Here is a 576,716-nt window from a genome sequence, read left to right as displayed (position 1 = left end):
TAAATAATTTATACGGATAGTTAGGAGGTGGGCCAAACAATAGGTATAACTGGAGATCAACACAAACACATGTGGTATTGATCTATAACAAAGGTTGGGAGTTACTCTAAATAATTGAGAAAAAACATCAGTCTTACATAGAACTAATAAAGATCCTTCAATGGTGGGCGCCAAGATCCGTCTTGGATTTCTTGTATATTGATGGGATTTTGCGTAGGTTTCAACAGGTGTCTGTCTGCGCTAAATTTGTCATCAGCCCTCTAACACAAAACAGATATGTACATCAGCATTCAATTAATAAATTCACAAATTTACGTTCTATTAATAATTTACGTTCTATAAATAATTTACGTTCGTATAAATTAGTACATTGTATTGTGGTACTAAATGAATATTTGGGAACCATAATGTTAACATGCTAACGATGCCAATGTGAGTCAAAGACACTATGGAAATACCGCCGATGATCATTATTTTCATTCCTCGATATTTTTTTTAGGAAAAACCTGAAAAGAAAAATCCACAATTCTAGAATAGGACCGAAATTAGTCACATTTACTTGAAGAAGGATACTGCATTACACATATGCATCATGTAAATTACCTCGCCGTTAGTTATATCAGATTTATATGATAATGTTATTGATCAGAAAGTATTATAGTCTGAATATTTAGCAGAACCTGCGACAAACGTTAACCCACAATGATCAAGGTCTATTTCACTCCGAGACTAGGCATGACCTGACTTACAGATATTCATTCCATTACTCAAGGATCGTTAATAAAATTGTTTAAGACTCTCCTGTGACGATTCGTATTTGGCTAATATGCTATAGAATATAACACGGTTACAAGGAACCCGTATACGTACATAGTCTTCTGCCAAGTATTCTTGTTTGGATAACGGACGAAGTATAATTATATCAAATACATGAACTTTTAAATATTCTTTGCTATTATTATTTTTTTCTTTACTTCAGGTTGATGTCATGAAGGATATACTTATAGTATAGATCAGACCACAACCTCGCAACTTCCAAAGCGTAATAGATGGCTCAGACGAAAATGTCTGGGAAAAATTCAACGACTTTCCTGTTTAACCTATTCCCCGAAAAACAGCATGCACAGGTTTCAATACTGTATTGGTGTCTTCGTGAAATGTTTCGGTGCGTGAAAAAGACTTTATGTTGAGTACATAAAGTAAGTCATTGCCAGTTTAACGGAAGTGATATGGATATCAGAAGAGTGCGCTTGGGTATATTTCTGAAGAGATATATGAGTATTAACATATCTCTGAAAAAAGTGTGAATTGACTAAGCGACTTGTAGACAATATACCAATCCAACAGTACAATGGAAACAGTTATGGAACAGAGTTACATTGTGAACAAAAGTTTGAATACAAATTTATCTGATGGCAATTCTGCGGGACCTGACAATTACGGTATCCCTGAAGTGTTCCAGTTTATACTACTCGGAATGTATGCTATAACATGCATTATAGTCCTTTTTGGAAACGGCATGATATGTTATACAAATTTTAAAATCCAGAGTTTCCGAACTGTGACAAACTTCTTCATCGTTAGCCTCGCAATAACAGATATCATGATGACTTTATTGTGTGTCCCGTTCTCGATCCTGAGTAACTTATTTTTCCACTACTGGCCGTTCTGGAGTTTCTTGTGTCCCATCATGATGTTTATGCAAACCAGCAGTGTGTTACTGAGATCATTCATGCTGATCGCCATGACATATGACATGTATCACGTGGCCACCAAGCCCTTGAAGCCACGTCTCCTGACAAAATGTCGGGCCAGGATCCTTGTAGCCAGTATCTGCTTTATGTCCTGTGTGATATCATGTCCGACGTTTATATACTCGCACATCGAATACATGGAGTACGAACCTGGATCAAAAGGCCTTTGTGTGGAACAGTGGCCGGACGACTTTGTCCGCAGTGTTTATGGTGTCTGTATCATGATGCTACAGTACTTTCTGCCTCTCATCGTCATCGCAGTCACATACATCCACATTGGAGTCCTGATATGGATCAAACGAACACCAGGCGAAGCCATAACAGCAAGGGATGAAAGACAAGCCTCCTCAAAAAAGAAGGTATAGCTTTAAAACTAAATATCCCCCACTTTTCTTGTCACAAACAAAGACGCATTATGTGATCAAAAAGGTTATGAAACGTAATAATTTTTGTTTGGGTTTTTGTTTTGGTGGATTTCATGGGCACACTTTATCTAACAATTGAAATATGTTTCAATTATTTAAATGTTCATAGTTTGCCATGAGTTATTTTCACCCATGAATTCATTTTACTAAAGACTCGGAGACTACCTCTTTAGTTGTTCCTTACAGTAAAATGTCTCACAATAAAAATCACTTATACAGAACACAACATCGATGGTCCTTTAACGCATGTGGTTTTACTTTACTGCATAAGATGTGCATATATATGTTAATGTTCATTTACGTTATGTCCATATACAATGTATATGTATTAGTTAAATATTTAAACTTAAATCATATTCTTATTTTCAGACAATCAAAATGATAGTTGTTGTTGTGATAGCGTATCTGTTGTCATGGCTACCAATTCACGTGATCACCATCGTAGGAGACCTAGATCAATCCATTTTCGACGCCGACTACGTACATATGATGTGGCTTTCCGCTCATTGGTTAGCCTTCAGCAATTCGGGAGTCAATCCTGTAATCTATTTTTGGATGAATTCAAAGTTTCGTCACAACCTGGTTGTGTGTTTTAATATGAAGTGCTGCTTTCCTGGAAAACACCAGAAGAGTTTGGAGTACAAAAATTCATTTGCTATGACATCATACAGGAAGTCCAACGGTGTTAGAAGCGATTCTGCCGTAAATGATACTTCCATGACAATTACGTCATATCAATGCCGCACTCCTTCCCCGAGGGAGGATAAGCGCCATCGCTTCTTTAGTGAAAATGGAGTAAAACAAAAAAGTTTGAAATCCGACAGAGTGTGAAACAAATACATTATTTGTTTTATGGCAATCAGACAAGATATCAAGCATTAATCCATCATAAAAACATACATAGCATCTTATTTCGTTTTATGAAAGCTCCATCGTCATACATCACAGACCAAATATCATTTGATGAGATGTAAAGGTGTCTTTCTGAGAGCTTCTTGATTTTGCAAATCAGTAAAAAAAGGGGATATATTCTAATCGCTTTGTATATTCGCTCTTTCTCCCGTTTCATGAAGACATCAACAGATTCAGCTGATAGTTACATCCTTTTATGGTAAGATACAGGTCAGGCCTGGCCAGATTTTGGTGTTCATCGCTCAAGGTGAAAGTTCAAAGTTTCCTTCTTTAAAGTTGAGGTATACTTTTGTGGGCCTATTTTTATTTTCGTATGATAAAAGTTTTTTCGGTTATCAATTCCTTAATGCAGTGCCATTATTTCTATCTACCAATAATTGGTTACAGTCACTTTGAAGATGTTTCAATCAAAGGTGATCAATAAGAAATATAAAAGATAAAATTAGAGGTGCTATATCTCAGAAAGGCTCTTGTATATATTTATAAATTGCCACAAGTTACGTACTGTTCGTTATTACCACCCTCTAAAAGTTTGTTTTTCTCGTTAATTATTTAAAGTTGTATCCCGAAGAATTCCTAACATTATCCTAATGTATATTTGGTACATATTTTTGGTCTTATAAACAACCGTTTTAGCATCTTTGATACACGCCTGATTGTTTATATTATTTTATAATGTAACAATCCTTTATCAAAATGTGTTAATATGCCCCTTCTATTAATTAAGAGCAGGGTTATATATTCGAAATTTCGACACAAACAAAGATAAAGTTTGGAGTTAATAAGACGGGCTTTTGAGCTATTATCTCGAAACCTCACGTTAGTATCAAACTTTCGAGTTATTAAGTTATTTAGAGTTACTAACATGATATTTTTCATGGCCCTAATGCTCTTCCTTAGTTTACTCAAGCGGGCGGAAAATATAATGTTAAATAGACACCTACACATTCGTCTACTGCATAATCAAATTGTCCGTAAATTAACAATATGCCTTATTCGGGTCTGTTAGGCTGACGGGGTGCAGTAGTAGATCAAACTTAAAAGTATAATCGATGGACATTCATTTCAAAATCATTTTTAATATATTCTCCTCGTTGTATCAATTACTTTATGAATAGTTCAATATCGATGTTTGCCATTCCATTGTATGTTATGAAGTTTAGCGTGTCAGTCTTGTTACAACCCTAGTTCTCATTTTAGGAACGTGACATTAACTTTATTTATATTACGTATATAGTCAATGAAACAGAAAAAATGGTACACATTGTCTTCACTTTGTTTATATAAACACTTCCCTTCAGACATATCCTTAGTTGGTCATCGGTCTTCGATTAATCGATTTTTAGTTTTATCATCCCATAATTCCTTACACGTTGGCATTCTCTGTTATATATAGTTAAATAGAAGTATAATTGTTTTGTTTTACATTGATTTACACTGCCTTTGTATCCATTTCTCATTTATTGTTTGTTTTGTTGTAATCTAATTAAAATACAGATCATTATTTTACACTACGTTATGGAGTTCTGACAGTTGCTGCTAAGGCGTCATGTTCAGTTGACCCCAATGTGTATCATACAACGATGTAGTTTCGTCTCTAATAAGCCTGTTCGTCGGTGTTTACATATTCAAACGGGCCGTCAAAACGTTAATTAAATGTTAATTTGCCTCTGATCCATCTGTTGTTTGGCTACTTCGTTACCTTTCGGAGCATTTTCGTTACAACCAAGGAAAATCCACAAACTACGCAAACTTTGTCCACAAAATATATTGTTTAAGACATGAAGTGGCTGGCGATGGACGTAGCCATCATAGTTCCTCTGACATTCGGAACGCTCTGATACGATCAATAAGGACCAACCATGAGGTTGCCGAGGAAAAGCAGTTCTGGCGAAATTGTGCTAGTTGAGCTGTGATTGGTTGTTTGATAGGTCATCTGAACATGAACCCTAACCGGCCATCGTCAGAACTTCATAACGTATAATGATGTTCTCTTTTAAATCAAATAGGTTTTTGTTGTTGCCATTTTTTTTTTAGTCAGTACTTCCTGAGCATGTTGTTGAATATCAATAAAACAGCAACACACAATAACATTTTACTGGACATTGCAAACAGAAAAACAAATGTATTTAGCAAAGCAAAAGTAATATTCTTTAGACAATGCCTGCTTCATTAACATGCATGTTACTGTTATCTAGAGAAATAAAACTGTAAGTCTGGCTTGCCTTTTTTGTGTTTGCTTTAAGCATATAATCGTTAGAAGGCCCCGAATGTTGAACCGCATAATTACTGAGAAACTACCACCAGGCGTCACGTACTGAATTTTTAAAATGCAGCTTACGGAATATTGGACAACAAATATTATATTATGACCTAAACCTCTTAATGCAGAGGATTATACAGTTGGTCAGGAATGACGCAAGCGATTTCATTTACATTAACGTCATTGCGTACAATGCTGAATTATTACTACATAGATAAAATAATGAGATATAGGAACGTAACTATGTGTTCAATGTGTACGTCAGATTTGATATTTACAAATAACCAATGTGTCTTTTGTACAATCCTTCGATCTTGCAGGTAGTAGACATTGCCTGAGGCCTAACTCTTTATTCCTTCAAAGCTACCATAAACTGTATGGTACATTTTCATTCATTTGAACAGTAAAAAGATTAAAACCCTTCACATGCATTTTGTTTGATATATGACATTGACAATTAGGAAATTCATTCAAATAAAGGCTATTGCACCTTCCAATCAACATTTGTTATTTTCTTGCCTATTATCACTTATTAGTCGCCTTCTATATATCAACTCTTTCGGACATTAGCATCACTGATGAGAACCAAGAAGGATAAAATAACTATATCATTCATTCTTATACATTAAGACTCAGAGTCTCGGTATGGAATGATGCTATCAATTTGTCTTTTGTACAATCCATATAAAATATAAGCCTTGTATCTACTCCAGTGTGTTGACATGTCGGCAACCAGTACGTTATGTTGGAAATCTCTTAGGAATGCGTCTCTGATCATTAGAGATTTAGAGATTGGAGATTATGCTACAGATGAAGATTGTTGGTTGTTGGACCACAGTTCGACATATGGTAGAAATTTTCGGGATTGATTTCATTTCGTATCGAACCTATGTTAAAGGAAGAAAAATCATAACTAGTATGAATAGACTAAAATCGATGTGCCAAAACAAGGTTATCTGAGAGAGCAGTATTTGGTAGCAAGGCCGCATGAACATTTATAGATATGGGATTCATCTAGTGACACATTTTCATCAAGCTCGGATTTGTCAGGAGTAACGATCATATAAAAATGTAGCTCGGATTGATCAGGTTAACACGATCATACAGCTCGGATTGATCAAGCTAACACGATCATACAACTCGGATTGATCAGGTTAACACGATCATACAGCAGCTCGGATTGATCAGGTTAACACGATCATACAGCAGCTCGGATTGATCAGGTTAACACGATCATACAGCAGCTCGGATTGATCAGGTTAACACGATCATTCAGCTCGGATTGATCAGGTTAACACGATCATACAGCTCGGATTGATCATGAATACAAGATCATACAGCTCGGATTGATCAGGTTAACACGATCATACAGCTCGGATTGATCAGGTTAACACGATCATACAGTTCGGATTGATCAGGTTAACACGATCATACAGCTCGGATTGAGCAATACATTATCATACAGCTCGGATTGATCACGTTAATACGATCATACAGTTCGGATTGATCATGAATACATTATCATACAGCTCGGATTGATCAAGTTAACACGATCATACAGCTCGGATTGGTCAGGTTAACACGATCATATAGCTCGGATTGATCAGGTTAACACGATCATACAGCTCGGATTGATCAGGTTAACACGATCATACAGCTCGGATTGATCATGAATACAAGATCATACAGCTCGGATTGATCAGGTTAACACGATCATACAGCTCGGATTGATCAGGTTAACACGATCATACAGCTCGGATTGATCAGGTTAACACGATCATACAGCTCGGATTGATCAGGTTAACACGATCATACAGCTCGGATTGATCAGGTTAACACGATCATACAGCTCGGATTGATCAGGTTAACACGATCATACAGCTCGGATTGATCAGGTTAACACGATCATACAGCTCGGATTGAGCAATACATTATCATACAGCTCGGATTGATCAGGTTAACACGATCATACAGCTCGGATTGATCAGGTTAACACGACCATACAGCTAGGATTGATCAATACATTATCATACAGCTCGGATTGATTCTGAGATACACGATCAAATCATGTACCATAGCCAGAACATGAATTTCTCTTCCATTTCCATTATCTGTCGGATGTGAGGATTAGCTGTGAACGTGAGTGTATAATCCTTCGAGACAGCAGGTGGTAGACACTGTATCGTTGACTTATCATTCCCCAAGGTCTACTGTTACCGGCTTCATATATTTCAAAGCACTAAGTGAACCAGACTTTTTTGTTTTTGCTTTTTATTTTTGTTTTGTTTTTTCATCAACTACTAGACCTGTATCGATAATTTAGGCACTTAGCACCACTGACGAGACCTAGGAAGACGAAAGAGCTGTTTGGTGCAGTCGAATTCATTTTGGCTCTACTGAAACCTGAACTTGTTTTAAAGACTGTATTGTCCTTAAAATGAAATACTGCCTATTTACCAATGAAACATCAAGAAAGGTTTTATATGAAACCAAAATATAATTTGTATGCACAACTCAATCTCACGTCAGACAGATATTTGATTGAGATGTCTATTTTCCGATCACAATATCGACATGGATGCAACGAATAAAGATATACTTCATTAATAATTTATATTTGACAACAATTTAAGTCATATACAATACAATTCTCTAAAGTGCGTTTCGATTGCACATGCATCATTCCAAAACCCAGTATCAATACAAAGCAGGGTTATATAGCACCTACCATGTATGAACAAATCAGTGTGATACATTCACATTCGTGAATATTTACAGCAGTGGTGAATTATTATTATTAACTATTGATTCCAACCAGAGGCTGTTGAACTTTATTTTTTCTATAGAATCAATAGATCACGGTCGGTTAGGAGCCGCGCGGATGAATACGGCGGCCCACATGTCAGTAGACTGGCCCCCTGTCTCTAGAATATTAAAATTATAAATCAAATTAACCTTTATGATTTTGGTCACTAGGATATATCTGATCCTAAGTTTCTAACTATGGGGAGATAATCTAGTATTAAAATTTAGTGGAGCAGTTCTAACGAAAAACTTAGGGGCTGGTGGCCGGTCTGAGATGTCAGTGTCAATAGACAACACGACAGGGGGCCTAATCTATAAATAGGCATAAGCTGGAACAGGAACGTAAAAATATCAAAGTACATGAGGGTTAGTATGCTCGTCCTCATTCCTTTGCTCGGGGTATCCATGTATAAATGTCTGCATTGTTGTACATTGTTGCAATTTTCACATAACAATGACCTATTGTTTACATGCTCTGCGTTGTATTATGCACTGGCCGACACGAGAGGATGCATTATTGTGGTTTACAGTTTTTGTGTGTGTGTGAATGGATGAGATATGGTTAAATAACAACTAGCAGGTCTTGAATTTCTCTGTATCAGTGCATCCATGATCTTAGTCGGGGTTAGCTGCTATAGAAACAATGAGGAGGTAGTTTTGTCACTGTAATGAAACCTGTCAGCTTCTACAAATAACCAAATATGTCCTACATGATACAGTGTTTCTATGGAAATTATCTTAATTAATCCAATCAAAACCCAATATGGTTAATTACATATGCGGGTACATACAGATGTTAAGTGCTCTTCACACGACTTGTACCGCTATCGCCCTTGTGCCATATCTTTCTGGAGTAAACCCTCATAGTCGACCATGATGTCATATTTCCCTATGGAATGCTTACAAAATCAATGCCGTCGAACTAAGCATCTAAGTTTAACTTATCGAAGCAGGTTAAGCACTTGATTTTTAATAACCAACTAGTAGGCCTACGAATTGAACTCGAGGCCACGTAACAACTGCTTTTGATATTTTGCCGTGTATTGTTTAGACTTGGTAAAAAAGTTTCGATGTCTTACTCTGAGCTTACGCTTAGAACTAATTTAAATTATAGCCATATACAATTAACAAAGAAGACAACGAAAGTGATTTTAGTATCTTTTCGAGGACAACCCAAATAGAACTAGTTCATCGCGCATTCCATATATGGATACCATACTGAACTTTATCCTTTGATCAAATCCAACACAAAGACTCATTTATCTTTAAATAATATTACGCGTTTCATAGAAACACATTTAATTATCTTTGACAAAGACTCATGCTATGCGTTCTTAACTCAAATAATATATACGATAGCATTTAACAATATGGACTGGTCTCATCTATACAACGACTGATTAAGTCATTACAAATAGATTCGCCAAGACTATCCATCATAAAGGTCAAACTTGTCTAGTCAATTTGGACTGAGTCATTAGACTGTTTCCAGTTTCCTCTCCCAAATCCTGTCTAATACATGGTTCACCGATTAAAGTTTCATAATCCTTACAAGACTAGTGTTTTTCCTGCCTTTCTTTGATATTATTATAAGGAGGTCATTCTGTACCAATACAGGCGAGCATGATGAAGTCACCGTATATCATCGAAGACAAAAAACATTAACTGTGGTGACTTTTTATCAGTTTGCAGTACAGCTGAGAGCTTCGTGATGGGCAAGATTTGTTTGGAAACTATTTTAAAGTAAAATAGTCAAGCGAGACTGTAATTTATAACAGTTTTACCAAGAAAAGTTTCATTGACAAAACTCAAACTCAAAGTAACTACAGTATTGTCAGAGATAGGTAATTCATTATTACAGTACACTGTACTCGCATTTGTTTATGTTATATATCATCAACATTCAAAACGTGACCGAGGCGGCACTCCCAGACCATCGCACTCTATATAATGCTACTAGTGGAAACCTTTTAAGATCCAATGTTCTCTCCATTTCTCATAGAATAAAAGCGAAATATATCTCCGCTGTCTGATTAATTTGTAATTGAGAATATTGTTTCATGAAATGTTGACATTTAAATGCTATATTTCTCCATCATTCCACTCAACTGTCCTCGCTCGCGCAATGGAATGGTTTTATGTCAAAAATAAAGTATATCCTTTCCCCTGATTTTGTTAGGAAAGGTATAACGGGTGATTTTGTTATCCGATGCACAGTACTCCACAGCCGTACAGACAGAAATAATGCCGAAATCAATTGGACTATGTGTCAATCAAAACGTAATTATACGGCTTTCCCATTATGAAAATGGCTTTAAAGACAATGGCATTGGTTTTATCCTGATTGAAAAGGTGCAAAACTAAATGAAATTTACTACCAAGCCATACAATATAACGAAATGTACGAGATTCATCAATATCCGACAATATTTTTTATACGGTATGCCCAAACATCTCATCTCTCTTGATGACTTTTTTTCTTTTCAAATGTACTTTGTGAAAATGCAACAAAATCATTAGTTCATTCCAAATCCATAGGATAAGGTCTTTAATCGTGATTACTCTATCGGTTACTGTAAATAGTCACATGTTTGAGAACAGTTTAAGGCTGCTCATTAAATAAGAGCGATTGGCAAAAATGGAAAAAATGAAAATACAAAACTAATGGGTGATTTAACTCTGATTTTAACAAGGAATTTCCTTGACAACCTTCAGATTCTGAAAATGAACTGCAAGCAAATTCTTGAAAACAGCTAAGGTCGACTAGAACAACACACGTGAAGGTCGATATTTAAAATTAAACAGATGTAAAAAAAAAAAAAAAAAGGGACTATCAAATTTCGACGCCCTCCAAAGTGAAGGATCATACAAGCCAAACAATTGACAAAGGATGAAATCATGAGAATGATTAATTTTCTAGTCGACAGAATCTTAGTTTAGTGACTAGATCTTGAGACTAATGGCGTACCGGTGGGAAGGAACTGTGTCATCTATTGGCTGAATTGTTTTAGTACGAGGTTGATTATATAAAAGACCCAGTTTTACCGAGAATCTCGATAATCAAGTACTTGTTCCAATTGTCACGATTTCCTTCTCGGGAAGAAAACTAACAACACAAAGTTTCGAGGGATGCATATTGATGCAGACCATGCTTGTTAATATACCTAATGATTCAGTTATCACTACCGTAGTTCTCATATTGGTGTAGACCATGTTAATGTGGCTCGACATGTATTTGATCCAGACTTGCATGGCGGACGATTTCGATAAAACAGAAGATGCTTACTCTCCCGAAACACCTGGTCTTAATCTCCTAGTACGTTTTTAGGGCCTCCATACAGATCTATTTTCTGTTTTTGATGACGGTATTCTCTGTTATATTCGTGATGTTAGAGATGTTTAACGGCTTATGTCTTGTTTTGATATATTCGGTCTAAGCAACCGTATCGTATCGAGGATTCGGTTTTAATGTTTGTCTGTTTATACCTTTCCTATTGAGGTATCATCCCTACCTGGCCCGCTCTACAGCTCATTAAAGTGAAAACGAAATGGTCACGACAACCTGACAAATATTCAGTCACAGATATCGAGTATTGTAAACTTCTGACTTTGTAAATAACGAAAACCTCGGAAATTGAAATTCTGGTATTTCAAATATTTATATAAAAGAATCTAGTGAAAGTGGTGTGTCCGTCAGTTGTTTTCAGAATTGGTTTTGAAAAATGTTTTATATAGATTTTTATTATATAAAAGTATATATATATATATAAGGAAAGAAGACAACTTTATGACTCGTGCCCTGATCGGGCCTCGAACTCACGATCTGCGGCACCCAATCGCCTATATACAAATATATTTGTAATACATAAATATTTAACGTTAGTCCTTGTTTGATTGGGAGGAGAAATCAGCGACATCCAAGAGCACAAACTCACTGCATTGCGAGGGAAATGAAGTAGTCCTAAAAGGAAACGCGACAATGCTTTGGATACCAAATATGGTAACAGTAACGCTGATTTCATAGCTAACACCTAGGGAAATAGTTTTGTATTGACAAAAGATGTAAGTAACATCATAAACGAATATTTGTTTATATATTTGCGTGATCGCGTTTGATAAAAGTTTATAATTGTCTTGGATTTAAGACCATGATTGCTTGCTACTGTACTCTATATTACTTAATATTTGGAGTTTCGTTTTGATCTTGACATCGTGTTTGTACAGACACATCTATCTTTATTTGTGTCACATCAAATGTATTTATTATAACACAGTACAGAGATATTACATCGCTAATCACGTTTCAATTGTTCCGTCTTATTTTTAACTGTTGACAAAGCAATGTTGAATATGATTTATGATCACTTGTGCTCAACAAGAGATTTTATTTTGCACAATATCTTGACGATAATCCAAAGCAAACCGAAAAACAGACAAGTAGTTTCACAAGTATTCAAAGTTTCCAAACTAATTGTATACATTACGAATACACCTATTTAGATGTTAACACAGTGTGTGAAATATAAATGATACTTAATCGTGACCTGTTCATTATTGTGTTCAACCGTTCAAATATTACAAAATGTATAAATGATCATGTCTGAAAGTCAAAAGCCTTTGTTTATTTTAGTTATTTATTTTAAAATCCCGAGATCTACATTTTTGCAACTGATTTGTTTGAAACTTTGTAATATAATAATCATGTGATGTAACCCTGAGACGCATTTTGATTCAATTATTTTGCAAAGGTTAATGCTATTTGTTTATTGCTGGCACTTGAATCTTGTCTAGAGATCTTCTAACCCCTTTTCTGACGATTTCTTTGAAACTTGATAGGTTTTGTAATCATGATGTAAGTTGTGTTTAATGTGATGGAGACTACTTCAGTAAATCCTGATTACTTGTATTCCTTAAACATATAGAGAATTAAACATATACCTTGTAATGTAAGATACGGGTTTTAGCACTCGACCTAACTAATCATACAGTTAGATACATGTACCTCCGTGTTGTTGGGAAAAAGAACACACGCAGTCGATGATTACACTGTAAATTACTAGTGTAAAGAAAATAAGCTCTATAGTTCAATTTTTTTCCAGCGTCAATATGTATTTATGTATCGTGAAATTGTGAAACAGGCTATACAATGTTTTTGAGTCTTTACGTTCGAGGAATTTTTCACGAGTTTATTAGAAGATATAATGAACATTGTCAGTCTTTGAATTACAGTAAACTTTCAGAAGGTTTATTCAACGGGAACGGAAACACGTGCTGTGGGATTATTCGTCTAGATAATTATTCCAAAGGTTCTCGATGACATATTTTTATCCGCCATAATTACTTTTCTATAGTTGGTAACGTGAGAAAATGTTGATATAACGCGGTCCATGTGTATATTCCTTTAAAGCAGAGGACATTGATTATAACTAGAATTTGAAAGGGGATACAATATAAGTTCTTAAATGACACCGGCATTAATGACGTCATAATCAATTACAACGATGCTGTGATTCTAAATGGGTTCTGAACAGGTTTGGTCCTCCCAGCTGTATATATTGCCTAATCGAGAAATTAAGTACTTAAAGCGTCTTGAGTTGCAATTGCTTTCTGCAAATGATAAATGCATTTGAGATTAGATGGAGAACGGACTTTTAGCAGCATTCATTTGACGGGCACTTTCGCTTTTTTGTACCTGCCACATAGACCAAGCGTTTTATTTCTCCGATATTTCATCTGTATGTTTAAGAGCGAAATTTCAAGGGACATCTACTTTTACTGCATTCATCAATTTACAAGAACAGGAAATAATCGCAAATTGCAAAGAATGCATGCGCACGAGAATCGCACAGGATTTCAAATGTTCATCTCACTTCAAATAAATCAAACCCAGCAACATAGAAGATGGAAACATTAAACAGGGAGTTTTGTTGGGACGTTACACCAATAATACACATCAAAGAGGGAGCGGAGATAGTAAAAGCTCCCCGACGATCTCACTAGATTGATTCTTCTTATAGCGAGCAACGTTCAACGTTGTTACATAATTATACGTTAACTGAAATGTATTCAAATTTATTTTCTAAACATGTGGAAAATTAAGAGCATATTGAATCAAACATCCAAAAACGACCATGATCTAAATCTCGTGAGAATCATATCTGGTTTTTATCCTTTTTATAATTATCCATGAATTACCAATTCTGATGTGACCTTGTTCTTTATAACACTAAGGCTCCACAATAATGATTCTCCTGGTGCTCTATAAACAACCTAACTCCACATTATATCAGATTAATGGTTACAGTACGGTTATTGATAAACCGAAAACTAGCAGGCTCCTGATAATTGCTAATTAAGAAATGTCTGCATCAAATTTACGATACAGGAGCCATAAAAGCTTAAAACGGCCTTGATTTAATAAAACTTTCATAATAATTTCACCAAAAATCGTTAACCCTTACCGGGTTCACTGTTTTACCAAATCATCAATTTGATTTACCTTTAAAACTAATCTAGATTTGTTCATTACTATCTGTGACTACCGATACATTCACATTAAGTCTCTCTATTAATTTAGTAACTTTAGCAATAAATGCAGATTAATAAATACAAATTGCATTATGAAGTTGTTTGGTCCTTATACAACGTGATGCTAGGTGTTTAAAGCGTGATAATACACAATGAACGGCCTATTCGGTATAAAGTGTCACTGGGAAAGTCGGAAGATTTAATCTGTATATATGGATCTTGTAGGCCTAGTGTCAGACGGTATATGTCGTTATAAAGTCTACCTCTTACACATAAGAAAATTTGGCAAAGTTTGACATAAAGCTTCTCTGAGCTCACGGGATACATATTGGAACTCATAGGGAGCTATGCTATTAAATAGGTTCCCCGGGTTGTCCAAATCCCAGGTGTCTCAATGGTCATATTTTCACGTGAGAAATTATCTTTTTTTTTTTTTTTTTTTTTTTAAATCTATCGTGTTCTTTTTATGTGATAAATGGTCTTAAATTGTCCGGACATATTAAATCGATTGTCATGTATAAGTTCCACTGATTACAGTTTATCAATCATAACCTAGAAGTCCTAAGTGTTTAGGTATATTTGATTTTTTCTGAGTTTACTGAGAATATTATTTAGGTGCAAGCATTTAATATGTTGCTCTGACCAAACGTCAATAAGATGCAAGTAGTAACATAGCTAAAATACAAGTTAACTTTACAGACTTCTTGTTCATACCACAGTGTGAAGTAGACATTATTCGATCGAAAGTCTCGCCGAAATATCTTTGCCAGAAAATTGACGAAAGGGTCGGAGATGTGTGACGGCGACTGATATAGGGAAAGAGGAAAACAAACCTCTTCATATGAAATGTAACACTTAGAGTGTTGGTCAGCAGGGAATTATTGTAATAAGACTATACATTGGTATGCATGCTATATCATTTATTTGTGATTTGCATGACAAAGTGTTATTTTACTTTTTATATCCTCTTGTAGTGGAGGAAATTCCCAAATGAATTGTTCTGCAAAGCTAATTCAGAGGTGGTCGCACACTAGAGCAAGTCATCTACAAAGCAATGCCCCAGTCTTCTCTCATCCGTCCAGTCTTCCCTACTTAATGCCGAATAGTTTGGTCGATATTTGTCCGTCCAAGAGTAACGAAATTAGTGGTGACGATAAATAGGTATGTGCTCTAACGTTACTTGAACCAAACACGAAAGTCCTAATTATTTTCTGTACGTGTTGACAGATTGTCACAAAAATCCTTTAAATTAGGGAAAAGAGTATATAACAATGAAGGTTTGTGAATTGTAGGCTTAATGATACAACGTACGTGTGCTTAATGTCAATAACAATTACTTATAATGTAGACAACATTGTCTACTTATGTAGATGTCTGACTACTTTGTAGTGACTGTCACCTATTCAAAGTGATGAATCCAGTGCGGTATCCGGGGGCTTCAGATAAAAACTACAATATTACAATTTTGCACATTTGCTTCTCGAATAAAACTCCCAACTCTTCGGGATTACACATTAGTTTCATTTATTTTTTGTATTGAGAGCACCGTCCTCCATCCTATCCCCGAGATTACAGATGACACTAGTTTGCTTTCCATTGAAAGCTCCTGGATTTATCGCTTCAACTGACCCAGACAAATACATCAACGTATAATGTTACACATGGTGTTGATACACGGATATTAATCAGTACGCAAATTAGGCTGATCGTACACAAACGTAATGTGATCGACACAAAACAACACGAAACAACACTGTATTTTATACATTAGGTCAGTATATCTCACTAAGGTCTCACTAACAGTAATATACGAGCTCTGGACAACAATAATATGGCATATGACATGTTACTGATGAATTATTTCACGGTTTCATTAGAATATCTATGGTCTTTGTAAAATGATTCAGATTCATCCTTCATGCTAAAAGTACAGTTATTACCATATACATCAATAACATAACATGGTCATATCAAATTCTTCTGTGTATAATAGGGATAGACACAATTTATGTCTTATGAGGAATAAAAGCACAGCAGTGTCGGCCTACGAGGAATATCATTGACATAATGGGGGAATCAGAATGTTGCAAAGGCAGGGATAGCCTAATCGGGCGAACGCAAACGTTAAGATATTGAAAAGGAGAAGCATTTTATCATTCAGGAAGCAACATAAAACAACTGATCAGCATTTAAATATATTTAACACTAATTGAATAAAACAACACCACTTAGAATGTCCTCCAATATTTCTTATATTTAGCTCATCTGGTCCTTTAACTTTTGTGTACTGTCATAATGACGTTATGTTCATTTTAATAATGTTTAGTAATACTAAATTGTACGTATACATATACATGTATGTGTATGGTATACTATTAAGCGTAATAGACATGTACTTTTGTAAATGAGTATTGTGTCATACTATATTACATTGTATTGTTCGTTACTAGAATCTAGTCATGAACGAGAGAATGATTTTTATTTTCTAAATTTCGTCCGAAGCATGCTGAGGAAAAGGGAAACAAAATTGCAGTGATTCTGCCCTGGTCTAATAGGGTGAAACAGAGGGTTTTCTTTCCTTTCTTTTCTTTTTTAACCAGTATTTTCCGATGATCAGCGAAATATCCAGGTGAGCCATGCAGACTCATTGGTCCTCATATTCTTATCCATAACCATGGAATTAGATAGATTGTAGAAGTCTGGGAGGTGGACGTCTATTGGGTATTCCGTCTGAAGCTACGTAATGTCATGATAGGACTATTGTTACCTACATTAATTCGGAACAGTTATATGTTAGTTATTACATCACAGGTGTTGCTTTAAAAAGTATTGAACAGTTTTCGGTTCATCTTGCAAATCTGCTCAGACCGATTATATATATATATTTCAAAAAGGATCAATGTGACTAGATATAATTTTACGGTCCGATTACCTGGGTGAAGGCCACTCTATTTTTCAATGTATAATGGGGAAAAAGGTTGTTTTTTATATTATTAATACTGTATCAAATATAGCTATATGTATTAAACTCTTCATTTTTCTACAGAGTAAGTGAAGGTAGAATGTTTTGTTCTATCATATGTTTTATTCCAAATAAAGAATAATATAATAAATATATTCAGTATAAGATAAAAAAAAAAATCACGCGATGGATTTGGTAGGACTGTCATTGGTTGAATTATCAATGTCAGGACATCAAGACGATCTTTTTATTGTATTTCAGAATCTTTAGTGATCAATTATATAAAATATGTTTTGTGTTTTTGACATTTTTTCCTATTAATTAACGAACGTTCTTTTAGTGTTAATTAGATCATAATTCATACCTTCAAGTTTTAACTTCCCCTCCAAAGTTTGCTTCTGATCTTCATGGGGTTATAACTTCTGATGACAACCCTTTTCCAATCCAGATAGTTTCAGTTTTGTCCAACTTTATCCAGTCCCCAAGTCTAGAATATGTAGAGCTGTCTTCTCCATCTGAATTGTCAGCAAACTGACTAACAATATTTTTGTGCAACCATTTTCATACCGGATACATCAGGTTTTACTTTTAATGCTGCAGATAGTGTTTCAACACATGAAATATATCAATAAGGTGATAAGACATAGCCCTGTCGATAGTGATAGGGGATCTTCCTGTCGGGAACCCCTAAACAAATTCATAAGATAATGGGGAACCATCTGTCAGAGAACACTCAAATGAATTAATAACGTGGTTAGGTATCCCCCTTTTCGACTTCCCCAAAATAAATCTATAAGATGATAGGGTCCAGTCGGACACCCCCAAAATAAACCAATAAAGTTAAAAGGTAGAATTATTTTAATAAGCGTCATTCAAGGGACTCGAAGGTTATCTCAAAATAAAATAAAAAGAATAAACTAGGGATTTAAAGTTTATAGATTTATCGTATTTGCTATTAAGCCATAGATGAAACGTGTATACTCACCAATGTGACCATCTTTTCTGAAACATTTTTTTCGTATCACTGCGGAAAACATTTGATATCTGTTTATTATAACAGATGAGGCAATTTCAAGACATTAAAGAGCGATAAAGGGAGCCAGTTTTTCCAAGAATTATCTAGGTTTACAAGATTTGGGGATACATGTAATAACACTTCGCGAGTAACTAATATATAGACATAATTCAATGTGTCATATATAAATACTTTTTTGATTTGTGAAATCGTTTAAGTCTGTTGATTTACAATTTTTCATAAAAAGTGAACATTCAGATAAAGTTATTAAACCTTCAACGTGTCTGGTTGTTCTGGAGTTAATTTGACTGAATAGGGAATACCTTCATCAAGAAAAACAGGGCTTATGATGATTTTGTAAATAGGTTATTTCTCATTCATCATTTAATATAACTTTAGATATTGTTTTGTCAGTATACTGTCTTTTCTCTAAATGGCAAAAGCATTACGTACATGTCTTCCCTTGTAAGTCACATGTTCCCTTTGATTCATTCACAAGCTCCTCCAACATGTTATCCCGTACAGCATCGAGTTAATTTTCCCTGGTATCTTACATCTGAAACGATCGATGAAAGCATTTTTGTTTGTCTGAAATATAATGTTCAAACTTGTTTTCATTCTTCGGATGATGTTTCTTTTCCCACTTGTAATCGTCTTACCTCAATATAACAGTGGATGGGTTTAGTATTGTTTATTTTTTAACAGCTAAGGTCATTAATGAACGGCCTCCCCTATGTATCAGAAGAAGGTGTGTAGTGTACGTGTGTGTGTGTTTTGGAAGGATGCGGTATTTCCATGTGTGTTTCTTTGTGATAGCGCAGAATTGATGCCGTCTTTATAGTACTGCCTCACTGAAGCATACTACAGGAAACACCCAGCTGAAATTCTCACCCGGTTACATTATAGCCAGTCGTCCCGGACATTAATAAAATGCTGGGCGTTAAGCTGGAGTAAAGACTATCATTTAAAAAGAATCTTGTATTCATCGGCCTGGGAACAAAACAGAAAGTCTTCCACACACGGGCGAACGCTCAGCTAAAGGCAAAAATAGAAGCAGTGTCTAAGAAAACATTAGGAAGAAGAAAGGTTTTTTTAATCCCGAAATTAGTCGCCTCTTAGGATGACCCAATTGAGGCAGCAGATACAATTTTTACGCCCTACCTACAGGAACATATAAATTAATGATGAATGATATGAACTGAATGAGGTGCGAGAGAGGAAACATACTACAAAAGTATATTTTAACGTATTATATAGGGTCAAACAAGTGATCTACAATCTCTCGATTTTTACTCTATAGGTTAATAAATTGTTATGTGTCAAAGCAACATATGTAGCTACGCCGTTTATACATCAATTAATTTGTATTGTCTTAACAGCATTAATTTATAAACAGAGCAAATTTAGGCACATATGAATGCTCCACAATTTTCTTAAGTCTTTTCCTATATCAAAGAAATACCAGTATTCTCCTTGGAACATTTTAACGCAATATGGTTCCGCTATTGATCAGTTTGTACCAAATGCACCTTGCTTTCTCTTCTATTTCGATATTTATGAACTACCTTTACTGGCCTTGTTTGATTGGGCTTTATCATTACAAACATAATTACATCACTGACAATAATTAACATACCGCATCAATGCTACATAATACAAAACGACACAGTTTAGAGAGTACCATATACAACAGAACAATAATATTCATTGTGTACAGTGGCAGTATCAATAATCCTTTCCCATAACTAGGTTATAGATGATGCTGTTAATGTTTATGGGAATTGGCGGGCTATTCTCGAGATTTATAAAAATTACCAAATACGCTCCCCCTCTTCCTTCATGACCTTCCTTTCAATCACTGCACCTGGTCAGTTGTTAATTGGCAGGTGAGCAAACTACAAGGTAATACCTCTTGTATTAACACCATTTAGCATGTCTATGTGCGTAAGTGTGCCTAGGTGTGCTATTTTGCTATTGACCGACCGTATGTATCTAATTAGCACATGGCCCTTATGACCTTTATATTGCTGATGGGCCGTTGAGCACTTTAACTAATTACCACATTGTATTTTTAGACGTAAATTTAGATGAAATCAAGAGTTGGTGCACATACATTTATTCATCCTGCAACTGCCACACACGCTGACCGATAACTAGGCCTACAGACTGATGGACGTTTGCGTTATCCGTCCATACGATTGCTTTATACGTCAAGACGATTCACGTGAATTTGTTCCACACCTGACTGGACTACGTTCAACTTGACCCCGATCTTTGACATAAATGTGTAACATTAACAAACGCGGTTATTTCAATATTGCCAAACGTGAATTTATCGGGAATAATGTGTATTTGTGTATATTTCCATACATGTTTAAGTAAATTTGAAAGGTAAACATAACGGAAATGCGTTTGCTTTGAATGTCGTAAATTTGTAGAAAATTGCCACATGATAAACAGAATGCGCATCTAGTATGTAACAATACAAGTTTTATTTTGGTGCTCGACACAGAAAGCCGCGACGACACGGCAAAGCCTCGTCACCTCGTCATTCCTAAGTCTCGCACCAAAATAAACCTGAAAAATAACACACTAGCCATGTATTATCTCTCTATATATACTTTAGATAATTGCTATATATAAGGTTAGGGATTATCAAAATAAAAATATTTCAGATGATAGATAATACAATTGTTTAGTATTAGGCAAAATTCAATGTTTCCCAACAGAATATGATTAATGTGAATTCAAATTAATCAAATTTAACTATGTACCAAAACAGATGAGTGACCGGATTAAAAATTTGTCATTAGAAAAATTTCATAACAAAATATACATATAAAAAGGTGATTGGCCTCATATCTTGGTCAATATTTTTTCAACAAATCTTACTACAAATGTATAACATACTCTTACCTTTTTTTGTTTTTATATCAATGACGAGATAGGAATGCTTGTTTATAGGCCCTCTGTCGACCAATTGGTTCGAACACAACAGACAGTTTTTGGTGTATTTGAATGTTTTGCAAAAGCAACCAGTTAAATATGTACTTACCCCAATGTATATTACTCTTCGATGAAGCTACAAATGATAATTTAAAAAATCTTATACTAACACTTGATCACTGTGACATTGAAAAGAATGAAAATTAATATATTACCAATATGATATACTACATTTAATTTATGGAGATTGAGCAAAGAAAGCACATAGAGTTAAGATAGGTAAACTCATCGCTAGCAGAGGGGAAACACGTTCAACTTGGGAAAAGGGTAAATAACTGCGATATATACAGGAAATTATCGCCAAGTCAGCTTAATCAATCTTACTTACAAAAAGTGGAATTCGATATTAATTGAACAACTTAAAAAAAAAAAACATATTAAGAAAACAAATCGTAATCATGAAAAGAATAGCAACGGTATAATAATGTCTTATAGTGATTGACTACTGGACAGAAAGCCTTCGACACTAGGGGGCACTCATAGAAACTTAATAGGAAAAACTACAATCTCAACGGTTCTCGAGATAAAACATTAACTGGATAAAAGACTTTCTGAAAGGAAGAAAGAAAGAAAACAATGCAATACAAATCAATGTACAGGATGTAAATGGTGAAAGCTAAAAACATATTTAACTTCTAATTTGCTTTCGCCGGTGCTCGACAAAATGCCAGGTCAAAGCTGTTCAACTGAAAACTTCATGCAACTAGTCGTGTAGAGATTTTTGGCGAGAAAACCCGCTTTTTCCAAATCGCTTTAGGATGACTTTCCATACAATTACATCAAATGATAGTTACCTTTTTTAAAACGACAGGTCCATATGGAAAATAAACCTCGTATTAAAGGCGCCGAGAAAGACGGAGACACCTATAACCGGTGTTTCTGCTAATTTGGAAATACTAGAAGTCAAACAATGGAAGTAAATACCCTGTCATTCACAATTTTGAAAACCATTGCTAATATACTATGTACTGCAAGTACATGGTGAACAACATCTTCGCTGGCTAGAGGTGTTCAGTGCATTTCTAGTGAGCGTTACATTGTTGAGTAACACTGTAGAGCTGATACCTGATAACCACAATAATCATACAGTTTACGGTATATATAAATACGATACAGGAGACAAGTTATGAGGTCTGGAATAGAGATTACAGATAAATAGGTACTGACAAGGTACACACCTCTGGGTTGCGAGTCCGAAACCTACGTGGGGCAGTTGCCAGGTACTGACCGCAGGCCGGTGGTTTTTCTCCGGGTACTCCGGCTTTCCTCCACCTCCAAAACCTGACACGTCCTTAAATGACCCTGGCTGTTAATAGGACGTTAAACACAAACAAACAAAAGGTACACATCAACAATGCAAAAAAACATCATGCAGAATTAATGTAGCAAATGATTTCTTTATAGACAAGGATAATACAAGTAACGAGTTAGAGGTTTTTATTTGAACTTTATTTCCGTTTTGTTTTACAGTACATACGACAATAGAAGTCTCAGATTAACCGTATGACGTCAGCATCGATTTTATTGCCGAGTTAGAATTCTGTTGTTCGTGACATACATATCGCGTTAATCAAATGTCGATTGATCCACCGTCGTATCTACGTAATCAGATAAACATGATTAAAGTAGGTAACGTAAGAATGATAACACATGATAGGATGTTAATTGTTTTCGTATTGCTCTTCAATTGAATCAACGTAATGATGTCTACACTACCAATACGCATATATAAGACTGATCGATTTTGATACAAGTTTAAGTGATCAATACTGAAATGCGATCGGTCGATTAATTACGTCCACACTATGAAAGAAGTGACCTAAATGATAGCATTGACGTATGTGTGTACGTCCGTCGTCCGTCCATCCGATTCAATGTAATCTAATGTAAACTTTATCTATTTTACAACAATTGCGAAACAGGTTATATATGTGTGCTCGGATTGGAATTATCTACTTTTTGTGGTGTATTTCTTGTAGCGTACAAAATAGTATTGTCCCTTCATCTTGACTAGGCTTGCTAAGCTATGTAGTCGGTTTTGCAATCACCGGGGTTTGTCATGTCTACACAGTAATGACCAATATAACGAAAGGTAATTAAATGGGGTCTCTAAAAATGGTAGCTTGTTTTATCCCCTTGGTTTGTGCATACCCTGCATGTCATGCCTTAATTATCAGTGGGGTCTTTGTGCTACTTCTCTGTTCAGTAGATTATCATTATCTATTATCAATGGTATTTACGAGTATCATATTTATTCTAATCTAGCGAAAATACAAAATTTATAATAGGCATTTAAGGTTATTAAATGTAATGTCTGATATAGTTATATAGTAACATAATTCCTTAGGAGGTCAAGCAAAGGCCAGAAATGCCTGTGACGAAACATATGTCTGCCTCTGAAGCCTCTAGCAACTCCTGATAAGGAATATCTCCTTTACATTAAACGAACAATGTAAACAAGGTGTCAAACGGTGCGGAACAAATGATCATCGCAGTTGGGGGTATTATAACCAGTGAAATAAATAACCCGCACTTAATTCGATCTCTACAGATGATGGAGTCTAACGTATCGCCTAAGTCCTCAGCTCAGACAAAAGAGCCGCTGGCATCTGAAGGAATGACGCCGAATAGTGCGGATTGCTCAATTAGTTGAAGCTGATCATAAAAAGCTACACCTAGAGAGGTCTTCGGTAATTGGTGACCGTCTGAGAACCTCCGCGATACGTATGCGCCTTCTGTAATGTCATTCAAACACTTTTACTAAGTCATATATTCACCCCAGCTAAAAGCATAACACGGATGTGTGTCGTGTACATGGTTCGATTATATAGCTAGAAGTAGGTTTGCATAGCATCACCAAAACCTTATTTATCCATTTATACCCTAGACCTTGAATCTGAAGACACGACAGACCAAATCATTCTTGTCTGCTACGTCTGTTAAGTTACCTACAGATTATCGAGATAATGGTAACGTCCCACACGTATCGACAACTTCCATCCGTACGGTCGTTCGATTCGCATCCCTTATCGTTAATGCTATATATATGTTGTGCTCCCTAACACTTTTAAAGTATTTGTTGTTTAGTGATGAAACGTGCGCCAAGTCTTTGTGATAAAATTACAAGTGACACAAGAACGCGCGCTGTTTTAAAAGAGAAGAGATCGATGGAAATAGCGTTTTCTACAAACAAGTTCTACGTACACTTGAACTATCAAAACAGAGAGCGTCCTCTGAAGTCGTACCTGCATTTTCGGGTGTAACTAGTGCATTCAAAACAAAACGGAACTAACCAGTGTAGGATGTATTGGTGAGGATTTGTTGAAAATCTGTAGGTGAATATCTCCTTGAATAAGTAATTTTGATCTTCAAACCTATATTCTCTGTGGAAATCAAACCATACTAGGTAACGTTGAGCATGAAATATAATGTCAAAAAGCAAGTTATTAGCTGACAATTACATATATACAAAATAATGTATATATACCTACGAGTATATATTGATAGATTATATCATGCATTTTGAAAAAGAAGTATATTGATACATGTACATGCTTTTATTAAACATGAAGACTGGCATTTTACATTGCATTCCTATTTATACTCTAAATTAACTGATCAATCCACCGGAACATATGTTAAATAAATATTTGTTATACTACATTGAACTACGGAATATGATAAAAGTATTCAAAGACGTGGTCCTCCCGAAGAACTTACGTGGTAGGCCATAATTTTCATGAAAAGTGGCATCTGGTCAGAATATCATATAACATGCTCATTTAGAATTGTACAATTACCAAATATTACAAAAAAGATTAATTCAGAAGTGTGTCCTCATTGATATTTTAACATTTGGTTAGGCCCATTTAAACATTTCACGCTGACGATAAATTAAAGTATGGAAACAACTGTATGGTGAAGTTCTATTTTAACTGTATCTGTTACTAAATTTATATTAAAGGGTGTTATTATATCATAAAATCATATTTTCACACTCTCCTAGCTATTGACTAAAATAGTGTCACGTGATTCCCGATAAAAGGTTATATTGACCGGCCGTGCCAAAAAGCTGGTAAAATGATGGTTGACTGGTGTTTCCAAAAATAGATTATTTATGAATTACTTCCCCATGGTATTGTCCTACAGTGGAAATATCTTGCAGGCTTTGAAACATGTCAAAGCATAACTTTGAGTATTAGAATAATAAATTATCATACAAGATGGTGTATTGAATGCATTTTAATGAATGATATAATTAATCATTTATAAATGCTTCACAAATCAGTCTCTATCATTACACATACAAGTGTTACTTGCATTCAACTAGTATAGCCCTTTGATATATGTTAATACATGGCTTCATTCACTTGAAAAATATCAACCTCGGACTTCGGTTGATATTTTTTGGGGTTAATACAACTATGTATCGACCTTATCAACATGCTATAATGGTATATCATTGACTTATGTATCCTTTGTTGACTCCTCTGAATATAACCTTCGTCTACTATCAGAAGTATATGCTGTGCATTCAACAATATAGTATGAACATTTAACATTAGTTTGTGTGTATATAATATTATTCTTATGTGTATTTTATATTTTGATGATGGGGCGATAAAATCATTATCCTGTATTTTTTCATTGTGTTTTTGTAGATATGGTGATGATCAAACGTCACACGTTTGTCACACTGGGGAAGGTCTAAATACACATACACTGTTATTTTTTTCTCGTGCTCCTAAGGATGCAAAGAGCTGAACTAGTATGTAAGGCCATAGATGTATTAAGCTAAAATGTGATGCAGGTCCCAGTGTTTGTGCCATCAGTGATAACATCATGCAGTGGCTCTCCATTTACTACGGCAGTCCGCTTAATGGGGTAGTTAAGAGAGAGAACATTCAATTTTCACCTAAAAATATGAATGACATACAAGTGACGTTTTTGTTTCACTTTGTCTTTTTATTTATTTTTTTAATTAATTTATCATTTATCATGAGTGTATTTTGGAATTTATTGAACGAGTCATAAGGTTTGTAAATTATATAAGAAGTTTAATTAATGGGATATTACAATAACCCGAGTGAAAGACTTTGTATCTATCACGCAACTCAAACTACGAATCAATACGCTAAAACAAACATATTTTCCTATGTTTGGTTTGTTGTGACTTACGATATTGATGTTGTTGCCTTGTTACCTGGCCAGTTGAGTAGGCCAGTTTTGTTATAAGTATATGGTTTTTGAAGAGGCCACCAGCAACATTGACAGTTAGGACTGGTATCTCAAAATATACAGAAAGTCAAGATTGATGGATTGAAGGAATCAAATACGACATAATATAATTTTGATATTCAGTTAAGTCCGCTACAGCTCAATATCTAATGCTTAAGAAATGTCTGCGATACTTTGAAGCCCACAGCAATTTTTAGCGACATGTTAATTAATATTGATTTCCAGCCTCATCTATTAGCACCCTGGGATCGTCAGTGATAAACAAACACCAACCGTTTCTGAACTTTTCAAAACAAATAACATTTCCAAATTGATATATGCGCAGTAAAGAAAAAATGGAAAATTGAATATGTACCTTGTTAGCTTCACGTGCAGTTCAATATTTCAGAATTAGTTGCAGGAATATAATTATATTTAAAATTCGAGCTTATAACATTACCTAATAATTCACAATAATTCAAAAGAAAGAGAAAACAGAAATATTTTGTAATTTCATAACATTCGATATTCTAAGAAAATGACATCTTTCTATAACTTTTCAATAACAGGGTTAAACGTAAAGCTCCGTTTATATATGGTAAGACTTTAAATTAAGAATTTTCAAACGACTTGGCTTGTCCCGACAGATTACACTTCTATATCCTTATGTGTGACTGTGACCTCAATGAAAATGACACGAAAACCATCTTAACACTTTAACAAACCAATACTACGTAACTGTAGTTTTCATTGGTCTTCCGAGGCACTTTTCAAGTTGTTATTTTCTTGCTTGTTTTGTTTTACGGAAATTGGTTTTTAATTTTGATTAACATCCAATCAACAGCAACGGTTATTTACGGGCGGCATCGTGTTGCCAAGAGAGTGTGTTTAATATTCGTGTTTGTCCCCTTGTGTTACCTTACTAAAGTATACTGCTGAAGGCCGCTGCAGACCACCGCAGTCGATCACATTACACGGTTGCTCCGCTCAAAAATACTGAACGCCTGGCAGAAAAAAATGATGTACGAGTTTTAAAGACTGTTGTATGTCTCGATCAGGGACAGGGCTCAAAGCCTTCTTCACGGAGACATACATGCACTCTTAACTGAAGACCAAAAGTGAGAGTGTCAAGGGAGACATCAGAAAGTCCAAGCTAAAGAACGATAACATCTCATTCTGTCGCCTCATACCAAGCATGTAACAGATACAACATACAGATATGTACCTATGAACCATTTAACCCACAGTGTCAGGTTGACGGAAAAGTTGTGATCGAATGGGGTAGTTTGGAAGACAAACAGTGTTTACAGTTTTGATCATCAGTAGTAAGTAAATTGTATATTTATTATGTTATTAAACTTTGGTGTGTACAGATATGTGTTTGTATTAATGATAAAAACATGATATTTGTGTCCCTCATTCCAACTGACAACTTGGAATTTGTGGTGACCGGTGCCATTTTTTCATTTAACTCGGAACATGCATCATAATCAATTACTAATCTAATTTAAATAAGACTTGTAATTTCCGCTTCCCTACGATACACTTCAATACAATTGCAGTGTATCTTAGAGGAGAGGAAATTAAAAATATGATTTTATGTTAGCCTAATTTAGTTTATTCTTAACGCAGGAAATAGCTGCCTCTGTATTCAGATTATAGTCCATATACATTTAAACAGGTATATATGTAACGGGTATTTTTGTGACGTTACTCCAGCGTTATTGTGAATCTTCTTTCATCACTTCCTCAAAATTTATCCAAACGATTTTCAAAAATAATAAGATTTGGTGACTGAATCACATTATCAGGTAAGGATAAAGTCGAGATAAAGTACCTCGATACCAGCCCCTTCATCAATGATGACCCGAACTGCTGAGTACTGAGAAAGTTGTTAGTGATAAGTTTTATGACGCGATTTATTATAATTGTGTCCAACGGTTGTGGTTCAGTTTTACTTTAGCGCTGGTTTGTGTAATATTTCCACATATGATATGGAAGGCGATACATACATGATCACTTTTGCCCAGGACACTTTGTACTTCTAGGTTGGCAACCAAATATTTTTCATTTGTGAGTATAAGGTCCAACAGGCTCTGTTTTTGAATATTTTCCATCCTGGCTGGACCTTGCACCCATTGGAAAAGGTACGTGTCCCTGTTGTTTTCGATGAATTTCGTTTCAGTCTTTTTTTGCGTTGTTAATATCCCCCGTTATAAGCTTAGGTGAATAATTAAAGTTCCCTACTTCAAATAGAAAGTCGTTGTATTCCTCACTACTGCATGAACTTCTGTTTACACAACCAATCAAATGAATTTCCTTTGACTAGGTCGACGCTAACGAAAATGAGTTTTTTTAAATCCGTTGAAATGGTCGCTAGAAGATTGATCTGACGTAGAGTACAGTTCCTCGAATTCCATGTTCTCCACTTAACGGAGAGGGTAGTTCCTAGAGTACAGTCCCTCGAGATATTTTTTCTCTGCTTGACGTAGAGGGCAGTTCCTCGAATTCTGTTTTCTCCACTAGACGTAGAGCAGTCCCTCGAAATATGTTTTCTCTACTTGACGTAGAGTGCAGTTTGTCAAATTCCATCTTCTCCGCTTGACGAAGAGTACAGTCCCTCGAATTCCATTTTCTCCACTTGACGTAGAGTACAGTCCCTCGAATTCCATTTTCTCCACTTGACGTAGAGTACAGTCCCTCGAATTCCATTTTCTCCACTTGACGTAGAGTACAGTCCCTCGAATTCCATTTTCTCCACTTGACGTAGAGTACAGTCCCTCGAATTCCATTTTCTCCACTTGACGTAGAGTACAGTCCCTCGAATTCCATTTTCTCCACTTGACGTAGAGTACAGTCCCTCGAATTCCATTTTCTCCACTTGACGAAGAGTACAGTCCCTCAAATTATGTTTTCTCCACTTGACGTAGAGTACAGTCCCTCAAATTCTGTTTTCTCGACTTGACGTAGAGTACAGTCCCTCAAATTCTGTTTTCTCGACTTGACGTAGAGGGTAGTTCCTCGAATTCTGTTTTCTCCACTAGACGTAGAGCAGTCCCTCGAATTCCATCTTCTCCGCTTGACGAAGAGTACAGTCCCTCGAATTCCATTTTCTCCACTTGACGTAGAGTACAGTCCTTCAAATTATGTTTTCTCGACTTGACGTAGAGGGTAGTTCCTCGAATTCTGTTTTCTCCATTTAGGATATGCATACATTAATTATATTCTACTATCGACAACTCAGATGCAGTTGGAACAAATTTACTGTTCTTCGGGAGAACTTCAGTCATGCCGATATTTATTGTTTTTCCGGTATTTATCCTAGCTTTAAGTTCTTCTAATGTGCTAGTTATGATATCCACATTTGTATATAACTATCTTATGTTGCGGTCCCCGTACTCTAAACATTAATTTCCCCTATCCATTGCTCCCGTTGGGTTTTGCCTCATTTCTTAATGGATTTTCCTGCTCGCGTTCTTTCTTGGTAAGATCGTTATTTACTTCGGTGTATTCCTTTTTAGATTCCTTACATTTTTAAAGAAATCCTTTCTGTCCTCTGAATGTCCCAAAAGACACCAGTAATAGTCTACCTTTCTCATTCATCCTTTCATATTTCTCAAGTCTGATTCCTTTTTGAACACTGTCCTCGTATTTCAGATCGCATGTTGCCAGCATTCCTTTGACTTCCGTTTCGTTAGCCTTCTTCGTGGCCAAACTTCCTGCATTATTTGGTTCTTTGAATCCAAATATAACGATTCTGTTTTCCCTTCGTTTTCTTGTAATTTCGTCCTTATAATCCATCGACTGTTTGTAGTCGTTCTAACGTCCTCGTCCTCGTGCTTGCTCAAAATTTTAGCCCATTTCTCTTTTATCTGGATATCGGTAGATTCCGCGAGTACATTATACTTTGACCCTTTTATGTAGACATTGATTGCAGAAGTGAGCGCGGCACTTTCTACATCTCGGCACTCTTTCGTTATGTTCGGTGATACTTTAGCACATTTTGCATGTGACCCCGTCCCATGTTAAGGTAAATGCGCTTACTAGTACCGATGGTTTGTTTGTCGGACTGTTTACCCTCCGTTACTGGCATCAGCTGTTGTTGGAGCTGATTTGTTTACATCGCCCAGATTCGGCATGATTTATTTTTCTTCCAAGGTAAATTTCCTTTCCTCTATATCTCTAAAATTTTGACTGTGGATCGGGAATACACATCCTTGCCAAATTTGATATCGATCAGTTGCTGTTCACGGTGCCAATTCGACATTTTTGTCTTTGTACCACAAGAACCTATGACTATCGCGTCCATTGCCATCGACGAGGTCACAATATTCCGACTTAATTAGATTGACTCATTTATATTTGAAATCCCAAAATTTGATGATGCTGGTCCGTTCCTGGGTTTTTTTGGTCAGACTATCCTGTAATAGTGACCGCTGGTCATTGATATTGTTTATATCATGAAACCTATTGTCTTTATTAAGAGAAAGCATCGAATGGTCTTAAATTTTCTGGAGGTGAACGGCCGCAGCTTTGATCACTATCAAGCTGTTTTCTCTTGGGGTTTTCACGTTTTCTTGAAAACTGAGCGGGTTTGCAGGAGAAATTCATACAGATTTCTTCAGTAAAATTTAAGATATATTTCACTGTAGTTCCATGTTTAACTAAGAATCGGAACAGAAAAGAACTATAATCAACTATTTTGATTAATATAAACTACAGTATATTATAGGTTTATTCGTCTGAGGGAGACGAAATTCTCTAGTGTTATTACTTATTTCGTTCAGTTTCATTTGCTCCTGGTAATACATGCGGGTTTACGTCTGTAACGGACAGTCTATTGTATTTTCTTGATTGTTTGAATATCAACACGGAAAGGTCTTTAAAGACTTAAAGTCTGGATGAGGGCCTTAATTAATATCGATTTCACAGTAAATTGTGTTTCATAGATACAGAACACGCTTACTAATACGGATGTATTATACTTAAACGAAATTAGAACAGAAAAGACGCGAACATTACCATTTTATTGTATCTGATTGTTACCAGTGGGGGAATGATCGCCGCTATCTACGTAGTTACTCCAACATTAACTGGGGCACGATGATCCAGATAAACAGTGATACATTCCCAAGTTGTTTCTTATCTTTATGGCCATTTGCATAATGCTCTTGATTGTCCTCGAGGTATACTACCTAGGAGATGTATAAACCACATATAAATATACAATGTAAGTATACGGAATGACTGTAGTTGTTCAATTTCATGGGGCTATTTTTCCGCAGTTGCCTTGTCGGAAGTAAAGGTTCGTGGGTATCAAAGTTTGCGCAATACAGACCTGTAAATATTTTTGTGTATTCAGGTGTAACAGGAGAGGAGAAAATGTAGCGGCCAGACCGGGGTTCGAACCCGGGACCTCCGAACACTAGCCGGATGCTCTACCAATTGAGCTACCTGGTCACCGATGATCGACCCAGTCCAGTCCCGCTACACACCTCCCTCCTTTTTTCCAAGTCTTCGCCCTCGAAGACACACGATACCCTTATACCACCACCGTGGGTATTTTAGTTGGGCGCCAATTTTGTAACAGGAGAGGAGAAAATGTAGCGGCCAGACCGGGGTTCGAACCCGGGACCTCCGAACACTAGCTGGATGCTCTACCAATTGAGCTACCTGGTCACCGATGATCGACCCAGTCCAGTCCCGCTGCACAGGTATAAATATTCGTTGGGTATTTATGTTCGCACCATGATTTTATTACAATGAATACAGCGAAATTATCAACATCCCCTCTCAAAAATATAGTATATATGTATACTATCATTATTAGGCATATATATGCACTGTAATTGTTGAACATTATTGTTCACGCCAGTGAAAATATTCGGATTCACTCTCGAAAGACAACAATGGGTAGCACGTAGACGTCGTAAATGTATACGGTGTCATGGACTGTGTATCGTTGCGTTAGAGTTAATGTGGTACATACTGCGAGGTAAAGCTGATATTCGACACACACTGTGTTACTGATATAATGATGTAATTATAAAAGGTATACTGTCTGATTAAAAGCCTTTATTGGATGGGTATTTTATTGGAGTAAAGCTAAAACCGAAGGCAGTGAAATGGTTTCAGTGTACTGTGATGGAATATCTGGAGGCAGAAAATGGTAATTTTAGAACAGATATAATAACAGATATTGATTTTATAGAATTTGAGTTTCTTGCTATATGGACATGTATACAGTTAACAGTTTCTCTTTTTTAAGTAAGGACAAAGGCGAATTTTGGAAGTATAAAAACAATATCAAAAGTAATTGTAATTGTCTAATCAATCAAATCATAAAAATATCAGAATTGAAAAAGAAATGTGTAAAAATATCACGACATAACTACTAAAAGGTCACACAAGTTTGACATTGATCTGACTTCTACACGCCTGACATGAGACTTGAATTACTCAGAAGCTGTAGTTAACACAAATTAGCACGAATACAAAACCACTAACAAGAGAGTTCGAAATAGAACACCTTGGAACGCAAAAAGCTACTTCGCTCGATTGTAACTGTTTATTAATTCGATAAAACATCTTCTCTATGTTGTGTAATGCAAGTACAGAAAGTAAAATTTCCCTCATCGTTTTCCTTACTTAACGTTCATTTTCCCCGCGAAAACTTCCAAATTACAATGGTGCTAAAAGATGTCATTATCCTAATGTAAAATGGCGCTAAATCTTCGGAAGGAATTTTTTTTTTTTTTTTCTTTTTTTGACAACGTTTTGACACTGGATTACCTCCGATTTCTCGGCCATTGTATCACAAGAGTAAAATCAGTTCAACACCAATGCTCCAGCTTTAGTCCTCTAGTCTTTTCAGAAAAATAAAACGCTCCTTTTTACATCATATTAGACGCTCTTCAAATTAATTAAGATACTGAAAATGGATCATGTATCATTTTAGATATGCCTTGATCGACATTTTCCTGGCATTTACGTTTTTAGGACATCGTTTTATAATACATTCATTTGTATTTTTGCATCAGATTATAAAATATATGATTTGTCAAAGAATTTGAATTTATCAAGAACCCAACGTATGCGACAGCAGTTTGGAAGCAATGCCGTTGGATAATAACGGATCGAAATAAATAAATTAACACATGTTTAGATGAAGCAATATACTGACAGCTGGTTGATATACATCACATACTACATAATTACATAACGCAACAGGTCATGATTGAACACAGGGATAAATAAAGGAGTCGAACACAGTCGGACATAGTAACACCGAAAGATCACAGTCCAACACAGGCGGACATTGTAACACCGAAAGATCTCTAGATCACAGTCGAGCATGAGTAGGAAAAATAATGCAGCAGCGCTGAAATAGGCACAGTCAAATAAAAGTAGGGGGAAAAACAGCACTACAATAAACCATAGTCCAACACGAGAGAACATAGAAACCCTAAAATGGAGCACAGTCTTACAAGAGAAAACAAAAAAAACAACCTAAAATGGAGCACAGTACAACACGAGGGAATATAGCATCACTAAAATGGAGCACAGTCAAAAACGTGAGAACATAGAAACCCTAAAATGGAGCACAGTCTTACAAGAGAGAACAAAAACAAAAAAAACCTAAAATGGAGCACAGTTCAACACGAGGGAATATAGCATCACTAAAATGGAGCACAGTCCGAAACGAGGGAACATAGCGACATTAAAATGGATCACAGTCCAACAGGAGCAAAGAACAACGAGCAAGGAACATAGCAACGCACAAACGGAGCAATTCAACACGAACAGTGAACATAGCAACACTAAGGTGAAAGAAAAACAAGAGGAATACAAAATAAGATATAGAATCGAGAAGCAGTATTTGAGATATGCCATCTTTTGACTTCTTTCAAGCCGCATCCATATGACAGTGCTGGAAAGACAAGGGGACCAATAAACTATACAGTTCACAAATAGCGACAGTGAAAGCAAGGAAATCCACGAAAACAAATAGTAACCTATCGAAACATAAATACATTGAAGTTGAAAGGCGAAGCTATGCTCAGTCTACTTTGCTCGTTTTGGAGTGCAATCGTACCGAGATGATTTGCTGACCATATCATAATATATTCATAGAGTTGACCTACAAAAGCAAATGAGCTTCTGTTTTTTGTATCATTATGTGTCCTTGTCAATACTTATGATGTCAAGTCATTAGGATTGGCGATAGTATCGACTAACTTGGTAAGTGCCTGAGTCGGCTAAGTCATTAATGTCTGTCAGTTCTGTAGTTCCCAAACTCATGATAGCGTTGATGTGTGTGATGAGGGGAGATATGAAGCTAGATCAAACCACTTGCATTTCAACTAGTTAGAAAACACGTCATGCCATGTATCGTTATATTAGTATCCCATAACATTAAATGACTAACGTTGTCTTTAATAGTAAATCTAACTAATAATGGCTTTTATTGTGAAATGGAGAGTTAGGCATTGATATTAAATTGATGATATACGGGGCAAGTGGGGTTTCTTCTTGAATATTCATTGATCTATTTTCGAATTGATTTTGGTTGTGCCTGGCTACACTTTCAGTGTGTTCACTACATGTGTTTAACTCTGTTATTGATATACGTTATACCCATAGCGCTTCTTAATGTTCCGAACCAAGACAACAAATCCATTTCCAAACAAAGATGATTTTTCAAAGTGTGAGGAAAAACAACAATTTATGAAAACGACAGATAACTAGACCCCAAACTGACTCTTGAGAACCGGCAATGTCGTATTCTATTCAAAAGAGGACCTTTGAGAACGCATGTCATTATTAAATGAAACAAAATGGTCTCTGTAGGGTATTCCATGAACATACTGTTCTGGGTTTTTTTCTAAGATAATACATCAGTTTGATTTCTGGAACACTATTACTCCTACTCATGAATGATCGTTACACCATCGTTAGTGCATTGAAAGCTTCTGGGACACGATATGCGAGATTTCGTCAATAGAAAATTACTAGCTGACGTTTTATACAAATGGCCAAGCCTGACCTATGCAATGTCTACATATGTATATGTAAAAGGTTTATACTTTCGAAGATGAGTTTTCACCTGGGGAATTAGGATACCTTAAAAGTAAAGATAAATTGAAAATTCTAGCATGTTTCACAACTTCTAAGAATAACTTTTTTGGCTTCAAAGATTTGGCAAACTGAAACAAACGCGACTTCAGATGAACATTTTCTAAAGTCAAATTTAACTGACGAACACATAACGATATGCAAATATGTTATAATCACTGCGTTCCTACTGATACGTTAATTGTCGTTGGCATTGGTAACGGTACCGGGTCATTATGATATAACGGACGAGTAAAATGATTGACATGCCGCGTTAACCATGTAGTAATGTTGTATCTATGACACTCAGAAACATATGTTCTGCCAATACAAACTGCCAATATGTTGATGGTTTCAGAAACTGACTGTGAACAACAATCAGGTAGACGTGATTTTGACAGGTGTAACATATCAGGGCTTAAGTCTGGTTTCAAAATAGCCTCAGAAGCAAATACGATATTTTGTATAGCTATTGGTAGCTTCTGTAATCCTACATTTACAAATAGGCATTTAAGTCCAAACATGTACATACGCAAGGATATAGTGCGCTTAATGTGCCAAAAATGAGAAGAAGAAAAATGTTTGTTTTTAGGAGGAAATGCTACAATATCAGTTCTTCATTATTTATTTTTTTAGAAAACTTAACACAAACATGCTGATAACATGTTATATATCAGACAAGCAAAGTAAGAAGTTACAATTTTGAATACATTAGGAGCACGAGATAGAGATGTGATGGATTTTCAGTAGGACCATACTCTTTTTACATTAAGCGAATTTTTCTGAAGGTCACAAATACATCTTCCTATTGCAGTTCATCCTTAATTATGTGCTGAAACATTTTTAAACAGTATACAATGAATTTGCCAAAAAATAGCAATGAGGGTCAGTTGTTAGTACCATACAGAACTCAGAAAATGGCCAACCTCAAATTATATCATTGTGTCATTCAATTCCCAAACACTTGTAGATCAATCGTGAAGTTGGACGAAGTGTTGAAATCGTAATCGAGGCGAAATTTGCCGTGATAATTTGCCGATATCGAATTATTTAAAGGGTCTAATGTCTCTCTACGTTGTCAGCAATACTCCAAATTAAGATAAGAAAGCATGCCATATACTGTTTATGTCCACAGGCCTATACTCGAAAATCAAGAGATACACAAATGTTTGGGATTGGTCCAACGTTATAAAATCCATGTTTTTGAAAACATGATATGGATTAGTTGCAAGCAATAGCCGAAGCCAACGCTGAACTTGCGCAACATATATGTGAATTGTTTACTCCTGGCACTAATTATAGCATACGAATTTTATCCAGAATCAAGAAAATATCGTTCAGATCATACATTGTCTTCTGGAGAAGTGGAAAAGCATACCACTGCGAAACATGAGCAGGAATTAATCCCTGCACGCTCCAATGGACACGACACTTGATTTGGGGCTAGCCACTAATGTCTTGATTTTGATGACAAAGTTACTTTTGATAACATAACCGAACAAATTAGGAATATAAAAAGTAACAATGTCTATGATAAGATGTATATCAGAGATATCCCGAGGTGTTACGACGTTCTACAATAGCGTTAATACGTTCGGAATCATTCTAATTCCTATTTGTCAGGAGTAAAGAAGGATTTCTGGCTTCTAAGATTATAAACGTCTTGTCTGTCCGTTTGTCTTTTGTAATAAATAGTTTTGGACATGTTATCTCATTACCCGTTTCAAAATAATGCGTACCGATACACCGATAAATATTAAAAAGTCAATAAAACAGTATTTATCATGTGGATATGCACGTGTATATATATATTGATCGTCGGTTACGAACTCCCAGTATTGCATAAGTGTGTCCAATAAACACAACTGCGTTATACATTAACAGAATCCCATAGTCATATCAAAATCACTGTGCGTAGTCTGGTGGGCTACCGGGCACATTCACTGCATATCAAAGACAAGATAATTCTAGAAAGGTAACAACTACCAGTGCTACGGCGAAAAAAAAGTCATTTAGAGGGATCTGACAATGAAGCGACGGTTGTCACTGTACACCAAATACATTAACAAGAATCAGACAGGGTGCCTTCGTGCCTCACGGTATATTTTAACCATCGGGAGCAAATGAAACATTTAACTCAGCTCGGGTTTCAATACCAGTATGAAGTGATAGCGGAACGCTACAATTTTAAGTCATTAGCAAGCGAACTGAGACAAACAGCACATTTAGGGTCATACTATTGTTCGTGGCTTATGTCGTGAAGACGGAGTCGGTGATGGAAATGATAGCTAACAACCATTGAAAGGTCTTTCTTGGTCCCATGAGAGATTGATCCTTTTCTCTACTTTCTCCATCTTCCTCTTAATAATTTGATAAAATTGGTAACCTACATATGAAGTCTAAGAAAGATCTCAGAAGAACATCTGAAATATATCAATAATGTTCAACTGTCATAATCCAAGATGGCCGCCGGCGGCCATTTTGTTTTCCTTATCAGACCCAAAATTAAATGGACACAATAAGGGACCAATAGGAACATAATGTGAAGACTGAGAACATTCCTTCAACACTTTTCGAGAAATAACGTTAACAAACTTCAACTGTCCGAATCTGAGATGATAAGAAGCTTCAACTAGCAAAATCCAATATGGCCGCCTGTTGGTCATTTTGTTTTCCTTATCAGATTCAAAAAGGAATAGCGCAGCAAGTGACCAACGATTATTGTTTACGGACGGACCATGGACCATAGACTACGGATCACGGACCAACCGGGAACCATGGACGATTTCATAATGATGAACTTGTCGATGTTTCAATTGTTGGTCAATAAAATTGCTGATTTTTCTGAATATTTAAAAAAAAAAAGTTGATATGATAATATTTGATACATCTCGTTGATATCTCTTATCGGAGTGGATCAGCTTAAAGAATAGATTAAAAAACCTGCAAATATACCGTTGAGGTCAGCCATTCTCTTTATCCAATCTTCAGTCAACCTTTCCCACTAATACAGGTAAATTGATAATCTCAATGAAGTTTCCCCCATTTCAATAGTCAGATGATACTGGCATGTATTTTAATATACATTCATTTGTATTATTCTGTCTTTACTTTCCTGTCGATCCCCTATCGAATCATTTTTTGTTTAGCGCCAGTACATTGGTATCGCTTTATTTTCATATATCAAAATTAGTTTGAAAAACAAATTTAAAAATTAACAATCTTTATGTGTGTAATTTTGGTTTTAAAATTAGGCATTACATTAATGGATTGTGGTGCCAACTTTAAAATTTTAAATCATTTTAAGAACATTTGTATTATAAAATGCTATTGTATAATGAGTTTCTATTTTGAAATTGGTTTGGAAATAGTAATTTAGAATGTTTACTACAGTTTTTGTATCCTTGGAGACGTCAGAGACATTTGAAGGTTATCATTAATACAATTGATTATGTACGCTCGGGAGACCAGGTAATCAACGCCTTGTTTTCTGTAGCATTTCCTGTTTATAAACATTGCCACTTATTTTAATAATAAAAGTTCATACTGTAGTATTTCTTGTTTATAAACATTGCCATTTATTTTGATAATCAACTTTGATTATCTTAATACTGTGAGCTCCCAATATTTTATTTCAAATCTTAAATAGAAATGACGACCTGAGGTACTTTTATCCCTTTTAAGATAATATATATTTAATCGCTGGGTCTGACGCTTAAACTCCGTATGTATGTTTTGTAGTTTAGATTCTACTTTGAATGAATGATGAAAGTGTGGACAAAATCCTTATTACAAATATAATAATGCATGTTCGTATTTTGTAAATTATCGCAGAGAACTTGGATATATAATTTCATTAGGATCATTAGCTACTATCATCATTCCTAATAAGACTTTCAGGCTGCTGTTAAATACATTGAGTATTTAATACATTTTGGCCACGTATTGCAGTGTGATATGTATCGGGGTGCGTTGACTAATTTTTATTACGAATACCAACCAGAAAATATCACTGTTTAAACGGTACATTAAACCGAAATTCCAACTCAAGAGAGACTAATTGAGGGCAAGATTGAAGTTATATTTACAGGAAATCCGTGAACTGTGTTAGAGAAGTTTTGATCCCGTAAGGTTGTTGGCAGTGACTTTATCGAAATAAATTATTGTAACATGAAGATCTAAATCTCAATAAGACTGCGTTCTTAAAACGAGAAACAGGGCATTTACAATAAACTAGTAGTAACACTTTCCGACAATCCAAGACATGATACGTGGTATCGTAGGAAGACATACTATTGTCTCTAAACCCCTTAATTGGAGGAAATTGTCTTAGCTATTGCGTTTTTATTTATTTATTTATTTTATTTTATTTATTTTTTTTAGTTTTGGTAAGATTACAACAATCCTGACGGGAGCGACCATTTATCTTATCTTAACTTTGTGTTTCTTACAGAATTTGTGAAAATGTGAAAAGGTTAGTGAATTGCAAGTAAAAAGGCATATCTTACATTCAGTATTTAACTGAGAAGAAATTATCGTTAAGGATAATATTTAACTACTGTTTCTTTGGAACGACTTACCCTTGATATGTCTGGAACTACTATAGGACTTTACTATTGATCTCGAACGGATCACACCGATATATTTAGAACAACTACAGACTTTAATATTTCTCTGGAAGGATTCCACCGATATGTTTAGAACTGCTATATGACTTTATTATTTCTCTGGAAGGATTCCACCGATATGTTTAGAACAACTATAGACTTTACTATTTCTCTGGAAGGATTCCACCGATATGTTTAGAACAACTATAGACTTTACTATTTCTCTGGAAGGATTCCACCGATATGTTTAGAACTGCTATATGACTTTATTATTTCTCTGGAAGAGATTACCCTGATAATTATATCTGGAACTATCAATATAACTCTACTTTATTTACTCTATACATGTATACAAATGTTAATCAACTACACAACTCTACTTCACTTAGATGTGCTTTAGTCCTGTGTGTTAGTCTAGGAACTAAAGCATTCCTGCTGAACTAAACCACACAGGTCTGTCATTTTACCAAAGACGCGAGAGGTGGCCGGAGCTTGTTACTGAACGCGCTGTCATTTGCTAAACGACGCGAAAGGTTGGCGGAGCTCGTCATGCACCGAACGCGCCTTCCATCTTGGCACAGTCGCGGTTTTCTGGATAAGATGAAAGTGATCCTAAAGATGCTGGACTACACAAAAATGTTGAAGGCGTCCGCTACCATTCTTTAACATTACCTGTAGGCCAAGAGGGAAAGATATAGTATAAAAGTAGTAAGATGGTTTACGCTAAAAATCGGACTTATGATGGATATATATCTAAAAATCACTTTCATCGGATATAAAACTAGGATATCACCAATGATAAATGATGTGCTAAGTCAGCCTATGCAGTTTTTCTTTATTAAGATGTTATGTAGGTCACTGTATCCTGTACATTTTGATTTGTTCTGATTGCATTTGGTTCGATATCAATCAAAATACATTTTCAAATAGTTTCGATTTAAACATATCTTTCCGACCTGTATGGATATAATAAGAGGTTAAAATATGGGGTTACGGGATAAATAATAAGTTTCTGTTCCTCTCGGCCATGCCTAGGGGAGCTTATATAGAATTATTATATCCCTCAGTCGGATACTTTAATTGTAAACTCTCAAGTCGTATCAGGTTAAGTTAAGCCAAGAGTTTGCCTTTATGTCTGTATTGGAAAACAGAAAGTCAGAATGACTATGTAGACCAAAATGTGTTCACCATATGACCAGTATAAAGAAACAAACCAGTATGTACAGCATTCCAGGTCATCACTTAGTGAGCAGTGTCCTGTACTCATTCAAGGACATCGCCATGTTATTAATATCACAGTTAATGATCCCTGTGGGGCACTGAGCACTAACTGAAATACACAATGATAAATACATGCCAATGATGTCATTCCAATGTGCGTAAGACGTGACATTTCAGCGAAAACCTATTTTAGTGCTGTTAATGACATATATGCATGTATACTATACCCTATCACCAAGAACATCGAATAGGTAGTCAGCTGTAAGATCTTAAGCAGAAAAGGATGGAATGCTGTTTGAAGAAAATTTAAGACATGATGTTTACTGAAATGTAACATTTATATTATTTGATTGGCATTATCTCTTGTTAAAGAGAAAATGAAAATGACTGTCTGTGACTCAAATTTCTTTTATTTCACATTTTACAGTGTCTGCCACCGTCGTATCTTAAGGTTGCAATATTGATGTTGTGGTGATGTTGAGTTGAGAAAACCATGTGTTAAATCTGACATAAATGATGTATAACCAATGAAGTCATCAAAAGCCAATATATTGTTCCTACAAAACATAAATGTTGGGAATGGCGCGTATTTAAACTCCATTCAAACACCGATAATCTGTTGTGGCATGCTTTTTATTCACTTTCAACAGAATCTTGTCAACACAAAATTACGACAACAATTCCATTAGCTGCGTACTTTCGTTACCAATGACAAGAAGATAGTTGAATCTGTATGTGTAAGTCGCAGAGAAGAGGACTTGATCTATCAAACACTTGACGTGACGTGATTCAAGAGTGAGGAATGACACATAAGTTATTTCTAACAATCGTAGTAAATGAAAGTTTCGATGGAGTCCAATTTAAAAAGAAAAAGAATCAATGTTCATTTTTTATTCGAAATAGTAGATGGACCATAGACATTTGAATTTAATAAACAGCATTTCCCCGACATAATTTGTTCATCAATCTGCTATAAAATCATTTGACATGGCATTGATAGGGAGATATTACAAGCACGCACCCATATTTTCATTGTTCAAATAACTTCATTTTGCTGGAACTTAGATGAAGAAATACTTTCGTTTCTTCAGGGAAAATCTACCAACTTCACAGTAGATTTTTTTTCTTCCTTTTTCTCTCTCTTTTTTTTTTTTAACAAAACTTAAAAATGTGCTTAAAAACGTGCTATGCAATCAATATAAACGTCTCTGCAATTCCATCTAACACGCTGCATAACGTAAAAACAGTGACACCAGCGTCATCTCCGGACAATAGTAGATAAATCCGTTTTCTGGAGCGCTAACTGATAACCAATATTTCTTAAACTGTCCTAATATAGCGGTTTGATTTCTTTAACAGTGCATCGCACTCCTGTATTGCTGCTCTTAAGACAAATTACCTCAGCAAAACACTGCTCTGTCTTCTCCAACTGCATCCGCAAAACGACATCGCAAGTTTAATCTGATACGATTTTAAAGATTTATAGAAACTTATATTACTCTCGTACATCCTAATCTAGGTGTATTAAGCATTGTTAACTTAACCATAGTTTACGTTTCAACAGAAACTCTTGCAGGACTTTGGAAATAATGTCGAAGGTAGGAGGTGAAGACAAGCAGTTTGCCTGCAGGATTTGGGAATTACCTTGTGTATCTTCTATTTACGTATGCTTAATAATGATGTTGGCTCCTTGTTCTACCGGGGATCTATATATGTTGGTCCCCTTGTATAACTGGGGTTGTTTGTTTCTGATAAACATTTTCTTTCTTTACTATAGCTCCTGCGACTACCTTAAACCCACATAAACATACGAATCAAAAGGCTGAGCAGAACACGAGTGGTGTTGTTACATACTATAGCATGTATATATCACAATCATGAAGCCTCTCAGATGTCTTGATATAACATTTTATGAGAAACATGACGAAGACATAGTCTTACTAAATGGTATAGATAACACTATTGATTAACAAAAGAACGATGCTCCCGGCTCCCGGCCATTTTGTAGTCGAGTTGGCGGGATCGTTGTGACGGTAGTGTACAATGTAATGATTGATCACCTCTGCTTCCCTCGGAATTTCCACGGACGTCTTTGTCTTGTGTAAGTTTAGAGTCCAAGTATTTTGGTACATCTCGTGACAAACAGTCGTTGTCTTCATTCCCGGAAACTATCGCCATCCCACAATGGTCTATATATGCATATCTGGTATATATATATACTGGATTTAAATTGGCACAAACTGATGTTCCTTTTTCCAGAAAGGAATGAAACTTGACGTATTTACAATTGATTGAGGGTGGATCATTCATTTAAACGGTAATGAGACAAAGTTTGATGCTAATTAGCTACCAATTGAAGTTTGTGGTCTTTGCATACACAACTTATCTATGTATATACATTTTTGACATGCATATTTTAGAACTATTAACGATTTTTGTTGTTTCTAAAGGCAATATTAGTGGCCAATTATGAAAGTATTGGTGTTTGAGGATATTGCGTGATAGCTCTAGTATGAAAGTTTATCCAAATTTGAAATATTCTATTTCCTTATATGATAAGAAGCCTGACCTGTTTGATTCTAGGTGATATGCCTAGTGGTTCAATTGTCACTCTTCTCATTTTGAGTATGTGATAAGCTCGGATTTGACCTTCATTATAAGGCGGCTGTCGTCGGTGAAGCAGAAGACGCTTGCCCTTCCTGAACACAGGGTATCCTTTAACTTTTTCATGGATCTCGTTTAAATCTATATTTTTGTTCTAACTTTGGCCTCGTTTTATCAATTTTGAATAGAATTCAGATTCTGTTCCCTAATGTCGATATTTCTGTTGTTTGTAAAATGATGTTTATGCTTTGAAGAACTGCGCGATAAACCAGATGGGCCAGAAACAGAAAACTTTTAAATCAATCAACTTTGTTATCATTTCAACGTTGATATGGGAAATAGGGAAATAAACGACAGTGTATGATCTTGTGTTGGTATCTCATTTCACGTCATCAACACTCCATACATATACATGAACGATAAACGGAGTTATGTTGTCAGTATATCACAAGGTATTGGTGGAAGACCATCCCAGTAGATCATATGATAGAACACACAATTACGTTTAAATCATACGATATCATTAGGCTGTACCGTCTAGAATGATATATAACGAGGAAGGGCTTATAAAATATCCGGATGGGAAAGACCAGGAAGAAAAATGACGATAATACTATAATGGAAATACAATACAAAAATATGGGACTAAATCTAAATCAGATATAGCAACACGGATTAAGAGCTTGGGACCGAAACAATGTCTGACCCTATCATCCAAATATCTCACAGATGATAACCATTTATTCGGGGTGTTTTGGTTCTCTCTAAATTTGTGTATGATATTTTACGTCATTAGAAACTTGAATGAATACAATAAAGCTGCGTCATTTTAGCATGAACTACAGTCGTTTAAACAATACGCACTTCCCACTAAGATTAGAAATATATTTATACATTGTTTTCCTAATTTCGTATTTAACACAATTTTCAATATATTTACTGAATGGCATTCGCTGTTAATCATTTCACTTTTGAAACAAAAGATACAGGTAACTTGATATTTCCTCGTTAATGTGTACTTTTGTCGTTGATTTAACTAGTACCCGCACATCTAATTGTCAGACTTGTAATGCCAGCAATCCAATACACATGATCATTCATTATATTGAAAGGGAAAACATATTATTTATAATCCCAACAATATAGCACAGTTCTCCTGATGTAATCCAAAATAAAAACCAAATATAGAGCGAGTGTAGTATGTCGTGAATCTTAATAATGAATCAGAAATAAAACCTCTATTGTGAAATTCATTTCTCGACATTTTAAACATTTTAACTATTACTACCAATTTCATTTCAATATCTTGAACGTTCCTTTTCTCAATAGTAACATAATCCTCACTGTAAACTTATGTTGCGGTTTATTTCCATAGTATACAGTCTCCATATATGGGCAGTGGCAGTGATTGTCACTAGCCTTCCATTTAGACAACAGGATACGATTTTCTTACGTCGCTAAATTATATATCAATCTGAAATCACTCTGGGTATCGCTGCCGAAATAGTTCCTCATATAGGACTCGAAGACGCAAGTAGAGATTAGAAAACGTTAGCCTTCGACCGGTACGGAGAAGGCTTCCCTTCATGAATTACTTAAAAAGATTAATCAAAATATGGAAATATGTATCGTTCTCGGTCTCTACTCAATTACATAATCTGCACGGTTTCTCTCCTCACAGCCGTCATTATATAAGTTACATCTTGTGATGACGCAAATTCCAGAACAAACAAACAAACATTGCTGTCATTATCATGGATGTCGATAGCTCATTGATATCATACTAATTAGGTTTCAATGTAATTTCATGTCTCTGCACTATATTTGGAAATTGAAATTGAAATAACCATCTGATTAATCATTGTTGTTGTTTTCAGAACTAAATCAATATAAAACTCTAAACTGTCACATTGAGTTTGCCGGGATGAAATTAGTTTAAAAACTGCCCGTTACAATCTTTAATGCCTTAACAACTTAATGATATGATTATAGTGAAACCTGAAGTTACCGACCACTGACTTTAACGGACATTCTGTATCCATCCGACCATTTCCATCAGAACGACCACAGTAGCCACTGTCATTACCAAGATTTCAAGATGTTTTGTTCATCGCTCATAGAATATGTGTTATATGAGGAAGATTACAAAAACATTTGCCCCTGTTATTGCCAACACCGAGTTTACCGAAGCATGTCTTATCCGACACATTGATTCATAGGTCCCATATAGTGTCGGTCAGGTCAGGTTTCACTGTATTTCAAATAAAGTATGCACCCGTGCGTGTTTCATACCCGGTAACAAAGTGGTTAGAGCATAGTGCTACCTTCATATGTCCGTCTATCAGCTTCTTTGGTTAAGAAGTTACGATGGTTGGCATGGTTTGGTGTCATATTAAGCCATACTAAAGAAATGGGGCCATTTTACTTCTCTGTGTAATAGGCCACCCTTTTAGTGGTGAGCGTTAGGCTTGGATCAGAAGGTGTCGTTTAAATGAACCCGGTCAGGCACGGACTAGTCACAGATCTAGAGCGAACGCTCAACTAAAGGTCAAAAGTACGGAAGACTCCTGGGAGAAATTAGGAGGAAAATCTTTAGAAAATGTTGGTAGTTTTTAACTTTATTTCGTTGATCTGACGATAATGCTCATTGCTCAGTGATGTCAATTTATCATCCATGTATATCAATAATTTCATATCGTACTACATGTCTTTATTTGGGATGCTGGGCCAACATTTTCACTTTTTATCAGTTAGACTTTAATTGATGTCAATATATGGTTTTATGAACCTGATAAAGAGATGGTTACCGAGAGTCAGGTTCATAGCCATAACTATAAATCATAAACGAAAAGCCATTTATTAATCAATGGTGCTACTTATAACTTTCTGAAATATTTTCTTCATACTGGTAAGTATATATCGTAATTTCTGGTTTACATTCATATAGAAAAACATTAAATTGTTTATATTTTGCATTTAGTTGACGAGAACTGTCTGTACTCCAACAACTTTATCAGATAAATGTAGTTTTAAGATAAAAGAATATTGAACCAGGGGGCAGAATATAAAAATCAGCAAAAGGGCATTAACAGTATTTGACAGAGAGCCTTACGATATTATACCTGAAACAGATGTTGACCGTTTACCATTATAGTTGATCTAAATATAAAATTGATCTAATTATCACAAATTACCAATCTAGAGGTGTATAATCTAAACCAACTGGGGGAAAATAATGAAAAAACACATTGCCTTATAAAAACAATAGAGAATACGGAAATAATATCGATAAAATGTTAAATATCAAGTAGGTATTTGTAAGGAGACCTTTGTAAAGGTACAAGAAGATCAATACCCGGTGGTCCACTGGGTAAGTGTTTCCTGCTTTTAGATCAAATCCGGGAAAAGTCTCAGAACTAGGGTGGTGACGATGGAACCGCTAGGCATATCAACAAACATCGATCATGCCTGACGTCATATGGCACAAGGAATATTTCCAAATGAGATCAAAATGTTGACCACAAAACATTCTCATGTTCTTTCTGAACCTTCATCTCCGAAACCTTGTGTTAATTTTACCGTCAGTAGTATGTCACGGACACGGTGGTAATGGGAACAGATCCTGGAGGGAAATGACAATAAAAACTATATGGGGATAGCCTGTTGTGGGGAAGACATTCATGATATGTTATACCATGAAGGTCTTTGTGGCGGTTTTTATGTCAACCCCACTAAGGCTAGCATAGGTTCTTATATGTTTTTATCTACATTTTGATATTGATTGTAATTGCCATTATTGTATGGGTGCAACTACTTTGCAATCATAAAAAAATATTTCATGTTAGAAGCCACTAGGTGGCTTTCTTAGTAATAAATTTAAATGTCACCCTGGTGGGTGGCCATTTCAATTTCATATACTTGTCTGAGTTATTCTTGATATATGTGGAGGGGCATAAATGGGGATAGTGAAATCATAAGGCTTATCATACAGCTTACAAAACGTAGTTACTTGTCTCACACCGGAACTTATTGGCATCAAACTTTTTTCTACTTGCTTATTATGTTAAAATATTTTATTTTTTTTTAAAGTTTTGATTTGTTTTTATTTGGTTTTGAATTGAGGAATTTATTGTCTCTGCAATCAAATCACATTATTACCGAAGTACAGAATACCATCAACATACATCATCAAATTCGAAATCACAGCTCCGTACGATATATATCATAATATACCGATAACTCCTACAGAGGCAGAGATGTGAAATCGACATAGAGGGTATGGTAGCATTGCTGGTTTCTGCTCCATATGTACTACCCGTCTTTGAATCGTCTATCATTTCAGGGGAAATTTGTCAGCTACCAACGCGCTTCATAAATATGTCGAAAAGTGAACCAAGCTTTTCTGTGATAGCCATTCAGATTAAGAGTGTAAACACGAATCAGGGAGTTTTAGTGAAAACTGATGTTGAAGTGTTTTATTCCTTTCAATGCCAATTGAGACGTACTATTAGCGCGATTTAATGGGCTAGGTAAATGTTTTTTGAGATATAACCGGATTTCTTTGTGTAATGAGCACAATTAAAGAAGGATTACACTTTCAATGGAAAGGCAACTGAATTTGGTTGAAACGACCGTTTGAGAAGCAACATAATTAAATATAGTAGTGTCCTTTTCTTTCAAAACTGTTTGTTTTTCCGAAAAGTAACCATCACACTTTGTTATTATACTTATCATAGTGTATTATCCATATTTAAACCTTACAATAAGATATGCTGATTTCAAAGGGTTTTCGGCGTTAATGCTGCCAACGAGATCAATGGCAATACACGAACAATATCATGTAACTTTGTCAATATCTGATCTGGTGTATCTTCCGTAATATTTGTGCCTAGACGGCCTATCAAATTGATTTCTATATCCAGGTGAACACAATGTATACACTCAAATTAAATTATTTTCATAAATAGACCGTTTCTTTATGGTAATAGTATTTACAGTAACATAAAGTTAAAGCTTTAAGTAATACTTCTCTCGATTATTTTACCAGACATATATTCCTATTTCGGGTCCAGAATGTCCCGTTCTTGTACTAAGGCAATGACAACTCTTTAGGATTTGTATCACAGCCTTTAGTGCAATATCCTGTACACTTCGTAAGATGACTGTGTCTTATTATGATATATGATTCCGACTTTTTTGCAATTTCTATAAAGAGTCAGAAAAGTAAATATTTATAGCCGAATAATAGCATAGGTTATCATGGTTGTTTAATGCTATAATATCTAACTTAAGATTTAATACTGTGTATGCGCATGAATTTGAAATTATCGCCCATTCACGGAAGTGCTAATCCATAGACAACTTTGCATCCATGTTTAATGTTCTTTATTTTATTTCAAATATTGACATATTTTGTGCCTTATGAAGATGGGTTTATTCAATGCTCGTCGTTATGACTTGTAGATGATCATGGCGTTTATTGTAGATTAAGCAAAAGCCGCTTTCTCTTCTGGGACGTCTGGTCTTATACCTTGTATTTTTTCAATGGTGTCCGTGTGAATCTATTTTTGTTTCCTTTCGCTCTCGTTTTGTCGATTTTTAATTAAAATTTCAGTTTTCTCGAGATACTTTTGTTGTCTTTTTGGAAATTTACATTTATAGTTTCTTAAACTAGTCGGAGTATAAACGTCCTCAGAATGTAGCTTTCTAAATCGTTGTAAGAAACACAATTAATTTTCTCTCAGAGATTCGTTGCTGATTAATAGCACATGCATCATGATGAAGCACCTAAATGCATAAACATGTAAACACATCTTTCTATGGATCTTAACTGGTATGTTTTAAGTGTGTGCATCTCTTCATTTAATCCTACAGCGGGTTTTAACGAAGGAGTATGATAAATATCGACAGGGAATTGCTTTGTTTATTTAACGGTCTTACACTTATGTAAATGTACATTTAAAGGAGGAATGGTTGCATTGATAAATTGTCATCCGGAACAACTCATGCCATACTCTAATTTGTTTCGATTAGAAAAGTACCAGAACATGTTTTAGTATGTGTTGTCTAATGCGTTCAATAGTATGACAAATGAACATGATTTAACATTGCTACACTTCCTCAACCCTACATTGATGTGTAACCCGTGCATGACTGGGTGAAACGACAGAGGCGACAAATTGTGGTTTCTCCTATTTTCTCTTCTGCTCAGGGGACATTGACTCGCTGTATCCCACTACATGTTGATTGATACAGGTAACTAAATGTACCATGGGTTCCCTAAATAATCGGGCATTATCTTAAGTGTCTTCTATTTAGGGGACATTGAAGAGACCAAAATATATCTTCTGTCCCTCTTGCAACAGTTGGAATATTAAATCTTTCCTTTCTTTTCTCACTGCTTTCCGCTTTGTTGTCTTCTATAGATGTGTCCTAGCACCCGTCCTCATATGGCCCCGGCTATTGCGTGGACGTTAAACATCTAGAAATATAACAAATATATATATATATTGATCAAAATATATGCGGACTGTGGGACTCTCCGTGAATACCTTTTCAATTGCATGTGAAAATACATATTTGTTCAATGTCAGTGCAGTTGACACCTTATCGTTTTCCACCAAGTGATGAACTTGTTTGTTATTAGGTAGTACAGACCAATAGACGATGAAGTAGGCAAAGGATGGTACAAAATAAACACAATGGTACAACATTTTAAGGTAACAATAGAAAATGTATTACAGCTGTTTCGCCCTGCTGAGACTATTTCGTGATGCTAGACTAGTCCGTGATGCTACTGTTAAATTGTGGAAATAAAAAATGTCAAGAAAAAAAATGAAAAAAGACCATAAACAGATGTTAAAATAAGGACAACTTCGCCTGTTGTCAGTATAATGTGACCTGGTGGGATGTCCTGATTGTAGTCTTCGGCAGTATGCTTCAGTAAGGTAGCACTATAAAGTCGACATCAGATTCAAGTTATCACAACGAGACAAACATGAACGTACCACAACCTCCCAAAACACACACATAGGGGAGGTCGTCCCTGAATGACCAAGGCTATCGACAGGACGTTAAACGATACAAAGCCAAACCAAACTAAACCAAAACCCTAACAATGAATATAGAACTGTATCAAAGAGCTAGTTCACCCTTATATGACGCTGTGTTGTACCCTTCAAAAGATACTTGACTCCGTTGTGTTCTAGTCGACTCAGCTGTAAATGAATACCTGGTAGGGCAGTACAAGAAATGTCGTGTGTAAATGTAAGAGCTGAAATGGCAGTGCGATGGAATAAATCGAGCTCACAAGGGGTAGGGAAAGACAACTGAGCCGCTCAGCAACTCACGATGGCGTAACGTCATCATCTTATATTTACATTTACACTGCAGCCCCACTATATAACTTTACCAAGCTCACTTGGAAGTTATGAGTCCATAACTTCCAAATCTTTACTATGACGTCATTAACATAGTGACGTCATAATTGTAACGTCGGCGATAACGAAAGATGGCTGTTGAAATAATTTGTTCATTCATCGTCAGAGCAAAATTCCTGGATATAGTCTTTAAATATCTTTGTCAAATGTAAATGTAAGTATTGAACTGCTTTTAGCTAGCGCGCTTCATTAAATTTGCCTTTGTCCAGTTGGCATTCATCAGCCCATAACTTCCAACCGAAAGCAGTTCAATGCTTAAATGTAGCGTAACCACATCGCAAATTGACAACGTCGTCGATTTTGACGCACCATTCATGGGACATTGATGATGGTGCAATGGAAAGGTTTCGCAAAACCCGACAATTTGTTTATTTAAATTTTTGAGAAAAATAATCTCGACCTTCGTATAAAAGTTTGGCTGAACAGCACTCCGCATGCCTCATGCTTGCCAGCCAAATCTTACACTTGGGTTGAGATCTCCCTGAGCAGAGCAGGCCCATGTAAGTTTATATTAGTCTACATCCTTGTTGATAAAAAAAGTGAATTCTACATACGTGACTTCATAAAATGCCGAGATCGGAAAAGCTTAAATCTATAAAATATTCGTAGAGCCAGACATGTGATATTAGCTACTAAGCTTAACTCGACCCCAGTTTTGACGGAATTTAGAATGTGTTTGCATATTTATATTTACGTCTCCCCAACATTCCACACAGGGGAATGATCGGCCCCACTAGGTGAGTGCTTGGCGGAGCCTACACTGACATCAATCATTTCAATTGATTAGATTGAGTAAGAATAATTATACATTTATGATTAATTCTTTTATTTAAAGCTGACGTATTCGGATAGTTTGCAACACTTTCATAAGGTTGGTAGGTATGAATAAGACTTTGGTATATCTCAACCAGTGTTGATTTTTATTCGGGACGTTTCGGTGACCTTCACCTTCCCCAGACAAATGGCCAGCGATATATGTAAACTGATGTAAATCGTAAACGATATTCATTTTTTGATAAATATTTAAACATGTAACGAGATTTAACAAGTTATTTCACCACAGGAACACGGAAAAGTCACATTAAAGTCTACCAATGTAAGGAAATGGCCTAGAGAAACATACATTGCCCATATCGAGATCTCTTGGATACACCTCTTTATCAAAACAAACTCTGATATCAACTGTGTCACTCGTAAAACTGTCACACCATGTATGTCATATTGGGTATTATATTGATAATACAGCTTCTAGTTGGGGGTCATCAATATAAGTCAGAGGAGATTTAATTCCCACTAACAGCACCAATTAGCCAAGTATTATATAAGTTCACAAATCCCAAGTGAAAACACACGATTGTTATACCAATGCTTGGAAATCAACTCAATCCTTAGTAACGGACCGTGTTATTTGTATTATATTGTAACCGTTTATATGTACATTACGGCATAAATGTCGTCTAAAGTACCGTAATTATCTCTTTATAGAGTATGAAAGATAGATCAATATAAACAAATAACACGAAAGTCACGTTGAACTATATGTATACACAATTAGATCATACTGTCAGTCGTGTGAATCGAATCAAGCCAGTGTCGTCAACACAAAAGTATATTTCCGATCAGTTACCATTCTCCACATGTAGCCAGAATGCCTAATATCGTTTTGAATATGATAGTCTGTAATGACTTTGCCAATGTTACATAACTAGCGACATCGCTTCAAAATACGTACGCCGTTCTCTATAAGTAGTTTCTGGTAGTGTGTCTTTGTTCCTGGTATCCGGCTCTAGTGTGTCGTATTTCAGAAATCTGCCCTATATGCACTCTCTGGAGAAGTGTTGTTATCTGAACGACTTCATCTGTTTAGGAACTGTGTCCTTCAACAAGTTGTGTCGTTGCTTCAAGAATATTCTCAATGGCACTTTTGCTGTAAAACGCATAATAGATAAGAAAATCAAAAGAAATTTTACATGCGCCATATCGAGTGGATCATCCATTAGCACAAATTGTCTGTCATTTCGTTAAATGCTATCCATGTATGACGAGCTATTTTATTTTCGTCGTGTCTAAATGCGTCTAAGTGCTGACATGCTTCCTTAATCGATAGCTGATTAAGAACGGGTTTCTGCACGTTCTTTGTGTGATTGAGATCCTATGAGTCTGTAATATCCCCACGTCCTTGTCCTATTAGGATTTATACAAATTGACACAGACATGTCCTATCTTTATCATGCCTTACCCATTTTTATATCAGTGACTTTTGTATCTGAATTCAGGTTAACTACATTTCATCACCCCCCCCCCCCCCCCCCCCCCCCGTTTTTATGAATTTTCTAGAAAAACATCCGTTCTTATAACTTTCTTATAAACCAAAACTGATCTTGCCCCTCTCGCGGTAATTTACGCATTATATCTTTTATCTCCTTCATATTATTTATTTACTACCTATTTTCTGCAGTAACCCCACCCCCCTTCCCAAAAAAGAAAAAACAAACAAACAAACAAACAAACGCCTAAGGTGAGTCAGCGACTGGTGTGACCTTGTTGGTGAAACGTTGCCCTTCCACGTCCAGGCCTCAACAGTGTATAGTGAGATGACACGTGATGGGTCAGTCATCTTTAGACCTCGTGTACAGATGATCTTAGCTGTTGCAAGGAGGCAAATCAATGATTTTTTTCTTTCTAGATATTATCGTAAGGTAACCTTTTCCTGGTCAACACAATGAGTAAATTGTAAATACGTTTATATTTAACACCAAGATATGGTGAAATTGGTTCTCTCACATTTTTATCTGCGGTTTGTCTCATTCATTCTCTTTAGAGTTACGCCGAATTGAATTTCCATTTCCATATTTTTTCGCGATATTGGCCATTTCCATCATCGAGAAGTGTTGATATTGATCGAGAAGTCAAACACTCGTCCAATTTCTAAAGGTTCGCAGACCGTCTCTCATTTCCTTCATAAACGTGAGGGCACTTTAATGAAGCAGGGCATTACACAACAACGCTTAATTTCCCTCCTCAGATATTGACAAATAATACGTTTGTTACATTGCGTAAAGGTCGGTTTGGAGCTAATGGAGTCTGGTGCATGGTAGGGCGTTTGTCAATGGTAAAAATTCCTTTGAATACTATCTACAAAAACCATGAGCATTTTGGTTCATTCTGTCCTACAATGATCCCATTTGGAAGTGTTTTTTTTTTGTTTTTTTGTTTTTTTGTTTTTGAATATCTAATTATTTTATACCAATGCTGAAATTTCACCAGTCGTCCTTCAAGGAATAAAAAAAAACAATACGTCGACTACACCAATGTTGGCCTTGAATACCGGTTGTTGGCCTTGAATACCGCTTGTAGGCATTGAATACCTGTGAATGTCAGCCTTTAAGAGCGTTTTACTGTTGGCTCGACTAATAACGTGGTAATTAATGGTAGTTCTACAAATTACTGATTGTGAACGTTATTCTCCTTATCGTCCCTACTATCCTACGTTGATAAGGTTAATGGACGAGCATCTATTGACAGTAATTCTACAAACAAGCATTCTGAGAGTATTGCTAAAACAACACATGTCCCCTGCCAGCCCCAGCTAAAAATAGTAACAGTGACTTTGACCCGAAAACCCTGAAACTCGAAGTTGATCTGTAGCTACTCATACTTAAGTTACATACCAACTTTCACTAACATACCTTGAAGCATGGCTAAGAAAAGTGCGGAAAATTGAGTGGACGGACTGACATATGGACAGACGGATGGACGGTCAGACAGGCAGACAGACGGTTTCACCGGTAGGGGACAAATAACTGACACTGGTCGTTTTCCATGTCATAAATACTATCCAACGGTGTTAAAATTCCAACGGGCAAGCATGGGGTCTATGAACTATGAGGAAATGTTATTCCGTGCCACTTACATGAGCTAACAGTATTTGACAAGTCTTATCAACCTATTGACTTACTGGGTATAAAATAGCATGTATAAACTGGAAAAGGAATTATGCAATTTGTTTTTTTTTTCAATGCCGTCATCTTCTGCCTAACAAAACGATCATTGACATGGCCAGATTTTATTTTCCAATTAAATCCATTTGATAAAAGAAACATTCTATCCCTTTCTATCATCAGCCAATGTCTATCTTCAGCATACCACCCACTCGTGTCAATTTCTCTGCTACTAAAACGGGAAAAAAAACTCACTAAAGCTCTTTAACAGCATCATTTCACCAGATGTATGGAAACATTCCCAACAATTAAGACTCACACACCAGGACACGTCGCAGTATCTGAGCATCAATGGAGGCGATGTCGGGCACAAGGGAGTATGCGATGATGGCGGATGAGGGTTATGGCCGTCAGGTTACTTAGTGATTTTGATGAATCCGTCAATTCAATCTACGATCTAAAATGTTCTCTTTGTCGTATTTTTCTGTAAGAAAATGTTATAAGGTTATAAAGTTAAAACCAACAAACGTAACCATGAAACCTCGCTGACCACAATATATAATGTCACGTTCCAGAACATCCATCATTCAAATGCAATACACTAACTTTTAGCTGAAGAAGAGCATTTGAACAACAAAGAAAAAAATCTGTATGCATTAACGTTTACATCATCCACCTAAAGGAAGGCAACCCTGCTTCCCTCATTGCATGATCGCAAGAGGCGACTAAATTCGGGATCTATCTTTTCTCTAGTTTCTAGCTATAGTTTCCTGTGGGGAGGTTTTGGGTTCTGTCCCCTTCCTGAGACATACCAGAGTCTATAAAATGGTAGTTGCTACTTCTGCTTAGCGCTCAGCGTTTCCGGGAGTGGAGCGACTGGTTCTGTCGTTGTTGGTGTAATGTGAGCGGGTGGGGTGGCCTGCTGATTGTCTTCGGCAGTCGCGCACACAGAGGAGGCCGTCCTCAAATGACCTTACTCTAAGCCTAAATCGAAACCCAACGAAAGGGTAGAATAGAACAGGCATTGCCAACCTCGATAAAAGGCAGGGGATGATTTTATCGGACGATTCCCGTCATCATGCGTTACTTGATCAATTTGTCATTCACCTCCAAATGCTGTATTTTGCTGTTACCCACGTGGTGCAGGGAAATGGTCATGTTGCGTAAATGGCATTAGCCATAAAATGTGGGTTTATCATTGTGTCACAAGAGGTTTACTTATATAAAGTGTACGAAAAGTACAGATGCAGGGAAAGGGGCGGGGAGGGTTCGTCCATACACGTACAGGTGTAGGGGTGGGGACAGGAGGGTTGGTCTATACACGTACAGATGTAGTGGTGGGGACGGGGAGGGTTCGTCTAGACGGGGAGGGTTCGTCCATACACGTACAGATGTAGGGGTGGGGACGGGGAGGGTTGGTCCATACACGTACAGATGTAGGGATGGGGACGGGGAGGGTTCTTCTGTACACGTACAGATGTAGGGGTGGGGACGGGGAGGGTTCGTCTATACACGTACAGATGTAGGGATGGGGACGGGGAGGGTTCGTCTATACACGTACAGATGTAGGGATGGGGACGGGGAGGGTTCGTCTATACACGTACAGATGTAGGGATGGGGACGGGGAGGGTTCGTCTATACACGTACAGATGTAGGGATGGGGACGGGGAGGGTTCGTCTATACACGTACAGATGTAGGGATGGGGACGGGGAGGGTTCGTCTATACACGTACATATGTAGGGATGGGGACGGGGAGGGTTCGTCTATACACGTACAGATGTAGGGATGGGGACGGGGAGGGTTCGTCTATACACGTACAGATGTAGGGGTGGGGACGGGGAGGGTTGGTCCATACACGTACAGATGTAGGGATGGGGACGGGGAGGGTTCTTCTGTACACGTACAGATGTAGGGGTGGGGACGGGGAGGGTTCGTCTATACACGTACAGATGTAGGGATGGGGACGGGGAGGGTTCGTCTATACACGTACAGATGTAGGGATGGGGACGGGGAGGGTTCGTCTATACACGTACAGATGTAGGGGTGGGGACGGGGAGGGTTCGTCTATACACGTACAGATGTAGGGATGGGGACGGGGAGGGTTCGTCTATACACGTACAGATGTAGGGATGGGGACGGGGAGGGTTCGTCTATACACGTACATATGTAGGGATGGGGACGGGGAGGGTTCGTCTATACACGTACAGATGTAGGGATGGGGACGGGGAGGGTTCGTCTATACACGTACAGATGTAGGGGTGGGGACAGGAGGGTTCGTCTATACACGTACAGATGTAGGGATGGGGACGGGGAGGGTTGGTCTATACACGTACAGATGAAGAGATGGGGACGGGGAGGGTTCGTCTATACACGTACAGATGTAGGGATGGGGACGGGGAGGGTTCGTCTATACACGTACAGATGTAGGGATGGGGACGGGGACGGGGAGGGTTGGTCTATACACGTACAGATGAAGGGATGGGGACGGGGAGGGTTCGTCTATACACGTACTGATGTAGGGGTGGGGACAGGAGGGTTCGTCTATACACGTACAGATGTAGGGGTGGGACGGGGAGGGTTCGTCTATACACGTACAGATGTAGGGGTGGGGACGGGGAGGGTTCGTCTATACACGTACAGATGTAGGGATGGGGACGGGGAGGGTTCGTCTATACACGTACAGATGTAGGGATGGGGACGGGGAGGGTTCGTCTATACACGTACAGATGTAGGGATGTGGAGGGTTCGTCTATACACGTACAGATGTATGGATGGGGACGGGGAGGGTTCGTCCATACAAGTACAGATGTAGGGATGGGGACGGGAGGGTTCGTCTATACACGTACTAATGTAGGGGGCTATCAATACATGTACATGTTTACGAGTTTTAAATCACTGCTCAGTTGGAGTTTTCCAATAGCTATTTTACAGTAAATTTTTTTAATGTACTATGGATTGGTCGACACAAAGCTATATCCACAACATAGGTCGCACTCCTCATTAACATGCAATATCAATCGCTTCCAAATTGTTCCAACATTTGATAGTTGTGTGTTATACTGTATCTGACTGCCGTATAACATATTTTCACGCACACAAAATGTATTCCGTAAATCGCTAACCATCAAGACAGTGTTCCAGGGGAGACAACCCCGGTTCCGACAATGATAAGTGTTCCACATTCTGACACTTAGTGATAAAGTCCGAACGGTAATGTCACATCAGTAACATTAACGGCTTGGTGGAATTTGAAACTCGACTAAAAGGCAGGTAACATACTGAAGTGACAGTCCATTGGTAACCGCAAACTTACATGACTAGGCCTAAACTTTCACCACAGCATAGGTCTATGGCCAGTGTGAGTTGTGCGTGCGATAGCCTATATATATATCCGTTTAGGCCTACTAGTAGGAGGGTTCAGTGTTATGCCCTATGCTTTGTATAAGGCACTGTATAACTATAACAAGAGACGATATTTCTGTGGTATGATATATACATACAAGTTAAAGGTACAAAACATCGTCATTTAGCTATGTTTTAGGGGAAACCCGTGCCAAATTACTAATCCCGCCAGATAATGTAAGAGTTGTCTCCCCTTAAACATAGCTGCAACAATGTACCATATTGCATAAATTGCGCTATTATTTTTTAAGAAAAAATATATTACGTTATTAGGTTAACTACGGTAGATTGAATTACACACTGATTTAAAACTTGCTTTCAAATTATTACATCTACAAATGTGTGGGTTTTTGTTGTTGTTTTTTTTGTTTTTGTTTGTATATCACTGTTTTAAAATAAAGATATTTCTATTTGAAATCTATATTTGTAATAGATGTCTGTATTTAAAAAGATGCATCTCTATTTTCAATCAGATGTCTACATTTAAATACAGATGTCTAAATATAGTATCTAAAAGTAACCATAATTGTTTGTCATAAATAAGTACTAATTAATTAATCTTATTGAAGTACCAATGCTAAAACGTAAAAACATATGATATGGATATAGATGGAGGACTGTGATATTTTAATGAAAATTAAATGAGTCTGCTTTTCTTTCAGGTCAAACACAAGTACAATTCCCCATAAAGGACATCATAATCTGCCCATATGTCTCGAGCCAAGGCAAAGATTTATGTGGATGGATTTGTCAAGCCTGGCTTTGAGAAGGTCCTACAGACATTTAAGTGAGCATTGACTACCTTGTATATAAAGCATTCTACCACAATATCCTGTGTTATTCAACTCTCAGACCATCAGTTAATCATTACAGCTGTTGATTAACAATCTGTTTATACCACACGTGGTATAAACTCTGTACGCATTTCGATTGGCTAACACAGTGAACTTTGACCCAAGCTGCAATTGTTATTGACGTCATCAATAATCTAATGACGTCACATCACCGGGTCCCGGACGTCACCGGTATACTTTATTTGCATACGCGAAATTATACTTGGCCACGTTTCCCTTTGATTCAAGCCGATATTATTGTGGTAGAAATAGGTCACACGACTCGAAATTGTTGGATATGGAATTTATTTCACACTCGTAAGTTATTTTTTAAAAGTTGCAAAAAACACTCGCTAAAGCTCGTGTCTTTTGTAACTTTTAAAAAATAACTTACGAGTGTGAAATAAATTCCATATCCAACAACCACTCGTTGTGTAACCTCTATTTATCACTTCCAAAAATTGTGTCCTACCATGCTTTATGGTCAACTTAATTTCATTTATTTTATGCAATGAATAATTTGATATAGAGTATTTTTTAGACAAACAATAATTTTACTGTTCAGAGGTTAATCAGGCAGGGACAGAGGATTACATATAATGTAGGTCAGAGGGAATCTAAATTTGACCAAGTGGTTTCCCTATGGGGCTCACTTTTGACTCTAGCAGAATCAGCAGACTGACATTAACAGATAGTTTTTTGTCTTCATTTTTTTTTTTACATTTCCAAATACCTAAATAATTGACAGGTACAACCTTGAACAAGGTCTAGAGAGGGGAGGGGCATTCGCTGCCTACTACAAAGGAGAGCTGGTGGCCAATGTATGGGGAGGAACTGCAGATGGAAAGTCTGGAGTCATGTGGAAAAAGGATTCTCTCCCTTGCTTTTACTCCACAACAAAGTCTATGTCAGCTGTTGTTATAGCTCACCTGGTGGACAAGTTAGTACAGTATACCTGTGTAATCAATGTCATCATTAACAGTCAGTCTCAAGACTACAAAGTTCTAGTCCACTACTCAACAGACTTTGTGTAAAGGAAATTTCTTAATTTTGAAATGAAGGGAAATCCTTCTTGAAGAGCCAGCGACAGGTGACTAGATGTTAAACAATTTTGATACTTTCGGAATATAGCAAGAAATTTTCACATAATTAAAAAAAACACATTTTCACAGAATGATGACATTGTGCTGGTATTTCATTTACCATAATGTAGATATAGAATGTTTTTCTGAGTCAGATTTTAATGTGATATAAATGTACACATTGTAAATAAAATAATTGAAAAAAAATTCTCATTGTTTTATCAAAGCCTTTTATAATGCCAGAATATTTCATGGCATATAACATAGTATTTGAAAGCAATAAAACAAGGTTTTAATTATAGTGCTTTTGTTACTGTGTGTTACAGTCTTATTGAAATCAGCTCTGCAATGTCATTACTACATTACCATGAAGTGTAACGACACATTTAATTATAATTAGATTGAAATAAGTTTTAATGTTTCACTCCACTTTGCAGAGGTTTACTAAACTATGCTGAGAAGGTGAAGACCTATTGGCCAGAATTTGCTCAGAATGGAAAAGAAAGTGTTTCACTGGAGCAGTTGATAAGTAACCAGGTAGGAGATGTCTTAAATCTTTAAAAGCCTACTCCTGTAGTGTGAACAAAGGAATTTTAACCAAATTGTTGCCCTACAACATGGTGTACCTATAAACCATTTCCTTTTTATCATGGAGTATATACCAAAGTATTCTGAAAAAAAAAATGATTTTTAGAATTACATCAATGATTGCTTGTTATAATCATGCAAACAAATGTGAAGACAACCTATGACCGACATTTCTCAATTGATCCCCTTGGTGATTACTTTCTCACTACTTAAATAGTATCATCCTAATATTATTGTTGCATCAGTAGTCACTGCTAGTTCTTTCTGCAGCCAATGAAAAATAAGTGTTAAATAGATAATGCATACTGCTTATGCACCAACAACAGAGTCTGTGTCATTCTATATCTGTTTTCTTGTTTGTATGGTCCTATAACTGTTAAGACTACAGCATTCTACATCTGTTTTCTTGTTTGTATGGTCCTATAACTGTTAAGACTACAGCATTCTACATCTGTTTTCTTATTTGTATGGTCCTATAACTGTTAAGACTGTAGCATTCTATATCTGTTTTCTTGTTTGTATGGTCCTATAACTGTTAAGACTGTAGCATTCTACATCTGTTTTCTTGTTTGTGTGATCCTTTAAATGTTAAGACTGTAGCATTCTACATCTGTTTTCTTGTTTGTGTGATCCTTTAAATGTTAAGACTGTAGCATTCTATATCTGTTTTCTTGTTTATATATATATATGGTCCTTTAAATGTTAAGACTGTAGCATTCTGCATCTGTTTTCTTGTTTGTATGGTCCTATAACTGTTAAGACTGTAGCATTCTACATCTGTTTTCTTGTTTATGAATTAATGTAAACCTTAACAGGCTGGTGTAGCGGCCTGTGATGAGAAGTTCCAGATGGCCATGATCCAGGATAACCCCAACAAACTCGGTGAAATACTTGCAAAGCAGAAACCTTTGTGGAAACCAGGTACAGTATATCACTTGAACATGTGCATACAAGATATCTGTCCATACACAATATCTGTCCATACACGATATCTGTCCATACACAATATCTGTCCATACACGATATCTGTCCATACACGATATCTGTCCATACAAGATATCTGTCCATACACAATATCTGTCCATACAAGATATCTGCCCGTACAAGATATCTGTCCATACACCTTGGGCAATGTTCTGACATCTTTATTTTACCGGTACTCATTTCCTTTCAGCTTCTTTCGGAAAATCTTTAACCCTGTTCCCATTGGGGTTTAGGCTACATTTCCCCAATATTAGATTAAAGATCACGAATTAAAAAAACAACACCAGCAATGGAATCTTTTTTAAGGTGATGAATTAGGAGTAATTCTTCCAGTGTGTGATTCCAAACTGCATTGATTTCTATATGAGACAAGTTTAGGTGATGATCCTAATTACACCATAAATCCAGATTTAATAAAACATTTTAAATTGAAAATATATACATAAAAAATTATATATATAGGTAAACTTATTAAAAAACATCTTTAATAATATTGATAATTTATTGATACATGTATTTAAAACACCTATTGATGAAAAATATATATTTTGGATATAATGAAGTATTATCAGGACAATTCATCATGTTACTATTTCTACTGAACTCTAAAATACACAGGTGTATAAGGGTTTATATCCCGATAAATTGTATGGTACTCACAGACTATGAATTGATCAGATAATGTATACCACAGAGAAATAAGATTGTATTAAATCTATGACCAGGAACCAATCATGGCTACCACCCGATCACATTTGCTCTGTACCTGGATCAGATTGTGCGACGTGTTGACCCGAAACAGAGAAGTCTCGGACTTTACTTTAAGGAGGAAATTGCTGATCCATTCGGTGAGATTTTCTATATATTCTTTATCTCTCTATTTTGATGCTTCTCTTTGAGCCTTATAATGATCATTAACTAAGTGACTCTCTCATTATTTATTTTCCTCAGATTACAATTTACTATGAAAGCCTAACTAAAGGTACTACCTGATTTTTAATAGCTTTCTTCCTTTCTTTGTGATAAAGTTGACTTATCAATGGACACCTTTCCTCCTCCTAATACCTTTTTCTTTCTCTTTGCTAATTTTGAGCATTTTCTGTTAATACAAAATTTCATATTCAAAATAATAAAGAAATTGACACATTTTACAGATTTAGAATTTTACATTGGTCTTCCTAAATCACTGTACTACCGAGCACCACGGGTTGTGATGATGAAGAAGTTTGACGTTGCTGATTACCTTGAAAATTTTAAAGGAGATATTGAGATTTTAAATAAAACAGCTGATAACCCAACAGATTTCCGCTCAGTAAGTAAATTCATCTGTTAAAAAACAGCATGTTGTTTTCATTTTAAGACTTGATATATATATAATTTTCTGTGTCTCTTTTTCATTGCACTCTGTTCCATGCATATAACTTATTCATCAATAAAATAGTTAATAAGGCCATGTCCACAAAAAAAAAAAAAAACTTTTTAATTTTTTCAGAATCATCAATTGTGAGATTATAGTAAACCTAAATATAGTAAACAGATAAGCCCTCCCCAGACTTTTATCATTATGCTGAACTTTTACACTGGGGAGGTTGGTTTATACCATAAATATTTTTATTTAAAGGGAGTTGTATTTTATGGTAGCTTTGAGTATAGAATAAAATTGCAAAAGCAGATATCTTGAAAATATAATGAATAGAGAAAATGATTATTCATTGAAAATTTGTTGCAATACATGCTTTTAAAACTCATAAAACTTTTGATAAAACTCAAAATTTGACCCTTTAAAAAAATATATAGGTAGATTGGTAATTGAAAATTAACAACCAATATCTGTGATCTGGATATGTTTGCTACTAGCTTAAACTTAATTACTACATTTTTCGGGCATTTTTTCCCAACATTAGTCCAGATAGAATTTGGTATTATAAGGCGAAGGATTTGGCATCACATTGAGGGACATATAAAAAGGAACTATTCAAGAGAAAAGGCAAAGTGGCAAATGAAATGAAAAGCATTGTCTTTATTTAAGTCTTACAATACTCATAGTGATATTTATTATTCATTTATCAATTTAATTGTTTGTGGTATAGCACCATATTAAAAACAGTCATAGTTTTATTTCTTTATGTCAGAATTGATTGACTGATCAGAAGGTTTTATTTGTCGTGAGTTATTTAATCAATACATGTATTCACCAGACTTATTTCTAATTTTTTTTTGTGTCCTGTGATAATTCATTTAACTTTGTTAATAAAGGTTCGCCGCATGAATGATCCAGACATTCGGTGCCTCCCAGTAGGGTCTGTGTGTGGCCATGGGACAGCAGAATCTGTGGCAAAATTCCATGGTATCCTTGGCAACGGTGGTATATACAAAGGCAAGAGGATGTTGTCACCAGAGAGCATACAGAGGATCCAGGAAATGAAGGTCGGGGGTTTTGACCTTTCCTTCAGTATGGACGGGATGTGGAGTCTGGGTACCATGTTGTTTCCTGTATTTGAAGATGGGAAGGTAAGTAACCAGTATCTCACAAGGTAAAGCTGACATTGTATGTTACTACCGTATTTTAACTTTTAACTTTGTCAAAAAATTGTTTTCAATAAAGAAACCCCCAAGAGCGATAGTTTGAGTAGCCTTTGAAAAGGGAGAGGGGACCATAGTTTTGCGTTGTGTCCGTCCATCAGTCCGTCCTTCTGCAAATTATCTTGTCCGAGCTCTATCTCCTACACTTTTTCCACATTGGCACTTCATACTTAAGTATGGGTTAGGTTCATGTAAATGAGGTAGTCACGTGTGTCACATATAAAAGTAGGTCACTCTGATCAACATTGTGACCTTTGACCTACATCAAAGAAAAACGTTGTCCAGACTCTACAATGTATCTCCTACAATTCTTAACACTTGCACTCATACATGGGGCATGGGTTCACCTACAGTAAATGAGACAGTGTGCTGTGAACCAAAAGTTGGCCACTTTAACCCACACTTCAAAACTATGAACAGCCTGTAAACACACAAAAACAAAACAGATTCATTCTTCCTTGAATATTTTTTATACTTTAGGTATTCAGTTTCCATACAGTATGATCCTGAATAATTTAAGGTGTAATATTTCCTTTAAATACAATTTACTGGATTTGGTTATCAAATATTTCTAATTCAGGAAGTAGTATCAACATAATACATTTGAATTGGTAAAATAACCAATCAAAATAAGTTATATTATCAGTTCAGATAAGCTCGGTTGACTTTAGACACTGGAAACGGCGATATCATTGATCAAATTAGTCACGTTGTCTCTTTGAATTTTTCGTGTTCATATCTGAATCCTGATATAAAATTAGTGATACTAAAATTCATACCAAACAATGCAATCAAATAATAAATAGGTGTCACCAGATCCAATTTCATGGTAAAAAGACACCATATATCAGTAAATATCCATCAGATTTATCTATCAACTGTACATTCTTGGCATAATTAAAATTTACACTTGGTGGGGAACTATAATTTGCTAAATTGTCTTGGTTTTGCACCAATCTTTGTTTTCTGGTTGTATCAAATATGATATTTTCTCATATCCAGAGAATGATGATGTTTGGACATGGTGGTTACGGAGGACAGATGGGGCTGGCTGACTCTCACTACAAGGTGGGTCTAGCGTATGCCACCAACCACCTAGATCCCACATCCCGTGCTGGGGCAGACGCAGACAAACGATGGCCTTCCCTCTACTACACATTGTATGAGTGTATACACAAGATTGAGAATGTGAAAGTCAGTCGGAAAACTCTGTACCAGTTTAATGACTATAAAGTGTTTACCTCAAGCAAACTGTGATAAAACATTTATAAAATAATCAGTGAAACTTGAGTGCTCTCCCTGGAAAAGTGGTCTACCTAGGAAGAGATTGCAAGTGTTAAGAGATTGTGTACATGTCTGTATGGACATACTCTGTCGGTATAGACTAGCTGCCTATATGCTCTGTTGTTTTGTTTGTAAGTGACACCATTTAACCAGAGAAACCTAGACCACTTGTCTAGAGAGACCAATATTTTCCTGAAAACATACAGTTGAGAATCATTTTATGAATCATTACATAATCAGATGATATATGTGTGTCATTGTAGTCAGAAATGGTGCTTTAATTCTCAGGACAACATTAATGGCAAATTCATAATCGTAATTCTTATGGATTTGTTGGATATAAATGTTAGATGCAAATGAATACTCTGTACATCTGTTTCATATATCTTGGAGTGAGAGAATTAAGCCTTCAACTTAAGTTTTTTTTATTATATTACAATACCTTTACTGATTAATGCCTTGGTAATACAAAAAGCTAACTTTTAAGTTTGTTCTTATATCAAACATATTTAAATTTCAATATTGCACTCCAATGACTTAAATCTATCATTTCTGCATTTTATTTACATTTCAAATTAAATCAATATGTGATCGTATACATGCAATATAAATACATGTTCATGATATCAAAAGTTAAAGTTAAAAGTTGTACCAAATTCTAACAGCGATTGATTAAATGATTAAATAAGTGTTTTCTCAAAGAAGCAGTTAGATAGCCTGTTCATTCAAATATGTATGTTCTATATAAAATCTGTATTCTTTTCAGAAATTTCAGTTGAATGAAATATCAATCAGATATAAATCTTGATGTTTTCCAAGCATAAATTCTGTGATTTTGATATTGTTTACCCTCTGTATACGTTCCAATAAATATGTGATTAATCCCGAAATACATGGTGTCTGTCATACTAACAAATGTAAAAGAAGGGAGATAACTGCATGGTTAGTACTGTAGATTAATGGTTGGTTCTAAGATTTACTAGAAGCTTTGATGGATATTACAGATTATTTAGGAATTTTATGCAGGTTTCAATCTGGCTTTTGAGAGAGTTTTCATTATAGACTTACCTTTGTTTGATTTCTCATCATTTTAGTATTGGGTGCAAGTTCCAAAAATTTGTTGTGAGATATTTAAGTGCACTGCTTGATACTAAAAAATCAAAGTACTGGAAGTACTGTAAACGAACATTATTGTTTAATGCAAAATCTGTAATCTTCTAAGTTTAAAGTCGATAAATTTACTGATATTGGTTTAGGAATTAATTGCAAATAATTTGAATTGTTTGCAGCTGTTCTGATATGATTAAACACATGCATGTTTCTGTAAGGTCCTAATTGAAATTGGAAGTTTGTTGATCTATCTTGGATGGATGAAAATAAAATATGTCTTTCTTTCGGGAAGGCATCATCAGTTATAATACAGCCAGGACTCTGTGACCTTATTGATGCCAACTTCTAATATGCACTAAATTTAGGCTAGTTCCATCGTTAGTTTAGCATATTTCAACTTAATATGATGAAACACACATAAAGAACTACTGAAAACCAAAACCAGAGCTGCTAATCAAGGCTCGGATTAGGAATGTATCCTATTGAAACTGTACTCAAGCATGTATGGTACTTCAAAACAAAAAACTTGACTCCTTTTGTTCAGGAATCATTTGATGTTAATAAATCTTTATATGAGAAGATATACTTCTGGTATAATTACAGTATTGTACACAATGTGATAAAGAATAACAACCATACAAAGACTATCTTCATCAAATAATTCAGCAAACAGGAAAAGAAAACTTCAAGCTTCATTTTCAACTTCAAAGCTGATAACGGTTACAGTCCATTCGATGGGATGACACATTCCCTATTTATTGTCCCTTTCCAATGTTGATCATCCAATCATAGTGAACCACACAGTTCAGCAATGTTATTGCACAAATCACATCCTTTATGTGGAAAGAACAGTTTTCGGTGGTGTTATAAGATTCCATAACTGTGTGCAAATTTGTGAATCATTCCATATCTATATCTATATATATACCGTACGTGTATATATTTACACATATCAAAATTGGAATGACACAGGAGATTTGCAAGTTTAAGTTCACCATCAGTCATAGGAGGTTTATGTAAAATGTTATATTTATTGGGGTAATTAGTAATTTTGATATATTTATGAAGCTCTATTCTGTACTTTCTACCAGTGCTTATATTAGAGAATGGACACAATTATATGTTCTCCAATGTCAAAATTAATAATATGTAAAATATTAGGGGTTTATTTGACCGAGACATCTTTAAAATTTTTGTAATTATTCGCCATTCGAGGCCTGATTGCCGTCATAGTTGAATTACCAAAATGGACCTGAAATCAATATTTTTAAAAGAGAATGATCTGTGACTTGAATATTTCATAAAAATAATTTAATACATCGTTTATTCACTTCATTCAGATCTTCAGACACAACATAATTTGTGAAGTCATATATAGAAATATATGAACAATTTTGTTATTGATTTATAATTCACACAAGTAAGCACTAGATGTAAGCAGTAAGTATATGTACCGCTATCTACTGGCATGACTTTGAGAACAGTAGACTACACTCGCTTTGTGGATATTGACAGGATAACATATATTTACATACTAATTCAATTTTAGAATTGTAACTGAATCTTGTAACAGCATGGCACAAATAGTCATCTGAACATTTGTTGTATATTGAAAAAATATTTAAGGTAAATACATTTTATTAACTCATTTGCTTGACTTCAATTTTCAGTTTATCAATCCATCGATTACTCCGTGTTTGAAGTATGGTGTAGTGAGAATTTCAAGTCTTGATCATGACTTGATGAAAATTCTAAATTTACAAATTATTAAAATGAATTTGTTTGAAAAATAACACAAGTTGCACAGCAATATTATATAGAGTATCAATCACAATATATCAGAAGTTATTAAACTACAGATAATAATTATCAAATTAAGTGAATATCACAAGTATTTTTGCATTTGTTTTTAGATAATCCGGATTTCCGTCTTTAAAAATTTTTTACCTAGTAGACGTAGTGCATAGTAAACGTAGTCATGTAACAGCTGATTTTAATCAGATTGACTTAACATGAACTTAACACCGTCTCAGTAGTTCGTCACGTAAAAATATCGATTTTGGGTCCACTATCGGCCATTTCGGTAATTCAACTCTAACGACAATCGGGCCGCGATTCGAAAATGAATAATTAATTTAAAATTCGGTCAAATAAACCTCTAATATTTTATACATGATACAATCAGGCATTGCAGAACATATATTTTGGTCAATCCTCTGAAAATAATGCCAGTTTATATTATAATTAAGCTCCATTTTTTTTCGTTTCGGTATTTCCAAGTCCGCTTCACGCGTGGTCCGTTTAAGTAAATATTCTCGTCTTTGCCGAAATAAAAACAAGCTATATAATTGTTCATTTTAAACATGACAACTGCCAACCACACGTATCCAAATATGTTATTGTTGATATCATCTGAATATTGCCGTAATTATCTGTCACTTCGATTGTAAACCCCCTGCCAAAGTCATGGAAGAATCGACCAATCAAATTGGTTTAACTTTTGATTTCCGTAATCTTGCAGTTACCTCCCTTACAACAGTAAATACGTTCCAAGTATCGCCTACAACAAGCAATCCCGTGCACATAACAAGATATTATCATTTGCATTTGATTTATTGGTCATTTTCGTCAAAGGAAATTGGTATATGGAAATCGATGACAACGTTAACGCTATGACCAGTCACCCTGACCACAAATGCCACCTAATTGTAAGTCTATACATATGTAAGCTTACAGTTCTTTCTCGCAAACACCGTTAACACGTACAGTATGATACAGTGTATCGTCTCGTATGCCGTTATTGATATATTTCTTTCTCTAAATTATAGAAATACACACCTAGTTGATAATGATGTAACATTCTAGAATATACATATTACACATTTAAGTAAATTGCAGACATATTTGCTGACCTATGCTATACTGTCAGCCGTTTTGGAATGAACACGGAAGAGCAAAACTTTCTAAACATCCGGAGACGAATGCGCCTGCGCAATAGTTGTTTACATAAATATATTGACCTGGAGTTATTCGCAAAGTTCAGGTTCATTTAGTCTTAACATTTCGCTAGCGTTATGCATTTCTCAAATCGTATGCATCTTGAAAACATCTACTGAATATATTTAAACATTTTCGGTAAAACTACTATATAAAACGAAGATGTTTTTGCAGGTAAATTATTTGAAGCGTAAGGCAATGGGGGCAGCCATATTTCATTGTAACAGACAGTAGATGGCGTATTGGTGAATGTGGTTACCAAATATGGTCATATTTCTCAGCCCAGTTCTTGATCGCAATAACCGAACATTAATGTTCGTTTAAAAACCTCACCATAACAGTGGATGTAAAACCTGTTAAATAAAATAAAATAAAATAACTCTAAAGGCATCATCCATAATACAACCTTCTGATGGAATGAGGGGAAGTAACTCTGATAGATTAGCATTAACAAGGTATCACTGAATGATACTAATCCTTTTTTCCTATTTTCCTTTTGATCCAGAAAAGAAATCCCAAGCAAGTGTTCCCTATAAGGAAGTTTAAGCTTGATTGTTCACATGAACTTGAGTTATTGACTGAAACCAATTTATTATTCATAGTGACAGTGGCCTTTGGGAAAAACAATCCCAAGCAAGATGAGGAAGCAGTGTGTGAAGTTAACTTTGAGCTATTCGTCAGAAATGTAATACTGACAGAAGGACAATGGCAATTACAATACATATCACCTACCTATCTTTAACCCGGGGATAATAAGCACTAAGATAATATAAACAAGATGAAATATTTCTTTCTTTACATTTGTTTTTATTCATTGTTTTCTTCTGTAACATTTTTACAGAAAATACTTCTGTTTCATGATGCCAAAGAAATAACAGTTAAATAATATAAAACTTGTGAAATATTACTTCAACTAAACATCATTTTTTACATCAATTATCAGCATTATTCTTCTTCATACATGTATCCTGAAAGAAAAGAGGAAGCACTAAAAACAAAAACATACAAATAGAATGCCAGATTCTGCATAAAATATAACAGCCAAACGTTTCTAGTAACTTATTCAAGCCCTAGTAAACTATTCCTTTTCGCAAAATTTCACCCAATTTTATTAAACCCATTAAACAATGTACTAAATTCGAGACACCAAAATATCTTACCTATGCCAATGGATTATTTTGAAAACTTGTATGTTAATATTTCAATATTATATTTTTCTAAGGACAAAGTCTTATATCAGATACCGGTAATGAAAGATTAACCCGATTTAGAAACTTCTGACAGACAAATTTCTGGCAATACAGATACTGTACATATAGTACATAACATTAAAACAGCCAAAACAATATAAACACAAAAGTACTAATGATGTATATCAAAAGGCTGTTTTGTTTTTATAAAATTGGAGAATTGTTCAAAATTTTTATTTCTTCCATTTCCATCCACCAAAACCTGTTGTAGCTTGGAATGTATTTAACTTGTTATGCCTAGATGCTACATCTGAAATGGTGGTAACTCAGCTATAGCATACAAGGCACATCTGAGTACACAGGACATGGCACAAACATTGCCAACCCTGCCGGCCGCGAACATATATTATAAGAATCTATATATGAAGTATGGAATTTATTCAAATATGCTGCCATATAACATTGTGAACTGTTGATTTTTCATTTGCAGTAGTTCAACTTGAATTGGTCACAAGTTCTTTCAACAAATTATGATGGAATACAATTGAAGCAGTTTTCACAGATATGCATTTATATATATATAACAAGTATACACATGTATGCAGTCTAAACTGACAGGGACGGAAAATGTTTTGATGCCATAGAATTTATCAATACACATACTCTACTGGGTACTACAGACCAATACAAAGTTAATAAAGATCAAATCTGCTAAACAATAAATAATGTGATTCCCTGATTTGTTTTCGATGATTTATCTAATTTATCAATAAACAATACAAATAAATGTATAAAAGTTGAAAAAAGCAGAGGTGACAACCTATCAATGGATTTTGAAGAGACACTAATTTGGCATTGTGTAGTTGTTGAAAAATAGTAGGAAAATGGCTTAGTATATGATATGATAGTTAAAATGTCAATGAACAGGAAGTTTTAAAACCTATTCTAATAAGCACATATACCAGTATTCATTTGTTCATACCATTTTCAAACTTCTCTTCTTTTAATTCTGTTTGTAATGCCCCACAGAAAATTCCTTATGAACACACCAGTAGGTTAGAAAACCTGACTAATCCTACAATACACTGCTGCCTTTTTCTCAAACACACAATCTGTATAAGCACACATACAGACACTCTCAAAACACGCGGATCATATATTTTACACGATAATTCAGATATAAATATACATTGACACCCATTTATACAAGAAAGCAGTGTACCCTCATTACTTCAGCCTCTGGTATTGTATTACATAATAACAATAGAGATTCAAATATATATTTTGGATCTGCTTTGCTTTATAATTCTTCTGAAGTTACATTAATTTGGGACATAATTGATGCTATACCTATAGCTAGCCTTCTGTCATGTGATTCAGTCGAGACCTGGTGTCCAGGTGAGGGTTTCCACTTTATCCAATTGCACAAACATATTGCCATTTATTCAGACACTTACACTCATATCGGTTCATACAAAAACTATCTGAACTCGTTTCTTAACTTCCAGCTTCCAACATCATGCTTCTTTTCATAGTCACAGATTTCCTGAAGCATTGCCTTAAATTTCACAGATTCTACTTTGGGCAGTTTTGGTCCGAATTCTGCCAAAATTTCATCAGTCGTTGCCTCCCCTATTAGGTTACACTCAAACATGATAAAATTACGAATGTCTGTGATCAGTTTGAATGCTTCAGGATCTGCAGCAGTCCCATCATCCTCTCTATCCTCTGCCGATTCCCGGGTTCCCTCGTTCCGCTGCCGCATTCTGCTGAGTAGTTCACTAGAGGTCATCATAGATGCTTCTGAAGTGTCTGTCGCAATGTCCTTCACAACATTTCCGGCAAATGAACCATCAAAATGATGCTTAGATGGGGCATCTGAAGTTGCTGTACTTGACGGTGCTGTACTTGAAGGTGCTGAGCTTGAAGGTGCTGAGCTTGAAGATGCTGTACTTGAAGATGCAGTACTCGAAGCCATGCTGCTCTCTATTTTCTTCACCTTTGATTAACAAGAAATATCATAACAGTTTATTTAATTAGAATACAAGATGAAAAGGTACTTTCACATAAAAAGGCAACTGATTCTTATCATTGATATGCTGAATTAAAAGTGACATAACATTATACTGCTAAATAAAACTTGCATTTTCTGTACATGTAAGTGACCCATAACAAGTACATGTACTTACTGGTACTGATTTTGATGTATCAGGTTTTGAGGATTTCTCGACCAACAAACTGTTTTTCTTCTGTCCAAATCTCGGCCTGCAGAAACAGAGAAACATTACAGAACATGTTTACCTAACAAGATGATCAGAAAATTTCACTTGATCATTTGATCTAAAACGTATCCAGATTCTCAATGTGCAATCTAAATTCTTCACTTCTCCAAGCGTTTGGATTTAAAATTAACATTTTTTTCCATGTATCTAACACATGTACTATATCAAATTATCCTTTTCTCCATGCTTCTGTAACACATAAAATATCTAATACAATACATGTATATCTTATATTTCTTGATGCTTCTATGTTTTTGGACTACATGTATACTTACTTCTTAATAGCACCTGATTGGCCAGTCCAGGTTGGCACACCAGAGATTGCAGAAGAGCATTGTGACCTTGACCTTTTCAGTGCTTTCATGGCTTCCTTAGCAACACGGTCAGCTTCCACCTCTTCAATCATGTAGTCATGTTTGCTAGAATCCATGATCACGTCATGCTTCATTGCACTCTGTATTCCTGGCACAATATAAGTTTAAGTTTAGGTCCCGTTCCAGACTAGTTTGTGAAAACTGTATTTCCAAAAAAATGTGTGCTCTACTTTTCTACTGAAAACCCAACTAAAAGAATGTTTTTTTATCACCCAAGCCTAAAAATGAACTTGAAATGGAGATCTTTATAAACTTAACAAAAACAATTGCTTCAGCTTCTGAACCATGATAAACTCTTAACAGTACAATCTATTTCATTTTTTTTTACTATTTTATACAGCCTAAATATTTCTCAGCTTTTGGATTCTAACAGTCTATAATTGACAATCGCTATATGTTCAATTGTTCTAATTAAAACATTTAAAAACTCCTTTCATTTTAGCATTCCTAATACCTAAGTTCAACTCCTTTAGATCTAACTACAAAGAAACTGAAACAATAACTTCAACAATAAAAAAGACACAAACAAACAATACCTGTTTTCTTGAACAAGGTCTTTAGAACATAATCATCCATCTTTTTTCCTTCCTCCTCAGTGTCTTTTGTTTGGTTTGCCTTGTACTCATCCTGTTTGACCAAATTTGGGATCCTTTCACCCTCAAACACTGCAATGCCACAAAGTATTTTTTATAAATAAATTGTACCATAATTGTAATAAGATAAAGATTATTTTTTAAAGTTATTTTATATTTGAAATGTTAAGATTTACTTTGGTCCAACCTTAAGCTTTCAGTATGGCTATATTTAATGCTATTTAACCTACATTATTAAATAAAGTGAGGATACACTTTATCTTTACCATATCAGTTTAATTGTGACAGTTTCAAAAAGTTATGTTGTAAGAATTGCAGAGTCATCAAAAAATACATTTTGTAAGTGATTTTAGATTCATACACAAGTGTACAGCTGATGTTCATTACAAGCGTATCAATTTCAGATTAGAAACACTACTTATAATCATCAGTTTGCAAAGGTGTGCAGTCTCGAGCAGTATAATGTCTACAATACACACATTAATTATATCCTTATTTCTCAGTGTGCTGGGAACATTAAAAGAATTCATTTTAGAATATAAAAATGGCTTTTATAATTAATGCTCTCTAAACTGAATGAATTCAACATTACGATTAACAAGATACCGTAGAATTTGGTCATTCATACTGTGATACACATCTGTATCAAATATGAACTTAAATTACATAAGTGAATGTATCAACATACTTGCATCCCGGTGTTTTCGTTTTTTATGTTTCCTGCTGCTGTGGTGTCTTTCCTCATCCCCTTTCCTGTCGTGTCTGTGCCTGTGTTTATGTCTTTTCTTGTGATCGCCATCGGGACCTTCTCTTGAGGAATGTGCAGCTCCTTTACCATCATCCTTGTGTCTGTGTTTCTTGTGCCTCCTCCTATGATCCTCATCCATTCCTGATAATCTTTGTGCAGCTCCGTTACTGTCATCCCTGTGGAAGGATGAAGCAGAGGCTGACAATGCTTCATCCTCCTTATGACCTTTGACCCTATCACGTTGCCTTTCCCTATGAATTTTAGGTGCCCCTTCAGTACCAAACTTTTTCTGGAGGTCCTGCTTTCTTTTGAGTATCTGTTCCAACAGCTGTGATTGGATCTGTCCACCCTTGTTATGAGAATGATCAGATTGGTCATGCTTTGGTTTGGTATTTTCTTCAGTATGACCTGGTCGGGAGCCACTACCAGGTCTAGACCCAGATCCTGAACTGCTTGATCTCGAGTCACCATCATTATGAAAACTTGGCTCACTCTTAACTGTGACCTCTTCTGTGCTACTCGTTCTCCCACGACCTTTCTTTACTGACCAATCAGATGCTTCGAATCCCCCTTCCTCCTCCCCCTCCTCCTCCTGTTTAATATCCTGTCGTAACTTCTCAGCAAGGGCATACATTCCTTCCATCTCCTCTTCACTGTCTCCACCATCCATTTGCACCTCCAACGTTCTCCTCTCTCGCTCCTCTTTTTCTTTCTGTTTTTCTTGTTCCTTCACTCTTTTTTCCTTTTCCGCTAACATCACATCAAATCTGTTGGTTTTGCTGTCCTTTTTGACCCGATCATCCTTGCTTTTGCCTTTCGACATTAACGAGCTGACCTTGACCTCTGACCCTGTTCCAGCAAATAGAGCCCCTGTTTCTGTCGGCTCTCGACCATCTGCACTTCCAAGCTCAAACAATTCATATAAGTCATTGGATTTGAAAAATCGTCTCTGTTTGGGGTCCTTGAGCACCCGATTGGTTAGAAACTGCTTGAAGATTTGTCTAGTGAAAATGAAATTATGGTTCAATGTCACAATATTTCAATCAAAACAGCTGGAAACATATTTGTTCTGCAGCATAGATTCATTCAAGTTTGCCATTTACTTTTATTGGGAAAGATATATTTCTATGTTACTATGATTATTGAAAAATATACAATTACATTTTCTGTGCTTTTTTTCTTAAGTATCAATCTTAAATAATAAAAAAAAAATTGTGTATATTTTTGAAGACTAATTTTTTTCAAATCATAAAGCATAACAAGCTATATTTTTATTTCTTATTGAAAGACGCTGTGTCTAGGGTTTCGATATAACATGTTTGCCTACAAGCTATATTTTTATTTCTTATTGAAAGACGCTGTGTCTAGGGTTTCGATATAACATGTTTACCTACAAACTTTGGTGTAAAGATTTGAAATGTGTTCTTTCCAATACCATAGCCAAAACATTTCAGTCTCATCTCATCCACAAATTAACCTTACACATTACCACTTAGTATGGTATTGACCTTCCTCGTACCTATCCAAAATGTTTGATTTCCACCCGGGCTTTCGTAATTAGCAATTTCAGAAATCAAATAACATTTCCATGAAATTTTAGGGGTCGAAACATGTTACTTTGGATCAAGAATAAAAACTCATTTTTGGATGTCATTATATATCCTTAAAGATGAACTGAAAACACTACTTACTCTAAACTTAAACCCTATTAAAAACATACCGACTCACTACCTCACCCAATATACATTAAGCCCAACCTATTGATGTGGTAAGTGTAAGAAGATGCTGAAATACATAGCTCCACACCCTGTCCCAATCCCCTCCCCCACATCCCCAAATATTTGGTATATTGGTATGATACTGACCTGTGATAGATTTTCTCCTCTATAGTTCCAGTAGTCACCAGGCGGTAGATGGTCACCTGTCGTTTTTGACCTATCCTCCATGTTCTCTCTCTTGCCTGGGTGTCAGTACTGGGATTCCAGTCAGGATCAAAAATGATCACACGGTTTGCACCAATCAGGTTCACACCAAGTCCACCCACTCTTGTGGTCAACAGAAATAGATAGACCGAGCTATCCTGTGAATCAAGAAATGAGATGATTATTTCATTTAAATATAATGTAAAAGTGGTTATTTCTACAAGGGACTTTGATAGGTAAACTAAATTAGTGGGGGTTATTTCTGCAATGTTTTCTTTTGCACCTATTCCATAAATATCAGATACATCACAAAATAGTATGTGTGGGGGAAATTTTCAAGGCTGAAAGCTGAACAGTCTACATGTACTTAGTCATTGTTAATTGCATACAAATATGTATTCATAAATAGTCTTTTTCCACCTGGTATAGAATTAAAATCTACCATTTGTATCAAGATAATATTCAACTGATAAGTGCATTAATATATACTTACATTGATTCCTCTATGATATGTTCAATCAATTTGAGAAAATTAGATCCACATAAAAAAATCTACCTTGTTGAATCTGTTGATGAGACTTTGTCTCCCCGAGATAGCTGTCCCTCCATCCATCCTCAGATAAGTATAGCCTTCCTTCTGTACAAACTTCTCCATGATATCCAGCATCTAGTGCATACAATAAAACTTTATTCAACAAGGTGCAACAATATCAACAAGGAAAAGCTTTTAACTATTTCCTGCACTTAATCAAAGTTCCAACCTGGAGTTAATTGTGTGTTTGACCATAAGATATGGATTATTTTGAACAGTTTTTTATTATCATAGTTACCCCATCCTATCCCTTAGTACGAGACTATTGATTGGAATCATCCTGGGTTTTTTTTTTGTAATAGTGTATATTATGAAGCACTTTATGGTGATGTCCTTCACACATGGCTTAAACTAATTTCTCTTTTACAAATTGTTGTTATTTTGAATCAAATTTTGAAACTTTTTTTGTGAAAAAATTGTCCGAAACCTCCAGTGCATCTGATGAAGTGCTATAGCAATTAACTTGTATCATACCACTAGCTACTCTAAGACAATATTTACTTACAGCTCTACTCTGGGTGAAGAACAGAGCCCTGTGTCCCTGTTTCTTCCACAGTTTCAAAAGAGACTCCACAACAATCATCTTCCCAGATCGTGACTTGTGACCAAACTGAAGGTCCACGTCATCTCCTGCCTCCTCCCCAATGTAGAGACGAGGCCCTCCTGTACACAGGTCTGGATGGTTACAGATCTTCCTCAGGGAAATCAGACCAGCAAACACCTGTCACAAAATAGTTTCCATAGAAAAACATACCATTTAACTTAATTCATCTTGTGTAAATAGTAATGCTTATAGAATGAAATGAAATACATTGTGCTGAATAATTTTAGACAGCTTATAAGTAGACAAAATCGTCAAAACAATATTTCTGTTAACTATCTTTAAAGCTTTTTCCACATTATCTTTTGTGTAAGTTTGAAGGAGGACGACTAACCTGGAACTTGCCCGAGAGTATAGCCTGACATTCACGCGACTGTAGATACTCCATGTACACTTGTCTCTGTTCTTCTGATAGTCGACAGAACAGCACCTAACATGAATGAAATAAGACATGTCATCACCAAATCAGTTATAAAGTTTATATGGTAGCGAGGACAAGACTACAGTATGCAGTATCATGTTGAAAAATGATGGATTCACTATTAAACTAAATAAGAAATATATATTTCTATATCAATTCAAACATATTTTGTCCTTTTTCATCAACCAAAATATATTCAAAATTGTTATATATCATCTCATATTGGCAACTGATCTTACTAGAATTCATTGTTTACCTGGTATTTTCCTCCTCCATCAATTTGTCCAAAGGTAGTCATAGTACTAATGAACACAAGAACCTGTTAGATACAAACCTGTTCATTCTTGTGTGGAAGATCTATTTTTACGTCAGCCTTCATGCGCCTCAATAGGTACGGGTTGATGGTATCTCTTAGTACACATGCACACTTGTATGCTGTCATCACCTGATATGCAACAACATTTTACTTGACTAACCAGACTCATTTGTGAAAGTTGATTTTTTTAGAATTAAGATATTAACCAATTTTCATTAAAAAAACAATGAATAATTAATGAAATCAGACAGTATTTGGCCAACTTGGTTTAGAAACACCAATATTTTCTCCTTTTTTAAACAAACATTAGTGTTAAGTTTTAATAAGCTTTAATAATTTCTATTCTCGTATATATATCAAAAGTCCCTACCTACAAACCAATAACAACAATAAATACCTGAACTTCTGTAGCATTAGAGTAGCCACCCTGTACAATAGGTACTGAGAAGTGGGCCATGAAATCTGGCAGGGTACCAAGTTTCCCTGGAAACACAAAGTCAAACAGGGACCATAACTCCTTCAGGTTGTTCTGTATCGGTGAACCAGACAGGATGATTCTGTGGTAAGTCCGAAACTGTCAAATACAAAGCAAATTATTCTGTTATTCAAATTGTTTAGTAGGATGTTTTATGAAGTATGAATAAATTCTGTAAATATTCAAGATCAGGAATAATCATGATCTATAATTTACAGTATACCTAAAATAACACTGATAAAGCACCTTTTTAAAACTCCAACAAACATCTAAACATCACTAGAGCAATTGAGCTAACAAGTCGGCACTCAATTCACCATTTTTCCTGCACACTAGCCTCAGTAGGTTTATTATATGTAGAAATTGTGAGGGTTCATACCTGCTTTACAGCAACCGTGACCTGTGCATCTGGGTTTCTGATTTTGTGTCCTTCATCCAAAACCACATAGTGCCAGTTATACTTGGTAAGAAGCTCCTGGTGGATGACTAGTGTGTTAAAAGAGGTGACCAGCACCCCACGATCCTTCACAATGCTACGCACAAGCTCTGCCTAAATAAATCCAATGTCAAGTCAGACAACCTCAATGATAGTCCATACACACAAATAAAACAAGTGCTTTCCTGTTACATGATTATTTGAAAACAACCTATAACAAGTTTCATAAAAGATATCTTAAAGTTGTTATAATAAAATTAGTTGTTCATTTCAGTGTAGAAATACATTTTTGAAAGTACAGATTTTGCCCAAATCAAATTTATGGTCATTTTCTTTTTCCAAATTAAATAAATTCAGCTGTTCAAAAAAATATAATGTTAAAACTTACTTTTTACATATGTTTTTAGGATATTTTTTAAAATATGAAAACTGCACTACAAGAGTGCACAATAAGGAGGACTTTCTATGGATTACATGTATAAGATATGTATAAGGAACAGATCAAAACAGAATAGGCATGACAGTTACCTCTGTACAAGTGTAAGAGCCGGAGGAATGTAGGATGGCCACGCGAAACAATGGCCACCAGGTGTGGAACTCCTTTACCCACTGGTACATCACAGTAGTGGGACAAACAACGATTGTTGGACCAAGACCATGGAATCTATGGTATCACAGAAATACATACATGTACAATACTATAGAGCCATTATTCTCAGATATTGAAGAGTAAATTTATCTAAGACATTAAAGAATATTTATTTTTAAATAATATTCTATCAAAACATTATAAAATTAGACTTCTTACAAATGACCATCAGATAACCAAAATTCCAAATACCAATTCTAAGAAGTAGCCACAGAAATATCTTCAAATTCAAAATACAAAATTCTCTAAAGGCACAAATTCACAATACAGAATTCTCTAAAGGTACTTACTTGAAATTTTTATCTTTTAGTTTGCTATGCCTGAGTGCAGCCAGAAAGGCAATCATCTCTATGGTCTTGCCAAGTCCCATTTCATCCCCCACAATACCTCCAGCCTGCTGGCCATGGAGTTCCCACAACCAACTCACACCTGTCTGTTGGTACCTTAAGTTCAAAGTTAATTCATTACTTTATCAGAGACATAATCTCAAGAAAACCACGGTTGGCATCCAGTTCACAAAACAGAGTAATTTGTATCTGGTAAGAGAATGCTTTCATCATGGCTACAAAGAACTGCACAGATTTAAAGCTTGTTCAGTGAAACAATACTTATCTTTACTTCCATTTACAAAGAAAACCTGCTTCTAATATTTATATCATCAAACATTCATGGCAGTACAAACTGTGGAAAAAATACTTTCAGGAGCATGGGTAGTAATAAATAAATTAAACTATATTTGTAGCAGTATTCATCTATATTCTTATCTTAGAAACAAATCATAGGTTCATTTCCACAAATAATATGTGATATTATTATGTAAATAGGATATATGTTTGCTTATCATCTTACTTGAATAGCTTTGACCAGATTCGTCCTGGCACTCGAAGACCTCCGTCAAGTTCATGGTCTTCCTCATCATTTTCCTCTCTATTTTCGACCCTTTGCATCCTTGCTCTTTCTGCTTTATTGAATTCTCTGAAATGAAGGATTAAAACACACTTTTGAAAATGCATTTCAGAAATCTACAAAAACTCTGATAAAAGCATTAATTTCTTTTTTACTAAAAATATCTGCTATTTTCTTTTTGCCATTTTGAAACCTCTGAAAACTCAATCTTGAAGTTGCCTACTCTTTCTTCCTTCTCCATATTCAAAAATTCTTAAAATACTGCTGTGTCTTCCAATCTATTCAAAATGTGCATGTGGAAACAAAGCTTTCCTTAAACAATTCTGAAAAAAGTAAAATATTATATAATTGTACTTTTCAAGGATGTCAAAGGCAGATATAGTTCTGATGGTATAAGTGGTATATTTTTGGTTTGAACATTCTTTTAAAATGAACATACAGTATCATTATTCCAGTGTGTATAATCATTGTGTTCTTTAAGACTGACCTCATTCTGTCATCATAGTCCTCTTCACACCCATCGTCTATGACCTTTTCCACTCTCACATCACTACTGAATCGTGGTTTACTTGCGGTTCCTCCATTGTCTGAGTCACTATCACTTTCACAATACTTTGGAGGCTTTTTGGGTCGACCAAATCCTTTCTTTTGAATTTTTTTCTTTTTCTTCATTCGCTCTATTTGAAATAAAATGTCATTGTAAAATATTTTACAATAATTACATTTATCTTCAATGATGATGAAAGATATTCAAAAATATATTTAATTTACCTAATACATGTTCCATGAACTATAATAAAAAATATTCATACCGGTATGTTAAAAAGTACTTACCGGGTATTTAAACTAAAAATATTCACAGGAAAACCTGCAACTGCATAACTTCCTTGTGCCTCACACATGTATATCATTGGGAGATTGATTTTGTTCAGTTAAATCAAGTATATCCTTTGCGAGTTCTTTGACATCAAAAAACAACTACTGTATAGTGGGTCATATTCATAAATATAGCACAAAAATTAATAACCAGCGAATATTTATACCATGAATTATAGATATAAATTCTATATACACAAATATGAATGTTTACAAGGAGGTGTTGCAAAACATTTAATACCCCACAAAATTAAACTATACAGAACATGTAGTTTGCTTTAAAACCAAGAGTATGATCAATGGAAAACAAGGCCTACCCTTCAATTCATGGTCACTCAGATCACTGGGCATGGCTAACTCTTGTTCATTTGGCTGATATTCATCGCTAGAACGACCTACACCTTCCTCATCACTCATGGCTGGATCCTCACTGAAGTTACGATTCAATCCAGGGAATTTCGCCTTGCTCGATTTTAAATGGCTAAAGTCTGCTCCTTCAACATCATCTCTGTAATGTTTTTTATCTCTTTCATCAAACAGATTTTTTCGTTTTGATTTACATTTGCCTTTTTTCTGATCTTCATCTGAGGTAGATTTCTCCGGCTTCTTTTTCTTTTCAGATTTTTTAGAATCTTCGGAGAGATTTGCTTTCATTCTCTCAAGTTTTTTATTCAATTCTGACTGAACCTTGGCAGCTGGTTTCTTTTGAGATATCCTTGAGTGGTCTTTGTCTATGAAGAACTGGTCAAATGAAGAGTTCTGTAGAAACCATAAAAATAATTTAATTTTAAATTCTATCAAATGATTTCTAATGGAGATACTGAAACCTAATATAATAAATCCACTAACTAAATTTAAAATAGAGTGTGCAGTGGAACAATAAAGGTCAATGCAAAAGTGGAATATAGATCTCAGGACAAAAGAAAGTTTGTACCGAATAGAGAGGCAGTGCCATACTCATAATAATCCAGTCAAATTTTGATACAATAACGTAAAACAATGCCAAGATAATAAGCTAATCATATAATTTGTTGTTTTTTTTACAGAAAATTTGCTGAAAGTTAAAAATAGCTTTTTGATGATCTGTTTTTTGAGATGAAGTTTAGTTTTCCCAATAATTAATATAAATAATTTACAAATCTCAGTAATTAATCTAACAAAAGTCATTGAAGTATCAAATTTTTGGTAAAATTCTGTTTAATTTCACTTCTGAATATCAAATCAATACAGAAATGCTTCAAACAATCAAGTTTAGATTTTCTAAAGTAATATAAAAACCAAATCAGAAAACAAATGTAGATTTTACCTGTGTTAATGAAATAGATGAAGTTGTCTTAACTGATGAGGAGGTAGGTTTTGCTACAACTGTCCCAAAAGGTGTCATTTCTCCCAGACGTATCATTTTTTCACGCTCAGTTTCCTTTGAAGGTCCAGCAGTTAAACCCAAGACCTCATTTAAGTTGAAATTTTCACCTGTAGAAATAGTTAAAAGCTGCATTAAATAAACCAAGCTGTTACGAATTCCATGCTACCAAAGAAAATTGTTTAATGATAAATGATTTTTTGTGATAGGAATAACTATGCTATTACAATTTAAGATATGGTGAGAAAAAAAAACTACCATTGATTGACGCTTTTTGCATCTTTTTGTCAATCAAAGCATTTCGTTTTACTTGATTCAATTTAAGATAGGAAATCACTAGGACTTCTTTTTCAAAATGGACCTAGAGAATGTCTCTAATATCTCGTTTTTAATCAACAATTTAACAAGTCATTTTACCAGGTTATGATGTCTATAAGTTTCAAATATTTTAGAATCTAAAAGCAGATATGAAATTTCATAACACACAATTTTGTGCATGTTTAAAGAACAATTGATTTCCATTAATTAAATTTTAGAATTTATTTTTATTTTATAAACTTACACTCTTCCTCATCCTCCGTTGATGCTCCAGGTAGTTTACGAAGGAGTGACTTGTGTTTGGCCTGCAGTGTCTTCATGTGACTTATCTATTAGGAAGGAAATCATGTATCTTTTGGAAAAATTGTACATGTACACTTAATATTAGATTATGTAAGTAACAAAATTATTGTTAAGCCATATCCTTAAACATACAACACTATTATTTCATATATATATATAATATATATACTGTACCACTTTAACAGGTGCATATTTTTTTTTAAATTTTAGATGGTTCTGTGGAATTGAAACACAATTATATCACCCTACCATTGATTTAAAGAAAAAAATGGTTTCTTTGCGTGTTATGTAAATAACATCTTAGATTTGGTCTTATTATTTTCAGTACAATGACATAAGGTCATGACTTAATTTCACAAAACTATTAAAACTTATCGAAAGTAGCATTGATGTTTCTATTTGTACATTCAACATTTAACAAGAGGGTAACAGACCTTATTCTAACCTGATCCTGTATACTGACCTTGTTCTCCTTCTGTCTGCGGACAGAGTCAATTCTGCGTTTGGTGTAGTCTGACTGACCACTACTGAGACTTGTCAAAACTCTCTCAATGTCCAACATTTCCTGTTTGACCATCCTAAAGGTTAAACAAAATTTAATTTACATTTGATTTTGATTTTTGTAAACTTTGCATGAAATTCTAAAGGAAAACTAAACCAATTACAACACGGTCTTTTCAACTATCCTGAAAAAGTGACATTCATCATCATTAGCATTCTCTAACTAAAACTTATTAGATTATAAAAAATCAGCATTCTCTAACAACAACTTAGATTATAATAAATCTGTCTATCAAATTACACATTGTAAATATACCAATAATCAACAAATTGAGATAAACTGACTTGATATCATCTTCCACTGCTTTTATTTGCTTCTCAATGATTTTCCGTTTCCTTTCCTCTTCCTCTGCTGCCAACACCTGGTCTACCTGGGCCATCACACCTGTGGTAAAAAACAAAAAGCAAGTTCATTTCACATTAGAAAAGGAATGGTTGCCATGTCACATAAAATATCAAAAAGGTAATTTTCTACAAAATTTTAGGTTCTTCAATTCGATTTTAATTCTGCTTTTATGATTAATTTATATACATTGTAATTACAATTTTTGAATGTTCATCAAGCTTTTCAAATATATATACAAATCCAAAATATCATGTATACTTTCTGGTTGCCCAAGTTTAAGATCTCTTCAATGCAAAATAAACTGTATAAGTCTTCATAATGTCTAGTGTCAGGTACAAATCCAGAATGATTTTGCGCGCATTTCATGTGTACTTTAATTTGCCCTCCACTAAAATGGACCAAAATTCCACATTTTCTGCTTGAAATTTCTCTTTTCCTCACAAATAAATTTTCTAACGGATAGCCCTTTCTGTTCATGTGGATATATTGAAGATAATTTTCACTTTTCATTCATGTGCAAAAAATTTATTAATCAACGTAATCAGTATATTCAGTTTAAATTTTGATCTGAATACTGATATTCTATTATCAGGAAACCCAGACTTATCAAATGAAGAAAATGAAATAATAATTGAAGCTGTACAGAATTTTATATTACATTCCAAAAGGTTCGACTAAATATTTATGAACTACTTAGCTTCATCGTAATTTATCCACATCCCCATCAACATCATTAATTAACATAAATAATTTACATAATTATACATCCAAGTATTTTATTCTCCAATTAGATTGCTATAACATAGATTTACTTGTGTTCCACCACTGTTCACCACTTTTCACCATAATTTACCTTTTTGTCAAAATAATTATTTTCTGTTTATTATTATGAATCAGTATTTGTATCTCGACCACCACACTAATCACCAATATGCCAACCTTAGAGGAAAATAGATTAATATAAGCTTTAAGCTTGTTTCTAGATACCTCACCAATGTACAATTTGCAATGTATATGTACACTTGTATTGAATATAAATAAAAATACTGTTCAATACATTTTCAATATCAATAAAAGGTAATCACTTATCACTACGAGTTATCATAAAGTTTTTTTTAAGTAAAATGCTAATAATACCATCAAATGCTCACACAATGTATCATTTCACATCTTTTTTTTGAAAAATTCCAGTAGGGTATGCATCTTATAGCTCAGGATTCCCTTTTGATTGCGCAATTGATAACTCTATACAGGTACTCCCCCTGCATTCCTACAGGGGGGCTACTTCCCCTAAAATCTAAATCATTCCTAAGTGTTTATTCAGACCACAGGAATTTGAGTTAATACTCACTTATTATTCAACAGGAGCATCATACCACCTGCCTTGGTATACAGTATCTAGTAGCAACTTATTCATATAAGTGTCAGCCACATCTCTCTTTTTTTTTTTTTTTTTTTTCAAAATCACCTTGTTCAAAGTCTTCCTGGTTGAAGACATCCAGTCCTAAGCCTTCAAGTTCCGAGGACTCCTGGACATCATTAATCTGAGCAGCTGGGATCAAGGCTTTGTTAACATGGAATTTACCAGGTTTCTCCGATACTTCTTGGTCACCTTCCATCTTTATTTCTCTAGATGCTGACCCATCATCATTATTTGTTCCTACAGCCTCTGAACTCTGGCTAAAGCCCTGCAGTGTGTCGCTGTCATTAATTCCATTTGGTATTTTAGTGTTTTGGATACCTAAATCATATGCAGTATCCCTTTTAGGGTCCTCCATGTTGTCGCTAACTTCAAAGCTTGTATACTCAAAACAAATTATTTGTTCTTCAACTCAGGTAAACAGCATACTTATTCTGTTTTCAGACTTCTTGTAGTTCCATCAGCACTGCACATGAAAAAGAAACATCATATACTTTACAGGAAGTGTAAAAGAATGTATAACCATATTTTTCACAGAATACTGAATATAAATACCAATTATCAGTATTTTATTTTCCTTTTTATTTCATGTGTCATTTTGTGATGGCCAATATGAGGTAAGTTTACACCTGTTACCTGCAATCAAACCAAGAGAACTTAGTAAACACTTTAACGTTACATATTTTCCCACTTATACAGTCGCGTAAGGTCTAATATTTTGTTTGAAATAGATAAAAGTTCTTTACATATGCTGATAATATAAAATAAACAATATTTCCACGATAAAATTAAAGACGATATGGGTTACTATGATAAGCAAAGAGCGTACATGCTTATCCATAAACAGCTGACAAAGCAATGGGCTTTCTATCGGCTGCTTTTTTCATGTTATTACACAACAAAACGTCGTTGATGTAAGCGACATAAATTATTTCCTCTATGAAATATAGAATCAGAAAAGATATTCAAACACTAATAAAACGTGTTATCATATCTAAAATTAAGAGTAACAATAAGTGAATGAATAATATTTATGAGAAAACTGAAATTTAGAAATTAATCGGTTGTTTTTAATGATTAAGGGACACACTTCCGTTGTAAACAAGCATGGCGACCATTCAAGTTTTGTGTCCGAATGGACGACGTCAAAATGTGAAAACGACGCCTAATACGAAGCTTTTACAGGTAACAAACGAAAATATAATGTATATTTTATACCAATGACACTTTTTTGTGCCATGGGAAAAATGAGTTCATTTGTCTCTATCATTAAAGTACTAGAAACACCGCTGAATCGTGAGATCACCTAATCAATGGAAATGAAACTTAAGAAAAAGCAAGTCATGATCAGAAAGAAGGGTTGTTACAGAATCTGTAGGACCTAATTACATCGATTTATAGGTATTTCAGACTATTTTTTATATGCAAGACTAGACATGCCACAGTCCCTGTGGTACATGTATACGATGTATTGTGGCTTTTCATCAGGTTGGGGGAAAACCGCCAACTTACGTATAATTCGCAAATTATGGATTTGTTACTGAAATAGCAAAAATCGCTTAAACAGTAAATTTTGCAATATATTCTTCAATGGCGCATTAATTTACGACAAGCTTGTTAATATTTTACTGTATAATGTTTACTGAAAACTTTGTCTACTTTGTTATACTCTACCGGAAGTATTTCATCAAATTTTAGTACTTTCTAACATGCAAATTAATTTTTGTTTTTGCATTTGTATGATTGTTTCGTGATAAAATAAATGCGACTTCTGCGATTTTTTTCTTAAAGTTTCTTTTAGAGTGATTTTGGCTATTTTTAGTAACAAAACTATATACCTGAATTGGCGTATGATATTGGTAATTTCCCCAACCTGTTCATGTTCAAAATTAAATTCATCATATTAGGATATATATAATAGAATAATCTCTTATTTTACACAGATTTTGGAAGATGTCTGTCAAAAGCAAGGGTTCCTGCCTCCTGATGATTATGGATTTGTGTAAGGGGAAACACTCTCTAGCTGTTGTATTTATATATATCTTTTCATTTTCATTCTCCAGAAGATGTTTGAATATCATATTAAAACCCTGCATACTGTATAAATTATACTTTCCTGTACTTTTGAGCTATTTTTAAAAAAAAATTAAAAAAAAATAGGATTCAGAAATAAAACAAACAATATATATATAGTTGATAGATATAATTAAATAAGTTTGTAACTGTAGAATATTTACACAAGTTTGAACATTGGACAACTATTTACAGTCCAATGTGTTCAGACATACAATGTGCAAAAAAAAGGTACACAAAGCATAATTCATCATTTAATTTGAGTTTAGAAATCACTTTTTTTTACAATATTAAAAATAATCTCATTACAATGATTTATATCCAGTCATGGTAACAGTAAGAAGCAGCTTGACTTGAGTCTGTCAATGCGCTATGCCAACTTGGCTAACAATGCCAAACTGGAACTGGTCAAGTCGCAAACCAGTCGTGCCATACAGGATATTACCATCGCTCTTCAACTGGAAAGTGGCACACGTTTGCAGGGAAAGTTCCCCCCGCAGACCTCGCTTTGGGACATACTTGTCCACTGGGAAGAAAAAACAGACAGGTATATGGTTTACGTAAAATAACCAAACTACAAACTTTAGGCAGGATATTCAACCCTGAAATTATTTTAACTTATTTTGAAGTACACTTGCAATTGGGAGTAATACGAAGTCAGTTAATGTTGCTATGATCACTCCATCATCAGCTCTTTCTTATATAATTATTTATGATTTTGTGATACAATATCTATATATATACAGTGTCGAAAAGGTAATTGTTTTGAAACAAAATGTATACATCATTACATCGTCATGTGTGCATATAATCTGACATGTTATAATATATGATATTATTAGAAAGACTTGACATTCTTTTAAAATGAAAATAGATTACTGGTAAAAAGAATCATAAACTGAAAACCATTGAACCACAACATTAGTATTATAAGGTTTCTCCAAAAAGTTAAATATGAATATCTGTTGCATTGATAAAATAAAAAGGTCTATTTTCAGTAATAAGCATTTTAATTTTTTAATTGATATACCAGTATTTGAAACATATCTTTATATAACAGCATGTGCATTATTAAAAGGTTAATATGTCACATTGACATGGTGTTCAAAAACTTGTTGAGAATTCTGTTACATGTGCATTGCAACACTTCATTCAACAGAAAGAATTAAATAACTTGTTGTCTGCAAGTTTTATAACACATGTCCATTTGTTATCTGATGTTTACAGTTAACATTTATTTATCATGATAGTACCTGTAAAGGTGAGCTGACAAAGGTAGATGTTACACACAATCCTCCGATCCAGCCTGTCTGTATCTATATGAGAGAGGAGGTAAGTACACAGGTTATAAGAACTGAGCTGTGAGGATTATACAATCCTCCTACCTTGCCTATCTCTCTGGAGGCCACATTTCCATTTCAATTTTGCAGACTTCTTTTCTGGATTTCTGCTCTTTAATAATTGGTCCCTATCACCACTGACAAGTCCTACAAGAACAACTCTGCTGTATAATGTCCCTAGCACCACTGACAAGTCCTAGAAGGACGGCACAGTTGTATGATGTCCCTATAGCACCACTGACAAGTCCTAGAAGGATAATTCAGCTGTATGATGTCCCTAGCATCACTGACAAGTCCTAGAAGGACGGCACAGTTGTATGATGTCCCTATAGCACCACTGACAAGCCCTAGAAGGACAACTCGGCTGTGTGATGTCCCTAGCACCACTGACAAGTCCTAGAAGGACAACAAAGCGATTAGATGTCCCCCAGCATTACTGACAAGTTCTAGAAGGATGAAACAGCTACATAATGTCCCCAGCATTACTGACATGTTCTAGAAAGATGAAACAGCTTTAACAACATCTTGTAATAATCAACCATATCCACCAGAATGGCGACATTGCCTCACTGTCATTGCTGACACTGAGTTTACCAGTACACTGTCATTTCCGACACACCGACTCAGACCCATATAGTATTGGTAAAGTCAGGTTTCACTGTATGTTTTGTAGACTAGTGTTAAGGTCAAAGTTCAAATTTTAGTGAAGGACTGACCATGGTAAAAGTATACTCATTCAGGTACAGTGTAGTTGAATAAATATTTACCTGCTTATCTAAACATATTAGGTACATTTACAATTATATTGGCAGAATAAAAATAATATTTTCTGACTCAGAGTATAGACCAACTTGGAAAAGAGTATAGACCAACTTGGAAATAAAATATTGAGTTTTTACTATTTGTTTTGTTTTCAGGTGATTGGAGAAATGGCTTTGAATGCAACTTCTTTACGGAAGCTTGGTTTAACAAGTGGGAATGCTGTGATCAGGTAGGGGCCTATACTGGATAGAATCTGCCTAATTATATAATATCTAAGTCCTCCTTGGTATGTCAAGTTCTGCACCTAACTGTATACCTTATGAATAAATTCTTAAATCATTTCATATCAATGGCATGTACTAATTGCCTCTTGGAAACCTCATGGTAACAGCTACACTCAATCATGCAAATTCACTTTGTGTAATTGGATGAAAAAAACATTTACTTGTAAAAGAATAACAATTATTTTGAAAATGATATATTGCAAAATTGTTATAATATTTGATGGTTTTTAGTTTGACTGACAATGATAAAAGATACTGATTTTTGAGACACATGTATAACCATGTTTTAAACTACCCTCTGCTACCATTGTAAAATACTTTCATTTTGAAGGACAGATTTTGTGTTTGAAGAATTCACTTTTCACTATTTGTTGTATTTTCAACAGGTTGACACACAGAGCTGTAGATGAGAGCATGATGACAGATATTGTGAATCAATTGGAAAAGGAGAAAGCAAAGAAAGCCAAACTTGAACAGATGACCAATAAACAAATAGAGCCAGAAAAAGAGACAAACAAGATGCCAGAACCGACTGCTAATATTCCACAGCCTGGCATACAAAACATTCATAAAGGCAATACTGACATTGTAGCAAATAAATTTGATTCCGAGGTAAAAACATCTAAAACAGACTCTAATAGGAGTGTTGTAAACGAATCTCCTGAACCAATGGAGATAGATCAGAATTCATCTAAATCGTCTGTTTCCACGGAAACATCTGCCATGGAGATAGAGTCCGGGGCTACAGGAGTAGCAAGAGGTCAAAGTTCAGAAAGTGGGGTTCATATGACAATGAGTGGAGTTCAGACTTCAACTGGATCATCAAGAGGAGGACAAGGTGCCTCAGGATCAAAGAGTGCAATTGAGTCATTGCGAGAGATGAATATCCCCGGAGTGGAGGTTTTCACACCACAAGATTTCCTTAATTTGTCCCCAGATGAACAGAGGGTGAGTTTATAGTCACTGTGACAATTACTGATTAAATATGATTGAATTCAATTACTGATCAAATCTGATTGAATTACTGGTAGGATAAATGTTTACATTTGAAAAGAAATATTATTGTTAGAAAGTGACTACATGTATATACAGTATAGGCAGACTTGCAAGCATGAATCTCACTTTGGACAGTCACAGTGAAGTTCCGTGGTATACATGGACATAATTTTTGGGGTAATGCCCAAGTTCTTCTTGTTTTGACTCGCCTCCGTCAGTGATGATGATTATTGGAGTGTGGGGGTGCACAGGGGCGCTAATTAAAAAAGAGAGAGTTTTTTTCTTTATTTTTTTTTTATTGTGACCTAGTGTTTTTTTATGAGGGATTCAAGGACTGAGTGTGGTATGTGGGCCTTGAAGCCCTCTAGTAAGGTGCACTGTACTGGTGCTACCGAGAGGAGGTTCCATTGTGTGAGGAAAGAAGGAGAATTTATATGTGTCCTTGGTAGCAGATATGAGTTTGTAAATGTAGAGGTGTGCTTGTCTGGTTCTAGAGTCTGTTGGGTGAAGGATGTTGCTGTATTCTAGATGGCCAATTTAAGTTGTCTAGCATGTCTTGTACTGAGCTTGTGTTGTGGTATCTGTTTTGTACGTATCGTGCTGCTCTGCGTTGTATTTTTTGTAACTGGTTCATTTGACTTGTGTTGTGAGGGTCCCATATAGAGGAGCAGTACTCCAGTTTGGGTTTAACGATGGCCTTAATGCATGTTCTTTGATGTGTTGTGAGTTTATTTTTAGGTTCCGTTTCAAAAATCCTAGTGATTTGTTTGCGTTTGATGTGATGTTGTTTATATGCGTGTCCCATTTAAGGTTGTTTTGTAATGTTATGCCGAAGTACTTGCTGGAGTCTACTTGTTGTAATGTGTGGTTGTGGAGTTTGTATGGGTATTTAATTTTTGTACGTTTGTTGGATGTGGATATGATATTGCATCTGTCGGGGTGAAAGGTCATCAGCCAATCATGTTCCCATTTGCCAGCTGCGTCTATATCTTGTTGTAATTTGGTTGCGTCATTGATGTTGTGTATTGTTTTGTAAATGAAGCTGTCATCTGCAAATAGTCTAAGGGTGCTTTGTTTGATGTAGTCTGGTAAATCATTAATGTAAATGAGGAAGAGGATGGGGCCCAAACAGGTTCCTTGAGGTACTCCTGATGTTACTGGTATTTTATCTGAGTGCTACTGTTTGGGTGCGGTGTGTTAAGAAGTCTGTTATCCATGCGAGTGTGTTCACAAGTTATAAAGGTATTACAATTAAAATAACTGTCTTCAAAAACTGGACACTTGATGTATTGCATTATAATTTTTCAAGAATCATCTATTTATCATTGCATTCCTGAAACTGTATCGCATGAAAGAAAAAATCCAGTGTCCTGACAACAAGTGTATGACATTTATCAGATTACAAAAAAAATGTTAGACAGCATATCTCAGTTATATGTCTTGTTTTGTTGTTTCTGTAGATAGCTAAAAGATTAGCAGCTGCATATGCTAAGCGGAATGACCCAAAGATCAAACAAGCTCCATTCGCAGATTTTAAAGTAAGCATTATAAAAATATTTCTGTGTCAAATGCTTCATATGGTACTTAAGCAGTTGTTGAAAATCATATTCTCAGTGTTTTAAGGCTTAAACAAAGCTGTCTCATCTGTTTTACCTGTCAAATTTAAATATATGTGTTGCATTATACATTTGACACGAGATTCATACATATATAGTGAAATCTTTATTTGAAACGTGTAGAATGCCATTGTGGAATGAACCATGTTAATATCAAAGAAAAAATGTCATGCAAAAGATGTGAAATAAATTTACAAAACAGCACAGTACTGCAGTTGAATTACAGTAATTTGGTAGTTTGGCCTTTACAAATTACTAGCAAGTGTATATCAATGGTATAAAAATCTGATATAAGCCAACAGACCAGATCAGAATACCTGGATGACATTTATTCATATTCAGAGTTCCAAATATGTATTGAAAAAGAACATGTTAATAATAAACAGTAATAGTTTAGTGTTGTACACATGTGCTTCCATGACAGTTTATATACTTTATAGAAATGGAATATTTTAACAAAAATGTTATATCCATATGGTACCTGTAGTCATATTTAACCAACTTTTTTTATCATTGCTACATGTTTTATAATTTCAGTTTCCTGAAGAAACAAAAGGAAAAGATATATACCACAATGAGCTGAGGTAACCACAGGAACTATACAACCTTTAAGTTAAACAGATCAATATGTATACCGATAATTCAGGGAAAGTAGGTATCGACTAAACCCCTAGAACCTGAAAATTTGCTCAATGACTGTTGAGATATCTAGAATTAAAAAAACATGTTTGTTTGTTTAGAATGTATGTTTTTCCTGTTTCCTGAGCTAGCTGGATAATGATAATATTACACATACACTTTGAGCCAAGTTAAGTGCTCTTCTGTTAATACAAGTTAGTGTATCTTAATTTAAATCACTCAAATTATATAACTTGATTTCCTTAAAATATTTTGTTTAAAAATAATGTTGATTATTATTATATAAGATGTCACTAAATTAACATACCTTGTTTCTTTGCAGCTCTGTTACAAAGGAAGATTTCCAGGTTGGTTATTTTTTTTTAGATTGCTTATTTCATAGAATTTGTAACATATGTACATGTACATGTACCGAGAACAATATTACTGGATAAAATTTTCTATGTAATTGTCCACATTTCCAATGGAGGAATAAGAATTTAAGACATAAACTTTAAATATATTGTTTAAACTGTTGCCCTTTAAAAATATTTTGTTTTCTTCCAAATTTTGGAATGCCTTTTAATGTGAAAACCTTTATTTCAAGCCATGTGACAGGGAAATGGTGCTTTTCAGTGCTGAGGAACCAATCAGCTCCCCAGTGGCAACTTCCTCTCAAGGTAATAGTTCAAACAAGATAACAGTAACACTGGGTGTAGGCAGTACCACAGGGGAATAATATAATCTATCATGGGTCTGTTCCGTGGACAGGGATATCTCAACCCAAGTGTAAGAGTTTGGCCAGTCAGCACGAGGCTTGCCGAGTGCTGGCCAGCCAAACTCTTACACGAGGGTTGAGATATCTTTGGTCGCGGAGCAGACCCATGATTGATTATTTTTCTCACATACTTGCAACCAAAAGTTTTTATGAAAGTTTTTCATCGCGCCATCTTCAATGCTCCTTGGAATGTGTGTCAAAATTTATGACGTCATCATTTACGACTTGGTTACTCAACGTAAAATGATGACGTTATGTTATTGTGAGCAGCGTCATATAGCGCGTGTCGGCTGTCTTTACCCACCCTGTGTAAGATTGATTTATCTTTTTCCTAGCAACCGCCCGATAACCCTGTGAAGTATGGGAGAATCGCTTATCCGTGGTTGGGGCGGGGGTCGGGGTGGGATTGCTAACTGCTTGTCCTTGGTGGGGGACGAGGGTGGAATCGCTAACTGCTTGTCCATTTGGGGGGAATCACTTTTACATAAGGAGAATTGCTCTAGATAGGATTTTTCACCTGGTGAGTAATGTTAAATTTTAACTTTCAGGACAAAACTTAAAATTTAGCAAAGAGACTTTGAGATTTGGAATCACTATAAATATTTTCTGTCTTTACTCATCTAAAATTTCAGACCATGGAAATGGACATTTCAAAAATGAAAAGAAATATTTTGAAATGCTCTTTCTGGTAGTTAATAACTAATACATAATAGATTATTGATTTAAAAATTTGTGGTCTCCCTCCAAACTATGGAAGGTTAGCAAGAAAGAATTTAACATACATGAGTTGGGAGACAAAAAAATCACTCAGACACACATTGCCTCTTGTGTAAAACAAAGTGCATTTTGTATTTAAGCTTTTTAATTCTAATGGACTGTATTTTAAAGATTTGTTAATATTTAAAGTGTCTCTCTATATTGATAATAAAATCATAAATAAAATTTAAACTTTAATTTTTATTTCTCATATCTTAGACAAAATTGTACTTGTTTGACAGTGATATTTGATAAGAATTTATTAACTCAAGATTTAGCAACATTTGTATTTTGTTTCATTGTAGCACTATCAGATGAATTCTTTGAAGTCACAGAAAAAGATGTGAGGAAAATGATGATTGACCTGCAAAAGCAAACGTAGGTATAATGTATATATAATATAAATAAATGTTTTGGGAGAAAACTGAGTAAGATACACTAAGCAAACTTTTGCCAGCTTAACACTCATCCTTCTAAGGGGGCTAGATAGCTCAGTCGGTTAGAGCGCCGGCCATGTAACATCGGGAAGTCCAGGTGTGTGGTTTGACACTCCCTACCCATGTTAGTTTGTATTTCTCAGGAAGATGAGAAATGGGTTGGTCTTTGCTGTTGTGGCTGTGTTCTTCTTGAGCAAGACCCTAGATGAGGATATTTGCTGGCTTTTGTTTTTTATCTCACTGTGGGTGAAGTCCAAAGAACCTATTACTATACCACCGGCATTGGCATCAGCATTACCTTCTTACTTGACTGTGACCTTTGACCTAAAAAACTTATTATCAATTTCAACCCAATCGGCGAGCAATGCTGTCTTTGACAGCTCTTGTTAGTAATTTTAAAATGTTGAGTTTTAATTTTGGCAATAAACATGATCCAAATGTACAGTTAGGTACAGCCTTACTTCATTAGACTGGGGTATGTACTGGCCAGTACAGCAACCTGGTGATAGTCAACCATTCATGGCTTCAGATTTGTCCCTGTAAACATAGACATTCTAAAGAAGTAATACATTTTGTATGTCTCTAATTAGAATTGATGGAGATGATCATGAGTAGTCAAGACTGTTTATATTTTGCAGTGAGAATGACCAGATGCTGATAACACAATCAATGCGTGAACTTAAACGGGAGGAAAAGTACAGTAAATACCAGCGAGTGGTCATAAGGGTCCAGTTTCCAGATAAATTGGTATTACAGGGTCTGTTCAAGCCTAAGGAGACAGGTTAGTGGTCAGTCACTCAGCCATACATAGAGTTGATGTAGGTTAATGGTCAGTCACTCAGCCATACATAGAGTTGTTGTAGGTTAGTGGTCAGTCACTCAGCCATACATAGAGTTGTTGTAGGTTAGTGGTCAGTCACTCAGCCATACATAGAGTTGTTGTAGGTTAGTGGTCAGTCACTCAGCCATACATAGAGTTGTTGTAGGTTAGTGGTCAGTCACTCAGCCATACATAGAGTTGATGAAGGTAAGTGGTCAGTCACTCAGCCATACATAGAGTTGAAGTAGGTTAGTGGTCAGTCACTCAGCCATATTTAGAGTTGTTGTAGGTAAATGGTCAGTCACTCAGCCATACATAGAGTTGTTGTAGGTTAGTGGTCAGTCACTCAGCCATACATAGAGTTGTAGTAGGTTAGTGGTCAGTCACTCAGCCATACATAGAGTTGTAGTAGGTTAGTGGTCAGTCACTCAGCCATACATAGAGTTGTAGTAGGTTAGTGGTCAGTCACTCAGCCATGCATAGAGTTGTAGTAGGTTAGTGGTCAGTCACTCAGCCATACATAGAGTTGTAGTAGGTTAGTGGTCAGTCACTCAGCCATACATAGAGTTGAAGTAAGTTAGTGGTCAGTCACTCAGTCATACATAGAGTTGTAGTAGGTTAGTGGTCAGTCACTCGGCCATACATAGAGTTGATGTAGGTTAGTGGTCAGTCACTCAGCCATACATAGAGTTGTTGTAGGTAAGTGGTTAGTCACTCAGCCATACATAGAGTTGTTATAGGTAAGTGGTCAGTCATTCGGCCATACATAGAGTTGTTATAGGTTAGTGGTCAGTCATTCAGCCATACATATAGTTGTAGTAGGTAATAGGTCAGTCACTCAGCCATACATAGAGTTGTAGTAGGTTAGTGGTCAGTCACTCAGCCATACATAAAGTTGATGTAGGTTAGTGGTCAGTCACTCGGCCATACATAGAGTTGTTGTAGGTTCATGGTCAGTCACTCAGCCATACATAAAGTTGATGTAGGTTAATGGTCAGTCACTCATCCATACATAGAGTTGTAGTAGGTTAGTGGTTAGTCACTCGGCCATACATAGAGTTGTTATAGGTTAGTGGTCAGTCACTCAGCCATATGTAGAGTTGTAGTAGGTAAGTGGTCAGTCACTCAGCCATACATAGAGTTGTTATAGGTTAGTGGTCAGTCACTCGGCCATACATAGAGTAGTAATGCTGTAAGAATGTTACCAGGTATGCTGCAACCAACAATATCCTCTTCTGTGATGATTTAATATTTGATAATTTCTGTAATTTCATTTTAAGATATTTCATATGGTAAAAAGAATTCTGAATTGTTATGAAAATCTGTTTTTGAGATTCTCTGCAGAATATGATACTGCCATTTTTTTAATAAAACATTCCTGAGTTTATTATTATATCATGTTAGTTCTTACGTACTGATATATGATGAGAAAGGCATATTACGATCAGACGGAAAAAATATACTTCAACTTCAGAAAAGTGTTATTGTGATATTTCAGTGTTTCAAGTCCACAAGTTTGTAAAAAGCCTACTTGAAGACCAGAAAACACCATTTTATTTGTGTAAGTGATATTTCTATAACTTACTATTTAAACTGAAAAAAGACATAGTATATTTATTTAGGTACATTTTGTATATTGTTATGAAATGATTTTACCTGCACTAAATCTACATCACTATGAAAAGTATTCTACATTTGTTAACTATGTAAATGTAATAAATACTTATCTCATTATGGTAAACATACATATTTTGGTGCATTCAAATTGTTTTACCAAATTCTAACAGATAAGTGTAATGATGAATTAGCATGCCAATATTATTTGTCATGAAATATTGAGTAGAATATATAACTGTCATGATTATGGAAAAGCTTTCATCGCTAAAATAAAATGACTAAAATTTGTACATTTACAGTACATTTTTTTATTATTATTAAATGGAAATATTTGATCTGAATTATGTATTATTTAAATGACAAAGTTTACAGTAATAAGAAATTAGCCCTATGGGAAATAAACATACTGCCTGTTTGTTAGTTTTGGATATGTTTGTTACAGATACCTCACCACCAAAGTGTGTGCTGAAGGATCAGTCTAAAACCCTTATATTGGTGAGTCTGTAGTTTCTCACATTGACATACTTCACATGGTGGTCTCATGGTTGCTATGGATGGGATAAATAAATCTCACATGGTGTAGGAAAAGACAGTTGACACGTGCTATGACGCCACTCTCAATAGGGAGTCACAGTGGTCTATTGGTAGGATGAAAGGCTACGTGACTGAAGGGTTGTTAGTTCCCTGCACCGGCGATGTGTTTTATCCTTGAACAAGATACTTTACTTCGTTGTGTTCCAGTCGACTCGACTGTAAATGAGTATGTGGTAGGGCAGTGCAAGAAATGTTGTGTGTAACCTGTTAGCTGCGAAATGGCAGCTCCAGCTGCATGCTCCACAGGAAGTTGAGAAATGGCAGCTCCAGCTGCATGCTCCACAGGGAGTTGAGAAATGGCAGCTCCAGCTGCATGCTCCACAGGAAGTTGAGAAATGGCAGCTCCAGCTGCATGCTCCACAGGGAGTTGAGAAAGACATTGGCTGGTTGCTAAAGGCCCAATATCCACAGATAATAATCTATGAACCACTTTGAGATGGCTATGTTGCTGTGATATAGCGGTATATAAAATCATTTTATGAAGCATAACCACATTGCAAATTGATAAGCCTCGTGCTGACCAGCCATACTCTTACACAAGGGTTGAGATATCAGTGTCCATGGAACAGGGCCATGTAAGATTACATTAATCCCAAACATAGGAACCAGATTGTCCACGGGCAGTAATCAAAGAAGTGACAGAGGACTTGGTTTCAGGTTGATGTTGAAGTTTATGGTTATTATTACACTATTGTTGGGATATATGTTCTATATATATATATATAGCCTTGTGTAATATAGAGTTTAATGTGTTCGGTGCTTTTTAATATGCCTTGTTGTTCTGTAGTCACTGTTCCAGTTAAGGCCAATGTCACTGTTACTAAAATAGTAAATAGTAGTCAATAACTCTTTTCTCATTTTCATTTCCAAAAGGTAAAGATCACAATTTAATATTGTAATATAGATTAATAACCAGTAAATATTTAATGATTCCGGGAATATTACCATTTTGATAAGTTTTACTTGATTGAAAGAGAGGGCCAAAGACAGCATCATTGATTGAACCATTTGGCTTTTGCTCACATAATGAAGTAACTAACCATACTTGTAAATGTACTTTCAGGCTAATCTGGTGCCAGCTACGTTAATGTATTTCGGATCCGAAGTTTCAAAAGGTATGTAACAATTATAGATGTTTTTTTCTCTACATGAACATTTATGGAAACTTCACTAGTATTGTATTCTTTCTCATAAAACAATGTGTAGTCTGTTGGAAATTCCAAGTAAATTAATTCAGTATCAGGGCCGGAGTTTCGGGTATTATTACTGCAGCTACCATTGTCTATGTATAGTAGTGAACACTTTCTTTTTTATTCATTAGGCCTTTAGTGACATTGAGATGTTAGATATTGTTCATAACATATTAATTTACTACTTCATTTAGTTAGAATGAAAGTTAAGGATTTCCATGCTTTTTTGTTTATTTACAGAACACTATTTATCAGCCAAGCTGATGGAGGGAATGGAGTCAAGAAAAGTTGCAGATGACAAATTAAATACATGGTATTACATTGAATTAACAAAATTTCTGTTTTTAGTAATTTCAAGAGTATTAACAACTTTATATGTCTTGTGTAATAGCTTGCTCAACATCTTTATATTATCAGTTTGAACCAAATTTTATATTTTCCCTTTTATAAAATCAGTATTGGTTCATTCTTTAATTGGGATACCGAATGGTGAAGTCCAATTAGAGTAGTAACTTACCAGGGCTACTGAATGGTGAAGTCCAATTAGAGTAGTAACTTATACCAGGGCTACTGAAAAGTGAAGTCAAATTAGAGTATGTAGTAACTTATACCAGGGCTACTGAATGGTGAAGTCCAATTAGAGTAGTCACTTATACCAGGGCTACTGAATGGTGAAGTCCAATTAGAGTAGTAACTTACACCAGGGCTACTGAATGGTGAAGTCCAATTAGAGTAGTAACTTATACCAGGGCTACTGAATGGTGAAGTCCAATTAGAGTAGTAACTTATACCAGGACTACTGAATGGTGAAGTCCAATTAGAGTAGTAACTTATACCAGGGCTACTGAATGGTGAAGTCCAATTAGAGTAGTAACTTATACCAGGGCTACTGAATGGTGAAGTCCAATTAGAGTAGTAACTTATACCAGGGCTACTGAATGGTGAAGTCCAATTAGAGTAGTAACTTATACCAGGGCTACTGAATGGTGAAGTCCAATTAGAGTAGTAACTTATACCAGGGCTACTGAATGGTGAAGTCCAATTAGAGTAGTAACTTATACCAGGGCTACTGAATGGTGAAGTCCAATTAGAGTAGTAACTTATACCAGGGCTACTGAATGGTGAAGTCCAATTAGAGTAGTAACTTATACCAGGGCTACTGAATGGTGAAGTCCAATTAGAGTAGTAACTTATACCAGGGCTACTGAGTGGTGAAGTCCAATTAGAGTAGTAACTTATACCAGGGCTACTGAATGGTGAAGTCCAATTAAAGCATTTATTTATACCAGGGCTACTGAGTGGTGAAGTCTAATTAGAGTAGTAACTTATACCAGGGCTACTGAATGGTGAAGTCCAATTAAAGCATTTATTTATACCAGGGCTACTGAGTGGTGAAGTCTAATTAGAGTAGTAACTTATACCAGGGCTACTGAATGGTGAAGTCCAATTAGAGTAGTAACTTATACCAGGGCTACTGATATGAGATATGGTAATGTTTGTTAGTTTCACATGTACTGAAAACTTGAAAAATTAAGGGAAAAGCACTGTTTGTTAAACTGTATTTGCACAATGGTAGACACATTAAAACACATGTACTATATATACAGATAGCTGTTTACTGTACCAGTATTTACTGCTGTGATAGCCGTATACTGTACCAGTATTTACTGCTGTGATGAAAGAGGCCGCATTATAGAGGGCAAAAACAGAATGCATATTAAACCGACATACAATCCTTTATAAAGTATTTATTGTTAACCAAATATACATATCACATATTTGTATTGTAGCCTTCCTAGCAGTGCAAATCCACAGGGATCAGAACCAGTCAGTGGTCCAAGTGGGGCCTCAGCAGGGACATCATCAGGGGCCTCAGGGGGTGCACCTCGGGATAGGCCGCGTCCAAAACAGAACATACAGCCATCCAGTGGTGGTAAAGAGCCCGGTGTCCCCAAATGGTTCAAATCAGGTAAGGGCATACAGAAATAAGATTATTTTGCATTCAAATAATTTCTGTCTTATGTAGTATTCCCCAAACCATTGGTATCAGTAACAACTTGAACAAATTCTTAACACTAAGATTTCTACAGTGGGCTCCATGCTACTACCAAAAAAGGTAGTGTCACCAATTTCTTCACCTGGCACACCTGTTCATATTACTGACATAGGTGGCTGAACGATAAGTTGTGAGCCTCATATTGAAGGAGGTACTCAAGGATGTACATTTTAAGTCCTTTTATTCTCTGACTATATAAAGGGCCGTGTACCCACTGGTCTCATTTGGTTAGTTTATATCGACGAGGTAGCCCTCTAAAGTAAACAAGACAAGCGGCTTTTGCAAAATGGACAGAATCGGTTAGGGTGAAAGAGTCTGTCATTTCCATGGCTGCCATTTACGATTGTGGCTTTAAATTGATTGACATTTGCCTAATTCACCTTATCTCACATCATCAGACTTTCATCTATTTCCAAAACTGAAAACAGCTCAGGCACCCTAACCCTAACATGCAGCGATGACTTTCTGAACAGCCAAGAAAAGGAGTTCTATAAAGTGGCATTGAGGCCCTTAAACACCGCTGGCAAAAGTGTATAGATACAGGAGAGGGTTATGTTAAAAAATAATACAATATGTCCGGCAAAATTCAAATCCTTCATTATGAGGCTCACAACTTATCAATCAGCCCTCATATACTTCTAGCGATAAATATGTTGGATTGTTACTGTGACATGTTGGATTATGTAATACTGTTAAGTCATAGAAATGTTGGAATGTTACTTTGACATGCTGGATTAGATGATACTGTTAGATAGATATGTTGGAATGTTACTTTGACATGCTGGAATAGATGATACTGTTACTGATAGAAATGTTGGATTGTTACTTTGACATGCTGGATTAGATAATATACTGTTAGATAGATATGTTGGATTGTTACTGTGACATGCTGGATTAGATGATACTGTTACTGATAGAAATGTTGGAATGTTACTGTGACATGCTGGATTAGATGATACTGTTAGATAGAAATGTTGGAATGTTACTGTGACATGCTGGATTAGATGATACTGTTAGATAGAAATGTTGGAATGTTACTGTGACATGCTGGATTAGATGATACTGTTAGATAGAAATGTTGGAATGTAACTGTGACATGCTGGATTAGATGATACTGTTAGATAGATATGTTGGATTGTTACTGTGACATGCTGGATTAGATGATACTGTTAGATAGAAATGTTGGAATGTAACTGTGACATGCTGGATTAGATGATACTGTTAGTGATAGAAATGTTGGAATGTTACTGTGACATGCTGGATTAGATGATACTGTTAGTCATAGAAATGTTGGAATGTTACTGTGACATGCTGGATTAGATGATACTGTTAGATAGAAATGTTGGATTGTTACTGTGACATGCTGGATTAGGTGATACTGTTAGTGATAGAAATGTTGGAATGTTACTGCGACATGTTGGATTATTTGAATACAAAGTGAAATAGATATTTTCCAATTTACATAATTTGATTTTCTTTTTGCAGGCAAGAAGTAATTGTATTGCTGTTCCCTGATGATGAAGTCTTAAGTCAATCTGCTTTGGAAATTCTCCTTATTTTCATCAGAATAACTGTGGAAACATGAAGCGACATGTCCAGGATGAACAGCCGTTTCTGAGTTTATTGGTACCATATTTTGTCTCACTAGACAGATAATTGACAAATTTTTATGTCTAAAAAGATCATTAACAGCAATATGTTTTACATATATTAGCCAGCAATGGTAGGTTTATTAAGGTATGTGTAGCATGAAGAGTAAGACAATTAAATTTCAAAAGATATAAATGTAAAACCTTGTAAACTAACAACTGTATCTAGCTCTGATCCATTCTCCTCGAACCATTTCTCCTTGTTCAGACTAAATTCCAAGGACAGTCGCTGGTAACTGTCTTATTAGAAATGATCATATGCTGTTAGGGTAGGAGTAGTGTCCATGTGTATAGGATCCGGGCCAAAAAGGTACATTTTCAATTTCTCATTTTTTTAAATATTTTTTTGTGTCATAAGAAAATCCTTTAAATGGAAATAGATTGCATTAAATCTGTTGGCTGGTAGTAAATTATGCAATGAACCAAAGTCACTTTGTAAGTTCTGCCAATAAGATTTGAACCTGCAACTACAGTTCATATAGGTAACATGTTCATTTTCCTACTTATTGGACCTGATAGCTGTTAGGGAATTTCTCTATTGTAGTTCCAATAATATGTCATTAAAGGTTTACCACTGTAAATTGTTATAGAATACAGTGTATAAAGCTGCAAGGAAATTATAAAAGTTAATAGTGATCTGGCTGTCTGTTGGGATCCATACTTGCCGATTGTGGTTCTCAGATGATTCTGTGCTTAAAGTAGTTTGTGAGACATGATACTGTCCATTACATTATACAATATGGTTGTAATCTTTTTTGGCCAATTGAAAATGGTTTGCAAACAGTTTCATTATCTCTCATACCTCCAAACTATGCTATAATATTACCAAGTGCTATCAACATTGACTTTGTGATTCTTATTGCTTCCAAGAAAGGCAGCCTCAATCTGTATCATGAAGAAACACATATTTTTTCACAAATGAAATATTGATAAGTAAATTTGCTGAATTTTTTGTTCAAAATTGAAATAAAATAATCTGCTGTGTAGATTGAGTTGTCCTGTGGTATCAACAGTGTAATAGCAGGGGTTACTGGTAGTATGATTGTAATATATAATTGACATCTAGTGCTGATATCAGTGTAATATATAATTGACATCTAGTGCTGATATCAGTGTAATATATAATTGACATCTAGTGCTGATATCAGTGTAATATATAATTGACATCTAGTGCTGATATCTACAGAGTTCTGTTATTTGTTATAGATAAGTCTTCAATTATTTTTTTCCAAATAATTATTGATTTATATGAAGGTTTCAACGAATAAATCTAAAATTGGTAGTATTGAAATATTACGTAATATAATATTTAATGTATTTCTGACAATATGTGAAACTGGAACCAGATACATAAAAGGCAGTGCATTCTATAACCCAATACTTTATTACGTGCTGTCATTGGTAACTTTCTCTTTTACTGTAGTTAAAAATTAATTTGTAAGAAAACTGAGTCCTGAGTAAAATAGACCACAGTAAATCTGTATTATCTGGCTCCTGAGTAAGATGGAACGCAGATCACATGACAGATCACATGAAAATAATTCAAGACATATCACCTGACACTTTTATCTGGCTCCTGAGTAAGATGGAACACAGATCACATGACAGGTCATGTAAACAGATCACATGACATATCACATGACAGTAATTCTGTTTTATCTGGCTCCTGAGTAAGATATGACATATCACATGACAGTAATTTTGTTTTATCTGGCTCCTGAGTAAGATTGAACAAAGATCACATGACATATCACATGACAGTAATTCTGTTTTATCTGGCTCCTGAGTAAGATTGAACAAAGATCACATGACAATGATTCTGTTTTATCTCTTTATTCTTTAACATAATAAATAAACAAGAACATAATATTCCAATACATGTATGTACAAAAGTCACAAAATATCACATTCACTTAGTACATATATCACAGAACATCAAATAAACAATTTGGAAGAAACGCTTTACATCATACACAAGTACTAGGTAACATTATCAGGCACAACAAATCAAGAAATGAAACACATTTTGTTCATGTATTGGTATTGAACAGGTAATTGTTCAATTTAGGAATTATTTGTAACATTTTCCATACCAAAAAGGGGGACTATGTCATACGATCATTATCACATATAAAATTTTTACATTGGCGGCGCCACTTCACAGTCGTAGATCTTCCAAGTATTTTTGACCCCTCTTTTCATATAATTCTGCACTGTTTCACTTCGAAGAGACAGAAATTTGTGGTAGATAATCAAGAATCAAAATAGATAATAAACTTCATAAGTTTCGAGGAAAGTTGGACGCTAACCTTTGAATTCAAATCAGAAATAAGTGATTTTGTAAGATATGTATCTATATATTTATGCTAAAATTTGTCATTACATCTGACACTATGACACAGTAAATATCAGACAAGAGATGATAACCCTAAATAAAGTTTGTAAAAGTACTAAAGGCTTATAAGGTGGAACTTAATTATCTATAATCAATTAAAGCTCATTAATAGCTATGAAAGTGTAAAATGTATTAAACTTGAATAATTAACCTGAAGGCCTACAATGATTACCCTGGTACCCTAGCTATTAATATTGACCTAGTTATTCTTTTAAAAAATTAATTTAAAATATTATGTTTTACCGGTATATTTCTAATAACACTAACTAGTTTTTACTTCTTGAGATATAAAAGTAACTCAATAATTTCATTAAAAATGGTCAAATATTCATCAATATTTATAAACAAACATCACGGACAATAACAATGATTACTATTATAATGGCAATGTAGATTGATGATTAAGATGATGAAGATGATAATGATGATGGAGAGGATGACAATTTTGGTTCTTCATATGAAGTTATGAACGTAATGAGATATAAAACTTTAATGGACGGATACACAAACTTAGAAATGACTGATCTGTGGCATAGATTGCAAGTATCCTGTTATAATGACACCCATTTACCGTATTTATCCATCAACAAGCCCATGTCTATCCCACCCATAGCTTTTATAAATTATGCTCAGTAGAAATGCCAAAAATGCTATATTTGCTATTTCATTGTCCTGAAATAAGCCCACTCAGCCGATAATTTGAGAGACAGTAAGTCCCCCACTCTTCACAGTCTTACTGCTGGATAAATACGGTAACAGAAGAAATCTCAATATCTTGTAGAATAATATAAGTTGGCTCCCTTGGTTTTTCAAAGAATGAACAGTAACCAAGGAATCCCTAATCTTTAAGCTAGAAATTATTTGTAGACTCTCTGGACTTTTTTAAAGCATTAATATGGTAACATGGAAAATATCTTGCTATTCCGAAGTAAGAGATTGCACGCTGGCTCCCTTTACAGGTTTATCACAGAATGAATATGGTAACAGAGGAGATCCTTAAACTTTGAGTTATAGATTGTGTGTAGTCTGGGCTTTTTACAGCATTAATATGGTAACAGAAGAGATCCTTAAAATTTGAGTTATAGATTGTGTGTAGGCTGAGCTTTTTACAGCATTAATATGGTAACAAAGAGCTATTCAGGTTCATAAAAAATACTATCAATCTTACTGACATCATGTTTTCAGTAACTATTAAATGATTTAAATGGTGTTTAGGTCAGAAAGATCACCAAATTTGTAGAACAAAATACAGCTTACAAAATAAAACACAAGTTCATTATGGAATATTTAAAAATGAATAAAGCACCAAACAGGATTCAATTTATGTCTGTGAAAATCTTACTGAAATACATTGCAGAGTAAAAATGCAAGAAACTGGAAGATGAGAGAATCAATTAATTCTGTACTAAGTACACTCGTACTCAGTTACCAGTAAATGCTATGGAATCTAATTCAGAATGTGTATCTTAACACCTAAATGACACGTTTTGCTCTATATTTAACAAGCATACTGGGTATTGCTAAAGCAATACATGTCCCCTACCAGACTCCGCTAAAAATGGCAACAGTTACTTCGATCTTAACCTTGACCCAAAAACCCTGAATCTCGAACTGGGCTGAGATATTATGGTCCTTTATCATTGTGTGAAGTTTGTTCAAAATTCCTCAAGGAATGCAGCCGTTAGAGCGCCGACAAACTTTGGCATTACTTACATCTGTACAAGACTGACGGAGAGGAACTATTGTACCCTCAGTTTCACAGGTATGGGACTAAATAGCAGTAGCCAAAGATATCTTATCTTGTAGCATGATTTTCAAGATATTTGAATATACAAAACATAACTATGGCAAAACTACAAAATAGCAGAACTTTACTCTTGTTTACAGAATATTTCCTGGGTTTGGATTGAAAGTGGTACATATATATTGATCTTATTGGGTTCTTTGTGTTCTCTTAACATACATCCTCAAATGAAGAAGGAAGAGTTTTTTTTAAGCAGTTGTATGCTCTGCATGTATACACTTGTAACAATTTATGGCAAAGAAGATAATATTTCCTGAGAAGATGTCTCGACAATATCCTACATGAGACTGTACAATGATGAAAATAGAATTTTTGACAAACATTTCTCTTTTATATGGCTAGTGTTTACTTGATTTTAATCAGGCAGCTTGTCAGTAACCTAACAATATGTCCTTAGACTTTAAAACTAAGCTTTCACATTGTTTGTTAATCTTTTCAGAATAAAACAGAAATTTTGAAAAATAAAAAGGTGGCTTTACAAATAATCGGCATCTGACAAAACTGAATCAATCCTAGATATTCTTTACACTCTGTCAAAAGTTGTTTATCCATCAATCTGCATTCCCTGCAACATTGGGTTATGGAATGGGTAACTGAAGAGGTGAAATGTGTCTCCATTATTTTGTCTTGATGGGGACACCTGGATTAAGCGGTAGTGTAGTAAATGTCACCCAGTTATAGCGCTGTATGTTCAAACTTGGGTTGGAACACACTATAAATGATACTATTAGGCTTAAACACGTCTAGTTAACTCTATACTGTCCCTTTTTACCGTTGCCATGATTGACTTCACTTGGGGAAACACCAAAAGTCTACTGGTCTGGATCGAGTCTCTCCTTTCTTGTTTATCATGAGGGCCACTTGTCAGTCCTGAGAGCAGCTTGTCTGTAGGATAGTTCACTCGCACTGATGACATGAGCTACTATAATGGACTAATATCGTGCACTGTAATCTCCACATCAGCTAGTGATGAGAATGATGAAGTCTCTCACATATGTAGTTTTCACCTGTAGAGTGGCATTGGTGACAGTCTCTGTTTTGGTGAGTATCTACTTGGGTATGAACGACCACGTGGGTCCTGAAAAATCAAACAGGTGAATTAGGAATTTGATAATTGACTTATTATGAAAAAAATATGACTAATCATTGTTTTAGGAATATTAACATCATTAAAAAGAACTTATTTGTCTAATTTAACATAATTAAATGTATTGTACTGGAAATTTAGAGTCTAACTTTCTCTTTTGTTCTGGAAACTACATTTGCGAGGTCTCGACCTACTGCAAATATTTAATAATGTAGCTGTTCTAATTGGATTATTCTATACCAGAAGTGCACATTCTCTTAGCGTTAAAATTTCATTTGATGAATATCTATCCAGAATCAAAGCCTTTTAATGTAAAAGACAGTGCTACAACAGTGGTCTATTAGCAAAAGCTAAAACTGATAGTAAGATTGGAACAAGTAGCAGAATTTAAAAACAACTTCACCCTATACTTATCGGAGAAGGCAATTTGAGTATAACAATAGTTAAATGTTTATTTCTTATTTCATTTCAACTATCTTGGAGCTTTCCTAAAATTTAGATACCAAAATCGTTTTGAAGAAACAAAAATATAATAATGAAATCCATTATATATATAGATGTGTTTACCCTATAAGATATCTCTCTCTGTACATGTACACCATCAATCATTGTCTTGTAAAAATTGATTTGAGAATAGCTAAGAGTGTGTTTGGTAATACAGAGAAAAGCATGGCTTTATTTGGTAATGTAAGGTTTATGAGAATAACGAGGTCCATGTTTGGTAGTACAGAGAAAAGCATGGCTTTCTTTTGGTAATGCAAGGTTTATGGGATAAATGAGGTCCAAATTGTGGGAACTGATTATGATTTAATACCTGGTAATGCAGTAACTTATTCTCAAATACACTTTTAAATCTCATAGAAATGTATATTCTGAAGATTGTAAATGATACTTAGAATCACTATTCAGTGTTAATCATAATCAACATCCACTCATTGGATCCTCTATATTTAAGTTGCTGCTCTGCTTCTACGTGTAATACAAACCACATCAAACACTAGAATATATATCGTATATGGGTGTACTGGAGAACATATATACTGTCATCTCTGTGGTAAATGTAGAATTGTGAAATCTAGGCAACTAGATAATTAAAAGCTGCTTAATATTGTTCAGCATCTACATAGTACATGTGTACAGATACATGTTAAGGGAAAAATCAAAGTGTTTCAGTCATATTGGAATATATTTAGCCATGAGGAACTAACAAAAATGAAAATATATGTTTCTAATATCTCCATAGCATAAATTTGGTTACCTATATGACGAAATAGGTCCTTCCATGCTGTTTCAAATCCTTACAGAATAAATTATGAGAAATGATAATTAAGTTTTAAATAATAAAATCAAATGATCTGTTAAGTGAACAAACCTTCATACAATAGCACCTAGACTTCTACCAGTATTTACCTGACATCTACCAATATTTTATTACATGAAATCTACCAGTATTTCACCCAACATCTACCAGTATTTTATTCAACATCTACCAGCATTTTACCCAACATCTACCAGTTATTTACCCAACATCTACCAGTATTTTACCCAACATCTACCAGTTATTTACCCAACATCTACCAGTATTTTACCCAACATTTACCAGTATTTTACCCAACATCTACCAGTATTTTACCCAACATCTACCATTATTTTACCCAACATCTACCAGTATTTTATTACCTGACATCTACCAGTATTTTACCCAACATCTACCAGTATTTTATTACCTGACATCTACCAGTATTTTATTCAACATTTACCAGTATTTTACCCAACATCTACCAGTATTTTATTCAACATCTACCAGTATTTTACCCAACATCTACCAGTATTTTATTACCCAACATCTACCAGTATTTTACCCAACATCTACCAGTATTTTACCCAACATCTACCAGTATGTTACCTAACATTTACCAGTATTTTACCCAACATTTACCAGTATTTTATTACCCAACATCTACCAGTATTTTATTACCTAACATCTACCAGTATTTTACCTAACATCTACCAGTATTTTACCCAACATCTACCAGTATTTTATTCAACATCTACCAGTATTTTATTCAACATTTACCAGTATTTTACCCAACATCTACCAGTATTTTATTCAACATCTACCAGTATTTTACCCAACATCTACCAGTATTTTATTACCCAACATCTACCAGTATTTTACCCAACATCTACCAGTATTTTACCCAACATCTACCAGTATGTTACCTAACATTTACCAGTATTTTACCCAACATTTACCAGTATTTTATTACCCAACATCTACCAGTATTTTATTACCTAACATCTACCAGTATTTTACCTAACATCTACCAGTATTTTACCCAACATCTACCAGTATTTTATTCAACATCTACCAGTATTTTATTCAACATTTACCAGTATTTTACCTGACATCTACCAGTATTTTACCCAACATCTACCACTATTTTATTCAACATCTACCAGTATTTTACCCAACATCTACCAGTATTTTATTCAACATTTACCAGTATTTTACCCAACATCTACCAGTATTTTACCTGAAATCTTCCAGTTATTTACCCAAGCCTTTGGCTTTTTTTCATATATTGAAATACCTGACATAATTATTCAACTTCAACAGCGATTGTGACATCTAGTTAAATTACAAATTACACTTCTATCAAATACAAAATTATGCTTATACCAAATATACCACCTTTGCAGTTTTATCTTGTACCATGTTATAGGGAAAAGTAATTCTGTAAACACTTACATAGGAATTTGCTGTTGGGTAGTCGTGGAGAACCATGCCTTGTGAACGACCAAATCCATGCTCTGCCTCATTGAGTCTGATCTGCATATCAGCTCTTTCCTTCCCCCACTGTCGTGAATTTTCAGCGAGCTGCAACAGAAAAATCAATTTTCCCTTCATACTTATATACATATGTAATAACATTTTCATTTTCAAAATTCATAATAAAAAAATTGACGAATGATTTTGTTGACAATTAACCAGTTGATAAATGTATTCCATGTAGTAAGAATTGAGTTTTACCTGTTTCTCCAGAGCCAGCACCCGTGCATCTGCTCTCTCCAGGGCCTGGTACATAGCAAACTTCTCCTTCTCATCTCCTGCATTCCCTGACGTTTTCAATTGGTCCTGTATCATAAAACAACCAAGAATTAAACATTTCACTGTACTGTATCCTTTGGTTAATAATATTTGAATTAAGAGTTGCCTTTGTTTAAAACACTATTTAACAGCATATTTACTACCACCACCTGAAACCATGATATCAAAAGCCAATCTTACCCGTAGTTCGTCCATCTGTGAGCGAAGGCGCTTGTTTTCCTCCAATAAAGCCTCATTAGCCTCAGTTGATTTGTCACCTAAAAGAACAAAGCAAATTATGTAGATACACTTTGATTGATATTACATGTGAGAGCTATTTCCTCTCTCTTATAAAATGTTAAATTCATAACAGGATACAAATCCCTGTTTTGATCTCTCTTATATACTAACTTTAGTATGACCAGTGCTGTCCAATAATTGATCTGTCTCTTATACTGACCATTGATGTAAACTATCCTGTTTCATAAATTGACCTCTGTACGACCTTTGACCTCTTTTTTTAAACATTCATAAAATGAGCTCTGTTTGACCAGTCATAATATGACTTTTGGGTGACCTGTCACATAAATTGACCTTTGTGTGACCTGTCCCATTAATTGACCTTTGTGTGACCTGTCCCATAAATTGACCTTTGTGTGACCTGTCCTATAAATTGACCTTTGTGTGACCTGTCCCATAAATTGACCTTTGTGTGACCTGTCCCATTAATTGACCTTTGTGTGACCTGTATACTGACCTTTCCTTGACTTGTCCTTGTTCTGTTTCTCCAGCAGTCTCTCCATCTTCTCTATAACTACTTCCTGTTTTTTACAGGCCTCCTCCATCTTTTTGTACTTGTTAATTCTCTCCTGTAGCCTCTGTATGACAGCAGCTTGTCCCGACTGGGACTGACTTTGTTTTAATAATTTCTTCTCTTCGTCGTTTTTCTAAAATAAAAAAGGAATACATTCAAGAAATCACCTGTAAAAATACTACAGCTTTTTCCGTGATTGTCTAAAGGTATCTGTTTTTTTCTTTTTTCCACACATAATTAAGTTTGATACTCATTACTACTCAAATTAAAGACCCTATCCCACTTTATTCCTGTCTCCTTGTCATCAACACATTTTTCTGAATAGTTCCTTTCAAATCTGCCTTACTAGCATTTATAAGTATCATCCTACATTGTCGCAAAATATGACAGTATAAAGATATATCATTTAATGTACAATATGATGTATTGTTGTTAATCATTTCTAGCATGAACAATATAGGCAAGTAGCATTTGCCCTGATATAGACAATCTATAAACCTACATTCTTAAGTATGACAGTCTATAATACAGTAATTCTGAAACACTTCACAGGTGTAGTGATGACCGTATCACAGGTGTAGTGATGACCGTATCACAGGTGTAGTGATGACCGTATCACAGGTGTTGTGATGACCGTATCACAGGTGTAGTGATGACTGTATCACAGGTGTATAGATGACTGTATCACAGGTGTAGTGATGACTGTATCACAGGTGTAGTGATGACTTTATCACAGGTGTAGTGATGACCGTATCACAGGTGTTGTGATGACCGTATCACAGGTGTAGTGATGACTGTATCACAGGTGTTGTGATGACCGTATAACAGGTGTATGATGACCAGACAATTAACAAACTCACCGCTATCAAATCGTTCTGGATTTTCTGTACTTTGTCTTTGTATGTGTTCAGATCATTGGTCTGTGATTGTAGTGTCTGTTTTAAGGCAGCTGAAAACAAAATGTATAAGTGTTAAGTAACAATACTTATCTGGTTGTGCTTAATTGTATACAGTTGAACATTACATGTCATTTGGGCCCGTTTCTGCCATTTGGAATGAGCAGAATTATCCATGTACTGCTCAAATGGAAATGCTTATACTGTGGCATATTGTATTTTTTGATAGTTAATATAATTACTTATAATTACATCAAATATTAAGTCATTCATTTGTTCTTCAAAAAGAAAAACCTTGCAAGGTAGACAAAAAGGAATCATTCTTCTCAGAATAATTTAATGAAACCTGTCTAAAGAGGCCACTCGGCCTGGGATCAGAAAAATGTGGCCTTTATAGACAGTTGGTATTTGTACACAGGTTGTTTACAATCTATCGTGTTACAATGGGACCTGCAATATTTGGCCTTTATAGAAAGATTTGGATATTTACATTTGGCCATATATAAATCACCAACTGTACATGTTATATACTAATAACTAGCTGATTGTATACCATCTTTATTTAATAGAAATATAATTTCAATCTAAAAACCTCAATTTAGTCACATGTACTAACCATATCTGGACATAATTTCTGGTTTAGAAAGACCATCAAGCTCGGCAGACTCAATCATGAGCTTGCTGGCATCATTGTAGTTTGCAAGATCACGACGAAGTTGACTATTGTTGTTCTCAAGCTCACGGATCCTTTCCTGTAGAGCAACCATATCCTGCCCCATCTTCTGGACAGCCAGACGGTAATTCTCCAGTTCCTTAGACTGGTGGTCAAGTACATTTATAGATGCATTGTCAAGGTCAGGCTGCCGGCTAGAGACAGAAAATGAGGGATTTTAGTATTGTAATTAGGAGTGGTTTACTTGTAAGTATGGTCTTATAAATGCAAAATACTACAAGATTAAAAGAAGTTCCAGATAGAAAAGACACTTTTAGCATTAAAGCTGTAGCAAATACTGATTTTTACAAATGAACAGTATTAGTGAATATATGGGAAACCCTTGAATAGTCAAATGAGTTCAATGTTAAAGGAATTTCCAGTTTTCATTCTTCTTTTAACAATGAAATTATTTGGGTTTGTCTCGTGATGCAGGCAATGTTTTTTTAACCTTCATACTGAACTCTGCGACTCCTTACAAGACCTAATAAAAATTTTCAGATAATGTTTTTACATCTTCATGAAAAGTTTACTGATGACTTTATCAACTTAAAGAAAACATCTGTTGTAAAAATTTCAATTTGTTCCTTTAATTCAGCTTAATAATATGAATTTAAAGTTTTTACAGCAATTATTGTTAATACAAGTATGGCATGGAGCCATAATCTAGACATGCCAGTAGAACAAGGAATCATTTTTCTCCAAGCCAGCAGAAACTAACTGTATACAGAAAGGAATTGAACATCATTTAATTGCAGAAGTTTTATTTTCTCTCTATTATTGTCTAAGTACATGTAATACTGATGTGACATGTAAGATAGATAATCTGATGATCGCTGGACACCAACAACACAAGTGCAACAGAATTAATAAGGAATATGGGTCATTTAGAAATAAGGTGGCGTCAATGTAAAGAAAGAGTATAGGATCAGCTTAAGCTTGTGCATAACAAATATATCAACAATGACCAGTACTTGTCCTGAGATTGACAGTCAAACCTTTTATAACAGATTAAGAAAACAGTTTTTTTTCTTTGCCATTTGTCATATACATTGTATATATATGACAATGGATATGAAACAACATGAAAACTAAACTTAAGGCTATATGCTAACTATACAGTGATATATAACTCCTTTTCAAATGAGTTCCACTTGGTAAAGGTTACCCAGATATATTAGTTAATTACTATCAGTGATATAAGGTAGATAACTCTAAATCATATCACATGTTCAAAGCGTTATGAAGCATACAGCCTTAAATTGTAACAGTCTAAATTTGTGTTTTTATCTTTTTTTGGGGTGTGTGTCTGTAATTTGGTGATAGATTTGACTGTAATAATATGGATATTGATAATTATCAGGGAAGTGAATGATCAATACAATATAAATGGATATTCAATTTAAAATCATGAATTTATTGAAAAAATTAATTGGAATTGAACTGTATTTCAAAATCAGTGTTTCAAAAATGATTTTTTCCCCCCCAAACATTAGAAAAAAGAAAACTTTAGTTCATACATGCCATACCTCCCGGCATGAGATAAAATATGCCATATTTATTGTAATAAATGTAATATTCAGTAAATGCTGAGGGAAAATACTGTATTCAATATGTAAATTGAATATCCACATGTTGCATATTTTGTGTACCACACAGAATCTTGTAAAACCAATTGTTCCATGTCCATGGTGATTTTTTACCATTGATACAAATTCTAAATTGAAATGAATAACGAGATTTGAAATTAATTACATTTTGAAATAAATAAGGGGTCAAATTTCTCCTATTTTTTGCTCAAATTTACAAGATTCTATTGTGTTTGACATTTGCAAAAGTTTATAATCATGCAATGAAAGAGGAAAACATTTTGAAAAAAGAAAACGAGGAGACAGTGATGATAGAAAGAAATCCGCCACCATTTGGGTTCTGGAGTTGGTAGATATATAGCAAACCTTTCTGGGAGGTGTCTAAGTCGGTCTCTATAATGGGGCCTTATACTGGAATCAGATTTCATTTAAAATGTCATGCAACATATCATACCTCATTTAACATGTAAAATGCATGTTTTAAATGTGTATAATAGGAGTTTATACTCCAGGGTCATTCCTGCTTTCTCATCAATACATTACGTTAAATTGTTTTTTTTGAAAATTCACATACTGTGATATGCTGAAATATTTCAGCTAGGTTTTATTGTTGTACAAATAAAAGGAATTATTCCACATATCAGTGGTAATTGAGGTCATTTTAATTTTTGAGTTTTTGAAATGAAAAGAATCAATTGAAAATAATGAAGGGGAATATTCAGTCCTGTCCCAATATCGTGACCAGTTTTAATCTATCATAAAGAATGAGTTTCTTATACATAGGAAGGAAAATGTTTTAACATATTATTTTGCTTATGTACATGTATATCAACTTAAAATACATTAATTAATAATTACATAGTTTACTTTTTGTTGTAATAGATTGATATAAACAGGATGGTAAAAATACAGGGATATCTTTTTAAATCTTTTTGGCAAACTTTTTGAAGCCCTAATCAAAATACATTTCCCTCTGATCACAGGCATTTGTAGTTATAAATTGAATTATAGGGTGTATACTAGATATCAGGTATTTCATTAGTTATTTGTCAGTTTATAACTACAAGTGCCCGTTCACTGAGATTCATTTGCTGTCAATACTGATATATAGCAATAAACAATAAAATTGTTAATTTTTAAAAAGCAATATCAAAATTGGGTCGGAAATGATTCATTCGATTCCAATGGACATTTTCATTGGAAGGGAAAGGATTTGTTATTGTAGATTAAACTGAATGGATTGCTAATCATTACAGGTACCAAAGAGACCCCTGTGTTAATCAATGGATTAAAATGACATTAGGAATGGTTATAAATACTCCAGGTCTCCCACAGACAGATAACAAAAATCCCTACGATGATACATGTATATAAATGACTGGTTTGTTTAGTAAGAAACTCCAAGGATTACACTGTGGACAATAAGTATACAAGTTAATCATTATACAAATTAATCTACCATATAACATTAATACATGTATATTGAAATGTATGAGAAAACAGTATGGTAATTTTTTTCCAATAATGTCAGGAGACTAGAACATTTTACTATGCATGAGAATGACTTTATATGTTTAAGTATTTACCTCTGTACAGGAGCAGCATACTTTGCGTAAGCGGCTGGTGCGTTGTGTTGTTGAGGTGCACCTTTTGGTGCTTGTCTGGGGACGCGCCCTGTGGGACTCGGCTGTCGGCCCCGGGGAGCATGCTGCTTACCCTGGGGGTCTACAAACACATACTGGTAGTCTGGCAGCACCGAGTCTACAGCACCATGGGGTGGCATCTCACCATCTTTAATCGGCTGTAAAAGTCACAACAATTACATTCAAAATGAAATCCAAGACAGCTCTAACCATTTTGAAGCAATGATTGTTGAATTAATTCTGAATTTTTTTAGACTGAAAATAAAATTTAAGTACAGTGTACATGTAAATATTTGAGAATAACCCGAAGATTATGTATTTTGCAAAATGAAACCAAAATTTTAAATGTTTTGAATTAAATTTATATCTATCTATATTGTATGTAAAGATATCCCTGGGAAAAATTTTGAAAAAGAAAATCTAAAAATTTTTGTTTAATTACCTCTTCCATCTGTCGAACATTGATTTTCCGTGTCCCAGACCCATTTCCCATAGAGATTGGTTACAACAGTTTTCTCTCTTAGTATCTGCAGACACCGATTGTTCCCATAGACAATTACTTATGTTTATTGGTCTCTAAACCCTGTATGTTAACACTTTATTTATAAAGGAAACTTTGTAATAAGTTATGAATATTGTCACTTACATAACAATACAACGTAGAAAATAATCAATTTTCTCTGCACAAAAATTCACCAGTACATTTATGAAATTTCCTGTACATGTGTTAATCAAAGGAAGGAAAAGGTTTCAATTCCTAAAGTACCTTTTCATCTTTCTTTTTATTTTATGGGCCCTGTAGGAAAATGATTGCCTTCAATATGAATAATTCAGAGATGTTTCTGTGAGCATGTTGACTAGTTGTTGCATGCACTGGATACCTGACTGTTACAACATACCATATATCACCTGGTATGGTGTGTATACTGAATGTACCAAATAGCTGTCGTCTCAGCTGTGTATGCAATCGTGCTTAAGAAGGATATATATCAATAGAATTATTCAATATCTATTTCCTGTATGTCTTTACTGTTATAATTAATCATACACATCAATCTGCACAGATCATAGAATTTGTGTGGTTTCAATTTATTTTTGGCACTTTGTTTTGTTTTGTAAAAAAAATATTTTCATAATTGGTATGCAAATTGTAGCGAGATCCAACAATTAAATAATCCCAGATCATTCTAACAACACTATACATTTCTATTGATACTTTATATAACATCCAGGATTTAAATTTTTTCTTATACCTATAACTTCATATAACAGTGTATATAATCTTCAAACAAAATCACCTTCTAAGTCTATAATCTGTATACCTGTATCCCTTCTAAGGTACTTATAATCCCTTACACTGATCTACTGTCAGAAATGAACTACCCTATTCTGATTTAACTTATGTAAATATTACTGTATAAACAGACGTTTAAAATATCATTTGACCGATTAACCTCAGCTACCTGGTCAGTATGGTTAAAGGAAATGTGCTATACCTGTACACACAGGGGTTTAGGGGGAGGGGGAGGGGGAGGGGGAGGGAGAGATTGTTAGAATTTTTGTAATACATTGTATTATAAAAAAAAACTTATCAATTAAAGGTAACAAATAAGAGTTATAATCATGGCTCTCCCTCAAATACAGGGACAATGTACATGTCAGATACATGTACTTAGGAGTGTTTTCAAGTCCAAATAAAATTACATGTTCTTTAATTGTATTTCATATAACCAAAAAAGCTTACTCAACAATTTGTAATTATCAATATTATAGACTTAAGTTCAATATTGTTTTGTAAATAACTTCAAAAAATTAGCAATGTTTATACTTTGTTGAATACTGATTGTTAGTTATTGTTCAAATGTTTATGATTTCAAGAAGAACAAAATCAGGCCTGTGGCCTTAATTTGTATTCCATCGTTATAACATTATGATTGATTAATTAATCAATTAATGATTGATCACTGTTGATTTATGAACACAGAAATCATGATTAATATATCAACATCATTATATAATGCACTGTGGACTTTACACAACTTTAATGTCACTTATTACTAATGATACAGATAATCTTACAAACTTACCTCGGCCGTATATGGACGATAATACATTGTAGCCATCTTGGAAATTTTATCTCAAGTTCAATTAAAATTCCACTTAATTTATTGGCAAATTGATAAGATACTGCCCCAAAAGTTAAGTAAAGTAAAATGTCCACAGATACACACTAAATATCCAAAACAGGTACACTAGATCAATGTTCGTCTAAACTGGAATAATCCTCAAAATCATTTTGCTGGAAAATATGGCTGACAAATATCCTTGCCAAAGATCAGTGTTCTACAAATAGTCTATAAGAGATATTACACAGAATGGTGTATGTATATATATCTCACTGAAAAGATCCCATTTTGGTGAGAGGCTCCTCAGGGTGAAATCCACACAGTTATAAATGTCAAAGTTTGCCCAATCTAAACTAATAAATAACTGGCCTGTGGTCTTACTATCAGTGGTCTCCAATCATTAAGCTAAACTTGGGCTGAAATTATCACACACGGGTAGAAATCAATAGGAAACAAGCCCTGCTGGTGATTCTTTAATGTTTTACCTGGACACACAGGTAAGTTAATTAACTCTTCCCTAGGCTACCCCTTCTGACTACCTGTAGAGTTGTTTACCTATGGCCGCCTGGTTACCCCAAACAAGCCGTTTCACGATTCAACAGGTGATCTAGCTCAACTCATGCCACCCCTATCCGTTCCTTTTAAATGTCTCAAGACGTTATAGTCTGTTCTATATTACTGGTCAGATGACTGATTAGCATTAATACTTTGTGATATAAACCATTTCAAAACAGATGAAAAATATAATTTCTAGAAAAAATGTTTGGTATTTATTCATTTTAATTCATGTAGATAATGAAAGATTACAGTGAAAAATTGATCTTTTGATCTATTGATTTCTTATTTATTAAGAAAATGATGATATCAAAAACAAGTAATCTAAACCAGTAAAAGAAGAAATGATGAGAGAAAAATTGAAAAAAAGAAGATATATTTCAGCTTATGTTTTTATTTGTTATTTTATCCTAACCTAGCAGTACCTAATCCTGAAATGTTTTAAAATAGATTAGTTATTTTCTGGTTTATTTTTTAGTTTATTTGATAATTTAGGGATAATGATATTCATATACAATGCTGAAATTTGAATGTAAGTCATTGTTTCATTGAGCAGAACATACTTCAATTGATTAATATGGTCTTGAAAATAAAAATAAAATAATGATGCATTAGCCACTTTTAATTCAGCTCATAACAGCAGATGATCAAAGTGTTGATTGCCCAGCTAAAGAAGTAATTTTCTGCGATGCTCAGTGGAGCAAAAAATATAAGTGACTTTAGTCGTTTTGATGTATGGCCCACATTTTAATCCTGAGATATGTAACAACAAAATATGTCTGTCTACTCAACCTTCATCATGTAATACCTGTGACTTTAAAATTAACTTCAAAACGGTTTACACTTCAAATAAAATGAAAATACCAAGAAATTATGTTTCATAAATAATTGTAATGACCAGTCACATAAAAGCAGAGAAATTAGTACACCCTCACTCCCATCCTCACTGCTATTCATGGAGAAAGCAAAGGAAAATATCATGTATTTGAAACAAAACCAGCCTTGCAGGGGTAAGCATAATACATGTACAGGTATATATTCAAAAAAATAATGAAAATATAAACACATTGCTAACACTAGTTTTGCTCGATTATCTATACCTGCAAATTGTTAACCTATAATCAAAATAAAACACAAAATTAATAATAAATAATTACACACTTGACACTAAATTACAGCAACATGCCTGGGGTATATGAGTAATGCTACAAATCAAACAACCAATACATCACATTAATGATAAATACCTTTATCCTCTTATAATGAATTTTGTAAATACATAATTGCAACGATCAGTTAAGTGTTACATAAAGCCAAAATAAGTAACACAGAACAACACTTCTGTTAGATCATATGGTACTCCTCAAACATAAAAGAACTTCATGCAGTAGTGTAGCTTACCTCCCCTCCAACATCATTATGGACTTGGTAAAACACTGTGGGCTGTGTTTGTACATAGAGACATATTTAAAGTATTGTCACACAATTCATTAATGGTTTAAATCATGTGTAGGTTGGTTTAATCCTCATAAGTATAAATGAAATCTACCTTATGACCAAATATGCTCATCTTCTAATATTCCATCACAAAAAAAATAGGGAGGGGGGGGGGAGGTTTAAATTTGACACTGTATGCAATAGCAAAGACAGGAAAAAGATGGAATGTTTAACTGTAAAAAAAAATTTCATGGATTGGAATTTTGGAATCAAAAAGTACTGAGATAGTTTTTTTTTCCAGAAATTTAAAAATTTGCCATATATCGGGGGAAATATTTCCGAACTGCAGACCACTAAATTCAGTTCTGATGATGACAACTCTTGCCAAATTTTGGACGGCAGAAGGAAACTAGAATGAAATGAAACTGTGTAGAAGGTTATGGGGATCTAGCTTTAAGTACTTGTTGGTATTTTGGAACCTCAGAACATACTACACAGCTCATAAGAGACTGTTTGATAGTAGCAGGTGTTCTATGTGGAATGGACGTGATGAGCACACAGGTAAATATGGATCTACGAGGGCTGATGGTTTCTACACCTGGCACACCTGTTCATATTGCTGACATACGAGGGCTGAATGATAAGTTATGAGCCTCGTATTGAAGGTGGTACTCAAGGACTTTCTTTTTTAAGTCCCACTATTCTCTGGCAATATAGGGCCGTGCACCCTAGGACTGGTCTCATTTAAATTTTAGCATTCTAATGTAAACAATTTAAGACATGTGGTTTGCAAAATGGACAAAATGGGTAAGGGTTAGGGTTAGGATGAAAAAGTCTGTCATTGCCATGGCTGCTTTTCACGATTGTGGCTTTGATTGATTGAGCATTCCTCTTATTCACCTAATCTTGCCCCATCAGACTTTCACATGCTTCCAAAACTGAAAACATCTATTTAAGGCACCCTTACCCTAACCCTAACATGCAGTGGATGACATTCTGAACAACCAAGAAAAGGAGTTCTATAAAAGTGGCATTAAGGCCCTTGAACACTGCTGGCAAACTTGTATAGATACTGAAGGGGATTATGTTGAAAAATAATACAATCTGCCCACCAAAATTCAAATCCTTCAATATGAGACACAATATATCAATCAGCCCTTGTAGGAACACATTTATGAGTATGCTATAAATGTGCTGCAATATTACAGCTATGCTATGTAAACTAAAGTTATGCTATGGAGAATAGGTATTGAGGCAAAAAGACCAGGACCTACATGTAGATGAAAGACACGAGCTTGCACTTGGGTAGAATTAGGAAGATAGGATCGGTGATATTGAGAAGATATGCAGTGGTATACATGGAAGGATTTGAATCAGAAGTAAGAATGCTAGGTCTTATAGACTGGAGTAGATTTATAAAGCTTAGTTAACAAGAGTAAACTTTGTGATGCATAAATTTGGGATGGGAGTTGGAAAGAAGCTAGAAAAGCAAATATATTTATCATTTATCTTAATTTGAGAACAATTAAGAAACTAGTTCTATCGATTTATATTAATTACTGCTTATTACCTAGATGTATATCTGTGTTAGAGAGTACTCAGAGAAAACCAATATTGGTTGGCAAAACATGTACATTTGTGCATCTGAGAAGAAAGCCATACTACTAAGAAGAAATGGAACTAGGAAAGAAGTTGTGTATTGAAGGTCAAGAATACAAGGGTGAAATACTGAAGGTAAGAAGGAGTAAAGAAAGGAAAACAAGTCAAATTAGGAAGATGGTGTGAGACTAGTTATTCATTTCTTTTTTGGGAAGACAGGAAAAACAGACAAGAGAAGAAAGGGACTTTGAAATCTGCAATGGAATCAACAGTTATAAAAATGAAGACTGAAGAAAGCAAGGAAGACTGGAATGGGGCAGGGAAGGCTTAGGTTGAGCTAGGATGACTGGAATGGATATAGGATGACTGGAATGGAGTTGGAAAAACTGGAGTTGAATGACAAGGCTAGTGTGGAGCTGGGTAGACTAGAGTGGATACAGGATGACTTGAGTGGACATGGGAAGACTGCTGTGGATCTATGAACACAAGAGTGAAGCTTGGAAGACTGGAGTGGAACTGAAAAGACTGGAGTAGAGTCAAAAAGATAGCAGTGGCCTGGGCAGACTGCAGTAACCTGGGAAGACTGTTGTGGCCTGGGCAGACTGTAGTGGGCTCTGATGACTGAGCAGTGGGCTGGGAAGACTGCAGTGGCTTAGGAAGACCGGAGTGGGGCAGGGAAGACTGGTGTTTAGCTAGGATGACTGGAATGGATGTAGTATGACCGGAATGGAATTGGGAACAAGAGGCCCAGGGGCCTTAACGGTCATCTGACTCTAAATTAAAACCCTTATATTATTGTAGTATGCATTCTCTGTAGCAAGTATATAGTGGCACTGTTGGCCATGGTGGCCATCTTGGATATCTGACCGACCCAATAAATAATAACACTTGGTCTGGACCATCTAAGGATCATTTCTGGTAAGTTAGAGCTGAATCCCACCAGTGGAATTTGAGAAGAAGTTTGAAATAGGTGTTGTTCAGGAAAACCATGATTGCGCAATCATGTTACAAAATGGCTGCCATTCCTGACATGCCAAAGTTTTTACAAGGCCGAAAAAATAGCAACACTTTGTTGGCACTCCTTCCTTAACATCCTCACCAATTTCAAGCTCAATGGCACCAGTGGAACTGGAGAAGAAGTTTAAAATGTGTTTTTTAAGATGGCGGATATGGCGGCCATCTTGCATTTCAGACCAATCTAAAAAATAACAACACTTGGTCGTGATCATCTCAGGAACATTTCAGGCAAGTTTCAGCCCAACAGCACTGGTGGAACTTGAGAAGAAGTTTAAAATGTGTTTTCAAAATGGCGGCTATGGGGGCCATCTTGGATTTCGGACTGACCCGAAAAATAACAACACTTGGTCGGGATCATATCAGGATCATTTCAGGCAAGTTTCAGCTCAATAGTACGGCTGGAACTTGGGAAGAAGTTTAAAATGTGTTTTTCAAGATGGCGCCTATGGTGGCCATCTTGGATTTCGGACCGACCCGAAAAATAACAACACTTGGTCATGATCATATCAGGATCATTTCAGGCAAGTTTCAGCTCAATAGCACTGGTGGAACCTGAGAAGAAGTTTAAAATGTGTTTTCAAAATGGCAGCTATGGCGGCCATCTTGGATTTTGGACCGACCCGAAAAATAACAACACTTGGTCGGGATCATATCAGGATCATTTCAGGCAAGTTTCAGCTCAATAGCACTTGTGGAACTTGAGAAGAAGTTTAAAATAAGTTTTTCAAGATGGCGGCTATGGCGGCCATCTTGGATTTCGGACAGACCCGAAAAATAACAACACTTGGTCGGGATCATATCAGGATCATTTCAGGCCAGTTTCAGCTCAATAGCACTGGTGGAACCTGAGAAGAAGTTTAAAATGTGTTTTTCAAGATGGCGGCTATGGCGGCCATCTTGGATTTTGGACCAACCCGAAAAATAACAACACTTGGTCGGGATCATATCAGGATCATTTCAGGCAAGTTTCAGCTCAATAGCACTGGTGGAACTTGAGAAGAAGTTTAAAATGTGTTTTTTCAAGATGGCGGTTATGGCGGCCATCTTGGACTTCAGACCGACCCGAAAAATAACAACACTTGGTCGGGATCATCTCAGGATCATTTCTGGCAAGTTTCAGCCCAACAGCCCTGGTGGAACTTGAGAAGAAGTTTAAAATAAGTTTTTCAAGATGGCGGCTATGGCGGCCATCTTGGATTTCGGACGGACCCGAAAAATAACAACACTTGGTCGGGATCATATCAGGATCATTTCAGGCCAGTTTCAGCTCAATAGCACTGGTGGAACCTGAAAAGAAGGTTAAAATGTGTTTTTCAAGATGGCGGCTATGGCAGCCATCTTGGATTTTGGACCGACCCGAAAAATAACAACACTTGGTCGGGATCATCTCAGGATCATTTCAGGCAAGTTTCAGCTCAAAAGCACTGGTGGAACTTGAGAAGAAGTTTAAAATGTGTTGTTCAAGATGGCGGCTATGGTGGCCATCTTGGATTTTGGACCGACCCGAAAAATAACAACACTTGGTCGGGATCATCTCAGGATCATTTCAGGCAAGTTTCATCTCAATAGCACTGGTGGAACTTGAGAAGAAGTTTAAAATGTGTTTTTCAAGATGGCGGCTATGGCGGCCATCTTGGATTTCGGACCGACCCGAAAAATAACAACACTTGGTCGGGATCATCTCAGGATCATTTCAGGCAAGTTTCAGCTCAATAGCACTGGTGGAACTTGAGAAGAAGTTTAAAATGTGTTTTTCAAGATGGCGGCTATGGCGGCCATCTTGGATTTTAGACTGACCCGAAAAATAACAACACTTGGTCGGGATCATCTCAGGATCATTTCTGGCAAGTTTCAGCCCAACAGCACTGGTGGAACTTGAGAAGAAGTTTAAAATGTGTTTTCAAAATGGCGGCTATGGCGGCCATCTTGGATTTCGGACTGACCCGAAAAATAACAACACTTGGTCAGGACCATCTCAGGATCATTTCAGGCAAGTTTCAGCTTAATCCCACTGGTGGAACTTGAGAAGAAGATTGAAATGTGAAAAGTTTACGGACGGCGGACGGCGCACGGCGCACGGCGCACGGCGGACGACGACGGACGAAGCATGATGGCTATAGGTCATCCTGACCCTTCGGGTCAGATGACCTAAAAATGGAGTTGAATGGCAAGGCTAGTGTGGAGCTGGGTAGACTAGAGTGGAAACAGGATGACTTGAGTGGAGCTGGGAAGACTGCTGTGGATCTATGAACATTAGGGTGGAGATTGGAAGACGGGAGTTGAACTGGAAAAACTGGAGCAGAATTAAAACTATAGCAGTGGGCTGGGAAGACTACAGTAGCCTTGGAAGACTGTAGTGGGCTGGGAAAAGTGTAGTGGGCTTGGAAGGCACCTGGGCTGGAATGACAGGGCCGTGGCCGGGGAAGACTAGTGGGCTTGAAAAACTAATCCGTGGGGTGGGAAGACTGAGCGGTGTGCTGGAAAGACTGTAATGGGCTTGGAAGACTGAGCAGTGGGCTGGGAAGACTGTAGTGTGCTGGGAAGACGTCAGTGGGCTGGGAAGACTGTAGTGTGCTGGGAAGACGTCAGTGGGCTGGGATGACTGAGAAGTGACCTGGGTGCAGACTGTAGTGGAACCGAGAAAGAAGACTGAGCAGTTGGATGGGAAGACAGCAGCTGGATTGGAAGACAGCAGCTGGATTGGAAGACAGCAGTAGCCTGGGAAAACTTTGCAGTGGGCTTGGGAAAACTGTAGTGGGATGGAAAGACTGGATAAGACTGTATTGGGCCGGGAAAACTGTAGTGGGCTGGGATTACTGTAGTGGGCTTGGAAGACTGAGTAGTGGGCTGGTATGACGGTAGTGGGCTGGGAAGACTGAGCAGTGGCCCGGGAAGACTGTAGTGTGCTGTAGTGGGCTTGGAAGACTTAGCAATGGGCTGGGAAGACTGTTGTGGACTGGGAAGACTTGTGGGCTGGGAAGACTAAGTAGTGGGCTGGGAAGACTGAGTAGTGGGCTGGGAAGACTGTTGTGGGCTGGGAAGACTGTGCATGGGGCTGGGAAGACTGAGAAGTGGGCTGGGAAGACTGAACAGTGGGCTGGGAAGACTGTGCAGTGGGCTGGGAAGACCGTAGTGGATCTATTAACACTAGAGTGGAGCTTGGAAGAATTGAGTGGAACTGGAAAGACTGGAGTAGAGTAGAAAACATAGCAGTGGGCTGGGTAGACTTTAGTGTAGCTGAGATGACTAAGCAGTAGCTTTGGAAGACTGCAGTAGCCTGGGAAGACTACTGGGCTGGGCAAACTGTAGTAGGCTGGGCAGACTGCAGTAGCTTTGGAAAACTGTAGTGGGCTGGGAAGACTGAAGTGGAGCTTGGACAATTAGAGTGGAGCTAGCATCATTGGAATGGAGCTACAGAAACTAGAGGGGGGGTGGGAGCTGGGAAGACTGGAGAGGAACTAGGAAGACAGATATCGAGCTTGGAAGTCTGAGAGAGCTTTGGAAAGTGGAAATAAAGGTAAAATGACATTTAAGAATAAATCTTATGAATATACAAGGACTTTGATACTAAATAAAAGTAAAACTAGGAAATGTTTAAAAAGTGTGCAAGAGAGATTTACATGTGATTTACCATAAGAATTGCTTGAAGTTAAAACGACCAGTACTGAGTACTTACAGAGAGTGGCCTTTTCTTCTGCTTCCTCATGTAATATCCCCCACCTGGAGGTGTTGGTATGAGTCGACCAGTGATTGTATCAGTATCTTCTTCGTCTGATTCTTCCCCACTACCTTCTTCCTGCTCTTTTGTGACAGCTGAGCCTTCTGTGTGAACACTACCCTCCTCTCCCTCCACCTTCAATACATCCGGGGTTGTGCGAAAGTAGGTGTCCGACTGATCTGGGAACAAGTCCAGAGTCGGAAGGCCGTCTATATCACTATAGGATACCATAGTATCTGGGTCCTGAAATGTAAAATATGCCAATGTTATCTCATATCTCAGGTCACCAAATACACCATCTAGATCAAATTATTGTTGGGTTCTTAACACTATTTATTATTTAAATGGTTCTGTTGCTCATGGTTCTCATTTTGAGAACATGGCATTTGATATATTCCCCTACATTTACATATAGGTTACTGTTGATGAAACAAAATAGTTATCCTTCAGAACACCTGGTCTTATTCATTCTTCTACATTCTTCTAAAGGACATTGTTTACACTGGATTCAAGTATACTTGCAAGGAGGGCGAGTATTTCATAGAGTTTTCAGTGCTTTTTCTTATTCAAACACTTTCTGGACTGGAAACACAAATATGTGATTATTTTTCCCATTTTTTTTACGATTGCAGACTTACTGTGGTGGTGATGAGACGCAGCACCATGCCAACCTTAGGAGGGTCGCCGTTTATATCCTCCACTTCCTCACCCTACAGTGAGTTAACAGGTAATGATAAAGTCTTCATACTTTATTATTAGCTCTTTCCTACTGATCATGAGCATTTCAACTTTGATAAATACAATTTTACCAAAAAAAAAACCACTTATACAGAAAATTTCAAATTGATATTTTTCTCAAAAGTAGAAACTGTTTTCACTGTGAACTTTTTTCACCGCTGTTCAGTTGATGGCATGAAAATCCTTGTATTTTTAAAACAATCAACAGAAGAAGAAAAAGTTTAATGATATTATATAACAAAAATTGAAAAAATCATCTTCATTATGAAATATTATTTTAGATGAATTTTTTTCTTAGATGACCAAATTAGCATAATAATTAAGTTTATCACAAACCTGATTATTTCTGCATCACTTAAAATATTAATCACATTTAATAGGATAATAACTAAAGAAGACAGAGAGGCACAGACTAAGAATCTAGGAAGTTATGCAAACACAGCAGTATACTTGTAGTTAGTGCAAAGAAGATCATGATTATTGTCTCTACACAAAGAAGAAAAAAAGGTTAGTGATTTATAGGTATGAAGGTAAAAAGTCTTTCAATACTTTGTGTTTGAAACACAAGCTCCATGTAATATTCCACAAGGATTGGAATTTCCATACTCATGACTCCTAGATGAGTTCAAGAAATTTCTTTAGAAAATAAGTGTGAAGTCCCCTGTTGCCAGGATGGCTAAATAATACCTCCTTCTCTCCAATCCACCCCTAGTCCCGTTCTGCCTCATGCACTTTTTAATAGATTCAAAAATGAGGGAAAGGGAGGTTTGGTTTGTATTGTTTAACATTGTATCAACAGCTATGGTCATTTAAGGTTGAGGAAAACAGCAGCAAAGTTGCACAACTTCAGAGAACATGTATGCTGAGTACAAAAGTTTTGAGAAGTTTTGAGGAAAAGTTCTAGAAGAGTTGTCTGAAGAAAAATTCTGTCAACAAACAATAATACAAAAAATCAATCCAGATACCCAACTTCAGTATGGAATGACTACAATCCACAAAGTTTCAAAAAAAAAACTGTAGGGGGAGTTGTCCAGACAAAATTCAATCTATGATCATATATCAAAGGAGTATACCTGCCATAAAGAAATATCTATCTCATCACAGGATTTCTGTTGGTTACAATGGCAACCAAAAGTCATGCATTGTTTGGGGAAAATAGTACCCTTTGACCTGCTATTCTTCAAGACCCAAACAGGTATACCAACTTTCAGTTAAATCAGACAATATCTAACTTAACCAATCAGAAGCCCCCATTATGGTTCAGTGGTAACAATTCTTGAAATACACGATGTATCATCTTATGTTTATGTGCTTTAAAGTTACACTATTTGACCATGTTGGAATGAGATGTATCTATGGTTCATCAAAAAAATTACATCAAAATTGGTGCACGGCATTTGGAGGAAAAGCCCAGACAATATTTATGGATGACAGAGTAACTTCAGTAAACACCCGTCCTAAGCATGCAGATCTAGTATAACATGCAGTTAGAAAATCAGAAAAAAATTGTTTGCTGTGCAAGATATATCAGGGAGGTGAGTGTGTAGAACTATGGAACAAATGAGCATGCATTGTATTAAATGTCAATGAGACACTGATATTTTTAATCTAGTAAGGATTGTGTGTGAAAACTGGCTCCTTTTTTCTTTTCCTTCAAAATAATATCTTTTTATCCACACAAAATGTTGCTTTTTAAGTTAAGTAAAAAACGGATAATTTCAAAAGCAATGACTTTCTTTAAAATAAATAACTTCATTTTAATATATATAGTTCAGCTCTATAAAAGAAACATAAAATAAAGAAAACCAATTCTATCAATATATATCAAAAGATTTTAAACATAAGTTTGCTACTTCAAAGAAATGGAGCCAAGAACATGCAATAGTTTGTCAGTAAGGAAGTGCAGAGTTAAATGTATATATTTAATGTGGTGTTGATTTGATAAAACTTCACCACAAGGAAGACTACCATACTGGTGCATGCAGCTATACAATGCTTATAGAAACTTACAGTTAGCACATCTTTAAAAACCTTAAAGAGAATCAAATACTCAAGTTCAAAATCTAAATATAATTAAACATTTGACAATCTTATATATTTCTTAAGTTTTTCACGGAGCCTGGAGAATGCTTTAGTATTCCTTTATTGAACTATAATTCCGCTGTATCTTCTGTACAATGGTTTCATTGGTCGTATTGCCCTCAACCAGAATAGAACATTTGGGTATAGTTTTACAAAACTGAAACTAAAATGATGTCAATGCTGCTTCATGTCTCACAACTAGCACCTCTTAAATCATTTCAATTCTTTAAAGCTGTAATTTAAAATACAGATTAACATTGGTCCCACAGTATTAGATGACTACTTCGTTTGATTATGACATCTATTGGTGTAAAATTAAAACGTTTAAGATTTATAGTAACACTTTGTAGTATATTTGTATACAAACATTTCTAATAGGATTCTTAAGTCATAATTGCTCACAAGTATTTTTATCAGAATGTCAAGAATCTAATAAAAATTAAATCACTTCTGAAATTTATACACATTTTTACTTTTTATGTATTTATTGAATGTTGGGCAGTTCAACACAGAGTTATATAGAAAATCATGCAGTATATATCGTAATTCAACACAGAGAATAAGGCAATTCAACACTGAATGCTGCTTAAATGGGTAATTCAAAATTGAATACAGGTCATTTCAACACTGAATAAAGGGTAATTCAAATATTCACATTTGATGTAAATGCATTTTTAATGCATTTCATTATTGTCAGTAGGACACGTATATATTATTGATTAATACATTGTCGAATTGTTGATCGATTTGTTGAATATTAGCTTTATGGTATATACAGGTGATTAAAACAACAAAACGACGACAAGTAAAAACGACGACAAGTAGACAACAGTGTTAAAGACTTTCATGATCATATATAGAATACATACTCAATAAATATATATAAAAAAAACCATTAAAGTCTTATAACATGGGAAATAATTCAATTGTCATAAAATAGATCACAATATGCCAAACACAAATTTTATTTCACGCAGTCAGACCCAAGGAAAATAAAATCAACCATCTATTCTCCAAAGTAAAGAGTGAAACCATATTGAACGAATGAATAATTGTGTGACTCCTTGTACACCAGCCAAACCCAGAAGCTGAGCACATTCATCAAATGTATAAAATGTCAAGACACCATTGAAATAGTGATACCATTATAGAAAAGCATAGCCTTAACAATCTCAGTCCATTGTATTGTGTGTTTATAACATAATTAAACATGGATTTATTAGTCATCATCAAACTTGTTCGAATTAAGCAGTTCAATACTTCACTACTGATTATGAAATTAATTATAATTTTGAATTTGAATTTAAACTGCATATTAAATAAAATAGATAGCACTAATCTTATGCCTTAACTAAACCTCGACACTGCATATGTGTTGTAGAATTTACATAAATATTAATTAGGAAACTACTATGAGAATTTTTTTTTTCAAAATTAACTTTTCAGTGTCTAATCTATACTGAAGCAGCATATTCTAATTTTGACTCGGATAGAGAAAAATATTTATGAATATGATATAATAAACAAGTTTTTAAAAAATGATACTTAATGGCGTAGTGTAGAGCTTAATCCTGGATACAATAACCCCATCAGGTGTATCAAACACATTTTGGTTAAAGAGTACAATGTGAGGTAAACTTTCCCAAATATTGATAATACAAATGTACATGTATTTGTAAAATGCAATTTATTGAATTAAGGATAAACATAAAATCACGTTTACGACTTGATAAATTGATCTAAAATCAATATTTGAAATTGAAATTGACTTTGAAAAAATATTTGAGAAAATTTGCCTCATCATTTATAATACATGTAATTCAATCCCTTGATGTTATTGTTCCTTTCTTTACAAACCTGTTTTATAAACCTAAACTGCAAACAGTAAATAAACAAGAAAAAATATTATCAAAACTAATTTAGAAAGTCTGATGGAGAAACGATAGGTAAAAGTTTTATTCATATAAGATCAAATTGATTATTTTATTTCTAAAGGCTTTTTTCTGAACAAATAGCATCAGCCAAACATTTAATTTTCAGTTTCAAACAAAAATTCTATATAAAACATTTCAGTTAATATGAAAACACCAGCTGGTCCAGCACAAAGCCTAATGGTAAAGTAATTGAAGTCACTTAATGTCAGCATAAACAAATATTATTTAAGTATTGAAAACCAAAATGTTCAAATGGTTCCATGTCTGAAATATAAGTGTTACATTATGACACAGAGTATTATTTGCTTTCTCAAATAACCATGTATCAGTAGCTGACTCAAAGTCCTCTAAAGCAGGACACTATAGGTAAAGTTCCTCTAGCTCTGCCTGGACTGAGGAACATCAGTACCCATAATTAAATTAAAGTAAATTGAAACCCAAAGCGGAATATTTGCCAATAAGGTACCCAGACACATTAATCACCAATTTTATTACTACATTTTCTACTCATATTAAATATATTCTCAACATCACAACACACAAACATTAACTTGAAATTCAAATTTAATACAAACATATTCCTTTCAATTTCTCAATAAAAACTTCGATTTTTGTAAGAAAGGGCATTTTTCACAGCTATTCGTTTTCAAACTATTCCTTAAAATAGAATTTATATTTAGGATATAAAATAAGAAATGTATTTACATGCATATATCTATTATAAAGTAAATTTAAAGATTTGAATCTTTGCAATACACACACAGACACGTATGTACACAGCAAACCACCCAAACATTAAATACTGCACCTCATATTCTGCTAATATCTCGTCTAGAAACTGAAATCATACAGACTTGTATTTCTGATATGCACTAGCTGTTTTCTTCATTATATAACTTAAAATCACTTTTTAATACGCTTCAATATACATGTACGAGGGATGATTGATAAGTTGTTAGTCTCGTATTGAAGGCAGTACTCAAGGATATTTTTTGTTGAAGTCCTTCTATTCTCTGACTATATAGGGCAATGTACCCAAGGATTGGTCTCATTTGGTAAGTTTATATCGATGATGTAGCGCTCTAAAGTAAACAAGACAAGCTGCTTCTGCAAACAGGACAAAATCGGTTAGGGTTAGGGTGAAAGAGTGTCATTGTCATGGCTGCCATTCAGGATTGTGGCTTTAAATTGATTGAGCATCAACTTTATTCATCTGATCTCACTCCATCAGACTTTCTTCTATTTCCAAATCGAAACAGCAATTCCAGGCACCCAAATGCTAACCCTAACCCTAACATGCAGTGGATGACGTTCTGAACAGCCAAGAAAAGAAGTTCTATAAAAGTGGCACTGAGACCCTTAAACACAGCTGGCAAAAGTGTATAGATACTGAAGGGATGTTGAAAAGTAATACAATATGTCCGGCAAAATTCAAATTCTTCAATACGAGGCTCACAACTTATCAATCAGCCCTTGTATACACATGTATATAAATTACATCACTTTTAGACAAAAACAATATGAACCAACACATATATAGTACGAGTATAAATGAATTTTTTGAAGGGATTCGAGAGGGTATCACCTAACTAAGTAGGTCAGTAGTCATTGTTTAAATTTAATTTTCTTCTCAGTCTTTTTCTATTTTGGAAAAAAAATGTTAAAAGTTTTTAAGTATGACATATTACAATTCATTGTGTGATATAGGTCATTTACTAACTCAGCTTGAAATTATAACTACACAATTGTTACATTTGTATCATAAAAAAATGAAATGTCGTAGTGTCAACGGTAACTTTACCTAACCTGTCAAGTCAAGTGAAAGTCACTTAAAATTGGTCCTACCTGAATAGGCACGCCCTCCAACCTGAGGCCATGTTTCGCCCGCGGTGATGTGAGTTCTGAATATAAATCCTTTTCCATCTGGATTGCTGAGTAGCCTATTGGGCTGCGGACTTTCCAGAACTGATCAGACATAGCTACAAATCAGGACAAGTAAAGATATTTAAACACAATGTGTTAACAAATTTAAACATAAATTCTTCTTCCTAATTTCAAGCTGAAATTTGACTTGATCCCTCATTCTGCAAGGGTGTGATCTCATTGTAAAAAAAACCTGTTTATTTTGTATAAAGCTTTTAATCTAATCAAGGAATATTCAATAACAAACAAAATTTACACAGATATTGATCTGCTTCAATATAGCAAGAAATAAATCAGAATAAATAAGCATTTAACTCCATTAAAATTGAAACTTTATACCTGTATGATCTTACATTTAAATTCACATTCTACATATCAGAACTGCTGGTAGTTGTTTTATTTTTTTTTAATAATCAAGTTTTTATAGAAAATAGGATAGTAGGAATAAGCTACTCGAAATAAGGAATTTTGTTTAATGTTTATTACAAGACAGAGTAAGAGAAACATTAAATCCATAAGAAAAATTCAAAAGGGAAGGAAAATCTCACAGAAATGGAAAACTAGGAGACTTGTCAGATTTTCTTTTCATACCTATAAAACTGTTTGTTGAAACGTTTATACCATTTGTAACAGTTTAAAAGTAAAAAAAAATACAAATATAGATGATAAATTAACACGCCATGATATTTATGAAAGTGAAATAATTTTCATATCAAACCTTTACAATTTTATTTTTTTGTATATTTTCATATCGAACCTTTATATTTTTCAAAATTCTAATCAGCAAAATTTCCTGATAATAACCTTGAGTACAAAATCGCATTTGTAAAAAATAGCTGTTATTACAATTTGCAAGTAAATACATTTCAAAGAGAATAGATATATGCATGCTATACACATTATACATATTACTTTATATATATTGGTAACAAAAGTGTTCAATGTTTTGCACCTGCATCAACACATAAAGTTAGAAAATAACTGACACCAACATGTTATTTTGACAGACAATGTAAACAGAAGATTCCCATATAGTCTCACACATGAAATGTCTCTACGAATTCATTTTTACCTTGCTATTTTATTTGGGTTATATTTAGGACTTAGATGAGTCATTTTTTCTGTAGCTTTCCAATGTCAATCTGCAGCCATGTTACTTAAGTTGCTCAACCAAGTGAAGAGAAATTGATTTTACGAAGACAGTGGTGAACATGTTCATACTGTCACATATTCTTATGATGGTCCTTATATACTGTGCAATATAATTCTAATAAATGCTCTATCCATTTGACAAACTTAACATATGGTAAAATGAGCGTCCATGCCTTAGCATCATGTTTATACTGGTATCATTTTATATTTTCAGTACTCTCAGTACTTTGATTTTTGTTACTATTGATTCGGTACTTAGAAGTGCAATAACTTTGAAATCAAGTATGAAAAGAATACATAAAATCTAACATTTCAAGCATAAAGGTTGAACATTCTGGAAAGTAAAATTCTAAACCATTTATGAAATATATATTTATAACTGAATGTGATTTGTTCATCATTTTTGTTTTCAACAAACCAGATACTTTTCAGTTCTCTCAGTACTTTGATAGTTGTCGTTATAAAAAGGACCAAAGCTTTGAAAAAAAAGTATAAAGTACTAGGTAAAAACCAACATATCCTATCTCAAGGTTCAACATTCTAGATTGGTATTATTAATCAAAGGTATATATATTCATTTCCTTTCAAATCTGTTAATCAAATATGTGTACAGTCAATCATCCTATAGTACATTTGAAAACGAAAAATCTTTGAATAAGACAAAGATAATATTCTACTGGTAACCCCTATAAGGCTTTAGTCTTGTGTTATTCAAGATAACATGATTATTTGTAACAAGTATTTTCATTGCATATGGCTTCAAAAATGTATGTTATCAGCCCATAACATGAAAAACAACATGACTGTAACCTCACTTTTAATTCACTGATACAGTGGTGTAATAATTTCTAAGAGAAAAGAGCTCATCAATAAATGCAGATTTCCAAAGGTATTGTGTAAATTAGATTAAATTCACTTACTTCAATATATTTTTTTATGTTATGGAGCTTTAACACACAAAAAAACCCAGAGTGTACACACAAAGAATGTTGACTGTACACTTATTTAAGAGAGTAAAATTCAAGAGTATACAGTGTATATATATGACAATTTTCCCATGACCATATACAAACCAGTGTAACTTGCACTTGTACTAGAAGGAACGGAAACTGTAAGAAACGTTAACGAAATGCTGACACATACCAAATATTACATTATAAGTGTTAAAACTTTGGAGAAATACTTAATGGCACATGGAAACATTTAACATAAAACCAAACTGACACAACATACAGTAATATTCAAAAATCAAGGTAATACTGACACATACAAAAAAATGTCTTAACAATTAATATAAGTCTCATATATAATGAGTTATTTTTAAAATGCTTCTCCAACTAGCACACAAAAATGACAACTTTTGTTAATGTGATTTTACACAATTGACCCATGTGACCTTGAAAGTAGGTCAAGGTTGTTCAATTATGGAAGCTTCAGGTAGCCCATCATCCAATCTAGCACACTCTGGCCTTATATCGTGATCCTGGTTCTTTTGGTCAATGAGAAGTTACTTAGAAGAAAAAATTGATGCCAGATACCACGTACATCACAGAATATGCTTAATTTCTCTTTGGACAGGTGAGCTAATAAAGCTGACATCTTTAATTTCAAGTTCAATCATTTATGCAAGCAGAAGACTACTTATATGATTCAAAGCAAAAAAGCCAACTCCTTGATAAATATCCAATCCACAGCACATTAGTGATTACACTACTCTAGCTTTTCTATGGTATATTACACTGATCAATACTAAAATAAACAACAATCCATCATTAAAATCCTGTTTCCATTGAAACTTAACTGACATGTACTATACAAGATAACTAAACTAGAATTAAAAAGAACTTGATTAATTAAACTGGAATTGAACTAAAATTATCACAAAAATGAAGATGAAATTATTTTGGAAAGTTAAATATTTTTGGAAATCCTTTCTCACCAGCAGTGGCAATGTAGTACTCTAGGACTAAGGCAGCACCAGGGGTGAACAATGTAGCTTTGTCTCGTTCGTCACAGAATAGGTACGGATGATTCCACAATGGCTGGGTGTCAGGACGACCAGGTAAACTTATCTATAATACAGATATCACAACATTTACTGATTTGTTACTTACTTACAAAAAAGTGTCAAAAATATCATGCATCTACTATTTACTCTATTTGACACATCAATTTTGTGTTCTTTTGAATTTGAAAGTACATGTACATGCAATATGAGAGAGTGGTCATAATGTTTTGTTCTCTACGCAAAGAACAAAGGGACTTGCTGGGTCTTTATCTAGTATCAGAGTTAAGCCATCTACTGTATTTGACCTAATACCAGGTAAGCACACAAAAACCCAAAAGGGGTGCATTCAATAAATTCATGTACAGAGAAAAAATTCTGTGTGAATTTGGGTGAAAAAAAAGGGTTTGTTTTCTCCATTTACATACCTTAATGAAACGAAAACAATCTAGAGACTTTGGTTAAAAGACTGAAGATTATATTATAGGCAGATCAGTGAGGAAGAGAATTTTTCATGTGTTAAAATAAGCACACCCACCCAATTTTCCTGAATAAGGTGGGGGTGACCTATAGGGGTAGGTGGGCTAATTAGGTCATACAGTATTGTACACTGCACACTGGTAGTTTTAATACATTGGGATGTGGAAATGGGAGAAAGTCATATTTACTCAAACTTAAAGCCTCATTGTCATCCTGTTGTGGACAGAACTTTGATACTCACTGAAGTAAGCCATGTTTTGTTTATGATGAGTCAGATTAGAAGGCAGAATTATTTAAAATGAAGAGAAATTTCTTTTACTCAATTGAGTACTGAAGCCATGTCTTATTTTGTGCCAAATTGTTAAGGTAGTGGTACATGTATCAAGAACTCCTGATAGAACAATTGGGGACAATACCCTTTGTTGTACTCCATTGTCTTGTTCTAACTAGGAGTTTTGAAGGTTTCAGAATGGAAAGATTGGAAGAAATGTTTTCATTCTCACCTGAGATATAAGGGAAATATTTTTGTACACATTTGATTGGAAAAAGTCTTTTGGGAGATGGCAAAACATATTTTAGGAAGGAGATAGGGAACTTCCTGGATGCCTGATTAAAAATATTTGGACTTGAGTTTAAAGGCAGCAGGATTGGGAGAAATGTTGTGCTCACCTGAGGGAAGCCATGTTTTGTCCTGGGTGGGACTTTGAATGAGGCCGGGTGAGGAGAAGGAAAGGTCACACTTGTCATACTGACTGCTGCAGTTCGAGGATGTGAGAGTAGATTGTCACTCCTACAACAAAGTCACGGATGATTAAAATATAATTTACTGTCAACAAAATCACAATTAATTAAAATCACTTTCATAATAAAAATGTCTCATAATGTGTCGTTGTATCCACATTTGACAGAAGCATGATGCCAACTTACTTATAGTTATAATAGTCAGGTACCATCCTGGCCACAGCAATGAGTGGGCCTAGTGGATGTTTGAATGGCTTCTGGACCGCTCGCAGCATCACCTGTAACCAAACAACCATTTCAGTTAGCTAGCTTGGCCACACAAAATTTTACTGTAAAGTAGTTTTTTTTCAATGATTCAAATCATTGTGACTTTGCCAAACTCTTTATAAATAAATGTAATTTTCATGGAAATGCATCATATTTTTCTCAATTCATTTAATTTTCAAGGTATATGTACATGTATCTTATTAATAGAAACATTAACAATAACATAAACAAACAGCTGAAACAAAACAAACTTTTTCACAGCAATAAGAAAATATACAAAACACCAACAAATACGTTAAAATTGATAAACATCTGAAAATCAAGACTTCAGATCTAACAGAATACATTTTACCTCTAAATATACAGGTTCCTCTATACGTAAATCAAACTAGAATATAAAACAAATTTTGACAGACATAATTCTTCCTTATGGCAATGAAGCAGTCGCATTCTTATGAGTCAGCAAATGGACGATGGGTACTTCCTTTTGCATTTATAGTAAGTCTATATATCAGGGAAAATGTACAAATTGCCAGATCTAGGAATCAAGTTTATCTCGGAATCAGATCTAGGAATCAAGTTTATCTCAGAATCAGATCTAGGAATCAAGTTTATCTCAGAATCAGATCTAAGAATCAAGTTTATCTCAGAATCAGATCTAAGAATCAAGTTTATCTCGGAATTAGATCTAGGAATCAAGTTTATCTCGGAATTAGATCTAGGAATCAGGTTTATCTCAGAATCAGATCTAAGAATCAAGTTTATATCAGAATCAGATCTAGGAATCAAGTTTATCTCAGAATCAGATCTAGGAATCAAGTTTATCTCAGAATCAGATCTAGGAGTCAAGTTTATCTCAGAATCAGATCTAAGAATCAAGTTTATCTCAGAATCAGATCTAGGAATCAAGTTTATCTCAGAATCAGATCTAGGAGTCAAGTTTATCTCAGAATCAGATCTAGGAATCAAGTTTATCTCAGAATCAGATCTAGAATCAGATCTAGGAATCATATGGTCATCACTGAACTATAGATCTACAGGAATCAAAAGTATAACAGAATCAGATTTAAGAACCCAGCAGTTTTGGTGAACTATTTTTGGTATAGCAGTTTTAGTGTATTTTAGCTACAAGAAGCAAGCAAAAGTACCTGGTATAGAAATTTGATATTCTACCATGCACCATTCTGATTTTAGATTCTGATAAGTCCACCAATAAAACACATTTAGTGGTCACCGAATACTGACCTCCACTCCTAGGTACTGAGGTGAGGCTGGATCCTTGATAAGATGGTCAAGCTTCCGTGTGACAGTGACAAAGGTTCGGACTCCAGTCTTTATCCCCTGAACAGGCTGTGATAAATAGAACAAACTATCAATGATACCCTGTTTTTCCCCATCTGCTGTATCTGTATAGAGACAATCAGTAGATAAAGAGACATCTATGTGTGGATGATGCTTACTTTGACCAGTTCCAGGTGATATTGATGGAAGGGTTCTAGGTAAGCCATAGGGATCTCATAACTGACAAGTCTCTCTTTAGTTGGGCCATCAGCCGCAGCAATCACTAGCACTGTAAAAGGTGTACACAATCTCATAAAACAACAATATATTCTTTGTATTGTTTGAAGTGTGTCAAAATATCCAGATTTAAAATTTACTCAAAAATAAAATTAATGTTCCTACTTTGTAAAATAGGTGATTTTGTAAAAGTTTTTACATCTTATCTTAAATTGAATTGAATTTTACAATGATACACACACATATTTTTTACAGAACAGGACTTCATGAAAATTACATCTGGTAAAATAGCATAGCTTTTATATCCTGTTGTAGTGTCTTAATTTCATAAAACTTAAAATTGGTAAGATAAAGTTCTATCTAAACATATTAAAACTACATATACAAAAAATACTCAATTTATTGTACTTGGTAAGTGAAAAGTAGAAGAGTCCATGTTTTACAAAATCTCCAGATACATTATAGATAAACCTGAGATATCATATCATTCCAGAGGCAAAGCCAACTGGAAGCATTATATACATATAAATATCTCAAATACATTGCCTTACATGTCAACATGTGAAATATTTTCTTTTTCAATTAAGTAATAAAGTTATATTATATGCCATGATATAACCATATCCCTTTTATCACTAAACACTACATGTAACAGGGTATTCTGATATAATTTTGATTAAAAATAATAAAATATGTCAAATAAATAAATATTGAGAGCACTGCATCTACAAATGCCTGGCTTTAATGACTATAGTTCTAAAGAAGAAGCAGTGGAGATATATATGGGCTATCTTACCACCCTCTGGTGTGATTTTCTTGGTGAGAAATGGACGTCCTTTGTATCAAAATTTTTACATATTACTCAATTAATGGAAAGAATATGTATTGATGTCATAATTATGGGATGTATCATCAAAACAGCAAAGAACACACCAATCAAATGTTACAATCAAGAAAACATACATTAACAACAATTGTACAAAAACACATTTAGAAATTCAATTAAGATTTGAACTGGATTTACCAGGCATACCAAACAATTATCTGAACACTGACTAATGCTGGAATCACAGGGACGTGGCCTAGGGTCCATATAATAATTTGGATTTTTATAATATAATGCTATATCACAGCAATAGCCATCTCGATCATAAGGAAGTTAAAAAATTATTAACTGTGGTTATTGGGCCTTTAGAAACCAGACAACATCTTTCTAACTCTCTGGCCGCTGGAGCAGCCATTTTGGTTAACAACTTACACACGCCATTTTTTGTGCAGCTCTACCATGTACTCATTTACAAATGAGTCAACTGGAACTCAGCGGAATAAAGTATCTATCCAAGGATACAACACAGTGGTCGTGTTGGGACTCAAATTAGCGACCCTTTGATCACGTAGCCCTGTGTCCTACCACTCTATCAAGAGTCTAGTAGACCACTGTGTTTCCAACAATACATACTATGACCATAGGTTGGAAATTTGTGCCAAGTCCCCGTGATTTGAAAAATATTCATTTCAAATATTCATGACAGTATGTCCTTGTAGTGTTTTTATAGTATCCTTCTATATTCTTGACTGCTGTAGTCTTATTTACTTTTTTTTTAGTCTTATTTGCTTTTGTTTAGTCTTATTTATTTTTGTTTGAAAAATTATGTAACACTAGCTTTAACTATAGATTGAATTTGTTTATACTGTCTGAGCATTTGTGAAAAAATTGCCAATGAAATTGCATTAATTGAATGGGATGGGGAGAGGAGCTGAACAACAATTAAAAAAATTAAGGAAAATTTTTCTTTTTTTTTTTTGGAGGGGATGGGGGGGTGGACACAAGTTATATCAACTTCTATTAATCGCATTTGTTGGCTATATGGAAGCATGCAAGGGCTGATCTGAAAAATCACCCTCCCACATACATACATTAAGATTCATGCATGCTTTCTTCTGTTTATGATAATTCATTTTCCAAAATAAAGATGATTTATCATTTTTAACCATTGAATGCTGATAGATCAAAATAGTTGAATTCCAAACAGCAAAGCTATCCAAAGTAATACCAATGTAAATTAGGTTCTTGTTGTTATCTCCATTTTAAGGTAGCATCTTCTTAAATAAAGATTTTTATTGTGAATTATTCACAAAAAACAAAACATTACTAGTCTCAAATGTTAGTACACTCAGTTCAGACACTTTGACACAAGACATCATTGAAACCCAACACTGCAAGGTTACCTCTTTTTGGACTGTCTGAAATGGTGTAAATTCAGCTCTAATAAAACATTTATATTAGGGATATTTAATTGAGACCTTTTTACACAAGCATTCTCATAAACAGGGATGTTTTGAATTAGATCAGATGAGATTTATTTCTGCTGTAGGATGGAAATCTTCTATACCAGACTAAAGATATATACAGTTATATATGGTCAGAGATCATCAGATGTTAGCTCTATAGTCGTACAGTTATCTCTTTGGTAAGGAAATCTTGGATGTTTAAAATACCATATAATTATACTTTCAAGTATCACAAAAAAACACACAGAAATATGTTTTACAATTTTATAATATTGCTTAATAAATCTGCAAATTTTCTACTGTGAAATACTAAAATAATCATTGGATAGATACTGGTTATCGTTTATTGAGAGATGTTTGATAATTTTTTTTATTAAGGTAAATGCTCTGTGTCAACAGTAGACAGGGCCATTTTCATTTAATGCTATAGAATATCTCTTACAGAATTTGCTCCACTTAGGTAAATTTTTAATGATCAATTGCCCTTTATAAGATTTAAATCAAATTATTTTCATTTTAGACATTTTTTGAAGAGATTGAGAATCCTAAAGACATCTTATAATTGAAATGAACTTTATAATTCTATTCAATGTCCACTAACAACTTAATACCATGATTACCAGTGGATTTGTTAGCTTTGAAGACAAGCTGAAAAAAAGGATTTCAGTAAATACTATTTTACACAGCACTTCAAGTACTTGAGGACATCTTGCACAACAAGCATAAGTGATATTTGAATTGTACTTAAGCGAGAGCTATTACCCGATGAATACCTAGTCAATCTGTACTTTAAGGCCATCATATGTACATTGCAAACAGATTAGGTCTTCTGTCATTTGAACAGCTGTTTGATTAGATTGTTGTTAAGATGTTTCTAAGTGGTTATTCATTGGGATGTATAGTGTGTATAGCGGGAGAACCAGTGACATAACGAGAATGAATTTATGAAATGTTATTTACATCTACCTACAAAAGTCCTATTATAGCATTTACTAGTAATATCATTTAGCTTTACTACTTATTTTACAGGTAATTCACTCATTTTTAATGATAAAATCCCATTAAATTGTACATGTGTTGATCATGTTTCCAATTTTCTGATAATTAGATCATATCAGACAAACTCCTCCGCGGAAATCTCAAGACTCGGTCTGTCTAACATTTAGTATCAAACATATCATTTAGATCTCGTGTTCAGCTGAAGTTTATTTCTATGCCATCAGTATCTCATCACAAAAAAAGAAATTATGTTGTAAATGATCATGTAAATTGTAATAGTAAGTTTAAAAACAAAGCTTTGTTCTATTATCTGATATCATGTCAACATTAAAAATTCATAGATTCACAGTCTTGATATTTTTTGCAATATTTCCTCCTATAAATCTTATTACAATAATTACAACGGGGTAATTCCATTTTCATTATGTTTAGCAACCCATTTTTGTCTACTTAACTTAGTAAGTAAAGTTAAACAAACTCTAAATTCCATTAAGAGTATAGGCTGGTCATCAAGGATTTATCATATTAATCTTTACAAACAACGTTTTAATGTAAGACAATTAATGCATGACATCTTTCTGTTGATTGTTGGGTTCATTCAGTAGAGTGTACACACCTGAGAAGTGATGACTTATTTACCTGACATATATAACTTATTCTCTTCAATTCCTGACCTACCCACGTTCTCCCTACTCTGTGTTTACCTTATGAATACTGACTTACCTGTAATCAGATAAATTGAGGTCAACAAATCAGAACAATTTGGTTGGACTTTTTCATGATATTCAAGTTTCAACAAACTCAAATCATGCCAGATTTTTCAATGATTCAGTGTAGTTAATTGGGTAAGGGTTATTGTTAGTGATTTTCAATAAATGTATATACCAGGTACATGTATATGGGTACAGGTGTACTTGTAAACTATACAATTGGATATTCTTATACCATTGTACATTTTTGTATGTTATTCAATGAACCACCTTGTATCATCTTAATATGATCTTTATATTATATATTGATACTACAGGTGGTTTATAGTAGACTAATATTACTTTTTTGTATGCAACAAAACAAACATAATTCCCTTTTTTTCACCTATTGTTCGACATACTCTGGACATCCATGCACTCTGAACACCAGGGTTGAATCAGAACAACAGTTTTCAGAGAATTATATTTCCTTCAACTGGACTGCACTGCACTAATACACCCTTACAGTAGCTTATTGACATGGTGCAATATTGAATACAAAATTATATTAAATTATATGCAAAATAGATTTTTAATGTAATAATAAAATTATCCCTTCAGAATGGATTCATTTTAGATTTAGATTTCTTTGAATCTACAATGTACATGTATTTGATACACAGGCATACATGTGTTGCCTCTTCCATTTTAGTCCTTCAATTGTTCTGGTTAACGTTGTGACATAGATATAGACATAGGGGTCTGATATAGCTGATTTTAGTTAGCTTTTTTAGGTCACCTGAGACAAAGTCTCAGTTGACCTATTGTGATCGCCTTTTGTCTGGCAGTGTCCGTCGTGCGGTGTACGTGTGTCGTAAACAATTAACATTTTTAACTTCTTCTCAATTACCAACAGGCCCAGAGACCTGATACAGGGTCTGTAGCATAATGGGATGAAGGGCTACCAAGTTTATGCAAATGGATGACCTTGACCTTCATTCAAGGTCACAGGGGTCAAATACGCTAAAATCTTTGAATGACTTCTTCTTGATAACCAAAAGGCCCTGAGACCCAATATTAAGTATATAGCATGCTGGGATGAAAGGCTACCAAGTTTGTTCAAATGGATAACCTTGACCTTCATTCAAGGTCACAGGAGTCAAATATGCTAAAATCTTTGAACGACTTTTTCTTGATAATCAAAAGGCCCAGAGACCGAATATGTCTAGCATGCTGGGATGAAGGACTACCAAGTTTGCTCAAATGGATGACTTTGACCTTCATTCGAGGTCAAAGGGGTCAAATATGCTAAAATCTTTAAATGACTTCTTCTTGATAACCAAAAGGCGCAGAGACCCAATATTAGGTCTGAAGCATACTGGGATGAAAGGCTACCAAGTTTGTTCAAATGGATGACCTTGACCTTCGTTCAAGGTCACAGGGGGCCAAATGTGCTAAGATATATCAAAACTCAAGTGACCGTTAAGGCCCTTGGGCCTCTTGTATTATCAAGAAGTTAAGATTTTGGTTGACAAATATTATTAAAGAGAATCAGGCCCTTGCATCATCATATTAGATATGCTTGGAATTGAGGGAAGGGAAATTATGTAAGTAAAAAATAGAACAAGCCATACCTTAATTTAACATGATTAATGAAGAATTTTGTTCACATGAAGATTAAGTAATATCATTTATATACATGTAATGATACAGACATGAATTATTTACAGTAGCATTTAAACATATAAACATGTAATGTGATAATACTGCATACAATCGGTGGGGAAGATTTCTTGGAATATACAAATATCCACCTATCCACTTTTTTTTATATTACAATAATGAATTTTTCTTTGTTTTCATGGTAAATACTCAAATGTGATTGGTCGAAAAATTCTTTTCATTCTTCTATGAAAGAAATTCCTAGAATGGCGCGAAAAATGTGACGTCACAATACGACAATTGACGTTGCGTATTGATTTGAGAAAAAGAATCCCATTTAAAACCAGTAAAATTGTTCATAAAACATGTTTTGAATTAGAAAATCATTTTCAAAAATTAATTATAAGCGTTGATATCAATTATTTTTTAGTTTCATCGGGGTATGAAACAAATTTTGTTTGCAAACTTCTGTAAGAATGCTACGCGGATTCATACAGTTTGCAAACAAAATTTGTTTCATACCCCGATGAAACTAAAAAAAAAGGACATCAATGCTTAAGTAATACAAAACTTATATTACCATCTCCAGCCGCATCTGCGTCTGTCATGCTAACAGTAAGCAACTCCTCCCAGGATGGTGCGTGGGTCGGGCGTAGTGTTGTGTGACCTGGCGATCCTATCGCCATTCTCTTTTTGTCGGCAGCCAGATTCTTACTGTGGGACAAAAAAACAACTTAATATTCATTATAAAGGATAATAACTTATGACAGGAATGACAATATTTTGAAATAGAACCTGGTTTTACATACATGATGGTTTGTAAGGCAGTTTTTCTTTTTTTATAAAATGTACATACATGATGGTTTGTAAGGCTGTTTTTCTTTTTTATAAAATGTACATACATGATGGGATATGGAAGTGGAGGATTTCCCTTGGGTGTAGAAGGCAGACTGATGCTTCCATGTACAATCACGTCAACTTGTTCCTTGCCATTTTTGGCCACATGACGATATGTCTGACCAGTAAAGAACGTCTTCCGTTCCGAATCCAAGAGAGGGCCCTCTGGAAACTAAAACAACACTATAATCAATTCATTGATGGTTTTTAATATCTATATCATATGCAGATCTGACTGAAAAAAAAGTCAGCAGATGTAAGGCAGTACCATTTAATTAATCATAAAGTCATTTTCTTCTGAAATAACTAATTAATGAATTAATTCTATGGAGCCATAGCAAAGAAAACTGTAATGTTTTACTCTAAATCTAGCAAGAAGCAGTTTTATGAAGAGAGTAAACTCCAGTTTTAATATCAAGATTTTTTCTTTTCTTGAGCAGACTTTTTCCTGTGAGAATACTAGGCTTGTAAGTGTAAAATTTATTTATTTTACAACAATTGCGAAGCAAGTTATATCAACCAATATTAGTTACGCTTGTTGGCCCAGCTCTTGAGGTGTGGAAGGAAACTGGAGTACCCAAAGAAAACCCAAATGGTCACGCAGGCGACTCCGAAACTTTTCACGTCTGATTGGGGAATCAAACCATGGCCACTTAGGTGAAAGGCAAGTGTGTTACTACTGTGCCACCCAACCACCCAATACTAGGCATCTCTTCTAGCCAATCAAAAGTGATGTTATATACTCATAGAAGTGCCTATTTTCGTCCATATATCTACCTTTCTGCATCTCATGCAGAGTAAAATACCTTTTGACAGTTACCTACTTTGTATGAGCATGAAGTTGGATAAACCGTCTTTTATCTACAAGAAAGTATCTCCTTACAGTGGCCATGAACCTTTTATCTACATTTTGAAAATCCACATATTCCTTTTTGAGGTTCATGGTCACATGAACCTGTCTACTTGCAGTCTGCATGGCTAGTCTTTAAGTCTTATTTTCATTTACCTACTTCCTACTTTCACTATGGACACAAACATACCTTTTTGCCCTCATTGGCGGGTGGCAGTGTAGGAGATGCCGGCAAGTGAAGAGATATATTTTCACCCCAAGGTGAGGTTCTCCCTGGCGGCTGTCGAGGTGTGGGCTCAGGTGATCTCTCCGGCGGATCTCGTCTGGGTGTCACTTTTACTCGTGGTGGTGGAGGTGTGATAACAGGGCTCTTAGGACGAGGTGGCAGCACCTCACGCAGGGCATAAGTACAACGTATCCTTCCACAATGCATCTGTACACTGTCTGTGCTAACAGTACGTAATAGAGACAAGACATCTGTGAAATGAAAGAAGTCCTCCCCAGGATCAACATTAGCCTTTATCCTAGGGGCATTTGGACGGGGATATATTGCAAATTTTCCCTCACCAACTTTTCTACTTTTTCCTCCATTTTTAGGTTGCACATAAGCTTCCACCAACAAATACACATCATGCATTTTGTCATTTTTACAGAATCCTGAAAAAAGGAAAATGATACTAAGCATAATATCAATAATATCACAATTTTTTTTTTTTTTTTAAATCAGTTTTGTATTATTATAAGTTGTAGAACCTAGCTCTTTTGTGTGATGTAAAAGCAGAATTGATCAGATTGATTTCGTTTAACAGCCCATCAACAGCTATGATCATTTTGGGCCAAACAATATTGAGCTGAGGTATTTGGAATTTCAAGAAAACTATTGGCGTTAAAATCACTTGGCCATGGCCTCTATATATGTGCACATAAAAGGGGGTTTAAAACAGTGCAGATAAAATGAAAAACATAAAAACGGATGGTAAATTGGATGTTGATGAAAAATGATAATGGTGTGAGAAAAATAATGGAAGATATGGAGTGATATTTTACAAAAAGATTGGTCTCTTTCAAATAAATATGTAGTCAAATATTCAGTCCAATACCACAGAAGAAAATAAAGTTCTCATTTCTGTAACTTGAAGTACATGTATTTGTAATGAATAGGTTTGAAATCAGAGCAATCGATCATAAAATGTGCAGCGTTAAATGGGGAGCTACATGCATAGCATACAGGTGGGTCTTCCTATTATGAAAGGCAGAAAGAAGAAACACTTTATTTTTTTAATTTTTCCTTGAAAACTGCATGGTAGCAGTTATCTGATCTCTGAAAATGCTGTTTGTTAAGACTGTAGATCCATACAGGGATAATTATAAAATTTGATCCTACACTTTACATACTGAAAGTTTGGCCTTTAAAGATTAGAGTTTCTACTGGGTATAGAGATTTTCTCTTTGAACCTAACTTGCTGTCATAGTATGCTATATCTTTATTGTATTATGAAATTTTACCCCAACCCTACCATAATGTAATACTTTCTTAGACTGTACAGTACATTAATGTAAAGCTTGCAGAGAAACATACAGAACAACACCAAGTATCTTAACAACTCAGGGGACACATATTTTGTTCATGTGACACAGGAGACCAGATAATTGAAAGTTCATATAGGTGGGGGTTTGGATATGTGGGGATCAGATGTGGAGGTGGGATATGTGGGGATCAGATATGTGGGGATCAGATATGTGGGGATCAGATATGGAGGAAGGATTTGTGGGGATCATATGTGGAGGTGGGATATGTGGGGATCAGATATGTGGGGATCAGATATGGAGGTGGGATATGTGGGGATCAGATGTGGAGGTGGGATATGTGGGGATCATATGTGGAGGTGGGATATGTGGGGATCAGATATGTGGGGATCAGATATGGAGGAAGGATTTGTGGGGATCATATGTGGAGGTGGGATATGTGGGGATCAGATATGTGGGGATCAGATATGTGGGGATCAGATATGGAGGAAGGATATGTGGGGATCATATGTGGAGGTGGGATATGTGGGGATCAGATATGGAGGTGGGATATGTGGGGATCAAATGTGGAGGTGGGATATGTGGGGATCAGATATGTGGGGATCAGATATGGAGGAAGGATATATGGGGATCAGATATGTGGGGATTAGATATGGAGGTGGGATATGTGGGGATCAGATATGTGGGGATTAGATATGTGGGGATCAGATATGGAGGAAGGATATGTGGGGATCAGATATGGAGGTGGGATATGTGGGGATCAGATATGTGGGGATTAGATATGTGGGGATCAGATATGGAGGAAGGATATGTGGGGATCATATGTGGAGGTAGGATATGTGGGGATCAGATATGGAGGTAGGATATGTGGGGATCAGATGAGGAGGTGGGATATGTGGGGATCAGATGAGGAGGTGGGATATGTGGGGATCAGATATGGAGGAAGGATATGTGGGGATCATATGTGGAGGTAGGATATGTGGGGATCAGATATGGAGTTAGGATATGTGGGGATCAGATGTGTGGGGATCAGATGTGTGGGGATCAGATATGTGGGGATCAGATGAGGAGGTAGGATATGTGGGGATCAGATATGGAGTTAGGATATGTGGGGATCAGATGTGGAGGTAGGATATGTGGGGATCAGATGAGGAGGTAGGATATGTGGGGATCAGATGTGGAGGAAAGATATGTGGGGATCATATGTGGAGGTGGGATATGTGGGGATCAGATATGTGGGGATCAGATATGTGGGGATCATATGAGGAGGTAGGATATGTGGGGATCAGATATGGAGGAAGGATATGTGGGGATCATATGTGGAGGTAGGATATGTGGGGATCAGATATGGAGTTAGGATATGTGGGGATCAGATGTGGAGGTAGGATATGTGGGGATCAGATATGGAGGTAGGATATGTGGGGATCAGATGTGGAGGTAGGATATGTGGGGATCAGATGTGGAGGTAGGGATATGTGGGGATCAGATGTTGGAGGTAGGATATGTGGGGATCAGATGTTGAGGTGGGATATGTGGGGATCATATGTGGAGGAAGGATATGTGGGGATCAGATGAGGAGGTAGGATATGTGGGGATCATATGTGGAGGTAGGATATGTGGGGATCAGATGTGGAGGAAAGATATGTGGGGATCATATGTGGAGGTAGGATATGTGGGGATCAGATGTGGAGGAAGGAATAGTGGGGATCAGATGTGGAGGTAGGATTATGTGGGGAATCAATGTGGAGTAGGATATTGGGGATCATATGTGGAGGTAGTATATGTGGGGATCATATGTGGACGTAGGATATGTTGGGTCATATTGGAGGTAGGATATGTGGGGATCCATATGGTTGAGGTAGGATAGTGTGGATCATATGTGGGAGGTAGGATATGTGGGGATCAGATGTGGAGGTAGGATATGTGGGGATCAGAAGTGGAGGTAGGATATGTGGGGATCAGATGTGGAGGTAGGATATGTGGGGATCATATGTGGAGGTAGGATATGTGGGGATCATATGTGGAGGTAGGATATGTGGGGATCATATGTGGAGGTAGGATATGTGGGGATCAGATGTGGAGGTAGGATATGTGGGGATCAGAAGTGGAGGTAGGATATGTGGGGATCAGATGTGGAGGTGGGATATGTGGGGATCAGATATGGAGGTGGGATATGTGGGGATCAGATATGGAGGTAGGATATGTGGGGATCAGATGAGGAGGTAGGATATGTGGGGATCAGATGTGGAGGTAGGATATGTGGGGATCAGATGAGGAGGTAGGATATGTGGGGATCAGATGTGGAGGTGGGATATGTGGGGATCAGATGTGGAGGTAGGATATGTGGGGATCAGATGAGGAGGTAGGATATGTGGGATCACATGTGGAGGTGGATATGTGGGGATCAATTGGAGGTAGGATATGTGGGGATCATATGTGGAGGTTGGAGGATATGTGGGGATCAGATGTGGAGGTGGATATGTGGGGATCAGATGTTGAGGTAGGATATGTGGGGATCAGATGTGGAGGTAGGATATGTGGGGATCAGATATGGAGGTGGGATATGTGGGGATCAGATATGGAGGTAGGATATGTGGGGATCAGATGTGGAGGTAGGATATGTGGGGATCAGATGTGGAGGTAGGATATGTGGGGATCAGATATGGAGGTGGGATATGTGGGGATCAGATAGTGGAGGTAGGATATGTGGGGATCAGATGTGGAGGTGGGATATGTGGGGATCAGATATGGAGGTAGGATATGTGGGGATCATATGTGGAGGTAGGATATGTGGGGGTCAGATATGGAGGTAGGATATGTGGGGATCAGATATGGAGGTTGGAGGATATGTGGGGATCAGATGTGGAGGTGGGATATGTGGGGATCAGATGAGGAGGTGGGATATGTGGGGATCAGATGAGGAGGTGGGATATGTGGGGATCAGATGAGGCGGTAGGATATGTGGGGATCAGATGAGGAGGTAGGATATGTGGGGATCGGATGAGGAGGTAGGATATGTATTTTGATATACCAGTTTTTCTTATACACTGATAAATGTATTTTAAAGGAAGCAGTGGATTTATACCAGTAGCATTGGTATATATATCTCTCAAACACAATGTGGTACGTACCTTGAGGAAGTCTAAACTGGAACTTCTTTTCCTGAAAGCGGGAAACTTTAGAAGCTTCCACTTGGCTGACAGTGTCTGTCTGTGCGGAGAAGCCAGTTGTGAACACTGGATCATTTCCTTTCCTTATCGTTACCATACTATAATCAGTCACCTCAAGGCTTTGAACCGACAGCTTCAGGAAATAACTACCCTCAAGATTAAATTGACCATCTCGGATGTCCACATCAAATTCTAATGCCTTGTCATCCACTTTGGGCAAGTGGGATGCCAAGGAATCCATGATGGTCGTTGTATACAGTTGTCACTATCTAACTTTACATGTGGACAGCACTTAACACTGATCTGAAATGAAATCATAATAGAGTACATTAATTATAGTTTTAGCTTAGAACTCATATAGAATGGAGTTAAATTTGTGTTATTTTGAACATTTCTGCAAAAGTTTTCCCGATGACAATGCTACCAGGTTTTCAATTCACCAAAGGAAAATAAAGCCACCTAATTATTTACATAGTAAGTAGACATGCTAATAAATACTATTTCATTGTTTTACTTCTGTAATAAGGTTTGCAGGCTAAACCTTTGTGTTCAAACTAATGTGTAAGACTCACAGACTTATTGCAAGATAAATACAAAAAAAATGTACACTAAAGTATATATGACCTTGTTTAATGTAGTGTCTGAAAACATATCTAAAGCATGATGCTGTAATACAAAAGTTTATGTTGATGTAGAATTCCTCCAAAATCTAACAGCCACCAATAGATTGTTATCCAGTTGTTCCACTCTCCTGTCAACCTCAAATCCAGTTGTCCCACTATCGCAATCATTACAAATCCAGTTGCCCCACTATCGCAATCACTACAAATCCAGTTGTCCCACTATCAAGTATCCATCAACCACTAAACCTTGTCCCAATATCCAGTCACCACTAATCCTCTTTTTATACCAATATCCAGTCACCACTAATCCTCTTTTTATACCAATATCCAGTCACCACTAATCCTCTTGTCCCAATATCCAGTCATCACAAATCCTCATGTACCAATATCCAGTCACCACTAATCCTCTTTTTATACCAATATCCAGTCACCACTAATCCTTTTTTTATACCAATACGCAGTCACCACTAATCCTCTTGTACCAATATCCAGTCACCACTAATCCTCTTGTCCCAATATCCAGTCACCACTATCCTCTTGTCCCAATATCCAGTCACCACTAATCCTCTTGTCCCAATATCCAGTCATCACAAATCCTCTTTTTATACCAATACGCAGTCACCACTAATCCTCTTGTACCAATATCCAGTCACCACTAAACCTCTTGTCCCAATATCCAGTCATCACAAATCCTCTTTTTATACCAATACGCAGTCACCACTAATCCTCTTGTACCAATATCCAGTCACCACTAAACCTCTTGTCCCAATATCCAGTCATCACAAATCCTCTTGTACCAATATCCAGTCACCACTAATCCTCTTGTCCCAATATCCAGTCACCACTAATCCTCTTGTCCCAATATCCAGTCACCACTAATCCTCTTGTCCCAATATCCAGTCATCACTAATCCTCTTGTCCCAATATCCAGTCATCACAAATCATCTTATACCAATATCCAGTCACCACTAATCATCTTATACCAATATCCAGTCACCACTAATCCTATTTTCATACCAATATCCAGTCACCACTAATCATCTTGTCCCAATATCCAGTCACCACTAATCCTCTTTTCCCAATATCCAGTCACCACCAATCCTCTTTTTATACCAATACGCAGTCACCACTAATCCTTTTGTCCCAATATCCAGTCATCACAAATCCTCTTGTACCAATATCCAGTCACCACTAATCCTCTTGTCCCCAATATCCAGTCACCACTAATCCTCTTGTCCCAATATCCAGTCATCACAAATTCTCTTTTTATACCAATACGCAGTCACCACTAATCCTCTTGTACCAATTTCCAGTCACCACTAATCCTCTTGTCCCAATATCCAGTCATCACAAATCCTCTTTTTATACCAATATGCAGTCACCACAAATACTCTTGTACCAATATCAAGTCACCACTAAACCTCTTGTCCCAATATCCAGTCATCACAAATCCTTTTGTACCAATATCTAATCACCACTAATCCTCTTATACCAATATCCAGTCACCACTAATCCTATTTTCATACCAATATCCAGTCACCACTAATCATCTTGTCCCAATATCCAGTCACCACTAATCCTCTTTTCCCAATATCCAGTCACCACTAATCCTCTTTTTATACCAATACGCAGTCACCACTTATCGTCTTGTCCCAATATCCAGTCATCACAAATCCTCTTGTACCAATATCCAGTCACCACTAATCCTCTTGTCCCAATATCCAGTCACCACTAATCCTCTTGTCCCAATATCCAGTCACCACAAATCCTATTGTCCCAATATCCAGTCACCACTAATCCTCTTGTCCCAATATCCAGTCACCACAAATCCTATTGTCCCAATATCCAGTCACCACTAATCCTCTTATACCAATATCCAGTCACCACTAATCATCTTATACCAATATCCAATTCTCACTAATCATCTTGTCCCAGTATATTGTAACCACAAATCCAGTTGTCCACTATCCAGTCACCATAAATGCAGTTGTCCCACTTTCCAGCCACAACTTGTTCACACATACCAAACACTTGGTTTACCAATACATTTATTCCATGATATTTAAGTTGTATTGGAAATTTATGTAAAAATATTTATCAAATTAAGCATTCATAATTATGTACTAATTTATATTTATTGAACTGTACCTTAAAGTATTCAAAATCATCACATTACTTACCTGTTAAATCCATTTAGATATTAGATCCACAATTGTAGGCTTCACATGATTTTATCATATTGATAAGAAATTAATAATAATCCCTATGTTCCTGACCATCTCATTTTGACAAGAAATTTTCATTTCCTGTGTAACGTGAACATTTTAGTACCAAGTAGCCTCTAGAAATCCTACAGTCTATCAATACAAAGACCTCAATATTACGTTGGAGTATTTCTTAATACAATAAATGCATGACCATAGTCTCATATACAAAGCCTATGGAAAATCAACCGAGCATTTGATAGGCCATGTCTTTTTAATGTATATAGCCTGTTTAAATGCTTTTATCAGCCCGCTGTAGGGACAGAATGGTCAACAATAGTTATTCCATGATTACATTTATTTACCGATCTATGTGAACAATACTAAACAAATAAAACAATTCCTTGTCGTTTTTGCTACGGCAGGTCTGTTTGGGATTTCATTCATAGCAATATATGCACTATGTCTATTTATACAGGTAGGTAGTCTTATCATACATATATATACAGGTAAACAAAATCTTGGCACTTGTCTCATATGTAAAGCTAAATATCTGATATCTTCTTGCGTAGAGATCAATTGTTGAACGGAAGGATTAAGATAAATCCTGTCATCAATGAAATCCAATAATTAGATAGTTTTCTAAATATAGATTATAATGAAACAAAATATACAAATTTATACATACATATACTATAATTAGCAAAATACTAATGTAATAAACATGCAGATTAGTTCAGCATATTGGGCACTTTCAATGACAATTAAATATTCTGATACATTAATTACCATCATTAACTAATATATCACTATAATTTCACCGCCTACATTCATACCAAGTAAAAATTCTTTTATTTGACCAATTATTCAAAATCAAATCAAAACTCTTTAACTCATACATACAATGTAGATGATGATGATGATACTTACATACTTCTCAAAGAAAACCTTGCAAATCAATAAACAATTTGGATTCCAAAACAGGATTTATGATGACTGCCTGTATTTAAAACATGTTACCAAATGTAAGATATTATCAAAGTTTTTTTTCTACAATTAAATTCACAGGAATTAACACGTATTGAGTTAAACCCTTCACAGTCCTAAAAAGAAATGATTTGTTTGGTTTTTCTACAATTAAGTTCTCAGGGATAGCCAAGCCTTTGTTGTTCTGACCCAATGGATACTTACAGAATACCGAACCTCATGAGCGATGAATTTATAAAAATACACATAAGTTTAGCAATAAAATAGCATCATATATATCATTGTAGTAGTTATAGCAACAACAAAGTATGTCTTACCTTTCAAAAACTTAAAATTCCACCTGTTTTTAGAAGTTAGTGTTGTCAACGTACAAGGTGAGGTAAACAAATTCCAGGGCTGTCTATTCATCACTGTTTAAAGAAGTTTTAAAAGAAAATTATTATTGAATATTCATTTATACTTAAAAAAAAAAGAAAACTGCTAAAACTTTGAAATATTGTATATTCTGATTATAGTTGTGCAGTTTTTTTCTTTATTAAAAAGAATTTTCACATAATTATAATGTATGTGATCATGAATTACCTGAAGTTACTCTGAATCACTCATGTTAATACTAGCACGTGATCAAACCTTCGATGTCCCTTAGAGCTTCGAATCCACTTTCATGCTCCGTGTATTTAAATCATCCCCTCACTCTACCCATTCACGTAGGAAATGATATTGATAGTTATTGTTGAGTTTGTCTTTGTGATTTTCAATAAAGTATAGAAATTATGGACCATTTACCACTCCGCTCTGAGTATATACAGAGGGGGAAGGATGAATGCCCCATTTATGCATTAACATGCCATACACGATTCAGCCGTTTCCAAACAACTTCAGTGTACACACAAGTATTTCACTACATTATTGAGTTAAATTTTCAAAAGGTAAGAACTCTTCATGAAAAGTTAGCCACTTATTTGTTTGCTTATGAGAATATATATGTGGTAAATGTTCTCGAACTTATTAATATCTGACTTCAGTTTGAAAATTTTGGTGCATTATTTTATTATCTTTGTGGTTTCTCAACTCAATTCGGTTTTCGGTCTATATATCGATAGACCAAATTATTATCTTATTCAAGCCTTAAATACATAAAGTTGTTTGTTCACAATAATAAAAAATAAAAGATAATCTCATCTTCTGTAAAAAAAAAAAATTAGGTATATGGAGAGAAAATTATATTTTATTATTTTGTAAAAATAAAACTATGTCTTTAAGAGATAAAGCTGTTTATAAAGAATATCCGAGATATACTTTAACATGTTACTTTTAATTTAAATTTATTAGCAGAATTTTCATCTAACAGAAATGAGAGATCTGACTCAAAAATGTTGACAGTTTGGAAACAGAAATGGAGTTTGATACCAAAATATCACTTTTACAGTAATGAGTGAATGGCTACTACTACTGCAGAATTACTTAATTACACAGACTATAAGGATGAGTGGATGGACAAGCATGTAGCTTTATATGCCTCCAACCATTTCCTGGTATTAAGACCATAAACATACAAAATATCCCTCCAATTTTGGCTGCGTGTTTGAAAGGCATTTACTACCTCTGTATATCAGACTAGATTAATGCTCAATTTCAATTGATTGAAGTTACCAAGACCTACCTGTACATATCTCCAGTATTGAATGGTTACCTCTGTCAGCATGACGAGGGTCACTCTCGATAGGGACTTAACAATTTACATATTTTTATCACTATGAATACTGTCTTGTAAACTTTTGTATCATACATCAATACTTTGTTGTCATTTTTAATAGTTATTTGATAACTTCAACATATGTTCTTTTTAAAAGATATACAAAAAAATCTGTACTTCAGTCATAAAAGAGTATACAGTTCAAAAATTTCTTTAGCACTTTTAGAATTTTAAACACACAGGTATTTAAACATCAAATGGGAGATAAGGAATTTCACAGTTTATCTAAGGGCTGAACATTCAGACTGTCAGGTAACAGAGACTTTTGTTTTAGATCCAAAATATCTTGATTATCTGGTGATTAAGAAGTCAACACATTGATTAATTGTCACCCAACTGTATATACACTGATAAATTGTCACCCAACTGTACATATATATACACTGATAAATTGTCACCCAACTGTTGTGCACTGATAAATTGTTTAAATGCATATACACTGACAAATTGTCACCCAACTGTACATGTAATGATAAATTGTCACCCAACTGTATATACACTGCTAAATTGTCATCCAACTGTTGTGCAATGATAAATTGCTTAATTGCATATACACTGATAAATAGTCGCCAAACTGTATATACAATGATAAATTGTCACTCAACTGTATATACACTGCTACATTTTTTTCATTATTTCGTACAGTTAGATTATTAGTAAGTTAGCATAAGTAGTATGCAAATTATCAAAATTATAACAAATTAGCAAAAAGGATGAAATGATGAAACCGATTATCTTTTATTATAAAAAAAGCCAAATTTTAAATTTTAATCAGAAGAGTTTTATATCAAAGTTCAGTTTTCAATATGATTGAATATTTTTCATGTCATTAGCAACTCAGAGACTTTAATTACTGTTCCAAGTGTGTTTGATCCATTATTCAATAAATAAAATTACATTATTACAGATTCATGCAAAGCTTCTTAATACATGTAATTAAATACATTTATTCAAAACTGGTGACATGTTTATGTTAAATAAGAAGACATAGCCCCCACCACTAAGATCACTGTACATGTTTCTATTGATTTAAGTAATAATAGAATATTTGAGAGTCAGGAAAGAGCAAAGTCTTTATCAATATATATATATTCAAATATTCAAGAATACAAATCAATAGAAACAAGCTCCTGTGGTTAGATCAGCATACCTTACAGGACAGACATCATTCTGTTACCTCACCCTTTAGGACAGGATGTCAGTCTGTTACCTCACCCTTTAGGACAGGATGTCAGTCTGTTACCTCACCCTTTAGGACAGGATGTCAGCCTGTTACCTCACCCTTTTGGACAGGATGTCAACCTGTTACCTCACCCTTTAGGACAGGATGTCAGTCTGTTACCTCACCCTTTAGGACATATTGTCAGTCTGTTACCTCACCCTTTAGGACAGGATGTCAGTCTGTTACCTCATCCTTTAGGACAGGATGTCAGTCTGTTACCTCACCCTTTAGGACAGGATGTCAGTCTGTTACCTCACCCTTTAGGACAGGATGTCAGCCTGTTACCTCACCCTTTAGGACAGGATGTCAGCCTGTTACCTCACCCTTTAGGACAGGATGTCAGTCTGTTACCTCACCCTTTAGGACAGGATGTCAGTCTGTTACCTCACCCTTTAGGACATATTGTCAGTCTGTTACCTCACCCTTTAGGACAGGATGTCAGTCTGTTACCTCATCCTTTAGGACAGGATGTCAGTCTGTTACCTCACCCTTTAGGACAGGATGTCAGCCTGTTACCTCACCCTTTAGGACAGGATGTCAGTCTGTTACCTCACCCTTTAGGACAGGATGTCAGTCTGTTACCTCACCCTTTAGGACAGGATGTCAGTCTGTTACCTCACCCTTTAGGACAGGATGTCAGCCTGTTACCTCACCCTTTAGGACAGGATGTCAGCCTGTTACCTCACCCTTTAGGACAGGATGTCAGTCTGTTACCTCACCCTTTAGGACAGGATGTCAGTCTGTTACCTCACCCTTTAGGACAGGATGTCAGCCTGTTACCTCACCCTTTAGGACAGGATGTCAGCCTGTTACCTCACCCTTTAGGACAGGATGTCAGTCTGTTACCTCACCCTTTAGGACAGGATGTCAGTCTGTTACCTCACCCTTTAGGACAGGATGTCAGCCTGTTACCTCATCCTTTAGGACAGGATGTCAGCCTGTTTACTCACCCTTTAGGACAGGATGTCAGCCTGTAACCTCACCCTTTAGGACAGGATGTCAGTCTGTTACCTCACCCTGCAGGACAGGATGTCAGTCTGTTACCTCACCCTGCAGGACGGGATGTCATTCTGTTATCTCACCCTGCAGGACAGGATGTCAGTCTGCTACCTAAGTTACATTTAGGACAGGACATCAGTCTTTTACCTTATCCTGTAGGACAGAATGATCAGTCTGTTACTCACCCTGAAGGGCAGGACATAACTGTTACCTCATCCTTTAAAGCAGAATGTCAGTCTGCTACCTTTCCCTTTACGGACATATATTCAAGGTCAAAGAGTTCAAATGACTTGTTATGAAACACGAGTTAATATATACATACATACATATGAGTCCAAAATAAACCAGTTTTCTTATCAATTTAAAGATAAGTAACATTACTTTGCGGTGTTAAATTATGGCGCCTGTCATTCTTGTAGGTTTAGGTTGACGCAGTTACGTCCCTTGTACAAAGAAAATCGAATTCCTGCTGTTGGTGTTCTCTATCGCTTCCTCATTTAAAGAAAATATAGATGATGTCCAAGAAATATTTTTTGCATTTGTCTGAAATGGTAAAACGTCAATCCTGCAGACACAATGATCGTTCACTTAATCTTTTTTGTCGTAATATTCCGGAATAAATTTCCTACTCTGAAAGTAGTATAACCAACCGGAAGTTTACTCATCAAAACGAAAATAGAAACTTTCCACCGAGATTCAGGAGTTCTTCGAGTTCAATTTCACTATTGCAGCACAATGGGAGACAAAGGAGATACGAAGAAAGGTATTGTACAATTGTGTTTTTGTTGATTATGCTTATGTCTTCAGTCTTTGTTGTTGAAATAAAATGGATGTTACATTAATCATTAGGTTATGTATTGATAGATTTGTTTTATCTAAGTTTGCTTAAAATTCAATTATTTATAAATAACATTTAGAATTTGGTCCGTGACGACTACTTCTAAAAATAGATTAAGATGTAAGCCAACGCATGTTCTTTTCTTATGATTATGATTGGAATGATACATAAGTTACAAATTCAAATTGTTAGAGATTTTAGTAAACGTTTTAGACGTCTCTGATTACATGTACGTAAAATTGTATCACTTACCAGAAGAAAGACAATGTCAGTTCATACTGGGAATTTCATATGATATTTGCTTGGACCGCGATAAGTGGGCTTTGATGATGATAAATGTTGCGGATCTGATGCCTGCAATGATTTCAGAAATGAACACTCTTCTATAATTATGTATATACTTTGTTATTTTGATTTGATTTAAACAAATGGCATGATTGATGTAAATCTCTAACCAGAGGAAATAAAGAATGTCTGTCTGTCTGTCTTGTGCAAAGACATATATCATTAGTAAATAAATTTAATTGTACATTTCATCTAGCAGTTTGGCATGATGCCATCATTATTCTTTCAATGTGGGCACACATAAGCTCAACTAGTCTTTATAGTGAAGACTGTTTACTGAACCTTGGTAATTTCTTCATGCAAATACACCTTCCAGCTGTGATACTTGATAGTGTATGTCAGACACCTCTCTCATGACATTTTCTAGTTACCTAGATCCAGTAATCCTTACTTTGACCCATTTATAACCCCAGGCTAGATATCTTTGTAATCAGTATTTAGTTAAATTTGTGTCTGCTTATTAGATTTACACACTCACATGAGACGACATGATAAATTTTTAAATGTTTGTCAGTACCAGGAATACATCATGTAGATCTACTTTCTACTTTTCATCCAGTTAAATAATCCATTAATATACAGATAATGACAATCAAGGTCTGAATGAAAACTGTTCTGGAAATTATCACATTAAATTTTAACTTTGTATAAATATATAGACACAATTATTATGTATTGTAAATCATCTTTCTATGCTCTCATAATAATATAGACATTAAATTTTATATTTAATTCATACTTAAATAAACATGACATTGGAACATATACATCAAATTTTTCAAATTTGGTTGTTTGTACATTTATAAGTAAATCCCACCTGACTGATCTATGACAGGCTACAGAGTGTACAGTGTATAAGTGGTCAAACAGAGGTTTCTACTGACAACAAACAGTAAAATAAAAGCCTGTAGACAAAATCACTATCATTCACATAATTTATACAGAAAATGATAATTTAGACAAAAAGTATCATTCACATAATTTATACAGAAAATGATAATTTAGACAAAAAGTATCATTCACATAATTTATACAGAAAATGATAATTTAGACAAAACAAAATATCAGTCACATAATTTATACAGAAAATGACAATTTAGACAAAACAAAATATCATTCACATAATTTATACAGATCATGACAATTTAGACAAAAACAAAGATGTAACTAATACTGTGAGTATCATGTTTTCCCGAATGCTGAATACAAGAATGTATTTCTAAATGTCTTTTATCATTTCCCATACATCATATATACATAACATTAGACATACTAGACAATACACTACTTTGAATATATCACGTGGCTACCTTATACTGTAATGATACTTTCATGTGTCCTCTCATGATCAGTATTTACTTATTCAAGATAAACACATACCTCTACAATTGTGTAGATATTGACACATTTCAGAGATTTTTATTTACATATGTAATTGATTTTTTAAGGGCGATGAGGTAAAAAGATTGATATCAAATTCTGATAAAAAAAAAACAATATTTTCTTGATATTTTGGATAACAACATAATACACATAGATGTAGTACATTATATGTGCATCAGATCTTATTTCCTTTCAACATACAAACCTTGTATTCAGTATATGATATGATATGACACAATGTGTAATAGGAAGGAGTGATAAGTGCCCATGCTAGTAATCTGTTGTTTGATATACAAATTCCCTTACAGCTTGAGTATTGCTATAACCTCTATTTTAAAATTTACACTATTCCCCAGCTCTTTCAAAACGTTTACACCCAATCCCAGGGTCTTCAGTTCTAACAGAGCCCTCGCAGTCTCCTTTAATTTACACCAGTAATGCTCAGTGATACCAAATCTGTAATAGGAAGGAGTACCCATGTATCCTGCCCATGCTGAGTTCTAACATGTGACCCCTTGTTCTCATTAAGCATAATAGTAGCCAGTGTAGCATTCAATCTCTTTAATTAATACCAGTACCCAGTGTAGCGTTCTCCATATATCCACTCAACCACTACATTAAAGGGAAATTCATACTGTCTTAACATGTACTATTGGTAATTGCAATTGGTATACAATTAAAAAAAACTCTGTCTTATTTTAGATATGCCAGATGCAAATCCAAACCTTGTGTCTGACACAGATGCTAGATATGGACATGGTTCTGGTGGAATATTCTCAAAAGGACAAAGCAGAAAGTAAGAACAATATAAAAATGCTGTTTTTATTTGCATTCAATTTGACCCAGCCCTGTTGAAATGTTGATTGTTTGAATATACATATATATACCCGAAATAGTTGAAAATCATGAATCTGTTATAATTGCTGTGAAACCAATTCACTTTACTGACACCAATATCATTGTATATTATATATATAGGATCTTCTATGTGAGTGCCGATTCAATGTGGAATTTATTGAAAGATTATGATATATCACAAACCTTTAGGTGCCAACATTAGTGCTAGGTATCACTTATTCACTGGTTAAGTTAATATTGATCATCACAATTTTTCAATTGAACTTTGACACATTTCATAGTTTGACTTTTTGTGTTATTCTATGGTAGACCTGTCCCTAGAACTACCATATTAACAGAGGCAGAACTCAACAGTCCACTCTACAAGATGGACCATGCAAGACGTGGAAAGGCAGTCATCATTAATAATAAGGAATTCAAAGGCAACATGGGACTTGGGGACAGAAAGGGTACAGATGTAGATGCGTCGGTCATGTACCGCAGACTGCAGGAACTTGACTTTGACGTTACACTAGAACACAACCTGTCTGCAGACAAGATGCAACAGATCTTAATTAATTGTAAGTCAGAGTTAATTAGTGACATTATTATCTCTTGTTTCCATCAGACTAATTTTTATATTATGGTATACAACTCCAAACAAACCAAACAAAATTTATCTAAACCACTGAAAATTGATAGAGTTCCAGAAAATCAGAATGTAATAATTCTTGTCTGGCTACTTGTTGATATGTTTATAATCTATTTTACATTATTACAGAATTCTTAATGACCCAGATCTGATGGCCTTAGACTGTTAGATTTGGTCTACGAGGAAGTAAATATTGGTGACTACTTGCCCGATTTACAAGTGCAAATTTTCTGGTTATTTTTACCTTTTCCTTTGAGTAATTTAAGATACTAATAATTCAGATTCATTTTGAACAGTAGCTTGCCTGAAGGACCAGCATTGCTGAATTTCTTGACCTGTCCAGTAACCAGCAGTGATATAAATCTATAATACATCATTGAATTCTTTATACTGATTCCAAGCATTACTCTCCCTGTCAACAGTGTCACTGGAAGACCACAATGATTGTGACTGTCTGTTTGTTGTTGTCCTGAGTCATGGGGAGGACGGTGTGGTCTTCGGTACAGAGGGGTCAGTTGAGGTCAAGAAGCTGTTTGAACCCTTCAAAGGAAACAATTGTCCTAGTCTCGCAGGCAAACCAAAAATCTTTGCTATACAGGTCAGTTGTATGTGAATTACTTTTTTATTTATTTTTGTAAAACATTTTTTTAGTACATTCATGAATTTTCACTGTCATTGTGAAGAAATATAAATGTTAACTCACATGAAAACCTTGATGGTATTAGAAATATTGAGACAGTTTTAAAATGTTTATTAGAATGGATGTCAGCTTCCCTTCTCCAGACACTCATCTAAGTATGAAAATGTAAGACTTAATGCGTTGATGAGTAACTTACTTGTATCAATAGGCATGTAGAGGCTCCCAGTTTGATGATGGTTTAGGCGTAACAGTCGCAGATGCAGAAGGAGTGATGGAGGTTGACAGGACTGTTAGAACACAATCCATTCCTGCCGAGGCCGATTTCCTTGTCGCCTACTCTGTTGTTCCTGGTAAGTCTGGTGGTCATGCTGCATTCTACAGGGACTTGTTCCATGCCATGCAGCAATATTCATTATTAAAAGGGAAATAAGTTGGTTTAGTACTCTCTGAAGATTGTTTCTTTCAAAAATATATATGTAATTTGAACTCTGAAATTCTGTACAACTATATCATACCCTTAAATATCCTTTACAGTTTTGCATGTACGATTGTTCATGTATCAGTAAATCAGAATTGAACAGAATGAAATAAAAATTTACCACCCGGACCTCTTATTGGTTACCACTCTGTCCTTTAATGATTGAGACATTTTCAACTTTTTCTCAGGATTGGTTGCACTGATACATGTAGGTAAAATGTTCTCATGACTGTCGGGCCAAGTGTTGTTACATTTATTGTCTTTTGTGAATTCAAGATGGCCACCATGGCATCTGATTTGCAGACTAATTTTTAAAATTGTGTGTGTTCTAATGATACATCAATCATGCCATAATTTCATTGTTTGATAGGGTATTACTCATGGCGGAACTCCACAAATGGATCATGGTTTATTCAAGCCTTGTCATTGGCCTTGGATGACGAGAAGTTAAAAGACCTGGATTTCTTACGTCTCCTTACTGTGGTTAACCGGAAAGTGGCCTACCATTTCCAATCGCAGACATCTGATCCTCGTATGGCAATGAAAAAGCAAATCCCTTGTATAACATCCATGTTAACCAAGGAGATATATTTCAACCCAAAGTAACATTTTGTAACTCTCCGATTAGGTATAAATTTGATATTTTTCAGTTGAATGAGAAACAATATTCAAATCTGTCCTGAGTTACTGATAAGCATTGGTGGAGTTTGTAAAGGTTCGAACAGTTGAGATATGCGTGTATGAAAATTTATGAACTTACTTGTTAAGTTTTTGATGAACACGTACATCCTGAGAAATATCCTGAATTTTTTTAAGCAAACAGTTATTATACTTATCCTGTACTTTAAAACAAAAAACTGATTTTATTTCCAAATATGGTATATTTGTAAAAGTTATGTCAAATTCAAGTATCTTCACTTTGATTATGAACAATTCACTTTGATTATGAACTGATATTATGGAAAACACATTTTGAATTCATGGCCATATGATGACATTTTCATACCCATATGATGACACTTACATGTCCAAATGATGACACTTTCAATATGATCTCTCTTTTTTGACTTGCCATCCTACTTGATATTAAGAAAGCCCTCTGCACACTATAGATGCATTAGATACTGAATTGATGGATGACTTCCCTTTTTCCATTTGATATCAGATTCACACAAATTATTTATCCAAACCGAATAACCAGTACTTGATAACAATATGTTGGGTTTTTTGGGGTTTTTTTTCATGTTATAATGAACAAGAAATTGAACTCTACCAAAGACTTTATTTGATTAAGATGTTCAGTTGTTCTGTAAAGTGTGGAAGTTACAAGGTAGATGAAAGGTGCTTTGATGTATTATAAAATGATTGAAAAAAATGACATTGAAAGTCTGGGTGAGAGTTGTTGATGTCTATTTGTCGCTTGCATATGTCTTTTTCTTGTACAGGTAAATAGATATTATTGGCCTTTCACATAAAGATTAAGGTTTCTGTCACAGATAAGAAGACAAACAATTGTTTGAATTAAACATCTGTGTATAAAGCCTAGTAGATGAACCACCACACATATTTGAACTTGGCACAGCATTGGTTCTTGGAGAATTTCTCCATCTAGAGTTTTACATTTGCGTATGATGGTCATTGTTTTGAAGTTTACCTCAACATTCATTTACCATAGGTTAGTTTGTTATAGGTTTACTGCCTACAAGACTCCGCCTTTCTGTTCGTCTCACAGACTATAGTCAGTGTTCTGTCAAGAGTGTTTACCATGCGTATTTTACATGTGGTTTATTCATATTTCATTTATTTTTTCCCCATTGTTTTCATTTTCATAGAGAACACAAGGTTCTTTTACACAAAAGCTTATTGATTTTTTCTGTTAATGAACAATTTCCCCACAACAAATTTAATGTTATTTTGATTTTATGCAAACAGATTTATCTCATGAAATTCTCCTTATATGAATTGATATAAAATTGATTGTCAAAATGGTCGTTTACACCAGAGTATGTATATGGTATACATTTTGTTTTAAATCTTGATTTGCACACATAAAGGATGTTCAATATACAGACAAACCTGTCTATGAAGAACACCAAAGGGACAGATCAAAAGTGACCTTTATATACAGGGTGTCCTTAATACAGAGGTTAATTATATAGTATTTGAAGGAGTGGGTCTGATGAGTCTGTCCTTAATAGACAAATGTCCTGTATATAGAGGTTACCCTTACAACAGGTATAACTTTACTATACAATGCTAGTCATATCTAAATCTGAGTTAGAGAGTGAGGTATATTATCAAAGATACCTTTCAAATTTTGTTTTATTTTTTCTATATATATTATATATACCGATAAGTTAGAATGTCACATTTCATTTGATTTTAAGTTAGAATGATTTGGAACGATATTTTCTCGTCGTATTGTTTTGAAAAGGCCACTTGAATACAATGTTGTTGACACAAATGTCATGAAACTTCTGTATACAGACTGTATCCATTTTCCATTACAATTATGTTGTTTCGGAGAAATTTTACTTTTTAAAGCCCATCAAATTTGACCAGAATATTATGGTATGGTGTTGGCCGAATGACGTAAGCTTCTGTTAGTCAAGAGATCCCCTACATTTATTAACCGATCTCTTTTAAACTTTGTTTGCAGTATAACCATGATACATATAGTTGAGTTTCCTCCAAAGAAATTTTGATTCAACTTTTTTTGCAAAAGTTATTGCACTTGAATTATTGCTGCAAATATTTGATTTTTCATCTGAAGATCTACATTTTCCAACTGAAACTGGTATAGGATTTATAATCATGATAGCAAATTGTTTTTAATATGATGGTGACTACTTACTCCGTAACTCCTAATTAATGGTATTCCTCAAACTGATAGATAATCAAACATCGACTTTGTATTGAAAGGTGAGGATTAAAGCATGCCACCTAACTACTCATAATGGGATGCAAATCTTATTTCAATATAAGATAGTATATAAACACTATATGGCATTTGACGGACATAGATATTGTTCCATCCCGCAGTACTCTTGTTTCTGCTGTGAAATGTTTAATTAATTTGCCTTAAATGCCAGTTCTAACTTGAAATGACAGATTTCTGCTTTAACATTGTAAAAATCATTCCTTATTGTGTACACTGTTAGGCACTTGTATAGAATTATAATAAAATTACAAGCATACACATAGATAGACTAATATTAAATCAATAAATCTGTCACCACCTAATTCAGTCTGCATTATCACAGTTTACAGTTCACAGCAATACATTTCTGTAGAGTTTAATTTTCATCCTGAAATTTTTTCATGAACAGAACAAAATTTAATCATTATTATATGCAAAACATCTGTAAAGTTTGATGACAGGGATGTATAATATGTTTTACCTGTATTTTTTTTGTTGAAGAGTAATCTTGATTTAATTTGAATGTTTTCCACTTTTTGATTATGAACTCTTCAGTGACAAATGGGCCAAATTACCAGATAATATTCTATTTTTGCACCAGTATTGTTTTAGTTTGTCTTTTTGTTTCTCTATCAATTGTTTGCAGCATTTTGTTTGCGTGTAATGGCTATGTACACATAATGTTACTAGTCTGCACGCTTTGGTCCACAAAATACTAAAAATCAAGAAAAATACATAAAGTTCTTCAAGAAAGAATTACTGTTTCAGTATAAGTAAATTTGCCTGTGAATACAGACATCAGAAAGTTAACTGTTTTAGATAACATGTTGATTATGATTTTTCTTCCCAGATATTTCCAATTTACACGTATTAACTTTGGGAAAACTAATATGTTTGTGGCTGCAGGTTAAGCTATGTATTCCCCTGATTGTAGGTTTTAGAGATCAAAGTGTCCAGATTAATTTTGTTTTTATTGATAATATGTCTTGATATATGTATATAGCTTGAATATACTCTGCCCTTATTCTACATAATTATTGTTTCTGTTAACTTCTTGTTTAATTGCTTGTTCAACTACAGCTCTCAAGTCACTCTAAGTTTTATAATCAGTATGATTGTTTTTCTCCCATCTCTACACAGACAGTGATGATGTACTTGATAAAGCATGTGTTCTATGGGAGACAACTCTATCCACCACAGGTCATCTCCACTTCTGCTTTATACAACATTGTACGGTCACTTCCCCTTTAGCAGAAGAAATTACATTCATGGGAAGCAGAATATTGACATAAACTGGAATTATGTCACTATTGATAAAGGGAACACACATTCTTATATAATACAGTTCACAGATAACTACAGATCTTAGTCTCATTTAAAAAAAAAATTCTATTACTGCATATGCTCTGGTTTATTATTGATCTTTATCAAAATTCCAAAAAATGGGAGAAAAGGAATCATTATAATATCGATTTGAAAGATATGGAAGTTGAACTCGTGGAGGAGAATTTTAATATCCTTCATATACATATATTAAATGTATAGATAACAATTAACACACCATTAGTGTTCTCCAGTAGACTATGTTGTCATGTCGTTGATTTCACCTGGGAAGATTTTGGTTGGACAGGATGAATCACTGATTTTTTTTCTGCCATAATGATGGTGTTGTAAGTGTCTTTCAGTTAGATCAAAATCTGAAAGTTCAGTGAATACTTGCTTACGTTAGTTAGAATCAGGAAGACTCGCTGTGTGTACACATTTAATTCTCCTGTTGAAAGGTCTACTGTTGAAAATAGGAACATGTTGTATTAGAGCTTGATTTAATGTGACCTAGAATGAATATCGTTTATTTATAAAATAATAAAACATGTAACTTATAAACAGTTTTTGAGTTACTTGTTCCTAACTAATGCATTTGATTCAAACAAGTTACAATGATTTTATTTAGGAATCATTTTAAACTGATTGTGTACATGTATATTAAAATGAATAATATTAGAACACTATTACTTCAGCTGAATTATTGTGATTTACGAGTGTTAAATTCATTGATGCGAATGATTTCTGGAACAGGATTAGAAGGGTACATGTACTGCTGTTGACAACAGAAGGATTGAATTCAATTTGATAAAGCAGATTATAGACCAGCATCAAAATCAACTTATAACATAAAACTGAATTTCAATTTTTCAGCTGTAGGTTAATTTTTGTGGAACTGTGTTATATATAGTGAACAATCTATTTTTCTGTTATGGAAAATAAAAATGCATTTATTAATATTGATTATAAAAGGTTGATTTATGATAATAAATTATGTATTAACATAAATAAATCATTTATTAATATTGTTGTGAAGGATGACCGAATACGATATAACAGAATTATAGTATGCTGACAACTGCAAGTGTAGCCAACTATCGACCAGTATAGGTACCGGTATGTAAAATATCATCCATTATCGGGCTTCACTCAGACGAGGTGTAGACTGTATTACCACGCACGATAGAATATAACCTTTGGGACGAGCTGACGTTGACACCTCTGACTGAGTGGAGACCGATCATCACGTACATTCACAATAATATTCATAATTCATACATTTTGTATACATGTATTAAGAAATGCTGTTGATTTGATAATAATTATTAATTCAAGGATTTTTCAATGTGAATAAATCAGTGCCTTCTAGTGGATATTACGTATATTCTCTTGAGGACTTACAAACATCTTTCAAATATGAAGGCAGATTTGTTTGCCGCCAGATAAACTAGGCAGATTTGTTTGCCGCCAGATAAACTCACTTCAATAACTAATTCAAAGGGTTCTGATGTTAATATCGCCTTTAAAACTGCCTTGTGGCAATTTAACTACTTAACTACGTAGTAAGATCGTCAGATAATTTGAACTATTCAATAATGTGCTCTGCAAAATTGAAAATTTAACCCATTTATTGATATTAATAATTCTGTTCATTTTTTAACATTAATAAATCATTAGGTAGTAATACCCCCACTATTATATAATAAATGAATTGTTAATATCCAGAAATAAATTATTAAAATTGAAAGATATGCTTTAAATTATTTATCAAAATTAAAACATTATTTATTAATGTTAATAATTCATTTATTGATATTATTTTTCATTTATTGATATCAATAAAAGAATTATTAATATCAATAACTGCCTCTTATTTCCAAAATGGTTTCTCATACAGCAGAAATAATTTTCACCATTGACAACATAAGCTTTAGATAGGCATATTTTATAAATATCTCCAAGTCTGCTATTTAGTCGGTTAATTGGCTTAATATAACAATCCACAGGGACCAGCTAAGCTTAATATTAGTTACATATGACGATTATATTGCGGGGTGTAATTTTGCCTGATGTTTATCACAGGGGCTGTTATATGTATTGCGTACGTTTTTTTCTTATTTTTCATTTTTTCCCCATTTATATCGTTACTAGCCCCTGTGTGTTTATGCAGCCTTATCAACATTTAAAATGATTGGTCCAATTACCCACAGAGGCTAATATATCAGATGTCCATTTGTGAAAAAAAATCAGTTAAAACAAAAACAAAACAAAAAACGATGATTTCGCCGGCCCCTGTGCTGTTACGATTTCGGAACTCTTCAGTCAAAGAAACAAAAAAAAGTCCTCTGTTTACAAATGAATGCCTGAGCAACATCACGCGTTAGAATAATATTGTCAGATAAAAACCTAACGCGATGATACTAACAGACTAAAATGTAGCTGGAAAAGTGGAATGGTGGATTTTTGTACAATCTGATTGAGTTAATCTTACAGGTGAGAGGAAGTACATTTTGCAGGTTGAGAAATTAAAGATTTGTGAACTGAGGGGATGTACTAGGCCTAACGTTACTGTACTGGAGCTGATAAAAATCCTCTTAACTCCGACACACATTGGCGTACATGATACCACACAAAATTGCATACTCATTTTAACTGATTAAGACATTGATTTCAAATATTTAGTGTTGATTTGTTTACAATTGGATTATTCAATAAACTGCAAAGTGCAATGCGATGGACGGCCACAGTAAAAACAAAATCACTATTTTTAGAATGACGCACATGTAAGACTTGCTTGGCATATGTAGGTTACCTGGAGTGCGTTAGTTAAAAGTTGTTGTTTTTTTTCTTTTCTTTAGGACAAAGTCAAATATCTTGTTTGTTTTTCTTATCTACAGCTTGACTTAAGCCATGATCTAATTATTGAAAAAGTTATCTAGTAGGGTGCACGTGTCGGACCTTCCTTGGACAGCAGGTACTTCAGCTAGCTATAAAGGTCTCTGGGTAATTTTTGGTTCTGACACGGCGCCTGTCATAAGTTTCTCGCTGTGTTATCCCCTAACATTGTTGGAGTAGGATGATAGGGTAATATTCCACGGAGACATATGAAGGAGTGTGAGTTTTTCTACATTCTTGAAAGCGAGAATTTCAATTGATTGTTCTTGATTTACATGATGTTGGTCTGTAAGAACAGCCAATGTTGTTTTTTTATGTAATATTTTTGTATTTCAGTGCAGTAGCTTGAGATAGAAATGGGGTCGTATGCCAGTCAGTTCCTGACACCTGTTGGGGAAGAGGTGTCTCAACATACACATCCTAGCAAGGCAAACTGGATCACTGTACATGCCATCACTGCTGAGTGTAAGTCGTTGGACACAGTAAATAGAAAACCTGTATATTATGATCACATATACTTTGCGGCATAGATTTTGTGTTTAACTTTGTCCTGAATAGATTTAACAGTGTACTATTTCAAGCTATGGCAGAATTTCCTTGTAAATAAACATTAAAAATTCTTACTCGCAAAAAGAGATTTACAATATTTTATGCAAGTCTACATATTTTCAATGTTCCATACATTGTATTCTTCCAGTACAGAACAAAATAGAGTTTATTTTACATACATGTTTAATTTTTATCCAGCAAAAAACCCATGCCTGGTAAAAAAAAAAACATGCAGGTCTATTTTTAGTACTTTTGTTCAGAAATGCTAACAATATCATTTCATTTACATGCAATCAGCCCACCCAGTGGTTTGAATGAAAATTCATGTGTTTATCCTCTAACCTATTTCAAGATAAATACAATGATTATATATTAACAATGGGCTTGTTGTAGGACAGTGATATAGCATTTTTCCTAGCTGAACTATCAGACCTGGGCTTATTGTAGGACAATGATATAACATATCAGACCTGGGCTTATTGTAGGGCAGTGATATAACATATCAGACATGAGTTTATTGTAGGGCAATGATATATCATATCAGACCTGGGCTTATTGTAGGGCAGTGATATATCATATCAGACCTGGGTTTATTGTAGGGCAATGATATATCATACCAGACCTGGGTTTATTGTAGGGCAATGATATAGAATATCAGACCTGGGCTTATTGCAGGGCAATGATATATCATATCAGACCTGGGCTTATTGTAGGACAGTGATATATCATATCAGACCTGGGCTTATTGCAGGGCAATGATATATCATATCAGACCTGGGCTTATTGTAGGACAGTGATATATCATATCAGACCTGGGCTTATTGTAGGACAGTGATATATCATACCAGACCTGGGTTTATTGTAGGGCAATGATATATCATATCAGACATGGGTTTATTGTAGGGCAATAATATAACATATCAGACCTGGGCTTATTGTAGGGCAATGATATATCATATCAGACCTGGGCTTATTGTAGGCCAATGATATAACATAACAGACCTGGGTTTATTGCTAGATAAATTCAATGTAACTGTAAAAATGATCAAGATATTATATATTGCTGTATAGTTATTGTTTCAATAATTATACACCTGTTATAAACTTAATCTGCAGGTCATAATTAATAAGGTAATTACATTATGTGTGTTCAATGACAGTGAGCATAGCTGAGACAGAACGTTTGTGGCTGAGGTTTCAGCAACTGGGGTGTAACAAAGATGGAGTAATAACAGAAGAATTAGCAGCCAAAATGTCAGTTTCATCTGATGCATTTTCAAGGAATGTAAGTGTTAATTGTTTGTTATTTTATAACTTTAACATTCTGTTAGGAGATTTAGGTTACAAGAATGAAAGCCATACCGGGTAGGTCAAAAGTCAAGAGCAATTATATTACCACCAAGTAGAGATTTTTTTTAATTACTGCAGTCTGAATTTTGATGTGTTTTGAGACTTGGTCATTTTAGATATATACATCTATTTATCATGTAGTATCAAATTACTGTGATACAACTCAGACTGATTTCATCTTTTTGTTACAGATAATGAAGAAATTTACTCTAAACGAAACTAAGAACATTACATTTGAGAATTTTCTTCGTGGATTGAAGTGGTGTGAGACAGCCGAGTTGAATGAAAAACTCAGGGGTAAGTGTTACATACAACTAGTCTAGGGGTAAGTGTAACATACAACTAATCCAGGGGTAAGTGTAACACACAACAAATCTAGGGGTGAGTGTAACATACAACAGATCGAGGGGTAAGTGTAACTCACAACAAATCTAGGGGTAAGTGTAACACACAACAAATCTAGGGGTAAGTGTAACACACAACAAATCCAGGGTTAAGTGTAACACACAACAAATCCAGGGGTAAGTGTAACACACAACTAATCCAGGGGTAAGTGTAACACACAACTAATCTAGGGGTAAGTGTAACACACAACAAATCTAGTAGTCATAGAGATGATTCTATACCATGACACAGGTAAGGCCTTAGGAAATGCTCATTTTTATGTTCAGGTCACATTAGGTCAGTAGGTTAGAGTGCCAGGTAATCTTAGGGGAAGATCCAAGGTGCGGGGTTTGAAACTCCCTAACTGTGTCGTTTTGTGTTTCTTGAGAAGCAAGCTGGTCTGTGCTGTAATGGTTGTGTCCTTGACCAAGACACTTTACCCTGATTGCTCTGAACGGCATGCGACTGGCCTCCTGTATTTTGTTCAGTTAGGTAGTCATCAACTACTACAAGGAGACCTCACCTCAATATGATTATGGCTGTTCATGGAATGATAAACTCGGCAAATAAACAAACAAACTCTTTCATATATGTGTATTAGGATAACAAAATGGAAATCCTAATCCTTCAAATCCATACAAAATTGTGCTTTTCTCTCAAACCTGCCTACATTATATTTGATGTTATCACCAGGCATTAAGCCATTTTTTGACTAACTGGAAGGCAGCCATGTCGCTGATGTCATGTCAGTGTTATAACATTGTGACAAGATCAGCTGTTTTACAAGGGTATTTTTTTTAGTCTTTATAACAGTAATGGTTATTGCCATGTATCTGTCCATTATAGTCTGTATAATAGTGATGTTAATTACCATGTATCGGTCCATTATAATCTGTATAATAGTGATGTCAGTTACCATGTATCGGTCTGTATAATAGTGATGTTAATTACCATGTATCAGTCCATTATAGTCTGTATAATAGTGATGTTAATTACCATGTATCAGTCCATTATAGTCTGTATAATAGTGATGTTAATTACCATGTATCAGTCCATTATAGTCTGTATAATAGTGATGTTAATTACCATGTATCTGTCCATTATAGTCTGTATAATAGTGATGTCAATTACCATGCATCGGTCCATTATAATATGTATAATAATGATGTCAGTTACCATGTATCGGTCTGTATAATAGTGATGTTAATTACCATGTATCGGTCTGTATAATAGTGATGTTAGTTACCATGTATCGGTCCATTATTGTCTGTATAATTGTGATGTTAATTACCATGTATTGGTCGACTATATTCTGTATAATAGTGATGTTAATTGCCATGAATTTGTCCATTATCACAGGTATTTTCAGACTCTTGAATAATGGAAACCCTGTCCCAAAGACAACATTTGTGAAAATTTTAGAACGTGTCTACACCAATCCAAGTGATAAAAAGGTTTGTTCACAATATCTTTTAACCATTGAATTATTTTTCTCCATTTACTGCTCTCCAAGAAAAAAATGTATAACTTTTCTTTAGATGCAAAAAATAATAATTTAATGAAATAATATTATATGTTTGATTTTTTTAGGATGTACAGCGAGTAGCAGATATTGTGTATAAACATATAGACAAGAAGAACAAAGGTATGAGAATAACTAAATGTGGTATTCTGATTTCTTTCTTAAAATTACCTTTCAATAGCCTTCACTTGACAAAAAGATAAGTAAGAAGTGGAGAACTATATATTGTTTATCTATCCATGTCAAAAGGCCTCTGTTCATGATATTAACCAGAAGCATGTTAGGATAAAGTGCTATAACGTTTGTAGGAATTAATTACAGGCACATTGACCCAATTTGTTAAAACTTTAATTGTTTTTTGAAGATGATGAATAATGTAATGTAAGGCAGTTTATCATATATTAACCAAAATCAGTGCTGAGGTGTTGAGGAAGGTGAATATTTAGTTTGCCATTAATACTGTTATTGATTTCTATAGGTCTGATGAATGAAGACCAGTTTGTTACTGGTGTGAGGAGTGTTATTCCAGAAGAGACACTACAGGATTTGTTACTGTTTGAGGTCCTACCAGCCTACATGAAGGAACGACTCCACAGCCAACTTCCAGAAGTAGGTATTCTAATTGAAAAAACTTTTCTTTTTTTTTTTAAATATGTAGCCTTGTAAACTATTGATCCTTGATTAGTCTTAGGTACATGTACTTGTACTCCTGAAAACCTGTCAATATAATATATAGTGTTAAACTGTATAAAGTTAACCTACCGGTAGTTATTATTTTCCCCAGAATTAATCTAGAATCAGTAGAAAAACATTTTATCCTTTTTCTGAAACGTTAAAAATGTCTGAAGTATTGACAAAAAGTCTAGGAAAAGCAATGCATATGTAAGGCATCCAAGTCTCTACCATTGGAGAACGGATTCCATAAAATATTGTTTTTGATTGTATAAGTGTATATTGGCTGCATGTTTGACTTTAGATACAATTTCTGGGCTTTGTGAGAAGTGTAATGCTGACAGAAGAATAACTTTGGAAGTGTTTATACTCCAGCTGTAATGTTTTTTCCCTCTATATAAATGTTGCCTATTACAGTTTGAAGCATCAGGACGATTCAAGAAGGTTTGTGACCTCCCTGCATGTGTAGAAACACTTCAATGCACTAAATGTGTGAAAGAACTGGGGTCCAATGACTAGATTGGTTATCTCCCATTTGTCAGATCTGTTCTTCAATGCACTCAGTGAGCATGTGTGTATCTTCGCGATAATTGGGGGCTAATCTAGTCCTCCCACATGTTTTATGATACACAATGCATCTTAAAAATTGCAACATATAGTGTTTTAACTAATAAAAATCACAAAAAAAAATACTGAAGTTATAAACAAAAAAAGGCAGAATGGTTAAGTGTGACATATCATGTGATCAAGTAGTCTACAATGTATTATAGTCACAAAGATAAAATAGTCTACAATGTATTATAGTCACAAAGATAAAATAGTCTACAATGTATTATAGTCACAAAGATCAAATAGTCTACAACGTATTATAGTCACAAAGATCCAAAATTCTACAACGTATTATAGTCACAAAATACCAAGGGTAAATATCTGAACAACCAATGCTTTAGATTCCAAGCTTCAGCTCAAAGAGGGAAACATGTACCTCAAACCAAGGATAAGTTAGGACTTAAATAGGCAATTCCCATCAGAACAGTTCCAGCTCAAAATTCCACTCTATTACCGGGGTACTTCAGCTTTCTGCCATTTAAATAATATCCTAGGTCATAAATCTTTGATATAATCCAGACTTTGTTGCATTGACCCACAAATTTGTGTTCATTGCCACAGGTATTCTACAGGTGCCCAATTCTATGGATGAATGATTAATAATTCACATCATCGATATATTTCTCAGAAGGGTTATTTTTTCCAGTAGATATTTGGTGAAGAAGATCTTGAGAAGAATTTCAAACCTGAAATATCTTTTTCTTTTCATGCAACAATTAATCATTAAGCAGTTATTTGATCTTTTAGAATGTGAAATCTAATTAATGTGAAATCTAATTAATGTGAAATCTAATTACATGACTATTGTTTTATTGCTGATCATTAGACTCAGTTTACAACTGTCCATTTTTTCCCCGAGACTTGGTACGGCAAATTGACCAAACAACGACATTTTATTAATAGATGGTCAGTTCTTGTAAATATTTATCCCTGCTGTAAATTTTACAGCGAACATCCACTCGGAGTCTGTAACAGACCACAAATGACAACACGGACAGGTAGCCTTGTGGAGTTTTATGGTGATGTGATGCTGTGTGTAGTAAAAATATTTTGAAGTGTGTGTGTTTTTGTGACATATGTAACATTTGACATGAAAATTTGAACAAAAAGTGTGTTTTATAATTTTTAGAGGAAGATAAATTAGAATTTGTTTTTCTTGTGTCTTCTGACTTTTGTGCCATAGTTTGTTGTTTGAATGTGTACTTTTATAGGAACTAATGGAGAATGTGATGTAGGGAGAGATCAAGTTATTGATTTATTCACAAAAAAGTGTCAATCTGAATCTATGTTGAAATTTTTTGTCATGCTGTATATGTGTCATTGTTGATCATCACATAAGTACCAGTACCCTGTCCTTCAACTGATAGCCAACCGATACCTTTTACTGGTTGAGTATACCTTTGTTACACAGCCAAGGAAGTTATCTGGACATTAAATAGTACATTAAAAAGCTGACTGTTGTGTGTGATAGATATTAGAATGATTAACAGTTCTGTGTGTGGAGATTTACAGTAACATAGTAAAACCCTTGGTACTAGTAGATTGGTTGTACATTTTATCCATTCAGAAAAGTCTGATACACTATTGAGTAAATGAATACTAGGCATGTTTTTCAAGTATAAATCTGCTGAATATGAAAAAAAAATCTTAAGAATATTTATTTAATAGTTTTTCTAAAGCAAGTCCACAGGGACAAGAGTTTTGATCAGAGACTTGTTCGGTTTAGTATCAATATCCAAATACTTGCTTTGTACGAGATTTTTCTCTGTATTTGAGATTAGCTAGGCTTAAAAGATTCCAAAACCTCCATGTAGCTCAGGTCTCTGGTCACTTTGGTTACAGTTTAACAGTGAGGGACCCACACCATCCCCAAGTAACAGGCAAATCCCTTCGGATGGAACCCTGCGGCAGGTGGCAGATAAAATCTACAGACGTGATTGGTTGAGGACGGCCAATAAGCTGGGATTAACCAATGAGGATGTGAGCGATATCAAAACAAATATATCTGACTCCAAACAACAGGTATTAAATCTTTATTACCTACAGTAGAGGAATTCTGTTTTCAAAATTACTTCTGGATGAGCTAGAAATAATGGAAATATATTATTGAGTTTGGTACATGTATAATCCAAGAATGAAGAACATTATATTTTTTGTCAAACACTAGTTTCCAGAAACATTTCTGCTAATGAACTGAATCAGGTTGCCAAAAACTTACTAAAATGTTCTTTGAAGTTGTCATAAACATTATTTTTGCTCTGCCATTAAAAAGAATGTCTTATTCCTCCAGGGTATGTATTTAAAAGCTGCATACTCCCAAAAAATCTAAAATTCTAGTTATGCATATGTATCAATGGCAATCCAAGATTCTCATTCACACTTTCCTAACATTAAAATGACCGTTGGACTGGACGCTTGGCCGGGGAATCCTTGCAACATCAATGTATAACAAGAGGCCCAGAGGGCCTGTATCGCTCACCTGGTTTCATGCAGAGATATGAAACAAGAATGATGCTTAAGTATATTTGTCGCTGGTATTGCTATGTCAATATATATCATAAGCATTTTATATGGGTACATGTACATTGGTTTTATTTTAATACTAAAAATGCCAAAAGGTGCATTAATCCATGAAATGAAATTGACTTTTGGCGCAACCCCATAGGGATGCTACCACACAAATGTGAATGATATCCATTGCTTAGTTTCAGAGAAGATCTTGTTTAGACCAATTGGCCCCTTTTGACCCTGCCCTCTGCCCCCTGGGGGGTCAGCTCCTTCCTTTATACAATTTTGAATCCCTACCCCAATAGGATGCTAATAGTCAAATATGAGCTGTTTCAGAGAAGTTGTTCATATCAATTTAGCCAAATTGACCCTTTTTGGCCCAGCCCCTCAGCCTCCAGGGGGTCGGCCCCATCATTTGTACAATTTTGAATCCTTAACCCAAGGGAATGCTACCAGTCACATATTAAAGATATCCATTGCTTAGTTTCAGAGAAAAAGTTGTTTATATCAATTCTGCCAAAATAACTCCTTTTGGCCCCGCCTCTTAGGTCCCCTGGGGTCAGCCCTGTCATTTGTACAATTTTGAATCCCTACCCTAGGGGGTTGCTACCAGGCAAATATGAGTGATATCCATTGCTTAGTTTCAGAGAAGAAGTTGTTTATATCAATTTAGCCGAATTGACCCCTTTTGGTCCCGCCCCTCAACCCCCAGGGAGGTAGACCCCACCATTTGTACAATTTTGAATCCCTACCCCAAAGGGATTCTCACAGTCAAAATTGAGCAATATATATTGCTTAGTTTCAGAGGAGAAGTTGTTCATATCAATTTAGCCAAATTGACCCCTCTTGGCCCCGCCCCTCAGGCCCCCCGGGGGTCAGCCACACCATTTGTACAAATGGTGCCAGTCAAACCATTGCTAAGTTTCAGAGAATAAGTTGTTTATATCAATATAGCCCAATTGACCACATTTGGCCCTGCCCTTCAGGCCCCTGGGGGTCATCCCCATCATTTGTACAATTTTGAATCCCCACCCCAAAGTCATGCTACCAGGCAAATATGAGCGATATCCATTGCTCGGTTTCAGAGAAGAAGTCGGTATTATCAATATAGCTATTTTGACCCATTTTGGCCCCGCCCCTCAGGCCCCTAGGGGGTCAGTCCCATCATTTGTACAGTTTTGAATCCCCACCCCAAAGTGATGCTACCAGGCAAATATGAGTGATATCCATTGCTCGGTTCCAGAGAAGAAGTCGTTAATATCAATATAGCTATATTGACCCCTTTTGGCCCCGCCCCTCAGGCCCCTAGGGGGTCAGTCCCATCATTTGTACAATTTTGAATCCCCACCCCAAAGTGATGCTACCAGGCAAATATGAGTGATATCCATTGCTCGGTTCCAGAGAAGAAGTCGTTAATATCAATATAGCTATATTGACCCATTTTTGCCCCGCCCCTCAGGCCCCTAGAGAGTCAGCACCACCATTTGTACAATTTTGAATCCCCACCCCATAGTGATGCTTCCAGGCAAATAGGAACAATATCCTTTGCTCGGTTTCAGAGAAGAAGTCGTTTATATCAACATAGCCAAATTGACCCCTTTTGGCCCCGCCCCTCAGGCCCCTGGGGGGGTCAGCCCCATCATTTGTACAATTTTGAGTCCCCTACCCATAGGGATGCTTCTGACCAAATTTGGTCAAATTCTGATCAGTGGTTATGAAGAAGAAGTCAATTGTTGACGGACGGACGGACGGACGGACGACGGACGCCACGGTATGGCATAAGCTCACCTTGGTCCTTCGGACCAGGTGAGCTAAAAATAACTTGCTGCATTTATTATTATCGCTAGTTTGTTACAGAGCCAAGAATGAAGCTACAACAACGTACACTACACATAAACTACACACATGGCCATTGTTTACATATAGAATATGCGTGAACTTGCATATTAATGCTTTCATTTGAACATATTAGCAAAATATTCTCGTAATAACTGATCAATATAAGCAAACATACATCTAAATACTTATTTTAAAATATAGCAATATCAATATAACAAAACATCTGTAAAAATCAGATCGGTAAAGTTATTTGGATAGAAACTTGGTCCATTGGACCCAGTTATTATTTTGGAGAACTTCACCTATACTTTCAAAAATATACATTTTCCTCCAGTTTTGATACGCGATAATTTGTTAGGGGGATATTAAGTCTGAAATCTTTAAAGAGGTCAAAATGTAAACATTTATGTATATTTCTTTGGGAGTATGTGGCTTTAAGGCTACATGTGTGAACTATTAAAATAAATGGTTTTACTAAAAAGAATAATCTGGATAATTCTGTTGTGATTTTGTAGACTGTGTGGTCAATGTAATGTTCTGTGTATTTCAAGGCATATACCATGCTGAAGACCTGGAAAGAACGAGAAGCGGCACAAGCTTATATAAGTGTACTGGAGAGTGCTCTAAAGGAGTCCGGCATGACAGAGGCAGCGTACGCCTTAATGCTGTAATTCAGCATCTCGTATCAATATCAGGATGTTCTGAAGGATTCAGCAGTGATGGAGACTGTTTTTGCTGTGATGCTATGTCCCCCTTCTATATCCACCAGTATTTTGACATGGCTACTTCAGTGTATTCGGACAAACTAAGAGGCTACATGCATCCTAATGATGTAACTCCACATTCTACTATCAGACTGTGATATAAGCTATTTATTTCTACCTAATAGTGTCAGAAACTGTATATACATGTATATATGTCTTAAACGATTTCATACAAGATTTTATGAAACCAGTCTCAGATTTTTTTATTTATTTTTTGCGAGCACTGGCAATCAAAAATTAAAACTTTGAGAGAGTTTCAAAAAATCAAAATATGAAATGAAAAGATAATTTAAGATACTTTTTATCACAAAAAACTTCCATCTTTTGAAGTCGAAATGTGGAGGACTTGATCAAACGGAGAGAGCTAATTTGATGCACCATTCACAATTCATGATGTCACGTCATTGTCTATATTATGACATCACCAGTGATTTCTGACTGGCACAGCCAAAGACTCCAGGGTATATTATACTTGTGACATATGTGAAAATATTTTATGGTAAATTTGCTGCAATATTACCGTGTTGTAGAGTTCCAGACCCAGACAAGGTATTAGTAAAAACATTGTCTTCCTTTGTCTTACCAATGCAATACTACTGGGTATACTTCACAGAAAATTTCTATGTTTTGTATGCATTTCCTTTCAAAGATTTGTTCACAAATTATACATTAAGTGCAATGTTTTTTGCGATCAACTGATGAATTTTTATCATAAAGTTCTAAGTGTGGTTTATTAATGATTTCACTGCACAAGAAAATTGCTAAAGTTAATAGATACAGTAAAACAAAGGATTTTTGTTTCTATAAAGTTAATGTATACAGTAAAACCACTCTATACATCAGGTGCTGTGCTCTTCTTGTATTTATCCAATATGGGTAAACTCATAAACTTTTACTTGAATTAGGATGGGCTTATTACCAGACAGATTCATTGCCAATAAATACAGTGATATATCAGGCATATATTTATCAAACCATTGTGTTTTAAAGACATAGTAACATTAAGTGTATATTTCTATGTGTTAAATTTGATTTTATTTAAAAGCTTAACATATTCTTGTGCAGCGTTGAGAAGATTTCCTCGTTTCCTTTTATTAATATAGCTTTTCTAACATCATGTTCTCAACATTATGGAGGTAATTGTGGATGATTTAACCTCATCTTGCTATACATGTACTCTAGTAGCTCAGTAAGCTGTTTGTTATAAAACCAAACCATGGCTTGTCAGATAAGTTATTTCTGAAATTATAACTACAAAATACTTGGAAAGAATCAATGTATACAAATGACATATTTGAAATGTCTTTAGACAAATTAAACATGGCAATCAAGTGCAATAAGATCCTAACTGTGACTTTGAGGTGGATTCCACTATGTTGTAACTTATTAAAACAAGGCTGGAGTATCACTTCATATTTACATACATTTACATGCCTGCCATTCTAACCAGGTATTTTCTGTTACCCGTTTCAAATTTGTCATATCACTTTCCATCCTATTTTGTCTTGATAATTCTGTCTCTGTTTTGAGGCTAAAGGTAATTTCATACCAGAACTGGTAAGGTGCTCACAACTCCCCACTTTTTCATAAACAACATCTAAAAGATGTCTTTCTACATTAAATATACATGATATTTTGTGAAAGTCTAAAGCATTTAAAGTTATTTATAAGATAACAAAATTCAAATTAAGTGAATGTAAAGAAATTACATAACATGCGGATTAATCAATATTAATTGAAAATAAAATTAAGAAACCACATATGTTTATTGTTCATTTCAACTGTCCAATGTGAACGGGAAAGTAAATAAGTAGAGTTAACTCCCTTTTAAAACTGTAGAGTAATCCCCCATTAAAAGGAGTTTATATTTCTTATTGCCAAATATGCAAATGAGCCTTGACCACAGACAAAGTTTTTACAGAAACATAAGTTAAATTTAAGAATTTGCAGGGTATGTGGAAGGGTGGGGCATTTATTCCTATCATAAACGACCCTGTCAACTTTATTTTCATTTGATACATTTCCAATGGAAACTAAAATAAAAACAGTTGTCTATGGGAATGGAACACACAACCTTTGGATTAAAAGTCCAGGACCTTACCCACTAGGCTATCCAGGCCTATTGTACATTAAACACATTTCTTGTATTTGATTTTAATGTAAATGTCAATCTTTCTGATTATTTATTGTTGAGTGTTAATGTTTTTGCAAAAATCAGGTAAAAAGAAATGATTTCAAATTCTGTATGTAGTTTATTAAACTTAGTATTTCATCCGTCCATGCAAGAAATATAATATACATATCTGCAATAATTTTATGTGAAACGTGAAGTTTTTATTATGATAATGAAAATAAAATATTTATAATACTGTCAAATTATTATTTTGTTGGTTGCTTATTAGTATGTCTTTGCATGATTCGTTTTCAAGTGTATTTCACCTGATCTTTGGCCAGTGTTTGACATCAGTACTGTATTACAAAGTGTAATTCATCGTCACAACAAATACTGAAAAGCATTAATTGACCTACAGGTAACATAACAATCAATGTCAATGTGTCATGGATGATCCATATGATCTCAAGTCTCTCAATGTATCTATGGATGATCAAAATGATCTTAAGTCTCTCAATGCATCATGGATGATCCAAATGATCTCGAGTCTCAGAGATTCACTTGAAGGTCAAGGTTTCAGAATCCTCATCTCAAGGTCAGTCTCACCATACTGTCAAGGTCTGAAATTTTATTTTCTCTCATCCTCTAACCGTAGATTTCCCCGTGAACTTCCTCATGAGAAAATAAACACTTACACTGTTGGGAAGCATATATATAGGAAACTGGGAAAACACACCTCAAGGCCATTGTATAAAGACCCTCCAGGTCAAATCACCTGTACCTTGTTTTTACACATCTCTAGATCACCAAGTCATATTATAGCCTGCAAGTGTTAATACCGTACTTTCAAATGCTGTCAAAAAAGAGCAAGATTACGATTTCTTGTTTTCAGTTTTATTATCATTTCAATGTAAGATGGTGACAAAATCATAATCACAAATAAACTGGGACAAAAGGGTACTACAAACATATACAATGCAGTAGTAGGTCATATAAGGGCATAGAATGTAATGATAGACACATAGTTTTATACTGAAAATAATTGCACAATTAGCAGCAAGCATTTAAAAATCATTCTGTGAATGAATTTTTTGTATATTTATGTATCAGATCTTTTTCTATTGAACTTCCTGAAAAATGTTTCCTTCTCCCTTCCAAGTTGAGGTATGTTATACATGTAATAGTTATTTTCTCGAAAATTTACAAGAGTATGTTTATACCAAGTACTGTATTATTTTAAAATATTTTCTTTCTAGGAATGGTATTTTTTTGTAATTTAACCACTGACCATACAGTTCAGTAAGGTTTACATCAGCACCCTATAATAAAAAGGTGAAAAAGGGCCAAGTTATCAGAATAGACTTTACCAAAGAGGACTGTCTACTATCTTATTAAAACATTGCCACTACATAAAAAATTACTCTTTTTTTTTATAATGAATTATATCAAACATATAAAAGAAAGTTATATCGAAAAAAATCTCTACTTGTATGTAAATAAGTGGTAGATTTTAACATCAAAAAGCAATATTACTAAAATATTTAATTGACATTGTTACAACCAATCCAAAGTAAATATTTCTTTTAAAGCTGAGATTTTAAATTCTGCATTAATGATATCAGGCATCGCAGCTGTAAACGGTTCTCAACCAAACAAATGTACCTTCAGTAAAAGTTGATAAAGCTGGATTTCAAGTATTAAACATTGGTTAAAATCAAATTATGAAGTAAAACTAGTACATTGTGTATATAAGATACAATTTAAGGGTGTTAAATGCAATATATTGTTACATATTAATACTCTCTGTACTATACTTTACACACGATGAGACCATTCTCTGTATTATTTAAACTATAGTTTATAATATACGTCTACTATGTCAAACAGATTTTGAAAAAAAAGGAATACTTTTGAACACTCTTGAAGTTTTGTATTGTACAATTGTTGTTGTTGCACAATCAAATTGAGAAATAATTGTTCTACTTTTTACCTTTTCTTACAGTGGGCAACATGGCCTGGTCATGTGTAAAGTAAAGTAAAGGACAAAATGTATGCATAAAAAGCAGTAAAAAGGCACTAACTTTCACTGATCACAGGGCCCACAAAACAACACCAAATTTGTACATGAGTATAAACAGCATATTTGTATTATTTATCGTAATTATATTTAGATTATAGTGATAAGCTAATTATAGTTTGCTCTATAAAACAACAAAACAGTTAAATTAAACTTTACTTTTACCAATGAAAGGCATCGTCTCATGGTCTTAACTTTTTTTTTCAAAAATCAGATTATTGATTTAAACTACATTTATATTTCTACTTTGATAAATGTTTATTATATGATTCCAGATAATATTAAAACATTGACATGCACATACATGTGTAATATGTATGATGAATACACATAATATTATGTAATACATATGATCAATAAACATAATATTATGTAATATAATTGTTGCTAATTTAAAAGCCAGTGTAACAAGAATATGCTAATTTAATAGTTAAAAGTGGTCAGTAGTTGTCATATAACAATAACTGGCAGTGTTAGCTATCATGTTTAGTAATATCATAATTAATCAAACATATAGTATCTGTCTGCTGATAAGCCCACCTATCTGTTCAGCAGAAAATTGACTTAGGATATACCTACTCATCGCACCACATCAACTGATAGGTCCTAGCTTATTACAGGATTCATGCTGTGTAGATCAGCACAAGAATCAATATGTACCAGTACAAAACAGATTCATATCAACCATACGATTCAATAATGTACCAGTATACAACAGACTCCTATCAACCATACGATTTAATAATGTATTTGTATTTTCCTAGAATCGCTTTTTTTTTAGTCAAAGTGACTCAGTCTTGTTACTTTGGACTAAGTTTCACATAAGTAATCACATCAATGGCTTCTTGTATTTATAAAATTAACTCCCAACTCACAAAAGAGTTCCAAACATAAGTATATCACTACGGGTAGGATATAATCAGAAATAGTAACACCCAAGTAATCATGAAGTATCAAATACCTTTAAGTAGTCAAGATAAACAAGTTGAAGATGCAATATGTAGGTGGAGTGGTAATTCCTATCTGCATTACTCTATCAAAAGATGTATATCAGATTTGTCTAGTTTACCACTGTATTGTCATCAGTCAAACAGTTTATAAAGAGCTGAGTAATCAGGATCATTTTCAATGAAAAACTGGAAAATCCTAACATAGGTAATATAAATCATATGTCAAATCACGAGAACACAAAACAAGGGAGATAACTAGAATCTATCAAAATTATCAGACATCAAATAAAGACTAGAACTGTTACATGACAAAGAGGATGTCAAAAAGAAATCTACATGACACTGTAGGAATGTTTTGAATCTCTAAGCAGGATGTTAACCCCTGTGACCCTTCTGTATCTGTGTAACAACACAGTTTGTTAAGGTGAGGGTTATGTTTTCATTCCATTTCATAACCTAGTGTTTCCTTGGGCTGAAACACCAGACACAAGACCTTTTAGTCAACTGGCTTATAAACTTAATTTACTGAACATGAAAGAAATGTTCATCTTATAATCATTATTTCTGGCAATACATGAAATAAATCAAACAAAATTATGACGTGAATTTGTCAAGAGAATTAAGAATCCCTAATTATCTTTCATAACAAAAAGGCACATAATTTTACCATTCCTCACTTTCTTACTACCTACCATTAATTAATTTAGAACAAGTATATTAAATGATTTAAATAGGTACATTCATTTGAACTAGTTCAATTTTCAACAAGTAAAAACCTCAAACTACTAACAAGAATTTTTTTTTGATTTACTTTAAATGATATATCCTACTTTTAAGTTTCTGGTCATATTGAAATTTCATGTACATAATCCTGAGTCCTAAACTGATCTTCTTATAAACAGATCTAATTGTTCAAACAAATGAACCTAAAAAAATTCACAGAAGTTAAACTTGCATTTCACAAGCACTGGAGATCTGGATCAAATACACATGCATTGTCTACGAGTTATAGCCAAACACAACATCTTAGAATATTACATTTATACATAGTTTACAAAGTAATATGGCATTACTGCATTTAGGTGAGAATTTACAAAGGGAATAAAAGCTATGGGACATTGCATCATATACAGGATGAATATCAAACATCAAAACATCTTTTGATATATTGTTTCATAAGATAGAGATTTTTGTCTTCGAGATAAATTTTGAAATAAAAAAAAGCACAAAAACAGGACCACAGCACATAGCAGGAAACAAAAGCATTACGGAGATAGGACTGACGCATCATTCAACAAAAATATCTGCATTTCAAACATTTTTGATTTTATGAGCCAACACTTTTTTCCACTAAAAAACTTGTACAAATAGTCACACCAAAATAAGTTGACCTTACAACTTTTAATACTTTCAACACCTGATAGTACTGAACTAATGTATATTTTTGTTTAAATTCTTTTAAATTTTAAATGGATTCATACTGTTAATATGCATATATAATTGTTAGAGCAGATTCATGGTTATATCTATTGTCCCCTGTATCAATAAATAGCAGGTCAATATATCTCTGTAATGCACTAGCTTTAAATTATCCTTTAGCCTTGATACACAGTAAACGCAATACTACCTTCTTACACACAAACTGTATAAGATAAACTTTAACTGGTACTTAAAAATAATTGCACAGATTTATCAATATTTTACGAGACATCCATAAACAGAACCAAAAATAAATTGAATTTATCAACCCACAGGAATAACAATAAATATATTATTAACAGTTCATTACACTGTATTTGTAATCTGATATACTCCAATAAAATTTAGAATTACAGTACTTGATTTATACAGTACCTGATTAGAGTTTTTTTCTACCAGTTTCTTCAGCTATCCATACTTTTCCAAAATGATATTTTAATAGTGGAAACTAATATGGTTCCACAGTATGCTTATTTTGTGTTTATACTTGGTACAAGTATACAATTATGCACCAAAAGAAGATTAAAAATATGTAATTGAATGAATAAATTAGTACTTACAAAATGACTAAAACTGATAAATGATACATTAAGATACACTAGTACAAAGTTGTACATTTTTGGCACACATTTCTGTCTGTGACGAAAAACAGATATTTAAACACATAATAAACTTAAGATGTAGTAGAATGTATATATTTTCTACTAAAAATAGTGTAAAATTCACATCAATACAACAAAAAGATGTACATATTTCTAAAGCTCAAAAAAACCACTGTGAAAGGTCTAATATAAAATGTAAACAAAACAGGTCCCATGTATAAACCGAGACATTATAATAACTCGGTACTCATGTGTGATTGCCCTTTCCCAATGAGCAAGCTTTGGTCTAGTTTAGAGAGAAAAAAACAACTAAATCATATTATTTCTTAGCATTTTTCTGTTGTAATACATTTGATGACAGACATTGAATGTTATGTAAGTATAATATATTTATTTATAAATATAACTGTGAAATATTATATTCTGGAAAGTTAAAATAAATTCACTTGAAAATACAATTTTTTACTAGGGGAAATAATCTAATGTTCAACAAAGGATGGATTGTGAAATTTTCATAAATGGTGATAAATATCGTATGTTGTCAACATTATCATTTTCAAATTTCGCATTAAATTAATTCACCTGCAAAACCTGATTTAATGATTTAATTTGTATCTAGTTCTATCAAATAAACATTTTCACATGCTCACAGTACACATGTACGCAAGACTTCGAACAAAATATTGAGCAAACAAAATCATTTTAAGATCATCAGATGATGAGGGGAATGAATAAAAGTGTTCCATGGAAACATAATAAAATCTACTAATACTTCAACAAAACATTCTCTAGTTCACTACAAAAAATAATCAAATATATTTCTTCTTCATAACTTTCTACTCTTTTTACAGATATTTCTGTAATCAAGTATAATAAATGAACAAAGAGAGAGAACAGATCAAAATATAAACCAAAACAACTGCTACACTATTTAGGGCAGCTGAATTTTCTACAGTTGTGGCTTGATATGACTTTAATGTCATGATCTTTATATAAATATTTTCATGATGATTTATAAAATGACAATATTTAACAAATTTTGATTGGTTGAAATAAGGTCATATGACTCCCTGTTAAAAAAAATATCAACCTCTCTTCCAAATAAGTCAATTGAAAAGCTAATTGACTGGGTGTTTCCAAAAATAGATTCCTGGGTATGAATTACTTCCCTTAGGCATTGTCCCCTTGGCATTGTTCCAGTGTCAACTAGGGCATAATCCAAAAGAGACAACTTATGACAACCTGTGTCTGAAACTTTTAAAAGGATTACCTTATCTATAAACTAATACATCAAATGTACTTTTGATATAGTTATACTGTTTGAAGCGTGTTGTGTTTAAAAGGTTTATTTTTCATTTGTAGTCGCTTTTTAACAGTAAATATTTTTATATTTGTAGTCTCCTTCTTGAACATTTACTTGCATTCACTAACATTCATGAATTAACTTTTTATGATAAAACTATTATTATAATAGCTTTTTGATTTTGATACATGGTTTTATTAATCCAAGGAAAAATATCAACCTCAGACATTGTCCTCGGTTAATATTCTTTATCTCAAGTCAATAAAACCTGTACTCACCTTATCAAAAGGCTATAATTGTGTAAGATAACTTGAGATCAGAATACATTTGCATGATATTTTGTGTTTTAAAAGTGCACCAAAAAGTTTAAGTTCATAACCTGTGAATTAATGTTTTGAGAGTTTATGGTAGATATTGTGTTGTCATAATATCAACATCTAGTGTCGTGCTATACAATTCATCAAGCTGTGAAAAATAACATTTCTGCAAAATATGCCCTGTTAGAGTACACATTAATCATTTTGATAGATAGGTCTCCAGTTGGCTGAATACAATGTACTAGGCAGTATCACACTGAAGGGATTTATTCCTTGGAATGATATTTTCTTCATCATCCTGATAGGTGTAGAGATGAGAGATTTATCAATATTCTAATTTGATAATTGTGTTATATGGAACCCCCTCTATTTAAGGACATTTGAAATTATTTCTATATATAATAACTTTATATTTATTGATAATTAATTAAAAACAGAATTTAGAGCTTATAACTGAAATAGCAAACAAGCCACAATTGCAAAATATAACAAAGTTATTATCATCCTGAAATTTGACTTATTCACTTTTTGAGAGACCTCTCCCTTAGAGCTATCAGTAAATGATGTATGTTTTCTGAAGGTGTTGGCATTAAAATATGAGGTGTACCAAGGTGTAAACTCAAATACAAGGAACTATACCTTATCAATATAAACAAGTTCATAGCAAAACAATAGTGTTTCAATCATAACAATTAATGCTGATATAAAGTGTGTGTGAACAATACTGTAAAGCAAAAACTGCAAACATTTCAAGAATTATGCCAATATTTCAGTTAAAAAAGGGTAGCAAAAACCCATTAACTTTAAAAAGTATATTGAATATATATGCAAGTAACAGACTTTCATACAGGTTTGAATTTTAGACACTATACATATTTGATTATTACATCAAAAGTGTGAACAGGAGGTGGGATTCAAGACAAGTTTGAGAAAATTTTGAGAAAATTTTAAAGTACAGAAAAAACAGCATTGCGGGAAAAGCAATATCAGTGTATATAAACTTGTATTAAAGCCAGGGAATTGCACTTTGAATTACTGGACATTTCATGAAAATTTCACACACAACACATACATTATGATAAATAACATGTGATACAATGCATCACAGGTAGCCTACAATCAATCAAATATAACCAAATATCAAAAATCTTCGAAGCACACCTCAACTATTTTTGCTCTCTATAAACATCTTGCATTCTTGAAGCAGACTGTTTTAATGAACAACATAAGTTTGATGAATACATCATTTTTGAAGCATGCTATTTTCTGATCTGGTAAATTACTGAAGCATGCACTTTGCTTAATGGACAGCACATTGTTGAAGGATATTTTTTGTTGAAATCAAAATTCCTGAAGAACGTTGTTGATGTGCTGCTACCTTTGAAGCACATTATAGGATGATCCTGTTCTTGTATGTCATTTGATGTACAGGGAATTCTTGAATAATGTCAGTAACCAAATTCTTGAAATCTTCCTTTTTCTGTTGAACTAAATGAACACAACATGAGAAATGTTTATTGTGTTGGATAAAGATGAATGCTTAAATACTTTCTGATGCACAGACTACTGATCAGCAGTGATGAATGGAAGATCATGTGACACACATCAAGCTTATCAGAAAGTCTGGAATAATCCCAAACTTACTGTGTCACACTTTCTAAAATGGAAGTCGCTTTCTCTTTGATTGCACTCATAACCACTAATTAGAACATACAGTATTTCTCACAAGCTCAGCAAAAATCATGGTCTTCTTGGAGTATTTTTCTGAAATTAAAAAAACAAATTACTGAAAGGATAACAGAGACTGTATGACAGATTTCTGATAATTTGATGTCAAGGAAAATTTCCTTTTTATCAAGCATACAGCCTTACTGATAGCCATGACATAACAGAGCTATACGTTTTTTTCCCCAAAAACAGACAAATAATAGTAACTTTTTTTTCAAAAAAATGTGTAGTGAGCTTAGCTCAACTTTTGCTTAGTTCTTGAATCTGATGCTTTATATTAAAACATTACATTGATTTTAATCTCATCATTATTTAACTTTTAGTTTTGAAAGTTATACATGTTAACACATTAAATAATTGCAATTAATAAACTAACAAATTATGACCATCAATATCACTCTTTCATTTTCTTGGTGATAAAATCTTTTCAGCAGCTAAGGTTATATGCAGACAGTGCCAACAGAGGTCACATGGATATGACAACCGATTCTGGCAAGATTCTGACAGCATGCCAGGCAGTTGTGTCTCCAGTTGTTTTATTGCCAGAGTGATTTTGAGGTGGGGTCTCCTTGTAGTAGCTGGTGGCAACAACACTGAACAACATGTAGGAGGCCTGAGGCACGCTATTTAGAATATTTGTGGTAGTATGTCTCCCCCAAGGACTAAATGACAGCACAGAAACGTCTGTGATCTCAGCTTCCTGAGAAACACAATTCACCTGAACACTGATAGGGGTCAAAACACAAGATGCCAAAAAAAAAAAAAACAGATTTGAAGAACATTAAATGGAAAAAAACATACCAACTTCCAGTTGATGAGTTTGATCCAGTCATTGCATTCTTGCTCTGTAGTGGAGTACATGTAAAATGTTCTCCACTTAAAAACGACCCTGGAAGAAAATACTTTAAAATGTTAATCTTGATTATACATGCACTTAATAACATTTTTGCCAGTTAGATATCTGATTCTAACAATTCAACAATCTGATATCTTTAAGTGTGACAAAATATTGATGAACTTGTTCATTTAATAACTGAAAAACTTTTGGGAGCAAACCTACTTGGACGATATCATAATTGTTTAAATTGTATTGAGTAGCCATCCAAAAGATGCAGATTTGTTAAGCTTGAGGTCATTCTAAATTCACCACTTTTTTGTATACAGAAACAGAAAAAGTTTTGTTGTAGGTACTTGTAAAACCAATATTAAGTTGTTTCCTGCTGAATACCAAATTATTTTAAAGATGTACTGTAAAATTGTTCTGAATTTGCTTCAAAAGTAACCATGTTTAAAGCTGATACATGTATCAACAGATTGGAAGATTTTACAGTGAGCTGATTTGATACATTGTAAATTATTCTTTTTTGAAGTCTTACCTGAAAACATTGAATTTGCCTTTGTTAGTGTAATCTCTTTTACATTCCTCACATTCTCGGAGGTCCATGGCTCGGATAGCTCGAGTATCTTCTTTCTTTTTGTAATACCGAAGTTCATACTTCTGTAGTACAAACCATCTTGTATGCCAAGTCTACAAACATTATAAAGATACCTTTATCAGTACAGTTCAGACAAATCAAAATTTTAAATTCTTAACATTATAATTTTACCATACACATATCATTTTTAGGAGCAAAGAAAACAGGTAAAACAGATGAAGAGGTTTTTTTTTTAATTTAGTATGATGCACAACACTTTTACTGGTCAGGATTTGTTCACCTACAAAGTTTCGTGTCCTTGTTTTATTTCACAACTTATGTAATGACACATCTAAAAGTTATGGCTAAATCAAACCATTGAAATCATTCAATTTTTCATATTGTTATATACAAATTATGAATGAGCCATTACATTAATTGGATCTTTGACCACTAATGATCTTGTCTCTAGATGTTCATAACACTTCCTGGTTGTTATACATATATGAATTTTTCCTTAAAATTACACAAATTAGGATGAATTAACTGTGTATAAGCCTCTATTTCACCAAGTTACATTGGACAAGTAGGCCGTGGTTGTGTCCTTGACCAGGACATTTTACCTTTATTGCTTTGGATGGCATGCAACGGGCCTTCCGTTTGTTGTTCAGTGAGGTAGTCACCAACTATTACAAAGAGACCTGCTTCAAAATGACCCTTGCAGTTCACAGGGCGATAAACCCAGCAAACAAACAAACAAACATCAGGAAACTATTTACCTTGAACCTTGCTCCAAGTTTTGTGAGAAAACCCTCTTTTGAGTTAATCTGGAAATATATGGAAGTTTTGTCAATATCAAAATAGCTGGAATATTCAATCTGAAATACATACAGAGTACATTGTATCTAAAATATGTCTTCTGATGGTAACAGTTACAAAATTTCTGAAAAATGTCTTGAACCTGGCAGAGCATTCAATTCACAATTGATTTTTAGCTATTCCAAAAGTCAAAGCACTATTTCTCAGAAACCTGAAGGGTCAAAACAGAAGATAAATAGGCATGTCCCTTCAAATCCAAGAGTGACATCCCATTTTGGGGGAGTCAAAACAATACTCTCGAGGGTCTACTTAAATCCTTGCCTGGGATATTCAATACCAGTATTGTAACCCATGGCTATTAGTTGCATCTTTCAAAATACATCCACCAAGCGTTTGAAAATACATTTACATAAATTGAGGTTTTTTTCCGAATATGTGAATGGCTCATACCGCAAATTCTGGACCTCTGGAAAAGTCATCTGCTGTGCTAAATTCAGCATGGACTCTTATTGTGTCGTACATATTTGGCTCCTCAATGTTACGTGGATATGGGTAATTCAACAGTGTCAATTGTCCTGTAAACAGATTCATGTGTATTGTATTAAATATGCAATTCAACTTACGCATGTCTTCGGAATTAGCCAATAGATTTACAAATCATAAAAAAGTTGAAGAAATGAATGACCTAGCATTGCTATACAATCTAGTGCTGTTCAGATCAATCTTTTTAATCGACGTCACCTCATTTGCCCAGGAAGATTATATAATTGTTCAATGATTTTTGTAATTGATTTTGAAATAAATGGAAACAGAAATTTATATGATTCAGTATCCTAAGGTTGTTTGAGATTTTGGCAATTTGTGTTACACACCTCGTCAGCATTTCTGTAAATAAGTCATACAGCAGAATATAACATAGCTTCTGATTGGCTACTAGTCACACAGACTTAGCGAATCAGTGTACACGTTATATTTCAGTAGTGTGTTTGTATATTGGCGGAGAGTGAAACTCAATTCTCCGATACTGACAAAATCTGAGCCCCTCACCCCTGAGCCAAAGGTTCCTGTGTGTGGAACTTTTTTGGCTTCAAATAGTGCCAGACAGTGGTCCACAAACACTGGACATGGAGATCATATTTTGCAGAAAATGTGGCATACATAAAATTAGCAAACCTGTTGGGCCATACACAATAAGTTAAATCATTAGTTGATGATTGATCTTTTTAATCGATCATCAATCTGTAGAGTGACACCCAACACTAGTACTATCATAGGATCTCATGGTGCATATGGTACCAGGGCTTTTTCTGAGGGCTTTGGGCCATAATGGACCCTATTACCAATCAAAATTATTTCACATTTAAGCCAAATTTCCAATATTTGAACAATTAATCCTGAAAAAATCCTTCCAATTTCACAAATGCTCTTCCAAAAGAGACAAAAAGGCCCCATCCAAAAGTGAGAAAAAGCCCTGTAGACATTTTGAAAATCAATTTGTTGATGTGCACATATCTAATAAAATATACTATAGTTAATGACCTTACCTGAATCAGCACCTATTAAAGGTTTATTGGCAAAATGATTGATAAGTTCACTCATACTGTGAAATTCACCATGTCCAAACTTGAAGTCAGTTCCCTCGACCGACAGATTGAAATGTTTGACAGACTTATCACACCTGTAAAAAATGGGAGTGTTAAGAGTGTATAAGATATAGGTTACATTTCACAGGATGCAAAATTCACTAGCCCGACATCTGGGGCTACCAAATTCTCAGCTAGGGCTAGTGAAAATTACAACCATACTAGCCCTGAGCTAGTGACTTGCCCATGATGTTTCAGCAAAAAGAGAAACATTTAACTTTAATTCTATTCATTGGGGTGACTAAAACAAACTTTAAAACTTGAAAAATTCTTGGCAATTATCTCACCTTAGTATAAATCTGGAAAATATGGAGTCATTTGTGCAAAATTGATCATGCAAGATCTCCTGTTATCACAATGATTATCATAGCTTTTCATATGTATACTAAAATTCAAGTAGGCCATATTTTCAACATATATAACTAAGAAAGTTTCTACAAGCCACTAAATAAGCAGTCTTAGTTACCAAATCAATGTGTTTTATTTTAAACAATTTACAGTGATTCCGTGCCAATAGTTGAAACACGAGCCAAAAACCCCTAATATATGTTAAACATAATTGCTTCTAATGGAATTGTGCAAAATCTTATTTACACAATGCCCAAATTTGGAAAAAAAGGGGCATTATTCTGCGAAGAATAATTGCAAAATTCTGTAACACAAACTTGAAAATTATGCATGATTTTATCAATTATAAATGTGTCATATCTTTATAGTTTGTTAATTTCATCATCTTCCTTGATACACACCTGACTGACAATGCATACTCCCCAACTTTGGAACTTGGTCGGAGCATATATGTTCCATCCACTCCGTTCTGTAGCAATAAACTTTCTGCTGTGTGTCTATCAACACCAGGATGAAACCAACTGCAAACAAAAGTTATGTATCAGCAGTGTTTTTGTTTGGCCTGTTTTACCCCCGAATATCGGCTGTTTCCCCTAGGCCAAAAATGCTGTATTTTCCCAAAATTTCAATGAAGTTTCCCAATTATTAAAGCTGGGAAAAAAAATTGAATGTTTCTTTTACCTATTCTGAAATTTTGTAAATGATAACATCGTGATTTCCGAAGCCATAAAGTATTTTCCGAACCTAACTAATATGAACGTTATCACTTTCAAACATGTAACATCATCACGTAGGCCTAGAGGCGTGCTATCTTTGTTGTTTTAGATCGTGATCATTAAAACGCTTTGTAATAGATGTGATTGATTTCAAGCGCTCAAATGATGCAGACATTGTAAACCAAATACTACACAAATGAACATGAAGGTCTTGTTAGAATTAGTGATACAGTATTTCGGATACTGATAGTAATTTTCCAAATCATATCTTGATATATATGTGTACAACAGCTCTGTGCAGGGCTTGCTACGTAAATATCGGCTGTAGACTGAGTATGAGGTATTTCTTGTACCCTGACAGAGTGCAGTGCATGCAGGGTATACTCATTCTTACCGGGATTTGCCACCTGAACAAGGAGCTTTCGTTGACTGATTAAGAGGAACTTGTTGATTTTTTTAAAGGATTAAAACAATGAATTCAGAACTTTAATAGCAACAAGTCATATCTCACCATACTGGTATATTATGGGCACAAGATGATTTTAAACAACTTACAATGTTGTTTTATTTTGTATCAAGTGATGTTTACTTTAATAATGCTGAAAACATGGTGAACTATATATTAATAAATTTATTTGACAAAATCAGTACTATTTTTTTGCAATTTACAGTGATTTGGTATTTCCCCAAATTTCTCAAAATGTCGATGAATTTTCCCAACTCAAAGGCCACGAGAGGCTGAAAAATAATGGGAACAAAAACACTGATCAGTTATGCGACTTGTGCTCACTGGGGTCCTGTGAATATACACCAAACTTTGGTTGACTGCACATTATTCTGACACACTAGAAAATGTCTGTAAGACATAATTATAAATGCCCCCGCTACCACTTGACACCCTGAAACAGTTTGGTGAGGATCGCATAAGCAGTTCCTGAGATTAGCTAATACATTGCATTGGTGCGGGACAGGATGGGACGCAACAGACATGATTAACCCTATATGCCAACACCCCCCCCCCCCTCCATTTCATTGCGAGGGCATAAAAATAGGTATTCCTATCTGAATCACAACACAGAAATGTTATCTTCTTAGGTATAGGCATAAAAATAGGTATTCCTATCTGAATCACAACACAGAAATGTTATCTTCTTTAAGGACTTACAAGTCTTCACATGATCATAAAAAAATTAAGGATGCATATGTATCAGCTTCCTGAGAGACTTTTTGGTAACAGCACCAGGCAATGACCAAACAACAAATTGAATCTTCACCTGTGGTTTTATTCTGATGCTCAACCGACATATATCAGCATAATGCTGCCCCCTTACTGATAGTTTGATGTATAAATATGAAACTTACTCCAGGGACTCCAGCTGTCTTCCCATCTCCAGGGTAATTTGATCCAGTGTTCCAGCCATAGTGATCAGAAACTCTCTACAACTTCTGTATTCACTAGAACAAAATATTTCAACTAATTAAGAAATTGTTCTGTTTTTTACATCAAAACTGTTTCATTTATTTGTTGTTTCATTAACAGCATTTCATCGAGGAAATTGAATTGTGAGGAATCATTTTGAAACTACAATGTACTTGCATTGTCAATTAATGCTTTATGTACGTATTTCTCAAATGAAATCCATTGTAGCACATGTTAAATTGATAACCAGGTATATAAAGACATGCATCTAAATAAGATGTTAAAGCAGCGTAAACAGTGACATTCATGTATTGCTATTAATACATACTCACCCTATTTTTAGCCTATTTATTGTTTTGTTCATCCTATTTTACCCTATTTCTAATGGTCATGTCATAGGGCTTCTGTCACTAGATTGATGCTCTAACCAAGACCTGTTATCCACATGATTGTGCATTGTTAACAGGAACATATGTGAGGATAAATTAAAGATATATCTTAAAATTGAGGGTCACCTAATCCGAAGATTTCTGGTGTGAATCTGTGTGACTATTTTTTTTTTTTCAATTTCAATTTCTATTCAAGTGACAGATGAGATAGTTGGACGCCAAATGTAACCGGAGAGGACAAATGCAATGACCAGACCGGGACTTGAACCCAGGACCTCCAAACTCTTGACCGACACTCTAAGCATTTAAGCTACCTGGCCACCAGCATTCAGCCCAGTCCAGTTCTGCTACATTTGGACCGTTAGTAGTTTGATAGACCATACGTCATGTACAGGCATCTTTCTGTCCCGAGCCAAAAATACAGCCTATATCTTAAGACACTGAACATGACAATTGTATTCTACTTCATATTATGCAACAGTCTTCAAAAATAAGCATTTTCAAGTGAGACAGTATCAACAATGTCCCAAATATATTTGACTTTTAGATGTTGTTTCATTTGGATGCAGTGCCAGTTGCAGGATAAAACAATTAAATTATTTCACAAATCAAATGTCTGGTTCCTAATTCCCTACATGTATATTGGAAATTAACTTAAGATCTGTACTGTTAATCATAAGGAAAAATCATTTAGAAAGACAGAACCAACAAAGGTTATTTTGTAAGATATCTAACTTGGCCCATCACAATATAACAGTTGACCACATTTTAGTTGATGAAACAATACGCTAAATTATTGATAAATTAAACTAATAATATTTTAGAATATGTCTCCTAATGACCTAAATCAATCTTCCTGTAGTCGCAGGTAAATATAGAAACCAGTACTGTTGTCTGGAAACGACCATGAGGCGAACTAACAGTGACCATGTTTTCTAGCTGATACAGTAGTCAGCTTTCAGATTGACATCAAAAAGATATCATAATGTGAATGAATCAGACATTATTCAGTGGCCGTCTGGTGTTTGTGCAACGTGATAATCACTCACTGCAACCGAATAAGATTGTGTTCGTTTGAAATACTATCGATGTTTTGGACAAACATACTTATCGCCTGCTTGCCATCATTTTTATCGCGTTCGGCTCACAACAAAAGCAGCTACCATCTACTTGTTTTGATGAAAGTCGGAAGTGCTCCAGTGTGTCATTCCCCCAACTTGAACCCTTTGAGATTTTCAAAGCATCTGATTGGTCAAAATTCGACGCAATTAATATTTCTTCTAAGCTTTATTTCTTTATTTTGGAACATGTGTACACGATATACAGTTATGTTTACTAATAATTTACATTTTAAAAGAATAATATTACATAAGTAGTCGCTAAAATATGTTTTTCTTGCAATAGACTTGCACAAGTTCGTATTTCCAATAACATATACTTGCATTGTCTCTTGGTTGGTCACATAAAAGCGTTTAATTAAGTAAGAATCCCTACTTTATCCAGAGACGTACATACATGCGTGTTCCTGCTTTATCTACAGGGGACATCATATCATATTTAGGATATTTTACCATGCTGTCTGTTGTAGTAAAAGCATTGTTAGTTTAATTAAAACTAAATATAGATGCATATGGATCAGTAGTCCTAATCAAAATAATATATAACAGTATAATAATTATACTTATGAAATCAAATGTTAAGATAAATAAAAAAAATGAAATGACTTTTAACGTGATTTTTATGTTCCTTTATGATTACTGTATGTCCCTGCTTGATAATACCGCTGATAAAAAATAGCGTTTGATACCTCCTGAAATTGGCTACAGACAATTATACAAATAACAGATTAATAGGAACATGTGTGAATTTGCTTGTGTACTCATCACCGTTTGTCAACATGTCACCCGATCACAGCTAAGTAAGTTGTGAATTTTATCACAGGTAAAGTTGCTAGGTTCCTTTCTTCAGTCCTACATGTACCTGTACTGGTATTGTTCAAAGATAGGTAAAACCGTCCATGGCCGGAGTGGGGTGGGGTTGGGGGCGGGGGTTAATATGGTGACATCTTAGCTGGAGGTGGCCAACACTGGGAACTCGACAATCAACGTACATACCGGATGACTCAGGGCATTACAAATTAAACAATTTTATGGTAAATTAGAACGTATTGTGTTTAAAAGTGCCCATTTTCTAATATAAAATGGTGCATTTGTAATAATCAGTTTGAAATTAAAAGCATCCTTGCATGAAATGTCAAGGAAAATATATCATTCAACAGATAGGGCCTAAAACTTCACTAGAAAAAAACAGTATTTAGGACCGTTTTGGTCATTTTGATCCATTGCTTAGTAGCGTGTTAATTTGTGTCTTCCTCATCACGTGAAAGTGCCAGTTTTCTAATATAAAATAAAGTATTTTCTAAACGTCTGACCGATTTGAAATTAAGAAAAACAGTGTATGAAATGTCAAAGAAAATATATGATATCTGATATACACGTCTCTGACTATACTATACTATACTATGCTATACTATACTATACTATACTATACTATACTATTATACTATATACTATACTATACTATACTATACTATACTATTCTATACTATACTATACTATACTATACTATACTATACTATTATACTATACTATACTATACTATACTATACTATACTATACTATACTATACTGTACTGTACTATACTATACTATACTATACTATACTATACTATACTATACTATACTATACTATACTGTACTGTACTGTACTGTACTATACTATACTATACTACTATACTATACTATACTATACTGTACTGTACTATACTGTACTGTACTGTACTGTACTGTACTACTATACTATACTATACTATACTATACTATACTGTACTGTACTGTACTGTACTGTACTGTACTGTACTATACTATACTATTCTATTCTATACTATACTATACTATACTATACTATACTATACTATACTATACTATACTATACTATTATACTATACTATACTATACTATACTATACTATACTATACTGTACTGTACTGTACTGTACTATACTATACTATTCTATTCTATACTATACTATACTATACTATACTATACTATACTATACTATACTATACTATACTATATGGTCCTAAGATAGCTCTGTTGGGGCCATAGGTTACTAAGTTAATTGGACCCTAAGATAGCTATGGTAGGGCCCTAAGGTAGCTATGTTAGGAACCAAGGTTACTATGTTAGGGCTCTAGGTTACTAAGTTAGGGCTCTAGGTTACTAAGTTAGGGCTCTAGGTTACTAAGTTAGGGCTCTAGGTTACTAAGTTAGGGCTCTAGGTTACTATGTTAGGGCTCTAGGTTACTAAGTTAGGGCTCTAGGTTACTAAGTTAGGGCTCTAGGTTACTAAGTTAGGGCCCTAGGTTACTAAGTTAGGGCTCTAGGTTACTATGTTAGGGCTCTAGGTTACTAAGTTAGGGCCCTAGGGTACTAAGTTAGGGCCCTAGGTTACTAAGTTAGGGCTCTAGGTTACTATGTTAGGGCTCTAGGTTACTAAGTTAGGGCTCTAGGTTACTATGTTAGGGCCCTAGGTTACTATGTTAGGGCTCTAGGTTACTATGTTAGGGCTCTAGGTTACTAAGTTAGGGCTCTAGGTTACTAAGTTAGGGCTCTAGGTTACTATGTTAGGGCTCTAGGTTACTAAGTTAGGGCTCTAGGTTACTAAGTTAGGGCTCTAGGTTACTAAGTTAGGGCCCTAGGGTACTAAGTTAGGGCCCTAGGTTACTAAGTTAGGGCTCTAGGTTACTATGTTAGGGCTCTAGGTTACTAAGTTAGGGCCCTAGGGTACTAAGTTAGGGCTCTAGGTTACTAAGTTAGGGCCCTAGGGTACTAAGTTAGGGCCCTAGGTTACTAAGTTAGGGCTCTAGGTTACTATGTTAGGGCTCTAGGTTACTAAGTTAGGGCCCTAGGGTACTATGTTAGGGCTCTAGGTTACTATGTTAGGGCTCTAGGTTACTATGTTAGGGCCCTAGGTTACTATGTTAGGGCCCTAGGTTACTATGTTAGGGCCCTAGGTTACTATGTTAGGGCTCTAGGTTACTATGTTAGGGCCCTAGGTTACTATGTTAGGGATCTAGGTTACTAAGTTAGGGCTCTAGGTTACTAAGTTAGGGCCCTAGGTTTCTTAGTTAGGGCTCTAGGTTACTAAGTTAGGGCGCTAGGTTACTAAGTTAGGGCTCTAGGTTATTAAGTTAGGGCTCTGGGTTACTATGTTAGGGCCCTAGGTTACTAAGTTAGGGCCCTAGGTTACTAAGTTGGGGCTCTAGGTTACTATGTTAGGGTTCTAGTTTACTATGTTAGGGCCCTAGGTTACTAAGTTAGGGCCCTAGGTTACTATGTTAGGGCCCTAGGTTACTAAGTTAGGGCTCTAGGTTACTAAGTTAGGGCCCTAGGTTACTATGTTATGGCCCTAGGTTACTATGTTAGGGCCCTAGGTTACTAAGTTAGGGCTCTAGGTTACTATGTTAGGGCCCTAGGTTACTATGTTAGGGCTCTAGGTTACTATGTTAGGGCCCTAGGTTACTATGTTAGGGCTCTAGGTTACTAAATTACGGGGCCCTAGGTTACTAAGTTAGGGCCCTAGGTTACTATGTTAGGGCCCTAGGTTACTAAGTTAGGGCTCTAGGTTACTAAGTTAGGGCCCTAGGTTACTAAATTACGGGGCCCTAGGTTACTAAGTTAGGGCCCTAGGTTACTATGTTAGGGCCCTAGGTTACTAAGTTAGGGCTCTAGGTTACTAAGTTAGGGCCCTAGGTTACTAAGTTGGGGCTCTAGGTTACTATGTTAGGGTTCTAGGTTACTAAGTTAGGGCCCTAGGTTACTAAGTTAGGGCCCTATGTTACTATGTTAGGGCCCTAGGTTACTATGTTAGGGTTCTAGGTTACTATGTAAGGGCCCTAGGTTACTAAGTTAGGGCCCTAGGTTACTATGTTAGGGCCCTAGGTTACTAAGTTAGGGCCCTAGGTTACTATGTTAGGGCCCTAGGTTACTAAGTTAGGGCCCTAGGTTACTATGTTAGGGCCCTAGGTTACTATATTAGGGCCCTAGGTTACTAAGTTAGGGCCCTAGGTTACTATGTTAGGGCCCTAGGGTACTAAGTTAGGGCCCTAGGTTACTATGTTAGGGCTCTAGGTTACTAAGTTAGGGCCCTAGGTTACTATGTTAGGGCCCTAGGTTACTAAGTTAGGGCCCTAGGTTACTATGTTAGGGCCCTAGGTTACTATGTTAGGGCTCTAGGTTACTATGTTAGGGCCCTAAGTTACTATGTTAGGGCCCTAGGTTACTAAGTTAGGGCCCTAGGTTACTATGTTAGGGCCCTAGGTTACTATGTTAGGGCCCTAGGTTACTAAGTTAGGGCCCTAAGTTACTATGTTAGGGCCCTAGGTTACTAAGTTAGGGCCCTAGGTTACTATGTTAGGGCTCTAGGTTACTATGTTAGGGCCCTAGGTTACTCAGTTAGGGCTCTAGGTTACTAAGTTAGGGCCCTAGGTTACTAAGTTAGGGCCCTAGGTTACTATGTTAGGGCCCTAGGTTACTATGTTAGGGTTCTAGGTTACTATGTTAGGGCCCTAGGTTACTATGTTAGGGTTCTAGGTTACTATGTTAGGGCTCTAGGTTACTATGTTAGGGATCTAGGTTACTATGTAAGGGCCCTAGGTTACTATGTTAGGGCCCTAGGTTACTAAGTTAGGGCCCTAGGTTACTATGTTAGGGCTCTAGGTTACTAAATTACGGGGCCCTAGGTTACTAAGTTAGGGCCCTAGGTTACTATGTTAGGGCTCTAGGTTACTAAGTTAGGGCTCTAGGTTACTAAGTTAGGGCCCTAGGTTACTAAGTTAGGGCCCTAGGTTACTATGTTAGGGCCCTAGGTTACTAAGTTAGGGCCCTAGGTTACTATGTTAGGGCTCTAGGTTACTAAGTTAGGGCTCTAGGTTACTAAGTTAGGGCCCTAGGTTACTATGTTAGGGCTCTAGGTTACTAAGTTAGGGCCCTAGGTTACTTAGTTAGGGCTCTAGGTTACTAAGCTAGGGCTCTAGGTTACTAAGTTAGGGCTCTAGGTTACTATGTTAGGGTTCTAGGTTACTACATGTATGTAAGGGCCCTAGATTACTAAGTTAGGGCTCTAGGTTACTATGTTAGGGTTCTAGGTTACTACATGTATGTAAGGGCCCTAGGTTACTAAGTTAGGGCCCTAGGTTACTAAGTTAGGGCTCTAGGTTACTATGTTAGGGCCCTAGGTTACTAAGTTAGGGCCCTAGGTTACTAAGTTAGGGCCATAACATAGAAACAATTCTTTTTGTGTCCTTAATCAGCCACCGTAGTATGGTCATCTCAATGCTCCAAATAAATTGAATTTTGTGGTGGTCTTATTTTCTGTGTGTACACCCGCTGTACTGGTATTTGTGTTTACTAAACCTCGAAACAGGGTCATCGCTGTAGGACCACGGATGAAACTTTAATATACTAAAAGGTATACCATGCTTTCTCTGAAACGAAAGTCACCACAATGGCGTTCGCACTTTCTCCATTCTTTCTATGTTATGAAGTGGTATATTTTCAAACTTAATAATGCAAAGCATTCCATGTGCAATTTAACTTTGAGTAAACTTCAAAGAAAAATAGAAATCTGAATTAGTGACGTGCTAGTGAATGATGTTCTTTTGACATATTGCAGTACTGTTTGCTGTGAATTCGATGATTACCATTTTTAACAAGAGGACGGACAAAAAGTCCGAGAGGAGCTCAATAATCTGAGAGCCATCGTTTTAACGTTAGGAGAAATTGTATACATTTGATGTTGATTTTATAAAGACTTATTACTGCGGAAGGTAAAACGTATCCATTTGTTAAAAAGTAAGTTGAAATACATCTATTATTAAAAACCAAGACTCATTAGAATTTACCCCGACTTTATATGACTATTAACATAAGTTTCTCCACAAGACTTTATAAACGTCTTCATTTCGATAGTGTTAGTTACTACAGTATAAACTAACGTGGTCGGAATGTATCATTTTGTGTCGGCCTAGCCCTAAATTAAGGAAATAGGCTGTGTGCGCGCTCTAGTAACTGATGTTAATAATACCTCTAGCTCTGTGATCAGTAGAATATAACAAAACTTTACGTTCTATCCCTTCTATGTGTCTATTGTCGAATGTATGGAAATAAATACATGAAACGAACTGTAAATCATCAACTTATTTTATGTCAGATTCAAAATTACAATAAATAAATAAATGAAAATAAATAAATAAATACAATCTAAAATAAAAACGCTATCCCTGTCTATTTTTACATTGTAAATATGTCTACGTTACCACGTGCAATTCACACGTATTTGTCACAGATAACCTTTCGATAAGATATGATTTCACTGTCGCGCGCCCGTCCAAACTTGTACTAATCAGTTTCCTTTGACCCCAACTGCATCTGTATGTTAGAGAGAAGATGCAGTGGCGTAGGAAGTCGTCAAAAAGTGGGGGGGCACAATTTTTTTTAACCTTAAATTTTACGCACTAAACAAATCGTATGCCATCTCCGCAAAATTAGCCAATAATTATCATTTCAACATCCCACGATAATTTTGATAATTTATGTGTACAAAATAAGTTATTTACGCAAATCAGAATATATATATTAAATATAGCAAAACATGAATCACCAGGCCCGGCCAGGATTATTTTCGAAAGGGCGGGGGGGGGGGGGGGGGGGGGGGGGTCCAGTAATTTGGTAATAATGCGAGCGCCATAGGCGCGATCCGATTTTTTTTGTGGGGTCCGAGGGGCCGCCCAGCGGGTCCAGGGCAGCGCCCTGATATGGGGTTCAAGAGGGTGTAAGCCTCCGCGGAAAATGAATATAGCACATTTCCAATAATTCGGGATCAGGCGCGGATCCAGGAGTTTTGGAAAGGGGGTTCCAGTAATTAAGTGATCAAGCGAGCGCCGTAGGCGCGAGACGATTTTTTTTCCTTTTTGCGAGAGGTCTGGGGGCCGCCCAGCGGGTCCCAGGGTGACGAAGCCCCCCTGTAGATCTGCAATCGAAAGGGGGGGGGGCAGTAATTTAGTGATAAAGCGAGCGCCATAGGCGCGAGCCGATTTTTTTTTGTGTATTTTCTCGTACCTGTCGGTAATTAGTATCACTCTATTCACGTTAAAACCGCGCATTCTTCTTCATGTTGTGTTTCTGTCTTTTTCTCATTATGAACTCAATTAACTTCACAAATTATCATCAACTTATTGAATCTATGTGATGAAGTTAAGCAAAATTGCGTATTAAGATATAAATATTGACTTACCAGGCTATTGCAGACGACCGACACACAGGTCTGAGGATTGATATACTAGTATAAAAGTCGGAATGTTCCGGATGTACAAGATATAATTTTTATCGTTGCCTTCAAGAAAACATTATCGGTTCGGAAATATACATATATTTATCGAAATGAATATATAAATTCGCGTTTTATCCCCTTTTTTAGATTTTGGATGTCAAAAAGTGGGGGGGCAAAAAGATATGTTTGCCCCCCCCCCCCCCCCCCCCCACTGAAAAAAGTGGGGGGGCAATTGCCCCCCCCTGCCCCCCCGCTTCCTACGCCACTGAGATGTCTCCCCAGAAATCTGTCAAAAAGTCTAAAGTCCAGAGGAAACTCGGGCTAGAATATTTGATGGCGTTTTTGGAGAGTGGAGACAGAGACATATATACAGAGAGATTAGTAACATCGCTATTTCCCCGTACACATAGTGGCTCCCTTTATTCGTGACCACTCAAGCATATCCCTTATCGAGAGCGTCCTGTCTCCTATCAAACACACGCGAGCGCAGGTAAATCGGGCTATGCGCATGTGTGTATCGTAGTATTGGAACTTATTCGACATGTTCTGGTTAATCCGCCATTACGTCAGACCAAAACATCGTCAATTTTAAATACACACAGAAAGCACATCGTTTTATTTTGGCCACTACAAAAGTTACCACATTAACCAAAAACTATCATACTTATGGGATATAGTCTTATTGATCATGCACATTGTTGCCATTTATCCGTATTGTCTAAAATCCATTGGGTCCTATTCGACATGTCCAAGTTTGTAAATAGCCGCCATTACGTCAGACCAAAACATCGTCAATTTTAAACGCACACAAAAAGCACATCGTTTTATTTTGGCCACTAAAATAGTTACCACATTAACCAAAAACTATCAAACTTATGGGATATAGTCTTATTGATCATGCATATTGTTGTCATTTATCCGTATTTTCGAAAATCCATTGGGTCCTATTCGACATGTCCAAGTTTGTAATTAAGCCGCCATTACGTCCGACCAAAACATCGTCAATTTTAAACGCACACAAAAAGCACATTGTTTTATCTAGACCACTACAAAAGTTACCACATTAACCAAAAACTATCATACTTATGGAATGTGGTCTTGATTATCATGCACATTGTTGTCATTTATCCGTATTCTCGAAAACCCCATAGGGACTTTTCGAAAATTGGAGATTCCCGCCGATCTTTCCTGCGTTGTGCTTGACTTTCATACTCAAAATACAAACACTTGGACAGCAAATTGTGATATATTTCATATTGATGACACTTCTGCACTTTGATATTAATAAAATTAAAGCACATTATTTTTTTTTTTTTGTATTTATTTTATTTTTCAAGTTTTTTTCAGCATAGTAAAAACATAAATATAACACATACACTTACACTCGCACATAAGATCATAATCACATCACATATATGATATCATCATTATCATCGATATCATCATCATAGTTCATTATATCATCCTTTTCATGCTACACATTCAATTCCTTTACACACATTAATTCTTAAATATTTAACATACAATGTAGTGACCACACCTATACCTACAGTGTACATCATCACGATCATCATCATGATAATCATCATCATCATCATCCACCACTCAATATATCACAATCAACATATATATACTATACAATAAATTACATGCAATAATTATCTCACATAGTGATAATCATCATCATCATCATCATCACTCGATATATCACCATTTTCATTTCATGCTATACAATATTCAGTTACATACACTAACTATCTCAGAAATAGTGACCAAAAACACTATCATCATCACACATACATCATCATCATCATCATCATCATGCAAAATAATCATATATATTTGTCATATCATCAACATCATCAACATCATCCTATATCCTTATTATCATTTTCCTCATATATATTCATTATGATATCGTCATCATTACATATATATATAATTAGTAAAATAACAAAATCATCATCATCCACACGTTTACATTATGACAGTATATCATCAACATACACACATTCTCCATACCCTCACAAAATCATCACATCCATTCCACAACAAAAAAAAACAACGAGAGAGAGAGAGAGAGAGAGAGCAAGAGAGAGAGAAGATAGACCGGGCTAGAAATGAGACTTACCAAACAAATATGTCAAATAAAACCGTAAAAAATAATTGTCATAGATATTTATCTTACATAGCTATATCAATTGAATCTAGGGTCTCCAGGGAAAGTAAGTAGAGAAACATAAAAAAAAAAAAAAAAAAAAAAGAAGAATAGGATATAATACACTGGACACCATATATCAATTCAGAAAAAACTGTCCGCCAATTCTAATAATTTTCCCCACTTTCTCCATTCTTTGTCAAAGTTCTGCTGTACCTGGTCACCTTGGCTATTAGCAATATATTTTTGAATGATATAGAAATCTTTAATAGAATTAATCAGAGCATGTGGACTTAATGTTTTATGTAGACACCTTGTCTTGTATATATAAAACTTAATCATAATCAAAATTTCATTATCCAGTCTATTTGTTGTAATATTCATATTTTTTACAAAAACACCAAAAAGGAAACTTTTTTTGTTAAATTGGAAAGGAATAAAGAGAGCATCAAGTAGTGTTTCTACACTTTGCAAAAATCTTTGTGTTTCTCGACATTCCCATAAAATATGAATAATCGTTTCTCGCTCTAAATTACATAGATTACATACTGGACTATTCACCAGGCCTATTTTAAACATGAGAGCATTTGTTGTTAGTATATGTTGAACTATTCTGTATTGAAACCATTGTAGTTTTGTGTTTTTTGTAACCCTAAAAGGAGTTCCATAAATGTCTGACCAATTCAATTCACCATCTTCAAAAACTTCCTCCCATTTTCTCCTACCTCTAGAAATAATACTATTTTTAACCATCAGATTATATAGATCCTTAGTCCCTTTCACACTTTTCAGGAGTAGTAATATATTATTAGGAATGATTGGGTAGACTATTAACTGTTTTTCAAAGTTCATCTTTGCTAAGTATGTTCTGACAGCAGCAATCACACCCTGATATTGGAGAAAGTTAGTGTTTATTTGGTAGATCTCAGTAAATTCTTGAAATGAGTAGAAAGTGCTCGTACTGTGATTTTTTACCAGATCATTAACTATTGTTACTCCTCTATTGTACCAAACTTTGTAAAAAATCGTTTTTTTCCCAATAACTAAATTTCTATTATACCATAATGGCATGGTCAGTATGAGGCTTTCCTGTTTTTCCCTTACCATATCCGAATTATTGAACCGTATCCATGCTTTAAACACATCCTTCCAAAACTTGTTTTTACATTTATTCTGACATTCCTGAATATAACCACTGCCACAATTAGATAGCTTATGTAAGTCTGAGTGTGTCTTAAAAATAGCTTGCCACTTGCATGTTTTCTTATATAACCTTCTCACCCAACCTAATTTCAATGAGTCTATAAACAATCTTACATTTACCATTTTAAGACCCCCTTCATAATAATTCTGGGTTGCGACATCTCTCTTTATTTTGTCAGCCCTACTGTTCCATAAAAATGCGAAAAGAATTGAGTTAAGCTCCTGCAGAATTAATTCATCAGGGTTTGGCAAGGAAATAAACAGATGATTACATTATTGGATCTTGGTGATGATTTCAAATAGAAATTATCTATAATTATGCGTCTGGTTTTCAAGTTTTCTCCAATATGGCGTCTAGTGAAGACTGAACCGAGCGACCGCAAAGGATTGTGCGAAGGTCAGGGGCCACTATGTAAACACAAGGGCAAATAGAGAGCTGCCAATCTCTCTGTATATATGTCTCTGGTGGAGAGAACAACCAAATGACGATATTTGACGATATTTGTTGGTTTACTAACAAAACAATGCACAGAGAAGAATCCACTTCGAAGATTTCATACAAATTAAGACGTTAAACTTTTTCACAAAAATATGCGTTGTTATATGGCTGCTTGTCAAGTGGTCGTCTGCTAGGTAACACAACTTCTTCACGTACAGTTAACGTCAATGCATAATTTTGTTACGAAAAGGAAATGTTTTTTATGAATACTTCCGTTTCCGTTTTGAAATGAAATTATATGAACTACAATAATGCAATCAATTTCACGTTTTACTGAGTGTAATTTTGCGGGGACATGCGATATTGTGTAAAATGTAATAGCTCTCTGAACAGGGTTATCGACGAATACATCAAGCAATTAACCAGGATCGTCATACCATTTTGTCTCGTTTTGAAATGACATTATATGAACTGATCAAGTCCACGCCTTAATCAGAGTTCTATTTTGTGAGGACATGCGATGTTGTGTAGGCCTATAATGTAATCTAAAATTTGTTTTCTGACTCGAACACCCAATCAGGATTTTTTTGATTTACAACCTTGACAATCAGTCAGTTGACCTCTTGTTTGATTACGACCAATTATGCATCCAAAATATTCTAACAAAATGTTGAATGTTGCATTTTATTAACAAATGCATTGATTGTTCATAGGAAAAGAACAAGGGATCAAAATATAGCAAGAGGCCAATGGACCTTATCGGTCACCCGAGTCTTAAACTTGGAACTATCTTCGATGCTTTTACATTGTACTAGTATTACTAAACAGTTCCTAAATAAATAAAAGTTATATGTATAGAGTAAAATTTCGCCCCTCCCAATAATTCCAACCAATTTCGATCATTTCCAATAGAAATGAAATAAGACCCTTCAATTCATTAAGAGTATTTGAGTCTAGAGACGATTTATAAAATTTCAGTCAATTTGACCCAAAACATGGGATTTCCATCCAGGAAATGATCTCCGATTCGTGGTCGATCTGTTTTACCTGTGTTTTTTGTTTTGTTTTTTTCTCTTCACTTCCGTTCTTTGACAAGTCATTTAATCACTGTGATCTTGAATGTTGATGGCCAATGTCAACTACTTGCATAACAATTGCAGCCTGCAACTCATGCTGAAGATGTGCTGATTATCAAGGTTGCATGTGTAAGAGTGATGGAAGAAAAGCATTTGAATTGCAATTTTTTGGATAATTTTGAATTTTGGTTGGAAAACATTCTTCAACGTGCCATATCTGCATCATTTTTGATGATTTTGATTTTACACATTGCACACCCCTTCATAAAAGAATGCTTTTCAAAAAACGACCCAAACATACCATTTTGAAAGAATTATGAACTTTTTGATCGTTTGACCTCTGTGACCTTGAATATGTAGCCAACCATGGATTCTGTCAATGTACCAATAAAGGAGCAGAAACCTTTTATGTCTGACTGGAAAAACTTGACTGTTTTCCAAGTTCCATATCTCTGTCATATTTTCATCTGATGTTCATAAAACTTGCACATTCTGTTTCAGTGGATCATGTTCTTTTGTATGTCAATGTGGTGAATTTGAGATTTTATTTTTGGCCTTCTTTTGATCCCCTTTTGACCCCATAGCAAGGCCTTGACTTCGACAAATTCTCTGATAACATGTCAAAGAAAAGTAAGGCTGACCAAGTGTTAACCTATTTCCAATGGAAATGGAAAAAATCATGAAATGTGAGTTTGCTATATAAACTATAGTAAAATGTACCCCCTCCCTTGGGAGGAATGTGAAATCCAGGAGCCATGAAATTTATAATTTTGATAAAGCACCTTGGGAACCCTCCATCTATGAAAAGTAATTGATTCTACAATATCTGGGTCATGAGAAGAAGATTTTTACATATATCGGCCAATTTGACACCTTTAACCTTTGCCCCTGAGGTAGACTTTAGCCCAGTAAAGTTTCGGCAAAATTTCATCAAAAATGGTTCAGGAGTTTTGGAGAAGTCGAGAACGTGAAAATGCTAACTAGCGATAGATGAAGCCAGATTAAAAAAAGGTCACTGAGCTTTGCTCAGGTGACCTTAAAAGTTTAGCATTTGAGTGGTCACATGTCTAGGTTGAAACTGGCATCTCTTAACTAGTAAATATTTTGTCTTCATGTTATGAAAGAGGTCTGTTTAAAATCAAGTAAGTGATCTAACCAAATGTCATTGGATCAAAGGTCAATGTCAAACCATATATCTCTTAACCGATGAAAATTCAAACGGAAATATGTATATAGAATGAAGTTCACTGCACTCAAGAAATAAGTCATGTGGTCATTGAAGTATAGTTGGTAGGGTTCAAAGAAAACATCAGATCATCAAAGGTCAAAGGTCAAGATCAAATTTCATATCCATCTAATCATTGTGTACAGATAAAGCTGGTGGTAATCTAGCCATATAGTTTCCTCAGTCCCCTGAACCTGGGTAATGTCTTGTCAAGGTAAAATTGTGTATCTTTTCTATTTTTCTATTTTGATAGACAGAAAAGTATTGATTATGATTAGCACATATATTTCTGGTCCATATTCCTAAACTATTTTCAGCTCTGATATAAAAATCAGTTTTGCTGTTCTTTCATTTATATATATATATATATATATATATATATAATTTTTTGGCAGATTTACTAGTAAGACATTTTTTCAATTCTAGAAAAAAATCTTCCAAAGAACAAAATTGCAATTGCAAATGTTATCTGTTAATTAATGTGTTAATTTCAATATTTTTGTTCATAAATGTTATAGAAAATTAGCATTTCAATAAAAAAAAAGTAAATAAAGTAATCATGCACGAAAGATTTTTTTGTAGAATCCACTGAAGTCAAATTTCTAATGTAAACATCACTAAACAAGTGAGAATGTGTAATGAAGCTTTTTATTTCAAATATGCGGCTATACAAGGGTACAAACATGGACCTACAGAGGGAAGTAGAGAGATGCACAAATATATAGGTATCTATTACATATCTCATCAGGAGGGAGTACATTAATCAATCATAAAAATCAATTCCCTTTAATTTCATCATATTCATTTTTCTCAATTTTAAAAATTTCATCTGTATGTTTCAATTGATGCAAAGTCTGGAATTATTTCAATTTAGAGACCTAGCTATACATAAACAGCACAAATCTTTCATATTTTCTCAACCAATTTTCCAAGATTATTGTTCATGTGATGTGGAAATTAGCAGATATTCAAACATACAAAAAATTACAGACTTTGCATCTTTGCATCATAAATACAATCATTAATCTATACCATACCAGAGCAAACATTTCTCCAGAAAATCATATTATTTTGGTTTACGATATATATTAATCATATCAATTTAAGTACATTGTAGTAAGTCAAATTTGATCTAAGTACAACGTGAGCATGCCACACGAAGAAAAAACATCAGAAAAGATTCAATCATAATTCATTAATCAATGATTGACTTACTTTTCTTTCCTAAAATCTCATTTGAAATAATCCATGCACATTCTACCTTTGACCTTATTTAGTAAGTTATCTCCCTTCATGATCAAGTTGTCTCCCTTGAGATTATTTGCTCATTAATTCATATAATCACACAGATTTGAAAGTAATCTCACTCCAATGTTCACTTGTTTGCCAACAGATTTTGTCCATATGAACTAGAGGGCCAGTTCTAGTTCATTGCACAAAATGCTGATCAGTTCACACACATGTTAGCAACATTGTAAATGCTATCCAATCATTCCTACACATTCTATCCTTGTCGGTAAGTCAGTGCCGGGGTATCCACTCTTGAATATAACGAAATCTATTGGTTTATGGAAGAACCACAAAGGAGATATTCATGTTACCTGAAAGCACATGGTTTATTTGATTGGGGTCCTTAATTAATGGTGGTATTCTTAATGTTAAGTCTGTGTATATACGAGTCTCATTTCCATTTCTAGGATACATAAAACAAAAATATGAAAATTTCTTAATAAACAGAAAACGTGAATTTAAATGAGAACAAACGAAGACCTGTACATAAAATGTAGATATAAATTATCAATGAAGCTTGGCATTCATTGTAGACAAAATATGTAAACCATTAACAAACATGATAAAGGAGCTAATTAAGGACAGCAAGGCTCCCAAACTCTCAAAACTGTAAATATGAGTACTTAAGTACTGCAACAGTTCATGCAAACAGTAGTATTCTACAATTATACATATTTGGAAAGCATGGTGAATTAATGAAATTAAAAATATACAGATCCATGATCTTCCTCTCCTAAATGTCATACCAGATCACTGAGGGCACATGTACAGCGTGTCCTCATTCATTTGGACATAGACGGGTGAAATTTCCACAAACTGATTTCCTACTTTTATAATGGGAACATAAACATGACATTCTTATTACATTTCTTTTTCCAAATGCAATCAAATATAGAGCTAAGGCTCAACATCATCAACTACATAGCAAGCATTATAATCGTTCATAAAGCCAAGAATATTGACTTCTTGATTTCTTCCCTTGAACCATTCACATTGAAACAAACTCTTACAAATATGCTTTATACATTAGTTTCAAACATGTTTCCAAAAATTAATCTGCACTTTTTTTTTCATGAACCGTTAAGGTAAGCTTTAACAAAATTCATTTGTGTGCGAAAATGCAAACCAGGCATAAATGTCATTTTGCGAAAAGTTAAGCCTTATGTAGATGATCTCATGGAGCTTTGATGACTGTTCAATGTTCTTGAAAATGTGTTATTACACGTCGTGTTCAAGGGCTTTGGAGGTAGGCTCCTTTTCACCTCCATGTTCCATGAACTGGTCGATAATTTGTCGCATGCTGTCGCGGAGCTCCTCTGGGGGTTCGTTGTCCTGTTGGACTCGCGATTCCTCCGTGACAAATGTCTGTTCCTGTCCATCCTTCATCACTGTCTTAGTGTGAATCTGTTTCTTCATGTACAGCCTATAATATCAAAATAATCTTGTCACCTGTGAGGAATGATTAAGAATATGTACCAAAGTAGATTTGATCCTCCCCAAACACAGACATATTGATTCTTTTCTGTCTTCACCTATAGGTCAAAGAGAAGCCCTGAAGTAACCATCATAAAACATACCCACTCCCCTACACAGGTTATAAAAGATAATAACTTCCAGCTGTTCTTGGGCTTGTTTCTTTTCCTTTCCTTATGAAGCATTTCCAGCTCTTTAAATCTAGGAATCTTTTTGAACAATCTTACAGATTTATTTTGTAGAGGGCGTACTATATAATGACTTAACACCAGAAAGTATAAGAAACAGGAATCTATTTGGATTTCCGTGGGAAATAAGACATTTAAATCATTTATGTGGGCCTTACCCAGGTTATGTTAATTTACAATGAAATGAAATTCTCTATAATTGTATAGATGTATTTCAAAATTACTGTGTATACATAATAATATCCACACTAAAATAATTCTGAATACAAATATTTTTTAAATGAACTTGAGAGTTAAGGATTTTCCTGGTAACTAAAATTTTAAATTCTTTGTAAAAACAAAATAAAAAGCATACCTGGCTGACCCCTCATCAGCTCCTTCGGCTCCTTGGGTTTCTGGGTCTTCTACAAGGAAAAAAACATGGCTGACATGAGAATTAACATACACAGGGATGTATTTTCAAAAATCAAAATATTCCTGAATTGGCTGGGTCAAACGAATGGTGGATTAAAATTATTCTCTTCATTTACATATCAATGAATCAAGATGGTAATGTCTGATTGTTATAATACATATATGGTTTTTTGATCAACCACATGACAAGGTCAATGTTGCTTGAAAAAAGTTTGATTACATTTTATTGTACAAAAGATGACCCTTTATACTTACCTAGCACTTTTTACATACATAAACATCATTACTTGTTTGGGGTTTACATACTAGTATATACCTGTCACTTGAATATCTACTTCACATATTGTACAAACAAAAGTAGACATTATTCCATAGTGGAAACAACTTTGTGATTCACCAGCATGAATTATATTTTTCTCGTGTATATTTCCATAACTTTCCAGCACTGGCTCCCACTGGGTAACTTTTTGTCAAATAGGCCATATTAAAAATCAAAACTTACGTCTCAACCATATTTCACTGTACACAAACTTATGCAACTCCTGGAGTAATATCATGTAAAGGGAACCAAATCTCCCCAGTATAAATAAACACTTCCGGTCACAACAATTTGTCATAGTACAACACAAAATATACAGAAAAAAGAATGAACAAAAATGAAAACCATAAAAGTGTGAAAACAGAATTAAAATGTCACAACACACAAAAAAATTCATAACCTTGACCTTTCATCCAATCAAAATTTCATCTTTTGTAGCTCAATTTATTAGACTTGTCCAAGTATGTGACACTTATATGTAATTCTGGGATGTTGAACGGTGTGAAGTAATTATGAAGTACACACTATGATTCTTTATGTATACATCACTATGGGCAAAAGTTTTGTTTGGTTTATTTTGTTTAATGTCCTATTAACAGCCAGGGTCATTTAAGGACGTGCCTAGTTTTGGGGGTGGAGGAAAGCTGGAGTACCCGGAGAAAAACCACGACCTACGGTCAGTACCAGGCAACTGCCCCACATGGTTTACAAACTCGCAATCCTGAGGTGAAGGGCTAGTGATAAAGTGTCGGGACACCTTAACCACTCAGCCACCGCGGCAAAAGCCACATCATCAAGTTAAGATATACTTTATTACTATCCCACAATAATGAGTTATCTACTGAAGTGTACCATATACACACATTCTGACAAACTCTGCATACCTTAAAACACAGAAAAGACAAATCTTAAACTACAGTAAACTAATGAGCATACATTATCAAAATGAAAGAGTTTTATTCAAGGGAGAATACTCCAAGTAAAAAAAAAGAAAGCCTCACGGGCCTAATGGTCACTTCAGTTAATCTAAAATATTTTAGTCTATTTGCCCTTTTTGGCCCTACCCATCAGTCCCAGGGGGAACTCCCAATCTAGATTTGACCAGGAACTCGTATTATGTATCCAAGTGTTTTCTTACCGTTCAGCATCAGTAATGAAACAGCATCAGCACAATAACAAAAATAAAACAATCGACTAATTGTAACATCAATAACCATGAAATCAAAGTTAGTATACCTAATGACAAAATCTATAAACATAAAACATACCAGGTATATGCATATACCATGTGGTATCTACCTAAAATTGATTAACGTACATCTACCTGAACATAAATGTATGCAGAATAGTGGTTAATCAATGTATTGCTGAAATACTATCAACCAATGTATTTGAGTAAGAAGATTTTTGTCTCCTTCTTACTTAAAGCCTAAATTTTTTTTGGAATCCTGAAATATATGCTATCATTTTGAATCAATACTATCGACAATATTTTTATAAAGTGTGGTTATTTTTTCCATCATTTTAACAAGCATCTTCCAGAAAGTGACTGGCTATACATATATTGAGTAACAAGGCCCAGGTTGGTGACTGGCTTTACATATATATGTATCTCTGCTATCCCTATCACAGCTACTGTGAATAGATACAGGGCATTAAACTGACCTTGGCTTTTCCTCTTAAATCAATAAAAACACTCTCATCAACCTTATCTGTGATCAGTAGTGACAGTATGAAAAATGGCACGAAAGAAACTGAATTAACACAACATCTGGGATGGAGAGAACATCTCCACTCTCTCGCCCACACCTACTGGAGTGAGGGATAACGTCTCCACTCTCTCGCCCACACCTACGGCAGTGAGGGATAACGTCTCCACTCTCTCGCCTACACCTACGGCAGTGAGGGATAATGTCTCCACTTTCTCGCCCACACCTACTGGAGAGAGGGATAACGTCTTCACTCTCTCGCCCACACCTACGGCACTGAGGGATAACGTCTCCACTCTCTCGCCTACACCTACGGCAGTGAGGGATAATGTCTCACTCTCTCGCCCACACCTACTGGAGAGAGGGATAACGTCTTCACTCTCTCGCCCACACCTACTGGAGTGAGGGATAACGTCTCACTCTCTCGCCCACACCTACTGGAGTGAGGGATAACGTCTCCACTCTCTCGCCCACACCTACTGGAGTGTGGGATAACGTCTCCATTCTCTCGCCCACACCTACTGGAGTGAGGGATAACTTCTCCACTCTCTTGCCCACACCTACTGGAGTGAGGGATAACATCTCCACTCTCTTGCCCACACCTACTGGAGTGAGGGATAACGTCTCCACTCTCTTGCCCACACCTACAGCAGTGAGGGATAACATCTCCACTCTCTTGCCCACAGCTACTGGAGTGAGGGATAACGTCTCCACTCTCTCGCCCACACCTATGGCAGTGAGGGATAACGTCACCACTCTCTCGCCCACACCTATGGCAGTGAGGGATAACGTCTCCACTCTCTCGCCCACACCTACGGCACTGAGGGATAACGTCTCCACTCTCTCGCCTACACCTACGGCAGTGAGGGATAATGTCTCCACTTTCTAGCCCACACCTACTGGAGTGAGGGATAACGTCTCCACTCTCTTGCCCACACCTACGGCAGTGAGGGATAACGTCTCCACTCTCTCACCCACACCTACGTCAGTGAGGGATAACGTCTCCACTCTCTCGCCCACACCTACGGCAGTGAGGGATAACGTCTCCACTCTCTTGCCCACACCTACTGGAGTGAGGAATAACGTCTCCACTCTCTCACCCACACCTACGTCAGTGAGGGATAACGTCTTCACTCTCTCGCCCACACCTTCTGAAGTGAGGGATAACGTCTCCACTCTCTTGCCCACACCTACTCGAGAGAGGGATAACGTCTCCACTCTCTCGCCTACACCTACGGCAGTGAGGGATAATGTCTCCACTTTCTCGCCCACACCTACTGGAGAGAGGGATAACGTCTTCACTCTCTCGCCCACACCTACGGCACTGAGGGATAACGTCTCCACTCTCTCGCCCACACCTACTGGAGAGAGGGATAACGTCTTCACTCTCTCGCCCACACCTACTGGAGTGAGGGATAACGTCTCACTCTCTCGCCCACACCTACGGCACTGAGGGATAACGTCTCCACTCTCTCGCCCACACCTACTGGAGAGAGGGATAACGTCTTCACTCTCTCGCCCACACCTACGGCACTGAGGGATAACGTCTCCACTCTCTCGCCCACACATACAGCAGTGAAGGATAACGTCTTCACTCTCTCGCCCATACCTTCTGGAGTGAGGGATAACATCTCCACTCTCTTGCCCACACCTACTGGAGTGAGGGATAACGTCTCCACTCTCTTGCCCACACCTACGGCACTGAGGGATAACGCCTCCACTCTCTCGCCCACACCTACTGGAGTGAGGGATAACGTCTCCACTCTCTTGCCACACCTACTGGAGTGAGGGATAACGTCTCCACTCTCTCGCCCACACCTACGGCAGTGAGGGATAACGTCTCCGCTCTCTCGCCCACTCCTACGGCATTGAGGGATAACGTCTCCACTCTCTCGCCCACACCTACTGGAGTGAAGGATAACGTCTCCACTCTCTCGCCCACACCTACTGGAGTGAGGGATAACGTTTCCACTCTCTCGCCAACACCTACTGGAGTGAAGGATAATGCTATCTACACATTCCCGGGTGATAAAAGCAGTGCATAGAAACAAAATAGAAACAAAAGAGAAACAAAAACACTACTGATGTCTGCCATAAATTGATCAAGGATGGAGAGGTGAAGGAAAGCCAAAAATTTAAATCACAAAAAAGCCGACACAATGAGGTTTCTCCTGTCATGCAAACGTCTTTCTGACCTGAGTGACCAAGATGTTTGGGTGTTGTGAAGTCGAGAACTTCATCTTCCTCAGAATCTTGGTCTTCATCTCCTGGTTCATAATATATCGGACCACTTCTCTGAGCTACGGGCACTAAACACAATAAATATTCTCATCAATGTCTGTTATCAGCATATCTCTAGATTTGTCTCATTGTACTCTAGATCAGCTTAAAACATTTGTTTTTTACACTGTTTTCATTTAGACAGTTATATGGTCTTCACAGATTTAAGTAAAGTTTAGGATTAAAAGATTTCTTGCTGGTCCAAATTTGAAAAATAATGAGATGAAACTGTCATCATTTGAAATGGTACAGGTATGCATGGAAACAGAACTTGAAACCCATTTCATGTGAAAAATAATTTCAAACATTTCCGAGCAAATTTTTGGTGTAATCTTGGTGTCAATCCTGGGAATAGGTCTCTGATATTGACAGCAGTAAGTTAGGCCCATGAAAAAGTGATAATTATACACACAATTTACAACACTTAACAGGTACTAAATTAATACACACTCTGCCATTATATTCTGCACCCAAGAGTTTTATAGTAGCTCCCATCCCTAAAAAACAGAATTTCAGCTTTTTTTCCAAGTGTGAACGGAATGAATCATAACTTTTAAATGATGGAAGAAATATTTGAAACAAAAATGTTTTGTCAAATAAATTAACTTCCATTGCTTTAGAAAGGAAATCCATTTCTTCAGGTTTAAAATTTGAGTAAAGTGTCAATATTTTGAAGAAAAAGAAATGGTCTGTCTGTGTGTGGGTGTGTGTGTGTTTTTTGTTTTGATTTTGTTTTGTTTTTTTGTTTTTAAATATTTCGTTTTAGAGAACATTGGATTACCAGATAGAAAATGGTCACATTAATTCCATTGATTGTGATAAAGAACATTTTAGATGCTTATCAGTCTCCCAACCCATGGTTATGGTGCCTTAACTAAGGTATCTATCACAAATATGAGCATCAATACCACCACAACCTGCATACCAAATAAAAGAATCCCTAGTAAAAACAAGGTGTGTGAGACACTGAACAAACTAGTGCATCAATTGTGCAGTTAACACATGTACGCTAAGACAAGGAAAGACTTAACACAACATTGTACACAGGTGAATCTGGGGGTAACATTTAGTCATCTGAGGTTATACAGCTAGTCATCTGAGGTTATACAGCTAGTCATCTGAGGTTATACAGCTAGTCATCTGAGGTTTACAGCTTAGTCATCTGGGGGTTATACAGCTAGTCATCTGGGGGTTATATCTAGTCATCTGAGGTTATACAGCTAGTCATCTGAGGTTATACAGCTAGTCATCTGGGGGTTATACAGCTAGTCATCTGAGGTTATACAGCTAGTCATCTGAGGTTATACAGCTAGTCATCTGAGGTTTACAGCTAGTCACCTGGGGGTAACATTTAGTCATCTGAGGTTATACAGCTAGTCATCTGAGGTTTACAGCTAGTCATCTGAGGTTATACAGCTAGTCATCTGGGGGTAACATTTAGTCATCTGAGGTTATACAGCTAGTCATCTGGGGGTTATATCTAGTCATCTGAGGTTATACAGCTAGTCATCTGAGGTTATACAGCTAGTCATCTGGGGGTAACATTTAGTCATCTGAGGTTATACAGCTAGTCATCTGGGGTTATATCTAGTCATCTGAGGTTATACAGCTAGTCATCTGAGGTAATACAGCTAGTCATCTGAGGTTATACAGCTAGTCATCTGGGGGTTACATTTAGTCATCTGAGGTTATACAGCTAGTCATCTGGGGGTTACATCTAGTCATCTGAGGTAATACAGCTTGTCATCTGAGGTTATACAGCTAGTCATCTGAGGTTATACAGCTAGTCATCTGGGGGTTATACAGCTAGTCATCTGAGGTTTACAGCTTAGTCATCTGGGGGTTATACAGCTAGTCATCTGGGGGTTATACAGCTAGTCATCTGAGGTTTACAGCTTGTCATCTGAGGTTATACAGCTAGTCATCTGAGGTTATACAGCTAGTCATCTGAGGTTATACAGCTTGTCATCTGAGGTTATACAGCTAGTCATCTGAGGTTATACAGCTAGTCATCTGAGGTTATACAGCTAGTCATCTGGGGGTTATACAGCTAGTCATCTGAGGTTTACAGCTTAGTCATCTGGGGGTTATACAGCTAGTCATCTGAGGTTTACAGCTTAGTCATCTGGGGGTTATACAGCTAGTCATCTGAGGTTATACAGCTAGTCATCTTAAGGTTATACATCTAGTCATCTGGGGGTAACATTTAGTCATCTGAGGTTATACAGCTAGTCATCTGAGGTTATACAGCTAGTCATCTTGAGGTTATACATCAAGTCATCTGGGGGTTACATTTAGTCATCTGAGGTTATACAGCTAGTCATCTGAGGTTTACAGCTAGTCATCTGAGGTTATACAGCTAGTCATCTGAGGTTATACAGCTAGTCATCTGGGGGTTACATCTAGTCATCTGAGGTTATACAGCTAGTCATCTGAGGTTATACAGCTTGTCATCTGAGGTAATACAGCTAGTCATCTGGGGGTTACATCTAGTCATCTGAGGTTATACAGCTAGTCATCTGGGGGTAACATTTAGTCATCTGAGGTTATACAGCTTGTCATCTGGGGGTAACATTTAGTCATCTGGGGGTTATACAGCTAGTCATCTGGGGGTTACATCTAGTCATCTGAGGTTTACAGTTAGTCATCTGAGGTAATACAGCTAGTCATCTGAGGTTATACAGCTAGTCATCTGGGGGTTATACAGCTAGTCATCTGGGGGTTATACAGCTAGTCATCTGGGGGTTACATCTAGTCATCTGAGGTTATACAGCTAGTCATCTGAGGTTATACAGCTAGTCATCTGAGGTTTACAGCTTAGTCATCTGGGGGTTATACAGCTAGTCATCTGAGGTTATACAGCTAGTCATCTTAAGGTTATACATCTAGTCATCTGGGGGTAACATTTAGTCATCTGAGGTTATACAGCTAGTCATCTGAGGTTATACAGCTAGTCATCTTGAGGTTATACATCAAGTCATCTGGTGTTATTTAGTCATCTGAGGTTATACAGCTAGTCATCTGAGGTTACAGCTAGTCATCTGAGGTTATACAGCTAGTCATCTGAGGTTATACAGCTAGTCATCTGAGGTTATACAGCTAGTCATCTGAGGTTATACAGCTAGTCATCTGGGGGTAACATTTAGTCATCTGAGGTTATACAGCTTGTCATCTGGGGGTAACATTTAGTCATCTGAGGTTATACAGCTTGTCATCTGGGGGTAACATTTAGTCATCTGGGGGTTATACAGCTAGTCATCTGGGGGTTACATCTAGTCATCTGAGGTTTACAGTTAGTCATCTGGGGGTAACATTTAGTCATCTGAGGTTATACAGCTTGTCATCTGGGGGTAACATTTAGTCATCTGGGGGTTATACAGCTAGTCATCTGGGGGTTACATCTAGTCATCTGAGGTTTACAGTTAGTCATCTGAGGTAATACAGCTAGTCATCTGAGGTTATACAGCTAGTCATCTGGGGGTTATACAGCTAGTCATCTGAGGTTATACAGCTAGTCATCTGAGGTTTACAGCTAGTCATCTGGGGGTTACATCTAGTCATCTGAGGTTATACAGCTAGTCATCTGGGGGTTACATCTAGTCATCTGAGGTTATACAGCTAGTCATCTGAGGTTATACAGCTAGTCATCTGAGGTTATACAGCTAGTCATCTGAGGTTATACAGCTAGTCATCTGGGGGTTATATCTAGTCATCTGAGGTTATACAGCTTGTCATCTGAGGTTATACAGCTAGTCATCTGGGGGTTACATCTAGTCATCTGAGGTTTACAGTTAGTCATCTGAGGTTATACAGCTAGTCATCTGGGGGTAACATTTAGTCATCTGAGGTTATACAGCTAGTCATCTGGGGGTTACATCTAGTCATCTGAGGTTATACAGCTAGTCATCTGAGGTTATACAGCTTGTCATCTGAGGTAATACAGCTAGTCATCTGAGGTTATACAGCTAGTCATCTGGGGGTTATATCTAGTCATCTGAGGTTATACAGCTAGTCATATGGGGGTTATATCTAATCATCTTGAGGTTACAGCAAGTCACCTTGGGGTTACAGCTTAGTCATCTGGGGGTTATATCTAGTCATCTGAGGTTGTACAGCTTGTCATCTGAGGTTACAGCTAGTCATCTGGGGGTTATATCTAATCATCTTGAGGTTACAGCAAGTCACCTTGGGGTTACAGCTTAGTCATCTGGGGGTTATATCTAGTCATCTGAGGTTGTACAGCTTGTCATCTGAGGTTATACAGCTAGTCATCTGGGGGTTATATCTAATCATCTTGAGGTTACAGCAAGTCACCTTGGGGTTACAGCTTAGTCATCTGGGGGGTTATATCTAATCATCTTGAGGTTACAGCAAGTCACCTTGGGGTTACAGCTTAGTCATCTGGGGGGTTATATCTAATCATCTTGAGGTTACAGCAAGTCACCTTGGGGTTACAGCTTAGTCATCTGGGGGGTTATATCTAGTCGTCTTGAGGTTACAGCTAGTCATCTGGGGGCTATCTCTAGTCACCTTGGGGTTACAGCTAGTTATCTGGGGGCTATCTCTAGTCACCTTGGGGTTACAGCTAGTTATCTGGGACAATATCTAACCATCAATATCTAATCATCTTGGGACCAAATCTGATCATCTAAGGGTTACAGCTAGTTGGAGAAGAACTAAAATTGCTGATGTCAGGTGTCTACAAGTAGAAAAGCAGTCAAATGTCTACTAGTTTTGTAACTAAAAAAAAAAAAAAAAAATGAGTCAACAACTGTCTATACCTGTATCTTGATATTTTTAAAGATCAGTATTGTGTGTCACCTGCAATAGATCTGTGAGTCAGGGCAAAAATATATATGTGCAAATAACTTTCAATATATGAATGAGTCAATGTCTATATATGTTTGAGTCAATGTGTGCAAGTGAATGTCAATACCTGCATGAGCCACAATCAATATGTATGAGTCAACGGTATGTGTGAGAGTTAATATAGATATGAGAAAGTTACCATCAATATGTGCGAGTCACTATCAATTTGAGCTATGGGCGAGTCACTATCAATTTGTATGAGTCAATGCCAATATAATAAGCTTGAGTCAGTGTCAATACTATTTACAATTTGCCAAAAACTGTCAATAATTGCCCTATATAAGACCACTGTCAAAATCTACCTTATGTGCCACTTATTAATACTGTACAACATCTTGTAGAGGCTAGGTGGAGGAAGGGAGGAGAAAAGTTTGAAAGTAAGACAAATTCTAGATAATTTCTTTTGCAAATGTCATTGTCTGAATCAAAAGATATACAGTAGTAGTTGGAAATGAAACTGGACTTCGGCTGACAAGTGAAAAACCAAATAACCAAAGAACCTGAAAGAATTTGGGGATAATGCTGGACCAAAGGGCTAGCAAAGGAACAATCAGAAGATAAGGTAAAAAAGGGTCAAAGGTCAAGGTTGGATAGAGGTCAAAGAGATGGGTTGAAACAATGAGATTCCATGAACCATAGTAAAATGGAAATATTAATAAAAAAAAAAAAGAAGACAAACATAGAAACAAATGTCTACTCTCTACCCATTCAATGTGACACTAAAGCATGCATGACATGGATGGCTAATCTAACCGATAAGACACAACAACATTTGACCGGAATCCTACCGAACCGCTCAGGTATCCCTAGGGACAATTCCTTGTGTTCTGTGACATCATATTCCGCAAAGTCATCATCATCAATTGATGCTACACGTCGGGGATCAACTGTAGTGAAAATGAATGACCTTATGATGAGGCTGATAGGAGGGGTAAGGTGAAAGTCCTCCATGAGCAGGGAATGACATAATTAACTCAGCAAGCATTTCATCAAAGTTGTGGGGATTAGGGATCAAATATGTAACAAGAGTACAGTAGGATTTCAATGTAATTCCCTTGTGTATAATTATTTGAACACATGATTAATTCTACAAACATCATTTTCCATAATGGGAGTTAACCCTAAACCAATTTATACATGAACAATGATGTTGATGTGGTTATTACCGGTATAGACATGGTAACAGGAGAATCCCTTGCCTAGCAAACTCTATTGCATGATGATATTCTAAAATTGATTTATGACAATGGCAAAGTTAACTAATGATGATTTATGATAATATTTACCAGCCCTCATTTACTTGCAGATTTTGTGTTGAAGTATGTTTACCAGCCCTCATTTACTTGTAGATTTGGTGTTGAAGTATGTTTACCAGCCCCCATTTACTTGTAGATTTGGTGTTGAAGTATGTTTACCACTAGATTTGGTGTTGAAGTATGTTTACCAGCCCCCATTTACTTGTAGATTTGGTATTGAAGTATATTTACCAGCCCCCATTTACTTGTAGATTTGGTGTTGAAGTATATTTACCAGCCCCCATTTACTTGTAGATTTGGTGTTGAAGTATGTTTACCAGCCCCCATTCACATGTAGATTGGGTGTTGAAGTATGTTTACCAGCCCTCATTTACTTGTAGATTTGGTATTGAAGTATATTTACCAGCCCCCATTTACTTGTAGATTTGGTGTTGAAGTATATTTACCAGCCCCCATTTACTTGTAGATTTGGTGTTGAAGTATGTTTACCAGCCCCCATTCACATGTAGATTGGGTGTTGAAGTATGTTTACCAGCCCCCATTTACTTGTAGATTTGGTGTTGAAGTATGTTTACCAGCCCTCATTTACTTGTAGATTTGGTGTTGAAGTATGTTTACCAGCCCCCATTTACTTGTAGATTTGGTGTTGAAGTATGTTTACCAGCCCCCATTCACATGTAGATTTTGTGTTGAAGTATGTTTACCAGCCCCCATTTACTTGTAGATTTGGTGTTGAAGTATGTTTACCAGCCCCCATTTACTAGTAGATTTGGTGTTGAAGTATGTTTACCAGCCCCCATTTACTTGTAGATTTGGTATTGAAGTATGTTTACCAGCCCCCATCCACTTGTAGATTTGGTATTGAAGTATGTTTACCAGCCCTCATTTACTTGTAGATTTTGTGTTGAAGTATGTTTACCAGCCCCCATTCACTTGTAGATTTGGTGTTGAAGTATGTTTACCAGCCCTCATTTACTTGTAGATTTGGTGTTGAAGTATGTTTACCAGCCCTCATTTACTTGTAGATTGGGTGTTGAAGTATGTTTACCAGCCCCCATTTACTTGTAGATTTGGTGTTGAAGTATGTTTACCAGCCCCCATTCACATGTAGATTTTGTGTTGAAGTATGTTTACCAGCCCTCATTTACTTGTAGATTTGGTGTTGAAGTATGTTTACCAGCCCCCATTTACTAGTAGATTTGGTGTTGAAGTATGTTTACCAGCCCTCATTCACTTGTAGATTTGGTGTTGAAGTATGTTTACCAGCCCCCATTTACTTGTAGATTTGGTGTTGAAGTATGTTTACCAGCCCCCATTTACTTGTAGATTTGGTGTTGAAGTATATGTTTACCAGCCCTCATTCACATGTAGATTTGGTGTTGAAGTATGTTTACCAGCCCCCATTTACTTGTAGATTTGGTGTTGAAGTATGTTTACCAGCCCCCATTTACTTGTAGATTTGGTGTTGAAGTATGTTTACCAGCCCTCATTTACTTGTAGATTTGGTGTTGAAGTATGTTTACCAGCCCCCATTTACTTGTAGATTTGGTGTTGAAGTATGTTTACCAGCCCCCATTTACTTGTAGATTGGGTGTTGAAGTATATGTTTACCAGCCCCCATTTACTTGTAGATTTGGTGTTGAAGTATGTTTACCAGCCCCCATTTACTTGTAGATTTGGTGTTGAAGTATGTTTACCAGCCCCCATTTACTTGTAGATTTGGTGTTGAAGTATATGTTTACCAGCCCCCATTTACTTGTAGATTTGGTGTTGAAGTATGTTTACCAGCCCCCATTTACTTGTAGATTTGGTGTTGAAGTATATGTTTACCAGCCCTCATTTACTTGTAGATTGGGTGTTGAAGTATGTTTACCAGCCCTCATTTACTTGTAGATTTTGTGTTGAAGTATGTTTACCAGCCCCCATTCACTTGTAGATTTTGTGTTGAAGTATGTTTACCAGCCCCCATTTACTTGTAGATTTTGTGTTGAAGTATGTTTACCAGCCCCCATTCACTTGTAGATTTTGTGTTGAAGTATGTTTACCAGCCCTCATTCACTTGTAGATTTAGTGTTGAAGTATGTTTACCAGCCCCCATTTACTTGTAGATTTGGTGTTGAAGTATGTTTACCAGCCCCCATTTACTTGTAGATTTGGTGTTGAAGTATGTTTACCAGCCCCCATTTACTTGTAGATTTGGTGTTGAAGTATATGTTTACCAGCCCCCATTTACTTGTAGATTTGGTGTTGAAGTATGTTTACCAGCCCCCATTTACTTGTAGATTTGGTGTTGAAGTATATGTTTACCAGCCCCCATTTACTTGTAGATTTGGTGTTGAAGTATGTTTACCAGCCCTCATTTACTTGTAGATTTGGTGTTGAAGTATGTTTACCAGCCCCCATTTACTTGTAGATTTGGTGTTGAAGTATATGTTTACCAGCCCCCATTTACTTGTAGATTTTGTGTTGAAGTATGTTTACCAGCCCTCATTCACTTGTAGATTGGGTGTTGAAGTATGTTTACCAGCCCTCATTCACTTGTAGATTGGGTGTTGAAGTATGTTTACAAGCCCTCATTCACTTGTAGATTGGGTGTTGAAGTATGTTTACCAGCCCTCATTTACTTGTAGATTGGGTGTTGAAGTATGTTTACCAGCCCTCATTCACTTGTGGATTGGGTGTTGAAGTATGTTTACCAGCCCCCATTTACTTGTAGATTTGGTGTTGAAGTATGTTTACCAGCCCCCATTTACTTGTAGATTGGGTGTTGAAGTATGTTTACCAGCCCTCATTTACTTGTAGATTTGGTGTTGAAGTATGTTTACCAGCCCCCATTTACTTGTAGATTTGGTGTTGAAGTATGTTTACCAGCCCTCATTTACTTGTAGATTGGGTGTTGAAGTATGTTTACCAGCCCCCATTTACTTGTAGATTTTGTGTTGAAGTATGTTTACCAGCCCTCATTTACTTGTAGATTTTGTGTTGAAGTATGTTTACCAGCCCTCATTTACTTGTAGATTTTGTGTTGAAGTATGTTTACCAGCCCTCATTTACTTGTAGATTTGGTGTTGAAGTATGTTTACCAGCCCCCATTTACTTGTAGATTTGGTGTTGAAGTATATGTTTACCAGCCCCCATTTACTTGTAGATTTTGTGTTGAAGTATGTTTACCAGCCCTCATTCACTTGTAGATTGGGTGTTGAAGTATGTTTACCAGCCCTCATTCACTTGTAGATTGGGTGTTGAAGTATGTTTACAAGCCCTCATTCACTTGTAGATTGGGTGTTGAAGTATGTTTACCAGCCCTCATTTACTTGTAGATTGGGTGTTGAAGTATGTTTACCAGCCCTCATTCACTTGTGGATTGGGTGTTGAAGTATGTTTACCAGCCCCCATTTACTTGTAGATTTGGTGTTGAAGTATGTTTACCAGCCCCCATTTACTTGTAGATTGGGTGTTGAAGTATGTTTACCAGCCCTCATTTACTTGTAGATTTGGTGTTGAAGTATGTTTACCAGCCCCCATTTACTTGTAGATTTGGTGTTGAAGTATGTTTACCAGCCCTCATTTACTTGTAGATTGGGTGTTGAAGTATGTTTACCAGCCCCCATTTACTTGTAGATTTTGTGTTGAAGTATGTTTACCAGCCCTCATTTACTTGTAGATTTTGTGTTGAAGTATGTTTACCAGCCCTCATTTACTTGTAGATTTTGTGTTGAAGTATGTTTACCAGCCCTCATTTACTTGTAGATTTGGTGTTGAAGTATGTTTACCAGCCCTCATTTACTTGTAGATTGGGTGTTGAAGTATGTTTACCAGCCCCCATTTACTTGTAGATTTGGTGTTGAAGTATGTTTACCAGCCCCCATTTACTAGTAGATTTGGTGTTGAAGTATGTTTACCAGCCCCCATTTACTAGTAGATTTTGTGTTGAAGTATGTTTACCAGCCCCCATCCACTTGTAGATTTTGTGTTGAAGTATGTTTACCAGCCCTTATTTACTTGTAGATTGGGTGTTGAAGTATGTTTACCAGCCCCCATCCACTTGTAGATTGGGTGTTGAAGTATGTTTACCAGCCCTCATTCACTTGTAGATTGGGTGTTGAAGTATGTTTACCAGCCCCCATCCACTTGTAGATTGGGTGTTGAAGTATGTTTACCAGCCCTCATTTACTTGTAGATTTTGTGTTGAAGTATGTTTACCAGCCCTTATTTACTTGTAGATTTTGTGTTGAAGTATGTTTACCAGCCCTCATTTACTTGTAGATTGGGTGTTGAAGTATGTTTACCAGCCCTCATTCACTTGTAGATTGGGTGTTGAAGTATGTTTACCAGCCCCCATTTACTAGTAGATTTGGTATTGAAGTATGTTTACCAGCCCTCATTCACTTGTAGATTTGGTGTTGAAGTATGTTTACCAGCCCCCATTTACTTGTAGATTTGGTATTGAAGTATGTTTACCAGCCCCCATTTACTTGTAGATTTGGTGTTGAAGTATGTTTACCAGCCCCCATTTACTTGTAGATTTGGTATTGAAGTATGTTTACCAGCCCTCATTTACTTGTAGATTTTGTGTTGAAGTATGTTTACCAGCCCTCATTCACTTGTAGATTTGGTATTGAAGTATGTTTACCAGCCCTCATTTACTTGTAGATTTGGTATTGAAGTATGTTTACCAGCCCCCATTTACTTGTAGATTTGGTATTGAAGTATGTTTACCAGCCCTCATTTACTTGTAGATTTTGTGTTGAAGTATGTTTACCAGCCCTCATTCACTTGTAGATTTGGTGTTGAAGTATGTTTACCAGCCCCCATTTACTTGTAGATTTGGTATTGAAGTATGTTTACCAGCCCCCATTTACTTGTAGATTTGGTGTTGAAGTATGTTTACCAGCCCCCATTTACTTGTAGATTTGGTATTGAAGTATGTTTACCAGCCCTCATTTACTTGTAGATTTTGTGTTGAAGTATGTTTACCAGCCCTCATTCACTTGTAGATTGGGTGTTGAAGTATGTTTACCAGCCCCCATTTACTTGTAGATTTGGTGTTGAAGTATGTTTACCAGCCCCCATTTACTTGTAGATTTTGTGTTGAAGTATGTTTACCAGCCCTCATTCACTTGTAGATTTGGTATTGAAGTATGTTTACCAGCCCCCATTTACTTGTAGATTTGGTGTTGAAGTATGTTTACCAGCCCCCATTTACTTGTAGATTTGGTATTGAAGTATGTTTACCAGCCCCCATTTACTTGTAGATTTGGTGTTGAAGTATATTTACCAGAAAAAATGAGTTAATATCACATAATAAGTGTGATAACAATAATGCCAGCCTCACTCAGCCTCCATTAGATATGGCCTTTTAAGGTATTCAGCCTATAACCTACCACAGTTAACAGTCCGTGTGACCATGTTTAGCGATAAATATTGCTAACACTTCATATTTATTGATGAAAAAGTTTATGCCCATTTGTAATGAACAAAGTTTCAAAAGAAGGTAAGGCAGATAAACTGATTAATAGATTTCAAACATGCAATGAAATTCCATTCAATACACTCTCCAATTGCAACAAAAGACCCAATGGGGTTGTTAGCTAACCTCACTAATATAGAATTTAATTTCTCTGTACAATATAAATGTACTTGTAATAAGATTGGTGTAGAGTGTCACTATAGAAATATTAACGATACATTCAATATTTCCATATTTAGATTGAATTTTCCTTTTGTAAATTAATTTGCCATGGAAACAAAATGTATATTTAGAAAAAGAAAGATCTATCTGTTTCTTTCGCTGATTGACAAGATTCAATTTTTCTTGGAAATACCATGGAAACACCATTATTTATATAGAAAACTATGTTGTTAAATAAATTTCATTGGAACATTTGTCATATTTCAAAAAATGAGTTAACAGAATAGCGATATAATTGGCCTCAGAAAAAATTACAGGTGGCCATTTACTTTTTCATATAGGCTGGTGTATAAACAGTAGATTAAGATCAGTACACACAGAAAAATTGATGACAAGATTGAAAATGTATGAAATCTTAAATACTTTCTAAGCAACAATATACAATTTATCAAGTTTGTAATTCACCTTACTAAAATGTGTTTTTATTTCCTACAAAGTACCTATTTGATATAAAGAATGTATAGATACACTAGGTGAGCAAACAAAACCACATTTTCACTGACCAATAAAGATATTCGTGTCATGTAAATGTAATAAAATACATCACAGCATAAATTGAACATTGAAAAAAAAGTAACAAACAAACAAGCACTGCAAAAAAGACCTTTTAAAAAAAATTAACACATAATATACATGTATCTATGACATATAAAACAATAGGATAGGAAAATAGGTTTGATCAATTAAATCAGAGGAAATAAAACTGCTAAATAATAATGGTAAATAAATGAAAATGACAACAGTCAACAACTAGATAATTCATAGGTGTCAACCATAATCCCGGATTACGCAGGAAGTGCCCGGAAAATCATTAAAATTTCCCCTAAATCCTGATTTGGTACATTTCCCGAATTTATTAATTAAGGACAGGAAAAACAAGCTGTGACAACAATAAATAGACAGGCAGCAGAGGCCTATATCCTTGACCTTCATTCAGCAGAAACATTATCCTTGACCTTCATTCAATTCTTCCTACACTAAAACACCGATTACTTTGGTGCACCATCTATAATAATGCCTATCCATAAATACAGATTTTCACACTTATCATGGGACACACAGGATTATTTTAGATCCACACAATGATAAATTATACATTAAAGCTAAAACTTAGATAATATTACTTATACGATTATTTTTAGGTAGAGACTGAAAATTTTGTCAATATGAGGTTATGTTTTACCAACAAGGTGATGAAAAACCGAACATTGATAATTGTTTGAAAAAGAAAAAAAACACCAAACTTTGGTAATATGTCATAAAATGTGAAAATGACGGTTTGAAGAGCTGGAATTTTGTTGGCAAGGACATTTTTTGTAATTATTATTATCATTATGCATATAATTTCTTTCCCAACTTTATTTATTCAGATTTCTCTGAATCATTTGAGTAACATTGTAATGTCAGGTGGTTCTAGGATGCACTGCACGGTAGGGTTCACACCAGGGGAATGAATACTGATGTCTTACCTCCGAAATCTAGTATAGGTCCATATATAATGGGGCCATATACACCATCATCTCAAAATGGAAAAGTGCAAAAATTATACACATCACTCATAGCAGGTAAAAATAGTCAAAAAATATACTACAATATGCTAACTATAGGAAGTAGAAAATAGTCAATACATGAAAGCACTTGACATAAGAAATAAAACAATAAATATCTTAAGTCATGTCTCCATATACATAGATTTACTGGGAAAAGCATTTACCGATTTCTTAGTTATATTTTGTGGTTTACATATAAAAACAAATCCATTGGGATTATATTTTGTAGATCCAGATAATAGCATCAAATATATATATTTTTTTTCCTTTTTATTTCATAGAGAAAGTTCACAAAATGGCTCCCTTAAGTCTCAATTGTTATAATGCATTGTAAAAAGATATCAATGGGTGGCCAATTTTTATCACACTTCCTAGAGAAAAAAAAAGTTTATTCTTCAATAATTCGTAAAATGAGTATGAAAAGTAAAGAAAACAAGCTATATGTACTTTGTACATCAGATCCACGTCCAAAATAATTGTCAAGTGACCATATATGGAGACATAAAAAAAATACACTTGTACACATGACAACAAAAAACTGGAATTTTATAGGAAAATGTGAAAATGAATGATAATAGAAATAATTACACAACATTTAGATATATAAAAATCTTTTATAAAGTTAACCTCTTTCTGATGAAGCTGTAGTGGCAGATGCCATATCTTCACGTCTCTCAATACCTGGAAACAGTGATACGTCTTATCTTATATAAGCCATCATTGTGAAAGCTTCGCAAAAGTATTGGAGACAGTTTCTTGCATTTGTAACAAATAAACAATGGGATAATGTTATTGCTGAGAACACATGCATTTCTTTCAATAATTTCCTAAAAAAAAAATTTTAATTCATGCCAGATTTATGGTTGTAAAATTCATCCAAGATTTCCCCTGAAAGCCTTACTGTAAGAGTATCCTAAAAATAATGTTGTTGCATATGCTCTATCTGAATGTACTCCAGCTAGCTAATGAAAGAGGCTGATATTCCCTAGCTATATCAAACAAGTCTCAAAACCACAGGGATGGAAATCAATGATAGATACTATATTTGTATGTCTTTCATAGCAATTAGACCCATACACATTTATGACCCATTCTTCAGCTGATGAATCAAATAGAATCTGACGTTTTTTAAATGTTCACTGTATGCTAATCATCCTGGCATCACAACAAAATTGTTTGTAAAATATCACTGGGGCACAGTAAAATTTAATCAATAGAGCACAACACTTCCTGTTACTGGTGCTCACAATGAAGGGGAAAAAAAAAAAAAAAAAAAATCAATTTCTGACCCAATATTAAATCTAGAAATATTTACAAGACAGGATGCTGCAGTGAATCAAGTCCTGTATAAACAGACCTCAGGGATGTGTGGTATGACTCAGAAAGACTGTTTACTAAACTTCCAAATCAATACATTACACAAACTGTCCTATCAAATACTCTGCTGATACTGTACTTATCAATGCTATTTCTTCTCTCCTATGTCCGTTTGGGTATAATACTACCCTGAATAGAACTTAGTGTATTTACTGCAAAAAGCATACTAGATTTTAAAACATTGTTTTGATTGTATGGTATGAGTAATGCAGAATACTAGTCTTTCTGTTAGGTTTTGGGAGACGACTACTCATTGGATTACTGGAGATCCTTAGTTTGAAAGGTTCTTCAAAACATGAAATGTTTTTTCTTCAATTCAATATTTTTTGTTTCTGACTGTACATCATATTACTGTATCACTGTAGTCAAAACAGGTATAAGTTCAGAATATATCAGAAATTGAAAATGATGGATTTAAAGTTTAAAACCACTCAGTTTGAGACAATTTTCTTTCTCGAAAACGCAATATTTACTAAAATAAACTGCAGACTCCAGTTAACAGCTTGTGACTTGACAGGTATGTTAACTACAGGAACCCATTATCTACAGTTTTGTATAATCTTGATGAAATCAAAAAATTTATCTTTCTGTATCTCAATTTGTATAATTTCAATTCATCAGTAAATGGCAGTTTTTAAATCCTTCCACTCCAGCAAATAGTACTAGATGTTTATATTCCCTCTAATCCTGGAGCTCATTAACAAAGAACTTCAGATATCCTTTACCAATCTTATGCATGAGGGACAAAATTTCCTTACTCAGATCAAATGCCCTATTGACCTTTGCTCCTAATACAAATAAATTGTACTCAGAAGCAAATGCCCTATTGACCTTAGCTCCTAATATAAATACACTGTACTCAGAGCAAATGCCCTATTGACCTTTGCTCCTAATACAAATAAATTGTACTCAGAACAAATGCCCTATTGACCTTAGCTCCTAATATAAATACACTGTACTCAGAACAAATGCCCTATTGACCTTTGCTCCTAATACAAATAAATTGTACTCAGAGCAAATGCCCTATTGACCTTAGCTCCTAATATAAATACACCGTACTCAGAGCAAATGCCCTATTGACCTTTGCTCCTAATACAAATAAATTGTACTTAGAACAAATGCCCTATTGACCTTAGCTCCTAATATAAATACACTGTACTCAGAACAAATGCCCTATTAACCTTTGCTCCTAATACAAATAAATTGTACTCAGAACAAATGCCCTATTGACCTTAGCTCCTAATATAAATACACTGTACTCAGAGCAAATGCCCTATTGACCTTTGCTCCTAATACAAATAAATTGTACTCAGAACAAATGCCCTATTGACCTTAGCTCCTAATATAAATACACTGTACTCAGAGCAAATGCCCTATTGACCTTTGCTCCTAATACAAATAAATTGTACTCAGAACAAATGCCCTATTGACCTTTGCTCCTAATATAAATACACTGATTCCCCAGAGTATTTTTGTGTTTTAGTATATAAATAAGTTACCAACACTGCTCTCCCTAGCTGGGCCTAGTTGTCCCTAAAGACTTGTCCTATACTGACGGAGTTAAAGTCACTCCATACTATCATACATTGGATTCAATGTAGAGTTGGTTGAACAACACAGAGGTCTTTAATAATCTTTTTCTAAAACAGATCAATATTAAAATTACCACAAAACATTTTTTTCTCATGACAGTTTTTTTTTGTAAGTGTTAATCTCAGTCCAATTTTTTTCTGATTAAATGTAATTTCTATGTCATAATTCTGTCTAAAGAAAAAGTTTGTGAAAGACATATCTTATCTGCAGACTATCACAAAAATGAGAAGATATATATTATAAATCAATACTGAATTTCAAAACCACTAGGTTCTACAATAGGAAAGTGAACTAGACTTTCTCCACATTGTGACACATAATCTAATTGACAATATTCAAGTACTGGAATCTCAATGTATTATCAATACAATTCCAGGAGTCACAGTATTTACACTAACACACATAAACACACAATGTTGACCTCACACAAAATATATCGTAAAGTTCATTCACAGCTTCCTCAGACACAACTCCTACCGTCCATAAAGATTAAGTTGTTCAGCTTAATTAACACATGGAATCCAGTTCAGTATTCCAAAACTCATTTTGCACAGAAATCTGGTAACGAGTAATGTTTGTATCAAACTGATGTATTCCTATTGGTGCCACCCTGAAGCTGTCTTGATGACAGTCCCTGTAACCACACGTGTTTGAACTCTGTTCTGGTGTCTTTCAAAACAATGTATTCCTACACAGCTTTTGTAGAAATGATGGCACACCTTTAAAATATAGTCCCTAGCACATATTTAAAACAGATGTTTGGAAAAAAGGTACGATTCCTGCAGAATGTCCTATATGATTTTACATAGGGAAGCACAACAATCCGTAAGAGCATTACTATAAACACAGTGCCACTATATAAATGAAACGGTCACCACATTTGTGGCCATAGCTAACCCTCTGACCAAACAATGGTGTCATTGAAACCACAGCTGGCTGACTAACCATGGCCTAATCAAGTAACAAGACACATTATTGATTGTAGGCATTGATCTCTGGAGCAATGGGATCGTGTGGCCTTTGAAGGTATATGCTGCCAGTATTCCAACAGATCTGGGCTGTCAAGCGTATGGCAGAGGGTTGGGTGGGGGCGTTTCCTGACAACATACGAGGGCAAATTTCTGTTAATCTGTGGAAAATGTATATAGCTGAGACTCATTAATCTAATTCTGGCCTCCAGAAAACTGACTTTCTAGACAATTCTTACTTACCACTCAGACACCGACTTTTCCCTGTTTATTTACTCTCAGGGACATTATACAAAGCTATCACCAGAATCTACCTTTCATAATTATGCCTGTTGTTTTCTTCAGAAATGCATTTTGAAATTTTACATATACTCTAAGATATAAAATGCAATCAAACTACATTAGCAGACAGTAAGTCAGATAATCATAGGATTATACATAAAGCTGTCTCTAGTAGTTAAATCAATGATCACTCTTCAACTGCTTGACAGCATGTGAGGTCATTGCTCAGATAAAACAGGGAACATCAGTCTATCAGATCACTCTGTCCTATAGTATACTGCACACAATCTACTTCCATTGGTTTGTATTTTTTTTAATGATATATGTTACATTAATAACAAAAAAATACTTAAGATTTCTGGATGAAGAAACTTGATCTCATCTCTAAGTAACATACTTTTTATCAGAGATATTCAAAAGCATGGATTGTATACTTGCTTAGTTGTATTTAAAATGAATTATTCTTTATTTTTTTTTTTTGAATATATGAAACTAATCATTCTTTGAAATGTCAAGGCTATGAACCATAATCAGCATTCAAAAATATATAAAACTTTTGTATGAATTACAAAGCAAACATTTCCAAGACGCATACTTCCGTGAAAACCAATATCTTAAGACTAAGCCCAATTCAAGTTCAATCTCTTAAAGTTGATAAACACTAAATCACCTTACTTAAAAGTATATGAAAAAGGATTAGGATGATACTCACTTTTCTCCCTCATCTTGTAAACACACTATCGTATAATATATATACTTCCCTGATACAATTTCTTTTTCAAATGAATTGGTTTATGCTTGATCTGATGGTAGCCGTTTGAGTAAGCATACCCTACATCGCTCTCACAGCACCTGTAGCTCTAGTGCAGCATTATTAACCATTTCTAGGCCAGAACAGTATATTAAATTAACAAGTACGGGACGTGTAGTCTCCAGATCCCACGGGATTTCATACGGCTAATAGCAGATACTGCAATGCACCAGCCACTGTGGTAACGCACACAATGTGTTTTCACACCGAATTGATCAAGCTTTTCCATGAAGATGACTAACGTGTGTACGAAATCAATGAAGGTGAAGTGGCAAAAGCTCCTGCAATGCTTTTCTATCCAGGGTCATGAGCTCGCATCAGACACAAAAACACTACTGTAGAATTTTTTAATCAATATTGGCCTAATTAGTCTGATACTACCAGAAACCTTACCGGAAGTCCTCCCAAGGTACACAACTTAGAACTAATATCAACTTGATGGAAAGTTATAGGATATATGTAGGAGTACATAGGTATGTATATTATAAAGATAAAAATGGTTGGTTGGTGTAAAAGATAGGATATTGTAGTGGATTGAGATGCATTAAAAAGGACAGATTTATTATGTTTTTTACATACGTATATAAAATATCTCAATAGAAAACAACTGTTTCTTTTGACACAAGAAAATATCAAATACAAGATTGACATATGGCAAAATACTACTTCATGAAATACATCAAAATTATACTGCTGTGCTTTATCTAATAGGGGGAAAGAAAATAAAACTATAAGGATAATATATTTATACATATGATTCTATAACCAGAACATATCAAGCCTGCATTAAATCTTTTAAAGTTATTGAAACTTATCTTTAAATAGTTCATTAAAAATGATTACGTTTTGTTAATTAGTAGCAAGATATCTTAATATTAGTTCAAAATCTTTGAGAGATACTGTATATTAGTAATTAAGTTATAGTAGATTTCACTGAAACAATACAGATAATACAATAAAAATTGATGAAATTACTTATCAAATAAGACAATATTCAACATTCACATAGCATGCCATGCTCACAATGAGGTATTGATGAGAGAAATCTGAAAAGAAATAAAACCAAAAAAAAAAATTCATTTTTTAAATTGCACATATAGCCTTATCTCACTCAAATCATGAAAAATAAACTTTCATGGAAATTTTTCAATGCAAATTAGTTTTCCAAAAATTTCCTCAATGCTTTTCAACAGAAAACCCTTAATTAAGATCTTGAACAGACAGTGCTCCTAAAGCTTTGGTCTGACTGGCTATAGTTCAAGTGTAACAAAAGTACTTTGTATTTTGTGATCCATGTTCTACACACAACCATATAGCTCCTGTATTAATATGCACATAAAATGGGCTATTTTTCTGAGGAAATTTCCCTTTATTTTAATCGTGTTGGCAGTAAGCTTACTTCATTAAAAACATACCGTATAGAAATTGAGTGAAATAAGACCATATTATAATGCATGCAACTGTAACAAAATTAAAACATCTGCAACAAAAGAATGGGATTTGAGAGGCTAAAATATAAATCTGAAATAAAGAAACACACGACATTATGAAACAGTTACAGCAGACTTACAGACATGGAATACATGTTGTCATTTCCAATGTTTTTATCATCAGTAGTTCAACAGTGGAAACTACTTCAATTGAATTCAAATTAAATGGGATTTCATTAATTCACCAACACCAAGATATACTTAGGTATTGGTTTCTCTTCAGTATGATTGCTGTAGTGACAGAATTTCTGTCTTTTTCTGATACATATTGTATGGTAGGTATTCAGATTTAATTGTTTATGTTCACAGCAAAGGTTAATTCTAAATAAACAGATCAATTTTTATCAACCTTTGATGCATCAAAAATTTGAAAATGTTTCCATGGTTGTTCCTGTTAGATGCTGAAACTTCATGGGAAAACAAATACCACAATACAAAAAGATATTTTAATTACTTAACATGTGCAACACCAGTGTGACCAGAATGATAGGAAATAACTGCAAAACCAGTGGATTTCTGATGAATATCATGTTTACAGTGAAAACCAGAACAAAACCTAGAACACATTTGTTGCAGTGCCAATTCATGAATTTACAAATAAAAATTTGTATATGAAAATAAATGAAGGATGATTGGAAATTCATAATTAAAACCAAATGATTCAGTGAAATCACTACCTGATTTAAATTTGAAATATTTATTTTGGCACACATGCTGAACTTGCTGTAAAAGCAATGTTTTAACAAGATAGATTTTAATATGTTGTTATTTCATCAGAAAATCAAGTCATTTTTTGCAGTTTTTCAAGAAAAATGTCATCTTATTTTAATGACTTAAATGACTGAAATGAATGTGTAAGCTGGAAGAAAAGTGTGTAAAGCTGAAAAAATTGAGAAAAATTGATGATTAGACATGAAAAGCATACCTTACTCAAAATAAATAAGAAACAACTAAACAAATATAAAAGACATCACAGACAATGATTTCCGCAATAATATATCTAAAAGGGTTTGGTGATAATGCTAGATCAAAATAAATTAAAATTTAATTAAGCATTAAAAAATAAACAAATTGAGACAGCAAATAATAAAAACAAGCTAAAACTGGATTGGTGAAGGCATGCTTTGGTGAAGAGGATTTGACCAATGACAAACACTGTTACATGATGTTAACTTTGGAGTAATACCTCTGTTAGTAGTTGTTTCCATGCTTGAGGATGCAGACGACATTGACCTTGTGGCTTGGTGGGATGTGAAGGTCAGGCCAGATTGGGTGGGAGTTTGGGACAGAAAGGACCGACTCATTATTGTTTCGACTGACGAGGATGAAGAAAACTGGCTGCTGCTGTGTTCAGAGAACTGGTGGGTAGTTTTTGAGGATTGTTGGATTGGAACAGGCTGACTGTGCTCAATATTAGGATTGCTCTTGCTATCTTCCTCTGGGGATTTCTCCTCATCTTCCTCCTCCTCACTACTTGGTGATTTCTTTTTCTTTTTCATAGCTTCCCATTCTGCCATAGTGAATATTTTTTTCTTTTCCTCATATGGACCAGATGCAAGGAAAGGTTTTGATTTTCCTTCCTGCTCAAAATCCTCAATGTTTGAACCAAACTGGTAATTGTCTTCAATGTGAAAGCTTGTTAATTCAGAATGTAGGTTATTTTGATAGTCTATGAAGGGGCTAGCTCCCGCACCAGTGGTTCGGTAACTATGGTAATTATCCATTATATACTTTTTACCTTTGTTTTCCCATGATTCATTTGATACTTGCATGATGTCTATATTTCCTGATTCACTCCTTGAAGAGCCTACAGACCTCATAGTCTCCGCTGATGACCGCGAGAAATTTGAACTGTTCACACTCCACATAGAGCATTCCAACCCACTATCCTTCCCGCCATAGTGCATATCCATGGATTCGAGGGAATCAGCTGATGTTTGCATGACATCCTCCCGCCCTGGTACAGAATCAGTGGATGTCTGCATGATATCATCAAGTCCACCAAGCGAGTCAATGGACGTTTGCATGATGTCTGGTACACCATGTAAAGAATCAACGGATGTGATAGATGTCTGCATGGCATCATCAGGAAGATGAAGCGAGTCAGCTGAAGTTTGCATTATGTCGTCTGGAATGAATAATGAGTCTGACTTGTTGTCAGAAGACTTGAGCTCAAGAGAATCACTAGAACGTTCCATGATCCCATCCTGGTCTTGGAGTGAGTCTGTGTCAAATTCTTTTGTCTTAACACCTAACTGTTCACCGAGAGAGTCTGAGGAAATTTTCATTACGCCATCTGTCTCATGGAGGGAATCGGCATCACATGGCTCTTTGTGTGCAAATATCACGCTGGATGTCATTGAGGTCAACTCTGACAAATCCCCGTCCAATGAGTCCACCTCTGCTGCCTCAATCTCATCCTCCTTAGATGTTCGTTTCTTTGTGTCTTCACTTAACGAGTCCTCCAGGTCATCTCGACCATCAACCGAATCCTGATCCATATCTTTTTTAACAGCTGTAGTCGGAGACTGCTTGTGTATGAAGGCTCCAGAGGCACTTTGTTGGGGTAATGTGCCAGATTCTAGAATTGACACAATCTTCTGTGCTTCTGCCTCTAATTCTTGTGCCATAGCCATTTCTTGCTCTAGTCTCTCAAAATCATTAAGTGAAGCCAAAGATGAAGTTTCGCTACGACGTGTAAAACTATCTGTTGATCCTCGTCGATCATCTTGGAAATCTTTTTCTAGTCTTTCAAGTCCCCCTAGTGATGATTTAGATCCAGATATATCACTGCTTTTGCTATCAGGAGGAGTGATTTTATCTACTGATCCGGCAGAACTCGATTGGCCAATATCATGCTCTAATCGTTCAAATTCAGCAAGCGATGATGTCACAGATATGTCATCTCGTTCTGCGCTTTTGTTGTACATGAATTGTTTATCGTCCATAGAGCTTGAAAGGCTTTCCTTGCCTTCCAATGAACTGGCAGATCCGGATTGTCCAATTTGTCTTTCAAGTTTTTCGAATTCCAGCAATGAGGATGTGACAGATATATCGTCCCGATCTGCACTTCGACTAAGTAATTTAAAGCCTCCCAGACCAGGGCTAGGCATTGGCATGTCAGGCGAACTGTAATGTCTATCTGATGTCTCAGATTCCAAATCGGTCTTTTCTAATATTTCAAAACGATCTTCCTCTGACAGCTCTGTGATTACAGAGAGTGCATTCTTATCAATGAATTCGTATCTTTCATTCTCTGAAGAACTTAAATCCTCCTCCTGATTCCTCCAGTCAATAAGTGGTCCATCCAAATCGTCCTCCTCCTTTTCACCCTTGTATCGCAAGTCTGAGTGCCTGTGTTCCCAGTCTTGTTTAGAACGTACTTTATCAGCCCATTCCACCATATCTGGGTCATGTCCCTTTACCTTTTTACCAGTTTGTATGGAGATTGGGCAGGAAGTCGCAGCTGTAGGCGTGGTTGTTGGTGGTTTATATTCCTTATCGCCACACGGCAGCATACTATCAGGAGAAAGTTCAACGAGGGGTGTGGTCTTCTCCGATTCCTGACCTTTACCCCCATACACATCCTCTGGTCCCCAGTCTATCAAAGGACCCTCTAGGTCTTTAGCAATATCATCATCAAGATTCATACCCATGATGTCAGAATGAAATGAGGACGTCATTGATGCAAAATCATCCATTCTGTCGCCATCTTCTTGGCCCTCCTCATTAGCAGGGACAACTGTTGTGAAACTATCAAGGCTCGAGTTGTCATCGTGACACAGGGAGTCACATTCACTTTCCGTTCTCATTCTTCCAGTTTCTTCTTCTTTCTGATCCTCATGATGGATAGGTTCAGACTTGAAATGATCGAATTTGATTTCCATGGGTTGATTTTCCTCACGCTGTGAAGCTTTTACAACAGTAGTTGATGCCCCAAAGTGATCAAATTTAATTTCAACAGGTCTATTGGTTTGGGCTCCAAAATTCTCGAATGTTTCATATTTGATTTCATGACGTTCTGTTTGTTTATCTGATCTCGACTCAGCACCAGCCTCTGTCTTTCCTGGGGAGGAAGAGAGACTTTCCACCATTCGGGACAACGCTGAAATCGGCTTTGGAATTACAGCGGCTGTCACTGAGTCGCTATCATCTAAAAAATGATCGGTGACTTTAGTTGTTGCATCTGTTGATTGTTCTTGTGTGGAAACCTCTTCCTCCTCAGGTTCCTCATAACCGTCCAGTGAATCCTCATCCTGGTCACTGTCGTGGTGCTTTCCTTTATCTTCCCGATTAATCTCCGTTTCCAGACTTATCATATCGGCTATCGCGGGGGAGTGCAGTTGAGGTGGAGGTGGCTCATCTTCCTTGTCTAGTGAGTCATGAAAAAGATCATCTTGTTCTGAAATTATGGTGTCTTTGCCAGAGTCAGTGACATCAGTGTGGGTTGGAACCATGAAGGTGAGTGGTCGAGAGGAAGACTTGATCACCAATTCTTCCTCACGACCGTCCTCATCTATCGAGTCCTCCTCCTCAGGGATGCAGGTCTTGCCAGCATCTACCAAGTCACCTCGTTCAGGTGCGACTGCCATTGATGTTCCTATGGCAGCCTTCTCCAGCCTTTCTTCTATAACCAAGTCATCATCTTCCTCTTCTTCTGGAATACACTTTGTTGTGATGACTCGCTTTTGGTGTTCAGATGGTATTGTCTCTGAAAAGGATGATGATTGTGAGGTTACAAATTCTTTTATCTCTTCTTCCTTGTCCCCTGGAGTTTCCTGGTAGCATTCAGGATAGTTACTTTGTTCTTCCTCCTCCTCTTCATCATGGAGATGCTGGGTGATTGTGATAGAAGGGATATCCTCAGAAATTTGTCTTGTGAGTTCTCTGGTTGATGCAGAAAAAGTTGAAGAAGAAACTTTTGACGAAGAGATGACAGTGAAGGTCTCTGTTGTTTCAACGCTAGATGTAAATTCACTGGATTTAGAAACCGTTGAAAACTCCTCCTGCTTATACTGGACAGTTTCAGATGTTATTACTTTTTCATCTATTTTAGTTTTTACTTCTTCAGTTATGGCAGTCTTATTTTCACTCTGTCTTTCCTTTAGTTTATCAACATCATCTTTATCGTCTCTTACTTCAAAATCATCCGTCATGATGAATTTATCTTCATCTTCATTTTCCCTTTCCTCAGCTTCTAGGTTATCATCGTCTGTTGTAACTTTAGCCTGTGCTTCAGTTATTACTGATTCTACAAAGTCAGAGGCGGTTACAGCGATTTCTCCCCCATCTTCACCTTCCTCACCTTCTCTCGGGATATCATTTTCAAATTGGAACATATCTTGTTTCGTGTCCACAGGTGTTGGAGTTGTAGGCCGCTCTAAATCAACCAGATCCACTTCAAAATCAAAATTGTCAGAAGGATCGTCTTCTATATCCTTGCTTACACAAATCAATTCGAGATCTTTTGACTGTCTGCCTGATGATTCCTGATCACTTGTGTCTTTATTGAAGTCAAGGAGCATATTTTCATCGTCTTTCTCATCTGGTTCCTCATCAATACCTTGTTGAATAAATGGTTCATCTGGTTTGTAGATGTCTTCTTCCATGAACTCTTCTCGGAGATATTTTTCATGTTGAAGCTCCTCGTTAAGGTACACCTCCCCTGTGAATTCTATATTGTCTGACATAGAAAATGCAGCATTGTCTATGCCCACAGAACTGGCTGCTGCTTGCTCAGTGGCTACTGATGATACTTCCTTATCCAAAAGCTCATCTTTGACAACCATTGTGATATCAACCATTTCAAGAGCCCGTTTTCCATGGTAGATAACATCCTTTTTCAATTCATGTGTTTTTTCTTCCATTTTTTGTTCCTTGGAAGGTGTTTGTGATTCGAGCCCAAAAAGATTATCATCAGACGATGGGTCAGCGATGTCATCACTGGCGTCGTAGTGAGTGTGAGATAGTCCTGAATCATGTTGCTCTTCTGTACAAAAAACAACATTCTTTGATTCGCTCTGTTCAGATGCATCATCATCTATCTGAGAAGTAAGACCAACAAATGAATCAGATTCTGGTTCTGTGTCGAAGCGTCCAGATCCTTCCATCTGTGAAATCGAAAGTGAGAATGCACCTGTTTCTTCAGAAGGCATGTCCAGTCCGTACAATGTTTGGTCTGAGGACAAGAGTTGATCCCCAGGAGGCAGAGCGATTTCTTCCATAATGCTTTCGGTAACTTGTGACTGTGATCCATACATGACATCCTTAGGTTCACCTTGCTTGGTTTCGTCTGTTTCTCGCTGTTCCTCTGATGGTTTATCTGGCGTTTCTTCAACCTTGAATCCGCTGTCCTGGTCAGTGTGTTCCAGAAAATCACTTTCAACAGCAGCAGCAGAGCTTTGCGCAGAAGATACAGAGGACATTGACTGGATCAGATCTGGTTGACTCTCTATTGACTGAACCATTTCTGTAGGTTGCTGTTGTTCAGACTCAGGAAGTGTGCGATCAACAGATTCTGTGAAGTCAAAATCAATTTCTGGGTTGTATTCCACCTCAGTTGGTCCATTTGGGAGACAAACCGCTTGGTCCTTTTCTGTGACTTCTTGCAAGTCCCCAACTACTGTGGAGTCCTGGATTAAGTCTGGTAGAAAATCTGACGATACATGATCAAATGGAGATCCTAGGCCCTTCTCGCTTGGTTCACTACTGACGGGAGATGAATGATCAAATGACGATTCACTTTTCACTTCTGGCATAGGAGGGGCTGTAGGTTCAAGTGGCGACATGTCATAGGTCATAGCCAAGTCATGTTTCTGTTCAAACTCTGCATAAAAATCAGCAGTTTTAAGTTCTGAGAAACTACTGGTACTGGTTGTCATTGATTCAAATGATTTCATCATTTCTACTGTCTTCATCTCATCCATATATTGGTCGTAGCCTTGCAGTTCACTTGGAGACATTACTTCAAATGGCGAGCCTTGATCTGTAGAATCGTCGGTAATAGCAGGTATCTGGACTGATGCTTCAGCTCCAAGGAAGTCTGATTGTTCTGACGGCGTTTGTATTGTGATTAAAGGTTCCTGCTGTGTTTCGTCTGAGAGTTGGAACAAAATTTCGTCTTTCTCCGCCTCATCTTGAAGCTTTATTGCTGCCCCTTCTAGGTCAGGTCGAGTTTCGTGGACAGTTGACATATCCTTCGGTGTAGGGGCTGGGGGTGATGGGCACGATTCGACAGAGCCGGAACTCTTGTCCAGCAGTCTTCCGCGATTGCCTGTGGCATCAGAAACCATCAGTAGATTCTTGGAGGCTTCTTCATCAGCTGCAGCTTCAAACACATCATCCTCGGGACTCGACAGTATTGCTTTAGTTGTACTTTGAACAGGTAGAAATTGTTTTTCAACGCTATCTGGTGACACATCATATGATGCAACGACGCGAGAAACACGTCCAGAATCCAGATCATAAGATGCTGCTAAAATTGTTGGCTCCATTTCCGAGGATGATGTGGAAGTTTTAACAAGGTCGTCACTGGATACAGAAGGGAGATTGTTAACATCTGTTTGGAATGTCACTCGTTTTTCAACGTTTTGTTTTACATCGATATCAGCCTGTTCCTCTGGAAAATCATCTTGGGGCGTCTCCTCTATGGGAGATAATTTCTCCTCTGTGGTATCACCTCCAGTTTCGGAAGATTCGTAAATTTCATTGTCGGCCAGGGGCTTTCCAACACAAGGTAGAGCCATTGGAAACTTAAGAGAGGAGTGCGAGTACAATTGGCTTTCCTCCTCATGCACTGCAGTCATCGATTCATATTTTGTTGTCATATCTCGAGATGGGGAATGTGAACGGTCACCTTCATCAAATTCTTGTAGCATTTCCTGCTGGGCTAGACGAGAAGCCCGACTCACAACCTCTGTGTCCATTCCTGTTGACTCCTTCACGGGAGTGAGAGACATTTCTGTCGTCACGTCATCACGTGCAAACAGTTCTTCCCCTGTAAGCGCTTCCGTAAAATGAGACGATTCTACCATAGACCGATTGATTGAAGTGTCTAAAGATGTTTGTGCTGTCATATAGGATGAAGTCATAGTATCAGAAGTTTCAGAAATACCTGATAAACGTTTTTCCTCCTTTGTGGAATGATCTGTGAAGGTACTAGTTCCCTGTGAGAGATAAGTTCTCTCGTTGAGGCTGTAGGCTTCATGAGATATCTCTGGGTATGCCATCGTTTCCACGTCCTTCGCTTTCAAGTTCTCCTGATCCTTCCGTCGTGTTTCTAGAATGCTGGCAATGACCAGTTTTTGATGGGTATCTGTGATGTTGTCGTGAGGCTCAAACTGCACAGGGGATTGATCCTGGTCAATGTCTGTCAGTGTGACTTCATTATCATCTAGTTGCTCTTGTTGATAGTAATGCGTGTCCTCCTCCAATGAAAGCGCAAATCGCACTCGCTGAGCCCGGGGCTGGTGAACTGGTGTTGACTCCTCTGAGTTATCAACACAAGTCACATTGTCATACTGGGTTTCCTCATCACGGTCACGCAGGTAGAACGTTCCAAGGTCAATAGATTGAGCACTAGTAAAAGTCGTTTTCTTTTCCTGTTCAAGTAGAGAATCTGAGAACTGCCGTTTATATTGATGTGCAACTTCCCAAGGAAGACGGACGTACTGACCAGATGTTTCATCAAATACCTCATTGTTTCCGTCGGAGCTTGTCTCTGAGGAAGTGTCGCCAGGTAAATCCATTGGTGGAGGAGGCATTAGGTGTTGATCTTCACTCTGAGTTACCATTACTAGTTCTACTGTTTCCTGTTCCTGGGATTTCCCCTCTACAGGCTCATGGCTCTCTTCATCTTTTGGTACTTCCTGCCAAGATTTTTGAACAGATTCCTCAAAGTGTTGTGTAACAGTTTCGGAAGTATGGCTCTCAAAAACATCTTGTGTCACCTCCATTATCTCTTTGGCATTTTCGGATTGAAATACCTGTTCTTCGTGGTGTGTGTCTGAGTAGGACAGACTGGCAGTTTGTCGAGCTAATTCCAATTCTTCTGCCTCCTGTTCAGTCAACGAAAATGACCGAAGTTTCTCTTCCAAATCTGCTGGAGAAATGTCACCTCCAGACTTGTACGATTCTTCCGAGGACACAGATATTTTCTTTTCCATAGAAGAAAGGGGCTCTTTCTCGTTTTCCTTATTTCGTTCTTCTGTTTTTTCCTTTGACTCCTCTCCCTTTTTCTCTATGGGATATGTAAATGGGGATGGGATGTTTTTCATGAAATCATTATCGAAGAAACTTGTATGATGTCCTCCATCCTCATCTTCCTCCTCATATTCCTCCTCGCACGGGTGTTCAGGAATGAAATCAGACGGTGACACACCTACCATTATGGCTGCCATGTTGGCCACCTCGAGCGATTCTCTTTGGACTGGAGACACCTCATCGTCAGCCAAACTGGGAGACACATTTTCAGGAGGGGTATCCGTGAATGAAAAAACTGTGTTTGGCAGACTGAACTCTAGGTCTAATTTGGGTTTTGGTGAATGCTTGGGAGAAGGTCTTGGGGATTGCACTGGAGAGTGCTTGGGGAGGGGAGAAAACTGCTCTTCAACGTCGGTTTCCTCTGTTTTGCCTTCACTGCTATCACGAATCTCTGCAGAAATTGAGTCACAAACATGGATTATAGGGTTAGTAAGGATCTGGATCATCACGCATAATTAAAGTTTTTTCTTTTCTTTTTTTAATTTTCTCAAAAGACTGTTAGATATTGATTTAGTATTATCTTTTAGAAACGAAAAAGCTAACACTGTTGCAGAAGAATAGAAAGAATCTAAGTTATATTGTTTAATATATATGAACAATTTCTGTATCTAAACAACAACATTTTCCTTGTTTGATTTTTCTTGGTTTCCAGTTAAATTATTTCTTATACCTCTATTCAAAACTCCGGAAAGCTGAGATACAGAAATTCTTCAATACTATCCATTCTACTTTCCCATTCTACATATCAGTAGATATAATCCGTAAGCTTGGCAAAGTTTCAACATATCATACAAAGCAATTTAAAATCAACAGACATAATGTCAACCAATCACAATAGTTTACAGAACACATTAAAATCTGCAGGTACACACGAAAAGTTTGTTTGGCATCAAAAGATTTATATACAAATATGAAAGGAAAGAGAATTTACCAAAAAATATATATAAAAAAATATTCAAAATATCTAAATTTGTACTATTTTACTATTATTTTACTTTCATGTTGTGACATTTTTTTTAGTTAATTTAAATTTATTTGAAAAGTGTTCAGATTCAATATCAAAATATTTACAAATGCTTGGTTTGTATAAAAATGTCATGTGTAATATTTATTTATCATAGTACAAAATTAGATATATCTCTTTTTCCATCATCATCATAAGCTGAAAATATATACACATTTTCACAGTAGACGGATCTGATGTTTATCATTCAACTCCCTCCCATAAAATGTAAGGTTTTGAAAGAGGAAAAGGAACTTTTTTCTATCAATGACAATATCTTTGTAAAATTGCTGTCCCAAAGAAAGTATTTGCGATGGACTGCCAAAAACATTAAATTGAATAAATGTTTCGTTTGTGAAAATATGCATATTGGAAGTGCTTTAGAGAACATTTTTCCATGCCACAAAAATAAAGGTGAATTGAAGTAAATGCCACACAAGGACATAATTTTCAGAAAAAAAAAAAAAAAAAAATGACTGAATATTGAATATAGTACAAACATTTGTTTCTATATTCATGAATATTCATAATGCTTATTTTGATCCTTATGAATAATCCTTCATACTTCTGATATCAATTCTGAATATTAACATTGATGTTTTGTCTTTTAAGTGTTTAAAGACATTTTTGAATACAGCTTGTGTGGCAGTGTGGTATATATTGTATATAGGTGGAAAGACCCTGAACATAAATTCAGCATAAAACTGAAACAAATATATGAAACCAATTTAGAATCAAAAGTTTGACCACAATGCTATGACTGGCAAAATGTAGAGTTAAATACCTTCTTCATTTTCATCAAAGTCATCCAGCTGAGCATCTTCAGAGCTTGAAGAGCTTTCGTCTAAATTATCGTCGACCTTATCCTCCTTGAGTTTCTCCTCCTCCTTAGTATCGACTTAGCATTAATTCAGAGATAAACCTTTGGTCACTTGCATGTTAATAACAAACAAGAAAATCCACATCAATAGCATTCCAGTGGGTCAAATAACATGCAGTAAGAAACAGTTTCATCAAGTCCTATTCTGCAAACAATTAAAGCATATTTCCTAAAATTGATGCAATTAACACCATTTATTCTATCAGAGGTTTAGAATAGAAAATATATTTTTTTTCTCATATGCTGCATCAAATACCAATCTGATAGTAACAATATTCAGATATTGACCTTTGACCCCTTTGACCTCTTGAAACCAAATATTAATTTAAAAATTGTGTTTAACTGGCACTTTATTTGGCATAATCGAAGCAGTCAGACGTTATTTTATTTAAGATATCAATCACATTTGTATTTGCGATCATTGACTTTCTGAGGTCAAGGATATACAATTAATCAATGACATTCCTACTTGCGATCATTGCTTTACTGTGGTCAAAGATACATTTATACTAATGGCCATTGTCTTTCTTCTGAGATCAGCTATATAACGTTTCAATAACAACTGCGACTACTAACAATGACCTTTGACCTTCTGAGATCACAGGTATACAACTTTGACCAAAGTCTTTTGACCTTTGAAATATACCCCAAATGCTAATAGATTTTCATCAACGAACAAAAAATATCCATATATGAACAGCAAACATTCTTACGGTCTCAATGATATAACCATGACCTTCGACTTTGTGATACCAGGAGCAGATAGATCATGGAGTATTTAAAATAGTTTTTGATATAGAATTGTACTGGTGGATAAATAGATGGACATTGATATTCTGCATGCAAAAAGGTAAAATTGTTTTTACCGTGAAAAAGATCCTATGATATCAAAATGAAAAAATATGCTGACCTCTGTGCTACAAATTAAGTAACCGAGTAGTGTATATGCTGATATTAAGTTTCGAGTACTGAAGAATGGATAACAACCACAGACAAATATATCATATCTGATGAGTCAGTTTACGGTTTGTATTTCCAATTCACTTACTTCAGTAGAGCATCAAGTTAATTACCGGATTAATAAATCCTGATAATAGAAAATTCATTATTGAATTAGGAATTGTTAAGAGTAATGAATTGGGACTAAATGTTAAAAATCTAAATGACTTTGAGCAGAGAGGTCAATTCAGGGAAGGGACCCAGAGTTAACAATATACTAATATAATATAATATTAATATTTTAGTTATCTTCATGCAAATATATTATCAAAAGGATTGATAATAAAATATACATAAATTGCATGTTTATGTATGTAAACATTAATCGTAAGATTACATACATGTACTTCATAAATTAACATAAGAAAACATGTATGTTGACATTTTTTCACAAAAATAAATAAGCATCCAACTCCTGCAAAAGATTTTTTTTAAATAAACATTATGCATGCAAACATAATCCACAAGAAGAAGCCATGAAAAAAAACTTGTGAAATGCAACAAAATCTGAAAATGGAAAATGTGTGGAGAAATAACGAGAAATCAGTGCCTAATTGGTGGTTTAAATAATGGAGGCTGATGACGAAAATGACAAAATTGAGAAACCGTAAAAAGAACTGGTTGGCATCCTAATACCTCTGTTATTAGTGCTACCACAGATGTTTTGGAAGGCAGTCATGTCCGGGGAAGAATTATGTCTCATCCGACCATCGAGAGGATTGGGTTCCAAGGACAGCTCGTATGAAAGGGAACGCTCTTTGAATTCCTTAGGACGCAGTAGAGGTGATGATGGGGTGTCTTTGTCACTGACAAGCTTGTCGAGGCCCTCCTCGACAGTGATATATATGGGACAAGTATGAGTTGTAAATGAAGGCATACCCCCAGAAACTAAACTAGATACCTTGTGAGGAACATTACTTTCTACGCGATCTACAAATGCCGAATAATCTACGTCCGGGGCAGGGGAAGAAAACTCACCTATATCTTCCTCAGATTTTCCTCCATCTTTAACATAAAGCTGTTCGTAACTAGAAGCAAGTTCAGTTGACTGTAAATGGGATTGGGGTTGTTTCGTGTCAAAACGATCGCCTATTTCTAATTCGCTTGCATCCATTGAGAGACGATTTTTCTCTGGGTCCAAAGGTACTGCGTCATAAACGTTTTCATAGCTTGATGATATGTATCGGTTTTGAGATGAAGCCAGTTTCTGGACTTGCATTGGCATGGGAGCTATCTCGGATGTAGCTTTTGGATCAGGGGTTAGTTCTAAATCCCTCATATCGCTAGATCCGGTGTATTCATCTTGCAAATCCTCCGTAATCCGTAGTTCATTTTCATCAATTTCCTCATCTTCAGCCATACCTATACGGATCACCAAGGGAGCAATCTAAATGACCCTCAATTTACAAAACTTACTCTATTCTAATATCATTATCACATGAATAGTTTTGTAGTATTTTTTATTTTAAAAATGATTCTGTAGCTCAAAATACTAACAAAAAAAATCCTCCAAATATCATATATATTACCTATTATAGCAAATAACAAATTTGTTTTCTTTCATTATATCAAAATAAACATACCGAAATAAATCTATATCACTTTTAGATCATTAAAGTTCATAAATGCATGCTAAATGCGAAATCCATTTATTAATACTGATATGTAAAACTTAAGAAGTTTACCACTCAGATCATTTGAAATTTAAATTAAACAAATTGATAAATAACTGAATTTATTTTTTAATTAGAAATACAGCTTTATTTCTAATATATTATAGTTTTCTTGAAATATCATATTATATACTATGGCAACTTTCATTCCGTGAGTATATAGCACTCAACTAACGTTGGTCACAAAAGTGTTTTAGCAGCATGCACTATTTATAGATTCCATTGTTAGGTCTATCTACCGTTACTCACTGAGTTCAATTATGAATCCCAATTCATTCCATTCCCATTTGATGTTAAACAACTTGTTTCTCAGAAACGGAATATGCAAAAAGGTGATGAATGAAAAAAAATAATGATACAATGCAAAATAAAACAAAAAAACTTAAAAACAGATTCACGTGTACATTGTGAGTTATCTACCTTGGTCATGCAGTTGATCTGCATACTGCGATGCCCCTTGTAGGTCCTCTGTGATATCCATCTCTACCTGGAGAACCTCGTCCTGATCCACAAGACCGAGAACTCTGTTTAGCGTGTCCTGGTCCTGGGAGGTGATGAGAGTGAATTCCGACGGAGATGGTGGACATTCCAAGGGTTTTGATTCCAGTGAGTTCAAGTCATCAATTTCTTCATCATATTCTTCATCACTGGGTAAATTGTCTTCGCGATGATCAACGACCTGTGTCATTACTTTATCATCCTCAAGGATCTGTTGAGTGTCTACCTTTGCCTCATCCTGTGTGTCAATGTTAGGAAGATATTCATCTACATTTTCTCCCTCCTGAAATGTTTCCTCGCGACTATGCGACATTATTGTCTGCTCAATGAATATCTGCTGAGAAATATCAGTCGACATTCTGCCCTCAGGCTCCTCTCGTTCCTCCATGTCCATAGCAATTTCCTCAACATGTGTATTGTCATCAATATCGGTATCAGTTTCGAGGGTGTAGGAGCTAGGTGATAGTGGACGTTCATCTGTACTCTTAGGTGTATCTGTCCCATGCTCACTCGAAGCTAATGTTGATGTAAATGCTTTTGCTTCCATCAGGAATGACATAGATTTTGTTGAAGACACCTCATGACTTGTTTTGACTACTTTTTCTGCAGAGTGTGCTAACTGATTTACCTGTTCTACTTTAGATTCTGACCGAATAATTTCATCTAATTCCTCTTGTTCACGTCTAATTTCATGTTCAAATTCATCAACTTGAGCTGCTGAAAATTTTCGGGATATAATAGGATCATCTGTACTTTCTGATGATTCCTGTGTGTTGTCATCTGCGTCATCCTCTGTCGGCCCCTCCCCAATTTCATCTAAGTTATCTTGCCCCATTCCCCCTTCACGTGGACCATTGAGAGGGTCATCTTGTGATGATGCCTGTTTGAATCCAGTGGAGGAATCGAAAATTTGATCCGGGAATTGAGTTTCATGTTGAAGAGAACGGTCACCAGTTTTATGTTCCTTCTCAAACAAGTCACCAGTACGTGTGATACAAATAAACTCCTCAGTCCTATCTATGTATCCCTCCTCGATACCAAGTCCAGCATCAGAATCAGACTCTGATGAAGAACTGTCCCTTTGAGTTGTTTTTTCTAATTCCATGTCATGTAGCTTGTCAGTATTTTTTGGTTCCGATATATCCGTGTCGGTTAAATGGACAAACACGCTGCTATCGCTATCAATAGGTTGTTTATATTCAATGGAGTCAGACATTGTCTCTACTTTTGATTCTGATCGATCTATTTCATGTTCTTCATGTTGTAACATATCAAATTCCTCCTCTCGTTTTGATACCATCTCAGTTTCCTCCTGTTGAATTATCTCCTGCGTTTCCTCCCGTATTTCCTCCTGCTGTTTTATCACCTCCTTTGAATCTACTTCCTGTTTTATTATCTCCCTAATTTTCTCCTCACGGAATTCCTTCCTGTCTACCTCCATTTCCTCCATAGCCTGATAACTATCTCCTAAATCCTCCTGTTTGTAGTCGGCATCCGTTGGAATATCTCCCATATCTTGTTTGTCCTTTGTGACCCTAACAATGTCCTCATTCTTTAACTCTGATACAGAGGCATCCTCCTTGTCAATTATTTCTGTAATGGTGTATGTACATTCTGTTGTGGTGTGTTCACGAATAATCTCAGTGTGTAAGTCACCTTCCTGTTTTTCCTCAGTGTACACAGTTGTTGTTGTAGTTTCAAGAATTCCGTCGTCCACCTCATCCTCCTCCCCCTCAATGACCTCAATGACCTCAGCAGTAACCTCTGTATACTGTGTCTTATCCGCTAGTCCTTCGGCCTCATCCATCTCTGGGTATTCCTCATCAGAAGGAGACTGTTTTCTAATTTCCACCTGATGAGGGAAGAATGGTCTTTCCTCATGTTTTTCCTCTATGTCTTTATAAATGTGTGTATCTTCTTCATCCTCCATGTAGACATGTTGCTCATAATGCCGATCTTCATGGTACAGATGCTGGTTATGCTGTTCATCATCTGGTTCTTGTGACTCAGCTTCCTGGTTAAAAGTTGACTTTTGTTGTCCTGGTAGAATTTCTTGTTCTTCCTCTTCCGTAGACATTGGATGTTCATCATGTTTGGACGAAATTATCTCTGGTTTGTCCTCTTCATCCTCTCCAAGAAAGAATGTAGGTGTCTCTTTTACTGGTATATGGTCAACTTCTTTGAATACATCTGCATCCTTGTCATAACCCTCATTCTGATCTTTATCAAAAGAGTCTTGAGACACAGACATTCTAACAGGTTTTTCAACCAGGTCTTCATCAGAAAGTGAGGAACAAACATCAGGAATCACCTGCTGGGTGGGTTTGTTGATCTGTTCTTCTGTTTGCTCTGGCAGCTGATGTGCCCTGTCCCCGACATAAGCCTCCTCTGAAGGGCATTTTTCGTCATGGTCAGGGACTTCCTCATCAGATACGAACTCCTCCTCCGAGTCCATGTCATCTTTCAGTTCCTCTCCCTCATCATCAGAGTCCATGATATCATCTTTGATCTCCTCTAGTGATTCAATGAGAGCAGCACTCTCCTCTTTCAGTGCTTTCTCCTCTTTTGCAATTTCTATTTCAAGACTTTCAAACTCCTTCTGTTCATGGTCAGATAAATCCAAGTCATCCTCATCCTGTTTTGTTTCGGCAATAAATTCATCTAAGTCATCCTTTTCATCGTCATGGTCTCTGTTGTCCCCGTCAACCTTTTCAGCAGTGACATGATCGTCTAAATCCTGAACTCCAGATTCCTGTAATGCATTTTTTTCTTGTGTTCCAAATTTTAGATTAGTGGTGACCTCTTTGTCATCTTCATCTTCCTCTGCCTCAATCTTGTATCCCGTTAAAACCTGCTCATCCCTCTCCTCAAGTTTAACACTTTTCTGAATTTCTTCTTGTTCTTCTCGCTTGGTTTCTTCTTGCAACTCCTTTGCATGTTCATATTTGTCCTCTTGAACTTGTTCTGGTTGTTCATATTTGTCCTCCTGAACTTGTTCAGGTTGTTTATATTTGTCCTTTTGAACTTGTTCTGGTTGTTCATATTTGTCCTCTTGAACTTGTTCTGGTTGTTCATATTTGTCCTCCTGAAATTGTTCAGGTTGTTCATATGTGTCCTCTTGAATTTGTTCAGGTTGTTCATATTTGTCCTCCTGAAATTGTTCAGGTTGTTCATATTTGTCCTCCTGAACTTGTTCTGGTTGTTCATATTTGTCCTCCTGAACTTGTTCAGGTTGTTCATATTTGTCCTCCTGAATTTGCTCAGATTGTTCATATTTGTCCTCCTGAACATATTCAGGTTGTTCATATTTGTCCTCTTGAACTCGTTCTGGTTGTTCATATTTGCCTTCCTGAACTTGTTCAGGTTGTTCAAATTTGTCCTCTTGAATTTGCTCGGGTTGTTCAAATTTGTGCTGAATTTGTTCTGGTTGTGCATATTTGTCCTCCTGAATTTGTTCTGGTTGTTCATATTTGTCCTCCTGAACTTGTTCAGGTTGTTCAAATTTGTCCTCCTGAACTTGTTCAGGTTGTTCATATTTGTCCTCCTGAATTTGTTCAGGTTGTTCATATTTGTCCTCCTGAATTTGCTCAGATTGTTCATATTTGTCCTCCTGAACATATTCAGGTTGTTCATATTTGTCCTCTTGAACTCGTTCTGGTTGTTCATATTTGCCTTCCTGAACTTGTTCAGGTTGTTCAAATTTGTCCTCTTGAATTTGCTCGGGTTGTTCAAATTTGTGCTGAATTTGTTCTGGTTGTGCATATTTGTCCTCCTGAACTTGTTCAGGTTGTTCATATTTGTCCTCCTGAATTTGTTCAGGTTGTTCAAATTTGTCCTCCTGAATTTGTTCAGGTTGTTCATATTTGTCCTCCTGAATTTGTTCTGGTTGTTCATATTTGTCCTCCTGAACTTGTTCAGGTTGTTCAAATTTGTCCTCCTGAATTTGTTCTGGTTGTTCATATTTTTCCTCATGAATTTGCTCTGGTTGTTCATATTTGTCCTCCTGAACTTGTTCAGGTTGTTCAAATTTGTCCTGAACTTGTTCAGGTTGTTCATATTTGTCCTCCTGAATTTGCTCGGGTTGTTCAAATTTGTCCTGAATTTGTTCAGGTTGTTCATATTTGTCCTCCTGAACTTGTACAGGTTGTTCAAATTTGTCCTCTTGAATTTGCTCTCGTTGTTCATACTTGTCCTCCTGAACTTGTTCAGGTTGTTCATATTTGTCCTCCTGAACTTGTTCAGGTTGTTCATATTTGTCCTCTTGAACTTGTTCTTGTTGTTCATATTTGCCTTCCTGAACTTGTACAGGTTGTTCAAATTTGTCCTCCTGAACTAGTTCTGGTTGTTCATATTTGTCCTGAATTTGCTCGGGTTGTTCAAATTTGTCCTGAATTTGTTCTGGTTGTTCATATGTGTCCTCCTGAACTTGTACAGGTTGTTCAAATTTGTCCTCTTGAATTTGCTCTCGTTGTTCATACTTGTCCTCCTGAACTTGTTCAGGTTGTTCATATTTGTCCTCCTGAACTTGTTCAGGTTGTTCATATTTGTCCTCTTGAACTTGTTCTTGTTGTTCATATTTGCCTTCCTGAACTTGTACAGGTTGTTCAAATTTGTCCTCCTGAACTAGTTCTGGTTGTTCATATTTGTCCTGAATTTGCTCGGGTTGTTCAAATTTGTCCTGAATTTGTTCTGGTTGTTCATATGTGTCCTCTTGAACTTGTTCTTGTTGTTCATATTTGCCTTCCTGAACTTGTACAGGTTGTTCAAATTTGTCCTCTTGAACTTGTTCAGGTTGTTCATATTTGTCTTCCTGAATTTGTTCGGGTTGTTCAAATATGTCCTCCTGAACTTGTTCAGGTTGTTCAAATTTGTCCTCTTGAACTTGTTCAGGTTGTTCAAATTTGTCCTCCTGAAATTGTTCAGGTTGTTCATATTTGTCCTCCTGAACTTGTTCAGGTTGTTCATATTTGTCTTCCTGAATTTCCTCTGGTTGTTCATATTTGTCCTCCTGAACTTGTTCAGGTTGTTCAAATTTGTCCTGAACTTGTTCAGGTTGTTCATATTTGTCCTCTTGAACTTGTTCTTGTTGTTCATATTTGCCTTCCTGAACTTGTACAGGTTGTTCAAATTTGTCCTGAACTTGTTCAGGTTGTTCATATGTGTCCTCTTGAACTTGTTCAGGTTGTTCATATTTGTCTTCCTGAATTTGTTCGGGTTGTTCAAATATGTCCTCCTGAACTTGTTCAGGTTGTTCAAATTTGTCCTCCTGAACTTGTTCTGGTTGTTCATATTTGTCCTCCTGAACTTGTTCAGGTTGTTCATATTTGTCCTCCTGAACATGTTCAGGTTGTTCATATTTGTCTTCCTGAAATTGTCGAGGTTGTTCATATTTGTCCTCCCTATATTGTTCTGGCTGTTCATATTTGTCTTCCTGAACTTGTTCAGGTTGTTCATATGTGTCCTCTTGAACTTGTTCAGCTTGTTCATATCTATCCTCCTGAACTTGTTCAGGTTGTTCATATTTATCCTCTTGAACTTGTTCTGGTTGTTCATGTTTGTGTTCCTGATCTTGTTCAGGTTGTTTGTCCTCCTTAGTTTGCTCCTGGTGTTCATATTTGTCCTCCTGAATTTGTTCCTGCTGTTCATATTTGTCTTCGTGATTTTTTTCTGCCTGCTTTTGCATTTCTTCTGATATGTCCTCATCCTGTATGGAAGTGCTTCCAAGCTCTGTCCTAACAGTCATGTCCTCATAGATATTACTACCAGCGAAGTCCTGTGTATGAATAGTCTGTCTTGTAGAAACAACAACCTGTATTTCATCTTCGCTATCTTCTTCAGAATCCTGGACACCTTCCCCCTCACCCTCCGACTCTGAAGAGAATTCATGGTCATCATACAGTGGAGGAGGGGGAGGAGCAGTGAAAATACTGGCAGGTACTGCTTCATCGCGTTTTACATCTGTTGACACAATCATTTCCTCAACTTCAACATCCTCATCCTGATCAGGTTCGCTTTGAAGTTTCTCCGTGTGAATTTGGGGTAGATTGTCAACATTTTCAGAGATGTGTTCCAGTACTGCTGTTTGTTCAGCAGGGATAAACTGTGTGTCATGAACATCACCTTTGTTTGTTTCCAGAGAAGAGACAGCCTCTATTTGATCATGAACAATTGTTTTCTCTTTTGCTTCCAAAAATAAATCCTGTTCTGGTTTCTGATTTTCCTTATCGTCGTCCTCAAATTCTTCTTTGGTGGGACGGTCTTGGACTGTTTCCAGTGGTTCAATAAAATCTACATTACTGTACACAGTAGTTTCCTCTCTGGCAGCCACATGTATTTCCTTAACTGGTTCTATATTTTCCTTATCCTCCAAGACATTCATTTCTTTTAGAATATCTGTAGAGGCAGATTCCCGAGTTTCTGAATAGATAGGTTGGATTTCAGTGGTCTCTTCAATGGTATAAGCCTCCTGTTTGACTGTGGTAAACAGTTCTGTGTGGTCAATACTCTCCTGTTTTACATCTGCCTGTTCCTGCTGAATATCCTGAACAGTTACTGTTTCATATTCTTCCTCCTGATCTGATGTAAAATGACCAAAATTTTGGGATTGATATTCTTCCCATGACATTACACATTCTGTCTCGACATATTCTTCTTCCTCTTCCTCCTCTGTCTCCTCGACTTTAGTAGGAACGTCATAGCTCTTGGGAGCCTCTACCACTATTTCCTGATCTAGAAACGATGCAATTTCTCTATTCACCTTATCATGGCTTTGTTCGGACATAATTTCTTCAGTTTTTAAGATTTCTACGTTTTCCTCTTCAATTCTTTCCTCTGCGGCAAATGACACTTCTTTAGTTGAAGATTTGACAACAATTTCCTGTTCGAAAAAGGAGGCATATTCCTTTGGAATATTATGAACTGGTTTGTCCGATTCTTGATCAAATTTAGTTTTCACAATTTCCTCAGGTTGTTCATCAGGAATAACTGTAAATGACTCCGACCCCATCACAAGATCTGACTCTTGCACATGAAAGAGATCCTCTTTTTGTGTGGCTGTCTCTTGTTGCTGGTCCGACACGTATTCTTGCTTAACACCTGTAGACATTTGACTTGCCATTTGCAGTTCCTGTTCCATCTCCTCAGCCTTCAAAATTTGTTCAAGCCGATCTTGCTTGAACTCAATTGGGCTTTCAATTTCGCTCCTGTCCGACCCATTGTCGGCTATTTCTATCGTATCCCCAGCTGAGGAATCACTTATGTCAGCGAGTTCATCTTCCTCCTCCTGATGACAAGTTCTAGTGTCTTCCTGCAGAGGAGAAACATTTACCATTTCTTGCTGGTCATCCACATCCATTGGTAGATCATCCGTCCTATATAGACTTTTTTCTTTATATTCCTCTTGTATGATATGTCCATTTTGTTCAGCCTCCACATTTTCAGCTTTTGTAAATGAAAGGTTTTGATGGACTTTCTGTTCAAATTTAACATGAAAGTCAGAAGACTTTTCATGGGTTTCCTCATATTTTAGTTCCAGACTTTCTTGGGTTTTTATATCCTCAGTTGTTCTACTCTCAACAGTATGTTCCTCTCTTATCATTACTTTTTGAAAGTGAGGTTCCTCTAATGATTCTTCAGTCAGTGATGCGTCCTGTTCATGAGGAGATGGAAGACTAAAGGGAACAGCTTCCTCATCATATTCTTCTACTTCATCCCTGTCTACAACTTCCCAATCATCATCTTCCTCCTCCTCTTCCTTGTCTGCAGCAGTAACAGCATTTGGACCAGTTTCTTGATATTTAAATGTTTCATATTCTTTTTGCTCATAAATTAATTCATCTTCTGATGGTTTTGCATCTGTCACTGAACCATTATCTGATAAACTATCTCTACGAACTTCTTTGCGGATTTTTTCAATTTTTGTCTCCATTTTATGAACAATATTTGCGACAGGTTTAATACTACGCAAAATTGGAGGTGCTAATTCCTCTTCCTCAGAGGAAGATGACCCATCAACAGTTTGTTGTCTCTTTTCTAAAGCTTCATATGGTTCATAAGGCCTATGTAAAATTTCACCACTCTCTTGAACAGTTTTGAACTCAGGTTCCATAACTGTCTCCACGAAAGTTGATGCCGAAGAGGTCCTTTCTTTGGAAGACTCAAAAGTCTTGGTCGAAACATGCTCCTTTACAACCGTTTCCATAGATACAACTTCTTCCAAAGACTTTGTCATTACACTTGTCTCTTCAGCATACCTCGTTGAAACTTCCTCTTTTGACGAAATTTCCTCCATGGAAGTCATACTATCTGTGACCCTCTCACTGGCGAACTTTGTCGATTCCTGCGAGACAGGTTCAAATTTCTGAACAATTTCGGCCACACTGCGACGCTTGTCAGATGACTCATCATGTACCTCTACATCTACATCTACACTACGAGCTGATTAACCATCCACCAAAGTCCCACACAATGCAGCATTAAAAGACAAGGGATGTAACACATGTTAGTGAATTAGTAAACCTATGAAAGTGACACAGTTATCTCCCCTAGTAAGAGAAAACTAAAAGAGAGCTCTTTTCTCTTTCTGAAAAAGCCAGTTACCTTACACTTTGATCAATGCAGGGTTGGCCTTCCTGTAAGTTGCTTGTGAAAATTTTTTGATTAATATTAATTAACTGAAAAATATATGGAACTAAAATGCAAACTACACATGAGGAAACTCCATTCCAGGGACACAACTCTAGCTAAAAACAAACAATGTTATATGTCAGCATAGTTCACTCCTTGCAATCTAGGTAACTTCTGAAACACAAGACAAATTAAAGTACATGCATAGCAGTAACAAATATAACACTATGAATGTCATGACTGAAACAGAACACCAGTGAGTATACTGAAAGTAATGTTAGTATTTTATAGGATTATATACACTGGTGTTACACTAATGGTGTCACACTCTATACATATTGGTGTAATATTCTTCAACAATGGTATTACACTGGTGTTACACTAAAACAATGCTGGTATTACTCTGGTTTAAGACTAAAGGTGTCACACAAACAGTGTAATATAGTTTTACTGATGTTCTATATATACTGGTGTCACACACATTAAACATACACTGTACATGCTGGTGTAACACTCTTCATCACTGGTTTTACAATATAACACTGGTATTACACTATAACACTGGTATTACAATATAACACTGGTATTACACTATAACACTGGTATTACACTATAACACTGGTATTACACTATAACACTGGTATTACACTATAACACTGGTATTACAATATAACACTGGTATTACACTATAACACTGGTATTACTATATAACACTGGTATTACTATATAACACTGGTATTACACTATAACACTGGTATTACACTATAACACTGGTATTACAATATAACACTGGTATTACACTATAACACTGGTATTACAATATAACACTGGTATTACACTATAACACTGGTATTACAATATAACACTGGTATTACACTATAACACTGGTATTACAAATATAACACTGGTATTACACTATAACACTGGTATTACACTTTAAACACTGGTATTACACTATAACACTGGTATTACAATATAACACTGGTATTACACTATAACACTGGTATTACAATATAACACTGGTATTACACTATAACACTGGTATTACACTATAACACTGGTATTACAATATAACACTGGTATTACAATATATATGTAACACTGGTATTACACTATAACACTGGTATTACACTATAACACTGGTATTACACTATAACATTGGTATTACACTATAACACTGGTATTACACTATAACACTGGTATTACACTATAACACTGGTATTACACTATAACACTGGTATTACACTATAACACTGGTATTACAATATAACACTGGTATTACACTATAACACTGGTATTACACTATAACACTGGTATTACAATATAACACTGGTATTACACTATAACACTGGTATTACACTATAACACTGGTATTACACTATAACACTGGTATTACACTATAACATTGGTATTACAATATAACACTGGTATTACAATATAACACTGGTATTACAATATAACACTGGTATTACACTATAACACTGGTATTACACTATCAAATTGGTGTTACAAGATTATAACACCAAAATTACACTGTAATGTTTTATCATATAGATGGGTTATTCTGTTACACTGATATTACACTTATCTTACTCAATAAAACTGATATCATGTTGGTTTTATGCTTTATTACACCGGTGGTATCTGTAAGTGTCACACAAACATTTACTGTATATGGAGTATATCACACACTGGTATTACCACTAAACACACTGAAAATATGCTGGCATCACACTGGTGTTACAATAAATACTGATCCACACTGATTTTATGCTGGAAGTATGCTATTAATATAAGTCCAGTAAAAAAACAATGTGAAAATGTCATAATACAAAGACATAGGGTCATTAAACTCCTCAACAATTTGAGATAACATAGAGTTAGAAGTCAAACTCATGAATATTCATCAGGATGCTTCATTCCTTCCCTTAAAATGCAAAATAAATAATTATATTATTTCCAGTACATCAATCATAACACATTCAATTAAGAAGTACCAGTTCTAAACAAGGTGTTTTCTATATTGTATACCAAATCTTATCACATAAACATTTGTTTTTTTCTCTGTTTTAGATAATTCACATCGGATATTTGATTATAGACTAACACCTTGTTAAGTGAAAACTGGAGCCATAAATGCTCATTTCAACTTCCTGTCATATGATCGCCACCAGCCAATCAGGTCCAAATAATAATGGATTTGATAATGATGTAAAACTAATAGCTTCCATTTGATCCCCAGCATATTTAATTTGCTTAAGCTTGTGATATTCCTCATCAAAAAGGAAAATTGTGTCAACAAACAAGCTCATTCTGTGGAGTATAAAGCATTGGGTGGATTTTTAAAGAAAACTGGAGATAGATCATTAAACCAAATTTTTAAATTAATTTTGTACTGTTTTTATTAGAAAATATTTTATTCTACATCTGATATTCCTTAATTTGAATTGCAATAACATGAGCTTCAATATTTCCAGAAAAAGAAATATCACACTTTATACATTTTGATCTATGTACCAAATAACCATTATCTAAAAATTTTGCTTCCATAATATGTTCAGCTCAGATAACAGTTGCTTTCAAGAGCTGGTTTTAAAAAAACTAACCGTATAACTATCATCTGAGGTTTGCGAAATTTGTGTCAAAATATCTATCATTTTCGTTTTAAATGTTTTTTATATTATTATCTTCAACCAAATTATTCAAGTTGTAGCATTTATATGTGGACCCTTGTGATATGGCAGCGACTATGGCAGTGCTGAGTAAACATATAGTTAGATGACATGCCAGGGAAACACTGGGGATATATACTACAACAGGCGCTGAAAGTGAGATACGCTACAGGAACATTAATGTGTTTTAACTATAGTGCTGTAACAACGTTCCTGCTGCAGGCTAAATAAACAAGATGGCTACCTGTATCTTCATCTGGGAAGGAACTGTCACGGAATTCTGAATCTTCTTCTATATTGAAAAAAATATGGATGAGTACTGCATGATAAAACCAGAAAATCTAGCACAAAATAGTAAATACATTGTACAGGAAAACTGAAAATTAGAAAAAAAATATGAAATCATTTCAGTCTGGACAACTGTAGCTTCTGGGAAAAAGATGTTATAAATGTATAACCTCAATAAGAGATTTGTATTGTGAACTATGAGAAGCTGACGCTAAAGAGACTTCCAGTAAATAGGAAACTCTAAAATCACAATAGTGTGATTAGGTCATCAACCAATATTAGATATGACACATTTCTTGTGGTTCCTTCTTTTTTGTTAAATTCAAAATAAATTAAATTAAATATAAAAAGAAATAAAGCTGGTTTAACTCTACCACAGAAAGTTAGCAAGCTAAATAATCATCCAGACAGTGTTTATCAATAAAAACATGCTCTACAAATAACTCCGAAGAAAATAAAATTACAAACTTGAAACATGCTTATACCAACTAAAATGTATTTAACTCGATTCATATTGCTTATAATAATGTAATAGTTAGTATTCATCTCACGCATTGAGTTGATTTCATCGGGTTATGGGCATATGCAAGTAATCAATTTTGTTGATTTTATGAAAATTTAATCAACAGTTGATATTTTTAAAGTAATGCTGATATCAGTCAATATGATACCAATTTTTGACTAATATCAAAAAGGTTTCCATTTTACCACTTTCAAAGTTTTCGATATTTCTCCTCATTGTTGATATAATTTATGCAATGAAGTCATCATAAAAACATAAAACATCTTTTATTTAAGGGTGTATGTAACCTTATAATGGGATGTATAAATTCATTTGTTCAACACTTATCTCCCTTGAATAAAATTTAAATTAGTATGGTCTATTGAAGTTTAGCTTACCAATGTTATTTATTAATCTATTATTTTTAGCCCATTTGTAACACCAAATACTAGACCAACTTATCTGACGATAGACAGATCCCAGTGAAAAAATGATAATTATCACACATGAAGATGAAGGTAGAATGGCATCAAAATCTAGAAAAGAAAGAAGTCTTGATCCCGAATGTATTCTTCTAAAAGGATACTTTATGAAATAACATTATCTAAATATATAAGTAAATTAAATCTTTTTTCTTTTTATAAGGAAAGAACATTTGAGCTGAATAATTAATTAGTGTATACTTTCTGATGTACTTATTAATTGTTAATATTTATATTGTAGACACTTTATTGATAGAGTTCTAGACCATGACTTTCTATACTACAGAATACATATACAAGGGTATATATATACATTCCATCAATACAATACCACACAGTTTAAACAGACCTGGTGGGGGTATACAATGTGTAGGACACAATCTGGGGGTAACTAGGATCCCCTGGAGTACATACAAAAATAGACCTGGTGGGCCGTATATAGGACACAATCTGGGGGTAACTAGGATCCCCTGGAGTACATACAAAAACAGACCTGGTAGGCCGTATATAGGACACAATCTAGGGGTAACTAGGATCCCCTGGAGTACATACAAAAACAGACCTGGTGGGCCGGTATATAGGACACAATCTGGGGGTAACTAGGATCCCTTGGAGTACATACAAAAACAGACCTGGTGGGCCGTATATAGGACACAATCTGGGGGTAACTAGGATCCCCTGGAGTACATACAAAAACAGACCTGGTGGGCCGGTATATAGGACACAATCTGGGGGTAACTAGGATCCCCTGGAGTACATACAAAAACAGACCTGGTAGGCCGTATATAGGACACAATCTGGGGGTAACTAGGATCCCTTGGAGTACATACAAAAATAGACCTGGTGGGCCGTATATAGGACACAATCTGGGGGTAACTAGGATCCCCTGGAGTACATACAAAAACAGACCTGGTGGGCCGTATATAGGACACAATCTGGGGGTGACTAGGATCCCCTGGAGTACATACAAAAACAGACCTGGTGGGCCGGTATATAGGACACAATCTGGGGGTGACTAGGATCCCCTGAAGTACATACAAAAAGACCTGGTGGGCCGGTATATAGGACACAATCTGGGGGTGACTAGGATTCCCTGAAGTACATACAAAAACAGACCTGGTGGGCTGGTATATAGAATGCAATCTGGGGGTGACTAGGATTTTTGGAGCAATAGAAGTAATAGAGAAATGTACTACCTACAAAAAAGACCTTGCAAACAGTGTCAACCTCATATCAACACAAGACTTATCAGAACCGTATGGGTGGGCTAGTAAAGTATGACTACAGAAAACAGGTAAGATAACATCAGACCATACAAAAACAATAGATTGTGAGATACATAGAAAGTAACATACTCTGCTGTAACAACTGGGCCTAGAGAGTAACACACAATCCAGTAACAACTGGGCCATAGAGAGTAACACACAATCCAGTAACAACTGGGTCATAGAGAGTAACACATTATCCAGTAACAACTGGGCCATAGAGAGTAACACACAATCCAGTAACAACTGGGCCATAGAGAGTAACACACAATCCAGTAACAACTGGGTCATAGAAAGTAACATACTCTGCAGTAACAACTGGGTCATAGAGTGCAACACACAATCCAGTAACAACTGGGTCATAGAGAGTAACACACAATCCAGTAACAACTGGGCTTAGAGTGTAACACACAATCCAGTAACAACTGGGTCATAGAGGGTAACACACAATCCAGTAACAACTGGGTCATAGAGTGTAACACACAATCCAGTAACAACTGGGCCATAGAGAGTAACACACAATCCAGTAACAACTGGGCCATAGAGAGTACCACACAATCCAGTAACAACTGGGCCATAGAGAGTACCACACAATCCAGTAACAACTGGGCCATAGAGAGTAACACACAATCCAGTAACAACTGGGCCAAAGAGTGTAACACACAATCCAGTAACAACTGGGCCATAGAGAGTAACACACAATCCAGTAACAACTCGGCCATAGAGAGTAACACACAATCCAGTAACAACTGGGCCATAGAGAGTAACACACAATCCAGTAAAAACTGGGTCATAGAGAGTAACACACAATCCAGTAACAACTGGGCCATAGAGAGTAACACACAATCCAGTAACAACTGGGCCATAGAGAGTAACACACATCCAGTAACAACTGGGCCATAGAGAATATGAAATATTTTACTATAGACAACAAAACAATACCCTATACAGTTCTGAACAGAAAATCTATGACAGACAATATCAATATACACACCAGCACAACAGGGACAGTCTCCAGAGAGGAACTACAGTACATAGATACAAGATGGTGCTGAGAGTTATCTAACCTGTTTCATTTGTTTTTATCCCAAAATAGGAAATGTAATCGTCCTCATCTGTAGGAACACTGTGATCCTCTGTGATAGTAATAGTTGGTGTATCAGAGGATGTCTGCACTGAGCTCACTGAAATAGTCAAAAATGGCAGACCCATTGCATATTTAGAGGATATTGCAAAATGTTTTTCTACTGTTTATTCTACTTTAGTAGATGTCTCAAATAATTTTCTACCTTTTTCTTTTATCTTTTTTGAGCTTTGAAATGCTGAAAGCCCTGTAAAATGTAGTTCCAATGCAAATATATCAAGTCAGTAGAGATGTTTTCCTAAAAAACAACTTTTAATACATTTTAGGCGAATGTTTCAAATGGTTTAATATCCTAACTCTCTTTATGTTTTGTATGTTAAAATGATGCAAGAGCTGAAAGATTGGTACCCGACATACCAAATTTCTGAAACATGATTATGAGGATTTCTCTTGTGGTTCCCAATGCATGCTTACTAACAATTTTTTTTTCTTTTACTAATGACATAACAAAAAAGAAAAAGAAAATAAAAATACATGAAAAATATTATTTTCACACAATCCATGTTAACATATGCAACTAAAACATCTAGAAATGACCTATATCAAAACAGACATGCAGACTGTCGTGTCATAAAGGGACATAATCCTGTGTTCATCATCAGTATGTTGAAACAAGGGGACATAACCCATATGTAAAAGGATCATAACCCTAGTATTTGTTCACCATCAGAAATGATGTTACCAAGGCACATTTCCTTGGTATTTGCTTTTAAGTATGAGGCATTCAAGGGATATTATGATGTAACAAAGGGACATAACCCTGTATGTGTCTATAATCAGTATGTTACAAGGGACATAACCCTGTATGTGTCTGTAATCAGTATGTTACAAGGGACATAACCGTGTATGTGTCTATAATCAGTATGTTACAAGGGACATAACCCTGTATGTGTCTATAATCAGTATGTTATAACAAGGGTATATAATATGGGGACATAACCCTGTATGTCCCTTATGACTATCACATTTTGAAATGAGGTTTAACTTGATATGTATCCAGTGTACTACATACCAGATGGGATCTTTCTTTAGTATAAATGCTCTTTATTAATAAATTACAACTTTAGCTGACCCAAGTCTGTTGCAGACCATTTCAGTGTACATAGTTTTGTACAAAGTCCGTTCGACTGGAAAGCTTTACTGCATTTTTTATTGTTACATCTAGTGGACAGCAACTTTTTAACCTAATTGGACATTCAATATTTGACGAGTCACTTTCCCATCTATACCATAGTGTCTTGTAAAGTGTTTTATGTTGATCAATTAAGCAAGCATAAGCAATAATCTGTTTATTTTCAACTTTTATCCAAAAAACACAGCCATTCTCTGTTTATATATATCTACCTGTATCATATTTGGTATGCAGCAAACATTTTTCAAGCAAAATCTGTGAATGCTCTATTTCAAGCACAGGATTCTGATCATATGTTAGATCATAACATTGTTATAAGTATTGACAAGTTTTTTAAAGAGAGGCTTTCAGTGATACCTTACTCTAAATTTCTCCTTTACCTTTATAAATCATGATTTCTACACTTTTATCATTTGGTACATTTCACTGTGGAGAGAACTGTCAAAGGTAAAGGCCAGATGTCTGTAAGTATACGCTTTTGGTTTTGGTTTGTTTTTGTTTAACGTCCTATTAACAGCCAGGGTCATTTAAGGACGTGCCAGGTTTTGGAGGTGGAGGAAAGCCGGAGTACCCGGAGAAAAACCAAGTAAGTATACGCAGTGTGAAACATTGACAGTGACATCATTTTATAGACAGCATCTTGTCATCTTGATGTGCCAGCTAGCATGTACACAGAGGATACTGATTTTACTTTTATCATTAATACCTTATGTCGTATGTGTCTAAGTTTATTGTTAACTATCAAAACTCTAAATCAATATCTATAAAATAAACCTTACTGTTTATATGTGCAATGTAACCTACAGTTCAACAAACATGCTGGTATGCATTTCTAACATTCTGCTATTACTGTTTACTATTACTGAGGACATTCGATTACATGCTGATCATCCTCCATACGATTCATCAACAGCAGGCTCGTTATGATAATTATACGATGCTCTAATTAATATAGATTAGTTAACTGGGGAAATTGTCAAAGACTCTAGCAAATGCCACTCCAGATTTGTAAACGCTTGAGGCAATAGAGAAATATTACTACCTCCGTAAACGCAATCTGATTCACCAATCACAGTTGGCTGATGGGGGTCGTAGGTGACCTTTTTGACCTTCCGTTTGGTGAATCCACTCTCTTCCAGCTCCTTCCACTCTGTGGTATACATATCAAACATTCCTTATTTACTGCTCCTTCAACAGTTATGTTGGTTTGAGAAAGTTTCAAACAAACAGATAAAGCTTGTCTGTAGGATAGTATCTTGATATTTTTATATTATACAATTATTTGTAATCAATCTCCTTAAAAAAATACACTGCAATTTTAATCTTAAACACCATGAAAGAATGAAATATTTGGCTCAGAAGTCATTTATAAATTAGACTTGTTTATTTACGGGAGTTTTGTATATAACAACCAGTATGCATTATACCCTGAACTATCCAACATAACACAGTGATTAGGTGAATAGTTTTGAGTAGTGGGTCCAGTAGAATTCACCGGATCCTCTCTGTGGAAACTAACTTTGTTTTTCACCGCTAATTTTATTCACTAGGTTATAAACTGTGTAAGTAGACATGTGAAGGAAATATATGGATTGACAGACAGAAGTATAGACAGATAATGGAATATGACTGTATTAGTGAGGCATCAGATCCCAGTGTTGAGGATCGTTTTTTCATTTTGCTGGATAGAAACATTGAGTCAATGGTACTGTACTGATATATAATTATTGGTGTTCACATATCCATCTATCGGAATAATCAATAGGCTGTAGTGCAATGAAATATCTACAAAATGTAAATAGGTTGTATTAAGTCAGCCTTAAAGACGTCTGTATTTCTGAGCAAGCACTGACTAATCATATTGTACAGATGGTCAGGTCACTATAACCAGAGATATGAACATCATGTATAGAACAAATAAAAAAGTATATCTGAGGATTTTCTAGCTACCCAATAGAATATATCAAAATAAAAATCAAATGCATGCCATGTACTTTTTAAACCGTCTAAAATCTGCAAATTTGAGACCATAAACTAGCTAAGAAATACCAACCTACCCAATACTTCTATAATTCAAAAAACAGCATACAATGAAAGTGTATCTATCATGGTATTAGGTTCTGCAGAATCACATTCAAAACACTGCTTGTACAACCCTTTAGCTAATGCAGCATATCATCAAGCATCTTGGCGACATGTGAATTTAATACAAGCATGGCAAAGACAATGATTCAAACCAGAAATCTACAAACATACCATTACCTTGATATATTACAAGTACAGAACTGAACCTGTATTACTTCAACAAAAACAGTCCACATTAAGCAACAAATACCACACACACCTTGACCATAACCTCAAAGACTTAGATGTAGCTTTTACCTATTTGACTATACAGCATATGACCTTAATCTCACTACAGCAACCAGCTAGCTTTCACACATGAAATCAAAACTACGAAAAAAACATTTCACTGTCCAAGCTGCCGTTTCCTAAAACACAAATATCACTACAGCAACCAGCTGACTGACTTTCACTCATGAAACCAAAACCATGAAAACAAATTTCACAATCGAAGATGTCATTTCCAAGACACAAGTCTCACCATAGCAATCAGTATTTTGTTCTTTTTCTTTTTTGTATAAAAAAAAAGAAAAAAAAAGAGAGTAAACTCAATGAAAAATGTAGAAATATCTGGTACCATATACCTAATATTCCATGCACATTTGTGTTCAAAAACTGACTTTTTCACTTTCACTTTATATCAATTCTGAAGTGATTTTGGGAAAAACAAATACAAAATGTATTTCAAGAAACACTGGAAATACCATCACTCCAATGATGGTGATGCCATGGCTAAACCTGTGTTTGGAAAAATATGACACCATTCCCACATCATCTAGCGCAAATAGGTCTCCAAAATGTTGAAAAATATATATCTATCTAAATTTTCATTCTAATTTGCTGTTCATATAATGTTTAAGATCTGAATTGTCGACAAAAAGAACAGCTTAAAATATATAGTTCTAAGGTTCTGGTAAAAAGAAGTTTATTAATGTACTTTTCTTTGGTTTGAAAATTTTAACACTTGCAATCTTCCTCATGTAAATTTCTTGAAGTTGGCAAGTTTAAAGTGATACAGCATCAATGATTGTAATTTTGAAAGTTTTAGCATTTTCTTCTTAAAATTGGAGCCTATTACCTTTGCACAATGACTAAAACATGGAAAAAACTCAAGGGTGACCTGAAAACTACAACACAGAAAACACAAACTGATCACAAAAGACCATCTACAGCACAATCGGCCAACAACACCGTCACCCAAAGCTACCGTTACCTGTTTCTGCTGTTTCTGTAAGTGAATGCCCAGATGGTGCCTTCATCTCATCCTCTGTTTTATCAAAGGATGTTTCAATTTCATCGCCTTTCTGCACTGCTTCAAAATGGGCTGATCTGATTGTCCTTTGAACAACATCCTTAGCCATATCGTGAAAATCTTCTTGATCTTTGACAGTTACCGGAGACATTGATCGTGGGCTGGGGATATACTTTTCTTCGGTTATAGTCTTAGAGATTTCAGATTCGTCAATATCACCTGATGGGGATTTGACTCTGATCGTTTCATGACTTTCTATCATACGCTTACGAATAATAGATCCATCTGCAAGGACTTCTTCCACCTCACCAAGGTCAGCTTCAATCTCTGCTCCAAGTTCATCATCCTCCTCATCATCAGTGTAGGAGCCAGAGGATGAGGATGAAGACTCATCACATTCAATGAAGCAGGATTCTGTACCAGGAATGATTTCATCAATTTCATATTTTTCTTCAGATTTTTCACCTCCTTCGTCCACAGACTGGTGGTGTGTGAGAATGCGATGAACCATACGATTGGAAATAATCTGCTTTTTGACTTTTGTACCATCAGCCAAAGTGTCCTCAATGCTCTCAACATCCCGAACCTGTCGTGCTGGTTCTTCAAATGTTTCAATGATGTCTTCCCTGTTTGTACCAGGAATTGCTACATCACCCTCGAAAATGTCCTCATCTCCAGTTTCTGACTTCAGACTCTTGCGGACATGCTTGATGGAATGTCGTCTGACTTTCTGGAACGAGTGTATTGTACCATCAGGAAGAATTTCTTCCGATTCCTGGACATCGATTTCCTCCCTAATTGGACCTTCTGATTCTGTGACTTCCTCTGTACATTTCACTTCATCCTCAGCGTCTATGGTGGGCTGGCGGTGAAACTTGCGAACTTTTTTGTGTTTTATTATGGTACCATCTGGCAGAACTTCCTCATATCTCGTCTCCTCTGGTGGTATATCTGAATCAAACACTGGAAGGCAAACAAGGACTCTGAAGACCACCTCTCACATCAATAAGCAAGCAAGGCACATACATTAAAATACACCTCTCACTGTACCAACCACTTTAACTAGTGATCACCACTAAGGGAAACCCTGACCATTACCTATCAATTAATGTACCTGTTTTACATTTGATTTCCCAACATGGGAAGATGTTAAATGGATTAGTTATCTTCAGTAAAAAAAGCAGGGTTGTATGTAAGTCATTGTTAGTTATAATACAAAAACAACCGTAAACCAAACAGAATATCTATAAACAGTAACAATTAAAATAAATAACTAGATTAATCAAAATGTCATCCAAGAATAGTAACATGTGTATTTCTGGGGTAGGAAGTAAGGTTGGGTAAATCTCTGTTGTGACACAGAAAAGAAAAACATTGTCTACAATTACAAAGACACTATTCATTTCTACAGACAAAGTCAATAACTGCTGTTGATCAATAGATATTCGCTTCCGAAGTCAAATTACCTGAGCAATGATAAGAGATGTTTCCATTGGAGAATTATCACATTTGACCTGATGTAAACACTGGTTCTAAGGACACTATTGGTCTGAGCCAGCAATTTATTCCAAATATTTCAAAAAATCTGTACTAGCAAGTTAACAATTGGTCATCAAGGAGCAATAATTCATTCCAAAGATGCTTCGTCTGTTAATACATGGTTTCAAGCATATCATTGACCAAGAGAAATAATTGCTTCCAAGATCTGCAAAAAGTTCCAGTGTCTGAATATACAGTTTAATTCTTTTGTCAAGGTCTAAACAATTTGTCAAGAAACCAGTTGACAGAAGAACAGGGTCCTCAACAGGTAATAATTTATAAATCATCTGGCAGAGGATCAGAACTATTGCATTGTTGAATTTCTTCTAAAATAAAAAGGGGGTAAATATGAAGAGTATTCAGAGGAGCACCACACCAGAGTATATACTACAATACTATACAAGTAACCACAACCAGCTACATTAGATTATATAATATATGTGTCTGAGGTAAAGTTTTTGAATTGTAAGGAATCATAAACATTTCATATTTTCGTGTTGACTGTTCAGTCTGTTTAGGTTTGAAGATATTTTTTCATCAATGTTGAAACTTTTTGTCCATTTTCAATCTTAGTGAGAATGGTTTCTCTAAGGCAAATAAAGAACTACTGGACAATGGGAAAATAGATTCGTTACTTCAAGACATTAGATATAGCACTTGTCATATTACACAATCTGCACTGAGTTCTTTTATACAAATCGACTAACAAATAAATTGTTCCCTTAAAGCAGACTTTCAAGGTCAGAGGAGAATAAGTCCAGATTTGAATGTGGTAGTAAAACACAGACTACCCTAAACATCAGTCATGTTTTGTTATGTTTTTGTGTACAAGTTGTTTTGACGGCATGTTTCAACTTTTATGATACTGTGTTAAATTTCACATACTTTGAGTTCCATTCATAACAGAATTTTGATAAGGTCATCGACTGCTTCATGGTTTGACAAACACTATATAAAACTTTCTCCATGATAAGAGTACACCCTACTACATTTTAGTACTATATCTTGGATTGAATCCACTTAGAGTGTTCTTTTCCCCCTTATTGAGTTTATCCACAAGTCATTTCCCTTTAGAGGTTTTCACCAGGACTTATCTCCCTTATTGAGGGTTCATGTTCACATTTTAATTACTCCTTATTGGGAATACTTTGAGAATTATCTCCCTATTAATATTGAAGGTTTCTGGTGACATATCTCCTTTATTTCTAATGTTCTCAAAGAATAATCACCCCTTTTTAAGTTCCTTGAGATTTATTTATCTTTTTGAAAATTCCATGTAAAACAGCTCCCTTATCTTAGTTCCCTGTGAATCATCCCCTTTTTTAAATTCTGTACGATTTATCTCTTACTGAAAATTGTTTCCACTCAAATTCTCCCTTTTTCTTGTTCCCTCTGAATTATCTCCCTTAATGAATGTTTTTTATCTGTCATATTGAATCTTCTAGACTAAATTGATTCTGTAGGAATTAGTTCACTATTCTCACTTCTGCAGCATCCAATTATAGCATTGCTGCAACTTTCTGAGCAATGGAAATACAGAATGTAGCATTGGGCATATCAAAGTAATCCAGTATGATTTTATCATTTAAGACCACAGTGTAGTATTTAAAAAAATGTATTATCTTGTGTTTGTAAGACAGTATCACTCTATAGATGGACAGTATAACTCTATAGATGGAGCACTTTTTCTTATTGCTATGATGGCTATATGAGATTCATTTAAAGATATTTACAACCAACCACCTGGCTTAAACCATAACATCATGCATTCACACCACCAAACAATCCACACAGTCACTCCAAAACCTCAACACATCCTGTCACTGTATATAAATCACACTCTTAGTAATCAAACCAAACTTCATTATCATGGCAATGGGCAGATATGATTGATATACATTTAAATTCAAGGCAAAATTAAAGTAAAACACAGTTACATTGGTGACAGGTAATGGTTACAGTCTTCGGTAAGAGGTTTTTCTTTTTCATATACCAAAATGAATGATTAATAAAATGCTTTGATCACTGCTGGATACAGGGTGGGGTTGATGTGAATGTCTTTTCACCACAGGGTTATACAATATTAAAACGTTATGGAATACAATGGTGAATTTTAATCTTTAGTATATCAAGGAATTCAACATAAAACTATTAACCTTACAATGATCTGATGCATATGATCAGAGTTATTCATCCTCAAAAGATAAACTAGAATTGCCTTAATTTGTACAGGGGGTCAAACCCATCCATTATAGACAGAAATATTTAGCTTGTTTGTGATATTTGGTGGATATGACTTTTTCAAATTGGAGCAAGTGATTCAGCACCAGAAGTTGAAGATCTTGATGGATGATTCTGTCCCAGAGCAGACTGGGTGATCTGACCACATGACTATATTACACATGTTGTAAATTTAGGTATTCCTCAATAATGGACCAAGGGATTAGGCAGACCCACCAGTACATACCATACGGTGTGGATTGAGGATTTTGATTCCAATGATAGTTGGCATATTAGTTGGAGGTATTTGATCCCAATATAGAATTGAAGGATTTTATTTCGTGAGTAAATTGAGGCATTTTATTACAGTATAATGGAATGAGAGTCTGTTTGATTCCAGTAGTAAATTGAGGTATTTGATCCAGGAAGAGGATTGAGGAATTTTGATCTCAGGATTGGGTGAATGGATTAAGTCCATGAAGAGGATGTAGGAATTTTGCCCTTGGAATTAAAGGTATCCAAGATATTTTTATCCCAGTATTACTTGGAAGGTATTGATCCTTTAATTTAGAATTGAAAGATTTGGGAATTTAATCCCGGCAGTGGATTGAGGATTTGATCCTTGTATCAGTTTAAGGGATTCTGACCCCAGCAGTGGATTGAAGGATTTGATCCAAGCATCAGTTTGAGGGATTGTATCCATGAGGATTTGATTCTAGTATCATTTTGAAGGATTTAATCACAGCAGTGGACTCAGGGATTTGATTGTAGCATCAGTTTGAGGGCTTTTGACCCCAGCAGAGGATTGATGGATTTGATCATAGTATTACATTGAAGGATTTGACCCCAGTAGAGGATTGAGGGATTAGATTCTAGTATCACTTTGAAGGACTTGACCCCAGCAGTGGATTGAGGGATTGAACTGAGTTGTTGCTTGAGTGAGTTGAACTGAGTGGTTGCTTGAGGGATTTGAACTGAGCTGTTGCTTGAGGGATTTGAACTGAGTGGTTGCTTGAGTGAGACTGAGTTGTTGCTTGAGTGAGTTGAACTGAGTTGTTTTTGAGTGAGTTGAAGTGAGTTGAAGTGAGTTGTTGCTTGTTGAAGTGAGTTGTTGCTTGAGTGAGTTGAACGGAGTGGTTGCTTAAGTGAGACTGAGTTGTTGCTTGAGTGAGTTGAACTGAGTTGTTTCTTGAGTGAGTTGAACTGAGCTGTTGCTTGAGTGAGTTGAAGTGAGTTGAAGTGAGTTGTTGCTTGTTGAAGTGAGTTGTTGCTTGAGTGAGTTGAACGGAGTGGTTGCTTGAGTGATTTGAACTTAGTGGTTGCTTGAGTGATTCGAACTTAGTGGTTGCTTGAGTGAGTGATTTGAACTGAGTGGTTGCTTGAGGGATTTGAACTGAGTGGTTGCTTGAGGGATTTGAACTGAGTGGTTGCTTGAGTGATTTGAACTGAGTGGTTGCTTAAGTGAGACAGAGTTGTTGCTTGAGTGAGTTGAAGTGAGTTGAAGTGAGTTGTTGCTTGTTGAAGTGAGTTGTTGCTTGAGTGAGTTGAACGGAGTGGTTGCTTAAGTGAGACTGAGTTGTTGCTTGAGTGAGTTGAACTTAGTGGTTGCTTGAGTGAGTTGAACTAAGTGGTTGCTTAACTGAGTTGAACTGAGTTGTTGCTTGAGTGAGTTGAACTGAGTGGTTGATTGAGTGATTTGAACTGAGGTGTTGCTTGAGTGAGTTGAACTGAGTGGTTGCTTGAGTGAGTTGAACTGAGTTGTTTTTGAGTGAGTTGAACTGAGTTGTTGCTTGAGTGATTTGAACTGAGTGGTTGCTTGAGTGAGTTGAAGTGAGTTGTTGCTTGAGTGAGTTGAAGTGAGTTGTTGCTTGAGTGAGTTGAAGTGAGTTGAACCGAGTGGTTGCTTAAGTGATTTGAACTGAGTGGTTGCTTAAGTGATTTGGACTGAGTGGTTGCTTGAGTGATTTGAAGTGAGTTGTTGCTTGAGTGAGTTGAAGTGAGTTGAACCGAGTGGTTGCTTAAGTGATTTGAACTGAGTGGTTGCTTAAGTGATTTGGACTGAGTGGTTGCTTGAGTGATTTGAACTGAGCTGTTGCTTGAGAAAGTTGAAAAGAGTTGTTGCTTAAGTGAGTTGAACTGAGTGGTTGCTTGAGTGATGTGAACTGAGTGGTTGCTTGAGTGATTTGAACTGAGCTGTTGCTTGAGAAAGTTGAAAAGAGTTGTTGCTTGAGTGAGTTGAAGTGAGTGGTTGCTTGAGTGAGTTGAACTGAGTGGTTGCTTGAGTGATTTGAACTGAGGTGTTGCTTGAGGGGTTTGATCTCAGTTTCGGTTTGAGGGATTACTGGATTGAATACATTCCTGCAGTATTTTTTTTTTGAAGCCTGTAGTGGACCAAGGGGTTCAAGATTTGGGAATTTAATCCCGGCAGTGGATTGAGGATTTGATCCTTGTATCAGTTTAAGGGATTCTGACCCCAGCAGTGGATTGAAGGATTTGATCCAAGCATCAGTTTGAGGGATTGTATCCATGAGGATTTGATTCTAGTATCATTTTGAAGGATTTAATCACAGCAGTGGACTCAGGGATTTGATTGTAGCATCAGTTTGAGGGCTTTTGACCCCAGCAGAGGATTGATGGATTTGATCATAGTATTACATTGAAGGATTTGACCCCAGTAGAGGATTGAGGGATTAGATTCTAGTATCACTTTGAAGGACTTGACCCCAGCAGTTGATTGAGGGATTGAACCGAGTTGTTGCTTGAGTGATTTGAACTGAGGTGTTGCTTGAGGGGTTTGATCTCAGTTTCGGTTTGAGGGATTACTGGATTGAATACATTCCTGCAGTATTTTTTTTTTGAAGCCTGTAGTGGACCAAGGGGTTCAAGATATTATACCATATTTTGATATTCCTCCTATTGTAGACTGGAATTCCAAATGGTGGTGATGAATTTGACAGGATAGCTACTGATATACATACTGACATAGACAGCTTGAATGTGTAAAGGAAATAAATAATAAAAAAAAAAAATGAAAACGAAAACTTCATGCTGTTTTGTTTTTTTAGGGTATTTCTGGAAATGGAGTAATTTCTAAATTTTAAAGGAGTAAGAAATTTCAGTATTGTAACATGCTTCAAAAAGCATGTCAAGTGGAGAATTGTGTTTGTGGTTAGTCTTTTACAATATAGGAAGTTTATCATTCAAGGAATAGAACTACATGCCATATCTCTTATAAATGAAAGCTTATTTTTTCAGCCATCATACTGAGGTACTTAAACCAAAGGAAACAGTCAGTTAGTAGGTCTGGACGGAAGGCTATCACTTTTCTACTGGGAATTATTTGTGGGAGAATTGTACCAGTTTTGTTTTATTCGATTCTAATACAGGGGGCACTAAAAGCCTGGGTAAAACTCAAGTCAGGCCAAACAGATACCTTGTCCCTCTGCATCCTCCCCTTCCTCAGAGTCACCAGGGTAACGCCACTCTAGTGGACTTCCTTCCTTCTTGTTTGCTGCCCCTTCCTCTGTGAGAGGGCAACTTTCCTCAACTGGGACCGATTGTTTAATTACACCCCTTTCTTCCACCACCCCAGACTCACCCTGTGCCGATTCATCAACACCCTCAGCAGCAAGCTGGCATTCCTCAGCAGTAGATGTCTCTGCACTTGCTGCTTCCTCAAAGGCTACATGTTTCGTGTGCTTGGCCTCGACTTCTGACTGTACCTCAGAAAGAACCCTTTCCACTGAAGCCCTGTGGCCTGCAGTCTCATATTGTTCACCTCTGTCAACAAATGATTCATCCATGGGTTCATTGTCATCCTCCAAGTCCTCTATAGCAGGCTGACATTCCTCGAAAGTAGATTGAACCTTGGTCGTTACTTTCTCCACAACTATTGTTTTGGATTCCTGTCCACCTTCCTCTAGGTCGTCCACAGCAGGCTGACATTCAGCAATAGAAGATTCCACTTTGGTTTTTATATCCTCCACAGCGAGTGTCTGTGATTCTTGTTCATATATATCCATGTCTTCTTTACCAGGCTGACATTCCTCATGGGAAATTTCATCTTTGGTTGTCACATCCTCTACATTGGGCTTATCTGAATCGTGTATAATACCTCGTACAGCAGTCTGACCCTCACCGGGAAGAACTCTTTCAACAGATGCTCGGTCCTCCATAGCCTGGTATTGTTCCCCTCTGTCAACATAGTCTTCTCCCATAGCTTTCCAGTCCTCAGAGTCTGATGGGTAAGAACCTTCATCACCACTGGAATAAGTGGTGTGACTTGAGGAACTGCTGTGACTGTCAAACTCCTCAATTGGTTCAGCATGATCAGGTTCAGTGTCTTTCTGTTGGGAATCAGCTTGTTCAATGACATGTTCGTCAGTATGTATTGGTTCCGGAGACTCTTTTACTAGTTCAGATTCCAATTTTTCTGATTGATCATGCGAGACCAACGCATGTTCAACATTGTCATGTTCAACACTAACAATGTCTGAACTTGAACCAGGAGAAACTTGTTGTTCATCCCTCTTTAACTCAACTCCAACAGAATCATCAACCTGCTCTGTAATGTCAGCTGATGGTCGGATGATTTCTATGTCTGGTGACTGCTGCAAGTCATGTTCACCAGAACTATCCGAATGTGACGATGAAGAAGAACTTGATGATGATGATGATGATGAAAGTTTATTGTCATCTTCATCACTTTCATATTTATCCACACCCTCTGGTTCTTGGATGCCACTAGTCATTTCACTTGGATGCAAATGTCCAATATTCATTTCTAAAATGTCATCTAAGTCAGATTCCTTTGAGGAATCCATTTGTTGATCATTTTCTGCAGAGGATGAACTAGTGTGGGAGTCATAGCTATCATCGGTGGGTGTTTCTTTTGATCCTGGATCTAGCCTTGTAACATCCTCAATTGATGTTTCTTGAACTGGTTTAGTCTCAATATCCTCAATTGATGTTTCTTGAACTGGTTTGGTCTCAATATCCTCAATTGATGTTTCTTGAGCTGGTTTAGTCTCGACAACATCATCAACAGACATTTCTTGAGCTGGTTTAGTCTCAACAACATCATCAATTGATGTTTCTTGAGCTGGTTTAGTCTCGACAACATCATCAATAGACATTTCTTGAGCTGGTTTAGTCTCGACAACATCATCAACAGACATTTCTTGAACTGATTTAGTCTCAACAACATCATCAATTGATGTTTCTTGAGCTGGTTTAGTCTCGACAACATCATCAACAGACATTTCTTGAGCTGGTTTAGTCTCGACAACATCATCAATAGACGTTTCTTGAGCTGGTTTACTCTCAACAACAAGAGTATCATCTTTACTTGTTTCTACAACAGACTTTTCAACATTGTCTATAACTGTTTCTTGAACAGATTTCACTAATTTGACATCATCAGTTGTTTCTTGAGCAGGAACATCACCAATGACACTTTCTTGACCATACTCTGAAGCATCACCTGTTGACATTGCCAATGTACCTGCCTGGTCAACTGTTGCATCCTCAGATGACTCCTTCTTTCTTTTGACTCTGATAAAGTAGAATCTATTTCATCCTCTCCGCTGATTACCAGCTCCAGGATACCAGATTTCTGGTCAGTTTCCTCGGCAGTAGTTTCTGTATACTGTGTGGAACCCTGTAGCATTTGTGGACTATCCTTGTCCTGTAGATGTCTGCCTTCTCCAGGTGGTGACTCCTTGTACAGTGATGGTTCTGATGGAACTGCAACATCTCCCATATACTCATCAACTTCATGATCAGACAAAGAATGGGAAGATGACGAAAATGATGAAGAAGACAAACTGGAGGATCTCCTTCCTGTAGACTCGGGAGTAGCTTCCTTTGCTAGATCCTTCTTCAAACTTTCAACAACTCTGCCCATGTCCGGTTCAGGATCAACGCTCGAAGACAGATCAGTTTGAGGACATTCTTGTGTTTCAATGTGAGATGACATAGCAGAAATTTCAGTATCTAAATTTCCTGCAACATACTGTTCGGTTTCAATATTAGATTTATTAATTTCTTCCTCTAAGAATTCAAACTGATCGTTGACAACATCCTCATCCAAGGGAGGAGGAGCCGTGAACTCTGACCCCAGGGTCACTGGCATGACCTGTTGCTCTGAAGCCACATCTTGTTGCACATCCTCAGTAACCATTTGTTGGCTAATGGTTTCCGAATAAGGAGGCACTGAAATTTGTGAGAAAGTGTCAAGATAAAATACGAGATATTGTACCAGTGAAAATTATCCTCACTTCCACTAGTAAGATGGTCAAGCACAGCCAGATTGGCCCAAAAGCATGCTCAGATGCTGTGAGTATAGCAATCGGTCACTACGTAGCTCAGCAAATCACAGATGGAGTAGTAGTCGATGGATGGCAAGCAATCTTGGGTGAGCAAAAAATGGCCCAAGATGGCAAAATGAAACTACCACTTTACCCCTGGATTAATATTGCAATGTGATATCAAAAATGAAAATGATATTATTGATGATGAAATATGAATACTTAAGGTATTGTTAAAAGATTGTGTCAGATATATAGTTATATATTGTATAAAAGCTAGCAGATAATTTGTAACAGACACTACAGGACAGAATAGATATAGACAAAACAGTCAAAATATAGGTACAACCACGCCATCATTACACACTCAACTATCAGAATCAGGTATACCATAGACTTCTGTACACCACAGACATACCAAAGAACCCATGATAAACAGCTTTATAATCATATCAACAATGTCTTATTCATCCTATAAGCAAAGAAGTACTCTTTAATTGGTATTTATAAGCTTTGCTGGTGTGTTTATACTTGTGACAGAAGCTTCATCATATAGTTTGTGGGGAGCTATGTTATACACAAGTGTTGATTTCAGCGGAAGTGTAAATACATACCCTGTCCAACCCCTCCAAATCAACTCTTCTGCTTCATGCTGAATTTTCTCGCAGGTCAAATGTCAACGAGTAATTATGGTGTTATATGTTGATACTTCCTTTCTAATTGAGATGTCAAAAACTAGATTAATGCTTTCCTATAAACCATATCCATGTCAAGTAAAAACACTTCATAGGTCTCTTTTCAAGTAAATAAAAGGTTGTTTCATCATGTTAACATTATGTCAAAATTTTGAAAGGTTGTTTTTAAAAAATATTCGGATGTTAACGAATCAAATATTCAAAATATGAAATAAGAAGCCTATCAGGCAGAAATAGCATTTAATCCTAATGTTTAAAAAATGTATGTGTGTGTAACTGAGTGTGACTTTGTACATGTAGCTCCACCTATTAAATCACATTGTCATCTGTTGGGCCATATCAGATTCACAAATATGCCTCAAACAGAGGGTGATTGGTTTCCTTTGATCCAATTCACCATCATACCATTTCACATATTGCCTTGCCTTGTTTTTTTCTGAATCGCACATGTGCATTCTAAAACTCTTCACACTTCTGAGGGGAAAACTAACATGGCCAAACTCATGCAAATATTACACAAAGCGCATCATATCTTATATAGGAACCTATGTCTAAAGCTTTAATAAAGCAATTTTTTGGATTGAGTTACTAATAATAGGAGATAAGTAGGATCGGAAAAGGGACAAGCACTCATGCATTGTTGTCCAAACCTCCAAATGTCCAGACATAATTTCAGTATAAACTGTAAATTAATGCAAAATGCTGTCCTTCAAAAAAAAAGAAGATTTTTTTACTGATATGCAGCAATTCATATTGATACATGCTCGTGATCAAAATAGATGTCTATGATTCTATGGTGGTATTACAGTAGAAATCTTGTGATAATTCATCCCTGTGATGTTATAACTACTGGATGCAGATTTGGTTTGTGAAATGTACCTATCAGAAACTATCAGGTACTAAACTACACGCAATTTGCAAGCAAACAAACTGAAATTGAACTCTAGCATGAACATTGACAAAAAAAAAAACCAAAAAAAAAACGAAAAAAAAACCAAACAAACTGTGCCACAACAGGTTGAGGAAGTTCAGAAAAAAAATGGAGAAATCTGCTTTTAATGTTTGGATTCACATTGGTTCGAAATGATGTACCCAAAATTTAGAAACCTTTTTTGTTAATTGATCTGGTTTCTTTGTTGCGAGTAGATTTTGTCAAGTTGATGAATAATGGGAGAAATTTCAACCGCTAACCAGATATACACATGCCAACAGCTAGGGTACGACACCAGTACAATAAGTCATGCTGAACTTGGAAATAGTATTTATTATATGGATCCAGAGTACATCCATTACCACGTACCAAATTATACAGGCAGGGAGAAATATTTTAAAATCAGATTTTAGATTTAACAAAAAGGGAGAATGATAACATCAATTATAAACTTACTTGGCAATTAAATTTGTAAACAATGAGAAATTAGGAAATTTTCAAATCTAAATGGATCTTTTTAAAGACTTTTTTTAGGAGTTTGTAATGAGTTATATAAGAAGCAGGTTTTTCATGAAATCTACAAAGGTTTTAACAAGAAAAAAAAATCCTACAGAATCTACTAAGAAGATCCAGTGTTCAGATTTTAAACAAAAAAAAAAGATTCACAAAATATCTATGGGAAAAAGAAACTAGATTTCAAAATAAAATATGCAGATACAAATCAGAATTGTAAATGAAAAATACATATTTGTAATCAAATATGAAACAATAACCAAAGTTAACTACCAAGTTCTTTTTCTTGGGAAGGATAATAAAAAAAAAAAACAATCTGTGAAAATATTCACAACAAACACTAGTGCAATATTGTGCAATATTAAACATAAGCTTGGCCATATCATTCTTCATAACACTGACTACAACATTAAAGATTTTCCATCCACCAATCAAGATTCTTTTCTTTTAATCTAATTGTTGCATTGTCAGACTCATTTTGATGAAGATGAGATTGTTTTGCTTTTAAATGTTTATTTTCTTTCATTTTTCTTTTTTATCAATCTTTAGTATCTTTTTATTTCTTTGATAATATTTTCTACTATTCTAATTTGATTCCATTTGGATATTACATTTTTTCTGCTCCCTTTAAACCTATTTTGTAATTTTTTAACCTTTAATATCTAAATATTGTGTTCTCTTTTTAATTTTCCTTGGTTTTTAGTTGGTTCCATTTCTGCAAGTATGACCCTCCTGCTGTGAGCATGTATATAATTCTCAAGGATATCATGTGCAACAAAACCTCTAATGATGAATGGCTCAAAGCAATCAATCATGCAGTGTCATAGATATTTACTAAAGCATGGAAAAACAAGCATTTACAAAAAAAAAAGAAAGAAAATTTGGTCGAAAGTTTTAAAACGTTGCTAAACATTATTTTTTATCCAATTAAATTCATTTCATATTACAAGATAGCTTTTAATTTTTAATTACAATGTATATAGATCTAATGCTTTCATTAAGATTTTCTTTTTCTTTTCATATTTTTAATCTCAATGATGTAAAGAGCCAAACATGAATTAAAAGTAATGTACGGACATGCTTTCCTTAATTTCTCAACAAATTTCTCTCTAGCTTCCATTTTTCCAAATATTTTTCTGGTGCTTTGAATCACGAAAATTCAAATTGTGGATACATCACTGTCCCTCAAAATTCATCATCGTACTTGACTATCCGTACTCCCTCAATGCTCTTATTGGAAGAGAAACTGAGATTTCTACGGATCAACATTAAAAGCAGATCACCAAATGTTTCTCATGGGGCAGAAATGAATGAAAAAAGTAAAGAAAAACAAAAAGAGGAAAACAATGCAATGAATTTTGAAATTTGCTATATCCAATTTTATTGGAAATGGTTACCATGACAACAGTGCATTAAAAGCGGTTAGAGATTTATGACAGAAACAAATCAAGATTAGATTTCAATGTAAATGTGAAACCTGGCTACTTAATGGGACAAGTTCTTGTCCATATACACATATAAGTATAAGCTCTAATCATATAGAATATAGATAAAAATCTCAACTGTAACTGTTAAAATCTAATTTTTGCAATTATAAATACATGCCAGTAATAATTCATTATTTGATTATATTTTTTTCTGAGTAATAAAAGTATTGTTAAATATTTCGTAAGTTTCATTTACAAAAGTAATTTACTCGTGTAAATATACTTAGTTGATATATGATCTTTCACAGGTATTGTAATATATAATTCAATGTCTAGGTCAAAGGTCGTAACAGATCTAGGAGGCTTGGTACTGTTTGACTGATGTGGGTTTCAATAGAAGCACAAATATATTGATAATACTAATTAGTACATCTGCACCACAGTCTTTCTTAGCTTTTTCATTTGTTCATATTTGCTTTTTATTTCATTCATTCAAGTTAAAAAATGATCTCATAAATGACATAATCATACACATGTATACAACATTGTTTCTTTTTCTTTTCGAAATGTTTTTTTTTTTTTTGTTGAATCTTTTTATTCTTTTCTTAAGAAGCTGAAATTATATGATTCAGCTAAGAATTGGCTGTAGTGTAAAACATACTCCACTTCAATCCAACAGCACGGGTCAACACAAAAACACTTCAATCAGTGGATGGCTGAAAATCATTCCTTATTGGTATTTTTGCATTCCATTTCCAGTAAAATGGTATTTCCTTTGAACTTGTAAATGAACTTCCATTTTGAAATAACAGCTCTAACTATGAGAGCAAATTTTTCTGAAATTCTGCATATTTCTCACATCTCAAATGTTTACAGTTATTATACAGTACATGAATAGGCTCATGTAACTACAAATGTTCCAGGTATGTGCAAAATAGAGCTCATGATTTGTCATTAAATGTTTTTTTTTTTTTTCATTTTCTACTTTTTTGTATTTTTTCTTTTCTTTGATATTGCTGTGAGAAATCAGCAAAGTGTTTCAGAGATTAGTTCTGACTAAATGCCTTCTAGATTTGATACACATTACAGTACCTGCAAAAAAATCTACCAACATTTCTTCAAGAAACAAAGCCCTTTCCTAAGACCATATCATATTCTGAGGTAAAATCAACCATTGTAATAAATCTTCATTGTTAATTTTATAGTTTGTTAAAAATTGTATGTTATTGAAATATAAAAACTACTGAAATATCTAAAACAGCTGCCAGGAATATATCCCAGATAGATTTTCAAGAGTTGTCTACCCTTGGGTATTTTGCCATGTCATAAATCATGTTAACCTATTCCCTTTTTTTGCTGAGAAAATATATAAAGAATTCCACTAAGAGTCCTTTTTTTGGATATAAGCATAATGATGATATTATCTAACTGATCCCCAATAACAATACAAAAATCTAAAATCCTATTATTGTACAAACATTTCACTGGATAACATTAAACACCACACTGAACACATTTAACAATGAGCGAGATATAGAAGTATTAATCTGTATTAAACCCTTAACCATAAGCTTACTACATTATATAAATCCATCAGTTTAGTAATGGCAGAACACCCATAACATCTTATATACTACATGGCAAAATCTAGGCATGGTATGAAATTGGTTACAGACATAATAACACACTTCTTAAATAGCATTGTCAATAATAATCGATTATCAAAATGGGAAAAAGTGAGACTGTTGCAGGTAACAAAAGTTGTGAGGTGTCCAAGTTCTTCTACAGAACATCTTATTGTAAATTGGACATAATGAACATGCGATTGAGCTCATGTATTTTTTCAAAGAAACATGCACGGGGACAACAATTGATAATATTATGCCATTTCTGTATAACCTTGTCACCTCAACGCTTGTTGACTGCTTGGTCAGTGTATACAGTATATATATCTACTGAATAACGGCTATATGTGGAACCTGCCCAACTTTTTACTGAACTCTGATCTGAAATTTTACCTGTATGCCTTTTCAATAACTCTTAACTAGGTTTAGAGCATGGAAAATGATGAAACCTCCAAAAAAAAAAGTTTGTTCAGCCATGTCATGGATGTTGCTTTAACATACCTGAGTGTAATCCCTGTTGTTTGTGTGGTACTAACACCTGTTGTTTGTGAGGTACTAACACCTGTTGTTTGTGTGGTACTAACACCTGTTGTTTGTGTGGTACTAACACCTGTTGTTTGTGTGGTACTAACACATGTTGTTTGTGTGGTACTAACACCTGTTGTTTGTGTGGTACTAACACCTGTTTTTTGTGTGGTACTAACACCTGTTGTTTGTGAGGTACTAACACCTGTTGTTTGTGAGGTACTAACACCTGTTGTTTGTGTGGTACTAACACATGTTGTTTGTGTGGTACTAACACCTGTTGTTTGGGTGATACTAACACCTGTTGTTTGGGTGATACTAACAGCTGTTGTTTGTGTGGTACTAACACCTGTTGTTTGTGAGGTACTAACACATGTTGTTTGTGTGGTACTAACACCTGTTGTTTGTGTGGTACTAACACCTGTTGTTTGTGTGGTACTAACACCTGTTGTTTGTGTGGTACTAACACAAATATCATCTCATGTCCTATCACTACAATATAAGGCTTAAACTTGCCCTAAGGTTTCAGATGTTTGTCATATCAGTCAGATATACACAATATTAGAGGCCACAGTGGTCAAAAATATTCGAAGATTGTGGCGATTTATATATCTGTGGAGAATTATATAATGTTGATGGGAATATCTATGCCTTATACACAGATATGCTTTTCCCTGAAGTAAACTTATCTACCTCGATCGATACCTATCCATTCCTTCATATAAAACTGTTAGACACCACGAAATATAGCGAAAAGTCACGGATATAAAAATCCAAATGACAAGTGTACAAATACAGCAGAAGGAATGTCTATTGCTAGATCGTGAAATGGGTTATGTCATCACACACAAATAACAGAATAAACACATTGTTTACAATTTCAGAGATAAAATCTGGTAAACAAAAACTCAATGATCTTGTGAATCGTGATAACAGTGTAGCTATACTGGCCATTATATTTCATCATCAGGAACGAGTCCATTAGTCCCTGAGCTTTATGGCATTAGCAACATTGTGGTTGCTACAGTGACCATTTTGGTAACTATGGAATGAAATGCTGCCATATGTTTGGTGTAAAAAGATTTTTATTCCTATTTTTTTTCTGTCAACATTTATCCCAAACATGGCCAACTCTATCTAGCAATAGGCCAACAACAAGGTGGAATGAAATATTTCTCCGGTTAAACATGTTCTGATTAATTTCTCTGATTAATGGTATACAGAAATAAGCTTGGCAGGTTCCACTACACATATAAACAACTGACATATATGATGTGCCCCCTTATTGGGCCTCGACAATGACAAACAAACATGGAGCCTAGTCTACACACCAGTTTCCTCTGGTTGGGGAGCCTCTTCCCTCGCGGGCTCACCGAAGGATAAACTTTGAGATAAGGCCTCGATTGCTGCAGAATCTGGTGCAACTTGCTCTGTAAGTAACAAGAGTGAGAGAAAAATGAGAATTAGTAAATACAAAGAATATGATATATTTAATATGCAATGAAAATAATAACATTAATTATTTCTTTGAAAGTAATTTTTCTAATCTGCAATCAAAACTGACAAAATCAGAACTTTCATTATTGAGCATAGAAGAATAATTGGCAGAACTCAGAAAGTCTGTCAGATTTATTGTTATAGTAAATATTTACTGAATTTTCAATTTGTTTAAGATAATCAAAATAGAAAAAAATTGACTTTGAAGAAAAATACACTGTGCTTATATAGAAGATATTAATTGGTGGTGACAATGAACCAATTAAACCACAAATGTCTCAAGACACTTCAAGATGCCTGTCATCTCAAACACCTCAGTAGTCAAACACCAGATTTCTACTCAAATCAAAATTAGAGAAGATTGAGTTCCTACAGTAGACACCCTCACTGAACACAAATTACTGACACATATATATAGTTAGGATTATTTGGGAGAGAGGATCAGGATACCAAAGGTCTAACATACTGTGTAATGCGATACATATACTATACTTACCAATTGATTATATGATATGTTAAATTGATTATTCTATCAATTCAGAAAAATCATAACTTTATTTTGTATCAAACTTAATTTGATATTATTAGGGGGGGGGGGGGGGGGGGGGGGGGAGGGGGAGAGAGAGAGATATGCATATTTCAGCCACATTTTACTGGTAACTGTAACTGTTTCAAGTCTATTTATAGCTCAATCATTGTTCCATAAGTTACAACATCTACAGAACATGCCATACAAAATCTAATCTTCTTAATAATATCAAATCATGCAGATAATATGTACAAGAAAGGATGTACAGACAGCCTAACGTAACTGTATAAAAAGATTACATTAAGAGTTGTTAGTTATAACAACAGCTATATATATATATATGTATACAACGTTACAGGAAGAATACACCATATCAACCATTATGTATATAATTTTAACAAAAATCAATTGCAATACTGACTCTTTGAATATTTCTGAAAAAAAACATCCAAAACATATTGCATAAAAGATTTTTTTATCAAAAAGTGTCAACAACAATGTCACAAGTGCTGGACAACATTGCATGGAGTTCAGTCCCCTTGTACAAAAAGCTGTGCGAGTCCTTGTACCTTCCATCACTACCGTTCGCTCAGTCGTACCAGACGGCGTAATCGTGGTGATTTTTTTGACAGTTTTCCAGGTTTTACCATTGTCATCCGATTCTTGGAAAATTTCCTCAATCTCCTCCGTGTACATTTCCTCGCATTCGTCTGCAGTCTCAGAGAGACTAGCAAGCATAGAACTCTCCTCTGTGGAGGTGTGATAAGCAGCAAGTGAAAGGACAAGAAGAATCGTCAGGCAACCAAGCATTTCTTTTTTATAGTTAGTATAACCTACATTTAGGAAAGCAATGTTGTGCTTAAAGTTGATTCTGTAAAAGAGATAGCTATCCTCCATATTTGTACTGTTCATTGGCTCACCAAAAACCTTGAACCAATCAGAAAATATATGCTATTCAGTGAATAACTGATAGAATTCTCTGAATTACCATATGATATAGGGAACCTGATGAATGAACCTGGTCCAGCATTTATGACTGTACACTAGTATAGATTATAGAAAGTCCTGGTCCAGCATTCATGTCCTACATAGTGCGGTAAGTACATCATATACTACTTTTCAAAATCAGAAAAAATCTACTTCATGCACTTGATCCAACAACTACTTTCAAAATTTTGCCAGCAGCCTAGGTTTACAAAATTTCTGAGTAAGATAGCTGCCAAAAACTTTTTTGGGACTAAAATTCTTTTTTGTTTTTATCCAATGGTTTTATTTTTTAAAGATAAATAATATGTTTAGTCTAATCATGCCAGGATTAGAGACAGTTATACCTTTTTATCTCAGACTGGGAGAAATCGTTTTTATTATCATCACTTCACATTGACAGTCCGTACATTTTTATATCAGATATTGTTAAGTCTGCTGTCTATGTAAGCGTTGTTACTCAAAGGGAAATAACTCTGATGAAGTAAGCAGATTTGGTAGCCCGAGAAATCACTTTATTTTTCCAAGTTGAATTGAATTAGTTTTAGCAATAACTTAAGGATAACTATGGTCAGCTTTAATACATATTTTAGCAAAACATTTACATATTGATGAACCAAAATGGAGAAACATGGAATATACAGAAGAAAAATATGATTTTAGAGATATGTATTAGACAAAAATTAGTATTCATCAGATATTCAGAGGAATAGTTCAGAGTACAATCAGAAAGAAGATACATTTCAGAGATACACAGAATAGCAACAAAAGACAAGCACGTTTATTAATTGGCAACTTCACGGCACACCAAATTAATATACAGATCATTTAACAGGATACAGTATATTCTAGAGATGCAGACGGACTAGCCCCACACGAGTATAAGACAGACTGGCCTCAGTGAGATAGAGGTCTAGGTGAGTATATGGCTGATTATGTGTGAGTTTGTACCTGTGGGGAAAGCTTTCTCTACTGGACTCGGAGGTGGAGTCTTTGTTCCCTCGGCATCATCGCTGTCTGTAATATCCCAAAGTCAATGTCATATTTATTCCCTTGACCAAAATACTTTAACCTAAGTTTACCACCATAATATGACCTTTAAAATCTCCACTTAGTTCCACCAAATACAACACAAAATCGCTGTAGAACTGAATCAACAGCAATAATAACCAAAATTCAGGGCTACACAAAGTTGTTTGTTTGTTACAAAAACAGTTACAATACACGGAAATCATTATATGGCAACACCAGTTGTTATATACTGCAGATAAAATTAAATTTACAAAGTAAAGTCTTATCTGGGAGAACCACAATATTTTGATCATTAACGCTTAAACTCTCAAATAAAAGACATAAAAGAAAACCATCTGAAAGGGGGAGGAAAAAATTCAATAAATGAATTGTCTCCCTTGAATTCTACCGTGGCATATAACCCAACCAAACAACACACATCAAAACACTGTGTTACTACCACCACAGATAACTCAAACAACACACATCTATCGTCCTAGTTTACACAACATCAACACTCTACCGATAGGTACCAGAACATTAGTTCAGAACAAAACATTGACAGACAATTACAGAAACACTTAAACAATATAATAAAGAACGGAAAATTGAAGATTTGGAAGATTAGAGTAGAGATGACATAAAGACACCAGAATTGTACAATATTAACACACAGACAATAGCTGTATAGGTATCTCTGATAGTACAACCAAAGGACACACCAACAAAAACACATGCATACATCCTCTGTGTCGACAGGGTGTGTGAAATGTAAGGTGAATGTGTAACAGGGTATCTAGTAAATACAGGGACTGCCTTATAAGGGGGTGTCATTATGTACAGGATAACATTTCTTATGTCCACTATACAGAGGTATCATTTTACACAGGGTGTCTTTGTACACAGAAAATCTACTTGGTACCATTGTACTAGATGTTTTCAGCAAGTTTTGACTAAAAGGCAAGTTACGGGAGTATTATCAGTTAATTTTAAAACAATAGTCGTTTCTATTTCAAATGCTGATTTTATCACTTCTTAAAAACGATAAAACATTAAACATCTAATACTGTTAATGCCAGTTATATCATATTTACATAATGTCATTGTCTTGTATGTTATTTTTAAAAGAAAAAAAATACTTTTTGTCTATAAAATGATTAAGGACAAAATTACATCAATATAATACAAAAAAATATCATGTACAGTATAAATGATCTACAAGAAGAACACAGGTTAGTTTTGATATAGGGAAATTTTTTAATTTTAATTTTTATTAATTTGTTAGTTTCTTTTTGTTTTGTTTGTTACATTTTAACAGGAATGAACAAATCATTGTGAACATTTCAAGTCTTGACGAATTCATATAAAACTAAGAGAAGCTGACAGTCTTGACATGATCATGTACGGTGGCCAATATTCAAAAAATTTTGGATCTTACTTTTTTTACTTTAAAACTTTAAATATATTACAGTTTGGAATGTATAAAGAATTGTAAAAAAACTTTTCTTAAATGCTGCTGCTTCAAATTTTATGTGTGATTGTGTATTTATCAAATACTGTGGGAACACAGTCTATAACCTAAAACATCCATTTTTTTAATTGATTTTTTTAATTGGAGGTGTGTATATATATTTCATACACAATATGAATGTATACATATTTATATAGTAATAATATCTAGAGGTTTTTAATATAAAAGTATATAAACATTGAAGTTATAAATATTTGGGTAAAATTGTTACTTTTTCAACCATGCCTGTTAGTATTAAAGTGGCTTTTTTCAATATTGTGTTTATTACATGCACATTCATTAATAGAGAAAAGAGACTATTATGGGATGTAGTAAGATTCCACAGGATACACCACAATACCAAGGTTACAAAGATAACAACCGAGCCGTGCTGTAATACCTTGGCTTTGAGTAGCCATTTGCTGCGGAGCACATTGCTGACCAACTTCCTCCAGCTTAGAAAATAATTCGGAGGCAGCAGTTTCACGATCGTGGCGATTGAGAGTAAACTCATCCTCCTGGATAGATTGCCTATCATCCGTATCTGAAGTGTGCCGAGGTCACACAATATCAAACTATAGGTCACATGGTATCAAAAGACAGTCACATGATGTACATAAAGTAAGCCCATATTCAAAAACAAGGGAGATAATTTACAGTGTAACACATTCTGTTAAATGGCTGCAAACAAGAAAATAATAAAAAATATCAACAATGAATAAAAATCTTGCTAGATAGAAATATCTATTGCCTAGAGTAGCTGAAGAATGTGTCTATTTCTTTCTAAGCACAAGCATAAGTACAGTCAATTATGATCAGTAATGCTGTGTAGCACTGCAAGTATGTGTAGTAAGAGATCAGACTAAATTAGACCAGGATATGTTCCTTGTAACATTCCTGACAAAATATATTTAAAACTTATAAATATTGAAACATTTTCTTCCTTTTTATATTGATTCTACTGATAAATATTTCAGAAAATTCACATTTCACTTAATAAACAAAGCTGATTTCAATCAATTAAGTATTGACTTAAACATGAAAATTGATAAACATGCTGATTAGAAGTCATACTGCTGATGCAGGTGGTTCACCATATCTTTATGAAGGTTACAAAATACAAAACAGTACATGTAATTCCCTTATTAGAATAATTTCAATCATGATTGCAATATTTTACTGTCTGTAATACCGTAATAGATATTCATACTAACGAACTCATGTTTAGATAATTTCCAAACATGCATTATATAAGGAGTTAATATTTTGTGTGAGTTAATATTTTGTGTTAGTAAATATACACAGGTATATTACTTTGCATCATTAGACCAAGTGTTTAGTCTCCATGAATGTGATTATGTAGAAATATCTCACTTAATTGGTATTATGGTTAGTAATTGAAAAAAGGGAGAAAATAAAAATAAAAAATAATAAAATAAATGAAAATCAGAATGGGAAATATCCAGTAAGTTTAACAAAAATTGTTGAAAGTTGTGATTAATAAGATTTTTTTGTTCAATATAAGATACATATGTTGTATATTAATTTGAAAGACATCAGTTTCATGTTATTTTTATACAACAGTCCAGTGAGTATGGTAAGAAGGAAGCCATGCAGTTATTTATGAGTCTATCTCCGTTAGTGAAGTGAAAATTTGGAAGTTTGTGGTGAATATCAGCCAATAACAGAGACCAAGCTGACAGGCCATATCTTCCCAGTTAGTGATGTGAATTTAATCTGTCGTTGTTAAAAAGTCCTGGAATTTACATGCAGCGAGACATGCTAGATGGATGTGCTGACAGGCGCTATACCTTGTTCTTTTATTTGTTGTTTGTCTTTCACTTCTGCATATCTATCCAATTGTGAAATCAAATCGAAGAAGTCTTCCTCCTTGCTTTCATGTTTGACATCTTCTTTGGCGATTCCCCTTCGGGAATCAACTTCCATAACTATTTGGTCGTCATCACCCTGTTCGGTATCTACACCGGCAAAAAACGGTCACCACACGTCAATCATAGCCTCTTATATATAAATACAACCCCCATCTACTTCCCAGAGTATGGAATGATTCTCTGAAGGCATTGGAATGATGAGATGAACATCAGGCAGTGAATATACTAGATGTAATACCAGAATTTTAAAAGTCACCTGTATGCCTTTCTAACATTAATTTTCTATTGCATAGGAGACTAACATAATCTAATATATGAATTTTCAAACCTAATTCAGCATTGGATTGCTATTTACTATTAAAGACAAAAATTGCAAAATTAGATAGGAATAAACCTTTTCTATCTACAATAAGGTTTGAAAAGATTCTTTTATTCTGTATTGAAAATGCCTACCAATTAGAGTTTGTATGCAGGCTATTGACATTTTTTTTCTCTAAATCTTGAGATTCAATATATCTTAGTTAGGATATCCTAACTCCTGTTTCTCACTTCAAAACTCTATTTCACAACTTTGGAGTCATAAAAAGTCACATATCTAAAAAAAAAACCATCTTTTATATGCAAACTGTTTTACAAAACGATGTCTGAAGATAAATGAGGTTTGAAATGTCGACAAGTAAAATGGGATAAGGATCAGTGACGATGGAATGTTGATAATTGAAAATGGGATAAAGATAAATGAAGATGAAATTAAGATGAATTGAGGATACATGAAAAAGGGATTTGAATGCACACATTAAAACACCAACACAAAAGCTTCTATACATCGTAACCATTCATTATTTAAAGTTTACTCTATTTCTGAATTTTAAAATTGTGTTGATTTAATTAATTGAGCTAACTAAACAAAGATGTGTGTTTAGGACACTGCAGGTGCAGATATCTAAATCTAGCAAGTTATGATCACACAGCTCTACTGCTTCTGTTTAATCAAGCATACAAGACTAGCAAATGTGTCTCCAACTTGTCGAAACACAAGTTTCTCTAAAACGTCGTAACTATTTCACACGTTTTATACACACCTTCCTCGCGTGCCTGCGGTGCCGACCTTTCCTCTACTGAGCCCACATCACTACCAGATTCTTCTGCTACCGATTCGGATTCCTGCAAATATAAATGAATTTTGACCAATCAGGAATCCAGGTATGACAGCCAATTACACAGCTTGTAATATGTTTAGAATTTGTATGCACTAGTAAAATATGTATTTGTCAAGTTCAGAACTTTTTGATACAGTAAAAAAATAACAATACCATCTAACAAATTTTGATTACAGGAACACTGCAGTCGTTGATGGGCACTTTACAAAAAATTCATATATGTATTTCTTTCTTTTTATGCTTGTAAATGTGACAACTTAATATATATATATATAAACAGTTTCACTTGAATCTTGTAACATTTTCTTTTCAGTTTTGATAATTAACCCCATACATAATCATCCATTCATATAATTGAAGCACAATATGTCACTATACAGAATGATACCAATTTTTAAACTGAACAAAGAAAACATGCTTTAAAACATCTATCTAGCTAGAAAATAGAAATATGACTCTTTTAATTTCTGTTTATACATGTACAAAGTACATTTCATTTCTAGCTGGCTAATCTGAAAAATAAAAGTCACAAAATAAATATACAAGAGTTACAGGGAAATGGACATGTTTGCACAACATGTATAGATCACAGCATGACCTCGACCTATGACCTTTCTGTCTCAAAAGCAATATCCCAATATGCACTCTTTGCAAAGAAACATTCTGTGAAGTCTGATCAGTTCAAATCAATTTAAATGACCTTGAACCATCAGCATTTTATATCTGTACAGTAAAAAAATCTGACTTAACTTCAGAACATCAATATTTATCCACAAAACCATTTCCATGAAAAAGAAATCAGTATTGTTTATTGGTAATTAACTAAAAATGGAGAAATAAACCTAAGTGCAAACAAAATCAAACCAGAGTGTAAGGACGGATGGACAGGCAAAGTGCGACATGGGCAAGCCACTTCATGGAGTGACTAACACTTTTTTATATTTAATGTTTTTAGGAATTTAAATTTTGAGATCTATCATCTCTTCTAGCGATTGATCCTAAAACATGTTTGGATACTCTCATAATATACATTCAATATGTGTTCATCTGATTCTGTCTTAATAAAGCTATAGTGATAAAACTTTTTTCTCAGGTACACCATGTTCAGAAGTCAGCCTATTTTCACTTTATGATAGCATCCACCTTTTAACTATCCAGAAACTTTTGTAAACATTTGTTGACCTTTTAACTATCCAGAAACTTTTGTAAACATTTGTTGACCTTTTAAGTATTCATAAACTTTTGTAAACATGTGTTGACCTTTTAAGTATTCATAAACTTTTGTAAACATGTGTTGACCTTTTACTATCCCAAAGTATTTGTAAATATCTATCATCTGCATTTAATATTTAAATAGAGTTAAAACAAAGATATTATACACACAATGTACCATCTTACAACAAAAATGTCTTTTCATTCTTCGTCTTCTATCCATCCTGTGTCTGCATGCAGTTATATTCATATGTAAGACTTGTCGAACATCTTGTCTAGCAATGCACGTAGGTGTTAGAATTTATAGGTCAAAACAGTCCCAGAGTCAATGAAATTTTCTAATTTAACTTTTGGCATTCATTTGTTTTTCAGAAATTGGAAATAAGTGTCATGCATTGAAAAATTTCAGCATAAATTTCCTCACTTAAATAAAATGCATGCAAAATTAACATTATGCAAATTGTGATTGATCATTGTGAATTATTATTAATCAATCAATGTTCCAACAACAAATGACCAGACTTTGACTAAATCAATTAATCAGGAAAACACTACACTGCCATCATAATTCCAGATAAATTTTGACAATATATGTATACAATAGGGGTATGTCAATACATCAAGAATGGGTTTACAAGAAACTGTTTTACAAAAAGGATTTAAATTATTTTCCTAGCAGGCAACAGGGAATTTTTTTTTATCACAATAACAATATAAAATATGGCATGTTTAAAATCTTATTTTATACTAAGAAATATTTCAATTTAAAAAAAAAATTCTTTTAATGAATAATAATTATGAATGTTTTTTTGCAAAAGATTTTCCTTAACAAGAGTGCAGGGTGCCCTCCTTAATCGTTTTTTTTTTTTTTTTTTTTTTTAAACATTCCCACTGACTAAATTAATAACATGAAACAATTTTGCTAAGTATGATAAAAATCTTGTCTGTTGGACCAATACATGTAATCTAATTGGTTTTTATCTAGATTATTTATACATGTACATGTATATACAAATATTAATTACACTCAGTACTGTTTAGAGAATGCACTGGTAAATTGTGTTGTATCAAATGTCAGGTTATGAGAAAAAATATGCATTATGCATTGAATGCAGGTATTTAAAATTAACACATTAGACAAGTCAAATTAAGTGCTAAGATTAAAATTACATCAGTTTCCCTACAGGACTACTTCTAAAATGATGCACTGATATAAATTTAAATCACTATGTTAAAATATTTTGGCAAACTGATGGTAAATTCACACATGTTTGTCAAATGAGGATATGCAGAGTAACTTCTTCAAAATAAACACAGAATATCTGTCTTCTTTATACAACATCTGAATATTCTTTATCTATGGAAGAAATCCATTAAAAACTGCATTATGTGGCGTGTCAATAAAAGATTGTTTGATAATTGATTAATTTATGCAATCTTTATTGTTAAATATTTTACTTCCAACCAAATATAAGCTGTGTCTGAATTTATTTTTGAAGTTTCTCTGCAGTGTATGGTACAAAATCAGGTTTGAATACGTGCTAGGGAGATACATGTACAGCAGCACTACGACTAGGTCAATGTGACCTAGTTCTCACCTGGTGAGTCTCTAGGTCGTGGAGTAACTGTAATCCACATGCAAATGGAATAAGGAAAAAAAATATAAAAAAAATAATTGAAATGAAAAACATGCAAATATTAACTAACATAGATCAGATCAGATCTAATGGTTTGGATTATGGATGGACAAAATTAATAAAATATCATTTCAACAAAATAAATACTTCTAGACCTTTTCATTTTGAACTTGTGAACTGCAACATTTTTTGCCAAACCCCAAAATACATATGTTGAAGTAGCTCAAATGTAACAATGGGAAATGGTGTTGAATGTATTTTGGCAGCAAGTATATTTTGGATTGGTCAATCAATGTTGCTGCCCAAGAGTTGAAGTGAAAAGAACCAAGGAATGTCTAAAAAAAATTAATTTGAATCATGCATTTTACATCAGGTGGTGATTTTGCATTCCAACCAGTACTGAAAGCACAATTCAAGTAGCGCTCATTCTAAATAATAGATTATCTGTTTGTCTATCATATCAGCGAATACATCAGTGATCATGAAAACTTTAAACAAAACACAAAACAGAGATCACATTGCTTCATTTTAAGTGTACACAATATAAAGTCTATAAGAGATTAAAAAAAGAAGTAACAAAAATGTGCGAACTAAAACTTACATGCATGTTATGTTTCTGCAATATATTTTGGACAAGAGTTTTATATAAATTATAAAATGATTAAAGATATTAAACAAATATGCTACTGATTTTCTGAAAAAAACATATACCCATAATGCTGTTTCTATGATAAAATAGAAGAAAGCCTGTAAAGTCATCCACCATTCAAGAATACATGAAATCTTATGAAACTTGGAAAAAGTTTGCATGCCTAAATATAAAATAAACATTACCTTGATGATATCCTGTTCATCGTACTGGACATCTAAAGACATTCCTCGTTTCATGGAGGAATCTCTAGAAATACCAACTTCTTCTGTGAAGGTGTCAAAGCCTGTTAGACAAAATATAAACATGATCAAGTGTACCTAAACATAAGAAATATTTACCAATATTACAAATAACAAAGTTTTCTTTGTGTCCTGATTTAAGAAGTTTCTAGTGTGTTTGTTTTTTTGTTTTTGTTTTTATTTACATTGATGAAGATAAAAATTAGGTGTGATTTTATGCAGTGTCTTTGGTACAAAAACACTTTTTCAGTAAACAATGCACATAGCTTGAGTTCTGGCTATGATGAACCACAACTTTAGTTGACAGAAATTTACAAACAAATGTAACATAGTACACTATATTTGACTGCACTGTATTAGCCTACATTGTTGTACAATGTAGTTTTGTATATTATGCATGTGTGTCACAATCTTAATTTTGACTGTTTGTACACATATAAAACCATTTTCTAGCTCAATTTTACCTGACATGCCTTGTTTTTCTGTACACACCAACTTTTGATATAAAACCTTTTCTGATTGGTTAGTACTTTTCACTTCCTGAATCCAGATATGGGGTTATCTGATTGGTAAGTGAGGAACACCTTCATTGTTTCATAAAACCATTTCTGATTAGTGGATTAACTGATTCAGTGACATGTAAAGGCTTACCTGATTGGTCCATAGCTACTCTAGCTGCTGCTGCCTCTACTTCATCTTCTACTGTTTCCACATTGTACATGCATTTTTTAACAACATCTTCTCTGTTTATTCTTGTTAAGGCTTTCTCTAATGCATTTCCTGAAAGAAACAAGTAAGCTAGAATTGCAGTAATACCATTCTAATTAATATTGTAATCTTTAATGAATTCTTTTATAGATTTATTTCTGGTTTTTTTTTTTTATCTCATCTTTTTCTCTTTGTCTCTCTATTGTCATAAGATAATGAAAAAAAAATTACTTTAATTTTCTTAAATCAATTATTGGGTAAACTTATCTAAAACTATAAATAAGAAATTGATTTTAGATATATGATAATGTATTGACTAATTTTTTTATCCATTTTAGCCTATAAAAGTATCTAATGCCACAAATTTAATTTGAGTACCATATCAATGTTATGGTACCAAATGATATCAGTATCTTTATCATTTTTAATGTCCTTCTTCAATTTTTCCTGGGTGGCTACCTCAAAGCATCTAAGTGGACGAAAGTATCATGATAACTTTTGTAAGAGCATTACCTGTAGCTTGTTCCTTGTCTTTGGCTGCCCAAAGCTGGAGCATGGCAAGAGCCTGGTCGTTGACAGTGTTGTAATCATTCTTTATTTGGTTTATCTCCCCTGATGTGAAGTCAAGTTGTTGAGCCAAGACGACCCAGTCACCCTTAAGCGTGTCGGCGACATCAGTCAGTTTAATTTGAGCCCGACTCACTGTATCTTCGATTACTATAAATACAGTTTAATTTCAATAAGATTTGTTTCATAATGATAAAATAATTTTCACAAGACACAGGGGCCTCCTGGCTCTGATTTACCAAAACTGGAAACATGAACATGTTTACAATGTTCGTTTCTGGTCTTAAATTAACATGTGTCCATATTGAATATTACAGCAAATTTGATTGTATCAAATTATCAATGTTTATAATTTGTGTTTCATGCTTTATTAAAGAAATAATTTTTTTGAATAACTTGAATGCTTAAAGGTAAGTGTCTCCTCCCTTAATACCTGAATCGACATAATTCGTGCAGTGCCTGGCATTCCGTATTTGAGTAAATGCATTATTAGCTCCATCTCACCACAATATTTGTATTGTGTGGTGTTAAGGCGATAGAAGCAGTCTAAATTTGATGGAAGATGTCTTATACTGTTGTCACTCACCAATACCATACTCCTTGAGGAGAGAGGAGCGTTTACGAAGCTCAAGGGCAGCATCCCCGTCCATTTCCATAGAGCTGGAGGTGGACATGTCGGGTAGGGAGATGTTCAAGTTACAGATAGGGGTCTGTGGCACCTCTCCGCGAGCCACCTTAGGCTCCTTCATGAATGCCACACGTGCCGCTGGCTCCTGGTCAAGGTCACGGATGCGCACAGTACAAGGGAGTCGATTCTCTCGAAAAGCTTTGAAATCAACGTAGAGTTGGTCACCGGACTTGGTAATCGGGATGAGATTGCCAGCCATTTCTACAAACTGTTGTCGGCCTTCTAACACCTAGTAACAAACAAATGGATGATAAAACTTTATTTCAAGGTGTTTATAACAGGAAATCAAAACAGTCTAGAATATAAGATTAAAATACACATTATAAATGGAGGATTGAAATTTCAACTTATGATGCTCAATTTTTTTTATTTGACAGCAAAATATGAATAATTAACCAATATTCAAAATATGCAGTCTCAAAACATTCCAATGCTGACCTCTACGTCTCGACTCCTTGCTACTTCCACGAAATGCTCTTGTTTTTCAAGAGTCTTGTCGATTTTGTCATCTGTCATGCAGAACATACGGAGCTTGCCTTCTTGTTCACCAGTGCGTTTGGCAAACACAACAAACCGAGCCATATAAGGGACCACGACTGCCTCGCGGTACAGCTCAGTAGCCATTCTGGTTGCATCAGAATAATTCTGGCAGTCCATCAACCAGAATCTATAATAACATAAGAAATGATCATCAATGAGGCATCAACATTCGTAAATTTAAACCTGAATTGAATGATTCTAGGAAAAGAACTACAACAGACATATCTGATCACATTCTAAGTTACAGTTGATTTGTTTGTAGGCCTGATCAAAATTATTCAACTTTATTTGTCACCCAAGATTGACATAAATATTCTGATAAGTGTAAAGCTACCTACCTTCCTGAAACTCTAGTCGTAAAGGACACACAGTCGTTGACAAGTTTGAGTTGTGTCTGCTCAGTCAAGTCATCCCAAATGGCCACATCTGTCCCCTCTGCAACATAAATCATCACCAATGTCGATTTTATAGTCAATATAATTTTACAAGACACATGACATAATACAGTATAAAACTTATTGACCTGGACTATCAGTAACATGTAGCCACTGTTGACCTGGACTATCAGTAACATGTAGCCACTATTGACCTGGACTATCAGTAACATGTAACCACTGTTGACCTGGACTATCAGTAACATGTAACCACTGTTGACCTGGACTATCAGTAACATGTAACCACTGTTGACCTGGACTATCAGTAACATGTAGCCACTGTTGACCTGGACTATCAGTAACATGTAGCCACTGTTGACCTGGACTATCAGTAACATGTAGCCACTGTTGACCTGGACTATCAGTAACATGTAGCCACTATTGACCTGGACTATCAGTAACATGTAGCCACTATTGACCTGGACTATAAGTAACATGTAGCCACTGTTGACCTGGACTATCAGTAACATGTAGCCATTGTTGACCTGGACTATCAGTAACATGTAGCCACTGTTGACCTGGACTATCAGTAACGTGTAGCCACTGTTGACCTGGACTATCAGTAACATGTAGCCATTGTTGACCTGGACTATCAGTAACATGTAGCCATTGTTGACCTGGACTATCAGTAACATGTAACCACTGTTGACCTGGACTATCAGTAACATGTAGCCACTGTTGACCTGGACTATCAGTAACATGTAGCCACTGTTGACCTGGACTATCAGTAACATGTAGCCACTGTTGACCTGGACTATCAGTAACATGTAGCCACTATTGACCTGGACTATCAGTAACATTAGTCACTGTTGACCCGGACTATCAGTAACATGTAGCCATTGTTGACCTGGACTATCAGTAACATGTAGCCATTGTTGACCTGGACTATCAGTAACATGTAGCCACTGTTGACCTGGACTATCAGTAACATGTAGCCACTGTTGACCTGGACTATCAGTAACATGTAGCCACTGTTGACCTGGACTATCAGTAACATGTAGCCATTGTTGACCTGGACTATCAGTAACATGTAGCCACTGTTGACCTGGACTATCAGTAACGTGTAGCCACTGTTGACCTGGACTTTCAGTAACATGTAGCCATTGTTGACCTGGACTATCAGTAACATGTAGCCATTGTTGACCTGGACTATCAGTAACATGTAACCACTGTTGACCTGGACTATCAGTAACATGTAACCACTGTTGACCTGGACTATCAGTAACATGTAACCACTGTTGACCTGGACTATCAGTAACATGTAACCACTGTTGACCTGGACTATCAGTAACATGTAGCCACTGTTGATCTGGACTATCAGTAACATGTAACCACTGTTGATCTGGACTATCAGTAACATGTAGCCACTGTTGATCTGGACTATCAGTTACATGTAGCCACTGTTGACCTGGACTATCAGTAACATGTAACCACTGTTGACCTGGACTATCAGTAACATGTAACCACTGTTGATCTGGACTATCAGTAACATGTAGCCATTGTTGACCTGGACTATCAGTAACATGTAACCACTGTTGACCTGGACTATCAGTAACATGTAACCACTGTTGACCTGGACTATCAGTAACATGTAACCACTGTTGACCTGGACTATCAGTAACATGTAACCACTGTTGACCTGGACTATCAGTAACATGTAGCCACTGTTGACCTGGACTATCAGTAACATGTAACCACTGTTGACCTGGACTATCAGTAACATGTAGCCACTGTTGACCTGGACTATCAGTAACATGTAGCCACTGTTGGACGCAGTCATATGCTGGCATGGATACCATACCTAAGTAACTGTAAAAAATACTGTAATATTTAGATGCTTTGATATATATCATAATCTGGTAAATTAACTCCAATATATTCAATAAAAAGTAATTATCTAGGGTATAAACAAATTACGAATTCAGCTGATCCAGATTATATATATATATATATAAATTAGACAATCAAGATTAACAAAGTTGATTTATATCACTATTAAGTGATGAAAAATCAAATTTTTTATTTGAAAACAGTAATTATCATAAAACTACATACCAGGGTATACAAAATTATTAAAATTTTATCTTAATGATCAAACATCAATAATGTTGATATACATTGAAGAGTAAATATAACTGTTTCAGGGATAGCGTCATTATAGATGTCTTTATAATAAACAGTTCTACTGGATTAATAGTGTTTTTGTTTTTGAAATATATCTCCTTAGTAATAAAATATGTGTGCAATACATGAATTAGATAGCAAGAATAGCATATATTTGAAAATTAAAAAACTGTAATTATCATAACTGCCAAGAAAATCATGTATAAAGCAAAGTTAAATCATAAAGCTATAAACAAATATTTCTGCAATTAAAAAATGCTGTTGAACAACTCAGTTTAAATGTTCCATTTCAGTAAGGAATGCAGTTTTAATATAACTGATATCCAAAATAAATAACATCAGAGTTTCATCTGAAAGAATTTTAATTACATTTACACAACGGAGCAGACAGTCACAAAACAATATTGGGGACATATATATATTTACATGTGTACGCCGAGGCAGACAAATAAAACGTAAACATGGTTTTGCCGTTTTACCTTTGTTTAAAGAGTTGTTGGAGCCTACATCAGCGTAAGCATAAAGAGAAGAAAACAGATCGTGAAAGCAGAGAAAACACAATGTGAAATTGTAAATATATGGTGGTGCACGCCGATATTCTAACCTCTTTCCCACAATTTCATTGAAACCTTGTAAACTTATTATCGTAATAAATTAGAGTTTAATTCTTCCACAAAACACAAATCTTCTCTGCAGTTGATAAAGTATTTCAAGGTTTTATTAAATTAGGAAAAACATCGGAAAGCAACATAATCTTATTTTAAAAGCGATGGTTTCAAGAACTGAATTATTCTGGAGCTAAGATTTTAATCTGGTAATATATGTTACATGAACTCTATTCTATAATCAAGTGATAAAGTTGTTTAAAAATATTTGAATTTTATAAATACGGATTAAATTATCTAAGAATAAAATTAATTAAATTCTGGTAGATACTTATGTTTATGTACAAAACATGACATGACTTTTCAAATATTGATATCAAATTATGTATAATGATGAATATCTAAATACCATCAACAACAAAATATTTATAAGTTAAAAAAATGCTTCTAAATATAAAGAGAAATAAATCAAAGTCTTGGTAAAACATTAAACTACAAAATGTAAAAAGTCAAATGCTTTGAAAGGTGCAATCTATTATGCTACAGTAATGAAATAATTTTTTTTTGTGCAGATACATACTTAGTCTAGTAAAAACATTGGATATGTGAGCAAATTATGCAAATGTATCTAACTGGGAATAGTGAAATGTGTGCAAATATCTCTCTACCCAGTTACAGTACAAGTATCTCTACCCAGTTACACTACAAATATCTCTCTACCCAGTTACAGTACAAATATCTCTCTACCCAGTTACAGTACAGATACCTCTCTACCCAGTTACAGTACAAATATCTCTCTACCCAGTTACAGTACAAATATCTCTCTACCCAGTTATAGTACAAATATCTCTCTACCCAGTTACAGTACAAATATCTCCCCCCAGTTATAGTACAGATATCTCTCTACCCAGTTACAGTACAAATATCTCTCTACCCAGTTACAGTACAAATATCCCTCTACCCAGTTACAGTACAGATATATCTCTACCCAGTTACAGTACAAACATATCTCTACCCAGTTACAGTACAAATATCTCTCTACCCAGTTACAGTACAAATATCTCTCTACCCAGTTACACTACAAATATCTCTCTACCCAGTTACAGTTCAGATACCTCTCTACCCAGTTACAGTACAAATATCTCTCTACCCAGTTACAGTACAAATATCTCTCTACCCAGTTACAGTACAAATATCTCTCCTCAGATACAGTACAAATATCTCTCTACCCAGTTACAGTATAGATATCTCTCTACCCAGTTGCAGTACAGATACCTCTCTACCCAGTTACAATACAATATCTCTCTACCAAGTTGCAGTACAAATATCTCTACCCAGTTACAGTACAAATATCTCTCTACCCAGTTACAGTACAGATACCTCTCTACCCAGTTACAGTACAAATATCTCTCTACCCAGTTACAGTACAAATATCTCTCTACCCAGTTATAGTACAAATATCTCTCTACCCAGTTACAGTACAAATATCTCCCCCCAGTTATAGTACAGATATCTCTCTACCCAGTTACAGTACAAATATCTCTCTACCCAGTTACAGTACAAATATCCCTCTACCCAGTTACAGTACAGATATCTCTCTACCCAGTTACAGTACAAACATATCTCTACCCAGTTACAGTACAAATATCTCTCTACCCAGTTACAGTACAAATATCTCTCTACCCAGTTACAGTACAAATATCTCTCTACCCAGTTACACTACAAATATCTCTCTACCCAGTTACAGTTCAGATACCTCTCTACCCAGTTACAGTACAAATATCTCTCTACCCAGTTACAGTACAAATATCTCTCTACCCAGTTACAGTACAAATATCTCTCCTCAGTTACAGTACAAATATCTCTCTACCCAGTTACAGTATAGATATCTCTCTACCCAGTTGCAGTACAGATACCTCTCTACCCAGTTACAATACAATATCTCTCTACCAAGTTGCAGTACAAATATCTCTACCCAGTTACAGTACAAATATCTCTCTACCTAGTTACAGTTCAAACATCTCTCTACCCAGTTACAGTACAAACATATCTCTACCCAGTTACAGTACAAATATCTCTCCCCAGTTACAGTACAAATATCTCTACCCAGTTACAGTACAAATATCTCTCTACCCAGTTACAGTACAAATATCTCTCTACTCAGTTACAGTACAAATATCTCTCTACCCAGTTATAGTACAAATACCTCTCTACCCAGTTATAGTACAGATATCTCTCTACCCAGTTACAGTACAAATATCTCTTCCCAGTTACAGTACAAATATCTCTACCCAGTTATAGTACAAATACCTCTCTACCCAGTTATAGTACAGATATCTCTCTACCCAGTTACAGTACAAATATCTCTCTACCCAGTTACAGTACAAATATCTCTCTACCCAGTTACAGTACAAATATCTCTACCCAGTTACAGTACAAATACCTCTCTACCCAGTTACAGTACAAATATCTCTCTACCCAGTTACAGTACAAATATCTCTCTACCCAGTTATAGTACAAATACCTCTCTACCCAGTTATAGTACAAATATCTCTCTACCCAGTTACAGTACAAATATCTCTCCCCAGTTACAGTACAAATATCTCTCTACCCAGTTACAGTACAGATATCTCTCTACCCAGTTACAGTACAGATATCTCTCTACCCAGTTACAGTACAAATACCTCTCTACCCAGTTACAGAACAAATATCTCTCTACCCAGTTACAGTACAGATACCTCTCTACCCAGTTACACCAAAATATTTGGCTTGCTTACAAATCTTTCTCAACAAGTTACAGTAAAATTTCTGTTTTGTGTGGAAATATATCAGGTTACAATACAGACAGGACACACTGTAGGTTTATGGACAGCTTTGGTGAGAATGAATTACCGAAATAATTAATAAATTAATTCATTCCCTTAACCAAACTGAGAAATCTACATCCCCCCCCCCCCCCAAAAAATAGAAACTTTAAAAGACTGCCGAAAATTTTAAGCTTATTTGTTTTTGTTTTCACCTACACTACTGTCCTATGTGTCAAACAGAAACTAAAACTTCTGGATAAAAGGTGAAGGAAAGCGGTATAAATCTTACACTAGATCAAAAGGAGATAGACACGATGTAAGTATAAAGATATATATCAACCAAAACCAAGGGTGCAAGGTAACTTAACAAAAGCCTTATTTACAACTAATCATCTCTATAGGAAGATGGAAATTTATGCATATATCATATGATGCAGGTCCAACAGTAAGATGAACAGTGTAGCAGATTTTCGTTATTTTCCTTTTGTTGCAGTCACTCCAATATTCTCTCCGTAATTCAAATCCAATATGCATATCAATTCGTCAAAATTTTGTAAATACATATTGCAAAATATGTAGCCGCATGTGTACTTTTAGCAGTGATTTCACTGTGACATGAAAATCATTAACATTGCATTGATAATGAGATGTGAAAATTATTTCACGCAAGATTTCATTGTTATTTGATGAAATGTGAAAATGACTTCTAACATAATATGCAGCGTGAAAGCTAATTAACATAACATTTCATTATGATAAATGAAACAACTTCACTTAAGGATTCATTATACTGTTAAATGGACGAACAGATTCAATTTTAATGTGAAAATGTTTTTTTTATGCAACATGCAATGTCGAATATATTTCATTATAAAAGTATGAGATGAGACACTTCATAGGCAAGCCAAGTCTAAACACTACATTTTTGTACATTTATGTCAAAATGATTTAACAAGACTGCATGTGAAAACATCTTCACATGGCATAATTGTAATGTGAAACACTGCATAATGTGCATCGTAAAAAAAGCTTCACATATTCACATGAAAACAGACTAACACCACAGCAGTCTTCATGCAATAAAAGCAAATAGCTAAGATGATAATCATAGAGCCAGTTAGCTACACAAAGTAAGGGGAGACAAACAGGGAAGTGGGTTAAGAGTTTCGGGACCAAAGGACTTACAACAAACTAGCACTACTTCTTTTGGTGCAATTTCAACACGTACGGGTGATCACCACAATGAAACCACAAACCAAAGCAGTGATTAAAGGTCTAATCTATCTACATATTTACAAAACAAAGCGAGGAAGATTTATCTCCCTTTATAGCTATGCTGGTAGGTGGCAGTGTCGTAACGACATATCCTTACCGGAGATACTGTAGAGCACTCGCAGACTTGGGAGGTCATCACGATGTGGATTTATCATTCCTTTTTGTTGTGCTTTCGGGACCGGGATCGTCAGGGTGATGGTCTTGTGAAATTTACGTCGCCTTGGTTCCACAGTCACGATAGGACTAACGGCCACACGGTTACCAAGTAACTTGGCAACAAGATCAGGGCTGATTGGCTGTGCCTGGTGATTGATTGACAGTTTGGAGGAGTTATAGGTATGATGAATTTTCTGGGATGTATACTTATGGTAGAGACTTTTCTCTGGAGCATTACGCAAATAAACACAATAGGTACCAAAATAGAACGGAAAAATGACGAAACAGAACTCCACAGAAAAGTAACGTAGGGTGGCATAAGAATGGCTGATAATATTGCTGAGTGGGCTATTATTGATACTAAACGGAGCGCTACCATACACCAAGACAGTCCAACACACTAGAAGCAAAGAAAATATAGTGCATAAAGGGGAGGTCTTCATTCTATATATAGTTGCTTTAAAAAATGTCTGTTTGAAATTCCACTAGCCTTACAATAGGCCCGGTAGGCTAAAAATGAGAAACAAAACCAGCTCACACATTAGCCTTACCTTTCATCATTTATATTGCCATCATTTTTATTAAAATTTTCTTACATAAAATAACAAGGGTGTCAGTCCAACTACCAAAAAAAGCCAGTAACGCCATCTTTGCCAACCCTATCACTTTTTACAAGAACAGCATTTATCTAAACAACAAAACTTTGTAATTAAAAAGAAAATCAAAAACTAAAAAAAGAATAAGAGAAAAATGATAAAAAGTATTAACAAATGAGAAAATGAGGGAAACAATTGCTAATATATTAAAAATATCTGACATAAAGTCTTTTAAAAACTTTTAATTTCTAGACAGTCACATTTAAATTTTTTAATTCAAAAAGTTTTTTGTTGGTCTAGCAATTTGCTCATCAAATTATAACACAAACTTTCCAAAGAATGAATTGATAATGAAATACGAGATACTCAATTAAAAACAAACAAAAATGTCTCTAAAGCTCTAGCTAAGACGACAATCTGTCGGTAGAAGTACCAGGATGTCTGGTTTGTATTGGGACATCGGAGACATACCTGTAAGCCAACACGAATTTTCTTGGTTAGAGCGCCCTCAGGGAAAACAGCTTGAACCTGAGGCACGACTGTGGAGCTGATCACTCCACCTTCTTCTCCCACGCTCTGTCGTTCCTCCCGAACCCTTGTTACCAGTGCGAAGTACCGTGGGAAGTCGTCTGTCAGGATACGTGTGATGCGTTTGTTTGCCAAGTCATCCTCATGTTCCAGGTCTGAAGGCAGATCACAATGAGATACTATTATATGCAGCAAAATGTGTTGTAAAAATGTTTCCCATGGAGTGGTATAAATTGTACATTATAAAGCAGTCACAAACACAGATCTTTAAACAAAATTTTTATCACAAGTATTGGTTGACTCAGTTTTGAGTTATCAGTCTGAATTCGCATACTTTTTATTTTTTGTTTCACCCTTCAATTCAATATGAAAAATCCTCTTTTGTAGTCATAACAACTTAACTTATAAGGTTTTGGAGAAGTAACATACCTTACTACGGCTATACGTAATACTATCTGGATGCTAGCTTCTATATTGAATTCACTTTGAAAAACATTTTACAACTGACACTTTCCTTGACCATTCTCTGTGTTGCTTTTGTTTGCCATATTTAATGCCCCATGAACAGCCAGGGTTATATTGAGGCGTGATCACCTTGTAGCAGTTGGTGTCTACCTCACTGAATAACATACGGAAGGCTAGTCGTATGCCATCCAGAGCAATTAGTATGAAGTGTCATGCCCAAGGACACAACTATGTCCTATTTTCCGGCTTTCCAAGAAACACAAACTGACTCAGGTTGGGAGCGTCAACCACACACCTCCGATCTTCACCTGAGGTAACATGACCGGTGCTCTAACCTACAGAGCTATCGTGGTCCCTTCACCTGAGGTAACATGACCGGTTCTCTAACCAACAGAGCTATCGCGGTCCCTTCACCTGAGGTAACATGACTGGTGCTCTAACCAACAGAGCTATCGCGGTCCCTTCACCTGAGGTAACATGACTGGTTCTCTAACCTACAGACCCTTCACCTGGGGTAACATGACCGGTTCTCTAACCAACAGAGCTATCGCGGTCCCTTCACCTGAGGTAACATGACTGGTGCTCTAACCAACAGACCCTTCACCTGAGGTAACATGACCGGTGCTCTAACCAACAGACCCTTCACCTGAGGTAACATGACTGGTTCTCTAACCAACAGACCCTTCACCTGAGGTAACATGACTGGTTCTCTAACCAACAGACCCTTCACCTGAGGTAACATGACCGGTTCTCTAACCAACAGAGCTATCGCGGTCCCTTCACCTGAGGTAACATGACCGGTTCTCTAACCAACAGAGCTATCGCGGACCCTTCACCTGAGGTAACATGACTGGTGCTCTAACCTACAGACCCTTCACCTGAGGTAACATGACTGGTGCTCTAACCTACAGACCCTTCACCTGAGGTAACATGACTGGTGCTCTAACCTACAGAGCTATAGCGGCTCCTCCTTACACACTAGAACATTGATCCAGCACTTCTGCCTTCAACCTTGACCCCTCCACACATTCTATTACTACAGCTGGGTTATACAAAGACAAGAGTTATCACCCTTAGTAGCCCCGGATGACCCTACCTTTGAGGCTCTCATTCACGGATGACCCTACCTTCGAGGCTCTCATTCACGGATGACCCTACCTTCGAGACTCTCATTCACGGATGACCCTACCTTCGAGACTCTCATTCACGGATGACCCTACCTTCGAGGCTCTCATTCAGAGCCTTGTTGACTGCATCATCTGTTGCTAGGATGGGGTGCTCTTCCCATTTCTCTCCGTTGTCACTCCTCAGAATCTTGATCTCTCGTTCCTTTCCTCTCAGCGAAGCGAAGTGTGGGATCTCAATCACGATACGTCTGCAATATAAAATAGAGTTTAAATATCAAGGGTTGATATAGCATCGAGAAGTTTTAGATAATGTCTGAAGGTTTAAGTAAATTTGTGAAATATCAGAATGGTACCCAAGTTTTTTACTGCAAGTAAAATTTGACATGACTCCTGTAACTGTTCAAAATAAGATATTACAGCAGGGGAAAATTTTAAGAAATAGTTTCTTCTTTTTGAAGAAAATGAGATAGATTGAACAATTGTGCCTCACTGAATAAAATATTTGAGTAATAGTCATAGGCTTATATTAGAGTATGGAATTATCAATGGTAATTGGTTCATGACGTCAATCAAAACCATTAAAATGTGTGTGCATTATGTTGTTACTTAGATGGACAGAGAAGGTTTGTAATTCATTAAGTATAAATGTTATAAGACGATGCATCCTCTGTCTTAAACTGTCTGTACCAATGATATCAATGATAATAACAATCATCATCAAACTTCTATTACAAAGGGAAAATTAATGTCACAATTTCTATGTTTTTTCAAAAAACTAAATTACTTTCTGCCAGACTGTGCATAAATTGTTTGAGATAATAGCACAAAAACTTCCATGTATTTTCATTTAGTAAAAATTCTAAACAATTCCACAGACATGGGACAGTCTGGATAAGAATGTTCCAGGCACACATTGATAATATAACCATGCAACTGAGAGAAAGATATATGTTTTTATCATGTACCAGCATCCTGACCTAAAACAAGTCAGTCCAGTCATTCCTGAAGAACAATGCCTCTTTATGAGGTAACCAACCTAATCTTTACACTCTCCTTACCACAGCTAGACACGAGGCAAAATATGAAAACTAACATAGCAGTAAATACCACCCTCTCTTTCCTAATGCATGGCCTAGACTCAATTACACAACATGATTCCATTTTTCAATCAGTTAAATTCATTTTTCAACATTTTTTAAGGCTTTTTAAGACACACAAGGGCCCGTTGGAGGGCCACAACATACGCCCGCCGCAATATTTGACACTTGGAAGGGGGTAGTTTCACAGGTTGTAATGCTTTAAAATGAAGTATCATTGTTGGAAAGTTGGAAAGAGATATTGATACACATAATGGTGTGTAGTCAAAACCGAAGGGCAACTTTAAATGATGAGATGTATATATGCTGCAAATATGGGAAACCTTGGTTTAGACACAACAACACAAAAATTAGTTCACATGTTTATATACAGAATATATACATTAAAAGAACCTCTTTGCAAAGAATCAGCCTCCTAATACCATTATTAAGTGAATGGTGAGCAATTACAAAATCATCAAAGGGGAATAACTCCGCAAATACGGGGGTAAGGGGCATGATTTTGGTATGCAACTCTCTGGCTCATCAAGATGTATATTTGTGTCAAGTATGCAGAGCCTGGGTTGAGTAGTATTGGAGTTTTGGTCCGGACAAGTAAAATCATCAAAGGGGAATAACTCCACAAATACGGGGGTAAGGGGCATGATTTTGGTATGCGACACTCCGGCTCATCAAGATGTATATTTGTGTTAAGTATGGAGAGCCTGGGTCGAGTAGTATTGGAGTTATGGTCCAGACAATTAAAATCATCAAAGGGGAATAACTCCGCAAATACGGGGGTAAGGGGCATGATTTTGGTATGCAACTCTCTGGCTCATCAAGATGTATATTTGTGTCAAGTATGCAGAGCCTGGGTTGAGTAGTATTGGAGTTTTGGTCCGGACAAGTAAAATCATCAAAGGGGAATAACTCCACAAATACGGGGGTAAGGGGCATGATTTTGGTATGCGACACTCCGGCTCATCAAGATGTATATTTGTGTTAAGTATGGAGAGCCTGGGTCGAGTAGTATTGGAGTTATGGTCCAGACAATTAAAATCATCAAAGGGGAATAACTCCGCAAATACGGGGGTAAGGTGCATGATTTTGGTATGCAACTCTCTGGCTCATCAAGATGTATATTTGTGTCAAGTATGCAGAGCCTGGGTTGAGTAGTATTGGAGTTTTGGTCCGGACAAGTAAAATCATCAAAGGGGAATAACTCCACAAATACAGGGGTAAGGGGCATGATTTTGGTATGCGACACTCCGGCTCATCAAGATGTATATTTGTGTTAAGCATGGAGAGCCTGGGTCGAGTAGTATTGGAGTTATGGTCCGGACAAGTAAAATCATCAAAGGGGAATAACTCCACAAATACGGGGGTAAGGGACATGATTTTGGTATGCGACACTCCGGCTCATCAAGATGTATATTTGTGTCAAGTATGGAGAGCCTGGGTCGAGTAGTATTGGAGTTATGGTCCGGACAGAATATGTGCCCGAACGCCCGCCCGAACACCCGCTAACATGGTAACATAATACGTCCCATCTTTCGTCGGGCGTATAAAAATAAGACAGATCCAGTAGGGCCCATGAATTGCTTGGGAGGAGGAGGAGCACATCCCATCTACGTGTGTAACCCCGTATTCACATGTGTCCGCCCATCCTAATGTCAGTTGTATACCATCCTAATGGGTCACACCCATCCCTACATGTGTCACACCCCATCAATTTCACACCTACATGTGTCACACCCCATGTCCTACATGTTCACCACCATCCCACAAGTGTCACACCCATCCCTAATGTGTCACACCCCATCCCCACGTGTCACACCCCATCCCCATGTGTCAACCCCATCCATACATGTGCACACCCATCCCTACATGTGTCACACCCATCCCACAGTGTCAACCCCATCCCTACATGTTCATGTGTCACACCCCATCCCTACATGTGTCACACCCCATCCCTACATGTGTCACACCCCATCCCTACATGTTCATGTGTCACACCCCATCCCTACAAGTGTCACACCCCATCCCTACATGTTCATGTGTTACACCCCATCCCTACAAGTGTTACACCCCATCCCTACATGTGTCACACCCCATCCCTACATGTGTCACACCCCATCCCTACATGTGTCACACCCCACCCCTACATGTGTCACACCCAATCCCTACATGTGTCACACCCCATCCCTACATGTTCATGTGTTACACCCCATCCCTACAAGTGTTACACCCCATCCCTACAAGTGTCACACCCCATCCCTACATGTGTCACACCCCATCCCTACATGTGTCACACCCCATCCCTACATGTTCATGTGTCACACCCCATCCCTACAAGTGTCACACCCCATCCCTACATGTGTCACACCCCATCCCTACAAGTGTCACACCCCATCCCTACATGTTCATGTGTCACACCCCATCCCTACATGTGTCACACCCCATCCCTACATGTGTCACACCCCATCCCTACATGTGTCGAGTACGTATCGGCAGTTATGGTCCACAAGTACACCATCCTACAGCAGTGACACAACTCCACAAATACACCACAGGTACACATCTTTGTATGCCTACACTCACACGCTCATCACAATGTATAATTTGTGTCACAATCTAAGTGCACGAAGCCTGGGTCCGTACCATTGGGTTATCCCTCCCCCACACCCCATCTATGTGCCCGAACCATCCGCCCGAACACCCTCAACATGTAACATAACGTCCCGTCTTTCGTCGGCCATCCTACAATAAACCACAATTCAGCATTAATGTGCCCATGTTCAATTTGCTGAGAGGAGGAGGCACATCCCATCCCTACATGTGTCACACCCTATCCCTACATGTGTCACGCCCCATCCCTACATGTTCATGTGTTACATCCCATCCCTACATGTGTCACACCCCATCCCTACAAGTGTCACACCCCATCCCTACATGTGTCACACCCCATCCCTACATGTTCATGTGTTACATCCCATCCCTACAAGTGTCACACCCAATCCCCACAAGTGTCACACCCCATCCCTACAAGTGTCACACCCCATCCCTACATGTGTCACACCCAATCCCTACAAGTGTCACACCCCATCCCTACATGTGTCACATCCCATCCCTACATGTGTCACACCCAATCCCTACAAGTGTCACACCCTATCCCTACATGTGCAGTACATGTAAACTATATGTATATCCTCTTACTATGTACACATATGTATAGGTGATAGAACTATGCCTCCCCATCTGGCTGCCATCATTCCCAGCCAACACTCTGTACATAGCTATGACTCCCAGTAATAATGACACAACACCAGACACATCCCAGCCTGAAATATGATGTTATACTAAATGTATTGTAACTATAACCATTCCTAATTTTCATATCTCTACATTGCAAGTGTATTTTATGATTTTCCTCTAGATTTACACCTCCCACAGTGAGCCTCCCTAACCAAAGAGATAATTGCCTCACTGATCAGCCCAGCTGGTTTCCATGACCCCCATGAAGATGGCCTGGTCCGTCCCTATCTCCTCATTCCACTCCAAATTCATTAGCACACCACCAACCTTCTCCCTTCTATAGTAAATTCAAGTAACCATACGCCTCCTCCTAATATTCCATCAATTCAGTTTTAAACCTTCCATTTATACTTCTTGAACAACTTTTTGGCTTGATACTTTAGAATAACAAATTGGTCAAACAAACTGCTATCGACAGTTAAATGTTTTTTTATACAGAGGTGTTCTGTATTCACAGGTACATTTTATACACAAGTAATCTTTATAGACAGGTAAATGTTGAAAAGAGATGATATATGTATTATTTACAGACATGCGTTATACCAAGGTGATGTTTATAGACAGTTTTAAAGACCTTTCCCTCAGTATCCCTCTAAGTATACAGATAGAGTCATCACAGGTCTAAGACACACAGGACTTTAATGACATGTCCGTTAGACTTGCAGACAAACCAGACCCTATAGATCTAATATCTAAAAAACGTCAACCCATTTCCTGTTATGAACAACAAGTCTAGGAGGAAAGTGATTAACAAGCCAGACGGATTGTAAAGTAGGTCAATTATCAAGACAAATTTTTGTATACCTTAAGTATTGGGCGGCAGAGTCAGCAAGATTTTAGATATATGACACATCTCTAAGTTTACATGTGTCTGCTGAAACATCACCCGACAATTATGTAACACAAAAGTTGCTTCAGACTTAATCACTGCCTACATCTTTATAAGCTACAGGACTTAGTGTTTTCTTTTTTTCCAAGGGACAGCAGTTTGGTCAGTTTTCATGTAAAATGTTCTATGCTTTAATTTTTTTTTCCAGATCATACATTAATAGAATATTTGTCTTTTACTGGAGTAGGAGATGAGAGGGCCAGTTTATCTACCATCTAGGTATCAGATTTTTGTTGTTTTTTTCCTTCAGGCTAGGATTGGGGTAGAACTCTATTCTGAGATCAATATACAGAAGAACATTAAATTTCATTCAAAAGAAAAAAAAAAGGACAGATTATTTATATTCAAACAGTCCTTTAATGAAATGTGATGGTCATTTTGTCATTTGGTTTTATCTTAATACCCCATTTTTTGGTTTCATCATAATACAATGTACCCTATAATTGTCACCACAATTACAAACTACAAATTGGTTGAAATCCACACCAGTTAAAACTTTGATGGGTGTTAATCTCAGTGTCACACAAGTGTCTCGTTTCCTACCAACACAATATCACACAGGAAGTACAAATGCTTGTCAGTCAGTCTGATAAGTGTGGTCATAAAGAATGACAGAAAATCCTTATATACTCAGTTTTTTCCTACCGTACTTATCCTTGAATAAGCCCATAGGCCAACATATGCTCTGAGTCATAGTTAGCTGGTGGGCTTATTATAGAACTATGGTATTAAACGTGTTGGTAATGTTATAGAACAGTAATGTATATGAGCGGACATAATACTGGGCACAGTGTTATCTCCTGATAATGATGGTACTATTTATTATAGACTGGCCACAAGTTATTTTTGTTAAGAATTGCTCAGCTAAATTCTAAAACTAGATTACGGTATCTCCCCTTAGTATGAGACTTGGGTCAGAAATACCTCCAGACAAAACTCATTAAGCTCTGTTTTATTTACACTTTTATCATTCTAGAGATTTTGATCTGGAGAAGCAAACCTGAATGAAATTAACATACATTATAAGTTACCGATATTCATTCATGTTAACTGACTTTTGAAATCCAATGATGAATACTTGAACTACTTTGAATAAACTTCAAAAGAATCAATATTATAAGTTCTCACAACTCTAGTGTAAAGGTGGCTCTATATCCTCAATAGTACAGATCTCTCCCAACTCTAGTGTAAAGGTGGCTCTATATCCTCAATAGTACAGATCTCTCCCAACTCTAGTGTAAAGGTGGCTCTATATCCTCAATAGTACAGATCTCTCCCAACTCTAGTGTAAAGGTGGCTCTATGTCCTCAATAGTACAGATCTCTCCCAACTCTAGTGTAAAGGTGGCTCTATGTCCTCAATAGTACAGATCTCTCCCAACTCTAGTGTAAAGGTGGCTCTATGTCCTCAATAGTACAGATCTCTCCCAACTCTAGTGTAAAGGTGGCTCTATATCCTCAATAGTACAGATCTCTCCCAACTCTAGTGTAAAGGTGGCTCTATGTCCTCAATAGTACAGATCTCTCCCAACTCTAGTGTAAAGGTGGCTCTATGTCCTCAATAGTACAGATCTCTCCCAACTCTAGTGTAAAGGTGGCTCTATGTCCTCAATAGTACAGATCTCTCCCAACTCTAGTGTAAAGGTGGCTCTATGTCCTCAATAGTACAGATCTCTCCCAACTCTAGTGTAAAGGTGGCTCTATGTCCTCAATAGTACAGATCTCTCCCAACTCTAGTGTAAAGGTGGCTCTATATCCTCAATAGTACAGATCTCTCCCAACTCTAGTGTAAAGGTGGCTCTATATCCTCAATAGTACAGATCTCTCCCAACTCTAGTGTAAAGGTGGCTCTATATCCTCAATAGTACAGATCTCTCCCAACTCTAGTGTAAAGGTGGCTCTATATCCTCAATAGTACAGATCTCTCCCAACTCTAGTGTAAAGGTGGCTCTATATCCTCAATAGTACAGATCTCTCCCAACTCTAGTGTAAAGGTGGCTCTATATCCTCAATAGTACAGATCTCTCCCAACGCTAGCGTAAAGGTGGCTCTATATCCTCAATAGTACAGATCTCTCCCAACTCTAGTGTAAAGGTGGCTCTATATCCTCAATAGTACAGATCTCTCCCAACTCTAGTGTAAAAGTGGCTCTATATCCTCAATAGTACAGATCTCTCCCAACTCTAGTGTAAAGGTGGCTCTATATCCTCAATAGTACAGATCTCTCCCAACTCTAGTGTAAAGGTGGCTCTATATCCTCAATAGTACAGATCTCTCCCAACTCTAGTGTAAAGGTGGCTCTATATCCTCAATAGTACAGATCTCTCCCAACTCTAGTGTAATGGTGGCTCTATATCCTCAATAGTACAGATCTCTCCCAACTCTAGTGTAAAGGTGGCTCTATATCCTCAATAGTACAGATCTCTCCCAACTCTAGTGTAAAAGTGGCTCTATATCCTCAATAGTACAGATCTCTCCCAACTCTAGTGTAAAGGTGGCTCTATATCCTCAATAGTACAGATCTCTCCCAACTCTAGTGTAAAGGTGGCTCTATATCCTCAATAGTACAGATCTCTCCCAACTCTAGTGTAATGGTGGGTCAATATCCTCAATAGTACAGATCTCTCCCAACTCTAGTGTAATGGTGGGTCAATATCCTCAATAGTACAGATCTCTCCCAACTCTAGTGTAAAGGTGGCTCTATATCCTCAATAGTACAGATCTCTCCCAACTCTAGTGTAAAGGTGGCTCTATATCCTCAATAGTACAGATCTCTCCCAACTCTAGTGTAAAGGTGGCTCTATATCCTCAATAGTACAGATCTCTCCCAACTCTAGTGTAAAGGTGGCTCTATATCCTCAATAGTACAGATCAACACATTAAACTTTATTATTATAAAGTTTCTCAAATGCTGATTTTTTTTTCATTGTTTCTATTTTTCTAAAGTTCTGACATATAAAATAAAACATTCAACGCTTGTTTATAATTATACATATGTTTATGCACATTGTTACTGATGTTGTGTGTTCCTAAAAGCATGTTTGTCATTCATACCATAATATGCATACTCACAACTAACAGTTTGGAAACATTTTATTTATCTCTTTCAAATATCACCCTGATTTGTTTTTTCAGGTGTCCTTTTTCAAATTACCTAATGTTGATTTATAATCAGTATAAATGACATCCCTATATTGTGACCATCCAATATCTTTCTGGAATGAACTCAAAATCTTGCAACGTCTAAGTGAAATGACTAAAGCAAGTCTAGAACAGGTGAGATATGCTGGTGAATATATTATGCTCTGTGAGTGTAGATCATGTGGAGGTTATAAACGGGACAGAGATGACCCTGTACACATACTCAACTCACTGAACCAATCAGGTATCACTCTACTGTTTACATAGCTAAATTATTGTCCATCAATAATCTACTATTTGGTATAAACTACTTCAATGTATTGTTAGTTTTTTTCCAAAGCATAAAATACTTTCATCTTGTTCCTCTGAAGACAGAATTCAAACTAAGAAGGATAGCATTTATTGAGTTTGAATGATTCTTTTTTTGTGTATTTTGTCACATGGATCATGTCATGTTACTTTTTAATTTAAAAGAAACTTCCTATTTCCCCAAAATGTCAAGTGTCATTGATTACAGATGACCAAAGAGATAGTTGTAACATTAGGTCTCTGTAAACCACAGGGGTAGTTGTAACATTAGGTCTCTGTAAACCACAGGGGTAGTTCTAACATTAGGTCTCTGTAAACCATAGGGGTATAGTTCTAACACTAGGTCTCTGTAAACCACAGGGGTAGTTCTAACATTAGGTCTCTGTAAACCACAGGGGTAGTTCTAACACTAGGTCTCTCACTCTCTGTAAACCACAGGGGTAGTTCTAACATTAGGTCTCTGTAAACCACGGGGGTAGTTCTAACATTAGGTCTCTGTAAACCACAGGGGTAGTTCTAACATTAGGTCTCTGTAAACCACGGGTGTAGTTCTAACATTAGGTCTCTGTAAACCACGGGGGTAGTTCTAACATTAGGTCTCTGTAAACCACAGGGGTAGTTCTAACATTAGGTCTCTGTAAACCACGGGGGTAGTTCTAACACTAGGTCTCTGTAAACCACAGGGGTAGTTCTAACACTAGGTCTCTGTAAACCACAGGGGTAGTTCTAACGCTTGGTCTCTGTAAACCACAGGGGTAGTTCTAACATTAGGTCTCTCTAAACCACAGGGGTAGTTCTAACACTAGGTCTCTGTAAACCACAGGGGTAGTTCTAACGCTTGGTCTCTGTAAACCACGGGGGTAGTTCTAACACTAGGTCTCTGTAAACCACGGGGGTAGTTCTAACACTAGGTCTCTGTAAACCACAGGGATAGTTCTAACATTAGGTCTCTGTAAACCACAGGGGTAGTTCTAACATTAGGTCTCTGTAAACCACGGGGGTAGTTCTAACACTAGGTCTCTGTAAACCACAGGGGTAGTTCTAACACTAGGTCTCTCACTCTCTGTAAACCACGGGGGTAGTTCTAACATTAGGTCTCTGTAAACCACAGGGGTAGTTCTAACACTAGGTCTCTGTAAACCACGGGGGTAGTTCTAACACTAGGTCTCTGTAAACCACAGGGATAGTTCTAACATTAGGTCTCTGTAAACCACGGGGGTAGTTCTAACACTAGGTCTCTGTAAACCACAGGGGTAGTTCTAACACTAGGTCTCTGTAAACCACAGGGGTAGTTCTAACATTAGGTCTCTGTAAACCACAGGGGTAGTTCTAACACTAGGTCTCTGTAAACCACGGGGGTAGTTCTAACACTAGGTCTCTGTAAACCACAGGGGTAGTTCTAACATTAGGTCTCTGTAAACCACAGGGGTAGTTCTAACATTAGGTCTCTGTAAACCACAGGGGTAGTTCTAACACTAGGTCTCTGTAAACCACAGGGGTAGTTCTAACATTAGGTCTCTGTAAACCACAGGGTTAGTTCTAACACTAGGTCTCTGTAAACCATAGGGGTAGTTCTAACATTAGGTCTCTCACTCTCTGTAAACCACAGGGGTAGTTCTAACACTAGGTCTCTGTAAACCACAGGGGTAGTTCTAACATTAGGTCTCTGTAAACCACAGGGGTAGTTCTAACACTAGGTCTCTGTAAACCACAGGGGTAGTTCTAACATTAGGTCTCTGTAAACCACAGGGGTAGTTCTAACACTAGGTCTCTGTAAACCACAGGGGTAGTTCTAACACTAGGTCTCTGTAAACCACAGGGGTAATTCTAACATTAGGTCTCTCACTCTCTGTAAACCACAGGGGTAGTTCTAACATTAGGTCTCTGTAAACCACAGGGGTAGTTCTAACATTAGGTCTCTGTAAACCACAGGGATAGTTCTAACATTAGGTCTCTCTCTCTCTGTAAACCACAGGGGTAGTTCTAACACTAGGTCTCTGTAAACCACAGGGGTAGTTCTAACACTAGGTCTCTGTAAACCACAGGGGTAGTTCTAACACTAGGTCTCTGGAAACCACAGGGATAGTTCTAACATTAGGTCTCTGTAAACCACAGGGGTAGTTCTAACATTAGGTCTCTGTAAACCACAGGGGTAGTTCTAACATTAGGTCTCTGTAAACCACAGGGGTAGTTCTAACATTAGGTCTCTGTAAACCACAGGGGTAGTTCTAACATTAGGTCTCTGTAAACCACAGGGGTAGTTCTAACACTAGGTCTCTGGAAACCACAGGGGTAGTTCTAACATTAGGTCTCTGTAAACCACGGGGGTAGTTCTAACACTAGGTCTCTGTAAACCACAGGGATAGTTCTAACATTAGGTCTCTGTAAACCACAGGGGTAGTTCTAACATTAGGTCTCTGTAAACCACGGGGGTAGTTCTAACATTAGGTCTCTCACTCTCTGTAAACCACAGGGGTAGTTCTAACATTAGGTCTCTGTAAACCACAGGGGTAGTTCTAACATTAGGTCTCTGTAAACCACGGGGGTAGTTCTAACATTAGGTCTCTGTAAACCACGGGGGTAGTTCTAACATTAGGTCTCGATCTGTAAACCACAGGGGTAGTTCTAACATTAGGTCTCTGTAAACCACGGGGGTAGTTCTAACATTAGGTCTCTGTAAACCACGGGGGTAGTTCTAACATTAGGTCTCGATCTGTAAACCACTGGGATAGTTCTAACATTAGGTCTCTCACTCTCTGTAAACCACAGGGATAGTTCTAACATTAGGTCTCTGTAAACCACAGGGATAGTTCTAACACTAGGTCTCTGTAAACCACAGGGGTAGTTCTAACATTAGGTCTCTGTAAACCACAGGGGTAGTTCTAACATTAGGTCTCTGTAAACCACGGGGGTAGTTCTAACATTAGGTCTCTGTAAACCACAGGGATAGTTCTAACATTAGGTCTCTGTAAACCACAGGGATAGTTCTAACATTATATAATTAGGTCTCTGTAAACCACGGGGGTAGTTCTAACACTAGGTCTCTGTAAACCACAGGGGTAATTCTAACATTAGGTCTCTATAAACCACAGGGGTAGTTCTAACACTAGGTCTCTGTAAACCACAGGGGTAATTCTAACATTAGGTCTCTGTAAACCACAGGGGTAGTTCTAACATTAGGTCTCTGTAAACCACAGGGGTAGTTCTAACAATAGGTCTCTGTAAACCACGGGGGTAGTTCTAACATTAGGTCTCTGTAAACCACGGGGGTAGTTCTAACACTAGGTCTCTGTAAACCACAGGGGTAGTTCTAACACTAGGTCTCTAAGTTTATACCCACTAGTTAACAGAAGGACATAGATGTTCTAAATCAGGTCTATAAACAAAGTATACAAACGATTCCATCCCTTAGTCACAATTACATGGAGAGGCAGACAATTTACTAAACAATTGCAAAGACATACATTACTACATAGCTACTTTAAAAAAGGTAAGAAGTTGACTATTGCCTGGATGTTCAAGCCAACGTTAGAACAATCGTTTTTAATTTAAATGATCCCCAGACGTATTTGACATGGTATCCTCAGTTGTATGTGACATGGTCACTATAATGCATTACCACATGGAGAATCTTTTCAGAATGATTTAATTTTCTCCAAGGACAACATTAATAATTCATGTAAATAATTTGCTTCTTAATTAATTCAATATATACGGGACAATTAACAAATGGCCATAAGGACAAAGATGGCTGTAAGACTTTGTATATAGTGCCCTCTACAGTGAGGGGTAAGGGAAATTAAAGGACATAGATGGCTGTAAGACTTTGTATATAGTGCCCTCTACAGTGAGGGGTAAGGGAAATTAAAGGACATAGATGGCTGTAAGACTTTGTATATAGTGCCCTCTACAGTGAGGGGTAAGGGAAATTAAAGGACATAGATGGCTGTAAGACTTTGTATATAGTGCCCTCTACAGTGAGGGGTAAGGGAAATTAAAGGACATAGATGGCTGTAAGACTTTGTATATAGTGCCCTCTACAGTGAGGGGTAAGGGAAATTAAAGGACATACCGGTAGATGGCTGTAAGACTTTGTATATAGTGCCCTCTACAGTGAGGGGTAAGGGAAATTAAAGGACATAGATGGCTGTAAGACTTTGTATATAGTGCCCTCTACAGTGAGGGGTAAGGGAAATTAAAGGACATAGATGGCTGTAAGACTTTGTATATAGTGCCCTCTACAGTGAGGGGTAAGGGAAATTAAAGGACAAAGATGGCTGTAAGACTTTGTATATAGTGCCCTCTACAGTGAGGGGTAAGGGAAATTAAAGGACATAGATGGCTGTAAGACTTTGTATATAGTGCCCTCTACAGTGAGGGGTAAGGGAAATTAAAGGACATAGATGGCTGTAAGACTTTGTATATAGTGCCCTCTACAGTGAGGGGTAAGGGAAATTAAAGGACATAGATGGCTGTAAGACTTTGTATATAGTGCCCTCTACAGTGAGGGGTAAGGGAAATTAAAGAGACATTTTACCACCTACAGAAATTCTCAGTGAATTCACTTATTTTACAAATGAACAGTTATATGTGGAGTTTTGGACACCCAATAAAACATTTCTTGCCTATACCAAAGCAAATCATATTCTGTTAAAATGGAATATGTTTATAAATTGAAACAATTAGTACACCAACTATCAAAGATGGAATCCATTCACCTAGACATCTAGATCTGTCAATGAAGGAGAAGTGTATATTTCATGCATATTCTGTACACTAGCTGTCCCTTCAGACAATTGACATTCCGATCAGTAAAGATATCTGACTGACAAGTGTGTCCCCTCACATCATCTGTGTTCTACAGCCTGATAACCTACTAACAGCCATGGTGGCTGACCTATACACAGTCTGCTGTCTGGGGTACAGTTACAATCAATCAAATCTAATTTCTACATGTAAATTGTTCTCCCAGTGTAATGATCCTTACTATGACAGAAAACCTCTTATCATGGATGATCCTAGGATGCTCCCTTTGGTTAAAGCTTGATGACCTGAATTCCCTTATCTTTGCATTTTCCTTTCTATGAACTAACCCCCAAACTACCCAGTATTCTCCTTAGCCCACCTTACACTCCCACCCCACCCATCTGGTCCCTCAAACCTGTCCTCTCCACATGGTGAAGTCATATCCGTGCCCTCCCTTTACTATATAATCTCTTTAACAAAACTAATTATGTTGATATCTTAGCTCCCCCCACTCACACAATATTTGAAGTTAAAATCGCACATATTATTCTGTTATATATAGATCAATGACTGTATCAATAATTTTGGATAGGGGTGCATATGGAAATCTTTCCGATAGTTGACCCTCACCACATCACCATTTCCCCAACTCCTCCTCTATGTTAACCTCTCTAGATAGCCAAAATAACTATCCCAAAGATAACACAGCATTATCCTTCACCAGACATTAACACAGTTAGTCAGGGTTGATCAGAACCATCAGCCTTCACCAGAAATTAACACAGTTAGTCAAGGTTGATCAGAACCATCAGCAATCACCAGAAATTAACACAGTTAGTCAGGGTTGATCAGAACCATCAGCCTTCACCAGAAATTAACACAGTTAGTCAGGGTTGATCAGAACCATCAGCCTTCACCAGAAATTAACACAGTTAAAAAGGGTTGATCAGAACCATCAGCCTTCACCAGAAATTAACACAGTTAGTCAAGGTTGATCAGAACCATCAGCAATCACCAGAAATTAACACAGTTAAAAAGGGTTGATCAGAACCATCAGCCTTCACCAGAAATTAACACAGTTAAAAAGGGTTGATCAGAACCATCAGCCTTTGCCAGAAATGAACACAGTTAAAAAGGGTTGATCAGAACCATCAGCCTTCACCAGAAATTAACAGTCAGCCAGGGTAGATCAGAACCATCAGCTTTCACCAGAAATAAACAGTTAGCCAGGGTATTTCAGAACCATCAGTCTGATTTAGCAGATTTTCTTCCCCACATTTATATGTATAAAACTATTACCCCTCAATCCTTGATGTATACAATGACCTACTGACTTATAATCCATGTAAACAATGGCCCACTGACTTATAATCCATGTAAACAATTGGTACCTGTCATTAAAACATTAGTACACTGGTAATATCATTATGCCATGTCCTGTTTTGCTGTCATTTTAACACTAATGGAATACACCCTCTCTAATTTTACCCTTATTATTAGACCTGTCTAATATGACCTATGATTACCATAAAACACCTGTCAAAGCTGACCTACTTTTCTCAGCACACCTGCCTAATCTGGCCTCTGATTATATCAAAATACCTGTATAATCTGACCTGATTGTCTCAGCACACCTGTCTAATCTGGCCTCTGAATCTCTCAACATACCTGTCTAATCTGGCCGCTGAATATCTCAACATACCTGTCTAATCTGCCCGCTGATTTTCTAAACAAACCTGTCTAATAACCTGACTTCTGTTTAACTAAACAAACTTTCCAAATCTGAAATCTGATTAAATCCAGACATCTATCTTATTTGACCTCTGATTATCTCAAAATACCACTCATATCTGACATCTGATTATCAAAACAGACCTATACTAACCTTTAATTATGGTTTATTGAATTTGATTTCTAATAACCAAAATACCTGGTTTTGTTGTGTTTAGTATAGACAGTAATGTGTTAGTGTACTCACCCAAGGAACTTGGTAGCTACAGGTCCCATCTCCAGAATCCTGGCAGCGAGGGCCTCGCCTTCATTGAGGGGGATGGGGTGCATTAGTTTGTCCTTCTTGATCAGGCGACAGGTGACACGGGTGGGCATGGAGGCTTTTCTAGGGGGGATGATGATCCGTACCCCAGAGTGTCGACGCCCCCTCATGGCACCCCCACGGGCGTCCACCATGAAGCTTATGAGGAAACTGTTGGTGATAAGAACCATGTCGAAAAAATTAGGTAAAACAATTCAACAAAATTATGTGAAGTAAGACTTAGTCTCCAAAACACTGGAAAGGAAATGGGAAAACACTTTTGGGTTTCTCTGCTAGTACATCCGAATACAGAAGAACCTAAAGTGAGAATGAATTTCCCTCGATAAAGTTGATTCTGGAATTGGCAGTCAGTACATTCTTCTTTACGCAAGACTTAAAACTTTTCCTTGGAAAATATCAATTCAAAGCATTACTAGAGCAAAATGATATGCTTTCATGTTCCATAGAATTCAGTCTGCTACAGATGGCAAGATTACAGGTCCAAATCAAGTTGAAGCCACCATCATGTTTATATCTATGAGAGGATTTGGGTGGGGTAAAAACAGGCAGGGAGAAGTTATCATAACACAGGGAGGAAACATGCAGGGCAAGAATCACCAAACCTCATGTCGGAGATGTCAGGTATCAAATTTCCTTTCTAATGGGCAACAACTTTTCTCCAGTCAGAATCTTGATTTAGAATCGGTCCAATTTCTCTTCCAGAGAATTTTACAGGCAGAGGAACTCCGAAAACACAACACATCAATGCCCTGAGTACTAAGACTCCACTGCAGTGAACATTCCTCCAGGGTCTGTTATCTCCAGTAAGAATTTGAAAATATCAAGAGATCCCCTTCACAAGGCTCCACCAGCAGGCTATGCAGACAGCAGACACACACACACACTAGCCAGCAATGTACAGATGCTAATGTGTACACCACAGTATGTAAACTTATATTTATCCAGGGCTTACAGCTCCCTAGGGGCTTACTCCCCAAACAGCTTCTCCGACTCCCTACTGGCCCCTGCTCCAGTTCCCCTATGGACTGTCTAGAGGCCTGATTGAGGTTTACTCAAAACAAGATACTCCAAATATATGCAATAGTTACTAAAGATTTTCCTTTTTCTTTAGTCTACAATGAGAGTACAATTCAACTGTGAACAGTGTACAATACAGGTGAGTCAGACTGCTTTCAGTCAGACTGCTTCCGTCAATTCAATACTATAATAGATATTTACTGACAGCTCAGCGGAAGATAGCTTACTTGTCCTACACTTCACAAAGTAACTGTTGATTTTCAATCCTGCTGTTAGAAATTTGTTAAAATACCACAAATGTGCTGCAAAAGCACCAACTTTCCACACAGAGCTGTCAGGTCCCGCCTTCCCAGGTCTGTGTGTGTAAATTAACTCCCAGCCTTCTATACACATACTACACACATACACACACAGGTAGAGATTTAGGTCAAAGGTCAAAAATACTTTGGGGTTTAAAAACCACAGAAAACATTTATATTTTATCAGGTAAGGTTGCCCTCTCTTAGTCGTAAGTTTGTAACAAAGCATGCACTGACAGGTAAAAACTCCACTTAAAAAAAAAAAACCTGTACAGGTAACACTAGTAAATGTGACACGGACAGGAGGATGAGAGGAGGGGTGGTGCCAGTCCTATACTAATTCATGTTCAGTCTTCCTATATCAGAATCTATATTTGATTTAGAAGTATGAAAGTATGTTTTCAGGTGTCTATAGATAAAAACAAAAAACAAACAAGAAAACAAAAAAACAACTTCCTTATTTATACTACTAGCTGTTTCAGTATTTCAGCATATTTAGTCAAGAGTATTTGTTTGTTCTCGACTTCCAGAACATTAGAGTTTGTTTAATGAAGTGTAAAGTTCATCACAATGTTAATGTGTTTATTTTATCTTCCGTGTAACACAGCACATCAAACAGGATTTCTGGTATCATTATGACTGGGCAGTTATGTACAAAACTGTATACATGCATACAGTATACAACTTGAAAATTAACTGAAAAATGACACCTACACTTTCAACCAAAGAACAATACCTTTCTTTTATATCATCCACTATTTTTAGTGTATTGATATCTACAATATTTAGAATCAAATGATGCGATAGATATAAACAATGAATGCATAGTGCAAATTAATATGATTTTTTTTTTAAAACGTTTTTTCAAGATTTACAATACGTCACTTGAGCAATTCACAGAAAACATTTTGCATGAATATCTTATTCTTAAACAGTCTTTCCCCCCAATTTTTTTCTTTCTGAAAATTTTAAACAATACCATCTACACTGCCTACATTTCTATTCAAGACCAGCAAGTAAATGATAGTACAGAACACCATACTTCCATTGTTTTGTCTCCTGGCTAGACTGACCTTATCACTGTTTATTACACTGTTTGCCTTTACATGTGGGGACGTTAGGACGGTCACTAAGAATGGGAGATATACCCAGTAAAATTTAATTACATAACTCTTCAAGTCTAGACACCATGACTATATCGGGGATCAATATTTTTGACAAATGTTTCAGCTTACAAATTTTAGTTTAAATACAGTTCACATGCTTTAGATATGTTAAATAAATCTACATCAGTAAATATGAAATTACAAATTTTGTTATAAATGGACAAATTCTAAAATAAAGTTTGTTAAAATATTTAAAAGCGATATGTGGTAAATCTCAATAATAAGCTTACATACAAAAGTATACATAGGTAAAATATGATGACTATTAAATGTGTTTCTTGTTGAATGAAAACAAACTATTCAGAAATTAAGACTAAGGCAATACTTTGTCATATCACTGCTGCACGTATTTTGGAACAAGTGATATTATTATATTAAAATCAGAAGAAAATCAAAACTACAGAAAAAAATGTGGGCAATGAAATACTCTTTAGTGTAGATCCAGTAATAAAAGTCTCAGTTGAAAAGAAAAACAATAAATAAAAGGAGGCATGCTATTAGAGGAAGTACAATACAAAGTTTACTGAAAACACTAATTTTATACTGATTTGATACTGAAAACACTGTACCATGTAATTATATACTGATTTGATACTGGAAACAGTAATTATAAACGGATTTGAAGCTGAAATGTCACTGTAGACCACAATTACACGGGTATAAAGATCAATTTAACACTATTTCAATGTACACTCTTAAAATCTTTGATAATGAATTTGTTTATATCTAACATATAGTCATGCAGATATTAATAGTGTACTACACTTTTATGATTAATTATGAATACCAATCCCTTCTCTATGGCATACCTTTAATGTCAAAATGCAATATATCTCCACCTTTGTATACACATTAATCAAAGTAATTAATAATTCAGCCTGTGCCATATTTAAGCATAACCTCTGCCTTTTCTTGCATACATAATTATCCATCAATATGCTCTGCCTTTTTGCATACCTATTTAGCCACCACTATTTTCTATCTTTTTAAATGATTTGTGACTGTAGCCATGATTATGAGATGACACATTTGTGTTGTATGGAATATAATCGCCGATTATTAGAAATAATGACCTTGACCTTTGACCCTCAGACCAGAAATGCAACCACAAGCAAGTAGTTTCTATAAGAAAGCAGTTTATAAAGTTCCATCCACCAATTTTATGTTCATGGAAAAATTTGACTTTAGACCTTCAGTACTGCAAAGCAATCCCATGCAAGCATTTTGTCTATATTGCAAGTTGAATGGCCTTACAAATTTCAAACCTAGCATAAAATTATCCCAATACCATATCACCATTATAAGCACATATTAGACATCTATAAACCTAGATGTCACCATCAGTTTTACTACTTTACAAAATTCAATTAGTCATCATTATTCTTTGCTAATTTGCATACATCATTAGCTATAGACCTGCATTCTATATCAAATTAATGCTCCAGTGTGCAATAGCATTTAATAATAAAATCTAGTAAGGAAAAATATTTTTGCAGCAGCCACCCTAACAACAACTACACCTATTTTTTTTATCTTTGAAGCAATGCCTGCATATTTATGCAAATGATATATGCTAATTACTTCTCATTATATTTGCTAATTGTATGCTTGATGTGATTTCAAACCAGCCAGTGAAGATTGCCATGGCAACAGCATTCTGTCCACCAAAATTGTTGCCTTAACATTAGTGCAAATTACCTCCCCTTGACAGCAGCAGTTACATACAGTATAATATACAGGAGTTACACGGTAAACCAAATTAAGAAAAAACATAAAATGGTGTTAACAAAAACAATACACAAGTGATTCTAGCATCTAGATGTATAGAATCAGGTTTACCTTTTCCATTTCAGTTTGCTGTATAAAAAAAGAGATAATCATGAATATATTTCAAAATCATGGTATAGTTAGAGATATTTACTGAAGTTCTCGGAAAAATTGTAAATTTTCTTGTATTTTCTGGGAAAAAAGTTTATCTCTTGTCATGAACTTAACTTGTATATTTCACAGAAGCAACTTAAGATTTTTACTGTAAGTAAACTTCATTATTTCCTTAATTAATTAATACTTATCAATTATTGAAAGTATTAGGTTTGTAATCTCATCTCTCTAGTAGAAATACATTTATAAATGGATTTATCAATACATGAACTAATTTTTATTAAGATTTTTTATACCTTACGATTCTGTACAACACAAATATTTCACTTGTTTCACCAATAATATCAACAGTTAGAAGATTACAAACTAAATTGGGATCTAATTATCAATTTATAGTAATGATCATGCAAGTACGCAAATACTAAGGAAGTTGTCTGAATAATGATATATTTATGTAATGTACTGATGGTTAAATAATGCAGTCTGAGTCATGCAGTTGGAACTTTTAAAATTTTGTGAATATGAACAAAACAGCTGTATTACACTTTTGTAATTCAATGAATTCTTCACGGCCAAAATGTTACCAGTATTTTTAGAACTGATGTGACAACGGCCAAAATGTTACCAGTATTTTTAGAATTGACGTGACTACGGCCAAAATGTTACCAGTATTTTTAGAATTGACGTGACTACGGCCAAAGTGTTACCAGTATTTTTAGAATTGACGTGACTACGGCCAAAATGTTACCAGTATTTTTAGAATTGATGTGACTACGGCCAAAATGTTACCAGTATTTTTAGAATTTATGTAACTAAAGTAATGAAATTAAGAAAATGCCGGATTACATGTTATCTATCAAATACGTTTAATTCTGTCCATTTGTTTTCAAAGATCTTTTTTGATAAAAAATTACTTGACCTTGTTCAATAGTAACTGATTTATTTTCTGTAATACTATTTCAACTGTCGTGTGTTAACAAATCTGAACTATGAACTCCATCCTAATTCAAGTCTTCCTATTTTTAGGATTAGTGGTTAATCAAAGGACTCAGTTGATCCTAAAAAAATCAACTGCTACACTGTCAAATATATTTTATTCCACTTCAGATATTTATAATATAATTTAATGACTAGACTTTCAGTAGTTCTATGAAAAGACCATATGATGATCAGAAACAAGGATTTTGTTTAAGCTTACAAACCTCAGGCCAAAGTGTTTGGTTATAAAGCATTGTTTCCATCATACAATGTAATATCATCATAATATGTGATATTGTTAAAACACTTGATGTTGTATGGAAAACAGTACAAATCCCATGATGGTCAGATATCCATTTTGTTTTTGTCACATACTTTATAGTAAACCGACCCTTCTTTTATCAATCCATCTACTTGTTAGTAAACCTGTGGAGCAAACATTCCAAAACACAAGTAAAGAGAGGACATATACATATACTGGTCAAATACTGGGTTTAAACCATGGTCAATTAAACATACTACATTCAAGCTTCTTTCTTACCCAGAGTAAGTCGGAGTGCGATCGATGGCAACATTGTCCGGGTCATAGCTGGCGTTGAATGACGATCCACTGTAGGAACTGAAGCGTGAACTTTCCATTTTGGAGGTGCCAGTGAGTAGGCGGTTGTCAGGAGGAGCTGACGAGTATTGGGAGTACGACTGTGACATCATCTGGGCTTCCATGTAGTCCTAAATATATAATACAGTCAATGTCAAATGTGTGATCCTAAATATATACTACAGTCAATGTCAAACTTGTGATCCTAAATATATACTACAGTCAATGTCAAACTCGTGATCCTAAATATATACTACAGTCAATGTCAAACTCGTGATCCTAAATATATAGTACAGTCAATGTCAAACTTGTGATCCTAAATATATACTGCAGTCAATGTCAAATGTGCAGTCCTAAATATATACTGCAGTCAATGTCAAATGTGCAGTCCTAAATATATACTACAGTCAATGTCAAACTTGTGATCCTAAATATTTACTACAGTCAATGTCAAATGTGTAGTCCTAAATATATACTACAGTCAATGTCAAATGTGTAATCCTAAATATCTAATACAGTCAATGTCAAACATGTAGTCCTAAATATCTAATACAGTCAATGTATATGTGGTCCTAAATATATACTACAGTCATTATCAAACATTTGGTCCTAAATATAAACTTCAGTCAATGTCAAACATGTCGTCCTAAATATCATAATATTGTTGGTCAGTCAACAGATATTGTCATAGACTGGACATGGTAAAACTTAGCAGGGCTTTTGAGGTTAAAATACAGTCTACTTACAACTGTGGTCCAACTCTCATACATGTCACATTACCACTTTTGACCAACTGTGGTCAAACTCATCAGTAGTCCAAAATAATGGGTGTGGTCAAACCCCTCAGTCAAACATCTATAGGCCAAAATAATGGGTGTGCATGGTCAAACTCCTCAGGCAAACATCTATAGGCCAAAATAATGGGTGTGGTCAAACCTCTCAGTCATACATCTATTCGCCAAAATAATGGGTGTGGTCAAACTCCTCAGTCAAACATCTAAAGGCCAAAATAATGGGTGTGGTCAAACCTCTCAGTCAAACATCTATAGGCCAAAAAATCAGTGTGGTCTAACCTCTTAGTCAAACATCTATAGTCTAAAATAATGGGTGTGGTCAAACCTCTTAGTCAAATATCTATAGTCCAAAATAATGGGTGTGGTCAAACCTCTTAGTCAAACATCTATAGTCCAAAATAATAGGTGTGATCAAACTCCCCAGTCAAACATCTGTAGGCACAGCCAAAATAATGGGTGTGGTCAAACATCTACCGATCAAAATAATGGGGGTGGTCAAGCATCTACAGACTAAGTAATCGGTGTGGTCAAACATCTTTAGGCTAATAAATAATGGGTGGGTCAAACTCCTCAGTCAAACATCTATAGGCCAAAATAATGGGTGGGTCAAACCCCTCAGTTAAATATCTATAGGCACAGTTAAAATAATGGGTGTGGTCAAACCCCTAGTTAAATATCTATAGGCTAGATAATGGGTGCGGTCAAACTCCTAAGTCAAACATCTATAGGCCAAAAAAATGGGTGGGTCAAACCCCTCAGTTAAATATCTATAGGCACAGTTAAAATAATGGGTGTGGTCAAACCCCTAGTTAAATATCTATAGGCACAGTTAAAATAATGGGTGTGGTCAAAGTAAAAATTGCAGTCAAATTACTGTTAAAACTTTGGTCAAGATTCCAGGTATAACAAGACTGAGAGGTAGGTCAGACTAGTACTGTACCCATGGACATCAGGGTTAAAGGTCAGACTGTACCAACGGACAACAGGGTCAAAGGTCAGACTATACCTATGGGTCAAAGTGATAAACATCAGATGTGGGAAACTTCTCTGTCTTTTTACAGAAAGTAGAAGCAAATGTAATGATTGTTTAAGAAAATGAACCCTACCATCACTTTATTTAAAACAACTATCCATTACGAACATACACCTGCCTTTCCAAACAAACAATTGACATCTCTGTACATATAATTACGTCAGACTTGGGCCAAGGCCAGCCAACATGCGTCAGATGATTTTTAAAATATGTTTGTTTCTATGTTTGACTTTTCAAACTCTTATATAGATAAATAAAATTGTCTTCACAGTTAACCAATCACACAAACATCATCATAAAGTAATTCATTATCAACATTATAAAACACCCCATTCATACTGTCTGGAGGAACGAAGACACTGAAGTTAGTAAATGTTGTCTTTAATGTTCTGTTCAATTGAAATTCGAGAAACTTTGTACCTTAGCATAAAGAAAAAGATAAAATGATATAAACTTTCATCAATCGATAAATTTCTTATGATAAATAAATAAATCATAAGAAAACAATTAATACATTATCATAAAACAAAAACAGTGAAACATAGCAAAATAGATATATTAAGCTGACAACAATATTCAAAATAAATTATGTTTACTATTTAAACAAAAGAAACAATAAAATATTTATTTCCATTTTTTCTCTGACAAAAAATAAAATTATTATTTAATCAATGCAAAGAATGTCCCCTGAAATAAAGTATTGAATTTGAAAGCAATTAATTTTAATAAGTATAAGTAGCATATCGATTACTTCAATGTGGGGTAAAAATATCAATGTTAGTACCAGTTGATTGCCGTGTTCCAGGTTAAGGATGCGACTACAATATGGCAGCATGCCCTAACCAGTGTTTACAAGAATGTTGTATCTTTTCCTTTCCATCAAAAACAGATGCGAAGGAGAATGTCTCTCTTTTCTACTGATGTCTGAGTAAGCCAGGTTATGGGGTAGGGGAGATAACTCTTATATGCACTAAAAACTGGTAGCTAAATCTTAAAACAAATTATATTGATGTTTAAGTATTCATTAGTTGTATAAAAGCCATGCAATAATAAACTATTGTCATGCATAATGTGATTTTTTTGTTCAAGCTCTCGTAAACAAAATGTTTGGTTATATACTATCTAACATTCATCGAAAACCGGATATATCATTATACACAAGCAAGCAATCATTCACACTGTTGCCTTAAATTATCGTAAAAAAAAATAATAAAAAAATATTTATATGTATATGATGGTAACAATGAAGTAAAGGTGTATTGGGAGAAGTAAGCTAGCTAATTTAAATCATTTTATGTTAATGATGTGACCTAAAATAAAACACATTTGACATTAGCAGGGTGATTTGGGTTAAAAAAGCCGATTGATTTTAGTAAAAAATGTTACCATTCTAGCCACCACAAAAAAATTGTTAATAAAATTCATCTAATATAGAAAAGCTGGATGATTTTAGTAGGATGGATATTAAATTAAAAATGATTTGCCGTTAATGCTATAGTCACCACAAATTTAGTTCTTATTACAAAATACCTCTAAGGGAGTATGTGGTTCAGAATCTTCCCTAGCAACAGAGTCGTCAGGCAGGAATTTAAATTCCTCATTCAGATCAATGCTATTGATACTGACAGACTCAGCGTACCCAGCCGCTCTGTCGGGATGGGAGCGGTATGCAGAACCTGGGTACACACGTCTATTACGAGCTTGATCTTTGCCGTAACGTACAGATTTCCGCAAATAGAAATCCTCCGCATATTGAACAGTGCTCGTGCTCTATCAAACAATAGATATCAATAGCAAAATAATGTGTAAGGAACAAAGAAAAAAACAAAAACAAAAAAAAAACAAAATTAAAAGTCATGTTATTCAACACCGAAACAACATGCAGATGTTTCCATTAAAACTGTTCAGAACTCGAGTACAGGTAGTCACACTGATAAATAGTGGAATGGAATTTTTTGTATTTAAGATTTTTATTTTCTAACTGACTTTAGGAATTATCAAATAACTTTTAAGTCTGTTGATCACTTTTACCATTAAATATCACCCTTGAATATTTGATTTTTGAGACCTTAAACAATTTCATAATATGCAAGATAAGAGAAAATCATCATTTGAATAATAAAAAAAAAAAAAAGAAAATTTTTTTTGATACAGAAATAACTGTTTCTTAGAGTTTGAATAAATTGGAATCACTGTTAACGATCCTTTAATATCCTTTGTAAATCTGTATGACTTGATAACAATTAGTGTCCATGCCAATAACTCACAAGTCATTCAAACTCAACTGTATTAATTAGGTCAGCGTGCACAATTTCTTCCCATCTTTATAACTATTTTTATGGTATTAATAACTTCCACCTTTAAAGATTAAAATAATACCAAACTTCATTCCGTATTTATTGCAATCAACAGATCATTTATGTCCATGCTAGAACTTGTTTAATTTTTGTAACATCCATGATTTCCTAATTCCATATTTCATTCCAAAATAACACTGGGTTGCAGTTATTCAATCCCATGTCAAAACAACTGGATTAGTTAAGTAATGTGTTAGATTCACTTATTACCTTTTTTATCGAATCATCGAAATCGTCACCATATTCAAGTTCGCTACTTTCTTCAGTGATGCGTGACTTGCCATCAGTTTGGGAGACAAAAGATGAATCGTGGGACTTGCCCACGGACAAACGGTCGAGCGTGGAGTACTCTCCCCCAAAAACACTGTCGCCTCGCCCAGAAACATCCTGGTGTGGGCGAAAAATCAAATCAAATTGTACTTACATTAACATGCAACAACATCAATTCTCAGAGATGGAGTTTTTTTTTTTTTTTTTTTTTTGCTTTTTCTGTTAAATATCCTCAGAGTGTAAATCAGAATTTACTATTTCTTCTCCATCTCTGATCAGCATAAACAAAATGAAATAATATTACTATGTGCTGATGATAAAAATATGTGCATAAACTAATGTTTTTTTTTATATATAAAACATATATATATATATATATATACATGTACTACAAGCAGCTTTACAACAGACAGTGAAGAACTGAAAATAATTTGACAACACAGATATCAGTCAATAAGACAATACATAGAAGCTATAAGGCTTGACATTTAATCTTATTTCATTTATCAGTCTTATAAATCAAATATTTTTACTTCACATGATGTCCACAGCAGACCATCTAGGACTTTCAAACACCCCAATAACAGGACAAAGGGAGGGGGTGGGGTAACAAGACAAAAACTTAGGTGGCACATCACTAAAATGTTCTCTATTCTGCATCTTCTGTTACTGAAATTTTCATTAACTAATATAACAAAACACTTAAGTTTATAGTAAAATGATGATAAACATATATAGCCTGCATGAAAATAATTCTGGGTTATATTTTCTTAGAAATCGTAGCCTGCATGAAAATAATTCTGGGTTATATTTTCTTAGAAATCGAGAATCATGATTATTTAAATACTGGGTATCCATGGCAACATCCGTCTCCCATTACAACATAATACCACCTTGGTAAGTAACAAATATCCTGATTGGCTACTTTAGTGATGTGTAACCTAGGACCACTAACAACACCACCAGGCTTATTATACATGGACATGGGGAGATCACTCTTTTGTTCAAAACAAAAAACACCAAGATCCACCAGATACAAATACAATATGATAAAAACCTGAAATACAAAATACTACTTAAAGGATGAACAGAATGTACATTGGACTTACTGTTGTATACATTAGTATTATATACGTGACAAAGTTCTGGGTACTATAAGGAAGCTATTATGATGATATTGTGTACAAGGTTGTATGGGGAACATATTTCTGTGAAATGGAGACCTTCATCATTTGTGTTGAGATGTATTTGTGTTGAATGAAGTTAAACAGGATTCTGTGTATGACACACATAGATCTGTGAAGGGAGGGTTATAGCATTTTTTATAAAGTGATATTATGCTAGACAATATAAAGGCATAATGAACATGGGCCAAAATATTTCTCTTGAACGAGGACAAGCAGATGAAGATGATGGATGAAACGTACCCGTCCATGTGGTGAGAGAGTGTCCCCGCTATAGTACCTCATCTCAGCCTCATAATCGGGGCCTCGCTCTAAATAGGAGGGGTACCTCATGGCTGAGCTAATCTCGCTCGTGATACGACGTCGCTGGTCCTCATTCACGGGGTGGCGCAGAATGTCCTAACGAAAGCAGATACCACAAAGACGAGCATAACAAGAGGATCAACCAAACACATTGACACAGAAAATCAGAAATCAAAAAGGGCACTGGCTAGGAAAAATCACTACTTCGGAAAGGATTGTCTAATTTCATCAACAATATAAGTTTTTCTGATGATACTTTTTTTCATTTAAATATTCTCCCCATTCCTCTTCTGTTAATTATTCTGTCCACATTTTATTTTCCAATATTGCATTTAATCATCACAGTTTGACCTGCATAAACCAAACCCTCAATAATCCAGACATATCTTTATTTCGCGTTTTACTCTAATATAAACACCCGCTCGTTATTTGTCCAAAACAAACCCTCAGTAACCCAAAATCTTGTGCAAAACATACTTTCTGCTTTCCTTGCTTAGATCATACTTTGATTATTAGCCTATAACTGAAGCCTAAGTGACATAAACATCTAGTGCAAAACATATATATTTCCTAGTTTACCCCATACCCTGAACCTTGACTTATCAAGAAACTTACAGAATTTACTTGTGTAAACTGGATCTTATATACATCGCTTGGTATAGCATTCACATGTTCTCTTAGCTTTCAACATAAATTTGAGTAAACTGAAATCTTAATTTTGTGGTATATTTGATATTAATTTATTTCTTTTATAATCTGAAATCCTGACTATTAAAAAAAATGGCATAAGTGATGTTTGGATGATGCAAGTTTTACAATAGAGATATGTAATTTACTGGGGTTAATTTTCCGAGTATGTGATTTTTCACTAGAGTAATACAGTTACACATGCACACATTCTCCGTCCCGTGCAACAAAACTGCAGACGACACCGGCAAAATACGACAAAGACAATTCAACAAGACAATGAATTATTTTTTGCAACAGAGTTGTCAACACAACAGTGCAGCAACACAATGAAAAAAATAAAAAATAAAATAATAATAAAAAAAAACAATAAAAAACCAATAGACAAATAAAACCAAACCTAAATATATCTATCAATTAGCTGAGCTACTTACATTAAAATGTGATTAAGAAAATAAAACGGCCTTTGGTTGGAAAGTCAGTGTGCATATAATACATACTTTGTGACAATTATATTTGTCAACAGAATATATATAACGTTAAAGATAAATTATTTACGAAAAAGAATAAAAAAACAACAAATATTAAATGTAATATATAATATATATCATAATGACATTCTAAACATTTGTTAGCAATTTCATGAAAATAACATTTCTAAACAATGAAGAGTTACTGCCATACAATCTCTTCTGAATACAAAGGCATTTAAAATGTTACAATTCATAAACATAACCTGAGGAAAGATGATAGATTGATAACACATGAACAGGATCGTAGCTCACTTATTGATAGCACACGAACAGGAGAATAGGTCACTTATTGATAACATGCGAACAGGATCGTAGCTCACTTATTGATAACACATGAACAGGAGAATAGGTCACTTATTGATAACACATGAACAGGATCGTAGCTCACTTATTGATAACACATGAACAGGAGAATAAGTCACTTATTGATAACATATGGAAATAGCAGTCATTCATTTGAACAAACTTGGTAATCATTCCAGCATTCTACTGGACCAACATCAGGCCACTATAGGCCTCTTGTTATTCAGAAGAAGCAGGGTTAAAGATTTAATCAGATTTGACACCTGTGACCCGAAAGTAGGTCAATGTAATTTATTTGAACAAACTGTATAGCTGTTTCATCTCGGTATTCTACTGTCGATATATCCAAACTATAGACCATTTTATAACCATGGAGAAGTTGCTTTTAAGGAATATTTTATGCTGGAGAGAGGAGTAATGTCGGCCATGTCTTTCAGTGGTGAACTATTACATACCTAAACTATAACAAAGTTGTTTACGAGGTAGCTACTTCTCTTTAACTTACAATTATGCGTAGGCTGTGAGATACTCTCTTTTTGAACACAGTACACAAACACCTAATTATGAAGCCTAGAGATAGTAAACCATATTACTATTTCTGCCTGTGCGAGGCATGTCTGTATAATTAAGTGCCATTCTTTGGTTTATTAACGAATCAGTTTCAGCAAATTCCTATAGAAATGCTACGCTACTTTGAAGAAGCATAGTGATATCTGAATTGTATCTTTTCTCTCTCAACAGAAATTGGCTCTTATTCATACACTGATACAGCCTCACATTGCAAGAAAAAATGCTTTCTCATACTTTCCTTTATTCCTTTGATCTGGTATATTTCCTTATTATAATGTGTCTATCATCTTTTTCTCAAGATTCATAATGGGTTTTTTCAGCCTGGTGAGAATAAGTTTTGTAACATTCCAAATGCCTTTGTGTTAAGCCTATGTTGAAAAGCAAATAACAATACAAAGCAGGTTTTTTTTTCAAAAACAAATTTCATACAAACAATAAAAGTCTTGTAACACTTTCAGCACTTCAAGCAAATATCATACAAATACTTTCGGAAGGAAAACACTTGCCACTCCATGTATACAACACCCACAACATGAGCTTACGGTGGTCAACACAAACGTGGCCGTCATACCTATATAACCATGACAACCAGCCAAGATGTCACGGTTTGTATTCTTATTACCATGGCAACGTATAAAAACAGTCAAGGCTGATGTGTTACCATGACAACAGGACATACATGGTGGATATGTTAACCCTGAAAATTACAGTGCCTTTTATAATACTGGGAACACACCTTATGTCTACAGAAAATTCTATTTTGAAACGGGTTTGAAGTTTTGAAATATAGAGAGAAAAAATTTATTTCAATTGCCTATAACTGATAATTGCTTTAAATCTTACCTGTAGAATTCATATTCCTTTTAAAAATTAGGTCTACTGATTCAGAATGTAGCTCTATTATATATTAATTATATATATTAATTTATACTCAATAAGTTATTTTTTGTCGAATTCTACTCTACTTGGTCTGTTAGAAACTATTGGATATACAACACTTTTACAATTGAGACATCAACGACGCCTTCCTACCTCCATAGGGAATTATCTACATCCATGCAATCACAATATGAAGGGTGCACTTTTAAGCTTTAAAGGAAAATGAAAAATAAGATAAGTTGCATGACATCTGCTCTAACATAACTGATCCCTCTAAAGGGTCGACAAGGTTTGCCCATGGGGTTCTGTTTGTGGCAGACTTATCTGAGGTACCAGCGTATCAAAAGGATCAGGAAAAAGGGGGTCACCATTTCAGGAAATGAGAGATGGATTACATAAGTCGATAATACATTGGATGAGTTACCTAAAAAGAACTGTATGCTTTCTCATAAAGGATGAAGAGCACAGTTCATGATGCTGAAAAATGATAACTCGCTTGCTCAATTGCACACACACACATAAACAAAACAGGACATGGACAGTTTCAGCTTTCAAACAAAGATTAACACTGAATATGCTGCAGCATTTCTGGGGAAGAGGTAATGGGAAGGGAGATAACTACCTCTTACCTCAGATTCAGGAGTAGCAAATATGGCTTTTCTCTTGTCCTAGGTCAAAGACAATGGAGACAGCTGAGCTACATTAGTATGACAGATGACTCTCTCCCACACTGATGAAAGGGGAGATAACCACAATCTATAAATAACGATGGATCCCCTAAAAACATAATGGCCAGTCTTGCTGCAACATAGACAGGCTATACATCGAGTGACTTACCTTTTCATAAGAAGTGTCCAATGGTGAAGTGCTTTCTCCTCGCTCCAGGGAGATGCTATCTTCACCTGTAGGAAAAAAAAAAAAACTTTTAAAAACTGAACATTTGTCATTCTAAAATGCTCCACCTAATATATACATTCAATAAAATTTCAACTTTAGAGTATTGTTTATCTATATCTGTAAAATATAATAATATACCTCTAACTATCATCAGTGATCATTCTACACTCTACATTTTGCTTATCGTGATCAATCATAGGTTCATCATTGCAACATCTTTCTGAATGATCTTAGTTATATATACATATATATATATATGACCTTGACCTTCAAGCAAGGTTAATATAGAATACCTTGAATTGTCTATTAATGTGAGATTGAACTCCTTAGATTAGTGCATGAAACAACTTAAATCAAATATCATTAACAATTAATTCCTTCCTTATGAAGATAAAAGCAGATTTACATGTTGAAGAAAACAAATTCCTTTGATCGTGTAACAAAAATCCAATATTATTTGTATAAAAGACTTTTAAATATGATTTCCCTTAAATTAATGAAGAATGATTATTGTCAGTCAAATGTAAAAATATAATATACATTATACAATACCTGAAATGAAAAAGTGAACTTACAATGAATATGAACTATATATCTCAACAGAGGACATGAGGAATACTGTAAATCATATATATTTTTGTGAGATATAAATTTTTGTGAAACTCTCCAGAATATTTCTATCATGCATATTTCACATCTTATGAATATTATTGTTCATTTCTCGAATTAAAATCCAAAGTGTTTTGTAAAACAGAACTTTTCAAAACTTAGTCCAAAAAAAGAAAAATTGAAGCAAAATTATTTCGACTTTTTTTCATAAAGCTCTTTAAAGAATATAACTCTGGAAAATAAGTATTCACAAAATACTGAGATGTACAGTATACTAGTGTACTAGAGTTGCTATATATCAATACAATGATCCATCTATACAACATGAACTGGCTATACTTCAGGCTGAGGTCCTCGTGTCTCAGCCCCATGTTTTATGCAATTAATAATTCAAGGCACTTTTCAAAAGTATACCTCTACCAAAAAGAAAAATTATCAAAATTTCAAAACAAAACAAAAAAAACCTTCCCAAACATCAAGAAAAAGACTAATATCAATATTAGACCCTGATTTCCCCCTGTTAATGTATCATTTTAAAAGTAACATTAATTATCAATGTGCTTTAGAGATAGATAGAATATACCATTACCTTTTTGTTGTTCATGGGCTAATTTACTCTTTCCTGTACAGGACCAACAAATCATGATGGAATAGTAAATTCCTAGAAAACTTCCCAGGTTTTATTTAACTTTTAAGTTTGCACATCCCACAGAATGCATTAAATCCCTCCATGGAATCGTTCACAGGTTCTCCACATGTGTACATATATACAGCCGAGAGTACACAAGCCCTATTTTAGGCATATACATTTACTTAATTGTAAAAATATCGAAAAAAATTATGTTGCACTTCTGGTAAAGTATTCAGGTAAATATATCTTAAGTGGAGCTGTCGTCCCTCCCCTCACCACTACACACCACCTCACTACCTGCGGTTCAGTGAAGCCCAAGTAGCAACAAGCAGTTTTATGATTAGACGATTCCTACAGTCCAGTGCTAACTGGTCTGTACAACTCATTTCATGTTTTCCATATTTATTTTCAGGATGTAGCGTCATCTTCTGTGGGCTAGCTATCTGTAATAGTTATTGTTTAGGCCTATACTACCTGTATTACTACCACTATAGAATCCCCCAAACAACCTACCAGTCTTCTCTCCTACAAACTCCTGACTTTCATGAGCTGCTTCCTCCCTTGTTATGACGTAAATCTTTCAGCTTGTTTACATGTTGATAAGTATGTTTTGTGCGTGTCTATTGCAAAAACTTTATATATAAATGAAGACATCTTGATGCATTAAATTTTCACTGGCACACTGCCTGATTACAAACATTCATCAGAATCTCTTTAAAGAATTTTTTTAATTTATGAAATTTATTTTTGTCATGTTTTTTGTTTTTTTTTTATTTGTTTTGATACTTGCATTCTTGTTACTAAAAATCTCCAGATTAAAAACTTTTTTTAATTCTAACTGCAAAAATCATTATGTAAATTACAGTTTCAGAAGTTTGAAAACAAACAAAATCCAAAAATATCAAGATAAAATTTAATATAGTCCACAAACCAATGACCTTAATGTGGTCAATAAAAACAACATGGCGGTTTTAGCAGACTGTTAAACATTTTTTTGCTTTCAGATTTATTTCAACAATTGACGGCTGTCCATGTAACATATGTAAAACTTTTGATGAGTTTAATAGTCCTAAATGAAACAGATTACAAAATATGTGTTTCAAGAGACGTAATAATACAATATTGAAAATAAACATTGGTAAATGTCACCATTTTCATTATATATCAAAAGTTTAATCAGTAAATTTTTTTTGGCAGATCAGATCAGTAGATCAGTAATAACCAACAAGGGGAGGAAACTCCATGCAATGAGTTGAAATGATGACACACATTTTTTAAAATGTTCTCAAAAAAAAACCCATGAATGATAAGGAATTTGATGGTATAATAGTATTTCTTGCAGAGACTTTCTGAAGCAGCTGAATTGGTAGGAGTATGTAGCACATAACAGCACCAGGGATCTAGCTCAAGCTAGGATGGATGAGAAGGTGAAGTTTTTTTATCTTATCTTTACCGTCTTTAAGTTGATATCTGTGATAATCTACAAGGATAATTTGTTTCAGCATTGGCGATCTAGATTAAAAAGGGAGCCGCAAATGTATAAATATATATATATAGAAACGTAAATACACATCTTTGTATAAGACCCAAGTTTAAAAAGTTCATTACTGTATAAACAAAAAATATCTTTCTGTCTATGAAAGTCAGTTTGAATTATCTTTACAAGTTTCATACAAAAGTGGTGTTCTTGTAAATGCTTCCCGTATCTTAGTTTTGTAGACAACAAAGAATCAATGTAATAAAAGATATCATATATTTGTAGAAAATAAGATCTCAGGTACAAACTTAGTCTTAAAATTAACAAATTTAATTTGAAATTGATAATGTTCCCCATGACTTTAAACTGGTCATCTACCCTTAAACCCTTATCTCCAACATCTAGCCCCTCACCTACTCTCAAACCCTTATCTCCAACATCTAACCCCTCACCTACCCTTAAACCCTTATCTCCAACATCTAACCCCTCATCTACCCTAAACTCTTATCTCCAACATCTAGCCCCTCACCTACCCTTAAACCCTTATCTCCACCATCTAGCCCCTCACCTACCCTTAAACCCTTATCTCCAACATCTAGCCCCTCACCTACCCTTAAACCCTTATCTCCACCATCTAGCCCCTCACCTACCCTTAAACCCTTATCTCCAACATCTAGCCCCTCACCTACCCTTAAACCCTTATCTCCACCATCTAGCCCCTCACCTACCCTTAAACCCTTATCTCCACCATCTAGCCCCTCACCTACCCTTAAACCCTTATCTCCACCATCTAGCCCCTCACCTACCCTTAAACCCTTATCTCCAACATCTAGCCCCTCACCTACCCTTAAACCCTTATCTCCACCATCTAGCCCCTCACCTACCCTTAAACCCTTATCTCCAACATCTAGCCCCTCACCTACCCTTAAACCCTTATCTCCACCATCTAGCCCCTCACCTACCCTTAAACCCTTATCTCCACCATCTAGCCCCTCCACCCTCAAACCCTTATCTCCACCATCTAGCCCCTCACCTACTCTCAAACCCTTCTCTCCAACATCTAACCCCTCAGCTAACCTCAAATCCCTATCTCCAACATCTAAGCCCTCTTTTACCCTCAAACCCTTATCATCACCATCTAACCCCTCACCTACCCTCAAACCCTTATCTCCACCATCTAGCCCCTCACCTACCCTTAAACCCTTATCTCCAACATCTAGCCCCTCACCTACCCTTAAACCCTTATCTCCACCATCTAGCCCCTCACCTACCCTTAAACCCTTATCTCCAACATCTAGCCCCTCACCTACCCTTAAACCCTTATCTCCACCATCTAGCCCCTCACCTACCCTTAAACCCTTATCTCCACCATCTAGCCCCTCACCTACCCTTAAACCCTTATCTCCACCATCTAGCCCCTCACCTACCCTTAAACCCTTATCTCCAACATCTAGCCCCTCACCTACCCTTAAACCCTTATCTCCACCATCTAGCCCCTCACCTACCCTTAAACCCTTATCTCCAACATCTAGCCCCTCACCTACCCTTAAACCCTTATCTCCACCATCTAGCCCCTCACCTACCCTTAAACCCTTATCTCCACCATCTAGCCCCTCACCCAACCTCAAACCCTTATCTCCACCATCTAGCCCCTCACCTACTCTCAAACCCTTCTCTCCAACATCTAACCCCTCAGCTAACCTCAAATCCCTATCTCCAACATCTAAGCCCTCTTTTACCCTCAAACCCTTATCATCACCATCTAACCCCTCACCTACCCTCAAACCCTTATCATCACCATCTAACCCCTCACCTACCCTCAAACCCTTATCTCCACCATCTAACCCTCACCTACCCTCAAATCTTTATCTCCACCATCTAACCCCTCACCTACCCTCAAACCCTTATCTCCAACATCTAACCCCTCACCTACCCTTAAACCCTTATCTCCACCATCTAACCCCTCACCTACCCTCAAAGTCCCTCTTTTTACTCTTACCCTTGTCCCTGTAACCCTTACACAACCCTAACCTTATCTCAACCACTATTGCCTCATTCTACCCTAACACAGCCCCCACTTCCACATTGCCTCATTCTGCCTCTAATGACGCCTCAACACCTTTATCGCTTCATTCTGCCTCTAAAGCAGCCCTGACCCCTTTACTGCCTCATTCTACCTCTGATGTATCCCGATCCCTATACTGCCTCATTCTACCTCTGATGTAGCCCCGATCCCTATACTGCCTCATTCTACCTCTGATGTATCCCGATCCCTATACTGCCTCATTCTACCTCTGATGTAGCCCCGATCCCTATACTGCCTCATTCTCCCTCTAATGCAGTCCCGATCCCTACACTGCCTCATTCTACCTCTGATGTATCCCGATCCCTATACTGCCTCATTCTACCTCTGATGTAGCCCCGATCCCTATACTGCCTCATTCTACCTCTGATGTATCCCGATCCCTATACTGCCTCATTCTACCTCTGATGTATCCCCGATCCCTATACTGCCTCATTCTCCCTCTAATGCAGTCCCGATCCCTACACTGCCTCATTCTACCTCTGATGTAGCCCCGATTCCTATACTGCCTCATTCTACCTTTGATGTAGCCCGCTTCCTTTAATGCCTCATTCTACCTCTGATGTATCCCGATCCCTATACTGCCTCATTCTACCTCTGATGTAGCCCGCTTCCTTTACTGCCTCATTCTACCTCTAATGTATCCCGATCCCTACACTGCCTCATTCTACCTCTAACACAGTCCTAACCCCTGCAGTGTAGCTCCATGCTGTTAGTTCATTCTATGATGGAGGGTTAAGCAGATATATAGATATAAATGTGTGTACATGCTCTGCAGGTTAAACTTTTTTATCTTAACTGACCATCTGAAAAAATATCCCTGGTGCCAAATATACTGGCAGCAGTTTCATTAGCTAAAATCACCATCTTACTCTTTTCATCAATATTTTCTGCGTATTTTTATTCTGCCAATGAAAACTTATTTCAAACAAACCAATGTTGGTGTTCTGTTGTCAAATATACCGATTATATAGATCTAAAAGGGAAAAACATTCCAAAATTGATTAATAAGCAAAATAAGCTTATATTGAGGTTTAGGATCGAAGCTTTGTGCGAACTAAATTGGACCAAAAAATGTTCATAGATTTTCTAAAAATTTAGTTTTTCCTCTATAATTGATTTAATGTTAATATATTTATCAAAAATATTTGAATAAAGATTGCCATTTTGTAGACTGAAATGGTCAGTGCTAGGCATAATATAAGGTGGGGTTTATGTTAGATTGAAGGGAACATGCAAATTGGCAGACCGTATTGACCAGTTTTCAAAATGACCAACCACACAGTGGTCAAACTGGCCACACACCAGTCAATAGAGCACAGGTAGCACAAGTTTTTACCTGACATGAAACTGTGGTTTCCTAAAAGAAAACGATTACAAGGGATTTACAACACAACATCGTGAACGCCTCAAAGCTAGCCTAGCTCATTCCGGCGATTACCCGCAAACATAGGGTGTTAAAAATAGTCCACATCAACACATACAGCTACATCAGAATCAACAGAATATGAAATAAACATGATGGAAATAAAAACGCATTGTGAGTCATCAACACTGAAAATAAACACAGCATAACAACTGCCAAGACACAAGATACAGACGATAGTCCAGGATCTACTAACAGGTGTGAGGAGGCACGTGTCATCTGATGGTGGAGTTCTCACCTGGATCAGTTATTGGTATATTGAATATTTCTGTCCATGTATCTATGTAATATATCTGATGTCTCCTTATCTGGTGACATCCCTGACCTGACATCTGGATGTCCAGTATGGTGACATCTCTAGAGTTTTATAAATCTATATGACATTCCAACAACTTAATTGAAAAAGAAAAGATATAGGAAAGAATTTATTTTTGATAAAGTTTTGTTTATTGACAGAATTTAATTTTTCGATTCAAGGTTATATCAGTCATTTCATTTATTTATCGTTTTTTCTATTTTTCTTCTATTACCACAATCCCAAATATTAATATTAATCAAGCTTTACTTCATCTCTTTTCTGTTCACTGTTTGGCCTTGACCTTAACTATCTATCATGACATCTAATTTTCTTTGATTCCTGTTTTTTATCAACAACATTCTCAATCTACCAAGCCATACACCTAATCATCGTCATATCTGTAAGTAAAGCGTGGCTATTGAAACAGAAACCATGGTGATGAAAATAAAGTGGCAAAAAATCAAAACCAAAGTGATCACAAAAAATGAAAAAAAAATAAACACAAGTGATATGACACAAAAAAAAGATTACCATCTAAATGTGAAAATCAGACGAGGTAGTTACGGAAACAAAATGGGAACCGATCATGCGATTAAATGTGTTACAGTTGTATCATCAGGCAAATCCATTGGCGAGGACACTTAGTAAACGACCTGATGCTGCCAAACTTACGAGAACGTATTTTGCTTCCTTCATAGTATGGAAGATAGACGTGAGTTTCAGAGAGAGGCTTTCCAAACAAGGGTGATTGTGGCAAAAAGTCATCTCCTGTTCCGGTATGCAGCGATAAGAAAAATTCAAAACGCATATTCATGAAAATAATTGTAACATATGTTCTTCACTGAAGAAAAACCCAAGTAAACTTTCCAATCCATTGAAATAAAGTCTCATTTTGTAGTAGACAGTGTGGATTAGATATGCAGCGTGTGTGGTACCGATTATTCCAAGGTCAATCAAACTTGACCTTGACTCTGTCCTTATCCTTTGAAAACATTCAGCCTTGAACTTTAGTAAAAACAAGAACAAAATTTCACAAAAATTTTTAAAAAAATTTTCACTTTAAACAGAAAACAAAAATTTGGTTTTAAACTCTTTGCTTGCCATGTAAAATCATTAAACCTGGAAAACTTCAACACATAATAACTCTTAAAGTGGATGAATAGCATAATATCGCCTCAAAAATCAGTAACATCCGACACAACTAGCTCAGGCAGGATTTCCCACCAAGAGCAGGCAAAGAGCTAAACAAGCATATTAGTTATATTTTATCTTAAATACAGGAGAGCATTTAACTGAGGAATGATTTCATATACAAAAATAAATAGGTAATAAAAATTTTAAATAGTGGTTAAAAAAGGTAAAACAAATTTTACAGAAAGTGGGATATCTAAGTAGGGAGGAAGCCATTATGATGCTATATTCCTTATACAGGGTGGAGGAGTATAAGCTAAAAGGAATGTCTTCAGCCCTTGTCCAGCTGACAGGCTACACTTAATAATGCCTATATAAACAATAAGCCCAGATATCCAAGATATATTAAACAAGATATCTGAGATATAATCCAGATATCCAAGCTATAAGGCAGGATTCTTAAACAATTAACTCCCCAGGATAGTAAAGGATTCATATATTTATCTATAGTGCTTTATTTTCCAGCTTTGGAACTAACAACAAAATTGTCCAACACATCATGTTGATATATTACAGATATATGATTTTGGATGAAAATTAAGACACAATATCATAAATTAACTGCTAATTTCAGTTTAAAAATCAGCATTAACTAGAAGTTCATACTTTCCAATGTTGTATCACATATTATGGAAAGAAAAGCACTATGTTGCGATCAACATGTTTTTAGGGGACACCGATTCCCAGAGTACCTTTAGAGTATAGTTCTTTATACCGAGGGATTTCTTTGAGTGAATCTGAAATATGACATTCAATGTGGACTGAAATATGATATAACATCAGGTTTTGATTTTCTCTCTGATTTTACAGTCAAACCACAGATACAATACAACTGTTAACCTGCAGCCTAGCATTCCAGAAAACATTGAGGAGACATTTAAACAATGATGTTGCTGCAATGAAAACATTTTTTACCTGGACTAAATCTTAACCACCTGAACAAGATTTTACTGATTATTTGACACATGTCATCAAGACATTATCTGGTTTACTTATTAGTTTGCCCTGTTGATAAGGCATCTCTAGGCATACAACTAACCAGTTCAAAATCTGAGAACAAAATTGATTACATTTATGATAAAAATTGTTCCCCTTTTACAATATTTAGTGCCCTTACATAGACCAAGACTTAAACCTAGGCAAACTGAGGGTATTAGTGGGGAAAAAAACAGACAAATATGATACAAGTATACGTTAGGCCAGGTAATTAACATTATAATCAATGAACACACGAAGTGCTCTCGTTAGAAACATATATACTATGGTGTGTTGTAGACTCCGTCTTTTGCCACATGCTCCAAATTAAGAGCCTTCATTGGGATTATGTATGTTGTCTAACACAGCCCAGGCAGCTACCGAGTGAGTGAAGATTTGTGCTGCATAACTCGCATACCATGGTACCATTAACAACCAGGTTTATAAAAAAAAAACACCTATTATTAAATAAACATGTGGGGAATGTTCTTTTATTATCAAATAATGTTGTTGCATGATAAATATAATATAAATATATAGTTTCCGTGTACATTAAACGTCTGTGGCAATGATCAATGTAATTTTGATGTTTTTAATGCAGTGTATATAATGTAGATATATTGCACTGATAAATACAAATCTATTAAGTATTAATGAATTACAATATAAAGTGTTAGTTTAAATTAAGGTTTTAAGGACTGAAATAAAAATCAAAGATATATCAGTTCCAGATAAATATCAATTAAAATAAATCATTAATAAATATTATCCATGTAATAATATTACCAGGTATTCTAAAATTCTGTTTGATACACCAATATTGTATAATAGTTTTTATTTACAAACCTTAACTCACCATCAGAGCCAAGTATATCTGTATTATTAGCATAAAAAATCTTATATATTTACATAAACTATTCTTAGTTGTCTCCCCTTACACACTGTATCACGGCACACTTATAAGTGCAGAGCCCAATTTGTGAAACAAACTGGGATTCACAAAAGTTAGTAATTAATTCAGTCACAGATTAGATCCTCACACCATACAAAACCTGACTTTCTATTTGACTGTCTTATCCACTACCTAAGTTGACTTTGTAATCTTTATATCATAGATTGGTATTTTCGGACAATGTCCCACCAAAACACAAATATTTCTTTTGTAAATGTTTAGGAATAAAAGTTTAAATAAAAATTTCAAAAATTTTAAAAGACTTTAAAAAAATATTTAGGTTATAGTTGTCTTCAGTAAATTTTTATTCATGAAGTTCAATTTTACTGAAAAAATCATTACTGTAATTTGGTTGTAAGCTACCCTTATCAAACTGAGAATGAAATGGTTAGCTTATAGAAAAAAAAACCCACATCATTTCAAGACTATTTTCTTAAGTGAAAATCATTAAGATCAGTTGAAATCAAGAAATAGAAAACATTTGCACAGTAGACTTTTGAAAAAAAAGTATTATCAAACTCCAGAGTCTCATTAAATGTAACAAATGACTCAAACAGAATAAATAGCAAAAGGAATGATCTAATTGATGAATATTTAAAAAAAAAAAAAAATGGAATTTGACCTTTTTCTGACACCAATGCAATGACAAGCTGACTAGCCAATGAAATCAGTGAATTGAATTGTGATGAAAACTCAAACAGCCACTCAGATCAGTGAAGTTGGCTACCTAGCCAATCACATCACACTAGGCACGGCACTTCTTATTTAACGCCTCACCAAGTGAGCTGAAGCGAATGTTAGCCTCGTCGAGTGATATCCAGCGTGAATACCTAAAGCTGTTACTATACCAACTGTTTCCACTGTAACGGGTTGTGCCTACAGTTTCATATTGATAGCATTTATTAATTCTTCTCAATATTCTTCAGATAATTAAGTCAAACGAAAAATTTTTAACAAAATAATTTAATAAACATCTATCCAGAAGAAAATATACAAGTAAATTTTTCTATTGGTGGTCTAAATATTTTTTTGTTATACAAAAACGATCTAAACATCTGTATTTTGTCTTCATTCTATCATTCTATCGTCATATATTGTCTTCATTCTATCATTCTATTGTCATATATTGTCTTCATTCTATCATTCTATTGTCATATATTGTCTTCATTCTATCATTCTATTGTTGTATATTGTCTTCTGATAATGGCGGATAGAAAAATAACTATTAACGTAAACAAACAATAAACATCATCAATACATCATTACCATGTCAATCCGTACAAAACCTGTTTTGGCAGCAAACTATTTTTTTTAGTATTTTCTATCTCATTAGGGATCATATTTACAACAAATAACTACCAAGGTATTTTGTAACAATATCATCATTATTGTGCACATGTTTTGATGACATCACCATATCAACTTAACACACATGCGGTACAAAACTTGGTTGTTTTCTAAACAGATAGATCTACATGTTGGATTTATCTACAAATAATACCATAAAATCAATCCAATATAAATTAAATATGTATTTTTACATACCTCCTTCATCTTCTGAGTCTGATAACAAGGTATCTTGCATGGTTTCCGGGGACACGACCTTGTACTTGTCCTCTGAAGCAGGCACAGTTTCTGTCACCTCAGTGACAGTGCTCAGTGTGTCAACAACAGACAGGTATCCTAGTCGTTGGGCAATGGACAAAGCCGTTTGGTGATTCTACAGAAAAGAAAAAAAAATAACACATTGATAAATAATTTTAATTGTTTATTGTAATGCAATCTTAAGTATTATCAATGGTCTATCAACATTGTAAGTTCACAGTGTAAAATGGTTAAACAGTAAATCCAGTAGACATGAAATGTGTAAAATAGCCACAGACATGCTACATAGAAATCCCAATAAAGGTATAACAACAGGAATCCCTATGTCAGTCACATAAACAAGGAAAAACTCTAAATTACTGGAGATCATCAAACAATATCATTTTCTGCTCTCAAAGAAGCGACATTTTCATTATCTTGTAAATTACACAGCGCTATTTCAGTAGTTGATTGATACTGATTTAATGAACACAACATATTTTGAGGACAGGCCAATGTTAAGGTCATATTCAACAAAATTGATCTATATAAGATAACAGGTAACTAATTCTCTACTGTACAACAGTTAATACACTCTTAAAGGTTTGATGAATAGTGTGGTATAAAACTGTCATTATGTACATTATGTACTTTTTCCCCAGAGAAATAATCATGAAAGTTACACCCCATCAAATGAAATAGCTATACAGGTAAACATGTAAACAAACAAGTATCTGTAGCTGATGCTGAAATAGGAAAGTAGAATATCACTTACATTGGTAACAGCGTTTGGTGAGGCCTTGTTTTTCAGGAGAAGGTTTACGACCTGTACATGCCCTTGTTGGGCTGCCTGGTGAAGTGGAGTGTATCCGAGCTAGGAACAAAAAAGGGTCACAATGTAGACAGGAACAAAGTAGGTCACATAATAGACAGGAACAAAGTAGGTCACATAATAGACAGGAACAAAGTAGGTCACATAATAGACAGGAACAAAGTAGGTCACATAACAGACAGGAACAAAAAAGGGTCACAATGTAGACAGGAACAAAGTAGGTCACATAATAGACAGGAACAAAATAGGTCACATAATAGACAGAAACAAAGTAGGTCACATAATAGACAGAAACAAAGTAGGTCACATAATAGACAGGAACAAAATAGGTCACATAGTAGACAGAAACAAAGTAGGTCACATAATAGACAGAAACAAAGTAGGTCACATAATAGACAGAAACAAAGTAGATCACATAATAGACAGAAACAAAGTAGGTCACATAATAGACAGGAACAAAGTAGGTCACATAATAGACAGGAACAAAATAGGTCACATAATAGACAGAAACAAAGTAGGTCACATAATAGACAAACAAAGTAGGTCACATAATAGACAGGAACAAAGTAGGTCACATAATAGACAGAAACAAAGTAGGTCACATAATAGACAGAAACAAAGTAGGTCACATAATAGACAGGAACAAAATAGGTCACATAATAGACAGAAACAAAGTAGGTCCCATAACAGACAGAAACAAAGTAGGTCACATAATAGACAGAAACAAAGTAGGTCACATAATAGACAGGAACAAAATAGGTCACATAATAGACAGGAACAAAGTAGGTCACATAATAGACAGGGAACAAAGTAGGTCACATAATAGCCACAGTGATGTAACCTTCCTCTTGATCAGCAGATGACAATATAATACTTCACATTACAGGAATTCATTAAATGTCATTTAAGTTGTTTGTTGTTACATCAAATCATTGAAATAATCATTTTTAACTAAATTATAAAATGTTTTTTGACTGATGATTGAATTCCATGATTTTTCACTTATACACATACATGTATGCTGAAATGATATCACATTGGTAATTTTTTTTATCAAATGTATTCAACTGGGCTTTTTTTTTTTTTTACTAAATAATGGATGTTGGAATTTCTGACAAAATCTGGCAACAAAAATTGCATTGACAAGCTGACTAGAGTAGCCAATGAAATCTGTGAAATGAGGTTTGATGAAAACTCAAACAGCCACTCACATCAGTGAATTTGGCTAGCTAGCCAATCAAATCACACTTGTTGTACGCCTCACCAAGTGAGCTGAAGTGAATGTTGGCCTCGTCGAGTGATATCCAGAGTGAATACCTAAAGCTGTTTCTATACCAACTGTTTCCACTGTAACAGGGTTCTGCCTACAGTTTCATATTGACAGCATTTTAATAAATTCTAAAAAAAAATATTAGCTTAATCTCATTTTAATGAAAATGTCTCTTAATTACACCTCAGTAACATCTGGGGGTATTCCTATACAAAGCTAGTAATTGTAAGGAATGTCAAGAGTTACCTACCTTAGTGGTTGCGCTCACTGATGCACCTTGGTCTAACAGGAAGCGAACCATGTTGATTTGTCCAAAATGGCAGGCTGTGTGTAAAGGAGTATAGCCGGCCTAGAAGAAACGAGGTCAAAAGTAAAAAGTCATATTATATCCTCAAGAACTGAAGGGTCAAAGGTCATATAAACATCGGTAAGAAGTAACTATACACTTCTCAATCAAAGGAATTTTTTTATTTCCATCACCTTATCAATTCCCACATATTGCTTATCAAGTAAAATCAATCATTTTCAATTGTTTTATGCATCATCCTTCTGATAGTAATAATATATATACATGTATTTCAAATTCTCAAAACACTTGAATTTGAACTTTTATTTTGAAATATGAAGAACACAGTATTTTCTAAACAGTGAGCATCACCTTTGTCTGGGGGTCAGTGTTTGACCCATACTTGACCAGCACTTCAGCAATGTTGACCTTGTCTTCTTGTGCAGCCAAGTGCATGGGGGTCAAACCATTCTGTAATATGGAACAGGTAAGTTGATGAACAGATTGCATTTGTCACAGATATTGTCCAAGTTGTTCAGAGGTAAATAGTAAATGTTAGATATCAGTAAATCTCTCGTTAAAAATAATTTTTGTCTTTTGAATCAATTCTAACAGATATTACTTTTATTCAAGCATACTGAATGTAAACATATCAATAACAAAATCCAAAGACCACCATCTCATCTATCCCTATATTTCCCTTTGGTAAAGATCCCCACTCCCTAATCCACTGCACTTAAGCTCCCTCCCCCACCCTACCCAGTGTTTCATTCTGGCAGAGAACCTCTTTCCCTCAACCCCTTTATTTCCTTCTGGTAAAGACCACCTCCCATCAACCCCTTTATTTCCTTCTGGTAAAGACCCCCTCCCCTGAAACCCTTTCTTTTCCTCTGGTAAAGACCCCCTCCTATCAACCCCTTTATTTCCTTCTGGTAAACACCCCCACCCATCAACCCCTTTATTTCCTTCTGGTAAACACCCCCTCCCCTGAAACCCTTTCTTTTCCTCTGGTAAAGACCCCCTCCCCTCAACCCCTTTATTTTCCACTGGTAAATGATGAAGTTGTATCAGATGTCTATATTAACCCCCTCCCCCACCTCCTGTACATTACTTAACAGTGACATTCCTTATAACTTACATGGGCCTTGGAGTTGACCTTGGCCTTCTGTTCCAGTAGTAGAGAGACCATATCTGTGTGACCTTCCTGGGCTGCCAGGTGAAGAGGTGTGAACCCATTCTGAAAGGCAATCATCATCATTATTGACAAACACCAATCAGAATCTATTTTTATGTGTTCTATCTTGTTTAATATACAATTTATCTCTTTAATGCAATGCTATACAGATGTGCTTTTATTTCTTCCACCTGGATCCCACCAGCAAGAAGAACTCTTTAGTGTTTTAAAGATGATCCAGACCATCTGCTGAATTTTCAGTGATTAATATATACCAGACTTTTTTGTTTAAAACACTTTGTAATTACCTGATAATATCTGGTAAATATTTGGTACCAATTGGCATTTTTTTTAATAACTGTTACCTATATGTTGTAAAACATAGGGGTAAACATTAGATCTGGTAAACTTTGGTAAATTCTGGTAAACTTGTGTAAGCTTTGGTAAACTCTGGTAAACTTTTGACAACACTTTAATGTGATGTTACACTTCTAGTAACACTTGATAAACATTTATAATCCACATGTATGAGATTAGACTGGCATTGTCTACCTTAGATTCTGCATCAGGGTTGGCACTGAACTCCAATAGTGTCGTGGCAATGTCCATCTGGTTCTTCTTGGCAGCAATGTGTAGTGGCGTGTATCCATTCTATAACACATGTAACGACATTCACGACACTGTATTCAACAATATTAACATCACAAGAAATGCTCCCACACTAAAACAACATTTTAATCTGTGGTTAAAAATTAAGTAAAATCTATTAAAGCTCTTTTGTCCACAGACTGAAGGGAGACAACTCTGTTAATTAAGCATTGATGAGGAATTTCATGTCTTGACCACTGGAGACTCTTGGAGGGATTCTCACGTAAGATCACCTGACAGTCAGTCTGGTGAAGACTGTCCACTGGTATTGTCGATATGTCTATCTAATGTGTCCCAACATGTGATATTCTCTATGGTATCTATTCTGATGACCTTACTTTTAGACTTGATATCCTTAGGTTCTCTGTGTTGTGAAGGCCTAATGTTTACAATGCCGTTGTTGATAGTCTCTGATAGAGTGTTATTGTTACACCTTACCTTGGCACTGCTGTGTGGTGACGCCTTGTTGTCAAGTAGTAGAAGTGCCACACTGACGTGGTTGTAGTGAGTAGCCACATGCAGGGGTGTCAAGCCATTCTTGCCTTGGACATCAGGGTTGGCATCCTTCTGCAGCAACAGGCGTGCCACTTTGATATTGCCATACTTGGAGGCAATGTGCAGAGGTGTGAACCCTTTCTGTAAAACAATGAATAGGCAATGTTTTTAATCATGTACCAAGCAGGGCATCAGCACATATACTCTGGCTCAAAGTAAGGGGTGGACTTATAAATAGGCATGGGTTGACTGTCTGATCTGTATGCTATATGTTGTTAAAAGAAGTCTAATATAAATATCGTCCATATAAAACAATTTTGTGTAAATTATTTTTCCTAATATGAAAATATTGAGGTTTCTTACCCTTATTTCAGTAAGAAATAGTGGGGCTCCCAATGGGATACCTACCTTGGTGGTGAGACTATGTGTAGCTCCTTGCTCCAAAAGAACAGATGCGACCTCTTCGTGCCCCTCTTTGGAGGCGATGTGGAGTGGTGTGTACAGATCCTTGGTGACAGCATCCGGTGATGCACCGTGCTGGAGGAGTAGTGTCACATTGTCAACGTTCCCAAGTCTGGCCGCAATATGTAAAGGTGTCTGCTGTTCCTGTAATACAAAAACACCTAGATTTAGTAAACATACAATACGGAGCCATGTTATTAACACTCAAGGTACTGGTAATCTAATATTTATCAATTATGGACTTCTCTTGAGGTGAATATGTGGTTATATGAACTCAAAAAAGAAACACATGTATTAACCAGAGCATTAACAAAACTAAATGATGTCACAAAGAAAATTCAGGTGCATTAATCTGATGTTTTTATAATGGAAACACTGAGTCAATACCACAAATCCCCAACTACCACATGATCATGATTCATCCAATGAGAATGCAGGAAATGCTGCATTATCGAACAAGTATAGTTTCTTTTGTAAATGACTAGATGATAAAAGTTTATATACCTCATCCCAATATGTATCCATTGAAATTATTAAACACAATTAAATCCATTTATAGAGACTTTTTTTAGGTAGTAGGCAATCCTCCAGATAAGGAGCCAAATATATATGTCTGACATTCAAGACCAAGGTAAGACCAGACACTTGAGGACTGGATATCAGATCATAATAAAACACTGAGTTTTACTCTTATCTGTATCTGTAACCTCAAAGTACAAGAAGAGGGTCAAAATAGGTATATACCACAAATATCCTAAACACCACCTCACACCCTCTGTTAACTTCCAAAAACAACTAGAGGTCAGTACCAGACCGTAAATACACTAAATGCCACCCATGGTACAACTGTTGAGCTTTTATAACTCTTACCATAAATACACAAAATATCAAACCTCTAGAATACCCCAATACCACTGGCCCCAAATAACTCAAATTGTCGATGGACTGTACAACAATACAATATATACCCTAGTACCACCCCTTACACTCTGGTGGTAACCTTTTAAATACAGTATAATGTCATCATAATATTACATTACAATTAGGGTTATAGGGTAAAGGAACCCCAACCCCTCTCTGTTCTGTCTCCTAGGGTTAAAGGGTAAGGGACCCCCCCCCCCCCCTCTCTCTGTTCTGTCTCCTAGGGTTATAGGGTAAGGGAACCCCAACCCCTCTCTGTTCTGTCTCCTAGGGTTATAGGGTAAGGGAACCCCCACCCCTCTCTGTTCTGTCTCCTGGGGTTATAGGGTAAGGGAACCCCCACCCCTCTCTGTTCTGTCTCCTGTCTTCACTATGTACATATCTGCTTTATAACACACCTGCTGTAAATGACACCTCGATAAGTCGACCTTATCAGGGGTTGGGAGCCTGATGGAAAGGATATGTTAAGGAGAACAGCACTAAACTGTACATTTAACAGTACATGTGTGTTGGTTTATTTCAAGATAACAATGTCTCAGTACTTGTTCTCCTCTCCAGGCTATATTTGAAGTTTACTTTGTGTATTGGGGTGTGGTTGATGAATGCTCTCTCACATCCTTGAATAAATTACATACACAGTGACTCAAGTCGCTCATTATTGGGAAGCATTATACAGACATTCATGTAGATTTCTGTCCAGTCTTCTGGGTCTAATTCCATGTCATTTATAAGACAGCAAGCACTGCTATATTTTTGCTGCCATGCAACCGGCCGCCATAACACTTGACAGAGTACATCACACACAAATTGGCAGGTAGACATAAAACACAACAACAGCAGGCAGAGGAGCTAGGGACATCAACCTATTAATTACTCAGTATGTCTGCAACTCCCCAGTACAGCTTGTCTACTTCAAACATTTTACCAGGCAGAACAACAAATATTTTACTGAGTAGGACAACAAACATTTCACTGACGAGGACAACAAACATTTTGTTGAGTAGGACAACAAACATTTTGTTGAGTAGAATAACAAACATTTTACTGAGTAGAATAACAAACATCTTACTGAGTAGGACAACAAACATTCCACTGAGTAGGACAACAAACATTTCACTGAGTAGGACAACAAACATTTTACTGAGTAGGATAACAAACATTCCACTGAGTAGGACAACAAACATTTTACTGAGTAGGACAACAAACATTCCACTGAGTAGGACAACAAACATTTTGTTGAGTAGGACAACAAACATTCTACTGAGTAGGACAACAAACATTTTACTGAGTAGGACAACAAACATTCCACTGAGTAGGACAACAAACATTTTACTGAGTAGGACAACAAACATTCTACTGAGTAGGACAACAAACATTCTATTGAGTAGGACAACAAACATTCTACTGAGTAGGACAACAAACATTTTACTGAGTAGGACAACAAACATTCTACTGAGTAGGACAACAAACATTCTACTGAGTAGGACAACAAACATTTCACTGAGTAGGACAACAAACATTTTACTGAGTAGGACAACAAACATTTTACTGAGTAGGACAACAAACATTTCACTGAGTAGGACAACAAACATTTTGTTGAGTAGGATAACAAACATTCCACTGAGTAGGACAACAAACATTTTACTGAGTAGGACAACAAACATTCCACTGAGTAGGACAACAAACATTTCACTGAGTAGGATAACAAACATTTTGTTGAGTAGGATAACAAACATTCCACTGAGTAGGACAACAAACATTTTACTGAGTAGGACAACAAACATTTCACTGAGTAGGACAACAAACATTCCACTGAGTAGGACAACAAACATATCACTGAGTAGGACAACAAACATTTTACTGAGTAGGACAACAAACATTCCACTGAGTAGGACAACAAACATTTTACTGAGTAGGACAACAAACATTTTACTGAGTAGGACAACAAACATTCCACTGAGTAGGACAACAAACATTTTACTGAGTAGGACAACAAACATTTTACTGAGTAGGACAACAAACATTCCACTGAGAAGGCCTGACAACCAGGATGATAATTTGTGAACCGCTTTGAGACAGCAATATTGTAGTGATATAGCAGTACATAGGAACTTCATTAAACTGTCAGCTGTCTATCCACTACAAACATTTAAACCACTTTTTCAGAAATAACAAAATTTATCAAAAATTCACAGAATGTTAAGAATTCATATCATAAAATTTTAACAGAGGAAGGTTTCCATTTACTGCAATATCAAATATATGAGTGAGTAGAAGTCAATCACCACAGGAGGAGAGGCCTGGTTCATCAATTTATTCTGTTGACTGGTTTCGCCCTCTTGGGTTTCTTCAGGACATTTAACTCATCCTTCAATCAACCTGCATACCTCAAGGTATCCAGATGAGGGGCCGAGGAACCCATAATCCACCTAAGATGTTAACCCAGTGATGACTATCCCCCCTCTGCTTTATTATATACATATATCTATATTATATATGTAATATTATCACAGTGTAATTTTATTCATTACAAATGAAATATTATAAAACAGGTTTGCTATTCACCACAATTATTTGAAGAGATAAGGTGGGTTTTTTTCGGTTCAAAAAATAGTTCAAACATTTCATCTTACTTAGTCAAATGTTTCCCTTTACTACAGATATTTAAAAGAACAGAATTACGGTTTCTCTCTAATAAGTTTACAGTATGTGGGAGTAAAACATTCATCCAAGCTGTAGGTCCACCACTGCAAACAATTTATTTATCTATATTGTACTGAGCCGGGTTCCGTCTGCTGTATGTAGTATTGAAAATGGCTAGAGTCAGCAAAATTATAATGCTGAAACAATATGTTTATCCCACAAATATTGTGTCCGATGTAAGTCAATTCCCATGAAAACTTGAAATGTAGCATTTACATTACTGATACCATATGATGCCATATTGAGAATAGGTTTGTATTTTGGACAGACAGTATTCATGATATACATGGTGTATATACAGCAGAAGGATTTCCACAGAATGTGTCTAACACTACACACAAACAAAATCAATAGAACTGGCCTGCACCAGTCACTGGCACAAAGGATCAATATCAAGTGCTGCGCCACACACTGACTCAGAGGTGCTATATAACCTCTGGATAGGCCTGGCAGCCCAATGGAATCACAAGTACAACAGGAGAAATTCTCCACCAGCCGGGAGAGGTCATATGATCATGAACTTGGACAGGGGGGCACATGACCACAACCAATGACAGGGTATCACATGACCTTAAACAAGGGCAAGGGTGTCACATGACCACAACACAGGTCAGGGTGCAACGTTGACATTATCCAGACAATCAATTTTGTTTGTTGCTGCAGAAATCTGAAGATAGACTTAAGCCAATTTTTTCAGAGATCATTTCTGAAGTCATGTGGATACAATGTGAATTAAACATGATACTGCAGTTTTGTCTACCTACCCTAGCACGTGCGTCAACGCTGGCGCCATTACGCAGGAGGATCCGTATGATATCTGTCTGATTTGCGCGAGCGGCCAGATGAAGTGCAGTCTCCCCTCGTACAGTGGTGAAGTCTGGGTTGGCATTGTTCTGGATCAGGTAGATCACAATGTTCATGTGACCCATAAATGAAGCCACGTGAAGAGGAGTAAGGCCAGACTGGAAAAGAACAACAACATTATTTACTGACCAATCAAATTATCAGGATTTATACAGCCCTGGTCAGATAACAGATGACAATATGGCTCCTCTAATATGTTAAAGAATTCGACATGAAAGTTTCATTGAAGACATTTCAGAATTCAAAGTTTTATAAGTTTAAGAAATATTCAATATTTAGTCAAGGAAATCCTTAATGGATTTAAACACAAAGCACATAGAATTCCTATGAATGTGAACACACAGCTGATGGAATACCTCACACAGGACCTGTAAACTAGAGGGAATCCCTCACACAGGACCTGTAAACTAGAGGGAATCCCTCACACAGGACCTGTAAACTAGAGGGAATCCCTCACACAGGACCTGTAAACTAGAGGGAATCCCTCACATAGGACCTGTAAACTAGAGGGAATCACTCACACAGGACCTGTAAACTAGAGGGAATCCCTCACACAGGACCTGTAAACTAGAGGGAATCCCTCACACAGGACCTGTAGACTAGAGGGAATCCCTCACACAGGACCTGTAAACTAGAGGGAATCCCTCACACAGGACCTGTAGAATCTAGGGAATACCTCACATAGGACCTGTACAATCTAGGGAATCCCTCACTTAGGACCTGAACAATCTAGGGAATCCCTCACACAGGACCTGTACAATCTAGGGAATACCTCACTAAGGACCTGTACAATCTAGGGAATCCCTCACTTAGGACATGTACAATCTAGGGAATCCCTCACACAGGACCTGTAGAATCTAGGGAATACCTCACATAGGACCTGTACAATCTAGGGAATCCCTCACTTAGGACCTGTACAATCTAGGGAATCCCTCACTCAGGACATGTACAATCTAGGGAATCCCTCACACAGGACCTGTACAATCTAGGGAATCCCTCACACAGGACCTGTACAATATAGGGAATCCCTCACACAGGACCTGTACAATCTAGGGAATCCCTCACACAGGACCTGTAAACTAGAGGGAATACCTCACATAGGACCTGTACAATCTAGGGAATCCCTCACACAGGACCTGTAAACTAGAGGGAATACCTCACATAGGACCTGTACAATCTAGGGAATCCATCACACAGGACCTGTACAATCTAGGGAATCCCTCACTCAGGACCTGTACAATATAGGGAATCCCTCACACAGGACCTGTAAACTAGAGGGAATCACTCACACAGGACCTGTAAACTAGAGGGAATACCTCACATAGGACCTGTACAATCTAGGGAATCCATCACACAGGACCTGTACAATCGAGTTGAATCTCTCACTCAGGACCTGTACAATCGAGGGAATCCCTCACTCAGGACTTGTATAATTAAGGGAATCTCTCAATCACAACCTGTATAATCCAGGGAATTCCTAACTAAGGATCTGTACAATCCAGGGAATCCCTCACTCAGGACCTGTACAATCCAGGGAATCCCTCACTTAGGATCTGTACAATCCAGGGAATCCCTCACTTAGGACCTGTACAATCCAGGGAATCCCTTCCTTAGGACCTGTACAATCCAGGGAATCCCTCACTTAGGATCTGTACAATCCAGGGAATCCCTCACTTAGGATCTGTACAATCCAGGGAAATCCTCACTTTAGATTTTAGTAGATATTTACCTCTGTAGTTGCCTCTATGTTGGCACCAAACTTTAGAAGGAGCTCCACAACCTTAATCCTGTTCTTCTTACAGGCAATATGGAGTGGTGTAAATCCATTCTGTAACAATGCATTAAACATTCATACAGTTTTTTAAATTACTGACAAGGTTTTAAACAAAAATAAATCTCATACCCTGAATTATGATCTTCAGAGAAATCAATAAACATTTTCATCCCAGTTTAACCAATTTTTACAATAATGGTTACTAAGTTTATTCAATAATAAATTACACTTTAATCTATTGTCCATCCACAAAGGGGAAAAGGTATGACAGATTAAAATTCAATATGGCTGACTCACCAAAGCCCTAGTGTTAGGATCGCACTTCCTGTCCAGTAGAAGTTTAGCTGTCTTCACATTTCCACAGTGAGCTGCCACATGTAGTGGAGTCAGATAGTCCTGATAACACAGAGCACAATACCGGACTAATATACAAGTTAAGTACAGATTACTGTATACATCAGGTCGTGTAAGAGACACAGAAAATATTTTGTATTATTAGCTACAATCAACATTTCCAGACGAGGTTTAATCATACACATACATAGTGTTCATTTTAATGAAAGATTTTGATCACAAAATCAATTAGACTTTATCTATCACATTTTACATCCAATTATAAATCTTGGATGCCAGACAAAATATCATTATGTCAAAATTGCATTAAAATATATATTATACAAAGTTCATCAGACAGAATCCAGGGCACAAAAAATGGAGGACAATAATGTCCAAAACCTTTCAGCATGACAGATTTTGTTGAAAAAGTAGTCGGCTACCAGCACACAAGGTATGGACCACAAAGTCAAAAAGAGTATATATATACATATATACTAACTACTGTGACATCATCGACTGGTGCCCTGTGGTAGAGAAGAAGGCGAGCACAGTCCATATGGTCACCCTGGGCAGCCATGTGTAGAGGGGTCAGGCCATTCTATGGAAAAAACAGTATTTATTTACATAATAATAAATTTTAATTCAGTTCTTTTTTAGAACAAACATCTATATTGACCAATTTACCATTAACATTAGATGTACATGATTATTTGTCCTTAAGTTAATAAGTTTGCTCGTCAACATCATCTCACATCAATCATTGTTTATTTGATGATCGAGAAATGTTTTGATTAAGATCCACTGTGAAAAGAAATCAGGCATCAGATAAGATAGCATATACTGACCTTAGTTTTACTTGAGAAGGGCGCTCCCCTCTCTAGGAGAAGGTCCACCACATTCTCATGCCCACTTCTGGCCGCACAGTGGAGTGGAGTCAGTCCATCCTGGGGAAGGAAATAGAGCTCTGATATCAGGGGCTCAAAGTAGCATCAACATCTTTTAAAACACATTATAATTCACATGTATAAGGTTCAGAATTGCTTTAGTAAATATCTGTTTTGGCATGTAAACACATTGGTCTGTTAAGAGAAATACACATTCAATCGTAAGACAACTCACCCTTGTCCGTTCGTCAATGGAAGCTTTGTTGTCCAGCAGTAAGATAACCATCTTGTCCTTGCCCCATCGTGATGACACATGGAGGGGTGTGATGTTGTTCTGAAACATTCAGTTCACATTACATGACATTACATGTGTACTGGTGGGTATTATACCTTACTGTTATGACATTACATGTGTACTGTTATGACATTACATGTGTACTGGTGGGTATTATACCTCACTGTTATGACATTACATGTGTACTGTTATGACATTACATGTGTACTGGTGGGTATTATAACTTACTGTTATGACATTACATGTGTACTGGTGTGTATAATACCTTACTGTTATGACATTACATATGTACTGGTGGGTATTATACCTTACTGTTATGACATTACATGTGTACTGGTGGGTATTATAACTTACTGTTATGACATTACATGTGTACTGGTGGGTATTATACCTTACTGTTATGACATTACATGTGTACTGGTGGGTATTATACCTTACTGTTATGACATTACATGTGTACTGGTGGGTATAACACCTTACTGTTATGACATTACATGTGTACTGGTGGGTATAATACCTTACTGTTATGACATTACATGTGTACTGGTGGGTATTATAACTTACTGTTATGACATTACATGTGTACTGTTATGACATTACATGTGTACTGGTGGGTATAATACCTTACTGTTATGACATTACATGTGTACTGGTGGGTATTATACCTTACTGTTATGACATTACATGTGTACTGGTGGGTATAACACCTTACTGTTATGACATTACATATGTACTGTTATGACATTACATGTGTACTGGTGGGTATAATACCTTACTGTTATGACATTACATGTGTACTGGTGGGTATTATACCTTACTGTTATGACATTACATGTGTACTGGTGGGTATTATAACTTACTGTTATGACATTACATGTGTACTGGTGGGTATAACACCTTACTGTTATGACATTACATGTGTACTGGTGGGTATTATAACTTACTGTTATGACATTACATGTGTACTGGTGGGTATAATACCTCACTGTTATGACATTACATGTGTACTGGTGGGTATAATACCTCACTGTTATGACATTACATGTGTACTGGTGGGTATTATACCTTACTGTTATGACATTACATGTGTACTGTTATGACATTACATGTGTACTGTTATGACATTACATGTGTACTGGTGGGTATAATACCTCACTGTTATGACATTACATATGTACTGGTGGGTATTATACCTTACTGTTATGACATTACATGTGTACTGGTGGGTATTATACCTCACTGTTATGACATTACATGTGTACTGTTATGACATTACATGTGTACTGGTAGGTATTATACCTCACTGTTATGACATTACATGTGTACTGTTATGACATTACATGTGTACTGGTGGGTATTATACCTCACTGTTATGACATTACATGTGTACTGGTGGGTATAATACCTCACTGTTATGACATTACATGTGTACTGGTGGGTATTATACCTTACTGTTATGACATTACATGTGTACTGGTGGGTATTATAACTTACTGTTATGACATTACATGTGTATTGGTGGGTATTATACCTTACTGTTATGACATTACATGTGTACTGGTGGGTATAATAACTTACTGTTATGACATTACATGTGTACTGGTGGGTATTATACCTCACTGTTATGACATTACATGTGTACTGGTGGGTATAATACCTTACTGTTATGACATTACATGTGTACTGGTGGGTATAATACCTCACTGTTATGACATTACATGTGTACTGTTATGACATTACATGTGTACTGGTGGGTATAATACCTCACTGTTATGACATTACATGTGTACTGGTGGGTATTATACCTCACTCTTATGACATTACATGTGTACTGGTGGGTATTATACCTCACTGTTATGACATTACATGTGTACTGTTATGACATTACATGTGTACTGGTGGGTATAATACCTTACTGTTATGACATTACATGTGTACTGGTGGGTATAATACCTCACTGTTATGACATTACACGTGTACTGGTGGGTATTATACCTTACTGTTATGACATTACATGTGTACTGTTATGACATTACATGTGTACTGGTGGGTATTATACCTTACTGTTATGACATTACATGTGTATTGGTGGGTATAACACCTCACTGTTATGACATTACATGTGTACTGGTGGGTATTATACCTTACTGTTATGACATTACATGTGTACTGGTGGGTATAATATCTCACTGCTATGACATTACATGTGTACTGGTGGGTATTATAACTTACTGTTATGACATTACATGTGTACTGGTGGGTATCATAACTTACTATAACTTACTGTTATGACATTACATGTGTACTGGTGGGTATTATACCTTACTGTTATGACATTACATGTGTACTGGTGGGTATTATACCTCACTGTTATGACATTACATGTGTACTGGTGGGTATTATAACTTACTGTTTTGACATTACATGTGTACTGGTGGGTATTATACCTTACTGTTATGACATAACATGTGTACTGTTATGACATTACATGTGTACTGGTGGGTATTATACCTCACTGTTATATGACATTACATGTGTACTGGTGGGTATTATAACTTACTGTTTTGACATTACATGTGTACTGGTGGGTATTATACCTTACTGTTATGACATTACATGTGTACTGTTATGACATTACATGTGTACTGGTGGGTATTATACCTCACTGTTATGACATTACATGTGTACTGGTGGGTATTATACCTCACTGTTATATGACATTACATGTGTACTGGTGGGTATCATACCTCAATGCTATATGACATTACATGTGTACTGGTGGGTATTATACCTCACTGTTATGACATTACATGAGTACTGGTGGGTATTATACCTCACTGTTATGACATTACATGTGTACTGTTATGACATTACATGTGTACTGTTATGACATTACATGTGTACTGGTGGGTATTATACCTCACTGTTATGACATTACATGTGTACTGGTGGGTATAATACCTCACTGTTATGACATTACATGTGTACTGTTATGACATTACATGTGTACTGTTATGACATTACATGTGTACTGGTGGGTATAATACCTCACTGTTATGACATTACATGTGTACTGGTGGGTATAATACCTCACTGTTATGACACTACATGTGTACTGTTATGACATTACATGTGTACTGTTATGACATTACATGTGTACTGGTGGGTATAATACCTCACTGTTATGACATTACATGTGTACTGGTGGGTATAATACCTCACTGTTATGACATTACATGTGTACTGTTATGACATTACATGTGTACTGGTGGGTATAATACCTTACTGTTATGACATTACATGTGTACTGGTGGGTATAATACCTTACTGTTATGACATTACATGTGTACTGGTGGGTATTATACCTCACTGTTATGACATTACATGTGTACTGTTATGACATTACATGTGTACTGGTGGGTATTATACCTCACTGTTATGACATTACATGTGTACTGTTATGACATTACATGTGTACTGGTGGGTATTATACCTCACTGTTATATGACATTACATGTGTACTGTTATGACATTACATGTGTACTGGTGGGTATTATACCTTACTGTTATGACATTACATGTGTACTGGTGGGTATTATACCTCACTGTTATATGACATTACATGTGTACTGGTGGGTATCATACCTCACTGCTATATGACATTACATGTGTACTGGTGGGTATTATAACTTACTGTTATGACATTACATGTGTACTGGTGGGTATTATACCTTACTGTTATGACATTACATGTGTACTGGTGGGTATTATAACTTACTGTTATGACATTACATGTGTATTGGTGGGTATTATACCTTACTGTTATGACATTACATGTGTACTGGTGGGTATAACACCTTACTGTTATGACATTACATGTGTACTGGTGGGTATAACACCTTACTGTTATTACATTATATGTGTACTGTTATGACATTACATGTGTACTGGTGGGTATAATACCTCACTGTTATGACATTACATGTGTACTGTTATGACATTACATGTGTACTGTTATGACATTACATGTGTACTGGTGGGTATTATACCTTACTGTTATGACATTACATCTGTACTGTTATGACATTACAGGTGTACTGATGGGTATAATACCTTACTGTTATGACATTACATGTGTACTGTTATGACATTACATGTGTACTGGTGGGTATTATACCTTACTGTTATGACATTACATGTGTACTGCTATGACATTACATGTGTACTGTTATGACATTACATGTGTACTGGTGGGTATTATACCTTACTGTTATGACATTACATGTGTACTGTTATGACATTACAGGTGTACTGGTGGGTATTATACCTTACTGTTATGACATTACATGTGTACTGTTATGACATTACATGTGTACTGGTGGGTATTATACCTTACTGTTATGACATTACATGTGTACTGGTGGGTATAATACCTTACTGTTATGACATTACATGTGTACTGGTGGGTATTATACCTCACTGTTATGACATTACATGTGTATTGTTATGACATTACATGTGTACTGGTAGGTATTATACCTCACTGTTATGACATTACATGTGTACTGGTAGGTATAATACCTCACTGTTATGACATTACATGTGTACTGTTATGACATTACATGTGTACTGGTAGGTATTATACCTCACTGTTATGACATTACATGTGTACTGGTAGGTATAATACCTCACTGTTATGACATTACATGTGTACTGTTATGACATTACATGTGTACTGTTATGACATTACATGTGTACTGGTGGGTATCATACCTCACTGTTATATGACATTACATGTGTACTGGTGGGTATAATACCTCACTGTTATGACATTACATGTGTACTGGTGGGTATTATACCTTACTGTTATGACACTACATGTGCACTGTTATGACATTACATGTGTACTGGTGGGTATAATACCTTACTGTTATGACACTACATGTGTACTGTTATGACATTATATGTGTACTGTTATGACACTACATGTGTACTGTTATGACACTACATGTGTACTGTTATGACATTACATGTGTACTGTTATGACATTACATGTGTACTTAAATCTAGTATTTGTATTCTCAAATCTCTATAATAATTGTGTAGGTAAAACAAAACATGTATAATAAAGTTATTGTCATGTTTGTTTTTCAAAGTCAAACTGTGATAATCACTGACCTTGGCCTTGTAGTTGACGTCTGCTCCTTTGGAGATGAGAAGTGAGCCCACATTTATGTTGCCATAGTGAGCAGCAATGTGCAAGGGAGTGAATCCACTCTGAAAATAAATCATAATCATTTATTCTTTAAATTTTTTTTTTCCCTTTATTTTTTCATCCATCTTATTTTCCAAAATCAAATTTAAATTATGCCTCTCCAATTAGTCCTTTTAATTATGAATATGTTTTAAATGTGATATATTGTAATAAGCAGCTTCCCAGTTTTAATTCAAATATCATGTGTCTAAAAGGAGACACATCTTCATAAAGTGTTGATTTGCCATCACCATAATACTTATTACATTATTCAAAATTTCACAAAAAATTAAGGACCAGTTAACAAAAAGAAATGAATTCCATTTAATTACAATTAATTCAAAATAATTTATCTTCCATTCAATTATCTATAAGAAAATTCCATCAAATAAAATGGAAAAAGAATCAAAAGAGATCCAGAATGTTGAATATCAATCAAATACAGAAAAATATTTCACACATTTAAACCAACACAGGGATTCACTCAGGTGTAACTTGGATTTAGATTCTTCACTGTTCTTTATATACAAACTTCTTCATTTCCTTAAAATCAATTTCTAAAGGGTTTTGTCACTTCATGGAATTTGACTTTTCATCAAATGGTTACTTCTTAATTTATTAATCTATACATTTCATTCGTTTAATACAATGTATTATTTAAAATTTTGTTTTATATATATATATATATATAAATAGCCTGACAATAGAGAATACATGTATGCTATATATAAACCCCCTTCCCACAACAAAAAAAACCCACTTCCTATCTCTGCTTTAATACAAATACTGGCTATAAACTTCAACAGCCTAAAGAAAAATCCATGTAAAAATTTGGGCTATTAAAGTTTGCATACTCCTGGTACTATATATAACAACATGTTACATGTCTAAAACAAAATGCTTCCAAAGCATAGGGTGTTATGTTATCACTTTTGAAATCAGAGGTATTTTTTGAAGAAAAAAAATTGCAGTTTTAAAAACTGATACTAATGTGAGTTGATAAACATAGTGCTAATCTAGAAATTGTTAAATGTCTGCAGTAAACAACCGTTTACAGTATATTACAACATCCTTTTCAAACAAGCTGACTTGTCTTAGTAGATAGGAATCACTTAGTAAAACATTACAACACCATCAACTATCAGAGACCTATTACAGCCGTATAACCAGCCTAATCTGTAGCTACAACATCCCGCTGTTGCTTACAGTTCACACAGATAGAATACTTATACCTGTATCTGTCCCAAAATATAATAAAAATCTGGCCATTTGTTGTTCAAGTTAAAAATCTATGTGTATTTTGCAGGCGTGACACTATCTATATTATAATGTGTAAGGTATGTAGAGTGTGATTAACACTGTTCACCAGGACCTCTTAGCTGTAAATATCCAGAAAACATCTTTCATGTGATATTACAAATTACAAAATGCATCACCATTTATTTTGTGATGCCTAAAATATATGTCTGTAAATAATTCTGAAACACTGTTACCAATTATAGGTCCAGTATGTTCCTGTGAATGACCATTCATTACTAGGTTAATACAGCACGTTGTTACTGCTGTGCTATATGTGATCAACCCTACATATATCACATGAGAAGCCCCTTAATTGAGTCTCATACACCCTGTGCTTGTACTGGTAAGACCACTGACAGGCCCAGTGCATGTACAAGATGTGAATCTCTGAGAGGCCCTATGCATGTGAATCTCTGACAGGCCCTGTACATGTATAAGATTTAAGTCCTGACAAGTCTAGTACATGTATAAGATTCAAGTCCCTGACAAGCCCAGTACATGTATAAGATATGAGTCTCTCATAGAGCCTGTGCATGTATAGGATATAATTCACTGACAGGCCCTATACATATATTAAGATGTGAATCTCTGACAGAAGCCAAAACATGTGTAAGACATAAGTCCTTGATAGGCCCTGCACATGTACAGTAAAATCTGTCTAAAAAGACCTCTCAATGGACCAAGTCTTTGTAGGCAGATAATCTTTAAAGCCAGGTTGAAATATTATGACTATATCAATCACATGTTCAAAGTGGTCTTTATAGACAGTTGGTCTTAATTAACAGGTTGTCACTATAGCAGATTTGACATCATATATTAATCTCTGACAGACATGTGTAAGATAAACCGTTAAGTCCCTGACAGGCCCCATTCATGTGTAAGATAAACTAGCAAGTCCCTGACAGGCCCCATCCATGTGTAAGATAAACCAGTAAGTCCCTGACAGGCCCCATCCATGTGTAAGATAAACCGGTAAGTGTGAGGCCTGACAGGCCCCATCCATGTGTAAGATAAACCGTTAAGTCCCTGGCAGGCCCCATCCATGTGTAAGATAAACCAGTAAGTCCCTGACAGGCCCCATCCATGTGTAAGATAAACCAGTAAGTCCCTGACAGGCCCCATCCATGTGTAAGATAAACCAGTAAGTCCCTGACAGGCCCCATCCATGTGTAAGATAAACCAGTAAGTCCCTGGCAGGCCCCATCCATGTGTAAGATAAACCAGTAAGTCCTTGGCAGGCCCCATCCATGTGTAAGATAAACCAGTAAGTCCCTGACAGGCCCCATCCATGTGTAAGATAAACCAGTAAGTCCCTGTCAGGCCCCATCCATGTGTAAGATAAACCAGTAAGTCCCTGTCAGGCCCCATCCATGTGTAAGATAAACCAGTAAGTCCCTGACAGGCCCCATCCATGTGTAAGATAAACCAGTAAGTCCCTGGCAGGCCCCATCCATGTGTAAGATAAACCAGTAAGTCCCTGGCAGGCCCCAGCCATGTGTAAGATAAACCAGTAAGTCCCTGACAGGCCCCATCCATGTGTAAGATAAACCAGTAAGTCCCTGGCAGGCCCCATCCATGTGTAAGATAAACCGGTAAGTGCGAGGCCTGACAGGCCCCATCCATGTGTAAGATAAACCAGTAAGTCCCTGACAGGCCCTTTACATGTTTATGATTTAATCTTTTATTAGCCATCTGCATGTATAAGATTTGAATCCCTGACAGGCCCCACACATGTATCAAATAGAAGTCCCCAACAGGCCCCACAAATTGTATAAGATACAATTCCCAGAGAGGCCCTATACATGTATAAAATGTAAGACCATGACAGGCCCTGTACATGTATAACATGTAAACGCCTGACAGGCCCTGTATATGTATAACATGTATAAGTCCCTCACAGATCCTGCCATACATGAGATACAGGTGTATACCTATTGTTATCTGTGACTGTTGTTACAGAAACATCCAGTTTCTCAGCTACTACATATCCAAGACAATTATCCCCTCTTATCTGCAGCAGCTGCAATAAGCATTTCACATTTTCCCAAGCTTGAGATTCCACCAAATATTCAATACCCTATCCTCACACCACTATACACAGTGATGCTAGACCTTGTCTTTCCCTCATCACATTCTTTTTTATTTCTTAAAATAAAATAATGTTTTCAGCATTGTTAGTCTAGCCTATGTTATGAATTTTAATTCAGAAGAGAACTTTAGTTTCTGCAGATGAAATTCTATAAAGAAATTTTAAAAAAATCAGAAGAATAGATTCTACATCAGTTTAAATTCAGTAGAAAAGAAAATATAAACAGAGAGAACATTTACAGACAAAATGACATGAAAATCAACCAACAGGTAGATTTATAACTAAACATTATACAATACTTTCTCGTTAGAAATGACCCTCAACATAATCACACTTCACCCATACCACAAAACTTGTAAAAATCATCATTTATTAATACCCATCAATATTTCAATCTCAAAATCTCAAGCTCAAACCATAACAAAAAACAAAACTGTTGGCTTAAAAAAATGTATTTCTTAAAAATGAAAAATTGAGGTAAAATCTTTTCTTCTTTTTTAATTCAAAGAAAATTGCATATGTTTTGAGAGGTTGAATTTTCCTTTCTATATAAGATTTGATTAAGATAATGTACAGTTCTATGCAAGGAATTTGTGTAAGTTTCAGGGATAATAAGGCTGACTGATATACATGAAGGCTTTCATATCTAGGTAGATAGGTGAACATTCCATGAAACTCTTACAATGGAAAACACAATTAACTGAAAACACTGATATCTTAATTATATCCCTACAATTATACATACTGGTATCTGAATCACTGGTACAAAAATAACAAATAACACTCGGATCTTTTGGTAAAATAGTCAAAATAGGAAATGGACAGTTGCAACTTATGAATTACATAATCTACATAAAGCAGATAAAAAACATTAAATAAATACATCTGAATAATGCTTTGGAGACAAAAAACAGTATAACTTTACATTAGAAATTTACAATACATAGAGATCATAGAGATATGAGAGAAAATTAAAAGTTGAACATATAAAGTTATCTCTAAAATAAAATTCAAAGAAAAATTAAAAGCATAACAAATTTGAAAAATAAATAAATGTATAATGTATGAAACCACAAAAACTGAAATTAACACACGATAACTTGGAAAAGTGAGGAAAGATAAAAAGATTCAGCAAAAAGTTTCCTGTGACGGAGAAATTCCACAGCGAACTCAAACTTCAGACTAACAAAGACAAATTGAGACAGTTGCCATGGATACAAACCTTGGTGGTGTCGTTAACCAAACTGCCGCTCTGTTTAGCATGGTTATAAGAATATGGACAATGTTTCAATATGCTTCAGACAATATAATACTATCACAATATTATTGTTAATTGAGGAGTCAATTAAATTTGTTTCTATCTCAATACTGACATATTTTTATGATCTTTGAAACAAACTCCAATTTTTTGCTTGATGCTTAAAATAAAGCAAGAAAATTCATATACAAATTTTAATACTTCGAAATAAAATGTTATCTTTGAATAATGCCTGGAAATTATACATGTAGTTTTTTAATTTTGAAAAGATGTTTAATTAACGACAGAAGAGAAGAATAGTGATTGCTGAGTTTCTGTCAATTTTACCACACACTAACAGATTTATTGATCAAAGGTAAGAACACAATACGATTGTCGAAAATACGAAACATGCATCTTAAAAGACAACTTTGTTAACACATAATGAATATAGATATGCCAGCGGGAATGGTCAGCCACAGCCGTGTCTATGTCTAAATATAAAACAGTGGGGTAACCATGAACATAGAAGTTTTACCTTAGTTTGGGAGTCTACGTTGTTCTGTTCATTCTGAAGGAGAAGGGCTGCCGATTTTATGTCATCCTTCTTTGCTGCGATGTGCAATGCTGGCAGACGGACACGCCCTTTTGTGTCATGCTCTAGAAGGCAGCTTACAACCCGTTCATGTCCCTGCTGAAGAGCTACAGCCAAAGGAGTGAATCCATCCTGAAAAAATGTTTGTTAAAAAGCTGGAATATGATCTGATACAAGAGGAAAATATTACATCTTTCCATGAACGTTTACATATTTTCACAAACATACTTGAAACAAAATGTGATTATGAAAAATGTGTATAAATATTTCTTCATAATATTGAGGATGAAAAAGTAAGAATCAGAGCTAGAACACTCTATACATTTTCTCTGAATCAATACAATCACTCTTGAACTGTCTGTAATGAAGGCTTTTTGAAGATGTGATTTAAATGACAATGAGATATCAAATTATGGTTTAATGGGCCAAATGAGTATGACAGCTTGACATCACTGTCAAATCACGGTTTAATGGACCAAATGAGTATGACAGCTTGACGTCACTGTCAAATCACGGTTTAATGGACCAAATGAGTATGACAGCTTGACATCACTGTCAAATCACGGTTTAATGGACCAAATGAGTATGACAGCTTGACATCACTGTCAAACAGCCAGCCATTAATCATTGGTTAGATTGGCAAACTTACAGCTGTGGCCAGACTCTGGTTTGCTCCACTAGCCAGCAGAAACTTGACCACTTCTGAGTGACCCTCTTGTGCTGCCATGTACAGAGGAGTGAAACCCATCTGTGGACAAAAACAAAAATCAGATATTATTATTACAGGTGAGATTATAGGGAAAAGGTTAAAGGTCATTCGTGCACAAATAGGATACACGTGGAAAGAGGAGTGTGTTATGTAAATGCCATCACGATTAGGTTAGAGGCAGAAAGACAAAGGTTAAAGGTCATCTATAGAAACAATATAATCAAAATTTAGAGGCTGAATGACAAAGGTAAAGGTCATAGGTGTGGAAATGTATTGAAGATACAATATCAATTGTCAAGAGACTTAAACACGAAGGTTAAATGACAGGTGTTATAATAAAGTAAGACTGTAACAAATGTTGAAGAAAAAAATTAGCAGGAAAAAGTCATGTATGTTACTACTATCAGAGGTCAAATTAGGTCAAAGGTCATGCTAGTATATTCTATCAGAGGTCAGCTTAGGACAAAGATCATGTGTGGCTAACAAATGGTCATTTTTTGTGTTGAAAATTTAACACTGACTGTGATAAGACCAACAAACTATTGAATGCTATATTGTAAAGAAAGTTTTCCCTGTACCAAAGGCTGCAGTGTCACTGTCAGGCATATATGGACAGCCAAGAATTAATGATCCCTTCAACTCTCATATTAACTTGTATTTAGGACTAATGCTGGACCACTGACCTAAAAAAATGATAATTTATACCTGAGCTTGAACGTTGACTTTGGCCCCATTTTCAACGAGAAGCTTGACGATTTCCTCATGGCCTGCCAAGGATGAGATGTGGAGAGCTGTATTTCCTTTCTGTATACAAAATACAATTTCAAGATGAGTCATATTCAATTTAGAAATTGAAGCCTGACAAAAAAAAATATGTTATCAAATTTTAACACATCATAGAATTTTAAAAAATGATCCACTTTAAATAATAAATGAATATTTTGCAGTGGAATCAAATGCAATCATATTTAAATATAATCTTGTACTGAAAGTTGAATGGTTTAATTTTCAATGAATACAATTTTTGTCAAGCATCCAGATCTACAGTTATAATAGTTATTACATGACAATAAATGTGATCTGTGGCAATGAGCTATATATATAACTGTGGGCTTATTACTAGACATGTGCTTATTGCTAGCTGACAGTTATTTATGAAAAGCAGGAGATATTCTTCAATTTTAAGAATGTTTTATCTAGAACAGATCATATTGCTTGATTTTTAAAGTTCTCTTATAGGTGCAGTGTATTACCTTTGTAGCTGCTTCAACATTGGCTCCGCGTTTCAGGAGCTCAGTTACGATGTTTATGTGTCCCTCTTTCGAAGCCAGATGTAATGCATTCAACCCATTCTGTAAGGGAAAAGTACAATCAGTCAAATTAACTTGTCAGACAAAATTTACTTCATTTTTGATAATATTTTCATTTCAAAAAAATGTTTGCTGAAGAATATGACACATTAAGAAAATAAACCTTGCCTTGGATATTTTTTTTAATTATAAATTTTGTATTGAATATATTCTACAGTGGAAATGCTTTTATGAATTCCACTTCAACAATTTCTCACTTTTAGTGCAGTTATCATAATTATCATTCCAGGAACATTCTTTTTATCCATTTTATATTGAATTTGAATTCTTCTTATCATTTTTACTCAGCCAAACATACTACACGGTACAAAATCTCCTTTCCTTTGTGCCGAAATAGTCTTAAAAAGTTACGAGGAAATTCGGATTATGGATATACCTGTACTTAACTTGACAATCATATACGATGTCGACTCGGATAGTTCAAACTCATGCTTATTTCCTAAAGCATTATTTTGATAAATCGAACAGGTTCATCAAAATTTATTTAATTTTGTTTGACCTGACCGAAGATTTACCATACATGTACCACTAATACTTGAAAGGCCAATCACTCAATATATTGTCCATGTTAAAAAAACTACTACTGTGTTAGAAAACTAAACATAAACAAAATGTAACATTCCTCAATAAATTCAGAAAAAAATAATGGCTTTGGTTTAACTTCTATATGTTTCCTGTTTTTACTTATGCCACACAATAAATCATTTGATATTTGCTTAAATGTACCTATCCCAGCCATGACGTAATGTTATATTGATCCGATGACCTTTCCTTATTTACATAATTCATTACACATCCATCCCAAAGGGATTCATTGATCTGTTAAATGACATGCAGGGAGGAAGTACATTTCTCTCATTATTTATTCATGCAACGCTTTACTACAACAAATGTGATCTCATTTTGGCATACATTTTTATTACTGCTGATTTGCATATTACAAAGCTCATTAGTGACACTGATCATGTTAATTTCATTCTGCATGATATTGATTGGTTTGCCCTGATGTAATCCATTTCCCAATATGTTGTGGGGCACACAATCATCAAACACTCAAGCGATCCAGAAGTCTTCCAACATGAACAGGATCAATATATTGATTCTAGACACAGGCAACGAGCTGGCAACCAAATCACTAGCGGAATAATGTAGGGGTGTGTTTAGTGTGGTTGACCGACTCTATGCTGGTATTTTATCTTCGCTAATACACAAATACACATACAGGCTAAAGCAACTGTTGAGAGTAAATGCCAGCTTTACAAAAGCTATAGGACTTTTTCTTGCCTTCACTAGACAAATACACAAGCTGCAGAAGCCACGACCATTAGCGACTAGATGGGAAATGTCTATATTACATTAGAGTATTATAACCTCTTACAATTTTTGGGAGACAGAAGAATTTATTCCAATAAACACTGTCATGGTATTTTTGATGCCTTGTAATAAACATCCAGGAAACTAAGATATCTGGATTATTTTAAAATTGTCAGTACCTGTCATAACTTTCATTAAACAACATTCAGTTAGAATGTATTTGGAATGAGCAAGCTGATCGTTAATTAGACAAGATTTTCCACATCTGATGTTGAACATAACTCGACAGTACTTATAGATGGCAGATGTTGTAGCTTTCTATTTATACCTACACCAACAGGGAAAAAACTCCTCTTACAGTTTTGTGAGTTATAGATAGGAACAGTGGTGAAAGTCTGCTAACAATCCTAAATGTTCCCATCACAAACTCACGACAAAGTTCTCAAAAGTACAGTCAGCTTCACCAGACCAAAACGAATTTTCAAAAGTATTCTTCTTCTCATAATATAATAGATATTTAGGTAACTATTGAAATTTTTCATCATTAGACCTTGTTTTGCATTTTGGATGAGAATTATTTTGTGTTCTTTAGTCTTTATCACAAATGTATAGTATAGATGTGACAAAAAAACTCTAATCAAAGAAACAGGACAGTAATGTTTAAATAAGCAAGTTAGCATGATTTTTTTACCCCAAACTCTGGCTTCAATTTGCATATTTAGCGACTCAAAATAAAAATTTGAAGACAGATTCTGAAATATGTTTACCTTAATATTTTTTTATCCAACTTGAAATGAAGTTATGTTCTGTTAAGTACACAAAGCGGTGAATGTGTTGTGATCACATGTATGAGTATCTTACACAAACAACAAGATCTAGAGCTGTGGGCAGAATCAAGATTCCCATCCCCTCAATAGTACCCAGACAATCAGATTCCTGCCTCCAAGATCAAACACCAACACAAGTATTACACAATAAATCTAAGGAGAACAACATTCCGTTATGTATAACTCCATCATAACACACAGAAACCAACAACTACACACACAGTATAATGCACATCAATAATTTCCTCCAATTCCAGAAAATATTTGGCAGCTTATGTTTGTGATGTTTTGACATATAGTCATGAGTATAATATACAGGCAAAGTGCATGCTTGCAGGTACAAATGAACATATTTCCGAATCATATTTGTTTCAGATTTTTACAGAGGTAGACTTAGCATACTGCTGTAAACTGAAAACACGGGTCATAGAAATAATAAAACAATCTAACCAATTTTTATTTTCAAATTTGAGAAAGACAGTTCTGAGGTAAATTAAATAAATATAGCTATGTATCACACAAATTATCTCCTCTCCATCGACACAGGGCACACTGTCAATGGTAAAACTATTCTGGGGAATGACAGGCCACACTGTCAATGGTATAACTATTCTGAGGAATAACAGGCCACACTGTCAATGGTATAACTATTCTGAGGAGTGACAGGGCACACTGTCAATGGTATAACTATTCTGGGGAATGACAGGCCACACTGTCAATGGTATAACTATTCTGGGGAATGACAGGGCACACTGTCAATGGTATAACTATTCTGAGGAATGACAGGCCACACTGTCAATGGTATAACTATTCTGGAGAATGACAGGCCACACTGTCAATGATATAACTATTCTGGGGAATGACAGGACACACTGTCAATGGTATAACTATTCTGAGGAATGACAGGCCACACTGTCAATGGTAATAACTATTCTGTGGAATGACAGGCCACACTGTCAATGGTATAACTATTCTGGAGAATGACAGGGCACACTGTCAATGGTATAACTATTCTGGGGAATGACAGGCCACACTGTCAATGGTATAACTATTCTGGGGAATGACAGGCCACACTGTCAATGGTATAACTATTCTGAGGAATAACAGGGCACACTGTCAATGGTATAACTATTCTGGGGAATGACAGGCCACACTGTCAATGGTATAACTATTCTGAGGAATAACAGGGCACACTGTCAATGGTATAACTATTCTGAGGAATGACAGGGCACACTGTCAATGGTATAACTATTCTGAGGAATAACAGGCCACACTGTCAATGGTATAACTATTCTGGGGAATGACAGGCCACACTGTCAGTGGTATAACTATTCTGGGGAATGACAGGCCACACTGTCAATGGTATAACTATTCTGGGGAATGACAGGCCACACTGTCAATGGTATAACTATTCTGGGGAATGACAGGCCACACTGTCAATGGTATAACTATTCTGGGGAATAACAGGACACACTGTCAATGGTATAACTATTCTGAGGAATGACAGGCCACACTGTCAATGGTATAACTATTCTGAGGAATAACAGGCCACACTGTCAATGGTATAACTATTCTGAGGAATGACAGGCCACACTGTCAATGGTATAACTATTCTGAGGAATGACAGGGCACACTGTCAATGGTATAACTATTCTGAGGAATGACAGGCCACACTGTCAATGGTATAACTATTCTGAGGAATGACAGGCCACACTTTCAATGGTATAACTATTCTGGGGAATGACAGGCCACACTGTCAATGGTATAACTATTCTGGGGAATGACAGGGCACACTGTCAATGGAATAACTATTCTGGGGAATGACAGGCCACACTGTCAATGGTATAACTATTCTGAGGAATGACAGGGAACACTGACAATGGTATAACTATTCTGGGGAACGATGGGCCACACTGTCAATGGTATAACTATTCTGATGAATGACAGAGCACACTGTCAATGGTATAGGAATGGTATGGTTTCCAATCTTAGTTAAATCTTTATGGCTAGTTGACTATACCTACTCTCAATTGTTGTATCAGGTTATTAGTTTCATGTTTATAACTAGGGTAATTAGTTGTACCTACATCAATGGGTATATTAGATTATTGGTTGTGTATTTATAATAGCTGGGTATTGGTTGTACCTACATCAATGGGTTATACTAGGTTATTGGTTGTACCTACATCACTGTGTGTCATACAGAATTCAGGTAATTTGATGTTTCTTTAGGGATTTTTTAGTTGTACTCACAGGGGCTTGACTTGTTCCTATGACCCAGAATGAAACATTTAATCCAAGGGTCTGACCCCTTTGCTGTGTTAATTAGGGAATTTCCCCCGGTGATGGATGTATAGCAAATGTTTATACCTAGCATCTATTTTCATGAGCATTACTCTGTCATTTGATTGTGTTAATATTCAAACTCTGACTTGAGATATATAAATGTATTTCTGCTTTTTCACTATCCTGCTATGTAAACAGTGTCACTGTTTTGACCTACCGGGTTACTGGTGTTGATGTCGGTGCTGCCCTTCAGGTATTCTAGGACATCCTGAAGGTTCCCGTCCCTTGCTGCACGCAGAAAAACTGTGTTTCCGTCGCTCTGTAATTAAAATGATAATCATTAAATACAAATATACTGCTCAAGATTTCTGAACAATCAAACTATGACATTTATGTTTTCTCTGAGGAAATTACATTATTACACTGAGAAAAAAGTTAGAAATTTATCATGACAATTTCGACAAAGGGCTATAACTCTATATAGTGGGGTGGCACATAATTTATATACAACACTCTGCTTTCTATAAGGAAAGTTTGAGAATGATATGGAATAATAACTATTGAGTTGAGACTGAGATTTTAATGATAAGACACTGTGCCATCCTGAAATATGATGGCAGTTATAGGTGATGATGTTCTGGAACTAGAAAATATCTCCTATCCAAATTGGTATTATACCATATTTAGGATATGAACCAAATCACAACACAATAGGACCAGGGATACCTGTCACAATAGGGCCAGAGATACCTGTCACAATAGGGCCAGATATACCTGTCACAATAGGAACAGGTATACCTGTCACAATAGGGCCAGATATACCTGTCACAATAGGACCAGGGATACCTGTCACAATAGGGCCAGATATACCTGTCACAATAGGAACAGGTATACCTGTCACAATAGGGCCAGATATACCTGTCACAATAGGACCAGAGATACCTGTCACAGTAGGGACATAGATACCTGTCACAGTAGGGACATAGATACCTGTCACAATAGGGCCAGAGATACCTGTCACAATAGGGCCAGAGATACCGGTCACAATAGGGCCAGGTATACCTGTCACAATAGGGCCAGAGATACCTGTCACAATAGGGCCAGGTATACCTGTCACAATAGGGCCAGAGATACCTGTCACAATAGGGCCATGTATACCTGTCACAATAGGGCCAGGTATACCTGTCACAATAGGGCCAGAGATACCTGTCACAATAGGGCCATGTATACCTGTCACAATAGGGCCAGGTATACCTGTCATAATAGGGCCAGAGATACCTGTCACAATAGGGCCAGATATAACTGTCACAACAGGGCCAGATATAACTGTCACAATAGGACCAGAGATACCTGTCACAATAGGGCCAGGTATACCTGTCACAATAGGGCCAGGTATACCTGTCACAATAGGGCCAGGTATACCTGTCATAATAGGGCTAGAGATACCTGTCACAATAGGGCCAGATATAACTGTCACAACAGGGCCAGATATAACTGTCACAATAGGACCAGATATACCTGTCACAATAGGGCCAGAGATACCTGTCACAATAGGGCCAGAGATACCTGTCACAATAGGGCCAGAGATACCTGTCACAATAGGACCAGATATACCTGTCACAATAGGGCCAGATATACCTGTCACAATAGGGCCAGAGATACCTGTCACAATAGGGCCAGATATACCTGTCACAATAGGGCCAGAGATACCTGTCACAATAGGGCCAGAGATACCTGTCACAATAGGGCCAGAGATACCTGTCACAATAGGGCCAGATATACCTGTCACAACAGGGCCAGAGATACCTGTCACAATAGGGCCAGAGATACCTGTCACAATAGGGCCAGAGATACCTGTCACAATAGGGCCAGGTATACCTGTCACAATAGGACCAGATATACCTGTCACAATACGGCCAGAGATACCTGTCACAATAGGGCCAGATATAACTGTCACAACAGGGCCAGATATAACTGTCACAATAGGACCAGAGATACCTGTCACAATAGGGCCAGGTATACCTGTCACAATAGGGCCAGAGATACCTGTCACAACAGGGCCAGAGATACCTGTCACAATAGGGCCAGAGATACCTGTCACAACAGGGCCAGAGATACCTGTCACAATAGGGCCAGAGATACCTGTCACAATAGGGCCAGATATACCGGTCACAATAGGGCCAGAGATACTTGTCACAACAGGGCCAGAGATACCTGTCACAATAGGGTCAGAGATACCTGTCACAATAGGGCCAGGTATACCTGTCACAATAGGGCCAGGGATACCTGTCACAATAGGGTCAGGTATACCTGTCACAATAGGGTCAGGTATACCTGTCACAATAGGGCCAGGTATACCTGTCACAATAGGGCCAGGTATACCTGTCACAATAGGGTCAGGTATACCTGTCACAATAGGGTCAGGTATACCTGTCACAATAGGGCCAGAGATACCTGTCACAATAGGGCCAGGTATACCTGTCACAATAGGACCAGGGATACCTGTCACAATAGGGCCAGGTATACCTGTCACAATAGGGCCAGGTATACCTGTCACAATAGGGCCAGATATACCTGTCACAATAGGGTCAGGTATACCTGTCACAATAGGGTCAGGTATACCTGTCACAATAGGGCCAGATATACCTGTCACAATAGGGCCAGGTATACCTGTCACAATAGGGCCAGGGATACCTGTCACAATAGGGTCAGGTATACCTGTCACAATAGGGTCAGGTATACCTGTCACAATAGGGCCAGGCATACCTGTCACAATAGGGCCAGGTATACCTGTCACAATAGGGCCAGGGATACCTGTCACAATAGGACCAGAGATACCTGTCACAATAGGGTCAGAGATACCTGTCACAATAGGGCCAGGTATACCTGTCACAATAGGGCCAGGGATACCTGTCACAATAGGACCAGGGATACCTGTCACAATAGGACCAGGTATACCTGTCACAATAGGACCAGTTATACCTGTCACAATAGGGCCAGGTATACCTGTCACAATAGGACCAGGGATACCTGTCACAATAGGGCCAGGTATACCTGTCACAATAGGACCAGGGATACCTGTCACAATAGGGCCAGGTATACCTGTCACAATAGGGCCAGGTATACCTGTCACAATAGGGCCAGATATACCTGTCACAATAGGGCCAAATATACCTGTCACAATAAGGTCAGGTATACCTGTCACAATAGGACTGGGGATACCTGTCACAATAGGGCCAGATATACCTGTCACAATAGGGCCAGATATACCTGTCACAATAGGACCAGGGACACCTGTCACAATAGGGCCAGATATACCTGTCACAATAGGGCCAGATATACCTGTCACAATAGGGCCAAATATACCTGTCACAATAGGGCCAGATATACCTGTCACAATAGGACCAGGGACACCTGTCACAATACGGCCCATATTATACGATACCGTAATCATATGCTCAAATACACATTTTGTAATGAGGTAATTTAGTAATAAATCTGATATAAGAATTAATATTTTTTCAATGGTTTGAATGAACTTTGGAAAGACTTCTAGTGATGAATTATTTCTTAAGGTTTTAGTTTTTCTCTTCAACAGCTATTTTATGAGTTTGGTGAGTTTAAAGGAAACTGTGGGTAAGCACAGATTTCATGTTTGAGCATATGATAATGGTTTAAAGAACTACCTCACACATATACACAATAGAATACACAAGCAAGTATAGATGATGTTGGTCAACTAGAATGGTATCCAAATTAAAATGTCAAATTTAGTACTGATGCCGTATTTATCCCACAATCAGCACATGTCTGGTAATAAACCCACCCATGTTTATTGCAGTCCAGCGACAATGCTTACAAATTCTACTATGATAATTATACCCATCACTCATTTAAAATCAACGTTTAAACCTCGGCTCTCCCTGGGCATAGACAAAGGATCCAAATATTGATATTTCAGCTGATAAAGATGGATAATGTCTGAATAAAAACAGTTATTACTTTTCATACATTAGTATTAAATTATCATTAAAAAAATCCTAGCATAAGAGCATTTTCTAGTTTTCAACTCTCAGACATTCATACTCCAACTTGATAACAAATTAAACATGAATTCTTTCTAAATTTGCCCTACAGACATTACTAGAGAATGATCAATGTCATCATAATGTCCCATTTAATTAATTTGACATTTTCAGAGCATCAATAAAATCCATACATGGTTACTAAGGAAGCCATATTGTTATACAGTAATTACCGAAGAGTTCTCCTTGTTGCCAAGGAGATTACCCATTCCGCAATAACAGTACAGGATGTTATTATCCTATCTGTCTACTTGGTCAATTTTCTGTGTAAACAAATCAACAACAGTTACTGGTCTGTGGTCATACTGGTCAATTAGCCAGGTAATAACTGGACATTAGACATCACTAAGACAAGTGTGCACCAACCGCTACCCTCTCCATCACGGCATTCCAGTGTGTGAAATCCTCTATAAAAGTTTTTTTAGTCAGTTTCATGGGAAGATAATTCTTCTATCTGATAAGAGTTTCTGACTTAACATCTTCAAAAGGTTTTGTTTTTCAAAGCTGTTTGCTTCAAAGAATTATTGTATTCAGTATGAAACTATTTGTTCCATCTTCGATGGTGATTTGATATTATAATGAGATAACTTTAAGTCTAGGCCTAGATCTGGACCACATGTAAAACATGGTCACCATGTAGCAGGACTTTCAAATGTTTATCTAGACCCCTAAGGCAGTCTACACTTCATCAGATAGGACACATGGAACCATATATATACATATCACATCTGTTTTCAAGGTCAAACCACTGTGGTCCTGGTCAGCAGCCTGTGTCCACTCCAATTAATCCCCAAGGATATTAATCCCTTTTATATTCCAGTTTAGGGGTCACTATCAGCTCCCTTATCTGATAGGGCCGACTAATCAGCTTCCATGTGCTGCATCCTATTACCATGGTAACAATGTACTTCATCATATCATACCAGTCTTACAAAGTCATATCAACGCAGGGATTCACAATAATTCACTCCTGGGGTCCTCAATCTATTACCATTTTCAATATCAAATATCTGACAGAAATTCTGTTAGATCTGGACTCCTAACCCAGACATACAAAATGATATACAGAAAACTTGTCTACAGCTCTAGGTTTCCTAAACACCTGACAATCCTGATCAAGAACATCAAGATTTGGCATTTCCGCTCCATTCAACAGAGATTTATATCAGTCTCACACTGCAGATATAGATGTATATCCCACAGAAAAATTTTCCCAACACACAATATTTCTTTAATATAGACGACGAATATCTAAGAATCCTCTGAATCACTTCTTCAATATTAACAGTATTTCACTTTCATCAACATTTAAAAATCTTCTCAAGTTTAGATTCCATTCCACATAGGTAGGTGTTCGTATCAATGCCAACAGCGATAATACAAGTACCAGTGTGTTAATTTGTGTAAGAATGTTCAATGCCGATACACAATAACCAGTATATAGTGGTATGGTTTTTTTCTTGTATCACTCTTGAGGTTGAAAACCAGCAGGGGCAGTTTATCAAACACAGCAGTTGTCCATCATATTAAGTGGTCTCCAATGTTTCTGGACCACTGAAAGATGCACACCTCACACGAGCCAGGTGTCTCTGGTAGAAGCAAGCAAATGTCTAAAAATATGTACAGTACAAAACTATATAAAACTACAATTCCAGTTTATGAACTGTATAACTACAGTATAATATACAAGCAGCGTTGATGTAACATCATAATTATTAGAATATTTAAACATTTCCTCTTCATGCGTGATTATAGTCGCTCAAAAACATATACAGATTGTTTCATACACTGTTTGTCGACTACATAGGTAGAATTTTATCAAAGATACGCCATTATGGATGCTTCTCCTATGTTGTTTAATAAAAGTTGATTTAAGCATCATTTATACTGGCAGGTATTCTTGTATATTCAAGGATTTCATCAAACTCTTGTAGAACAGACGTTTCCCGGTAAACGGTTGTTAGTGCACATTTCATAGGCCATTTGAATTTACATGTATAAACATCCTCTTGCATTTGTTTTGTTGACGAGACATAACAACTTTCCTGTATGGAGATTTCGCTTAATAAACACTACGAAAGTCACAAACATTCAATTCCTCTTCTTATTTCATATCTTCATACAAAACTTTCCAAGACGTTCAGATCTCAGAGACGTTGAGGAAAGATATAGATTCCCGGAGAAAGTGCCTATGGGGCCTCCGGGATATTACTCACGGACGACGTGCCAAAAACAAAAATCCCTGATGATTCTAGTGTGGATTTTTGAAGACTTACAAAAAACCAAGACGATACCTTACTGAATACACACAGGCGATTTGTGTACACTTATCTATCTCAAGCACTTGATGATTTTTGCATGAATCTATTTAACAATTTGCAAAAAAGTTGACGCCAAAAATAATTCGCTGAATCACATTATAGTAGATTTTGTGCATTTCCAATCTGAGTCCCCAATGATACGGATGTGGATATTTGGGGGTAAAATCAAAAGATAAGTGCAAGAATATTCACTAAACAGGTTTGAGATCATGGTATTCCAATAGATTTTCAGTCTGTATACTATATTACAACCAATCGTGGTCTGCTACTGTATTTGTGTAAATTAAGGTGAGGGAAAACATTAGTTCTCTCATCTTCTCTCACTAATAAGCAAAGGGAAAACAGTGTGAAGAAAATGAAGGCCACTCTGAACTGGGGAGAGGGATGGAAGGTAAATTAGCTATTAACCTGCTAAGACCATCCCAGGTGCCAAGAAAACTTACCCAGGACATTCTCCATTTCTTGAGCATCGTGTTAGTACCAGCTGGGGGCAATCACAAGCTTTTGGTGTTGATAAAATCCAACAATATAAATCTAATGTAAGTTCAGTAAAATGTTGCCGTAAATTCCAATACAGGCACCATTTGGCTGGTCTATTACTAGTGTACTATTCAGAGTAATACTAGTACAGAATTTGGGGTGGACAGTTCACACCCAGATGCTTCTTGGCCTCCCTGGTGTTTTTACAGCACACACCATTTACAAAACAGCTCAGGAATAAATAAATAGTACAGGCCCCTGAGGTAATAAATATGCCTGTGGGTGACTTCTTTGGACAAGATGGCTGGCTCCCTGACAGAATAAAAAGATGGGTCGCCTAGGTAATTGAGCTTCTGTACTACTGTACCATGTATACGAAAATGCTTGTGAGCTGTAGTGTTTGTGTTCTTAGGCAGCCATGCTACTACATATGTGTAGTGAGTAATCTTGTATGTGCTAGAATGTACCCATAAAAATAGCATCAGGCATTTCCCCTTCACCCCCTCCCTACCGTTAACTCCTCCCCCTTCCTTACCCCCCTCCAACCCATCCAAAGCACATCAAGGAGACTCAGAAATCAGATGAAGGATCTGCCTACTGTGATGCTCTAAACCTTACACCTCCCCTAAATCCCATAATGGCACCATCTGTGTCCCCTATGTATTGTATTGCTGGGCTATCTGATGGGCAGATAGCCAGGGTGGGGCAGGATGCCAGACTCAAGTGTCATTCTCTGTAGTACCCGCAGGGACCTGGGTACAAATATTGTAGAGGATGTCGGAATTCCAAGGGAAAATACCAGAAACACAGGGGCTTGACATTAGGTTCATCCCAATTACAATGAAAGTGTCATCCTTAACAATGGGACATAGGTTAAATGACCAAATCTTATACAACTACCACAGGGACTAGCTAGACCTATCAAATATATGTGAAGGATTTTGTTGAAAACTAAGATACTGTATATCATATTCTTTGTGTATAAACTTTCATTGTTTTCGTGGTTGCTATGGAACCATAGATACAAACACAACACATATCATTGTATGCATTATTGCTAAATTACTGCTAGTGCTGCATGGCCATGGGCTTACCACTAAAGTTTGTACCAACAAGATATATATATGATGCACTAACGATTCATGTTATACAGTACATGCATCTTCGATTTCAGCACACTTATTAAACAACTTTATTGCAGATATCTTAATACAAATCTGTGAAGGTCTTAAAATCTAGTACGTAATGATTTCAGGTTTTTTACATTGTTTATTAAACTCTGCCAAATCATAATAATATGATATTCATAAAACAATGTTATTTCCAAAAGAAAAATTTCACTTTACAAACTTAATTTCTAAACTCTGTCATTAGCTTACATAAACAGAGGCCCATGAGCCTTATCAGTCATCTGAGTTCTGAAGTATACAGACAGATGATGTTTTAACTAAGATTCAACACATCTAACCAAGGTGACCTTGAAATTAGATTCATTTGAGCAAACTATGTAGTCATTCATCTTAAACTGGCCCTTTGTCTCTAGAATATTAAAATTATAGAAATAATTGAGCTTTATGATTTTGGTCCCTTAGAATATGCCTGATTCCTAAGTTTCAAACTAGGGGCAGACAATCTAGTTCTAGAATTTGGCTTGGAATTCTTAAAAAAAAACTTAAGGTCTGGTGGCCATGCTAGTCTACATTCATCCCAGCATACCGATTTAGAAGACATTTAAATATTTTAAAACATTTGAAAAGCTTTTGACATTGAAAGTTAGTCAAGGTCATTAATTTGTACAAACTGGCCAAATGTCATTACCCTTGGTCGCCTCTTGGATATTGAGAAGTTATTTCAATGTTTAGGACACATTAAACCCCTGTCATTTTGATAGTAGGTCAAGGTCATTCATTTGAACTAACCCGAAGCCATTCATTCTAGCATGCTATTTGTCTGATTTTGGGTAAGTTTTCGTTATAAAATGAGACGCATAATTTTCAATGTATCTCATAATGACCTTTTAATGGACGATCTGGAACTGGAAAAGTTTCACTATGCAAAATAATCTATAATGTTACTTTGCTTTAGAAATTTACAATCCGTAATTTCAAGTGTACAGTAATTTGATTGATTCCTTCCAACGGATGAGTTTTGTTTTGCTTTATCTGCTGTCAAGTCCAGTTATAATTCTGTGGGCCAGATCTGGAAATCCAGGCAATAACCTTTATCTGTTATTATTTTACCAGACCAAACATGTATAAATTTATAAAACTATTGTGCACTGATAACATAAAAGATATGGCCAATTTGGCGAAATTCATTTCCTTAAGTAATAAGAAACGAGACCGCCTGTTACAATGTTAGGCTGAATATTGAATAGTGTTGTATGTATTTTCGAAATCACTTAGAATTGAGAAATTTCCTAATATATATGTAATTAATATATAAATGTCTAGAATATATAACTACAACATGTTTGTAATCCCCTATGTACTTCTGTAATTTCCATGGCAGAATTTGTAATTTGTGAAAACAATGTACTTAATTATTGAAGTGTGAGAGATATTCCTCTACACTATTCTAGATGTAACCGACCGGTGTTCATGTGTGTGGATCAGTGTGAGTGTGTGGGTATAGGTGTGTATGTGCTGTAGTGTACATGTGTGGATTGGTGTGTGTGTGTGAGTTTGTATGTGGATCAATGTGAGTGGGTGGGTATGTGTGGATCAGTGTGGGTGTTGTGAGAATTTGTGAGGATTGTGAGGACTTGTTGTACATGTAATTTATATACTGATAAACCATGTGGTTTAAAGTAATAAAGAACTTGAACTTGAACTTGTGGGCCAGAGCTGGAAATCCAGGCAATAATCTGTATCTGTGGGCCAGATCTGGAAATTCAGGTCACAATCTGTATCCTATATTCTATGTTTTGCTAATTAGCTACATATTTGATCTACTAAATGCTGTATACGATTTACATTACATTTCTACTTAATGCTGTTGACGACTTACATTTCTACTAAATGCTGTCGATGACTTACATTTCTACTAAATGCTGTCGATGACTTACATTACATTTCTACTAAATGCTGTTGATGACTTACATTTCTACTAAATGCTGTTGATGACTTACATTACATTTCTACTAAATGCTGTTGATGACTTACATTTCTACTAAACGATGTTGACAGCTTGCATGGTTTAATAAAATATAATTAGCAGGATGTTACACCATCATATGTTGGCAGAAATTGATTAAAGCTACCGGAGAGTTAATATTATGAAAATTGATCAAATTTAACAACAGCACAACAATTCATTTGATATAAGAGTCATCTAAGATTGGTAAAATTACAATGAAATTTTCTTTATTTTTTCATTGAAGATATTAATTTTTATCAACAAGTAACAACTAGTAATTTTCCTTTTTTAATTCAAATATGATGACAGGCTAATTAATTTAATTTAATTCAATTTGTTGATAAAAACTGGTTAAAGTTATTCTAAAATTAAAACATTCATGGAAAAATTAAATGCAACTCTATCTTTTTCATCATAAGAACGAATAGTCCTTGATGGATCAAGATGGGTTATATTGACCTGTATAGAAAAGCATTTATTTTATGGAGCGAGTCATAACAACACCACTTTACCTGCTACTCATTACTAGAGGATCAATACCAGTTTCACAGACATGAATGACTTGGTTTACTAGCTCTTTGTTTGACGACAGATGGCAGGTCTCCCCAGGTAATAAGTCAGATGGCAGGTCTCCCCAGGTAATAAGTCCAGACAGGTGAGTCACCATCAATAATTCTCATCAGTGTGAGGGGAGGAGAGAGGGAAGAGGGGGTCAGGTGCAATGTACACAAACATAATGAAGAGTTCACACTCATGGAGCCTGATGTTGGGGATCAATATAGACACATACATGTAAATGGCAAGATACTGTACACTGTCAACAGTGATTACCACACACAGGAAAATGTCTATAGTATTGTAACAGAACTATATACTGATAACAGGTCACCAGGTTTGGTTGTGGGAATTCCCCTCTCACTGATATACCAATATCTTTAGGTGACAACCCCCTCCCCCCCCCCCCCCCCCCCCCCCCCCCCCCCCTCCCCAACTAAAGAATGAATCAAGGATCAGGGAATACACATCAGTAGTAAGGATATCAAATTTCTCATGGTTACACCCTTGACAATAATCGTTATTTTTTTCTTCGCCTTAAACTTCCCCCCAGATTAATTAAGAGATGTAAAGTCTTGTCAGTCTCATCACAGCTTTTCCAGACGTGTCACATGTTCAGATCAATGAAATCATTCACACCAATGAACAAATATTATGAAAGATTGAAAAGAAATTAATCAGAATTCTTTAATTGAGTTTTGACGCCTATGAAATGAGATTTACATGGCATATTGGAAATCTGCATTCACTAGTGATAGTCAACACTAGTGGTGATTCATCCTTCGGCCAGATCAATGCTGAGTGATTACATCAAGACAGCACTGTAGGGACCTTGTACAGTACACACATTAGTCACAAACATCCGTATTTACCGGATTTTACTGTGGGGAAGAGAGGGAGGGAGAAGAGGGTTACAAAATACAAGTTGTCGATATGCTAGTAAATTAGAATTGGCACAAGCAGTATTTGATCTTTGTTACACAATATTGTCTTATCCTGCCATGAGTCAGACTTCTGTGTACATACAAAATGCTTCACATATCAGACCGTAACTGAATGCTTCACATGTCAGATGGGAATTAAATAAATGCTCCACATACCAAATGGAAAATTAATGCTTCACATATCAGGTGGGAGCTGAATGCTTCACATGTTAGATGGGAATTAAATAACTAAATGCTTCACATACCAGATGGGAGCTGAATGCTTCACATATCATATGGGAATTAGCTTTAAATGCTTCACATATCAGATGGAAACTAAATATTTCACATATCATAACTGGATGTAACACAAACACCAACAGTTGAGACTTTCTCATGGCAGTATGATTCACATATAAGATGGGAAGTTTGACAGTCTAACATAATGTAGAGTTCAAATATGTGATAGATGGTTGTATGATAGGGTAGTTGGATTGGGACTATGGGTAATATACCAGTTACTATTGCTATCAGCCTTCACAAACCAGATAATGTCAAGGGACAGCTTCACATATCTTGATTGCCAGATATCTAATGGTAAGACACAAAGCTCATTAATTGCCCGGTATCGATCATACTAGCTAAATGTTAACTACATGTACATGCAGCCTTAACATATTGAGACACTTTTCCCTGACCTACAGAATGGAGACTGGAAGTAAGTATTATGGATGGACCATTAAAAAATTTCTAAAGAACGCCACTGCATTACGGAAAATTTTGTGTTAAAAAGCAAAATCATGCATAGCCGATCTATGTTGGTTTATCTATTCTAGAGCAATGAAACAAAATTGACAATAAATTATTCATTCTGATGATATCTACACAGATAATTCAGAATCAAGCTATGTTACATTAAGAAATTATTTTAAGACTAACTATTTTTATTTTAAAAAGCCTTATATTTTCAGGGTCGAACAATGAGATATTTATGTATTTTGTCAATTTTGATTTCATATCAAGGTCAAGGTTACATCAAACTCAAGGTGAATGTATGTACCACAACACAGATATACTATGTTCACATACCAGATTATCCTTCACCTGAAATTCAAATTGTTCTTTCTTCCATCAAACTAATAATTGCTTGATAGTAAATATTTATTGATTTCTTTTTCTTCCACTTTATCTATAAAAACCCTTCCATTTTAAATATCTCACATTACATTGTAGATACATCAAATGTCTGACCTGGGGCAAACGATATGTATCACAGAACATGATATGTATCACAGAACACGATATGTATCACAGAACATGATAATAAACATGATTGGTTGGTGATCTCTTCACAAGAACTATCAAAATGGCCTCTCATCCTATGTATACATGGGCATTTAAAGCTGTCTGTCCCCAGCTGTTGTAGTTAAATGTCATTGTATTTACTAAACAACAATAACACCAACCAAACAGTCATACAACTACAGACCGTGTGCCTTTATTCCTCCAGCTAACCCTCAGTTCACATTTGGTATGCAAGCATACTAACTGATATTGATTTTTCGAAATATGTACGGAAATGTAGAAAGACTACCATGCAAAAGCTGTTACTGAAAAAATATCCCCAGATTAATTCTAACAGTCAATTTGGTTAGAAAAAATTGCTCAATGTTTGATTATTTTCTGTACAAAAGCAATATTTAACTTGGAGAAAAAGTCCGGTCTTGTGCAAGGACCATCTCCACCTGCATATGTAATGAGCAGACATCAGGTCAACTCTTCCTGACATCCGTACAACAAGTGTTGGTTGTGTTCCACAATTTCATGTTCCAGGTCGCTTCATGACGACCATTTTACTGTCAAAACGAGGAAAAACATCATCAGAAAACAGATAGAGACTTACCATTCTGCTTCCTGCGCACAAACAGCGCTCATTCCCAAAAAATCCTTTTAAAGACTTATGTCGGCATTATGACGAACAGAATACAAAGCCACTCTGCAGATACTGTGTCCAAGGCTCTGATTGGTTACTGATGAGAGAATGTCTACTGCTGCAGCAGCAAGTGTTCATACATTAAAAATCAATAGGAAAGGAAACTGCTGTGTTGTAGGGTAAAGCTGATCAATACTCATTCTCAGTACACACAAAACAGCCTCCGAAACAAACAAAAACATCACCAATAAAAATATGTCATCATTTTTCAGAAAATGCACATCATATTTGTTAGATGTCTATATTTGGTATTAAACATCACAGAGTAAGGCAACAGGATTAGGCAGAAGAGGACTACTTGTGTGATAACATTATCAGACTTTGTCACTATTGGTTTTTGTAGGGATGAATAATGCAGACAGAGTAGGGATATGGTTAGGTTTGCTTGGGACCACTGGGGTCTCCAACAATCAATAAGTCCCCGTGTCATTGATTTTTGTCCAGCATTCAGAATAAATTGACACAATTCCATCCAGTGTTTATTTATACCAATCTCAAAGATAGGTACCAATCTAAACTACTGTAGGGAGACACCCAAGTCAATCCTTGGAAGGGGTACCAATTCAATCCTTGGTAGGGACACCAATTCAAACTTTGGTAGGGGTACCGATTCAAACCTTAGTGGGGATACAAATTCAAGCCTAAGTGGGGATACAAATGAAAAACCTTGGTTTGGGTACTAATTCAAACCTTGGTAGGGGTACCAATTCAAACCTTGGTTGGGGTACCAATTCAAACTATGGTAGAGATACCAATTCAATCCTTGGTGGGGTGGGGATAAAAATTCAAATTATGCTAGGGATACCAATTCAATCCTTGGTGGGGGTACCAATTCAATCCTTTGTGGGGGTACCAATTTAATCCTTGGTGGGGGTACCAATTCAATCCTTTGTGGGGGTACCAATTCAATCCTTTGTGGGGGTACCAATTCAATCCTTTGTGGGGGTACCAATTCAAACTATGGTAGAGATACCAATTCAATCCTTGGTGGGGTGGGGGATAAAAATTCAAATTATGCTAGGGATACCAATTCAATCCTTGGTGGGGGTACCAATTCAATCCTTTGTGGGGGTACCAATTTAATCCTTGGTGGGGGTACCAATTCAATCCTTTGTTGGGGTACCAATTCAATCCTTTGTGGGGGTACCAATTTAATCCTTGGTGGGGGTACCAATTCAATCCTTTGTGGGGGTACCAATTCAATCCTTTGTGGGGGTACCAATTTAATCCTTGGTGGGGGTACCAATTCAATCCTTTGTGGGGGTACCAATTCAAACTATGGTAGAGATACCAATTCAATCCTTGGTGGGGTGGGGATAAAAATTCAAATTATGCTAGGGATACCAATTCAATCCTTGGTGGGGGTACCAATTCAATCCTTTGTGGGGGTACCAATTTAATCCTTGGTGGGGGTACCAATTCAATCCTTGGTGGGGGTACCAATTCAATCCTTTGTGGGGGTACCAATTTAATCCTTGGTGGGGGTACCAATTCAATCCTTTGTGGGGGTACCAATTCAATCCTTTGTGGGGGTACCAATTCAATCCTTTGTGGGGGTACCAATTTAATCCTTGGTGGGGGTACCAATTCAATCCTTTGTGGGGGTACCAATTCAATCCTTTGTGGGGGTACCAATTCAATCCTTTGTGGGGGTACCAATTCAATCCTTTGTGGGGGTACCAATTCAATCCTTTGTGGGGGTACCAATTCAATCCTTTGTGGGGGTACCAATTCAATCCTTTGTGGGGGTACCAATTCAATCCTTTGTGGGGGTACCAATTTAAACCAATAAGGTGGTTAAATCAATTTAGACTTATAATGGATAACTACTACTCCCATTACCCATCATTTAACCATGACAATTAATTAATACAATATAAATGGCACCTATTGTTTTGGAATATACATGTAGCACCTGACTTAACACATGTTTGGTAGTCCAGACAATATATGTCTCATCAGAGGGATGCTTTTGGTTACCATGACAGCCAAATGACATCTATATAATGTTTTGGAAAATAGAACCATTGTATTTACTATCCTTCAAAACTCTTATACACATTGTATACAAATTTTAAGCTTAATTGGATAATATGTCAATGTTGGCCAATCAGAAGGCTCCATTATGTTTCCATAGCAATGGCTCTGATGTCTAAAATGATAGGCATCAATTGATTAGTTTTGAACAATGTCTGTTTCACCTAGTAGCTAGTAGTGTAATGCATCCATGACCATTAATCTTTGACCCTATGACCTCTGAAGTTTGTCAGAAATGTGAGTTACATCCATGCCTACAATAATACTCCAATGTACTATACAAAATACTAACTGTTTCCAAGATAACTATTACCATAAGGACTGTTTCACTTAATGGCATCAAGGACCATAGCATGTTATGGCCATAACTCCAGTAAAAATGGATGGCATTCAGGGAGACACAGGAACATGTGTGTGGAAAGTGTTGTTGAAATCCATGCATAATCCTGGGAGGAGTATAGTCAGTACAAAGCTGTGTCAACCAACAGACTGACAGACACATAATTCCAGTACACTCCCTGTTTTTGTTGCACATTCTATAACTATGGTGGGCTACCAATTTAAACCATGATGCTGGGAGGTAGCAATTCAGCACAGGACACTATGATCACAATAAAGGGCCAAGTTTATACACTCTGACCAAGGGCAGGTTCAGCTGAAACCAGGGCAGGTCACCTCAAACTGGCTCATGTACAACTAGATTATAGGTGGGTAGGTTCAGCTGAAACCAGGACAGGTCACCTCAAACTGGCTCATTTATAACTAAATTATAGGTGGACAAGTTCAGCTGAAACCAGGACAGGTCACCTCAAACTGGCTCATTTACAACTAAATTATAGGTGGACAGGTTCAGCTGAAACCAGGGCAGGTCACCTCAAACTGGCTCATGTACAACTAGATTATAGGTGGGTAGGTTCAGCTGAAACCAGGACAGGTCACCTCAAACTGGCTCATTTATAACTAAATTATAGGTGGACAGGTTCAGCTGAAACCAGGACAGGTCACCTCAAACTGGCTCATTTACAACTAAATTATAGGTGGGTAGGTTCAGCTGAAACCAGGGCAGGTCACCTCAAACTGGCTCATGTACAACTAGATTATAGGTGGGTAGGTTCAGCTGAAACCAGGACAGGTCACCTCAAACTGGCTCATTTATAACTAAATTATAGGTGGACAGGTTCAGCTGAAACCAGGACAGGTCACCTCAAACTGGCTCATTTACAACTAAATTCTAGGTGGGTAGGTCATTGGGGGAAATCAACCCACTGGAGGAATAATACATTCAATCAGAGTTAAGAGGTACAAAGCTATAGTAACTCTGTATTATAACCCAGGATACAGTCAAACCTGTCTGAAGACAGTCACTATAGACAGGTTACAAGATTATCATACCAACCAGCTGATTTTGAACACCAAAAGTCACTTGATTTTTGCACATACAGTGTATATGGTTGTATTGGTTTGTTTTTGTTTAACGTCCTATTAACAGCCAGGGTCATTTAAAGATGTGCCAGGTTTTAGAGGTGGAGGAAAGCCGCAGTATCCGGAGAAAAACCACCGGCCTATGGTCAGTACCTGGCAACTGCCCCATGAAGGTTTCGAACTGGTCGTGACACCTTATCCACTTGGCCATCGCAGCCCCTTGCACATAAATATATATATTTATATGTATAATATCATATCACATTCAGTACATGTGCAAGTTATCAAACAGAATGGAAAACTTTTAAAAATAAACAGCAATGGTCGAACCTGCTCTTATGACCATCAGTATATGTGTAGGATACCCTGTCTGTGCTGGGGCTCTAACTAACCACCTATCACTCTCAAGGCAAACACCTTACCACTAGGCTAAGGGGAAATTCCCACTAGTCTGAGCTAGTAAGGTGGGCTTGTACTCTCTACTTTAACATTTTGTAACAATCATAACTGTCCATGTTATTACTGAGAAGGCTTAGATAGACTTTGCCTGATGCCCCATCCTTTTGCATTTGCAATGAAATTGGTTGAAATTGAAATTGAAGAAGAAAAAATGAAAATGCCATAATAAAGTTCTGAATTTATTTTTGTCAAAGTTGTTGTGCAGAACTATTTGTCATGCATTCCAAGGGTGTAGCCAGGCAGAGACATCTGTGGACAGGGAGCTGATTGGAAGGGTGAGTCAGAACCTCTGTATCACTACTGTAGAAATCCCTGCCAGCCTCACATTGATTTTGTTCAGTTAGACCAACAATTCCAATATACCCCCGGAATGTTCCTTAAATTGTAGACAACCAATTCCAACACAGACAATATGGCTTGTCAAAACCAAATGATGAAGTCTTTTATGAATTGATATGAAACATTGTAAATCCTGTATATTAATCTTAATATGATAATTCTGCTGACATTTTCTGCTCAACCTACATAAGGGTTACCCTTTCCCTGTCATACATGTACCTATATATACATAAGGGTTACCCTTTTCCTGTCATACCTACATAAGGGTTACCCTTTTCCTGTCATACCTATATATACATAAGGGTTACCCTTTTCCTGTCATACCTACATAAGGGTTACCTTTTTCCTGTCATACCTATATATACATAAGGGTAACCATTTTCTTGTCATACCTACATAAGGGTTACCCTTTTCCTGTCATACCTATATATACATAAGGGTTACCCTTTTCCTGTCATACCTACATAAGGGTTACCCTTTTCCTGTCATACCTACATAAGGGTTACCCTTTTCCTGTCATACCTATATATACATAAAAGTTATCATTTTCCTGTCATACCTATATATACATAAGGGTTACCCTTTTCCTGTCATACCTACATAAGGGTTACCCTTTTCCTGTCATACCTAAATAAGGGTTACTCTTTTCCTGTCATACCTACATAAGGGTTACCCTTTTCCTGTCATACCTACATAAGGGTTACCCTTTTCCTGTCATACCTACATAAGGGTAACCATTTTCCTGTCATACCTATATAAGGGTTACCCTTTTCCTGTCATACCTATATATACATAAGGGTTACCCTTTTCCTGTCATACCTACATAAGGGTTACCATTTTCCTGTCATACCTACATAAGGGTTACCCTTTTCCTGTCATATACCTATATATACATAAGGGTTACCATTTTCCTGTCATACCTATATATACATAAGGGTTACCCTTTTCCTGTCATACCTACATAAGGGTAACCATTTTCCTGTCATACCTACATAAGGGTTACCCTTTTCCTGTCATACCTACATAAGGGTTACTCTTTTCCTGTCATACCTACATAAGGGTTACCCTTTTCCTGTCATACCTACATAAAGGTTACTCTTTTCCTGTCATACTTACATAAGGGTTACCATTTTTCTGACATACCTAGATAAGAGTTACCTTTTCCTGTCATACCTACATAAGGGTTACTCTTTTCCTGTCATACTTACATAAGGGTTACCATTTATCTGACATACCTAGATAAGGGTTATCATTTTTCTGACATACCTACATATTAAGGGTTACCCTTTTCCTGTCATACCTATAAAGAGTGATCCAAACATGTACATAATATGATCCAGCTATATACCAAATTGCATTGTTGGAGTACTTTTAATACCAACTTTTATTACATTTTTACTAGTGAAATATCAAAATTATTCATTCTATAAAAGTGATATTTTTCACTAGTGAAGAATATCATATTTTTCACTAGTGAAAAATATCACTTTTGCTGATTTGACCAATCAAATTCAAGATTAGAAAATACCAAAATAATTGACCAATCAGAAAGCCTGACATATATGCAGCACCTGGACAGGGGAAACTACTGTTTTTGTTTACAAATTATCGCTGTAGTCCTAGTTAGCATACGGGGTAGGGTTTTCGTTGATGAAAAATGTAATAAACAGAATATCTAACAGTGTCTTCAGTAATACCAAATATATTTCACTCGTGTGGCTAATATTTTGATATTTTTCACTCGTGCAGCGCACTCATGAAAAATATCAAAATATTAGCCCCACTCGTGAAATATATTTGGTATTACTGAAGACACTGTTAGATATCCTCTATTTATATATGCTACATTGATGAAAAAGACTAAAAAATTTTGCAGAAATACAAAGATTTCTATTTAAAGATATTGTGTTTGAGTTAGGGACAACCTGTTTTAAGTTGTGCAATAATCAATTCATATTTAAATGATTTCATGTAAATTCTCAAAATCTGCCAATGTCATGCTTTGTACCAAAAATTCCATTCCATATCAATATGTGATAACTTCCTGCAATCATTTTACAGTAGGACCTGTATCAAAGTCATCAATAAAGGCCTTGTACAGTAGGACCTGTATTAGGTCATCAATAAAGGCCTTGTACAGTAGGACCTGTATTAAGGTCATCAATAAAGGCCTTGTACAGTAGGACCTGTATTAAGGTCATCAATAAAGGCCTTGTACAGTAGGACCTGTATTAAGGTCATCAATAAAGGCCTTGTACAGTAGGACCTGTATTAAGGTCATCAATAAAGGCCTTGTACAGTAGGACCTGTATTAAGGTCATCAATAAAGGCCTTGTACCGTAGGGACCTGTATTAAGGTCATCAATAAAGGCCTTGTACAGTAGGACCTGTATTAAGTCATCAATAAAGGCCTTGTACAGTAGGACCTGTATTAAGGTCATCAATAAAGGCCTTGTACAGTAGGACCTGTATTGAGGTCATCAATAAAGGCCTTGTACAGTAGGACCTGTATTAAGGTCATCAATAAAGGCCTTGTACAGTAGGACCTGTATCAAAGTCATCAATAAAGGCCTTGTACAGTAGGACCTGTATTAAGGTCATCAATAAAGGCCTTGTACAGTAGGACCTGTATTAAGGTCATCAATAAAGGCCTTGTACAGTAGGACCTGTATTAAGGTCATCAATAAAGGCCTTGTACAGTAGGACCTGTATTAAGGTCATCAATAAAGGCCTTGTACAGTAGGACCTGTATTAAAGTCATCAATAAAGGCCTTGTACAGTAGGACCTGTATTAAGGTCATCAATAAAGGCCTTGTACAGTAGGACCTGTATTAAGGTCATCAATAAAGGCCTTGTACAGTAGGACCTGTATTAAAGGTCATCAATAAAGGCCTTGTACAGTAGGACCTGTATTAAGGTCATCAATAAAGGCCTTGTACAGTAGGACCTGTATTAAGGTCATCAATAAGGCCTAATGTACAGTAGGACCTGTATTGAGGTCATCAATAATGGCCTTGTACAGTAGGACCTGTATTGAGGTCATCAATAAAGGCCTTGTACAGTAGGACCTGTATTAAGGTCATCAATAAAGGCCTTGTACAGTAGGACCTGTATTAAGGTCATCAATAAGGCCTAATGTACAGTAGGACCTGTATTAAAGTCATCAATAAAGGCCTAATGTACAGTAGGACCTGTATTAAAGGTCATCAATAAAGGCCTTGTACAGTAGGACCTGTATTAAAGTCATCAATAAAGGCCTTGTACAGTAGGACCTGTATTAAGGTCATCAATAAAGGCCTTGTACAGTAGGACCTGTATTGAGGTCATCAATAAAGGCCTTGTACAGTAGGACCTGTATTAAGGTCATCAATAATGGCCTTGTACAGTAGGACCTGTATTAAGGTCATCAATAAGGCCTTGTACAGTAGGACCTGTATTAAAGTCATCAATAAAGGCCTTGTACAGTAGGACCTGTATTGAGGTCATCAATAATGGCCTTGTACAGTAGGACCTGTATTGAGGTCATCAATAAAGGCCTTGTACAGTAGGACCTGTATTAAGGTCATCAATAAAGGCCTTGTACAGTAGGACCTGTATTAAGGTCATCAATAAAGGCCTTGTACAGTAGGACCTGTATTAAGGTCATCAATAAAGGCCTTGTACAGTAGGACCTGTATTAAGGTCATCAATAAAGGCCTTGTACAGTAGGACCTGTATTAAGGTCATCAATAAAGGCCTTGTACAGTAGGACCTGTATTAAAGTCATCAATAAAGGCCTTGTACAGTAGGACCTGTATTAAGGTCATCAATAATGGCCTTGTACAGTAGGACCTGTATTAAGGTCATCAATAAAGGCCTTGTACAGTAGGACCTGTATTAAGGTCATCAATAAAGGCCTTGTACAGTAGGACCTGTATTAAGGTCATCAATAAAGGCCTTGTACAGTAGGACCTGTATTAAAGTCATCAATAAAGGCCTTGTACAGTAGGACCTGTATTAAGGTCATCAATAAAGGCCTTGTACAGTAGGACCTGTATTAAGGTCATCAATAAGGCCTAATGTACAGTAGGACCTGTATTGGGGTCATCAATAAAGGCCTTGTACAGTAGGACCTGTATTAAGGTCATCAATAAAGGCCTTGTACAGTAGGACCTGTATTAAGGTCATCAATAAAGGCCTTGTACAGTAGGACCTGTATTAAGGTCATCAATAAAGGCCTTGTACAGTAGGACCTGTATTAAGGTCATCAATAAAGGCCTTGTACAGTAGGACCTGTATTAAGGTCATCAATAAAGGCCTTGTACAGTAGGACCTGTATTAAGGTCATCAATAAAGGCCTTGTACAGTAGGACCTGTATTGAGGTCATCAATAAAGGCCTTGTACAGTAGGACCTGTATTAAGGTCATCAATAAAGGCCTTGTACAGTAGGACCTGTATTAAGGTCATCAATAAAGGCCTTGTACAGTAGGACCTGTATTAAGGTCATCAATAAAGGCCTTGTACAGTAGGACCTGTATTAAGGTCATCAATAAAGGCCTTGTACAGTAGGACCTGTATTAAGGTCATCAATAAAGGCCTTGTACAGTAGGACCTGTATTAAGGTCATCAATAAAGGCCTTGTACAGTAGGACCTGTATTAAAGTCATCAATAAAGGCCTTGTACAGTAGGACCTGTATTAAGGTCATCAATAAAGGCCTTGTACAGTAGGACCTGTATTAAGGTCATCAATAAAGGCCTTGTACAGTAGGACCTGTATTAAGGTCATCAATAAAGGCCTTGTACAGTAGGACCTGTATTGAGGTCATCAATAAAGGCCTTGTACAGTAGGACCTGTATTAAGGTCATCAATAAAGGCCTTGTACAGTAGGACCTGTATTAAGGTCATCAATAAAGGCCTTGTACAGTAGGACCTGTATTAAGGTCATCAATAAAGGCCTTGTACAGTAGGACCTGTATTAAGGTCATCAATAAAGGCCTTGTACAGTAGGACCTGTATTGAGGTCATCAATAAAGGCCTTGTACAGTAGGACCTGTATTAAGGTCATCAATAAAGGCCTTGTACAGTAGGACCTGTATTAAGGTCATCAATAAAGGCCTTGTACAGTAGGACCTGTATTAAGGTCATCAATAAAGGCCTTGTACAGTAGGACCTGTATTAAGGTCATCAATAAAGGCCTTGTACAGTAGGACCTGTATTAAGGTCATCAATAAAGGCCTTGTACAGTAGGACCTGTATTAAGGTCATCAATAAAGGCCTTGTACAGTAGGACCTGTATTAAGGTCATCAATAAAGGCCTTGTACAGTAGGACCTGTATTAAGGTCATCAATAAAGGCCTTGTACAGTAGGACCTGTATTAAGGTCATCAATAAAGGCCTTGTACAGTAGGACCTGTATTAAGGTCATCAATAAAGGCCTTGTACAGTAGGACCTGTATTAAGGTCATCAATAATGGCCTTGTACAGTAGGACCTGTATTAAGGTCATCAATAAAGGCCTTGTACAGTAGGACCTGTATTAAGGTCATCAATAAAGGCCTTGTACAGTAGGACCTGTATTAAGGTCATCAATAAAGGCCTTGTACAGTAGGACCTGTATTAAGTCATCAATAAAGGCCTTGTACAGTAGGACCTGTATTAAGGTCATCAATAAAGGCCTTGTACAGTAGGACCTGTATTAAGGTCATCAATAAAGGCCTTGTACAGTAGGACCTGTATTAAAGTCATCAATAAAGGCCTTGTACAGTAGGACCTGTATTAAGGTCATCAATAAAGGCCTTGTACAGTAGGACCTGTATTAAGGTCATCAATAAAGGCCTTGTACAGTAGGACCTGTATTAAAGTCATCAATAAAGGCCTTGTACAGTAGGACCTGTATTGAGGTCATCAATAAAGGCCTTGTACAGTAGGACCTGTATTAAAGTCATCAATAAAGGCCTTGTACAGTAGGACCTGTATTAAAGTCATCAATAAAGGCCTTGTACAGTAGGACCTGTATTAAAGTCATCAATAAAGGCCTTGTACAGTAGGACCTGTATTAAAGTCATCAATAAAGGCCTTGTACAGTAGGACCTGTATTAAGGTCATCAATAAAGGCCTTGTACAGTAGGACCTGTATTGAGGTAATCAATAAAGGCCTTGTACAGTAGGACCTGTATTAAAGTCATCAATAAGGCCTTGTACAGTAGGACCTGTATTAAGGTCATCAATAATGGCCTTGTACAGTAGGACCTGTATTAAAGTCATCAATAAGGCCTTGTACAGTAGGACCTGTATCAAAGTCATCAATAAAGGCCTTGTACAGTAGGACCTGTATTAAGGTCATCAATAAGGCCTTGTACAGTAGGACCTGTATTAAAGTCATCAATAAAGGCCTTGTACAGTAGGACCTGTATTAAGGTCATCAATAAAGGCCTTGTACAGTAGGACCTGTATTAAGGTCATCAATAAACACCTTGTACAGTAGGACCTGTATTAAAGTCATCAATAAAGGCCTTGTACAGTAGGACCTGTATTAAAGTCATCAATAAAGGCCTTGTACAGTAGGACCTGTATTAAAGTCATCAATAAAGGCCGTGTACAGTAGGACCTGTATTAAAGTCATCAATAAAGGCCTTGTACAGTAGGACCTGTATTAAGGTCATCAATAAAGGCCTTGTACAGTAGGACCTGTATTAAAGTCATCAATAAAGGCCTTGTACAGTAGGACCTGTATTAAAGTCATCAATAAAGGCCTTGTACAGTAGGACCTGTATTGAGGTCATCAATAAAGGCCTTGTACAGTAGGACCTGTATTAAAGTCATCAATAAGGCCTTGTACAGTAGGACCTGTATTAAAGTCATCAATAATGGCCTTGTACAGTAGGACCTGTATTAAAGTCATCAATAAGGCCTTGTACAGTAGGACCTGTATCAAAGTCATCAATAAAGGCCTTGTACAGTAGGACCTGTATTAAGGTCATCAATGAAGGCCTTGTACAGTAGGACCTGTATTAAAGTCATCAATAAAGGCCTTGTACAGTAGGACCTGTATTAAAGTCATCAATAAAGGCCTTGTACAGTAGGACTTGTATTAAGGTCATCAATAAGGCCTTGTACAGTAGGACCTGTATTAAAGTCATCAATAAAGGCCTTGTACAGTAGGACCTGTATTAAGGTCATCAATAAAGGCCTTGTACAGTAGGACCTGTATTAAGGTCATCAATAAACGCCTTGTACAGTAGGACCTGTATTAAAGTCATCAATAAAGGCCTTGTACAGTAGGACCTGTATTAAAGTCATCAATAAAGGCCTTGTACAGTAGGACCTGTATTAAAGTCATCAATAAAGGCCTTGTACAGTAGGACCTGTATTTAAGTCATCAATAAAGGCCTTGTACAGTAGGACCTGTATTAAGGTCATCAATAAAGGCCTTGTACAGTAGGACCTGTATTAAAGTCATCAATAAAGGCCTTGTACAGTAGGACCTGTATTAAAGTCATCAATAAAGGCCTTGTACAGTAGGACCCGTATTAAGGTCATCAATAAAGGCCATCTATTAACTGTCTCCTTGAGTGAACTTCTACAAATGTAAATATTCTTATTATTCAGCTAAGATGAATTCTGTAAATGCTATAAGAATGAATATTCCAATTTAATCCAATCCCAATTGAATCACAAATTCTGAATTGTTCACTAAAATAAACTTCATTTTCAAATTAGTACTCACCAGAAGATGAAACACAATTGATAACTAAGTGCTGATAAGTTTTGGTGCTATGTATTAGAGACGTATATATACAATGTTGAGATCAACAGGCTGTCAAACATTGGGATATGAACAAAGGGAAGCAACTCCTGCTGCCTTCTTACAAAATGAACATCTCGTTGTAGTCTTGCACAGATTTCTAGAAAAATCAGTAAATTCATAGGAAATTTTTAAAAACCAAAGCATTTAATGTTACAAATCTTAATTAATCAGTTCAATACAACTAATACATCATTTTCACAGCATAATACAAACAACAAATTCAGCGGTTTTGGAGATTAACACACTTCCTCTAGGTAAGATTGTAGGCAATTTATTGGTCAAACAGATCATAATAAATCTGTAGGTGATCATGAACAAAGGGTTCGATAAAAAATCAACTGTTTATATTCAATTCAATTTCTGGTATTTTCATTAATTTTTTTATCTATATATTTTTAGTATGGCAATTAAAGCATATTACAATAAATTTTAATTTAAAATTTAAAATAATCAATAGTTTGAATGGCTAATTTTATTGTTTCCAGTGCCTGTTACATTGAAAAAAATATTTTTGGCATTCCTGAATTCCTGGTCCAGTAGCATTGATTTTTCTATTTTCTACTTGATTATGACTTCTGATTTATATCATATCAAAACTGATCAGAAAGTTGCTTAAAAAACTCGCTTTTCAGTATTTGGGACACAGAAGTGATGGTCATAAGTCGTGTCTGACAGGTTGGAATTACGAAATACAGGAATTCATGCTCTCCTCCCCAAAGACATGGAGGCAATAGACTTGAAAATAAGGAAAATTTTGTCTCAAGCCGGAGGTATGGCATGTATAAGCATAGTAGATAATGTTGGGAGGAAAAACTACGGTTACAGGTGGTCGCTAAGGCAGGTTAGACTGTAATAAATAAAATGACAGGTTACAGGTGGTCGCTAAGGCAGGTTAGACTGTAATAAATAAAATGACAGGTTACAGGTGGTCGCTAAGGCAGGTTAGACTGTAATAAATAAAATGACAGGTTACAGGTGGTCGCTAAGGCAGGTTAGACTGTAATAAATAAAATGACAGGTTACAGGTGGTCGCTAAGGCAGGTTAGACTGTAATAAATAAAATGACAATGCATCCCCGGTACAGAAACTTGTTTTTATATCGACCCTAGATAGTGTGTCACAAAAACTACCCTGAAGCAACAGGAAGAGCAGCAGAATGGATTAAAGCTACAAGAATGACAACTTCAAACATTTTCAATCCATATACAGCTACAAATATCTGAAATAAAGGGGAAAATAATTAATAATCACTACATGAAACATCGTCCATTCACATCGAGGTGCTCACAACTGTTATAGGAAATAGGACCACCACTGGCAGATATACACAGTCTATTAGTGCACGCTGGGATTTTTACTAGAACAGCTGGTCACTGATTTATGTTTTAGGAGTATATTGGATATGACATCAATACTTCATGTGAAAATAGACTTTCATAATGATATCTTAATTCAGAGAGAAAATTCCATTTCTGTGGCAGGTTATGACTACACATGTATTATCACATTTTATAATCTATTATTGATAACATTTCATCTAATATAGAAGTTTAACTTGGGAATGCCCTCTAAACAGTATTGTTTGTTTATTACTATATAACATGTAGGTTCATGGTGAGGCAAGGTCTTCTTAATTGTAGTAGCTGGTGGCTACCTTCTATGAACAACATAACAGGAGGCCAAAATATATGCTATTCAGATGTAAAATGTTTGCCGAAGGACACAACCATAACAGCACAGACCAATCTGTCTTCACAACTATGACAGCACTGAACAGTCTGTTTTCACAACTATGACAGCACTGAACAGTCTGTATTCACAACTATGACAGCACTGAACAGTCTGTATTCACAGCTATGACAACACTGAACAGTCTGTGTTCACAACTATGACAACACTTAACAGTCTGTGTTCACAACTATGACAACACTGAACAGTCTGTGTTCACAACTATGACAACACTGAACAGTCTGTGTTCACAACTATGACAACATTGAACAGTCTGTTTTCACAACTATGACCACACTGAACAGTCTGTGTTCACAACTATGACAATACTGAACAGTCTGTGTTCACAACTATGACAACACTGAACAGTCTGTTTTCACATCTATGACAACACTGAACAGTCTGTGTTCTCAACTATGACAGAGAACAGTCTGTGTTCAAAACTATGACCACACTGAACAGTCTGTGTTCACAACTATGACCACACTGAACAGTCTGTGTTCACAACTATGACAACACTGAACAGTCTGTGTTCACAACTATGACAACATTGAACAGTCTGTATTTCACAACTATGACCACACTGAACAGTCTGTTTTCACAACTATGACAACACTGAACAGTCTGTGTTCACAACTATGACAACACTGAACAGTCTGTTTTCACAACTATGACAACACTGAACAGTCTGTGTTCACAACTATGACAACACCGAACAGTCTGTTTTCACATCTATGACAACACTGAACAGTCTGTGTTCTCAACTATGACAGAGAACAGTCTGTGTTCACAACTATGACAACACTGAACAGTCTGTTTTCACAACTATGACAGAGAACAGTCTGTGTTCACAACTATGACCACACTGAACAGTCTGTGTTCACAACTATGACAGCACTGAACAGTCTGTGTTCACAACTATGACAACACTGAACAGTCTGTGTTCACAACTATGACAGAGAACAGTCTGTGTTCACAACTATGACCACACTGAACAGTCTGTGTTCACAACTATGACAGCACTGAACAGTCTGTGTTCACAACTATGACAACACTGAACAGTCTGTGTTCACAACTATGACAACACTGAACAGTCTGTTTCACATCTTCCTGAGAAACATAAACCACTCTGATCAGCACTCTGATTAACAGATTAATTTCTGCTGCATATACATTTTTATGCTCTATACACCGATTTTTAATTATATACAGTGTACACATTTGCTTATTTTTTTCATGCTCCATACACTATAATTTTTAACTAAATACACATTTGCTTAGTTTTTTCATGCTCCATACAATATGATTTTTTATCAAATACACATTTACTTAGTTTTTCCATGCTCCATACACTATGATTTTTAACTAAATTTACTTAATTTTTTCATGCTCTATACACTATGATTTTTATCAAATACACATTAATTTTGCTAACTGTTTTGCAAGAAAATCTTTAAAGAGAAACAACAAACCAATAGAAAATGAGTTTTTAAGTAGATTTTTAAAACATTGCAGTTTGTTTTTACTGTGGTGTTGTTACCAGTATGTCACAGAAATATAGGACTTCTTGACTACTGCTCAGTACGATCAAATTACACTACTGCTTCTTAACATTTTTCGATGCAGAAACATTTTCTTTTACTATTTTTCACTTGTATGACATAATGTATTGATATTCTTTCATTGTCATTATATATATATATAATATTTAACAGGAAACCATTCAGCATTGTTAACTAGACGATGATGTCAGTCACACTGGACAAATGGTTACAGACAGATGCAGAGAATTTATCTGGAGTCTTTCACATTGTCACTCAGAAACAGAGATTCCCATCCATCTCCTAAATGAGCTCCTCTCCTAAACAATGATGGCCATCATGGTCCATCAGCTATTTCCTGATGGTCAAGTCCAGTCCCATCAATTTTATACTCGCCTGTCAGAAGCATGGTCAGCTCATCCAACTGACCAATCGAGCCATACAGCAGTGGAAATCAAGTTGTCCATATGAGATATACCACAACATATATTTGCCTCTGACCAAATGACCAGATTAAATTAGAAAGATCAACCTTTGTCACATAACAGAAAGGAATGCCTTGAGTACCCAATGCATTACAAGCTTTATAATGCATCTATCTTTCAGTGTGTAATCTTTCAAACTCTTAACACCTAGTGTTTTCTTATCACAGCAGACAAACAAGATTTTATTGTAGTTAAGAAAACCTCACATTCCCTGACAATAATACTTATTTGGCTCTAAACTTGGCATGGATTAATATATTCTAAATCTAACTCAGGTTACTTCCCCAAAAATAGCTCAGAAAATCCTGGATTCCAAGGAAATGCTAATCTGAGGATTTGAACTGGGCACACCGAATTCTAATTCAGGTCACCATGACAACATGTACCAGCTAACAACTGACAGACTTGCCTCCAGTCCAAAATGTGCTTTGGAGACACCTATAAGCCAATATATTTGAGAGATGGCGCTGCCAACCAAGCAGATTTAATATAATGGTAATGAGTATATGATACCAATATACAGGCTTATGGCCTGTAGTTAGCGGATAATCAACCAAAACTTACTAATTACAATCCAATAACAATATAAAATATAAATCTAAGCACATTAAGGTAATCCTGAAATAATTCAAGCATCTGGACAGATCAAACACAAACAACATATCACAACAGATCACAAACAAACAACAGATCACACACAAACAACATATCTCAACAGATCTAGATCACACACTAACAACAGATCTCAACAGATCACACAAACAACAGATCACACACAAACAACATATCTCAACAGATCACAAACAAACAATATATCTCAACAGATCACACACAAACAATATATCACACACAAACAACAGATTACACACAAACAACATATCACAACAGATCTAGATCACACACAAACAACAGATTATACACAAACAACATATCTCAACAGATCACACACAAACAATATATCACACACAAACAACAGATTACACACAAACAACATATCACAGCAGATCACACACAAACAACAGATTATACACAAACAACATATCTCAACAACTGAATGAAAGAGACTGAACACTGGAACTAACAACATAGACAAGCTATTGACTTGAACTAGGTTAACTGCACTCAGTCTATTTATGCATATAACAGAGGTTTAGGTAGGATTTGAATACAAGGACAAAAACCACACACAGACTGAATGCATAATATGCATGTACATACGAACCGCCAGAAGGCATCTGGAGACACAAAACTATGAAAACATTCAACTCCATTTTTATAGACACAAATGGTCTTCTTTTGAATAAAATTGTAAATTATGACTTTTTTTCCCCGTTTGTTGCTAATTCAGGCCTGAGCAAGTCTATTTATAGCCAAAATATTTTAATTGATGCAGTACCAGTTTTTTATTCTCAGAATCAGCGGAAAATAGGCTCATAAATTTTTAATTTAAAGTGTGATTTTCTGCCATGCTGAATTGCACATGTGTCAACTTTAATTCATATTAACATGGTGACATCCTGTTCCTACGGCCTAGAAACAGACTGGGAAAAGTTTGATCCAAATCTCTGGCCATTGTATTATCTCATGTAACGCATAATAACCAAGTTATCACTTATTTCTCAAGACCTCAACTTTAACGGTGAACCTTGCATTTTTCAGGTCAATGGATAACCTGGTTTGATATTTTATAACAAGACATTTGAATGGTAGAAAATGTAATGTTCTATTTATAGTGACAGTGTCCTTGATTTTTCATATTCTATTCTGTAATAAATTTACAACTGGAACATGTATTTGCAGAAAGATATTGTGTGAATACCAATTTTTTGTTGGGATGTACCAAAATACAATTCTGTACATTCTTTGACATGAATAAATAAAGACCATAAATTGCTTAGACAAGTTTGTAGTGTGACACAAAACAACAGTCTGTAGTTGCGAGACAAAAACGACAGTCTGTAGCTGCGAGACAAAAACAACAGTCTGTAGCTGTGAGACAAAACAACAGTCTGTAGCTGTGACACAAATACAACAGTCTCTAGCCGTGAGACAAAACAACAGTCTGTAGCCGTGAGACAAAATGACAGTCTGTAGCTGTGAGACAAAAACAACAGTCTGTAGCTGGGAGACAAAACAACAGTCTGTAGCTGTGAGACAAAAACAACAGTCTGTAGCAGTGAGACAAAAACAACAGTCTGTAGCTGGGAGACAAAACAACAGTCTGTAGCTGGGAGACAAAACAACAGTCTGTAGCAGTGAGACAAAAACAACAGTCTCTAGCTGTGAGACAAAACAACAGTCTGTAGCTGGGAGACAAAACAACAGTGTGTAGCAGTGAGACAAAAACAACAGTCTGTAGTTGCGAGACAAAAACGACAGTCTGTAGCTGCGAGACAAAAACAACAGTCTGTAGCTGTGAGACAAAACAACAGTCTGTAGCTGTGACACAAAAACAACAGTCTGTAGCTGTGAGACAAAACAACAGTCTGTAGCTGTGACACAAATACAACAGTCTCTAGCCGTGAGACAAAACAACAGTCTGTAGCTGTGAGACAAAATGACAGTCTGTAGCTGTGAGACAAAAACAACAGTCTGTAGCTGGGAGACAAAACAACAGTCTGTAGCTGGGAGACAAAACAACAGTCTGTAGCAGTGAGACAAAAACAACAGACTGTAGCTGTGAGACCAAAAACAACAGTCTGTAGCTGGGAGACAAAACAACAGTCTGTAGCAGTGAGACAAAAACAACAGTCTCTAGCTGTGAGACAAAACAACAGTCTCTAGCTGGGAGACAAAACAACCGTCTCTAGCTGTGAGACAAAACAACAGTCTGTAGCTGGGAGACAAAACAACAGTGTGTAGCAGTGAGACAAAAACAACAGTCTGTAGTTGCGAGACAAAAACGACAGTCTGTAGCTGCGAGACAAAAACAACAGTCTGTAGCTGTGAGACAAAACAACAGTCTGTAGCTGTGACACAAATACAACAGTCTGTAGCTGTGAGACAAAACAGCAGTCTGTAGCTGTGAGACAAAACGACAGTCTGTAGCTGTGAGACAAAACAACAGTCTGTAGCTGGGAGACAAAACAACAGTCTGTAGCAGTGAGACAAAAACAACAGTCTGTAGCTGTGAGACAAAACAACAGTCTGTAGCTGTGAGACAAAAACGACTGTCTGTAGCTAGGAGACAAAAACGACAGTCTGTAGCTGGGAGACAAAACAACAGTCTGTAGCAGTGAGACAAAAACAACAGACTGTAGCTGTGAGACCAAAAACAACAGTCTGTATAGTGTGAGACAAATTAAGGAAGTTACAAGGCACTGAATTCTAGTCATAAATCCATACACACTTCCAAATAGTATGATGCAGTTGCATCCCTTAGAATCTTGGCCTGACACACATTCTTTAAATTAAGTGTGCCATTGTGATCCATTACTGGCTTTTATAAAGGACTTGGTGTACACAGAATTAATTATCATCAATACAAGTCACTATATTGCTGTACCATAACCAAAACAGAAACTACACCAGAGAATACTGATCCATCCTTATACTTATACCAGCTATATATCCTTAAAAAATGAAACAAATTGTACATATGAAATTTTCAAGTGTGTCATCAATTCTTGTGTACTTTTTTTAAAATCTATCATCAATTCTTGTGTGCTGATCAAACATGTCACCAATTCTTGTGTATATACTTTTCAACATGTCATCAATTCTTGTGTATATACTTTTCAACATGTCATCAATTCTTGTGTATATTCTTTTCAACATGTCATCAATTCTTGTGTACCTTTCAAATGTAGCATTCACCTCAGTTTGTATCTTTTAGCTGAATCATCTACTGATATATAGAGTCCAAAATGATAAAATATCAATAATCAATACTGGTTTAACTGTCTGGAAATCTTTAAAAAGAGGAGTTATCGTTTCAGATCATGGCGAATCATGACCCACAGCGCCTCTAACAGTACATTGATGAAACAAGTCTGGCTAACCATATTGTTAAAATAACGAAGAAAAAAAACCCACAATCAGCTTAAAAATCAATTTCACGCAAGTATTCATCAAATATATTTGGAAACAAAATTCAATGTCATAACAAAACAAATATACATGTATGTACAAATATAAAATAATAATACATTATTTTGAGAGAAAAAAATCAATCACAAGAAAAACAATTTAAAAATTTTAACACCTTTGTATTCAACTTGTTAAGTAAATCGTACACTGACAACGTGGATACAGACAACCCTGTGGGCCTGATACTTATTTCATCACCTTACTGTAAGACATTAAAAATTCATACAATTTCTCAGGAAATGTAGCTCCGAACAAAGTAGCATATTCCGAACATGTCAGATAGGTAATTACCTGAACAAATTAAACATTGATATACATGCATGCAACCACACATACTATCCTTGCTTTCAATTCTATTTTTGCCTCTTTTTTTAGGATTTTAATTTGACTGCGCTGAACAAAGAGAATTTAATATCTGCAACATAAGGAAATTTTTCATCAGTCTGATGAAACAGAATCAGACTACACCTCAAACTGATGGACTCACAACACTGATCTTAATATAATAACATGATGTTGCACAGGTTTCAAAAAAATCTAAATTAGCAGATTTCTGTCTCAATATAACACATGGATACCACAAACTAAATCATCTTAAAGCTTACAAGTTTTCCTGTGTGACAATATATTGACAATGTATCATCCCTGATCGAAGCAGGTCAAATTTTAAAAGTCTTAGAAATTTTTTTTTTTTTTTTTATATATTACATATCTAAAATTTCATTTTCAAATTCAAATTTTTACAATTACAAGATGTTTGTCATGTTGACAGTTTTTGTTTAAATATTAAGTGGATACACAAAGCCTTTTTTTGTTTGGACTTATAACATGTATATACTGGCAAACTGTGTGAGACCTTTATATATAAACAGAGGCTATTATGAAGAGTGCATGGGCCTTAGATTGACCATTTCCCTTATTGACCATCTCCCTAATTGGTTTGGTTTGGTTTGGTTTGTTTTTGTTTAACGTCCTATTAATAGCCAGGGTCATATAAGGAAGTGCCAGGTTTGGAGGTGGAGGAAAGCGGGAGTACCCGGAGAAAAACCACTGGCCTACAGTCAGTACCTGGCAATTGCCCCAAGCAGGTTTCGAACTCGCAACCCAGAGGTGGAAGGCTAGCGTTAAAGTGTCGGGACACCTTAACCACTCGACCACCGCAGCCCCCCTCTCCCTAATTGACCATATCCCTTATTGACAATCTCCCTTACTGAACATCTCTCTTGAAAGATTACATTAATAAACAGCATCATCACAGCTTAATTTGAAATCAAATAATTGTTCTTTTCTGAAACTTTAAACCAATCATGCCAGAATGATATACCAAATGAAACCATCTCTCTTTGGAGACCACTCATTATTAATGCTGAAAGAGTGCAGTACTTTAATTATAGATCATTTCTAATGTGGGACTACTAAACCAGTCTGTCAAAATAGTGCACTTCAATGACAGCTCATTTCTCTATTGGGACTACTAATCCAGTCTGTCATCTATTTTAGGAACCATTAACCAGTCTGTCAAAATAGTGTACTTTAATGATAAATCATGTCTTCAATATCTTGTGAGACACACAGTACACTAAACACTAACCCACAGTACACTAAACACTAACCCACAGTACACTAAATACTAACCACAGTACACTAAACACTAACCCACAGTACACTAAACACTAACCATCAGTACACTAAACACTAATCCACATTACACTAAACACTAACCATCAGTACACTAAACACTTACCATCAGTACACTAAACACTTACCCACAGTACACTAAACACTAACCATCAGTACACTAAACACTAACCCGCAGTACACTAAACACTAACCACAGTACACTAAACACTAACCCGCAGTACACTAAACACTAACCACAGCACACTAAACACTAACCCACAGTACACTAAACACTAACCACAGTACACTAAACACTAACCCACAGTACACTAAACACTAACCCACAGTACACTACACACTTACCCACAGAACACTTAACACTAACCCACAGTACACTAAACACTAACCCACAGTACACTAAACACTAACCCACAGTACACTACACACTTACCCACAGTACACTTAACACTAACCATCAGTACACTAAACACTAACCACAGTACACTAAACACTAACCATCAGTACACTAAACACTAACCACAGTACACTTAACACTAACCCACAGTACACTACACACTGACCCACAGTACACTACACACTTACCCACAGTACACTACACACTTACCCACAGTACACTAAACACTAACCACAGTACACTAAACACTAACCGACAGTACACTTAACACTAACCCACAGTACACTACACACTTACCGACAGTACACTAAACACTAACCACAGTACACTTAACACTAACCCACAGTACACTTAACACTGACCCACAGTACACTACACACTTACCCACAGTACACTACACACTAACCACAGTACACTAAACACTAACCCACAGTACACTACACACTAACCCACAGTACACTACACACTTACCCACAGTACACTAAACACTAACCCACAGTACACTTAACACTAACTACAGTACACTAAACACTAACCACAGTACACTAAACACTAACCCACAGTACACTACACACTAACCCACAGTACACTACACAATTACCCAAAGTACACAAAACACTAACCATCAGTACACTAAACACTAACCACAGTACACTAAACACTAACCACAGTACACTAAACACTAACCCACAGTACACTAAACACTAACCATCAGTACACTAAACACTAACCCACAGTACACTAAACACTAACCACAGTACACTAAACACTAACCCACAGTACACTAAACACTGACCCACAGTACACTAAACACTAACCATCAGTACACTTAACACTAACCCACAGTACACTAAACACTAACCATCAGTACACTAAACACTAACCACAGTACACTAAACACTAACCACGGTACACTTAACACAGCTAACCCACAGTACACTATAACATATTAATAACACCACAACTGTTAACCTTAATTCACTTTTTACTTTACTTATTTCGGAGACCTACTGCAGTCTGATCTGAACTTCCATTTATAAGTAGAATTAATCTCACAAGCAATGCAGATGCACATGTGCACACCCATTTTTTCAAACCTGTCAAGTTGATTAATTGTCTATCTTGAGTAGGAGTTTTCCCACAATTAGACATTCCTACACAGGCTACCAGTTCCAACCACACACTTCTAATCAGTAATGGAGCTCACATGCTCACAAATTCTGTTTATCACCCAAGTTACAAAACATGTTTTTGTTGATTTTCATTGAAAACAGAAAGCGATCTAGATGAAGCCTAGAAAATGACATCACAATGCTAAGGTGAAGACCCAGTAAGGTTTGAAGTCAGAAACCTGGATGCTATGACATGTAAAGAAGAGATATTCTCTTTCAGTTGACCAATTTTTCTAAAACAAGATCGGTTGTTGAAGCTTAGAATGCTTGAAATGTTAGCTCTAGACTTTTTTATAATTTGATGCACCAACTTTTTTTGCTCAAAGTTAAATCTTTTGTTGTCAAGATAATAATTATGAAAAATTCACAAATTTGCCTTATTCAAGATGACAAATATTGAATCACAAATTTACCTTGGTCAAGATGACAAATATTGAATCACAAATTTACCTTGGTCAAGATGACAAATATTGAATCACAAATTTACCTTGGTCAAGATGACAAATATTGAATCACAAATTTACCTTGGTCAAGATGACAAATATTGAATCACAAATTTACTTTGGTCAAGATGACAAATATTGAATCACAAATTTATTTCTGTCATGATGACAAATATTGAATCACAGATTTTCCTCTGTCAAGATGACAAATATTGAATCACAAATTTATTTCTGTCATGATGACAAATATTGAATCACAGATTTTCCTCTGTCAAGATGACAAATATTGAATCAAAAATTTACTTTGGTCAAGATGACAAAAATTGAATCACAAATTTACTTTGGTCAAGATGACAAATATTGAATCACAGATTTTCCTCTGTCAAGATGACAAATATTGAATCACAAATTTACTTCTGTCAAGATGACAAGTAGTAAATCACAAATTTAATTCTTTAACCATACCTTGCCAAGTGAGGCATACTTTTTTAAGTATAAGATGACAAAATTAAAATGGAATAGTTGTAAAATATTTTTTTATAAAATCATTGCACACATTGTTACCTGTTTAGACATGTTGGGGTCACCCGAAATCCGTCGGTGTCGTATTTGTGAGGGACGCGCGAAGTGCAGGTGATGGTTTTCTAAATAGGAATGGTGTGGGTCTCGGAACTCCACATGAGCCGAAAGTCGGCGTGGATGATTTTCCAAAACGAACTGTGTAGATGCTCGCGTAAAGATGTTGGCCATACTTCACAAACCATTTCAAATGGTGAGAGAGATCTATGTAGGAACGATAACAGGCACTGTCAAATCACTGGATGGTATCAATGGCCCTCACCTCATAACAGTTCATTAATGGGTATTTTATCCCATAAGATTTGGACATTCCAATACCAACCTTTTGTTCTTCACTCCTAAGACTTTCGTATTTGATATAAGTACATTGTAGACACAAGTCCAGAAGAATCACCTCTGATTGTTCATTCTGTATGCCATCATTCCAGAAATCTCCAGGTATAGTCATCACAGATGTCCGTTCACCATAAATATAATATCCCCATTAAACAGCAAAAGCTGTAAAAACTATCTTAAATTTTAAAATAATTAACACAGGTAAAACAGTTTGTGAAAGGAAACCACAGAAAAGTAATCCTTCCAAATGTGTTATTCTGAGGCTCCAAAACTGCCAAGATCACAAAAGGTAATGTCAGAAAAAAACAACATAAAAAGATACCATTACATAATCTTGGTGTTAAAGCTTGATACCGACACACCTTACCACAGAGGAAAATCACATTCTAAACAAACAACTATAATATTCTACAAGTGACAAGATCCTAAATGGGTTTCTGTGGTGATGCTCCAATCAAGCACCTAATTACCTTGTGAACAAGGCGGAGGACAGCGAAAACCTATGTTGTCCTGCGTACGCTAATCACACGTGCCGATCGATGACTCGCACAGGTTGAAGCAGTGACTGACGGCCAGAGCTGAGACTCCTGTCTGATGGTGAGGAGGGGGGAAAATCAATGTCACAGCTATACACGTTTATTATTTTGTTATATTAACACACTATCATCACAAAAGAAATGCATTATCTTGTGGTGACTGGTGACCTCCAGACACAGGGCTCCGCATCGGATTTCTCAACATCTTTTGTCTCATCTCTTTAAGGTATAATATATGGTGGGTCCTGAGTACTCATCACAAGACCTTTACAATGTTCTTTTGTATGTGTAACTCCCTATCAAGATACTTCAGAAAATGTTCCCATTTTTTCATATCATAATCTCAGGATTTTCCATGTTAAATCTGACTTTTTTTCAAAGGGAGAAATTTCAGATCAAATCTGTGGGAAAAATAGCAAAATGTGTACATTTTTTAAAGAAATTCTTCAAAGGAAACAGAAATATAATCACAAAACGGTGAAAATCAGGTATTTGTGTAATTCTTCCAAACCATTAAATACATAACATAATATGATATGTCCACTACATTATTCAAGCCAGTGACAAGTTGACACTTTGCTTTATGCTTATTCATCATAACTGATTCATGTAAAAACGATGTCATCATTCATGTAATATTTAGCTGGATTTTATGCATATTGCATCCCAAATTTCATATAAGAATATTCAATGTGATTTTATCAGTAACAAAATATGACTGCAGTGGAGTAAAGATTTGTGTGGTGTCAGTTCTGACAATGTTGGAATACATTATTTGTAAATGTCATTTTCTAGTATGTTACCATAGAAACAACCTCAGATCGCAGTTCAGCAGGGGAAAACCTGGAGATCATAAATCAAAGCGTTTTTTAGATGAAACAATGTGAATTTTTACCTTAACAGATCAGATCATTGAGAATGAAAAAAATACAAATGTGTACAGGGATTACCAAGCAGGTAGTTAAAGCATGTTTTTTTTGTTTTTTGTTTTATTCAATTGAAATTCCTCAAATAACATTATCTTTTATACATTTAAGAAATTTTGGAGAAAACAAGTAAAGGAAAATATAGCTTGAACGGATAGATAAAGATATTAAATAACAAGAAAACATTTGAGGTCAACCATGAATTAATAAGAAAAAATCTTTAAGAACAAATAGGATATTTTCAAGAACAACAGAAAAAATCTTTCAAAAATAACATAAGGATTCCAAAGAAAATTGTGTCTGAAAATGAGTGTTTGGACCCTGGAGTTACATCCACAAATTAGATTCCTGCTTTCACACCAGGAGAGATATACACCTTCCTCAATAATTCAACACACGTAGCCTGCATAGCAACCAAAATCACAATCACCAGGCAAAACAGCCCCAAGTCCTCACACACATACCAGGTATATCAAATCTACCACATTTTTCCCCAAAAGGTTCATATGATATGTTGAATATGTCACATTTAAAAAAATGTTTGGGTCATGTTATAAGCAATGTCTATCTAGAGAAACTTGAAATATAGATACTCATTGACATCAATATCAGACACACAGAATATATACTGGACATCATTGTTAGACACACAGAATATATACTGGGCATCATTGTCAGACACACAGAATATATACTGGGCATCATTGTTAGACACACAGAATATATATATACTGGACATCATTGTCAGACACACAGAATATATATATACTGGGCATCATTGTCAGACACACAGAATATATACTGGGCATCAATATCAGACACACAGAATATATACTGGGCATCAATATCAGACACACAGAATATATACTGGGCATCAATATCAGACACACAGAATATATACTGGGCATCATTGTTAGACACACAGAATATATACTGGGCATCAATATCAGACACACAGAATATATACAGGCATCATTGTCAGACACACAGAATATATACTGGGCATCAATATCAGACACACAGAATATATACTGGGCATCATTGTCAGACAAACAGAATATATACTGGGCATCAATATCAGACACACAGAATATATACTGGGCATCAATATCAGACACACAGAATATATACTGGGCATCATTGTCAGACACACAGAATATATACTGGGCATCAATATCAGACACACGGAATATATACTGGGCATCATTGTCAGACACACAGAATATAAACTGGGCATCATTGTTAGACACCAAGGATATATACTGGGCATCAATATCAGACACACAGAATATATACTGGGCATCAATATCAGACACATGGAATATATACTGGGCATCATTGTTAGACACAAAGAATATATACTGGGCATCAATATCAGACACACAGAATATAAACTGGGCATCATTGTTAGACACACAGAATATATACTGGGCATCAATATCAGACACACAGAATATATACTGGGCATCAATATCAGACACATGGAATATATACTGGGCATCATTGTTAGACACAAAGAATATATACTGGGCATCAATATCAGACACACAGAATATAAACTGGGCATCATTGTTAGACACACAGAATATATACTGGGCATCAATATCAGACACAAAGGATATATACTGGGCATCAGTAGTAATTACTAATTATTGGTGACCAATACACAAAAAATTTGATGAATCACAAGGTGGTTTTCATAAGCTTAAAGACACTTAGATTGTTCTTGAGGAATGGAATTCTGAACCTAATGATACATATCTCTATGGTACTAGAATGGATTCCATTTTCATCAAGAATCAATATAATGATATCTTTCTCATGTATATACAAGTAATACCTGTCTAATCCAACACCTTATAGGACATAATACAATGGCCTCTGATAAACCTGCCTAATCCAACACCGCAGGGAACACAACATATTGTCTGATAAACCTCTAATCCAACACCGCAAGGAACACAACATATTGTCTGATAAACCTGCCTAATCCAACACCGCAGGGAACACAACATATTGTCTGATAAACCTCTAATCCAACACCGCAAGGAACACAACATATTGTCTGATAAACCTGTCTAATCTAACACCTCAAGAGACACAACATATTGTCTGATAAACCTGTCTAATCCAACACCCCAAGAGACACAACATATTGTCTGATAAACCTGCCTAATCCAACACCGCAGGGAACACAACATATTGTTCTGATAAACCTGCCTAATCCAACACCGCAGGGAACACAACATATTGTTCTGATAAACCTGCCTAATCCAACACCGCAGGGAACACAACATATTGTTCTGATAAACCTGCCTAATCCAACACCGCAGGGAACACATGCATATTGTCTGATAAACCTGTCTAATCCAACACCGCAGGGAACACATGCATATTGTCTGATAAACCTGCCTAATCCAACACCGCAGGGAACACAACATATTGTCTGATAAACCTCTAATGCAACACTGCAGGGAACACAACATATTGTTCTGATAAACCTGCCTAATCCAACACCGCAGGGAACACAACATATTGTTCTGATAAACCTGCCTAATCCAACACCGCAGGGAACACATGCATATTGTCTGATAAACCTGTCTAATCTAACACCTCAAGAGACACAACATATTGTCTGATAAACCTGGCTTATCCAACACCCCAAGAGACACAACATATTGTCTGATAAACCTGCCTAATCCAACACCGCAGGGAACACAACATATTGTTCTGATAAACCTGCCTAATCCAACACCCCAAGAGACACAACACATTGTCTGATAAACCTGTCTAATCTAACACCTCAAGAGACACAACATATTGTTCTGATAAACCTGCCTAATCCAACACCGCAGGGAACACATGCATATTGTCTGATAAACCTGTCTAATCCAACACCGCAGGGAACACATGCATATTGTCTGATAAACCTCTAATCCAACACCGCAGGGGACACAACATATTGTCTGATAAACCTGCCTAATCCAACACCGCAGGGAACACAACATATTGTTCTGATAAACCTGCCTAATCCAACACCGCAGGGAACACAACATATTGTTCTGATAAACCTGCCTAATCCAACACCGCAGGGAACACATGCATATTGTCTGATAAACCTGTCTAATCCAACACCGCAGGGAACACATGCATATTGTCTGATAAACCTGCCTAATCCAACACCTCAAGAGACACAACATATTGTCTGATAAACCTGTCTAATCCAACACCCCAAGAGACACAACATATTGTCTGATAAACCTGTCTAATCCAACACCCCAAGAGACACAACATATTGTTCTGATAAACCTGTCTAATCCAACACCCCAAGAGACACAACATATTGTTCTGATAAACCTGCCTAATCTAACACCGCAGGGAACACAACATAGTCCGTTTAAACCATCCTTAGTGTAGTGGAGGGAAGGACTTCAGGCAGATCCCATTAAACGTTTAGAATAGCTTCTGGAGGGAGAAATGAACCATAAATTGTCAGCTTGGAGGTCTCTGCGAGCCAATTTAATATTTTGTCATCCAATAACACTATAGCTGGTACAAATCCCACACAGTGATCCATCCATATTAATGGTAGGTCACACTTCACTTATTACCACAGAGCCATTTAAAGTGAGGCAGTTTCTGTCAAGTTATTTCAGAAACAGCTGGGTACCAGCACATATATAATTATACACAAACATTTTTTTTAATGTTTTGCTCGACTGAGATAATGATGGTATATATATTCAAGTGAACTAGACCATTGACTACAACCTGACACATGTTTAATAAACAGACATAACACTACTGTTGGGAACACATCTACATTGTTACAGAGAATTATCTTTTTACACATCATGCATTAACATCAATGCAAGGGAGACAATCCCTAATCTGATCTATGCTTGAAAAACACATGAATTCATATTCTGTAGCAGACTGGGCACCAACCCCTGTAGAGCTAGGTTTTTTAATCATTGTCTAGATAAATCATTTCTTAACGTTTATCTACTCTTAAAGATTTAAAGCTCAATTTCATCGATAAATTTAGTATTTTAGACACAGGGGCCAATCTAACCGTTCCAGAAAAATTCTACATTAATTGATACTCGCTAACCTCACCTGTATTTTTACATTAAACAAGAAAACAAATTAGCAGCAAATCATGTTTACATGTATTACTATGTAATATAATCCAATTCACAAATATGTCAACACACAGTTAAAACAGATTTAAAATGATATGGAAATATAGTATTAAGATATATTATAAAGTAATATAGCTTGTCAAAAGGCACCGATGATGAGCATACTTTTTCAGCACTTGATATTTTGAATTTGTGTATTCTTCCTTGTGGGCATTCAAAAAGTTTGTAATTTATGATACTGCAATGAAAATTATAAAACAGAAATGGAAGGGAGATAACCCTTCAAGGCCACAAAGTGAAGTATTTTCATCTTTGATGTTTCTACAAAATCAATATGCAAATTTCAATATCAGCTCATAGATTTTAGCCACAGTAAATAAATACTGATATCTACCTGAAAAAAAGTCAATTGCTGTATAATCATTAAAACATGTCATGTTTTTGATGACTGAATATTTTATGATCTATAAATAGCCGTGACTATTACAAGGTAAATAGAGGATATCTAACAGTGTCTTCAGTAATACCAAATATATTTCACGAGTGGGGCTAATATTTTGATATTTTTCACGAGTGCGCAGCACGAGTGAAAAATATCTAAATATTAGCCACACGAGTGAAATATATTTGGTTTTACTGAAGACACTGTTAGATATTCTGTTTATTACATTTTTTATCAACGAAAACCCTACCCCGTATGCTTACTAGGACTACAGCGATAATTTGTAAACAAAAAAAGTAGTTTCCCTTGTCTAGTTGCTGACATATATGTCGGGCTTTCTGATTGGTCAATTATTTTGGTATTTTCTAATCATTAATTTGATTGGTCAAATCAGCAAAAGTGATATTTCTCACTAGTGAAAAATATGATATTCTTCATTAGTGAAAAATATCACTTTTATAGAATGAATAATTTTTGATATTTCACTGGTAAAAATGTAATAAAACTTGATATTCATTCAATACAAGTTACACAATTCCTAAACTTAAAAAAGCTTGCCATTGAATCAAGAAGTTCACTTTTGATAAAAGTTGTGCCATGGAATCGAGAAGTTACCTGTTGATAGCCTATTGACTTATACCTGTCCATCCAGCTCAGGGATACAAGGTTACTGATCTATGTGGATAATTACCTGTTGATAGTCATAACAATCAAATGACATATCCAAATGGGAAAATTTATCAAATTGGACATTTTTTTGCTGATGCCTGTTGTACATGAATGGATGTGCTCAATGTTCATTCAGTGTCAGCAGTTTTTATTGGTTTTTATTACATAACAATAATCTCTCTGGAGTGTGTACACATAAACTATACATGTAGGTAATGTGTCCTCAGGACTGAACCAGACACATCTGAATCATCAGCTTACCAACCGATATGACTGAAATCAAAAACTGATAGATCAAATATGTACATGTAATGTGTATATGTCGAAGAAATGAACTTATTTTACATTGATTTGTCATTAAGCTTTTCATTACCAGTATTTAATTTTTGAGGGAGCAATGGGGAGGGGGACAGGGAAGGGGATAAGGAGGTGGTAATAGGGAGGGGATAAAGAAGGGGATTGGGAGGGGGTAATAGGGAGGAAAATAGAGAGGGGGATAGAGAGGGGGATAGAGAGGGGGTAATAGAGAGGGGGATAGAGAGGGGGATAGAGAGGGGGATAGGGAGTAGGATATATGGATAGGGTAATAGGGAGGGGGATAGGGAGGGGGTAATAGGGAGGGGGATAGGGAGGGGGATAGGGAGGGGGTAATAGGGAGGGGATAAAGAAGGGGATTGGGAGGGGGTAATAGGGAGGGGGATAGAGAGGGGGATAGAGAGGGGGATAGAGAGGGGGATAGAGAGGGGGATAGAGAGGGGGATAGAGAGGGGGATAGAGAGGGGGATAGAGAGGGGGATAGGGAGGGGGATAGAGAGGGGGGATAGAGAGGGGATAGGGAGGGGGATAGAGAGGGGGGATAGAGAGGGGGATAGGGAGGGGATAAAGAAGGGGATTGGGAGGGGGTAATAGAGAGGGGGATAGGGTGTGGGATAGAGAGGGGGATAGAGAGGGGGATAGGGAGGGGGATAGAGAGGGGGATAGAGAGGGGGATAGGGAGGGGATAGGGAGGGGGATAGGGAGGGGGATAGAGAGGGGGATAGGGTGTGGGATAGAGAGGGGGATAGAGAGGGGGATAGGGAGGGGGGTAATAGAGAGGGGGATAGGGTGTGGGATAGAGAGGGGGATAGAGAGGGGGATAGAGAGGGGGATAGAGAGGGGGATAGGGAGGGGGATAGAGAGGGGGATAGAGAGGGGGATAGAGAGGGGGATAGAGAGGGGGATAGAGAGGGGGATAGAGAGGGGGATAGGGAGGGGGATAGAGAGGGGGATAGGGTGTGGGATAGAGAGGGGGATAGAGAGGGGGATAGGGAGGGGGATAGAGAGGGGGATAGAGAGGGGGATAGGGTGGGGGATAGAGAGGGGGATAGGGAGGGGGATAGAGAGGGGGATAGAGAGAGGGATAGGGTGGGGGATAGAGAGGGGGATAGGGAGGGGGATAGAGAGGGGGATAGGGTGGGGGATAGAGAGGGGGATAGGGTGGGGGATAGAGAGGGGGATAGGGTGGGGGATAGAGAGGGGGATAGGGTGGGGGATAGAGAGGGGGATAGGGTGGGGGATAGAGAGGGGGATAGAGAGGGGGATAGAGAGGGGGATAGAGAGGGGATAGGGAGGGGGATAGAGAGGGGGATAAGGAGTAGGATATATGGATAGGGTTATAGGGAGGGGGATTGGGAGGGGGATAGAGAGGGGGATAGGGAGGGGGATATATGGATAGGGTAATAGGGAGGGGGATGTAGGGATGGGGTAATAGGGAGGGGATATAGGGAGGGGGATGTAGGGATGGGGTAATAGGGAGGGGATATAGGGAGGGGGATGTAGGGATGGGGTAATAGGGATGGGGTAATAGGGAGGGTACCGGAATAGGGAGGGGGTAGGAAGGGGGATAGAGAGGGGGATAGGGAGGGGGGATAGGGAGGGGGTAAAAGGGAGGGGACTGGAATAGGGAGGGGGTAGGAAGAGGGTTATAGGGAGGGGGATAGGGAAGTGGTAGGGAGGGGATAATAGGGAGGGGTAGGGAGGGGATAATAGGGAGGTGGTAGGAAGAGGGTTATAAGGAGGGGGTAGGGAAGTGGTAGGGAGGGGATAATAGGGAGGTGATAATAGGGAGGGGGAAGGGAGGGGGTAATAGGGAGGTGGTAGGGAGGGAGTAATGGAGAGGTGGTAGCGAGGGGGTATTAGGGAGGGGGATAGGGAGGTGGTAGGAAGGGTATAATAGGGAGGGGGATATATGGATGGGGATATAGGGAGGGGGATAGGGAGGGGGATGTAGGGAGGGGGTAATAGGGAGGGGATAGGGAGGGGGATATAGGGAGGGGGATAGGGAAAAGGGAGGGGGATAGGGAAGGGGAGGTAGGGATGGGGTAATAGGGAGGGGGATAGGGAGGGGGTAATAGGGAGGGGGAAGTTAGTTATTTAATTCTTAACCGTTACAAGCAATACTGTGATATAAAGAATTCTAAGATATCAAAACTCCAGAACATCTACTGTACTGTATCTAGCTGACATTTCAACATATTATGTAAATGGCGGTTATCTATGAGGTATAGAATATACAAGTGTGGTCACCAGACACATACATGAATGTGTAGACTTCAATATGACATTAAACAGAAAATTGTCATTATGCAGTACAAAAAATGTACCAAAGTCTCTGTGTGTATGTAGTAATAGATGAAGGGGAGGAGGGGAGAGGAGGAAGGGGGAGGGGAAGCGAGAGAAGGTTGAAGAGCCATTCCATATTCTACCACTATTGTGATGCATGATCATGTACAGTACAACATTTAAACATTTTAACAGATTAGTAAATCAAGTCTTGTATTAAATGATTTTAAACTCTACATGTTCTATATACATGCAACAGACATATCAACTTAGCAAACTCCATTTCTCTAGGACAGCTCTAGACTTAAATTAATACAACATTGTATGTACCAACACGACCTGTTTCCTGAGTGGGGCCAGATGTTCCAAACAACAGTAATTCAATGTACTTCAACTCCTAGAATTAGCTTTTTCAAAACCTCATCAAACAATGAAGATTTGCCCTCTATTCTCTTTCTGTACAGCCATTTGAAATGACTTTAATGCATATGTAATTTTGGATGTATGGAATTTCAATATTTATGAAGAAAAAAAATCAAATACCCTGGTTACATCTTTTTTAGCTAATGGATGTTCCAACAAGTTAAGGCCGTCTTGGAATTTTATGTATTTGACATTTTTAGCTAAAACTATGTGGAATCACTTCCCCTTTAATTATACACTTTCTGGGGAAACTCAACAAGTCGATGACTCAAAGAACGTTAACATTCCCAAACCCTTTGATCACATTTAACTACTAATTTGCATCATGTTCATCTGTGTAAGTTCTTTACTGATTCTCTCCTTCTCCCTCCAACTTTCTCTATTCTAATTCTTACACCACCCTCTCCCCCCCCCCCCCCCCCCCCCTATAATTTCTCAATTACCTTATTTCTTCTATCCTCAACAAAATTCCACCTCTACCCACCTTTAACTTTCCCTCTTTTCCTGACTTTGTTTTTTCCCTCTCTCATTATTTCATTCTCATATTTTTCATTATTCTCTCTCTCCCCTCCTCCCCCTCCTCCTTACTATCTCTCTCTCTCCACTTCTCTCTCACCTGATTTCAGCAGAACCTAATAATAAAACCTAATGTGTAAGAAGTCTTGATTTAGTATTGTACACAAATATATACCTGTACTGAACTTTCCCTGAATCAGGGCATTCTACTCGAGAATGATGTTAGCCACTTCAGGGAAAATACAAATCAATCTATACTACCATAAATATTCTGAATGAAGCCATCCACCCTGTCAAGAACCCATCCATCCTGTCAAAATAGAGGTGAGCTTATGGCATGGAATATCACTTACTGGTAAAACTTCTGAATGGTAAATGGACAAGGGAATGCTTATTTCCAGTGGCTAGGACTCACTGCCTGGTAAGTACAGTATATTTCTTTCTGATAGTGCATGTAATGACTGTCTGAATCAACTTCTGTTTAGGGGTTGCTGAAATCGACCCATAATAAGCTCCTATTTCTGTATTTATCGGCAAATATGCCGCCACCTACAAATATTACACTACCCACAAATAATACGTCCCCTACCCACAAGCAATACACCATACGCCCCTACCCACAAATAATACACCATACGCCCCTACCCACAATCAATACCCCATACGCCCCTACCCACAAATAATACACCATACGCCCCTACCCACAAATAATACACCATACACCCCTACCCATAAATAATACACCATACGCCCCTACCCACAAATAATACACCATACGCCCCTACCCACAAATAATACACCATACGCCCCTACCCACAAATAATGCACCATACGCCCCTACCCACAAATAATACACCATACGCCCCTACCCACAAATAATACACCATACGCCCCTACCCACAAATAATGCACCATACGCCCTAACCACAAATAATACACCATACGCCCCTACCCACAAATAATACACCATACGCCCCTACCCACAAATAATACACCATACACCCCTACCCACAAATAATACACCATATGCCCCTACCCACAAATAATGCACCATACGCCCCTACCCACATATAATACACCATACGCCCCTACCCACAAATAATACACCATACGTCCCCTACCCACAAGCAATACACCATACGTCCCCTACCCACATATAATACACCATACATCCCTACCCACATATAATACACCATACGTCCCCTACCCACATATAATACACCATACATCCCTACCCACAAGCAATCAACATACGCCCCTACCCACAAATAATACACCATACACCCCTATCCACAAACAAGCCCAACCCCTCTCTGTAAATCATTAATTTTAATAGTTCACTAAAAGTGATTCACAAATAAGCCTTCCTCAAACTTATTTCAATGTTGACATTAGCAAAGATGACCAATTTCTGAAATGGATGAAAAGTAAATTCCAATGTAAACAAATAGTGTCCTCTGTAACTTTACAGATTAAGGCCATTAAACTTTTATAGTAAGGGAGACGACTTATTGGAGGATAAATCTGGTAAACAGGGAACACAATTAAATAGTATTCAAGTATATGTCGTTATATTAAAGCCATTATAGATGATTTTTTAAAACATGTGAAACAGAAATCGAGGAGGATGTTTGTTACCTTTTTTGGCATACAAATTAAGTCTAGATCTCTGCCTGATGTTTTATTACACTGGCTTGACTGAACCATACAATTGAAATAAGCCCAAGATCTTTTAATGTTGAGCAGTACTTAAAAAGTATGAGATCCACATTTATTCAACATATGTAAAAGGCAGACACAATTTACTTGATATGAAAGTATATTTAGATCAGTGGGAGCTACAGTCTAAACTTTTTAATCTTGTCGCTATAAAGCTTTTCTCATTAAAAAACATATTATCATTAAAATAAAAAGCTGTCCTCTTCAAAAGTTCCATGACAAAACTGAAGTTGCAAACGAGATTGAAATGTTCTATCCTTGGAAAATAGATTCATGAAACATATAAAAATTTCCATGTTATATTTTTACTCTACAATTATCATGTTTCATATTTCTGTGAAGAATGACACTGTAATTGCTAGTCTAACCAGCTATGCAAATGACCACCAGCTGGAACTTGTATATTTCAAAGATTTTAATGGAGGGAGATCTAGATTACAGGTATGTTTTGTCTTTTTGAAGCCTGGTCTTGTAAAATAATTCAATGAAATATTTTAATTATCATTTAAGATACACTGAAAGATTGTCTTTTACTTCATATTTTGAAATATAATGCCAATAAAATCCGTAACAATCTAGCTACCCTGGGGTATATCCTGTGATGATTTAGCCTTGTATACATACGGGTGTTAATGACAGCATGCATACATGTCTAGCCTTGATAACACATAACATCTTAAACCTCTTGTGTTGAAGACTCACTAAAAATTTCTCAGCCATTTAATGGTGTTGCACGCTCTACGAGTTTCACATTTCTACATATATATATATACCCAAGAGTGCAGTAATATCTAGACACACATTTACATGTCTCTGAAATAGTTTCCACAACACAGCTACAGATGTTTACATTCACATGACAGATTTTTTCCCTTTGCATTCAAAAATGTTTGCTTACTTTCAATTAACATGTTTTGAAAGTGCAGACATCTGAGAGGCTTCAAATGGGTGTATCTCAAAATAACTTGTATTTTGTCTAAAACTGCATGCCAAAACTTTGACGGGATTTGTTTAAAAATAAACATGTTTACTCAGCAATAAGGCTGTATGTGGGAGGTAATAAAGACATCATATATCTCTAACCACCCCCTCACCAACCATTTTACCTCGCCTATTTTCTTCCTTCTTGTCAAGACAAGTTTTATTCTGAAGGGCTCATTGCAAAATAGATATGTCTGTCATTTCTATAGCAAGTTCACAGAAATCACATTTAATCAGGTGACAGTTATCCTACAGTTTAAAAGAATTACAGCAATATTTTATTCCAATATGTTTCTGCTCCATCCTGATGAAGCATAATGCTTAGATGATGAGCCACATGTACATACCATGTGGTTTCTCATGCCTGCAATTAACAAATTAAGATCTTTTCTATGAATACATGCAAATGCTTTCATTTCACAAACATCAGTGACAGTTGTGACTTTGGATACAAACTGCAATTTATTACATTTTTACCAGTGAAATATCAAAAATTATTCATTCTATAAAAGTGATATTTTTCACTAGTGAAAAATATCATATTTATCACTAGTGAAAAATATCACTTTTAATGATTTGACCAATCAAATTAATGATTAGAAAATAACAAAATAATTGACCAATCAGAAAGCCCGACATATATCTCAGCACCTGGACAGGGGGAACTACATTTTTTGTTTACAAATTATCGCTGTAGGCCTAGTTAGCATACGGGGTAGGTTTTTCGTTGATAAAAAATGTAATAAACAGAATATCTAACAGTGTCTTCAGTAATACCAAATATATTTCACTCGTGTGGCTAATATTTAGATATTTTTCACTCGTGCTGCGCACTCGTGAAAAATATCAAAATATTAGCCCCACTCGTGAAATATATTTGGTATTACTGAAGACACTGTTAGATATCCTCTATTTCTCAACTTCATTTTTACTCTTAAATCAAAAAAAAAAAGTACAAATATCGAAGATATTTTTGGATTGTGATGAAAAGTCTGAAAACAGGAAACTTTCTTATATAAACCTTAGTACACGTACTATACTTTCTATGCCATATTTTAGGGCCTTGGTTAGGAAAATGACTCTGACTAATTGAAACATCAATTTTTATTTTTAAATTCTAGAATAGATTAATATGTTAATTATCATTTTCAAGTTTAACTAGAACCCTTTCAAATGGTGTTAATTTGAGTTTTACCCTGAGGCTAGGTAAATTTTCTGCGTCTAAAATATGTCAACTTGAAGCATTATCAGGTGTACTGCAGGTTAACCTATGTCAAAAGAATGTCTCCAGATGTAATCATTCTAAGCCACAATGTCTAGTTGTTTTACCTGTTAAATAGCTGTCACAAAACAGTCAAACCAGCAATAACCAAAATACAATAGCCTGTTGTCTCAAAAGTAAGTCAAACTCCAGAGAGGAAATGAAATCCAAGGAATACCATTAGCTATGAAAAGGTGTACACACAATTCTTGCTAATCTGTTTAAAGTAGTGTTGTGTACGCTAAACAATGGAACCAATCATTATCAATATACAATATACAATGTACCTGTAGGTTTATCTATATATACACCAAATACACAAACATATACACTTAATCAGGAAACAGTTACATTTCCTTGTTTGATTTTGCTAATTGGTCAATATATTTTACAATAACCTGCTGAGTAATCTAATTAGCACATGTACCAAATCATGCCAACTTTTTTTTTCAATTTCAACATGCATATGGGATGCATTAAGCCTCTGCTATAAATACATCTTAAAGCTCCTCTTGACAAATACCATAAAACAACGTATTTTTTCTATTATTTTTTTAGACTAATTTGATGTTTTACTTTATTCAGTGAAGATGAGTTAAAAAATTTCTGCAATGGTTAAGTTTTGTTATTCGATAACAAAATCATATGTATGGGAGTTATTTCCAAGATTTTTTCATTTGCAACTGTTCCATAAATACCACATACTGTACATAACAAAATAATACATTGCGTATTTAGCGTAAATTCCCCCTAACATCCACTTTAAAATTAACTTTATATCATTCCTAAAAGAAGGATCAGGATTTTAGAATATGTCCCTTCAAAATAGGGACAGCTCAATAACTGGCAGTACATTGTACATGTACATGCATAACTTATATTAAGACAAAAAAAAAATTCTTGTGTTTCCGCTAACCCTATACAGACCCTATAATTTTGTGTCTAACTCTGAAGTTTTTATGGCCATTGTCAAGGAAGGACTATTAAAGTCGAGATTCCTTGTCCATATATATCCCTAGCAAAAATTGCTAAAATCTATTTAAAAAAAAATAAAAAAAATTCCTCCACTTATATTGACCTATCCTATATTTTCCAGGCATGTTCGTAGAATCACACAAATTATTTTTTAAAGTCTATAAGTATTATTTTAATTAAAAAGTGCCATAGTCTCACACTGTATAGAACAAGGCCATAGGAGTCAATGTCAAAACTTAGGTTAGAAAAATGTCGAACAATAGATCATGCTCAATGGTGTACATGTAGAAATATGCTACCCACTTGGTCCATAGCTCAAGATGACCTTCACTTATCACTTAAACAATCATTTAATGGATACAAACAAAGTTCCTTTTTAGGGTCTGTATCAATACATCTACTACATGTACCATATTTTCTCTATCCTACTATCTGTTGGTGACCTCTGCAGTCATTTCTGTGACCCCTTCTCTAATTTATTCATCAATATCTCCATATATTCATTGAACTCTGCTATCTTTGACAAATCAGAGCACTCGATTTTCACAGCTGCATTTGACCTGTGAGATATGTGATCAGATCTCCTACAAAACAATACACCTGGTACTAATTATCTGGAAGGTGATCAGCTTACCATGAGTCAGTAATTTGTGGGCAGCTAATTGTGCACTGATATGCCTTTAAGTAACCGATTGATCTTCTTTTCCTCAGCATATAAATGAAGCTGCCATATCAAGCCAACTGTTTGTACACAACATTTCCCACACTGCCTTTCAAAGTTTACTCTTTTACAGCTGGGTCAACTACAACACAATACAGATGTAGTACATCTTTCCCACAGCGCCCTTCAACATACAGGGTATATACATGTACTTGTTTACAGTTGGGTCGACTAGAACGTAATAGGATATCTTTCCCACAGCGCCCTTCAACATACAGGTTGTTTACAGTTGGGTCGACTAGAATGTTATATGATATCTTTCCCACAGCGCCCTTCAACATACAGGTCATGTTTACAGTTGGGTCGACTAGAACGTAATATGATATCTTTCCCACAGCGCCCTTCAACATACAGGTTATGTTTACAGTTGGGTCGACTAGAACGTAATAGGATATCTTTCCCACAGCGCCCTTCAACATACAGGTTGTTTACAGTTGGGTCGACTAGAACGTAATAGGATATCTTTCCCACAGCGCCCTTCAACATACAGGTTATGTTTACAGTTGGGTCGACTAGAACGTAATAGGATGTCTTTCCCACACTGCCCTTCAACATACAGGTTATGTTTACAGCTGGGTCGACTAGAACGTAATAGGATATCTTTCCCACAGCGCCCTTCAACATACAGGTTATGTTTACAGTTGGGTCGACTAGAACGTAATAGGATATCTTTCCCACAGCGCCCTTCAACATACAGGTTATGTTTACAGCTGGGTCGACTAGAACGTAATAGGATATCTTTCCCACAGCGCCCTTCAACATACAGGTTGTTTACAGTTGGGTCGACTAGAACGTAATAGGATATCTTTCCCACAGCGCCCTTCAACATACAGGTTATGTTTACAGTTGGGTCGACTAGAACGTAATAGGATATCTTTCCCACAGCGCCCTTCAACATACAGGTTATGTTTACAGTTGGGTCGACTAGAACGTAATAGGATATCTTTCCCACAGCGCCCTTCAACATACAGGTCATGTTTACAGTTGGGTCGACTAGAACATAATAGGATATCTTTCCCACAGCGCCCTTCAACATACAGGTTGTTTACAGTTGGGTCGACTAGAACGTAATAGGATATCTTTCCCACACAGCCCTTCAACATACAGGTTGTTTACCGTTGGGTCGACTAGAATACAATACACATGTATAAGTATACATTTACCACACTGCCCTTCAACAATACAGTGAAACCTGCCTTTCCAACCACTGACTTTTCGACATCCTCCATCATTTGACCACATCTATTGGAATAGCAATATGCTCCAATGTCATTGCTGACACTGACTATACAGACACACTGTCATATCTGACACGGGCTCTGTCCCACAGTGTGTCGCCGACACTGACTATACAGACACACTGTCATATCTGACACGGGCTCTGTCCTTCAGTGTGTCGCCGACACTGACTATACAGACACACTGTCATATCTGACACGGGCTCTGTCCCACAGTGTGTCGCCGACACTGACTATACAGACACACTGTCATATCTGACACGGGCTCTGTCCCACAGTGTGTCGCCGACACTGACAATACAGACACACTGTCATATCTGACACGGGCTCTGTCCCACAGTGTGTCGCCGACACTGACTATACAGACACACTGTCATATCTGACACGGGCTCTGTCCCACAGTGTGTCGTCGACACTGACTATACAGACACACTGTCATATCTGACACGGGCTCTGTCCCACAGTGTGTCGTCGACACTGACTATACAGACACACTGTCATATCTGACACGGGCTCTGTCCCACAGTGTGTCACGGACACTGACTATACAGACACACTGTCATATCTGACACGGGCTCTGTCCCACAGTGTGTCGTCGACACTGACTATACAGACACACTGTCATATCTGACACGGGCTCTGTCCCACAGTGTGTCGCCGACACTGACTCGGGCTCTGTCCCACAGTGTGTCGTCGACACTGACTATACAGACACACTGTCATATCTGACACGGGCTCTGTCCCACAGTGTGTCGTCGACACTGACTATACAGACACACTGTCATATCTGACACGGGCTCTGTCCCACAGTGTGTCGCCGACACTGACTATACAGACACACTGTCATATCTGACACGGGCTCTGTCCCACAGTGTGTCGCCGACACTGACTATACAGACACACTGTCATATCTGACACGGGCTCTGTCCCACAGTGTGTCGTCGACACTGACTATACAGACACACTGTCATATCTGACACGGGCTCTGTCCCACAGTGTGTCGTCGACACTGACTATACAGACACACTGTCATATCTGACACGGGCTCTGTCCCACAGTGTGTCACGGACACTGACTATACAGACACACTGTCATATCTGACACGGGCTCTGTCCCACAGTGTGTCGTCGACACTGACTATACAGACACACTGTCATATCTGACACGGGCTCTGTCCCACAGTGTGTCGTCGACACTGACTATACAGACACACTGTCATATCTGACACGGGCTCTGTCCCACAGTGTGACGTCGACACTGACTATACAGACACACTGTCATATCTGACACGGGCTCTGTCCCACAGTGTGTCGCGGACACTGACTATACAGACACACTGTCATATCTGACACGGGCTCTGTCCCACAGTGTGTCGCTGACACTGACTATACAGACACACTGTCATATCTGACACGGGCTCTGTCCCACAGTGTGTCGGTAAAGTCAGGTTTGACTGTACATGTTTACAGCTGACTAGAACACAATTCATACACAACATTTCTCACACAGCCCGTCAACATATACTTGTTTACAGCTGGGTTGATCACTAGAACCCAATATAGTGAGGTATATACCTTGGAAGTGTTCTATATATATACAAAACAATGAGCCAAGTCAGGGCTACAGCTATAGAATCCTTCCTACTACTTTGAGTTTCCTACCAATTTAGACCAGTCTACATCTCCTTTTACCCAGAAATGCTTTAAAAGAGCTGCTCTCCATTCTGGGGTACCTGTTTCACATTATGATAGACTTTTGGTGGTCATGGATTTCCTTCATTCATTTTACTGTCTGATGGTCCGACATGTTTTATAAGTCGGACTTAAAACTTTTTTTTATTTCAAAGCAGATCTTTTCACCATTATTTGAAGTAATTTCCTTTTTATCCTACAAACCTGTAAAACTCACCCTAACACAATAATGTTAGAAAATGATACTTATTTTATTAACTTTTCACACAATCTTTGATATCTTGTAACCTCTATACATATATACCACTGTGTATGTGGCCCAGTTTTCATCCCATGGTTTGTGATTCTCCAAGGATTTCTACCTACACCTCCAGAAATGTGGCAAGTGTCAGCCATGTTCCTATCACTGGAAATATGAATAAGTATCCTGTCTGTTTATATACCAACTCCACAGGGAGTTCCCCTAACCCATCTGTCTTCTCAGTACTCGGGACATATGATCTGGACAATGACACAGAAAAAATATCAGTGTATCACTATAAAATCTCAAACACATTCTTTATTTTATATGGAAGATATTGGTATTTTGTAAGTTGTAGTGTTTTGTTACATATGCATTAAGTGGATAAATATTTTCAATGAAGAAACTAAAGTATCCTGCATTATTCAATAGTGGATGTATTTTTGCAGGCTGTTGTTATCATAATGCATTTCATATCACCAAAAAAAAAAAAAATTGGATACATATTATATTATCTATATGTTGTTTGTAACATTGATGTATGAAATGGAATAAGTAGTTGCTATATGGTTTATTGAGAAAATGTTGTCTTCATTTTGTTTTTCACATCAGTAGACCAATTAAATATTTAATAGATTGAAAATAACATTGAAACATTTTATATAAAAAAAAACTGGTGAAAAAAAAATAAACAATTCATTATATTACTTTGAAAATGTTGACCCAGAAATTATTACACAAAGACCTTTCGAGCCAATAAATATTTATCCAATGATGGAACAGGACACTCATGAAAGCCAGATGTACAGGTATATATTTATACACACACAGGTCTAAGAGCAAATTAGTTATAAATCATAAAATAGACCACTTCCACTCAATCAATTACTAGTAAATGATATCAATGGATCAGACTCAGGAAAGCAACCCTGTCTTATTCCTTCTCCATGGTGGTTACAAATTAACAATACACAACCTTGTCTTACTCCCTCTATAGTTCAGTAAAAACAATCATGTGTGCATCTAATTATATACATAGCCTGAGATGTATCTCCTAATGTATTCTAGCCCTATATCGCCAAGTAGACATTTTAGATCTAGATCCTTGGTGCCCAGCCAGGTAAGAATTATATGGATTCAAATTAATACATACATTAGAATTCTAGTCTGACTCTACATGTCAATATTGTGGGTCTCGATCTCTCAAACTCAAATAAAAATATTCTATTTTCTAATATATTTTTACATATTTGAAATGTAATAATGTAATATTGTTGAAATTTCATAATTGGCTGTTCGTCTAGATACTGGCAGGGTAGAACATAACTACACAATGTAATTTCACAGTAGTATTTGCTAAAACTTGTCTGTATAACAAGCTTACTGCATTAAATGCTGAATATTACTTATGTAACTAGGATTGTGTAATCTTTGAATTGAATTATATATCACACATAGCTTACATATTAGGTATAGAATTCATACCTTGTACATGTAGGTATATAACTTTGGTATCAAACTGAAAGCATGGTATGTCACATGCTCTTGTTTTCTGTTCTAGTACATAGATTAATTAGGTGGCGCTTTTCAAGCATTTCCATGATTTTTTTAATTGTTACATTGCTTTTATGAGTTTCCACTGATACACTGAACAATGATATGATACTTTTGTGATATACCACTCACAATATGATACACAATTTGCAATCAATAGATATCTTAAATTCTGCCAATGACAATGATCTAAATAAATATATATATCACTTTGATTTTTCTCCTCTTTCATACAAAAGAGTTCTAAAATATATGTGGCGGCAATACATTCAAACTTAAACATTCCGAACAAGAACAAGAATGCAATAAGTTAACACAGGTGCATTATTTCAAAATTAAAACACTGGAATTGGTAGATAGTTTAACAGCAGGTAAATTAATGACTGTATCATTTAAAATTGATACATACACTATAGTTGTGATTTACATTGTATATACCATTTGGTACACCAGTCCATTGGTACACCCCTAGTTGCTTCAAATAATTGGTCACTATACCTGTCTAAAATGAAACCTAATTAGTCTGAAAACCTGCATATAAAATCAGACATTCAACAACGTCTCAGTGAATGTAGTCTAGCTGACTTCATCCTACACAGTTAGCCTTAAGGACTTGAGCAAGTCTAGTCAATCCTCAAACAGGAGATGAGCATTGAACAAATACCATGTGTGACCAAAACAAACACTGTTAGCTAACTAAACACAGAGGTCAGTGTGTCCACAATCAATACAGTCTACAAAGTAGAGCTTCATATCTGTTTGACGAAAGAATAGGCCACCTATTGTTCTATGATAATGTATGTATACCTTCCAAAGCAAATCGCCTTTTACATCCATCAAATTCTGAACTTTTTTAAATCAAACTTTGTATAAGTTATACCATATTGAGGAATGTATCTCTAATGGAGACCTGGTAATATTATATCGAACGTAGGAGGAAGTCTATATTGTGTAGCTCACAGAAGACTTTTTATACATCCTTACCATGGAAGTCACATTGTTCAAACTGGATATGTTGTATGTCCACTTAGATAAGACACTCAATTCATTTAAATTTCTAGTCAGAAAACTTAGATAAGACAACTTCTTTGAAATGTCTTGTCAGGAATATTTGTATTTTAAATGTCTTCCAAATGCTTTAACCACCTAAATATTAAGACTGGTTTGTGTATTATTCTTATAAGTTTTTAGTGGCCATTCTATTATCAAAAAAAAAGAGAAAAACAAATTTGACAATAGAACAATAAAAAACAGTATTCTGCCAGCAGTGTATATTTGCAGTCCACATTTTGTCTTTTTGTGTGAGTGTGTGTGTGTGTATGGGGGGGGGGGGGGGGGGGGACACTCCCATACATTGAGTATGTCAACGACTGACTGACTGTCATCCAAAATGGGAGAAATCTGTTTATAACAACTTGAAATGATGCAATTTGCATACATCAATTGAAGTACATGATGTAATTAGATGTATACATCGCTGCACATTATAATATAATATATTGCTGGGTATATTGCGCTGATAAGATCAACTAAACGTGGCTTTCAAATACCACAATTTTAACAAACAACATTTTTTTTGGTAAAACTATATAATACATTTAGAACGTGTACAACAAAGGTCATAATTACCCCATGTGGGGCCCCAAATGACTTTCCCTTTAACTATATCCTATACATGTACAACATACACGGCGTGTGTATGGCAAGAGTTGTAAATTACAGAATGTGAAAATGTCGGGTTTCCACAAATAAAAGAATTTAACAGCTTGATTTAGAGCATCTTTCCACTAGTATACAGATAATTTTACTTATATATATATATGTATATATATAGTAGACTGAACGAAAATAGAACTTACAAAAAGTTTTCACCAAAAGTTACATTGATCTATACATATGATTAATCATCAATATTTCATAACAGAAATACGATATATATGCATTGATGTTTCAAAAATAAAAATATCGATTTCCGCGCAAACATGACGACCTTGCATGGCGGTGTGCTCGTTAGCCGGTGTTACACCTGAGTTCTCAGCACACCTTTACTGTTGACAGATGACAACCTACCTCATCTTCGGCCGTCTCGACAGCCATATCCTCCGATTCTAATACCGGTCGAGCATCATCCTGTTCTGGAATAGCTTCCATGTTTTGGTCCCCTTCGTTATCGAAACTCGAAATTATCTAGACTGCCACAAGTCTGTAAAGTTTGAACGCGCTACACCATTCCACTACGACAGTGCGCCCGTAAAGTTATGGCGGTTATAGTAGTGTGTGTGTGTGTGGTTCAACACAGGTGAGTCAGAGTTTTCGGGGAGAGGGGAGGTAACCCATTATTGTTACCTGTCGAGCTAATTATCACGGTTGATGGAGTTAAGTGTGGAAAGGTGTCGTATCTGGATTCCCGCGAGCTACGATATTACGTAACAGGGCAATGTGACCTTACGCATGTTAGTTGTGATGTCCAATAAAACGGAATGCTATAACAGTTTTCTGAATGACACTGCAGGGGGGCAAATACCGTACAGGGAGTACGGGAAAATGGACCGGGAAAATTGGACGGGGATGTATAGTGTAATATTGACCAATTGAGAGTTGTAAACAGGAGATATACAAAACCATTGTACTGTCGGAAACTTGTAGGACCTTCAAAACTTCAGTTTATGGACAAGAAGTTTGATGTTGATATCTTTAGTTATGTAAGGACGTCTGTCTAGTCCGTACTGTCCGTGGTCAGGTGGAATATCTCAGGTGACAGTCCTCACGTGCCGATCACAATTTCTTTTCACACCGACTACTCAATATTAATTTACTACATGGCATCATTGCTATGTATAGCAGCCAGCCCGTAGGAAAAGAATGTTGACCAATATACTCGTGTTTACTGGTAGAATCTTTACATGATGTATGATATACTGTTTAATGATATTCACAGGCGTCTGGCTAGTATTTATAGAAAACATTTAGTCCCTACTCACATTTTTTTCTATAAATACTAACCAGGTACAGACGCCTACAGATAAATATTACTATGAGTGCACGTGTATCCAGAGATAACTATAAAGAGGTCGGCAACTCGAAGTGAGTTTTTAATAAAGTTATCAGTACTTGAGTAATACACTTGACGATAATATAGACATTTTCTGAGAATTAAAACCGATGTTTACCTGTACTGTCAGTGTTAGTAGTTACTGAGATACGGCCTAGATGTATGTATATGAATGTAATGAACAATCCAAACAGACAGAAATGGGTGTAGCGGTTTATTTTTTCCGTGTTTATTAAATCTGTATTGTAGCCGACTCTTCGACAAAAACAAACACGTATATCAGCAACCCAGTTTGTACATACATGTATGTTCAACACCGCAATATCAACATTTATATAATACACACATTTTAATTATACGTAACATCCATCAGTAGTTTCATGTGTCAATGTAGAAACAACAAGCTACAATACTCATTTAAACCAAAGTCGTTCAATATAAGGTGAGAAATTGTCGCTGGTATGACGTTTTTTGATTTCAATGAAATATCCCGGAGGCAGACTATTGGAACCAGCCATTCAGAAAAAGAAAACCCAGTCATTCAGGAAAACTATCGTCAGTCTTTTCTCATTGTAAATGTACATGAAGTCGGAGAGTGTCACGGAGGTAATTGTTAAGTTGGTATTTTGATTGATAAAGGACATACGCCGTTATAACAACTTCAATTACTTTTGAATTTAAACATTCATTTACTTTTAATTAACTTTCTATCTAAACAAGATATCCCAGAGGGATCTTGGCGTCCATCAATGAATGATTCATATCAGTAGACTAATCTTTTCTCTTCTTTTCCCTGATTTCATCCTTTATTCGAAACATTTAATAAGTTTATATAACACGATGTAACAGGAGCAACCAGCAATTCCAAGATGGCTGCCTGTCAGCCATGTTGTTTTCTGATCGGTTCCAAAATGCAATCTGCACAACAAGGGACCAAGGGGAATTTACATATGAAATATAAGAAAGATCCCTTTAGGACTTTCTGAGAAATAGCGATAACAAACTTCAATTTTCAAAATCTAAGATGACCACCTATATCGGCCATGTTGTTTTCCCATCGGTCCTAAAATGCAACGTGCAAAGGGACCAAGGGAGACATATATGAACTTTGAGAAAGATCATTTCAGGACTTTTCGATAAATAGCGATAACAAACTTCGTTTATCAAAATCCAAGATGGCCGCCTGTCGGCCATGTTGTTTTCCGATCCGTCACAAAATGCATAACTCCGGACCTACGAAAATTTACATATGAAATCGGAAGAACGATCCCGTCAAGACTTTCTGAAAATAGCGAATAAACTTCAATTATCAAAATTCTAAGATGGCCCCCCTGTCAGCCATGTTGTTTTCCGATCAGTCCCAAATTGCTCAACTAGGAACCAAGGTTAACTTAAATTTGAAATTTGAGAAAGATACCTGCAGAACTTTCTGAGAAACAGCGACAACAAACTTCAATTATCAAAATCCAAGATGGCTGCCTGTCGGCCATGTTGTTTTCCCAGCTGTCCCAAAATGCAATATGCGACTAGGGACCAAGGGTTTGTTTCTACACTCGAGTTTTAATTTCCAAGAAACAATAAATCTATATCAATAACATCGTTCAGATTTAAAGTATTAATAATTGGGAGAAGACTATGTCTTTGTACTCGCAAGGATTTCCACAGCTACATTAATAATTCTCAACAAAATTTAATCTATAAAAGGTCATGATTTAAAGGGCTACTATACAGTTGTGTCTCAATTTTGTATGCAGTATATTTAGTTTCCTCCAAAGCTGTAGAAAACAGGTGTTTTTTGTTGATAAATCAATAGTGATTGAAGTTCTCAACAACGAAAAGGCCTTATATCCGTGTATAACCTGCTCAAAGAAAGTAATGCTGATAGAAAAAGAACGCGTACAAGAAAACCTATAAAAAGGAATTATAAAACCAAGTTCTTAGTGGGTATAACTGTCAAAAACTACAGTTGGTATTAGGAGTTCGTTTAGTACCAAACTGCCTGGTTTCGGTTATGTTGTTAATGCATTCGTGTGGGGGAGTGCGTCCTGGTTTTGGAGCTGTGGTATGTGACAGGTCTCAAACAACTAATTAATTCACTATATGGTATTACCAATGACTACACCCCCTCAATTGCTCATTTGAAGTTCAAATGTTGTGAAATTTATATCAAATTGAAATTTGAAGATTTCCCTACCTGAAAATGATGTTATTGGATAGGTTTAATAGCATAATAGAGCACACCAGTACTTGGAAGACAGTACCCTTGATATTTACAGTGGACTGGGGAATTCCTGCCTTTTACACCAGGAATCCTACGTCTTTCTATTAAAACCAGGAGTATATATCTTTTATTTTCAAAATCTCAAGACCCTACTCTTTATTCCCGTGTATAGAAAGTACCCATTTCATATGCTATTTACTCAGGAAAGAGCTACAAATCTATCAAAAAAAAAAAAACAAACACACACACACACATTTTCTTAGGGGACTTGATTCAGTTACAGCTTTGCTGATTTTTCCGAGTTACTTCCCTTCGTTTCATCTGACTAGACCTGAAGACACCCAGTAGGACAACCCACGACGCGCTCACTATACTGGCAATGAACGAACCAGTCCCACACCCCAAAATAACCTACTGATATATATATTTTTTATTGAATCTGGTATGTCTTGGTCAGGGGCCGGCCGGACAGAACGCAAAGCCATCCTCGCAAGAGCAAACACTGATCAACTGTAGACCAAAATTGAGGCAGTAGTCAGTAGACATTGATTAGGAAGAGGAAAGTAGATTAGAAAGAAATCATAAGTTTATCGTTATGACGACTTATTATAACGTTTATTTACTTATCTATTACTACCTTGATAACGACTTCTAATACTATCGTTATATAACAACTTATTATAATGTCACAAGTTATCTAATACTACCTTGTTAAAACGAGTTTATATTATATCTCATAAAGTACCTGGATAAATCAGTCCAATGATGTCACATGATCGAGTGATAGGTAATACTAGACTTACTACTCTACCGCGTTATCATTAATGACAAGTGGAATCAAGAAGCTTACGAGGACCCCAACAACTATTTAACTATAAAAACTGATTCATGATCGAATAATTGTAAATAACACAAAAAGTGTTGTTTTTTTTTTAAATTCAATTCATTTATTACTTTAAATACTTATTATCTGTACAGTACACATGTAACCAACAACACAGCTCACCTCCACACGCAGACCACAAATGTGATTTCATTTTTGTTAAACTTATTAGATTCGTACTTTTTTTTTATTATCAATACGAGTTACGTCCCTTGTAACAGAAGTAGGTGAAAAGGATTTTGTACTTTTATCAGACCGAGCTCGCGATCCCCCGAGAATCAGTTAAAGCTGAGAACATTTGATCAGAACAGAGACCTATAGTATATAGGTCTCTGATCAGAATTAAATGTTTAAAAATATTTTTTGGACATCAGATAATCAAAAATATTACATATGCCAAGATTTTGTTTGTTTGTTGTTGTTGTTGTTGTTTTTATTATTTATTTAAAACAACCAGAGGATAATTATGGACCTAATTTTTTAAAATTAACAACAATCGGACCATATATAAATTCCATGTTTGTAAATTTAGATCAATGGACTAAACGAACCCTGAGTGCTTCATAAAATAAAACAAAATATTGATAATCCCAAAATGTCGGAATATGATGAAATTTAGTTTGGTCATTCAAACCTAAAATAATGTACAAATGTAATATAAAAATAAGGACATACAAATCCTTTTGTTTAATTACAATAAAATATTTTCAATAAGGTTTTTATATATTTGGTAAAAATGTCATACTTACGTGATTTTCATATAGCAGGGACGTCATACATAAGGGACATACATAGAAATATACGTCCCTGATACGTGATATGTCCCTGTTTAGAGTTAGTGATTTGGCGGGAATCGTTATGCAATGTGTCAATATTCGCATCCGGCTTTTAGTTTATATAGCACCTCGGTCGGGTCTGTCCCCACATACTTTAGTGTAGCGACGCCGGAGTGACCCGCTATTACTAAACATTTAATTACTGCTCTAAAATGAATTAATATTTTGTACATCTTTGACAGTACCGCATATTCCAAATTACACTAAGTGGTCATACCATACTAGGCCTATCAATTTTAAGGGTTTATGAACGCTGGATACCAGAGACGACGTATATACCATAGAACTATGCAGAAATGTAAATAAGACTGTATAATTAACGTCATATGTAGGTCATTTCTCAGTGTATAACATATTTATAATACATGTAGATTAGCTGAGGGAACTTGTTCAATGTTTGCCAAATTATGACTGAAATAATTACTAGGATCTAGTATAGATTCTATGTCCTGTACCAGGGACATATCTATATGTCTCTGTCTGTACTATTTGAACCTGTCATAACAATTCTGTCGTCTTGGAGCACGATTATACATGGTGCTTCTATTCCATCTCTTTATTAATGTGAAGGGTTGTTTGGTTGTTTTTGTGAAAAGAAAGACATTTTAGAAAGCTTAAAAATTAACTCCGCAAACAAAGCGGGATAAGGCGAGACACATCCAAACATCTTATGCACGAGTTATCGTTCTTAATACAACAGAGGGCAGCAGTGTTCATAACAATGGCAGGTGCTCTCAGACAGTAGACAAGATTATGTTCAAAACGTGAATTGTATGCAACAGTGTTATGGATAGACTAAGCATTATTTCCGGCGCTCTGTTTCTAACAGCAGATGTCTTTGCTGTTATAAGCCTTGCGTTACCGAACTGGATTGTATCGGATATTGGTGGTAAGTCCACAAAATATATTCACCCCAACAACACTAACGTTACAAGATATTTTTGTGTGGACAAGGTCCGTGTAAAAAATATTTCCATGACAGGACAATTAGCCTAGAGCCTAAAAATGAGGTAGTACGGGTTGAAAGTACACACACACACACACACATATACGTATATAAACACGAGTAATTCTAACAGTGTTGACACCGTACACCGGAAATTGGTATGAGATCTAGAGTAGCCAGAGTTTCCTTTGGCCCCGATACCATGTCCACTAGGGCCAGATCTAGGGCGCACTAGTACTATATGAAAACGTGCAATTCTCTGACACCGTTTGATGTCGCTAAGATATTGGTGCGAATACAATAAAATCAGGCGTGACATAACACCTGTGAGTTTGCATTATTAAATTAAGTGCTGAAACGTCTTTTAAAACTGCTTTTTATGTCCCTGCCATGAAAATGGGAGGGGGGGGGGGGGGCATATAGTGTTACTCATAGCCATTCCGTCCCATCCCGTCCTCATGTAATCTCAGGAACTGCTGATGCGAACCTCACCAAACTGTTTCCGCATGTCAAGTGGAAGCGGGGGCATTTATGTCTTTCTATTTTCTATTCTTTTATACAATATATATTTATAGGTCGAACGTACATTGGTTTGATGGAGTCATGCCTGAGTAACTACAACCAGCCCCAGACATGTTTCACCACCAGTCCACTGAGACTAGAATGGCTATTGACCTTTGTGTGTATAATCCTGGGTATACTCTGCATCACAGCAACTATAATTCTACTGATTATGTCTCACTGGAAGTACCGCATAATGAAGCACGCTCGATGGCTGGGATTTATAGCAAGTATGTACAACTTTTAGTGTGATGATCACCAGCTCTGTAGTGTTATGAACTCTGTTCGTCTGCCTGCTTCTCTAATATTTCAATATGCCCGAAAGGTTTTACTTACAGTTATACTAAAAAAAAGCTGGTATTCATTTTTAGGTGCACACTAAAAGAGTTTTCATCCGGGGATAAGCCCATGTCAAGTAATTACCTCCATGATAATGTAGTTTAGTAAAAAAGTGCTATACAATTTTAGAATCAGCCCATTTGGCACTCCTTAATAGATTAGAATAACCTTGTTCTAGAGTTGGTGTTATTTACTATGAGGTTTGTATATAAAGTAAAAGGCATATGACATATTATTTTACGTTTTACTTTAATGAAATTAGTAAGTTGTCTTTATAAGCCTAATGAAGAAACCTTTCTTTCAGTGGTGCTCTTTTGCAAAGCAGCAGTGATTTTCCCAATTGGTTTCAACATGGAGCAGATCGGAGGGAAGGCTTACCAACTCCCAAACAATTACCAAGTTGGAATATCCTACATATTCTTTGTACTGGCACTGTGGATAACAGTTGTCTCCGAACTTTTTGCCAGCAAAGTTTGTCTGCCACATTTTTAAAGCAAATTGCTGCTAACTTATAATGATCTTAGTAGAGTATACATGCATCACAGAAAAAAATAATGCATTTCTAACATTTATTAATGCACAAAGGTATTTGCATTTTAATCTATATAAAGAGTGTGATGTTTTAATTGGTGTAAAATCATTCACAAATTGTTATTTTGTACATTTACTAAAAATCTCAATAGTAATTTGGCCATAACAAACAAGCTGGTTTTCAGAACAGCAAACATTACTTTTGAATGTGCCATACTAATGTTTTATTGAAATATACTTATGTATATAATAAATTCTGAAAAATGAGGACAGTTCTGCTGAACTGTCATCCTCCAAGTTCAAGGGTTTGTGACTTTGAAAACCATGATTGTTTCTTGCCTTTACATTTCTGATTGAAAACAGGTTGGTTTTACCCTTCAATGATCATGAGAACCAAATGATTAATTTTGTCTACCCTGATAACTTGCTTACTTCACCTATATACATGTACATTTGTACATGTAATTATATATACAGTGTATATATAAAGAGAGAGGGGGAAAATTAAAGCAAGCTAGTATTAATCAGCTACAATTTCATAACAGTTTGACTGCAAGTACATTAGTACAATTTATCTCATTAGGGAATAACAGGATCAACTGATCGAGGGCACAAGTTAAGAAAAAATGGTAGTGTAATACCAGCACATAGCTGTTTGTTACATAACCAGTCAGTGATACCAATTCAACATTACAACTGAAATCATTTGATAGAAATTATATATAGCAACTATATGTTGAGCAATATTATCACAAGCATTAAATGTTTATAGCTTACCTGGTCCAAAGGACCAAGGTGAGCTTATGCCATATACAATGGCATCTGTCCGTCCGTCAACAATACCTTGTTAACAGGAAAACTTGAGTTGATATCAACCAAGTTTGATGAAACTTTGTAGACAAATATCAACAATATTATTCAACAGTAACAGTACTAACTGACAGTTTAGCTCACCTGGCCTGTCAACAATTCTTTTAAATCCCTACTAGTCCTGATGCCTCGATGAATCTTGATGAAATTTGGTCTGGAGCACTATATTGGGCCAATGAGATCTAACATGGTATAATTAGAGGGTGTGGCTATCCCCTGGGGCCTGAGGTGCAGCACCCAATAGAGGAAATTGAGGTACATTGTATATCAGTTAAATCACTTGTAGTCCTGAACAGCTGAATAGATTTTTATAAAAATTGGTCTCGAGCATTATTTGGTAAGTGAGATCTAATGTTGTATAAATGAAGGATGTGGCACTTTTGGGGCAGGAGTAAGAGGGATAAAGTCCACCTGTAGTTTGAACCATTATTGGGAGAGGTAGTTCAAAAGTAGGAAAATATTTAAAATATAATTTAAATAAGAGTATTTTGCGATAATTACTGAAATATCCAGGTGAGCGATGCAGGCCCAGCCTCTTGTTTTATCAGCAGGTTTGGCATTGTGTAAGAGTTGTGTCCCTTTGGTTGGTGTAAGTTATTAACCTAGCCCTCCTACTGGATATATGTTTTGTGATCGCTATACATAATACAATGTACTGTCTAAATCAATGCCTATGTTCTATGAGAGCCATTTTAATGTGAACTTGTCATTAAAGGTTGTCTGTTATTCTATGGTCATTCTCTTGTACTCTGTCTGACTAAGCTTGTTTTAATAGTTAAGACATCATTTATCAGTTTATCATTTTCATTTTCAAAAAGCAGAATAGATTAGAAAAAAAATACATGTTTTATCAAAGAAGCTTATTTTAACATTTAACTTTGGACCAAAATTTACAAAGGAATTTAAACAACACAATATTATGTCCAATAAATGTGTTCAACTTAGATATCTATCAAAGGAGTGACCTACGTAACCAAGGTTACAGACAAGCCTGTGGATAGAGTGTCGATCCTACACAATAGTTAATTTCATGATGCACTATATAATTCAATATGACTATTTCATATAGCAGTAACTAATTTAAAAAAAAAAAATGAGCTAAAACCTTCAAATACATTTCACTCTATAAATGTTTACTCAAATATACAACATAGTAACACAAATGATTAAGGGTCTCAAACTCACGATCTACATCACCTATTTGCCTAGCCAGAAATACCCGCAGCTTACACCACTTCACCATATCCACAATCATTCCTAAATATACATTTACATTCTTTATTATCCTCTTTAATAGGCTTTCTTTGTTCCTATGACAGGATGATTATAGGTTGCAGACCCTTTTTGGGAGCTCTACCTTTTGTCAATTTCAATAATGTTGTAGGATAGTAAATGACAGGTAGCATATATAATGATGAACTCTTAACACAATTATGACTTTAAAAAGATGTTTTACTATATCGGCATTAGTATCCTTTGTGTTGTTTTCCTACTTTGTTTCATAGATGTGTATTAGGGTCACAAAACAAACCAGTTATTAACTTTTATTTGCAGTATTAGCAATTGTTATCATCATTCATGTTCACAAATATTTGTTATTATTTTTTATTATTATTATTATTTTGTTATTGTGAAGTCTAGTCAATAAAATGTGCATGATATGATACATGAATTTATAATAAAAGTTTGACAAAGAAACTTTTGTTTTTGTAATTATGTAGAAGACACTTATCACTATGGTTTGTTTCATTTTCCTTTCTCACATAGTATAAAGCTCCAGTGCAGTGAGCTTATGCCTGCAGTGATTGGAGGATCCATCCTCAATCTGTCTGTCAACTTGTAACACGATAACTATAAGCATTTATCCAGGAGGCACCTGGGATAGAAAACAATAAATTTTCCTCATATGAATGACCTTGACCAATATAAAGACCATCAAGGATCACTTTAATCTTTCGATGAAGTTTCATAAGACGACTAGGATAGTGATATTTGGCCAGTTAAGAATTTTGTTGGGAGTCCTATAAAGTTTCCTCACAATAAACAATTTACTTTGTCCTATCTTCAACATGCTAATGCTATATTTCATACAACCTAGGCTATTGATATTTGGCAAGTAGGTACCTGAGATGGAGTTTTTTTTTTATATAAATGATGACCTATTTATGGTTACATAGGTCAAATACAGTGTATGTTAAAATTCTTTGAGAATATTTTGTTTTAAGTTTTCCAATGTCTCATAGCTTAAAAGTGGCACCAGCATGAAAACACTTGTACTTTGCAGGATCAGCAACAGTCAGTTTGTCATTGCCTCATCACATGGTTTAGTTATTACTTACCTTAGAATTTGAAATTTTAACGTTTGCTGAAAGAGTACCACAGGGCAGAACAATACTGTCAAATACGATTTGCATCTCCTTATTTTGTATGGGTGGTTAGGTGACATGTCCTCACCTTACACTGTATGAGTGGTTAGGTGGTATGCCCTCACCTTACACTGTATGGATGGTTAGGTGGTATGCCCTCACCTTACACTGTATGAGTGGTTAGGTGGTATGCCCTCACCTTACACTGTATGAGTGGTTAGGTGGTATGCCCTCACCTTACACTGTATGAGTGGTTAGGTGGTATGCCCCCACCTTACACTGTATGAGTGGTAAACTGGCATGTCCTCACCTTACACTGTATGAGTGTTAAGGCGGTATGTATGCCCTCATCTTATACTGTTTGAGTTGTAAGATGACATGTCCTCACCTTACACTGTATAAGTGGTAAGGTGGCATGTCCTCACCTTATACTGTATGAGTGGTAAAGTGGCATGTCTTCACCTTACACTGTATGAGTGGTAAGATGGCATGCCCTCACCTTACACTGTATGAGTGGTAAAGTGGCATGTCTTCACCTTACACTGTATGAGTGGTAAAGTGGCATGTCCTCACCTTACACTGTATGAGTGGTAAGATGGCATGCCCTCACCTTACACTATATGAGTGGTTAGGTGGTATGCCCCCACCTTACACTGTATGAGTGGTAAACTGACATGTCCTCACCTTACACTGTATGAGTGGTAAGATGGTATGCCCTCACCTTACACTGTATGAGTGGTAAGGCGGTATGCCCTCACCTTATACTGTATAAGTGGTTTTGTGGCATGTCCATACCTAACACTGTATGAGTGGTAAGATGGCATGCCCTCACGTTACACTGTATGAGTGGTAAAGTGGCATGTCCTCACCTTACACTGTATGAGTGATAAGGCGGTATGCCCTCACCTTATACTGTATGAGTGGTAAACTGGCATGTCCTCAACTTATACTGTATGAGTGGTAAGGTGGTATGCCCTCACCTTACACTGTATGAGTGGTAAGGCGGTATGCCCTCACCTTATACTGTATGAGTGGTAAGATAACATGTCCTCACCTTACACTGTATGAGTGTTAAGATGGCATGTCCTCATCTTACAATGTATGAGTGGTAAGGTGACATGTCCTCACCTTATACTGTATGAGTGGTAAGATGACATGCCCTCACCTTACACTGTATGAGTGGTAAAGTGGCATGCCCTCACCTTACACTGTATGAGTATTAAAATGGCATGTCCTCACCTTACACTGAATGAGTGGTAAAGTGGCATGTCCTCACCTTAAACTGTATGAGTGGTAAGGTGGTATGCCCTCACCTTACACTGTATGAGTGGTAAAGTGGTATGCCCTCACCTTACACTGTATGAGTGGTAAGGCGGTATGCCCTCACCTTATACTGTATGAGTGGTTTTGTGGCATGTCCATACCTTACACTGTATGAGTGGTTTTGTGGCATGTCCTCACCTTACACTGTATGAGTGGTAAAGTGGCATGCCCTCACCGTACACTGTATGAGTGGTAAAGTGGCATGTCCTCACCTTACACTGTATGAGTGATAAGGCGGTATGCCCTCACCTTATACTGTATGAGTGGTAAACTGGCATGTCCTCAACTTATACTGTATGAGTGGTAAGGTGGTATGCCCTCACCTTACACTGTATGAGTGGTAAGGCGGTATGCCCTCACCTTATACTGTATGAGTGGTAAGATAACATGTCCTCACCTTACACTGTATGAGTGTTAAGATGGCATGTCCTCATCTTACAATGTATGAGTGGTAAGGTGACATGTCCTCACCTTATACTGTATGAGTGGTAAGATGACATGCCCTCACCTTACACTGTATGAGTGGTAAAGTGGCATGCCCTCACCTTACACTGTATGAGTATTAAAATGGCATGTCCTCACCTTACACTGAATGAGTGGTAAAGTGGCATGTCCTCACCTTAAACTGTATGAGTGGTAAGGTGGTATGCCCTCACCTTACACTGTATGAGTGGTAAAGTGGTATGCCTCACCTTACACTGTATGAGTGGTAAGATGGCATGCCCTCACCTTACACTGTATGAGTGGTTAGGTGAATGCCCTCACCTTATACTGTATGAGTGGTAAGATGGCATGTCTTCACCTTATACTGTATGAGTGGTAAGATGGTATGCCCTCACCTTACACTGTATGGGTGGTAAGGTGGCATGCCCTCACCTTATACTGTATGAGTGGTAAGATGGCATGTCTTCACCTTATACTGTATGAGTGGTAAGGACGTTGTCCCTCACCTTACACTGTATGATGGTTTAGGGTGAATGCCCTCACCTTATACTGTATGAGTGGTAAGAGGCGTTCATGCTCACCTTATACTGTATGAGTATGTATTAGTTGGTATGCCCTCACCTTACACTGTATGTGGTGGTAAAGGTGGCAGTGCCCTCACCTTATCACTGTTGAGTGGTAAATGGATCTTCACCTTATCACTGTATGAGTGGTAAGATGGTATGCCCTCACCTTACACTGTATGAGTGGTAAGGTGACATGTCCTCACCTTACACTGTATGAGTGGTTTTGTGGCATGTCCTCACCTTACACTGTATGGGTGGTTTTGTGGCATGTCCCCACCTTACACTGTACGAGTGGTTTTGTGGCATGTCCTCACCTTACACTGTATGAGTTGTAAGATGGCATGCCCTCACCTTACACTGTATGAGTGGTAAAGTGGCATGTCCTCACCTTACACTGTATGAGTGGTAAGATGGCAAGCCCTCACCTTACACCGTATGAGTGGTTTTGTGGCATGTCCTCACCTTACACTGTATGAATGGTTTTGTGGCATGTCCTCACCTTACACTGTATGAGTGGTAAGATGGTATGCCCTCACCTTATACTGTATGAGTGGTAAGATGACATGTCCTCACCTTACACTGTATGAATGGTTAGGTGGTATGCCCTCACCTTACACTGTATGAGTGGTAAACTGACATGCCCTCACCTTACACTGTATGAGTGGTAAGATGGTATGCCCTCACCTTACACTGTATGAGTGGTAAGATGGTATGCCCTCACCTTACACTGTATGAATGGTTAGGTGGTATGCCCCCACCTTATATTGTATGAGTGGTAAACTGACATGCCCTCACCTTACACTGTATGAGTGGTAAGATGGTATGCCCTCACCTTACACTGTATGAGTGGTAAGATGGCATGCCCTCACCTTATACTGTATGAGTGGTAAGATGACATGTCCTCACCTTACACTGTATGAATGGTTAGGTGGTATGTCCTCACCTTACACTGTATGAGTGGTAAACTGACATGTTCTCACCTTACACTGTATGAATGGTAAGGTGGTATGCCCTCACCTTATACTGTATGAGTGGTAAGATGACATGTCCTCACCTTACACTGTATGAATGGTTAGGCGGTATGCCCCCACCTTATACTGTATGAGTGGTAAACTGACATGCCCTCACCTTACACTGTATGAGTGGTTAGGCGGTATGCCCCCACCTTATACTGTATGAGTGGTAAGGCGGTATGCCCTCACCTTACACTGTATGAGTGGTAAGATGGTATGCCCTCACCTTACACTGTATGAATGGTTAGGTGGTATGCCCCCACCTTATATTGTATGAGTGGTAAACTGACATGCCCTCACCTTACACTGTATGAGTGGTAAGATGGTATGCCCTCACCTTACACTGTATGAGTGGTAAGATGGCATGCCCTCACCTTATACTGTATGAGTGGTAAGATGACATGTCCTCACCTTACACTGTATGAATGGTTAGGTGGTATGTCCTCACCTTACACTGTATGAGTGGTAAACTGACATGTTCTCACCTTACACTGTATGAATGGTAAGGTGGTATGCCCTCACCTTATACTGTATGAGTGGTAAGATGACATGTCCTCACCTTACACTGTATGAATGGTTAGGCGGTATGCCCCCACCTTATACTGTATGAGTGGTAAACTGACATGCCCTCACCTTACACTGTATGAGTGGTTAGGCGGTATGCCCCCACCTTATACTGTATGAGTGGTAAGGCGGTATGCCCTCACCTTATACTGTATGAGTGGTAAGATGACATGTCCTCACCTTACACTGTATGAATGGTTAGGTGGTATGCCCTCACCTTACACTGTATGAGTGGTAAACTGACATGTCCTCACCTTATACTGTATGAGTGGTAAGAATACATGCCCTCATCTTTCACCACAAACTGAATGTTTCATTTTCATAACAGTTTGAGAATATACAGGTAATCAGAAATTAGCCTCCCAATTCCTTAAACACAATTTAATCCTAAAGAACATCAAGTTTCAAAGAATTTGGTTGCAAAAAGTTGATTTGTGGACAAGATTCAAGTAGAAATAAACAATAACTTGCAAAAACATTCCAATAAAAATGCCTCTCAGTACAGGGAAACACAGCTTTATACCATGATGATAAAGCCTACCGAGTTTCAAAGAAATAAGCCGATAAATGTAGGCGATCTCCGAACAAATATATAATACTGAAATAAACACTTGCCGTTCAGTGAAACTCGGCTACATTATATATTGCCGTGATTATAATGCAAATCAACTTTCAAAGATTTCCGTACAAACAAAAGTTTACGCCGAACGGACGGACGACGCCATACCATGATACCTGCGTCATTTTGACGGGCGTATACTTTTTTCAAACTTTTAAACTTTATTTCATTTCTCTTCACAAAATAAGAGGTACAGAGAAAAACATATTTACAACAAAACAAAGCAAATTTGATGTGGAGGACAGACCATGAGACTTTTGAAACATAATTACACAATTCCTTTACCTAAACATGAGGCCCATGGGGCCTGTATCGCTCACCTGGGTGGATTTGACCAAATGTCAAAATAATGTTCATATTCAATTCGTTTTATTTGGCAATCTCAAACAATGCTATATATGGTTATAGTGTGGGGATCCCAACTGCTTTAAAGAAATAACTAAGTCCAGACTCTCTAAGGGTCTGGAAGACCTCAAGGATTGTTTTTACAACATGCATTCATAACTTTATGACTGGTAGCGATTTAAGGAATTGCCTTTATTTCCCCTATGGGGCCACACCTCTTTGGCCCCTCGGGGGTCAAAGTCATCATTTATGCAAAATCTGTTTCGCTTTCCTCAAGGATGTTTCTAATCAAATTGGGTTCAAATCCATTCATAACTTAATGACTAGTAGCGAGTTAAAGGAATTACCTCTATTTCCCATATTTGACCCCGCCCCTTTTGCACCTTGGGGATCAGAGTCAACATTAATGCAAAATCTGTTTCGCTTTCCCCAAGGATGTTTCTGACCAAATTGGGTTCAAATCCATTCATAACTTTATGACTAGTAGCGATTTAAAGAAATTACCTCTATTTCCCCTATTGGGCCTTGGCCCCTCGGGAGTCAGAGTCACGATTCATGCAAAATCTGTTCCCATTGCCCCAAGGATGTTTCTGACCAAATCGGGTTCAAATCCATTTATAACTTTATGACTAGTAGCGATTTAAAGGCATTACCTCTTTTTCCCCTATTGGGCTCCGGCCCCTTGGGGGTCAGAGTCATCATTTATGCAAAATCTGATCCCATTCCGCCAATGATGTCTCTGACGAAATTTGGTCAAAATCCAATAAGAACTTTTTGACTAGTAGCGATTTGTAGCAAATGTTGAGGGACGACGGTCGACGGAAGGACTGCCGGACGGACGGACGGACGGACGGACGACGGACGCCGCGCCATGACATTAGCTCACCGGACATTTGGTCTAGGTGAGCTAAAAAACCAGAACAACTCAGTCTTCTTCATCTAATAATGGTCCAATCGGACTTAAAGAGGTCGCCTCAAATTCACCTGTATTGTCCGCCATCTATCCCCAGAGGAGTCAGTTCAATTCAAATATTTGATTATCTTTGGCTTTACGGCCAATTGGTTATTCAATACAAACATTGTAGAAAAATCAGATGGCTACGTTGTACATGATATCCAGAGTATGCACTACCAACCTTTCGTACTATACCTACCTTACGCCATCAAACTTACGCCATACCTACCTTATACCTTACTTAACTTCCCTCCTACATTCCTTATATCCTACCTAAGGCAAATGTTGGCGCTACCTACCTTACGTCGTATACCTACCTTACGTCCTACCTACCTTACGTCCTACATTCCTTACATCCTACCTACCTTACGTCCCACTAACCTTACGTCATATACCTACCTTACGTCCTACCTACATCATGTCTTACCTAACTTACGTCCCACCTACCTTATGCCTTACCTACCTTACGTCCTATACCTACCTTACGTCCTACCTACCTTACGCCATATACCTACCTTACGTCCTATACCTACCTTACGTCCTACCTTACGTCCTATACCTACCTTACGTCCTACCTTACGTCCTATACCTACCTTACGTCCTACCTACCTTACATCCTACCTACACCACGTCCTACCTAACCTTACGTCATATACCTACCTTACGTCCTACCTACATTACGTCCTACCTACATCATGTCTTACCTAACTTACGTCCCACCTACCTTATGTCTTACCTACCTTACGTCCTATACCTACCTTACGTCCTATACCTACCTTACGTCCTATACCTACCTTACGTCCTACCTACCTTACGTCCTACCTTCCTTACGTCCTACCTACCTTACGCCTATACCTACCTTACGTCATATACCTACCTTACGTCCTATACCTACCTTACGTCCTATACCTACCTTACGTCATATACCTACCTTACGTCATATACCTACCTTACGTCCTATACCTACCTTACGTCCTATACCTACCTTACGCCCTTACCTACCTTACGTGCTATACCAACCTTACGTCCTACCTTCCTTACGTCCTACCTACCTTACGGCCTATACCTACCTTACGTCCCACTAACCTTACGTCATATACCTACCTTACGTCCTACCTACCTTACGTCCTACCTACCTTACGTCCTACCTTCCTTACGTCCTACCTACCTTACGCCTATACCTACCTTACGTCATATACCTACCTTACGTCCTATACCTTCCTTACGTCCTACCTACCTTACGCCTATACCTACCTTACGTCCCACTAACCTTACGTCATATACCTACCTTACGTCCTACCTACCTTACGTCCTACCTTCCTTACGTCCTACCTACCTTACGCCTATACCTACCTTACGTCCTACCTACCTTACGTCCTATACCTACCTTACGTCCTACATACCTTACGTCCTACCTACCTTACGTCCTACCTACACCACGTCCTACCTACCTTACGTCCTACCCACCTTACGTCCTATACCTACCTTACGTCCTATACCTACCTTACGTCCTACATACCTTACGTCCTATACCTACCTTACGTCCTATACCTACCTTACGCCCTACCTACCTTACGCCTTACCTACCTTATGTCCTATACCTACCTTACGTCCTATACCTACCTTACGTCCTATACCTACTTTACGTCCTTCATACCTTACGTCCTACATACCTTACGTCCTATACCTACCTTACGTCCTATATCTACCTTACGTCCTATACCTACCTTACGTCCTATACCTACCTTACGTCCTATAACTACCTTACGTCCTACCTACCTTACGTCCTATACCTACCTTACGTCCTACCTACCTTACGTCCTATACCTACCTTACGTCATATACCTACCTTACGTCATATACCTACCTTACGTCATATACCTACCTTACGCCTTACCTACCTTACGTCCTATACCTACCTTACGTCCTATACCTACCTTACGTCCTATACCTACCTTACGTCCTATACCTACCTTACGTCCTACCTACCTCTGGCTCCCTGCATATGCCTTACCGACCTTACACCCTACCTGACTTACATGTTTATTGAGTGGTCGTTGTAGACAGGTTAACCTTATAATACAGTTGTGTGATCGCACAACGTTCCACGATGTGCGATGTGAGCACGATGTCTGCACGATGCCTGCACGATGTGCGATATGTGCGATACGGATCGAGCCGGAAAATGTGCGCACGATGGGCGATTGGAACGGTATATGTGCGATAGGTATCGTGGTAGATATAAAATGAGGAATGCATCATATAGTTATTTAAACGTGTGGAACGATTGTAAAAGATATACAACAATTAACATTTTACGAGGCAGCTTATTTTCAAATTTTTGTTGAAATATATGCAATAATTATTAGGAATGAAACTAAATCATGTTTAAATCACAATTAAAGGATTAAGAATTGAATATGCTAAATGATTATCTGGATTCTTGATACATGGAATTGAACTTTGATTTATGTAGCAACACGATATTTTATTGTGAGAATTAAGAAAAAATACATATTTCATGTAATTAATGTATTAAGTAAGATAAATAATCGTTGTTGAGTCCGTCTACCATCCTAGCTGGTACATGTACTGTATGCATCACCAGGCCGTCGAAAACAAAAGGACGGTTCTTTGATGGCAAAAACTAACAGGTCATATGTGTTCCATGAATAAAAACAATTGTTATGCAGCACGTATACATATTATAGCACGAATTAATTTATTTTGGAATCAGTATATATATATATATTTTTTCATTTTCACGATGGTTTAAGATATTCTGGTCTAGAGTATTATCTATGTAATAAAGGATTATTGGAGTTTGAATCGTCGTATATACGTATAAGGGAAGATGGATCGTTTATTTTATTTAGGAAACAAAGGTAAAGTACCTTTATGCATGTAAAAGATGTACATTATTCTTCATTTGATTTAATATCGAATAAAAACACAGGATTTCCAGTAGATTTAGGGTAAATCTTAAAAATCAAACAATTTGAAATAAACCACCATCTTGAGTAAACAATACATACAATTAAAAAAAAACAAGTCAACCAGTCAGAAAACAAACCAAGTCAACCAGTCAGAAAACAAACCAAGTCAACCAGTCAGATACAAAGTCCCGAAACTCCTTTAATTTCAAGAAAACAAACAATGCATGCAAAAAAACATTGACTTGTTCAATTACATATACCCGTTGAAGCATTTGTCTCCTTTGAGCGACACAAACAATTATATTTCTTAAGTCACGGCAATGGCGATAAATGTACCATGTAAATATCCTTTTACACCCGCGGATACCAAAGGAAAGACATTTTTTAGAATCAATGGTTTGATATATTCTCAGATTTCGATGTATACTTAGTACATTGTATATCTATAAGTAAGGATACACATTTAATAACAATGTCATTCGTCATTGATTTGCATTGAAACGTACATCGCAATTAATTTATTTATTAAGGATGACAGGATACAATTTGTTATTAATGACACCGAAATTTCTGTCGTTACCTTTATGCAATAATGACCGTAAAATGCTTTAATTAACAGGCGGTTGTTTTTTCTCCATTTAATGAACATTTTACTTTTTATTGCTACAAGTCCTTAATGTCAGGGGTAGTAGATCACCGTCATTCTACCTATGTAAGCACTACATGTAAATAAGGTGTCACATTTCCGCTTAGGTTTTAATCAACCTTTAATTAACCCTTTGACATGATAGAGGCCATACTTCCACATTTAGGGTCTATAAATCGTCGTGTACTGTCCGATTGATTAACATATGCCGTGTAAAAGGTGTGCAAGATCTAATTAGATTGAAATGTTATGGACATATCAAAACTTTGAGTGAGAAGTTAAGTCAAAGTTCATGCGCCTAATATCAGAATCGTCCTATAAAAGAGACGGAATTCTAGCTCTCCCTGCACAGCTATCCAGCCACGGAAACCTGAATTCACCAGGCACAAAGGTAAGAACTTTTTATACATATGTTTTATGACACACACGTGGACAGTGAAAAAACATTGATAGAATAATGTGATATTATTGTATTTCTCGGAGTCTTTAATTTACTCTCTCAGTGGAACTTATTCAAAAAAATGTAATCGCAATCACGGACTTACATATATATTGTAGTCAGTGCGGTAATCACGAACTTATATATAGAGTATAGTCAGTGTGGTAATAACGGACTTATATATAGATTATAGTCAGTGTCGTAATCACGGACTTATATATAGAGTATAGTCAGTGTCGTAATCACGGACTTGTATATAGAGTATAGTCAGTGTGGTAATAACGGACTTATATATAGAGTATAGTCAGTGTCGTAATCACGGACTTATATATATAGATTATAGTCAGTGTCGTAATCACGTACTTATATATAGAGTATAGTCAGTGTGGTAATAACGGACTTATATATAGAGTATAGTCAGTGTCGTAATCACGGACTTATATATAGAGTATAGTCAGTGTCGTAATCACGGACTTATATATAGAGTATAGTCAGTGTCGTAATCACGGACTTATATATAGAGTATAGTCAGTGTCGTAATCACGGACTTATATATAGAGTATAGTCCGTGTGGTAATAACGGACTTATATATAGATTATAGTCAGTGTCGTAATCACGGACTTATATATAGAGTATAGTCCGTGTCGTAATCATGGACTTATATATAGAGTATAGTCAGTGTCGTAATCACGGACTTATATATAGAGTATAGTCAGTGTCGTAATCACGGACTTACATATAGAGTATAATCAGTGTCGTAATCACGGACTTATATATAGATTATAGTCAGTGTCGTAATAACGGACTTATATATAGAGTATAGTCAGTGTCGTAATAACGGACTTGTATATAGATTATAGTCAGTGTCGTAATCACGGACTTGTATATAGAGTATAGTCAGTGTCGTAATCACGGACTTGTATATAAATTATAGTCAGTGTCGTAATCACGGACTTGTATATAAATTATAGTCAGTGTGGTAATTCATTTTTAAAAAAAGTGCAATTTTTCAGTGCCGTGCATATTGCACTACAAGACTTTAGCTTAACTTTATTACATTTCTCTTCACAAAACTAGATGTACAGAGAAAAACATATTTACAACAATGTACAAACAAAGCATGTGGAGGACAGATAATGAGACTTTTTAAAACATATTTTTTTTTTTTAAATCTACATAAATTTCTTGTTTTACATTTTTGGCGTTCATTATTTCTGAAAAATTAATAACATTTTGCAATTCGTATATACATATTTATCTAGATATAGTTTTCTTTCTGTATTCAAATAAGGACATTTCAATAAACAGACTGGAAAATATTTTTTGCAACACCCGCACTGCTGAACACCTTTGACTTGTAGAGAAATAAGAAAAAACCTTACTTAATCCTGTGTGTAGTATAAATTTCTGTTGAGAGGCATTGCGTACGTGACTATATGTTAAAGCTAGTCTACTAGGTTTTGTTTAATCCTTTTGAGATAGATTTATAATTCAATTCCATTCAACATTATTATCGCTTTTGTAATAACAAATCTAATTTCATGGCTAACCATGAACAAAATGGAAATAACAATATGACAATACAACATGTCTGAATTATTTCACGACGACATACTATTTGTGGTGAAATCTAATAATGGGATAATATATTCGCAATCTGTAGACAAAACTTGGATCTTACGAGTATAAAATATCGTAAATACGTAGTACTCCCTGTTGGCCGTTAATGTAACGTGAATAGAAGAGAATATCCATGGCTTTGATTTGATTGGGAAAATGAATTATGGGTATCATTTTATCTGATTACTTCCAAATATAGTGTGTTATTACCCGATCCGAGAATGCAGGTAGGCATAAATCAGAGAAAAAAAGTATGTTCCTATTTTTAATTATACAAATTTGGTAGTAACGCAAAGCTCAAAATTTAGGCAATCCATAGAAAAAAAACCCAGATAAAATTAGATAAATACCAGTAAACATCTTAAAGATGTAAAAAAAAAAAAGACCACTAGCTCACTGTTTCTTCTGTATATAAGGCATCATGGATTATTTTGTTAACATTTATTTATTTATCTATTTATTTATGTTTATTTCCCCTCACACAGTTCTACAACAATGATCAGACAAATTGCAGTGTTGGTGTGCCTAGTGGCATTAGCACTAGCTGATTCCAACAAGGGAAGCTATCCAAAGGGATATAAAGGAAATGGAGTAGGTGGGTACGGGCCCGGAATGTCGGGTGGATTTGGGGGACCAGGATCAATGTTCGGAAATGGTGCATTTGGTGGTCCAGGAGGCTGGAACGGTTACGGGCCTGGAGTAGGAGGCGGAAACGGATACGGTAGGCCGTGGTACGGAAATGGAGGATACGGTAGACCATGGATTGGAAACAGCGGATTTGGGGGACCAGGATCAATGTTCGGAAATGGTGCATTTGGTGGTCCAGGAAGCATGAGCGGTTATGGACCAGGAATATGGGGCGGAAACGGATACGGTAGGCCGTGGTACGGAAATGGAGGATACGGTAGACCATGGTACTCGAATGGCGGATTCGGGGGCCCAGGGTCAATGAGTGGATACGGATCATTCAAGATGGGAAAAGGATACAGCAAAGGAATGGGAGGATATGGAAGCTATGGGGGATTTGGTGGTGGATACGGCCCTATGTTCGGAAACAGTGGTATCTACGGACCAGGAAGCTATGGCAACTATGGACCAGGAAGCTATGGCAACTACGGACCAGGAAGCTATGGCAACTACGGACCAGGAAGCTATGGCAACTACGGACCAGGAAGCTATGGCAGATATGGACCAGGATTTTCTGGTAGCTTTGGCCCAGGAGTTTCTGGTAGCTTTGGCCCAGGAGTTTCTGGTAGCTTTGGCCCAGGCTTTGGAGTTGTTGGATTCGGAGGAAGGGGAGTTAACGGATTTGGAAATGGTAACAGATGGGGAGGAATTATGAACGGAAACGGATTCAAAGCAAGCAGCAAGGTAAGTACAGTACAGTAGTAGTTCGATGTTGCTGTATTTTTCATTTAATATGAACATTAGAAAAAGTACGGGATTCTAAGCTGTAAAGTTGGAGACAGTTGGCAAGAAACCTTCATACAAAAACAAAAAACAAAAAACAACAAACAAAACAAAATCAACAACGAAAATTAGCTAAAACAAAATCAAAAGACATGCATGTGAATTTGACACAAAAATGTAAAAACATTTTCTTTGTTTTCTTTTGTAGAAGGGATCTTACTAGACTCCAGACAGAGGTCATGCATTTAACATACCACATTACTTGCACTTCCCTTGGAGGCTGCCCGTGGGTCGGGCTGGAGACCAGTACCCACCATGAGGGTCGGGCTGGGGACCAGTACACACCGTGGGCAGCTTACGTCTATCGTTGTTGTATATTATTAGAAGTTTATTAAATTTATTTGCAAAATCAAATATTTTTCTCTTGTGTGTCATCAAAATTGATTCTTTGTTAAGGGTACATGTAACTTAATGCACTGTTTATGATTTGTGTAAGATTTATCTCCCTTACATTTTTCATCCAAATTGAATACGGTATTATCCTAGTTGAATAAGACAATCGATATATTTTAAGTAACAGAGAAGTGTGCAATAGTTCAGCAACCGCCCACCATACCATTCAGCTTTCTGTCTTGGAGTAAGCTCATTTGTCATGCTATCTCAGTGCTATCCCGGTTTCATTGAAATGCTCCTTAACTTAAGGCCATTTGTCCATTTAAATATTTCCATTAGAAATCATTACATGATTTAAAGGGAAAAGTCTTAGTAAAAGCACTTTCTGTAATGCTTTGCTATGAAGAATTATAAGTTAAGGAATTTCCAGACATACAATATTACTCCTGAAGTTGCTGGAATCTTGATATTGACATATAATTTATCATACAATAATGAAATTATATCCTGTGACATATATTTTATACTACAATTCCACTTCGTTCTACAGATTCGTTGGTTAACAGACACAAGTCAAGATTCAATGTCTCTACAGTCGCTGGCTGTTGCAAACGAAATTTGGGCCAAGGGGGGTAACTCTGAGAAGTTAATCCAAACCCAGTATAATCAGGATCTAGGTTCAAATAGGCACTATAGTAATCCAGATGGGGTGATACTGAACGTTCACCGAGTCATTGAAGCGTGGAATACAGGTTCAATCAGGCCCCCCTACTAGTCCGAATGATTCTGACTTTCTATCCGGCCGTGAGACAAGGCGATGTAGGCGATAAACCAGTAAATATATGCCTTAAGACTATCTATCCCGTGTATTAAATCGGAATACCCTTAACAGGTACTCAGTAGCGAGAAATGCGATTTTTGTATGTTGAAAATAGGTAGGTATTTATATTGATCCCGATAATAATGAATTCGCAGAAAACCATCGTTACCATTTCCTTCATTACGATAAAGAGTGAAAACAAAACAATGTCAGGTATTGTTAGAGAGTGAAAACAAAACAATGTCAGGTATTGTTAGAGAGTGAAAACAAAACAATGTCAGGTATTGTTAGAGAGTGAAAACAAAACAATATCAGGTATTGTTAGAATGCATTTATTCACCTTGAGACTAGTTTACCTAAAAAGAGGATATTATCACACATCCTACGACTGTAATATGTGGTATACATCCGGATATTACTTAAACCAGGATTGTCTATAAGTTGTTTTTGATATAGATGATTAATTTAAATTCTATGTGACCTGCTAAATGAAGTGACTTCATCAATGTATGCATAACGAGATGTGTTAGCAATACCACAATGCATGGTAGGCGTACGGAAAGACATCAAAAGCCGGAGTTAACAAGGCATTCTATATATGGTTCAGGACAATATTATGTAATCTGGAAAACCAAATCCTGTACACCCGTCTATAGAAGATGTCACAGCACCAGCCCGTGACCGATAACGTTCATTGACCGTGACGGATGTCTGGTGCGGGGTTATATATGGAATTTTCCGACACTGTTTGATGGCGTTAAGATTTTCGTGCAGATAACTACTTAACATATTGACCAAGTTTCGACATGAGTGATCTTTGAACCACCATTTGTTGTTGTTTTTTTTTGTTGCAAAAATACTATTTTTCATGCTGTTTTTCTCAAAAACAAAAAAAAAGTTAAAATGCTATCAGTTAAATTGAAATCCATAACATTTTAAGTGTATCGCCTTATGAACAATGACAATTGGGTTTCGCTGAAATATCCACATGGAGATGTGAATCAATAGTTATCTCACGCTGTTGATCCGCATTCTGGATATGTAAAATGTTTGCGTCATATATGGTAACGCATGCGCACAACACACCACACGCTGCTAACAAAATGGCCTCATTGTTCTAGTAAGTATATTGTCTGAAATCCAAGACATTTCCTGGGGAAGAAACATGTATAGCAGATGGAACCTATCTGGATGATGCACATATTCTGCGACATTGTCGAGTGTGTATTGACAGATAATGTGAATGCATAGAGTTCTACTTGTTGCAGGCGCGGATCCAGGAATTTGAAAGGGGGTGGGTGGGGTGTCAGTAATTTAGTGGTAATGCGAGCGCCGTAGGCGCGAGGCGAATTTTTTTTTAAGGCGAGGGGGTGTTGGACCAACATTTTGCAATCTTTCGGGGATTTCCGATAAGCGGGGGGACACAGGACACAACAACCCCACCCCCCCCCCCTGGATCCGCTAGTGTGTTGCTTACACATATAATTTGGTACAGTGCTGGGAATAAATGTAACCTTTTCAAAATTCTGAATTGGCTTTGAATTATCAAGTATCATCTGCCACAACTATAATCCAATACGATGTCGAAAAAGAGGTTCACGTACTGTCTCCGCATGCATCACGTGTTCCTGTTTAAAAAATGACTGCCTCGTTTTCAAAACAGCCACGTGATATTATCAGCGCTATAATTGAGACGGGTTTCCCGACTAAATCGTGTGGTCAAACTGGACACTAGAAATCGACGTGAATATTGGGATAGGATAAAAACGTAGCTGAAAGTGCATAAAACACTTGTAATCAATGAAAATAATGTTTTTATTGTGATGCCCTTAAAGATCGGTATATCCGACAGTACGTTTGGCTATTCACGATGTCACTATACATTCGGAAATGTGCAACCCAGGACATTAGATGTTACTTCGCTCTCCTTTGTAGTCATTGACTATATAGCCTCGGAGTTTGCGAACTACAGTCCGGAGTTGGAATAACTGCCGTTGCTTTTCCCTTTACTAGTGTGAACTCTAACAACGATGTATTTAAACGTAGATATGCTATTTGATTGGGAATCTTTTTCTAGGGAAATATTATTTGAAGAGTTTTCCATATCACATTAAGCGAAGCTCCTTAACGTTCTCTATATGGAAAAGTTTAAGTCAAGGGATTTCTTGATGATAAGGGACATTGATGAAACCGAGACTTGGTCACATAACAGACAAACACATCATTGTCTAACGTCTGGTGTTGGGACCACATGAAACGCCGGCTAATACTGAGCGTGTTATCATACAATATATAAAGTACGTGGAAATATCAATAGTTCAGTTGTATGACCACCATCACATCTGGATTTCTTTAGTTTGAATAAGTAAACGAAGTTTTAACCAATTGCGATTGATCATGGTTACATTGAGGTAATAAAGGCGCCGTGGACAGGACTGATGCAGAAAGCAGGATTTTGGTAAACAATGGATATCTATACTATGTGGAAATAGGCCAAACAGAGGCACAGGTTTATTGAGTTATGTGTTTCATTGAATCAATTTTAAACAATAGTTTTGTTTTCAAACTGTTATCAATAATGTAGTGTGCCGATATAATTTGATGATGAATAACACTACCCTTTTCTTTTCAATTTCAATATCATTTTTATACCGCTTAGTTTGTTCATAAAATCGACTGATTTGAAGAATTCTCGCCCAAACAATAAAACTGTTAGCCAGTCCCACTTTTTAGATAATAGGAAATAGCGATAAAATGTGTGATAATTTATTGAATTACTTACATAATACACACCCACGCACATTGCCATCAAATTGATTTTTATGAAGCAAACACCTTATTGTTTCAGTTGTCTGCAATCTTTTCGTTATACGCATTATATAGGTATAAAATTGATCGTTGTTTCGAATATTGAAAACTTGTTTAAAAGTAGATAACAGATATTTAACACAAACGTTGATATGTTTTTATTCTGAGAGTTCATGCGATGCAGTGAATCTAATAAAAAGTAGTTTCAATTGACTTGCAGTTCGAGTTTCCGCTTTCAGTATGAAAACACAATAAGTATGGCAGTGAGCTTTGTCTTCTTTCTTTGAGGGGAAATCTATATATAGATATAGAGAACCGCGGGGGCGGAATATATGCCCGTCAATGCGTGTTATGTCAACGTGGTGTTTATTTAGACTCGCTTTGTATATAATCCGTAAGATACAAAAGTTAAACATTGATATAAACAACCTTCCTCCTCCATGATACTCAACGAAATCACAAGGAAGTTATGCTCTTGATTAAATATCCTAACTTAAAACAAAGGGCCATTACTCTGTAAAATCCATTAAATCAGCTGCATTCTCATCTATCATAGTTACCTCCCTTCGTTAAATACTGTCAGTACCTCTAGATGTATCCTGTGAGTGAGGCTAGGTCACGTGACCCCCTCTAAGCCAATCTGTGCTTTACCGCGATAAGCTTGACAGTTGATTGAGCCGAGAATTCCGTTACATGTATTCTATAAAAGTGGCTTCGTGTTTTTGACAGACAGTCGATTAAAACTTCATTTAGTCTCGTCAACCTATAGTCAGTTTGAACATGTCTGTGGAGTGCGTGCTATCGGTCTCGTGCTATCGTCTAGTTTATTCACCGCCATTTCTGTCCTGTCGAGGTATCTTACAATTCTGTATTGTTTCTGTAATGTTCCTATCTTTGGGAGGACATGGAGCAAATACGATATTTAGATAGATAATGTCGACAAAATCTTTAATCAAGTAGTATCTGTATCATCATTCCCCACTCACTGGAATAATAAGGGAGACCTTGACAGGAAGCGGCTATATAAACAAACAAAATTGGTAGATGGGATTTGGTTTTGGGAATAATGCACGTTCAGTTATTTTTGACATATTGGTACCTACACATAGTATCATATTTACACGCGGTTTTAAGATGATTGAGGTAGTGGATATTGATGGTGAGGGAGAGTATATTTGTATGTAGGGAAAGGGTGGGTTGTTATCACTAAGTATGGTTTGTAGTGTGGTGTAGGTACCGTTCATACATGTACAAGTACAAATGTAAGCACGATTGTTCCTGTTTTCACATATTATGTTCAAAACCACAAACCACACTTAATTGGACGAAAAATTCCCAACAAAAATTGCTCTAATTACACCTGTCGGTAAAGTTCCCTTGTTGCACACCGCACCATCAATGGCAAACATGGATTTGGGATCATGAAACAATTAATCTTAAATCCAATTTTTGCTTAACCAATATTTTTCATAGCGTTTGGTGGAATTGGCTTGGCAAAAAACTTAAAGACAATTTTAGATTAAAGATTGTTTCATCATCCTTTAGTATGGCCATATACGTCACGTTCACTCTCTAACAATAGGTTGCTATGTCGTTAGATAACGAGTTCCCTTCCCTCGCCAATTCCGAGCCCCCACGTACTAGAAATGACATTAGTCTTTCTCAATTTGTCATTTGTATGTAAATCACGAGTAAGCATAGCCTAATACGTTCGTTAATCCTGGAATTACCGGTTATCTTTAGGTCTGACTAAAGATCAGAATGATAAAGTATTGGCATACTATTCTATCGCTTGAGGACGAGCAGTCTGGTACGGACCGCCGGACGGCCTTACTGTTGAAGCTTCATGAGGCTAAAATTTGAATACTTGTTGTGTATGTAGGTTGTATGGGTGTTACGAGATCACATAATTGTACAGTCTAGGGGAGATAATCTAACTCCATATGTATATGAGTTATTCCCCTTTGTTGTAATTCTTTTCGTTTGTGAGATACATTTGGATTCTTTATAAAGACTTGGAACAGAAAAGACGTGTCTGGTTTTGCTTGCGATATGTAGCGTAAAGCGAGTTCCCCATACCTCACAGTTCATTACATGGTGGAGAATCTAAATCCGGTTGGTGTTCATCTACTATTATGTAACTTTTTATTGTATATTCGGCGGTGTGGCCGGCGAGTCAGCCTCGGCTCGTCGGCCAGACATCAGACATTTCACGCCATGTGCTTTTTTGCGGGAAGATGTACATGTGGACTTCTGACGTATTCACACTATCAAAACCACTGAAAGCATTTATCAATTGATGACATTTATAATATATCGGATTTATACATGTGTATTGATGCAAGAAGAAACATTCCATGTTCCACTGTTTATGACTTTATATTTCATACAATGTGCGATGACGTCACCAACATGATGATACTGATAGATGGAGGATCTGAGTGTGACTACGGTCCGCGGTTTCATTTAATTTACTCCGTTCTTCCAAGGAAAAGTATTCCTTTACCCAGATCTGTACATTGTACCTAGCGTCTAACCATGACCCCAGGATAATGCTGACGGTATTTCGCTGAATTCAGTTGTTGGCTTGTTGCAGTTAATTTTCCATTAACATTTCATTTCGGTTCCAGTTCCAGTCTGACAGCTTCAACTTATATTAAACTGGTCTACCCAAAGATATCTGGACTACATACCAATATTTGAACTTATTTTCAACCTACTACAGCAGTGACGTTCGACTTGCAACAAATGAAGAATCTGAACTAGACATTTATTATATTCAACAAAAAAATATGTACCTTTTATCTAGCTCTTGATTCATTAATGTTGATTATTATTGCTCTTTTGCCATGTTTTAATTATATAGCACAACATCTTTGTTTTCCAAATACTATGAATGTTTTCTCAGATTAATTATATCAGAAATACACTATCAATTAAGAGCGAAATCTCTGCTGATATTACTGTGATAATATGTCATATTGGTTAACAATTTATACTAGGATGAGCATATGTCATTGGATAGATTTAGGATGGTATTATGTTGTATGTCATGTAGCTTGCCATGGAATTCTGTGCTTTGGTATGTATTTAGTAATATTTAGATATTATATTTGTGTTTTGATTGAAGAACCATAAGGCCATGCCGAGATCTTTTTCAGCGATAGGAATAAGTATAAAGCTGGCAGGTTAATGTTATATATTGTTTGATTAGTTAAAAGATTTATTACGGTTCATTACTCTATAACTTTTAATCACATGGTCTTATGACGCAACATGATGATGCTGCAATGATATACGCAGTTAGTTGAGTAATGCCAGAACAAACTATTTGGATATCTCTTAAACATGTATCAATATTGTCTTATATAAGTTTATTGAATCTTGAGCTTGATAGAACGTTACAGAAGTTTAACTTGATATGCTTAGCTGAATATCTGAAGTCATCTGTATGTAAAATCTCTTTCATCTTTGCTATTGTTGTCTGGATGTTGTATGTGTGATCCATATTGAGCTCAATGGAAAGTGCAAGTGTGAGAGTTAGTTATCAGGAATTGCATTGTATGAGAATGATTTTAATACTACCAGGTACATATCATTGATGCAAATTTTGGACATTATTTTCTGGTTACAGTACTTTATTTTCAACAATTTTCTAACATTTTCGTAACAGGTCAAATACAGTATATTGATTTGGTTCGATATTATTTTCACCTTTTCATCATTTATGATAATCCTGTACACCCATGGTAAAATTGTGTATGCCAAATTTTATTTTGTGGGCGGGGATGTTGTGTATGTAGGTTGTATGGGTGTTACGAGATCACATAATTGTACAGTCTAGGGGAGATAATCTAACTCCATATGTATATGAGTTATTCCCCTTTGTTGTAATTCTTTTCGTTTGTGAGATACATTTGGATTCTTTATAAAGACTTGGAACAGAAAAGACGTGTCTGGTTTTGCTTGCGATATGTAGCGTAAAGCGAGTTCCCCATACCTCACAGTTCATTACATACTGATAAAACTTTCGCATGGGTATTGAAATTGATCTATATATGTGTAACACGCATGTCTGATAAGTTACCCATCGTGGCCTCTAATTCCTAGTTTATGATGGATTGAAACTTTTGAAAAATTCCAGTCGATGTAATTGGAACGTACATATAATGTGAATTATGACACTGTGAACACCACCACTTAATCAAATACCGCGGGAGGCGGAGCCGTGACGTACTTGTACTGTGACGCAATAACATGTACTTGATACTTGTACTGATACCCCAAATCAGAATTTTACAGTGCCCAGAATGATAAAGCATCTCGCGCATCTCGATCCGAGCTTCTATGATGAAGTAGTATATCAAATTGGTCTACTGAAAGAGGTTTGAATTAAAATAAATTTTAATGTCCCCTACGAGATTTAGAAATACAAATAAAAAATATGTATACCGACAATTATTGTCTTAATATCGCGTAGTTTTGAATTAAAACTCCCGCAAACAACGAACCAAACGGACATCATTATTGCTTGGTAACATTTTCAATCTTCGCCATTACAGAACACACACACAAAAAAGTCTGATGTAGGTTTGACTTTCCGAAGTATTCTTACTCTCGTTGGTGTCATATGCTACACCTATTGCTGGTTAACTTGTTGTCTGTGGAAAGCCAACGCCATAGCCATAGAAAAGTAACTTGCGTAAGGACACAACCATGACAGCACGGTCCTGAAGTCTGCTATCAGCTTCTTGAGAAACACACAACCGCTCCATGCAGCTAGGAATCGAACCCCATACCTCAGATCTTCACTGGATGTTCATTTGACCGATACCGAACCCTTAGTCTCATTATACGTACTTCATAAAACGCGGGTATTATAAAACCTCCAAGACGTCAGTATGGTCTGATGAACTGCAATAAAAAAAAAAACTAGAAATACTCGGTCCAGAGACTCGTCAGTAACGATAGGGGTTCCGTCCTCCTGAGACTCGTCAGTATTACTAGGGGTTCCGTCCTCCTGTGACTCGTCAGTATTACTAGGGGTTCCGTCCTCCTGTGACTCGTCAGTATTACTAGGGGTTCTGTCCTCCTGTGACTCGTCAGTATTACTAGGGGTTCTGTCCTCCTGTGACTCGTCAGTATTACTAGGGGTTCCTTCCTCCTGAGACTCGTCAGTATTACTAGGGGTTCCGTCCTCCTGAGACACGCCAGTATTACTAGGGGTTCCGTCCTGCTGAGACATGTCAGTATTACTAGGGGTTCCGTCCTCCTGAGACACGTCAGTATTACTAGGGGTTCCGTCCTCCTGAGACACGTCAGTATTACTAGGGGTTCTGTCCTCCAGAGACACGTCAGTATTACTAGGGGTTCCGGCCTCCTGAGACATGTCAGTATTACTAGGGATTCCGTCCTCCTGAGACACGTCAGTATTACTAGGGATTCCGTCCTCCTGAGACACGTCAGTATTACTAGGGGTTCCGTCCTCCTGAGACTCGTCAGTATTACTAGGGGTTCCGTCCTCCTGAGACACGCCAGTATTACTAGGGGTTCCGTCCTCCTGAGACACGTCAGTATTACTAGGGGTTCCGTCCTCCTGAGAGCCGTCAGTATTACTAGGGGTTCCGACCTCCTGAGACACGTCAGTATTACTAGGGGTTCCGTCCTCCTGAGACTCGTCAGTATTACTAGGGGTTCCGTCCTCATGAGACTCGTCAGTATTACTAGGGGTTCCGTCCTCCTGAGACTCGTCAGTATTACTAGGGGTTCCGTCCTGCTGTGACTCGTCAGTATTACTAGGGGTTCCGTCCTGCTGAGACATGTCAGTATTACTAGGGGTTCCGACCTCCTGTGACTCGTCAGTATTACTAGGGATTCCGTCCTTCTGAGACACGTCAGTATTACTAGGGGTTCCGTCCTCCTGTGACTCGTCAGTATTACTAGGGGTTCCGTCCTTCTGAGACACGTCAGTATTACTAGGGGTTCCGACCTCCTGAGACACGTCAGTATTACTAGGGGTTCCGTCCTTCTGAGACACGTCAGTATTACTAGGGGTTCCGTCCTCCTGAGACACATCAGTATTACTAGGGGTTCCGACCTCCTAAGACACGTCAGTATTACTAGGGGTTCCGTCCTCATGAGACTCGTCAGTATTACTAGGGGTTTTGTCCTCCTGAGACTCGTCAGTATTACTAGGGGTTCCGTCGTCCTGTGACTCGTCAGTATTACTAGGGGTTCCGTCCTCCTGTGACTCGTCAGTATTACTAGGGGTTCCGTCCTCCTGTGACTCGTCAGTATTACTAGGGGTTCTGACCTCCTGAGACTCGTCAGTATTACTAGGGGTTCCGTCCTCCTGAGACTCGTCAGTATTACTAGGGGTTCCGACCTCCTGAGACACGTCAGTATTACTAGGGGTTCCGACCTCCTAAGACATGTCAGTATTACTAGGGGTTCCGTCCTCCTGAGACTCGTCAGTATTACTAGGGATTCCGTCCTCCTGAGACTCGTCAGTATTACTAGGGGTTCCATCCTCCTGAGACTTGTCAGTATTACTAGGGGTTCCGTCCTCCTGAGACTCGTCAGTATTACTAGGGGTTCCATCCTCCTGTGACTCGTCAGTATTACTAGGGGTTCCGTCCTCCTGTGACTCGTCAGTATTACTAGGGGTTCCATCCTCCTGAGACTTGTCAGTATTACTAGGGGTTCCGTCCTCCTGTGACTCGTCAGTATTACTAGGGGTTCCGTCCTCCTGTGACTCGTCAGTATTACTAGGGGTTCCGTCCTCCTGTGACTCGTCAGTATTACTAGGGGTTCCGTCCTCCTGAGACTCGTCAGTATTACTAGGGGTTCCGTCCTCCTGAGACTCGTCAGTATTACTAGGGGTTCCATCCTCCTGAGACTCGTCAGTATTACTAGGGGTTCCGTCCTCCTGAGACTCGTCAGTATTACTAGGGGTTCCATCCTCCTGTGACTCGTCAGTATTACAAGGGGTTCCGTCCTCCTGTGACTCGTCAGTATTACAAGGGGTTGCTGTGACTCTTCAGTAATGTCGACTGTAGAGCGATGTTAGCACTGGATTTGGTTTTCCCAGTCTTTGTAATTAGGATAAATAGAATCATTCCTATTACACATGATATTCGCTAAAATGAGCAAAATTCAAGACTCGTTTCATAGTTGTCTTATGTAAAAGATACTTTAATAGTTCAGAAATATTGATAACTCTCGTGATTGACACACGAATAAATAGAGGATATTGAATGGTTTCCCGTTTAATATAACATATATTTCACGAGTATGACAGACTATCTATATTTTCACGAGTGCAAAGCACGAGTGAAAAATATCGAAATATTCTGTCATACGAGTGAAATATATGTTATATCTAATGGGAAACCATTGAATTTGATTTTTATTGCATTTCATATACTTAAAAACAAAATTGAAAATATCGAAAAATTAATAATGTCAAAAAGTGTGGGCATCAGTAATAACGTCATCTCTTTGTGACGTTACTCCACGTCAACTTGACGGCGCCATTTTGAAAGGACTGATCAGCGCAATTTAAGCGTTTTCTGCTGTTATCGGAATGAAAAGCTAACGTCAAGTGAGTATTTTGTCAAAAACTAGTCAGAATATATTTCATAAATACAGCAAAATAACCAATTTATCTATCTCCGCTTCGACAGGAAAGATCAGCAAGTTTCAATGAGGTGAACACAAAGGTTAGCTCTGATTGGTCAAAAACGGAAAACTTATATTTTCACTGCAGCACTATATATTTTAACTGCAAACTCTTATATTTTCACTGCTGCAAAATCTTATGTTACACTGCTCATAGCTGCAGTGAAAATATAAGTTTTATTACTTTGACAGAATATTTCGATATTTTTAACTCGTGCTTCGCACTCGTGAAAATATCGATATTCTGTCATACTCGTGAAATATACAATGATGTATGCTAAATTTAACGGGAAACCATTCAATATCCTCTATTCAGTACGTTTGGAATAGGGCTTTTGGAACTTGTCATGTCTTTCTGGCTGAAAACAATGGCTTGCTACTCCCTGGTAGCCACTGTCATGGCTTTGTTCTGATTTGTTGTTTAGTCACGTCCTAGCTGGTTTATCAGAGGAGTTCTTGGGACGAAAATGTGTAGTAACATCTATTGTTTAAGGGGAGGTAATTAGGGGGAGGTAATTAGACCACGCGCGCATTTCGAAATTGTCTCGAGTCAAAACAGATTCATTCCACAGATCACATAATTTTAAAATATATGAAAAATAGAAATGTTATGTGAGCGTTATTTCAAATCACTTTAAATGATAGCACAGATACGTACCCTGCTAGGTATACTAACACATTGTCACCAAATAACAGCTAAAATATTAAAAAAAAAAAATAGAAAATGTATTACAAGATATATTTGTAGAAAAAGGCAGACTCGTAATGCATAGTTTGCTTTTTCAAAACAACTTTAAATGTATTTCGGTAGCAGATAATCTTATTCAGTTTCCCTTTCTTTCAGCTTATGTACCTTACACCTCAAATTGCCAATCTTGACACATAAAGTTTAAAATAACATTTACCTTCTTTCTTTCTTTCTTTCTTTCTTTCTTTCTTTCTTTCTTTACTAACTTAAGTAGGAAATAAAAAAAAGTTTTATTTTTAACTGTAAAGATTTTTTTTATCTTAAACACAAACAGCGACAGAAAACTGTGTTTGCCTGCATTCGAAAACGTCTGCTTCATTTGTCAAGGAAAGAGTGCAAAGCAAGCAAAGCTTTGTAAAACAAAGGAACACACGTTTTCAAAGGCTCGGAAACGGATTTCTGTTGCTGTTTGTGTTTAAGATAAATATCTTAAAAAATAGTTATATCAAACTGAAGAATCCATTCTGAAAATGTTTTATTTTCAAACGATCTGTCTAAGTAAAACATCATTCAGGTTATAAACAGGACTTTTATTAATTTGTAAGCGTAATTTCTATCCACGATCTTAAAGCTAATTACTATTTGACCGAGTCATCTATTATTTGAGTCTAAATGTACGATATATATATTAATGGGTTATTCTTAAACCTCCCCTAATAAGATACCATCATTGATTTCCACAATTGACCACTGCAGACCATTCTTAACTTGGTTACCCAGTTTTTGTAAATAATGCACAAACACACACATACCAGGGGGTTACCAGATGTTGAAAGGCAAGGGTTAGCTTGCGTAACGATACGTAGTGCCCGCTAACACAGCACAGACGTGACTGGTGTACGCGAGTTTACTGTAGATTAACAAAAAACACCACTTCTTTATCTCGCTCTCCAGCAGTGTAACCCGCCACTGCGCTGAGAGTTTGAGCTCGTACGTTGCTATCGATGTTTCTACACCCATACACTTTATATTCCAATAGACAACAATTGTACTGGGCCAGCCACATGTTCCAAAAATGGCTCCGCAACGTTTGAAAGTTCACTCTTGCCAATCCGTCCGCCAATGCAATGTTAATGAAGCTCGAATAGTTTTGTGGGAGGCTGTTGATCCGAATTCTCTTCATGTAATTGATCATATGGGAATCAGTTTTTTTGTTTACATTTTTTAAAATTGTTACACGAAGTCCAATAAAGCTGAGAGATATAAACAGCGGGCGCTTTTAGTTATGTCAACAATTCTGTTGACGTTAGGTATGGGGACAGTTCTCAGCCGATCGTGTCTGCTTGGATATACACCATTACTATACTATGTCGCATCGATCTAAATATATGGGTATTCGCCTATCGACCGGACATTGGAGATGATACATCTGCACGCTTGTGATAACCGCGTGGTCCATCATCACCATTTGTAACTAAATAGCACCCGTGCCGCAGAATCGTTGCACGTGCCGACGACCAAACACCAACAGAGGACGTTGGAGAGTCCGTTGTTTTGTGTCTAAGCCTTGTACGACATCGCCTGATCTAAAGATATATTGCTAGTGTTGAGATACGGCAATGTAGTTCACTATAGTACAGCTCGCACGGAGTAGTGATGGATACAAAGTTCTACCCAGTCAAGCGCCACACTCGTACTGAAATGCGCTGACTGACGTGCATTGGCGCGTTTCTAGTGTGTAGCTTCCCTTACAGAGCTTCTAGAGGGTTAATGAATGTCAGGTTCGACAGTCCCTCTCTCGTGCATGGCCAGAGGGGGTACTCACAAGTAGCCAGGCATCGGTCAGAGAGAACGCCAGAGCGATAAGATAGGGGCATTCCGACAGTGAAATAGGAGCCTTGAGTAAGGGAATAGAGTGTCGTCTGCCGAGTATGTGATACATGACATGCATTTGCACGTGCATGTCCGTTGATGTGTAGTGTCCGTCACAAGGAATAGAGTTCCATTGGATTAATACACTTATATCATTTTGTTATAACAAATATGGCAGCTCCGTACATGTTGGAGAAGCGACTCCTTTATTCCTCAACGGGAGGGACACTTTTTGGCGTTTTGCTCCATATTATCGCAGTTGCTACGACTCATTGGCTTACATTTGAGATACCAGGCGGGCTGTACATTAATGCTACGGGCAGGTTCCTCAGCGAAGTTCAGAGTGGCCTATGGCGGTCATGTAAAACGGAATTTACCATAACAAAGGACTCCAACAACCAGAACATCAAACATACATGTAAGTAAATGGGCTGACATTATTGTCTTTCACAGGGACTTGAGTTTTATAGATGTTTTCTCTATCAGAAAATAAAATTACGGACTACACAACCAATGATCACATTGAAACCGTTATACGTACCGTAGTTACCAAGTATAACAGTCATTACACACACTAAATCACCCCCATACCGTAGTTACCAAGTATAGCGGTCATTACACGCACTAAATCACCCTCATACCGTAATTACCAAATATAACGGTCATTACACGCACTAAATCACCCTCATACCGTAATTACCAAATATAACGGGCATTATACGCACTAAATCACCCCCATACCGTACAATACACCGACATCATTCTACACGATTATACCGTAGTTATCCTGTTTGGTCCTAGTGACAAAGCCCTGTACAATACACCGACATCATTCTACACGATATACCGTAGTTATCCTGTCGGGTACTAGTGACATCGCCATCTACAATACACCGACATCATTCTACACGATTATACCGTAGTTATCCTGTCGGGTACTAGTGACATCGCCATCTACAATACACCGACATCATTCTACACGATATACCGTAGTTATCCTGTCGGGTACTAGTGACATCGCCCTGTACAATACACCGACATCATTCTACACGATTATACCGTAGTTATCCTGTCGGGTACTAGTGACATTGCCCTGTACAATACACCGACATCATTCTACACGATATACCGTAGTTATCCTGTCGGGTACTAGTGACATCGCCATCTACAATACACCGACATCATTCTACACGATTATACCGTAGTTATCCTGTCGGGTACTAGTGACATCGCCCTGTACAATACACCGACATCATTCTACACGATATACCGTAGTTATCCTGTTGGGTACTAGTGACATCGCCCTGTACAATACACCGACATCATTCTACACGATATACCGTAGTTATCCTGTCGGGTACTAGTGACATCGCCCTGTACAATACACCGACATCATTCTACACGATTATACCGTAGTTATCCTGTCGGGTACTAGTGACAAAGCCCTGTACAATACACCGACATCATTCTACACGATATACCGTAGTTATCCTGTTTGGTACTAGTGACACTGCCCTGTACAATACACCGACATCATTCTACACGATTATACCGTAGTTATCCTGTTTGGTCCTAGTGACATCGCCCTGTACAATACACCGACATCATTCTACACGATATACCGTAGTTATCCTGTTAGGTACTAGTGACACTGCCCTGTACAATACACTGACATCATTCTACACGATATACCGTAGTTATCCTGTTGGGTACTAGTGACATCATTCTACACGATATACCGTAGTTATCCTGTTGGGTACTAGTGACATCATTCTACACGATATACCGTAGTTATTAGTTGTTATTATATATTATTAATCTGTATTTCACATCCCTGTTCATTTGGGGATTTTGATTTAATATAGTTTACTGCCATGCCCTCTCCATTATCGTATGCGGCGACTACTACTGAAACACTCGGTGTTGTGAACTTGTGGGCACGAAAGCTACCAAATCTGCTCCACCCATCACAACGCTGGGAATGGTTTGTTTTCTCTCTACGTCCTTTGAACCTTTTTGTTTCCCAAAGCCTTACTTATAAATACATCGGTTTTGGCCGTCTGCCTGATCGAGAGAGGTTATGAGGTCTATCCAATGACCGAGACATACCAAAGTCTATAAAGTTTGCACTTATCGCTCTGCTTGACGTTTCGTTAAATGACTGGCATTAACGGCTGGTTAGCCCACTATCAGTTCATTTGACCGGAGTGTCATGCTTCTGTGTCCAGGTTGCGTATGATGACATTTGATAAGTGAGAATAACGAAATTGAATATAAAAACACCATTGAATGTTAATGGCTCCATCGTCAGTTAAAATCGACCACTAAATACCTAATCTGTTACGAGGTCGTGAAATTCTAAATATGCTGTCTTTACGCTGAAAGCATTGCTCTAAATTATGACCACGATAATTACACATTCTATATATTGTTTTCTAATCCGATTCGCCATTGCGCCTCTGCTAATGCTAAATTCTGTTATACGTTGAAATACACGTCCATCAAAATAATAATACCTTCCCCCCCCCCAAAAAAAACAACAACAAAAAACAAAACAAAACAACAACAAACAAACAAACAAACAAACAAAACAAAACAAATTTAAAACCCAACCTTAATAGTCGTGTGTTCGTTTGTTCCCGTCGTGCATTGGTTAGGTGTTTCGTTCAGGTTACCCTGAAGTTTTCAATCGATCCCTTATCCAATATATACGGCTGTTGTACTAGTCTACCAGCATAACGATGGGCCTACACCGGTACCAGATCTGTCCTAAATCACGGGTAAATACTACCTTCGTGTTGAGTTACCAAAATAGTCAATGATATTATCGTGTAAGTGTTTCTGAAACTAGATTGAGGTCATTCGCCGAGTAGTCGGGTAGCACGGTGGCAACACACTCGCCTTTCACCTTTGCGACCGTCGTTCGATTCCCGATCGGACGTGTTAAGGTGTGGCTACAAAATATATACATGATTACAAATTACGTCAAATTAGAAATTTGTTAAGGAATAAGAAATTGTTGTCTGTGTCACCATTTCTTTTTATTATGTAAGGATAATTCATTTAGATAAATCTTTCCATTGGCTAAATAAAATATCACAGTAATATGTAAAACCTTACTCCATGTCGCCACCTTGTATGCCTTAGTCCGTACCATCCTCCTCGAGACTGTTTTCGTGCCGGTGTAACGTTGAAAATGGACCCCCGTGGAAAATGGAACCCGGGACGCCGTGGAAAACTGACTCTCCTGTTGAAAATGGACCCCATCAGGTCTCTCTTTTCCACGTGTAGCCTGTTGAAAACGGAACCCGTTGAAAAGTGAGCCACATGTATATGTTGCTCTGAATAACAGCACTGTTATAAGATACAAGTCTGTATACAATTTAACAAGCATAAAATATTGATCGATATTTATTAACAATTCGATCTTTGGTGACCCATATAATAACCTTTGGTATATCTTCAAATTGTAATGTGATATACATATATAATGTAAACGATATCAAACAACATTGATAAACAATTTGACCTTTGATCTTTGGTGACCCATATTATGACCTTTGGTACAACTTATCACTATGATAAGATATTGATATGACACGTACACGATATTGATCGACACTGATTAACAGTTTGACCTGTGACCTTTGGTGACCCATATAATGACCTTTGGTATAACTCATCATTGTTATCAGATATGCATATGACATGTACACGATATTGATCAACAATTGTTGTTAATTTGACCTGTGACCTTTGGTGACCCATATAATGACCTTTGGCATATCTTCAAACTGTAATATGATATACATATAAAATTTGTACGATATTGATCGACATTGATTGACAATTTGACCTTTGGTGACCCATATAATGACTTTTGGAATAACTTGTCTCTGTTATCAGATATACATATGTCATGTGCACGATATTGATCGACATTGGTTGATAATTTGACCTGTGAATCATGGTGACCCATATAATGACCTTTGGTATATCTTCAACTGAAATATGACATGCAAATAAAACACATACGATATTGATAAAAATTGATAAAATATTTGACCTTCGACCTTTGGTGACATATATAATGACCTTTGGTAAATGTATCACTATGATAAGGTAGTCATGTAACAAGTACACGATATTGATCGACGTTGATTAACAATTTGACATGTGACCTTTGGTGACCCGTATAATGACCTTTGGTATGAATTATGACTTATATAAGTTATGCATATATGTAACATGTACAAGATATTGATCGACATTGATTGACGATGTGACCTGTGACCTTTGGTAACCCATAAAATAACCTTTGGTTTATCTTCAAACTGTAATAAGATATGCATATAAAATGTATACGATATTGATCGATATTTACCTTTAACCTTGGTTGACCCATATAATGACCTTTCGTATGAATTTAAACAATAAGAAGATAATCATATATATGATATTCATCGACATGGATCAACAATTTGTCCTATTAAGCTTTCGGGTTTTTTTTTTGTGGTTTTTTTTTCATAAACCGAGATCCACTGTAACATTTGAATATGGAAACGGTGCCATTTTAAACATATAATATGGAAATGGGTCAGTGTGTTGTGGGGTCAATTTTCAACGTTGAATATGGAACCGGGGTCATTTTTTTTTTAAATATATGGAAGTGGGTCAGTATGTTGTGGGGTCCATTTTCAACGTTGGATATGGAATCGGGGTCATTTTTAAAAAAATTATATGGAAATGTAGTTTAAAATGACACCGGTTTTAAATTCAACGTTGAAAATGGACCCCATAAGATATTAACCTTTTTCAATATTAGATTTTCAAAATGACACCAGTTCCATATTCAAACGTTACAGTGGATCTCTGTTGATAAATAATTTACCGAAAACATAGTTGAACAAATCTATGTCGATCAATATCGTATACATGTTTTATGAATTGCTTATAATACTTAAAATGTATACAAAATGTCATTATATGTGTCACCAAAGGTCAAAGGTTAATGTCGATCGATATGAAGTTGATACCAAAGGTAATTAAAATGGACACAAAAGGTCACAAGTCAGATTCTTCATAAATATGGACCAATGTCGTATAAAGGTCATTTGCATGTCTTAAATAGTTAAAAGTTACACCAAAGGTCATAGGTCTTTTTTTTTATCAATGTCGATCAATATCGTTTTCGTGCTATGTGAATATCTTATAGCCGTGATAAGTTATACCAAAGTTTATTAAATGGGTTACCAAAGGTCAAAGGTCAAATAATTAATCAATGTCGACCAATATCGTATACATTTCATATGCATATCTTATAACGGTGACAAGTTATACCAAAGGTCATTATCTGGGTCACCAAATGTCACAGATCAAATTCTTGATTAATTTGAACCAATGTCATATACATTTCATATGCATATTATATAACGGTGATATGTTATACGAAAGGTCATTATCAGGGTCACCAAATGTCAAAGGTTAAATTGTTTATCCATGTCGATCAAAATCGTGTACATGTCATATGAATATCTTAAAACAGTGATGAGATATAGCAAAGGTCATTATATGGGTAACAAGGGGTCAAAGGTCAAATTATTATTCAATGTCGATCAATATCGTATACATTTCATATGCATATCATTTTAATAGTTTGTATATATACCAAAGGTCATTATATGGATCACCAAAGGTCATAGGTCAAATTCTTAAATAATTTGGACCAATGTCATATACATTTCATATGCATATCTTATAACGGTGATAAGTTATACTAAAGGTCATTATCTGGGTCACCAAAGGTCAAAGGTTAATTTTGTATCAATGTCGACCAATGTCGTGTACATGTAATATGAATATCTTATAACAGTGATGAGTTATAGCAAAGGTCATTTTCCATTTTCAACGTTGAAAATGGAACCGGGTTCCATTTTCCACGGGGATCCATTTTCAACGTTACACCGGCGATGCCTTGACTACGCCTGCTCGTTAGATATGGAGGTTTGGGGTTATTAGTGTACGGTGTGGCTATGACAACATTCTTGTCCGACAAATATATAACTATGATAATGAGGACCACATGTCCCGGCCTCTAACACGAAGATGGCTGGACGAGATTTACACACGGTATATGTTCGTGTAAATGCCAGATTGACCACAAGGCCCCACACGATATATAACGTTATTGTAAGGCTCGTCAACACGCACGCTGTCAATTATACTATACAGCACAGCATCATGTATTAATGATATCCCGCTTTCAGTCGACCAGTGTATGTGTTGCTATGAGTTTCCGAGACTCCACCATACATTCGGTTATACTGTAAAGTGATGAAATAATCTGCCATACATTCGGTTACCGAATAAAGAGCTGAAATAATCTGCCATACATCCGAATAAAGTGCTGAAATAATCTGCCATACATTCGGTTATATTGTAAAGTGCTGAAATAATCCACCATACATTCGGTTACCGAATAAAGTGCTGAAATAATCCACCATACATTCGGTTACCGAATAAAGTGCTGAAATAATCCACCATACATTCGGTTACCGAATAAAGTGCTGAAATAATCCACCATACATTCGGTTACCCTGTGAAGTGCTGGAATAATCCACCATACATTCGGTTACCGAATAATGTGCTGAAATAACCAACCATCCATTCGGTTACCGAATTAAGTGCTCAAATAATCCACCATACATTCGGTTACCGAATAAAGTGCTCAAATAATCTGCCATACATTCGGTTACCGAATTAAGTGCTCAAATAATCCACCATACATTCGGTTACCGAATAAAGTGCTCAAATAATCTGCCATACATTCGGTTACCGAATGAAGTGATGAAATAACCAACCATACATTCGGTTACCGAATAAAGTGCTTAAATAATCTGCTATAATTTCGTTACGGAATGAAGTGTTGACATAAGATGTCAAGGTGATGTTACGTCACAATATATCGGAAGAACAGATTCATAGAGGTCAGGAGAAGCGTTAAATAACTGTTACCTCTATAATGAATTAGGGGAGTAGTAAAGTAGAATTCTATGTGATGGTAAAATTGTTTCAAATGTCCAAACCAGGTTTGGGGTGAGGTTCTTCAATATCTTCCCGCTAAATCTCAGGCTGGGATTTGTTCTGGTACATGCTCATTGTCGTAAAGTTTTGGTTGATTCGTATGCATGTAAAAATCCCATTAAAATAATGTTTCAACGTTTTTACCATAATTGCATCAATAATTCAGAACAGTTTCAATGACGCATAGACCATTACCATTACCCATTGCCTATATAGGTTGTCACATAGTGATGGTGGTGATGTCAGCATAGAGTACCATTACCATTACCCATTGCCTATATAGGTTGTCACATAGTGATGTTGGTGATGTCAGTACTTTTATAGCGAAATTTATTTCAACTAAGCATAAGCAATGCTACTAATTGACGTACGACTTATTACAATCAATAATATCATATTATATGTACCAAGTTAAGATGTCATTGTCCATTGATAAAACGATGGTCTATGTGTACCTGCTTGTTGTGTCGGGTTTCTGATGTCCCTCAGATATCGCACGTTTCGGTAAATTCCATAGAGAGTATTACTAGACTGGCGTGTGAGAGGGACTTATCCCTCCGTACTAGTTCGAGCCAAGTGTAATTACACTGACGCACCTCCGTGGTATTATAACACTGACACAGGAAACTCACAAAACAGGAAAAACCTCGCGGAAAGGCTTATGTAGGAAATCTTATTAAACATACAACTTACTATATTGATATTTACTTGAAACTGTTGCTCTAAGGTGTATATAGCCATACATTACATGTATCTCGAGACAATTCAAGGTCACCGCGTACTGTTTGTGTTTTGAGCCTGATTAGGTTCGCGGAGGACATGTACTCATAAAGAAAGACATTTCAATCTGTTCTCATTACTGGCTAACAAGATAGCGAGTTAGGAGTTTCGTATTATTCACCAAAAGAGTTGCTTCTTAACAGGACAGAATAATGGAACAATGCCATTTCCATGTATAAATACATCACGATGAAGCGTAAAGATAACTGGTAAATGGGTCGACGATGATGTGATATTATATTGGTCATACACAGTGTAGTAAGTGTATACCAGTCATCTATACGTTATCTCTCTTGTTGCTATATTGTATCTTTCGCAATTCAGATTTTCGGTAATTTCGAAATATATTTAAAACAAGTTTATAATCAATTGCGATTTTGAATGATTTTCAAGAGATTTACACAATTTTCCAACAGGAAAAACGTACTCATTGGCCGGAATGACCGATATCAAAATTACAAAGTACGAATTAAAATTCATTCAAATTCATTTCATTCTCTTGTCACATACTGACATGATAAAATATTTACAATATAATATATACAATTAAAGCAGTGTTCGTAGTTGATATACGGTACGAGAAATTGTGTTTTTGTGAATTAATATAGATAACATCAAAGTATGTTATTTACACATTAAACTGCCGTCTTTAGGGTTAGGGTCCTATAATTCTCACAGGATTACAGACAAATTGAATAACGCACGTGCACTATGATATATTTGTCTGCGATCCTGTGAGAATAACATGGCTATGACTTTCCAAAGAATGCAGTTAATACTTCATATTTCCGTTTGATATTTAAGTTTTTTTGTATATACAACCTGTAACAGTGTTATCATTTTCAAGAGTGGAATTTCGCGCTGTCAATGGGACGGTTCTTGTGACGTCACGATTACAGAGGACCGTTCCCGGGAAACACAATAGATCGTGGAAATAGACACAAAGTCATCAATTTAATCCAACTTACCCACCATTAATTGTTGCAGATTACATTGACCAATCGGGTATTTTTCTCTGATAGCACTTATTTTCGTGACGTCAAAAATACATTTAATATATTGACGCCTGACTTTGGTTTGGTTTGGTTTGTTTTTGTTTAACGTCCTATTAACAGCCAGGGTCATTTAAGGACGTGCCAGCTTTTGGAGGTGGAGGAAAGCCGGAGTACCCGGAGAAAAACCACCGGCCTACGGTCAGTACCTGGCAACTGCCCCACGTAGGTTGACGCCTGACAAAACGACGTCACCAGCATCGTTCGTATCACTTCTACCAATGGAAATAATGGTCTGATAAGTTTCCATATTATCAAAATCGATTTGAAAATGTTATCACTTTCAAAATGAATTGCTTCGCACCGTGTCAATGTGTCACTGTGTTCAATTTCTGTATGCGAAATTTATAGTAAAATATGTGTTTCTCTCTGATTTAAACTAACATCCTCAATTTCAGTAATCAACATACATCTGTGCAATTGTGCTCCATATCCATGATAGATAGATATTCTTAGTCAATTAAAAAGCATCAGTCGTTGGAATAAAGAAAACAGAAAATCATTTTTTCTTCGGCGAAATTTACCAGACGCCATTTTAGAAAAGAAGACCCATGCCAAAGATATAAATTTCAGCCAATCAAATAGGCAGAATTGATATAGATCGCACGTGACTGGGATCAGTATGCTCGTAGTGGAGATAGATTATACGACATTGTCTGGATAATCTAAATCTACGTTGACGGTTAATGTCATTTATTGTTTAAGATAGACGAAAATTCGATTAGATTCCGATCATAATTGCAAACCTGTCTTTATTTCGAAGCGAAGCCTAGCGGAGAGTAAAGTAACTACGGAGGGTAACCCAGTCTTACGTAACTATCGAAGTTTGACGAATACAACTAGAGAAACGGAAGGTGATATCGGAATTATTTATTTGTTATTTTTGATCCAATGTATTCCCATTTCTTAAAATAAGAACCGACAAAAATACTGTTTTTGTTCACCTTTAATTTCTTTCTGTTCGTGCGAGAAAATCAGCAAAAGTAAGATTAAATTAAGTGCTATGAATTGAGCTCCTAAATGACATTTTTAGCCCACCATCATCAGATGGTGGGCTATTCAAATCGCCCTGCGTCCGTGGTCCGTCGTCCGTCCGTCCCTCCGTCCGTCCCTCCGTCCCTCCGTCCCTCCGTCCGACCGTCTCTCCGTCCGTCCCTCCGTCCGTCCGTAAACAATTATTGTTATCGCTAATCCTCAGAAAGTACTAAAGGGATCTTTCTCAAATTTCATATGTAGGTTCCCCTTGGTGCCTAGTTATGCATATTGCATTTTGAGACTAATCGGAAAACAACATGGCCGACAGGCAGCCATCTTGGATTTTGACAATTGAAGTTTGTTATCGCTATTTCTTAGAAAGTATTGAAGGGATCTTTCTCAAATTTCATATGCAGGTTCCTCTTGGTGCCTAGTTATGCATATTGCATTTTGAGACCTATCGGAAAACAACATGGCCGACAGGCAGCCATCTTGGATTTTGACAATTGAAGTTTGTTATCGCTATTTCTCAGAAAGTAATGAAGGGATCTTTCTGAAATTTCATATGCAGGTTCCCCTCGGTGCCTAGTTATGCATATTGCATTTTGAGACTAATCAGAAAATAACATGGCCGACAGGCAGCCTTCTTGGATTTTGACAATTGAAGTTTGTTATCGCTGTTTCTCAGAAAGTACTGAAGGGATCTTTCTCAAATTTCATATGTAAGTACCCCTCGGTGCCTAGTTATGCATATTGCATTTTGAGACTGATCGGAAAACAATATGGCCGACAGGCAGCCATCTTGGATTTTGACAATTGAAGTTTGTTATCGCTATTTCTCAGAAAGCAATGAAGGGATCTTTCTGAAATTTCATATGCAGGTTCCCCTCGGTGCCTAGTTATGCATATTGCATTTTGAGACTAATCAGAAAACAACATGGCCGACAGGCAGCCATCTTGGATTTTGACAACTGAAGTTTGTTATCACTATTTCTCAGAAAGTAATGAAGGGATCTTTCTCAAATTTCATATGTACGTTCCCCTTGGTCCCTTGTATTGCATTTTGGGACCAATCCGAAAACAACATGGCCGACAGACAGCCGTTATCGCTAAATCTTAAATTTTATATATAGGTTCCCCTTGTTTGAAAAGTACTAGAGGGCTGTTTCTGAATTTACACAGATAAGTAAGACTTAGAGGAAGGGGAAAGTAGAGAAAAGATCAATCTGACATGGAACCTATAAAGATCATTCAATGGTGGGCGCCAAGATCCCTCTGGGATCTCTTGTTGGAGTACCGGTGAAGAATAAACACATTCATTTGAAGATTTGTATTGCTGCTGACTACGAGAGAATATTAAAATTAAGAACACGTATACAAATTAACCGAAACAATAACTTCCCATTTTTGATCAAGACAGATAAATCTCAAGTCCTATGACGGCGATCTCTCCAGCCCTTTTGTAATTCTTCACAGCGGAAGATTGCTTGTTTGCGGTTAGAGTTTCTCTGAAAATGTTAAGGTCATATGAAGACGTCGTCCACATAATGACCCACTACGAACAGCAGTAACCACACTGTTATGTCATATCTGGGTATGGTAGTACCTACCCGGCCATATTTATACTGAAAACGGAGTAACTTGTCCTTACTACAAACCACAAGCAGAAGGCAGTGTCAAGTATAACGACTTTGTTAGTCTCGGTCTGGGAACAGAAGCAATAACACAACTCGCTTGGATGGACACAATACATTAACACATCTCGCTTGGCTGGACACTATACACTAACACACCTCGCTTGGGTGGACACAATACACTAACACACCTCGCTTGACTGGACACTATACATTAACACACCTCGCTTGACTGGGCACTCTACACTAACACACCTCGCTTGGCTGGACACTCTAAACTAACACACCTCGCTTGGGTGGACACTCTACACTAAGATACCTCGCTTGGCTGGACACTGTACACTAACACACCTCGCTTGGGTGGACACTCTACACTAACACACCTCGCTTGACTGGACACTCTACACTAACACACCTCGCTTGACTGGACACAATACACTAACACACCTCGCTTGACTGGGCACTATACACTAACACACCTCGCTTGGCTGGACACTATACCCTAAGACACCTCGCTTGACTGGGCACTCTACACTAAGACACCTCGCTTGGGTGGACACTCTACACTAACACACCTCGCTTGGCTGGACAATCTAAACAAACACACCTCGCTTTGGTGGACACTCTACACTAACATACCTCGCTTGGCTGGACACTCTACACTAACACACCTCGCTTGGCTGGACACTCTACACTAACACACCTCGCTTGACTGGGCACAATACACTAACACACCTCGCTTGGCTGGACACTATACACTAACACACCACGCTTGGGTGGACACTCTAAACTAACACACCTCGCTTGGGTGGACACTCTAAACTAACACACCTCGCTTGGGTGGACACTCTAAACTAACACACCTCGCTTGGGTGGACACTCTACACTAACAGACCTCGCTTGGCTGGGCACTATACACTAACACACCTCACTTGGCTGGACACTCTATACTAACACACCTCGCTTGGGTGGACACTCTATACTAACACACCTCGCTTGACTGGGCACTCTACACTAACACACCTCGCTTGGCTGGACACTCTATACTAACACACCTCGCTTGGGTGGACACAATACACTAACACACCTCGCTTGGCTGGACACTCTATACTAACACACCTCGCTTGGGTGGACACAATACACTAACACACCTCGCTTGGCTGGACACTATACACTAACACACCTCGCTTGGGTGGACACTATACACTAACACACCTCGCTTGGCTGGACACTCTATACTAACACACCTCGCTTGGGTGGACACAATACACTAACACACCTCGCTTGGCTGGACACTATACACTAACACACCACGCTTGACTGGACACTCTACACTAACACATCTCGCTTGGCTGGACACTATACACTAACACACCACGCTTGGGTGGACACTCTAAACTAACACACCTCGCTTGGGTGGACACTCTAAACTAACACACCTCGCTTGGGTGGACACTCTAAACTAACACACCTCGCTTGGGTGGACACTCTACACTAACATACCTCGCTTGGCTGGGCACTCTACACTAACACACCTCGCTTGACTGGGCACTCTACACTAACACACCTCGCTTGGCTGGACACTATACACTAACACACCTCGCTTGGCTGGACACTATACACTAACACATCTCGCTTGGCTGGACACTATACACTAACACACCTCGCTTGACTGGGCACTCTACACTAACACACCTCGCTTGGCTGGACACTTTATACTAACACACCTCGCTTGGGTGGACACAATACACTAACACACCTCGCTTGACTGGGCACTCTACACTAACACACCTCGCTTGGCTGGATACTATACACTAACACACCTCGCTTGACTGGGCACTCTACACTAACACACCTCGCTTGGCTGGACACTCTACACTAACACACCACGCTTGGCTGGACACTCTAAACTAACACACCACGCTTGGCTGGACACTCTACACTAACACAACTCGCTTGGCTGGACACTCTACACTAACACACCTCGCTTGACTGGGCACTCTACACTAACACACCTCGCTTGGGTGGACAGTCTACACTAACACAACTCGCTTGGCTGGACACTCTACACTAACACACCTCGTTTGGCTGGACACAATACACTAACACGACCAAAAGCGAAAAGATGCATTGGCAATGAAAGGAAGAGGTTAGAAATAGAAAAAAAAATATCCCGAATCGCCACTGACGCACAATTTTATAGTGCTATCGCAGTGAAATACCAGTGCTGGGTACAGTAATAATGGGTACATGACAGACGTGTTTTGGTGCCTTTCTGTCCCTTAGGGGCGAAATGATAGGAAACCAAATATTGACATGGGTTCCCATATCAGTCGCTTGCTACACACATTTCGGGAAAATAAAGAAATTCTCGTTATATCAGAGGTTTATAATATATAATGTAAAAAAAAATCGTTTATTCTGCTTTCGATTTGCGGCCTTTCTTCCTTGAGATAACAGTACCGACTCATTTATACAATAAATCCAAACAGAAGGTGTAAGAAGTATGCTGCAAATACTAGATTGGATTAATTCCTTGTTAATTCGAAAGAAAGATTGCAAAACGGAACCGGAAATACTGTAATCCGTTACTTAAATCCCAGACAACAAAGAACAGATTTCGTTTAAGTAATAATCATGGTAATTGAAATTTGGTTTAATGTGATAATTTATTATGAATTTTATTCCAATTAATTACATGGTCCTCGGTTCATCGTATCTGATCATGGTTTGATGCCCACCTCTCTCCTCCCTGAACGCTGCCCACGTGTGTCCCGGCCGCTAATAAAATTTGGATACAATTCCAAGTTTGAGTGGCAGTCGTTGAGTAGGACTGATTTGTGGTAATTATTACAGTCCTACAAAGATAATTAGTGTTCCTGATTAGCTATCAACAAGCTATGCCGGTTTGTCTGGTCAGGCCAAGTGCGTTGGGTCTTTTTTAAAAATGTCATCTGACTGAAGACATGTTATTCAATCACCCCAGGAAAAAATAAATTTCCACTGTACTGTCACAAATTTGTCGCTGACTTCACCAAGTTAATGGAAATTTATCTGTTAACGGAAAGAGCTAGTATTGCTATCGAAACCATGGGTGTTCATTAACGACTAATGGGGACCAGCTGATGTAATCAGGGGCTACCAACAACCAATGGAAACTCGTCGAATTATTCCTCGATTTTATATCCATTTCAGATTTGCTATTTGTATATTCCTTGGGGATATCTGCCGATTTTTAGATCGAAGGAAATTAGATGACACTGGGTAGTTAATTTCCCAGAGTGCCACACCAGTTGGTGTTCTTGTTTCCGATGATGGTGCTTCTCGGATACGTGCTCGACACTGGCCTGCTTCTGGACGTAATTCACACAATCACAATTGTCGCGCGCTGCCGGACGTATTTAACAAACGTTATTGTGACTGCGCGTGCCGCTATATAAGTTCAAAACACGAATTAATACTGATGTTTCCAACAAACATGCTTGATCATACCCTTGTCCAGTTAATATAGATAATTAAACCATTAGAAGGTCGTCAGATCGGATTTATATATTTATCATACCCTTGTCCTGTTAATATACATAATTTAAACCATTGGAAGGTCGTCAGATTGGATTTATGGTCAATATGAATGCGATCTGCATTTCAGATAAATAATCATGATGTCATAAGGATCAATGTCATATTACTTTTACGTCAACAACATTACATTTATCAAGCCAATGCCTATCTCTGCATGAAAACTTCAATCATTATATTTACGTTTTAGAAATTGATGTTAAATCTTCTCGTGTCTATTTATCTAGTTAAAATGGAATTATCTTATTTTTTTCTTCTGAAAATCGTAATCATCTAAATGGTTCGTGCAAATGTTAGTTATCTGAGGCGAATGCAAAGTATTGTCATCATGTAGGTCTATTGACACGGAAATGACGTCATATCTTTAGCCATGTAAATACAATCTGGATTAATATAGAGATAACGGGACAGCTCAAGTCAACATGTCATCAAAAAATCTAAATTTCAACACTTTAATACATTTTATAATGATAAGTGTTGGGTAATATTTTTAAAGTTATATAACATCTAGAAGCAATTTGGTTCAACTTCATGAACGGAATATCAACATTGTAAGCCAAATCCTGCAGCCAATCACTGTCTACTTTTTCAATCGATCATCAAATGATTGCAAGGAACTAAAGAATTTAGAACTCGTTGCGATCGGGTGACAATATCTGTATCGGACTAACAAATTTCGTAACTAGAGTTAGCTAGGAAGTTAGCTACACTAAAGTATGCTCATGATGACGTTACGATTAATCCGATAAAGACGTATTGGTGAATATAACAATGGTACCCATATCTATTTAATGACGCATATAGAAATATTTGCATATCACGTGATTGATCTGTATGTCCTAAATCTGTTTAGCGTACTCCGTGAGTAGATATGACAAATGACATAATCCGTATGACGTCAAGATAGTTCAACGAATAATAATATCGCTCGCGACATAGCCCCACTGGTTTGTGTCGAGCTTCTACTACTGCCACACTCGACACGCATATGACACACTGTGTGATCAATAATATCTGCGACACATTAGCCGTGAACTGCACAAAGTGTCTCGCTTGCCTTCCCACGCTAGGGAACCTGCACGCTTGAGCGAACTCCATAGACGTTTGATTTCGCCAAAGGTCGTCAACAACAAACACATTCTTTATTAATGTTCCTACAAAAGCTTTAACACGGTGACGGGTTGATGAGAACTCTCTCTGAAGTGCTTGTCTGTTAAAGTTCATTTGTTGTCCATGAACATAGACGGTTAATTAGCGCAGTTACAAGGCGCCGACCTTCGCTCGTGTCGCACTGTGGTCGTTTTATTCTAGAGCGTAGAAGTGCGTGCATACCAATCAGCGAATTAGATATTAACACACAGACTAAAAACGTCCTATAACCATTCCAAGTCGTTATAGATCAACGATAACAAATACACACATACTGTAAGTGTAGGTTGGACGCTCCCTACCTATGTCGATTAGTGTTTCACGGGAAGCTGAGTAACGAACCAGTCTGTGCTGCTACGATTGTGTCCTTGGGCAAGACACTTTACTCTCTTTGTTTGGATGGCATTTGATGTGTTTCTCGTATTTACAGTGAGATAGTCACTAACTACTACATGCATACACCGCATTAAAGCGACCCTGGCTGTTCACAGGGTGATAAACCATTAAAAAAACAAACAAATTAACAAACAAAAACCAAGGTTCTACGATCTATTAACAAGTTGAAAAACTTAAAGACGCAGTCGTTATTAGATCAAAGCCAAATGTTGCCTTACAATGTGATGGTGGGTTGCCCTTTCCCGTATTTAGTCCCATCCCTTATTTTATTGACAAGCGCAGTGACTTTCTTTTCGCAAATTTTGATGAAATTTGGTATTATTTTAAAGTAAGACAGATCCGCCGTTTATATGAATCTTCTAAAAAAAATCTTCTCCTCTTTAGCGCCGCCCCAGAAGCCCCTGAGGCCAAGTTTCACGATTCAAATAAATTGATTTTCATTCACCCAAGGATGTTTCAGATTACATTTTAACAATGGCCTGTCATTCCCACAGAAGAGAAAGAACTCGAAATGATTTGCTAATTTGTTCCTTATTTGCCCAGGGGTCCAAGCCAATGGTTTGCAAAACAGTGTTTTGTCATTTCTCCTAATAAGGTTCTAAACCAAATTTGGACAACATATTTCGAACTAGATACGCTAAAACCCAAAAGCACCAATGAATACACACAAAGAATGGTTGTTGTATATGGTATTTTTTCCAATCTCGTTATTTTTCAAAAGTTACAATAGTAATACTATAGCTTTAGTTTTTTTTTGTAAGAAACACCATATACAACAACCATGAGTTTGTGTGACTTGTTTCCACCACAACACAAATTCTATTCTGATGATGAATTGGTCTGTTTTTGTGAAAGTATGTTATTTTCACAAAATCAGGTGGGATGTAAGGATATGACCAAACGAAATGCCGCTAATTAATAAGCATAACTGTTTTTTTGTGTGACATCATTTCCGCGACCCCGTGAAGCGGCCTTAAAGTATAAGCCAATAAAAACGCATTGAACCACGTGATTAAAAAATAGTCCCGGTCAAAGGCCAACGTGTCAACCAATCAAAACTGTTTAGAGTTTATTCCACGTTTGTAACAGTTGCATTTATTATTTCCTGCCTTCGGGAGTTGAATACCACCTATTGTGGTAGAAATAAGGATCTGATTTAGCAACATTGCACATGCGTTCAGTGCCCAGTGTCTCTAGAACATTTAAATTTCTAATAAAATCGAGCTTTTCATTTTGGTCTATTGATAAAATGTAAGTATGCCATCACGACTTGTTTGGTATAGAGTCCTAGTGATGCCGGCCTCGAAAATGCCAGAATTCTGACTCCTAAACGAATTAATTCACCATCAACTACCTATCCTACCATATAGACTCGTTTTCATTGACGGTTGTCTAGGTGTGTTTTGCTGTCGTTGGTTTTAAATTCGGTATGACAGATGTCACTGCCATTTTCATTGGCAAACATTTAAATCCAAAATCGGCAATATTTCTTTCCGAGTTGGCATCCGAAAATGTTTGCATTACCTATGTTATCAGAGTAAACAATGGACTGCAAACTTTTGCTTATATATTTACTGATGAAATCGGGAATACATGTGTCAAACAGTTTTCAAGTGAAACATTTTCCATCTTGTTTCCATATCAACACTCACGCTTCATCGCGCACGTGCTTCCGGTATAAACATGTCGGAATAACGGACGGATCAGTGTCCGTCATGTCGGAATAACGAACGGATCAGTGTCCGTCATGTCGGAATAACGGACGGATCAGTGTCCGTCCGGTTAGGACCCTAACAATCGCTAAAACAGGATTCGTGGCAACTTCTCATTCTAATGTTGTATCTGATGCCAATTTGTTCGAAATTGCATCCTACTTGATCTTGTCAATTATAAAATAGTGTGATGTGCTGCCATTTTACATTTGTAAGCTAGGAACAAATTTACAAATAATCATTGAGGTTTCACTCTTTCTGTTTTACTATGCTCTCTAACTTAAGATCGAACACCTTATCCTGTTGATCCTACACTACTAAAAAATGCTACATTTTGGACATAAATAATAAACAAACAGTAACAAAGAAATTGATTCAATATTGTAAATATTTTACACGGACGATTTCGAAAAATCTGAAAAAGTCTCACAACGTCTCATTTTATGAGGTTTTATGATTTGTACACGACCTACATATTGGAAGGCTATTTCCAAACATGCGTTATACATATATCTATATATTATCTATAGATATATGCTGTAATGTCAGTGTATGTAAAACAGGTACGACTTTAGATGTTTGATGTTAATTGCAACAAACGTCATTCCACCGTTCTTGTGATTACATTAACCATGGCGGTGACACGACACCTAGAGTGGTGACTGGCTACAAAGGAATCATTCACAAATCTTTTCTTTCTTTTAATCATATAACACAACAATATATTCGTTTCAATATTGTCCCATTATGAAATTTGCCGTTTTAGAAGACCCGTACATTATTTCGTTACTTAAAACTATATTGATTACACGTTGACTAGAGAATATGATATTCGATTTCTGTACATTTTGTATATTAAAATGATAGCAATCTGTTCAAAGCCGAGGCAGTTTATGTCTATATGCAGCCAAGGCGACTTCCAACGTCTTACTCCGACGTCGTGCTTAATTATATATTGATTACACAACAGTGAAGTCTCAATATGAGCTCTTTAACCGTGATATAGGATAGTGTGATCAGACATAGTCTTCAGAACGTTTGTCTTTGTTGGAACCAAGGAGACTGCCAACCCGGCACCGTCACGAAGCTATAACACTTCAGAGAAACAGGCGGTTATTATGCGAGTGAGATATACCTTAGAGAATAGGACCGGTATAATTGTTCCGTATGAATTTGAAAGGCGCCAATCATTAGATCATTAATTATGTATACCAGCGACGGAATGTAAAACGTGGAGGGGAAACTCGCGGAGAGAGGGAGAGGAAAGAGTCTTGGAGGGGGAGGGGCTGTCGCGGAGAGAGGGAGAGGAAAGAGTCTTTGAGGGGAGGGGGGGACTGTCGCGGAGAGGGAGAGGAAAGAGTCTTGGAGGGGGAGGGGGGGAACGTCGCGGAGAGAGGGAAAGGAAAGAGTCTTGTAGGGGGAGGGAAACTGTCGAGGAGAGAGGGAGAGGAAAGAGTCTTGGAGGGGGAGGGGGGACTGTCGAGGAGAGAGGGAGAGGAAAGAGTCTTGGAGGGGGGGGGGGACTGTCGAGGAGAGAGGGAGAGGAAAGTGTCTTGGAGGGGGAGGGGAAACTGTCGAGGAGAGAGGGAGAGGAAAGAGTCTTGGAGGGGGAGGGAAACTGTCGAGGAGAGAGGGAGAGGAAAGAGTCTTGGAGGGGGAGGGGGGACTGTCGCGGAGAGAGGGAGAGGAAAGAGTCTTGGAGGGGGAGGGAAACTGTCGCGGAGAGAGGGAGAGTAAAGAGTCTTGGAGGGGGGGGGGCTGTCGCGGAGAGAGGGAGAGGAAAGAGTCTTGGAGGGGGAGGGGAAACTGTCGAGGAGAGAGGGAGAGTAAAGAGTCTTGGAGGGGGGGCTGTCGCGGAGAGAGGGAGAGGAAAGAGTCTTGGAGGGGGAGGGGAAACTGTTGAGGAGAGAGGGAGAGGAAAGAGTCTTGGAGGGGGGGGTGACTGTCGCGGAGAGAGGGAAAGGAAAGAGTCTTGGAGGGGGAGGGAAACTGTCGAGGAGAGAGGGAAAGGAAAGAGTCTTGGAGGGGGAGGGGGGACTGTCGCGGAGAGAGGGAGAGGAAAGAGTCTTGGAGGGGGAGGGGAAACTGTCGAGGAGAGAGGGAAAGGAAAGAGTCTTGGAGGGGGGGGGGGGGTGACTGTCGCGGAGAGAGGGAAAGGAAAGAGTCTTGGAGGGGGAGGGAAACTGTCGAGGAGAGAGGGAAAGGAAAGAGTCTTGGAGGGGGAGGGGGGACTGTCGCGGAGAGAGGGAGAGGAAAGAGTCTTGGAGGGGGAGGGGAAACTGTCGAGGAGAGAAGGAGAGGAAAGAGTCTTGGAGGGGGGGGGGGTGACTGTCGCGGAGAGAGGGAAAGGAAAGAGTCTTGGAGGGGGAGGGAAACTGTCGAGGAGATAGGGAAAGGAAAGTGTCTTGGAGGAGAGGGGGAGATGTCTTTGAGAGGGAGGGAGAGTGTCATGGCGAAGAGATTAGGTTCAGGTGGATGAGAGAACATTGTCGTAGAGAATGGGCATGTGAGGTTTGAGTGGAAGAAGAGAGAGGGGACGGGGGAGGGTGTCGTGCGAAGGGATATGCAATGTTTGAAGGGGAATATGGAAGGGTGCGTTAGTAGGGACTATTTGAATGATAAAGGAGAGAAAAGGACACTTATGTGATGGATATGCAGAATTCAAGATTTAGAGAAGGGGGCATTGTGAGGAATATGGAGATGAGGGTCATCGGGGAGGGACATAGTAATTTTGACGAAGAAGGATGAAGTGGCTAGGTTAAGTCAGCTTTAAGTAGTTTAGTTGAGGGAGGACGGGGTTCTCTACCGCGAGATAGTAGGACGAGTTTACCTAGGGAGAGGGCCGTCTAGCGTGTGTGGTATGAAGTGTTTACCTAGGGAGAGGGTTCTCTATCGTGTGTGGTTTGAAGTGTTTACCTAGGGAGAGGGTTCTCTATCGTGTGTGGTATGAAGGGTTTACCTAGGGAGAGGGTTCTCTATCGTGTGTGGTATGAAGGGTTTACCTATGGAGAGGGCTCTCTATCGTGTGTGGTATGAAGGGTTTACCTAGGGAGAGGGCTTTCTAGCGTGTGTGTATGAAGGGTTTACCTAGGGAGAGGGCTCTCTATCGTGTGTGGTTTGAAGGGTTTACCTAGGGAGAGGGCTCTCTAGCGTGTGTGGTTTGAAGGGTTTACCTAGGGAGAGGGCTCTCTATCGTGTGTGGTATGAAGGGTTTACCTATGGAGAGGGCTCTCTAGCGTGTGTGGTATGAAGGGTTTACCTAGGGAGAGGGCTCTCTATCGTGTGTGGTATGAAGGGTTTACCTAGGGAGAGGGTTCTCTATCGTGTGTGGTATGAAGGGTTTACCTAGGGAGAGGGTTCTCTATCGTGTGTGGTATGAAGGGTTTACCTAGGGAGAGGGTTCTCTATCGTGTGTGGTATGAAGGATTTACCTAGGGAGAGGGCTCTCTATCGTGTGTGGTATGAAGGGTTTACCTAGGGAGAGGGTTCTCTATCGTGTGTAGTATGAAGGGTTTACCTATGGAGAGGGTTTTCTATCGTGTGGGGTATGAAGGGTTTACCTAGGGAGAGGGCTCTCTATCGTGTGTGGTATGAAGGGTTTACCTAGGGAGAGGGTTCTCTATCGTGTGTGGTATGAAGAGTTTACCTAGGGAGAGGGCTCTCTATCGTGTGGGGTATGAAGGGTTTACCTAGGGAGAGGGTTCTCTAGCGTGTGTGGTATGAAGGGTTTACCTAGGGAAGGAAATGTTACCATATGCTACATCAGTATACTGATTGATGTTTTGATGGACAGATTTATTTAGATTGTGTTTACATATGCAGCACCATCATAACACTTGATATTACGTAATCAGTCAATCACATGATCAGGCTTCGTTGCATAGCTACGCGTGGTACATTAAGACCTCAAAGTCTCGTACAAAGGTCCGCGTAGTGTTGGCCAACATATTCTGTAGTACCTACATCTGTCTGCTAGTCTGTCCCAGAAGCAAATTATGTTACTGGTATTTTTCAAGAACTACAAATAAGATACGAAAGAGACTTGTTTATATGTAGTCAGTATGTGGTTTAGTTGTACATTTCAAAATGGCCGCCAGCTACCTTTTTTTGATTTTCACATTTTAAGTTTTTTTCTAGTGGCTACAAATTCTCTTATTATCGATTATGTAAACTTTCATTGCGGGTGACATAGTTCAAGATCTTGTTTTATTTCAAATGTTTTAGTGGATTAAATTTCCACTTAGATTATGTTGATCAGCTGAGCATGTGACACAATATCTTTTTTGAATAGTCGAAAGATACCTCTACATAGTTGTACTTTCCTCGTCTTTTTTTGTTTTGTTTTTGTTTTTGTTGAGGAGACAAAGACCCTTAAGTAAGATTGTTGTATCAATATTTGTGCGAATCGTAAGAGACGTCTAATGTTGTGTCTTTGCATAATCCGCAAATTACTTCGGTGTCTCGTTCTAAGTGACAATTGAGAGATCCAAACAGATTAGCACCCTCTTCTGCATCACATGATACATTTTGGTTTCCATGGATACCCGTACTCAAATGATTCTAGTGGTTGTTAGGACCTTATATTATGAATTATTACACCCCATTAAACGGTGTGTCGAACTAAATAATAACCATCTAAAAAAGTGTTGATATATTTAATAGTTGACAAAAAAAGAGCAAATCTCATTTCCAATTCATTTCAGGTATCAATAATATTTCATTCCACAAGTGCCTTATGAGGTAAGATTTCTAAACCAATTACTGTACGTCTGTCTGCTTACGCATAACACAAGGCTTTATGTATTAGGTGCGTCATTGTTACTTTCGTGGATGCTTTGTGTATTTCACCAGACTCTGTCAAGCTCGGATCATTACCAATTCCCAGTGTGGCAGTCATTTTGAAGATGACGTCATCGGTGGAATTGAAAGCACTTTATTAAGAACCAAGCTGCTCAAAGTCTTATCAGCTTGTACTTGATGTAACATATTTCTAGATCTAGATGGTGTTTCTGGGAATCGCTGTTAGTATTTTTACCCTCAGATGGCATTTTAAATATAATCATTATATTTACATCAAGTGTTTAGATTTGAATTCAAATATTATGAAAATCATATTACTCTTTGTAAGGCTAACAATAATTTGAACATCCGGGCTCCCATTTCATGACGTTATTGGTCCCATTGTCGAGTTTTGACTGTTTTGTCTCACGTTACTGGACGCCATGCATAATTTACATTTCCCTGATACCCTCATCATTGTCAGCATATCTTGTGATGTTGTGATGTGTATCGCCAGCTATAGAACATGGTTGTCTCGGGGGAGGCATTTGTCAGGTTTTTACGGTAGCTTGGTCGTGATAGCTGGATCTCCGATAGCTATTACAAGCTGTCACACAGGTCTGTCGGTAGTCAGTTCCGAGGATACCTTCGACATTGCAGTCCCTAATAAAACCTGTTGTTATTTATCCAAGTCGGTTTTCCGTCCGGACGAACATTTCTGTAATTACACACTACCCCCGACAGCATGGTCAGGTGGCTGTCCCCGTATTTACGTTAACCCCCACCAGATGTGCTCTTTCGATAATTGACTTTCAGTGTTGGCTCTGTGGCGCTTTGTTTACCATAGTGTACAGACATGTGGTTTCTATCACAACCGTACGTAACTAGCATCACTCTACCAAGTCAATCACCATAGCACAATGTACATTATACTAACCTACAGATAAAAGCTATATCATCAATGCCAGTCGGTCTTAACTCTGGTCCATCTCATCAAACGTACAGCTATTGTTTATCGTATATGTGCCAAGGACAAACGTTACACCAATAATACAGTGTCCGTTATTTCACCACCTTGCTCAAGACGAAAGAAAAAAATATGTGTTTGTTTCGTAGAATGGTCACTTTCCCAGAATACTATGTGTCGTTAAATGTCTTACTTTTCTATAAAAGATTGAGAATGCGGGATAATCATGTCAAAATATTTTGTGATAAATGTATATAACCATTTGTTAACTAAATTACCGCTGTTTCTCGTAAAATTCTCGTAAAGGAACATTTGGGGCTTATCGTCGTTTAACAAAGCCGAATAAGTTTGATGATTGAGATAATTATGAAGTTTAAAATGCAGCTAAAAAGCCATTGTCTTGACCACGCTAAAACCACATCTCACAATGAAATACTACAAAAATAAAAATAAAGTTCAAATGAGGGTTCTTGTAAAGTAGCAAGACATCATTTTTTCTCTCAATGCCTCTGATTGGAGCGCACGGATGAACAATCAAAGTTCTACAATATCCCACATTAGTCGCCTCATCATGGAGTGAGTCACACCGGGCTCGTCATTTCCTCCAAATCTTCCAGGTGGTTTATCAGCCTTTGCCAAAATGTGATTATTTTGATTAGAGGAAATGTGAAAAAGGCTTACACACCGCCGGCGGTTTCCTGACTGGATAGCCTATCTCTGCTATATATGATAAGAAATATTGGTCTCGTGCACAACTCATTGAAAATTGATGATAAGCTATATCATCAATATGCTACGGAAAGGAAATTAAGATCTTGAGATGGAGCAAGAGGAGATTTCGATTGATATACATTTTATCAATACCTAATCGTTTAATTATTCATGACATAATTAAGAATGTCGGATATAGGAATTTTAATTATGTTAACTTTTTTCTATTCTTTCCTTCAGATGAGACGTGTGCCCGACACAATCTGTTCCCAACTGACAATGAACTCCACAGGGACAAGTCTATAGACTTTCAGTTTCTCGGTAAGTGAAGCAGAGGAAACCAAACATACTGTAGGTAGTATGTACCACAGTACGCGATCACCAGTCTATGGACTTCCGGTCTATCGGTAAGTATAACAGGAGTAAACACACGGACTTCCGGCAAGAATCATTGAAATAAACTCTAGACTATGGAAGGTAACAAAGCGACAAATTCGTAGACGTTCTAGAAAGTAACAAAGAGACAGACTTCCGGTTACAGAGATTCCTGGTAACAAAGTCACAAATATACAAACTTGCGGTTTCTCGTTAAGTAAATCCACAAACTTTCCAAATATCCAATATCGCTCCTTCGCTCCTTAAACTTAAAGGCGAGGGAGCGAAAACAAGATGGCGAAGGAGAGAAAGAGCGTAGGAGCGAAAATACGATATACGATGGTGAAGGAGCGAAAACACGATGGAGAAGGAGCGAAGAAGCGAATGAGCGAAGTTCCATCGCTCCTTCGCCATCGTGTTTTCGCTTCTTCGCGTTTAGGTCAAAGGAGCGAAAGAACGATATTGGAAATTTGGCCTTAACGGAACACCATACTAATTACTGCCCGATGTGAATCACTAGTTTACCTGGTATCTCGATAGGTAGCCTGTACACAGTCTTCTAGTATCTAAGTAGATAGCACAGGGGTGAATCTGGAGAATTCTGGGTTCTTGGAAAGCTATCAAAAGAATAGTACACTTCTGGTCTTACGGTCAGTAACAAAGGGACAGCTTATGTACCTACTTCCGGTCTTACGGTCAGTAACAAAGGGACAGCTTATGTACCTACTTCCGGTCTTACGGTCAGTAACAAAGGACAGCTTATGTACCTACTTCCGGTCTTACGGTCAGTAACAAAGGGACAGCTTATGTACCTACTTCCGGTCTTTAGGGAAGTAACAAAGGGACAGCTTATGTACCTACTTCCGGTCTTTAGGGAAGTAACAAAGGGGCAGCTTATTTACCTACTTCCGGTCTTACGGTCAGTAACAAAGGGACAGCTTATGTACCTACTTCCGGTCTTTAGGGAAGTAACAAAGGGGCAGCTTATATACCTACTTCCGGTATTTAGGGTATACATGTATTTCAGCATATTATGACGACAGTACGAATCAATGTGGTCAATTCTGTCCCAACAAAGTTATTACCGATTTGAAGCACATCGATATGTGACTTTCCATGTAATTAGTGATGTTAACATTGTCACATGACATGTAATTATTCTGCGACTTATATCATATTGTATGATTGCTCGTGTGATATTTTCTTGACCTTGATCGTCTTCAGACAATTATAAAAAGTAAAAATCAGACAGTTGACTTAGATAAACAGCATACTGTTTTCTCTCGTGTATATTTTTATAACAAATTCGCCTTACTGTTAAAAAACTATCGCAATTTTTCTCAAATACTCTCCAACCCTATCCCAACATCCAAACCCTACACGACTATTTAGAATCCAATCTTACTGTACCCGTGTTAAAATGAAAATGTATTTCAGCTAACGCTTAGATTAAAAAAATGCTTCTGGATTTCGATTTCATATCAGCCATTTTTTTCTCCTTCACCATATTCTGTATTTCATTTTATCGTTTAGTCATGTTTGGTTTCGATGCACATTTTCATACAGGAAGTTGATATCAGCGGCTGGGTTGTTTTCTGTTAAGACTATAAATCCGTGTTATATGACAACAATGATTCTATCCATTGAAGATAATTTTATGATAAGCCAAATCACTCAGAAATACATTCTTGACTCAAGAAGATTTTAATTCCCCGTTTTCTCTTTTCTTAATCAGTATTGTGAAATATTATACATACATATATATATTGACAGTTCCGATAGCGCAAGAGAAACGAATATTTTTTTCCCAGAAGGCAATGGATCGGACGGAGAAAGCTTACCATGGAACAGGATATAACGAACATTAGAAATAGCAGTGTGTTTTTGTGCAGCGAACAGTTTAATCTTCTGCTATCGAAATCGGATTTGTTTGTTTGCTTAGTAAATAATTAAACTAAATTTATCAATTGAATATTTGAATAAATTCGAATCGTAATACCTCTCTCTCTGTCTCTCTGTCTCTCTGTTTCTCTCTCTCTCAGTCTCTCCCCCTCTCTCTCTCTCTCTCTCTCTCTTTCTCCCCAAATATAATTGTTAATATTTCAAATGTCATGTCATCTTGTATAAAAATTGTAAAAAATCATGATAATTAGGAAAGGGCTTCATATAAGTTTGAAACTTGTGTCCAATCCTCTTGTATATATTGATACAAATAAAATATGTTTAAATCAAAATCAAAAATTGATTCTAACCAATTATCGACGGTTTTCTTTCATCACAGAATGAAATTCGTTTTGTCGCAACCTTTCCTAGATGATGCAGTTTGTAGGAAATAAACCTTTTCTTCCTTCTCTAAGCAAAATGATTTATGTACATTATTAGGTACCCACCTACGCTTGTATTTGTCATTAGCTGTTCACGTGTCACGAGTGACGTCACTTTGGCGGTATCCCGCGGCACCTCACTTTATACTCCCCGTTGGTGACCCACGTTCGATTACTGACGACTCCCTGTTTCGTTAATATATATTTTTGTTTCTTCTACAATTGTTTGAAATTCATTTCTTCATCGAATTAGGTAAGAGTCTGCCTTTTGATGAAGATTGGAATTAAGAATGATTTACACCAAATTTTCCTGTATAGCTTTATCGGTGTTCCCTCTTACGTTCGTGAATCGAACTGACATGATTTCGAGTTAACGTCGACACACGGACTGATGGAGGTGCTTGGTAATAACATAGCTTGATAATAATTCCCGATTACTGTCGATCGATTTTACAATTACGTCTATCATTGTGGAGAAACACAAGTGCTATTTTGGTGGCTTTCCATAAAAGGTATAGGGTACACGAAGAAGAGTTCCACTTAAGTACCGAAACTGACTTTGATTAGAGATCCTCCCTTTGGTAATATATTTATCTTGATAGTTCCTTGACAGCAATACCGTTAACTTTAGCAGTACATCATTGTCTAAAATTAGACCCTCAAATATTATTCTATTTAAATCCTTCGCGCGCTTCCATCCGGGCCAACATGAGTGATATTGAATTGTTTCGTGATAACTTTTAAAACAAATGATCGTGATGGTGTCAAAAGCGAAAAATGTTTTAATACCTGAAGAAATAGTTTTCCTTACACAAAGTTTGAGTGAGAATATTATGAAATCTAACGTGCTGAGCATGATTCATGATTTTCTCTGTCCACAGATTACATGAGGACCGGCTCGGCCTTTGGGATCATCGCCCTACTCGTTATGGTCCTAGGACACATATTTGCAATATACACCCTGAGACGGCCGCGCTATATCCTGAAGCGACTGACTGCTCTAATGCATCTAATGACAGGTATGTCCATATTTTAACGGGACATTTTTTAAATAAGACTTAAAGACTTAATTCAGTCGATCTATTGTTTCCTCGGACTTATATTTCAGTTGATCTATTTTTTTTACTTATTTCAATTGATCTATTGTTTCTTTTGAATTATTTCAGTTGATCTATTGTTTCTTTTGAATTATTTCAGTTGATCTATTGTTTCTTTTGAATTATTTCAGTTGATCTATTGTTTCTTTTGAATTATTTCAGTTGATCTATTGTTTCTTTTGAATTAGTTCAGTTGATCTATTGTTTCTTTTGAATTATTTCAGTTGATCAATTGTTTCTTTTAACTTATTTTGTGGGTAAGGTTATTTCATTGTTAAACTTTGATAGTGGCTAAAATCTGGGAACTGAATTATTAAGGTACATGTACTTAGTACTTACGCACATTGGCCAAACACACCATAAATTGTGATACAAGTTCATCACCTTACACTACCAACCATTGTTTGCCCTTACGGAAGTGTACCGGGGTTTAATGTGTGAGGAAACCGCAATACCGAAAAATCTCGTGGCCGGGCGGGTGACCCCATACTTTTTCACGTCCGATCGTGGAATCGAACACCAGTCGTAATTGCTCTTTGTCTTTCCATAGATAACAATTGTTTTGCATTTACATTTACAAAGAATTAATTGATAAATTTCCTAAGAAGTTGTTCACTTAATGGCAGTGAGCCAATCTTGGTCTCAGTAATTTTAAACCTTTTTAGCCTCACGAAACATTTTCTCTAACTGGAATAACAGCAAACGCCCAATACTATGCATGGTTTGTTTCTAAGTGGACACTTATAGAAACATACATAGTTCTGCTGAGGTAAATGGAGCGACAGGCCGACCTTGTGCCCATCACGTACAGACCCAGTTTCTGAGTGGGTTACCTCGGGAATTTCTGGTAAGGGCTCGCTCATCATCGTCTAATGTTCGCTGTGTATTACAAAACCTGCCAATCTCCATGGCAACGTGTCTACATGTCGTCGACACGAAACGTGACAAAGGGAGGCACATTACTGTACAAACTAACAAATGTCCCCCTCCCCGTTTTGTTGATTTTACAAAAGATATGCAAAGAAAAAAAGGATTTATTTTACATATTAATTAATTATAGAAAACGAAACAAACTATAACAACACTGATGTGTGTCCATTCTATTCCATGCTGAAGAACTAAAAAAAAAAAACATTTTTAGGATAATAGTATTTTTCGGTAAAGCCGTTTAAGAATCATCGTCAGATCTACGTCATGCAAGTATTGAAGTAAATGGAATGTATATAAATTACGGTTGGTAAGAACTTCTTATTTCCAATTTTGTGGTCAGACCGGTTCATTTACATATAAAATTGTTCATCAAAAATACAGTCTGACCAAATATTGTAGGTTTATAAAATTATTTTTTAGAATAAAGATATTGTTAGAATAAAGGATAAGCCTTAGTAGATATTCTGGGATGGAGCCCCGCAAAGTTTGCGAAAAAGAAATGATTTTGACCTATAATCAAGGTCTTAAGTGTCAAATTTGTTAAAACATTTGAATGACTTCATTTCACAATTCAGAAGGCTTATAATCGTGCTATTTGGCTAGTAGTCTCCTTGGATTGAGCCGCGAAAATTTTGCGAAAGAAATGACATTGAATCGTAATCATGTGGGTGAAAGTTAAAACACTCAATGATTGATTAACTGAAAGTCCTTGAATCAAGTTCTTTTTATTAAATGAGAGACAGAGTATTATCAAAGAATTGAATATCAGATGAGCAACGCAGGCCCATTGGGTCTGTTGTTATATTAAAAACTTCGTATTTTAGGCCTAATAAACTGTCCCTGAGAAAGACAGTTAACATGACGATGTATATAAAAAATATACACGACTAGTTGATTTCAACACGATTTCCGTAATACAGACGAGTCAAAACAATTCTCAGCAAGGCATATACATTCGGTTTTGTAGTAAACAAGCGTCAAATATGCGATAATTGATAATTAGCTACCTTATAATGGTTGCCTGCCTTGCCTACAGTAATCTACAATCTGACCATATATAATTGTAGACTTAAAAACTGCGATTATGGTCAGTTTTAGCGGACTGGGCCTTGACCAGTTCTCTTCGTGTGATGTCCTTGGAAAGATTTACCCATTTTCTTCGCGTTGATATATAATAGGTTGGGATTAAAGACCGCTATTCTATAGTATACGCCCCTGCTCGTAGCACGATGCACAACTGAATTTTAAAAGCACCTGTTGGTTTTCTTTTCTCGGGAGTTTCTTCCTTGATATATATTATCCATTGGACCTTTCATGCCAACTCCATGTGAGTAAGGGAGGAGTAGAGTGGCTGGACATATTCTAAAATGATGATCCTAGAAATATTCCAATAATAAAGACTCACCCCGTGTCTGTGAAGTTCTGACTTTAGGAATCCGAATCCTTTCCCAACAGGAACATGTGGCTAAGCTCCGATACGGTATGGGGTATGTTGTTCTGGCCTTCAGTGTCAGATTGTGGAATGACGGTTCCTGAATTCGTAGATTACAAGTATATAATTCTTCGTCGGTTGATTGTAATCAATCAAGAGGTTTTACCATAGTTGTTTCAATTAGATTGGTCTTTATATTCCAAATTAAGTTCCAGGGACTCTCCAGATCATCCAAAAATGCTACTTCTTTCAGAATTACATGTACACTTTTATTCATCCCTACATGTTTTCTCTCTGTACGGTAACAGTTGGGGAAGCACCAAATTAACATCGGCGTCTTGTCAACCATTCATCAGTACGATAACATCTAAAGGCCAGTCTCCAAACATTTGTATAAGGTGTTGTACGTTGAATTTAGAGATGTCTCTTGAAGCGTCTATCCTGTTCATGAATTTGAACTGTGACTTGCGCAAGTCACGCATTTTGTCGTTGATAGGTACCCGCCATACACGTGCCATGGTAATCCTGACAGATAGGTACCCGCCATACACGTGCCATGGTAATCCTGACAGATAGGTACCCGCCATACACGTGCCATGGTAATCCTGACAGATAGGTACCCGCCATACACGTGCCATGGTAATCCTGACACCTTACAAGTCGCGTACTCTGTCGTTGATAGGTACCCGCCACACACGTGCCATGGCAATCCTGACACCTTACAAGTCACGTACTCTGTCGTTGATAGGTACCCGCCATACACGTGCCATGATAATCCTGACACCTACGGTTAGAGGGAGTTAACTCTTAATCAAATTGCGACATTGGCTCAGCTTGTTCAAAACGAAATGTGATTTCGGGAATAGTTGAAAAAATACGTCATCTTTATCGAAGTAGATACAGTATATTTACGATTGTCCAGAAGAAGTATTTGTATATAATTACGAAATCAGTAGTGGACACATTTCACTTTTATAAATAATGGAAACAAGATCAGGTTTAAAAACATATTTCAATTAAAAAATCAGACATTTTCCCTTTTTTATCTTGCATCCACTTTGATACGATGATCTCTACAAAATCTGCTTATACATTTTCCCTCAAACTCCAGAACTTATCCTCGAGCCTTATATTTATTCATTTTTGTCAAAAAGGACATTTTCATAATGTATATATAATATAGCCAACTTTGTCGGCTTTTTAGAGAAAGTTCTTGTTTTGTATTTTTTTTTCTCTCGACTTAAATGGATTCCTCATCACACACTGCCTGTCGCAATGTTCAGTTCCCAAACTACCACAGACTATGATACACTGCTACCTATAGGTTTGCGTCTGTACACAGTTTCTTGTTTCTTCAATCAATTAGAACTGTTTCAATTTCTTGAGGACACTCAATTACTACTGGTTTCACTTTTTCAGCTGCTTGTGTGCTAGTGGAGAACGAAGTTTTCATCAGACGAGTGGAATACGCAGACGCTCATCTTCCGGAACGTATTCCAAACAAGGCCGACCATACATACGGGTACTCATTTGTGTTGTCATGGATGTGCTTCGTGTTCTTCGTAATCGCTGGTATTGTCTTTTTGCTTACGTCACACAAACGGAAGGCAGAAATGGCAGATGTTGATGACACGGGGGCGGAGGAGGATGAACCAGTAGCGATCCGCCGGTAACATATGTGTATGTCCAATACATTAGAACACCATTGTTGGCAACAGATGGATATCAACAGTAAATCCAGGTCATATTTCTGTGTGAGTCTATCGTGTACATGTAGATTGAAGTCACGTGCTGTCACGTACATGAACGTTTTGAAGAACTTAGAACGACGAAAAGAAATATTTGTCCGAAATGATATGCAAAGCATTTGTGTTACAATATCCAGGAAGTATTATATGAAAAATATGACAATGCCTTGCGAGATTGTTCGGGAGTTATCACCGACGTGATATTTGTAACAGATTGTTCGGATACGTTCGGGCCTTCTCGGCTTATTGCTGGTTTACCTACATGTGTTTAGCTGTCTGGTTGAAGATATTCCGGATGTGTTCGGAGACCCTGACACCTTGCTCGGACACCCTCCGTCTCGCTGTTTTGTTACGGCATTTATTATTGACCATCCGCCACGTGTTGATATATCCTGATTGAAACTTTTCAAAATATTTCGGTTCAATCTGTTGATATTGGATCGCCTTTATAAATGTTATACTATATATTATATATATAGCGTCTGCTTCTGGTTAGTATTAATAGAAAATAAATATCGGCCCCTACTCCTACTATATGAACTGTTGATATAGTAAGAGTAAGGTCTAATAGTTTTTCTATTAATACATACCAGAAGCAGGTGCCTGTGGTTAATTATACCTTACTAAAAAGTGATTTTTTTATAAGGAAGACACAGCTACAGCTCCGGAGGATGATTATCATCGTAAACCCCGTCCTCCGGAAGATGATTATCATCGTAAACCCCGTCCTCCGGAGGATGATTATCATCGTTAACCTCGTCCTTCGGAGGATGATTATCATCCTAAACCCCGTCATCCGGAGGATGATTATCGTCGTTAACCTCGTCCTTCGGAGGATGATTATCATCGTAAACCCCGTCCTCCGGAGGATGATTATCATCGTAAACCCCATCGTGACGTCCGTCGGAAAATTATCATCCTTAACCCCGTCCTCCGGAGGATGATTCATCGTAAACCCCGTCGTGACGTCCGTCGGAAAATTATCATCCTTAACCCCGTCCTCCGGAGGATGATTATCATCGTTAACCCCGTCGTCTGGAGGATGATCAACCACTGTCCCTACCCATGGAGAATGATAATCACTGTTCGTCGACACTCGGGGTAAATCACCTTAATCCCAAACCGCCGGAGAATAGTTGTCATCGTCTACCAGTACTTCGAAAGAATGTTTACACTTCTCAAGGATTTTTTCTTCACGTCCACGAAATGTTTAGAGAGGATTATTCTGAGACCTCGGAATTATTGCAACGTGGTTCAATCAAAACATTGCTTCCTTACTTTAATACTCGTTATCGATTTTGAAACATGTTATTATTGTACTCGCGAAATACAGCTGCCTGACTATGTGCTAATGGTAACTAGCGCCTGTTCACCTGCTCAAATGTGCTTTTAATTAACGACTGCTCTACTATTTTTCTTAAGTGTTATTTTCAACATTTTGTTAAATGTCATTTTGACAGCTATATATACTTCTTACCATGACATTTATTTGTAATCGTCTGCCAAAGAACTTTAATTCGAACCGATTTTTTCTGAGATAAACTTTCGAGATGAGTGGTGTTCCTCCAGCCAGCCATTGTACAACCTTTATTGGTTCTCTGTCTATCATTTAACACCACCTTTCGGTTCTTTGTTCCTAATCATCTTTGTTGTACAAATGGAGTCTGTTCGGATTTGGGGGTTTTACCCAAACTGACGCCATATCACGAAAAAAAATCGTCATATGACCTTTGGAATGGCTAATAATTTACAAGAGGTTAATTAAAGTGTGTATACTTTATTTCCGGTTAATGGAACCACATTAATTATATTTTTGATATGATCGGAACATCTGAGAAACGCATGTAAAAACTTACACAGATTAAGAGACATTTATATAATTTAATTATAAATGTAATTTCGTATCCAGAAACGCGACTTCCTAAGTTTCAATGACTTTAATTTCTTTGGTTAATATTGATTGTTTTGATAACCGGGTAACACTAATCCACGGCTTCACCTGATACAAGGACACTGGTAGCTTGTGTTACCCACACCTTTACATGGAAAGATTTTTTTAGTTTTACTTTTTTCTTTCTTCCTTTTTTCCTTTTCTTTTGTTTTGTTTTTGTTTTGTTATTTGTATACCATGTTAAACATTTCATATCTCGGCATTTTGTGTCGTTTATGATCACTCTCATTTTTCTCCGAACTCCACCAAGCCGTAATTCATGCCTTTCTCAGTGAAAGGCGGCGTATGTATGTATCATGTCAGCATTGCCATCTGACGATATGTCCACCCCTTGCCGATGTACACTTGGCGAGTGAGCGTCCACTTTAATATACTTATGGCTGAATACCACCTGTAATATTCTCGTGTTTTAAACTCGATATTCACTCCATTTAACTTGTGTAGGCATGTGGCTACCTGCTCTCCTTCCTCAACACTGAGACTTCATACGATTGGGAAGTTTTGCCAAGCTCACATGTTCTGTTAAACATTTTGAAAACAGTTTGAAACACCTTACCCCACTGATTTATGGTTGGTAAAATATGACTTACTTTCTAGAACATCATTTAAACCTGGCTTGGGATTATTAAAACCATCATATCTGGCTAGGGATTATTAAAACCATTTTAACTTGGCTAGGGATTATTAAAACCAGTTTAACCTGGCTAGGGATTATTAAAACCATTTTAACCTGGCTTGGGATTATTTAAACCATTTTAACTTGGCTAGGGATTATTAAAACCATTTTAACCTGGCTTGGGATTATTTAAACCGTTTTAACCTGGCTAGGGATTATTAAAACCAGCTGGCTGGCTGCACCTTTAATGGGTTTGACCTTGCTATCAATCTTCACTACTCAGGTAGGTAATAGTGATTCTATCTGGCTATATACATGTATAATGCTTTCGGTACAAAACTATTTGTTTTTTATAATGAAATCAAATAACTTTGATAGGGATTGAATTCCATTAGATATTATTATTTTATTATTATTATTATTTTCTTTTTCGACTTTTTTATTTGTTTTCAGAGGTGTGAAGTTTTGTTTCATTTATTTTCGGAGTTATGAAGTTTTTGACAATTGCTTCTTTTTTTGGCAATTTTGAAGCCAGATATTTTTCATTTGTCAGCTTTCCTGCTGAGCACGTAAATTATATGTAAATCGAGCAACTATTCACGCTTTGTCTGTATGCAATATTCTTTCTATACATGTACACTTTTATTCAAATATAGTGTGAATATTTCCTCGATTCTCAAGTAGTTTACGGGACCTATGCTGTATTATATCAAGTACGAGTCAATGACTACATTCATCTTTTGATACACCTCTTAATGTCTTCGTTATGCATTGTTGTATAATCATATTGTCATTTTGCAAATATATCACCTTGCTTATTAATCAAAATGTATGAATAATTTTGCACCGGACATGAGAGTAATACTTTGATCTGTGCGTTTCGATTTTACCTTGTCTTTTGTAATACAAAAATCATGATTCATATCTAAAGTGTCTTTTGTTACACTTTACATTATCAAACAACGCGTTTGCCTATACCTCTTTTATTTATGCACGTGCTTTTATATGATCTATTAATTCAATGATAAACTAGGCGTATGACACCATCAGTGTCCTATTCACGTGTTTTACACTCGCCACCATAGAGTGGACGTTCACGCCAATGTTTTATAATATGATGTGGTCTCTATCATAGTGATCTTTAATGTCAGCGCACGCAAAACTTAATGAGATGTAGAGACACTATCAGACAAAACACGTGAATCTCCATGTTAGCGCTCAGGATTCCACCTGTAAATGCACGAGAATTGACGTGTCAGCGCGTGTGTTTCCACGTGTCAATGTACATGAATCTACACGTCAGCACACATGATTCCGCTTGTCATTGCACCTGAATCTAAAAACTAGCGGCTGTGATGCCATTTGTCAATACACGTGAATCTACACGTTAGCGGACGAGACGCAATGTGTGTCATCGCACGTGAATCTACACGTTAGCGGACGTGATGCAATGTGTCATTGCACGTGAATCTACACGTTAGCGGACGTGATGCAATGTGTCAATGCACGTGAATCTACACGTTAGCGGACGTGATGCAATGTGTCAATGCACGTGAATCTACACGTTAGCGGACGTGATGCAATGTGTCAATGCACGTGAATCTACACGTTAGCGGACGTGATGCAATGTGTCATTGCACGTGAATCTACACGTTAGCGGACGTGATACAATGTGTGTCATTGCACCGTGAGTCTACACGTTAGCGGACGTGATGCAGTGTGTCAATGCACGCGAATCTACACGTTAGCGGACGTCGTGCCATATGCCAATGCACGTGGATCTACACGTTAGCACATGTTTCTTTACATGCTTGCTCATGTTACGTTACATATTAAAATCATCTACAACTAAACATTTATTTATTGGCGATATGTGAATAATGTACCTGACGTTTTTGGGTATCCTACATTTGTATTATTATTGTTATTTCCACATTAAAAATCTCTTCCTTCGAACATAATTTTGTGTGTTAACCATGATCTTTACTAACGATTATTTTATATTTTGCAATAAAAATCTGATCCCTCAAACAGACAGTTCTCTGTTATCTTTTGCTCTATACATAATGAACTGGTGCTATATCTTCATGTTACCACACCAACTGTGAAAGCTAAGGTGGTTTATTTTGACATTTTTGTGGGTTTTTTGCGGGTTTATCGTGTTATAAAACTTGTATTTACATTTCCACTGTGTGTTCTCTATATGAAGGTACTAACAAAATTAGCGTTCATTCCTAGGTGAACAATTAACCTGCCGCGTAAGAATACATACAGTACATTGTTGACGGTGCCAACGTCAACATTGAGAATGCAGAAGTGTGAATATAAAATCGCGTTTGATTACACATGAAATAATGTTTTATCAACTTAAAAATTTGTTAATAATTGTAAAATTGAAGACAACATTTCAATATTTTTCTTTCATAATGATTAAAATAATGAATTGGTGTGGAACTATATTTTGTGTACTTGTGTACTTGATTCAGCTGTTTTGTCACTACGTATAACGAACGTAGAATACTGTTTCTTATGATTTTTTTCAAAGATTACGTTGAAAAATAGTTTTGAAATGTAAATATAAGAAATAATTGGGGTTTTTTTTGTTGTTCACTGGTGTATGAACGGCATTTTTTGACAGATATTTCAACATGACGCGCTGACGCGCGTCATTTAAAATATCTGTCAAAAAATGCCGTTCATACACCAGTGAACATAAAAAAATAACAATTATTTCTTAAATGCTTTAGCGGAATGGTAATATAATTTGAAGTGCCGTCCAGGAAAAAGTAAACGTAACATATAAGGTTGATCACACTATCACTACGTAAGAACAGGTGGGCCTTAGAATAGATTAGTACGAAAGCGATGATATTAAAAAAAAAAAAAAAATAGAAGAATCGAGACAACATAATTCATTCTGCTTCCTTTTCGAAGTAACTATGTAGCTATTGAAGAAATAAAAGTTATTTGGCATTAATTATAAAATCTTTCAACAATCAACATTATATGCGAAATCCTTTTAAAATCTTTACGAATGTCACAAAACACTTCCCTAGCCTACTACCAACATCTACTGCTTTACCGTGTCACGGTTCTACACGTGTATGATTACTGAGATACATCAGAGTTACTGAATATTTACACGGGTACCTTTGAGGTGAACCACCGTCGATAATAAGACTGTGTCTGGGATGGATATGCGTCATATTCTACATCGACGACGCACGCCAAGATTTTGTTTATCAACTCAGTGACGTTTTGTACTATTTCCCAGCAGTCTCCCGGTGTCTCCGAAGCAAAGTTATTTATACTGGAATATCGAATGGTTTTAAACCTGACTGACATTATCTTTCGGTAGGCCTTTATTCAATTATTTTAGCCATTTTAAGTACTGTGAACAATTTGAGTCACGTTGTTAGAGTTTTAATTAAAACAAGAAGAAATGTCAATACCTTTGCACAAAAGAACATTTTTTATTTGATAGAATGACGAATTGATATTTACTAACATACATCATTATCCTGATAACATCGTACAGTTATAGACCTGACATGATATTCCCTTTTCTCCGTCGTGTCTGCCACTACCAATCTCCTCCTAGAACATTCTTTATCAAATTCATTGGGAAATCTCACATTTGATTAGCACTCTTAAAGTCGAATACGCATGTCTATGACGTTACCATATCAACGCATTATGATATGACACTCGCTGCCAGCGAACTGGATTAATCTGAAAGAATGCCGCTGTGATCAGGATACCAAAGTTTCTACAGGTTCTAACTGATTAAGGTAAGATTCCATTGCTGTTATTTTGGTATCAGCTTAGTTAATAATAACAGAACATTTTTATTTCCACTTTTATTAGTTGTTTTTATGAATAATAGAACATCATTAAAACGTTATTCTGTTTTTCCTCATTCTTCGGTATATACTCAGGTATGGTAAACAAAGCTCCCTGTTCAAGTTGAACATACACATATGCTATCTAATGAATAAGGTTATATACCTGTTAATATGTATGTACAGTTTGTATCTTATTTTCGTATTCCGTCATATTTTCGAGAGGTGATACATTAATTTTGTTTTATCCTCCAGAATTTGACCTCCGACTTTCGTTGTAATTACCGTTGTGTAACAATACCAATGCCGAACACACCTATCTTCTTTCCTTTACATACTTCCAGACATTTTTCCGTAGTAGCAAGAAATCTGCCCGAATTCTTATTATTAACTACTGATTAGTAAACGACAGATTCTATATTAAAGAAATTGTTCCTAGTTTTGAAAATGTCTGGTATTGACGTGTTGCGTTCAGACCAAAATCACTTGACACGAATTCCCAACCCACTGTCCATATTATAGTGACTCTCCGGTAGAGAAACCCGGACAAGAAATTTTAAAATTGTATTTATATACAATGTAGAGTACGAATCCCACTTTATCATATATCAATGTAAAGTTTGGTTTGGTTTGGTTTGGTTTGGTTTATTTTGTTTAACGTCCTATTAACAGCTAAGGTCATTTAAGGACGGCCTCCCGTGCGTGCGACATGCGTGCGTGTGGTGAGTGCGTATGTGTGTTTTGGGAGGCTGCGGTATGTTCGTGTTAAGTCTCCTTGTGATAGGTCGGAACTTTTGCCGATTTATAGTGCTACCTCACTAAAGCATACTGCCGAAGACACCCAGCAGGACACCCCACCCGGTCACATTATACTGACAACGGGCGAACCAGTCGTCCCACTCCTAATATGCTGAGCGCTAAGCAGAAGCAGCAACTACCATTTTTAAAGACTCTGGGATGTCTCGGCCAGGGGACAGAACCCAATAAAAAAAAGCCTTCCTCATAGGGGCGAACGCTCAACTAAAGGCCAAAAGTGAGGCATTGTCAAGGGAGACATTAGGAAGAAGAAAAGTTGTTCAGAAAGAAGAGAAAAAAATGGTTAATCTTTCCAGTGAGTGTTCACACAAAGAAATTGGCTTGGTATTGAGCAAGTTGTGACATAACGAATTCGAAAAAGTAGGTAGATTAGACTAGATAGACCTCTCCCTGTCTGGTAGAATGAGAACCTGATCGTCAATAGGTAGATACTCATCAAGGGCAAATACCGAATTTCACGCTGATGGTGCCGTTAAATATACAAAACAGAATTCACCAACCTTACTGAGATATTGTTACACCAACCTTAATGAGATATTGTTACACCAACCTTAATGAGATATTGTTACACCAACCTTAATGAGATATTGTTACACCAACCTTACTGAGATATTATTACACCTACCTTAATGAGATATTGTTACACCTACCTTACTGAGATATTGTTACACCTACCTTTCTGAGATATTGTTACTACCCGTCTGTGGTCCGGAAATTGGGTTTAAAATAACAAGCCACATATATTTTCACTTTACACCACCATCATCGTTTGCTTTTCCTATCATACTGTCTGATAATGTGATTAGAACATTGGTTACGTTTTATCATACGAATCATATTGTAAAGCCAGAACACAAGGCCATTCCATATATTTCAGGCTTACATAACTTAAACAGACAATTTGTCTTGGCTGTCCGAAAGGCTGGCATTTGGTGCCGACTCTTACAACATATACTGACATACAGCAAGTGTATTGTTCCTCTCTCCTGCAAGTGTTCTGCTTAAATGAATAACATTACAAGATGACAGATGTCAAAATCTTTCCTTAAGACGTCCCCATCTAAATATCACAGCGGTCATTGCGCAGTAAATCTATGTTTATAACTTTGTCATATCGATTACACAGACGTGGTATAAGCAATACCTCGATTGTCCTCGTTTCAAAATCGATCTAGTCCCAAAATCTAGTCTCCATTATTTTAGTTATCCAATCATTTTCTAATATATAAGTCCCACTATGTAACCACCACAAACGTGGTAATCCCACTCTCCACAAATATAGAAGTCTCACTGTCCAGCCATCACAACACTTGAAGTTCCACTAACCAGTCACCACATATCTGGTGATCTAACCTTCCAGTCACCACATATCTGGTGATCTAACCTTCCAGTCACCACATATCTGGAAGTCCCTCTTTCCAGTGACCACTTTAATGGTTCCACTATCCAGTCAACACAATATAGTCGATCTACTCTGCAGTCGGCAGTGTCCGCAAATCTGGTAGTCCCACTATCCAGTCATCACTAATCTGAAAGTCCCACTTTCAAGTCACCACAAATCTGGTAATCCAACTTTCCTGTCACCACAAATATAATAGTCCCACTTTCAAGTCACCACATTTTTGTAGTTTTACTATCTATCCAGTCATAGGAAATCTGGTTTAACTTTACTGTCCAGTAACCACATAATTGGCTGTCACACTATCCAGTAACCACATACACAGTTGCCCCAGTATCCCGTCAACACATTCATGGTTGCCCCACTATCCCGTAACCACATACATGGTTGCCTCAGTATCCCGTCACCACATACATGGTTGCCCCACTATCCCGTCAACACATACATGGTTGCCCCACTATCCCGTAACCACATACATGGTTGCCTCAGTATCCCGTCACCACATACACGGTTGCCCCAGTATCCCGTCAACACATACATGGTTGCCTCAGTATCCCGTCACCACATACATGATTGCCCCACTATCCCGTAACCACATACATGGTTGCCCCACTATCCCGTAACCACATACACGGTTGCCCCAGTACCCCGTCAACACATACATGGTTGCCTCAGTATGTCATCACGACTTAAATGGTTGGCCCAGTACCCCATCACCACATATATGGTTGCCCCACCATCCCGTCAACACATACATGGTTGCCCCACTATCCCGTCAACACATACATGGTTGCCTCAGTATCTCATCACGACTTAAATGGTTGGCCCAGTACCCCATCACCACATACATGGTTGCCCCAGTATCCCGTCACCACATACATGGTTGCCCCAGTATCCCATCACCACATACATGGTTGCCCCAGTATCCCGTCACCACATACATGGTTGCCCCAGTATCCCGTCACCACATACATGGTTGCCCCAGTATCACGTCAACACATGCACGGTTGTCACACTATCTCTCTACCATACATGTATATCTGTTTCCCCCTCATTCAGACACCACTAATTTGACACACTATCCAATCGCAACAAGTTTGTTGGATTTGTTAGCTCATCAATTCTGCCATTCACAGATATGTTAGTAACATTATTTTTTTTATCACTATATTGGTTGTATTTCTCTGAAAATCCCTGGGCATGACACATCGTTTATTGGCATCACAATTCGACAGTTACGTCACAATACGCAAAAGACATGTTTCACTGATCTTAAATTTCACAATGCTGCCACATCCCATGTTATTACAAGATGCGTTTAAGATAGCCATTTTTTAACTATCGCTCTTGTCATTTCATATTGATTTTTTGAAAACAGTCTTTCCATAATATCTCATTTTACCAATAACAATATTTATTTTCGGTACTACTCGTACTCCTATGTAATATATATATATACATGTAGTCTCCATTCTTCTTCTTCTGTATTTCAAACCGCAAACATAGTTGATGTCTCTTGGCTCAGTTTCTTGACAGAGATGACATAAATGACATTTATTCACACTGGCAAAATAAATAGATTTATGTCACTGTTATTTTTTATTGCCTTATTCATTATTGATTGTAATATGATGATATGTCCCTATCTTCACTTACCGGGTTAATGTTTACGTAAGGGGCCATATCTTTTGTGCGTGGTGTAAAATCCCAGAGTTGGTCTGACCTCAGATCAGCCTGTTTCTCTAGTGTATGGTCATCGATTGGTCAACCCATCAGAAGCTATTTAGCCAGCCACTGATCCATTCGCCAAGAACATTGACCCTTCTTTGTCCTCAGTGGCGTCAGTACTATACCACAAGTTGTATGTAGAAAAACTGCTGTACTTTTGTTTGAATTATTTACTATAATTCTCCTATTTCCTTCCCCCCCGTTTTATCCCGCCCATTACATACCTGTTTTTAAAACAATATTTTTATTAACATTCAAGTACACACATCACAATACAAATCATGTATACATATAGGATTAGAACACAAGCTAATATCTTATACTTATTACATACCTTTTATTGCAATGAAGGTAAAGAGTTCTATTTATCCAATACAGTGTTTTAAAACCTGGATAAGCAGATGCGATGTCATAATTATTGTATTGTATATGCCAATTTTTACCCCATCTTGCTTATGTAATTGATATTCAAATTAAAATTTGATAACTCATTAATATATGACATTTACAACACATATTGGTCTCCACTATCATTCTTGTGTATTTCAAACAGCAAACATAGCTACTGTCTCTTGGCTTAGCTCCTGACAGAGATCACATAAATGTATATTGTGTTTTCCAGGCGTGTCCCAATATTCATGGAGACCTTCACCAAAATCAACAGTTGATCTGTTGGATTAGTGTCATGAAAACAGTCATTCAGAAGAAACACTGGATATTTGCCACGGAGCAACACCCTCATTCTATTCATTAGATGGCCTGTTAACGAATTACCCTAATTTCACACGAGATATACAATTGTGAAAAGGACAAATTAAACACTGGGATACTTAAAGGCACGCAGCAGGATTGATTTCGAGCAGGACCCGAAGTACAGGAAAGACAAGCCATCGTTTTAGCATATAGTATACTGGTGCTCAGTGATATTTACTACAACAAAACGTCTTTGTATCCACTGTAGAATCCAAAACAGAACCTGATGTCAAAATGTCAGCAGGGAAAGGAGAGAAAACGGAAACGCAGCACGTACCATCTCCCACGTGTTCAAGGAGAACTACTACGATACCTGGATGCGAGGATATACAAGAGCCAGACTCCATGCCTTTCGTTCAGAAACAGAAGAATGGATTCATCGAAAGTACTGACAACTCCGATGGTATTTTACCCCAATCTCAAATTTATGTTTGTCACGATAATGAGAGCAATGTAATGCAGTCATCTGACGGACACATATCTATAGTGATAAACATAGAAAAAGAAAGTCAGAATGCATCGTCTTTGGAATTATTTGATGATAAAGACATACAAAAGTCTAATGCTTTATTATGTATACAGCAAAAAGATGGCGAGAAAAATGCCGCCATTGAGACCAGGCAACCAAAATCTCCAGACTTTCCTGTCAGGCGGAAATCATTAGCAAAAATTCAAAACGATCAGCATGTATTAATAGTGAAATCGTCGAGGAGGTATTCTATGGTCGAGAATATCGCAAAAGCAGAACTAACAGAAGAAAATTTGTCAAATGATTTTGGTCAAGGACTGTCTTTTAAAATTGAGGAGATTACGAATCAGTCATGTAAAAACGAAGAAGATAAAAACCAGTATCTGTCATCTCCGAAATCATTTCGAAAGAGGAAGTCTCTTGTTAAAACTAGGGATGGTCAAACGCTCGGGCAATGTCCTTTACTGTTGCAACAGCAAAATTATATTGGAAAAACAGATATCAATGGAACAAAAATGTCTCAATCAACAAAAAATTCGGATAGTAAAAAATCAATGAAAAGAAAGTGTGATGAAAAACATTCACATTTACATAGGCAAAGGATAGAATCAAATGTGACAAGCGAGGAATGCAAAATTCAAAATGAAACTTCACATATACAATTTCAGATAGATGATACTTGCGACAATGCTGAAACACGGAATTCCAGCCTAAGAGATGAAGTATTTTTAACGACATCTGCACCAACAAACGTTCACCAGAGAAGGAAATCCTTTTCGAAAATTGAGGAAATTGAGTCACGCATGTGTAGTCTTCATCGAGGAAATTGTAACTTAGATTGTGAGGAACCGTCACATGTTACTAACGTAACCCATAGAGATGACAGACGGAAGTCGATGAATTACGAGCATTATAGAACACAATCGAAAGCGTCGTCGAAGGCACTTTACAGAAGACACGAGGATATAGGAACACCGTCGGTCTCCATTACTGAACTAGTTTCCAGTCATTCTGTAAGACGGGCGTCTGTAGGTAGTTGCAAAGATATAGACGATAGAACATGTAAATCACAGAAAGCCAATCGAAAGAAAAAGAAAGCGAAAAACGTGTCGCGTTCAGTTGGTCGATCGACTCAAAAATCTCCATCTTACAACGCAAATAATTCAATGGAACATCACGAGGATGTCTATGGCAAAAGCGTTGTTTTTCAAGCTGAAAAAGCAACACAGGAATCCATAGAACCGTTGAATTTGATCCAGGAACTTGAGAATATGAATATATCAAGTACGTGTTCAAGGCCTATGGAGACGTCGATTCAATACAATGATAACATAGAAATTCAAAGGCAAATTGGAGACAGCAATGATGGGAAACTAGTGACTTATTTGTATGAGAACGATAAAATCGATTCACAAGCGGCAATGTCTACACACACTACTGAAATAAAAGAACCCATCGAGGACGTTATGACCTCACATGTACACAAAAAAGAAAAGTCCTTTCAAGATGCTGAACGCATCAGGGGACACACATCATGTTCTCCACTTGTACGAAAAAGAACAAAATACGTCCAAGAGGACGATACCAAGAGAATGGCGTCTATGTCTCCGATAGTGCGGCAAAGAAGACGGTCCATTCAAGGTGCTGATGACATTAAAAGACAAACATCCAAGTCTCCTGGTGTTCGACAAAGAAAAATAGTTCATGCTGATGACATCAATAACATGGGTTCTATGTCTCCACAAGCAAGCCAGAGCAGAAAGTCTATTAAAGATGCTGATGATATCAAGGGACCAGCATCTAGGTCTCCAATGGTACGCCAAAGAAGAAAAAGCATCCAAATTGATGATGGTATCAAGAAAATAACAACAATGTCTCCACTAGCACATCAGAGAAGGAAGTCTTTGCAGGGCGCGGATGATACACAATCACCTATTCCTCCGGTACTGAACGAAATGAGAATGTCCATTCAGGACACTAGCCACATCGATTCACAAGCGCCTGCTTCTCCGCTAGTACAAGAAAGGAATTCTGCTCAAGATGCTGATTTTAAAAACGAGATTACTCAACTCATACCACTTGAAGACGGTTCGTCGGAGACCTCGAGTTCGCTACGAAGGATGTCTTTTCAAAATTCAGATATTAACAATCAACTACCAATAACTGCATGTGTACTACAAAGGAGGAAATCAATTCAAGATACAGATCTGAAAACTCACACATCAATGTCCTCATATGTACAACGAATGACATTGTCATTTCAAGATGACGATGTGAATAGTCAAGCATCGATGTCCCCACGTGTACGGCAAAGGAGAAAATCCATTCAAGATGCCGATATGAATAGTCAACTACCTATGTCCCCACGTGTACGACAAAGGAGAAAATCCATTCAAGATGCCGATGTGAATAGTCAACTACCTATGTCCCCACGTGTACGACAAAGGAGAAACTCCATTCAAGATGCCGATGTGAATAGTCAACTACCTATGTCTCCATGTGTACGACAAAGGAGAAAATCCATTCAAGATGCCGATGTGAATAGTCAACTACATATGTCTCCACGTGTACGACAAAGGAGAAAATCCATTCAAGATGCCGATGTGAATAGTCAACTACCTATGTCCCCACGTGTACGACAAAGGAGAAAATCCATTCAAGATGCCGATATGAATAGTCAACTATCTATGTCCCCACGTGTACGACAAAGGAGAAAATCCATTCAAGATGCCGATGTGAATAGTCAACTACATATGTCTCCACGTGTACGACAAAGGAGAAAATCCATTCAAGATGCCGATATGAATAATCAACTGTCAATGTCTCCTTCCTTAGGAAGAAGGATACCGTCTTTTCAAGATGCCGACGAAAATAGTCCAGCACCATTGCCTCCGCTTTTACGACATAGACGAAAATCATTTCAAGACGCTGATCTAAAGACACAAACAACCTTGTCTCTACTAGTGCGACCGAAAACTATGTCAATTGAAGATTATAATGATACTAAAGCATACACACATGGATATCCATGTTTACAACACAAAAGGAAATCCATTCAAGACCATGATGGAAATATAAGACAAGGGCTTCGAAGAAAGTCCATTCAAGATTCAGACGATATCATGATGCATATCCCAGTATCACCACGTTTACAACAGCGACGAATATCCATACAAGCCAAAGATGATAGCACGACGTTACGGCCATGGAAGCAGATGCATGAAAGAACGAACCAGGACGTCCCCGTAAATAAAGATGGACAGAAAATATATCGCCCGCCATTTGCTTATGGTAATCTCGGATCCCCAGCCAGTGAAACTGTGACGGTACAAATAACAGGTAAGTCCGCCTTGTCCGTGTCGGGCAAGTGAAACTCGATAAATCCATAACAATTAAATGATACTGAACTAACATTTCTGATATTACTGCTCTTTAAAAGGATGTATAGAATAAAAAGAAAATTGTGGTAAAACACTTTGTTATTGTCGACATAATCTCATTTGTAAATACTCTATCAAAGAAATTGTGACGGAAAGTAAGGGTTTCGATGGTATGATTTATCACGACCATGATGAAGGCTTTTGGTCGACATCATGACCGCATTGCAAAGTATTTCCTTTCACGATGAGAAGACAGTGCTCGATGTTTTACCGATATGCCTGATGGTTATAACCTCCCCGCTCAAGAAGTAAAGTGAAAGGTACCATAGAGATACACAGGGTATACTCATAAAGGACCTACACCCATACAAACATCTCCTACAGACCAAAACCACACTACTCATTACAGCACCTCCACAAAACCTTTACATAACGATTTTGGATTATAAACCTTGGAACTATTCTCCGTCAATTAAGACAAAACAGCGAAATAGATGTTAACATTTTTGAAGGCTATCCTGTCGACTTGTAAGCGATCCGCGCCTCATTCTCAGATGCATGTTAAAAAGGCCAAAACTATTATCAAAAGACAAATTGTAGCGAAGACCATTGAAAGTAGTTATGAAACCAGGCGCCCCGAAAAGTAAAAATAAATTTCTTCTGAAGTTCATCGTGAATTATGTGTAATGTGACATTCTCTAAACAGACATATTACAGACACAGGTCACAAAGGAAAACGATTGTCCCAATGAGATCGTGATGTCAACAATAAAAAATTCCTTGTGATCTTCACAAAACTGAATCTCTCAAATCCCTGTGCTGTATACACAAAACTGCATCTCTCAAATCCCTGTGTTGTATACACAAAACTGCATCTCTCAAATCCTGGTGTTGTATACACATAACTTTGATCCGTAATCGATATCTAAAGAGTTACATACAGTATAAATGCTAATATCATTAAATGTGTATGAGCTAGTTTACTATTATTCCTCGTGTAATAAAATTAGCAGTTTCATATGTGTTTCGAGGGAACGCAGTTTGTCTTCAGTTGTTACAAATACAGATATCTGATTTAACTACATGTACCTGCATTTTGTTCAGTTTGTTTCCCGAAATATATATGCATGTATCTCGGATGAAAATCACATGAACCAGACAAATATCCAAATATTTCGTAAGACTAATTACATATACACGTATTACGTACGTATTTATGGAATAAAACATTAACTACTTATATTTGAATAGGTCCTGAGACATCTGATGCAGATCTGGTCAAGCCTCAGAGAAAGAGGTCATTGTCACTGTCGGATATCTATAGCAACGAGATATCCGAACAATCTCGCCGCGACGAAAATTCCTCGAGTGTCCACTCGTTCAATCTCAGTGTACAACAGCAAATTGACAGACAGATGTCGCCTTCATATGGACGAGAAATGAAGCCAACACTAATTCAGAAAGAAATACGGGAAAAATTGGCAAAGTCTGCAAGAAGAAGTTCATTTTCCGCTGTTTCTGCAACTCTAGGTCCCTTAAGTGTGGACCCCTTTAGTGTCCTAAAGGGAAGGAACTTAGAAGTAAAACCAGTCGAGCAAGTTGAGAACTTCGGACCATTCTCGCGAAGAGCCCGCAAGGCTTCTTTGATAGCAAACCAGACACAATCACAAAATTGTTCCGACAAGGAAATAGAGAGACCAAAACTTAGACGAAAGATGTCTCTGCCTGTTAACATGCTTACACATTCCATGTCACAAGACAATGAAGGAGTGACCCATGATGTGTCAGTTATTCAGCAAGCGGCAAATTTTGAAACATTCCAACACAAAACGAGAAAAATGTCTCAAGTCAGTGAAGCAATGGCACCGGAGGTAGCATGTAGTCAGCCTACAAATAGTTTCGATGGAGTCAGGCGTAAAACCAGAAGAATGTCACTTCCGGATACAAACATGTTTTCCAATCTGACAGGGTTTTCAGAGCAGTCCTTCTGTCATCAAATTCCTGGAAACATTCGACGAATTGCTGCAGCAAGACCTATTAAAAATCCGTTTGAGCATCAAAGCAATTTGTGTCTTCAACGTCCAAGCAATCCTTATGGTGACGATAAAAACTTCCCTACTGAGATCTCTGACCGTACAAACACATATCAGAGTAAAAGTAGTGAAGACAGGATGCTACACGGTGAAGTATCTATGGGTAAAGGGAATGATGGGGTAGACTTTGAGGAGTTGCCACAATGTCAAACTCCGGAGGTTTCTCCTGTTGTGAGTGAAATATACGAAGAGGAAATGGAGAAAGAGGGTAATAACATGCCGCGTCTAAACAGACAGGATTCTGTGACGTCGGAGATAACACTTCCGCCACGTACACCGGAACCGGAAGTTATGGCAGAGTTTAGTGATGGAAAGGCTGAAGGATCTCAGACGGATGAGCAATCTTATAAACCTAGATACTGCTGGTGTACACGATGTAAGCTGATGTATCGGATGTATAAGGACGATGATTCAGGATTAGTATCATGGGGGAATTATCCATGTTTTAAATTTTGAGTTAGTCTCGGATCAGTACAACCCACATATGTAGACTTAAGCCTGTTATCGACATCGACATATCTAACGTTTTAGCACCTACGTTAAGAGACATACGTTCACGTGCTCTCGTTGTAAAAAAAATATAGATTAGAGGTACAGATGACGAATGCGACAGTGTGTATAAACTGTGAGAAGCATTGTGTGAAGACGTAACAGGAAAACCGTGAAATTAGGTCTAACAGACCATCCAAGACATTTCTTATCGTACCAAACAATTATCGCTGTTGAAATGTGTGATAATTGTATGGCTTATAAAGAGTTCCTAAACTATAATAAATACTGCGATCTTCAACATTTTAAAAGGTGGAAATAACAATATCACAGTTAATGAGCAAAATGGGATGGACAAAGTTTTTATACAGTACTACAAAATCCTATCCGTTTGTTTGAACTATCTTTCTGAACAATGGAGTTTTGCAACGAGCTGAAAGATAGCTTCTTCAAATTATGGACAATCCGAGCTGGTAATAAAGTACATATATTATGTGTATATTTATTACGACATATCATGGCGCCAAATTCGAATTCAAAACTGTAACCATTCAAAGACAGAATCTGTATACAAGTCATCATCCACATGTGGTCCGCTTTCATTCGCTTATGGAAAAGTGTGAACTTGCAGCTTTAGGTGATTTGGAACACTGTTGAAAGATGTCATATTGAAATCTGATATTGTTTGGACACGACAGAGTTTTCAATATTACAAATTATGTATCCTCTACCTACATGTACCTGCCCATCCTCAAGCTATACTGTACATGTACAGACCCACCCTCCTTCCTTTCCTACAACTACATGTACATACCCGTCCTCTATAGCTACATGTACGTGCCCGTCCTTAAGCTACATGTACATACCCGTCTTCTATAGCTACATGTACATACCCGTCCTCTATAGCTTCATGTACATACCCGTCCTCTATAGCTTCATGTACATACCCGTCCTCTATAGCTAAAAGTACATACCCGTCCTCTATAGCTACATGTACGTGCCCGTCCTTAAGCTACATGTACATACCCGTCCTCTATAGCTTCATGTACATACCCGTCCTCTATAGCTTCATGTACATACCCGTCCTCTATAGCTTCATGTACATACCCGTCCTCTATAGCTAAAAGTACATACCCGTCCTCTATAGCTACATGTACATACCCGTCCTCTGTAGCTACATTTTCATACCCGTCCTCTATAGCTACATGGACATACCCGTCCTCTATAGCTTCATGTACATACCCGTCCTCTATAGCTACATGTACATACCCGTACTCTATAGCTACATGTTCATACCCGTCCTCTATAGCTACATGTACATACCCATCTACTATAGCTACATGTACATACCCGTCCTCTATAGCTACATGTTCATACCCGTCCTCTATAGCTACATGTACATACGCATCTACTATAGCTACATGTACATACCCGTCCTCTATAGCTACATGTACATACCCGTCCTCTATAGCTACACGTACATACTCGTCCTCTATAGCTACAAGTACATACCCGTCCTCTATAGCTTCATGTACATACCCGTCCTCTATAGCTAAAAGTACATACCCGTCCTCTATAGCTACATGTACATACCCATCTACTATAGCTACATGTACATACCCGTCCTCTATAGCTACATGTTCATACCCGTCCTCTATAGCTACATGTACATACCCGTCCTCTATAGCTACATGTACATACCCGTCCTCTATAGCTACATGTACATACCCGTCCTCTATAGCTACATGTACATACCCGTCCTCTATAGCTACATGTACATACGCATCTACTATAGCTACATGTACATACCCGTCCTCTATAGCTACATGTACATACCCGTCCTCTATAGCTACACGTACATACTCGTCCTCTATAGCTACATGTACATACCCGTCCTCTATAGCTACATGTACATACCCGTCCTCTATAGCTAAAAGTACATACCCGTCCTCTATAGCTACATGTACATACCCGTCCTCTGTAGCTACATGTACATACCCGTCCTCTATAGCTACATGTACATACCCATCCTCTATAGCTACATGGACATACCCGTCCTCTATAGCTGCATGTACATACCCGTCCTCTATAGCTACATGTACATACCCGTCCTCTATAGCTACATGTACATACCCGTCCTCTATAGCTACATGTACATACCCGTCCTCTATAGCTACACGTACATACCCGTCCTCTATTGCTACATGTACATACCCGTCCTCTATAGCTACATGGACATACCCGTCCTCTATAGCTACATGTACATACCCGTCCTCTATTGCTACATGTACATACCCGTCCTCTATTGCTACATGTACATACCCGTCCTCTATAGCTACATGGACATACCCGTCCTCTATTGCTACATGTACATACCCGTCCTCTATAGCTACATGGACATACCCGTCCTCTATAGCTACATGTACATACCCGTCCTCTATTGCTACATGTACATACCCGTCCTCTATTGCTACATGTACATACCCGTCCTCTATAGCAACATTTACATATCCGTCCTCTATAGGTCCATGTACATACCCGTCCTCTATAGCTACATGTACATACCCGTCCTCTGCAGCTGCATGTACATACCCTCCTCTATAGCTACATGTACATACCCGTCCTCTATAGCTACATGTACATACCCGTCCTCTATAGGTCCATGTACATACCCGTCCTCTATAGCTACATGTACATACCCGTCCTCTATAGCTACATGTACATACCCGTCCTCTATAGGTCCATGTACGTGTCCGTCCTCTATAGGTCCATGTACATACCCGTCCTCTATAGCTACATGTACATACCCGTACTCTATAGCTTCATGTACATACCCGTCCTCTATAGCTACATGTACATGTAAGTTAAAGATGAATGCTTCTTGATGGCGATCGTATATAGTATCCGCCGTGTCAGTTTGAATAAATGTGGTTTTAGTTGATTGAAGTATGATGGGGTGTCGTTTCGCTCGTGACGAAGGGGGTTTCCAGCGTTGTATGTTATAAGAGTACACATACCACTGTCACATTAAAAACAATTTGAAAATCACATTTTCTATGCAAGCGCCTGTGGTACATACCCGTTCTCTACAAGTACTCGTACAGCGTGCATAGAGAAATCTAGATGGAAAGAATTCGATGTAGATTACACCTGAGCACAAAGTCATCACAAGGCTCACTGAAGGTATGCACGTGCATGGTTTTACCTGTACGCCAGGTATTAGGTCTAGTACCTCGTCATTAGTGGTGATACAGTCAATGAAGTATATGTGTTACCTTCCTGGACATTCGGAGCATGATCACTAATCGGATACTTCATGAGGACTAGTTGAGAAACATTATTTCATAGTTTGTATAAGAGGGTTGTATTGTACCAAAACATCACTTTCCAGTCAAAGGCAACTTTTTTCAACAGATAGTTTGGTCATTTGTATTGTACTGTATTACAATGCATTCAACACTACTTAATATTTATTTACCACTCGATCAAATTAAGCTTTGCCTCTTCAACACTACATTGTGTATATTCAGTATTACGTTTTGTACATTTAACATTACATTTTTTATGTGCGATATTGTATTGTTTATCACCGTATGTGTATTCAACATAGATTTATCTTTTGTGTATTCAACAGTATTCTTGTGTATTCAATTTAAATTTTGATTATTCCACATGGCCTGATCTGTAGTGCATATTATGAGGTGACATGATTCAAACGAAAATGAAATGTCGTGCCCGTATGCCAAATGGCACCAGCATATTCTTAACATTATAAGAAAATTGACATTATACAGTAATTTTCATGGAAGTAGCCGACAATACACGAGAGCAGTAATATTTAAGTACCCGATTTTGTATTATTTATGACAACTTTTTCTTCTTTAAACGACATATTTAATGTTTGTAGAGGCTTTGCTTTCAAAATATCAATAAATGACTTAAATGCCAAAGTAATTATCATACCCTAACTCCTAGTAATAAAAATGTTTCCTGGGAAAAGTTCCATGAAATATTCCGAAATATGTAAAAATGATAAACTTCAGCTTTAATTTTTTACAACTTCTGTCGAATCATCTTGTCACTATTTTGCCAAAAAAATTATATAACGAAACAGAAACAGTGTATATTGTTGTAGATACAGATAACTATTGCAGTGTTGTCAGACGTTGTGAAACTGTTCCGTGTTTTGAAATTATTAAGTGCGGTAGGAACTAGAAACACATTGGATATATATATATTTCATCAGCGACTGAAAAATAGTGCCAACTATCTCCTATACACTGGTAGTTTCGAATGCTGTATAACATGAAATGTTTGTGGTTTAGATCTTTCAAATTATTTTGTGGGTACAAACTTTCGTGGTTTACATTTTTCAAATTATTTCACGGGTACACACTTTCGTGGTTTAGATCTTTCAAATTATTTTTGTGGTTACAAACTTTTGTGGTTTAGATCTTACAAATTATTTTGTGGGTAACCCTTAACAATAGCACAGACAATATCCAGTGTATGTATATTTTTGGTTCCATGGCAACCACGAGAACGACGAAGATTTATACACAATTAACGTTGCCCACTATACTAATGATTGGTATTTTTTACGTTTTATTTTACTACACTAACCAAATAAACATGTTAAATATTTCATATGTTTATGCCTATCTAAATGTTTTCATGTACTGTGTTTTTGTGATGGGAGAGAGCGTCTATAACTTGTTGATAAAACTTGTGCCTAATTCTTTGTCTCTATTTTGGCAATAAAATATGTTTAAAGTCAAAGCCAAATAAACATGTAAAAATACAGAATGTATCGAATGTCCTGAAATTTAAATCTATGATGTTTCGCGATCTTTGACCATTTCTATTGGCAATAACGGTTCCTTTGGTAGTGCAAAGGTAGTATTAATTCAAGACACAGATGGGTTACTTGTTAATCATGGTTTCGATACCTTAATTAAGTAATGACGTACAAGGAAATATTTATAAACAGCGTCCCACTATACAGCTTGCACGTACATAAAGGTTTGGATTGTCTCCCTTTGACGGAAAAAAACATAATTATTAATCTTGATCGTTACACGTGCTATCGTTGGCTGAAGGTTATTTCTGGTATTGTGGATTGCATACCAAACGCAGAACTCTTTGAAAATATAAACAATTACACAGAAAATATAAACAATTACACAGAAGCAAATCTAATATACCTGAAATATATTCCAATCGGCAAGGAACTTGATTATAGTATATGATAATCTACAAGGTAAAGACATAGAAGATATTATAATAAACAAGCATTATTTATATTTGGTTAAAATTTCCACTTGTGAATGTCATCTTTACACACATTTCCCTGATAAAAAAACGTTTATTTCAAACTATCCGGATTAAAAAAAGAAACTGAACACCAACATTTTTACAAAGTATATATATTGTAAAACGGACATTTTTCATTCATACAACATGATGAATATGTTTTAAACTTGTTAGTCAAATGTTAATCAATATTGCCCCTTGTTGATTCTTAAACAATGCGAGTTTTCTAGTACATGTTAATCATTTCCTAGTGATAACACATTTACTCCCGCCGCTAATCTAACCACAGATGGCCATTAACTTCCATCAACTATATCCTTATGGCTATATAGCTACTATTATCGCTGAAAACTTAAGATGAGGAGTATCTACAACTTAGCTATTTCATTTGTCGATGTAATATTCTCAAGAAGGCATTCAATTTCAAGCATTATAATATTTTAATGCAATAATGTTATAATTGCTCAGAATGAGAGTATTCATAAACAAAATGAGTCAAAACAATATGCAGGTATTGGATTTGGGACGCTGAATCTTCCTCTCAAACTCTTTACAAATGATATTTCTTTTTAAATATTTCCCTTAAAAGTTTTTTTTATAATATCAAAGCGGTACTACTCAAAATTAAAACTAAATTCTTTTTCCTGATCATAACTGGTCCATTGTAAGTACTCCTTCTATTGAATGATAAACCAAGGGGGGTAATAACAATGTCACTGTAAGATGGCGGCAGATTTTAATAATCTACATTGCAAAGAGAACTCCACAGTATACATACATATTTTTGTATAATATATATATAAAAACATAATATAAAGTATACACAATTCTATAAGGATATGTACAGTGAATATAGCGAGACTTGGTGCAATGAACATGGTTGCGTAAATAGAAAGGGTACTTCCGGTTCTGTTGTATCTATTTCTGGATCGCATCATCTCTTATAGTGAATATGGTAACATTTTGGCAGTAATTGAGACCACAACATGGAGAGCCATGTGATAAGTTATGTAATACATACATATTTGTAAGTTTGATATTTCTTTGAAATATTTACTGGAATTTACAACTTTTTTTATGAAATTTGGTGTATGCAAACACACATATCTCTTACAAGCACATTGATACAACCGTTCTTGCTGAATGAGTATCTAATGAGATGAAGATGAACACTATTTATATATAAATTTTCTAATTCTACCATCTGAAAACAAGTACAACAGGAATACTGGGACTTTGACTCAACCTCAACGATAAGTCATATAAAGTAACTGATCTTAGCAATCACAGATCACATCCCTGTTTAAAAAGTCTTGACACGTTTTAGACATTATGCAACTGTGGAAGCATCCATGATAAGTTTTTGTTTTGGATTATGATAATAAATTGAGGAAACGCTACAGCAACTAGCTTCCAAAAGAGGTCTAGCTGTCTGGATCACCATTTAGCCCAAAGCTGATTTTTGTTGCAGTTTCTATTTGCCTCCCCAGTAGGGTTCGCCATAGGTCACTGGTAGATAACGAGGTTGTTGGACCATGTAAGGTTGTTGGGCATACATCTCTGCGCCGTATCCAGAGTAACCATAGTTGTAGGAAGGATAATATCCAGCCTCAGGCTGAACGTAGACATCCTTGGCGACTGGCTCTTTCTTTTCGTAAGAAAGATCGTCAAAGTGGCATCCAGCGATTGCGTAGAAGCTCGCGGTAAGGCCAGCCAGGACAGCGCCAACCCAACCTAAGATGTAGGAGTATCCGTAGGAGCGACTTGTGGCATTCGTCAAGGGCTGTAATATTAATAAAAGAATTATAAAAATATCAAATCTTTTATCTTTTTTATTAGCATTATTATAGCAATGTCTGACCTGCTATGGAAGTGTGGATTTGCCAGAGAGAACATACTGTATCAATCGTTATATAACAGGTTTCCGTAACTACTACCATTAACCATATTGGAAATCTGACAAACGGCTGATTATCATTTTTATTTTCTAATAACACTGAAATGATGTTCAAACAACCTTAATAACAAATGTGCTAGTCAGTCAAATGACTTACAGCTGTCCATGTGAAGGGGAAATGGGCTGAAGCGTCCGAGATCTTGTTCTTCTCCATGTATTCGGCACCATGGAAGAAAGCAATTGATGCAGCACAGGAAAATGCTAGGAAATGAAAACGCAGTCATATATACAACTAAGGCTTAACATGAGTCCAGCGTAAGAAATATGTAGACTGTAATCCGAATTGACACCTTTAAAACTATAACATACACTGAGAATCGAGAACTAAATCCAATATTCTGATTTCTGTAATAAAGGGACACAACTGGGTAAACATCTCCTGACTTACCTGCTATAAAGGCAAAGAGGGAAGCCAGGTAGGCCCAGCGAGCCTTGTGACGTATCACACAGATAAGGATCAGTCCAAATACAAATGCCGTCAGGAAGGACACCAGCGCCAGGATGAAAAAGGCCAACCAACATCGGATGAGATCTGTCAATTATAATGAAATACACATATCACTAAGGTATGGGACAACAATACGTCATAACTGGTCAGTTACGGCTAGTTTGGTTTTCCAGAATGTTATCCGTCAACTTCGTGTTGAAGTCGGTATCTTAAGCGTCAGGCAGATAAGGCTCAACTGAAACAGTTCACTACTCGGCGTCTAGTCCGAATGATTCCGAGTATTTATCTGCTTTAGGTGGATAGATAGAATCATTCGGACAACTCTGTCGGCGCAATGTTTATCCTGAAAGCAGACAAGCTAAACATTCGCAATCAACAAGTAAATAAGAAGACAACACGATTGGGACTTAATACATCTGATGGTGAATAATGTCCTTAACTTTCAGATGTGAGCAAGATCAAATAACCCCCCACGCGTAATCGTCAAAATTTAACACAGTCCTTGGATTTAAACAATAATTTATACGTACGGATTCTGGTGATATAGTTCTCAGTGTACGAATTCGTCCTCTCTGGCATTTCGTATGAAATATGGAAGCAGTGCTGGTCCAACAAGTTGGTAGCTCCATCCAAGACTGAAAAAGACAAAAGGGAGACAACTCTTATCAAACACGTCCTACATCACTTCAGGTAGTTCATTGAAATTGTAGTGTTGCGTTCAAATGTAAAAAAAAATGTTTGCAGAAAAAGTGTGTCCTGTGTCGACAGTCACACGACTTCATAATCATTTTTATATCGATCTCACTATTTAAAACAATCTTCTCCATACCAAGTATCCTATTCTTTATTTGTATTATACGATGGGTTCCGAGGATAATTATAAGTCGACACATACGTCATAACAATCAATCACCTAAGATATGAAGGGGCTTGTCAATTAAGCTTATTTTGATCGCCGTCGGAATTACAAGTCGGTGGAGGTAGACAAAAGTCATTAAGTCGAGCCGAAGTCCTAATTTCACTGTTATAGTGGTATAACAGTTTATAATTATGTAAATTAATAAGAATTGTGATATTAATCAGTTTAACTGTACAAGGTAGGGGTGTTTTCCTTATTACTTATTAAGAAACATACATACAGATCTGGTCAAGTACGTACAGTCTCTGTATGTCGGACAAGCATAGTTGTGACGACGTGTCATTGAACCTGTATGAAGTGTTTTGTTTACTTGTTTATCGGAGGTGTTGTGTTCTCACGGCGGCAAATGTCAAATGTAGGCTCAAACCAAGGGCAAATGTCATAATGGTGTCCATAAAGGGCCATTTAATGGCTAAGTTTAGATCTCATTTCACAGAAATCTCATGATAGGGCACGATTTCAGGACACTCCATGTGATCACATGGCGTCGAGTGTAGGCTCAAACCAAGGGCATGTTGTAGTCCCACTCATGTCAGTTACCTCGCACAATCATTTAGTGGGAGATGCGGATACATTGTAACATTCAAAGTTCGTATAAACGGTATACTACATATCGTATTAAGCGCCTGGGCGTTATCAAAGCAAAAAACACAATGATATTGTTATCACAGGAAACACTTCATTGACAGAAATACATGTTGAAACCCTATCAACGTCCAATCTGTCAACGCATCATTATAATACAACTACATGTATGTCGTGTTCGGCCGGACGTGTCACGCGTAGGGCGTACCTGGTCCAACTGTTAAAATCATTAGCCTGTAGCGCCAGTAAATCGTTACCAGGTCGTCATCGAAATTCATATCGATATCGCTTCCTTATAAACTTATGGTCAATGTACATACATTGCTAGTTGTAACTGTATTCAATGTTGTTTCTAGTGAAGGGAAGGTAACAATGCATTAAGATTTGCCCAGATGCCTATTGTCATTAAAGATTTATTAGTCACATTAAGGAATGTGTATTGTCTACCTGTTTTTATCAGGTATTGTGACAGGTGAGGTACCGCTGAGGAAATTACAGACCTGATACAGTTTACTAAGAGAACCCAATGGTGTCTTTGGCTATCGCCTAAACCCTTGTCATTTGTCAGAGAAATATCATTACACACGAGTGTTTAAGTATAGGTGTTAAATATGATATGGTGTGTCTGTTTTTCTAATTTGTCTAAATATTCCCTCGCCACGTTCACGTCATCCATGCAAATGAACAAAACGAACGTATTGCTTTCGCCGTGTAAGCTCTAGACTCGTTATAAACATCGGTTACTTAGATATCATATTATTGCTCATCCGTCTGTAAAGTTCATCTCGGTATTAAAACTACGGAAGTCAGAGTTATACTACCTTTCCCAGATAATTTGTCACACGAGCTATTTTATACGTGGGGACGTCTGCCTTAGGTCAACGAACTATGGCCACATTCAAATCCCTTCCCTGTCCTACGGGAAATCGACCGTCTGTGTCTTGTCATATATATTAATACATGTCTAGCTGGTGCATCTGTATGACTCAATGCCCAGAAAATATTACCTGGATCTCTATTTTACACAATGTACTGAGTAACTCAAATGACTGTACCTTCTTGTAAACGATTTCACTGCGGGATTCAAAGTCGCGTCTTTAGTATCAACACTTAATTGCCTAAGTATCACCAAAGAAACACTGGTTCTTAATTCTAATGTCTAACTTCTGTATTGAATTGTGTTTTGTCAGTATCTTCAAGGTCTAGAAGTGTCAAGCCTGCACAAGCCAAGGAATGCTATATTTGTTTGTTTGTTTTGTTAGTTTTATCGCCTCGTGAACAGCCAGGGACATTTTGAGGCGGGGTCCCCTTGTAGTAGTTGGTGATTACCGCACTGAACAACATACGTGAGGTCCGTCATTTGTAATCCAGATCAATTAGAGAAAAGTGTCTTGCCCAAGGACACAATTTAATACGTCAGCACAGACTGGTCCGTTTCTCAGCTTCCCGAGAAACACAAACCGCCATGGATAGGGAGCGTCGAATCAAACCGTGACCCGAGACCTACACCAATCCGAAGATCAGGCATATCAAGTAAAAACACAAACTACAGTTAATACTGATGTTAGTATTGGAACTAAAGGTATTCATAGATACCAATTATTCGGGGTGGTGTCATTAATATTTTCGTAGACGTGTACTTAACGATAATATCCTGGCGTATTATTAGTGTAGAGACTGTGACGTTCGGAGCTGTTATACGGGAGTATTGTATCCAAATCACACTCTTTAGTATTAAGTGACAGGCACAACACAACACAACAAATGCGTGTCTGCATACAAGTTATATGATCTTCTATTCATCGAGCATTTCATAGCGAATGCACCCCGTCCTAATAAAGAACGTACTGTAAATCCAGGCTGTAAGGGCCGAGGCTTTTATGAAGCGTCATTTGAAGCAAACCTGCCCCAGTCTACATATCATATTTGTACACGATATTGTGTATGAATCGATCCCCTGGAGTACATGAATACGAGTGTTTACACAAATTTCTGATCGACCGGTAGAACAGGACTGTTAACCGACATACCAAGTCGAATCTCTCCGCGGTTTTAAACTGTGGGTCTAGCGCAGACTTTAGTGGGCGGTGTCAAACTGAATTTTTCTCTATTTTACACGAGTGCTTGTCTGAAGTCCCGGTGTATGAAAAGTTTTATGTTAAAAAATTACAACTGATATTTGTATGCCTATACATCAATACACAGTGAATGCAAATCCGTTTAAGATAGTGTTTTTTAAACTGTGCTTTGGTTTACACCCACAAAACTCTAATGATACATATGAGGAGACGCCCAAAACTACATCGGTGTAATTTGTTCTCATGCCCTGTGATGAAATACATCCGGCACAAGCCACTAGAATAGCATATTGTGGTATATTTTAAACAAACGTTTGACCAAATGGTGAACTTCACCCATTTTCTTTAAATATCCATTCCACTATCATGCGATAAACCTTAAGTGGCTGACACCATTCAGGAAATTCTCTCCAATGGTTGCCGATAACATGACGGGAAACCACGGACAATTTCCGTTTGTAAAACAACCAGCTAAACATACTGATATATACTATAATACCAATAGTTCTGTTTATTAAAGGATAATTGATTTCTGAGAAACAGTCGAAACTATTTTAATGTGTGTCTATATTATCAAATAATTTGTCGTATTTTTGTCTCATAGACTCAGTAACAGAAGTATATATTATTTGGCGGTCCGACACATACCGGGCCTGCCTTGGCTAGGGATAATGTCTAGATAGCTATAGCCGCTGGTCAGATATAAACTGGACATGGCTACCATCATTCGTCAATACATTAGAGTATACTTGTCCATTATACCGGAGTTAATGACCTACACAGCCATTCATGGACATTGTTTGTGTCTAGGAGAGAGTGAGACAGAAGCTTGTATTGCTGGGGAAATGTATCAATAATTTATAATCATGCTTTAAATGGTTAAAATGAGGAAAAAATTTATTGTCCTACACGTGATGAAGTTAAAAGGTCTTTATTTATGATCCATTTTATTTTGTAGTAAAATTAGAGCTTCCTATTTGTAATAATTACATGCTTACACTTTTCAATTTAAGTCCTATTTCATCTGCATTAGAAATTTCACGCAAGGTAAACAGGTGCGCGACTGTGCGGCCTTGGGGCGTAATGGCTACATATTCTTAAAAATGTTTAATTTCTTAACGTGACATGATACATACATGTATACATATATAAACACAACCAGGAGGTATTAACACACGTGTTAGGTTTTAATGTCACTGTACTAAGTGTACGTAGGCGAGATCGAAACAAAAACGATGCATCATTTAAATAATAATAGGCTATTAAAACGGCCTTCCCTTCAACACATGGACTACATGTATATATATATATATATACATAAGATGAATAATTTCTAGGGTATTAGACAGGTCGGCCTAACGCCCAGAAGGGGTGTGCTTACATACTAATATGACTAATAAGGGTGGATACGTAAGTAACAATATAAGCATTGTGGTGTAACTGGGTGTTAACAACTTAACACACGGGTGTAAATTGGGATCATCATCTTGTTCAAGGTATACACACAAGTCGTGTTTCGACTGTCCTTTTGTTCAAACACCCTTTTTAAGTATAATTTAGACTAAATATTCTAGTAATTCCAATACCGAGGCCTACTGTGTTGTATATAAGTATAAGAGATGTCTTTGTATTAATTACGAACCATCGAGATCCAAGGGTTCTGTCCTTGACGTACAAAGCTCAGCATGGAAGACAGAACAGAGATCTTGCCTCGAGACCGAGTAGTGTTGTCAATAAGTTATATATAATAAGGTTATTTTGTTCTATCTCGAAACTGTTTGATGATGATTGATGATGATGATTGATGATGACGGCGACGACGATGGTGGTGACGGTTGTTCACCCATATTTTCATAGCAATCAGTAATTGATTACTAAAATAGTGAAAAATAAGTATATGTGTCTCACTCCACGGGTGACTTATAGCCCATTTAAAAATGGGCGATTTAAATTTATCCTCATTCACAATACAAATGGAGATGAAATGGGAATCATTATCGTCAGCAATTTGATTTAGCTGTCAGTGTGGACATGTTCAAGATTTCATTATAATCAATATCGTTCCATCTGACGGTTTCAAGAATAGAATTATGATTGGAAGTTCTAAATTTTAAAATGAAACTATACCTTCATCACAAAATGAAACTATACCTTCATCCCTGGAAATATTTAAGTAATTTCATTTTTATAAACATTTACAACATATAGTTTTTGGTAAGTGTGTACTTCACTTTGCCATTTCTATAAATACCAGTCGTCCAATCTTTGTTTAATAACATGTTTTAGCCATATTGTATTACATTCCGTAGTATATTGAACATTTCAGTGTAGACTATATTATATTCTCACACGAGTAATCTGCCGATTCCGGTACAAGTGTACACGTTTGGAGTTGTGCACTCGACGATCCACAGGCCTGTATGTGATTTATTAACAATCTACGACATGGCTGGGTGGAACCAACTATTTCTCATTTAACACAAAAACCTACCGTGTCAATTTCACGTACAAGATTCTTACGATAAAATATCTTATTTTGCAATAAAATTTTACAGGCACAAAAGTATGGCCACAACATCAGGATACACTTGACGTATCCTCTAAACCATCGTATGTATCACAAAAGTGATACCATGCACTTCAAAAATATTATTTGACCTAGATAACACATAATACAATGACTTTGTTTGAAATGACGTAATGTCGCGTGCTATATGACGTTCTCGTACAGGGTGTTGTCTTATTAACATAAGCATGCCTGGAATGTCTGGAACATTCCTTTCCAGAGAATATTCAACTGGTGTCTTTTTACTTCGAGACCATCTGAAACCTTCAATTTTAAGTCGACTTCCCTCAAGGAATTCATTCGTCTATCGAGTCCGAGTCTATTTAAAGACAAGTTGGGCAGTCAATTGTCCAGGGATAAAGGCCCATACAGTAGGCGGAGATTATAAGCGTCCTTGTACGTGTCCACTCGAGTAGAGTTACTGACCATGTCACTAAGGGCGTTGCTCTTTAAGTCATGAAAACAAAATCACGACGACAAACAGCAATGAGAGTTCAATGGTATCGAGTCTCAACATACTCGATTAATCAGGAAATACAGATATAATTACGCAAGGTAAATTTCCAAGCACGTTAAATCAGGTATATATAAAGTATATTACGTTATATATGTCCCTGGTTAAATCAGGTACATATAAAGTATATTTAAGAAATAATTAACGATGATTCGTGTATTATTGCAGGATATACAACGAAGACGAGGATATTTTGCAATTAAATTAATAACGAAGGCCGCAGGCCTGAGTTATTAATTAAAATTGCAAAATATCCGAGTCCGAGTTGTATATATCCTGCAACAATACACGAGTCAAAATTGATTATTTCTATTCTACCATGTACTGTTTAGTTCTGAGATCGACCTCTTTCTAATAGAAAAACAGCAAAGAAACCCCGGGAAAACCTTGTAATTTATTTCTTGAGTATTGCATTATTTGTTGATGAAATATACAGGCAATACAGTACTACGATCAAGAGCATCTATCATATGGCATTGATTTTGAAAATTAAAAAAAAAGGATAAAAAAAAGAATAAAAAAAAGAAAAGAAAAAAAAGTGGGGGCCTCCGTAGGATTCGAACTCGCGTCGTGATAAAAATATATTGAAAGACTAACCCATTAGCCCACTCGGCTATAGTAACCTTTTAAGAAACGGGTGAATATTAGATATTTAAAATTGTAACAGGCGTGACTCACGAGCGTGTATTATTGGCACGAGCGTGTATTATTGGCACGAGCGTGGGTTATTGGAAAATAATACATGGTTTTTAACCATTCAAAACTGGCGCTACATAGCAAACATGGTAGAATACGTTATATATGTCCCTGGTTAAATCAGGTACATATAAAGTATATTACGTTATATATGTCCCTGGTTAAATCCAAGTCAAGAAATTACAACATTCATAAAGCTAACCATGCTTCAAAATATTCGATATATATATATTTATTGTACGATCTACATTGTAGAAGAGGTTTTTTTTAAACTAGAATATATATATATCGGTATTTGACACGTTAGCTAGACTAACTTCCTACACTAGGATGTCAGTCCTTCAGCTGACGTGGCCTTGACAATTTTGTAGAAAAATTGGCCAGGACTTTAAATTAAGACGAGCACTGGTAAAGAAACCATGATGATACTTCCTTGTTCATTGTGTGAATGTAAACTATATTTATTTTACAGCAACTGGGAAACAAGTCGTATCAACTTATATTAATCACGCTTGTTAGGCCGAATGGAAGCGCGCGAGGGGTCTTACTGTGGAAGGAAACCGGAGTACCCGGGGGAAACCGTTCATTGTGTGGTCAATTTATCAAAGTTAGGCACATGACATGTTTTTATTGGGGTCCCGAGCGAATTAATTATAAATTATTTTTGGTCTGAAATCACTGTCCATGTATACCCATGTGGGTTGGGGTGCAAATATGAATACATTCACCAAACTGAATATGGTCAACTTCACTCGATATAAACTCTCACAGGAAGTGGTGTTGTAGTTGGTCCAGGACGACGGCCATGGTCACGGATGGCTAGTTCCAGTCTATAAGTATAATGGTGTGTACCATGGGTTGGGTTACGTGGGTAATGTATGCCGAGATAGGAATGGGGTCATCTACACACCCCAGTAGATCTGACACACAGATTGTCCTAGCTGGCGGATTTTATTCGAAAGAAGATACTTTTAGGATAGGTTTCAGGCCAAAAGGTCCAGGATCAAATTTGCCCATTGAATTAAAAAGTGGTATGAATTCGGCAAGGAATTTAGGAAAATCACCCGACGCCTTAACATAAGTGTGACGTCATTTCCGTGTTTGTGATAATGATAATTTGTAAAATCCCGATTTGACAGTATTGTAACTGTAAGAACCGACACTTACACTAGCAGTGTTTTCAAAGGGAAGAACAATGCTGAACATAATGTAGATACAGTACCAAGATTTCGATGAGGCAAACACAGCAGAGCAAGGGGCAAAACACGCATCCATGTGAACGTCTGCGACTCATAGGGATTAAAAATAAATTGCCATGTCATAATGAAACTAAAATATAAACGGACAAACAAGTGTTGTTAGAAGACAACATTACTTGCCGATCGAGTTGAAATTCAGAATCGGTTTTTCAGTAGGTCAAAGGTCACGGTCAAAGTCAGCAAATGTATTACCAATGGAAAGGTCTCATCACAAGGAACATACATGTGAAATACCTAAAAAGTAATAGCTCTTCTGGACATCGTCCCGGGTAGCTAAAACATCAGGAACTATAGGGAACCAAAGATATTTTAGATAAGCACTTCAAATCCGTGGTAATTCAAATCTACGAACCACAGACTAGTGTAAGGGCTCAACGCAGACTAGTGTAAGGACTCAACACAGACTAGTGTAAGTTCTCAACACAGACTAGTGTAAGGGCTCAACACAGACTAGTGTAAGGGCTCAACACAGACTAGTGTAAGGGCTCAACACAATGTTTCAAAAGGGCAATAGGATTACAGGCAAGTATGCTTTGTTTGATATTAGAAACTGTAAATGATTCAGGGATGGACGTATCAAATCAAGAAAATCTCCATTCGGAGACGGGGTATGTGGGAACATAAGATATTCAGAACTTGGCCATCTTTAACAAAACACACATGGCAACTGTCATGTTCATCAATATTTCTTGCCATGACCTTTTATTTGTATTTTATTTTCAGAAGACATACGTAAATGCACATGTCCTAATTTGTATGATGGGGGTAACTAGCCAGTGTATCGTAATCTGTGAGTATAACTTTCTGATGCTTTCGCCAAATAAATCGATATGTAATAACCTAAAATTTAGGAATAGGTCCTGTGATGACAGTATTTCAATGGTTCCTCTTCTCACTTTTAAAATGTATATTTCTAATTGTGTTAGAGCGGTATTTATCTAAGTTCATAAACCTATCCCCAATCATTTTGTTTCAATAACATATGTTTAAAACACAGGACACTGAAAAAGCAAACGTTCAAAAGTACAAAGCAAAGCCGTGGGGTTTAGGCCAGAAACATGTAGATCACTGAAGGGCAACAGGTTCAATAATGAACCAAACATGAGATCGCGGCGTACTGAACGGCAACGAGTTGCCAATCCAAAAGTCAAACTGTCGAAATTAAGGTACATGTACCTATCAGACAGGGTATCGAAATGGGACAAATGAGTTCTAAATGTAAGAATCGCCAAATTGACAAGGTGATCTATAACGCAAAGCTGACAGTTCTTATTATAATTCAAATTCCATCAATAACAATATTAATAGGTAATTGTAACTTATTGATTGTAATATACCAAGACAATTACTACACACAGATGTCGCTCTACATAACGATAGGTCGGATATTATGGCGAGCAGTTCTGATGACAGTTTAATGTTACGTGTTTCGCCTGGCTGCCCTCGTGAGAAGGTGGGTCAATATGACGAACACCTGTAAACAAAATCAGTCCCCACCCCCGGGAAACACGTCATAAGACGTTTTACTGGAGACCATTAGCCGGTATTTATCATCCGATTTTAATTTTTACAAAAAAATATTATAACATTTCCTTCAAACAGGAAGTGAAGTCAAGGAATTGAAGTATTTTGTAAACATCCGTCAATTTATAAATATGATAAATAAAATTTATATACAACAACCCGTGCCTACAACATTTTGCTGTGTATATAAATTATGTTTTAGCTTGAAATTGATCAAGATATTGTTGATATCAAAATAGTACATGTACGAGTTCCATAATCTGCCCGCATGGTCGCCATTTTGACTGTTTCTGGGTGGGGCATAGGTTATCCATTTCATCAAACGATTACAAGAAATTAGTTATTGAACAACTCTGATACTTACACTGTGTATCGTTGCCAGGGTAACATACTCTAAAGAGACCATTCCTTCTGGTGTGAGTGTATTTGCCATCAGCAAGAATTGTGGTAGAACTAAGGTATAAGGCGTTGTCAGAAGCTTTCAGGATCGTCCTGTCAACTGTATATACCAGCCAATAGTCTGTAGCAAAAGACACCGCCATGAACACGATCACAATCGGTAACATTATAGTGGCCAGTGCCATCATTACTTTGGCACACATTCGGTCCCCCATGGTTGGATGATGGTCGTGTTTTCCAATCCGACAAACGCGAGGGAATGGCAGGTCCTGTTCCGAAACGAAAGGTAGAATGGAGACGAGGCAGTCACTGCTTGTACCTGTTTCCAGTCGACTGTGTTCCGTGACCCTTAGGCGTGCCGCATGACTGATTACATACAATGGCGCAGTAATCATTTACCTGGCGCTACGTAGCTCCTACGTATACAGGTATGCCGAGAGTGTTTTATATTTAGACCAATACAAACACATGCAAACGAGTTTGAGAAGAATCTGTCTAACCGACCAATACTAGCTGGGTTTATATTTACGTTACATACGGGGATACACAGTATAGTTGATTAGGCGATACAATTACATCAATATTTTCACATTTACATGTATCTGTGTTAAATAGTTAAGTGATGCATAAACACAGGACGTTTAGACACAACTAGTACTTATACTCTATAATAACATATTATGATAACGTAGCCCGGTCGTTGCATCCTTTTCTGGTTATCAATAATACCACGCAATAGGCAGATAGTCGGTGTTATATAATTATGATATTGTCTTGGAAGCTAACTTTTAGTGGTTCCATGACAAACCGGTTAGACAGCCGTACACGTTTGGATGACACTGCAGTGTGAAAATGTTTTTTTTTTTTTTATGAAAAAATCAGCTTAAACTAGTTTCTATTCAGACTTACAATGTACATAAAGGTGATTTAAAGAGTTAAAGAAGTGGCTATGTTTACGTCATCGCCGTGAAAGGCGACACTCACTCCTTCAAACATGTTGATTAAAATGTTAAACGTCAAGGAGAAACATGGAAGGACCGCAGTGGAATAAATAACATTGTATTATATCTTCCATTGTCGTGACATTTACAATATGCCAGGTTGTGTAGGAAATTAATACGTCCTATATGTTAAACTTTCTACTGATTGTTCAGTCATCGACTCAGCTTCGTAGGTTTCGGAAATACATTATCTTAAAGTTTGTGGTTCTATTTAAAAATATATGTTTTTGTCTTGAGTATGCAGGTCAAAAGGCACTTTTTTCGTTTTTGTATACTTTTGATGAAGCTTTTTCCCTTTTTAAATAACTTTAAACATATTTAATTGGGATGAGGTACGTTATTATAACATATTGAAACCTTCTCTCATCATAAATTTACATGATAACAATTAATATGCCTAAATATGTTATATATGGTTATAGGTACAAGTATATATAACATAAAACAAAACACTCTCAAAATCTATTGCTGTTTTTTTTTTGATAAAACTATGCGCACATCTAAAAAACCAAAAGTAGTTCAAAGTTTAACTCAATGCCTAACGCATTTTAATTTTGGAGCATAATGCGCCTTTCATAGTCAAAAATGACACTCAAAGAAAAAGGGAAAAGCGTTCTCACACGGATGTCCACAGAAGGCAAGATGTATCTTCAACCATATTCACAAACATCATATTAGAGGGAACCGGATTTGTGTTTCAGTCTAGTATGTAAAATGCTTAACTACTGTTAATATTAAGCTAAGAATGATAAAGTTTTGGTATACTCTTCTAACCAATAAAAGCAAATTGTCTAGTACTATATACAAATTGATGTATACTCTCCATGTAACTGGTCAGACTGAGTTTAAATGGATGAAATATGTTAAAAATATTTTAGATAGCGTTGGACTAAGTTTTGTCTGGATACAACAGAGAAATTGTGTACCTGATATTAAATATCTACAGTCAATTATTACTCAAAAATTACAAGACCAATTTATACAAACATGGTTCAATCAATTAGAAAACACGTCGAGAGGACAAACATACCCTATATTTAAATATCAGTTTGGCTTTGAAGATTATCTTCTGCGACTAAATGTAAAAGATAGGAAAACTATATGTAAATTTAGAACGTCAAATATCAAACTTCCGGTTGAAACCGGAAGATGGACTGGAATCCAGCGACAAGATAGAGTATGTCCACTTTGTAACGCTGGTACTGGAGATGAGTTCCATTTTTTATTTGTGTGTAACAACCATAATGTACTCCAGTTGCGTAGTAAATATATCCCAAATTACTACTACAGAAATCCTAATTACTTTAAAATGAAAGGAATGTTCTCAATCTTTTATAAGAAATTGTATATGAATGTCAGTTTATTTATCCAAAAACTAGTCGAGTTATTATAACACACCTTTATCATCCAGCATTGTGATTATGCAGTATGTAAGCTTTATTATATTAATAATTATATTTATGAAAGGTTAAAATGTATTTTCCCACATTTCCTCTTCAAATTATATTATATTTTGCCTGTCATGCATCCATTCTGTTGAAAATGTCTGACCTCTTGTTATACACTATTATGTGTGTCTGAGTGAAAATAAAATCTTGAAATCTTGAAATCGTTCTCCAATACTGAAGTATATATGTAGGGATGGTTGTATTTTTAGAGTGAGATAGTTTTAAAATAATTTTATGGAGGGCAATGATCGCACTGATAGATTTAACGAGTTCCAACTACAATAGAAGTAGGTAGGAAGGAAAGGTAAGAGTAAAAAGCCCAAAATGGGTAATTGTTTAAAAGACTATTTCGACTCAACAAACAAATATTTCAATCTTCGTTGGATATTAACTTTCTTCATTACAGAGCTATATATGACACTGATATGACCCCCGCCCCCATCGTCCCCCACTTTGCGCTATTTGCGTTTTATTTATTTATTTATTTATTTATTTATTTATTTATTTATTTCATATTATTCTATTTCATTAAACAAAATCAATAAGTAACAGCCTGAACACAACTGCTGGGCAATCCGCCCATATAAAAATGTAAACTTAATTTATTTTACAACAATTGCGAAACAAGTTATATCAACTAAGTGAAGTGGAGGAGGCGTGGCTAAATATTCCAGTGCGGATTTTCTGTACAAATACGATATTTATTACATCACATTTAGTCATAGATATGAGTGTAAGCTTCTTTCATTTAAAATCAGATGAATTATTGTAAAACTCATATATGACGTTCGAACGAAGGAATGCCCCCTTTAAACACTGACAAAGAACATAACTGGTTCTCACTAAGAACTTAACACCAAGTATCATCTAAAAATATACGAATATTAATGAATCTGGTTATTAGGACACACTCCAATGACAGTGAGTGGCGTATGCATACCACTAAGCTAAAAATGAGATATGATCAATGAAGGTACCTTGTATTTCTCAACACTTAAACTTTGTTGAAATGTTTCCAATAATATATAATATAGATCGAAACATCCCTGCATTTTCGAAATCCGTGCTAGGTGTCAATAATGAACTTTATGATTTGAGGCAATTTGTCGTATTCGTCTCGAGTTGTCTTCCATGTATGCAAACAGCGGCGTAGTAAGACTGTTCGAGTTATTTCCCCTGGTTTACTAGTAGGCGAACAGTAGCTGAAAACTATCGTAGTATATATTTTAAAAATATATGCAATGATAATACAATGAAATGTTTATTCAGGTAATTTGTAAGAGATGACGTTGATAATGAAACTTTTGTGTTTTTGGTATTCTATTTTCAAAAAGTATATAAACGAACTCTACGATAACATCTATTTGAACTTTTAAACATTGATACTTTGAAATCTAAGGAAGTATGCCGATCAAGATATGCGTTATCGAAAGTTTCTACATCTGAAACAGGAGCTGTTGGAGAACAGCATAGCTCGTCTCGCAAATGTTTGTCAATAAATAATTAAAATATATTAATTGGAATGGTTTCGTAAATTGCATTAATAATATTTATATTGTATACTTGATCAGATTATGTTTTGTGAATTCATGCAATTTTCAAAACCATTCCAATTTATATATATATAAATTATTTATTGACAAACATTCGGGAGACAAGCTATGCTGTTGTAGATTAAATGAATATATTAAATACCAATGTAATTGCTTTTGGACATATTTCTTCAATTTTTTGATAAAATATTAATCTGATGAGAGTTGTCTCCCTTGAAAAGGACCGGTATAAATTGTCTAATGTGAGCATTTTTACATTGTTTTATTTTCAGTTTCACCCAAAGAAGGGATAGTGTAACTCCATATTTACCAAATATCAGCACCCTAGTACAATCATAAAGTGATGTGTTAATAGCTTTCAACATTTGCACAAAAAATTTAAAAATTTGTTTTTTCCCCAAAAAAATCTTTCAGTTTTACTCCGGCAAGGGATAGTTTAACCCCCACAGGGAACCTAATACCATGTATTGCTATGCCTTTCAACACTCACAACATAAACTTAACACAACGTCCAAAGATTTAAAAACAAAAACAAAAAAACACAGATTTAAAAAGAAAAAATCCAAATTTTTAATAGTTTTACTCCAGGAAGGGATTGTCTTACTCCATAGGGACTCTATTGCCAAATAGTAGCACTCTAGTATAATTATAAAGTGATGTATTAAAACCTCTTAACACTTGCACCAAAAACTTAACACAGAAATATTCGAAGTCCAAAAATTTGAAAATTCTGGTTTTTTCCCAAAAAAATCTTTTAGTTTAAGTCTGGCAGGGGAAAGTTTAACTCCAGAGGGACTCTATTGCCAATTATCAGCACCCTAGTACAATTATAAAGTGATGTATTAATACCTTTCAACACTTGCACCAAAAACTTAACGCAAACATTTTCTAAGTCTAAAAACTTTCAAAAATCTAGGGTTTTTTTTCCAAAAAATCTTTTAGTTTAACTCCGGCAGGGGATAGTTTAACCCCCACAGGGACCATATTACCATAAATTACTATGCTTTTCAACACTTGCACCAAAAAATTAACATTTGAAAAACCAACGCCGACGCCTGAGTGACGACATAAGCTCTCACTCTTCTTCGAAGAGACGAGCTAAAAAGTCAATAAACGTACACTAACAAGGTATATCTCCAAATCAATAGGACCAGGATTGATTAAATTCGTGTTTTTATTGACGTGTTAAAGATGAAGTTATGCGTTTGCACTTCTGATTTTCGTGGATTATATTTTGTTACTTTTAATAGCATCATATGTAGGTTCAACATCCACTTCCGGGTCACAATGGTCAAATTATCGTTTTATCTAAAATCATTTTTTTTAAGTTAGCAGTCTGGTTTATAAACTGTATTTCAGCACCAGTATAACGGTATCACATACATATTAGACATCGGAGTGAAATCTTTAGTCAAATTTTACGGGTAAATTATGTGTTTAGCAGACTGTGTGATGGCGTCGTGGCTTGGTTTGGGTGACAATTGCCGAGGGATATTGGTGCCCGTGAAATTACGAAAACACATTTACTGCTTTAATCATATAGGAAAGGTAAACACATACAAATATATCTTTCAGCATGATTCTATTTCGGTTATTTTGTGTATTTGTCCATTTTATTTCACGGTGTGAATGTATACATCCGAAGAATATCCTTGTTGTTCCGCAAAAGAGTAATATGGTTGTCCATGCTAAATGCATATGTAACACGTGGGGTAGCCGATACATATAAAAGGAACAAAATCATGTGACTTGATACAGATTGATCTCTTAGGAAACTCGATCCATCTACTGCTATTCATCGATAATTGAGCTTTTGGGCTTAATACATTTTGGTATTCATCTGCAACTGAAATTCTAGATTATGCAATAGACTATTTTCACCAATGATTATCTGGAATGCCCAAAGAAATTGCAGGAACAGGTAGTCATATTGTAGAAAGGAAGCGACAACACTCCGGGTACAAGGTATCCCTAGATAGGCAAAGCGTAGAAAGGAAGCGGCAACACCCCGGATACAAGGTATCCCTAGATAGGCATATTGTAGAAAGGAAGCGGCAACACCCCGGGTACAAGGTTTCCCTAGATAGGCATAGCGTACAAAGACAGTGACAACACTCCGGGTACAAGATATCCCTAGATAGGCATAGCGTACAAAGACAGCGACAACACCCCGGGTACAAGGTTTCCCTAGATAGGCATAGTGTACAAAGACAGCGACAACACTCCGGGTACAAGATATCCCTAGATAGGCATAGTGTAGAATGGAAGCGACAACACCCCGGGTACAAGGTATCCCTAGATAGGCATAGTGTAGAAAGACAGCGACAACACCCTGGGTACAAGATATCCCTAGATAGGCATAGTGTAGAATGGAAGCGACAACACTCCGTGTAGAAAGTATCCCTAGATAGGCATAGTGTAGAATGGAAGCGACAACACTCCGTGTAGAAAGTATCCCTAGATAGGCATAGCGTACAAAGACAGCGACAACACTCCGTGTAGAAAGTATCCCTAGATAGGCATAGTGTAGAAAGGAGGCGGCAACACCCCGGGTACAAGGTTTCCACAGAGCTGCAAGTGCAGAGAAGAAAAATGTGGTCATTGAGCATTGGGACTTTCATGAAGGTGTACCAGCCATAATAGTTATATGCGACCGGGGATGGTCGAAGCGGTCTACAATCATGCGTATAATGCACTCAAGAGAAGAATGGACGATCTTTGATTTTAAAAAGTTACCATATAGATGTAAGAAATGAACAAGCATTACCACCAGTGTACCTTGGTTGATATCAAGCCGCAGTCAGGCAGTGGAACCAGACATGGCAACATAATGCTTTTTCCCGGGCATAGAGTAAGAACAGAGTCCGATATATTATGAGGATAATTGTAGATGGTGACAGCTACCTGCTTATCAAGATCCACCAGACCGTACCTGTCCGGGAGAGACATGCTGTAAAGTTGTAGTGTGCCAATCATGCCCATAGTCAGAATTAGCGTCACCACATTTTGAACTTCTCCTGATTAGATAACCAAACAAACCATGGATAATATAATGATCAAATACATTTTTAATGTTATTGACATCATAAATGGTGTCAATTTAATTCAATTCAATTGTTTTATTACCTTAGGCCTTTCGGCCCATCGGTTTTTAACAAACATATATACATATACATGATACATTTACACAAAATCTCACACTCTACAGTGTACATGTTACATAATACTAAAGCGTTACACATTTTCCACCTAGAGTAATAATATGAAATTTCATACATATAATCATTAGATAATACTTTGAATTAATATGTAGTTATATGTACTAAGGTATATCGAAATTGAACGGTTGATCCTTACACCTGTACAGATATCAAAATAATGGAATAGGCGGACGAACGGACAGATTGAAGAACATACAAATATCGGACAGAGAGCAGCACTTTGAAAAATACATTGCAGTAATAATGTAGTTACACAATTCTACGTTGATAGGCTTCTGAAATAAATCTTCCCAACAAATTCAATTCTTTCTGACTTCTTGAGTTTAATAATTCGATAACTTTGAGAACTGATGGCTTGTGCCAAAAATATTTCTTTATATATTTCTTCCTAATATCAGTATAACAATGACAGACAAGTAGAAAATGATATTCATCTTCAACATCTAATGAATTACAATATGGACAATATCTGTAACACCTTTCTATATTCCCGCATCTTCCGGATTCTACAGCTAAATTATGGGCAGATAGACGACATTTAGTAATCATAATTCTTCGTTGTTTTAGTAATGATTTAGTCAGATAGAATTGTAAGGCCACCTTATCAACCATATGCCTATAGAGTTCACATTTACTCGAGGTTTGTATTAAATTAAATAAATTTTGATTGGCCTGATCTTCAATTCTCTGTTTAATTAGAGGCAAAAGATAAATGTCGGTGGGTGTCTGTCTCGCCCAGACATAACCAAAACCTAGCTCAAATAGTTTTTGTTTTAGAAAAACTAACCAATTATGCTTAGGACGTTCCTTCTCCGTTTCCCTGTAAAGAAAGTTATACGCCTCAGTTAAGATACAATTATCCGAATTTGATAATTTAAACCAATATTTTAACATCCTAAACAATTGTGTATTAACTAGCGGTTGGCGACCAAGTTCAATGTATACCATAGCGTTACATGTAGATTTCTTTACACCAAGTACATTTTTGCAAAATTCCAAATGAATTTTTTCTACTTCAAGCGCTTTATTAATTCCCCATATTTCACAGGCATAAAAAAGAATACTTCCGACATATGTATCAAAAAGGTGCAACATAGTTTTGATATTCAAACTCATATTATTACATTTGGAGCGAAGAGCAAAAAGAGCTTTTCGTCCTTGTTCAGCCACATGTTTAGACATGAAACTAAATTAATTGTTGAATCGGAAGAGGGCGCCTAAATAACAAAACTGATCAAGTACTGAAAGCAATTCCCCATTGAAAGTCCAAGTTTCGTTTACTTTAACTATGCCACCATTACGAAAAATAACAATCTTAGTTTTTTCTGTATTTACTGTTAACTTCCATTTATCTGCATAGGTATTTAAACTGTTTAAAAGCCCTTGCAACCCTTCAACTGATTCAGAAAACAACACCAGATCACCAGCGTACAGAAGAAGGAATAGACTCAATTCTCCAAAATCATAACTAGGAGCACCATTTTCAATAAAACTATTCTCAAAATCGTTTATAAACAAAGAAAAAAGTAAAGGAGACAAAAGGGCCTGTTTCCAGTAATGTTAATTTTCCATAGGAGCCTGCCCCCGTATAATTTCTTATCTAGCTCAACTACAGTTTTTTTCTTTTCCGAAGAATAATTTTACACCTTTCCGACACCCAGATTTCATAATGTCAGTGAAAATGTATTTTTATAAAGTTGTCATTTTGAGCATCAAAGACATATGGTCGTAAATAAAAGAAGGTTATCTCGAAATTGTAATTCGCAACATAGTATAAATTTCTTTTAATAAACATTTCCAAAACATCGTGTTTATTCATAAAACATAAAACAAAAATTTTCTCGGATGAAAATGCACTTGCAGAGACACAATTATGAAGAAAAATGCCATAGAATTGCAATTTTCTCCCGTTATATAGTTTTGGATGCAAATTTCCATCACAAAATCGGATAGAGCTTTACTTGTTTCATATGTGTACCAAAAATCAGCTAATTCCATGTGGTGGAACGTTCTCATATCGCCGCCTGAATGTTGTTGTAAATTGAAAGAAAAGGGGAAATAAGTAACAACCTTGTCTGAAACCCTATTATATAGCTTATTATATACAAAATTTTATATTGAATATCAGAGCGGATATTTTCATGACAGTTTTATGATATCTAACGACTAAATAAACAGTATCGATATAAAGATTTACACTGAGGACACCCTGAAACATGAATACTGTTCTATCTCAAGTTGTCCTCTTTTGAATTTTCTGATCGTGTGGCCTTGTACATTTATCCGTATCTTCTTGTCTTTGTCTATACGTTTACGGAATCATTGACTCGACGCTAGCTATTCTTGTCTCACTTTCCTTGTTTTATTGTCCCATCTCCAAAGAAACCACAAGCTCCAGAGAATGTCCTACTGTGGCCAGAAGAAGAGAAACTATCACAAATTCATGAGCATCGCCTTACCAGATGGCTACATTCTGGACACAGTAGGACCATTCACTGGCAGCGAAAATGATGCTACAATTACAAAAAAAAGTTATGGACAAGCTAGTTACTTGGCTACAACCAGATGAAAATGTTGTCGTTGACCGGGGTTTTAGAGATGTCCTACCAGTTCTCGAAGCCTCTGGCCTCAATGCTAGCATGCCGTCATACCTGAAACCCGGTCAAAGTCAACATTCTGACGTCCAAGCAAATCTTGACAGAACTATCACCAAATCGAGGTGGATTGTGGAATTCTATCATGGTCGTCTGAAACACTGGATGTTCTTCCGAACGCAATTGGTGTCTAACAGCTTTATCAATGTCATCGAGGCTCTGCTTCGAACCGTCACAGCCTGTCTGAATGGTATTAGAGGACCGATCTACCAGAGATTTCCAGAGAGAGATGCCAAAGATAGGCTAATGGCTGAACGTATGAAGGACCGTTTGAAAACACCGAATGGTTTAGCTCAGAGAGTCAAGACAGATCCGGATCTATCTAGACGGGCAAGGTCCGAGTTTGTCAAGATGGATGCATCTTCTGTACTGTTTCCCCGTCTCGATCTCGATTACTTGAGAACCATTACGTGTGGAACGTATCAGATATCTCTGGCTCCTGGTTACATCGCCGAACATTTAAGTGATGACGGAGACTATGAGGTGTGGCTTTACCAGCACTCACCAGACCTTCTCCGATGTCAAATACATTCTCGACACAAAAGCCAAACGAAATATAACGTTTGGATACGGTTCACCGTTTCACCCGATGATGAGGCCCCAATAAAGGACTACTACTGCCAGTGCCCAGTTGGAGAGAGAACGATGGGAATGTGTGCGCACATCTCCAGTATCTTGTACTACCTTGGGTATTACAGGGCGCTGGAAAACCCTCGACCATTACAACCACAGGTGAAGAAATTCCGACAAAACTTGAAATAGTTTTCCATGCGGCAACGGAGTGCATATGTCGAAAGTATGTTTGGGGCTCGATATGAAAGATCCCCGTTACCATGTGACTAACCAAACTTATAAATATAGGTATTATACAATCGCCCGTAGCTATGAACACTCCCGCAAATGCGAAAACCAACCAAAATCATAAGGAACACGTTTTGTTTGTTGTTCTGTCTATTTGTCAGCCAATGTCTTCAACCACGGGGACTTGTGAAGTAGCCATCTTGGATTTTTTTTATGAAAAAGTGTTTCTCTCACTTTTTTTTCATATCTCTGTACATATTCTCAACATACCGAGCAAATACTCTCGTGTTTTTGTTAATTATCTAAAGAAAGTCGAAAATCGGCAATTCAACCATAGGCTAATTCAACCCAAGATTTGAAAATGTTCCACCACTTACATGTTGATGATTTTTCCTCTCATCAATAGCATATTATGTACTGTTTAATAGGATAAAAATTGGTTTGCATCCAACGCCCATAAAAGGGTGTATTCTCTAAAAAAAAAACACAGTTTTTGTGTCTAAAATGTTATCATCAAAAATGGCATTTTTGAGATTGTTTCTTCCATAAAACAGTCAAATGGTGCGATGGAAACATGATTTTTTGTCACAATCATGCCATGAATGTATTCATTACGGTGACCATCATTTGATTTGATTTTCATTAATATTTTACATAACATGCACATTTTATCAACACTTAGGCAGCTTCTGAAAGGTACAACTTTGAGGAGCCATAAAAAACAAACCAAGTGACCTAAATCTTTATACTTTATAGATTTGTGACCACAACGGCATGGGCAATGCACCACCAACAGGAAATTTGAATCAGAGAAGGGGCCATTTTGGAAACAGGCCCTTTCCCCTTGCATCAATCCGACGTTATTAGAGAAAAAAATTGAACAATTTCCATTTACTAAAACACAAGATTTAACTGAAGTATAAAGAGATTTAACCGTTGCCAGAAATTTCCTCTACATAGTCAAACACTTTTCGAAAATCTACGAAACAACAATAAAGACGTTTTTTCTTAGACAAAGCTTTCGAAATTACAGTTTGCAAAGCGAATATAGCATCAATTGTACTAACACCAGGTCTGAATCCGAATTGAGCGTCCGTTAAAATGTCATGTCAGGTACAGACATCTAATAATCTTTTGTTGAGAATTGAGGTAAACACTTTATATAAACAGCTAATTAGGCTAATGCCCCGATAATTGTTAGGATCAGTTAGATTCCCTTTCCTGTGAACAGGTACAATAACAGCAGTAGACGATTCAGACGGAAAACATCCAGAGTTTAAAATATTATTAAATAATGTATGTAACATGGGCAATAAGAACGCTTTACCTTCAATAAAACATTCATTTAACAAACAGTCCAGACCGTGTGATTTACCACGTTTAAGGTTATTAATTGCATATTGGATTTCATTAATAGAAAAATCAATTATCTAACCCTTCAATAATTACAGCCTCATCGACTTCAGCCTCGTTCTCGATTGTAGAAACGGAGTTAACACCATTGTTAGCTTCATTATTGAAATGGTCAAACAACTGATTTATTGAAATCTGGGGTGAATCAGAAATTCTGTTTTTACCGAATTTTTTGTAAAAATATTTTGGGTTATGCTTACGCAGATATTCTAACCCTAGTGCAACATGTATTGTCTTTTGTTCTTTTTTTCAAGAATTTTATAACGCCTTTTCTTTGTTATCAGCCCAGCGTGCGTCACTGAATTTTTATTTTTGTTAAAGGTGCTAAGAGCACTTAAATACTGCCTACGTAAAAATTAGTTTCGTCGTTAAACCCTGGCTGGTCTTCAGTAGTTTGACCATTTGGATACTGAGCTCTACAAGTCCTAGCTTTATTAAAACAATCAGCAGGTACATGTTTCTTAAAGAAAGGCTCCATAATATTTTGTAATTCAGCGGTGAATCGATTGACACTTACATCAGTAGATTACTGGTTCAGATTTCCCTAATCAGGACATGTTCTTTAAGATGATCAGAGTTGATGTTTAAAGATTCTAAAAACTGATATTTGAAATTATCATTCCACCTTAAATTAGATTTCATTTTTCGATTCGACTCATCTTCTTTGGTCGAGTTATTTAACATGCTGAAATTTTCAGTAAAAAGTTGAACATGTAGAGGAGCATGATCTGAATACTCTGTAAAGTTACAAACAATAAATGTTTTTACAATTGGAAATAAGGAAAAGGGCATCAGTAAATAATCAAGCACACTCAAACCATTATGACCACAAAATGTGAAATCATTGGAAGCACCATCATTATCTCTGCCGTTTCTAATTCGCAGACCAGTAGACTTACACAACTTGATTAATCTTGAACCATAATCATTGATACCGGGTATCAGGGTTATGTCTAAGGGGGAGATTTTTGTCAACATCATCGCATATGTAATTAAATATAGATTCAAGGTGATTTCGGACACTTTCATGGATACAATCATAATTAATAAAATCACCCATATTACGAGTTCGACTATTAAGGTCTCCTAACAACATTACTTGTTTCGAAGCAGAGGCCTCCAGGATAAGCGATTCTAACTCCATAAATACATCACAATTATAGTACGTATAATATTGTGATGAACTTGGGGGTATATATGTAAAAATAAGCATAATATCTTCCTCTGTGTAAACTAAACTCTTACTAATATTCACGGGTACGATAGTATCAAAAATTGAGTTACCAACCGATATATAATTGGATATGTTCTCACGAATAAGAAGTACAATTCCACGTCCTTGAGTACAACGAGTAATCGTCTTGGGATAACAATGGATATGAATTGGTCAATATCTAACATGTAATCATTTGATATCCAACACTCTGCCAAAAATATGATATCATAGGTAAGTATAAAATTTTTAAATTCTGGTATTTTCAATTTATTGTCCAGGCCACCATTAACATTCCAGGAAATAATTTTTACATCGCTAACCGAGTGTTCGCTTCGTTTGGGTACATGTACACTTGGCCCTCCCCGACACCCCTAACTGGGAGTGTTAGTGTTCCTCCTCCTCCGTTTCGCGTCTTGTCGGGTCGAATTCGGCGTAGTATTTGCCACATCACGATAGGAACGTTCGGCAGTTCCCGACTCCGGCCCACGAGAGCCCCGTCAATGTTCTATTGCGTTGAAATTGTGACATGTTTTTAAATGTTTATATAGGCATTTATAGTTTAAAGGTTATATACCACGTGGTGACGAATCACTTCTTGGCACCTTGTTTTCTCTATCCCTTTATTTTTTAACTTAGAATCAAAGTACTGAGTGTTTAGTATCAAAGTTAATAGACGATAATAGAAACGTGTTGATTGCGGCAACTTCATCCGAATTTGACCAAATATTGTTATTCACATTTCTTAGAGAGAGATTCAGTCACATCTTGCACAAATAAAGAGAGAGTGGTAATTATAAAGAACAAATCTACCAATCATGTAAGCAACCTTAACAGGAGTGAAATGGGCAATTCAATCTCTATGTGTATATGGATGTATGTATTTCATCTTTAGTGAACACAGTTTTTGTTAAAAAGTCTTTTCAACGTGATGAACAATAGATGTGTACGAGTACTTATTTGTTGAAGGAGATAATTTTACATAGATTGGTAATAATATGATGTCTCATTCGACATTGCCACAAACAAATATTAATATTAAGGAAACAACGCCTAAAATGTAACTATATATCTGACAGAACACATGAATGAAGAAAAATAGAAACAAACAATCCATATTTTCATTGCTATTATTATTTCAATTTTATGTTGTTGTTTTCCTTTAAATTGAAGCACGTTGAATTTATGATTGCTCCTGGATAAAAAATATTTGGTTGATGCAACGTTTCTTAATATTATATTAATATAAACGGATATATTTTTAAATCCGTACAGACCTATATTAAAAATAGTAATCGGTTCTAAGGTCGCTTAAGAATATTTCACTTCAATAGATTTATTATGAAGATGTCTGCGATGGTAAATGTGATGAAATAACTTCTCCGTCAAACAGTAGGTGCCTTAGTGCAGGTGACCTCAGTAATGCCGGAGTATTACATATAATGTGCAAGTTATACTGCAAATGCATGAAGTATACATAATACCCGAAAGAGCTAGACATCAATTATTGTTAATAATCATATTTGGTATTCTAAAGAGTCTACTTCAAACGTTTGATTGGAAGGGTTTCACAGTTTCCGTTTTCGACAGGGATAATCTTAAACGCAATCATAAATGAAAAAACTAAACGTATTATAAGTAATATTTGATTATCAGTTGGGATTAGAGAGACGACCATTCCTCTCTTCAGATTGATTACAAATACATGGACAACGACGATGTCATAGCATAGACAAGGTGGAGAAACGAGCAATTCCAGATCCATGCTAACATTGTCAAGTGTCAAGACATATTGTATCTACAAGGCATGTTAGTACAGAACTTACTATTAATGTTCTAGATAAAAGATATTCGTTCCCCCAGGTAGCGCCTTCGTTTAAAATCTACAGATCAAGCGTAAGCAAAATATTTCAAATATTGCGTGACGTTCTTGAGTCCACAATGGTACCATGCTATCTTGAACACAATCTTTTGTCAAGGGATCAAGCCCTTAACAATAAAACTGTTTTGGTAACAGATTCTGATTCTTGATTATACTGCCATCTTCATTGGTTAAAGTGACGATCAAACTCAACAGAAAAAGGCTTACTGTAAATTGAAACAGAGTTTTATTTCAAATGCATGAGCATGGTGTTCCCAAATGGATGTATTCTAGACATCGTTAGCTCGTTTCTAGGGTCTGAAAATTGTGCAAAAGTGAGAACATGTCAAAATGTGTTGCCAACTCGAATGTCTTAAGAGAAGGAGGATTTCATGTCTACATTTTTAAAGCACAGGAAAAGTCAGCACGACAATGCAACTGTTGGTTTGTTGAAACTTACCATTCTAGATTCAAGCAATTTAGGGATGTCATTTGTTAACCGGTTAACTAGTTACTCAGTCAGAAGTTCGCGAAAATATTACCGAAATCGGTATCCAAATAATCGAATATGTGATTCCCCATCGTTTACCTGAGTTGTACATATTGTAACAAATTAATTGTTTTACTGTCGCCTGTATAACTTAAGTGTAATTAGTCATCTGCATTAACTGGTGAGTTTATGTTTAAACTGTCGTCTGCTACAGCACTGCACTGTCACTCTAACCGGGACCAAACATGTGCGTCAGGGGTCAGACACCCGATGTGGACAGTCAGAGCAATAACAGACATCGGCTGGTGGCTAGACAGTGAGCTGAGCAGACAGATCTAAACATGTTGCAGGCCCAGTTAGGGGTAAGTTTACGAACAGTCTGTGCTGAAGTCTACCAAAGAACCTGGTAACATCTACCCAGGGTGAGAATCTCCTGGTGAGGGTGTGGCAGAATCTGCGGTTGACTTAACCGACAAATAGCAATTAGTATACATGTAATCAATAGGTAAAGTTACGAATAGGCAGTATTATTTTTACCTCTGCGTTGTGTGGTGTTTTTGTAGTACCCACCGTGGTGACACCTTGGTTAAAAAGTCATCACAATATGAACATGTATCGATAGATACCTGAGCGAGGTGAACACTAATCACTATCGAATCTTCGTTGATAAAACTGAGCATTGCTAAAGTTGTCAGTGTTGTATTTGAACTTTTCTAGAACATGCCGCCAGCGCAGTTTAAAGCGTGGAAATACTTCAAACGTTATCTGCGGAGGTAGCGAGTCTGCTCTTCATTATGTACCTCTTAAGCAGAGGTATGTGCATGCGTGTTCTTCCTTAACAGATACTATGGAACCAAAAACTAACATTTCCAAAGCACAATGTTGTTTTACCTTTCTAATTGAATATTCACCTAAGAAGAATAATTAAGATGAATCGGAACTTTCGATATATTTTCGCGAGTAGGCCAACCATGGGCTGAACCCCCTCGTTTTGTGGGACGAGAAATCGGCTTGTGGTTTTAGCAACAAAATGTTTGTGCATCCCGGCAACGCCCGTTCCTTCAGAAAGGATCTTCCCAACAGCTGGCCTGAAAGTCAACAAACTGCTTAGCTGGTTCTCCCATCTTTTGTCGACCAAATTGTGTCTTAACAAAAACGACTTGCATGATTTCGAGTAATGCTTTCCGCTTTATTCTTCTGTTTCTAAAAATATATTACTTGTAACTAAGACCATTACCTGTAGCTTCCGGCATCAGGAGTGTTTGACGTACATGTAGGACGTTAATCAATTCTAAACCAAACCATCCCATCAGCCTCAAATGTATGGTGCATTTCTAAGACCAAATCAATGAACTGCCATCACTATTATCAACTTACCGCGAAAAGAAAAGCATTCACTTGGGAAAAGGCGCTCTTTAAGAGATGGCACAGGAGTACCCTATGACGAATTCAAGTCGTATCGGTACCCAGTTGTTTCGGTACTCGGTCGTTTCGGTACTTGCGGAAGTCGTTTCGGTACTTTGCGAAAGTCGTTTCGGTACTTACAAAAGTAGTTTCGGTACCTGAATATAAGTCTTATTTTTGACCAATAATGGACGTCTTAAGACCATGTTTTGACGATTGTTGTGCTATTTTTACCAAGTATCCTGAATGAACAAAGGGAGAAAACTCTAACAGTCAAACAGAATAAACGTCCCTGAGATAGACTACGTATGTATTAATGACTCTATTTATTCCGTTCGAGCTAAACAGAATTGCTTCATTAATATTGTTCATGGTTCCTATTATCATCATCTTAAAACCGTCACAATCTACGATTAGAGTCCCTATAATATAAATTAATAAATTATAAAATTAGAACAGTGTTACTTGCAAGTGCTGGCGAGAATGGATAGTCAACAGTTCATTTTGAGTATAATGGTCTTATAAATGACAAAAAGAAAGAATATTCAATTTTATGTTTTTATTTTCATATTCCTAATAAAAAACCAGGTAACAATAAATACAGAACAGTTTACAGTAAACACTCATTCATCTTCTATACTTTAAACTCATTCATTTTCTATCTGTTACACTCTTTCATCTTCTATACGTTACACTCATTCATCTTCTATACGTTACACTCATTCATCTTCTATACGTTACACTCATTCATCTTCTATACGTTACACTTATTCATCTTCTATACTTTACACTCATTCATTTTCTATCTGTTACACTTATTCATCTTCTATACGTTACACTCATTCATCTTCTATACGTTACACTCATTCATCTTCTATACGTTACACTCATTCATCTTCTATACGTTACACTCATTCATCACTTAAAATCACAAAGTCGCAGAAAACCGTGAAGGTGTGAAAAACTCTCCTTGCATGCTAACAAAATTAGTCCGTGACAAAAACACAATTAAACACAATTAAACACATATACATGTATATATATTGTATAGCTTATAAGAATATATATACGTGTATGGAAAGAAGCTTTGTACAAACTAATTTACGCACTATCAACTAGCTACTATTGTTTTTCATTTAGATGAAATAGCTTCTATCGACACATTTGCAATTCTAGCCAAGAAGGGAAGCGGCCTTCCTCAAAAACTTGGATGTTGAGAGGTTCTGTCTTTCATATTCTTTCCAAAGTTTGAATAGACGTCTTTGTGATTTCTGGGCCCTTTTCCGCTGGAATCGCTTCAGCTTTACTTCGTCCACCAATCGAAGTTGTAGGGGGATGGAGGCCGTCTTTCGGAAGAGTTCCTGGATGAGCAGGTATAATGGCACTGGACCTTTCGTGTTGACTCTACTATTCCAGGCGATGGTGCCACCCTTCCACGTCGTCGTTGGTCCTGATGCTAGTCTTGAACATGCTCCAATCACTGATTGGGAAGACCCTGAAATTATAAAAAAAAAAAGATAAGTATTTCAAATTATCTAAGTAATCGTTTATAGCAGATGATTAATAACGTGAAGTAGTTTAAAGATCGGGTCATTTTTCACGATGGTACTTTTTTTTTTAAAGATTTTGGTTACCGAACAGATTTTAATATTACAAAAATTCTCTGTTATTGGTTTACCTGTTCATCATCCATGTCCTCTCAATGAAGATCATCAGATCAAGGAGGGGCCCAGACGATGCCTCCTCCCGGAGACTGTCAAATGCTACGAAGATGTGTTCTCTGGGTAAAAAGTGTAGAGCCATCACCTCGGAAAGAAA

The 576,716-nt window shown here is 36.5% G+C and overlaps 16 protein-coding genes across 20 annotated transcripts in view; 8 read left to right on the top strand and 8 right to left on the bottom strand.

Moving 5' to 3' along the window:
• The first annotated feature begins 985 nt into the window (after positions 1-985).
• Positions 986-5,848, top strand: LOC117332318 (RYamide receptor-like). The gene is made up of 2 exons (XM_033891206.1): positions 986-2,113; positions 2,549-5,848. The coding sequence occupies exons 1-2, from the start codon at positions 1,352-1,354 to the stop codon at positions 3,008-3,010; spliced, it is 1,224 nt and encodes a 407-aa protein (XP_033747097.1). The 5' UTR covers positions 986-1,351; the 3' UTR covers positions 3,011-5,848.
• A 53,125-nt stretch (positions 5,849-58,973) lies between these two features.
• LOC117332301 (beta-lactamase domain-containing protein 2-like) lies at positions 58,974-67,460 on the top strand. Of its 2 annotated transcripts, none has more exons than XM_033891195.1 (9): positions 58,974-59,084; positions 59,879-60,003; positions 60,798-60,989; positions 61,569-61,668; positions 62,535-62,640; positions 63,429-63,551; positions 63,858-64,015; positions 64,960-65,214; positions 66,289-67,460. In XM_033891195.1, exons 2-9 carry the CDS (start codon positions 59,927-59,929, stop codon positions 66,541-66,543), a joined length of 1,266 nt encoding a protein of 421 aa, XP_033747086.1. In that variant the 5' UTR covers positions 58,974-59,084; positions 59,879-59,926; the 3' UTR covers positions 66,544-67,460. The 2 variants fall into 2 exon arrangements, with proteins under 2 accessions (XP_033747086.1, XP_033747078.1); XM_033891187.1 differs by having other exon boundaries at positions 58,980-59,080.
• Positions 67,461-71,467: 4,007 nt separating this feature from the next.
• On the bottom strand, positions 71,468-88,278 carry LOC117332272 (DNA excision repair protein ERCC-6-like). 2 transcript variants are annotated; one of them, XM_033891161.1, is made up of 23 exons: positions 88,199-88,278; positions 87,418-87,835; positions 85,889-85,988; positions 85,506-85,620; positions 84,984-85,068; positions 84,365-84,531; positions 83,376-83,817; positions 82,670-82,859; positions 82,126-82,251; positions 81,567-81,719; positions 81,156-81,291; positions 80,571-80,741; positions 80,114-80,290; positions 79,735-79,845; positions 79,314-79,409; positions 78,884-79,099; positions 78,343-78,453; positions 77,730-77,944; positions 75,805-76,865; positions 75,060-75,188; positions 74,425-74,611; positions 74,057-74,132; positions 71,468-73,866 (listed from the first exon to the last, which is right to left on the bottom strand). In XM_033891161.1, exons 2-23 carry the CDS (start codon positions 87,725-87,727, stop codon positions 73,348-73,350), a joined length of 4,893 nt encoding a protein of 1,630 aa, XP_033747052.1. In that variant the 5' UTR covers positions 87,728-87,835; positions 88,199-88,278; the 3' UTR covers positions 71,468-73,347. The 2 variants fall into 2 exon arrangements, with proteins under 2 accessions (XP_033747052.1, XP_033747060.1); XM_033891169.1 differs by lacking the exons at positions 87,418-87,835; positions 88,199-88,278 and adding an exon at positions 87,301-87,382.
• A 159-nt stretch (positions 88,279-88,437) lies between these two features.
• LOC117332291 (tether containing UBX domain for GLUT4-like) lies at positions 88,438-105,943 on the top strand. The gene is made up of 18 exons (XM_033891180.1): positions 88,438-88,554; positions 89,313-89,371; positions 89,768-89,989; positions 90,693-90,774; positions 91,700-91,773; positions 92,215-92,776; positions 94,285-94,362; positions 94,978-95,024; positions 95,402-95,426; positions 95,666-95,738; positions 96,898-96,970; positions 97,668-97,810; positions 99,348-99,410; positions 99,909-99,961; positions 101,124-101,175; positions 101,491-101,563; positions 103,041-103,219; positions 104,792-105,943. Exons 1-18 carry the CDS (start codon positions 88,477-88,479, stop codon positions 104,800-104,802), a joined length of 1,947 nt encoding a protein of 648 aa, XP_033747071.1. The 5' UTR covers positions 88,438-88,476; the 3' UTR covers positions 104,803-105,943.
• A 3,640-nt stretch (positions 105,944-109,583) lies between these two features.
• Positions 109,584-157,381, bottom strand: LOC117332257 (coiled-coil domain-containing protein 33-like). Of its 2 annotated transcripts, XM_033891144.1 has the most exons (24): positions 157,168-157,381; positions 154,326-154,667; positions 149,858-150,324; positions 148,823-148,989; positions 148,501-148,634; positions 142,221-142,330; positions 142,006-142,110; positions 140,680-140,771; positions 140,422-140,542; positions 139,207-139,339; positions 136,038-136,171; positions 132,187-132,207; positions 130,077-130,148; positions 129,397-129,681; positions 123,069-123,110; positions 118,930-119,144; positions 117,710-117,754; positions 115,659-115,909; positions 115,007-115,095; positions 114,090-114,279; positions 113,534-113,610; positions 113,276-113,380; positions 112,994-113,122; positions 109,584-110,232 (listed from the first exon to the last, which is right to left on the bottom strand). In XM_033891144.1, the coding sequence occupies exons 2-24, from the start codon at positions 154,603-154,605 to the stop codon at positions 110,158-110,160; spliced, it is 3,339 nt and encodes a 1,112-aa protein (XP_033747035.1). In that variant the 5' UTR covers positions 154,606-154,667; positions 157,168-157,381; the 3' UTR covers positions 109,584-110,157. The 2 variants fall into 2 exon arrangements, with proteins under 2 accessions (XP_033747035.1, XP_033747042.1); XM_033891151.1 differs by lacking the exon at positions 123,069-123,110 and having other exon boundaries at positions 157,168-157,380.
• A 5,420-nt stretch (positions 157,382-162,801) lies between these two features.
• LOC117332246 (caspase-3-like) lies at positions 162,802-168,604 on the top strand. The gene is made up of 6 exons (XM_033891134.1): positions 162,802-162,918; positions 165,424-165,517; positions 165,889-166,139; positions 166,633-166,808; positions 167,059-167,200; positions 167,699-168,604. Exons 1-6 carry the CDS (start codon positions 162,891-162,893, stop codon positions 167,932-167,934), a joined length of 927 nt encoding a protein of 308 aa, XP_033747025.1. The 5' UTR covers positions 162,802-162,890; the 3' UTR covers positions 167,935-168,604.
• A 5,309-nt stretch (positions 168,605-173,913) lies between these two features.
• LOC117332222 lies at positions 173,914-187,042 on the top strand. Of its 2 annotated transcripts, none has more exons than XM_033891116.1 (9): positions 173,914-174,064; positions 174,808-174,931; positions 176,176-176,300; positions 176,557-176,662; positions 178,109-178,203; positions 178,340-178,394; positions 178,750-178,880; positions 181,395-181,574; positions 184,451-187,042. In XM_033891116.1, exons 2-9 carry the CDS (start codon positions 174,823-174,825, stop codon positions 184,568-184,570), a joined length of 921 nt encoding a protein of 306 aa, XP_033747007.1. In that variant the 5' UTR covers positions 173,914-174,064; positions 174,808-174,822; the 3' UTR covers positions 184,571-187,042. The 2 variants fall into 2 exon arrangements, with proteins under 2 accessions (XP_033747007.1, XP_033747001.1); XM_033891110.1 differs by having other exon boundaries at positions 174,803-174,931.
• Positions 187,043-187,654: 612 nt separating this feature from the next.
• LOC117332237 (dual adapter for phosphotyrosine and 3-phosphotyrosine and 3-phosphoinositide-like) lies at positions 187,655-203,199 on the bottom strand. Its single transcript, XM_033891123.1, has 9 exons — positions 203,090-203,199; positions 201,536-201,628; positions 199,859-199,978; positions 199,011-199,144; positions 197,917-198,041; positions 197,427-197,474; positions 196,609-196,760; positions 196,034-196,121; positions 187,655-195,268 (listed from the first exon to the last, which is right to left on the bottom strand). The coding sequence occupies exons 2-9, from the start codon at positions 201,592-201,594 to the stop codon at positions 195,245-195,247; spliced, it is 750 nt and encodes a 249-aa protein (XP_033747014.1). The 5' UTR covers positions 201,595-201,628; positions 203,090-203,199; the 3' UTR covers positions 187,655-195,244.
• Positions 203,200-217,103: 13,904 nt separating this feature from the next.
• LOC117341927 (titin-like) lies at positions 217,104-451,862 on the bottom strand. Its single transcript, XM_033903835.1, is given in 61 exon segments — positions 217,104-219,187; positions 219,781-219,829; positions 224,063-224,176; positions 229,805-229,903; positions 238,142-238,195; positions 245,222-253,687; positions 255,084-255,197; positions 256,815-257,540; positions 258,272-266,785; positions 269,891-269,938; positions 273,251-273,367; positions 275,502-275,609; positions 277,797-278,798; positions 285,028-286,991; positions 286,994-287,807; positions 294,950-295,048; positions 296,214-296,393; positions 297,580-297,645; positions 299,550-299,693; positions 300,961-301,128; positions 302,124-302,205; positions 305,012-305,038; positions 305,885-305,985; positions 306,593-306,721; positions 307,163-307,366; positions 307,803-308,133; positions 308,343-308,571; positions 308,783-308,879; positions 311,482-311,505; positions 315,787-315,991; positions 316,913-317,124; positions 318,655-318,809; positions 334,015-334,239; positions 338,411-338,428; positions 339,972-340,159; positions 343,386-343,625; positions 344,423-344,599; positions 345,910-346,065; positions 349,779-349,843; positions 357,035-357,130; positions 361,026-361,200; positions 361,840-361,938; positions 363,417-363,515; positions 363,825-363,923; positions 364,591-364,689; positions 365,179-365,277; positions 365,713-365,910; positions 366,178-366,375; positions 370,620-370,817; positions 372,449-372,547; positions 372,791-372,889; positions 373,329-373,427; positions 373,675-373,773; positions 373,949-374,047; positions 379,187-379,285; positions 384,426-384,614; positions 385,132-385,230; positions 385,897-385,995; positions 386,445-386,543; positions 391,206-391,307; positions 451,646-451,862. Coding segments are annotated over 61 exon segments (28,539 nt in total). The 5' UTR covers positions 451,727-451,862; the 3' UTR covers positions 217,104-218,982.
• Positions 451,863-457,277: 5,415 nt separating this feature from the next.
• Positions 457,278-461,512, top strand: LOC117332211 (modulator of smoothened protein-like). The gene is made up of 3 exons (XM_033891099.1): positions 457,278-457,456; positions 458,089-458,304; positions 458,718-461,512. Exons 1-3 carry the CDS (start codon positions 457,354-457,356, stop codon positions 458,903-458,905), a joined length of 507 nt encoding a protein of 168 aa, XP_033746990.1. The 5' UTR covers positions 457,278-457,353; the 3' UTR covers positions 458,906-461,512.
• Positions 461,513-474,155: 12,643 nt separating this feature from the next.
• Positions 474,156-475,475, top strand: LOC117327089 (glycine-rich cell wall structural protein 2-like). The gene is made up of 2 exons (XM_033883959.1): positions 474,156-475,022; positions 475,270-475,475. The coding sequence occupies exons 1-2, from the start codon at positions 474,264-474,266 to the stop codon at positions 475,282-475,284; spliced, it is 774 nt and encodes a 257-aa protein (XP_033739850.1). The 5' UTR covers positions 474,156-474,263; the 3' UTR covers positions 475,285-475,475.
• Positions 475,476-483,721: 8,246 nt separating this feature from the next.
• On the bottom strand, positions 483,722-484,903 carry LOC117341834 (cell wall protein IFF6-like). The gene is made up of 2 exons (XM_033903725.1): positions 484,025-484,903; positions 483,722-483,832 (listed from the first exon to the last, which is right to left on the bottom strand). The coding sequence occupies exons 1-2, from the start codon at positions 484,901-484,903 to the stop codon at positions 483,722-483,724; spliced, it is 990 nt and encodes a 329-aa protein (XP_033759616.1).
• A 603-nt stretch (positions 484,904-485,506) lies between these two features.
• LOC117341735 (uncharacterized protein DDB_G0290685-like) lies at positions 485,507-488,516 on the bottom strand. Its single transcript, XM_033903631.1, has 2 exons — positions 488,362-488,516; positions 485,507-486,119 (listed from the first exon to the last, which is right to left on the bottom strand). The coding sequence occupies exons 1-2, from the start codon at positions 488,514-488,516 to the stop codon at positions 485,507-485,509; spliced, it is 768 nt and encodes a 255-aa protein (XP_033759522.1).
• A 439-nt stretch (positions 488,517-488,955) lies between these two features.
• On the top strand, positions 488,956-526,643 carry LOC117332201. The gene is made up of 4 exons (XM_033891087.1): positions 488,956-489,740; positions 514,380-514,460; positions 517,720-517,857; positions 521,717-526,643. Exons 1-4 carry the CDS (start codon positions 489,494-489,496, stop codon positions 521,968-521,970), a joined length of 720 nt encoding a protein of 239 aa, XP_033746978.1. The 5' UTR covers positions 488,956-489,493; the 3' UTR covers positions 521,971-526,643.
• Positions 526,644-544,990: 18,347 nt separating this feature from the next.
• LOC117332190 lies at positions 544,991-558,249 on the bottom strand. Its single transcript, XM_033891077.1, has 5 exons — positions 557,805-558,249; positions 547,830-547,934; positions 547,240-547,383; positions 546,949-547,052; positions 544,991-546,677 (listed from the first exon to the last, which is right to left on the bottom strand). The coding sequence occupies exons 1-5, from the start codon at positions 558,232-558,234 to the stop codon at positions 546,369-546,371; spliced, it is 1,092 nt and encodes a 363-aa protein (XP_033746968.1). The 5' UTR covers positions 558,235-558,249; the 3' UTR covers positions 544,991-546,368.
• A 17,821-nt stretch (positions 558,250-576,070) lies between these two features.
• Positions 576,071-576,716, bottom strand: part of LOC117341641 — a 2,884-nt gene continuing 2,238 nt past the window's right edge. The window contains exons 5-6 of the mRNA XM_033903536.1: positions 576,577-576,716; positions 576,071-576,359 (exon numbers count right to left, since the gene is read on the bottom strand). The exon at positions 576,577-576,716 is cut by the window's right edge and continues 33 nt beyond it. Of these exons, the coding sequence (XP_033759427.1) occupies positions 576,071-576,359; positions 576,577-576,716 (429 nt within the window). The remainder of the gene's footprint in view (positions 576,360-576,576) is intronic.

This window comes from Pecten maximus, chromosome 1 (assembly GCF_902652985.1).
Source record: "Pecten maximus chromosome 1, xPecMax1.1, whole genome shotgun sequence".
NCBI lineage: Eukaryota > Metazoa > Mollusca > Bivalvia > Pectinida > Pectinidae > Pecten > Pecten maximus.
This window is presented reverse-complemented; position numbering and strand designations above follow the sequence as displayed.

Coding starts and splice junctions, on each gene's coding strand:
- LOC117327089 (XM_033883959.1), top strand. CDS start 474,264: ATGTCGGGTGGATTTGGGGGACCAGGATCAATGTTCGGAAATGGTGCA.
- LOC117332246 (XM_033891134.1), top strand. CDS start 162,891: ATGGGAGACAAAGGAGATACGAAGAAAG. Junction 166,809..167,058: donor CAAAAATCTTTGCTATACAG/GTCAGTTGTATG, acceptor TTGTATCAATAG/GCATGTAGAGGCTCCCAGTT. Junction 167,201..167,698: donor CGCCTACTCTGTTGTTCCTG/GTAAGTCTGGTG, acceptor ATTGTTTGATAG/GGTATTACTCATGGCGGAAC.
- LOC117341834 (XM_033903725.1), bottom strand. CDS start 484,903: ATGTCTCAGCAGGACGGAACCCCTAGTAATACTGACGAGTCACAGCAG. Junction 483,833..484,024: donor CTGACGAGTCTCTGGACCGA/GTATTTCTAGTT, acceptor GTGTTTCTCAAG/AAGCTGATAGCAGACTTCAG.
- LOC117332222 (XM_033891116.1), top strand. CDS start 174,823: ATGGGGTCGTATGCCAGTCAGTTCCTGACACCTGTTGGGGAAGAGGTG. Junction 174,932..176,175: donor ACATGCCATCACTGCTGAGT/GTAAGTCGTTGG, acceptor GTTCAATGACAG/TGAGCATAGCTGAGACAGAA. Junction 176,663..178,108: donor GTTGAATGAAAAACTCAGGG/GTAAGTGTTACA, acceptor CCATTATCACAG/GTATTTTCAGACTCTTGAAT.
- LOC117341735 (XM_033903631.1), bottom strand. CDS start 488,516: ATGTGGCTGGCCCAGTACAATTGTTGTCTATTGGAATATAAAGTGTAT. Junction 486,120..488,361: donor GTGTTTTTTGTTAATCTACA/GTAAACTCGCGT, acceptor ACATTACTGAAG/AGTCACAGCAACCCCTTGTA.
- LOC117332272 (XM_033891161.1), bottom strand. CDS start 87,727: ATGGAGGACCCTAAAAGGGATACTGCATATGATTTAGGTATCCAAAAC. Junction 85,621..85,888: donor GCAGTGGAAGATGATATCAA/GTCAGTTTATCT, acceptor TTTAACCTTTAG/GATGGTCAAACAGGAAATGT. Junction 80,291..80,570: donor TCACGGTTGCTGTAAAGCAG/GTATGAACCCTC, acceptor TGTATTTGACAG/TTTCGGACTTACCACAGAAT.
- LOC117332190 (XM_033891077.1), bottom strand. CDS start 558,234: ATGATTACTGCGCCATTGTATGTAATCAGTCATGCGGCACGCCTAAGG. Junction 547,935..557,804: donor CCCTGGCAACGATACACAGT/GTAAGTATCAGA, acceptor TGTCTTTTTCAG/TCTTGGATGGAGCTACCAAC. Junction 546,678..546,948: donor TCCCCTTCACATGGACAGCT/GTAAGTCATTTG, acceptor TTAATATTACAG/CCCTTGACGAATGCCACAAG.
- LOC117332318 (XM_033891206.1), top strand. CDS start 1,352: ATGGAAACAGTTATGGAACAGAGTTACATTGTGAACAAAAGTTTGAAT. Junction 2,114..2,548: donor AAGCCTCCTCAAAAAAGAAG/GTATAGCTTTAA, acceptor TCTTATTTTCAG/ACAATCAAAATGATAGTTGT.
- LOC117332201 (XM_033891087.1), top strand. CDS start 489,494: ATGGCAGCTCCGTACATGTTGGAGAAGCGACTCCTTTATTCCTCAACG. Junction 489,741..514,379: donor CCAGAACATCAAACATACAT/GTAAGTAAATGG, acceptor TCTTTCCTTCAG/ATGAGACGTGTGCCCGACAC. Junction 517,858..521,716: donor TCTAATGCATCTAATGACAG/GTATGTCCATAT, acceptor TCACTTTTTCAG/CTGCTTGTGTGCTAGTGGAG.
- LOC117332257 (XM_033891144.1), bottom strand. CDS start 154,605: ATGGATTCCTTGGCATCCCACTTGCCCAAAGTGGATGACAAGGCATTA. Junction 119,145..123,068: donor ATAATGATGTTGGAGGGGAG/GTAAGCTACACT, acceptor TGACTTTTACAG/CCGATTAAAGATGGTGAGAT. Junction 113,123..113,275: donor TGCTGGCTCTGGAGAAACAG/GTAAAACTCAAT, acceptor TTTCTGTTGCAG/CTCGCTGAAAATTCACGACA.
- LOC117332237 (XM_033891123.1), bottom strand. CDS start 201,594: ATGGCTGGAACACTGGATCAAATTACCCTGGAGATGGGAAGACAGCTG. Junction 197,475..197,916: donor CCAGAGGTCCAGAATTTGCG/GTATGAGCCATT, acceptor ATATATTTCCAG/ATTAACTCAAAAGAGGGTTT. Junction 195,269..196,033: donor AACTCATCAACTGGAAGTTG/GTATGTTTTTTT, acceptor TTTTAATTTCAG/AAAAATACTCCAAGAAGACC.
- LOC117332301 (XM_033891195.1), top strand. CDS start 59,927: ATGTCTCGAGCCAAGGCAAAGATTTATGTGGATGGATTTGTCAAGCCT. Junction 64,016..64,959: donor ACCCAACAGATTTCCGCTCA/GTAAGTAAATTC, acceptor TTGTTAATAAAG/GTTCGCCGCATGAATGATCC. Junction 65,215..66,288: donor CTGTATTTGAAGATGGGAAG/GTAAGTAACCAG, acceptor TCTCATATCCAG/AGAATGATGATGTTTGGACA.
- LOC117332291 (XM_033891180.1), top strand. CDS start 88,477: ATGGCGACCATTCAAGTTTTGTGTCCGAATGGACGACGTCAAAATGTG. Junction 88,555..89,312: donor CTAATACGAAGCTTTTACAG/GTAACAAACGAA, acceptor TATTTTACACAG/ATTTTGGAAGATGTCTGTCA. Junction 92,777..94,284: donor TGTCCCCAGATGAACAGAGG/GTGAGTTTATAG, acceptor TTGTTTCTGTAG/ATAGCTAAAAGATTAGCAGC.
- LOC117332211 (XM_033891099.1), top strand. CDS start 457,354: ATGGATAGACTAAGCATTATTTCCGGCGCTCTGTTTCTAACAGCAGAT. Junction 457,457..458,088: donor GATTGTATCGGATATTGGTG/GTAAGTCCACAA, acceptor ATATATTTATAG/GTCGAACGTACATTGGTTTG. Junction 458,305..458,717: donor ATGGCTGGGATTTATAGCAA/GTATGTACAACT, acceptor CCTTTCTTTCAG/TGGTGCTCTTTTGCAAAGCA.